We start from the raw sequence: 576,716 nt of genomic DNA, 5'->3' as shown, positions 1-576,716 counted from the left end.
GAATGTATGCTATGGGAAATACGCAGAGATGAGAGCAGAAATATTAGCAAGTTACTCTGTGCTGAGAAGCCATGACTAGTCTGTTTCCCTGTCCTTTCAGTTCTGGCATTGTTGTTGTTGTTGTTGCTGTTTCATTTTGTTTTTCGAGACAGGGTTTCCCTGTAGCTTTGGAGCCTGTCCTGGAACTAGCTCTTGTAGACCAGGCTGGCCTCGAACTCACGGAGATCCGCCTGCCTCTGCCTCCCGAATGCTGGGGTTAAAGGCGGGTGCCACCACTGCCCAGTCAGATCTGGTATTTTAATGGTCTAGGAAGATTCCCTCTTCCTCAGTTTTTTTTTTTTTTTTTTTGCCAAAGCCTTTATTCACAGGCATAGCATCTTTTAGAATTACTGGAATAGCCTCTATCGCAGGCTGCAGTGCTTCCTCCTGGTATTCATGTGCTGAAGTCTATACTTCCTGTGCCTCTGGAGGCAACCTGAAGTTTGGAGACAGGACCTTGAAGGAAGTAGTGAAGATAAAAAGGAAGCAGCAGAGATGGCCCCAACGTTAATGTTCTTATCTTTTGCCTGTGAGCCTAGACTTTAATGGCTGAGCCATCTCTCCAGCCCAGTTAATGTCCTTATAAGAAGCAACTAGTATAGAGATGCATATAGAGGGAAAAGTGTAAGGACAGGAGGAGAGGTGGAAGGACAGGCAACCATCTACAGACCTAAGAGAGAGGCCTCTGCATGACCTCATCTTCCTGCTGACTTCTAGCCTCCGGAATTGTAAGGAAACAGTTTGGGCAGGCTGGGTACATAGGTCAGTGGTGAGCTCTTGTTTGGTTAGTGTAAGTCCCTGGGTTCTATCCCTAGCACCAAAAAAAAAAAAAGTTAACAAACAGTTAAACAAGTAAGAAAAATATTATCTATCTAAGCTACCCGAACTTTGACAGCCCTAGTGAAATATAGCCTGCAGTCTGGTGTCCATGCTTTTCATGGTGTATGTGTGGTGTGTGGGTGTGTGTGTGTGTGGTGTGTGTATGTGTACATGTGTATAAGTGTGGTGTTGTTCTTCACTTTCCTTATGGTTTGAGACAACGCCCCTCATCATTTCACCCCTGTGTATAGCAGGGCCAGCTGAACTTAAGGGCAATCAATCTCCAGGCAAGCTTCTGGGGATTCTCTCGTCTCTGCATTGCATCTTTCCAGAGGAGTGTTGAGATTACAGATGTGTGCCACCACGCCCAGTTTTACATGAGGCTGAGGATTCGAACCCCTCCGTGTGTGTGTGTGTGTGTGTGTGTGTGTGAGAGAGAGAGAGAGAGAGAGAGAGAGAGAGAGAGAGAGAGAGAGAGAGAGAGAGACTAGTGCATTTACCCACTAAGTCATCTTTCTAGCCTTCACTCTTGTCCTTCTTAAGTTGGTACTTGTAAAACTAGCATTATATACCTCACCTGACTTTGTCACCTGCTAGTTTGAAACCTTCAGAGCACACTCATCTCCCAGGGGGTGCTTCCCACAGCGAGCTCACTGGAGTATCAGTCTGGACAGCGTCTGCCTGGCTTGAGGGTTAGTGAACGCTCCAAACCTCCACTGAGGCACACTGTACATTGTGAATTAAAAGCGTCAAGGAGTTTGTCATCAAAACCTAGTTAACTTCATTTTATCCCAGCATTTTCTAAACTTATTTAACTATATTTTTTATTTACTTTTATTTTTTATGTGCATTGGTGTTTTGCCATGAGTGTTGGGTCCCCTAGAACTGGAATTACACACAGTTGTGAGCTGCCAGTGCTGGGAATTGAACCCAGGTCTCCTGGAAGAGCAATCAGTGCCCTTAACCACTGAGCCATCTTTCCAGCCCCCAGTTTTGCTTTGTTTTGTTTTTCCTTATTGTAATACACGCTCTTCCTACTGCAATTTGTGTCTATAGTGCAAAGTCATCAAAACACCGCCATGTATAATCAAGAGGCTTTGACGCGCCAAGCAGAGCTCTGACGGCCAGATTTAAAAAGCAAAAATACAGGGAGTCTGGTTGAATCTGACTTTCAAATGGCTCTAAAAGTTAATGTGTTCCCCTTTCTGAAATTCATATTCAACTAGCTATCCCATAATTCATCGGCAACTCCAGCTCCACAGGACGATTTGCGATTTATAATGTACTGAGCAGCTTGAGCCACAGAAGATGGGAGAAGACATTTCCCCCCAGGAAACACAGTAGCCAAAGACAGTTAAGGTTGATTGCTAGCATTTGCTGTCCTTCTAAATGTAACTAATCTTTATTCACATTTTAAAACCACATGAGGAGCTTTTGAAAATGCCCACAATACATCCCCAGCTAAGAGACTCTGAATAGAGCTGGCTGAACAAGGAGGAGCTGGAGAGGCAGGGCAGGAAGGAGAGCGAGGCAGGCAAGTGGACAGGCTACACACAGGTGCCAGGCCCTTCTCTGACCCACCCTGACACCTAAGGTCTCTCCTTGACCTGCACAGCTGTCTCGCCGACGCCCCCACCCAGTCTTGTTGAAAGATGAAGGTGAACAAAGGGCTGTCTAGAAGAGCTTGGAGAGGATTTCCGGAGCCATCTCTGCATTCTATCCCTTTAAAAGGAAATGTCAGCATTTCCAAGCAGTGATCGTGCACTCTAGCCTGTGCGGGTGAGTCAGGACAGGCCTCAGCAGGCCAATCTTCTGCAGTGTAAACTCCCAGCAGGTTCCAGTTTCCTCTGGAAAGCCACTCCTAATCTTGTTGAAACGCTTGGATTCCTCATTCTGCTGCAGTCCAGACTGCTGTTGTTTGGGAACTTTGGTCCCTAGCATCCTTAGTCCTCTGTTCCCTATTCACACGTGGTTTTAAGTTTCTGCAAAATGGCATGGAAATATATGTTTCACTTTTTCCCTCTCTGGGGTTTTATGGGCTTTCAGCCTGACTGCGTCTCCACCCTCCCTTCTCTGCTTTCTTCTCAGTATTTTTTTTTCTTTTTTGATTTTTTTTTTTTGCCAGATATTTTATGCCCTGCCACTGGCAGGCTGGTCAAAAGCACGTCATTAATCGTAGCTACTGGGTCAGCTTGCCCAGGAACCGCCAAGGCCAGCCTTGAGCAGCTCACTCCCAGCTTTGCCTCTTCTTCAGCTCTGAGTTCCAGGATATCATTAGTATTGGGCCCTGGCAGGTGGCCAATGCCTTAACTGGAGATTCTCAGCTCTCTTAAGGTTTTAAATGCTCTGGGCGGGGGTGGGAGGGTGCTTTGTACTTTTCTAGCACACAAATGGGGTGCTAGTGGTGAATGGAAGCTTCCAGTAACTAGTAATGCCAAAGTTCACTTGTTTCTGTTGTGATAATTGAATGATGTTCTGTAATGTTCTTCCTATGATAGGATTCAAAAAATTCCTCCTCAGGGGAAAATTTGGAAGCAGAAAATACCAAGGAAAGGGTCAGCTCAGGCAAGGTCTGCCGTGATTTTCTTGCAGCATGAAAATTGCGGAATTGCATGGGCCTATCTACACTTAGCTTAATAAATGAATCCCTGTAAATCTCATATAAATGGAATTTGTAGGAATTTAAATCATTGTGAGAGCACAACATTGCTGTGTTATGGAAGCCTGGCATGACTCACTTTATTAAGGGAATTATCTTGATGCACTGCACAACATCTCCCAAGCACACTCATTGATCTTTGCTCTAATAACCTTGAATTTTGCACAGGCTGATTTCTCATAAGACTGGCATACCTCTTCTAATGACAACTAGGCTGAGATCACCGGTGGTCTCAGGCTCTGAAGCAGAGCTTTTCCAAAGCTTTCTATGGCGTATGGGTAGCTACTAGGATTCCACAGGAGGTTAAATTCAGGCAACCGGTTCGCAGAATCCTCCTGGCCTATTCCCAAAGAGATGCGGGAATCTACTAGTGAGTGAACAGTGGGAGAGAGGACAGCAGACACACTGAGGTTAGAAGCATGAGCCCGTGGTCAGATTACTATGGCTCTGCCTCTGTCCTCTCTGCGTGTCTCCCAGAGAATTGTCATTCCTGCGATAGAATGCTAATGATAACAGCGGTGCCTACCACGGCATTATTATAAGGGTGACATGAGAAACGGCGGCCAGGGACGTGGTAAGTTCTCAACTTGCTAGCTCTATTAAGTACTCGGTGAGATGGGCAGTCTCAGGGACCCTAGGGTAGGGACAGCTAGTCGCCCAGCCACTATCGGCTAACTAAAAGCCCTGTTCTTGTTAAGGGAACCTCAAGTTGACATGGTGAAGGGAGACGATCAGCTACAACGTTGGATTTTCCTCACTTTCTTCCAGGCAACCGTGGCTCACAAGATAGAAGCCAAAGTCACAAGATTAGACTTGAGAGATGCTTCAGAAGGGCTTAGGCAGCTTATAGGGGATTTTTCTCGTTCTTTCCCCCTTGTTCCTTCTTCCTGCTTCCTATCTGGCCTACTGTGAGGATGGCTAAATTTCTGGCACAAACTCATAACCCCCAAAAGAAGGCCACAAGCTAAAGGTTCTGAAGGAAGGACAGTGAGTGTTCAGTAGCCTTGGAATGCTTATCTCTGCCTCTGTTCTTGCTTGTTTAAATGAAAGAAAACAGTAAATGATCGTATTTAAGCCTATGATTATTGCTGGCTGTTGTGACCAGCATCGGCCCCAACCCTAACTGGCATCAGAGCTGGACAATAAACTCAGGAAGTCTGACCCCCACCCGCGTGCGTCCCCACTGCCCTGGGCAATGGGAGCAAGCCAGGGTCCTGGGGCAACTGCCTACCCTTGAGTATTTGTCTAGAGTCATAATCTTTGTGTTTGCTTAGCCCCAACATCCAGCACACAGCAGGACTGGGGAACCCTCCATAAGGCCCATTGAGTGAGCGCCATGAGTCATTGTTCCTCAACCATTCTCTAAGGAGCTGTTTCTCCGGGAGTGAAGTGACTTCGCCTCTCCCATATCCCCAGGCTGCCATCAGTATGGAGCGTGTGAGAAACCTAAAGTGCTCTCAGACACTAAAAGAAAAAAATAAATAAATAAATTGGAGATGACAGATTAAAATGGAAACAGGTGTAGTTTTTGAAGGACATGATAAAGGCATTATTAAATGGAAGTGGTGACCTCAAGTCCCATTTATGAAAATATTATTTACCGGCTGTAAAAATAACAAATGAGACTTTGAAGCTAATTGAAGCAGTTTATAAAGTTTAACTATTAAGGGTCCTTTTGCAGAAGAGCACAGTAAACAACCTTTTCACCCCTCTAAGCCACAAGTAGTATGTGCAGTAGGTAAGGTCATCCAAGCGGCCTCCTGCCACACATACTTACAGATTTTGCAGCCCTCATTTTTCCCCCTCAAGCTCCTATCTTAGACATTTCCCCAAATCTGTGCATATCCATGAGTCTGATTCTGTTCAAGGCGGCACGATGTTTATTCCAATACTCTTCCCTTGAAAACAAAAGTCTGTCTTGATATAGCTTTGACTTTGCTCTGGGACAAGTCTAGGGTGTTCCATGAGAGTATAAGAGATTAACTCTCACCCCTAACAGAGAATAAGCTGAGTGCCCAAGGGGTCAGAGCAACTGGAAAACATCCAACTGTGGAAAGAAAAATATTCTAGGATCATTGCTTTGTGGCTGCAGAGCTTAAAGTGGGGAACAAACATCTAAGCACAGGATCCTAGCTGTGTGCTTCCAGAGATGCGTTCCTGACGCCCCTCTGAGAGTCAAGGCTGCTGCTGCTACCAGGGAAGGGGCACGGTGGGGAGACCACCTGAGGAGCAGTTTTTTTTGATTGACAATCACTGCAGCATGGCAGAATACTGGGATCCTAGGCAGGCATCCCTTCTGGATGCAGATTCCAGGTCCTAAGGAGGAAGTAGACAAAACCAAGCCCTGTAGGTGTGGTCTATACCCTGGGTAGCTTAGGCAGTGACTGCGGAGACGAAGGGTATGAGCCATACTCCCAACCACAATCAAGCATACTCCCAAACATCATAAATCAACTGGCCAGTCACCATAACCACAGATCCCCTAATAAATGCTGAGAGCAGCTGCTCTAAGGTGGGGTAGCCAACTGGCTTCAACCAAGACACTGGCAGGTTGAGTTAATCATCAAGCAGGTACTTGAGAAAGGGAAGAGGCCCAGGGGCCAGAGGCCACAGCCCAGCTGGTCCAGAGGCACAGACCTGTGGCAGAGGTGCAGGCTAAGGCGAGGGGCGAAAGGGGCAGAGAAAAAGTAGATTGACAGGAGTATTGGGTCGTAAAGGAAGGAGAGTCAAAGGGAGGATTTAAGAAACACGGGAAATAGAGCTGGTGGAAGAGGAGGAGCAGAAGTGGGAGAGAACTTTGGAAGCTGCTTGTGTACGTGTGTCCAGATGTTTATTATATACAAGCCCACACATGTGTAGAGGTCAGATATCAACATCAGATGTCTTTCTCAATTATTTTCTATCTTGATTTTTCAAGAAGAATCTCTCATTGGCCTGGGGCTCAATGACTGATTAGGGTGAGACTGACCAGCCCATGAACCTAGTGATCCTCCTGTCTCTACTTTCCACTACTGGTTACCATCATGTCCAAATTCGATGTGAGTGCTGAGGGTTGAACTCAGGCCTTCATGCCTGTGTGGCAAGAATTTTACTGTCTGAGCTATCTCCCCAGGCGCGTGAAGCTCCTGTGAAGAGACTGACTTGGCTAGATTCGCAACAGGGAGTGCCTTGCCTTAGGTGGAGACATCCCTGAGGCTAGCCAGACAGGCCACAAGTGCTCTAGATGAGACTTGTCCCTTTGCCTGCCAGAAAGCAGCTAACCAGGAACCTCTCAAGCTCCTCCTGTCCATGCACGTTGGTGCTAGGCCCAGGTGATTCTGGATTTTCTAGCTGACCTCTTGGCTGAAGGAGAATTTCTCCACACTAAGATGGCAGAAACACCAGGCTTGCCTTCTTGTGCATAGGACTGAAGATACCATAGAAGAAACAATGTTGAATTATCTGACTAGTTGCAATAGGGACCCATGGGGCATCTTAATAAAGGAATATGATACATTGTAGAGGCTGGGATATAGTTCAGTTGTACAGTGCTTATGTAACATACAAAAGACTCTAGGTTTGAACCCAGCACTATGGAAAAAAATAATCACTAAACCTGGTGGTGGTATATGCCTTTAATCCCAGCACTTGGAAGACAGAGGCAAGCAAATCTCTGTGAGTTCAAGGCCAGCCTGGTCTACAAGAGCTCATTCCAGGACAGGCTCCAAAGCTACAGAGAAACCCTGTCTTGAAAAAAAAAATCACTATAAGGTTTGGACTTGGGTGATTGGAGATGGGGTGAAGGAAATAGAGTGTTGCGCTATCAGGTATTATCAGGAACAGGGATAATTATATGACTACGTATCTTTAATAATTCTTACCTAGAAAACAGGAGAAATGAGGTAAGACTAAAGCTATGATTAGTAAAGAAATAGAAGTCACCCCTATTAGCCAGGAAGGGACATTGTTGGTTCCTTTTGTGGTTTGGACTGTGTTCTTATTTTTGTCTAGATTCAGACATGATTATGGAGTAATCTTGTTTTGTTTTGTGTGTTTTGTTTCTGCTCCATTGTAGTCAGAGTGGCCTTGATTGTTGTTGATACTCCATGGGAATACTTAGGTTCAAAGGAGCGTGGTGTGGGTGCCAGGCAGGGTGTAGGCTCTCTGGGCTTTCTCTTCCTTGGGAAAAAAAACAGAGGCTTGTATCTTCAGGCACCCAGGAGTCCTGGGGAGAGAGAATCTGAGGGTCTGTAGGATGCAGACCAAAACGGAAACTCCTCAGGAAGGTTCTAGATGGACTGAGGAAAGCCAGGAGCTCTGGTTCATGACGGCCTCCCATCTATTCTCTCCTTGCCAAGTACTGCGCAGGCTCAGGTGCTCAGAGAGAGGGTGCACCTTAGCGAGCGACAGGCTATGCAGGTCAATAATAAAGCATATGGCCCCAGGTGGTGCTGAGCGCTATGTAGGAAACATCTAACAGGTAGAGCATGGGGAACACTCTGTAAGGAGCTGAGGTAAGGTGCCACATGATTTCACAGATATTCCAAGAAGAGAGATTGGAAGTGTTTGCCTCACCAGCAGCAGGAAGAAGCATGCCTGTGGCCCACGAGAGAGGAGGAAATAAGCCTGGACCAGGGATATCTGAGGTCTGTTCCTTGTGTCCTGAGGCCTTTAGCAGCTCTTGTTCTGGACTCCCAGATTCTCATTCTCTCTCTCTCTCTCTCTCTCTCTCTCTCTCTCTCTCTCTCACACACACACACACACACACACACACACACCTCCACTATCATATCTCATTCCCAGACTCTGTCCTGCCTCCCTCTTGTAAGATCCCCTGTGATTGTGATTATCCCGGGCTGACCCAGATAACATCCAGTAATCTCCCCATCTCACGTTCTTAATTTAATAGCATTGTCAAAGCCCCATGGCCATGTACCCTAACACACTCATAGGTTTTGAACTGGGGCATCTTGGGAGAGCCATCATTCCCTCTCCTAGCGGTGGTCAAACATAGAGCAGAGATCTGAAATTTGTCTCAAACCGTTCCGCTGACTAAATGTGACATTGATCACTAAGGACTTACTTTCTTACCTGCACAAACAAAACGAATGCTTGTCTCATTAACCCTGAGACGTTGTTGCGGGCATCCCACGGCTTGATATTGCATACTTAGAATAACAAGAAGTGCTGTCAATTAGAAGGCATGGGTCTAATGTATTATAAAGCCTGTGACATATGGGCTTCAAAATGGTTCTGCCTAACAATATAATATTCTGAAATCAGATAAGCTGAGCTTGAGTCGAGTCTCTTTTTCAAAATACTTCCTTCCTGAACTTGGAAAAGTAGCAACCTTTGGGTTTCCTGGTGTCTAAGATTGGGGAAATGCTCTCTTTCCACAGCAGTTGTGTGATGTTGAGATCAGGCATCACAGCTAGGAACACACACTAAAACGCGACACAGTGTTCTTACTCTTCCAAGAAAGATGCATAATGAATTCAGTAGCAGGGTGATACCCATCACACTGAGGCAAACAGGCTTTGAATTGCCACTGCACACAGTGATCCAGAGATTAGCAAAAAGGGCCACTCCGTTCCCATTGCTCTTCTTCTTTACCTGCCGAGGGGTCAAAGGGTAGCAAAAAGAACAAAACTGTGTAGCACCTAAAATGGTTACTCAGAAAAATGCAAAGTGTTCATTAGAACTACAGGATCCCCATGCAAAGAGTAAGTTCAGATGACATTGACTTGCCCTAGAAAGCAATGGTTTGATCATATTTAATGGTAAAAGTATTAAATGGTTTATTGGTGTTTTGTTGTGGCGCCAGAGATGGCGCCTAGGATCATTTGCACGATAGGTAGTGTCCTACCATTGAGTCACATCTCCAGCCCTTTCCTTGATCTTTGAGACATTGAAACGGTGGCCCCAAGCTACTGCCTGGTTGCGTGTACAGCATGACTAGTAACCGATGGGAACCAGATACTGTCTCAGCATAAGTCATAAGCATGCAGATACATCTGTTGATTCTACACTCCATTCTCCAGCACTTGCCTGGCTTAGATCCTTTCCTCGGTGCTGGGGACACAGTGAGAGGTAAGACCTACCTGTCCCCATGGAGTTTAGTGTCATGAACCAAATAATTCACATGTAAGTGCAAACTTATAACTAAGACTTCTCAAAGCAAGGTCCATGGTGCCATGAAAGCTCATCATAGATTCCTGAACTCGGCTGTGACAGATGAGCAAGATCAGCCTAGTGGGTCTAGTGGGAAACAGAGAACAGAACAGCATTTCCAGCCGAAGGAACAGCATGGACAAAGGCAAACATGGGGCATACAGTGTGGCCATAGACCTTAGAGAAGGCCAACATGACTGCACTCTAATCATTATGGGGACAGAAGTCACGGTATAGACCGGGAAGTTGGGCAAGTTGTGCTGGCTCCAAGAGCCGTCATGTAGACAGGTGCCATGACTGACAAGGTTGGGATGTCATCTCACATCACCCAAGACTTTGTTTTGACTTCAGTGTTGCTGGGAGAATCTCGTCATGCAGTGTTTATAATCCGAAAAATCCATTAGACGCAGAATAAATGAATCCCATTGTCAGCCTGCCTAGGTTGTTCTGTGTGCACATCTGGTCAAAGAGCAGCCACCGTGCAGTGGGAATCACCAACAGCTGCCCTTACTCCTCAGAGGCTTTCCCAGATTTCGCACACAGTACTCCACTGGATTCCCACAGGGCAGTTGGGAAACGAGACTGTGTCATCATGGGGGATCTCTAGCAACTTGTCCCAGTGACAGGGCCCACGTGGGCCGTGAACTCACAGTGCAGTTTCTAGATTAAAAAATGTGTTTTCCCACAAACCACAACTGAGTCACCTACATATTCTCTCTCTCTCTCCATCCTCCCCGCTCTTCCTCCCTCCTCCAAAAATCATAGAACTACAGAGTTTTCAAAGAGGATCTTAAACTAGGTCACAGCAGTCACCTCGCTGGAAACTTCGGGAAGTTTGAACACTTTGAGAAGCAGTAATATTTTCTTATAAGGAGAACAGAAGTGCTATTTTCCACTAATGAAAGAGACAAGTGATTATTCTGGTCTTTTCTAGTGACTCACTGTTGACTCTTAGCACATGTAGTGTAACGGAAAGATTCTGTTCCTGTCCTTAATTCACTGTGACCTCAGAAGACACATCACCTCAGGTGCCCTGTGTCTCCACACTCAGAAATAAAAACATGAAATTACTACAAATGTTAATGATACATTCCTTTTACATTAAAACACAGGGCAAACACATACAGTACACACAGAAACACAGACACAGAACCACATCAATGTATATACAAACACAAAGACACAGAGACACAAGCACACAGAGTCACACAAACATACATTCAGAGATACAATCACACACACAAACACATACACACACATAGACACAAAGACACTGACACACAGAGACATGAGACACACAGGCACACAGACACACAAACACACAGATACACAGACACACATACATAGACACACACACACATAGACACAAAGACAGTGACACACAGAGACATGAGCACACAGGCACACAGAGACACACAAACACACAGATACACAGACACCCAGGCACACACAGACACCTAGGTGTACATGCACGCACACACACACACATGAATACTCAGAACAAGAATGCAGTGTGGGCTGGGCAGTTGTGGCACACACCTTTAATTCCGGCATTTGGGAGGCAGAGGCAGGTGGATCGCTATGAGTACAAGACTAGCCTGGTCTACAAAGCAAGTTCCAGGATAGCCAAGGCTACACAGAAAAACCCTGTCTCTCAAAAAAAGCAGATAAGTCAGATAGCTTTAGTCTTTAATAGCTCTCACTATTCACCCACTGTCACAGAGTTAGGAAGACAAATTCCAACTGGAAAAAAATTGGCAAAAAAAAAAAAGATCATGGCAATTCAATAATGACACATTGATGTACATTGTTCTTTAAAATTGCATGTATTAAAAATAGCAAACAATATTACTACAATAGTTCAGAGACATTTTTTCAAATTTAATTAAAATTTCATGTTATAAGCTTGTTTTGGGCAGGGAGGTGTTGAGGCTGGGTTTTCCTGCATAGCCCTGGATGTCCTGGAACTCACTCTGTAGACCAGGCTGTCCTGGAACTCACTCTGTAGCCTTGGCTGGCCTGGAACTCACTCTGTAGACCAGGCTGGCCTGGAACTCACTCTGTAGACCAGGCTGTCCTGGAACTCACTCTGTAGCCTTGGCTGGCCTGGAACTCACTCTGTAGCCTTGGCTGGCCTGGAACTCACTCTGTAGCCTTGGCTGGCCTGGAACTCACTCTGTAGACCAGGCTGGCCTGGAACTCACTCTGTAGACCAGGCTGGCCTGGAACTCACAAAGATCCACCTGCCTCTGCCCCCTGAATGTTGGGATTAAAGACGTGCACCACCACCACCTGGATTATTTTTAATATTAGATGATGAACTTGACCATTAGCTTATAACAGCATGGTGCCATGTGTGTATTGTTTGTCAATGAGCACACATGCTTGCTCATGCCACGATGTTTTAGATTTTATAATTCTGAATATTTGAAAATATAGTAACAAGGCCAAGCCTGGTGTCTCAATCTTTAAGTAAAATAAGCCTCAGTATAATAAATAAATAAATAAATAAACAAATCCCAGTGTTGCATTTTTGCCTTTGTGTTTCCTTTGCCTGCTGGAACTGGGGAAGTACGGGCTCTGGTGCCCCAGGATACTCCAGGATATCTGGGGGGCCTGGCATTGTCACCAAGGTCTCAGACATCTCTGATGAGAGAATGACTAAACAAAGAAGAAAGAGAGTGAGAAGCGCAGAGGAGAAAGGACAACAAAACGGAAGCCCTGAGCGCTGTTTCTGCCTTCGCCATCCCTTCTCTATGGAGAGTGGGAACCAAAGGCCATTGCTGTGACGGATTTTATTTGAGACAGTATTGCTCGAGTCCCCTGGTGAGGTGGCAGTCCTGTGGAATTTCCCTGGGCACTAGGAAGCCAATGTTGCTTTTGACAGATGGTGCGGTTTAATCCCAGGCACTACTTCTATGTTTAATTTGCTATGGTAACAAAAACTATGTGGCAGACATACTTACAGCACTGGCCCACAATTACTGTCCTTCCTTGTCTAACGACAATTTCTGGGTCTTGGAAGGAGAGTCACGGTTTTTTGTGTTTTTTACAAATGATAAAAAATGATAAGTGCTCACTGTTTTTGAATAATGAGAAAAGACTAAGAGATATTCACAAGAAAGTAAGATTACCTGCTCAGATATGATGGTTATTACTATCTTGTGTTCAAATTCTTAAAACACAAACAGAAAAAATGACTATACTCATTGCATTGTAGGTTGTGTGAACTTTATTACACCATATCTCTATCCATCCCTTAAAATTATTGCATAATCCTAACATTTTTCTTTGGCAATATTTAAGCTTGCCGGTGTTTGATTACAATAATACATACTAAAGAATATTCTTACAGGGCTTCATGAGATGGCTTAGAAGGTTCTCAGAGGGAAATTGCCAACAGATTTGACAACTTGCGCTGCACACCGGCCCCGGTCTGCACTCTATGCGCCAGACCCCAGTTCTCGAGCTTTGGGCAAGGGGCAGGAGGTTGAGAATACAAAGACGCGCAGAGACAGACCGACACACAGACCTTCAATCACTGATACCAAAAGCCCCTCTTTATTAGCACCATGTCGGCTTAAATGCACTGCAGTCAATGGCCAACAGGTGAAAATCCCATCCTCTGATCCTCTAAGCTAGGCACAGCTCCTAGTAACTTATATTAGAAGTTTCTAAGAGGGAAGAGCAACTGAAGGCCGGGACTCATTAGACCTAACAAACTTGAGTCCAATCCCGGAGCGAAAGGACTCCTGTAATTATACTCTGACCTACACACACACACACACACACACACACACACACAAATAAATATCAAAAATTCTTAAAGAACCATTTTGTCTGGTTTTCTTATATTTATCCTGCTATTTCCCTGGGATAAAGCCTTAGGTGTGAACATGTCTGTGTGACTCTTTGCCATTTAAGACAAGTGATTTCAGTTTATCAGACAGAAACTTGGAATCAGTTTCACGCTGCCTGCAAGTATGTCCATGTTCCTCTTATCTCATTCTTCACAACACCAGCTAGGACTATTTCCAAATGCTTTCAGTTTTATGAGTTAAAAATTATTTTTATTTGCATTTTAATGGGCACTTCATTTATTACTAGTAAGGTGAAATATTTTAATGTTTTTTTCCATTTATATTTTCCCTTTTTGTAATTTGCTTGTTTGAACTGTGCCTTTCCTTTCCACAGATTTCTAAGAGATCCTCATAATTCGAAATTATTTACCCTTCCCTGTCTATCCAGTTTGAAGATTCTTATTCCACAGACCATTAAATGCTTGTAACTGCAAGAACAAAGTCGGTTTACTTTGTAGGTCTGGAAGAGGAGAGAAGGTTTCCCCTGGGTCATCGAGTTTCAGATGTGGAAAGGCCTAAAACACATCCTATCCAAATCCCCTATTTTAATGGGTGAATGTTAGGATATGGACTTGTTTATAGTTGAAAATGCTTTCCAAGCAGAACGGAGATGAGAACCAAGAGCAGACCCAAAGTTGGTTTACAGAGTTGAGATAAGAATCCAGGCAGGGTCTCCTAAAATGAAATTGGGTGAAGATAGTTGGAACAAGCATCTCCCAAACACAGCAAAAGCAGAGTAACCCCGGAGTGATCTTCCAATAACCAGATTCTAAACCTTTAGGGGGGAAACAAGCTTTCTGAAGAGCAGCCAGTTTGAGAGGAAAGTACAAGGTGGAGACATGGCAACCCCCTACATAGTAAACGTATAGGGTCCCCGGGGGAAAACACCAGCAGCAATCTACTCAGCACTGAGCCTTAGAAGAGAAATTCAGACATTTCTCAGCATAACTACTCTCTTGCTAACCAACTTATAAAGGCCATCTGGGTGGGAAGGCCGTAAGCAATGCTGAGACAGGAAACACAGTGTGTATCTCTGCATTCGCAGCCTGAGAAACCCTTTCATAGTCAAGGCCTCGATGGAAGCACTGAGAGTCTGGGGAGCCTTGTGCGTGTGTTTTCTGTGTTGAGGAAACTCCCAAACTATGATCATTAAAATCCAAACATTTGCATAATTAAAATAATGATTTTTAAATATGCAAATGTATTAAACTTAGTAAGATTGAAAAAAAGCCAGCCCTCCATCTTCCATCCTCTCTACTTGTGGAAATCTCTCCCCAGCAAATGACCTCCTACTAAAGGCACTGAAGTGTAAAACGTAGTTTAGATCCTGAAGTGATTTTGTACTTAAATCTATTTTAATAGGAAATGCAGTTAAATAGTTCAACACTCAAAATGCACAAAATAGGGATGGTGAGGCGTTTCCTCTCACCTTGACCTGACAGCTCAGCTCCTAGTCTCAGAGAAAAGCGAGTTCTGCTTTCCCATACACCCTTCTAGCTTATCCTGTACATACTCTGCTATGTCAGGACGTGGTGCATACTTTATCAAGTATTGTATATAATATTGTATTGTACATAAAACACTCTTCTGTACTCTGACATTTTTACCCAACAATGCATCTTGAAGGTATTCTAGATCCGTTCAGACAGATCTGATTCTTCCCTGTGGCACCATCACAAGAATAAAAAAATGGTTCACTTAACAATTTTCTCAGTACCCGGATGTTTGCGCTATTCCCAGTTTTAATTTACAGTGATGTTATAACTGAGAAACTTTTGAACATCAAGGATACAAGAATATAAGTATTTGTAATTTTTAACAGAAATTGCTTACTCTCCCCACTTGGAGACTCCTAGGTTCCCGCCCTCGCAGTGATGCTGGACATGCCTGTTCCCTCACACCTTCGCTTTTTGAGAGTTTTCAGCCTTAAAAAACCTTTGTTAATACGATAGGTAGTGGTGTCATCTCACTATGATTTTAATTTGTATTTCTCACGAGTGACATTGAGAAGCTTTTCCTTGTATTTCTGTCTTATAAGTTGCTCACCCCTTTAATCCTCTTCATCTCAAATATCATTGGCCTTTTTCATGTGGTTTGTTCATCATATAGTAGGGGAATTGGCAACGTAATCTATGATCTTAGCTGCACTTATTTACCCTATTTGTCTTTTACCTTTACCATTGGCATTCTCAATTGTTTTTATTTTACGTTTAGTTGATGAATTATTTTCAACAAGGGCTTTCTGAGTCTAAGACCATGGAGTCTAAGACAGATGAGCTGGAGATAGAAACGGAAGGGAGAGTCTCTACAGCTCTCAGATGCTCCATGACTAGCATGCAGTTAAAATGTGCTGGGTACAGCACAAGTTGGGCTCATGTGATCGAGAAACCAAAGGGAAAAGAGCGGAAACAAGCAGAGGCCAGCTCTGGGAGGAACCGACAGTGACTGCCGTTGCAGGTTAGAGAAGAAAGCATACACTGTGGAATCGGTCACTGTCTCTTCCAGGAAACTCCTTTCCTCTACCACCACCCCTTTGCAGCAAACTTCACCTCTTCTCTGGATAATTCTGACAGTTTACCCACGTGGGTTGTTCTGCTCACCACCATAGAAATACTACTTTGTGGTTCAAAGCACAGAGATTGTAAAATCATGTCACAATCAAGTTCAAGACCAACCACTTGTTAATTGTGTGACCCTGGAAGAACTACTTAACTTATTTGTACATGACTGTTTCCCTGCCTGTAAAATGGAGTTATTAAAGTAATTAATTGGGAGGTAATTAGGCTGACCCAACTCTAGCACCCTGGGTCTTATGTAAGCCTGTGCAACGTAAGTTTAACTAGTTTTGCCAGGGACTCCTCACTGGAATGATCTGAATCCGGCTATCGCTCTACCCTTTAAGAACTCACTTGTTTTTATTGTATATGTATGAGTGTTTGATCTGCATGTGTGTTATGTGCACCATGTGAGCGCAGTGACTTCAGAGTCCAGAAGAGGGCACCAGATCCCCCCAGAACTGGAGTTATAGACCATTGTTAGACACTATATAAGACTGGGAACCAAACAGAAGTCCTCTGCAAGAGTATCAAGTGATCTTAATCACTGAGCCATCCCTCCAGCCCCTACTACTCTACTCTAACCAAATATTTTCTTTCCTTTACTTCCACATTCACCCTCTCCAAAAGCTTTCTCCTTGTGTGCCCATTGGTGGAACCCCAAACTGGTCCTGGAATTGCTCACTCCCTAAATCTGCCTAACCAAACACATTCTGTGAAACGTGATTTAATATGTCTAATTTTATCTTCTAGCCTCTATAGTGGTAATTTCCTCAGAAGGTATTTTTGAGGAAATCAAGTACATTCATACTAATTCAATTGCAATGACAATATATTTAATTTATTCTGAATTTTTTATAAATTTCACTTGCTGAGTATTATAGAAAGAACATTATTTTGGGGGTCCAGTATAACAGTTTGATACCATAAATTTTTTTTAGAAAGATAAACTCTTTTGAGAAAGTCCCAAGATGTTAATATGTTTAATTATTTTAAAAAATATTTTAGGGAAATAAGGATTTTGCCTGCATACACAACACACACACACACACCACACCACACCACACCACATCACATATGTGCCTGATGCCTTGGAGGCCAGCAGCTGGAGTTACAGACACCATGAGCCACTGTGTGGGTACTGAAAATCGGAGGCAGATCCTCTGAAAGAACAGCCAGTGCTCTTAGCCCCCACACCAACTCTCCAGTCCCAGATGGTTAATTCTTTAAAATGACATGTGCTTCTTTCTTCCACAGCATTTGACTACACTAGAAAAAAGACCTGTGGGTCAGTGACATTGTGACAGAAGCGACTGGAGTCCTTACACCGGAGCCCCATCACCTGTCTGCCCTGTGCTGTGCTGTAGCTGCACATGTCTGGTCCTTGGCTGTACCCAAGTAGGTGCACTTGGTCCCATTGGCTGTTTGAGCTCAACAGCGTCTACTGCATTCCAGAGCCCAAGCCACTTGCCTCTAACTCCAGAGACTTCGTCCCTGTTTGTGACAAGTTCAGGGTTCTGTCATCTCCTCAATCTTTTTACTCCTTCTGGACTGTGCAAGAATTATCAATGCTGTCTGCCTTGGCCCTTCACTCCTTCAATGTGATAAGATATGAACATTAGCATTCAGAGTCATAGGATCATGGAGACATCATCTCAAAAACACTGCAGAAATGCCGGGATGACCTCAGTGACCTGATATCTGAGTCCTGAACTAGCAGCGTACTTCTTGTGTGAAATCAAAATTGTCTTTATTATTTAAGCTACTGTTACTTCAGTTTTCAGTTGCTAGGAGCCATTTTCTTCTTTAACGGACACTCTCTGGCATTAATCCAATTTGGTTTGCATTCACTGACCAAATAAAACTAGGTCAGCATTTTGGCGCTTCTGTTTTTATCCTGTCACTCTCAGACAGGGACCTCAACCTGTGCTTAATGACAGATACAGCTTTATGTGACATTTCTGAAGCACCCAGAACAGAATATCCAAGTGGTCCCAGTTAGGGTCAGGTAGAACTGCAGGCCAAGGCTGTAGGGTGGGGAGAGAGGACCAAAACCGCTGAGCAGAGAAGGCTGAAGCCAGAAAAGCAAAGGGAACCAAGGGACCACGAAAATCAAAGGGTGCACACATGTCTGAAATTGATAGAGCACTCACCTACCTTGCAAACAGTTCTGGGCTCAATCCCTGGTACCATATAAAGCGAGTGTGCAGGCACACACTGTGATCCCAGAATGCAGGAGGTAGAAGCAGGACCCGAAATTCAAGGTCGTCCTCAAGTACACAGCAAGTTCAAGACCAACTGGGAATACAAAATGGTTAATCAATTAATTAAATATTTTTTAAACTGTCAAGAAAGATAAGACCAGAGTGGAGAGAAAAGTTCAACAAATAGTCAACAATGAGGGCATCTAAAGGATTCCAGAAAGCAAATTCTAAGCTTCTTAATTAGCTGGAAAAATAAACTAATAAAGACACATGGGGTTTTTTTTGCAGGAAATTTTAATTATAGTAATAAATATAAACAAAGACCTGAATATGGAGTGATATATCAGTTACGTGGGGCAACTTAGCGTTTTAAGAATATCTGTTCCTAACCAAAAATGAGGCATATTCCTGAAATCCCAGCACTTGGGAGCCAGAGGCAGAAAGTCTGAGGTTAGTCTGGGCTGCAAAGTGAGCTCGAGGCCAGTCTACTATGCAGCATGACCACGTCTTAAAAGAAAAACAGAGAGTCAGTTTTTTTCCCAAATTACCAGTCTTAAGCAATTCCTGTAAAAGATCCTGCATGCTGTAGGAATTTGACAAAACAATTTTGAACTTTATACAGGAGAATTAACATTCAGAAGCATCTCACTTTGAAAGGACAAACCAGCAAAAAGGAGATTGACTTAGCAAATATTAAGGTCAATTGCAAATCTATCATTTTCAAAGCAAAAATAAAGAAAAAGAAAGAAAGAAAGAAAGAAAGAAAGAAAGAAAGAAAGAAAGAAAGAAAGAAAGAAAGAAAGAAAGAAAAAGAGAATGAAGAATCAGGAAGGGAGGCCAGCTGTCTGTGGGAACTTGGCATGTGGTAGAGAGTGAGGCAAATCTCTCAGGGGACAATAGGTGAATCTGTTACCAGTTGGGCTGATTCAGCCACCCCCAGCCCACCCAAAAGAAACACCAAAAGATTAACAACATTGATGTCAAGGGTCAAATTCTGGAGTAACAGGAGGAAATGGGAGGTTATTCCTGTGGTTTGGAAATGAAGACATTTTGTAAAGAAAATGCAAGAAGGAGCTGGGCATTGGTGGCTCACGCCTTTAATCCCAGCTCTCAGGAGGCAGAGGCAGGTGGAGCTCTGTGGTTTCGAGGCCAGTCTGATCTAAAAGAGGTGGTTCCAGGACAGGGTCCAAAAGCTACAGAGAAACCCTGTCTTAAAAAAAAAACAAAAAACAAAAAGGAAAAAAGGAGAAAAAGAAAAAAGAAAAGAATATGCAAGAAGAACGCATCATAAGGAAATGAAAATCTGATAGAATTGTCTACAAACTAATATTAAAGAGTTATTCCAAGCCAGAGGTGGTGGTGCACACCTGTAATTCTAGCATTCAGGAAGCAAAGATAGGCAGATCACTGGTGAAGCCAGCCTGGTCTACAGTGAGTTCCAGAAAGCCAGGGCTACATAGTAAGACCCTGTCTTAAAAAACCAAAAAAGAAGAAAAAAAAGTGTTGTTTGTTTTTTTCAATAAAAAGAGCACAAAAACCCAGCAGGTGAATTTTTGGAAGATGTGCAGTGTTCCTCGCAGTCAGAAAATGATAACTGAAGAGTCAACACGAGAAAATCGCAACAAGACACAGGAAAGATGAAATGGTAGCGGTGTAAGCTGGTGGAGCTGGTCTGTCCAGTGGCCAGTCCTCTCAGAAAGGAAAACCGAGTGAATGCTAGCAGGTAGATCATAAGGATATATGGGAAGGGCATTCATCATGTGTGTGTGTGGGGGGGGGTGAGACTGTGACTGTTGTGAGAGTGTGTGTGTGTGTGTGTGTGACTATGTGTATGAGTGTGTGTGTGTCTTTATACGCAAGCATTTGAAAACAACATGGTATTTGCTAATAAAACAAAGACTTGGTTAAGCATAAAAAGATGGATCCCTAGTCAAACTACAAAGACTAATGAGACTTACATATAGTAACAGGGATGGTTTGCCGAAGCATGATTTATGTTATATACATGTTACATGCACAATTTATATTATTAACATTGTTTATTTATTGTGGGAAGAAGGCACATGCCACAGTGCCGTGGCACTGGCAGAGGACAGCTTGCAGGAGTCAGTTCTTTCCTTCTACCATGTGGGTCCTGGGGATGGAACTCACACTGCCAGGCTTGGTAGCAAGTGTTTAACCACTGAGACATCTCACTGGCTCCAAAGTTTAATGATTCAACAGTGGTAGTGGCATTAAAAACCTGAGCAATAAACTCTACTCCAGACTCCTAAGGGCTGATAATAATGAATTATAAATATGTAGCCCCAATGGCCGAAGAACTCTTGTGCTTCTCAAATTTTACCATACATGAGGATCAACTCAAGCTACTGTTAAAAGGAAAACAAACAAAAACGAAACCAGCGAGTCCCCTACCCAGAGATTCTGAACCTACATTTTAAGCAAACACCAGAGACGATTTCTCCCAGAACTAAACCATGAATCGTACTTGGAGACCCCTTGAACTAAGTAAAATCAGGAGAGTGCTGACGTGAGCAGCCGGGTGGTGGCCGCAGGGCTTTTGCGTCAGCTCCAAAGATAAGACACACAAGCAGCTGGCCCTGTCAGCACCGACTGCCTCTCTTCCATGGCTTTTCCTGAGCCAGTATCAGAGGGCTCAGCCCGAAGCATTTGGGTGACAGGAATTGGCAGTTGCCATCTGGGGAATCTATCCATGGACAGGAAACCACTGGAGGCATCTTCTTCCCAAGGCTGCTACTGGATGTGGTGTTCCCAGGGGTCCTAAGCTCAGCCTTGCTCAGCCTGATTCATTACCATCTCTCTGTTGGGCTGCAGTTCGGGGCTGGGAGGGGGGAGGCTGTGAAAAGACACACGTGAGATATAGCCAGATGCCAGTGCTTGAGCCTGGACTGATAAAGGAAGAACGGCTGGACCATCTCTCAGCAGATCTAATAGACTCTTTCAGGTACAGATGGTCTGAGCCATAAAACCCTGTCATCCCTACAGCATCTGCTTTGCCCTTGTTTCTTTGGTCTCTGTTTCTGCTCGGTGCTTCAGCAGCTGGGCGGTTTTATGGCATATTGTGCGTCATGTGGGGGGCATCGTAATAGCGACTGCTGTGACAGTATGCAGATGGGATGTGGTCTTAGGCTCGCCTTGAGGAATGTCTGATGCCACATTCAGGGCTGCATCCTCGGCCACATAAATCTACCTCCTTGTGAACTGAATACAACTGCCCCAGTCAGGAGAAGACTGCGGGCTGCTTCTACCATTATTTATCCAGGCACTGCTCCCCAAACGGCCCAGAATACTTATGGGAGCTTGGGCTCACTGTCCCCTTCCTAATATGCAGAATGGTCTGGTTTCCTAAGGACAAGGAAGGTTTTCTCTCAGATTTATACAAACAGACCAAGCATATTTGTGGGTAACCAGGTAACATGCCCAGTTTGAAACTCCTTTGGACAGCGTAAGTCATAACTCCAGACAGAAATGCTAGTATGAGCACAGACACTCCAAGGAATTAGCAACAGTGGAAAAGATTAAGAAATAATTCCATCAATATAGCTTTCTCTAGAACTCATCTGATTCTCCAATGGTACTCTTTTATACGTGTGTGCGCACTCACGTGCATGTGTGTGATATTTCCAGGCAAGGAAAAAAAAACAAGAACAAAGAAGGAGAAGGGTAGAGAGTTCAGAGATGCGAATATTTCAAACTTATTAATAGTTTTCTTTCTCTCCGCAGGAACTAGCTGTTTGATGCTGATTGTGTGTGATATGTGAACAGACGCCTGCAAATCCCAGGGTCCCCTGCGCATCTCCAGGACTGCATCGCCCTGTGCCCACTTTAATGAGACCCAGGGCAAATGCAGCTCCCGTTGTGCCCAGCATCCCAGGCAAGCTCAGAGAGCCATTCTTCTCTGGCAGTAATGTGTTTGCTTGAGCATGAACATTCGTGTCAGAAGCACTTAGTGCCAAGTGCTCCTTTTCGGGGGGAAAGAGTCATTGCCAATCTGTGTGTCTGGGAATTCATTATTCCCCTTTATTGGGGGAGCGGGGTTAGGGAAATCCTATGTTTCCTACCAGAGTTAAAAGTGCAAACTCCAGAAACAAAGAAACAAAAACCCCACTGCTTACAAAATCATCTTCTAAGGCGTCGGTGCAACTGAAAATTTCACTGATTTGCACAAGGGATGCTTTCTGAAGAACCATAAAATGTCTCTTAGATGGGGCATCAGCATGGCCTCTTTTCTCATGTGGGACATATCCTCCTGGTACCCCCCCCCCCAGCCCTGTCTCAGAAATGATGAAAATGGAAGTTATTTTATACCCAGTCTTGCGCAAAGCAAATGTGCCTAATGAGTGGAAGTTCTGCTTGTAGGGCGTGAATTTGATTTTAATCAGAGTCCTTCTTTCAGACATGTGTACACATTGTGGCAGACTATGGGCTTTCTCTTGTCTTTCTTACAATAGTGAGCCTGTAAACAGAACCGAAAAGTCTCCCATCCTTATTATTAGTTTGGCCAAGGGCATTCATTTTGAAGGCAGCTAGCCAGGGCCGAGGCAGGGATGACTAACTGGGCCACATGGCTCTATGCTCACAGCCTTCCTGACGGTTGGGCATGCTGGACCTCAGCATGAGACGGAGCTGGAGCTGTGACGCTACTGATATGCCATCTATCTTGCTTTATTGTTATGATTTTTGGATATACTATAGGGACCTGGTACAAATCAAAGCCCTTCTCTGATCCCCCTTCTCTGTGTGTGTCTCTTACTGGGTACAGGCCCACACATTCAGGCTAAGAATTCAAAACAAGGGCCGAGGCTACAGCCTAGAGACAGGGTGCTTGCTTAGTGTGCACTGGGCCCTAAGTTCAATCCCCAGAACCACTAAATAAAGTCAGTAAAACGAGGGAAAGTGATTCCAAGCCAAACTGCTGCTAGTTACTGTCAAACGCTGACAATCTGGACAAGATTCTCATTGAAATGCTCCACCCTGTAGGTTCTATGCAGTGGCTGTGGCCCTCGACACAGGTGAAAGACTCAGCCACAGAGGTGTCCTTTTAGAGGTGTCTGTGACAGTTTGGGACCATGCAAGCTCCTTCCTCAGCACACTGTGTCTCAAGCCACAGAGACAACACACATGGCTACATTTAATCAGGTCCAGAATCAGCAGCGACGGTATGGAGATGCCCAGACAAGGAGAAAGAATATGAGTTATTACCTCCCTATTGTACCACAGCCTATAAACTGCAGGGTACAATGCTTTCGTTTGTTATGCCCAAATTTTACTTCATATTTGAAATATTTCACTGACTTTGCATAGCACGAAAATTGAATCTTACATTCTCATGAAAATTTCTCATTGTTGAAAAACTAAAAGCCAGTGTTGGCCCGGTTCTTTGTGCCCCACCCCTACCCTTGGCTGTGTTGCCTACCATGACTGCCAAAAAGAATGTGTGTGTGTGTGTTCTCTCTGAGCATCAGGAGCCAGAGCTCTGGCACATGACCCAAGGCTCTTCCTTCCTCCTCCATCACAGCATCTGGAATAAGGATTCAAAAATGCCAAAGGATTTTGGAAGCTGTCATTTCTTAAGACAAGATTCTTGTTGTATAGCCCAGGCTGGTGTTGCTATGTAGTCTCCAACCATCCTGTGTCTGCCTCCTGAGTGCTGGGTTGCCAGTTATGCGTCACCATGCTTGGTTTGCAAATCATTCTCACAGGAATGAAGTCCCCATAAGGAGAGCATCTAGGAACAAAGATGTTTAAGCAGACCCTCCCACCCAGCACTGTGACTTAGCCGGAAGTCTGGTCCCAGCCTCCGTGCATTTGTCAAGCTTGACACAAACGTATGAGCTTGGGGACGGCATGAGAAAGGCAACTTATCATTCAATCCCACAAAAACCCCTGCTTCTGCAAGGCTGACTCTGATGTTCTGGTTTGCCTTCTCAGTCCCCAGGCAGCCTGTGTGCGGGCTTTCCCAGGTCGCTGTGTAGGTATGGAAGTAATCACAATCTAGGCGCCAGCTGTCGCTCATCTAGACTCCATCAGGAGGTGGGCCAAGCTGTCTCTCTCGTTCTGAGGCTTAGCATTAATGTAATGTCTAGTATTCGAAGTTCACTGCTTATTAATGAATGGGGTACAGAAAGCTCAAGCCTTTGAGGACCTTCAAGGGGTGGGGCTGTTCATACTCCCACCACCATACAAACTCGCTTTCAAACTCTGAACAGGTTCCGAGACTTAACCAGCAGCCAGTCCAGTAGATCTCCGCTGAGCCTCAGTAAGGAGGGTTAAGAGAAGGGACAGCACAAAAGACCAGGGAATGAGCTCCATTCATTAGCATTATGTTTAAATATTTCAATTTCTAAAGGAGGACAACTTCCTGGGGATGACTGAATACTGGGGTAACGTTTGCTTTTCCTAGATCCCCCTTTAAGTTCAGTGCTGTTCCCAAACTGGTACATCCCACATTCCCAGTGACCATTGGATTCTCCGCTTTGAAGGTCCGGTCAAGATCTCTCAGCTTCTCTCTGAACCTTCACCCTCCTTGGAAGTCTCATTGCTTCAGTTCAAACAATTAGCTAAATTATACCTTCTGCTCACACTCGGGGATCTTCTGGGAGGACTCTGGATGGACACCTTCCTTGCTCTTCATCTTTTCAGGTTATGTTTTGGGACACGTCTGAAATCGACACCTCATCAAATGCCTGCTTGGTTCACCCTTTAATCTGGCTCCACACCAGTTGCATGGGACTTTCAATAAAGATCGAACTTACTGGATATGTTCAAGCTACATCTGGAAGGCTTTCTTGATCTTGCAAGGTGGGGACATGAAGGAAAAATAATCCCCTTAAAAGTTCTCTGCGCTTTAAACTGGTCTTCCAGAGTCTTTAGTGGTGCAAAGTGGAAGAGAGTTGGTTTATTAAGAGTTCCACAGAAACAGACACAAAATTCTTTGTAAGGAGCTGGCTTATGCAATCGTGGAAGCTGGCTAGGCAAGTCCACAATCCATAACACAGGTCATCAGGAAGCACAGGCTAGAAATGCAGACAGGAAATGAGGCATCGTTCAAGTCAAAGCCTCCTGTTCCGTTCCTAAGGCTTTTCAGCTAATTGGATCACAGCAATACAAGTTTTTTTTTTTTTTTTTTTTACGATAACCCCCTGTCATAAAGTTAACTGATTGTAGACCTTTATCGCAGCCATTAAATGCTTTTTCAGCAATACCTAGAACAGAGTCTGAACGACTAGTTCTCCAGGTTAGTTCTTGAAACTATTATTTTCCTATCTATGTAAATAACTACAGGAAAATAGAACAATAACAAAAATATGCCTTTAATTCTGTCGCTTCAAGGCAACTACTTTTAACACGTTGCTGTATTCTAATTCTGTTTGCTGGGTTTTTTGTTTTTGTTTGGTTTTTAGCAATTTCCAATAACAGAAAATAAAATCATGTTTGTCAATGGAGGGATGGTTATGGAAATTATGGAATATGCAGAAGGTGAAATTATGTGACTTTTATAAGTTATCGTTATAAAAACTGTATCAACCTGAAAGCATACTTCCAGGGGGGGATAACACAGTATAAAAATCATATCTCTTCTGGGATTAATGCTACACAAGGATAGCATGTCATGGGGATACGCAAGAGAAGGAAACATAAGAAATAATGTCACGAATGTCCGTTCCCTGGAACATGTCCTCTCACAATGATCATTTCTGTGTCCTCAGCCAGCACCTAAGACTACTGTCAACACTCACACAGCCACTAAGGGCTTCTCTGTCTTCTTTAGTCCATCCTGCTCATGGAAGACAAAATTACTAGAGAATGACTATCCTCCAAGTGACTTCCAGAAAATGACTGAGGATGGTGGCCAAAGGTAACTGGTCCCTCAGGGCCAGGTGACCTGGGAGTGAGGGCTTCCTGCAAAGCCAGCTAGAATGAACTTTGGCTGTCTAAGGTAGTAAATTGTTCCCTTTTACCGTATTCCCCTCTAGGCTTCAACTACCTCCTACCACCCCCTACCAGCTTTATCTTTGTTTCATAAATAAACTATGTGCCTCATGTTCATTTAGTTTGAAGATATTCATAATCAATAGGCATGATATAATCCCTAAAGGGTGAAAGTTGATTGCATAGGGGAAAAACTTTACTCTCTTATACTTAACGTGACTATATACACGGAGTACGCAATTTTCTTGTGTAGTCGAGGGGGTCAATAATTCACAGAACATTACATGGTGGTACACACCAGCTCAACACTTTGAAGACTGAGGCAAGAGAATCACTAGTTCAAGTTCACTTTTGGCTATAGAAAGTTCTAAGCCAGCCTGGACTGCAAGAGACCCTGTTAAATAAGTAAATTAATTCTCCAAGGCCCACAGAAATTGGGAAGAAAGGGCAGAGAAAGACTTCTAGGGCTTGGGGAGTGTGAGGATGAAGGAATGGCTGAGGAGACACTTTCTGACAAGGGAGAAAGAGAGAAAGAGTTGTGAGAAGGCTGGAGGGGAGGACATCCAGGATCCATCAAGTCCCTGTGCTTTCGTGGAAAGCATGGGAGACAAGAGCAGGCCCTGTCTGAAGCTTTGAAGTCAGGCTATTTTAGTCCATTCCAGAAAAAGGACCAGCTGTGTGGTGTGCAGAGATCATGGGTAGAATTGATTCTCATTGCAAAGGCTGAATACTGTGAAGGGCAAAGAGCAGACGGAGGAACCAAGACAGCGGTTCTAGGCAGCCTGGGTATTTGGCAGCCCAAACAAAGAGATCATGTCAGCTCTTCATCTGTGTCGTAAGTGGAGACTGTTTTCTTTTCCTTACGCAGACCCAAATAACCACACCAAAACTATTAATGACAACACTATTAGGCCAATGGCTCAGGCATATTCTTATGTTGTTCTTATATCTTAAATTAACACATTTCTATTAATCTATGTATTGCCGTAAGACTGTGGCTTACCAGTAATGTTCTGGCATCTTTCTCCTTTGGCCTCTCTTTGACTCTGCCTAGTCCCTCTCTATATCTCTGTTTGGATTCCCCACCTGGCTTTACTCTGCTAAGCTAATGGCTGAAAAATCTTTATTCATCAACCAATAAAAGCAACACATATACAAAAGGACATCCCACATCCCTGTGCTTGCCATCATGGTACCCTGAATTCTTGAGCTGGTCCCAAAGAAGTCACTCACAGTGCTAGGCAAAGGAAGATACATAGCATTGTTCCAAAGTTTCTCTTGGGTAAAAAGGAAGTGCAGGGTTCTAAATCAGGCCAGATCAGGCTTCAGGTACCTATCTGGGTCCAGAGCGGACATTACTGGCTGGAACAGGAGGTGGCTGGAAATGGAGAAGATGAGGAGTCCAATGAGCTGCTCACATGGACAGAATAACATGTCAGGAGGGCTTAGGCAAAGCAGATAAATGCTCGAAGTCCCTTTTCTCACCTCTGATTCAGTGAACTTTATGATCTTGTGTAAGTGCCCAAGGTACTTTCTCCCCATAAACCCAGAGCAGCTCGTAAAGCCCGCGTGAAGCACGGGGTAAAATTCCACTCCTGCCCTAGGTGCCCCGCTTGTGGGAAGTGAGTCACCACCATCTCCAGCTTCTTAGAAAGAGCCCTGGGATGACACTGAGCTGAACTTCTGCTTCCCATGCATAGATGAAGCTAAGGGGTGCCCCTGAAGATGCAGCGTTGTGACTGCCAAAAAAACCACCCCATCTTTCCCGAGAGCTAGGTCCACCTTGTGTGAATAATGTTATTTTATTATCAGCACAACCCTCGGAGTTTACAGGGTGCTTACTGGTGCCTCTGGGATGGATGGGGAAATCAATGTTCCCTCAAGTAACTTTGCACAATGGTTATACACAGCTAGTAGGGGGAGCAGTCTAGATAGGTGGCTTACCTGCAGGGACCCACACTTCCTCTCCAAGGGCCAGAACAATGGGGTCATTAAAGGCAGCAGCTGATCTCTCATAAAAGTAGGTGGGTAAAGATAGAAAGAAAGACCTTTGACCAGAGCTTTCCTTGGGGTGTACTTCAGACAGAAGAGTCCAGAAGACCAGCACACCTCCGTGAACCACCTACCGTATTTATTTATATATTATTTATTTATCCATGTATACTGTAGTGTCCTTTGGCTTAGCTAAATGCTCTCCCAAGCTTTCCCCTGCACTTTCTCTCAGAAGGAGCCAGGTACATGAAGAAATTGGGTAAGTCACTGGGACTTTGTAAGGCAGCTCAAAATATTTCAGGTCGCCTTTGAGGTCTGAGCATGCGTAGTATAAAGGGAGATCCGTCCTCTTGTCAGAGACTTTGCAAGCAACCCCAGTGCTGTTCTAAACTCAGGTCTCATCTATTCCCACCACCTCAGGTACCTCAGGAACTTCGCTTCCTCCTCCTTGCTTGTCTCCAAGATAGTTGCCCGCAAGTCCTTTCCCCTCAGTGGTCATGACGTCGCTCTTCAAGAGTTGGAGTCTTTCCGTTCAGTTTCCTGGAGTCTGTGCAAGCCTCCATGACATGCGGGACTAATAGAAAGTAGCAGAAGTGACAGCTCTGACTTTCATTTCAAATCTAGGACATAAAAACCTTGTGCCTTCCATCTGGAGAGCTCAGAAATGAATCACAATGTAATGAGTATGATTGTTCCCAGCCTTCCTATAAGGATCACTGGAGAAGGAAGAACTGCCCAAGGAAAGCTGAGGTGCTACATACCTGTGGAGCTGCCATTTTGGAAACAGGCCGGCTGTGCTATACCAACCACCAGTGACTCGTCAAAGCTCAGAGCCAAACGGCCTGACTAAGCCTTTGAATCCTGACCTACAAAATTATCAGGAGTGTTTTTTTTATTAAAACGATTTAGTGGCTGAATAGTTTTATATAACAACAGTTAAGTTGAAACAATCATTTAAACATACTTAAGATCAATACTTAAGAGCAATAAGGTTGGGCAGTAGTAGTGCACATCTTTAATTCCAGCACTTGGCAGGCAGAGACAGGTGGATCTCAATGAGTTCGAGACCAACCTGGTCTACAAAATAAGCTCCAGGAAAGCAAGGGCTGTTACACAGAGAGCCTTGTCTTGGAAAAAAAAAAGAAAAGAAAAGAAAAGAAAAGAAAAGAAAAGAAAAAACAATAGGGGCTGGAGAGATACTTCAGTGGTTAAGAGCACTGGCTGCCCTTCCAGTAGAACCAGGCTCAGTTCACAGCACTTGCAGGCCAGCTCACAGTCATCTGCCACTCCAGTTCCAAGAGATCCAATATTCTCTTCAAGCCTCTATGTGCACCAGACATGCATGTGGTACTCAGACACACATGCAAGCAAAACACTCATATGCATAAAATAAAATTTAAATTAAAAAAACGAAACAATAGCCAGGCATAGTAGTGCAGGCTTTAATACCATCACCGCAGAAAGCAGAGCCAGGTGGAGGTCTGTGAGTTCAAGGCCAGCCTGGTCTACATAGCCAGTTCCAAGTCTTCATGGTGAGACCCAGTCAAAAAAAAAAAAAAAAAAAGAAAGAAAGAAAAAAGAAAGAAAGAAAGAAAGAAAGAAAGAAAGAAAGAAAGAAAGAAAGAAAGAAAGAAAGAAAGAACAGTAAGCCCATGTTCATTCCAGAGACCCTAACTGAACTCACTGGGTCACCACCAACACCAACAACAATAACAACAAATACATCAAAGCAGGCAGGGAGATGGGGACTTGTTAGAAAAGAAGCTTTTCAGCCAGAAAGGGAAGAAGATGAGAGAGGGTAATGGGAGGTGGAATGCTCCAAAATTTAGTATATACATGCACAAAATTACCAAAGAATAACTTTTTAAAAGAAGCTGACACTCCCAAAGGAAACTTTTATGTCCTCCCCACACTGACACCCAATCTCTTCTTGGCTTCACATCTAATCTTGAGTGCTGGTCAAGCGCCCATGTCCTCCCTCTCACTCCCACAATGACTTCAGTCAGCCTGCTGGCCTCTTCTGCAAAGAGAAATCCTGAGAGCCTGGGACTGCTGGAGTTCTTTTGCTTGTCTTTCTGGGCCTCCCTTAAGCTCCTGATATTCATATGTCTCCACTGGGAACAAGCCCTTCTCCTGTGCTTCTCCCTTCCCACTGAGCCTCCCAGCTCAGCCTTGCTTTGTCTCCTCATCTTAAATAATCCACATCCCTTTGGCTTCTGTGTCAGATACGTTTTATGTCAACTTGACCCAAGCTAAAGTCATCTGAGAAGAGGAACCTCAGTTAAGACAATACCTTCCTAACATTGACCTGTATGCAAACCTGTAAGGCATTTTCTTAATTGGTGATTGATGGGGGAGGGCCCAGTCCGTTATGGGTGGGACCATCCCTGGACTGGAATTCTGGGTGCTATAAGAAAGCAGGCCGAGCAAGTCATGTAAGCAACTCTCCTCCATGGCCTCCGCACAATCTCCTGCCTCCAGGTTTCTACCTGTTTGAGTTCCTATCCTGACTTCCTTTGAAGAAGAACAGTGATATGGACGCGTAACCCAAATAAACCCTTTCCTCCCCAGGTTGCTTTGGTCATGGTGTTTCATGACCAAACTAAAATTGCATCGCTTCCTACCTCGATGCTATAATGCTATACACTCCCCGCTATTATTGCAGCATCACCTTATTGGGAGTATTATAGTAGATCCATTACAGGAATCAAAAAGTGGTTGAATTTTAATATTAAAACCACAAAGATATCATAATAATAAAAGATTGAAGCAATCCTAACGTCTTAACATGGAAGAATGGATGAAAAGAAAATGAGTCACATATCAACCGTGGAATGCTATTCCACCTTAAAAATGAAGGCAGTTCTGTCATATACTCAGTATGACTAAAGCTTGGGGAACATTATGCTCAGAGAAATAAGACAGTTATACACTTAGAAAGAAAGAGAAGAACCATATGGTCCTTCTTAAAAAGTCAAATTCACAGAAGCAGTCTTGGGCTGAAAGAAGATAGAATGGGGATTTTGGTGGTGTTGCTGAACACACCTAGAGTTTTGGTTTTGCAAGATGAATATGCTCTGTGCATTTGTTCTTCCATAACAATGTGAGATGGACGCTTAAAGTGGTGAAAATGATAAATTTTGTGTTTTTACTATTATAAAGTAGAAAATAAAAGATACTACTGACATTTTATATATCAATATTTCAAATAGTTCTTTTTAAAAGTGCTACTTTATAACCAATTGTTCAACACGGGGATAAAAATTATGTCCCATGAAGAAAATCTTCACCTTAGATGATAGAATATTGAAAATTACATTCATTTCCTCGTTATTCATTGATTTATTTAGATAATATGTATATCTGTGCAAATTCAGGGACACATATCACAACACATACGTGGAGGTCACACACTTTCTCTTCTCTCACATGGCTTGCTGGGATCAAACTCAGGCCATGAGCTTGGTGGGTAGCAAGCGCCTCTACCTACTGGGCCATCTCACCAGACTGATAAAACATTTGATGTACTCCAGACATGTCTGCATTTGAAACGGATGGAACCCTTGATTATAACTCCAGGAAGTCCTGGAATCTGGAGCCAGAGAGACAGGAAGGTGATAGGGTTCCGCTCTGCTTTGCTGCCCCAAACCTGTCACAGTTACAGTATAAATAACAGACCATGGGAATGATAAAAACTGGGTCTTCCTGATTTCCTAGCCTTCTTGATTGACTGGCCCATCCTGGTTTTGTTTTGTTTGTTTGTTTTCTTGTATCACATTGTCTTTGGAGATAGGAGGGGTAGCAAAGGAAGGAAAAAGAAAGAAAGACCCCAGCATAAGAGTAAATTTGGAAACCCTGTCTAGAAAAACCAAAAAAAAAGAGTAAATTTGAAGTGTTGATGTTTTTATGAGGGTGCTTCTAAAAAAAAAGTTACCTTCTCAAAGATGATAAACTATTATATAGCTGTAAGCTATTTGCACCCAACTGACAGTCTCTTGCAATAAGTTCCTGCTATCATTGCTTTGTGTTTTTCTATTTAAGAATGGGGTGGTGGTGAAATGGGAATGTTGCTGGAAATATCCTGTCCATGGATGGAACACTTGGCAAAGATTCCCAGGTACTCAAAAGAGTCAAAACTCACCTTCCAGAGCCTGTGGTACCAAGACCTTGGCAACCACAGAACAAAACAAAGAAGCAAAGAGGCCAGGCCTTGCATATGGAAGGTGGGGATCTTCTAGGCTGCTGAGGAGCACTGTAGGGAGTGTGGAGAATGACCCTAAAATGTCTCAAGGCTGATTTGGGGCTGGGGATCTGATTCATCAGCTGAAGTGCCCACTGGGCAAACATGGAGACTTGAGTTTGCACCCCCAGTTACCACACAAAATCTGGATGTGGCGATACAGATCTGGAATGGCAGCATTGGGGAGGTGGGGGGTGGAGTGTCACAGCAGGACTCCCAGGGTCAGGCAGCCTAGTTGAAACAGAGAGCTCCCCGTTCAGTTAGAGACCTCATCTCAAAGCATAACCCGGAGAATGACAGCGCTCTGGGCTTCACCTATACATGTATAGGTGAGCACACCGCACCCTTGTGTGTACACAGACATGCACAGAAGACTGTTTCAGAGCCACTATCTTTTAAGTGGTATCCGGTAACATTCATTTAACAAAGATAAAGTTTGTGACCACCCAAGACTAATGAGTTTGGACTTGTTGCTGCCTATTAGAAGTGCTACAGAAAATGAAACTGAGAGGCGAAGGTTAAGAATGTGAATTGCCTCTGGCTATCTCTGCCTAGGAAAGACTGTCACTTCTCCCCTATCTTATGCTCAACAGAATATATATATATATACCCTCTGGTTCAATAGATTCAGTTTGCTCTGCAAAGGAGGAGAGCCTTTTATTTGCATGGTGCAGCGCAGATGGGGTGGCTGGTAGGTGAAAGGCAGTGTGTTTAGAGGCCGCCTGCCAGCCCCAGGGCTCCCACTTCCTGTCTCATTTTTTTTTTCTCAGTAAGGTTAAAAATGAGTCATCACGCTGGTTGAAAGAGAGTTGAGCTCTTTGCCAATGCATCTATACAATAATTCTGAATCCAAAACGGTTCCCCCATGGGAGATTTGTGCAGCCGACATCCGAGCTGTTCCCTTCCCAGCCACACCCCTTACTCTGCATCACTTCCAGGAACTCTCCCCTGCAGATGTGTGTCAGAAGAGAGTCTGGAAGAGATGAGTTAGATCACCATCATTTCTCAACTTTGTTTTCTATTTGTGTAGTGTGAGAGAGAGATGTGCGTATGTTCCTGTGTGTGTGTGTGCATGTGGAGGTCCAAGTTTGCTGTCTGTCTGGTGTCTTCTTTAGTAGAGCTCTACCTTGATTGTTGAGACAAGGTCTCTCATTAAACCTGTGGCTCGCTGATTGGCTAGACTAAATGACCACTGAATTTCTGGAGTCTTGCTCATCTTTCCTCCCCTTCCCTACCAAGCCATGAAGTTACAGGCATGTGCCATGGCACCCAGCTTTTATATATGTGCTGGACAGCCAAACTCAGACTCCTATGGTTTTCTGGTAAGCTCTTTACCAAATGAAGCATCTACCCAGCTACTAATTCTTCAATATACATGCATATATATAATTGCAAAGAATCTTGGTATGGTGGCACACGCTTTTAATCTGACCATTTGCATATGGAAGCAGAGGCAGGGGAATCTTTGTGAGCTCCCGGCCAGTCAGGGCAACTTAATGAGCCTGTCAAAAAAAAAAAAAAAAAAACAAAACAAAACTTGTTTTAATTGAAGAGTCTATAGTTGTCTCTTCATGATTACATGAACTGACATGAAGCTTTCCACTCGAATTTTTTGAATGTATGTATTTAATCATGCCTATATTGAATGTTTTCTAGGCGTCAGGTTCTATCATAAGTATTTTATATACAATTTCCAACTTAACCATACTAAAGAAAACATAATAGAAATGAGAAAACCAATGACAGAGTTTAATTGGGAGTAGGCTAGAGAGATGGCTCAGTGGTTAAGAGCACTGAATGTCATTCCAGAGAACACAGGTTCAATTCCCAGTACCTACATGGCAGCTTACAAGTATCCGTAACTCCAGTTCCAGGATCCAATACCCTCTTCTGACCTCCGCAGGCACCAGGCACACACATGGTACACAGACATACATGCAGCAAAACACCCATACTCAAAATAAAGAAAACAGACCTTAAGGAACTTATTCAGATCTGCGCAGATAACAAGGAATGGATACTGAACTCAAAAGTAGGCTAGTAAAATGATAAGACAACAGGGGTTGTTCAATGTGCGTTTTGAGGGAAACTGATACCCACGTGGTGAATTCATACACCCATGAAATTAGAAACTACAGATTTTAATAAATGTCTCATTTCACTGATAGCAACAGATATAGATACTGGTTTTTCTTAGTTTTTTTTTAAACATTTATTTTGGGTATGTATGTGGGTGTCTAAGTGTCATGCACCTTCTGAAGACCCAAGGACAATTTTCAGGATTCTGTTCTCTCCTTCCACCATGTGGGTTTCAGGGATTGAGCTCAGGTTGTCAAGCTTGGTGGCCTCTGAGACATCTCAACCATTCCAATACTAGCTTTTGTCTGACATTCTTGACAAAGTTACTAATTACTAAATACTTTATGTTCAATCATACAACCTTCTACAGTGGCTAATTCTATGTATCAACATGGCTGAGTCATGGTGTCCAGACATAGATCAAATATTATTCTGAGTGTTTCTGTGAAGGTATCTTTGGAAGAGATTAACATCTCAGTTTGTGGTCTTGGATGTGGGTGGGTCTCCTCATCTAAAGACATGAACAAATGAGAGTGGGCGTGTCCAAAGTAACACAGTCACAGACAAGACTTGAACTGGAAAAAACCAAAGCAAACAAACAAGCAAAAACTGTCCCTCAAGCGCGAGGAGACTCTGGCAGCAGGTGCCTTCAGGCTGGTGCTGCTGATTCTGAGCTTTCCAGCCTCTGTGACTACCCAGGCCACCCTGTTAAAGCAGATCCCACTGGCTCTGTTTCACCGAAGAACTCTTAAAACGCTACCATACTTCACAAGTTGGAAGACACATCATGAGACATAGCCTCGATGCCGAAAATGTTAAAAAAAAATGATTTGGAGCCAACAAGATGGCTCAGTGGGTAGAGGTGTGTGTGCCCAGGCCTGACAACCTATATGCAGTCCCTGGATCCTACAAATCCAGGAAAGAACAAGCTCTGGGAGTCATCATCTGACTTCCAAATGCATGACATGGAATGAATATGCCTGCACACACACACATGAACACACATGAACACACACAGAGAAAGAGAGATACAGAGACAGAGATAGGTAAATAAATAAATCTTAAGCCAATAGTTTGAAGTTTACTGAAGCTTGATAAACCTAGGCTCTATCTCAAACTTACCAAATTAGATTTTCCAGGAATAAAACTTGGGCGAGCATATTTTTGTTCAGTCCCATACTGTGGCACGGTGTTGGTCAATCTCAGTTGTCAATCTGATGAGCTCCAGAATGTCCCGGATGATGAGCTTGGGTATTCTTGTGAAAGATCTTGATTAGGTCAGCTGAGGTCAGAAGATCCATCCACCGTGGACGGCACCATTCCCCAAGCTGAGGTCCTGAACTGTTCAAAAAGAAGACAGTGAGCTGAGCGTGAGCAGTCACTGTTCTCTACTTCCTGACTGTGGATGTAGTGTGACCGGCTGCTCAGGCTCTACCACTGTGACACCCCCACCATGACTGACTATCACCTAGAACTGTGAGCCATAATAAATTCTTCCCTCATTCAGTTGACTTCATCACAACAGCAGGAAAAATGAGTAGAACAGACACCAACAGCTGGCTGGAGAACACTCTATTATAAGAAACTAGAATGACTTCAGATCAGACCAAAGAGTCAAGGCTTTGCCATGGTAATAAATAACTACCAAGTCCCAGTGTTCACGCTTCATGAGTAAAGCTGACTGGGTGAAGGGCCTGTTGCTATAATTCTTGTCTTTTGCTCTGTGTGCTAGGGTCCTGGGAGGAAGCAGATGACATACTCACCTGAGGGGAATAAGAAATGTTGATAGATGGGCTATTTACAAAGGGAAGGACAACCAACATCAGTGACCAGTAAGAGTGGGTACCACTCAGTAAGAACTGGACATCTTTGATAAAGGAATGCAACCAGACCATGGCAACCTGGAAGGGAAAGGTGAAAGGCAGTGGATATAACCCAGAGTTGTTCTCCTTTGCCTTCTGGATTCTGGTCTAGTTACTTCTTTTGGTTAGTGGAACTCAAACGAACGGCAGAGAACAAAATGAAAAAGAAAAAAAGAAACAACAACTATTGATTGGGTTCATAAGAAAAAGACTTCAAAGCAAAAAGCATCATGGAAATCACGGATCCTGGGCAAGTGTGAACTATTTAACACATCCTGGAACATAGACTGACGTCCTTTGAAACATTGACACTCAACAACGTATAAGGAAAGAAAACAAAGCTGAGCAAAAACTTGTTTCTTACTGCTCAGAAATAATGTGGCCGCTTACAATTACATATCTTTGACCTCTACCAATTACATAACCAAACCTGACTACAATAGGTAAGAAAATAAAATCCTCCTCCAGGGAGGGAAAGACAATGCTGATGGCAGTAAATGCTTGGCCAGGGATGGCTAGAAGTCTGGGAAGAAGACAGCTTAGGGATTGGCTGTTGTTTTTTTCTAGATATCTTACCTGTTCTTTTGGATTTTGCAACTTATTAACCTATCATCTATAAACTATAGAAGATGGTAAAAATATTAAATGAGGTCTCTATAGCCAACTTTTGTTTTTTCTGGCTGCCCATCCATCCTAGCTACCCGAGTTTCCTACTTTCCACTGTGGAAACCACCTGTTCCAGATACACACTCTCTGTTCCTCCTTCCTTTGCTACCAGAGCACTGGCTGTCTGACCAATTTCTGTCGAACAGAGAGATGTACTTTCACAAGACTATGCATTGGACTCTAGAGGTACAAAGATGGTATGGAACAAATCCTTGAATGTGATCCATGCTAATGGGAGTGGTGACTGCCAGTTCCCAGGGCTGGCCGTGCTAGGAAAGCCAATCAGAGTGCCCGCCTCCCAACAACTGTGCCATTATCCACTCATAAAACTAACAATACGAGTGCTCGCTTCGGCAGCACATATACTAAAATTGGAACGATACAGAGAAGATTAGCATGGCCCCTGCGCAGGGATGACACGCAAATTCGTGAAGCGTTCCATATTTTTGAGGAGGTGGAAAATTTTTTTTTCAATAAAAAAAAAAATCTAACAATACGACAGGATTTTCATCACTTTTTATTTATGTTTACATCACTTTTTATTTATGTAGGCTCTAACATTGAGCCCACCTCTTCTGGAGAGTGTAAGAATGATCAAAATGATCTTTTGATTATATTTTATTTGTTTCTTTGCATTAGCCAGTTCAGTGCCTGTTGCTTGAACTGAGAGTCTCCACCAGCACAATGCCGAACTTGCCCTGAATTACAAGAAAGTAGAAGAACCAGATAAAATGCTCTTTAACTTTCAATGTAAAAGACGAAACTTGAGGAATTAGATAAATTAGTTATTTCATGCTCCTCCTTGCTATCATCAAATCCTTTATAAGAAACAGTTTAAGAAAAGGATATATAGTCTAGATTAAAAGGTATACACTGGCAATGAAGCAGTCACCTCGGGAGCCTGAGATAGCTGATCACATTACAGTCAGGAGTGGCTACCAAAACCTCAAGACTCTCCCTTGAGACTCACTGCCCGCCTCCCGTCCTCTACCGTGTACTGACTGATTCCTCGGCTCTCCAAAACAGCGCCACCAAGCAGGTGTTCTAACACATGAGCCTGTGGGGGACATTTTGCATTCAAACCACCACATAAGCAAATGACAGTTTAACCTCCCCTTGGCAGTTCCAAACACAGAAAGCTTTTCCCCGCTGGCCGCTTATCACTGCCTAGAAAAGCAGCAAGGTCAACCCAGGGTTTAAGCTATTTTAAGCTCTTGAAAGTAAAGGGAGTGTTGACAGCAAACTAGATACAAAGGGTTTGGGGATTATTTTTGTTTAGGATTTTTCTTTTAATACTAAGATTTTGTGAAAGCGTAACTGCACGGTTCTAGCACAGCAAGGCTGGGGCTAGGTATCCCGACAGGGATTAGCCCATCTCTCTGTTCCCATATGAATCAGAGGATTGCTGGAATTCTTCATCGCTGATACTCTGCTTCTAAATTGGTAAAGCCCAGAGGGAATTCTGCTCCAAACTGGGTAAAGCAGCTCAAAAAGGCGCCAGCCAGATAGAGTCAGACGAAATTACCCTGTATTTAACTTCTCTGTACTTAAGATTCTTTCTCGAAAATGCATACTTATACATAGGGCTTGGCAACCCGGAAAGAGGTCCTGGTTGCCTTCAGATGACTCTGATCAGGACTTACCATTTTCTAGTCACAACCTCTCTCCTACTGCTTGCTGTTGTCTTCCTTAAACTCCAGAGCTGAGACTCTGGGGATCAGAACAGCATCCAAGACAATGCATGAGCCAAGAGATTAGCTGAGTACATCTGTCCTCAAGCGAATGGCTGTCCTGTCCTCCACTCCATTCAGCAATAGTTAGAGGAGAGTTGTGTTCAGGGGCGCACACAGGCTGTTCTTAAGAACCAGGGGAAAACTACAGTGCAAGGCTTTGGCAGAAAATCTATGTTTTTATTCAATTAGACGTTTCACCCGCCCTCCACCTTACCCTTATTTTTTTTCTATGAAATATATAATCTCTCATTTAAAATCCTGGAAGGAGTTCAAAATTGGATCCCTTCCAGCAAATGTAATTGAAGTGCGTTGTAGAAACCTTTTAATCACAGCTCTCCCTCAGCTGTACACAGGGGGAGTAGGAAGAAGGCTTCATTTGCACTTCTCTCTTGTTGCTGAGTCAGACTTCTAAAAAGTCCAGCCTGTAGCCAAGGCCAACACTGAAAATTCAAAGTGGAGAAAGTCATCCTCCAGAAGCCCTGCCCCAAAGAGGGCTTGTCATCCTGGTCTGAACTTCTAGCTCAGTTGCTCGGTTCTTGGTTCCTCCATTTGCCTACACCTCCTCTTCATTCATCAGAAACTCTTTCCAACAAGAGATTGGTACCACATACTCACATTTAACTGGAAAGTAGTCCTCAGCCTCCTTCTGACTTCAACCCACTGCGCACTGGTCTCTCCCTAACAAATGCCTCCTGGAACCTTTCACGGCATCTGCCAACAGGCTCCTTCATCCAAAATTCAAAGGGCACTCTTCACTCTTGCTCTTACTAGACTCCTATAGAAAGGAAGCATCGAAGTAGCTATTTTCACACCCTCCTTGATGACAGGACTTCTATTCTATGTGTCCAGTCCTCAGGGATGAGTCATGATTAATCCAAGCCAGACACCGCGACCATGGTCACGTTCAGCCCTAGCCACTGATACGAGAGTGTGTAAGAGCCTTGTCAGGGACACTTCAGGAAAAATCTGATGGGGTCCCCTGTGGAAAGTTTTCCCTCAGGAAAAGAAATAAAGCACAGGAGAGGACCTTAATATCCCAACTCTCCTTAACTTTTGACCCTTAATTTCTGTGCTAACTTTTCAGACTTCTTGATAAGACATTTATTCTGTGCCCCGTGCCAATTTATTCTGGTACTTACAGCCAAGTGCAGCCCAGCTCCTATGCCCTGTCTCTGTACACATTTTATTGCAGGCCTTGCTTCCTTAAGATCTCAGTGCACTTCTTCCTTCATGCGTTTTTATGCCATTGTCTAATAAACACAGATGAAAAGATTGGTCTTTATACATCTCTTCTCTGCTTGCTCCACACGGTTTCTGAAAAGGATGTGCCTATCAGCCCGTTGCTTCATCAGCACCCATGGTCTGGCCAGTCACTCAGTCCACTCTCACGAACAGACTCCTTCTCAAGATGTTCAAACAAAACCCAGTCACTTCCCTATGCAAACATGTTCTTCTACAGTCTTCATGTCAGCTGGGGCTAAAAGCTCTGCCCAGGCCTGAAGGCAAAACATGGACAACTTTCTAACTCTCTTATACCCTCTTCTAGTTTTTACCACAGCAGATTGATAATAAAACCATGCTCATTAACCTCCTCAGTATTTTTCTGAATACCTCTGCCCTGTCTACACTCGTTGCCTCTCATTAGTTGGCGCTTTCCCATCTCTTGTTAGAGAAATGACCAAGCTCTTTTAATGGATTCATTTTTTCATCTTGCCTCCTTCGCTTAATTCTACAAACTCCTCAGGGGTGATTTTTCCATAGAGCAAATCTTAGCAAATCCCTCCTTTACCTAATCCTCCATTGACCTCCTAGGATAGAGTTCAAGTCCCTTTGTCACTGGAGCCCAGGTCCTTTCATGGCATTGTATCTGCTAGAGTCAAATGATGAAGGACATAGTTGACCTGCCAAGTCTGCCTTCTCTGGTCACCACCTACTGTGTCCAGCTGGTGCGCTTCTGTTTATCTTCAGGTAGGCAATCATCAACCATCTCTCTTGACCCTGGCCGACTCCTTCTCTTTTCTCGTCTTCCGAGACTGTTAGATGTTCCCACATAGGGTCTTGTTCGTTCTTCTCTCATAATCCAGTTCTAGAGTTCTAGGATACTTTCTCCAATTTCCATTCAACTCTGAACACCTTACAGACAAGGATTCATGTTTGTGTTTTTACTCTGGTGTTTAGTAAACTCCTAACAGATAATAGCAATAAATGTTTCATGGTGGAGAAACTAAGTAAATGAATGAATTGGTGTTTTAATTCTTGAGCACTTTCAGTTTTAAAAAAATGAAACAATAAACATTAACCCATTAAGGCATGGAAATGAACTTCTGATTATTTGATATACCATCTTAGGATGCAGTGATGAGGCACTCTCTAGATGTTGGTGAATCATATCACACAGATATCTATTAATTCATCTTTGGTCTTGCCTGTTAGGTAACTTTCCTTCCAAAAAAAAAAAAAAAAAAGAATGACAGAAATTTTGGGTTTTCAACACAGCATTTCAAAGCCCATAAGTTGTCCAAAATTAATTATAGCCTTTCATGAATATACTGGTGTTTTTCATGTGGTTCTTTAAGGGATGTATAAAAACATAGTTCTTAAAAGATGGATTTAGAAATTTTATGGGATGACTTCAATCATGCTGTACAGGTAAGATCTGGTTACAAATAGCACCTGTGATTGTCAAACTCAGCATACACATTGTGTTTAACATAATGAGAGCCGTTGCACTGTTTTTGAAACAGGATAATCTTTTGTTACAGTGTGTGATGTGCTGATCTTCATTGATTTGACTCAGACCTGTGCTCCACCTTCTTCTGCCTTGCTCTGGGAGGCCTGAGAGGCAGCCTCCTTGCAGTCTTGGGCTCCTTGCTGTTAGAGGTTTCTGGTTGGGTTTGACTGGTAAGAGCCATCAGCAAAGGAAGGATGAGGAGAAGGAAGGGAGGGATTGCTTTCTTCTACTAGCCATGGTTGATGACGGCTGCATTTCCCAGCCAATGTCAGGTTCCCATGTGGGACTTCAGGGCTTCATCTCTCATTTCTGTTGCCTTTTAGGCCTGGAGAACAACTCAGTGGTAATCTGCTGTGTTGCCAGCAAAGGGACCTTCACCATCCCTTCTTGATTTCCCTCAGTCCTACCCTTTCTCTTCTCTGGATTCCTTTCCTGAAGCCCTCTCAACTACCTAGGTTCCATCTGGCTTGGTTCCTGCTGGGCAAATATGTACAGCTGTTTAGGAGGATGATAAAAGCCTTAAGGTACTTAGACTACCGCCTTCAACTCCCACCTTAGTTTGCACAATTCGTTTTTGCCTGTGGATGCAGAAGGACCTCTGTTACAGTAACAGGAGAACAGTTTGAAAGATGAACTGCAAAGCTTTACCTCCTGCTTTTCACTCTCTTTCTCTCCCAATTAGTTCCAGCATAACATTCTCAACCTCAGGAAGAAAGACTCTTACAGATTTAGGAGCTAAGACACCCGCCCCTGACTAAAACTGAATTTAAAAGCCCCATTGAGGGAGCTAGTAACAAAGCAGATTAAAACACCCCTGGGGATAAAAACAAAGGGAGACCTTTGAGTATCTGCCCACACCTGTACAGTAATCCTAGGGCTCAGGAGGCTGAGGCAAGGGGATCTCAAATGTCTAGAGCACAGCTGGGCTTACAAAGTAAGTTCCTGTTTCAAAAACAAATGAGAAAAGCCAAAGGCACTGGGATGGTGAATGCAATGAGAAAATGTAATGACAATGTGTGTGCATGTGTGCTTGCGTGTGTGTGTGTGTGTGTGTGTGTGTGTGTGTGTGTGTAAATTATTCAGAAACCATCTTACCATCACCATTAGGTCAGCAATTTAAATTCTCTAAACCATTTCTCGTATTCAAATCGAGGGTAAGACTAGACTCTTCCACAGAAGTATTGTAAACCACTTATCAGATGCCATCTCAACTCTAGCTTGGAGCTGTTCCTGACAAATTACAACAGCTCTGTGTTCTTATACTAATTAAAAGACAGTTTAAAGCCCTTAGTGAGTTCACAGGAATCTTACAAATGACTCCCTCTTATCTTAGCAGGTTTTGATAGGGACGGATCATGGTTTCATATCCTACTACATTTAAGTAGTCTTGTAAAAGATGTCCTAAATGAATGTTTAGGGGCTCTATCACCTGAATACATTTAAGCAGGAACTCTCAAGTTACAAAATGCATGTTCAATCTATCCTCTAATTCTTTTCGTGTGTGTGTGTCTGTGTGTCTGTGTGTGTGTGTGTGTGTGTGTGTGTGTAGGTGAGGAGATCAGAGGCCAAAACTTCTGTTGTCGTTCCTCAGAACTTGTTTATCTTGTTCTTTGTAATAAGGTCTCTCTCTGGGACCTGGGGTTCACAGGCTGGCCAGAAACTTCAGGATTTAACCCTTCTCTGCCTCCCCAGCCCTGGTGTTACAAGTGAGTACCACTACTCCAGGCTTTTTCATATGGGTTCTGGAAGATTGAACTCGATTCCTCAGACTTCTGTAGCAAGCACTTCATAGACTGAACTACCTATCCAATCCTCTCGACAGCTCCAAGACTGGGTTAAGACTCCAATTCTTTTTGTTTGTTTTCAAGACAGGGTTTCTCTGTAGCTTTGGAGCCTGTCCTGGAACTAGCTCTTGTAGACCAGGCTAGCCTCTAACTCACAGAGATCCACCTGCCTCCGCCTCTCAAGAGCAGAGATTAAAGGCGTGTGCCACCACTGCCCAGCAAGCTTCCAATTCTTTTGTTTTGTGTTTTGCTTTGTTTTCAAGACAGGGTTTCTCTATGTAGCCCTGGCTGTCCTGGAACTCGCTCTATAGACCAGGCTTTCCTCGAAATCACAGATTCACCTGCCTCTGCCTCCCAAGTGATGGGATTAAAGGTTTGCACCACCACTACCCAACTCAAATCCTTAATCAGTAAATGGGACTACTTACATTTGTGTAACTTCTAGTATTTTCTAATGAAGTATTACAAATTATGGAGTCATCTGTTGTAAAGATCCCTTACTATTGCTCCTAATAGTCTCTAATCTAAATTCAAGTGTTCCTTCTTCAGTGCGCTATGAGAAACACATCCCCAGTGTCCAATCATCTCGTGTGGATGAAGGAAGACCATATGGTGTAGTCTTCTTGGAAGAAGCCACCTGGCTTTTCTAGTCAATGAGAGGCAGAACAGTACCAGGCCATGCAAAGTCTCTTATCTCTTATTCCCTACTGTGGGTCTGAGAAGTCTGTACCTTCCAGATGGCACAGCTGCAGCTGTCGCTCAGCTGCTCTAACTTAGCAGTAAGGAACTGACGTGGGATGGCCTCCTGTATATGTGCTGCTTTTATTGGTTGATGAAGAAAGCTGTTTCAGCCAGTGGCTTAGCAGAGTAAAGCCAGGTGGGAAATCCGAACAGAAATAGATAGATAGATAGATAGATAGATAGATAGATAGATAGATAGATAGATGATAGATAGATAGATAGATGATAGATAGATAGATAGATAGATAGATGATAGATAGATAGATAGATAGATAGATAGATAGATAGATAGATAGATGACAGATAGAGTAGGCAGAGTCAAGGAGCCACTATATAGCTGCTGAAAGAGAAAGATGCCAGAACCTTACCAGTAAGTCACAGCCTTGTTGATACACAGATTAATAGAAGTGGGTTGATTTAAGATATAAGAGCTATCTAAGAATGTGCCTGAGCCATTGGCCAAACAGTGTTGTAATTAATACAGTTTCTGTGTGATTATTCATGTTTTGGTGGCTGGAAAATGAGAGAGCAATCTCTGCTTATAAGGAACTCGTCTAAATTACCTAACTTGCCTTTTAATTGAAAATCTCTGCAGACAAAATGCCCTAAAATAAATCATGCTATTTAGCAATACTTTTATTTATTCTTTGAAAATTTAATATATTTGTATGATCTATTTGGATCAGCTCAACCCACCTCTTCCTCTCTCCAACTCTCCCTAGTGCCCACTAAATAAATACTAATAGGCAGAACTGTCTCCTCTTACATCACAAACCCCCAGGGAAGATTTTCTAAGCAGAAGATGTCCGTTAGCCTCTTCAATCGCAATCACTGTTTGTCTGCCTACTTTCATGGAGAGTCAGTCTCAGACAGTTCTCTACTCACTCATAATTAGTTTCTAGCCATAAATAAAGGACATTGAGCCTATAATTCGTGATCCTAGAGAAGCTAAATAAGAAGGTGAACCCAAAGAAAAACATATAGTCATCCTCCTGGATATTATCCTTCATCAGGCAATGAAAGGAGACAGAGTCAGAGTCCAACATTGGAGCACCGGACTGAAACCCCAAGGTCCAAATCAGGAGCAGAAGGAGAGAGAGCACGAGCAAGGAACTCAGGACCGCGAGGGGTGCACCCACACACTGAGACAATGGGGATGATCTATCAGGAACTCACCAAGGCCAGCTGGACTGGGTCTGAAAAAAGCATGGGATAAAACCGGACTCGCTGAACATAGTGGACAATGAGGACTGCTGAGAAGTCAAGAACAATGGCACTGGGTTTTGATCCTACTGCACATACTGGCTTTGTGGGAGCCTAGACTGTTTGGATGTTCACCTTACTAGACCTGGAAGGAAGTGTGAGGTCCTTGGACTTCCCTCAGGGCAGGGAACCCTGACTGCTCTTCAGGCTCATGAGAGAGGGGGAGTTGATTGGGGAAGGGGGAGGGAAATGGGAGGTAGTGGCAGGGAGGAGACAGAAATCTTTAATAAATAAATAGTTTTAAAAAAAAAAAAGAAAGAAAATCTCCTATAGGCTTGCCCACAGGACAATCTGATAGAAGCATTTCTCATTTGAGGTTCCCTCTTCCCAGATGACTCTAACTTGTGTCACGTGACAAATAAGAAAACTAAATGAGATACTACCATTAACTTAAATTCCTGGAAAACAATGGAGACATTTAAAAATTAACACACAGCCTATACAATTTTCTAGTCATATTTATACTGAAAGAATGAATCACTGATTCCTTAGAAGTCAAATTTTACATGACGCCCATTAAATATTTGAAACAGTACTTACTCCTTGTTTTCCTATAGCTCAAAGTGTCCCCTATCTTATCTGGTAACCCCGGTGGCATAGTGTCTTAGCCAACAGTACGTTTACTGTTGTCTGTGTCTAATTGCTATTAAACCCAAAGTAGCAAGCATAAACTAGACAATTGCCCCTAAGTGATATCCTGCTTGGCCTCACTTCAAGCTCTGAGCTAGGAAAGACGTATTAAGGGAGTAAAGGTTACCGTGCTTGCTGAACACTTTTTATGAACTCCCGTATCTCCTTGACCTTCCTTTCCTTAGAACCCTTGGTCTGTTTGCGCCTGCACCTCTTCTGTGTCACCAACCCTACCCTGTGGCTTCCACCAGTTTTGCAGAAAGAGAAGCATAACCATGGCTCACCAGGTGTCTACAATGCATGCGGCTCACTTTCTACCTCAGAGCTCGCTTCTTGCTCTAAACCCCCAGTTCTCAACCTGAGGGTCACAACCCCTTTGGGGACCAGATGACCCTTTCACAAAGGTTACAGATCAGACATCCTGCATATCGGATATTTACGTTATGTTTTATGACAGTAGAAAATTACAGTTATAAAGTAGCAACGAAATAATTTTAGGGTTGGCGGTCACTAAGACATGAAGGATGGTATTAGGGTCGCAGCAGTGGGAAAGTTGAGAGCCACTGTTTTAAACTGTGATGCTGTGAGACTCACTTGCTGCCCACACAGGAAGCAAAGTGTGGCAGACAGGAGATGGTGAATATAGTTCCTCCTGAAACCCCCAAATTAGCTGAAAATCAGTGGCAGACAGGGGGTGGTGGATACAGTTTCCTCCCTGACACCCACAAACTAGCAGAAACGTGAGGTCATATTATTTCCATAAGACAACAATGGAGATTGGGTAGTCATTTGTGCTTGATTCCAAGTGACATCCGTATTTTACTTGGAGTTCAATTTCTGGAAAACCCAACTAAGATACCAGACAACAACCATCCAGGAATCACGCTGTTCTGTGTGGTAGGAAGATTGGGAGGCCTTGTTCTGCTCAGATCCTCGCCATTTGCTGGGTGGAAGCCACTGAGAAAACATTTCATTTCCATGGATCGCATGATCTTCTGTAAAACAGGGGTAAGAATCTGTACAACACAAAGTTGTTCTGAACACTCAGAGAGAGAGAGAGAACATAAAAGTGGGTGGGTATGGGGGTGTAGAGAATCTTGAAGGGATTGGGGGAGGGGAAAACATGATCAAAATGTATGAAAACAATTTCATTAAAAAGATTTTTCAAAAAAGTAATGAACATTGAAAACACATCAACAGCTGATTATCTGTCTTGGCATTAAGCGACTTACAGTTTTCCAATAGCGTTAGAGGTTTATAAACCATCATCTCTACTTTATAAACAGAGTCACTGAACCCCGTTATCTGATTCAAGTTCAAAGGTAGTGTGCACAGAGCCAGAGTCTAAACCTAAATGACTTGTCTCCAAGCCTATGCCCTTAACTATCACATGACACTCTTTCTCCTGCATGCAAACACTGCCTAGTGTGATATCCATCACAGGCAAAGAACTCTACATTTATTTGAGTTGTGAGTGTCCCCAGCTAAATGAGGACACTCCTGACAGGTGTGACCCTATAAGTTCTGACTAATCCTTGCAGGTGGTACTTGCTGGAGAGTTTCCTTAGACTCCAGGGAGGTGACTCTTCTCTGATTCCTCCTGTCTCCTGGTTGGGGTGTAGGCATGAAGGTAGGGATGCAAGTAGCTATTGTATAAAAATGATGCCACAGGACAACAGATACAAGAGATGGTGGAGGTGCCACATGAACCAGAAGCAGCTGATCTTAGATCTACTTGTCATTTGTGACATGATTACCTTTAATGGATGGTATTAGCTTTATTTTCATGGCCATATTTTTTTTATTATTATATCATTCTAGCTATCCCAGTGTATCTTGACTGATGTAGAATTTGACAAAAGTTTTGGCTGCCTGCCTATTCATTTTATAAATGATAAAATGACACATGTATTGTAGCTGTAATTATTCCACGGATTCTGGATGAAGCACACGTCCTGATGAACTACAGTTCCTACCTAAGCATGACTTCAGTTGGGACAAGAGGAAACATTTATTGCAAAAATCAAAATTGGTCGCTATTGCTACACATACCAGAACACAGCTGCTGCCACGTAAATCTGATTTGGTTTTGTTTTCAACTCAAGCTCATCTCTCCCCCAGGCAATATGCTATGTACTTCATGTAAATGTATTCCCATTTCCCACCAAGGCATGGTGGGGAAGAATGTGTTCATTTACTAAGGTGAACTCTGAAGTATTGAACAAAATCTATAACCATATTGATAAAAAAGCATTAATAGAACAGTCAATAATTTTGACCATTGATTAATCTATTTGTAAAGAATTAGGGAAATTGGTAGTGTGATAACTACTCATAATTGTTGTCCAAACGAATACATAGTTTTTAAACTTGCTATTTAAAATCACTACCACATCCAATATCCAAGAAGTTATTTCAGCCTCATAAATAATGCCCATCTATCCAAACCAAAACAGTTGAGCCTCACAACTCTTGGATAATGACAATTTTTTAAAAAACTTATTTAGGTTTTTTTGTTTGTTTATTTGTTTTTGTATGGGTGCCTAGATGTCTGGGCATCGTATACATGCAGTTTCCATAGTGGCCAGAAGAGGGCCTCATATCCCATGAAACTAGAGTTCTAGAAGGTTGTGAGTTGCTATGTGGGTGCTGGGAGTCGAACCCTAATTCTCTGGAAAAGCAGCTGGTGTTCTTAACGGCTGAACCTTCTCTCCATCCCCACAAGTAACTGGAACTTTTTAAACAGCAATCAAGCAGAGTTTATGAATATAACTGCCTTCCCTAATCTATTTCCTACGGATACCTTTCCTATTTCATTCTGATTAACATAAGCTATCAAAATTAAAATACAAATTTCCAATTATTTTTAAATTGGAAAGATGAAATTCATTGCATACTTGAGCTAAATCAATTGCTGCAGCTAGTCACCCAGCCTCATGTGGAGGTTTTTAGCAGCTGGGACAAAAATGGAAACATATGGACTGTATGCAAAGATGTGTTGTGCTCCTTGTTTGATAGAAGGAAGCAACTAAAACTGCTCTACCATAAAATATTTTATCTAGATTTAAGGATGATATTCCGTTGTCCTAAAAAAATGGAACATAATGTCAACTAGATTTTTTTAAATATTTTATGCATATTCTAAGAACTTATTCTATTTATTCTAACTAAATAAAGACATTTAATTGGGAAGACTGTGTGAAAGTGATTCTTTTTTGTTTTGGTTTTACAAGACAGGGTTTCTCTGTGTAGCCCCGACTGTGCTGCAACTTACTGTATAGACCAGGCTGGCCCATTCAGAGACCCACCTGCCTCTGCCTCCTGAGTGCTGGATTAAGGGTATGCACTGCCATACCCAGTCCATATAGAGAATTTTCTTGATTAATGATTAACATAGGGTTTCCCCGTGTGACTCTGACTGTCCCAGAACTTGCTCTGTAGACGAGGCTGGCCTCCTCAGTGCTGCAATTAAGGTCTACAGCACTCTGCCTGGCCCTTATTTATTTATTGATTGATTGGCAATCTGATTCTGTGGTTTAGCCAAAACAGATGTGTGTGTGTGTGTGTGTGGTGTGTATGCTCACAAATTGCCACAGAACTTTCACAGTTACCTGAAATTAATTCTTTGTCTCCTTCCTTCCTTTCTCTTTCAGTCAAGAGAGCACACAAGAATGCAAATGAAGGGGGCATTGCCGTGCTGTTGTTGACTTTATTTAGAAAGCTGTAAGCCATTGGCAAAGCTCTGCCATTTAGTTTTGGTATCAGGTTACTTGTAGCTTGGACTCATGTCTATCTCCATGAGTCCTCTCAACTTTAATATTGAACTACTTAGAGAGCTGATAGTCAATGCTCATGTGAGCTGAACAGAATAACTTACAGTTGATCATAACCAATTTAATCCACTGGTACAAACCTTGTGTTTCCTCAAGAGGAAAGAGAAAAGTGTTGCCGTCAAGACTCTCCATACCTTGGCAGGTTCTTAGCTTAAACTCTATCTGAACCTTCGCATAGGGTCAATGACAATGATGACTTTGTAGAATCTTCCACTTAGCTTTTGTAAAATTAAAATAAAATGGGTCGTACAATATAAGTTTCTATTTCACCAAACCCGGAGGAGTGGAATGGCCCAGAAATACATTGCACTACTACACTACAGTACAAAAGTCCCAAGTCTACAGCTGGTTGACCTGGCGTTTCCGGCAGAGTCTCCCCTGAAGCAGTCTCCTTTGTGTTGGACTTAGGAGGATTAGGAGGGGGAAAAGCCCTACTTGGGAGTAGAAAAGCACATTGTAGAAATAGGCTCTCTCCTACTCCGCAGAAGGCATAGAGGTTTGTGGATGCACTGTGAATGAAAGTTGGGCTATCTCAGTCCAAGACAAATTAATTAGAAAATAACTAGAGTCTAGATTCTAGAAGACTAAGGAAATAACAGCTTTTGGATTGCCACTTTCAAATGTTTGATGCTTCACAGGCATTTTGTGACCCCGTAACTGTGGAGTCATCGTTTTTCCTCTAAGGAAACTTAACTGGGGTCTTGGGAAACCAGGAATAAAGTGAAAATAGTAATTCTAAGTTGGAGAGAGAGAATTATTTATTACTCTTCCGTGTTGACCTGAGCTATGAGGCTATCAGCCAAGCATTGATCCACTGTTTCCTAAAGAAATCCTTTGAATCTAGCTATGCATCTAGACCAGAACTTGGTTTGACAATGCAGAATCATTTTGTGATAATTACGGAAAGCCCTATTTTAAAAACAATTATTAAGAGCAGATATTAAAGACCTACAGCGGTAACCAATCTGCAGGATACACTGGTACAATAGTAATACAAGCATTGTAGGAGTAACCAAAGGCTATCTGATTGGACTTAAGGCTTCCTTCATGAGGTGGAACCCATGCCCGGCACTCTTACATGCCCAAGGGCATGAGATTAGATAGGCCATGATCCCAGTGGTGAACCAGATACTACCTGTTCTGAAAAAAAAAAAAAAAAAAAAAAAAGCAATACAATGGTCCTAACAACGTTCTGTTATATCCATAGATCAATTTCTCACTCAGTCATCATCAGAGAAGCTTCCCTCTATAGTTGATGGGAACTAATACAGAGACCCGCAGCTGGACAATGTGCAGAGAGTGGGAGACCTTGGAACACTCAGTCCGTAATGGGATGTCTTCATCAAATCCCTCCCCTCAGGGCTCAGGGAGCTATGCAGAAGAGGGGGCAAAAAGATTGTAAGAGCCAGCAGAGATGGATAACACCAAGAAAACAGTGTCTTCTAAGGCAACAGGATTAACACATATGACCTCACCGAGACTGTGACAACATGCACAAAGCCTGTACAAGCCAGATGGGTCTCAGCGACGAGAAGGGAATTGGGCATGAGCCCTCATCCCTAACCTAGAAGCTATCTCCAATTGACTATCAATCCACAAAGGAAACGTTTTGAGTCTCACTGGGTATACAAGCCACATTTAAAGGAGGCCCCATGTCCAGCAATACACAGCCAACACAAAACAAACCCAGTGGTATGCTTTGTTTGGGCATTTTTTAAATCTTACTTGTATTTTGCTTAGCTTATGGCTTCTAATTATGTGTTTGTATGGTTTTCTGTGTGTATCTGTGATTTTGTTGTTTTTTTTTTCCTTTCCATTTGTCTGTTTGCTTTGGTTTATTCTGGGTTTTTTGCTTGTTTATTGGGCTGCTTGTTTTGAAAGGAGAGAGAGAGAGGTGGAGTTGGATGGGTGGAGACAAGGGAAGGGAAACCATGTTCAGAATATTCTGTATAGGGGAAAGCACTTTCAATTACAAAATAATAGATATTAAAAAGTGACCGACTTGGCTAGGGAGACAGCTCAGCCAGTGAAGCTACGCAAGTGCAAGGACCTGAGCTGGACATTATGGTGCGGGGTTTGTGTTACGTAAGCGCAAGGACCTGAGTGGATGTTTTGGTACACTTCTTGTAATCCCAGCACTGGTGAAGGCGAGATGGGCAAATCTCTGGTACTCATTAGCCAGTCAACTTAACCCAATGAGTGAGCTTTGGATCTTAAAAAGAAAAACAAAACAAAAACAGTGAATGGCTTCTAAGGAATGACACCAGAGAATAACCTCTGACCACCATGTGCATGGGCACACACATGTACAAGCACGTGTACACACCGAAATGAATGCATACATGCACACACACTGACAACCTTGTTAAGTCTACCAAAAAAAATCTACTTTTCCATTATATTTATTGATAAAATTAAGCAAAGTGCATTAGAAGAAAATGTGCCCAAACTGAGGTAATTAATTATGCTAAGGAACAAACTAAACAACTATTTGTGGGAATAAAACAAGTAAATGGATGAAAGACCCATCTGTTTGTAGTGATTTGAAGGAACTGTTTTCCATAGGCTCAGATATTTGAACACTTAGTCCCCAGTTGGCAGCGCTCTTTGAGGAAGGATAGGCGATGAGGCCTTGTGGGAGAAAGTATTAACACTGGAAATATACTTTAAAAATTTAAAAATCCCATGCCACTTCCCGTTCCCTCTTTCTGCTCCTCCTTTTTCATAGAGGATGTGAGCTCTCAGCCTCCGGCTCCAGCTGCCACACCTGCCTGCCAACATGTCTCCCCACCACTCCTAGCCCTCAGGAACCATAAGCTCAAACAAAACCTTCCTTCTATAATTTACCTGTGTCAGGGTGTTTTATCACAGCGACAGGGAAGTAGCTAATACAGTGGGATAGCTGTTTCCCATTTCTAGGAAATGAGGAAGACTACAAACAGAAAGATTTTAGCGTTATGACTCTGTAGCTGTGAGGCTTCCTACAAACTATTGGTCTGTAGGTTCATTTGAAAAGAAGGGGGATTAAGTTATTGGCAGCAACTCTTCCTTTGCTCTACCTGGAAGCAAGGATCCTATTCGCAGAGTCTAAGTGGGACTTCTACTCATCTCAGCTTCTGATAATTTAGGCGTAGAGCTTCAGGTAGTACCATGCCTTGGTGGTGGTGCCGTATGACAATGAATACTAACAGTCAGTGACCCAGAAACCAGAGACTATAGCTTCGTTCTCTGTTTATGAGAATGACAAATGAGGAGATTGATCTGTACTAAAAAGGACTTTGATCTCTTGTGTATTTATGATAAATTAAAAGCAAGCAGAGAAAAGCCAGGGGTGGAATTAACCCCATAAACTCTTTGTTCCTCACGCGAGTATTAAACTGAAAAGCTTTACCCCATCATTTGAAGAGACAAGTGTGCCTCTGAGAACTGTCCAACACACTAATGGTCTATAATTAGAGAGATAAATGGTTCCCCTTTCCCATCAAAGGGAGTGCTAACCCCCCAATTATACCAAGAATCTCAGCCTGAGGCTCCAGATTTCCCACCTTCTACATGGTTTGGTAACCAGAGGCTGAGAACTTGGCAAATACAACTGACAAAGACCTGCGCCAGGCGCTCACTCTCCAATCCACTCTGGGTTCCTTGAGAACTACTGCCGCGTGTCTTTACACTTCCGTGCCGTGGCCCCTTGTCTAGAGACAGTCCCATATTGATACAAAGTTCTGGTCTAATTTATTATTACATGTCTTTCATCCTGCTAACGATCTCAGTTTAGCCACTAAGTGCTACTACTACCTCTAGCTCTTACCAACCTCCTGTGGAACTCACTGTCCCCAGGGTTTTCTATGAGCACTGAGATCTTCCTCTATCCTAAACATCCAGAATTTGAAAACAGTTGGTTAATAGAGTTAATCAACTAAAGAGCAGTTGAGGTGTATGTGTGTGTATACATATATATACATATATATGAATATATATATATATATATATTCCTCCAGCTTTCTGTATGGCTGAGGAGGTCACTCGGCTCTCCTGTACTTCAATTGGTTCACAGAGTGTTTGAGGGCTATTTGTTTACACTGTGAAGACGTATCTCTGCCTAAGATACCTTCTGATTGGCTTAATAAAGAGTTAAATGGCCAATAGCTAGGCAGGAGAGAATAAGTGGGACTTCCGGGCAGAAAAAAAGAGAAACTAGGAGGAGGATTGGAGCCATTAGAACATGCCGTACGAGGAAAGGTAAAAGCCATGTAACAAAATGCAGATTAACAGAAGCAGATTAATTTGAGTTATAAGAATCTAAGCTAAAGGCCGAGCTTTCATAATAATAAGTCTCTGGGTCATCATTTGCAGGCCGGTGGTCCAAAGATATTCCGACGAGAAAGCTTGCTACAACAGAGAGCAAGGACATTAAAGTCAATGGTTTTTTTTTTTTTTTTTTTTTTTTTTTTTTTTTTTTTTTCGAGACAGGGTTTCTCTGTGGTTTTGGAGCCTGTCCTGGAACTAGCTCTTGTAGACCAGGCTGGTCTCGAACTCACAGAGATCCGCCTGCCTCTGCCTCCCGAGTGCTGGGATTAAAGGCGTGCGCAATAAAACCTAGCTGAAATCATCCTAGCTGAAATCAACCCAGGTTTTGGCCCTATACTCTTATCTGATTCACTTCCCTGCACCAGGTCTATCTGAGAAGGAGAGTTTTGGTCTGAGGATTTTCTTCAGATGTTGGCACAGCACAAAGGGTCAGAGGTCCTGTTACAGTCTACTGAAACATTTTCTGAAGGCAAATGAACTTGACTGTTCTGTAGTACCCATGGGGCCTGTTTTGTTTGTCTGCTTTTCGGATAAGGTTCTTGATATCCAGGCTAACACAGAGCTAGATATGTAACTGATGATGGCCTTGAAATCCTGATTCTCCTGCCTCTACTTCCCAGGTACTAAAAGAATTATAGACATGTACCACCATGTCTGGCTGACTAAAAATTTGTTATCTTATCCCAAGCTTCCAGAACAGTGCATTCCTTTAATCCTAGCACTCGGGAGGCTGAGGCAGGTGGATCTCTGTGAGTTCGAGGCCAGCCTTGTCTACAAGAGCTAGTTCCAGGACAGGCTCCAAAGCTACAGAAACCCTGACTCAGAAAACTAAAAAAAGAAAAAGGAAAAAAAGAAAGAAAAAACAACTTTGATTTTTTTATCCAGGTTTGTTCCCAAGAACAGTACTGTCCTCTTCAATGGCCTATGGGACTTGACTCCCATTCCCGAGAACTGTAGATTTATAAATAGACTTCCAGTACTTGTCCTGGTTTGTTTTATGTCGACTTGATACAAACTAAGGTTATCTAGGAAGAACATCAACCAAGAAAATACCTGTACAACATTCTTTTTTCCATTTTTTTTTTTTTGAGTCTGTGTTTCTCTGTGTATGTAGCCCTGGCTGTCCTAAAATTAAAATTCACTGGGCTCCAGCTCAGAGATTGCCCCTTGCCTCCCGAGTGCTGGGATTAAGGGTGTGCTCCACCACACCCAGTTTATATGGGGGATTTTCTTGATTAATGATTAATATGAGAGGGTCCAGCCCACTGGGCAAGGGGCTGCCCCTGGGCAGGTGGTCCTGGGTGCCATAAGAAAGCAGTTGAGCTAGCCATGGGGGTTGAGCCAGGAGTACTTCTCTGTGGTCTCTGCCTCCAGATTCCTGTGAATTTCTGCCATGGCTTCTCCTGGAGATGGGCTGAAACCCATAAGCCAGATCACCCTTTTCTCCCCAAGCTGCTTTGGATCATGGTGTTTAATCACAGCCATAGAAACTTAACTCGAAGAATCAGCATTTGTAATTCTATCGAGATAGGTAGGTGGGTATCTTAGCCAATTTACTTTTCTATCCTTGCCGAACGCTCATGGGTGCTCTGTTTTCAGTAAGAGATTTGCATTTGCTTTCAGCTGCTCATTAACGACGACACTCGTGTCAGTTTGCTTATTAATTGCTTTATACTTCAGTAATTTTTACTTAATTAGCGAGAGAAACTGCAAAGGTGAGAGGTGAAGTCTGAAGTCAGTCTCTTTCAAAGCCAAAATCGTGCACAAGGTTAAGTCAGGAGGAGAGGTGTGTGAAGGAGGGATCAGAGGACCGGCGAGGATGCTGGGCAGAGGAAGCAGAACAGATGCTACAGGCAGGAAGCTGCCATGCCTTGGATCAGAAAGGGAGTCTTTCGGGCTCTCAAAGGGACCCCTCACCTTTATTGTTTATCATTTATGTTTGAATTCTCCTGTGTCCTTTCCATCTCTCTTGTTTTCATTGAAATTCCGAGTGAGCCTCTGGTCATTGAATCTAATAATCCACTGAAACCTCTACAGATCCTGATAATTAGAGTCTTCGCGTCCCTGCAATCCCAGGGAGCTGTCAGTAAGAGCCTAACAGCGAATGGAGAGCAACTTTGGATAATGAAGATTTACAGGGTCCTGTTTGTTCAGGGGTGTCCGTACGAGGGCTGTGGTAGAACGTTGGGAAGAGGGCAGTAGCTTAAGGATCAAATCTGCAGTGGGTGGCTACTCCTGGCCTTGAAAACTTAAAGGGAAATACCACTTTGTTCCCAATATGACTGGGACACAGAATCAGAGAGCCGTGACCCTAGTCTCAGAGAGGCAGTGTTTTAGACCAAAGAACAAAGCAGCCCGAGGTGATGCCACAGCCAGCCTTAAGCCCTCCTCTTCCAATATCATATTAGGATGGAGTCAGCGTGCAATGGAGACCTCTCTGCGTGTGTACATGGTTTCATTTCTCAGAACTGATGTAGTAAAAGGGGGGAAAAAAGCTGGCTACATTGCCATTTAGCTGAATAAATTTGCAGACGGCAGCTTCCTAAGAAAGGAATCAAATTTCTGTTCTTGTAGCTAAGGTAGGAAGTAACTCTCTGGAAGGCAAGAGGAGTCCCTGTCTGCAAATGCAAGCACATCCGACTGCCCTAAGTGCCTCCCAGGCAGAGCAAGGCAGGCCTGGTGCACCAGCATGTTTGGAAGTGTGAGCTCATCAGCCTGGGAGAAGCCTTTCTGAACGGGGGAGAAGGGGCTGCGGCTGCGGGGGCCATAATGAGAAGCGGCAGCAGCCGAGTGTGAAATTCTGTCACTGCCCCGAGGCACCTGGAAACAAGGCTGAAAATAGCTCAGGCAGAATCCCAGTTTCAGGACAAAGAGGGAGCGCTGCTTTTAGCAAGAGGCTTCCTTTATGCCGTTTAGAGGACCTGTGGACACGACCCCAGTGTGTTATTTTTATTCCAAACCCCCAGAGGAACCCCGCGCCTCAGTACCCTTCTCTGTCGCTAGGAAAAATAAGACATCTCAGTAGTCCTTGAAGAGCTACTTGGAGGGGTACAAATAGATGATAACATTCAAGGGCTGGGACCCAGGACAAGTCTGCATGACAAACAGCTAGTGAACTTTTGGACTCATTCTCACTTTCGTTTCTCCTTGTAGAAATGAAAATATCCCCTTTCAGCACCGGCTTTGGGTAGAACAGTCATGTCCTCCATTCTCAAATTCATTCTATGAAATCCAATATGGCCCCCTCATGGTGGCCTTCTCTGAGGAATAAGTACATATTCTCTGCCAATTTCTCATGCATTCTCCCCTAAAATGATAGAAGTTTTCATTAAGTATTGATATTTATGACATTTCCATCAGAAAAGAAGTAACAAAGTTCTTAAATATGGTCATCGATTCCAGAACATAAAACTGAATCAATATAATTCAGTAGGCTGGTACTGCCCGGTGCACAAGGCACTGAGAACAATAAGATGTATTTAAAATAACTTAACCTTCAAAGAAATGGATAGGTATAAAGAATTATAAAATAGCACATTACATAAAGTAAGACTTCATATCTTATTTTATTTTTTAAAAAAGTAATGTCGTTGCAAAAGATAACCTACTATCTGACTTTGAGTGGAAGCAAATGGGGTATAAACTTGGCTTTACACAGCAAAGAAGAATCCATAGGACAGCTAATACGGGGAGAGCATTTCAAGTAAAGAGACAGCAGTATGTGCAGGCAAAGTCGTCCAAGCAGTGAGTGTGTCAGGAAGGAGAAATGAGCGGGCACCGCTGAACCATAGCATTTCCAGAGGAGAGGATGGAAAGCAGGCAGGGACCAGGTGACACCCAGCAGTCGGCAAAAGATCTTTACAGGGTTGTATCCAGAGGAATCTAATGGCATGGGGCAGGTTCAAAATGGGTTCTTTTCTGGTTTTGTTTGTTTGTTTGTTCGTTTTGCTCAATAATTCGAGGGTGTTTATCCCTATGTAGTTCGCTCTCAGTTCTACCCTGAGAGGAATTCTTCTTAAGCTTGAGAGGTAGACAGTAACAGTAGCTACAGAGAACTTCACACGTGTACCTCAAGTGGACCCATGGAAACAAAATGCTGCTAAAGGCTAGAGAGTGACAGCAAAGGTGACCTGGTGGGGGCAGGGTCAGAGTCTCAGGGCTGTCCCCTGGCTGCAGCTGCGGGAACAAACCACGAGGAACTGGTTGGCATAAAACAACAGAAATGTATTTTCTCAGATCTCTGAAGACCAGAAATCTGAGATCAACTCCTTCTGGGGCTTAAGAAGAAAACCTTCCCCTGACACTTATAGCCTCTGGTGGCTTCCTTGGCTTGCGAGCACATCCCTTCGGTCTCTGCTTCTGGGTCGCCTTCTCCTTGCTCTTCTTTCTTCTGCTATTATAAAGATGTTTGCTATTACAGTGAAGGCTCACCTGGCCAAACCAGAGCAATCTCATCTTAAGATCCTTAATTATGTGTGTTGTAGACTTTTTCCAAATAAGGCGACATTCACAGTGTCTAGAATGTCATCAGCATGGATGTGTCTTTGAGGAGGTGGCGCCGTTCGCCCTGCTACTGAGACTCATCTTACTTCCGCAGCTGTGTTGAGATCTCGTGCGATGTAGCACCCTATCATTTGCAAAATGCTAGATGTGATTGGGCCTGGTCGGGAGCTGTCAGTGACCAATGACCTTGTGGGTGTGGTGATTAGAATTAAGATGCTCAGAAGTCAGTGGTGAGGGATAAGAATGTATCTCTCTTGGTAGTGTCTAACTGACACATGGGAAACCTTGAGCTTCATGGCTGTCATTGCAAAACCTGAGCATGGTGGTGGAGGCAGGAGGCTGAGCTGTTCCAGTTCATCCTTGGCTATGTAGGAAGCTTAAGGCCAGGCTGTGATACACAAGCCCCTGTCAAACAAACTAACTAAAACCCAATGGTGATCTGAAGGCAGAAGTGAGGAGGAGGCTATCCTGTGGTTCTCACAAAGCCACTGAGGAAGGTGGGAATGTAGGGAGAAGGTGATAGCCCAGGGTTCTCAAATGATGCAAGGACCAGTGAACACATTCTGTAGTGGGAAGGCCGCCTGCTAGCTGCCCAGACTCCCAAAATAACCACAGAGAAACTGTATTAATTAAATTACTGTTTGGCCAATTACTTAGGGGTATTGCTAGCTAGCTCTTACATCTAGAATTAACCCTTCTCCATTAGTTTATATTTTATCACGAGGCTTGTGGTCAACCGGCAAGGTTTCAGCATGTCTGTCTCCAGCCGTGTCTCCATGGCTTCTCTCTGACTCCGCCTCCCTTCTCCCAGCATTCAGTTTAGTCCCTGCCCCCTCCCCCACCTAGTTCTGTTATGCCCTGCTCTGCGATAGGCTCAAAGCAGTTTCTTTATTCATTAATGAATAAAAGTAACACGTAGACAAGAAGGACCTCCACACCACACATTCTGCCCAACCCTTACCTGCAATTCAGAATTTCCATTTTTGCCATTTTTCTTCAAATGCCCATGTAATGTTAGTTTAAGCGGTTGGCTCTGCCGTGTCTGATTTCCTTGTCTCTCCTTCACCAACTCAGACACTGAATGAGAGACAAGGGCCGTGTTTGTTTTTCCCCAAAATGCTCAATACGGTTGTTGATGGTGTTTGTTGGCTATGCTAGTTCTGAAGCTCTTATGCAGGGATGATTGACACCTGGAAAAGCTGGACATGCTCAAATCTTTACAACTTGCTGAGTTTAGAGATAAGCAAACCACGTGCTAAAATGTGTCTCTGAGTGAATGGGCACCTCCAGTGACAGGGAGATGAGGGGCCCAGTTAAGAACGCGAATGGCTGAGCTATACAGGGCTTCTCATTTAGGTGGCTTCAGTCTTGTGTTCTTTTCTATGCAATTGCTTACTTGTTTCCTAGAATGACTTAGAGCGAATATAACATCCTATGCATAAAAATGTCTCTCAAATACATTCGACGGAATTATTGTGTCCCCTGCGGCTTCCTCTCCATTTCAATTCCTTCATTTCCTTTAACCTTCGGGCCCTGTTTCAGTCCTGTTTGAGAACCGCTCCTCACATCTGCTTGGTCTCCTTCCATCCGCCCAGCAAATACTTGCGCACCTCCTCTGCTGAGTGCGCAGTTCAAAGGCTGTGTGTTCAAAATAGGAAAGCACAGATGACACCTCCTTTCAGCTCCCAAGTGTTTTTTCTGAAGTTCTTGAAGCTAACAGTCCTCAGAGCTAAGACCAGTTGTCCCTTCCTTTGTCTGGGGATTGTATGCTTTCTGTTACTGATTATTAAAATGGAGGCTATTATTGTTTTCCAATTAATTTTCTGAACTACCGGATATACTATTCCTTGTTTGTTTAAACATGAGTCATGGATTTATTTATTTTGTGTGCATGTTTCGCCTGTATGTATGTCTGTATACCACATTTATCCCTAACGCTTGCGGAGGTTAGAAGAAGGAGCCAGATGCCCTGAACTAGAGTTACAAATGGTTATGAACCACCATGTGGGCTCCAGGAACCAAACCTGGGTTCTCTGCAAGAATAACAAGTGCTCTTAACCATTGAGTCACCTCTCCAGGCCCAAACTGTGATTTTAAATTTTGATACAAGAGCATACTTACAACTGGAAGTATGTACAATGTATCATAGACTTCCATCCCTCGTGAAAAGAATGCACCATATGCTAACTGTAATGCAATGACCGGAAGTGAACCCACACAACCCATGGGGGCTGGGTATTTTGGGGGGCATCTCTGAGAAGCAGGTACTATATGGAGCCAGGAGTTTTGACTGGCTTCTTGGGGGCATAGGTTAAATCATGTGTTCAGTGAAGCATACCTCGATTATCTGACTGGTGGACCCAGAATCCCCTTTTCTCTTTTTTTTCTATAATTTTGTGTATGTTTCTCTTTTTAATAATGGAATAAACCCACAATAAGATGAAGGGACGTCGACCAAACTAATGGGCATTCTTACATTCCAAATATCTTTAATTTATTTCTTCACTAACGCACTCTCCCGGGCTTTAGGAATGACATTCTTCTTTAAGGGACCACAGATGTCTGACTTAAAATTCCGTATTTGTGACATTTCAATATTGCTAGTCTCGTTTTTTCCTAATGAAATTGGGAGAAAACAAAATCTGCTTGTCCCACAGCATTTTGGCTGTGATCCAAAAACCTTTCCATTAGCATGAAATCCCACACTCTGCAAACCTAACTGTGGAAGAGCTGGACGCGCTTAGCAAGCAGCTGTCTGTAATCCCAATGAAAGAACAAGTTCCAGAGAAATAGCATGAGGAAACAGAAGCATGGACACTTCTTGTTTTTTAAGTTCTAAGGAATCTGTTTCTGCTCTGGCCAAGTCTGGGTCCAGCTGATGGTTTTAAGTAGAAATTTAAAACTTCGTACCTCACTTAAATTTCAATATAGTTTTATTTTTTGAGACAAGAATTTGCTATGTGACCCTGAATGGCCTCAATGTGCTCCTCCTGTCTGAGTCTTCCGAGTGTTTGGGTGACAGGGGTGCACCACCACACTTGACTCTCATTCTATTTGGGTCCCAAAGAGCACAACATAAGATTGTTTGCATTTGTACAGCATTAAATTGACCAGCTATGGACAATATTTAGAGCAAGAGCCCATAGGCAATGGTTAGAAAAAAGGCCAGGATACAAGAAAGGTTTAGGAAGACGTATAAACATACTGAGTGTGTACAGGTAAAAAAAAAAACAGCCCAAACTGTTGGTTGTTTTAATTTACCAAATCTTAAATTTAAATGAAAACATCTAATAAGTCAGTCAGATTTTTTGCTCAATAAATATTTTTGATTTTTTTGTCTTGTTTTGTTTTGTGAGTTTTCATTAGTTTGTTTGGAGGACAGGGTCTTCCTGTGTAGTCTAGGCTGGCTTCAAATTTGTGATCCTCCTGTCTCAGCCTCCCTGTTCTTAAAATGCAGGTATTTCCACATCTGCAACACCACAGTTACACATCCGGGTTTACACAACCCGTGCTTTTGCTTTGTTGGGATGGGGTTATGCTCTGTAACCTAGACCAGCCTTGAACTCATGGTAACCCTATTTCTACATCAACTTCCCAAGTGCTGGGCTTACAGATGTGTCTACCACACTCAGTAGAGTTTTCCATTCTGTAGTCTTAGGTCCAACACTGAGTACATAGCAAATGCTGAACATTTGTAAAACGAATGCACTAAGTGAAACGAGGAGCAAATACATTCTGTGACTCTTCGCTGCTTTTTCAGTAGAGACGTGTGTCACTAAATGTTTATATATTCTGACCCCCCTATTCAACCTGCAAACATGGCCCACCTACCCTGATTATCACTGGAGACAATGCTGCATGAATTTGACGTTCTTTGTCCTTGCTCAAAGGCACTCTGCCATAATTAACATTTAGCTGAAAAATTTTATAAAGATATTTATCTTTAAATTTTACCACGACTAGAATACAATTTTGTCTGCAGTGTTTTCCAAACGCTAACGTGGCCCAGATCAATGAGGTAATTCATTTTGATGACTGACATCTTTGCGAGTCATTAGAAAATCTGATGATCTTCCGTGATAGTTACAGTCACGTCTCACACATACAACTTAGCCAACACCAAATTAAGCTGCAGCAAAGGTGTGTTTGCACATCACATGTGTGTGCATGAGTGTGTGTGTGTGTGTGCGCGCGCGTGCGTGCGAGCAATGTGGATTTCTGGGGTGTTGTTTATCTTATTGGGACAGTATTAGCCTTTGCCTGCCAGTCAGTTCTAAAGGGCTCTCCCTCTTCCACTGTTTGAATGAGCAGCTGAGCACTTGACCGCAGAGAAGAAAACCTAGTGTATCCCACATTAAGGGCCTTCTTGAAGTTTTCTCGGTTGCTGCCAGCATGCTCAACACTGCCAGAGTATGATTAACCTCAGGAGATCAGCTCCCAACATTGCACAATGCGTTTAAAAACACAGGAGCAAATAATACATGATGTCACAGAGACAAAACCTCTGCAGGTAAAAACTAGCATAAAGCAGATAAGCATTCTCTGACTGGGAATACATAATGCTAAAACATCTTAAAATAATTAAACCTCACTCTGGAAACACTCTGTTCCTGATGAGGACTGCCCAAACTTGTTTGTGAACACTTCCATTTTATGTCTGTAGAGTTTAGTACACTAATTCATGTTCTTACAGTTCAATCCATGGTTCATTAAACTGTTTTGGTACTTAGGCCATTCATTGATCTAAGAGAGTCACAAGTGTCATTGTTAAAATCAAACCTGTGGTTTATTTCAGTTAAAGAAGAGAAAAAGCTATTTCCGCTAATGGTTCTGGGATTGTGCTATTTGATTAAAAACACATCCCATGCTCCTATGTACATCCAAAGTATTACCAGAACCTCTCCATAACTAACTGCCTTGATCAATTGTTTGGATGTCAACGAGGCCCACATGGTGAATTGGGCAGTACAACTATGAGGTTGGGGTAGGTTGAGGACCCCTCATCTCTAGTAGATGGGTCATAGGAAAAGCAATTGACAAGGTCACAATTCTAACCTTGGATGAGCCTTCAAACAAAGGCATAGCTTGTTCAAAAGAAGACACCCCACTAAGCCTGCTTGGCTCTCCTCAACATGTAGTGGTAGGTTGGATAGGTGCACCTACTTTTGTAGGTGAAGGATTTGGACATGTTTCCAGGGTGAGGCCATGGCTTAGGGTCAAAGCTAAGATTCTCCATTCAACAGCAGTGTTTGTTATTGGGATAGTGTGTGTAGAAAGACTGGAATATAAAGAGTGATTATTCTTACATAGGACATATCTATGTGCTCAAAACTGAAAAGAGGGCGGACTGGGTGAGCAGTCTGCCTGATTTTGAGGAGTTGAATGTGCCAGCAAAAGATAATTGATAAGCTAAACAGTCTCACATGTGATACAGCAACTGAACCCCTTGGTGTTTACCCGCCTTATTTGAGAATTTATAAACACACACACACACACACACACACACACAAACCCACTGCATGTAACTGTTTATAATAGCCAAAAATAAAGAACTAGCATTCAACAAGGGAGTGGATAAGAAACTGTGTTATATCCAGATGATAAAACATCATTTCATGATTTAAAAAATGAGCTATCAAGTTACAAAGAGACATTAATATTAAAGTAGAAAAAAAGCCAAAGGGAAGAGACCAGTCTGAAAGCTACTCACTTTTTGATTCCTAATACAAGATATTCCAGAAAATACAAAACTACGGAGGTGGTAAAAATGTCAGTGATTTCCCAGAGCCCAGGAAGAGGGAAGGAACATTGAATAGAGAATTTCTTAAGGTGGTGAAGCTGTTCTATATGGCAGTATGGCTGTGGACAACTGATACTGTGCACATGTGAGACCCTTTAGGATGTTACCGCATGAGTAGCAACTGTCTTATGTGCAAATCTAAAGAATCGTGTAGGAGGTTGAGAGCTCCTACGACAGAAGGCAGAGACTGACGACATCATCTAATGATATTAAGATGCATGAAGCAACACTGCAGAAAGGGATGTGAGGCAGAGTCAGAAAAGCTAAAGAAGTAGACATATAAAATATTTTAATAGACACAGCTGCTTTCCCTTGTTTCAGTCGACATTTCTAATACTGCTCCGCATTCACACTGGACCTGAGCAGTTAAAGGTGTGCCTGGTGAAGAGGTGAGAATCAGATTTCCCACAGAATGCATGGATGAGCAATGAGAATAGGCTACCCTGGTCCGCGTGAAAATGATTAGAACTGGAGATACCAGTATGAACTCACATTAGCTAAATGTTAAGGCATATGGTTCCATATAGGTATACAATAGACACACTTATGTATGTGCAGAAGCTAATACATACGTGTGTGTGTGTGTATTTTCTCATTCTGTCAATGAGAGAATTCAGAAAGCAATGACACCCCAGCAATAAGAGGTTTTCAGTTCTTATGCCATTCTCCAGGTACAGGAAACAGGGTTTCCTAGGGAAATTGCTGATTCTTGTGTGAGCATTTGCATAGGACAATCCTGGTGAGTCTTGTAGTAACAGACATTAAGGAAATGTTTCACACACACGCACACACACATACACACACAAGCAATCTTGATCCTGAGAAACATCAGATGGGACAGAAGGAGGCAGTGGAAGTTACAGAGAGAGCTATCTTTGTAAAAGCACTATCCACTTTCATTTCTGTAATGCTCAACAAATTGAGTTGTAAAACAAAGGAGGAGCTGGGTGGTGGTGGCGCACACCTTTAATCCCAGCACTCGGGAGGCAGAGGCAGGCAATCTCTGTGAGTTCGAGGGCAGCCTGGTCTACAAGAGCTAGTTCCAGGACAGGCTCCAAAGCTACAGAGAAACCCTGTCTCGAAAAACAAAAAGCAAAAAACAAAAACAAACAAAAAAAAGGAGTGGGCAGTAAAAGTAATATCCCTGTGTCCATAGCATCTGTTATTGTTCTGACAAGGCATATATTAGTCTAATAGTTTGGGGGGGGGAATTAAAGCTGAATATTTGCATATTCTATGCCCCAGCAATTCCACTTATAGAAATACACTCAATAAAATATGTACGTTTGTTCATGAAACATCGTATACTAGAATGTTCATAGTAGCACTGATGGAGGAAGGTCATTGGTTAAATAATAAAGAAACTGCCTAGGCCCATTTGATAGGCAACCCTTAGGTGGGTGGAGTAAACAGAAGAGAATGCTGGGAGAAAGAAACCGAGTCAGGAGTCGCCATGATTCTCTCTCTCCAGACAGACACAGGTTAAGATCTTTCCTGGTAAGCCAGCTCGTGGGCTACACAGAATATTAGAAATGGGTTAGATCAATATGTAAGAGCTAGCCAATAAGAGGCTGGAACTAATGGGCCAGGCAGTGATCAAAAGAATACAGTTTCCGTGTAATTATTTCGGGACATAAGCTAGCCATGTGGGCGGCTGGGTGCTGGGGACACAGCCCTGCCGCCGTTCATATTACAACAGAGTGGCACCCAACGTGCTAATGAACTCCATGTAAAACCTGAGAGGGCTTAAAAAGGACACAGAGAGAATTTAAGACAGCTTTTTGCTGTTTGTGGGTTGTGTGCGGCAAAGAAATTGTCCTGACTCAGCAACAGGAAAAAACTGTCTGTTTTAAAATGCCGGCTTTCTGGGCTGTGCCGCCATTGCGATATCTGTCTGGCTCCTGTAGGAGACAGAGCTTTTGAATGGATCATTTGGAGTAAAGTGCTACGGCTTGCTTGATGGCAATGTGGACTGCTGTGTGCCTGGAACTGTGTGTGGCTCAGGGGCACCAAATGGTTCTGATGCAGGAGCAGCTCAGCTCCGCCATGAGGAACTCTGCTGGTCTCAGGCAGGAACTACCGTAATTACCATAATAACAGCGCAGTTAAGGTTTAGACTGGGCAGGATACAGGCAGTACCATAATACTCCTAAATGGTGCAACTTAAGTTTTTGAGAATTGCTTAACATTTTAAGAAATGCTCCTGGATACTAAAAAAATTACAGATTCACAATAGAACTGATTCAGACACTGTTGGATGAATGTACGTAGGCTTGAGAGAGAGAAAAAAGAATAAAGTTAATGTCTTTAAAAAAAAGGGTAAAGTCTTTAAAGAGACAGAGTACAGATAGTTATAGTTTAAAAGAAATAAAGAAAAATAAGTCACGTAAAAATGGAAAATTCACAGAGAGTCTGGATTCTTTGTATTATTGTGTTTTCTTTAAAATTTTTGACTGTAAAGGAGCTAATTGCAGAGAGACATTTCATTACATGGGCTGCCAAGCTAACCAGGATGGATACAAGGATATTATGATTTCAGAATATGGGTCTAAGGATATGATGCTTTGGAGAGGGTCTTCTTTTGTTTTCACAGAGGATGCGACCCTGTGGATTTCTTCTACCCCAATATGGTATGATAGACCACGCCCTCCTGAAAGGTTACTGTAAACACCCTCAAAAAATTACTTCACTCAACTGCCAACTGAGATGACCCTGGCACACAGGTTATACCGTGAAAGACCTGAATAACAGCGCCCCCATTCAGCAGGAAGCAGTTTGGAGAGAAAAAACTGCGCCCATATTCCCAAATATTGTTTATAAATGTTCTTTTACATTTAAAGGGGGAAATGATATAGGTATGAATAATTTGCATTGGTGTGGATTTGAAGGTCAATTTTGTTATATGTATATGCATATTTCTAATCTTGATTAAGGTATTGTGATTGTATAGTTCATTTAAAAATGTAATGTATAATTAGGAAATATAGGTTGTTAATGGATAATCATCAATAATTGTCAAGCTTTTAGTCATGTTAGTTAGATTTTCTAGATGTGCATAGATATATTTCAGCTAGGGATATATATTTCAGTTGGATAGGCATTCTTCATATCTTTCAAAGACTACAGAATATGGCATTTAATGTTTTAATAACTTAGGGCTTTTCATGACAATGAGACACGTCTGCTCCTGGCAGCACCAATCTACTTCAAGAGGATGATGGGCATCGAAGAGGCTCCTTATGGAGTTTGATAGCCATTTGGGCAAGAAACTGTTCTTGCCTGGACTGTTGCATAAACTGGACACAGAGAACCCTCAGAGAGAGGACTACTGAACTTGCCTAAAGGTGAGATGGTCTTTCGGGGTTCCTGACTCATGAAAGAGTCTGTGAGACATTCTGCAGGACACAGCAGAAAATGACTGAACTGTCTTTGGAATTTCCTACTTCATGAAAATGTGTCTGCTGGATACTATGGGCCTGTAGGCCGAAGATGGATGCCCCAACAGTACAAAAGAACTTTGGGTGACTGTCCAGGCAGTGAGATGTCTCTGTCATTTCTAGAGTTTGGAATCTCTTGTTTGCTTAGGTAATATTATATCCTTCTGGAGTCTTTGATGGAGTTGAAGAATGGTTAGTTATAGTTATAGTTTTCCTTAGTTATAAGATAAAATAGATAAGTATTGTAACTGTAATTCTTGCTTTATAACTGTTTTGTTATATGTAATTTTACTATGTTAAAGTGAAAGCCTTTTTTGTTTAAACAGAAAAAGGGGAAATGATGGAGGAAGGTCATTGGTTAAATAATAAAGAAACTGCCTAGGCCCATTTGATAGGCAACCCTTAGGTGGGTGGAGTAAACAGAAGAGAATGCTGGGAGAAAGAAACCGAGTCAGGAGTCGCCATGATTCTCTCTCTCCAGACAGACGCAGGTTAAGATCTTTCCTGGTAAGCCAGCTCGTGGGCTACACAGAATATTAGAAATGGGTTAGATCAATATGTAAGAGCTAGCCAATAAGAGGCTGGAACTAATGGGCCAGGCAGTGATCAAAAGAATACAGTTTCCGTGTAATTATTTCGGGACATAAGCTAGCCATGTGGGCGGCTGGGTGCTGGGGACACAGCCCTGCCGCCGTTCATATTACAACATAGCACTATTTATGAACCTAGAACATGCTCACTTGTCCTGCAATAGTGTAATGATAGATACATCCTGTCACACTCACATAAAGGGTTTATTATAAGAATATAATATTAAAAACATAACTACAGGAAGTAATATGGGTGGCTGATACAAGTACCCTATGGAGACAAAGAAGTCAGATACCAAACAATATTGTGTTGGCGATTTTCTTGTTGCTATAATCAAATATCTGATAAAAGAGAGGAAACCAAAGGGAGGAAAAGTGAAGTACGCTCAAGAGAAATCCCATACTAGCTCAGAATTGAGAAATAGATGGTTATTTATTTAGGGGTAGACTGACAAATCAGAATCCTCTGTTTGAATGGAGATCAGAAAATGAATCCGGCAACCGGAACAGAGAGGCAGGAAAAGAGGCTGAACGCATGCTCTACATCAGCATATATAGTATAAGAGGCCACGCCCCAGTGGGCAGGTAACCACTAGCTGTAAGACTTCCTACAGCAGAAAAGAGTTAATTTTGGTCACAGTTTGAGGGTAGAGTCAGGGAAGTCATGGCAGCCAGACCACAAGGCAGCTAGTCCATAGGGAGCTGATGAAGTCCTGAGGGAATATTTGTTATAGACTTCAGCAATGTCGGGTCAAGAACTCCAATCCTTCAGACCCATGGGACTGGCAAGACCTTCCCCCGGTCTGCAAACAGATGTTGACAGTGTGTACAGAAAATATCAGCCACAGCTTCTTCCTCCAGGATGATTGCAGCCTGAGGGTGCGGACCTTCAGAGATCTCCTACTGGGTGGTTAGCCTGTCTCTTCCTTCAGCTGTTCATTCCTGCTGCACATAAATGCGCTGCGTCTCCAGGATGCTGCTGCTGCTGCTTCCCCATCCGACCACACAGCTCACCTGGTCCCAGCTCTTCTCTGTGTGTGCCACCCCTGTCAGGTCAATCTCAAAGGCGGCACCAGCCATGGTGACTCGTCCGAAGGAAGCAGAGAGGATGAATGCTAGCATTAAGTTCCAATTCATCCTTTTCGGTCAGTTGAGCCCAGTTCAAGGGTCTCAGAGTAGGTCCCCCTGCTCAGTGAAGCCCTTCTGGAGACACCCTCATAGACACACCCAGAAACGTGTTTCTGTGGTGATTCCAGGTCTCATGGTGTTGAGTAGAAGAATCGTATGTAATTCCGTTCATGTGAAGGACAGATGCAGACCAAGAACCTGTGAGTATTAAATTCAGCTTAGGCTAGTTACTGTCTTTGGGTGGAGACAGTGACCACAAGGGACTTCTTGGCTGGGAGTAATTTTTTTTTCTGAAATGAGTATGTTACTTGGGTGTGCTTCACTGTGACAATTATAGAACCATGCTCTTAAGAAATATCCTCTCCGCCACATTGTATAATTTAATAAAAAGTTTGTGAAGTTTTCTCTTGATCCGGCCTTTCCATGAAGCTAGCACTCCACCTATCTCTTTTCCTTTAAAGAAAATATTCTAGAAAGAATGGTCTTCACTCACTCTCTTGAACCCAACCCAGCGAGGCTTCTGGCTAAGATTCTAATGGCTGACTCTACTGAGATCAGCAATGACCTATGTATAACCAAATCCAATGGTCAGCATATCAGGAATGGTCCTTACAGATTACCAATCTCTCCATACCCTCTGGCTTTGACACTTATTGTCACTCTTTGGGGAATGATGAAGCCTAGTGGCTTGAGAAACCAGGGACATGCTACCGTCTCCCTAGTTTATATCTATATCCAGATTTCTTGGTACATGGTACCTGCACATCCAGTTGCCTCCCGAGTACTTTCATTTGGCTAACAGTCAAGGCAGACCTAACGTATCCCAAGCTAACTTCCTGATACCTAAGCATGTTTCTGCCCTGAGATTTTTTTCACAAATCTTCTCAAGTCTACTGCATCCCCCTAGGATCCCAGACTCCTCTTGGGTTTCTTTTTTCTCCATGACCAATAGTCAGAAATATTGATTCTACCTTCAAAATACATGAGAGTTTCCCAATTCTTGCCTCCTTAACTCAGACAACCCTGGTTCAGGCGATTATTTCTCATCTAGATATTCCAGGAACTTTTCAAAATGATGATAATTCAAATCGACTGACTCATTTGTCTGCTCCTAACGTACTCCATCTTACTTCGAAAAAAGGCAGGTTTCCAAGTGATGGACTTCAAAAGCTTGACCAGTAACCAGTCCTCATCTTCCAAGACTCTTCCCTCAGCGCTCTGTCTCGGACACACTGGGTGTCATCTGTTTTTCGGACTGAAGGACTAAACAGTTGGGCTCCCCATAGACTGTCTTTAGAAAGCTTTTCCCCTGATACACAAGTCCTGCTTCCCCTATTTCTTTAGATGTTTACTCAAATGTCATCTTTTTATTTAAAAAAAAAAATCTAAACTTTCATATAGACTTTTAATATTCTTTCTTGGCATTATTTCTCTCTTTGACACTCTGGCCTGTGTGTGCGTGTGTGTATGTGTGTGTTCATGTGCTTACTGATGGAGTGACAGATTATCTTTCTTCTGAAGTAAACTGCAAGCTAAGAAAACAGTTTTGTGTTTGTTTGTTTGCTTGCTTGCTTGCTTGGTTTGGGTTTGGGTTTTTTTTTTTTTTTTTGGTTTTGCTTGTTTTGTTTTTCCCCTTCTTACTTTTTTATGCTGTGGCCCAAAGTGCAGTCAGAGTACATTCAGGTCAAGGTTCACCTGCCTAAGGTATTCCAACCATTGCCGTCACCTAAGCCATTCTTCTCTATAGTGGTCCCTGGAATCTCGGCTTGCTCCCACAGGAGAGATTTGTTGATTTTGGTGATCAGTCCAGTTCACACCAGCTTCACCGGCACCATTTGTCATTCTCTCAAGATCTTGAGGAATTTGTTCCTTGGTGAGGACCATAGGAAGCTGAGTCAGTTCTTCACCTGACCCACCCACACATGTGATCTGCCGGCCCATCTGGAAGGCTCAGGGCTGCTTGCTCGGCATGCCCTCAGATCGCAGCCTGACATGCCAATGCCAGGCAAATGCCATCTGCTGGGTTTATATAAGTCAGGATCTGGAGCAATGTTCAGTGTGAGATTTGCTGCCCAAATAGAATCATTTTTAGATGGGAGAGTAAGCTTTCTGTTCCAGGAAAAGGAGGAATTGCCAGGAAAGATATTATTTCTCTGAGTATAAATGAACCTTATTCCAAAATATATAAACAAAGATGATAAGTTTGTTTCACTAATATTTTCCTGCATTAAATTTTTTGTTCCATTTGCTAAATGAAAAAATACAATCACTGGGAAGATGGACTTACTCATTGGATAGGAAAATTATTCATTTTGTTGGATTATCAGCCTGTGTGCTAATGATTCAAGCAAAATTCAGGATGAGGACAGAGAAGTGTTCAGTGCTGCAGACTTGGCAAGCTTAGTAGCGTTCTAGAACACTCTTTTCTTTCACGGGGAAGGAAGACTCCTGACCCACCCCCACCCCCACCCCATGGCAAAACAGAAACTCTGATGTGTATTTCTAACATTATTCTGACTAACCCAGCGCCTCGAGTGACCAGGGAAAATCATTACTGAATAGCTGCCTGGAACTAAGGATCTAAACTGTCTGTTTTGTCTATAGCAGGTCTTCTCTTGCTGAGTTTACTCCCTTAGACAGACAGTAAGTCTGTGTCCTTGTTCGTGCTGGCTCTCTGGTGTCACACGGTGAGGATTTACACTAAATAGTGCTTTTTTTTCTACAAGGGGACTAACACAACTGTTTCCTCTGATTTATAGTCTTTGAAATAAAATCAGTCAATACAGAAAAGGATAGCAAGGGAAATAAAAATCGCTGTGATTGCTCCCTGAAGGTCAAATAGTTAAGACACTCTGAGTGCCCTTCTGTATTTTTTATACTCATTTTCTTTTAAGAAAAAAGAAATGATCCTACTACATATTCCGAATCATATTGCTTCAGAAACCAGAGAAAGCTAAGTTATGCTGTGTAGTTGTTTGAGCATCAAAGAGAATCTAGCCATTCCAAGTGAAAGAGGATCAAGACAAAGAAGAAAGCGGATTGGGTAGACTACAATGGATGCTCCCCAGAATGGCTGACTGGTGGACAATTGGTTAATGTGTTCAATAACTTCAGTCAGTTCTGAAACCTACCTGAAAAACCAACATGGGAGCAGAGACCAGTCAGCGGTGGATTATTGTGAGAATTCAGAGAAAAATGCCTGTGCCGCAGAAGGGAAGCACACTTACAACAGTACTGAGGCAGGTGTGAGCCCAGAGGGTTGGACAGCAGCAAGGGAAACCCAAGAGCCAGCACAGGACAAAACGGACAAGGGAGGCTGCAAGTGATACTGCCAATGGAAATTCTTTTTTTCCCATTTTTCAACCCTTCTTAGTTTGATATTAGCACGTGCTTGACATTCTTCTAATGTTTGTATTTCTAACTTTTCATGAAGATAGATTTGGAGATTACAGTCTTTTTAGATAATTATATTTAACTATAACATAATAGCATTGTATGTTTTATTAGTTATCCTAAAGTTAGCATATAAACTAATGGATTTTACTATGGCATTTTCATACATATAAGCTATAATACTTTGTTTCAATCTATCCCTCTCTCCCATGTCCTCCCCAATGCTCCCTGAACTCCTCTGGCTGGTACCCTTCCCACATTCTGTTTCTTGTCTATTCTCACATCACATGAACTCCATTATCCTGTGCCCCATCCCTTAAGGTATCTTCTTTCTCTTCAGAATACCCCTTCTAGTTTTGTTATATACACAAACAGAGATAGATAGATAGATAGATAGATAGATAGATAGATAGATAGATAGATAGATAGATAGATGATAGAGTGAGCACATACACATATATTCATATATAACACTATGAATATTAGAACGCACTTATAAATAATGCAAACATACATAATTTCATATCTAGGTTCCACATATGGAGTAAACATGCAGTATTTGTCTCTCTGGAACTGGCTTGTTTTGTTTAACATCCATTTTCCTGCCAAAGTCATGATTTCATTTATCTTTGCAGCTGAATAAAATCCCATTGTATGTGTACTACATTTTCCTTTTCCATTCATGTGCTAATGCACATTCAGACTGGTCCCTCTTCTTAACTGTTGGGAATGATGCATCAATAAACAAGGCTGCACATGTATCTCTCTCTCTCAGTTGCTACACTGTATTTGTTCAACATGCAGGTTTGCTCATGTACGTGTTTGTGTGTGTACAGGTGTGCATGTGCACACATGCAGGTACACAAGTGTGTGTGTACATGAGTGTGTGTGTGTGTGTGTGTGTATGTGGACAACTTGTGCTATTGGGTTCTCTCTCTCCACCACATGGATCCTAGGGATTGAATTCAGGTCAGCAGCTGGGCAGCAAACACCTTTCCTCACTGAGCCAGCTCACCAGTCTGAGCAGTGATATTTCTTTTTAAACCTCACCACAATAAGATTGCTTTATCTTCAGGTTTTAGAGGAATTGCTATACTTATGTCCATAGTGGCTGCACAAATGTCTATACCCACAAGCAGTGCACAAGTGTGTCCCACTCCTCCCACCCCCCCCATTGCATCCTCATAAGTATTTCTGTTTGTTTGTTTTTTCCTCTCTTGATGATAGTCATTTTGAATGGGATGAGATGGAATCTCCAAGTGGTTTTAGTTCTCATTTTCCTCATGGGTAAGGATGATTTTTATTTTACAATTACTGTCTACTTGTGGCAAATGATGTTGGTTTTTCCTTTATAGATGTGAGGGAGGTTTTCTTTTTAAAGAAACACATTTATGTTTTTAATGAATTTGACATACAGAAAAACAGAGATGGGTATATATCATTTAGTGGTAAGGAGTATATTTAGCATACAGATGCCCCCTGGATCTGATGCCCACCATGTAGAAGATGGAGGAGAAGGAGGAGGAGGAGGAAGAGGAGGAGGAGGAAGAGGGAGAACAGGAACATATAAATGTGTAGAGGAGGTAAATCATAATAGTGATCAGTGAATACTTGAGAAACACAATTCTATTTTTCATAAGGTATTACCTCTACAGGTAATATAAATTATATATTTATAATGTGAAGTTTTAGTCTTTAAGCTATGTAGGTTAATAAGAATCATAGGGTAATAATCACCCATGTTTGTCAAACTTATAGTCATATTAGTTAGGTTTTCTAGGTATGCAGAGATATGTTCCAAATAGGTGATCTTCAAACACTTTAATGACCTATAGAATATGGTATTTTAAATGTTTTCATAGCTTAGAAATCTTTTGATGTGAGACACATCTTCTCCTGGCAGCATTGATCTACTCCCAAGAGAATGATGGGCACTGAAGATTATATAGTTTTTTTTTTCCTTCTGGAAAAACTAACCTATTGAGCAAGAAATTGTTCTTGCCTCCATGCTGACAGTAAGTTTATTATCCAATCTGGAGCAGCAGGTCACAAAGTAAAGCAACTGCCAAACTTTGCCAAAACAAATCAGGACAATCCTTCAACTTTCTTCATTCACAGGAAAGTCTGTCAGATATGCTAGCCCTGTAGGTCAAAGATGAATGCGCCAACTTTACAGAGGAACTTTGGGTGACTGTCTAGACAGCAAGATGTTTCTATCATTTCTTAGAGGTTTTGGAAGTCATTGACTGTACATCCTGCTTACTCAAGTGATATTATTTCCTTCTCAGGTCTTTGATGGAGTTGAAGATTAGATAGTTATAGATTTTCTTAGTTATAACAAAAGGTAAATTAGATATAAAATTTTAGACTCATCAGCATAGAATAGAGATAGCTGAGTGTTTTCTCTGATTTTGTCAAATACAAATAGACTGGATATTATAACTACAATTGATTGATAACTGTTTTGCTGTATATAATTTTACTATGTTAATTTAAAACTTTCCTTTTTGACTAGACAGAAAAGGGTAAATGCTGTGGGCAGGTCCTTCTGTATGGTGTGAATGTGTGTTGCTCTCATTGGTCAATATCAAAGCTATTTTGGCCCATGGCAAGACAGGATAAGGTTATGTGGAACAATCAAACTGTGAGGACTCGGAGGAAGGGGGCAGAGTCAAAGACATGACAGTCAGCCTCCAGAGCTGCGAGATATACTAGACTACAGGTAAAGCCACATGGCAATATATAAATTAATAGAAACAGGTTAATTTAAAAGTAGGAGTTAGTTAGAAATAAGACTGAGAAATAGGCCAAACAGTTTGTAATTAATATTAAGATTCTGTGTGATTATTCAGGACTGGGTGGAAAGGAAGCAAAAGCACTGCCTCTGTTTAATAACTAGATTTGAAATTCCTTTTAGGTTGTTAAAATTTTGGAAATGGTATTGTGTGCCCCATAATCCCAGAACTTAAGAGATGAAACAGAGGAAAGGGTTTCAAGGCTATCCTCACATATATAATGAGTTTGAGACCAGCCTGGGATATATGAGACCTCATCTCAGAAAAATAAAATAAAATAAAATAAAATAAGTAAAGACATAAATCAATAAAGGACTGTTGGTGTAATGTAATTAGTTATGATTTTCAAAAGTTTGGTAACAGTGAACGTAAGGGATGAAATGGTCTCCTTCCCAGAAACACAAGAGGGAAAAAATCCTGGCCTGGATATCAGAAACACCCAATTTCTAATCTCAACTCTTGTCAACAGTCCCTGTTACTATTAATTGAAAAGGTCATTTAATTTCTCTGAGCTCTAATTTTTTTTCAATCCTGAAATGAAAGGAATAGACTAGATAGGTTTTTTTTTTTTTTTTGCACAACAAAAACACAGTTCTTTGCAAGAAGAACAACTTTCCCCAACGTAAGTAAATTGACCCTAAACAGACCCTGTCTCTAGGTTAGGAGTGGAAGGAAGAAAGGATCTGATAGGCCAAACTACTAAAGTCCAGGAAACCACACTCATGAAAGAGATGCTTTTCCAAAGAACATAATTTCAGGGAAGTGCTAAAGTACATGTGGACCTTGAAAAGCTGGAAAGGATCAAAACAGAGAATAAGAAACCACACGCGTGAGTTCAGAAGCACACAGATGTCACAGCCCAAGCGAGCCCAACTTGTTGAACCAGGGAAGGAAGAAAGAATGCTGCCCGCTCAATGATTTGTCATCTCCAGTCCTAAAGAAGCACCTGGTCTAGTTGCCTGTGGCTTGTGCTGGGTGTTGCCACGTTCCTCGACTGAGATCAAGAAGGGTAGGTTTTAGGCTGGGACAGTGAAAACTCCACTTCTGAGTGACTTTTCTATAAAGTGGGAGAGAACAACAGCCAGGAGGCAGAAGCAGGAGAAAGGATTTGAGGGCCGCAATTGGCTGGTGCTATAGAAATTTGCTTGTCTGCTTATATATTAGATGGTATTCAAAATTAAATATTATAAATGCTCCCATAAAACTTACCCTGGCTCATCTTCTCTTTTTGACTACTCTAGGTGGAAGCAAGCTACCATTGACTTAACACTCTGAATAAGGTATGTCCAACGGAGAGGGGAAAAGATAAAAACTATCACCCCTAAAATAGTAATAGAATAAAACCAAACCACAACAAACTGAATAAGAAGCATTAGCCCCAAATGTCGAAGATAAGCATAGAGCTAGCTGGTCTCTCCAGATGTCTAAGGACGAATTAAATGACTTTTGGAGGTGTCCTTTGGGGATCAAAATGCTCTTAAAAAGCTTTTGTGATGAACACACTTGACAGGAGAAAAAATTGAGCTCACTTACCTGTTTTTAAAGACTGTGTTCCCTCCGTTGATGACTATGTGCGAAGACATTTTAAATAGGATTCCTTTCAACTCTCCATTACTTGGGAAGCAAATAGGTAATAAAGTGAAAAGCCGGGGATGGGAGTGCTGTGTCTAAAGTTACAGGAAGACATTGATCATTTTTGAGGTACCAGGAGATGGTGATGACTGGGCTTCTTAAATGATTTCCTAGTAACAGCTTCGTAAACAAAAGAAACAAAAAGCAGGCAAAACAAACAAACAAAAAAGCATGCTGAATCTGAGAACATGCTGTTCTTGACAGAGCGTAGAATTCTCCAGGCTTGTATTGTAAAGGGGTCAGAAATCAATTCGGATACAGAGCTGCAGACATTCTGAGGCTGCAGTGCCCTGCTGAGCGCCTAATCATTCCCAGTGGGAGAGAGTGTGTTCTTTGTCTAGGGAAAATCAAGCAAGTGTCTGTCACACAGGACAGTGGATTCATGCACCCATGAAGTAATCTCAGCTCTTGGGAGATGGGGACAGGAGGACCAGAAGTTCCAGGTCACCCTCAGCTACTTACCAAGTTCAAGCCCAGCCTGAGCTAGCCAAAAGGCATTCTTCTTCACGATTTCTGTAACAAATACAAAGATGCTGAGAAGTAAAAATAAAGCTTTTATGTTGAGCCAAGTGGCATGCTTTTCATACCCAAAGCAGAACCTACAGACTTGCAGTGAATAGCATGCAGGTTATAGCAATTATAAAAAGAAAATCAGTAAAAATCTCACATATCAGACCTTCTAGGGTAGTTGCAGGTATTTTAAAATCTCATGCTATTAAATTCCCTAAACACAAAACTGAGCACGAATGTGCAATTTACCGCTAATATTCATTTCTTAGCTCTCTTCTTGATCTGAATTGGACACTTTTCAACTTCTCAAAGTGAATGAAGAGGCTATGATCAATCAGATCCCCAAACATAGTCTTCTACCTTCCTACAGCAACATCACGTCTATAACCATATATAACCAGAACACATACACCAGAAAAGTGAGACTGAGAAATTTCCTGATGCTGTGGCAACAGATTTCTCAGCATCTTCTGTATTAGATACTGTGGCTTAAAAGTGTCTTTGGTATTTGGTTTTCTTTTTCCTCAGAAGAATAAAAAAGTACCTTTATTACAGTAACTAAGTTGGCATTGCTCATATTAAACAAATAGGATGTCTGAGCCGTAAGCACAGTAAATCTCAGAATGACAAGGCAGAGCAGATATTCAGAGTTCTAAACCACAGGTAGATACAAGAATGAAGAAAAGAAAGAAGCAGGACATAGTTTGTCAGAAGTGTTTTTTAAATGTTAAATACTAGATCAGTGTGTGTGTGTGTGTGTGTGTGTGTGTGTGTGTAAGAAAGAGAGAGAGAGAGATTCTAATACAACAAAGAAGAGACGTGAATATGAACAGAGTTAAACCCCCTCCACATGGAAAGTGCAAATCCAAACATTAGGAAGGGTTAGACTCAGCTCCCTCTGCAGAGGTAGTTAGCAAACATTGAGTTAGGCACAAGGTAATTCATGGTGCTCATGTCCTGAGGAGGCCCCCAGCCTTGCTCAGCTCAGGGACAGACCTAAATGTTCTGCTTTGGTAACCCTTCTCCCAGGTTACACGGTGGTTAGATATGCTTATATACTCCTGGGGTGGATGGTGCCAAGTGACTCACCTTGCTGAGTCATCCCAAACTTGCCGGGCATGTTGAATTACTGATTTAATTAAAGTGCCCTCAGGAGTGCTTAGAGCAAGGCCTCACCCTCTCCCTTCTCTGCTCTGGGTGTCAGAGACACAGGCAGGGCTCCGCACCGGATGTGATTAGTATGAGACAGTCTTGATTAGTTTCTTGTTTGCTTATTTTTAGGTAAAAGGAGAGGCCACTTTTTATAGGTTTGACAGAGGAAAACTCAACTACCCAAGTTTTCTATGCAAAAGAGAACGCTGGGAAGTAACCAAGGGGAAGCCAATAATCATACCCTTCAGCTCACCTTCTAGGTGTGGGAAGATCTTAGCTACTTCTATCTTTGAATTGGTCCTATAGATACCAGGGTATAAGAAAGTTCTAGACTTAATAAGGCTTTGAACTTGTAGGGCATCTATAATCCCCACACTCTAGAGATAGAGCCACAGAGTTTCACCATGAAAACCAAGCTGGCCTTCAACTCAAAGAGATCTGTCTGCCTCTGTCTCTGGAGTGCTAGGATTAAAGGGTTTGTACAACCATGCCCAGCTATATATTAGTCTCATCATTTCTGTATCAAATGAGTCAGAATTATTCTCTATTTAAACAGTTTTCACTGTTCTTCACTACTGTGGATAGAACTCTTCACAAGAAATGTTACAATAGAAGCCATCTTCTAAATCCCCAGAAATATACACTCCACCCTACTCCAAAGTATACAGAAGAATGATAGTCTAGAGAAAGTGAACGCTCACACCTTTTCCGAAACAGGAAGTGGGCTACAGAGTCGCAGAAACAGGAAGCTAACGCCTTCCCCTTTCATTTTCTCTGAAGCTATGATGAAAGGCAGGGATGCAAAGCATTTTAAACCCCGTCACTCCCCCTAGAAGAACACACAATTAAAAACATCAATGGTCAGAATTATAAAAAAGGATTTTCTAAATGTTTTAAGAGATGATATTCAGCACGTGGTACGCACACATGCGTGTACTAAGTGATGGAGCATGGGGTTTCTTTAGACTATTTCTCTTTGTTTGAAAATTCAAAGTTACTCTTATTGTACCCTACTCAACAACAGCAACAAAAAAAAGTCTTGGGTTTTAGAACATTGTTTCACAGAAGAATCACTCATGATACATCATCATGTACATGGTATAAATACTACTATCTGCTTTGGCGATTACCATAAAGCCGATAAGCATGTGCGCTCTCTCTCTCTCTCTCTCTCTCTCTCTCTCTCTCTCTCTCTCTCTTTCTCTCTGTGTGTGTGTGTGTGTGTGTGATATTTTAAGATGCCTACAAGACAATTTGATTGTATTGGTTCTGGTCTCTCTCTCCCTCTTCCTCTCACCCCTGATGCTATCTCTCAGGCTGTTCCCCCTTTATGTATCTCTCTGCACGAGCCAGTCATTAAATACCTTCTGCTTTCTCCTGTACATTGGCCCTCCCTCATCTCTCATCCCACTCTGGTGAAACCTCCACTTAGGAAATATTTCTCTCCCCTGGACGCCTTTCATATCCACTTTTCCTTCATTTTGTGCCAAAATACCTCATTACAAGTGTTTGAATATTTGCTTTAAAAGTCATTTGCTCGTGGCTCCTTGTGTGCATGCAGCAGTGAAAAACTGGAGCTGATCCAAATGGTTTTCAGTGGGAGATTAGTTACATAAATGATGATGACCTCATGAAGTGGAATACCTTAATACAGCCATGTAACACACGTCTGCTTCTTGTCATGAGAGCCTATTTGTGACTTTTCTTTTTTTGCTTTTAAAAAGTGGGTTACAGATAGTATGCTTAATTCAAAGGCATTTATAAGCATACATATTTTCATGAACATGATTTAAGACAGATTTATTTCAAATCATCAGGAGGGGTGGCCTCCACAGAGTGAAACTAGGAATTCTTTAATTTTATTACCATTTCTTTCCATATCTGTAGTTAGTTTTGTGACACACCATGCAGGCTCACATTGTAAAATAATGTCTCTAAATAGTAGTAATATTTGAAACTGCTTCTCCAAGTATGGTCCCAGAGACTGACTTTGCCTACTGCCTCTGGACGGCCCCCAGTCTGTGAAGTAGGAAATGGGAGAAAATGTCAACCAGGAGAGGACAGAAGATACATAGAAGCTTTATTGGTTTCCTGCCTCCCCTCTGCACTATAGACTCTGTAGCCAACACAGACATAGTCTTGGAGTCCAGTATGACTTCTCCCCCAACGCGTCATCTGCTCTCAGGGTCACCGAACTCTCCTCTTGACCAAGACAGACACCTATGCTTCCCAGTGCCCTGTTCCCAGTGCCTGATTTATTAGGCACAGCTCAGATGACAATAGAGATACTAGCTGAGGCTATCACTGAAGATCATGGCCAGGGGGAGTTCATTGTATACCCAAGATGAGGGTGTCCAGGGTGATGTTTAACCCGTTTAACTACGGTTCATTTAGTAATACTCTCCATGTGTAAAGCTGTATAAACAATTGCAATAACTTCTGATTATTCTTATCTGCTCAGTAAATGATTTAACGACCAAGGAGACTTGCTGCTGTCCATTTATTTGCCTTATAACAATCTTGGAGGTAATAAAGCCGCACATGTTAATGAGTATTCAGTGATTCAGACAAGGCACGTCTCATATTGAAAAAGCTCGGTTTTATGACAAAAATGCTTCCGCCAATTACTGCCACCTAAAGCAGTGCATAGGGTTTGCGCATTGACTTCTGGATAAACTGTATTGATCATGCCCGTGTGCCAAGTGCTAAGCAAACTCTGGTAAAATGGGTAGAAAAGATGCTGTGTACCTACTTCAGGGCCTCTGGGGCTGCTGTAGGCTATGGACAGCAGAGAAAACAGTTGTCTTCTGAGGAAGTAAATGCTGTGGTGGTTGCTCTCATTTGCTCTGTGCCAGTAACTCCCAGCCCCCAACTTTCTTCCACATACTCAGCTATTTTCACAATTTTTGTTTGTTTGTTTGTCAAAACAAGATTATTCTGTAGCCCTGGAACTCACCCTATAGACCAGGCTGGTCTGGAACTCACAGAGATATCCCTGTCTCTGCCTCCTGAGTGCTGGGATTAAAGGCGTGCGCCACCACTGCCTGGCATTTTTTTTAAAATATGTAACCTCGAACTCATGATCCTCCTACTTCCACTTCCTTCAGCAAATCCTACCAGCATGCACCACCACAATTTTCATGTGCCATGTTCCTCAGCAAAACGGAAGAAATTCGAGTATCTTCACAGAGTTTAAGGTGTGAAGAGATACCTTAACTGGTAAAGTGTCTGCCATGAAAGTGTGAGATGTGAGCCTGGATCCCCAGGACCTACATTAAAGAGCCAGGCACTGTGATGCACTGTAATGTACCTGTAATCGCAGCACTCAAGAAATGGAGAACCGGGAGTTCCCAGGCCATCCAGTCTAGTCGAATTCTTGAACCACATTCAGGGAGAGACACTATATCAAATAATGATAATGGCGGTGATGATGATGATAATAATGATGATGGAAAAAGCAATCAAGGAAGAGACCCAACATGGACTTCTGACCTCCTCACGCATGGGCATGAACACACATGTGCATACAATCACACCCACACCCTCACAACAAACATAGAATCAAAAGATATATGATAAAATAAAATGTCACACAGGGGAGAGAAGAGCTCAAAATCTTACCAAGAAACACCAAGGAGCCCTCCTCTAGCGACAGCAAGGAGTCACCACCACCCCAAGAGTGGAGGGACAAAAAAAAAGCCGCTAGGGTGCAAAGGCCCTGAAAGTCCCTAGAACACAAGATCAGGAGTCCCTGGAGGAGCCTGAAGGGTGGCTGCTCCCGAGAGCTGGAGAGACAGAGAAGGGACGTGCAGTGCTACAGACAATGCCTGAGGTCGAAAGGGAGGAGTTGCATGGGCTTTCCCTTCCTTCTGTCCTCTGATCCCTTGCCAGGACTTCTCATTGCCAGCTGACATGAGAACCTGGTGCTAGGCAGTGATTTCCAGTGACACACTCAGGGCAGAGGCAGAGCCAGGAAAATAATCTGCAGCCATCAGGCCCAGCCATTACAAGCCTCACGTTTACCTCAAACATTCAAAACGTGAGTGTTCCATTTGAGAGTGAAATGCCCTCCTCCCCCCGCCCCACAGGCTCACATTTGGTTCCTATTGGTACTCTCTTAGAAGGTTGTGAACCTTCAGAAGGCAGAAACTAGTGGGAGGAAGTGGGTCACTGGAGGGCAGGCTTTCAGAGGCTTCTGTCCTCTGTCTCTGCTCCCTGATGAGTGCCATGACTTAAGTCATTGCTGTGGGTCCTCCTCCCTGGAGTCACCTGCCACCGTGCCTTCCCCACTGTGATGGACTGGAGTCCTCAAACTGTGAGCTGATAGAAATACTTTCTCTTTTACATTGTTCTTTCAGGTAAGCAGTCACAACAATCAGAAATGCAACCCACTTCCTCATAACCCTGCCTTATTTCCAGAAATCTCTTTATCGGACCCTGCTCCAAAATTGCTGCCAACAATGCTCAAGTCAGAAGCATGGGTATCATCCCTGATTCCTTCAGGGCTTCGCTTTAACAGTGAGCCATCAAGTCCTTCAACCTCTGTGTCCTTAATCTGAAACAGTCTGTTGTCTTCCTTCTAAACCCCACAGTTTCCTCTCAGGTCACCTTCTGTATATAGAGACTGCTAGTTCATTCTCCTGAATAATCACACAGAAACTATATTAATTACAACACTGTTTGGCCAATGGCTCAGTCATATTTCTAACTAACTCTTACATCTTAAACTAACTCATTTCTATTAATCTGTAAATCACAAGTCTGTGGCCTACTAGTGAGGTTCTGGCTGGTGGCTGGCATCTTTCTCCTTCAGCAGCTACACGGCATCTCTCTGACTCTGTCTATTCTCTCTATATATCTATTTCAGCCTGGCTATAGTCTGCCCTGCCATAGGCCAAAGCAGATTTATTCATTAACCAATAAAAGCAACACAGATACAGAATTGCATCCCACACCTTCATCTTAACAAGAGGCTCCTTGCCCATCCCCCACTGTTCTGATCACCTCTTAGTCTTCTTACAGTTCATTTGCCCAGAGAGATCTTTATAAAAATAAGTTGGGTGAAGTCAGCTTCTTGCTTAAAGTTCTTCCCTTCTTTCAGCCTTGTCTGCTTGCTCATTCATTCAAGAAGTGTTCATGCAGTGCCTACTCTATCAGGTAGTGACTGGGAAAAGTGAGGGGATGGTCCCTACTTTGAATAGCCATGCTGGCATTACCCTGCAGCCCAATTCACATCTCCCTGTTTCCTCTTCCATAGACACCTGCTTCCCCTCTCACTACTTACTCCTAATGTAGTCTTATTTTTTTTTTTTTCGCATCTAAGATGAATCTTCTTCCAAGGAGTCATTTGTCACTCTTCAAGTCTGGACTTGTGTCCCTTCTCTGTGTCCCCATAGTACCTCATCCATACCTCTTTTGTGAGCTAACTGAGCCTTATTAGAACTTGCTTTTACTGCCTATTTCCCAAAGTGGTCTATAAATTTCCTGAGAGCAGGAGCTCTGCTTTATTTGGTGTATTTTAATCATCGAACATGGTTCTGGGTATATCATATCCTCCAAAACTCTTATTGATTTAATTAACTCATAAGTGTAAGATTTGATGGGAAGATGCCCTGTGAGGGATGTCTCACCTGGACCCAAGCAGTGGTAAAGTGGCAGGAAGGCTGGAGAAGACTTCTTTGAGAAGGTAATATCTAAACTCGATCTTGAAGGTTAAGTTGGAAAAGTTGTTGGGGTTTAAAAGGTGGGAGAGGAGGAGGATCTCTGGAAAAGAGAGGAGGTGACAAAGTCCAAACACAAGAGCAGAGCTACATGCTGGGGGCAGGAATGGCATCTCTACCTAGACGAAGGAAGATAAGGATGGATGCAGATGGCACTGGCTCTGTCAAGAGGATTTCAGGAAGTCTGGTGAGTTCTTCTCCAAACGCCTCAAGTCTCTGTGTGAAGTGTTGGCACTCATGGCCTCTAATAGGAATCGGGACGTGATAGCCGAGACAGTAACTGAAGAGGCTGGAACCACCCAGACAGTATAAATTCTTTATATACTGAAAATGTTGACCAAGCTCCTTGGAATTACAAAACCATAAGGTAAAATACAATGAATGCTCTACTGAATGACATGGACCATAATTTAATCTTTTTAAAATTCCAATGCCTGTAGATTACTGGGGCTCCTCACATTACGATGTGATTATATCCCTATAAACCCATTGCAACTGAAAATACCCTATTTGCAAATGCATTTAATACATACAACCAGCCAGGTGTCATACTAGTGGCATGGTGAACTGGAGAGTGTTGGTTGTTCCCCTCCTGAGCAGGAGGTTTTCTGGCAATTATGCTTTGATACTACCTAGTCCTACAAGAGAGTGCTATATTACAAACTACTAGTCCGGGAAAGATCAAAATTCTCAGTGTGATTCCCACTGAATATGTATTAGTTTTAAAAACTTTTTTCAAAAAAAAAGATTTATTAATTTTATTTTCTGTGTATGAGTGTTTGGCCTACATGTCCATGTGTGTACCACATGTATGCCTGATGCCCAGGGGGTCAGAAAAGGGAGTTAGATCTCTTGGAACTGGAGTTACAGATGGATGTGAGCCACTATGTGGGTACTGGGAATCGAACCCAGGTCCTCTGTGAGACCAGCCAGTACGCTTACTGTTGAGTCATCTCCTAGCCCCTGGAATATGCATCACTTTTACATATTTTACTTTGTAAAATCAAAACACTGCTAGGTCAAGTCATTGTGGGTCATTTTTATTTTTACAAATATCAACAAAATGACAGTTTAAGTGGCCAGAAAGTGCAAGGGGAGGACAGGAAGTGCTGGTTGTGAAAGCTTCTGGTGAAAGAGTCATACCGTTCCACTGTAAGCAGATGACATCCGGCACAATAGGAAAAAAATGCTTTTCTCCTCCACTCTTCTCAGCGCTCTGCTTCTGACATCAGATGTAGGAAAAACACACCGCTTCTCTTCTCTACAGTCACACCCCACAAAGAACATATCTGTGACCAAAATGCATGAGAATGCACCCATGCCAGCCGGATTCAGGTCACTTGTTGGGTGTTCTGCACTCACATCGGATACTTTATGATGCCGTCAGATCCCAGAGATGAAGGGGTTCAACCTCACAAGATCACTCCCCACTTCGTCCACAAGCAATCAGTCCCCAGGTTGTCAGAGCATCTGTGCCCCTCGTCAGCATATCAGAGGTTCCTGCAACCCCCTCCTTTGGCTCAGTAATTTGTTCCAGCAGCCCCGAGAACTCAGAAAATGGCTCATTTACTATTGCTTACTGATTACAAAAGATACTTTGAGTGCCACAGATGAACCGCTAGATGAAGAGGTATATTAAAGTGAGGTGCAGAAGGATCCCAAGGCAGGGGCTTCTTGAAATCGTGTGGTGCCCTCCTGGCACATGGGCATGCTCACCCACAGTGAAGCTCTCTGAACTTCATACTTTAGGTGACTTAGGGGAGGCTTCCCATCGGCAGGGTCAGTTACTTGATCAACCTCTACCCTTCCTCCCCTTCCTGGAGTATGGGGCAGAAGTAGGCAGAAAACTCCAGACTTCTATCTAATACTGCTTGGTATTTCTTTGGACCATCAACAAGAGTCACTTTTTAAGAATACAAGATGTTCCTGAGATCCAGGGAACTCCAAGAGATGGGTGGTTCTGTGTCAGACACCAGGGTCAAAGACCAAACAGTAGAACAAATGATCTACCAAAGATCCTAATCACTCAGGAAATTACAGGGATTTTAGGAGCTCTGCCGTGGGAACCTGGTCAGAGGCTAGATATGTATTTTATGTAACCAAGTCCCTTGTTCACAGGTGTGAATCTGGAGTTCCCGTGGCTTAAGATCCAGAACCCCACGTGTAAAGAAAGGTTTTGGCCACAATCAGTTGGGTCTTGATTTTTATGATTAACATGTAAGAGGTTTTTCGTGGGCCTAAGTAATATGCTAGAAATTCTGGTCAGAAAGTAGTGTTTTTGAGGATGTTTTTGTGAGAAGTATTCAAAGAATTTTTTAAATTGACACAGCTTCCCCTTCTAAGCCATAAACCCCCCAGGGCTAAGAACTCATTTCAGAACACACACACACATACGCACGCACGCACGCACACCCTATCCTAAACAAGAAAGGATTGGATTTAGGGTAATCTCTTCTGTGAGTTAAATTCTTTAGTGTGAATAATTCTGAAATATGAAGTTAAAAGTTTCACTTTATAAAAATGTATAGTAATGATGCATTGAAATTTTTTAAATCTACTCGAATCTTTGTGGGTGACATTCAGACCTGCAGAACTTCCAAGAGATCTCACTTCATGTGAAGGAAACTTTTTTCTTTGTGACCTACCTGCCCTTTCATGTCCACCTCCACTTCTTCATCCAGTTTCCTCCTGGGAGGGAAAAAGCAATCAACCCACTTTGCACTTAGAAGTAAATACTTACACTTACCCACTGCAACTGTTCTACGTATGTTTATAAACTTCTTAAAACCAATAGACATTTATTTGCCTGAGATCAACAACAAAGATGTTACAACAAAGTCACAACCACCACCAGGCTGGTAAACTCACTTAGTCTGGAAATTTGGACTACTCGCTAAAGCAGTTCCAGAGATTGGCTTTCCTGGCAGCAGCCTCTGAGCTCAAAAGTTTCGGTAGAAAGATTTCTTAGGAGAGCTGTAAGGAGATGTACTTGCAAAGAGAAGAAGGCAGATCGGGGGAGTGGGAGAAGCCACGGCACAGCCTGTTTGTCTCTGAGCTGAGGCTGGGTTGACCTTTGCCAGTTGTTTCAGCCCAGGAAGGCTGTGCTGTGCCGTCTCACTAGCACTCGGCTAGCTATGGACTGCAGTCTACCTCATCGGAGGGGGTACAAATTTTGGCAAGGCTCCTTTCTATGGCTAGAGACAGAGCCAGAAGCTTCCGGTTGGTATTCTCAGCAGCCACAGTTGAATGTGCCATCGTTGGATGGAGTAGGTTGGGGTGGGGGCATCGTGTAAAGTAGTTCCCACGTGAGTTTCATGTGGGCAGCTCCAACTGCAGTACCCCTTGAGGCCTAGTGGTCATATGCTCTGTTTCACGGTGGCCACGAGCCTACCAAGCAACCTTTTAGATGGCCTGAATTCTTTACAGCCTTGTGCCAGAGCCTCCGGAAATCTATGCTGTGACTTTTGTTTCAGAACTTGTCATAAACTTCAAATAATACTTTTTCCACCCCAAGTGTTTCTGACATAGGTATTTTAATAGTGATATTGACCACAAGAGGCCGAAAGTAGATTCTTGAGTGGGAAAAAAAAAGATAGCTCTCAATATTATAATGGTGTGATTCTCTCCAAAATACAACTCTATCTGATAATCTTAGTTCTTCATATTTCATTTCTCTTATTGGATTTCCTTGAGCATCAGACTAGCATCATTGACATGGGCCTCATGGAAAATGCACACAGGTACATAAAATCAGTGTGGGAAGCTGACAAAAGGAGGGTTGTGACTAGCCGACTTCCTCCTGCTCACCGCCTCAGTTCGTGACCTTGAAGGCAAGATGTGGAACTTGTGTGCCTGTTGGCTACTATTGGATGCCTATTGGATGCTATGCATAATTTTTGTGCTGTTTCCCATGGACTGGATTTTAAGGATGAAATAAGACTACTTTTAGCCAGGTGGTGCATGTCTCTATCCCAGCACTTTGGGACACAGGAAGGAGGATTAGGAATTCAAAGTCATAGAGACTCACCAAGACAGAGAGTTCAAGACCAACCATAGCTACATGAAACTCTGTTTCCAAACAAAAAAAAAAGGTTTATTTAATTCTGCAAGTCCTTTAACCCATCATTAATTATGTCAAGTACTAAAAGGAACTTTTCAAAACAACTTGCTATCAACAAATGACTTTATCGCAAGCACATTCTGCTCAAGATACTGTGTATGTTTTATATTCTGATGTTTCTTTGCTAACTGATCTGATCCTGTCAAGTCATTAAGATGCTTTGATCTGGAGAGATGGCTCAGTGGTTAAGAGCATTGCCTGTTCTTCCAAAGGTCCTGAGTTCAATTCCCAGCAACCACATGGTGGCTCACAACCATCTGTAATGAGGTCTGGCACCCTCTTCTGGCCCTCAGGCATACAAGCAGACAGAATATTGTATACTAAATAAATAAATAAATAAATACATTTTTTTTTTTGAAAAAAAGATGCTTTGATCTGGGCTGGAGAGATAGCCATTGCTTAGGAGCACTGACTGCTCTTCCAGAGGGCCCAGGTTCAATTCCCAGCACCCACATGGCAGCTCACAACTGTCTGTAACTCCAGGATCTAACAGCCTCACACAGACAGAAATACATACAGGCAAAAGACCAAGAAAATTTTTTTTAAAAAATGATGAAAGAAATACTCTTGGAACTTTTGAAATGAAAATATCCTGATGATGTTGGAAAATCTTTTTAAAACTTTCAAAATTTTTAGATATAATTTTAAAGAATGCAACACTATTTCCTTAGTTTAAAAGACACACATACACATACACACACAATGATGGTGATGTGGAATAATGGATCTTAACCTTTTTTAGAAATCAATATAAATCTTGGTAATACTCAAACAATTGCTGAGACTGCCGTATGAATGTAGAGTATGCAATCATGAAGCAAATCCAATATTTTGAAAGAATCGTCATTGGTCTGTAACGGACTTTGGAAATACGTCTGCGAGTTGTCAGATAACATAGAAAAGCAACTAACTGGAACATAACAAAGAAAAATTTCCCCTTCAGAGCGATTAAAGAGCCCTGACAACAAAAGCTTTCCAATGACAACTGTTTGTTAACCCAGGGATGGCTGAAATCACAAGGACGGGGTCCTGCCAATTCTTTTGAAACTAACAATACTATAGCATCTGTATGGTTTAGCCAGGCTTGGTGGTACAGGCCTGTGATTCCAACACTTGTGAGGCTGAGGTAGGAGACTGTGAGCTGAAGGCCAGCTTGAGCTTGGCCCTGTCTCAGACAACAGCAAAATGTTGGTTTGATGAAACTGAAGTACTACTAGGGAACTAGATGGTTCTAGAACAAACTATGAGAACTATGCTCTAAAGTTCTTGCACTAAACTTTGTTGTACATCAACTCATTGAAAAAAATATTAATTCACAGCTCGGTCACTTTTGCACTATAGATAGAAAATATGACTGTTTTATAGAAAATACAGTGTTGGCAGAAAACACCGTCCAAGGCTTGTTCTACGTACAGAAATCAAATAACTTTATGAAACCAATTGTCAGCAAGATTTGTAAAATTTTTGATATAATTCATTTTTTTTACTCAGTGAAGAAAATGCAGATTTAGCAGAGGAAATTAGCAAATGCAAAATACCATTTAGGTTTGCAGTTGCATTTCTTATCCAGTTAATGAAGTACTTAATCAAAATGAATTTTGAGAAAGTGCATAAGAGCAACCTTCATTGGAAAACTATTCAAGTAATCAGATGAGAAAAATATTTTATGCTGTATAGAAACTAGAAGAAGCTGATGGTAATATAATTTAGGAATTTCTAATCAGAAAGCATGCTGGAATAGCAAGGCTTAAAAAGTGCCCAAATCCAGACAACAGTATTCACTGTCTTATAACCCAGTACAATATTTTGCTAGCAGAAGTGCCACCCTCCAAAGTATCCCTGAGAACGGCAGAGGCGTGGCTCACATCCCTTAGTTCTTTAGTCTGGGACTTTCACTTTCCTAATGGTGCCTGGGTGCCGCCATTCAGGGGCTCTGCTGAAACTAAGTATCATCAGCTGGGGGCAGGTTCTAGTGTTGCTTGCCCCAGGCCAGGCAGCTCATTCCCTCACTCCTGTAATCCTAACATTTAGGACACCAAAGCCTGAAAGCTCAAGAGTTCTATGGCAGCTTGAATTCCGTGGTGAATTCCAGGTCAGCCCTGATCTCCGAAGTTAGATCAGGACTTAAAAAAAGAAGTAAATTTCAAAATGTTGTCACATTCAAAATGTTCTACACCAAGTACAGCTCCTCGCCATCCACTGCAGCTGCTTGTGATCTTGTTTGTTTCATTGTAACTATTTAGCAGTCCTGACCACAAACTGGGAAGGGAAACAGGGAAACAGTTTATCTCTTCTGCATCATATTTTATTAGAGACCCTCAGCAAGACTTTTTAAGCCCTAACACATTTTAAAAGGAAACAGAATTACTCTGCTCAAGTCCTTAGCTTTTGTAGCTGCATCCTGTTTATACCAAGACTTTCTAGTATAGGATAAATTGCCTAGAGAGTCAGCTGGGTGCTCCCACTGGGTTCTTCTTAGCATGTAGGGACCTATCTATGCCTGAAATCTGACAATTAGCATTATTCCAATTATTTTCCCTGAAAGCATAATATCAGTGTCTGCATAAATCAAATTAAATGCACTAGACGCAAATAAATTTAGGTGACAAGGAATTTTCTGTATCTGTCCATAGCTGTATTGGAATTTCAACGTTAGCCTACTTAGATTGCATTGTTTCATTCTGGTCATTGCAAAACATGATGTATGTCTAGAAGAGAAAACAAACTGCAACCAATAGGCAGAAGACCCAGACATATAGAATCCCTCTTTCCCCAGGTATTCTCTTTCTGTGATCCCACTTCTCAGTGAACTCTGTCAAACACTGTAGCAAAGCTGCTTTGAAAATCAAACAGGGTGATGAACATGAAAGGATATGAAAATGTTAAGTATTATGACCCCATGTGAAAGATTTGGGATTTTGTAGGTTAACAAGATTAATCGTGTCCGCCTATCTAGTTCTGATTTTTTGCTGTGTGTTTCTATGTCTTGTCCCTCTAAGGACTATGTGGGATTACTTATCTATTGACTGCTGTACTTATTTATATAGTGCTACTTGGGTTGAACCCAGAGTTCACTCATGCTGGACAGTGTTCTACCACCGAGTCACACCTTTAACCCAGAACAAACTACTTTAGAAGTGATTAATTTTAAGGGACTCTGTGAGGACTTAGCTCAACTCTCTGAGTTTTCAAATGAGGAAAATGAGGCCTGAAGGAGGGAGGGTCATTTAGATTGTGGGTGGCAGAACACAAGTTCCTGGTCCACACAAGAGCTCACTTCCTATCTCATAGACTAGTGCTCTCCAAGACGTTCTCCCTCACGTTCTGGGATAGCCAACAGTTGTCAAACGTGCTTACTCATCAGACCTTCAAGGAAACTATGTCTTCCTTACACCACCCCTTATTTCTTAAGCTTCTACAGTGTTTGTGAAGCCCAGTGTTTAATAACAGCAGCACAGTGGAGCAAACAATAAGATCACAAGCAGCTGCAGTAGATGGCGAGGAGCTGTTCTTGGTGTCGAACATTTTGAATGTGACAGCATTTTGAAATTTACTTTTTTTTTAAGGCCTGGTCTGATTTTTTTTCCTCCATCTTGAGGTAATATGCAAGCTTCACATTTCCAAAAGGTGGTTCCCAGATTTTCGAACCACGAAAGAACATGTCTCTCTATATGGATGACCACACACACCATGAGAACCTCCCATGTGGCTCAGGTGTCTACATCCAATTCAGACTATTTGCCTTGTAATATTAGCAGCATTCACTCCCTCAATGTGGTTTTGCCAGCATTTGAGCAGGGAGGAGCCAGCTTCTAGCCTCTTCTGTCTGACCTTTCTGTTTTCTCTCTCTGTTTCCGCCCAGTGAGAAATCATCCAGCTAGCTTATCCTCTCAAATTTTCCATCGTGCTTGTTGACATCATTCAAGTTGAATATTTTGGTTAGTGTAGTGATACCATACCAGGGTTTGAAAAGCTCTGGGGGAAAAAACACTGAGTGCCAGGAGTCAATCTGCTACAGACAGAACCAAGATATACAACTAAAGGCTATGGCGTAGACAAAATCTGGGTGATCAATAAACTCATAGTCGAAATGTAGCCTGATGGCTCACATCAAAGATAAGAGCAGAGGTTAGGAGAGCACTCAGTGAGTAGAAGGCAAGGATTTATATGTGATAAAACGAGTTTTACTTTATGTGAGTTTGATGCATTTGAGGTATGCACATCCTCACTATCACAGCACCAATATTACCATGTTTTGAGACGCTTTCCCATTTCCACACCACATACTCTTGTCGGCTCCCTCTCCCTACAGGCACTAGCTTAGCTACGCTCTGGGATTGTCTTTACTCCAGCTGTAAATATCAAAGAAGCGCTTTAGCCAGACCTAGAGGCAATCGCCTGACCCTGAACCTAGTGACCAAAGACCTTGTTAATGGGATACGAGACCGACAGGGTTTGTGACACAGATGGAGTCAGAGCTTCTGCTGCCTGGTAACATGAAGGACAAGTCGGTTCAAGGGACTAGACATTTACCTTCCAAATGCAAAACCAAAACCAAGAAATGTCGGTAACTCAGAGGACAGTCTTCCGTTAGTCACTTCCAGTCTCAGAAGAGTAGACCAAAGGTGAGGTGTGGAGCTGAAGCCAGAACTTAGAAAGCACTCGTTAAAAGTATATATAATTCCCAAGGTCCGCCCCCAAGCTCGGCACACAGCGTACTCTTAATTTTATTATCTCTATCCTAATATTAAGACCATAAGATAACTCTGCAGAGCTTTGGCTTCCTCGGGACAGCCACTTACGCAGGAGGAACCGACCTGTCTTTGCAAGTCCTGGTATAAAATTAATCAAGTTCTTGTGAACGACTCTGGTTCTTCACAGGCAAGTTCTGACACACTTAACCAGAGGAAACTTTTTGAGTTTTCCGACGGAAGAGCCAAACAGCTAATGGGTCTGCATTACCCACCTAAAAGGGGGGAAAAAAAGAAAATCAAAGAGAAACTTTATCCACCCAATATTTGGAAAATATGAATTGCCATTGGCTCGGGGCGCATGGAAAGAAAACCAAGCTAAGATAAATATTAAGCAATATGAGACCCTTCTTTCACTTCTGCTTTAATTATTCTATTACAAATTTTATTTTAAATGCTTATTCTAAAATCCCAGATGACTGGAAAGAGAAAAAGATGCAACTTGCCGTGGAAATTAGCATCTAGAGGAAAGATATTTCAGGATGTTCTCGTCACTGGCATTCTTAATGTTTGGGTAGTATTTTTCCCCCTGATGGAAACCACAGTTGTTTTGGGGAGAGTGATGATGTCACACAAACAGCTTATTAAAGTGAGCATTTCTGTCCTAAGATTCCTTCTGAGTTTTCCTTATTAACCTTTCATCTCCTGACTGCCTGGCATATGATGTGGAGTGGGGGAGGGGGAGGGGGAGGCTATCCCTGTACCATGGAAACAGAGTTGGATGTAAATGCGCAGGCATCCTGGAGCAGGCACCATCTAACAAGAGTTTATTTTTCAGAGATGTCTGGCCAGATGTTCAGCAGACTGCTGGCAAAGCTTGAAGACGCTTTTCCTCTACAGACAGGAACAAATTTCAAGTTTGGCTTCAAGTCGGTGTCAACTACGTAATGTTAATTTGTATAATGGCGGTGACATCCTCAGATTCTAGCAGATGGATTAGATTCCTTAAAACTCCTCCTACATTATAAAATTCTAGAGGGTCGGGCTGGAAAGATAGTTCAGTGGTTACAAGCCCTGGTGGCTCTTTCAGAAGACCGGGGTTCAATTCCCTAGAGCCCATACAGTGGATTACAACCTGTAACTCCAGTCCCAGGGGTCCCATACACTCTTCTGGCTTCTGCAGGCACCAGGTACACACAGAGTACACAGACATACATATAGACAGAACACCTATACACATAAAGTAAAAGTAAATTTAAAAAAGGATTCTTAGCGTGGTAGTGTGCTTTTTACAATTCACTGTAAGAAAACTCAGATTCAGTTTAAGCTAACTCAAACTGCATTGTGAAGTTGTCAATCACCTGCCATGAAAAAATTTAGCATCTTTTCAGCTGAAAAAATTATGTGTGATGCAAACTCGGAGTCTTAACTCTATGGATAGTGAAGACTAGAGAAAGTAAAGGCTAATTTTTAAACTATGCGGAAAGCGACTCTATTTGTAACTCATTTAAGGTTGAAAGCTTTCACAACTAGATAAGGAAATTGATATGGCTTGCCCAGAGGAAACTACATCAGCTTTGCCTCTCCGTAAAATTGTCTTATGTAAAATCCAGCTAGAAGAGCATATTTTAATTTGAAATCAAATTCAAACAATCGTTGTTTATAAGTATCAAGATGTCTTAGTTAGGGTTTACTATTGTGAGGAGACAATATGACCACAGCAACTCATAAAGAACACATTTAATTAAGGGGGCTCGCTTACAGCTCAGAGGTTCAGTCCGTCATGGCAGGAGCATGGAGGCATGCCTGCAGGCATGGTGCTGGAGAAATGGCCGAGGGTCCTACATTTTGCAGGCAACAGGAAATCAGTTGACGCAATGAGAGGTATTCTGAGTATATGAAACCTCAAAGCCCGCCTCCACAGTGACACACTTCCTCCAGCAAGGCCCTACCCACTCCAACAAAGCCACACCTCCTGATAGTGCCACTCCCTACGAGATTATGTGCGCCAGTTACATTTACATTCAAAGCAACACACAGGGCTTTACGATAACTGTAAATGTCTTTCAGCTTCACACTTCACTTCATCAGAGGCCAGGTGTGGAGGCAAAGGCTGTGATCCTAACATTTGGGGGGTCGAGGTGAGAAAATCAGGAGTTCAAGGCCAACCTGGTCTACACAGAGGGTTGAAGCTAGCCTAAACTATGTGAAGCTGATCTAAAAGAATTTATATTTGTACGTGAACTTATAAGAGCTAATACCCAACAATATGGTTGTGTAATCAGTTCACATGCGGATGATGTGTATTACCTTATCATTTGTACATAAAGGAAAGAGCAGGAAATTCAGACTAATAGGCCATCTTTAGATCAACTCACAGATGCTATCAACCTTGCATAGCACAGGCCTGATGTTCAGATCCACTTACACGTATATGGTTCCTTGTGAGATGTTTGACAATTTGAAAAAACCTACAGACTGCATAGACGTTAAAGAAATTAAGCAAAAGATATGTCATGAGTGCAGAAAGTACAATGATCTATTTTATCACATATTACCATAAACATGTATAAATCTTGTTTAAAAGAGTAACTTTTTAATGGAAGCCTATGAACCTAAACAAGTACGGACACCATGCATGGCTCCTTCCACAGTGGAAAGAAATGTAAACATAAAGATGCAAATGAAGTCAGATCTGCATACAATGTTCAGAAGCAACATATGGTCTTGCCATAGCCTTGTGCAGCCTCCTGCTGCTGCCGACATGCACTCTGGTGTCAGAAGGGTCCGATTAAAGAAAGCTATGTGAAGATAACTATCTCTATGTGAGCAGTGGATTGTGGCTTGCAGTGGAAAATGTCTTTCATAGGTGCGGGGAGGGGGCAGGATGGCTCAGTGGGAAAGTGGTTGTTAGATAAGCATAAGGACACGAGTTCAAGCCCTCAGAACTTGTAAAGCCCCACGTGATACTGGATGTCCATAACCTTAGCATTCCTATAGCCAAGTGAGAGGCAGAGACAGGACAATCCTTGGAAACTTGCAGGTCAGCTAGTCTGCCATAGACAGTGGGAAACAGAGAGAGACATTGCCTCGAACAAGGTGGAAAGGGAAGACCAATACCTGAAGTTACCATCTGATCTCCACATGCACACACCACACCCAGAGAGAGAGAGAGAGAGAGAGAGAGAGAGAGAGAGAGATGAAAATACACAAATGAAACAAAATAAATATTTAAAAATATATTTAAATATTTGTGTTGGGCAGCATTGCTGTCGTGAGTTGGACACACCAGCTAGAGAGGTCCAGAGAGGCTTCCTGAAAGGATTTGTTCATTTGCTGTTTTTGATTTGCCACAAGCCAAATGCACACCACACTTAGAAATACACCCTGCTGTTGTAGTGTTGTCAAATAGTTGATAAACCATTTTAGGGCACACCCCCATATCCTGGAGCCTTGAACTTTTCCAACACAGCTATTACAGTAGCTTGAATAGGAAAGAGTGTGGCATGGTCCAGAACCCTGCTTCTCCTGCTCCCTAACCCTCAAGTTTTTTCTTTTTTAACTTGCTTAATCATTAACTTCTGATGCATACTCTGATCATAGTTCCTACCTCCTAGGGTTATCATGGAGCTTGAGTGGAAAAACAGCATGGGCAAAATGCATACCCCACGTTTAGAATGCTTTAAAAAAAAAAAGATTGCATTGTGTATCAGGTACCAATCCTAAGGGTGTTCTGGCCCTTGAGTAATTCTCAAATGGCATGCGAGCTTGCAGATTAAGCTAAACTTACGTTTGACTATAATAGAACGGGTTCTTAATAGAATAGCGGACCATAATCTAAATCTACATATCGGTGTGGTATGTATGGGATAGAGGACAAAAAGTGGGAAAGACAGACTCACAGACATGTGCCTTCTGTTTGTTCACATGCTACCTGATAGATGGCGAAGTTGTTTATTTTTAAAATGGGTGAATTTAGCAATTTAAAATTAAACCTATAAGTGAAGAAATATGGTGAAAGCTTACAAGTGTCTGGGCCAGGAGGGCCATCACCTATGATTTTCAAAGATGGAATGCACACCCCTTTCTCTATGCTTTCCATTTCTAGAATCCTCTCCAGCTGTGGCTTTTGAGAGTCCCCTGGATGACTGTGAGGTCAGAATGATATCCGGGTATCACTTACAGCTCCAGTCAAAGAAATGCTTTATCAGGCCTCATCTTTGCAAATTTAAGTCTTCTGCTTTGTGCACCAAGATTTGAACCCTGGCCTCGAAAGAATATCTCACTTTTTTCCTTTAATCATTAGACTTAGTTTCATAGAGAAAATGTAAGCTTACCCAACAATTGAGCAGAAAGTGTGGAGTTCCTACAAACTCCCTCTTCTCTCCCATATGCCCCAAAGCCTGCTGAGTTGTCTTGGTTCCCTTGCCAGAGAGGAGTGACTACTTCATGTGGGTCTGTTTCTGGGCTGTCAAGTTTTCTAGTTCTATTTGTCTGTTCTTTGCCAACACCGCACTGTCCTGATAACAATAGTTTCATAGATGGTCCCGGTCAGATAGCATCACTCTTTTGAATCTGCTCATCTTCTCCTGTTGTCTCTGTTCTGGCCTTTGCTGCATTCACTTTAGTATTAGTTTGCTGATAATCACGAAGTAAATTGTCAGAGGTTTTACTAAACTGTACCGAATCTACAGACCAGCTGGGTAAAAAAAACAAAAACAAAAACTGACTTCTTAATAATGGTAGATTTTCCCATTCATTAAGGTGAAGCGCCTCTCCATGTCTTTAGGTTTCCTTTGTTTTCTTATATCATCAGATTTTTGTATCCTGCCTCCTGTAAGTCATAGACATGTTTTCTTACATTTATTCTCTGGCATAGCGCCGTGTTTTAGTGCTCGTATAAATGATACTGTTTTAAACTCAAATCTAATTGCTTATTTTTTCTATGCATGGAAGAGATTGTTTTTTATATTAATTGTATTCTGTAACCTTGTTATAATGGCTAATATGTTTTGGGTGTCTCTCTCTCTATATGTGTGTGTGCCCACCTAAGCATGCATGTGTGGAGGCCAGAGACTGACACCAGGAGTCTTTTTCTACTATTTTCCATCCTTTTATTTTTTTGAATTTTGAGACAGGGACCCACACTGAGCCCGGAAATCTCTGTCTGTCTAGGCTAGTTGGCCAACGAGATCCCAGGATCCAATTATCTGGGCTTCCCTAGCCTAGGGTTACACTAGGGTTACAGGTGTGTGCCACCTTGCCCGGCCTGGCTGTTCCATGGGTTCTGGGATCCAAACTTGGGTCCTCATGCTTCCACGGCAAGCACTTTATCCACTAAGCCATATCCCCAGTCCAATATTCTACTTCAAAAATTTTCGTGGTTGCCTTAGAGTTTGCAACATACATTTATGACTAATCCGGGTCCACTTCCAAATATTATCCTGCCTCACTGGTAACGCGAGCAACTTACACCAGTTTTCCGTTCCTCCCTTCCATCCATTTTCACAACGGTGGCGCTCACTCGCTCTTCCAAAAGCAAGAAAGCAGAATACTTTTTCCCTATTAGTGTTCTGATGTTAGAGCAACTAAAGGTAAGAAAAAAAAGCCTTTTCTTTTCCTTTCTTAGGTTCCTTCTGTGCTTCCCTGCCTTGTTGCTTCTTTTTTCTTTTTGTGAGGTTTCGAGTTTCTGATCCGTGCTATTTTCAAAATCTTTCCATGTTTCCCACAAGTTAGGTCTGCTGGCAGCAGCTGGCCTTAGTTTTGCTTGCCTAAGGAAGTCTACTGGACTTCTTTTCGAAGAAAGGAAGGCACTTAGACTCTTCTATACTTTTGAAGGATAATTTCATCAAGCATAGGATTTGGGGTTGTTGGGAGGTTTTTTCTTTTTTTTCTCCCAGTGTTTTAAATCTTTCATTCCACTGTCTTCTTGCTAGAATGGCTTTGACAAAAAGGTTGGTGTAGCGTCATCTTTGTTTCTGTGTAGATAAGCTGTCTCCTCTCACATCCTTTATTCCCAGTCTTTTCTTTCTAGCTTGTCTTCTTTTGATTCTCCAGATTAAAAACACTGTTCCTGGATGCAAAGCATTTTTTTTTCAATTTTTATGGTTAATCTTTCTGAGAATCCAGCATCTATGTCTTGATTTTTATCACTAGGTTTTGAAATTTCCGAGCTTCCGATATCCCCCTTCTGTTACAGTTCGGTTTCATATTTTGTCATTGTTCTAGTTGTTCATTGTTTGGTTTCATATTTTGTCATTGCCTAGTTGTTGGGGATTATTCCTTTTTTATTTTTTTGGTGTGGCATTTCAGTTCTAGAAGTTTGTATTGACATATCTTCTTCAAATCATGGATTTCTTTTTTTTTTTCTGGGTCCAGTCTGTCTACTGATGAGCCCAACTTGGGCATTCTTTTTTCATCGCCAGAACTTGCAGTTATTCTAAGCTTTCTTTACTGTGCTTGCACTGCTCATCTGATATTACCTACTGTACATATTTTCTATGACAGTCCTTAATATATTAACAGGTTATTTTACATTTCTGGTCTCTTTTATGTTTAAGCCTGATTCTGTTGTTTGGATTGTCATTTCAGACCATGGCTGGTGTGTGTGTGCATGTGTGTGTGTGTACATGTGGAGGATGCACACGCATGGGTGTGCATATGCTTGCAGAGGCCATGGATTGGCATTAGGAGTCTCCCTCGGGCTCTCTCTACCTTATTTTTTGAGACAGGGTCTCTCACCAATTTACTAGTCAGCGAACCCCAAGAGTCCTCCTGTCTCTATCTTCCAGCTCTGAGGTTACAGAAGCCACTTTTTGCATGGGCTGTGGGATTGAACACAACTCCGCATGTCTGAGCCATAAGCACTTTACCAACTGAGCTATCTGTCGAACCCCTTCCTCTTTCTTTTTCCCCTTTTTGCCTTGGCACTTCTTATTTTAAAACAGATGTGCTATATTAGGGATGTAGTAGACAGGCCTATAGTTTACAGTTTCAGTCTGACTGAGAGTTAGGCTAGTACTATCTGCTGTAGCAATCACAGACTAAAATTTCCTCCAGTATCTATGTTTTCATTTGCCATGATGTCTTTGGGTGTCCCTGAACACTCTACTGTAGGGTGAGAGCTTGAGTTCCTTTAGGTGTGCTCTCCGGCTGTCCTGTGCTTGGGTCTCAGTTCTGTTGTTACTCTGAGCTGAGTATTCCCTTTCTCCAAAGCGCAATGTCAGAACCGACTAGAATTGGTGTTTTCATTTGCTTAGATTGGTTTGACTTTGTAGGCCCCAGTTGGTAAGGGACTGATAAAATCATTTTTTTCTGGAGGGCTGTTGAGCCTAATTGAGGAGAAATCTAGAATTATTTGGTTCTTATTTTTATTTTATTTCTTTATTTTCTATTGTGTTTTAAAGGTAGGCATACAACCTAGGGCTTTTATTGTGACACTTTTACACATATGCTTCATCTCGCTTTGTTCAGCACCTCGTTGCCTTTCCCTAGCTGGTTTCCCTCCTTCCCACTAGATCCTCCCACTGCTTCCATGTTGCATATATTGCATTGCCCTCCCTTGTTCCCCCTCCATGCTCCTTATGGACTCCTTTTAAATCTCTTTCTTCTCTCTCCTATACACACCATACGTGTGTGTGTGTGTGTGTGTGTGTGTGTGTGTGTGTGTGTATGCATGCTTGCCCCTTTTGACAAAAGCAAAAGGATATTGCTCGCAGATTTTCATATCAGGATCTGGTTGTGTTCCTAGGGGGAAACTCAGCCAAGTTAAAACAGTAAAACTTAAGGAAAGTCTGAGAGCATATGGACTTGTGTTCTCAAGTTGCTTTACACTGAGCCTGGACGAGTCCTGGACTCCAGTTTCAAGTGCTTCTGTGACTTGTGGTTCTGGCTCTGTTCCAGGTAAACTGTGAGCTCCTAGTGTGCTGCTGGATAGTTTTATGTCTGCTTGACCCAAGCTAAAGTCATCTGAGAGGAGGAAAACTCAATTAAGAAAATGTCTCCATAAGATCAACCTGTAGGCAAGTCTGTAAGGCAATTTTTCTTAATTAGTGATTGATGGGAGAGGCCCTAGCCCATTGTGGGTGGTGTCATCCCTGGGCTGGAGGTCGTGAGTTCTATAAGAAAGCAGGCTGAGCAAGTCATGAGGAGCAAGGCAGTAAGCAGCACCCCTCCATGGCCTCTGTATCAGCTCCTGCCTCTAGGTTCCTGCCCTGCTTAAGATCCTGTCCTGACTCCCTTCAGTGGTGAGCAGTGATTTGGAAGTGTGGGCCAAATGAACCCTTTCCTCCCCAAGTTGCTTTGGCCATGGTGTTTCCTCAGAGCAAACCATAACCCTAACTAGGACAACTGATGAGCTGTGATCGTCTAGATTTGTCTTTCTAACTTTTGGGACAGTTGTTTCTCTGTGACTTCAATCATGATTAAATAACTAAAGATTTCAGTTTGATTAACTATTTTCCTTGTCACGAAGATGGAAATGACAGTTGTGGGTTTTATCTTTCGGTGTTGGTGTTGTTTTGTTTTGGTGGTACTGAATAGCAAACCCAGAACAGTTAGGCAAGAGCTCTACCACTGAGTTACACCCCCCAGCATGGGTCCTATGCCCTTTTCACATGGGGCAGAAAACAGGAAATTCCCTTAGCAATTCTTAGTGAATTCTCTTTTAAAGAAACCTATCTGGGCTATTCAGGTAGTGAAGGGGGGAAAAGGACTTGTTATGCAAACCCAGTGACTCTGGATGGAGAAAGAGAACCAACTCTTGAAAATTGACCTCTGACCTCCATGAGAGTGGCTACCTGAATTAGAAAGTGTTACTTTGGAAGTGTTACTATTTGTTCTATATGTTCTATTTGTATTGTCTATAAATTCAGACAAAATAATCTTTTCCTTTGTTTTGATTTTCATAAAGAAAAAATGCTTAATGCCTCAATTTTCTAAACATATCCCTTCTGAATCATTTACTTTTATCATTGTTATTCTTATTACAAATACATAGAAGGAGAAGAGGAGGAGGAGGAGCAGGAAAAGGGGAGGGGTTAGAGGAGGAGGAAAAGGGCCCCAAAGGGCAATGCTAAGCCAGGAATCATTTGGTAAAGCTCATCTTCCCTACACAGTTGGTTGTATTTTAAACTGTGGGCTCCTGGTATATTTCACTTGCAAAAGGCTCATTGCTCCATATTTTTGTAGCAATTTAAATTCCAGTTTTACTCTGACTTCTCGTGAATCACTGCAAATTGGGTTAAAGGTCAATGAAGTTATTTTGCAATGTTCTTTTAAACTCCTTAGCAAATTCTGCAAAGTGAGTTGGAGTGGACCTTGGACACTGGTAAAGATTATGAAGTGATGAAATAAGACTGCTCACACACATGTACTTATTTGGTAGCAACCTAAATGCATGTGTTAATAGGTAGTTTATAAAAAGAGTGCTCTTAGTTTTATTCAATAAGAAAATTTGCCTTTCAGGGTTCTGTTCTTAGTAGGATTTTTCTGAACTAGGAGATCATATCCGGCACCTTTGTAATTGTGTTTAAACTACTTGGTTAAATATTACTGGTCTTCATGTTTGTATCAATTTATAGTCACACACAAAATATCATATCTTATGTTTTTATACAGGAAAAGGGAAGCTTGAGGAAAATGTCATATATATTCAAAAATATCTTGTTTACTGAATTATCAGTTTAAACTTTTTGAAATAATAAAAAATACTTCTAAGTGAGTTAGACCTGCTAATATACAATGTTCATATATATATATATATATATTTTTTTTTTTTTTTTTGAGACAGGGTTTCTCTGTAGCTTTGGAGCCTGTCCTGGAACTCCCTTTGTAGACCAGGCTGGCCTCGAACTCACAGAGATCCGCCTGCCTCTGTCTCCCAAGTGCTGGGATTAAAGGCGTGCGCCATCACCGCCCGGCTGTTCATATTTTTATTTTTAAAACATTATATTCTACAGCTATGCTCCCTGGCCAGGGACAATTGCTTAAGAGTATAAGGAAGAAAATGATTGAGGATTTTAGAACTGCCATTTCTGCAGATGGAAATGCTCCGATAAGCTATGATGTCAGAGAGTCTAGAAGCATTTCCACTAACATGATTGGCATTTTTGAATAGTCGAAACTGGTTAAAGTACAGAAGCCCAACTCATTGCTGCTAGCAGACACGTGAATGTGGGGATGGTAAAGAGAAGACCACCAGCCTCCCTTGATGGCTTCCTATTGCCACCTATTGTTTCCAGCGCTTTCCGTGTGCGATAACCATCCATAATTCTGTAGCACAAATATCATCTCCACTTCACAAGGAGTAAACCGGGGCACAAAGAGGGTTATCAGATTCTGAGGACTGTCGCGCATAGCCAAGCTCACTCTGAATTCTGGAGCCCAGAGTGTTCCGCTAAAAAAAATTTTCATGATTAAAAACAAAAGGAAGACAAGTAAATATTTTTGGTCTTTTCCTCTTTTCAGATACTTCCTAAAGCTCTTTTGGAAGGGTATAGTGTTTTAGACTTCAAACAAAAATAGTATTAAAATCAATCTACATAGTCTTAGCTTTTTGCTTGAAGTCAGGGATGGCGTTGTGCACGCTAGAAAACTGCTGAGCTCCTGAGATATATTCCCAGCTCTAATCGTCTCTTCATGGGTCGATTGAGATGCGTTATGCATTGTTTATTGTCTTACTAGACTTGGACATTATGTATATTTATAGAGGTCATTACTTTTAGATTTGAATATTATTTAAATCTACCACAGATACCTACATAAATATGCAACCCAAAGTTAGATTGGAAGAATGTACTAATAAGGCAAAGATGAGATATTAAACAATTTAGGGTCAAGTAGAGAGTCTCAAGCAGAGGCCCCATCCTGGCTCAGATGTACCCCCAATACCTGTGTGTGTGCGCGCATGCATGTGCGTGTGTGTGCGTGCAGTGTTCCTTTGTTGGGCTCAGGATACATAAAACAACAGAAGCCCATACTGACATGGCCTAGCTAAATTATGCTTCCAAAACTCGACCAAAGGTGCTTGTTTTATTCCATAGCTCCTTGCATCGCAGGTGGGCAGTCGCCTATCTAGGTCTGCAGGTTAGGGGACACATTGTTCCTTCCCGTAGTTTAAACAGTGAACCAATCGCAGTCTCAAACGACTCTTGCACCTTTTCTGTACCCATTTAAGATTATCTTTGTCTCTTTTGAAAGCAACGTGGAAACAAAGTAAGTCTCTCAAAGCCTTTCCCCTTCTTTCACTCCAATTCAGTCTTATTCACTTATTAAAGCTGTTACTTGTTTGTTAATGCTTAAGACAGTTTGTTTTAAAATGGCCCTGCAACTTCACTTCCTTTGAGAGGTTTGGCAAGAAGGATTTGTTTTAAATTTTTAATTGCATTCGCTCAGTAATCCAACGTCGGCCCGTAATGACGTGGAGGCTTCCCTTGTTCTGTGGCAGGGCGCAGAGCCTGAGCCACCTCCGGGCCACCTGGAAAGGAGGGACCCCACTCTAACACCAGGGGGTTGGCTGCCACGACGCAAAGTCGGGTTTTTTTAATTTTTGTGCAACTGGAAACTCAGAAGGCTTGGGCGGCAACCGGGTCCAGCCCCGCCGCTGAGGAGCGAGCCAGCCTCAGATGACTCCAGACAGCAGGGCGGTTGCGAGCCAGGCTCGGACCTCGGCAGCCCCCTCTCCCGAGCAGCGCCTCCCAAAGCCAGACGCCGCCGCCGCCGCCGCCGCCGCCGCCGCCGAAGTCGCCGAGTCCCCAGCCCCGGGCTCAGCCGCACCCCTTCGCCCCTTTCTCTGCCCTCCCCAGCCGCACACAGACAAGCACGTGAGCGGGGCAGCGCGTCCCAGCTGGGGCTCAGCTGACCGCCTGCCGATTGGCTGAGGACAACGTGGGCTGGGGTGGGGCCTGGCCGCCTGCGTCGCTCGCCATTGGCTCTCGAGGAACCCGCCTCTGCTCAGGTGAGGCGGGTCCGCGGGCGCGCGCCTCCGTCGGGCTCGGAGGCGGGCGCGCGCCCTCCTGGGCTCCGCTCCCCTCTCCTCCCCTCCCCTCGCCGCGCGCCCGAGCGCGCCTCCGCCCTTGCCCGCCCCCTGCCGCTGCCTCAGCGCCTCAGTGCACAGATCCTCCTCGTCTGAGGGGACGCGAGGACTGTCCTCGCTGCCGTCGTGGGCAGTGGCTGGCCAGGCCCTGACAAGCGAGCCCGAGGAGCGCCTGGGAGCACGAGCCGGAGCCCGGCGAGCGCAGCTTGCAGCTCCCGCCTCGCCGTCCCGGGGGGGCGTCTCGCCTCGCACCCCGCCTCTGGACTTGCCCCTTTCTCTGCGCGTGCGGACCGAGCCAGCGCTTAGGCCGTGAGCGAGCCCGGGGGCCGCCGGCGGGGGAAGGCACCGCGGGCACCGATTCGCTATGGAGGGCGCCGGCGGCGAGAACGAGAAGAAAAAGTAAGCCGGGCCGCCGCGTTCCCGGGGGCTGGCCTTTTTGTCTCCGCTCCCCTCCCGTCCCCCCCCCCCCAACCTCCCAGCCTCGCGCGCCGGGCTCCCCCACGGTCCACGTCGCCATCTTGGCGCGGGGGGTGGGAGTCGCGGGCCCAGCGCTCGGCGGGGCTGGGGTCTCCGCCCCGGACGCCCGCCCCGCGCCGTCGCAGCCCAGCCTGCTCCGCGCGCCTATCCGGCCGAGCCGGCCAGGGCCGAGTACGCCCCTCGCTTCCGCGCCTTCCCGCCGCCCCTGTCCTCCGCGGTCGCCGCGATCAGCCGGCCCCGGGCGGACCCTGCGCGCGCTGCCAGCTTCTTGGGGTCGAGGCCGACCCGGGGCTCCCACCCCGGAGCCGCCTGGCTGAGCCGCCGCCGCCGCTTTTGTACGCTAGGGAGTTGCTCCGGGGGCCCGAAGATGCTAACTTTCTAGTTTGCACGTGCGGCTCTCGTTGTGATCTGGAAAAACTTGCCGCCTCCGGAGTAACGGGAATTTGGGGAAACGGCGTCATTTTAAACAACTTACAGTTTTTACAAACTTGTGCCTTGTATCGCCTGACAGGAGAGGCCGGGCGTTGTGGGTGAATATGTATATGCCTCTTTCACTCCTGAAAACAGCCTACTGTTAGTTTTGGTTCAATTTAGGCCGGTAATTTAATGAGATTGCGGGGGGGGGGGCGGACTGTATAATAAGAGCAAATGAAACACATCAGTTACAATGTTGCAAATATGTTGGAACACCTGAAAAGAATTGTATCAGGAAATGTATCCGAAGTGAGAAATTGTCCGTGAAAACTTGCTGTAAGTTTAAGAAACATCTTGTGGTTGGAGTCTGAGGAGCACCTTCTAGAATGAAGAGTGCAGCTAGCGGTAGTACGATCGACCCCTGCCGCCAGCACACAGTTCTGTCTTCTTCGGGATTTTAACCTTGACGAAATCAGTTTAAGGAGGTGAAGGTTTATAGTAAGATCTGTGGTTAGAAGACTGGCTTAATGTACTGCTAAATCCTTCCAGTCTTCTGGAAGAGATTAATTCCCCTTATCCATAGCAGCAGAAGAGAATTGATTCGTCTTCTTGCTGTTCTGTGGGTCCCTTATCTTGGTCCTTACTCCACAGAAGGTTCACAGAAGGTTTGTATGCACCAAAGGAAGCACTTTGAAAATGTTTTAAAGTGAGCCAACAAGTCGAGACGAAACATCACAAGTTACCAGAATTAGTTGCAATTAATTTTGCAGAAGTGACTACAATGATTTTGATGAAATGATGGGGCTGCTATGCTCTAAATGTTCGGTAGATTGCTATTGTGTAGTGCCAACTTACTGACCTTATTAAGTGCTGAATTATTTAATACAATACACAGTTATACACCCACTGGTTATATGCAGTGTTTTTTTTTTAATCAAAAATAATTTTATAGTGAATGAGTGAATTAGCTGTTGTGCATTGGGCACAGTTCTAAATGGTTTTTCCCCAGACCCATCTGTTAATTAATTTTTTTCATTGGAGATGTTAGCTGCTTTAGATCAGATGGGATTATATTTCTTAATATAGAGATTCTTAATATCGCTAAAAGATAATAAACATGAGTGATGGGTCACTCAGCAACTTTTAGGTGCTGTTTTTTAAAGATGTGCTTTTGAAATCATAATTTATTTGAAACATAATTGAAATATTGGGAGGTAAAGATTTTCTTTTTGCAATTTTTTCATCTTAAATGAGCTTCCCAAGTAAACTTGGGAGAAAGAATTTTGCTTTTTAAATAGAAGGTATGGAAAACCTAAACCTTGAATATTTGGAAGAAAACAGAACAGAAAATGCATGATGGATTTAACAGTGGGTATGGGGTGTTGACTTCTTAGTTGTTGGGACTGCACTTGACTCACTTAGCATGCATATGGATTCTTAGATTTCAGAAAACATGTCATGCTCATTCTCTATTTCAAACTTTAAGTAGTTATTGGCTCACTAAAGTAAAATCTCTAAGAAAAATATTTCTTAATTTCCTCTTTTAGCTTTGCCCACTTAAAATCAAACTCAACTCATTTAGCCATAGTTTTTCTTATTACAATTTAGCTTTCTCCCTTGTTTGAAAAATCAGCATTCTGAAGATTTAGAGTAGGGATAGATACCCACAAGTTGGAGTCCCAAGCCTTTCCATTTGTGATCACTGGCAAGTTAGCAAATATTTTTGGATTATATGCCCCACCCCCACCCCCAGGTGATACTACCACCCTCTGGAATGAAGTAATGGATTTATTTAGGCCAACATGGAATGGGAGTCTTTGTAACATTCTGTTACTTCAAAATACTTCAAAATCCATCATGCATTTTCTATTGTGTTTTCTTCCAAATATTCAAGGTTTAGGTTTTCAAACCTTCTATTAAAAAAGCAAAATTCTTTCTCCCAAGTTTACTTGGGAAGCTCATTTAAGATGAAAAAATTGCAAAAAGAAAATCTTTACCTCCCAATATGTGTTGTTACAGTTCAGACTTCTATAACCTTTAGACCGCTCTCCCTCCCTCCCTCCCTCCCTCCCTCCTTCCCTCCCTCCCTCCCTCCCTCTCTCTCTCTCTCTCTCTCTCTCTCTCTCTATATATATATATATATATATATATATATATATATATATATCTTCTGTGCCTTTATGTATCTTTTTTCTCTGTAGCTCAAAAACTGAAAAGACTAGTATTGAATTCACAGGTTGAAAAGGGATCTTTCCTGTTGAAGCAGCATCCCTGGGCCATGGCAACTATCATCAGTTGTTTCACTGAGCATATGATATACTCTAGGCCCCCTCATCACAATTCCTCTTCTGAGTGTTTCATCCCTAAATAGGTCATTTTGAATTTACTCTGGGCCTAGACATAACACATACTCTAGTCGTGCTGCTTATTTCAGCAAGGGAGACCCAAGGTAATGTAGCTTTAGGTTTTAGAACTGGTAACCTTTTTTTTTTCTGTTCTGATGCTCTAGTTTTGAGTAGACAATTATAAATGCTGATTTCTGTAAACTCAGTAGCAATAAGGTGCTTTGCTTAGCCTACCTCAGTATTTACGACCATTGGCCTTTGTCTCAAGGCAAGGCTTTGAGTTTGTATTTGTCAGTTGCGTGCAGCTCATTTGTATGAAATGCGGGTTAATACACTCTCCCGTTTAGTGTTTACTGAGCTGACAGGGTATTTTGACATTCACTCCTGTTTACTCCTATAAGCACCTTGTACTACAGTCTAGAGAGTGCCCCAACTTTCTGTGGGTTAGCTTCTGTTGTCCTTGTGGCTCTGGTGTCCATGCTTAAGCTTTTAGATATTGTGCTTACATTCCAAATTTTTGTATGTCAAGGATGGTGTATAGGAGGCTAAGGCAGATTAGTCTCTTGACTTTTTTATATATAAGAATTTAGAATAGTTTATGTTGTTTGGTTGTAAGATGTTATTCCCATACATGAATATTAAAGCTTTAGGTTAAACCTCTAAAAATAGTTTTTAAAAAGATGGGTATCTGAAACACTGGATCACTTTTTTATCTAAGATTGTTAACAAAGGTCCCTTTCCTCATCAGGAGAAAGTAATCCAAATATAGATGGGGGGCTGAACTGCCTTCCTACCAAGAAACTGATTTTAACTCAGAAGGAAAAAGGTACTTTGTTTCAGTCCCCCACCCCCTTTGGGACTAGATAGCATAGCAACAGGTGGGTTTTATCTAGTTTTTTGTTGCTTGTGGTATAGATACTTATTTGCATGCTTTCTGCTTTATTCTGAAGGGTTTAAAAAAGAATTTAACCAGCCAATGTTGTCATTGCTCAGCGTTTTTTGATAAAAGTGTAGTGAGAATGTTTCAACTAACCATAAGGTTTTAATTATAACAATTTTGTCTCCATTTCTTGAAGTGAAAAAAAAAAGAAATACTTGGTATGTGCATTGAATTTGATTTTAACATTCATGCTTTCTCCAATAAAAATTAACAAACGCATCTGTTTGCTAGGCATAATCTTTTAGATAAATATAAAGAGTTCAAAATTCTAAAGCAGATTTAAAGATATTACCCCAAGACAATCTCCCTATTGCCTTTGAAGTGATTGTGTATGTTTTATTTAGTTCTTTAAAAAGACTTAACATAAAATATCCTATTCTAGCCATTATAAAATTTATCAATGGCAGATTTTGTCATATGACCAATTGTCTTGCAAAACTGAATCTATTGCCATTTTACAACTTCCAGCTTCCCACACTGGTGCCACCATTCTCTCTGAATCACAAACCTGGCTGCTCTGGATGCGCATGAAACTAGAGTCATACGGGTTTTGTCTTTCTGTGAATTTTATTTCTGATGATGTCTTTTCATTCACGTAGTGGTTTATGCGCCTTTTCCCTTTAAGACTTTCTGTTTATAACTATGCTGCATTGTTTGTCCACTGACACTTGGATTACTTCTCCTTTGCCTCTGTTGTGTTGCTGAGAACATATATGCAAATATCTCATGAAGGTCCTGTTCCCAGTCAGTCCGCTAAATTATAAGACAGTAAATAAGTTTTTGAGGAACTTCCATACCTTTTTAATAGTAGTTTCTACCTTTTTAATATTCCTTTCAGTAGTGCACAAACATTATTTCTCTAGTGCCTCCCTAGCACTTTGTAGGGTTTTTTGTCTGTTTTGTTTTTTTGTTTCTTTCTGGAGAGGAGGCAGGACATTTGTTCTTTGTGGTGGTCATCCAAATAAATATATTGAAGAGATTGTTTTTGGCTTGTGAATGGTCAGTAAAAATGAAGCTGCTTACAACAAAACAAAGCAAAATGTCAGAGAACAGAGAAAGCTTTAAAGAATAATGTTAAATACTTTTAAAATGGGAGTTAAATTTGTCTAGTAGCTTGGAAAGAGTTGGTCTACTAGAGTTTTCTCAGAAAGGAATATTTAGTGTCAACTAGTGTATACTTGTTCTTTTGAAGATAAAGCCTCGTTCAAGATAGTAATTGAAATGGTACCATTTTATAAAACAAAATGTTCTCATTTAATTGTTCTGCTTGCTTATCTCCACTGTCATTTATTAATGTTTTCCCATTAAATTCTTCTTGGTTAGAATACTTAATATAAAGATTATGTTTAAATTTTATTTAATGGGGGAAAAGCTAGTGGTGGAACATAGCTTCTGTCTACTGTCCTTGATTGATTAGAGCTATCATAATTAGACAAATCAAAAGTGTTCTTTAATGTTGCTGTTGTCACTGAGGAATGACAAGTGTTCTCTATTTCTCCCCTTTTCCTAATAGTTTGTGAAGATATGTTTGTCCAGCTAAAAAACACTGGCAAAAATAAGCAGAGTTTAAGGGTGGAAAATTGGAGTCTTAAAATAGTTTGATATGTTGTATGGGTCTTATAAAAGTAGACACTAAACAAGTTCCTGTAAAGAGACCCCTTCTTTTATCCACTGTATGATTGGGTATATTTTTCTATAGGCAAAATCTTAAATAGACTGGATTTGAAAAACATCTAATAGGAAATACTGTCACCCATGAGCCCTAAGTATTTGAATGAACAAATGAAACAGCTAATGAATTATTGAATGATCAAAGAGAATGCAGAGGATTTTAAAGGGTGCTTTTTTTCTTTTTTGAAGTCTTCCTATATCCCTTGATTATTTTTTCATAAGAACCTTTCTTATGATTTGTAATCTTCATGCTACTTTTTCAATATTGAATTTTAATTTTCTCTCACCTTTTTAATACTGTTTCTATTAATTAGAACCAGACTAAAGAACATATTTTGTTAATAAACATAGCTGTGCATTATGTCCAAGGCCTGGGAAGTAAGTTAGTATCCTTTAAAGTATGTTAAAAATGTCTCTCTGTTATCTGTGTTCTGAGTAAAGAAGGCATCTGTGTGTATCTGCCAGGTAAACATGTGGAACATAGTCACTCTCGTCTCATCTTTAGCAGACTTTTGTTATGTGTGGTACACCTCCATCTCAAGTGGATAAGTGCATATTCTCTGGATCCTGACTGCTGGATTCCATTTTGTGCCACTGAGTGATATTTAACTTCCCATGCCTCTTTTTGCCATATTACAAGCATTAAACATATATGGCCTTATGAAAATATGATACATAATAAATAGAATATTAGTGATTGTTATTAACTGCAAGTATTTTGCTGACGGAATACAATGACTAAAATAAAATTGCTCTTTTAAAAATTTCATCTATGGGTCATCCATAGGACAACCTTAGTGTTACAGGCTTAAAATTAACAGGCTGCTATTGGATTCTGTTTACTGCCATCAAGAAGGCAATCAATTCAGTTCTGCTATAGTAAACAAAGAACATTCCAGAATGTCTTGAAGAATTTGGGTAAGACTTCAGATCTGGCCTTTAGGTTTTTATGACCAGACTATAATACAAGCCTTCTCAGAGAACATTTTGAACTTTTTTTCTTTTTTAAAAAAATTACATGATTACTATCTATTTGTTTTCATTGTAATTATATAAATATAGAATTATAGAGTAGAAGAAAAACTGAAAATTCCCTTCTTTACTACCAGTACTACCAGCTTGATGAAGCAATTGCCCCTAAAGTTCAGTGTGTCTCTGGGTTAGGGTTAAAAAAAAAAAATATGTTCAATGTGTCTCTAATAGATCATTTTAATTCACATAATTCCCTATTTACATAACTTAAAATATATTTATTCTGCCCAGCTTTTTATATGTATTTATTTAATCTTTTTTCCTTTAATACTGTATCTTAACTATCTTTCATTGCTAGTTATAAGAACTACTTTATTCCTTTAAACTACCATAATATTTAGTTAGCATGGATGTACCATTATTGTTTTGCTGTTATGAACAAGACATAGTGAACAGCCCCAAATTTAAATATATAATCTTAAAATGGTTGTTCACAATCATAGCAAAATATAGTGAAATACCTAAAAGTATATAGAAAATATGCTTGTAATTTTGTCACTTAAATATTACCATTAACACTTAATATTTGCCTCATGTATATTTATGTGTGTATACACAAATGCTGGTATGCTATTGTATTTATATATGTGTACATGTGAAAGCCAACCTCCAGAGTCATAGCTCAGGAACTATGAGGAAGGGTCTTCTACTTGGGACCTGGGGCTCACAGATTAGGCTGGGCTGGATGTTCAATGAGCTCCAGGGACCTGCCCATCTCTGCCTCCCCAGCACTGGGGTTACAAGTATGCAATACCAAGCAAGCCTGACTCTTTTGGGGAGTAAACTTGGGTCTTTATGCTTATATTTCAAGCACTTTACTGACTGAACCATTTCCCCAGCCCTCCCCAGTCTCTTTTTTTCTTTAATTTAGGCACACAGATAAGATTTCATTAACTAAAATTATGCTGTTTGATATACTTTCATATCCTTTTTCACTTTCGTTGGCATTTCCTGTTTATGTTGTAGTGTAGGTATGCTATAGAGGTGGTATTTCTTACGAGTTAAAGCACTCCAGTTAAGAGTGTCTGGGTTTATGCGGGGTGGTGTGCACACCTGTCCTAGCACTCAGGAGGCAGAGGCAGGCAGTTCTCTGGGAGCTACCCTAGTCTACATAGGACAGCCAGAGATAGAGAGAGGCCCTGTCTCAAAAAAAGCAAAACAAAACAAAACAAAAAGAATGCCTAAGTTTAAAAATCAGTTTTATTACTAACTAGCTGGTGTGACCTAATAGTGGTATGATAGTTTGCTGTTGTTATTTTGGTATTACGAGCAGTTGCCTTGTGTTAGACATTGTTTCTAAATTGTGTTACTATTAACTGATTAAATGTAATTGTAATTCATAACCAGGACTGCAAAGACTAAATTGACTTGAGATAATCCCCTAATCATTTCTTCCTTTAATTTTAGGTCTTTGAGGTGACTATAAATTTATTTACAGGAAAGAAAGACTTTGACTTAGAGTTATAAAAAACTTGAGAATAAAATTATTTACCAAAAAACTATTTAGAAATTGGAAGTGGTGATGCAAGCCTATATATAGTCCAGCACCCTGAAAGCTGAGGCAAGAGGATTGCCAAGTCTTGAGGCTAGCCTGGGCTATATAATGGCCTTGTCTCAGGAAATCAAAACATGAAATAGAAAAAAAATGTTTAGTAGAGACTAACATATCATCATTATTATCCTGAAGCATATACAATCTTTAATAGTTTTTATCTTTTACCCCCCCAAAATTAATATTCAGTATTTGATCCACTGAATTTTCTCTCTTCTTGAGTAAATATGATACAATTTTGAAATTATCTTTTTAAAAGCACATGTGCTTTTTAATGGTGCAAATAAATATAATTTAATATTTAATATGAGATTATACTTCTAATTTTGAGCTTTCAAACCATACAGCATATGTAATGTTGAAGTTTTACTTTGAAGCATAATTGATGACCGTTAGCTAGAGATCAATTCATTTCTATCAATGAATAAACATAACCCATGGTGAATAAAGCTTTAAACTCTATCGGAGTCTGTTTTTTTAAGATCTATTAAATGTGTATAGTAACATAAATCTTGTTTTGAATGCCTTTGGAGTGCCATATTTCTACTCGGGAGCATTAGTTACATGTTTCAGACCTGTAATGTAGGTATCTAAAGACAAAGATGATGGCACATGACCTCAGCAGTTGCTGAAGTATAACATTTCTTCTGTTTTGATTGATTGTCTGTTACCACGCTAAGTCCACACTGTTCCCAGCCTGGAGTTCTTGCATACTGCTGGACCTTACTTAAGTTCTCTTCCTTCCTAACTTCTCTACAAAATTTACTTAAGCCCTGATAAGGGTAACAAATAATCGCAAGGCTAGCACTATCGCCTCCTCCTATATTCATAGCAGATATTAGCATTACTTTCTCCCAGTGGTCTCATGGCTGGTTTCAGGATTTTGTTCAGTAAACTGTGCTAGCATTTAAGCCAGTCATGGGGATGACTATACTTATTTGTCACCCTAGCCATACTTTGGTATTAAAATTAATATTTTAAGAAAAGCCTTTGGGCTAGGCAGATAACTTAGTACTCTTTGTAGAGAATTTGAATTTAGTTCCCAGAACCCCTGTTTTAAAGCTGGCTGTGATATATAGCACGTGCTCGTAGTCGCAGCATCTGCGAAACAGAGATAGGAAGGTCCTTGATGTTTGCTGGGCCAGCCGGTCTAGCCTACGTGGTGAGTTCCAGGTCAGTGAGAGGCCACGTCTCAAAAAAAAAAGTTGGATGGTATTTGGGGAACTACATGAGTTTAATCTCTGGCCTCTACACACATGTATACTCCCATACATGTGCACCTACACACAGACATAGAAAACTCTGGACATTAGGTACAGGTATATTATAATAAAACATAAAGTTGGAGTTTGATTATTCCCTTTGACATTTAAGTAGGAATTCTCTGGATATATTCAAAATCATTTGATTTAATTAACCCTTTTTAAAGATATTTAATGAAACTTAAAAGGTTTTGGTGGATAGAAAAGATTTGAGAACAATACAAATACACAGAAATTATGGTTATTTCACTACTGAAAGACCCTTGTTCATGTGTGTGCATATATGTGTTTAAAATGTAGAATAAGAGTGTGTCTGTTGTTTCAGTCTACTTTTAAAAAATCTGTATTTTTTTCAGTCTTAAAACTGGAGAAGATTTTAGAATTGTGTAGGAATGGTGAGGGTTAAACACGATAATAGGTTGAGTATGTAGCCAAGTATATGACTCTTACTTTTCTTTTGATATAGTCTGCTTATCATTATCACCTTTATAGCAAAGCTAATTCTAAAAAAAAACAAAAAACAAAAAAAGACAAAAACATCACAACGGTAGATGCTTCCTAAAACTGTAGCTAGGATGTAATTTACAGGGGATTATTGAAGGTTAACTAAAAATGTTACTTTGATGTGTATAGTAAACAAATACTGCCAATAAAGTGTTGTTTGAAAGGCTAGATGAATGTCATTTCCTTGTATGAATGTCCTTATATTCCCCTGTTTGACATATTTAGAGTAAATCTAAAGCTCCCTGTTATTAAAAGAGGTAGGATTAATAATAGCCTTTAATTTACATTTCTTAACTCTAAGAAGTGGAATTACTGGATCAAAAACATGTCATTTTATAATAGTTCCAGTTGCACTATTTACCTCTGAGGAAGTTTGAACTAGTTTACACTTTCCTCAGTATGCCATTTTCTTTCTTTACTTTTTTTTTTTGATGTGTGTTTTGTCTGTATATATGTTAAGTATACCATGTATGTACAGTGTCCACAGGGGTCAGAAAAGGACATTGCATCCCCTAGAACGGGAGTTACAGATGGTTGTGAGCTGCCATATGGGTGTTAGGAGTCCAACCCAGGCCCTCTCTAAGAGCATTGACTGCTCTTAACGGTGGAACCCATCTCTCTAGCTTTAAGAATGCCATTTTCATGAACTTTATCATCTTTAATATTTAATTTGAAATCTTAGAAGTATTTTTATTGAATTGATGAAATGCAGCTGGGGCTAATGTAAGGAAGAGAGTGTAGTTGTAGCTCAATGCTGCTTAGCTTTGGTTTAAGAAACAGTTAAATTGAGAATCTCAAATTCTGAGAATCTCAGAATCTGGGTCTTCAGAATGTAATCCCTGGCTTCATCTAATTGTTACTTGGCATGTGTACTTCTGTATTTGCACGGTAGTGTCACTCTGCCCTTCACAGACGCTTATGTAGAATTAAAGAATGTAGCATTCTCACATTTACATTCATATAGTTTGTGATTTAAAAAAAATGAAAAGACTCCTTTCCTAGTGTTTGAATATCAGATTCCTGGAAGAATGCCAGTTTGCCCTGCTTGAGTTATTCATTATTAACTGTGTGAATGGGATTTTCTGACTACATGAGTCAAGTGTCTCACTGTAGGTTTTTGGTTGTCTGTAAGATTATTATCACCTCATACATAGGGCAAGACTGTGACCAGTTCTGGCATTGCAATAATTGGCTGCGGGTTTTCGTCGCAAACGAGCAAAATTTATATTCTGTAAAGCGTCTGTCAAGCATAGTATTCTGCAGCTGCTTTTTAGAATATTTTTTCTTATGATTAGCAGACTTATCAAGCCTTTACTGTTATTCCATCTTCTTAGGAAATAAAGTAGCAATGGCATACAGTGCTTCGTCTCTCTAGGGTTTCACTCTTTTGAACTTTGACGATTCTGTTTAAAATCATTGAGCTTTTTTTCCCCCCAAATCCTAAAAGAATGAGGTTCTTTGAGCCAAGTTAAAATGAACTGTAAGCACGGTAAAGTAACTAATGCTCTTCTTCATTTCCCATAAATATCTAGCTTTTGTTTATTAAATGAAGGTTTGTTTTGTTATGTAATATATCCTAAATATTTTCCATAGTGATACAAATAAGGAGGGAAATTCTTAGTGAATTTTTGGCTGTTAGAGGACAGGAACTTAAGATATTTCCATATTGTTTTAGTATCAAGAATCCCATCAAATAGCTTTTAAACTTAATAGTAAAGTTGGAAATTGCCTGTCTTTATAGATAACACAATTACAATAGTATTTTAAATGAATTCTTAAGTCCGTCTCCACTAAGAATGGAGTAAGAGATATTACCTTGTTAAATATGAATAAGTTGTTGTGTGTTTTTATTTTTCTTTAGGGACTGGAGAGATGACTCAGCAGTTAAGAGTGCTTTGCTTTTCTTTCAGAAGATCTGAGTTCAGTTCCCAGCATTCACATTACCGGCACTCATGTCACCTATAACTCAAGCTCCAGGGATTCTGACATCCTATTTTGGCCTCCACAAGCACCTAAACACAAACACATGTGCACACACACACACACACACACATATCTTTAAACAAATGTTTTCTATAGCTGTTGATCACAAAACTAGCATTGAACTACTAAGGCCTGTAATTAGCTATGTAATTATTCATATATTACAGATATTTGTGTATCAGATTCATTGATAAACTAAGTTAATAATTAAGCTAATAATTTTGATGGCTCAGGCCACAATGGAATAATTTGATATAGTTATTTTTACTATACTGTGTTCTTTTTAGCACAGTTTGATTTTTAAGCTTAAGTTTCTTGAAACATAATGACCTGGATTTAGATTTTTGACATAATTTTTCAAGATTTTTCAAAATATATTTGTCAGGTCTAAGCATTGTCAATAGTCATGTTTATTAATTTGTTGACTCTGTTGTTAGAATTTTCTTAGAGACATTAAAAGCTTTCTTATAGGACGAGTCTCATTTTTGGAAGCTGTTACTATGAAGTTTATTCCCATATTTGTCAATTCTGACGAGTGTTCAGTTGTCTTCTCTAAGAAAAATGATCCTTGTGAATTTTTGATACATACCCAGGACCCCGAGTCTAAGTATACTTTATTTTAAAAAATGTGTAATCTTGAGCTGAGTGTAGTGGTGCATGACTGTAATTCAAGCACTGAGGAGGCTGAGCTGGGAGAATTTCAAGTTCAAGCCCAGCCTGGACCCTATCTCAAAAGTATGGGCATGGGGGTGGGGATCCCAGATTAACCTGGGCTAGAGCATGGAACTGTCTCAGTCTCTGGATAGATGTTAGTGGTCATGTCTTTAATCCCAGAATTTGGGAGGCTAAGGATTGCCACCAGTTCAAGGCTACTTTGGGCTGCAGAGTCTATTTCAGGTCAGCCTTATGAGACCCTGTCTTAAATAAACAAAGTAGCCTTTTTAGTAATTGATACTAGACTGATCACCTCAAATAGACTTAAGGCAGGGATATAAAACTATGTAGAAATCAGGCTGGAGAGATGGCTCAGTGTTGGAGGAAGGCCGCTAGTTAGTTTCTAGCCGCTTAGTCCCGAAATAATCACACAGAAACTATATTATTTAAATCACTGCTTGACCTATTAGCTCTAAATTCTTATTGGCTAACTCTTACAGATTAATTTAACCCATTTCTATTAATCTGTGTATCGCCACATGGCTGTGGCTTATTGACTAAAGTTCTGGTGTCTGTCTCCTGCAGGGCTACATGGCTTCTCCTCCTCCGACTCCTCCTTTCATCCAGCATTCAGCTCAGTCTTCCCCGCCTAGCTGAGCTCCGCCCTACAGGTCCAAAGCAGTCCTTTATTAATCAGTGGTATTCACAGCTTACAGAGGAGGAATCCCACATCAGCTCAGCAGTGAAGAGCACTGACTGCTCTTCCAGAGGACCTGGGATTCATTGCCAGTGCCTACATAGTGGCTCACAGCCATCTGTAACTCCAATTCCAGGGGATCTGACACCTCATCTCTTCAGGCACCAGGCATGCATGTATACATGCAGGCAAAATATCCATGCACATAAAATAAAAAATAGGGATCATTTATAATCCAGAATATACTTAATTGCCACCAAAATGAAAGCAGTTTTGCAATTCTCATAAAATTCACCTTTAACACTGCTTTAACTTCTTTGAATGAAGTCCTGACATGTAATTTCCACTATTCTCTGAAGTCGCATAAGTCATCAGATCTGTCTTTTAAATGTCTGAAGGTAACTCTTGTGTTCCTTATTGCTAAAGGAGGGGGGAAGTCCTCTAATTGTTTTTGATCTTTTAACTTAAAAAAATTACATATTAAGTATCAGAAATGTAGAAAGGCATAGACCACTTTACCAGTGGAGGCATCTGTTTTTCACAGGGAATCTGAGACTACTACATTTGATAATGTTACCATTTTCACAGTCAAGGAAATGAGATTAGAGAGTTATTACTAAGAAAATTTACTAACATGGGTTGGGAGCAATTAGTGTAGATGGTGAGGAGAGACTCTTGTATTATAAGAACTTCTTTGTCATCATTTATAACATCTTCATCATGGTTAACTTTTAGAACTAAAATGGGAAACAGATGGTGGTCGCACACGCCTTTAATTCCAGCACTCAGGAGACAGAGGCAGGTGGATCTCTGTGAGTTTGAGGCCAGCCTAGTCTATAAGAGCTAGTTCCAGGACAGCTAGGGCTGTTACACAGAGAAACCCTGTCTTGAAAAACCAAAAAGCGGGGGAGGTCTTCAAGGCATGATTTCTGTGTGTATACTTTTAACATCATCATATTCAAAGAAATTTTAAAGGACATACCTTTTGGATATATACACAAAGTTTAGTTTCTTTTATCTGTATTTGAATCCATTACTGTGTCATAGTATATAATCAAATAAATTAAAAGAAACTGTTTGCTCTCTGTATCCTTGGGTGCTGTATCTAGAGATTCAGCCAACTAGGGATTGAAACATTTGGGTGGAAAATAGAATTTCTAACAACATAGAATTGGTCATCCTACAGTGTAGCAACTAGTTAAATAGATTTAGATACCTACTAGTGGGTATTGTAAATCATCTAGAGAATGTTAACATTTTATATGAGGCAGGAAATTCTGCAGATATTGGTATCTTTAATATGGAGGTGGAAGGGGTTTTTGGAAGCAATTCCTTAGAATAATAGAAGGATGACTTATACAAGGTGGTGCTGTTTGCACTATGTAGCCTTGGGTGCACATCTATAGATTCAACCAACCAGGAATTTAAACACTAGGGGACAGGTAGCATCTCTACTGAGCTCCCATTGTTCAGTCGGGAGTAGCTGGAGAACCGTTAACACAGCTGTTACCAATGGGCCACTAACTCTTAGACAGTTGCAGCATTCATAAAGGTGTTTAAAGGCGATTTTTTTACATTTAAATCTTCGTGTGTAAAGCCCTTTCTTCCATCCCCAGCAACACACACACATAAACACATATGAGTTTCAAAGAATTGGGGGAGGAACCCACAAAGTTATTTATTTGAGGCCATGCGGTAGTGGCTCACGCCTTTATTCCCAGCACTTGGGAGGCAGAGGCAGGTGAATCTCAGTGAATTCGATACCAGCTTGGTCTACAAAGTGGGTTCCAGGACATCCAGGACTGTTACATAGAGAAATCCTATCCCCCCCCAAAAATTATGTATTTTACTGCCTTTGAACCCTACTTATAAAATAATACTGCCTCATATATTTTATCAAATACACATACATTCTTAACTGTTTTTGTCATTGAGTGTTTTTGTAGTGTATTTCCAGCAATTAAATTTTACAATACATAGTATTTTATTGTATATTTAGTTGCCATAGTAAAAAGTATTTTGTCATTTTTTTTAATATTTATTTATTATGTATACAATATTCTGTCTGCATGTGTACCTGCAGGCCAGCAGAGGGACCAGACCCCATTACAGATGGTTGTGAGCCACCATGTGGTTGCTGGGAATTGAACTCAGGACCTTTGGAAGAGCAAGCAATGCTCTTAACCTCTGAGCCATCTCTCCAGCCCCCGTATTTTGTCATTTTTAAAAAATTAATGGTCTATCTTTGTTCAATTTGCTATTAATCTGGTTCTTAGCAAGTAACTATCTTACCTAGTTAATAACCACTTTTTTAGTTTTATGCCTGTTGAAATTTGATTTGTTAGATTATCTTTTTTAGGTTATTTCTAAATAGTGACACAAAATGCCTCGATCCATAGTTATTGAATCACTCAACAAATCTTTGATCCCTGGTTTACTTATCCCCTGGAACTAGAGTTACAGCTGGCTAGTTAGCTGCCTTGTGAGGTCTTTGGAATTGAACAGCTCTCAACCACTGAGCCATCTCACTAGCCCAAGAGATCAGATTTTTAACGTGAATCACAATCCCCTGAAGTAATTCTTTTAAAAGATTTCTGGACCTTACGCCTCAGTCTCCAGTACAGGAAGTCTGGCCGGTGATTGACCTTTGGCATATATAACTTATTTTTCTTTATTCAAATAGTTCCGAAAAGATGAATTTCAAATAATACAATATTTTTCAAGATCTTAAAATTAGATTACTAAATTTCTAGTCTGTCTGGAAAGATGTAAAAGGTTAAGTTACTACTTAATTGAGTATTTTTCAGAAAGGGTCTTACTATGTCACCTGACTGACTTTCCAACTTTGGACTCAAATGATTCATGTAACTAGAGAAGTATTCTATTATGTCTCACTCTTTCCCTTCATAAGATTTATTTTTGTTATTTTTAATTGTCTGTGTGTGCATGTAGGTATAGCTATATGTGAATGATGTTGCCCTTGGAAGTCACAGGCTTCTGATCCTCTGGAAGTACAGCTCTTAACTGCTGAGCCATCTTTCTAGCCTTCTTTTTACTTTGTGGCAGTGGAAGAGGAGAAAGAGAATAAACTCAGCCAGCACCCCCTCTTTGTCTGTTTTTGAGACAGGGTCTCACTGTGCCCTTGGCTTGCCTTGGACTTGCAGTGCCTCAAACTCACAGAGATCCACCTACCTCTGCCTTGATAGTGTGTGATTAAAGAAAGGCATGTACCACCATACCCAACGAAGGTTTCATTTTTAAGTTTATTGATTAGAATTTAGTGCCAAAACTATAATTTGTACCTGTGTTTGCTGGATTTTCCCATTCATGTTTTTTTATTAAATGTTATTAGGTTGAGATATTCTAGCTTTATTAACAGATGGAAATAGTCTGTTAATAATAAAAATACTCTTAAAAACAAATATAAAATACTTGTTTAAGAGTAACCTGTATCCCTTTTTTAAAGTGAAAAATTGATATGGAATCAATATACTGAACACTAACAACACTTTTGGGAAAAGATTGTAGAAAACAAAATCCAGTCATGTTTTCTGGCTGGGTTTAGGAGTTGTACTTATAAGATAATAAAAATTTCGGGGCTAGGGAAATTACTTAGTGAGTAGCACCACTGTGAGAGCATGAAGTCCTCAGTTCAAATCTTAGCGAGAGACCCTGTCTCAGAAGAATGAAGAATGACAGATGAAGACACCAGCCTTGTCCTTTGACACTCTCATGTGTGCATTCACCACACACACACACACACACACACACACACACATGCATGTGCATGCACACACACAGATGTTGATACTTTAACATTGTAATTTGTACATTTTCGTGACTACATTAGCTTAGGACAAAATAGTCAAAGATATGAATGTTGTGTTGTAATCCAGCACAGCTGAGGCAGAAGGTCCAAGAGTTTGAAGCCAGCCTAATTAACACAGCAGGACCTTGTCTCAAGAAAAAAAAACTAAAAGCACAGAGTATGGAAATGATAAGCTGGGAAACGTCTTAAACATTGGCTGTCCTTCAACAAGGTGTTTCAGTATCTCAGCTCTCCTTTTTGATAAGATTGCTGTTTGTGTTTATGTTTAGGAGGGCATTTGCTTGCTGTTGAACCTGGCTAATTCAGATTTGCCAGTGTTCACATTTATTTCATGATTTGTTTACTGAACATGTTTTTTTCATGTGTTAGAACTCTGCTAGGTAAATGAATTATTAAATTTGTATGTAAAATTAGCTGTCATGGTTGGTCATTATTGCATTTTTTCTGATAATCATATACATATATATCTGTATCTATTTCAGCCAAGCAATAAAATTAAAATTAAGCTAAATGTGGTGACACATGCCTATAATTTTGCCTATTCAGGAGGCAGAGGCAGGAAGATTGAAGCAAGTTTGAGGCCTTCCAGGGATACATAACACAAGATCCTGTCTCAAAAAAGAAAGTAAAGGGCTGGAGAGATGGCTCAGTGGTTAAGAGCACTGCCTGCTCTTCCAAAGGTCCTGAGTTCAATTCCCAGCAACCACATGGTGGCTCACAACCATCCGTAATGAGGTCTGGTGTCCTCTTCTGGCCTGCAAGCATACACACAGACAATTGTATACATAATAAATAAATAGATATTTAAAAAAAAAAAAGTAAAGAGAACAACTTAATAATTCATGTATTTGTCCAGAACTCATATATTTTATGAGTCAAGAACTGTTCTAAGAACCTAGAATGTGTAAGTTGAACAGAACAGATAAAAAAAAATCCTGCCTTTGTAAAAGTAATTATATTTGAGTGTGAATGTGCATTTGTGAGACAGAAAATAAATACTATGAACAAATATATTGATTTACTATGTATAAGTAAGTACTTTTGGGAAAATAGAACAGGACAAGAATATAGAAAGGAGGCAGTAGTTAGGGAATCTCATCTCAGTGAGAATGTGAAACTGAAATAAAGACTTGACAAAAACGGAAGGGCAACACTGTAGCGAGAATTCTAATTGGCCTTAATAATAAAAAACCAGAGTCAGGTATTAGGGGGTGAAAGCTGAAAGATCAGAGAAGCAGAGCAGCTAGTCACTAGTTACCTCTACGAAATCCTCAGACTGAATGCCTTGAGCTCCTCTTTCCTCCCACCTTTTATTCCTCCTCTTCCTAGCCATATCCCTTACTGTCTCCACCTCCCCAATGTTGAGATTAAAGGCATGTGACTCCCAAGTACTGGGATTAAAGGTGTGAGCCACCACCACCTGGTTCTGTTTCTCTTTGAGACTGGATCTGTCTAGTGTAGCCCTGAGTGGCCTTCAACTCACAGAGATCTGTAGGCCTCTGCCTCTTGAGTGCTGGGATCAAAGGTATGTGCCACCCCTATCTGGCCTCTATGGCAAACTAGTAGCTTGCTCCACACTCTGATCCTTAGGCAAGCTTTGTTACAGCACAAACAAAATATCACCACAACAAGCCTTGTTGGGGATTGAGGAGCTGTGGTCCAGATCAACTAGTGAGAAGGTCCTAGAGGGAATGTGTCTGACTTTTTAAAGAACAACAAGGAACTGGTGTAGTTAAGAGCAAAGTGGCCAGTATGGCGGCCCACACTTTTAATCCCAGCATTTGGGAGGCAGAGGCAGGCGGATCTGTGAGTTGGAAGTCAACCTGGTCTACAGAGTGAGTTCCAGGACACTCAGGGATATATAGGGAGACCCTGTCTCAAAAAAAGAAAAGAGAAAAAGCAGAGTAAAGAAGGAGGGAGCTAAAATAGGTGGAAAGTGAAATCAGAGGCGATGGAACAAATCACGGGGCACACAGGGCTGCTATATAGACTTTGACTTTTATTAAGGGCCAATCAATTTTAAGCAAAGGAGTTTATGACTTTACTGTTAGAAGAATTATTCTGGTAACTCTTGTATGAAAAAAAAAGACAAAGTCAGTAGAAAAGGAAATGAAAGACTTTAAGGTTTATCAGTAGATGATCCCAGTGAATCCCAGTCAAAAACGCTTTGTTCCTAGTACTGACTTTGTTGCACTGGACTTCCAGACATGGTGGCATATGCCTGTCATTCCAGCACTAAGGAGATGGAAGCTTGAAGGGTCAGTAGTTCAGAGCCAGCCTGAGCGACAGGAGATCTTATCACACACACACACACACAAAAAGCTGTAAGATCATAAGAGCACTAACAAAGCACAAATTTCGAGATATTTAAAAGGAATGTTGAAGAGGCAGTTAGTTCTTTGCTTGAAATCAAAGTCAAATTTATGCATATTTGTGCACAGAACACAGAAGTTTTCTTCTGGAAGAAGCTTGAGCGTTATGAAGAATATGAATGAAGATATCCAAATAACTAAAGGTCAACAAGGGAGGAGCAATTTGGGAAAATACTAAACTAAAAACAAAACAGACAACATGATGTTTGAATTGAGTCTTGAAAGTTTCTTACATAAATTTCCCAGTCATGTGTTGTTGAAAGGGGATCCAGGCAGAGGGTAGAGAGAGCAAGCCCAAAGAGATGAGATGAGGCACTTTTCAGTAACTGTTTGAGTGCTGAGACTTGTGTAGCAAGCAGTTAAACAAATAGGGAGTTAGAAAAGGTGTGTTTTTAAAATAATTTAGACTTTAAACAGGATATAATATATTTTTTCTTTGTTTTAAAGAATCCTTGCCATGGTACTTTGAGTGCAAAATTATGTCAATTAACAGTGACAAAAATTGGTCGGTTACTCTCAAATAAATATATATTTTTTGAAATAAAAAATTATCTCTGCCTCAGATCTGGTACTGGTCAGAATTTATAAAGATGGGGAAAGGGTAGTTAAAATTTATATCATCTCCCAAGTGATTGATGGTATAGCTAGACTAGCATTTGGGAATATTGTATTAAATCACCTTAATAAACCTTTATCACTGTATAGTCTTAGTCCCTAAGCACAGTCCTGGTACATATATACAGTCAATACTGACATCTTTCTTTCTATCTATCTATCTATCTATCTATCTATCTATCTATCTATCTATCTATCTATCTATCTATCCATCCATTTATTTATCTGTCTCGAGCGATGGAATTTATATAATAAGTGGAATAATTAGATTCTGTAGTATTGAATACATATAATTTTTTAATTTCTGGTCTGTTTTCTTTCTACTTTAGTAAGATGTGTTTTTATGTGTAGGAGTGTTTGCGTGTATGTATGTAATTGTACCATGTGTATGTAGTGCCCTCCAAGACCAGAAGATGGCATCAGATACCTGGAACTAGAGTTACAGGAAGTTGTGGGTTTTAGAAACTGAACTCTGATCCTCTGTGAGACAGTGAGTGCTCTTTTTATTTTCGAGACAGGGTTTCTCTGTAGCTTTTTTTGGTTCCTGTCCTGGAACTAGCTCTTCTAGACCAGGCTGGCCTCGAACTCACAGAGATCCGCCTGCCTCTGCCTCCCGAGTGCTGGGATTAAAGGCTTGCGCCACCACCGCCCTGCCAGCAGTGAGTGCTCTTAACTGCTGAACCATCCCTCAGCCCTTCTCTGTATTTCTTGAATGAAAGAGCAATTTCTATCATTCCAAGGTTCAAGAAGGCCACTTGCCTTTGGGGGGTGGGGTGGGGAGGAAGGCTTCTAAATGAGCTAATAACATGGAAAGTACTTAAGACAGTGCCTAAATATAAGTGTTCAGTAAATAGTTTTTTTAGACAATTAGTGATTATTGATGCTTCTTGCCACATATTTAAATCATTTTACCTGTACAAAGTAAGAATTTTTAATAATTTTAAATAAATAATTTAATTTAAATAATTTTAAATAAAATCATTTAAAAAGTTGAACAAAATAATGTGTGCCAAAAGCAAGTGACAGTTTAATACATTGACGTCAAAAGTAAGCAAGGAAAAGGTTTAATTTTAAAAGGGCTCGAACTGCCTAGTTAGAGAAAAAGAAACAAATGAGAGAAAATAGGTTCTGGAAAAATTAACTTTAATACGACAAATGGTTAATATTTCTGAAATATGGAAATGTATATAAAAGACCCAAAGTCAATTAAAGTAAGTTAAATTAGCTGAGCAGATTGTAAGCTGTTGAGAAACAAGTTTATCTTCATGTCAAGCTGCGCCAAATTGAGTACTTCCTGGATCATCCAAAGCTCTAGTTTTCCTGTTACAAGAGAGCACACAGTGAAGTCAAGAAACAGTCCTGTGCAAACAGCAACACAAATGCAGTCAGTCGCTGACTGATTCTCATATGGATTGTGAGGTGTTATATAGCAAGTAGTGATTTTGTTACAGGGTTTTTTTTTTTCAGATTTATTTTTAACGATTTATTTTTAATTTGGGGCTGGTGAGATGGCTTGGCAGTTAGGAACACTTTCTGCTTTTGTAGAGGGTTCTGATTTGGTTCCCAATATACACATGGAGGCATAACAATCATCCAGATCCCAAGAATTCGACACCCTATTCTGGCCACTGGGGGTGGGTCAGAGCACACAGGTTGTGCATAGACATGCACCCATACGTATAAAACATTTTTAATTTCTTTTTAATTTTTAAGTATGGGGGAGTGTATGTGCGTGCGTGTGTGTGTGTGAATGCAAGTGCTTACAGAGGATATCAGATCACTTTTCTGTACTAGTTACAGTGTTGTGTGCCGCCTGATAGGGGTGCAGACAACCAAACTCGGGTCCTCTTCAAGAGCAGTGCACTCTCTTAACCATCTTAACACTCTCCATGAACCATCCCTTTAGTACCAATGGTATTTTTTTAATCCCCTTAAATGTGTTGTAAAGTACAGACCAAAGACTTGGTAAACTCTCCCCTTGTTCTATGAAAATTATGGCATTAAAACCTTTCGGTGTTAAAATAGCAGACTCCTTTTTGCTTAAATACCAGACTTAGGATACAGGGATACACTTTATTTGTGAATGTATTTTTAATTATATTGTGTTCATTATCTTAAGGTCTGAATTGCTTTGGGATTAAAAAAAAAAAAGAACGGAAGAAAGAAAATCTTAGCCTTTATTCTTTTGGCTTTATATAGTAAAGAAAAACTCTTTAAAATAGTGCAAACAGAATGAGGACGTTGTTGTAACAGAGTGATACTGAACAAATAAAAAACAAATAATAGTAAAATAAGATGTTTATTTTACTGTGAAGATACCTGTATGCAGGAATACATAGTTTAGATCAGCCGATTCTCTCTTCATAGATGTTGGCCAGTACCCATTTTAAAAGCTGTCTTTCTTTGAAGAGTGGTCAGTAGTGAGCCACTCTGATTGCCATCAGAGTATGTGCTTTTCAAATTAGGTTATGAGTCTGGTAATGAATCCCTCTGAATAGCTTAGTGTTCAGTCCTATACTCCAAAGCTAACCCCGTAACTTATTTGTGCATTTGGATTTTTCTTTTTCTTTTTTTAATTAATATTTATTGAGCTCTACATTTTTCTTTATTCCCTTCCCTGCTTCTCCCCTCTTCCCTTCAATCCTCCCCCAAGGTCCCCATGCTTCCAATTTACTCAGGAGATCTTGTCTTTTTCTACTTTCTACTTCCCATGTAGATTAGATCTATGTAAGTCTCTCTTAGTGTCCTCATTGTTTGCATTTGGATTTTTTAAGTCAACAGAGTTTAAACTTTGTAATAATAGCCTAGACTTATGAATAATTTGTCTTAGTTATTGTTATTAATATAGATTTTCAGCCTGGAATAGATAGGTCTTACAATTTATTAACTTTGTAACCTTAGTAAGCTCTCATTCTGTGTGTGGGTGTGTGTAGTGCATCTGTAACCTGAAGGTGAGAGCAAAGATTAAATAAGTTAATGGTTGGAAAATATTTAGAATACCACCACATAAGTAATAAGTACCAAGGTAGAATTTTAGTTTAAAGCTACAGGCAAGCATGCCAAAAAGGAAATATGGAAATTCCTTGAGATTTTCTTCAGACTGAGACTTTAAGAAGTATGGGAAGGGGGCTGGAGAGATTGCTCAGTAGTAAACACTTCTGCAATCATGAGGACTGAAGTTCAGGGCCCAAAACCCACATAACAAGGCAGGCATTTCACAAGATGCATAACTGTAGCTCCAAGGGTTTCCATACCCTTTTCAAGTCTCCATGCATGCATATCCACCCACACACATGTAAATACACTCAAGACAGATACTTACACACATAAATACATGGTTATGAGAACTGAAATGAGATATAGTTCTCATCAGTTTGATTAAAAAATATATTTTAAATTCATAATATATAATACTACAGAGCGCATAGAAAGTTGTATGTTGTGAGTACACATCCATAGCTATGTTTGTGGATTGGCAGAAACAAAAATGGGTACAGACCTTTTAGGAAAGCTACTACGCATTTAAGTGAAGTAGTCATTGTCTTGAACATTTATTTCAGAATGTCTGTCCTGTAGAAATACAAACACAATTTAAAACAAAACAGAAAGAACAACTTATTTTTCAAAGCCACAGCGTTTTGTTTTGTTCATGTCAAATAGTAGAGTTCGTGGATAATTTAAAATTTTTATACATCAACTATTTTAGTAATAAGCCTCATCATCTGCCAATATTTTTAATGTTGTGATTCAGCTTTAGGGTTTCTATTACTGTTCATTTGTTGTTTTTTGAGACATTTTTTGCTCTGTAGCTCAGGCTGACAGCAAACTTGTTATCTCTTGGCCCAGTCTCCATAATTTCAGTTCTTTAAAAGATTTTATTTTGTGTGTGTGTGTGTGTGTGTGTGTGTGTGTGTGTATACATGTGTGCAAGCACCTGTGGGCAGCTAGGAACGAGTGTTGTATTCCTGTGGAGCTAGAGTTACAGGCAGTTGTGAACTGTCTGCCATAGGTGTTGGGAACAGAACTCAAATCATCCACAAGAACAGCATTCATTCTAACCCAGTACCCCTAATTTCAGTTCTTAAAGTCACATCCTTTTATTTTATAATAAGGAAGCCAACAGACGTTTTGTAGCTAATAGACAAGTATATGTCTTAAAACATCTGTACTTATTTTGTGTTCTTACCTAAAGAGTAATAGGGTTTCATCATAATATAACAAATTTATTCACAAACTTTGTATGTAAACTTAAAAAGGCAGTGGTTTAAAATACTTCCTGGAGTTCTATACAAAATAATTTTTTAAAAACAGAAACCACAATGCTACAAAGACTTAGCTGTTTTACTAATTTATATTATATCTAGAATAGTTGTGGAAACTGATAAGCAAATTATTCAAAAGACAGAACTTTATATCCTTGGCTGAAATACCACTTCAGACAGACATAGAAGAAGCAGAAGTAAGAACTGTACTTAAAAAAACATCACAAATGGAGTTGGTCATTTGCTGGATAGGGTACTTTGCATGCTGCAAATCTGCCCATTTCCTTTGTGAGCCCTGCAGTTCTGTTGTAGATGAGTGATACAGAGCCTTCCTGGGAATAGATAAGAAGGTATGTAGTTTAGATTCTAAAACCCTGGAAGCTTTTATCATTTTTTTCCCCTCAAGTGTTTGATTTGAGTGACTGGTTTTCAGTAGTTTAGGTTGGTTAAGTGGTTTAGGAAAGGAAACGGAGTTAAGTTGCTTATAAGGTTCTCTATGCCTAGACTGAGTTAATATTTAGGTTGATTGCTGGTCATTCAAATAGAGTACTGCTTCTCACAGCTACCACTACATATGAATTTAAAGAGGTGATGGCACATATGTTTAAACTCAGAGCTGAAGGTCACAGGCAGATAAATCTTTTGAGTTTGAGATCAGCCTGGACTGCATAGCAAGTTCCAAGTCAGCCATGGATAACAGTGAGACCCTGAAAAAGAGAGAGAGAATGTTGTGTGTGTGTGAACAGCATTTGTTAGTGTCCATTATAACCCAGTAGATCTCTGCTAACTCCCTTACCCCCTCCCAGAGTATTATATCAATGAAATGATATTTTATTTCAAAAGCTATTTTATTACACATTTTATTTCAGAATTCAAATGGAAAACAGAGTACTTTTAATGCACTCAAAAATTTTCAAACTGTTGACATTGTGGCACTCTCATGTGGCTTCAATATATTTTTATTGTAGAATTCTAAGAATATATTGATTTATTTAGGTGAGTAGCTCCAAGTGATGTTTCCTTTATATAATATTTTTATTCTTTCAAAATTTTATATCTGTATGCAGTGTATTTTAATCATATCCACCCCCTATTGGTGACAAGTTTCTTAATAGCCCTATTTAAAATCTTAAGGTTCTTGAGTGAAATTGCTCTAGAACCAGGTGTGTCCAACCAGTGGCCTGCAGACTACATGTGCCCCCACAATATCTATAAATGTGGCTAACTCAAGTAATTGTAAACTTACATAAGATGTAAGTTAGAGTTTTCATTGAAAATTTTTGTAGCTCAGTTGAGCTCCAATGTCAAAAAGTTAGACACATTTATTAAGTGTCTGAATTGAACTTTTTGTATCACAGTTTAGAATCTAACAAATATACATTCTTCATTAAACTTTGGAAACTTTGTATAACAAGAGTTGCTGAGAGCTCTTGACAGTTGCTTAAGAAGGTGATTTCTATGCTTGTAGCTTTCAGTCTCACATTCAAAGGAAGGAGACTTGAAGAAGAGGTGATTCTGTGCTTCCTTCACAGAGTACAAGAAGAACTGAGTAAAATAAGTCCCTGGTATATGGCTAAATGTTTAGCAGATTCTAAGAGCTATTTTCTACATTTAGCAGATATCTAACCTAATAAAAATGGAGCTTAGGAGTAAAATAGAGGCAGCATCCTCCATTAATAGAGAAAACTGTAGAAGAATAAAGACAAACACTGGTGTTCCTATCCTCTTTGCTACACAGTTGCTGTTTTTAATCTATGGAGCCCAGTTTCTTAAAATGGGGACACTGTTTAGTTTCTTCATAAGTAGTTATGAGATAACTATGCACTTTGTTCAGAGTAATATTTGATAGTGGCAGACTTATAGAAAGAAGCAACTAAGAACAGAGCCAGGTTTTAGCCTGACATTCAAGTAAGAAAAGCATGTTACTAGACATTTAAGCAAAGAAGACAGCTCTGCTTGATATGACTTAAACAAATTACCAGGCTTTTCTTTTTTGACCCACCAACCAGCTCCCAAATCATGACAACAGAGACTTATTATTAGTTTTGAATGCTTGGCCTTAGCTTAGTCTTTTTTCTTCTGACTCTTATATAAAACTTATCCTGTTTCTCTTTATCTATGTTTTGCCTAAGGGCTTTTTACCTTTCTTTCCTTCTATATATCTTATTTTCGCTGCTTTTTGTGTCTAACTGGTGACTGTCTGGCTTCTGGCCCCAGGTGTGTCCCTCTCTTTCTTCTTCTCTCATCTTTCTGAGCCTAGATTTCTCCTCTCTCTCAGTCTCTCTGCCCACCAGCCCCACCTGTCCCTTTCCTGCCTAGCTATTGGCCATGCAGCTTTTTATTAGACCAATCCGGTGCAGTAGACAGGCAAGGTGAAACAAATGCATCACAAACAAATATAACACATCTTTACCTCCTTAACAAAGGCAGTAGAAATGAGTGTGATGTGCCTTCACGCAGTTAAAGTAATATTCCATAGCATCAACAAATGTAACATATCTTTACCTGGTAATCTGTTTTTGGAAGACTTTTCAATGTATATCATTCATTGTATTGATGCTTCTATCACCTTTACTAGCGCACCCACCCATGGGTTGGTATTATGATACATCTTTATTTCTGCCACATTCCTGCATTTATTTGATATCCATTATGCCAGCAGTAGATTAAGGAGTCTTTAGGAATGTGGGTAACCTGAAAGTGGTAGCTTGTTATAGCTGCTAATGTAAAATCCCATGGTCAGAGAGTAGGTGGGAAAATATTGATGTCAAAAGAAACTAATAAACTTGTGTATAGCTATTAATATCTTACTGCCCATAAAATTATTACCTGTTTTCAAACTATTATATACAACTTTAGTTTCTTCAAACTTCCTTAGGGTTTCTCTATGCTAAGAATACTTTGGAATAAGTGTGAGACATTAGATACATAGGCTGCTGTAATTTGGGTGTGAACACATCTGCTTGGAAATGTTTAAAACTTGAACATCTTAAAAGAATTTATTATGTTTTCAGTGATCCAAAATTTGCATAGCTTTCTTATATAAAATTTTGTTCATTTCCCATACAAGTCTTATATAATTACATGCCTTCTAATTCTTGTATAGTACACAAAAATGCAAATTAGTTTTATTCAAGTTAAGGCGAACTAACATACATTCTTTTTTTCTTCTTCCTTTTTTTTTTCTGTTAAGTAGGATGAGTTCTGAACGTCGAAAAGAAAAGTCCAGAGATGCAGCAAGATCTCGGCGAAGCAAAGAGTCGGAAGTTTTTTATGAGCTTGCTCATCAGCTGCCACTTCCCCACAATGTGAGCTCCCATCTTGATAAAGCTTCTGTTATGAGGCTCACCATCAGTTACTTACGTGTGAGGAAGCTTCTGGATGCTGGTGAGTTCTACAGGGACATAATAGACCTAAAAATTAGAAATTAAAGACAAATAGAAATTATTTGTAAGAGATTGTGTGTATGTGTCTATGTGTGCATACATGTTCATGCACATGTGTGTGTGTTAATATGCTCATGAAGGTGCCTATGAAGGCCAGAAGAGGGTGTCAGATCCCCTAGAGCTGGAATTTCAGGTATTTATGAGCCATTATTAACTGGAGCCATCTCTCTGGCACCACAATGCTGTATATATAGTTAAATTTTTACTATGTGCGTGAATGTTTGACCTTCAACATTTGCATGCCTATCTAGTACCTCCAGAGGCCAGAAGAGGATGTCAAATTTCTTGGAACTAGTTACAGATAGCTGTGAGTCTGAGAATTGAACCTCAGTGCTTTTAACTGCTGCCACACACAATGGTTTTTTAAAGTACCTAATTATGTTGTATACTTTAAATCTTTTCAGTATTCTTTACACCTTTAATCAAACTTTGGTTTTCTTAGTTACCTGTGGGAATAGTTCTTTTTGTACTAAAAGTTGTTTTGATTTGCCCTTTATTTTTAAACATGCAACTATAACTCTATAGCTCCTGGTACATTAACATAATCAGTAAATAGATAACCCAATAAAGTTATCACTGTTTCATTCTCTAGAGCATGTTCTCGATTCTTCCACATGACAGAATCCTTTTTCTTATTAGCTTTTGAAGCTTCATTCAGACATTTTCAAGATACTGACCTTTTTCCTCCATTTCCTCCTGGTGTACACTCCCCCCCCCCCCTTTTTTTTTAAAGAAGGAGTCTCACCATGTAACCCTGGCTGGTTTATATATTGCTGTGTAAACCAGGCTGGTCTCAAACTCACAGAGATCTACCTATCTCTCTTCCCCCTTAATGCTGACTATAAAGGCATGCCTATCTTCTTCTTAAAATATCTTTTTTTCCTTAGTGATATGCCTGTTTGCAAATTAAACAGTTATGCAAAACAATGGAAAAAAATCTCATGAAAATATACAGAGATAAATGTTTATACTATAGGTATTTAAAAGCATCTTAAATAAAGCCTCATTTTGTTTCTTTCCTCTTGTGCCCTTGTAGGCGATCTGGACATTGAAGATGAAATGAAAGCACAGATGAACTGCTTTTATTTGAAAGCCCTGGATGGCTTTGTTATGGTGCTAACAGATGATGGTGACATGATTTACATCTCTGATAACGTGAACAAATACATGGGGTTAACTCAGGTAAAGTGCCCATATAGGAAGAACCCTTCTGGGTACTTTATGATTGTATGATATAGATCTAATTTTTTTTAATGTGTTTACAGTTTGAACTAACTGGACACAGTGTGTTTGATTTTACTCATCCATGTGACCATGAGGAAATGAGAGAAATGCTTACACACAGAAATGGTGAGAAGGAAAGTCTATTGTTTGATTTAATATGACAGTCAGTCAGACACTGTTACTAATTTTATATTTTTGGTAATGTACTGATTTAAGAGAGAATGTTACTTTACATTTAATGTTAATTCTGTTCTTTGTTAAAACTGTTATTCTACATTTTAGAAAAATCCACAAAAAAAGTTTTAAAACTGGTTGAATTAATAAGTAATTTACATAAGTAGACAAAATAAAAAATAAACGAGACCAAGATAGTTATATAAAAGAAAATACAGTATTAAGCTAAGAAGTCATAGTACAAATGGCAGGTAATAGGATTTTTAGACAGTTAACTGAAAACAGTAGTAATTTGAGTTCAGGCTTTCTCAATGCCCAAAGGAGGGTGGGGGAGTTGACCAGAATTTTAAGTGCTTTGCCTTCTCAGGATGTTTTCAATAACTTGAGACTAATTGGAAGGCCCACATGCGGTGTTGCACATCTTTAATCCTAGCACTTGGGAGGCAGATACAGGCAGGTCTCTTGAGTTCCAGGCCAACCTGGTTTATGTGGCTAATTTCAAACTGGCCAAGGCTACACAGTGAGACCCATCTCAAAAACAAAAGTGTTATATTGTGGGTGCTCTAACATTAACAAAAGTAGTAAGAGAGGCCTGTAACTCTTGAGTTTTGTGAAGTAAGGTTTTTCAAATTAGTGCCTTCTTATACAGTATGATGGTCTCTTCTTAATTCCCCCTGGCACCGTCTAAGCCCTTTGAAAGCATTCTTACTAAGCCTTGACTACTTTACACTCTATTGCTATTGAGCCTACTGTATCTATTACATGCTTAAAGGTATTACATCTGATTATTTATCTTTGCATCACTCAAAGTATACACATTAGATCCTGAATAATGAGTATTTTGTTTGATTTTTTTTCTAAGATTTTAGTTTTATATATTCTAAATGTACCCTAAATTTGATATATTTCAATAAAAATTTATTTTTTTGTTCGTATTGAGGATGTAGGATCTCACTATCTAGGCCTGTCTGGCCTAGAAATCCAAGTAGAACAAATTATCCTTGAACTCATAGAGATCCGCCTGCCTCTGCCTCCCAGCCACTGGGATTAAAGGCGTGTACTATTATACTCAGCAATTTTAGAAATTTATCATTGCCTCAAAAAGAAATTCTATGCCTTTATATTATCTATCTCCTACTTCTTGTTCAGTCCTAAGCAACCTCTTATCTACCTTCTCTGGGCATTTCATATAAATGAAACATTTGTTTTGAACCAAACTAAGCAATGAAAGTAGAAAATCAAGATGCTGTTTAGTCTTCTAAATGTAAGCTCATTATTTCTGTGACTTTCTTTTTGTGCCACTGGGGAATCAAACCCAGGGCGTCCGTGTATGTGCTAAGAAAGTACTCTCCCATTGCGCAACATTCCCAAGCCCCATTTCTGTAATTTTAAATTTAAACAAGGTCTCACTGTGTAGCTCAGGTTGGCCTAGAACTCTCCATCCTCCTTCCTCAACCTCTAAGTTCTGAGAGTATTGACATGTACCACTATGGCATGATTTTTATAACTTTCGATAATCTGGGTTTCACACACACACAGATGCTATTTACTGCCAAAAGGTATTTGAAGTTCTATAAATATATTGCTGCTTATTCAAAATTGAATTATCATATTTGGTAAAGGACATGAAGTATTCAAGTTCTTTTGCGGGGGACATGCTTATATTCTGACAACACACTTAGGGCAAGCTCATACCATTTTCATATTTTCTTTATACCAGCACAGATGAATAACAGTCATCTAATCCTATAAAGTGTGGACTTTCCTCCTGCAGTTCAAGGAATCTCTGTAGTCTTATAAACACTGCCTCAGGGTGGAGCTGTCAGACCTAAAGGATGTGTTGGAGTGGGTGAAAAGGGAGCAAATGTTATGTTACGTTAATGCTGAGATCATCACTTTGCTACTCTTATTGTAACAAATTTCTGTTTAGCTATGACTTAAAACTTTGTTTCTTGCTTTCATTAGGCCCAGTGAAAAAAGGTAAAGAACAAAACACACAGCGAAGCTTTTTTCTCAGAATGAAATGCACCCTAACTAGCCGGGGGAGAACAATGAACATAAAGTCTGCAACGTGGAAGGTAAGTCCGCTGAGTGGGTACTTGATTTATAGATCATGAGCTTTCCCCAAGAGTGGCGAAAGTGACCCTAGCACCTGGGAAGCAGAGGCCTGCTATAAGTCTGAAGGCAGTCTTGTCTACATGGCAAGTTCCCAGCTAGCCAGGGAAGCACAGCAAACCCTATGTCAGAAAACAGCAAACAGTGCTTTGTCTCAACCCTCTAAGGAGTCTTACAGTATGAGGGGAAGCTGGAGGAGTGGCTTAGTGGTTAAGAGCACTTGCTTGTCAAGGACCTGGTTTGGTTCCCAGCACCCATGTTTCAACTCAAAATCATTTGTAACTCCAGTTCCTGGAGATCCAATATTCTTTTCTGATCTCTTCTTCAGGCACCAGGTACACACAAAGTACACACACATACATGCAGGCAGAACACCTACACACATAAAAAAAATTATTAGTGGCTAATTACATTTGTTCCCTTTTGTATATTTGCACTTGCATCCATCCAGTCTGTGCAATCTCCATTCAAAACAGCATAGTAATTTGCCAGCTTGGGATATAAATTTAAATTATATAAATGTAGCATTTCTATGCCAAGCTAACTTAGTCAGTTGGCTTTGGCAACTAGTATTTAAATCCTGTTTTAAGTTTACTTTTCTATCCATCACTGTTTCATTTTCCTGTTCAGTACTGAACCATAGTCACCACAGCAAAGTCAACTATAATGATGACTGCAGGAGGAAAGATAGCCCAGACTTACACAGGGAACCTTTTTGTTTCTCTGTGTATTGGATGTATGTAAGTGTACCACGTGCTTGCAGTGCCTGCAGAGGACAGAAGAGGGCATTAGATCCATATTCTGGATTATAAATGAGCCCTAGTTTTTCTTTTATGTGCATGGATGTTTTGCCTCCATGTATATCAGTATATACATACATGCTTGTTGTCTGAAGAGCTGAGAAGGCATCATCAGGTCCTCCAGAACTAGAGTTACTAGTGGTTGTGAGCTGCCATGTGGGTGCTAGGAATCAAGTCTTAGTCCTCTGGAAAGTAGTCAGTGCTCGTAACCACTACCTCATCTCTCCAGAACACCACCCTCACAATGCTTTTAAAACTACCTAATTATCTTATATCTTAACTGCCAGGCCATCTCTCCAGCTCCCCACTACCCCTTTTTATTTTATAACTGCGGTACACAGGTTAGATCATAGATGGTGTCATGGAGAAAACATTCTTTTCATTTTCAAAGATACACTTTTATAAAGTTTGTCAGGTTAACTCAACTACTGACCTACATTTCTTTTCCCCCTTTCAAAAAAGGAAAAAGGTAACTGCCTATTTTCTTGCTCATACACAGGTGCTTCACTGCACAGGCCATATTCATGTATATGACACCAACAGTAACCAATCTCAGTGTGGGTACAAGAAACCACCCATGACATGCTTGGTGCTGATTTGTGAACCCATTCCTCATCCATCAAATATTGAGATTCCTTTAGATAGCAAGACTTTTCTCAGTCGACACAGCCTGGATATGAAATTTTCTTACTGTGATGAAAGGTAAATTAATTCTATTTTATACTTTTAAAACTTAAATTCCTCCGTAGCCTTTAGTAAAAACCTAATGGTATATTGCATGTATTCATGAAGCTGAATATGAAGATGCATCCTGGGATACAAAAACATAAGATTAGTTTGTAAATTCACATTAAGCATTGACTGTATACTATAAATACTCTGCCAGGTGTTACACAAATCTATTAAGATGAGATTCGTATCTGGATCTGGTGACACAATCCTATAATCTCATCAGCTGGAGACTGAGGCAGGGGAAGGTGAGTTCACAGTCATCTGTCTCACAAAAGTAAAGGACTAGGGACATAAGTCAGAGATGGATTGCTTGTCCATCATGCGAAAGGCATTGAGTTTATACCTTGGTACTGCAAGCAACCACAAAAATCATGACATTCCTTTTGCTTTAGAGAATCTTGCTTAAATTGAGAACATAGATTTCAAAGGCAAAGTTTAAAGAAATGTTGTTCTTTAACCTTTGAGCACCTTCAGCTCCACCCATGGTTCCTGTCACCATTTCCTAAATCTGTTACTGCGCATGTAGTTGCCAACTTGATGTTTCTGTCTCGATCATTTTCTGTATAACGAAGTAAATACTTCTGTTCCTGAACTGCACCACTGCTGCTCCCGACAGCACAACTCGCTGTTCCTCCTGTCATGTCTACTTATTGACATAGCTCTGCTGATACCTTACTCTAATTTTTACCATAAACTATACTTAGTTGTCTCTAAATATTGTAAATGCACTGTTCAGCTGTCCACCCCATTGTTCTTTCTACCTTGTGGTCCTGTCATTAATTCTTTACTTCATTACCTTTGGCCTGAGTTGTTGCATAAACTTATGAGCTGCATTTCTACTAACAGATTTGTGCCTTTTTTACTCTTACATCCAATGTGCCCAAAGAGGGCATTCCAGGGTGATGATCATCAAATCATGCCATTCTCTTGTTAGAAATCCATCAGTTGCTTTTTTAGTATTGTATATGGGAACAAGATTTTTATTTATCAAAGATGCTGTACATCCACCATGTGGGTCCCAGAAACCGAACTCATGCCGTCAAGTTTGGTAGCAGGTGCCTTACCCATTTTGGTGGCCCTGGATTTTAGAAGTGTGATATAAAGATTTTCTTAGCCGGGCGGTGGTGGCGCACGCCTTTAATCCCAGCACTTGGGAGGCAGAGGCAGGCGGATCTCTGTGAGTTCGAGACCAGCCTGGTCTACAAGAGCTAGTTCCAGGACAGGCTCCAAAACCACAGAGAAACCCTGTCTCGAAAAACCAAAAAAAAAAAAAAAAAAAGAAAGATTTTCTTAAAACTGGACAAAATGTTTTCCAGTTCTTGAACCTGTACCTCAGTGTTATTGAGCAAGAAGTTCCTAGAAAACATTTTAACCAGAAAACCTAGTATGTACAAGGTTCTTGGTTCCATCACCACCAGCACAAAAAGGGGAGGGGGTGGACTTTGTCCAGCATTTGTGAATCCCTAGATTAGTGGTTCTCAACCATTAGGTCATGACCCCTCTGAGGGTTGAACCACCCTTTCACAAGGGTTGCCTAAGGCCATCGAAAAACAGATATTTACATTACAACTCATAGCAGTAGAAAAATTACAGTTATGAAGTAGCAATGAAAATAATTTTATTGTTGGGGATCACCTCAACATGAAGAACTGTATTACAGGGTGGCAGGATTGGGAAGGTTAAGAACTACTGCTCTAGGTCCAATCCCTACTACCATTCTGGGATGGAGGGGAAGCATAATTTATTTTCCTTTTGTTATGCTGCCACCTAGTGTTGGTGTATTTTGGTATATCCTCTTTTGAAGAAGCAAGAGTTTGATTTATGTTTTAAAAATTGTTTTATTGGTTTTAGAGTAAATAGCAGATCTTAAACTGTTACAGCACAAGCTATTTTATTTAACATACTGTTAGAACAAAGCTACCTTTCTTGTGCCCATTCTGTAATTAGGGGCTTTCTTTTTGTTTACATTTTGGGCATGAGTATCTTACCTGTACCTCAGTTTTTCTCTTTTGTTTTTGTTTGTTTGTTTTATTTTGTTTTTAAGCCCTTTGAAATCTAAGCTGAGCAGTCTTAACACTTGGTTCATGTTTGTTCCCAGAAAGACTTCAGAGGAAAATGTTTGTGATTGGCATTGTGTGATTGAGGACAGCCTTCTTTCGCATACAGTGGGTCCTCATGGTTTCTAGGCTGAATCGAGTATCCACCCTAAAGGAACTGCCAGGGACCAGTCAGGCTACCTGAATTAGTTTTCAGCCCATTTTCATGTAGATACCATTCTTTCATCTGAAATTAATTCTTATAATTTCAGATAATTAATATGGAAACCAACTGAGAGTTATTTTCTAAAACATCACAATAGTTAATGTTTTACTTTCCGTTTAGTATAGATGTCCTTGGCTTAATAAAAGTGAAATTTTATAGTTGATATTTAAATGAGACCTTACCAGGTGCTTAAAAATTATAAGGTGAAGAATTTGGCTGAATGAAAAATAAACTGCTATAGATTTAAACTGTATTTTAAGGTATTGTGACTATGTATAATTAAATGTGTTTTTAAAAATATCAAATATCAAGGATGGATCTAAATGACATGGAAACCTCGCTATTATACTAAGTATAGAATTGGGATTTTTGTTCGTTTGGTTGATTTTCGAGGGTATTTTTTTGTTTGTTTTTCAAGACACGGTTTCTCTGTACATAGCCCTTGCTGTTCTGGAACTCTCTATAGAATAGGCTGGCCTCAAATTTACTGAGCTCTGTCTGCCTCTGCCTCCTGAGTGCTGAGGTTAAAGGTGTGCCCCACTACCGCCTAGCTGGCATATAGAATTGATAAGGGTAAGTTATAAACTTATTAAGCAAAAAATAATCTTTAATTTTTTTAAACAGAATTACTGAACTGATGGGTTATGAGCCAGAAGAACTTTTGGGCCGCTCAATTTATGAATATTATCATGCTTTGGACTCTGATCATCTGACAAAAACTCATCACGATAGTAAGTACAGTGGAAGAACTCAAAGAGGCAGTCTCACTGCTCAAGTCCTGCAGTCTCTGCTGTTGTTACTACCCAGTCTCCTTAGACCAAGCACATCCACAGCCCCTCATAAGATGTCTTGATCATGAAATTATTGTTTTGTTACAAATATTATAAAAAAATCATTTAATGATATATAAAGCTTCCCATAAAAGTCAAATATTATAGATTATCTAGCCCACATATCTATCTATATACTTAAATCAGTGGTTGGTTAATAGGAGGTAAAAAGCATTTCTTCATGCATCAGTGAATGGGATTAGTATCATACACACATGATTGCTGTCACCCTGACATATACTAGGCTTCCTGAATTTTACTCAGATGAAGTCTGTGATACCAAAGTAAGCCAAATGGTCACAATTTCTCACTTGCCTGTTTAATCTGGACATAACTACAGAGTCTGGCCTTGAACTACAGAGTATGCCTACATTGTAGTCAGAGCATGGATATTCGTGATAGCAGTTATGGTTGATTTACTATATTCTCTTAAGTCAGTAATTAATTTATACTGCATGAATTGCTACAAGACTACAGTATGATATGAACTTACACATTCAAATGTTTTGTATATAATTTTTTTAGTGATTTGATTATCTGACACATAAGGAAACAGTAATACCATTTTCTTGAATGTACTATATGATCAGTCTCTAGTCTGACATCTGACCATAAGTCACTAAAAGAACTACAACTACTTTGTCCCTCATTCCTGGCTTTCCTTCTTTTATAGTAAGATAGGAATTTTACTTTGGAGTTTATTTTCAAGTGTGTTTGGCCTATGTTTATCAGTTTAAACAGTCAGAAAATTTTATTTAAATATCTCTCCTTTAAAAAGCAAACAAACAAAAAGCAATGATCCAGTCACGCATGGCAGTGGAAGCTTTTACCTTCAGCACTTGGAAGGTAGGGGCAGGCAGATCTTTGAGTTTGAGGACAGCTTGGTCTACATAGGGACAGCCAATGCTCCATAGAGAGACCCTGTCCTAAAACAAAACAACAAAACCCATAGGGCGGTGGTGGCGCACGCCTTTAATCCCAGCACTTGGGAGGCAGAGGCGGGTGGATCTCTGTGAGTTCGAGGCCAGCCTGGTCTACAAGAGCTAGTTCCAGGACAGGGTCCAGGCTCCAAAGCTACAGAGAAACCCTGCCTCGAAAAACAAAAAAATAAAAACCAACAATCTACATTCAACACTTCTGTGATTCAATTATTCAGTTATTTTTTTTTTTTTGTGGTGCTTTCTTATCCCTAGTGTTTACAAAAGGACAAGTCACCACAGGACAGTACAGGATGCTTGCCAAAAGAGGTGGCTATGTCTGGGTTGAAACTCAAGCGACTGTCATATATAATACGAAGAACTCTCAGCCACAGTGCATTGTGTGTGTGAACTACGTTGTGAGGTGAGATGGGGAAGAAACACTTTTATATTTATGTGACTCCATTAAGAAGAGATACAATGATAAAAACTTAGTTTTATTTTTATTTTCCTTTTTCTACTGGATTATGATTTATACTCTGGCCCACCATTCCAAACTAGCTATTCTAGTGATCCCACAAAACAGAATCTATTTTTTAATCAGTCTATGAATCTGTTTTCCTGGTAGTTCAGTTTTAAGCAGATACTATCTTATGGCCAAGAAGGTTCTGTGAAGGTTAAATGACTCTCTTCTGTGAGGGCACAATGACAGGCTGTATGCTGTGACACGGGGGCTGTTGTTACGTTCATGAACTTACTCCAGTGGGCTTTGCCCCATTCAGTCACTCTTAAAACATTACCAAAACATTCTAATTTAATTGCCAGGCAGAGCTCTCTAGTGTGGATAATTCGTTTTCTTATGTTCTATACCCTTTACTTTTTTTCCTGTCTCACTCAGTAGGCCTGGCTGGCCTGGAACACACTTTAGACCAGGCCAGCCTTGAATTTCCAGCTGCCCTGTGTAGGATTGCAGGGCTGTACCAGCAGTTCCAGCACAGCTTTCACAGGTGCCTCCAAAGTCCAGGTTACCCCTCTTATGAAGACTTTCTTACAACTTTTAGTTTTCTGTTGTTTCCTTCGGGGGATGATTTTAGTGCTAGGATCAAACTCCATGCCTTACCACTTCTAACCCCAAAGAATCATCTTAGTTCTAAAGAGTTCTGTGATATTTGCCTTTGTGTAAAGCTATTCTTCCTCTCCCCAGTCTGCCTCACAAATGTTACTTGAGCCCAAGTTTCAGCTTGTTCACTTTTCTGTGAAAGACCCCTTTTCCGTTTTAGGAGTGATCAGTGTATTGTAATTGTTTGTTTATGCATTTAACATTGTATTATAAACTACTTGAAGGCAAGGGTTGTATATATCAGTCTTTATGTTCTTTGTTCATTTCATATATTAAACATGTAATATGCTAGCTAAAAGTACCTTGATGCCAGACATGAAGCTGGGTGGTTGTTCATCATCCCTCTTTCTTCTTTCCTAGCCTGTAAATGACATCACTATATCATTTCCACCAAAAAAATATGACTCCCTGCATAAAGACTGTGGTCATTATCGTTATATTCTAATATCTGTAGACCATGCCTCGTGTGTTATTGCTGAAGAGTGATGTTGTGTCCTTTTCATTGTGTGCATCAGCACATCTTACTGTTTGTGTCCTTCGTATACTTTACTCGTGTTCTCAAAGAGTGTTTCAACTCAAATAAGTTGAATATTTTAATTAGTAAATTTTATTTAAATTTTTATATTTTCATATTGGTGTTTCAAAACAATGTACATTTTCTCAGTATTATAATGCTTGCCTAGCATGCACAAGGTCTTGGTCTCAATCATCAACACTGGGGAAAAAAGAAATGTGACAAATATGAATGAGAGATTATTCATCTTAAGATATGTAAAAATTCTTTTTTCATATAAAATATAATTTAAGAGACAGGGTCATTTTGTAGTCCCTTTCACTGTCATTGTGTCAATGCTAATTTACAAATACTAATCTCCTTTTTTTTGACAGTGGTATTATTCAGCACGACTTGATTTTCTCCCTTCAACAAACAGAATGTGTCCTCAAACCAGTTGAATCTTCAGATATGAAAATGACTCAGCTGTTCACCAAAGTTGAATCAGAGGATACAAGCTGCCTTTTTGATAAGCTTAAGAAAGAACCTGATGCTCTAACTCTGCTGGCCCCAGCTGCTGGGGACACGATTATATCTCTGGATTTTGGCAGTGATGGTGGGTGCTTAGTGAGTCTATCCATTTCTTCAGCTGTGTCTGCTGCTTCCTGTCCCAGTTCACCTGCACTGTGCTACATTTCTTGACTTAAGCATTTGTATGATGCTTGCACTTTTTGTATAGTTTTTCAAAAGTATTGCTTAATGTTTGTTTCTGAAATTTCATAGCCTTCCTGCTTTTATTTTTGTGTTCTGTTGGGAATTGTAGTTAAGAGTATCGTGAAAGTATTTCTTGATACCTTCTACTAGCCTCCCTGCCTCCTCACTGCACCATTCAGTAGAGTTAAATTGCAGTAGATTTAATTGGGTAAATGATAAAGGATTAAAGAAGCAGTCTTACCATAAAACAAACATGAAAATGAAAAATGTTATTTCAAATTAGGCTAACTTTTAGCATATAAAAAGATTAGAGTTACACATCCTAGGAGTTGTCAGTGGTGGACAAAAAAGATAACTCAGACCTAATGGTCATACCGTAATGTCTGTAAATTTTTCAATTAAAGACTGTTAAAATCCTAATGTTCTCTAGATTGATGAAATTTTTCTTTTGCAGACACAGAAACTGAAGACCAACAACTTGAAGATGTCCCATTATATAATGATGTAATGTTCCCCTCTTCTAATGAAAAATTAACAAATATAAATCTGGCAATGTCTCCATTACCTGCTTCTGAAACTCCAAAGCCACTTCGAAGTAGTGCTGATCCTGCACTAAATCAAGAGTTGGCATTAAAGTTAGAGCCAAGTCCAGAGTCACTGGAACTCTCCTTTACGATGCCCCAGATTCAAGATCAGCCAGCCAGTCCTTCTGATGGAAGCACTAGACAGAGTTCACCTGAGGTGGGTACTACGACAGAAGAAAAGGTCAGGATAAATACGCCTGGCACTGATAGTTCTCTGAAACCCAACAGAAATGGTTTCTGAATATCTAGGTTGGACCAGGGCTGAAAGTGTCACAGACAGCTGTTTCCAAATCCAGAACAATTCATTTCAGAGCTTTCTACTATTAACACTGAGCTTCAGAGCAGGACAGCTTAGATCTGAACTTTGTAACCTCTGTTTAGGGAAGCAAAATAAGTCTGTATCTGCATTAAATTGTTAGGAATTAAAATTGGCGTGTGTAAGTTAAGCAATATGGTATCTCAAAACCTTTTGAAGAATATGTTCTTTGCTTTGATGGTTTGCCCAGCACAGAAGTGTTTGTCATTGAGCTAACAAAGTAAATCTAATGAAAAATGAGGAAGAGCAAAGTGTTACATCTAGCATACTAAGCTACAGTATTCTTTATTGAAATTCTTGCCTATAACTCCTAACAGAATAGAATAGACGTTAAGATTCCAGGGAAAATATCATCTAGTTAATTGGTGCTATTGTAGAACTTGATTGCTTGGTCAATTTTATTCTTTAGAATAAATAAATTTCTTTTGGGGGGCAGGGTTTGTTTTTTGTTTTTTTTGTTGGTTTTGTTGTTGTTTTGGTTTTTGATTTTCTAAGACAGGGTCTCACTATTATTAGCCCTTTGGGCCTGGAGCTCACTCTGTAGACCAGGCTGGCCTCGAACTCACAGAGATTCTTCTGACTCAGCCTCCTGAGTGCTGGGATTCACCACAGCCTACCAAATATATCTTTCCATTGTATGAGCCTGAAACTTCTTAACAAACAAACCTAGCGACTTCTTCAGGAAAAAGTAAACACTCCTAACTCTTTTTCACAGCCTAACAGTCCCAGTGAATATTGTTTTGATGTGGATAGCGATATGGTCAATGTCTTCAAGTTGGAACTGGTGGAAAAACTGTTTGCCGAAGACACAGAAGCAAAGAACCCATTTTCAACTCAGGTGTGTTGCCTTGCTTATTTTGTATTTTATTAATTTTTAAGCTGAAATGACTGGGTTTAACTTGTTTTTCTTTTACAAAGTGTGGTCATTATAAAAAGTCTTGTATTTATTTATTGTTTGAAAGGACACCGATTTAGACTTGGAGATGCTGGCCCCCTATATCCCGATGGATGATGATTTCCAGCTGCGGTCCTTTGACCAGTTGTCGCCATTAGAGAGCAGTTCTTCAAGCCCTCCAAGTGTGAGCACAGTGACAGTGTTCCAGCCGACCCAGCTGCAGAAACCTACCATCACTGCCGCTGCCACCACAACCGCCACCAACACTGCCACCACCACTGATGAATTAAAAACAGTGACGAAGGACAATATAGAAGACATTAAAATACTGATTGCATCTCCATCATCTGCCCATGTACCTCAAGAAACGACAGCTGCTACAGCATCAGCATACAGTGCTCCTCACAGTCGGACAGCCTCACCAGACAGAGCAGGAAAGAGAGTCAGAGAACAGGCAGAGAAAGCTCACCCAAGGAGCCCTAATGTGTCTGTCACTTTGAGTCAGAGGTATTTATATTAACATTCAGTCATGTTCTAGTACATAGGTAATGTTAAATGATTTCTAAACATAGAGCCATCTTTCTGACATGTACTTTAAGGAACATCAAAGTAAGTCCAGTTGGTAAATTATAAATGTCAGGCATTTCTTCGTGTTCCATTTAGAATGGGAAATAGCTTCTTCCCTGCTTAGATCCTTCTATATGTGAAGAAAAGCCCTTTAGCTAAATGGTTCTTTCCCATCCCAAACTGAGCCTGGTGGTGTTTAGTTCTCACAGGTAAATATGGATGTTTGCAGACCTTTTTAAAATCTTGCATATAATTGCGAGTCTCAAACTTCTATTCTTCATTACATATTTTTGTGTTGTCATTATTATAAAAAAAATTAGTTTTGTTTAGATCTACCAAGAGTCCTAGAATGATTTACTTTATTTTTTCTATGGAATGAAGCAATGTTTGAGCAAATATTTAGAATTTCTGTATATAATATGTAATGGTATTTGATGTGTTTTAAATTTGAGGCCACACCTACAGGAAAATAATTTTTGCTAATTAGTTAGTGGAAGAAAAATGATTCCTTCTGTTCTGTGCCTAGTCAGCAAGCTGCCTCTGATAGCAGAAGAAAAAACTCTGCTGTAACTGGGACTTTTGTTCCCTCTTATCACCCCTTCACCTGAAGTGCTAGGACAAGCCTGCCATTCTCTTAACCTAGGAAAAAAGCTTGGGTCTTTAGATGAATTCAGTATTTTCAGTTGGGTATAGTAAAATATGCCATTATTTCAGGCAGCTGAGTCAGGAGAATTACAAGCTTAAGACCAAGGCTGAGTGTGGTGGTGTACACACACACCAAATAAACATAACAGAAGCACAACTACAGATGATATTTACATGATAGACTGAATTATATTTTGTAAACATAACATACTTGATAAAAATTTTAAACTAGCTTGCTTATATACTACATGGTTTATAAATATTTTAAAATTAAGAACCCGTATTTATAGAAGAGTCATATGACTTAGCCATTTGGCTTTCTGTTGGAAACTGAAAATACAACAGGCTTAATTGACTTTATAATAGTTCCTTGTTGCCTAATATTTCAGGTACAGCAACTCAGGTATATATTGGTTATATATTGGTCAGTACTGAGGCCAAACCAGCAGAGTGCAAAGGTCACTGTGGAGAAGATAAGTATGTGAAGGCTGGCATGTGCTTCCATAGCTACAAATAATTAGCAGTGGGACTTAGAGCAAGCTACCTAACTGGCCTCAGTTTCTCATTTATAAAATTGATGAAAGGTACAAAGTACCTGTCATATCTATCCTTGAGTGCTAGAGTGAGGTTTAAGTGAATATAAATTTTATTTGGTTGCAGGTTCTCAATATGTAGTTCAGGCTAGCCTTAAACTTAAAATGTAGCCAGGCTGGACTCAAACAGGGATTATAGGTGTGTAGCTCTGTGTCCAGCTGAAACATTTATAAACTGAAAATACTATACAGAAATGAATGTTGTCTGTGAACAATGGTGGTCTTAGTGAGAATGGTTTGCTTTTTCTTTTCCAGAAATACTGTTACTGAGGAAGACTTAAACCCAAAGATAATAGCTTTGCAGAATGCCCAGAGGAAGCGAAAAATGGAACATGATGGCTCCCTTTTCCAAGCATCAGGAATTGTAAGTGTGAGTGGTGTGTTGTCTTCTGAATAAATACTAAAATTATATTTTCAAAAGCTATCGTTAATAAATAAATAAATATTTATTTATGTAGTATCCTGCCTGTAGGCCAGAAGAGGGCACCAGATTTCATTATAGGCAGTTGTAAGCCACTACGTAGTTGCTGGGAATTGAACGCAGGACCTCTGGAAGAACAGTAAGTGCTCTTAACCGCTGAGCCACCTCTCCAGCCCCATTTTTTTAAAAAACAAAAAACAAAACAACAACGAAGAAAAACCCTTATATTTAATAAATAAATTCTGGTATGAAAAACCCAAACATGGCAGTTATATTTAGAAGTTTGCTCATCACTCCACCCTCAGTATCAACACTACTCTCATTTTCATCTCAGTAAATTATTTTCCTTATTACTAAAGAACTGGGCTCAAGAGATGGCTCAGTAGTCAAGAATACTGACTGCTCCTCCAGTGAATCCAAATTCAAATCCCAGCACCCACATGGAGGCTCAAAACCCTCTGCCAGTCCAGTTCCAGTAAATCCAATACGCTCTTCTGACCTCTGCTGGCACCATACCACATATGATGTCCACACATAAAATGAAAATAAATCTAAAATAATTTTAAGAGACGAAATGTTTTAAAGACAGTTGAGGCTAGCTTATGGTCAGAACAGATTGATTGGAAAGTATTTAAAAACACATTAACAATAATGGAGAGGAAATAACTTTATCATAGTATTATAAGAATAAATAAAAAATTACATTAGTACAAGACAATTTTAAATTCTAGAGCATTGTTTAAGACATTGGCTTATTGGTTGGTATTAAATGTATACTGACTACAAAGATTTTTTATTGTAAAAAATTCAATATACTAAATATTAACTTAATTCTTTTATAGGGAACATTATTGCAGCAGCCAGGTGACCGTGCTCCTACTACGTCACTTTCTTGGAAACGTGTGAAAGGATGTAAATCTAGTGAACAGAATGGGATGCAGCAAAAGACAATTATTTTAATACCCTCTGGTTAGTTTATTCTTTGTTCTTTACCAGCATAAGGAAGAGTTTAAATATGAAATGGATTTTAGGAGTTTGTCCCCAAGTGACAGTGATTCCACTTCCTTAGGAAGAGTAAAAATTGGCCAGGTGGTGGTGGCACACCAGTAAGGTCTGCAAATACAAACTGAGACTCTGTCTCAAAATGCAAGAGAGAGGGAGCACAGAAAGGAGGGAAGGGGAAGGGAAGTAAAAAGGAAGAGAAAGAAAGATGAAGTAAGTAGCATTTTGTCTGCTGGCCACATTTGAAATTCAGGGATTGGGCATTTCAGAGCAGACTTCATATAATCATTCTGACAGCAGAAATGAACTTGATTACACTTATTTGCATAGTGAAGGGTTTGCCCCATAAGCTAAAAACCTTTCCAGAAATTTGTTTTATTTTACCCAATACCTACTGCACAATATCAATTTAATGATACTTAGGTATCTTTTTGTTTTTCAGACTTAGCATGTAGACTGCTGGGGCAATCAATGGATGAGAGTGGATTACCACAACTGACCAGTTATGATTGTGAAGTTAATGCTCCCGTACAAGGCAGCAGAAACCTACTGCAGGGTGAAGAACTCCTCAGAGCTCTGGATCAAGTTAACTGAGCTTTTAATAATCTCATTCCTTTTGATTGTTTTTTGTGTTCTTTTATTTTCAGTTATTGTTATTATTGTTTGTTTGGGTTTTTGTTTCTGTTGGTTATTTTTGGACACTGGTGGCTCAGCAGTCTATTTATATTTTCTATATCTAAGTTTAGAAGCCTGGCTACAATACTGCACAAACTCAAATAGTTTAGTTTTGATCCCCTTTCTACTTAATTTTCATTAATGCCCTTTTTAGTATGTTCTTTTAATGCCAGATCGCAGCGCGTTCACATCTCCGCAGTATTTCCACCATTGCATTGCAGTAGTCATTTAAAATGCACCTTTTATTTATTTATTTTTGGTGAGGGAGTTTGTCCCTTATTGAATTGTTTTTAATGAAATGCCAATATAACTTTTTAAAAAGGCAGTAACTCTTCATCATGATCATAGGCAGTTGAAAATTTTTTACTCATTTTTTTCATGTTTTACATGAAAATAATGCTTTGTTAGCAGTATATGGTAGCCACAATTGCACAATATATTTTCTTAAAAATACCAGCAGTTAATCATGCAATATATTCTGCATTTATAAAACTAGTTTTTAAGAAGAAATTTTTTTTTGGCCTATGAAATTGCTAAACCTGGATCATGACACTGTTGATCTTGTAATGAATCTTAAACTGTATGGTTTCTTTATATGGGTAAAGCCATTTACATGATATAGAGAGATATGCATATATCCGGAAGGTATGTGGCATTTATTTGGATAAATTCTCAATTCAGAGAAATTATCTGATGTTTCTTTAGTTACTTTACCAGCTCAAAAGAAAACAGTTCCCTATGTAGTTGTGGAAGCTTATGCTAATATTGTGTAATAATATTAAACATAAATGTTCTGTCCACCCTGTTGGTGTAAAGACATTTTGAGTATACTGTAAACAACAAAAAAATCATGAATTGTTAGTAAAATTGCCTAGTCTGTTAATTTGTTCAAAATATGATGTTTGGTTTTATGCACTTTGTCGCTATTAACATCTTTTTTTCATATAGATTTCAATAATTGAGTGATTTTTTTAGAAGCATTATTTTAGGAATATAGAGTTGTTATAGCAAACATCTTGTTTTTTTTCTATGTACATTGTATAAATTTTCCATTCCCTTGTTCTTTGTGGTTGGGTCTAACACTAACTGTACTGTTTTGTTACATCAAATAAACATCCTTTGTGGACCAGGCCCCCTTGGGTCAGCTTTTATGTTTAAATTAACATTTGTTTAAACATTTCCAGCTCATTTCTCAAAAGTTTAAGTTCTTTATAAAAATTACATTGTGCATTTCTCCATTCATTATTGCCATTATCTAATGTATAATGTATTCCCGAATGTCATGTTAAATAATGACAAATCATAATATTGCACTGTAAAGAGAAATTTTTTAGAAATTTGCCATTAAATTTATAGTCTATTAAAATATAAAACACAAAACTTCAATATTTTCAGTATGAATGGAATAAGCAAAGCAAACCATGAAACATCATAATCATGCACTGTTGGAAGGGTCTCCGGTCCTCTGCGTTCTAACCTGTTCCCATCAGCAGACAAAGCTAGAGCTGAAATAAGACCGTTTCCCAACCTAAGTGGCAGGTCAAAGAATCTTACGTCATAGGACATTATCTTGGTGGGTTTGGTTTCAATGATAGGGGTACATGACACATTAATATGCAGGTGTGTTTTACAGATAATCGTACATTACCTTACGTTTCTTTTCCAGGTCAAAAAACAGTATCCTGTAGTTGTGAATTTTAGAACCTTCCAAATAAACACCACATATCCTCCAGCTGTATGCTTATCTTTCTATATCATGCATCACTTTTAGTATTCTAAAAACATTTAAGTAGCTTTATTTTCCCTGTGTTTTCTTTTATAATAGAGCTGTTTTGCTTTCACATTCTAAGTTTTAAAAGATCAGAAAGTCTAGAAAGATCTAAACATAAGAAATGATGGGATCTGGGACTGCTGGTCCACTCCTGTAATCCCACCGCTTAGAAGCAGAGGCAGAAGAATCAGGAATTCCAGCCAGCCTTGACTACACTGAGTTCTAGGCCAGTGTGGGCTACATGAGAACATCTGTGGGTCAAACCTGGGGCCTCACATGCATACCAAGCAAACGCGATATAGCATTGAACTACTACAAGCCCAGAAACATAGCCTCATTGACACTTACATAACCAGTGGGGAACCTTGTCCTCTAGCCTGTGTATAAATCCTAACCAAAGTGAGCTGTCTTTATCTTAGGATGAACCTGTGATTGCAAATAACAATTTTAACACTTTAGTAAAACTGTTCCAAAATTGGGGCACAGCACACCATGAGCCAACGTGCTTCCACACTTAATTACAGACAGCGATAGAGGTGACATTTTAGAATAAAGTGGTTACTTTAATATTCCCTGTTCACAAGATTTAAAAAATGTTTAACAAATTGATTTCAGTTGAAAACTTGAAATTTATGTACAGTTTTCAAATATTTGTAAATTTGTCAATATATAATAGAAATCAGGAAATGACTTGTGAGCAGTGGTACAGAAGGGAGCTGGAGGGAAAATTTAGTACTTACATGTGGTTTCTCAGAAAAGACTCCAGATAGTCTGCCACTCCGTCCCAGATTGCCCACCATCTTGAATTTCTTTACACTGCCTTAGAACCCTGCTGTAGCATCCTGAGCATTGCTCTCCCTCAAGGAGACCCACGCCTCCTATGCCGCCCCATTCTCCGGTGCTATGAATGCATGACTAGTATTACTTTTCCCTGACGAAAGTATAGCAAAGGGAATTGACATTCTGTTCATTTGTTCAGTGCCTGTTAAGCCTAGAACTGAAAATGGTCACCATTACCATAGCTAACTATCTGTTGCTAAAATGCTTTGCAAAGTCTGCGTCTAAATGACCCTAATGTCTGTTATATACCACATGCTAGACTTAATGCTAGCATTTTGCACATTAATTCACAACCTCTATGGATCATGCTTGTATCTTATTTTATACATTATAGATTCTGTCCATCAGTAACCCAGAGCCTACAGTCCTAACCACCAGTCCGCAGAACATACTGGTTTCCCATTGCTGAATGTTTAAAATTAGCACACAGGAGAACACAATGAGAGTAGAAAATGGAGGTTGGATGTCACTTGAGAAGAACTGAAGTGGCATATCCAAAGAGGGGTGACAAGAAACAAATGAACAACGTGTTCTTAAAGGTACTTACTGGGTTTTGAGCTTGAACTAAAACTTAAGTTCTTTCAATACAGAGACACTGAAGTGATTAGATGTGTAACGAATGACAAAGCACTTGACATATAAAAGGCTTATAAAAATGCATGTGGCTTTCACAGAGCTGTTGGAATTAAATGGCATAAAAGACGTGGTTAAAACCTCGTAATTACCATTCCGAATCCTAGCTTCCTCCTCCAAGCTTCGATAAGAGGTTTTAAAAGTTCAAAGTTCTAAACTCGTGTCAAGCAAGAGTTGGGGAGAGGGGAACGAGAGTGGGGGGTGGAGGGCCTTTGCCTTAAAGTTTACTTCAATAAAACCACAAACATGTTGCTGGCTGGAATCAACAAAAAAAAAAAAGTAAGAGTAAAAAACCTATGGCAGTGTTTCAAGTCTGCCCCCTGACCATTTTGCTCTTATTTCTTCCCTTTATGTCGCATTGAACCTGTTATCCAGTTAGAGTTCGAGCAATTTGTAGAATATGATTCTACATAGTGTCCTGTCAGATAAAAGCGACACCTCACCACACCCGCTCCTCTGAAAGCCTTCTGGAGCTTTGCGTTCACACACTTCAGGGGTTTGGGAATAATTTAATTCTTACCTGTCACGGGTGGGTTTTATCCAAGACGCTGCTCAGACACCCGATCTCCGCTTACTATTTAATTTCCTTTATTCCATTTTGGCTGCAATCCGGAAAGCAGAGAAAGGCAGGTGCCTGAGAGCAGCCCAGCCTGACCCTAGCTGGCAGACTGGAAGCCTGGCACTCCTGCACCGGGCGGGCGAGCTCGGTGCTACCTGCTGCGGATGGAAAGGCGGCCTTAGTCGCCCTGGCCCCGCCCCTGTACGTGCCTGGGCGCAGCGCCCCGCTGCCGCCCGCCGGTGTGCGGGGCGCGGGACCGCCTGCGGCTCCCGCCTACGTGTACGAGCGCACGTGCGAGGTTGGCGGGGACAGCCGCGCCTCGGTCCCCACGCAGCCTGCGGCGACCGAGATCCCAGGGCGCTTTGGGATGGGACCTGGGCTGTCCCTATCAAGTGCTTTCGGCTGCCAGCTGTCCTTTGAAGAACAGAAATTTTCGAGGCCTCTGAACATGTTGGATCATGGCAGTTTTTAATGAGTCTTTATCTAATCTAGTCAAAATGAAAAATTCTAGCGGGCACGAATCCCAGCCCTTCCAGAGGCTGAGGCCATCCTGGGCTACCAAGAGAGATGAGTTGCTTAAACATCCCCTGCCCCAACCTTTTAAGCTTATTTTGAATAAATCGCACTGGGATGTCTGATTAAATCAACAAAAACTCTAGCTGCCTGCCCCACGTGGCATGTTTTGTTTGATTGAATTTTTAAATTTGGTTTGGTCCCCCCCATTTCTGTTTTGTTTATGTTAATCATTGAGAATCTTGTTGGACAGACCGAGAAGAGTTTACAAATTATGGAAGCACTTGGGGCCTTAAATTTAATCTCTTGTAATCCTAGCGTTTGTAGTTTGCTGGGAAGTGAGCTTGCTCGGGCTCTGCATAGCCATTGCTCCCGATGCTTTGTATTTTATTTCCTTTAGGATTGTTCGTGTATTCACTTGATGTAAGGGTCCAGTTTTTTAAAGACGTAGCTGAGGTGTTGTAAATACTTTACTAATGAAAACTGATCTGCAGCACGCGTTTATCAGCAGAGGTAGGCGCCATTTAAAAAGAACCTTTTGGGTTTTGGATGTTTAAATCTTAAAGTGGCTATTGTCTAGTGAAATATTTATCACAAAGTCATGATATTTTGAAAGCTGAACAATATATATATATATATTATTGCATCTATATCAATACATATATACGTGTGTGTCTGTGTATACATGCACCTGTATCTTGTTCATATATATGAATTTTATATACATCCTGACAAGGCTAGAATTCTGTGAAGTCAAATTTATGTTTAGAAGTCTTTGAATTAATCAAGTTAATTTGCGCTGCTTTGTTCATGGAGCCTTTCCAAATGTTTTGTTGTTGTTGTTGTTGTTTAATGGATTTTCAAACAGTTCTGTATGCAGCAGTACCACAAAATCTTTCACAGGAATGCAAACCGTGTGGTGAGCCGTGTGAACTGGCCAGACGCTTAATCTGCCCCAGAACCTTTAAAATGAAGCTAATCCCTGTAACTCACAGAGAGAGCTTCACATCATGGGCCTGTGGCCACTCTGCATATACCTGTCATTTGGGCGGACATCTGTATCCTTCCTCTTTAACTCCCTTCCCCCCCACCCCCCCTCACCCCCCACCCCCCCACCCCCCCACCCCCGTCTCTCTCAAATCTCCTATGAGGATTTTTGGACGTTACCAGTCCCCCTCTCTTATCCCTTCAGCTCTGAGTTCTTGATTGTCTCACTGTCCTTCTACTTGGAATACACAAGGGGCAACACGTGATTGAAGGGGGGTGGGAATGGGGTTTCTTATGTAACAAGAGAACCAGAAAGAATTCCAGTCCTAGGAACAAAGTAGCGAGAACGAGGCTATTTTCTAGGTCATTTCATTCACTGACTTACTGTACAAGAACATGATCTCAAACTGTGGTGCCTGCTGTCAGGGTGCTTAATTCCCTGGATGAGGCACATTCTGCTATCATTTATATAGAGAAAAATGGGACGGAGGCGGATCACCCCAGGCCTCTGCGGGTCTCCTGGCGGATGGCCTGAGGTGGGAGACAGATACCCCATGCAGAGAGAATTTGGGTATAGAGTTTATTTGATGGGTTATGGAGGGAAAAAGGAAAGGGAAGGGGAGAAGAAAGAGAGGCAGAAACTGCCTCTCCAGAAGAAGGGCAGACAGAGAGAGAGAGAAGGAGAGAAAGAGAGAGGAGGTAGGACCGCTGGAAGAGGGAGATTGGGAATGGGCAGGGGCTGTCTCCTAAAGGGACAGGGTACCCAGGTCACAGACCAGGCCAGCAGATTACTCCTTCAACTGTAAGTGGACCAAATATTTGTATTTCCTTTCTTCCTTTCTCCCTTCTTCCTTCCTTCTTCCCTTCTTCCTTCCTTCCTCCCTCCTTCCTTCCCTCCCTCCCTCCCTCCTCCCTTCCTTCAAGGATTTTTTTATGTGTTTAAGTGTTTTGCCCGCATATGTGTATGTGTACGGTGTGCATGCCTGGTGTCCAGGGAATTCAGAAGAGGACACTGAATCCCCAGGAACTGGGGAAAAGGACAGTTGTAAACCCCCAGGTAGATGCTGTAAATCAAACACGGATCCTGTGTCTGCAATACAGGTAAAGCCTAGACAGAGGTTAGAGTAGTCATTTGGGAAGTCCCAGCTCACTGTCTACATGAGCTGTCCTCTTGCTAATCTGATCAGTATCATCAACCCAGACTGTTCACATCTACTAAAATTGGAATAATTAACAGAAGACCTAAATGGCCCTCAATCTAAGAATGGATAAGGAAAATGTGGTACATTTACATGATGGAGTACAACTCAGCAGAAAAAAATAATGACAGTTTGAATTTTGCAGGAAAATGAATGGAGCTAGAAAACATTATTTTGAGTGAGGTAACCCAGTCCCAGAAAGACAATTATCACATGTACTCACTCATAGGTGGTTTTTAAACTTAAAGCAAAGAAAACCAGCCTACAAACCACAATCCCAGAGAACTTAGACAAAAATGAGGACACTAAGAGAGACTTACATAGATCTAATCTACATGGGAAGTAGAAAGTAGAAAAAGACAAGATCTCCTGAGTAAATTGGGAGCATGGGGACCTTGGGGGAGGATTGAAGGGGGGGGGAATGCAGGGAGGCGAGCAGAGAAAATGTAGAGCTCAATAATTATCAAAAAAAGATAAATAAAAAAAGAAAATGTCATTTAGCTGGATCTTATGGAGGCATTTTCTCAATTGAGGTTTTTTCAGTTCAGATGACTCTAGTTTGTGTCAACTTGACTTTAGACTAGCCAGCACAGAGACCCTGTCTCAAAAAACAAACAAACAAAAGAGCTGTCCTCTGACTGCCTCATGTGCCCCATGGTACACATAAACCCACAGTCATGCACACACATTACATATACACAGCACACTCGTGTACTGTTGCTATCAACAATAGCAATGACGATGATGACGAAATGAAAAGCAAGGCCACCTGTCCTGTGTCTTTCAAATCCCTCTTCTCGCAGCCCTTCTTTGATGAAGAAGATGAGCAGCCCCACTTATTCTCAGAAACCGGAACCCTGGATGTCACTTATTGCCATTATCTTTCTACCTCACCCAGTCTGATAGATCCTGTTCTTTTTCGTTCTTTAAGTATTCATCGTGGAACATGGATGTGGGAGGTAGTTGGAATTTTTTTAGACCTCCAAACCACAACCAAATAAAGACACAGAGACTTATTATTAATCATGAATGCTCGGCCTTAGCTTAGGCTTGTCCCATTAGCTCTTTTAACTTAATTTAACCTGTTTCTCTTCATTTATGTTTTGCCCTGGGACTTTTACCTTCCTTTCATTCTGTATGTCCTGCTTTCCTGCTTTATTTGTGTCTGGCTGGCTGGCCCCTGGTGTCTCCCTCATGTCTCTCTTTCTTTCTTTTTCTTGGGCCCAATTTTCTCCTCCTACTTACGCTGCCCAGGAGTCCTGCCAATACCTCCTCCCTCCCTATTGGCCTTTCATCTTTTTATTAGACCAATCAGGTGCCTTAGGAAGGCAAGATGAAACAGCAACACATCTTTACATAAATAAACAAACACAGCACATCTCTGTGTACTTAAACAAATATTCCACAATAGTGGCCTGCCCTGCAAGGCCATGATAGTTCCTGAACTAAAACAGTCCCTAGAGGACTGATACCCGAGAGCCATTCTGCTGGGCTTCCTGTGTCTGCCATTCCTGAGAGAGCAAGGTAATCATTCCAGTGTCACCTGGGACCAGCTCAACATTTACCAACTCTCACCTACACCGCCAGGCTTTGAGATCTATATTGGTCTAAATTTTACCAACTTCTTACATTGGGCACTGATAGACTCTCTTAGTTAGGGTTTCTATTTTGTGAAGAAACAGCATGACCATGGCAACTCTTAAATGTGAAATTGGGGCTGGTTTACAATTTAGAGGTTTAGTCCATTATCGTCATGGCGGGAAGCATGGAGGCGCTCAGGCAGACATGAGCTTGGAGAGGTAGCTAAGAGTTCTATGTGCAGATGAGCAGGCAGTAGAAAGAGAGAATGATGTTTGAAAGAAACCTCAAAGCCTACACCCGCTGACACACTTCAGGCCCTCAACATAACTAATCACCCCGAGCTTATGCTGGAAGATGCAGGAGATGTGATAAATGTCTATTCATTGCAGAGAGGGCACAGATCACAGAGACAGACCTTAGAAATGGTGCCGCCCGCATGGAGCCTGGAGAAACGGTAGCTTACTGGGTTTACTTTCAGGAGCATGAGTAAAGGTTTGCAAAAACACGAGTGACTCAAAGCAGCTACGCTATCACCAAAACCACAACCCAAGATGGGTTATTACTCAAACTCCCTGCCCGACTTGCAGTCATCTCCACTACAGACAGTCTCATCTCTCTCTGTGCTAGCCACTGCTTATTGCTTATTTCCTGCCATGGAGGAGCCTGGGAATCGTGTCACTTCCTGAGTCTGCGCATTTCCTGAGAATGTTGTTCCTTTAGTTTCCAGGGACTTATGACCCCTCCCCCGCCCATTCCTTTCAGGGGGATATTTCATTTCGAAGGAAATAGCTACATAATGAGAAATTAAATTCGAAGTAAGCGAGTGTGCCTTGAAGACTGGAGAAATTAGCTACTCCTCGTTTACTTAGATCCCAGCTGTCACATACAGGCTAGGAGTTCGACGACATGGTAAGCCAACTGACAATGACAGAACCATGGTGTGTTCTCAGTCTATCCATAAGACAGAAGAGACACTGAGAGAAAGCTGCTGCCTCTATCCCCAGCTCTGAAGTCGTGGCTCAGAGGTTCTGCCCAAGGGGCTTCCGTAAGAACAGGACTCTGGTATTGTCTCTGTAGGATATGGGTGAAAACTAAAGGCGTTCTTGCAAACCGTGCATACTTGGGTGGTAATCAGTAAGAGAAGGTTGGTAGCTCTCTAGAAAGCAACAGAGTATCCAGCAGGCAAGCCAGTTTACCAGCCAGCCAGGCTGGTAATATAGTAAGTTCTGGAACCTAGTTTTCCCTGATACTCTGGCATGTATTAGCATTCATGCATTATGCTGGCCTGTCAGCTGTCACCAGGCAGGAGGCATTTGCCATACTCAGGCAGTACTCTGACCGGCTCACCTGACAACATCATCAGCACTATGTCCCCTCATAAAAGGCGGGCCCTGCCTGCCTCCTGTCTCTCTCTCTCCCTCTTTCTTCTCTTCCACAGCTCTTGTCTCCAGAGGCCAGTCTCCCTCTTTCCCTCCCCCCTTACCCATACCCTTCCAGCAGTTAAAAGAAAAAATCCTCCACAGACTGGGTGGAGGTGGTGGCGCACACCTTAAATCACAGCACTCCAGAGGCAGAGGCAGGTGGATCACTGTGAGTTTGAGACCAACCTGGTCTACAGAACGAGTTCCAGGACAGGCTCCAAAATTAAAAACCCTGTCTCGAAAAACAAAAAATACAAATAAACCGAAAAACCCTCCACGTGAGCCCTGTCGCATGATGGTGTCTCTCTTCTTCTTCCGCAGTTTTTTAAAATTTACAACACTGGTTTCATTGTACGTTTTGTTTTGTTCTCATAAGTTTTTATATAGTCTGTGCCTCAGTCTCTCTGTCTCTCTGTCTGTCTCTGTCTCTCTGTCTGTCTCTCTGTCTGTCTCTGTGTGTGTGTGTAGCAGTGGTGGTGGTGATGGTGGGGGGGGGCAGTAGTTAGTAGTAGACAACTGGCTACAATAGGGTTAAAGAGGCCACAATAGAGTTCAAAGAAGCCTACTGATAGAGGCAGAGGCAGAAAGCTGATAGGCAGAGTCTCTGTGTGGGTGGAGGAGGATTGCAGGGTGAGAAGTCCGTGCTGAATCTCAGGGTTGAGTTGAGTTGCTGGAGCAGGGAGCCTAGAGTGCAGAACAATGGACCATTGGGTCACATCAGCAGCACTGACTGAAGTGCCTGGGACAGTGAGGAGCCCTTGGTCAGTCCCCTGGCTCCACACAGTCCTCACAGTGGTGGTCAGGAAGTTGGCTGGCAGAGTTCCACAGTATTAGGTTTCTTCCTCTTTTTGGGGTGTTGATGAGGGTGTTTTATCGGTCCTTGGTCTGGTCATGCAGTAAGTTCTGGTACCTAGTTTTCCTGAACGATCATGTGCTCACGTGGTCCCAGTTGACTTTGATGATTGTGTAGGGCTTTCCTTCAGAAATCAGCTTTCAGTCTTTGCTTCATGATACCACTGGACAGATGATGCTGTTTGTATATATGTGGATATATATAATATACTATTTATTTATTAAGATATTACATAATACCATATATCAGTATATTATTATACAACACACACACATGGCAAGGAGGGGAGCAGAGAAAAATGTAGAGCTCAGTAAAAAATCAATAAAAATAATTTTTTAAAAAAAGAGTTACTAAGAAGCCTGAGCTAATAGGTCAACCAGTTTATAATTAATAAGCCTCTCTGTGTTTCTTTGGAACTGAACGAGTGCAGGACGGGGAGGGCCAGAAACCTTTGTCAACAGCCACAGGTCCATGAGGGTGGAGGGAACGGAATTGGGGAACAGGGCGTAGATACAATGGAGACAGCCCTCTGGGAGATGACGTCAGTGAGACAATTTTATTCCAGAGTATAGGAAATATATGGGATTGGGAAGCCTGGGAACAAATCCTAATTTGTATTAAGTGGCATGCTCCTAGCATATAGCTGGATTAGTGGAAGCTCAGCCCTATCAAAATGGCCAGAGCAATAACTAATTATCATGTGGGCAGCAGGGAAGAGTGTTTGCAGGGAACTGTGTCAAGGGTCATCCTTGAGATAAGTCAGGCATCCTGGCCTAGAGTCATCCTCCGGAAAGTGGTTAGGTAGGGAACAGGAAGCCTCCTGGTGGGGGAGGGACTCTTCCCTGTTAACAAGCTTAGAGAGAGGCGTAAACTGAAACCTCTGAGCAGCAGGCAGGGCCTCCCAACAGTAAGAGGACCCAGTCTTTCTCTCTCTCTCTCTCTCTCTCTCTCTCTCTCTCTCTCTCTCTCTCTCTCTCTCTCTCTCTCTTTCTTCCTGGGGTTGAGGACTGAACCCAGGACTTGCTAGACAAGTATTCTGTCACTGAAACTAAATCCCAAACAAATGTCAATGTAGTTGGGTATGTGGTAGTTTATACCTTTAATCCTAACACTTTAGAAGCCTGAAGCAAGAGGATTGAGAAGATTGCCTGAAGAGCTAGGCCTGCCTGGGCTACAGAGTGTGATCTTGTCTAAAAACAAACAACAACCAAAAAAAAAACCAGAAAGCCTGTTAGTTAATGATGTCTTTATTATTGTAGGCACCCTTTAATATTTACTTTTCCTTCAAATGAGCTAAGCCATTTGGGATGCAGTATATTTGATAATTGTCAAAACTTTTACTTGTGCCTGTCTTGAGCAGAAACTCCTTTTGTGGCTTGGCTGCTTTGAAAACTTGAACCTTCATGGACATTTTGAAGAAACCACACTCCAGCTTTGTGTATCTCTGCAACCCCGGATGCCTTGACTTCTGCCTGAGTCTTGACTGTGCCAGCCAGCCTGCACCTCCTTTGGAAGACTTCACCAGAACAAGGCGAGCCTCGGGGAATCCTCCACGCCTGGTCAGCTACCATTTCTTAGATTAGAATGGAAAGAGTTTGCCTCTGCAATGCAAGAAAAAGCTGTGAGCCGGGCGGTGGTGGCGCACGCCTTTAATCCCAGCACTTGGGAGGCAGAGGCAGGCGGATCTCTGTGAGTTCGAGACCAGCCAGGTCTACAGAGCTAGTTCCAGGACAGGCTCCAAAACCACAGAGAAACCCTGCCTCGAAAAACCAAAAAAAAGAAAAAGCTGTGATGGGTGCAATGTGAGGATTGTGCATGCTTACTATGTAAGGCTTTCTTAAAATTATTATTACTTTTTTAATTCCATTTTGTTTCTCTGCCTCTGTCTCTGTTTCTCTCTGTCTCTCTCTTTGTCTCTGTCTCTCTCTGTCTCTCTCTTTGTCTCTGTCTCTCTCTGTCTCTCTCTTTGTCTCTGTCTCTCTCTGTCTCTGTCTGTCTCTGTCTCTGTCTCTCTCTCTCTCTCTCTCTCTGTGCTTGCCATGGTGTGCACGCAGATGTCAGAAGACAACTTCTGAAAACTGGTTTCCTTCCTCCACCACGTGGGTCCCCGGAGTTGAACTCAGGCCATCAGTTCCAGCAGGAGGTGCCTTTTCTCACTGAGCCACCTCACTGGCTCTTACGTAAGACTCATGATGGATATTTAAACAAGGTTGGCACTGGAGGAACTGAAAGCTTTGCTGCTGTTAATGCAAGTTAGAACCCTGCACTTTTACATTCCACCCACACCCATCTGGCTCTACGACTAGGCTGCTCTCTACACTTTAAAAATATTTTTTGAAATCACATTTATTTATTTATTTTGGGTGTATGTGAATATGCACATGTAACAATAAATACGTGAAGGCCAGAGGACAATATTTTAAAAGATTTATTTATCATCTATATAGTACTCTGTCTGCATGTATGCCTGCACCACTAAAGAGGGCATCAGATCTCATTCTAGGTGGTTGTGGGCCACCATGTGGTTACCGGGAATAGAATTCAGGACCTCTTGGAGAGCAGCCAATGCTCTTCACCTCTGAGCCATCTCTCCAGCCCCACAGAGAACAATTTTTATGGGTCAATTCTTTCTTTTCTCCAACTGGGTGCTGGGGATTGAACTCAGGAGGTCAAGCTTGGCCCAAAGTGTTAAGGCTTGGTGGTAAGTACCCTACCCACTGAGCCATCCCATTCTCTCTGTCCCTCTCTACTCTTTGATTCAGTGAGGAGGTCTGCTCCCATGTGCTGTGTCAGCGAGGAGGTCTGCTCCCGTGTGCTGTGTCAGTGAGGAGGTCTGCTCCCATGTGCTCCCGTGTGCTGTGTCAGTGAGGAGGTCTGCTCCCGTGTGCTGTGTCAGTGAGGAGGTCTGCTCCCATGTGCTCCCGTGTGCTGTGTCAGTGAGGAGGTCTGCTCCCGTGTGCTGTGTCAGTGAGGAGGTCTGCTCCTATGTTTTGCTCCCAAGAGCATGAGGCCCGCTGTGGTGGCAACAGCAGTGACAACAGCAATAGCATCAAGAAGGGGACTAAACTGAGAACAACCAGGGGGAAGAAACTGTGGTGAGCAGAAGCAGTTGAAATGGTGAAGGAGAAAAGGCGACAGAAGCTGGCCAAGACCACAGAAGGTGGAGCGTTCTGCAGACCAAAGATGGAAAACTGCAGGCCGTGGTCGTTGAAAGAGTTCCGGGGACCTTTCAAACCTTAGGAGTGGAAGACCCAGCGCTCAAATTGCTGCAAGGAGTTACTGTTGGGGACTGAGGGCTCCGGTGCCCAGGACTGAGAGTTGTAATAGCAGCTACTGTTAGGGACCAAGGGTGTCAACTCCCAAGACACAAGGGCTGCAGGCTTAACTGACACTAACTGCTGCAGAGAGATGGGCAGCAAGCTAGCAGTGGCAAGCCAGACTCAGGTAAATAAACCCCTAAGGGAACTATAAGTTTCTGGCTTCTGAGGATCAGAGCCATAATAACCATGGAGCCAACTTCAATCGAGGAACCTGTCAAGCTCATGAGTTACAGAGACAAGCTTCTGAAGCTGTTGGGCCAGTTTGTAACCCCGGTACTCAAGGGCCTGGAGGGCCATATCCTACTCAGGACTTCCATCCAACTACAGCAAAAGGACCAAGCCAGCTGACTGGTAACAAATTATGTCAAATATTTGCCACAGCAATAGAAGGTTGACTATCAGTGAAATAAGAGATTTAGAGCATTGTGCATTGCTGTGAGGTGTCCACCAGAGAAGACCACTTGGACATAGGATCAAGTCAATAGAAAGTCTTTATTAGCCAGTTGACAATGACACTGGCCATTCATGTCTCAGAGCCTTTCCAGGGTGAGCTTTGAAGCCCCCAAACCAACATCCTGGGTTGACACACCTCAGTTAGCAAGAATAGTTATCCAGAAGCAGAACAACAGAAGCCAAAAAGCAAAGCTGGTGCATTTATTTTTTATTTTTTTTTTGGATTTTCGAGACAGGGTTTCTCCGTAGCTTTTGGTTCCTGTCCTGGAACTAGCTCTTCTAGACCAGGCTGGCCTCGAACTCACAGAGATACACCTGCCTCTTCCTCCCGAGTGCTGGGATTAAAGGCGTGCGTCACCACCGCCCGGCAAAGCTGGTGCATTTAGAGACTTTCCCAGAGCTGTGTGCTTTGATGAGTTGGGTCTTTGTTCCTGCTGGTGGGTGTTGCTGCCTATGGGCTTGGTTCCAAGGTCGGAATGGCACTTCCATCATGGTGTCAGCTGTGCTAAGGTTTAGGGGTCTGTTACAGTATGATCATCCTTTGAACCAAGCAACTTCTATCTTGGGGAGATCAGCTATGCCTACTTGTCAGGGGCTATTTTCCCAAAAAAATGATAGCAGGGACCATTGTCCTAAGAATGTTTGCAGAAAGCCCCACTACCTTGAGAGCTGTTTGCTAACGGAACCTGCCTCACATCCCAACTATCTTGATAGCAGGGACCATTGTCCTAAGGATGTTTGCAGAGAGCCCCCACATCCCAGTTACCTTGAGAGCTGGTTGTTAAGTGGAGCCAGAAAAAGAATGTTTCCGCTTACCAGGTGTACTGACTAGTGACCTTTGCTGCCCCGGCAAAGTCCCCCACCCCAACCCAGGTTCCTCATCCAGGGGCTATATAAGCCACAACCATTACGCTAATAAACTGAGGCTTTGACAAGAAAATTTTGCTTGGCCTCGTTCCTCTCTCTCGCCCATGTTCTTTCAGGTAGCGCCCCTTCAGACCCTGGAATAACTGGACCTGCTGGACGGGTACATCTACTTGCAAATTATCACCACCATATATCGTACGCAGCTTTGCCCTATTTGAACACGGCCTCTGAAGGGGCTGTAGAATATAGGCTGGGGAAGACTAGGGGATGCTGGGGTGTTTTCCAGATATGGCCTGATGTGGAATGCCCTTCTGCATATGTGTTGCTCTTATTGTTTAATGAATACAGCTGTTTAGGCCTATGGCAGGGCAGAATATAGACAGGCTAGACGCAATATGGAGAGAGAGAGAGAGAGAGAGAGAGAGAGAGAGAGAGAGAGAGAAGGTGGAGTCAAGGAGATGCCATGTAGCTGCTAAAGGAGACAGTAAGCCATAGACTCATGTTGATATATAGATTAATAGAAATGGGTTAATTTAAGTTGTAAGAGTTACTTAATAAGAAGCCTGAGCTAATAGGCCAAGCAGTGTTGTAATTCATATAGCTTTTGTGTGATTATTCTGGTGTGGGTGGCCAGGAATGAAAGAGCAGTCTCTGTCTACAATGGCCTCGGTGGGGAGGAGTATCCTCATCTCTGTAAGTAGAAGTAGCAACTCACCCACACTCCGTGAGGAAGTCCAATAAACTCATTGGTTCTCCAGTATGAACTCTGGTGGAATGGTGCCTCAGTTTGTCATTGGGACTTTAAGTTGAGGTGAATTTTGTTTACATTTCCTACAGGGAAGGAATTTCAGCAACAAAGAAATAGAAGGAAAGCCAGGCATGTTAGTGTAAACAGAGGCAGGTATTCTCTGTGAGTATGAGGCCAGCCTGAGCTACATAGCAAGTTTTGGGTCAGCCAAATAGTAACACACACACACACACACACACGGGGGGGGGAGGGGAGAGATTGATTTCCATCACGATGTGATGCAGGTTACTAGAACCTGCTTGCATTGGTAAGCTTATTACAGAAACAAAATGCCTGAGATATGGAACAGAAAAAAGAGACGGACAGCAGCACTTATGATATGATACTGAAAGAGAAGATGGGGGGGGAGGTTAAGGTGGGAATGGGGTCAGGAAGACAAGGAGAGGAGAGGGACAACCAAAACCAGGTGTACATAAAAATGCAAAAAAAAAAAATTAAAGTAGAAGATGGTAAATTAGCCCAGTTTGATCATCCCATTATATATGCAAATATCAACATATCATATTATACCCCAGAATATATAGAATTATTGTCAATGAAAGCTAAATTTTGTCAGGCATGGTAGTGAATACATGCAGTTCCATGACCAGGGAGGCTGAGGCAGGAAGATCTCAAGTTCCTATCTTCTTGAAATGGATAAATAAATCAACTCCAACTAAAATACAGGTATTCATAGCGACTTCAACCTCTGGCTTCCACATGGGCCTGCAGGTGTGTTTGTGAAAACACACACACACAACATAGAAACAATAAAAGAAATGCATCAATATATGCATACCCCGGAATAACTTTTCTAAAGATTAGTATGACTTCCAAACAGAAAGACAGTTTCAAGTATGGAATGCTTAACCATAATAAGCTCCTGGGAGAAGCTCAGAAGTCGCTTGTCGAGAGAGCCAATTCAGCCAAACCCCAGTGTGTCAAGTACATACTCTCTACTAAGTCTAGTGCTAAATTGTTGGCAACAAGGGTGAGAAACAGAAACTGTTTCCGGGAGAGGTTGCAGATCACAACAAAGTAGCAAATTAAACAAGTAGAGACTGTAGGGGACCTTGGCGATCAGGAGGAACCAGGTGAGTTCCTTTCCTAAGAAGTTCTTTAGATACGCGGTGCTTGTTTGACTTGTCACTGGAGGGTCACTTTAGAGAAAACAGGCAGGCAGGGTAAGGCCAAATTCTAAAAACTAGGTGGCGATGATGCCTTCAAAACTTTCTGGGGGCTCACTGCTCACTGAAATTAAAGGTCTTCATGTTCTACCGACTGAACTAGCAGGTACATTAATTAATTAATTTTGAGACAGGGTCTTTTTTTAAAATTAAATATTTATTTATGTATACAATATTCTGTCTGTGTGTATGCCTGCTGGCCAGAAGAAGGCACCAGACCCCATTACAGATGGTTGTGAGCCACCATATGGGTTGCTAGGAATTGAACTCAGGACCTTTGGTAGAGTAGGCAATGCTTTTAACCTCAGAGCCATCTCTCCAGCCCGATACAGGGTCTTTTTATGTAGTCCTGGAACTCGCTACATGCACCAGGCAGGCCTGTAAATCAACAGAAATCCTCCTGCTTCTGTCTCCCGAGTGCTGAAATTGAAATTAAACCACGCCCCGTTTCTTTGCGGAAATTAAAAAGAGGCGACGTCTGCACAAATGTCAACAGATTTCAGATAGTAAATGTCAACAAAGAGCGCCGGGTAGTCAGTCACGCACGCGCGACAAGGGCGACAAGAGCAAAGAAAAGCCCGGATAGAGGCGGAGCTTGATGTCCCGGATAATACGTCACGGAGCGCGCCTGCGTGACGTAGCTGGGGCGGGACCTTGGGACCTGGTTCCCGGTGGCGGGGATTTGCCAGCCGGTAAGGAGCATGGAGACCCCTGCGGACGCCGCGACCCGTCCCGTGGGCGCGGGGGCGCTTGAAGGCGTGGGGATCCCGCCGGGCTTGCAGACCGACTGCGAGGCACTGCTCAGCCGCTTCCAAGAGATGGACAGCGTGCGCTTCGAGGACTTCGCGGAGCTCTGGCGCAGGATGAAGTTCGCGACCATCTTCTGGTGGGTGTGCCTCGCCGCCCGGCGGGAACGCAGCCTGGGTCCCCGGTCTCCGCCTGGGCGCACTCCCTGGGTCGCCCGTCTGCATCTCCACCGCATCCAGATCTCTGCCTCTCGACCTCCTCCAGTCTTGTTCACCTGGAATGAATCCACGCTTAGAAACAAAGTAACCACACCGAGACAGGGTGCTCCACGAATGAATCCATTTAGCACGCAACAGTCAAAGTTGGAAGTGCAGATGTGAGCCCCTGTTTAGCTCTTTTAGGTGGGAAAAGCCCAAATTCAGCCCTGGGGACGCCTTACCTTTAGCCCCAGCCTCATTTCCAGCGCCCACACTTTGCACTCACTTTCTTGCCCCAGCGTTGCCTTTGGTCCTCCGCTGTTGCTTCCTAGCCTGCGAGTTCCCTCCCTTTTTTGGCTTGTCTGTGTTTTCGGTCGTATTTAAATCCAAATGACAGTTCTTTAGGGAGGTCTTTTGCCACATTATATTGCTGGCTGCAGACACAGTATTGGAGAATGGTGACAAGCACAAATGATGGGCCCCAGGTATTAGAATTTAGCTCCCCAGCCCTCCCCCACCGAAATCTGAGACAAGCTTTTTTTTTTTTTTTAATCTATAAAATAGAGACAGATATAGTACTTCATGGTAGTGTGAGGATTAAATGAGCCAATATATTTGGGGTGTTCCACATTCAAAATTAATGTTCAGTGTTATTACTACTTTTTGATTTCCCCCTCAGACTGACCTTTGTGGAACAGTGGCTCGATAAATGTTGTATTTCTTCTTGTTTTTGTTTTTTGAGACATGACCTCGTTGTGTAGCCCTGGCTGGCCTGAAATTTGCTAACAAGACTAGACTGCCCTTGAGGTCTGCCTGCCTCTCCCTACCATCGGCTGGGGTTACAGGCATTCATGACCAAGCCCAGGTTTGAATATGATGTTTGTATTAATTAGCATAGCATATTGATTATTGAAAAGGCCAAATGATTGAATAAAACTTTATTAGAACTCTTTGCTGAGAAAAATAGTAAAAATAAAAATTCTACGGATGAGCCTGGCGGTGGTGGCGCACGCCTTTAATCCCAGCACTCGGGAGGTAGAGGCAGGCGGATCTCTGTGAGTTCGAGGCCAGCCTGGTCTAGAAGAGCTAGTTCCAGGACAGGAACCAAAAGCCACGGAGAAACCCTGTCTCGAAAAATCCATAAAAAAAAAAATTCTATGGATGTAAACTAATTATTATGTGAATTACAGGGATGAAGGATAAAGATATTAGCTGGTCATAGTGATGCATACCGTTAAGCCCAGAATTGGGGGACCTGGAGACAGGAGAACCAGGAGTTCAAGGCCATCCTAACTACAAAGAGACTTCCAGATGGGCTGGGCTACTGGATAGCTACCTCGAGAAACCAAATAACAGCAAAAACTATTTATTGTACAACTACTGTTTTACATCGCTAACTGTAATGCATCCACTGTTTATTATACTTATAACAGAACTCTGAAAAGCAGCTATAATTGTCCATATTTTGGAGATTAGAAAATCGAATCTTTTTAAGTTTTTCAAGATAGAGTTTCTTTGTGTAGCCCTAGCTGTCCTGGAACTTACTCTGTAGACCAGGCTGGCCTCTAACTCACAGAGATCTGCCTGCCTCTGCCTCCCAAGTACTGGGATCAAAGGCATATGCTACTGCCGCCACCACCACCCAGCTGTAAAATTGAAGCTTAAGAAAGATAATTTCACCAAGTGTGGTGACAGGCTGGTAATTATCAGAGTGATCAGGAGGATCCCAAGTTTGAGGTCAGCCTGGGCTGTGACGTGACACCCCCATCTTAAAAATATCTAAATCAATGTCTTCCCATTCCTTTTAAAATTTAATTAAATTTTATTTATTATTATTTGAGACAAGGTCTTACTATGTAGTCTTGACTGGCCTGCAATTTATTGTGTAGACCAGGCTGGTCTCTAATGGGGATTAAAAGTGTGCACCTCTGTGCTGGAGAGATGGCTCAGCAGTTAAGAGCACAGGCTGGTCTTCCTAGAGGATCAGAGTTTAATTCCTAGCATCCTCATGGCAGCTCACAGTTGTTTAAACTAAACTCCAGTTTCAGGGCATCTGGTCCTCTCATACAGTCAAACATGCAGGCAAAACACCAATGCACATAAAAATAAAAAAGTGAAAACAGGGGAAGCAGAGGTAGGCAGATCTCTGTGAGTTCGAGACCAGCCTGGTCTACAAGAGCTAGTTCTAGGACAGGCTCCAAAACCACAGAGAAACCCTGTCTCGAAAAACCAAAAAAAAAAAAAAAAAAAAAAAAAAAAAGGGAAAACAGGTCACATGAATGAGGGTACTCATGGATCCCAATTATTTAAGCCTTTCGGTGATGGCACTCGCCTTTAATCCCAGAGGGATTCATTTGGGAGAAGGCCAAATGAATCATTTATTTGAGACAGGCCAGCTTGGTCTACAAAACAAGTTCTAGGACTGCTACGGCAACACAGAAACCCTGTCTCAAAAAACCAAAATAAATAAATAAATACATACATACATGACCTTGCCCAGCCTATTTTCTATTTTCTTGTCTTTTCTGTTTCTAAAATTTATACTCTCTCACTGTAGTAAAGGCATACAGGGTGACACACCAAGGGGATTTTTCTGGGTTACTCTACTAGAGGGGTGGTGGGCTTCTTTCCTTCCTTCCTTCTTCTCCTCTCTCTCTCTCTCTCTCTCTCTCTCTCTCTCTCTCTCTCTCTCTCTCTCTCTTTCTTCCTTCTTTCTTTGAGACAGGGTCTCTCTGTGCAGCCCTGACTGTCCTGGAACTCAGCATGTAGATGAAGCTGGCCTCATACTCAAAGAGATTTGCCTGCCTCTGCTTCCTGAGTGCTAGGATTAAAGGCGTGGGCCACTACACCTGGCTAGATTTTCTTTAGGAATCATTTTGGTCTCTACTATGGTGGGTAGTTCATGTTCTTTTACTGTACTTACTTATACTTATTGTTTGAGAGCCAAAGTGGTCTCCTCCCCATTTGTAGTGAGGTGTAATGGATTCCTCTAGCTAAAGGGCTTAGGTCTTTTATTTTGCTGTTATTAAATGACAAATGCAACATATTTATAGTGATGTGAATGTCAGTTACTTGCACGTGTTAAATGTGTTTTGGGGCATTTTAGCTAAGATTGGCTTTGTTTTTTCAAAATAGGATCTGGCTATGGCCTTGCATTTGTGGCAGTCCTGCCTCCTGTCTTCTGAGTGATGGGAATCATAGTCTGGGCCACCATTCCCAGCTTCTTGTTTTGACAGTGGATCTTTTATAGCCCAGACTGGCCTTGATCTTAGTATGGAGCCAAGGATGATCTTAAATCTTTTGATCCTTCTGCCTCCAGTTCTCAATTGCTGGGAGGGAGTTCAGAAGTCTGCTACTGTGTCTGGCTTTTAAAAATGGAGAACATTTTTAATCTGCTAAGTTAGGGTCTATCCTAGAACACTACTAACATAAGGAGTTCAAGGTTGCCTTCCTTGTTTCATTCAGTTTTAAGAGGATCATCACACTGGCTTTTGTGTTCTGGTGAATGGGAGCATGGATGATGTTAGGCTGTTTCTCTTAACTTAAACCATAAGCCTTCTCTCTGTTTTGGAATATGTGTACACTGTGTGAAGATGTGTTGCGGTGATTGGTGATTGGTGTGATAAAAAGCTGAACGGCCAATAGCTAGGCAGGAGGAGATGGGGAGAGAGAAACTTGGAGGATAAATCTAGCTGTGGGATTTGACAATAGACTTGGAGCAAGTTGGGCATGCTGTACCGAGAAAAGGAAAAAGCCACATGGCAAAACATAGATTAATAGAAGCAGGTTAATTAAATCATAAGAGTAATTGGGAACAAGCCCAAGCTGAAGGCCAAATTTAATAAGAAGTCTCCGTGTCGTTATTTGGGAGCTGGTGATCTAAAACTATAGTCTGACAAGAAAGCTTGGCAGTCTTCCAGGGACAGAAAGCGATGCGAATCCCAGAGAATTGTTGGGAAATGTTTTTGAGTCTGTAATGACCATGATTATTTTAATAGTAAATGTTCTGAATACCGAATCTGAATCTAAAGCCTCTTCTACAGTCGTCATTTTGGCAGCAAGGCTGGTGTTTTGATGGCAGTGTCACGGTTCCCTGACTGAGTGGTCAATGCATGGTAGAAAATGAGTTCTTTCTGCTTGACTCTCAAGAGGGCCAGGTGTGGTGTCTCCATCTAGTTCCTAGCAGTTAAAGAAGCAGGGGTCTCAAATAACTTTTGTCTGTGTTCATGTAACAGTGTGTGTGTGTGTGTGTGTGTGTGTGTGTATCCTTTTTGTTTTACAGTGGCAAGATGAGGAACCTGAAAAAGAACCTGTTTACAAAAGAGGCTTTAGCTCTGGCCTGGCGCTACTTTTTGCCTCCATACACCTTCCAGATCAGAGTTGGTGCTTTGTATCTTCTGTACGGGTTGTACAACACGCAGCTGTGTCAGCCAAAACAAAAGGTAAGGTTGGGGGATTAGTTTCCTTCAGTAGAAACCTGAACCAGGCACTATATTTTAAAAATAATAAAGGACTTAGGTGGAAATATCAGTGTTTGAGTTTACAGTCATGAAAAGGGGTCCAGTCCATTTCACACGGTGCCTTGCTTTTCTCCTCCTGGTTGTAGATCAGAGTTGCCCTGCAGGACTGGGATGACGTTATTAGATTTCAGCAAGACTTGATAAACGCGCAGCATTTCGATGCAGCTTTTGTTTTCAGGAAGCTTCGGCTAGACAGAGCCTTCCACTTCACAGCAATGCCCAAGCTGGTATGTTGCTTTAAAAAAACATAACAAAACAAACCACCGTGTATTTTCACAACAAGTTATATTTCATTGTCTATTGCTTGCTTTGTTTTCCTGGAAGGGTGTAGTCTGTTAGTGGTGATCAAAACTGTAGCCCTTCTTATGATTGTTTTCCCTGGAGACAGAATAGAACCTCTGCTCTTGAGTCAGGGCGTTTGTGGATGCCACATCTGAAGCCAGTTGTTGTGAGTAGGAAGAGATGTGGCGTCTGGATCTCTTCCAGAGTTGAGGGTTCAGTCCTGAGCTGCATGCACGTTAGGAAGTTATCAGTCACTCAGCTGTCTCTCTTGTCTTGCTGCTTTTGTGTAGAAATCTGCCAAACATGCCTTTCTACATTTGAGTGTCAAGAGGGCTTGACAAAGGAATTTAAATCTCAGTTGGTAAAAAATTGAAATTTCTAAAAAAAAAAAAAATCAACACCATTTGTTCAGTTTTGTAACGTTTAAGACACTGGATCAGAAGAGCAGAGAGTCTCCTGGAAAATCATGTGACTTTTCAAAGCTGGGCAGACTCTGTAGCATGCAGTGTGGCCTCTGATACTTAAAGATGCCTGTTAGGCTCTGAAAATGGATCGCTAACAAGCATATTGTAGAGTTTTTCTTCTTCTCCTGTGGTTTTACTCCTAGCTTGTGTTTAAGCACTTTAAAAATATCCTTTAAAAGGTGTTCATTTAACATTTTTGAAAAAGTTTTTTTGTTGTGCATGTGTGAACCGAATGCCACTGCACGTGTGTAGGCAGTAGGACAGCTTTGTGGCGTTCTCCTTTCAACCGTGATGGGGAGTCTAGGGATCCACTCAGGTGACCAGGCTTGCTCAGCCCGTGACTTCGCTCACGGAGCCATCTCTCCAGTACCAGATGTCCATTGTAAAATGCATTCTTTGTATTTAGCTTTCATGTAGAATGAAGAAAAAAATTCAGAAAACTGAAGTGACGCAAAAATTTAAGGACCCAAATGATCGTGTAATGAAACTTATCACTTCTGATGTATTAGAGGTGAGTTTGTTCTTACACTCTTGAAGTTGGGGAAAGTGGTCTTATTGGCAATTATGTTGAGGTTATAACTTTCATTAACTGGGTATTGATAGTTTCTATAATTGTTTTAGCATATATCTTGTCAATGCAGTCATTTTGGAAAGTAATTATATTTTGAATTAGTTTGCCTTTAAGATTGTCATCAGATGGAAATAAAGGACCACGTATTGTGGTCCATTCTACAGTTGCAATACTAGCCCGGTTTACATAGCAAGACCCTGTCTCTTAAGTAAAATAGTCTCACGCCCATACCCACATGATATGTATGTGTGTGTGTGTGTGTGTGTGTGTGTGTATGTATGTATGAACCCTAATATACATACAGGAAATAAAGGGCCCCTCTTTTCACTTTTAGGAAATGCTGAATGTTCACGATCATTATCAAAATATGAAGCATGCTATTTCAGCTGATAAGACCATGCCAGACAAAGCTCTCAGCCTGGTAAAGGAGGATTTTTTTGACAACATTAAGAACATAGTTTTGGAGCATCAACAATGGCACAAAGACAGGAAGGTACTTACTTATTTGTTGCTGTCTTACCCTTGTACTGTGTACAGATGTTAACATGTGGGCTCTGCCAAAGAGAGGCAGCCTGGCATAGTGGCTGCATTGCTGTCCAGTGAGGATTTAGAGGGCTTTGCCCTTCTAGTTAGGGCTCTGTCACTTAGTAGGCATGTGGTGTGACTTTTTAGGGGTGGGGGAGAGTAAATCTTGTGTTTTTAGATCAAACCCAGCATATAGATTACTTTTGTTTGGTGTAATATTAATTCCAACGTGGTTGTAAAATTTTGAATTCATGTCCAACATGTAAATATTAGTGGACTGCGTGTTCTTATAAACCAGAGAGTCTGGTTCCACTGGCTCAATTTGCTGTATAGTAGGGGACCCTGCATCCCAATGGAGGCTTTTCTCTTTCCAGCATTGTCTCTCTGTGTGACTGAGCCATTGATTTTCAACCTAGCTTTCTTTCTTTTTTATTTGTTTTTATACACATACACACATATTTTGTTTGTTTGTTTTGAGGGCAGTTCTTTCTATTTAGTCCTGGAACTCACTGTATAGACCAAGCTGGTCTTGAACTTCACAGAGGTCCTCTTTCCTCTGCATCCTGAGTGCTAGAATTACAAGTGTGTGACACCACACCCATTTTTTTTTAAATACCAAGGAGTATATTCTTCATTTGTTAAGGGGGATTAGGTAGTTTAATAATAAGGGGGATTAGGTAGTTTAATAATACTTTCTACAACTATTTTGAAACTTTGTGGTCCTTTAAAAATATTTTTGCCTGTGTGTGTGTGCTTGATTGAGTGCTTGTGGAAGTCAGAGGACAGCTCCTGGGACTTGCTTTTCTTCTTTTAGCTTGTGGGTTCTAGGGATTGAGTTTGGGTCATCGGGCTTGATAGCAAATGCCCTGACCCACTGAGCCATCTCTCTAGCATGAAATTTTATAATCTTTATCTTTTGTTTTGTTTTTTCGAGACAGGGTTTCTCTGTGTAACAGCCCTAGCTTCCCTGGAACTAGCTCTTGCAGACCAAGCGGGCCTTGAACTCACAGAGATCCGCCTGCCTCTGCTTCCCAAGTGCTGGGATTAAAGGCATGAGCCCCCACAGCCGAGCTGAAGCTTTATAATGTTAGACAGTGTGCTGGTTAGTTTTCTGTTAGCTTGATGAACGCTAGAGTTATTTGAAAAGGGGGAACCTCAGTTGTGTAAATGCTTCCATTAGACTGACCTTAGCAACTCTGTGGGACATTTTCTTGATTACTGATTGGTGTGGGAGGGTGCAGCTTGCTGTGGGTAGTGCTGCCCCTGGCAGGTGGTCTGGTATAAAGAAGTAGTCTGAGCAAGTCATGGGGAGCAGCCCAGTAAGCAGTGTTCCTCCATGGCGTCTGCTTCAGTTCTTGTCTCTAGGTGCCTCCTGAGTCCCTACTCTGACCTCCTTTCACGATGGACTGTAAGCTAAAAGGTGAAATAAACCCTTTCCTCCCCAAGTTGCTTCTGGCCGTGGTCTTTATCACAGCAATAGGACAGATGGCACCCATGCTGCAGTAATATGAAATGACCTAATTTTTCAGTAATTAAAAGTAACTTCTTCATTTTTAAAATTGTAACCTACTAATTATCTGTAATTAATGGAAATATAAATGTGTGTATATTAACACATTAATAACATTTCTGTTCTTTCAGAATCCGTCCTTAAAACCTAAACTTAAAGATGGAGAAGAAGAAAGTGAAGGTACTTCACAGGAGCCAGAGGTCAGCAAAATGTTAACAAAGGCAGGGTCTGTTCCTTTTATGTGTGGCTGATTCCGCTTTGTATGTGTTAGGACCCTTAGCTCACATTAGTAAACATGGGAGAATTCCGCTCTGTGTATTCTGTGGTAGACAGTCTGTGGTAACCTCAACTGTGCAGGGCATTCCGAGTCCAGGGCGGCAGTGAGGGGGTAGCAGTTCTGAGCAGGTGGGGGCAGGGTGCTGGGAGGTGCTCTTAATTCTTAGGGGCGGGGTCAGGCTTGTGTGAGAAAGTCTTTGTCAGCCTTTGATCCTGTGATACTGGGGTGCTTTTTGCAGTTTCTCATGTTCAGTGTTTCATCTCTCTTGTGCTGCCATCTTTAGGTAGATGAGGGAATGGCAATCAAGAATTCTGCTTAGTTCCCTAAGGCTTTTGTCTCTACTTTCTTCCCGAGTCTTGAAGGAAATGGCCCACCACTAGCAGGATGGCATTATGACATTTGCTGTGTTGGCAGGCAGAGGGTGTCATGTGTGATTTTGTATCGATGCATGTCTAAACGTGTTAGTTTCTTTTGTTTTACCTTTGTCTCAAATCTTAATCCTGACTATAGATCCTTAGATTTTCGTAATGTCCCTAATGTTTGAACTTTGTTTTCCTTGTTTATTTTCCTTCCAGAGATGTGAAAGAGCAGAGTCTTTAGCAAAAATAAAAGCAAAAGCCTTTTCTGCTGTTGCTCAGGTAAGTCTTGTTTAGTACGCTAACGTACAGCCTGCCTCTCTTAAGTGGCAGTTTAGATTCTATCTGTGTAGTCCACACACAGTTGAGGAGAGGAGTCCATCACCCAGCAGGTGCGTCTGCAGCCCAGCAGCGTCCTGCTCTTTTCCTCTTGCCCCGTGCACCTTTTGCCTGTTGCCTAGAATGTTGAAGTCAGGTTCTCCGTCCTCTTCCACCTTCTGGGACTTCAGTCCAGGTGCAGTGGGGCTTTGCTGTTGTCTCTCAAGTTCAGGATTGTTGGCCTTCAGGTGGCCATCGTTTCAGTCTGAGACCTTTGTGCCTAAAGAATTTTTTTAATTATTATTTTTTATTGTATCTCTTTTTTCTTTACCCATCTTGTTTTTTCTTTGCTATTTTCAGTCTGTTTCTGTTAGGGTGTTTCTTAAATGTTAACTTATTGGCCATTGATTTTTGTTGTTTGTTTTTTAGTATTTGTGCTACATTTTTTTTTTCTGTACTGAGAATGTCATTAAGGACATTAATTAGTTTTTGATGTTTCCTCCCATTTTCTTTGAATCTGTTTCTCTATTTTGGTCTCTGTTTTTCATTCTCTTGGCTTTGTTCCAGAAGATTGGAGCTCCTCAGATGCCTCTTTATATAGAGTGACTAACAGTAGAGGCAGGCTTTTAACTCCTTCATTTCCTTTTTTTGGATATAGCCATTTTGACTAAAGAGCAAGCTTCCATTTCCTTTCCTGAGAGAGGAGGGTAGGAAGCAAGCCTGGCTGCCAGTGTTTCCGGAGCTTCCAGTCAGTCAGGAGGCTCAGAGTCCGTGCTCAGACAGCCTTCTACTGCCTCCTCCCTCCTCCACTGTACCGTCTTTGTTTCTTTGGTTTCATTCATTCATCCATTTATTTATTTATTTATTAATTATTAAAATCCTAAATATCTCTGATTCGTTCTTCCCAGAGGACAGACTCCTGGTGTCCTGGGGAGGCAGTTCATTGCCCAGCTTTGAGGCTGGGGAGCAGGACTCGGTTCCCCTGTAGATTTTTGCTGTGTTTCCTTATGGTTTTGATGCAGTTCTTTTGGGGTGAACTGTTCTGTAGTAGCTCTCCCTTGTGGCCATATTATTTCTAACCTTCCCTTGTTAAGGCAGTTGTCACTCACTTTCCTACTCTGAATTATAATTGAGTTGTTCCCACCATGTGTCTTTTTGTGTGTGTGTGTGTGTGTGTGTTTGTTTCATTATTTTACTCAAGTTTTAGGAGAAAGTATGTAGATGGAAGTTTCTGGCCTGCCCAGTGCACAGCCGTTTAATCCAAATAAACACACAGAGGCTTATATTAATTACAAACTGTTTGACCTGTTAGCTCAGGCTTATTACTAATTAGCTCTTACGACTTAGATTCACCTATAATTTTTGTCTATGTTTAGCCACGTGGCTTAGTACCGTTTTTTCAGTAAGGCATTCTCATCTTACTTCCTCTGTATCTGGCTGGGATCTTTCCTCTTCCCAGAATTCTCTTAGTCTAGTTGCCCCCACCTATATTTCCTGCCTGGCTACTGGCCAGTCAGTGTTTTATTAAACTAATACGAGTGACAAATCCTTACAGTAGCATTATCCCACAGCAGAAGCAAGTACTGATAAATTCATATTTAATTCTATATGTTTTTCTTAGATCTTTTTTCCTGACTATTTTATGGGAAATCAAACTATCATTTTCTAACTGTAGAAATAAAAAGTAATAGTCAGTATTTAGGAGGATTCTCCATTGGTTAGGTATTACACCTTTGCTGCACACCGTCACAGTAAAAAGAGTATAAGACATTGAAAATACACCAAGGAAGATAAATGGATTATATTCAGTTCTTTTTAACCAGAATTTTCTTTATGTATGGAGAGAATTTGTTGTCAAATGGTGTCTAATGTATATCTTAAGACAGCAGATAATTTTGAAAATCCAATTGCATCATACCCCACAGATTATTCCACGTGTATACAATCACATCATACCCCACAGATTGTTCCACGTGTATACAATCACATCATACCGCACAGATTGTTCCACGTGTATGATTGCACAGCTGCAGTTTTTTCTCTCTTAGGGTGCAGTTGGTGTCTTAGAATTGCTTTTGAAGACTCACTGATGAGGCATATCTCTGAGTTCAAGGCCAGCCTGGTTTATATAGTATATCTAGCGAGGCCTATGTAGAGGGACCCTGCCTCAAAACAACAACAGATCCCTTGGTTTGCTGGTCTTAGATACCATTAGGACCAGAACTTCCCTCCTCACTTTTCCTGTCTATATTTTCAGTACTCTTCATGCGCCTGGCTTTGGTTCAGAGCTGGTGTTTCCTTCCTGGTAGTTAGAGTTCTAAAACACAGTGAACAAGTGGGTGTGTGAAACCCATCTTGACCAGTCTGGGCCTTATGGTCATACCTGGAACGAGGCAAACAGTGGGAGGTGCCTTATTGTGAGTCAGACCCTACTCTTCTGAGATTCCGGATAGCCCAGTGTAAGCTGATGGCGAGGCAGCTGCAGGACTTGGTTATACAGGTGAAAAGTCTGTGTCTGCGCACAAACTGTGTATAGTACAAGCCCGGTAATAGTAAGGACATGATGGCATGTGTTTCTGCTTTCCTCATCTTCGTGGTCTGTCCTTTGAACTCATTGTGTTATTCATCGTGAATAACTGGGTTTCTCTTAATAAGGTGTCCAAGTCCAGGAGGCATCGCCAAGCCAAGCTTGACTCCTCTGACTCTGATTCTGGGTCTGGACAAGGGCAAGGCAAAGCAGCTAAGAAGAAAAGAACCAGAGAAACAGCCCAACCAGCAGGAAAGAAGAGGCCTTCCAAAAGCAGAGGTACTTAGCTTTAAAAGTCTTACTAGGGCCTGGCAGGGATGAGTAGTCCTTACTTCTAGGATGGGTTAGATCTGGGTGTGATGGGGAGATATCTGTAATACCAACATCCAGGAGGCTGAGGCAGGAGGATTGCCAGTTTAAGGCCAACTTGAGGTACATAGTAGGATCCTAGCCAGGCGGTGGTGCACGCCTTTAATCCCAGCACTCGGGAGGCAGAAGCAGGCCAATCTCTGTGAGTCTGAGGCCAGCCTGGTCTATAAGAGCTAGTTCCAGGACAGGCTTTAAAGTTACGGAGAAACCCTGCCTTGAAAAACCAATAAACAAACAAATAAATGATCTGTCTCAGAAAAAAAAAAAAAAGATTTGTGTGGGAACATCATGGAATTTAATATTAAAGATTAACCCATTTTCATAACTTCTTGGGCTCTTGTTGCTGAAAGAGACCCTAGAGATTATATCAAACATATTACTCAGTGTAACTTTATTAGTAATGATGTGTGTAAATTAAATTACATCTAGAAAAAGCCAGTAAGTAATGCAGTCTGTAAACCTTATCTCCTTCAGTTAAATTCATTAAAGTATCTCTGTTTTTTTTTGTAATAGAGTGTCTGCAAAATGACCTTACTATTTGATGCTTAAATGACCATGTATTTTAATGATTTGCATTTTCAAAAATTGAATAAATGCTACGTATTCAGCACAGCTAAGGTTGGAATGTGTTAATGACAGAAAGCACACTAGAAACATTAACACATACTTAATAATTTTGCCAGACACACTGCTAGCTCCTTCGGGTTTGTGAAAGTCATTTATGTCCTCTGAACGTGTTTCTTTTTTCCTGTATTGAGGCAGTGGAGGGTGAGTTGAAGTTAAATAGCTTCAGTGTATGTCAGATATGGTTCTGTGCTGTGTGATAGTTGCTTCAAGTGCAGTAAGAATTTTGAGGAAGACGCCCATGGTGGTTAAGGGTTGCCAAGTAGTGATTTAAAGGGAAACTTGCTCCTCAGAAGTTGGCAGGCACAGGGAAGACAATTCAGTTCAAACTTGAGCATTGAAAAAAAAAATTCTAAAGTGCAAAAACAGGCCCCTAAACTGATGTAGGAGGTAAACCAAAAGCTCTTTGTGAATCTAGTCATTTTAGGATGTCGTGATGATGCAGTTAATTGGAATATATTAATATAATTTATCTTATATTAAGCTAAAGGGGAAAATATAATTGATAATGTCTGATATCCATCCTTGATTTAAAAAGTCTCTAGATTAGGGGGTCATCAGAGTTTCTATAAGGTTCAGATAGTGAGTATTTTAGACTTCATAGGCTAAACAACTTCTTTTGCAGCTTAGCTGTGCAGCTCCCGGTATAATGTGAAAGAACATCTGAATACACTGCAGGAGAAGCGCACTTCTTAGTAGTGATGGGTCAGCACCACCACAGACCGTGCCAGAGCAACCCTTTCCTGGGGGAAAGAAATACATGCTCCTTTATTTTTTAAAGGCAGACAGACAGACTCTCTCTCTCTAGAGAGCCTAACATTAGCAATGATACATTAGAAGAATGTTTTATCTGACATTGTGCATAGAGAGCTAGGTGGCGTGATTGGGAATGTGAAATTGTACATTATCAGAGAAGCTACACAGTTTCCATGGTGTGTGAGTGGCCAGTGCTATATGTAAAATGTATTCTGTACTTAGCTGAACAAAAATTAAGAGCAAAATTTTTAGTAAAGTAAGGGACCCTACTACAGAAATTATAGCTGGAAAGGTTCATAAAGAGAATCTGAGATAGTGTTATTGATATAGTAAGTTAATAGTGACAGACTATAAATTTCTCATAAGACACAAAATAGGAAATCTGAATAACCTTTTATTTGCCAAAGGAATGGAATTTGAAGATGCTCGACTGAACATCTCTGTAAACTTGTTATCTTCAGTCCTGGGCACTGATTGGCCTGTGCACACCCGCACAACTACTCCAGCCTCTTGCCATGTAGCTCAGGGAGGCCTTGACGTCTCGGTCGTCCTGCCTCAGTGCCCTGTGTGCTGGTACTAGTCATGCACCATGGCATCAAAGTGTAGATGTTTAGGTCAAAAGTAATGTAGCTGTACAGATGCTTTTAGGAAATAGAAGAGAGAACACTTTATAGCTTGCTATTATTGCCAGAAATGAAAATTAAAGACCTCTACCCTTCATGAACAAAATTCCTTGCTAGATAAAGCAGATCAAATCCAGCAACCTATTGGAAGAACACAAACACATTATGAGCAATTAGACTCTATCCCAGTAATGTAAGAAATAAGCCGATGTAAATCATATTAGCTCATTAAAAGAGAAAACCTCTTATAGGTAAGGATATTGACAAATCTAGTATTTGCTCATGATAGAAACACTGAATTACTATTAGATGGAAATGGGCCTAATGAATTTGTAGCAAACACATGACCTTGACATCTATCCTTAATGGTAAAGCAACCCTCTCCTAAGGCTGAGAATAAGGCAAGGAAGCCCACTTTGATTCCTATTAAACATCATGCCGGAAGACCCAACCAGTAGAGTAAGGCAATAGTTTTTGCTTGTTCCTCTTGGCAACCAACATATTCTCTTGCCTCTGGTACCTAAGTTCCTGCTGATGTTTTCTGCCTCAATACACCTTCCATTTTCAGAAAGGAATATGATACACACTATATAGCTTTTTTTTTTTTTTTTTTTTTTTTTTAAGACACAGTCTCCATAAAATTCTAGCTGTTCTAGAACTCACTATGTTACACCAGGCTGGCTTTGAACTCAGAAATCCACCTGTTTCTGCCACTGGCGTGCTGGAATTAAAGACATGTACCACCTGGCATTATATGCAGTTTTTTCTGTTTGGGCTTTCATTTAGTTAATGCATGTGGGAGTCACCTGTATTCATTCGTATATGTATATATATGTATGGTATACATATGGTGTGTGTATACACACACATATATGTACACACACATATACATACATACATATACATATACATACACATATACATACACATACACATACACACACATATATATATATATATCTTCTTCCAGGCAGCTGCTCTGGCCTCAGAGTCTTCTTGGCAGCTCAGCTTGTCTGAGACTCTTTTTTTTTTTTGGTTTTTCAAGACAGGGTTTCTCTGTGGTTTTGGAGCCTGTTCTGGAACTAGCTCTGTAGACCAGGCTGGTCTCGAACTCACAGAAATCCGCCTGCCTCTGCCTCCTGAGTGCTGGGATTAAAGGCGTGCACCACCACCGCCCGGCCAGAGACTCTTCTTTGAAGCTTGGCTTCCCTTTTTCTGAGAGCCACTCTTCAGGTTTTAGTGCTTACTCTCCCAGGGAGGAGCCTAGTGACTCTGGTCATCTGGTCAGTTTCAGGGACTTCCTGATGCTGCTTTGAGTTGTTTACCTTCCTGCTTAAGGAGCTTCCCTGCAGGGTGGAAGTTTTAGTTTTTTTTTTTTTTTTTTAGATTTATTATGTATACAGGGTTCAGCCTCCATGTATGCCTGCAGGCCAGAAGAGGTCACCAGATCTTATTACAGATGGTTGTGAGCCACCATGTGGTTGCTGGGAATTGAACTCTGGAAGAGCAGCCAGTGCTCTCAACCTCTGAGCCATCTCTCCAGCCCTGGAAGTTTTAGTTTTAGTCTGCTAGGAAACTGTTACAGAACACTACCATTCCAGATTTCTACCAGAAACAGCTAGTTGTCATTTGACTTCAGAATCTTATAAGTCCTCCATTTTTAATGAAAAATTTAAAATTTTCTTTTTTTAATTTTATTTGTATTTTATTTTGCCTTCACAAATGTGTTCCACATGTGTGCAGAGCCCATGGAGGCCGGAAGAGGGCATCAGGTTCCTGTAGTTATAGATGGTTGTTAGTGTTCATGTGGGTCCTGGGAATTGGACTCTGGAAGAACAGCTAGTAATTCCAGCTTCTGATTTTTTCCCAATTGAGTGGGTAGTCACTATTGAATAGAGAGGGTTGCACATTCTGGATAGGAGATCTTTATAAGTAATCAGGATTGTATCTTGCATATATCTTTTCCAGGCTGTAGCTTGATTTTTCTTTCTCTCTCTCTCTTTTTTTTTTTTTTTATAACAATGTCTTACAAAGATTAGAATTTTAGTGGACATGGTAGTACATACCTTTAATCCCCATGCTAGGGCATCAGAGGAAGGCAGATCTCCATGATTTCTAGGCTACAAAGGGCTGCATAATGAGGCTCTGTGTTAAGGGGGCGAAAAAAGAAATAATGTGAATTTTATTTTGTTTTGTTTTGTTTTGGTGAAGATAGGATTCCTGTAGCCCAAGCTCACCTTGGCTCTCTTGGCTGTCTGTGTAGACACAGATGATTTTAAACTCCCGAACCTTCTGCCTCTACCTTCCAAGTGCTGGGATTATACACACACTACCACATTGGCTCAAGAATTTTAATTTTAAGGAAGTGCAGTTTGTCATTTTTTCTTTCATGATTCATGCTTTTTGTGTTATGCGTTAAAAAAGTCTTATCTGAGAATAGTTCTTCAGTGTTCTCTGGTATGCATTTTGAAACTTTCATGTGTGTGACACATTTGAATCATTTTGTTCCATATGCAAGCGGAGGGAGGGATTTTCTGACTGTGGATGGAAAACTGTATCAGCGTTGTTTAAGGCTACTCTTTTTCCACCAAATGGCCTTCACACCTTTGTCAGAAATAAAACCAAGACCATCTCAGTGGCTCAGCAGGTAAAGGTGATGGCTGCCAAACCTGTCAGCCTAAGCTCGGTGTCCTGGACCCTCTGGCAGTAGGAGTGAGCCAGGTTTCAGCAGCTGTCCTTTGGCCTCCACGTGCACACCAACACAGGTGTGCCTCAGTGTCACATGCACACCTACACAGGCGTGCCTCAGTGTCACATGTGTGCCGACATAGATGTTCCTCACTGTCACATGCGTGCCGACATAGGTGTACCTCATTGTCACATGCATGCTCACAAAAAATTTACTGTTACTGTGTAAGCATGATGCATGTGTTTAAGGAGTACTTTGTACTTATTTTAAAAAACTGGCGGGGTTGGAGAGATGGCTCAGTGGTTAGGATCACTGTCTGTTCTATGGGACCCAGGTTCAGTTCCAGCACACAAGTGCCTGTAACCCCAGATCCAGGGGATCTAATGCCCTCTTCTGGTCTTCTTGGGCATTAGGCACACAAATAGTATACAGACACATATCCAGGCAAATCTCCCATGCACATAGAATAAAAATAAAGAAATGTTTAACAGTAGAGGAAGCCATAGACTAAGAGAAGCAGGGGATGACCTGGAAAGGGCAGTGTCTGGGGTGTACAGAGTGAGGTCTATTTTGGTTCACAGGGAAATAATGTTAACTTTTAGTAATTCTGGAAAAATATGCTGAGTATTATATCATGGCCTGACCTCAAAAGTGGAGTCAGCTGCCTAGGCTTATCTTGGTAGGTAGAGGTGAGTGACATGACTAGCGTCTCCTTGAAAACAGGAGTAACTGGAAGGTTTGAGTTAACAGACTAAAGTGGGCTGCTGTGGGGCTCAGATTTAGCAGTGGCAGATAATGGCTGTGGGTGTAGGAAGTAGAGGGCATCCCGACAGCTCTGCAGATGCAGGGAGAGGCTGATGGAGGATGAGACAAGCTGGTCTCAGCCTGTGGAGGACGCTGGTGGTAAATGCTGGGGAAGAAGAGGTGGCGTGATGAGGATTGCATATGGGGGAACATTTGCTCCGTCTGTCTGGCTAGATTCAATTCCTGTAATGTCTGTCTGTCCTTGCTATATATAGTCAAGGAAGACCTTGAACTTCTGGTCCTCCTGCTTCCAACTTCCTAGTGCTGAGGCTGTAGATGTGGGCCACCCTGCCTGGCTTATGATGCTGGGTATCAAACTCATCTGTATCACGTGCTAGGTTAATGCTCCACTGACTGAGCCACATCCCAGCCCAAATCTAGTGTTTTTGAAAGTGGAAATTCACCGGCAGATATTTCTAAAAATTATGTGAGCGTGTGTCTTGTGTAGCAAAAGGAAATGTGTCTGCATTCAGAAAGGAAACTGGAGCTGTTCAGCTTTAAATTACGTGAAGGAACACATGATCAGCCCTCTTGGCACCCTATTTGTGTGATAAAGGTCAAATGAGGTGTCTCACCAATTTTGTTTTTTCTCATTCTTCACTTCGCCTACTAGAAGAATTATAGCTGTATTCAAGCACAAACTTGTTTTGTAGATGCAGGGTTTCAATATGTAGCTCAAACTGGCCTGGAACTTGCTATGTGGCCCAGTCAGTCCTCAGACTTGTAATCCTCCTGCTTCAGCTTCTTGAGTGCTGGGATTAAAGGTTTTTCTACCTATTTATTTGTTTGAGGCTGGAGCTCGCTCAAAGTGAACCATCCTCCCAAGTGCTGAAATTATAGGTGTGTGCCACTATGCCCAGTGACACAAATATTTTAATATTTAAGAAACGCTTTGAGGGCGAGGTATCAGTCAAGGCTAAGAATGAGAAAGAAGTCATAGGAAACTTGGTAATTGGTAATTTAATTAGAAAAGAAACATTTAAAAAATTTCTATTCTGGAATGCATGATTATGTTATTATAATTTCAGTGTTTAATACCTAAGATTAGCATTCTTTGGTTTTATATACAGTAATTTCTCACTATCTCTAAACATTCCTAGGTAATATTCAGAATGACCAGAAGGAAGAGGAGTCTTTACGCCTGAGTATGCCCATAATTGCGGAAGAGGCAGAGGAGACTGACGACTTCAGCGAAGCAGGTACAGGAGCGTCTCATTGGTTAGTGCAGGACTTAGGTTTGCAGAGCAATATCGTTAGAGCTCTCCCAGTGACAGACAGGCGACTCAGTCCTTCTGACCCTCTGTCCCTCTGTCTTTGCCTCATCGGAGCAGGTGATTGTTACTTTGTAACCATGCTTTTCCCCAGCTAGTATGTAGCTTTGCAGTACATAGATGTGGTTGTCTGTTGGGGAGTCCGTAGTGTCACTGTCTCAGAAGCTGCCTACAGACCTCTGCCCTGCCCTGCTTCTGGTCCTGGCACTGTCTTCTAGGAATCTGTTTTCTTTTTCTTCCTAACTGCTTCCACCCCCCATCTTCCCTGGTATCCTCTTTTTATTTTTCATTGATGGTGAATATTTCTTTTCCTTTTTTCTTTTTTTTTTAAGACAGGGTTTCTCTGTAGCTTTGGAGCCTTTCCTGGAATTCGCTCTATAGACCAGGCTGTCCTCAAACTTACAGAGATCCACCTGCCTCTGCCTCCTGAGTGCTGGGATTAAAGGCATGGATCACCACTACTTGGCTAAAATATTTCTTTTTATCATGTCTTTCTGAAGTTCTTGTTTCTGTGCCTTGTATTTAGTGATGGTTATTTGCGTGATAGCTATGCATTAGCTGTGAGACTCGGAAAGACAGACCATGTCAGTGCTGCACTCCCAGGTTTCCTTGTGATGGAGTTGAAGTCCTCACTTTCTCTTTTCACTAGCTGAGGTAACGCTCGGTTATCTAGCCCTGGGTTTACACTAATTATAGAGAAGGTATAAACCTGGAGAAATTTCAAGCAATTTAATAATTATGAACTAAGGTTTGGAGTGACAGAGATCCCCTATCTTATTGGCATCTCAGTAAGATTGAAATATTGCTGTCTCATTGGAGATAGGAGTTTCTAAACCACAATTTCATTGGAAAAAAGTCATGTGTGTCAGAGCTAAGATTTTTTTTTTTTTTTTTTGGTTTTTTGAGACAGGGTTTCTCTGTGGTTTTGGAGCCTGTCCTGGAACTAGCTCTTGTAGACCAGGCTGGTCTCGAACTCACAGAGATCCGCCTGCCTCTGCCTCCCGAGTGCTGGGATTAAAGGCGTGCGCCACCACCGCCCGGCAGAGCTAAGATTTTTTAAAAAAAAAATTTAAGTTGACAATAAGATAATGAGTTCCATTGTATTTTTAAATATATATTAAATTTTAATTATATGTTATATGATAATATATTGATATTGTAAGTAATTTAATATCTATTATACATTTGTGTGTGTGTGTGAAAGAGAGAGAGTGTGTGTATGTGAGATTCATCTCCCTCACTGCCCCCCTCTTGGATCGTGGCTGTGAGGACATTGTTGGGTTACAGGAGTTAAACTCTTACATAGGTGAAGTGTGTTTTATTCTTAAGTCTGTCATTTAAATGTCAGTTTTTTAAAAGAATTGTGTACTTCTTAACCTTGTATCCATAGAGTTCACCGCTCCCAAAAAGAAAAGAAAGCGCTGACCAGGAGCCTGGCAGAGTGTAGCTTCTGAGCTTCCTGACAGAAGAACAGGTTTGATTTCGTTGTGAGCAGGAGGCTGGCCAGTGAGGACTGACGTCTGAGAACGAGGTCATTTCTGTGAGATGGGAGAGCCCAGTGTCGGTCAAGAGCTGGAGTAGGCGCTGACTCTGAAGCTCTGTAACATCTCTGTTCAGCGTCTGTGTGGATGGAGATAAAGTCTGCATTCAGGCTGTGACAGAAAGCTGTGCGCTGTGTGCTAGCTCCCGAAAGTTCTGTGGCTGCACCTTCATGCGCTGTAATGTTTACTACTCTAGTTTTCAGTTTCTTAAAATGCTATTTATATATAAGTGACTCGTACCTGTCATCTAATAATGCTCTGGGCTGTGGTTTTTGTTTAATAGTTTATATGTTATGATTAAGTGCAATAAAAGTTTTTCCCACTTGCTTTGTCTTTTAATGTGTGAAACTTGCATGGTCAGCGACTTGACTGATAACTTAGAAAGTTAACAGTCCTTTTGTACTGAATGATGTGTCCCTGTTGTCCATTTACTGGACAGGGTCTTGCTGTGTATGGTAGGTTGACCTTGACCACACTCCTGCCTCAGTCTCCCCACTGCTGGGGTTGTAGACTGCACCACCGTGCCTCGCTTGCTAGCTTCTTCAGTGTTTGCTTTGAAGTACCCTTTGGTCTAATGCATATGAATACATTTGTACATGTGTGTGTCCTCACCTACACATACGATTAGATTAATAAATTGTCTAATGCTTACATACTTTCTAGTAAGCCTTGAGGAGCGGTCTTAGAAATTTTAGAATGTGTCTTTGTAAATCACAGGGAAAGTTCTATAGTATGTGCTGCTCTTCTAATTTCTTATCCAGGAGTTTAAATGGAAATTGTGTGAATGCTGCCAGAAAGAAGTGGGTCACCTCCATGACATGCGGCTATTCAGCCTAACGTATAGTTAAGTATTAAGGTTCAAAATCTGGCTTGAAGAGGAAATTTCCAAGTCTGATATGATTAAAAATATATATCTTGTAAGTACAATATTTTAAGATAAAAATATTAATGTTGACTTGCGTAAAACTTGGGTTTGCTATCCTTTAGCTACTAGGACTAACTTCAGCTCTGTCTGACATGGGTGGGACACTCCAGATGTGTATAGGCCTTGTCCAGCTGCAACACTGGACAGCTGAGCTGTAATCTCTTTCTCAGAGAGCACTTGTAGACTCTGTGGGGTCGTCTCGCAGGCACATGACGGTGAGAAGTGATAGACTACTCAATGCAGTTCTTATAATAACCGAAGGACTGGGTTTACGCAGACCACTGAGTCGATCAGGTTAAACTCTGGCTCATTTGACAGCTGAAGGGAACCCTAGTTTCCTTGTGTTAATATTAATTAGGTATAATGTATACCCTCTTGTCAGCCTAGCTTGGGTATAGTGAAAAGATTGATACCTCTCCTGCCTGCCTGCCTGCCTGCCTGCCTGTCTGTCTGTCTGCCTGCCTGTCTGTCTACTATCTCTTGAGAAAATATCTCACAAATGAACTTTATGCACTGAAAATTACTTTCATTTTCCCCCCAGGTTAACTTAGGGAAATAACCATAGTTCCTAATACCTTTCTTACCCTTGGTGCTTGAATTAAATTATAGTTTGAAGAAGGCTTACTTTTTAGTGGCTGGAAAGAACTCCGTGGGTGTTAAACTATTCACATTTCCTTTATCTTTTGAACGACTGTGTAGTAATTTTCATTGCACATTTTTCTTCTCTGTGTTAATGTAAATGTCAAAGCCCAGACTCGAGGTTGTATAATCTCTTTTATGTGATATTTTTAAATGCCTGAATTATTCATTCTACTGTGCTGTGTATTACAGGTCTGAATTTTTATTGCAAGAGACGTTTGAGCAGGCTTCTTTCAGTCAGAAGAAACAAAGCATCCTCCCACTATCTTAAATGCTAGAAGCTTACCGGAAGAATGCGGCTAAGTGAGTAAGGGACTCCATCAGAGACACAGCTTCCTCAAAGACTTGGACAATAACTGTAGGCCTCTTGTACTTCAGATGATGGTCTTAACTGATTCCTACAGTTGTGACCCGTGTACCATAGGGCACAACAGATGACAGAGAAGAGCCCATCTCTGGCAGCTTTCCTCAGAAAAGGTGAATGGGCAGACATTTAGAGTCTCAGGATTTCCCAGTGCAATCATGATATAATCAGGGAGGGACAGAGACTCTTTTCACAGCCAGCCACACTACACAGTGGTGAAGACCATCTGCTCTGGGCAGTCTGGGTTTACGCTTGCATTACACTAATACATGCCATCCTCAAGAATTTGGGGCTGCGTATACTCTAACTCAGAGCTATTTTGGCAAGGGCTCCTCCACCTAGCTATGCTCAGTCTGTTGTTTCACTCGCTAAGTTTCACATGCTGGGCTTGGAATCTACTGTGTAGCCCAGATAGGTCTTGAACCTTCTGTCCTCCTGTCTCAACTTCCTGAGTCTGTGAAATTGTAGGCTTCCACCCAGCCTGATATTCCTGTTTTTGACAAACACGTCTACGTTTACTCACGTATGGACCTTATCCATTGCTCTTTGTTTGTTTGTGAAAGTCATGCTTGTGTCTGGGATTCAAACCCACAGCCTGTCGTCTGCTAAGCACATGCTTTAGCAAGAGTCCCACCAGTTCCAATGGCTGCCTACAGTCCAGTCTTTTGTTGTTATTGTTACTCGGCAACTGGTGTGGTTGATTTTTCTAACCCGTGATGTCTACTGCACTGACCTCACTTCTCTTTCTGGGACCTTATTTATGCCTGTTACTAGGACTGTCTCATGGGCCATATTTTTTCCCTATAACACTTTTTCTGTGCTCCAGAGAGCCTTTTGATTGGTCTTTAAGTTCATGATTTTTCCCTCTCTTGTATTCGATCTGCTTTTGATTTTCTCCAATAACTTTAATTTAGAGGCACCAATTTTTAGTTCTGAAATTTCTCCTTGATTCCTTTTCATGGGTTTCTGTCTTGATTGCAGCGACTTGTTTGTCACCTTCTCTAATCATTATATATATATGTGTATTTGGTGGGGTGTAGGAGGGGGTTGAGACAGGGTCCTTTGCTGTCCTGGAACTTGCTATGTAGATCAGCCTAACTTGAAACTCACAGAGATCTGCTTGCAACTGTCTCCAGTGCTAGGATTAAAGGCGCACACCACCACAGCCTGTTGGCACCACTTTTTTTACTGGGTCACATAAAGTATTGGTCACATGAATATAACCTTCCAGGACTTGAACTTTGAACTCAGGAGCCCCACACATGAGTGGGAAGCTGCTGAAAACTCTGCACAGCCTTTGTCACTTCCAGCTACTTTGTAGCCCTAGAACCACTGAGTTGTGTGTTGCCAGGGAGATGAAGAGAACTTACATTCAGGTTTGGAGCGTGTCGCTGATGGCTCTTTTCGGGGATTTCCCACCCTGACTTCTAACTGCTAATAGCCAGAGAAAGAGGACTCGCTGTAAGGTGAAATAAATAACCCTTTCCTCCCAAGTTGCTTTTGGTCGTGGTCGTTACCACAGCAGCAGAAAGCCAGCTAGAACACCTTGTAACCAGAGAAATTAAGAGAGCCATGGTAGCCTCAGCTGACTCCTTGGAGAGAGGACAATACCCATGAGATGTATTAAACATGAGTTTTTTTATGGCAAATGTATTTTTTAAGTGATGTGAGCTTTGCTAAAGCCTCAGAAATTGCTCACTCTTTGTTAAAGGTTTTGGGTCAATTTATCTTAGTTTCCTGCAGCATAGTTGGTATATTGCCTCCCTTGGTAAGTACACACAGTTAAACAGTTAACCGCTTCCCTTCCAGAGTATTGGATTCAAAAATGAAATACTCTTGTCTTTTTTCAAAATCTGTATTTCTAGAAAGCCATCCTGTTTGCAACTTGATATGAACCAAGCAAACAAAAGATATTTGTCTCTGGTATAGGATAAAATATTGAATCACCATGCTCTCAATGAATAACTCTATTATTCTTTTGACAGATTTTGTTAGATTTGCAAATATGATTTACTCTCAAGACTACAGTCTAAGGAGGCAGAACACATCTCTGTGATGTTTCTGGGTCTATGTAATTAGGATTTAATTGCATCTAAGAGGAAAATGAAACCGTAGAATGATACCTCAGGGCTGTATTGTCAGAATTTCATTTTCTTTTATTCTTTGGTGGATTTATATCCTCCCCCCCATATCAACCTTTAATAAAATGAACAGAGAATTCCAGCCAATTTGTACAGTCTGGGCGACCACAAGAAATGAAACAAGGCAGGTGTGGACATCAGGAAGAGCTGGTTAAAACCAGAACTTGTGGCTCCAGAAGGAGGGGCCAGGTCCAGGCAGGGCCATTCTTTTAGCCACCTAGTTTTTAGTTTTTTATTTATATTTTAATTTTTGCTTTTATTTATTTTTATTTTTTGAGAGTTGTAGTGACATTTTGTTTGTGTTTCAGCAAATAAAGCTTGCCTGAAGATCAGAGTGCAGAGCTACAGCACTAGAGGCCAGGCAGTGGTGGCACAGACCTTTAATCCCAGGACTCGGGAGACAGAGGCAGAGAAATCTCTGTGAGTTCAAGGCCACACTGGGCTACATGAAACTGACCCAGTCTATAAAGGAAAAAGCTAATTCAAAGGTGATTCCAGTTCCAGCACTTGGGATCCCACACCTTTAATCCCGACACTAGGGAGGTGGAGACAGGAGTGATATGGCTGGGCAGAGAGAGGAATATAAGGTGGGTGGAGGCAGGAGCTTATTTTAGTCTGAGGCAGCAGTCTGAAGCAGTCAGAGGACAGGATCGCCCTTTTGGTCTGAGGATTCAGGAGGTAAAAGGTCTCTCTAGTGGCTGGCTGCACTGCTTCTCTGATCTCATCTTTCATCCCCTAACATCTGTCTCTGGGTTTTTATTAAGAGCAATTAGAATTCATGCTACAGAGAGCTTTATTGTTAACTGCTGAGATGTTTTTGATGGTATTCTTTGATTTTTTTCTATATTTTATTAAAAGATTGTAGTTTTTTTTACCCCGTTTCTGATCTTGCAGTATCTGAACTTCAACAAGTCAACCATGTTGATCTGTAGTCTTCATCCCTAGCGATTTCTAATGGGAGCTCAAATTTTCTTGACCTGAGTGCTGGGGCCTAATTTGATGCTTTCCTTTAGAAAGGATTGATGTCTGTGTTTATTGTGCACCAGAATGCTATAATTTTGGCACCTCCACAGTCTCTCTGCCTCTGTTCTCTCCTGATGGGGCCTCGCTTGCAGCAGCTCTGAGATCAACTCTTCATCCACCACTTGTGTCCTGCCTGTTCTGGTTTCAGTTCCTTGTTTTCTTTTTTCTTTGGAAATTCTCCCACTTCTGTCGCACACAGGACACCACTCACAGTTACTTCTGCAGCAGTTTATCCCGGAGGTGCAAGAAGGCCTTTTAATTGTGTCTCAACCTTCTTTCCCTTTAAAATATTTTTATTAATTATTTGAGGATTTCATACAAAGAGGGGCCTTTAGAGGTATGGGATCTGGGGCTGGAGAGCAGGCTCAGCAGTGAAGAGCACTTACTGCTCTTGCGGAGGACACAGGCTCCACTCCTAGTACCCACACCCCAGCTCTGGGGATCCAGTGCCCTCTTCTGGCCACCCTGGGTTCTGCATGCATATGGTACACTAACAACATTCAGGCAAACACTCAAAACAAATCCTTTCTTCTCTGCTCTGTCACACTGTTAGTCCCAGAAGTCATGGTAGGCAGTAGGAAGGAATGGCACATGGGTGTTATATGATTTTCCTGGGATCATGCTGCAGAGTGGGGAGGCCAGTACTGGAATCTTCAAGTCTGACGGCACCACCTCCACTTGTAGCCACTGACCTAGAGTCATTCTTCAGTGACAGTTCCTCCTGAGAGCGAGGCAGCAGATGAAGGGGAAAAGAAGAACATTGGGAGGCTGAGATCAGAAGGTCTTGCATAAGCTATGTCTTATGCCAAGCAAGCTTATGAAGAAGCACAGCATCTTACATACTGCTTGCATGGGGGAGAAGAGGACAGAGTCGGCAGGAAGCTATACAATGTGAAAAAGTCAGGAGGAAGCTATATAGTGGTGCACAAGGGGAACACAGGATATCGCAAGAGTGTCTCTGACCAAGCCCTTCATGAAGGGGGGAAAATGGACTTCCCAGGATCCAAAACCTTAGCTCCCCCAAGGCTCTGGCCCAGGTCATTACTGGCTTTGCTAAGCGTGTACCTGGTTTTAGACAAGAAACTAAGTTCCTTTTCCATATGTCAGCACCTCAGGAGAAGTCCCAGTCTGGTCTGGCTCTCAACAAACCACCACACAAGTCAAAACCTCAGAGAAGTTTGCCAAGTATTGTCAAAATTTGGTTTCATTTTGGAACCAGGAGGGTAGCACCAAAGTGAAGGGGTACTACAGAGGTTGGAGGGTACCTGTTGACCAATATATTGGGTTTGGAAGGCAGTTTAGAAAAACCAAGTGTTTCATAGCTGAAAGGATGCAGTTTCAAAGAGGGGGTGATGAGTAGCAGTAAATGATGACAGTGACATTGTATCCCTCGAATCTGACAATTTGACTGTGCTTTGAGGGCAGATTTTATCATTGTTGAGGACTGAACGGGAAGTAGCACCCAGCTGCTCAGAAGTACAGGTTGCTCTTTTTAATTGGAGTGAAGGATAGGGAGAAACTGGGCCAAACAGGTCAAGAGGTGGAGATCAAGATTCAGAAGAATAAACGAATTCACAGAGCACACGTGTTCTTCTAGGTGGAAGCATGGAAATATTGCCAAGTCGTGTTCTGAAACTCTCATTTCCCTTTGTAGTTATTTAGCTCTCTTGAGCCAAGTAGGAAAAAAAAATGATAAAGTGCATGTGTGTTTTCAGATACCTTGGAAGCTTCTTGTTTGTGAATTACTCCTTAAACAAGTCACAGCTTTGAAAAGTTGTGTCTTATTTTAGCTAAAATAGACAAGTACTTTGACAGAGAACTGATGTTACCTCACTGGAAGAAAAGAAAGCAACCATGTCCATAAATGGACCTGTCCACTCCCAAATTTTTAAGATCTAGTGTTCAGAAGTGGAAACCTCTGCATGGTCCTGGGTCACGAGGGAGGGAGGAGCCTCCATGAAAGGGGGTGGTGTCCTGTTGATGAGTGCTGTGGGATAATTAATGGTCTTTACCCTGTAAAGATTTGTCACTTATATTGGCTTAGTGACAATTGACTTATATTGGCTTAGTCTTATTGGAGAGACTACATTCTAAGGATTCCGTCACTGGAAACAAGCTCTGTGCTAACAAACCTCCTCAATAAATAGCTCTTGTGCCTAAAGAATCCACTTAAAAAAACAGGTTCAAGGTCCCAATTCTGATTTTCTTGATGGCAAGTGCTTTAACTGCTGAGCTAGCCACACCACTTCCGCCCCCAGCCCTGGACTCCATTGTGGACAAGACCAAAGCAGAAACTCCTGGCTATGAAAGTCTAAGTCTTTGGGCAATTTTGGTCCCTGTAACTACCTGCTGTTGCCTGGATCAGGAGCATGCTTAGTTAGCAGAGTATAGGGTTCCCACTCTTGACTTCCAGGTTAGTGTGTTTGAGATGTTTGTACTCTAGGAATCTGCATTCTTACAGAAATTCCCAAGTGACTAGACCAGGTGGTCAGAAATGCACACTTTGGGAAAGCCTGGGATTGTCATTGGAAAAACAGAATCGATAGAATACAGTTCTTGTCCTCTGTGAGCATGCTGATTCTTCTAAGGATGTTCAATGACCACCCTCTCCATCTCCAGGTGAGTATCTTCATTGAGATATTTAAGAATTATCTCCATAACTGTGGTTTGTTTGGAGTGCTGGGATCAAGCCCAGGGCCTTGCACATGATAAGTATTCTGCATGCAGGGTTGCACAAATACTCCAGCACTTTAACTCATTTAAAAGATGATCCTGTATTTTTAAACTATTTCTTGAATACTTGCTGCAAAGTACTTTTAAAGAAAGGCTGTTCTTACCTCTATTAAGAAATTGAAAGTGGATGCAGAATTCACACATGCAGAATTGTGAACAGCAGGACCACCATTTTGACCTAATTTGCCACATTCCTTCTTCTTTGCCTCACCTATATTCATGCATTTGGATCCCTTAAAACATGCTTTGTACAGGTTTGGCAGGGAAGAGACATCTTGGATCAGGAGACAGACAACCATGACCCTGAGGTTTCCTAGTTTTAGGAAACTGCTCCCAGGTCCTTTTACCTAGATGAGATTCCACCCTGTTAGCCTCTATCTGTTCCCAATGATATTGTGGGTCTTCCTCGGGGGAGGGGATGAAAAGGCATGGTGTCAAAGACCACAGATGCCAGAGTCAGGTAGGAGGTTTATTCAACAACAAGGAAAACCTTATGCACCCTCCCAGCACTCAGTCTGGTGACAGTTGACAGTTGACATCTCATGCACATCTCTCATTGGTTAGGCGTGATCAGGACCTTTGACAGCGCCTGTTGCTAGGCGCTCAGGAAACACTGTTTGGTAGCTCCTTATTGGCTAGGTACAGACCGGACCTTTGACAACTCCAGGCAGACTCCAGTTTGGCTCCTTTTGGTCTGGTAGACCTTATCTTCCTAAATATCCACATTTCTAAAAAATTTATTACATAGGGTGCTCAGCGGGGTCAGAGTTCTTTGCTCAGGCCCTGTTGACCCCACCTCAGGAGGACTCAGCACTGGACTGTGCCTGTCTTAGGTTGGCTAAACAAGCTTGTACTGAGCATTCTTTCTTGGAGAACTGCCAAGGTGGGGGTACTAGGTAATAATAGCCTTTTTTTTTTTTTTTTTTGAGACAGAGTTTCTCTGTAGCTTTGGAGCCTGTCCTGGAACTAGGAACTAGCTCTTGTAGACCAGGCTGGCCTCGAACTCACAGATCTGCCTGCCCCTGCCTCCGGAGTGCTGGGATTAAAGGCGTGTGTCACCACCGCCCGGCAATAATAGCCTTTTGAATTATAAATAACCAGGCATTCATAACCTCCTGTGTAGGACTGCGAGAAGGGTGCCTAAGAGCCATTAGCACCTGAAGAGTCACCTTAGTTGCTGTCCACTGATGTCAGATCTGCTGCATGAGACATTTAAGAAGAATACGGGTTAACAAAACCATCCCACCAGTTAATGTATATGTGAGCAACCAGGAGGATCCAATAGCCTTTTTATATTATGCCAAACTTATTTATTTATTTTGGTTTTTCGAGACAGGGTTTCTCTGTGGCTTTCGAACTCAGAGAGATCCGCCTGCCTCTGCCTCCCGAGTGCTGGGATTAAAGGCCTGCGCCACCATCGCCCGGCAAACTTTATTTTTTTTTTTAAAAAAAAAAGAGTCAAAGGCTATAATCTCTGCCCTTTATGAATGAATTTGTTAGGGGGGCAATGAGAGCAAAAAAGGGGGAGTATATACATTACCCATCCTGGGTTATTCTGATCCATGGCTGGATGTACATCTCTTATAGAGACCCTCGTTGGTGTTGTTGCAGTCTGAGGAAAAACACAAGCATATCCTCTCCCACGGGTTAGCAGGGGGGCTGGAGGCTGCCATCGGAGGGAGATAGGATCTCTCTATCTCACCAGGGGCAGGGGTGTGTTCCTTGACAGGATGCCCAGTGCTTGTAAGCTGGGCTAAGCCCTTGCCTTCAAAACTGAGAAAGTTCATAGGGAAAAGGACCTCTTGTTAAGGCCAGATGAGGCTCTCTCCTAACCTATGGTGAGACAGTCCTGGCCAAAAGCTCCTTAAGAACTCAGTTGGTCCCTTCCACAATGGCTTGTCCCTGTGGATTGTAGGGGATGCCAGTGGTATGGGACTCTTCCAAGAGCCCAGAAAGTCACTGAATTGTTGAATAGGCAGGATCATACATGTAGACACATAGACATACATATACCTACAAAAATTAAAAATAAGATAAATATATTTAAATGTAATAATATTTTACTGAGTATATATGTCACATCTATTATCACCTATCTATATTCTATCTATCATCTATGTATCTAATGATCTATTTTTTATCATCTGTCTTTCTATATATCATCTATTTTCTATCATCTATATATCTGTTTTTCTATTGATCTATTTATTTTATGTATTCTTCTGTCAATATATACTAAAGTTGCTTATCCAAAGAAAAGCACTAAAGAGTCAAAAATAAGGGGAGAAATAGAATTTTGGAAAGATAACAGAGTTTTGACAACAAATCTGTTCCTAGATTTTTGGTTTTCTTCTGTCCCACACCAGGTGGCTCTTCTGATATGAGACAGAAACTGTGATTTTTTTCTTCTAGCAGCATGCTTGGGTTTAGAGAAGGAGAGAGCCACCTTCCAACTCCAAAGCCAGCTTTAATTTTTAATTGAGTTGGGACTACAGCTTTTCTGAGAATTAAAGAGATACAGGTGTTTAGGTAGTGAGATCTAATATGTGACAGGTACCAGCGCTTAGTCCCCTGAGTTTTATTGGAATCTGAAAAGGCCAGGGTGCCATGAGGGATGGGAGTGGAGGAGGGGACTGCATGGGACTGAATCCTTATTAGAAGTGTAGGGAGTACTGCTATGATCTTGGTTTTTTTTTGGCAAATGATTTTCAATTAGTTTGATATTGTCTCCAAAATGATAGTATCTGATAAACAGGGATGTGCAGGAGATTAGTCAGTCCTGTCCAGTTAATCCCTAAGAGTGGTTTCCTAAGGAAGATGGACAGTGCTCCAGCTAAAGGCGTGTCACCAGTCAAGGGCTCCAGGATCACCCACATTGTCCCATGAATCTGAATACTTTTCACATCAGCTCCAGCTCCACAGAAATTTTACTTGATCTCCAAATCAATCTCACAGTTTCCTGCAAAACTAATCTGAAGGTCCAAAATAATGTCTTTCGTTTACATTTTTAGTATAAACCCTAGCACCACTGACACTGAGGGGCTGCTGGCCCACGTTCACTTTGTGAACATTTGCTCCCCTCACAGCTGACCCGTCCAGCAGGTCCAGTTATTCAGGGTCTGAAGAGGCTCTACCTGTAAGAATCATGGGCAAGAGAAAAGAAGGAGACCAAGTAGAATTCAGTTGTCAAGGTCTCACTTTATTAGGGTAATGGTTACAGCTTATATAGCTCTTGAATGAGGAACTTGGCTTGGGGTGGGGGGTAGGGGGTAGCAAAGGTCACCAGTTAGCACGCCTGGTGTTTTTTGTGTAAGCGGAAACATTCGTTTGTGGTTCCGTTAACAAACAGTTCTCAAGATAGGTGGGGTGTGGGGCTCTCTGCAAACATTCTTAGGACAATGGTCCCTGACACACAGCTGGTTCTATGGTTTCTGGAAAGAGTGTCTCTATAAATTGACAAATAAAGGTCACATGTGCTTTTCCATCTTATTTAGCCATTTTACTCTTTTGGTGTCTGGAAAATGAACCCAGACGGGCAGATTGTAGGTGTGCACCCCCAGGTGCACAGCTCGCTCCTTGTTCTCCAACAGCGCCTGCCCACTGCACAGACCGCTGGCCTTGAGGCCGGTGCTCCAGCAGCACCGGGCAAGAAGCCTAAGCGCAGCAGCACCCAGGTGAAGATCAGCCCCAGTAGGCGAGGGTGTGTACTGACAGCAGCAGCGAGAAGCTGTGGCCACAGCAGCATCCACACACCAGCTGTCGAGAGTCAAAGGGGACCAGGAACTGTGACGACACCAGAGCAGCCAGTTACAGCCTCATTCTGTGGGCCAGGCCCAAGCTCCCACTGCTTGGACAACCCACCAAAGTCCCAGGGCATCCCCACAGAAGCAGCAGGCATCCGGGAAGACTCTGGAGGGCTCAGACACCTAGGGCAGGCCAGGTCACAGGACCTGGGACCCCAGCTTTACAAGCGACACGCTGCAGTTCCTGGAGAAGCTGCTGAAGCCCAAGGCGGGCCCCAGCTGCCCTCCATGCACTACTGTGAGGTCTGCAGGATCAGCTGCACACGGCTGCAGACCTACGAGCACCACCTGGAAGGACAGAAGCGCCAGAAGAAGCAGGCAGCTCGGATGACAGGTACACAGTCCAGTGGAGACCTAAGAGGGGCCCGGAGCCTTCACTGCAACCTGTATGCTGTGTCCTGCACCGGAGTGGACGCCTGTGCTGCTCATGTGAGGGGAACCAGGTACCAGAAGTTATACACCAGGCTAGGGAAGCCTATTACCTCTGAGCCCACACCTTGAAGTGTCACCTGGAAAGGCTTGGCCAGCACCCTGAGACCTCAGTCAAGCAGGAAGCTCACACCCGTCACAGCTCACACCCATCGCAGTTCACACACTGCAAGCCTGGCCAGCGCCAGTCTCTGGGCCCTCATCTCCCGCACCTCCATGCAGTTCACTTCTCTCTGCTAAGGTGAAGGCGGCACTCCCACAGATGACAGGTCACACCACCCTGCCTGTCAGCTCCCCTCTAGAGGGACAGCTGGCGATCAACAGTCAACAGGGGTGGGAAATTGTATGAAACCCTCATGTCTAGTGATTAGTGGGGAACTTCTGTGGTTCTTTAGGCCACAGCCGCATGCCCATACTGTCTCCAGACGGGGGATAGCGTTCAGGAGCCGAGCCTTGGTTCTGCCTCCTGGGGTGTGTGTGTGTGTGTGTGTGTGTGTGTGTGTGTGTGATTCCTTATATGGAACCACCAGGTGAACCGAAACAGGAAAAAAAAAATGTGTCTTTCTAACTGAATGGGCAGATTAACATGACAGACCACATGAAGGAAAGGACAGGTGTTCCACATTTACCCGCCGAAGGGACGGGGGTGGGGGGGCTTCCTAAAGAAGGAAGGGATGGAGGGACCTTTCCAAAGAAGGAAAGGATGGGGGTCCCAACGTTTACCCATCAAAGGAACCAAGGGGCCTTTTCACCGAAGATACACCATTTGGGGGCGCTGTGCAGCAACGCGAATGAGGAGAGGAAGACGACTAGAACCTGTGCCTGGCAAAACACAAAGATTACAGCCACAAAGAAAAAAAAAAAAGACTATGACCGGGTGAGCGCCGGATACTGCTGGAGGTCCTAACGTCTTCCATGGGGGAGGGGGTGAAAAGGCGGGACGCTAACGATCGCAGACACGGAGAGTGAGGTAGAAGGCTTACAGCAGACTCGTTTATTCAACAACAGGGGAAAACTTATACACCCTCCCAGCACCCAGGCTGTGTAACAGTTGACAGTTGACATCTCATGCTCGTCTCTCATTGGCTAGGCACGATCAGGACCTCTGACAGCGCCTGTTAGGCACCCAGGAAACTCTGCTTGGTAACTCCTTACTGGCTAGGCACAGACAGGACCCTTGACAGCTCCAGGCAGACTCCAGGTTGGCTCCTTTTGGTTTGGTCGACCTTATCTTCCTATACAACATGACTTACAAGGGTTAAACCAGAACATACTGGTATTTATTACTTAATGGCTATATCATTTAAAAAAAAATTTATTACTACCACAGTCTGTCATAATTGCACATTATGAAATATTTGAGTTTGGTGACTTAGACACTATTGCAAAGAGATGAAGACATCTAATGAAAGTAAAAAGTAAATTCTTTAAAAACATATTTTACATTACATGTATGAGACTGTGCACCACATGTGTTCAGTGCTTATGAAGACCAGAAGAGGGCACAGTATCCTCTGGAACTGGAGTTGCAGATGGTTTAGTTGCCATGTGGGTGCTGGGAATTGAACCCTGCTCTTTTAGAGGAGGCAGTCAGAGCTTTTAACTCACTGAGCCATCTCGCCAGCTCCCAAAAGTAAATTCTTACAAAAGAAAGAATCAAATCTTGTTCTCTTCCCATGTCTGATAAAATAAGTAGCTAACAGGTATCACACACAAATTATATTTAAAACAGCTTTATTTCCGCAGACTGTAGCACAGAGGTGATAACTGTTTCAATTATCGGTAACTGTAAAATGTTTGCTCTGCAGTGCCCAGGGCCCTCCACCCTTCCTCAGTCTCATTTCTTGCCCACAGGAGAGAGACCTGTCCTGCTTGATTGAATTGCACTCAAACAATGTGTGTGGTGACACGTGAACCCCAATGGAGAACCCTTTCTTTATCAAATTACCTTAGCAAGAATACTGATCTATAGGCAGGCTCTCACTGGCGTAGCTCTTGCTGGCCTGGAACTCACTGGGTAGACCAGGTTGGCCTCAAACTTAAAGAGAACCTCTTGCCTATGCAGCCAGAGTGTGTGCACCACGCCAGGCAGCAAGAACATTTTAAACACAGATGCTTGGTCCCACCCTTCCTTTGTCCTAACCTTGTTCTCCCAGGCTAGTTAGTCGTCCTACTTGTCATCCTGAAGGTCCTCAGGTTCTGACCTCCTTAGTTTTCTCTCTGCCCCTACTCATTTTTACTGTGGCCCTTCTCCTGCCCCTGACATCCTAAGCTCTGGGCTGGCTGTTCCAGTGACTCTGAGACCTACTAGCCTTGTGCTTCTGTTACTTGCTCCCAAACCTTGCTTTCCCTGCTCCTTGGGTCTAGTTCTAGGAAAATCCTTACTATTGGCTAGGAACTCTTTATACCTATTCATCCTTTCTGTTTTGTCTCTTTGTACCAACATAAACAGCTTAAAAGCCTTTTCACTGTCTTGAGTTTTCAATCTTACCTGTGTGCTCTTCCTCACAGTTTGTCAGCCTGATTAGATTAAGAGAGGCCTGAGGGGATTGCTGGGGGTGGTGCACTTCTGGATATATCTGAAAGAACATTTCTAGAGATGATTATGACATGAGGGCTCTGACTTAATGAGTGCATTAATCACTTCATGGATTCATAAATGATGATATTTGGAGGCTGTGAGAATTGGGGTGTTGGGGCCTCATTGTAGGAAGTAGGTCATAGAGGGTGTGTCCTTGGGGGCTAAGTCTTGCCACTCCCACTAATTATATTCCTCTTTTCTTGGCTCCCAGGTCATATTCTCTTCTCTTCTCTTCTCTTCTCTTCTCTTCTCTTCTCTTTTCTCTTCTCTTCTCTTTTCTCTTCTTCTCTTCTCTTCTTCTCTTCTCTTCTTCTCTCTTCTCTTCTCCTCCTCTCTCTCTCTCTCTCTCTCTCTCTCTCTCTCTCTCTCTCTCTCTCTCCCTTCCTTCTCCTCCTTTTCCTTCTCTTCTTTCCCTTCCTCCTCTCCCCTCCCTCTCTAGGGTGAACATTCTACAATGCTTGCCACACCAGCCCTCCTCATCCAACCCTCACTCCCACTTTTCTTTAATTTGGATCTTCCTCCTCCTTTGGTAAGCACACTAGAACCCGAGCTTAGCATTGACTATGGTTTTCATTCTTGGATGATTTCATTTACCAGGTAGGTCTCCCACCTCTAGCTAGACTTTGGTATTTATATTCTTATTTTTTAAAAGAATCTTTTTTAGATATTTATTTTATTTTATCTACATATGACTTTTTCCTGCATATTTGTATGTGCCTCAGAAGGTATCAGATCCCCTGGATGTTGTGAATCACCGTGTGGTTGCTGGGAACTGAACTCAGGGCCTCTGGAAGAACAACAATTGCTCTTAACTGCTGAGCCATATCTCTAGTCCCGAGTCTTAAGTTTTGTAAAGAGAAAAAAGCCCAAGTATTGTCTTTTAATTTCAAAAGCTGAGGGCAACTACAAGACACAGATTTGCAAGAACGCAGAACATTAAATAGTCTATTTTTCAGCCCCTTAGGAGAGGGACCTCTGATCTCTGGAGGGATGACCTTACTCATAAAGGAGCTCAGGGAACTAAAGTCCCATTAGGGGTATGAGAGCACAGTGGCATCCTTACCTGTTTCCTCCTTGCTGTTTCTCTCTGTATGGCAGAATTCACCACGTGCAATAGGAGCTGAAAACAACAGACACTTATCTTTCCAGCCTCTGTCACAGCCAAAATGATTTTCACCTCTGGTAGAAAGAGGATGAGCCAGCCATGATGGTACATGCCTTTAGTCCCAGTACTTGGAAAGCAGAGGCAGAAGGATCTCTATGAGTTTGAGGTCAGCCTGGTCTATATAGTGATATAGTGAGTTTCAGAATAGGGCAGCCAGGGTTACATATCGAGACCTTGTTTTTAAAAAGAAAAAAAAAAAAAAAGGAAGAAAGAAAGGTGGAAAGAAAACCCTCGACCTGCCTGCTTTTTGAATGTGATCATGTGGAGATAAAGAGGCCCTGTGCTGCTGCAGCCCTGTTGTGAGGAGGCCGCTTGTTTGTTCCCAGCTGCCCAGAACTGAAATAATCACACAGAAACTGCATTAATTACAACACTGCTTGGCCTATTAGCTTATGCATATTTCTAGCTCACTCTTATCTCTTAAGTTAACCCATTTCTATTATTTTATATTTTACTATGAGGCTTGTGGCCTACTGGCAAGGTTCCAGGCATCAGCTTGCGTCTTTCCCCTCTGGCAGCTCCATGGCATCTCTCAACTCTGCCTTCTTGCTCCCAGCATTCAGTTTAGTTTTCCTCACCTAGCTCTACTCTACCCTATCACAGGCCAAGGCAGATTCTTTATTCTTTAACCAATAAAAGCAACACATATACAGAAGGACATCCCACACCACAGTCCCATTGTGGTGGTGAAGACAGAGACTGAAGCTGGCAGAGTAGGAAGATAGTGAGACTCAAGTCCTCACTGGCATTGCTAAATCAGCTGCGGGACCATTCATTACCTCTGGATTCCTTGTTATGTGAGATATGATGCTCTTCCTGTCTACCCTACTGCTATGTAGTCACATGCAACTGAAAACATCCTATGCTCGAATAGAGAGAACTTCTATTCCACGGCCAAGGGGAAGCGGTAAACCTTCCAGTTAGGCTGTGAGAAATGAGATCTGTCTCATGTCACACTACACATTTTGTTGGCCCTCTATGCAGAGGTCCCTTCACCATGTGCCAAAGGAATAAGAAACACTCTCTTGACAATCAGCGTTCGATCCCTGGGACCAATATGGTTAAAGGAGAGAACTGACCACCACAAACTGTCCACTTTTGAGGTGGGTGACAGGGCAGGGGGCAGTAGTTGTCACGTGCATGAACTGGTAACATGTCCATCCATGACTGAGATCTCCATGATGTACTGGGTGTGTCCAATATTTTGACACTGACATGATGTTATTATCTACACAGTTCATGCCTGACACACGCACACACACACAACTCTCTCATTTTAAGTCAGTTTACAATTTTGTGTTTGGCCACATTCATAGATAACTTTGGCTGAATGCAGCCTATGGCTGTGTCTAGACACTCCTATAGAGAGAAGTCGTCATACCTGATGCCTTCTGACACACCCCCATGGTACCCAGTCTTACCCCCTCCCCCAACCTCTTAGGGAAGGACGAGTTACCTCAGATGAACCTGAATCCGGTAGAATTGACTCTAAAGTGAGGGAAGTCAAGCTCCCCACGATAGGTGGAATGGGCACTTAGGTCAGGAGATTAATTTGAATATATAAAAAACAAATCATTTTTTTCTTGAACATATTTGAATGCATGGATTATCTAACTTGTAGAACATTCATTTATCCCAAACAATAAACCTCATCTCAGCCCTACCCTCTTGACACTCTCTTCCTTCACTTACAGCCTAGCATTTTGAGGGACTGTCATCCTTGGGGCCGTCCCATCTTTGAAATCTAGTAGTTCCTTAACCCTTTCTAGCTGACATTTGACCCCACTGCCCTACATGTTGCTCGTGACACACACACAGACTTTGAGTCATCATTATCTTTATAATTTAGAAAATACTTCGATTAATGAGTAAAGAACTTCATCAATGTCCTTCCCTTTTGAGCCAAACCCATCTCTCCATCTTGTCCCTCAAAACAGCTTAACTTCATGGTTTTCAAACTTCACATAGGTTCATCCTCCTTGAGTCTTTTTTAATACTCTATTTCAAGGTTTTGTTGTTGTTTTGTTTGTTTGGTGACCTACCATACAGGGTTGTTATAACTAAACATGAGCGTGGTGTCTGTACTTCTTAACTTTAAATGCACTTGAGAATCGCATGTGCTATTAGAAGATTAAAAGCGACCTCCGAGCCAGCAGTGTGGCGTGTGGATGTGGCTGTCCCCACAGTGCTGACTCCCTAACCTGCACCCTCGGGACTGGTCAGAAGATTCCTCTGCTGGTCTCCTGTACCTTCCTTTGCTTGCCTGCTCAAATGGCCGTTGCTTCCCACTCTGCCTTACTCCTGAATCTTGGTGCACAGTCATGCCTAGGATGAGGCCACGGGTGTCCTTACTGTTTGGGCTGGATGAACAGCCTCACATGGACCAAATACATCGTGCCTGTAAGACAGACAAACAAACGGCTTCCTGTGCATGCACTTTAGGCTGTGTGTTTGAGCCACTTGATGCTTTCCGGTATAGGATGTGGTGGTGGCTTCTCATTCGCCACTGTTCCCTAAATGTAGCAAGAATCCATTGGTAATTAGTTTCCAGCCTTCAACGAGGTGGACGGCATACGATGCCCACAGGTAGGCTCATTTGAAGGACCTTTTGACCACGATGGCCCTTGAGGCAATACCGTCTGACTTTCTCATTGAGGTGGTCCTTTAATACAAGTCATCCGACAAGCCTGTGAGCTGCTCTACAATTAACCACCAGTTAGTTGCCCATCCGGTTCACATACAATTAGTTAGTTCGCCATTTGTCCACTCGTTAATTCACGCAGGTTTCCAGTTATAAAGCCGTCCATTAACTCATCTAATAGCTATCCGAGAGCCTCCTACATGCAGAACTCTATTTTCACCTTGGGGACAAAGCAGGGGAAGGAGAGGAGCACCTGGTGAGTCTCAGTCCTCAAGCCCTGGAGGCAGCTGGGTGATTCTTGGTGCTCTCTCCCACCTGTTCCCCAGATTTGTTCCTTTAAGCTGGGGCTCAGGGTTGGCCCTGCTGGAAAGAAGCGCCAGGCCTGGATGAACTGAGGCAAGAAAACAAGTGTGCAGCAGGCGAATAGGGCGGGCAAGGTATCTGGAGAGGAGTGGGCCAGGTTGCTGGCTGCTTTGTCTTTGGGAGGGATGCTGCTGCGGGGTGGGCAGGGCAGGGCAGGGCAGGGCAGGCCGGGCTGCTGACTGACTGGGCTCGGCTGGGGTGTAGGGACGCCAGCGGGGGCGACCACGGGGAGCGGGGCGGCGCTGCGGGGGCGCGCAGCGGGAGCGTCTGTGCGCGTCGCGGGTCCCCGAGCGCGCGGGGCCTGCCGAGAACGCGCGCGGCCGGGCGCGGCGTGGGTACCCCAGCCGCGGGCGACCGCCCCACAGTCCCTGACGCGACCATGGCGACTGACAGTAAGTGTGGGGGCCCCGGGGGAGGTCGGGGGACCTGGGGTGGCAAGTTCTCCCGCGCGCGCCTGCCTTTGTGGCAGGCTCGCAGGAGCAGCGTCTGGGTACCTCATCTCCGGAGCCGGGCCCTTGCCATCGTGCCCATCATCCCGTGTTACCGGGCAGGACAGGGGAGGCCAGGAGGTCCGCGGGCCTCTCAGGGGGCATGCGGCACCTGGCTGGAGGGGACACTTGATGCAGGGAATGCAGCGGGGCTGGGCCTCACAACCCTTTGGGGACTGACTGTAGGCCCAGAGCTAGCTTTTAGGGAGCCCAGTATTGGGGCGCTGTGAGTTCAAGGTTCCTTGAGTTCTGAATCAGACTGGCACGCCCTCCTCCTGCCGGATGGCCCCAGTGGGCTCTGTTCGGGGGCCCTTAAGCCAGAGACCTTGTCTGGCTGCCATGAATGTGAGGGGCGGGAGGGAAGGTTGAGATCAAAGACTGGAAGTGTTGGAAGGCTCTGGCTGGCCTACTGTTCTTGTTTTTGCTGCTGTTTTTCGGAAATTAGGATTGCTGCAAAGAAAACTAATTACATGTAGGTGGAGCTTGACCTGTTGGTGAAGCCTCAACAGGAGCACAGAGTAGAACATTAAGTCAAACAAGGTCTATCAGGTGTTTAGCATAAAAGTCAACTAGTAGAGATCAATCCTTTTCTTCTCAGTTCTGTTTATATATCCAAAAAGTGTAGTCATCTGGGGAGAGAAAGTCTATGGGAAAGAAATGATAGATTTAGGTTTTTATTAGTAAAGTAAGGAATAATTACACTTGGTCTTGTTTGTATAAATGATAATTAGCAAATTCTAGTGTTACAGAGCTTCTGTCTTCAGGTAAGGGGCAACAGGTGAGAGGCAGGTGGGGACATCATGGCCTCCTTAGGACACCTAGGCACAGTTTGCCTTAGTGTTAGCTGATTGCTTTTATTCCACTTTTCTCATCTCCCTACATTTCTCCTTGAGGGAAAAACCAGCTGCAAAGCCAGGGAAAGTCCAGACTGTTGGATGCTAGTGATTCCTGGAAGGAATCCAGAAGGACCTTCTCTGTGAACATAGCGTGTGAGTATATGCACAACACAGAGATGTTGCAAAAATATTTGCCTGGCAAACAGTCTCACACACAAATAGGATGAGACCCAGAGAGAATGCCCTTGTGTTCAGACAGCTCATAGTTTGAAGGGCGGTTTCCAGAGATGCAGAGAAGTTGGAGCCTCAGGTGGTTCCCAGTAAGTCATTCTGAAATGGTTAAGCAGCTAGGTTTGTTTTGTAAGTGGTGGTATTCAGAGATCTCTTGAGCTGTAATGGGTATTCCAGATAATTTGGTGTTTTGAGAGTGAGATGTTTCTCCAGTTTTCTTTCCTTTATGACATTCGTTGCTTCATTAAGGCTTTTTATCATGGGTCTCCATTTTTTTAATCACTTGTGGCCTGATGTTTTGGGAGTGCATTTGTATGTGTGCATGTTCATGTGTGTGCTTTTAAGAGTAAGCTTCCTCGAGGGACCAGCGAGATGGTTCTTCAGTTTCCATCATACATGTTGGGTTGCTTATTGTCAGCTTTACTCCAGCTCCACGATGTCCCTCTTCTGGTCTCCGAGGGTACCTTTATCATCTGCAAAGACTCTCTAACATATACATGCACACACAGGATTTTAAAAGTAATTTTTTTTTTTTTTTTTGGTTTTTCAAGACAGGGTTTCTCTGTAGCTTTAGAACCTGTCCTGGAACTAGCTTTTGTAGACCAGGATTGCCTCAAACTTAGAGATTTGTCTGCCTCTGCCTCCTGAGTGCTGGGATTAAAGGTGTGCCACCACCACTCAGCCAAAAGTGTAAATCTTTTTAAAAAGGAAAAAATAACCATTCAAGATAGATTGCATAAAAATATGAAATTGTCAAAGAACAAATAAAATATTCTGATAAAAAGAAATAAGAATAAATTCTTAGGGACAACAGATATGTTTTGATTTGTTGAAAATAACTAACTGAATTTTGCCCCAGGAATCTTGGGCAAGTTTCAAGTTGCTGGGTCTCTAGAGATGTTGCTGATAAGCATTTTGTGTCTTAAAGGATTCCTCTGGTCTCTTTTGGTCGTTTTTGGTCTATTGCAAGAATGATCTCATGTCATTTTTGCCTGGTCCCGTGCAGAAGCTTATTGCTGCTAACCCATAGGCGATCTTCCTAATAGCCGCTCCTTCCCTTCCACGTTCTCCCAGCAGCCTGCAGCTTCTTTCATTCTCATCTTTCCTCTTCCATCAGCAGTTTGTACTCTGCTCAGTGTGGAGGGAAGTGAGCGAGCCAGGCTAGGAGGAGGTAAGCAAGGTCCGCCCTAGCAGGTAAAGGTGGGGGTTACTGCCAGAGGAGTGCTTGACATGTTCTAGTACAATGTGTAGACTTTAAAAGAAAGTTGCCTGAGTGAAATAGACTCATTCTTGAGTAAAATTATCTCCAATCACAGTAGTTATTAAAGCATTTACAAATGATGGTTACTAAAATTGCAGGCAAGGGGAATTACAACCTACCTGGAAACTTAGACTATTTGTTGGTGTCTTGAGAAAACACACTATGTCCTAAAACACACCATCAATAACCAGTTCTAGGGCTGGAGAGATGGCTCAGAGGTTAAGAGCACTGACTGCTCTTCCAGAGGTCCTGAGTTCAATTCCCAGCAGCCACATGGTGGCTCACAGCCATCTAGAATGAGATCTGGTGCCCTCTTCTGGCATGTTGTATACATAATAAATAAATAAATAAATAAATAAATAAATAAATAATAAATCTGGAAAAAAAAAACTTAAAAAAAAAAATAACCAGTTCCAGCCAGAATCACCTGTGGTTCCTGAACTAGCGTGTGGAAAGCTGGGGAAAAACAGTGAGCTGCTAGTTCTGTATCAACTTGACACAAGCTAGTGTCGGGGAGGACAAAACCCTAGTTGAGAAAATGCCTCCGTAAAATAGGACTGTAGGGCATTTTCCTAATTAGTGATTGATGTGGGGGGTTTGGCCCATTGTGTGTAGGATTCTCCTGAGTCGGTTCTGGGTGCTAGAAGATAGCAGGCAAAGCAGCTACGAGGAGCAAGCCAGTAAGCAGCACTCCTTCGTGGCGTCAGCTCCTGTCTCCAGGTTCCTGCCATGTTGGAGTTGCCGCCCTGACTTCCTTTGATGATGGACAGTGATAGGGAAGTGCAAGCCTGTCAAAAACCCTTCTCTCCAACTTGCTTTTGGTCATGGTGTGCCGTCACAGCAGTAGAAACCCTGACTCAGACAAACAGAAGACTTAAAGTCTCAAATTCGTTGGGGGAAACACAATTATATATGTATATCTGTAAGTGTATGAAGTCATATGAACAAGAAAGGGTTAAGACAAATGAAGCAGGATGTCATTCGGTAAACCCAGTGGCTCCTCATTCTGTTCTTGCAATTTCTCTCTATTATATATATGTGTGTGTGTGTGTGTGTGTGTGTGTGTTTGGATGTTGATTTGCATTCTAGTAATTCTGGACTAATATTTTAGAGTTTAATTTTTGAAAGACTCACAGATGGGGGGCTAGAGAGATCGCTCAGTGGTTAAGAGCACTGGCTGCTCTTCCAGAGAACTCAGGTTCAATTCCCAGCATCCACATGGCAGCTCACAACGGTCTGTAACTCCAGTCCAGGAGATCTGACACCCTCACACCAATGCACATAAAATGAAAATTAAATAAATTATATTCTAAAAGTTCATTTAAAAAAAGAAGAAAAAGACTCACAGTTATGGACTCCTAACTTTGGGTTAGCACGATAATGTTAGCTCTTTATTATGGAAAATATTATATGTGCTGAAATATACCCGAGTACCCCAGCTTTAGCAAGTATCTTGTTACATCCATTGCTATGCTCCTAATTTAATACAGGTGTTTTGAAAACAAGTCCAGGCATGGTTACATTAGTAGTCGAGGCTTTGGGGCACCTGTAGGCACACTTCCTTCCTGTGTTAAGTAGCAAATCAGTAAATGGCTTTTAGGTCAGTGTCACATACTAGCAACAAGAGTCTGGGGAGTGTGTTGGCATGGCATATATGGGTTATGTTCAGGTTTCAGTGTAGTTATCAGCAATGTAGAAGGAACGGTCTGAGAAGTTCCTGGTTCTTATCTTGTTCTCTAAACTTCTGCTTTTAAAACCAAGAATAAAATTCCAGAAAAAAACATGAAGAAGGTATGGAGACAATATTCTGAGCTGATTAGTCCAGTTGATGTTATATTAATACAGCGTTTTGGGAGTTAATCTGATATATACATTTTCATACTATTTGAGTTGAGTCCTACTTGTTTTAATTTCTGCTTGGCGTTTTGAATTGGTACACACACTGATACTTTCTCATGACTGATTTGGCTCTAAATGCATATAGAATGAATCCCACATGTTTTATAACAGCAATGGGCCGGCTTTCTCAGGAGAATTCTTCTTGAATATAGTGGGTTTGCATGACCTTTACTCTTAGGTCATTCAATGTCATGTCCCCACTAATTGCTATGTAACATCATGTATTAAACACATGTCCGAGATTCCATTCAGCAATGGAATCTATCTATGGCTATCTATAAAATAAAATAAAAGTAGACAGTGACAGCTCTTTTTAGTGGTTCTCAATCTTTCTAATTCTCTGACCTTTTAATCCACTTCCTCATGTTGTGGTAACACCCAACAATAAATTTATTTTCGTTGCTACCTCATAACTGTAATTTTGCTATTTCTATGAATCATAATGTAAGTATCTGTGTTTTCTGATGGTCTTAGGCAACCCCTGTGGAAGGCGCCGTGACCATAGGTTGAGAATTGATGTTCTGGAGGATGCGGGAGGTATCTGAAACACACTGAGTTCTGCACGGTTACCGTCCTATTAAGGATGCCTCACATCTTGTGTTAGGGGTTTACAGTTGTGGATGGATGCCATCTCTTTAGAAGATAGATCTCTTCTGAAAATTGACTATCGATTTCTAGTTTTTTTTAGCAGCATAGATTTTCATGTTGTCAGAGTGTGATATTCTTTGGATTCTAATTTTAGGAATGCAGAAAGTCACACTTTGTAGTTTGACTCAGAGTGGAGTGAAGGTTAAGTTTCATCAAATGATTTTATCCACCCTATATGGAAACTACCCTGGTTTATGTCAAGAGAACACTCAAAACATAATTGACCAATCACGCCTGGGTTTTCAGATCTGCAATTCAGGCATCTTAGAAGCCCGGATAATGAGTGTGGTGCAGGGGGAGGGACCTCTGCTTGGTTTCAGAGGTGCCTGAGCTGTGTACTCTGGCTTTGCCACTCAAAATGGCTTGATTATTTCTGGTAAATTATCTTCCTAGAAGATCTTGCTTACTCCACTCCTGGGGACTACAAGAAGCAAGCGAGATAATGGCACAGCTCCGGTCACATAGTAGGACTTAAATATCTATTCTTTTCCTTCCTACAAGATGCTTCCCATCGTTTATAGCTAATTTCAGAATAACAAGCCAGAAATAGGGTACCAAGTGATTAATTCTATTATTGTGAAGAATATAAAATGAAGACCAAATGTTCTGTTCAGAAATGTAAGACTCTAGAACGAACCACGCAAGGTGCCGAGCTCTAGATTTTAAATAGAAGCATTAACCATAGAGTTGTCTACTCTCATGTGAATTGTGTTGTATAAGTATGTTTGTGTGTACTGTTGTGTGTGCACTTATGGTGCACGTGATGGTGAACAAAGATGCTAGTGACCTTGAAAAAGCTGAGTTCTGGGCTGAGATGAGCCACAAGTTTTGAAAACTTTTATGCTGACTTCAAGATGGTGATCTCTTTGAATTTGTGGCATAGCCTTCTTTTGGGTGTAGCTGATGGGTACCATAGGACTGGATGGGTTCTGCTTCAGGGTACCTCCCCAATTCCATACCACCTGTTTCTGGTGTTTCATAAAAGCCCCTCCAATGATGATGTTGGTAACATGAAGAATGGTTACTTGTCCCATTATCAAGCATTGCAAAGGCTGTATCTTCTAGTATGTACCCATATGACCTTATCTGCTTGATACCTCCCCTGGTTGTGACCTTGTCCCTCTAGGTCTTGCTTCTGAGAGCAACCCATCTCTCCTTAGAATGTGGCTCTGGCAGGCCCTTTATTCACATTCCTAGCCCCCCTCCATGCTTGAAATCTGTATCCCCAATCTGCTTTCTTCTTTGGTTTTGTGCTTCCTTTCTGTTTTGGTAGACACATGTGGACTATCTTCTCAGCTTTGCAGAGTGCTAGTAGCTTGGCTGCCTTCAGCCATCCCTCCCCTGACTCTCCACAGTGAGCAGCAGAGAGAACCACCCTCCACTCTAGCAACCTCCCCTTGCACTGTTTAGAAGTGCATTGCAATGTGTTTTGTAATTGATCAATTCAGATAAAAATCAACTCTTTGATTTTAGTGGTGATAATTCAAATAAAATAATGTTTTTCTACATTGTTATTTTTCTTTGTGCTTATGTTAAGCTTGTCACCTAGTGCCGTATAAAGAATTTCCACAGGCGTAGCAGCTTAAAAATAGCAGATCTGTCAGCTCACAGCTTCGTAGGTCAGAAATCTGCAAGGCTGTAGTCAAGGCCTTAGCCAGGGCTGGGTTCTCACATGAAGATTTGACTGGAAAGGTTCCACTTTTGATATCATAAGAAACTGGCATGATTCAGACTATAGGCCAAGGGACCAAAGGCCTCAATTTCTTACTGGGTTTTGGCTGGAGGCCACCTTCAGATCCTTTCTATGTGACTTGTCCTAGCAGATAGTCATTTATTTCATCCTGGTAAGCAAGTGAAGGGGTGTTGGGGAGATGGCTCAGTCGGTCAAGTACCTGCTTCATATGCACGAAGATCTGAGTTTGGATCCCTAGTACCTATGTAAAAATCTGGGTGTGCTGGGGAGCGCCCATAGTTCCAGTTCTGGGGAGGCAGAGATGAGGATGATCCCTAAGGTTTTCTGGCCAGCCAGTTTAGCCTAATGAGGGAGATCCAGGTTCAGTGAGAGACCTGTTTCAAAAATTAAGGTGGACAATAATTGAGGAAGACATCTGCCATCAACCTCTGGCCTATGGACTACACATACGCGCATATACATGTGCACATGCATACATGCACACACATATGCACACATACACATGGCCCACAGAAGAAAGTTAGATGGATGATAACATCTTGTATAATAAAGACACAGCATTGATTTCTCCTCATTCTTTTGTTGGTTGCTTAAAGCAAGTCCTAGGCATGAGTCCCAACTACAGATGACACAGGCTGCTAATGTCTGAAATAATTGCTTTGGTCAAAGAAATTTTTTCTTTCCTGTGGCTAATGGATGCCTAGGTGCTTTGCCAACATGTGAGGTGCTTTGGAGAGGACAGGATGTTACTTGAAGTTTAAGCTATTTTCATTGAATTTAATTATTGCATATATATGTACATATGTCTGTGTGTGCACGCACATGCTATGGCACATGTATTGAGTCCAGAGGACAACTTTTGGGAGTCAGTTCTCTTTCTACTGTGTGAGGCCTGGGGATTGAACTCAGGTCTTCAGGCTTGCCAAGCAAGCACATTTACCTACTAAGCCACCTCATTGGCTCTACTTAAAGTTTTAAGGCTCAATGTGCATATGTTATGTACGCCTAATTATTTTATTCATTTCTGGTTATTGTTCTTAATTTCCTAAGAAGGTGGCAGAGATCTAGACACCAGCCAGTCCATGACTATTTCATAACACCTCTGGGATGACAGCATACTGCTGATCAAAATCTTTTATAGATAATTAGCTTTGGTGGTGGTGGTAGTGGTGTTGGTGGGGGAGGTAGAGATGGTGGTGGTGGCTGTGTTTGAACTTAGGGCTTCCGAAGACTTAGGCAAGCACTCTTCTGCTGTGCTACCTACCAGCCCAGTTGATTGAATTCTCTTCAACGATTGACTTTGAATTTAGAATATGAAAGTACTTTAAGGAGGTTGGGTAGTGAAAACTGATTTGTATTGTCCTTCACAAAACTAAGAAAAACCTTAATTTTGGTTATGATCCCTTGAAAGCTGCTATGTAGTAAAAGAGATGCAGCCATCCTCAGTAGCTACTTGTGGTCAAGGTCAGAGTATCCTACTCATTAAAAATCGAGTTAGACCTTGGCGAAAAACATTCCAAACAGTAAATTGGCTTACACTAAACGAGAAGAAAGGGAGGAGTTTGATATTATTATATTTAAAAAGGCCCCCTCCTCTGCTGTATCCAAAATCACCCTCTATTTTCCCTTTGACATCTTTGCCAACTCTCTCATCCAGAAGCCATGGCAAACCCTTCTAGACCTCTAAATTTGTATTATTTTTTGGACTTTATTCTTGTTTATATGTTCCTTGAGAGCTACCTTTAGAGAGATTTCCTCAATTTCATCATTTTTTAAAAAATAAACATGATGACTCACATATGGTGGTTGCTTAAATATCCAACAAATTCCATTTATGTATCTACTGGGAAGCACTACCATCTCAGGTTGAGCTTGGACCCCCAGAGAACCTCTGAGGTTGTGGTCCCCAAAATGTTTAGATGGTCTTTGATGACAAAATTATTTTCGTAGGAATGAGGTTGGATTTATCTTTTCACTCATTTGCTCAAGAGTACACCAGAGGTTTACAGTGTATGCTGATATTTTTCTCCATTTAAAAAGCTTTCTCTATTTTAATTTAAAATATGGTAAATATTAACAAACAGAACTCACAACAGTTATGTCAGAAGCACTATCCTTTTTTTTTTTTTTTTTTGGTTGTTCTTTAAAAATCGAAACAAGCTAGATTTACCTGGCAAGTAGAACCACAGTTGAGAAAATGCCTCCATCAGATTGCCTGTAGGCATGCTGTAGTGCATTTTTTTTTTTTTGATTAATGATTGATGTGAGAAGGACCAGTTCTCTAGGGACAGGGAGGCAGGCAGAATAAGCCACAGGGAGCAAGCCAGGAAGCAGCACTCCTCCATGGCCTCCGCTTCAGTTCCTGCCTCCAGGCTCCTGCCTAGAATTTCTGCTCCAATTTCTTTCAGTGATGGAGTGTGACCCAAGAGTTGTAAGACAAACTATGCCCTTTCCTCCTCAAGTTGCTTTTGGTCGTGGTGTTTATCACAGCAATGGACACCTTAAGACACACACCTACTTTGACATTCAACTGAAGTATTCATACACTGCTTAACTTCCTGATGAACTTCATATGAAAAGTCATTTCCCCCAAAATAGGAGTTTTCTGTGTAGCCCTAGCTGGCCTAGAACTCACATTGTAGACCAGGGTGACCTTGAACTCAGAGATCTGTCCACCTCTGCCTTCCAAGTGCTGGGATTAAAGGCTACAATGCCTGGCTTGATGGAAAGTCTTAAAGATGATTTTTTTAAAATTTTTTTTATGGTTTATTTAACTTTATTTTATGTGCATTGGTGTGAAGGTGTCAGATCCCCTGGAACTGGATTTTCAGACAGTTGTGAGCTGCCATGTGGGTGCTGGGAATTGAACCCGGGTCCTTGAGAAGAGCAGTCAGTACTCTTAACCGCTGAGCCATCTCTCCAGCCCCAAGATGATTTTTTTTTTAAAAAAATAGATTATCAGGTTCTGCTAAATTGTTGCAAATACATTGCTTAGTTTTTGTTTATTAATTTATATCCATCCAGTTAAAGTAAAATTGGAGAAAGAAAATGAACAATGATGAACTTATTTGGGGACTTAAAAATTTCAAAGTACCAAAGAACTTTTTGTTGTTTGTTTTTCAGGATAGGGTGTCTCTGTGCAGCCCTGGCTGTCCTGGAACTCGTGCTGTAGACCAGGCTGGCCTCGAACTCACAGAGATCCGCCTGTCTCTGCCTCCTGAGTGCTGGGATTAAAGGCGTGTGCCACCACCGCCTGGCAGTACCAAATATCTTTAGAACACACATTTGTGAGCCACTCTCTTCTCTGTGGAAACATGGTTGAAGGACATCTCCCTTCTGCTGCTTGAAAACCTAGTTCTGGCTGTCCACATGCATTTGAGAATGAGGAAGAGTATGATTCAGAAATACATTTATTGGGGACTGAGCTCTTGGTTTTTAGAGGAGGCAATCATTTTCTTTACAGACATTCCAACTTCCTGCCTCTGGTTCTCTGTGCAGAGAGGTTTGTGTGTATAAGCGGAGCTATCGGTCTTCTGTGTTGAGTCTAGGTGGTGGTAAGTCCGTCAACGCTCCTTATTCAGAACAGAATCTCCTCAGCATGAGGAGATGTAGGTGGCTCTCAAGCCCAGAGCCTCTCTGATTTGCTTTCTCCAGAAATTAAACAGAGGTCTCTGGAGATTGAGTGCAGTGGGCAGGCCAGCTGCCATAGCAAAACCCCATTGTCTGGAAGGCTCTGCATCAGAGACTGAGTCTCTCTGTATGGAGGCTGAAGTCCAAGATGGTGGTGGCGGCAGTGTCAGGGTGTGGCCTTTCTTCCAGGGCTGCGGATGGCTTGCTTTCCTCCCTATCCACACAGTCTGGAAGGAGAATGCTGTGAAATGCTCTCTTATAAAGCCACTGGCCTTATAGGATTATGGGTCTCCCTTATGATAATTATCGTGAATCATCTCTTTATGTACTATTGCACTGGGAGGCCCTGGAGATTAGGGCTTGGACAGAACAGTTCTGGAGGGCAGATACAGTCCATGATGCTTAGTGGTCTCCAGGCTACACTCTTTCCATGGCCTTCTAGCTAATTCTCCCACGTTCCTAGTCCTCATCTGTCTTTTTCTTCTGAAGTATGGATGCTTCCCTGGGCTGTACAGGATGCCGATGACACGAATGTTAATTTCCTTTGTCTCCTGGCTCTCTGCATAGTCCTGCACCCCCACCCGCCCCATGCTTCTCCCTTGTTCAAGTGTGCCAATCCCACAGACAGACTTTCAAGACCATCGACTCTATTACTTGTCTGTTAGTGTGATAGAATGCCCTGACCAAAAGCAGCTTTGAGAAGAGGTTTATTTTGGCTTTACAGTTCCAGAGGGGGATAGTCTAGTGTAGCCAGGAGGTCATGGATGCTTGGGGCATGAGGCTAATCACATGTCCTTTACACACATGAAGCAAAGAGAGAACAGGAAGTGAGGCCAGGCTAAGCTCAAAGCCGGGCCCCAGTGACTACCTAAAGTTTCCACAACTTTCCTAAGCACAGCAACTAGCTGAGAACCAAGTGCTCAAATGCATGAGCCTACTGGGGGTAGATCGTATTCAAACCATGCCGTTGTCTACATTTCGTGAGTGGTAAAAAACAGTTTTTTTTTCTGTTCGAATATCTTGTTTTTTCTTCATTTTCTCAAATTTTCCAAGACTCCTACTATTTCTCCTTTTCTGAGACAGGGTTTCTTTACATATCCCTGGCTGTCCTAGAACTTACTAGCCTCAAACTCACAGAGATCCACCTGCTTCTGCCTCCTGAGTACTGGGATTAAAGGTGTGAGCCACCACCATCCCACTTTGAGATTTTTGGTTTTTCCACTTGTTTTAAAATGATTTATAATTTCTTGGATCATCCTTATAATGATTGCTTTTAAAATCTTTGTTATAGATATATTTATGTTTCTATTTATGTTTGGTGTTGTGTTTGTTTACTGTTTTGTTCTTATACCTTTGTATTTATTGAGTTTTTATTGCCTCTTAGACATTTAATGTTCCACAGTAATACTGTGGTTTGGCTTCAGTATTATCATTTTGGAGCCAACCCCCTGTTTACGTTAGAAACTTCTTGTCCTCATCTACTTTTGTGGACTGTGGCTTGGTTGGCAATTTTGTTTCCATAGCCCCTGCAGTGTTTTTCTTGTCTTCCTTGATGGTGTGCTACCCGACACTAGTTTGACTTATGGGTAGTGTTTTTCATCATAGTTCAGTTTTGCAAGTTTTCCTTTGTTGATTCAGGTTGATTCAATGCGCGGGTCCTTTAGGTGTTTGCTTCAGACTTCATACACAGCCTTCTAAGCTTCTTCCCACCAAATCCTCTATTACCTTTCATTTGGGGGAGACAGTGCTTCTTCTTGTTGTCTGCCCTGGGCAGTGTGTACTGTGGGGTGGTAGAGACTTTTCTTTCTACAACATGGGCCAGGGAAGAAGGGGGAGCCATTGCCTGATTGTTGATAATCAGGGCAAGGATAGTCACAGGTCCCTACCTTGTCTACACACACAAAGGGAGGGACGGCATGCTGCCTGGTGTTAGGATATGTCAGGGATGGTCACAGCACCTTCTCTACGTGATATCCACAGTCCTAGTGGGGTTAGAGAGGATGCTAGCTTTGACAGTATTGGCTAGAGGAGGGTGGGTATGTCTTAGTGTTCTGCTCTGCAGAGATTCTCTCTTCTAGTTCCTGGAGCTAGTGAGAATGCTCCTCAACTGGGGTGTCTGTTCCTTCAGGAGACCTTTGACAATGCCTAAGCACTTCTCAGTTGTCTCTGTTAGAGGGGTTGTGGCATGTGGTTTCTTGAGGCCTGGATATGGCTGAATATCCTATAATACAACAGAGTTAACCTGTTCCGGGTTAGGGAGACGGTTTAATGCAAAAAGTTAGGACCCGAGTTCAGATCTCTAGCACTCATATAAAAAGCCAGGTGTGGTGTTGCACATGAGTAAGCCTAACACTAGGGAGTAGAGACAGGAGGTAGAGCCCTCGGGGCCTGCTGGCCTGTCAGTGTAGTGGAACTGGTAAGTTCCAGGCTCAGTGGAAGACCCTGTATCACAGGTTAACTTGGAGAAGCCACTGAAGAAAACAGCCTGATGTTAGCCTTTGGCCTCTACAGGTACCCTCGTGGGCTACTGCAATCGTTCCCACACACAGGTGCATGCGTGCCACCCCCCAGAGTTACTTGACCCCAGTTTCAGTGGGGCTTTACACAGTGAGGTGTTCTTAGAGCTTTTATTTATTTTATTCCAGAAGTGAAAGTCCCTTTAGTATTTTTAATTTGTTTTTGTCCTTTGGCATCTGTCACTGGTGGGAGGTCTAACTTACAATTTGGTTTTAGGTAAATTAGCTTCTCTATTTGGTTAGTGGTAGAATGCCCTGGCTGCAGAAAGCTAGAAGTCCCCCTGGGACAGTCTTGCGTATGTGGCTAGCTCAGCTGTTGTTGGCTAGCCACATATGCATCTCAGATAGAACTGTTTGTTGAAATAGTAACTTCCTCAAGACAGCCTACTGTACTTGAGCAAGCAGTTCCAAAAGAATGTCTTAACCTTAACACAAATTCTAATTGGTCTTAATAATAAAAACCCTGAGTTAGATATTGGGGGGTGAAAGCTAAAAGATCAGAGAAGCAGAGCAGCTAGTCACTAGGTCTTACCTCTACAAAATCCTCAGAATCAAGGGAGCAAGATCCTATCTCTACAAATCCTCAGACTGAATGCCATGAGCTCCTGTCTCCTCCCGCCCTATATTCCTCTCTCTACACAGCCATATCCCTTCCTGTCTCCACCTCCCTAGTGCTGGAATTAAAGACATGTGACTCCCAAATTTTGGAATTAAAAGTGTGAGTCACCATCACCTGGTTCTGTTTCTCTTTGAGATTGGATCAATCTCAAGTAGCCCAGGGTGGCCTTGAACTCACAGAGATCTGTCTGTCTCTGCTCCTAAGTGCTGGGATTAAAGGTGTGCGCCACCACTGCCTGGCCTCTATGGCTAACTAGCTCTGCACTCTGATCTCCAGGCAAGTTTTGTTTGTTAGATCACAAATAAAATATCATCACAAACCTGCATATATCCTCTGCAACTGCATCAGCTTCCAAGCCCCTGTCCACTCTATAGGAGTCCTGACTAGCTCCTTTCCATTTCCATAAATAACTTCCATCCATGGCAAGGTTGCTAACGCTCACTGTGCTAATTACAGTAATCTAATCTGTTGAGGCCAGACTTTATTCTCTTTCTTCCTTTAGTTTCTTTACTCTGTACTCCTAAGTCTAACATTTTGATGCTCAAACCCAGGGGAGCTTCTGAGGCCCCATTGGTGGCTCCAGGCCTTCTTTCTTGATTCTTTTGACTTTCTTATCACCCTTTCCTACCCTTGAGACCTGTTCCTTCAGGAGCATAGACATCCTATGGGCACACTTTGTAGGCTAACTAACTACCAGTTGTGATCTGGGACTTCTGGTCCTGTGGCCTCCGCCCCCATGAGCAGAGCAAGTCCCATAGATGGAACACTGGTTCTTGGTACTTTATTAGTGCTCTGTGTAAACCTAGCTCTGGCACCCATTCTTCCTCCTTCTCAGACCACCTCTGACCTCCAGAAAAGAGGTCATTCTCCATTTACCTCTGCTTTGCATCCATCACTGGATAATGTCATTCACTGGGCCTGTTTCAGAGGAGCCCCATCAGGTCTTGGGAACTCTGGAAGTTCCTCGCTGTTTATTGGACCAAAGACTCAGAGGTTCAGAAGCTCTGGGAGCTTCCCACTGAGCCTTTTCATATTTTGACTTTCCTGGCAGGGACACTCACTTCTAGATACCAGGCATGCTGATAGTTGGTCCCTAACCTCAAGGGACGCTCTGGGGAGCAGGTTCTGACATTCATTCTTGCCTTGCTCCAGAACCCACTATGGGATCAAAATTGTCCATTCCAAAGGACATAACCTTAGTCTGACTCCAGGCTAATCTAAAAGAGCTCTGTCTGGGGGTCCTCAGATTGGCCACAATTGTTTGGCTTTCAGTTTAAATCTGTCCTCAATATATATTGGACAATGGCCACTGCTGACCTGAATTTGGAACTTTTTGATTTCAATATCTTAAAAGATTTAAACAACTTCATCAAACAAAATGGAGAGTGGTCCAAGGTTTCCCCATATAAGCCTCAGAAGCACTCAACCACCCCAGGTTCCTCCTCCTAGTTCTTCTCACCCACTTGGGCTCTTCCAGCCCCTTCAACATCACAACTTCTCCATAGCCCCCTTTCCTCCCTCCACACACCTCCAAATCTCTTTTTTGTCTTCACTCCTCTTCTCTGCTTTATTTCTCCATTTATGAACTTCAGGCTTTAGCAGCTCAAACTTCTAAAGCTAATTCCCTAAACACTCCCTCAGATGCTAATCTGGCTGATAAGCACTCCCCCATGATCAAAAACATCTGGTAACATTCTAGAGGCAGTTACCCTTCTGCAGCTCTGAGAGACTGGTCCAGCAGGAATTTTAGCGACTGTATCAGACTCAGCTTCTTGAGCTGAGACCACGAAATTCCTTCCAGTTTCTTTGCCTTGCTATTTTGGACCTACCTTCCTAGGCATCTCCTTCTGTATCCAAACCAACCCACCTAAGCAGCGTTTTATTTTTTGATTTAGAGAAGAGTCTAACAATTCACATTTGATCTGGAAGATAGTGGATTTCACAGGGACTTGAAATGCCTTGATTGGGGTTGAGTTCCCATGAGTGAAAAACAGCCATGTGGTTTGCTGCCATCTTAGCTGGGTCTCATCAAGATGGAAACAACCACGTGAGTTGGCTGCCGTCTTTGCGAATGATATCATAAAGAAGACAAATGTCATGTGACGTCACCATCTTTCTTAGTCAATGTTATCACATGTCTCAAGCGACACCCATAAAATGTCATAGTCCTATTGAATCCTCTGGAGATCACTGTACCCTTTTTATATTAGACTAAAGGATTAAAGAGGAGACATCAAACCTCTAAGGTTTTCTTTTAATTTTAATGTTTTGTTTTAATTTTGATATCGCTTTTTACACATTTACCATCTTCTAAGGAGACCTAAAAGTTTTCCCAGCCACATGTCTCCAATACTGGCATACTAACAAAGAGAGCTAACACCTTGAGATTGACAGGTACCAGCAGATATACAAGGATAACTTGTCAAGTGCTAGACAGGCTGCTGCCAGTGAGGAGCTGGTACAATAGGCTCCGCCGGGTCTCAGTGCCTGTTAGTTCCAGACCCATTTTACTCTAACTGAAATAATTTTTTTTATACCCTCAATACTCCTTTGTTCTACACATCTGTTTTTGTTTTTGCTCAATCTAACATTGCTAAAAATCTCTATATTAAATTTCCCTTTTACAATAAAAGTTATAAAAATAGGATCCCAAGCCAGGCAGCAGTGGTGCACACCTTTAATCCCAATACTCAAGAGGCAGAGGTCAGGTGAATCTCTGAGTTCAAGGCCAGCCTGGTCTACAAAGTGAGTTCTAGGAAAGCCAGGACTACCCAGAGAAACTCTCTCTCAACAAACCATACACACACACACACACACACACACACACACACAAACACACACACACAAAGGATTCTAACAAGCTACAGTGCTCAAAATTTTGGCTTATTAAAATATATTTTTGTATGGTTATGTTTATATAGTCTGTCCATTTGTGATTATGGTTTTTTATATCATGTACTTATCAAATTGACTTATAAATAAAGGGTCATGTAAATTAAAGTTGGTAACTTGGCCCAACTTATTTTCATAGTAAAACTGAAAATAAAAATATATATAATAAGCCAGGCGGTGGTGATGTACGCCTTTAATCTCAGCACTTGGGAGGCAGAGATGGGTGGATCTCTGTGAGTTTGAGACTAGCCTCCTGGTCTACAAGAGCTAGTTCCAGGACAGGCTCCAAAGCTACAGAGAAACCCTGTGTGGGTAAGTCAAAGGCTTTGATGGCCCAGCTATGGCTTCCCACTATGGAAGTCTTTCCTGTGTGTTCACCCTTCTCTTTAGAGACCGTATTAAGATTCATTGAGTGGGGGCTCTATGGCCTCCCTCAATGAAAAAAGGAGACTTTCCACAGCTGCCGAACGTTGGGAGATGACTCACAGTCCCCTGGGACCTCATTGACCTTGGAGGATGAGGGGGAAAACAGTCTCCTTTTAGTCTGACTGCATTACAGTAGACTTCAAATGTGGTTACCAAGCACCCGGGTCAGTTATACCAGTCCGGTGCTTTTAACTACCGTGTAATATTTTAATAGTCAGATACGTCTAAATAAATTGATTAGGCATACATTTAGTTTTTAAAAGTGGTATTCTTAAACCTTATAATTAATACTATATAAGGAATAGCATATATATTATCTGTAAGCCTCACCCTTTATGCACCTTAAATAACTCAAGTTAACCTTCATAACTTCCAGAAGCTTTCTAACTCTTTTCATTTTGTAAATACCCATCTATCTTAATCTCATACGTAAATCCTTCTTTACTAAAATAACTTATCTTTTTATCCTTGTAAAGTTTTTTAAATGTCTTAACGCCCTGAGGCATACACACTAGCATTAACAAGTGAATTTGCTATCCATTATGAGAATCTTCTCCCTGGGAAAAGGGAGGACTAAGTAATGTCTACCTCCTCTTCATAAGATCCCAACAATAGATCAAAGTTCAATTTTAAAGTTCACCCTGGGGAACCAGGGAGTTCATTGGGTTTACTTACAGGGATTGGTAAGGGTGTGTGGGCGACCCAGGAGCAGTCACACTGGAAGGTCTTTACTCAGAATGCATGAGGACATCTTACAGTCACACAGACCGGATAGAACAGGCTCTGATGGCCTGCCCATCCCCTCTTTGTGAAGAAGTAGTAACATTTAACAAGTCCTGTTGCCATCATTTCAAGGATCTTGAAAAATCCATGTGTTCATTTTGTTTGTTTTTTAAAGAGGTCATAGTAGTTTCAAAAATCTTAAAATGCTTATATATATATATATTTACTTACATATAAACACATTTAAAAGCACATAGTTATATTTCTCTACAGAGAGGGCAATTGTCTAATATGAAAAAAAAACTATCCTGAAGTAGGCATATCAGCTCTGAAAGTTAATTTATGTTCTCAAGCAATAGGGACCATGCTGTAGAACCACACTTGAGATTCAGATCAAGGAGATAACATTTTGACCATAATTGTATGATTATGCATATCTTGTCCTTAAAGACAGGTTTTAGAATTTTAAACGTAAAAGTTCATGTTAATTGTTTCAAAGATTCAGGATCATCGACCATTTTCATATATATATTAGGGAAATCACTCAGGATATCCAAGGGATGTCCTTGGAACACTGATAGAAAGCCCTATAAAAATGACTCAGTAGGATTCTGTTTTTCTCTTAAATTTGTCAATTAGATGCTGACTTTTAATGATTTATAAAGCTTGCAGGTGCTCATGCAGGAGTCTGATGTAACAAACTGTTGATTACAGTTACTGTATCCTTCTACAGGGCTCTGGTACCTGGCCCAGCCAGTTGTTCCATTAAGTTTAACCTTACCAAACAAAACTTATGTTAATCTTAATATAATCCCCCCTTATTCACTTTATCTCTTAATGTTCCCCACAAAGTTGTAAAATAGCCATGACAGAAAATCACCAGTCTTCCTAACCCCTAGTGGCAGAGCCTGCAAAGGGGTCTTGAGATGGTTACCTTGCATGTCCTCTTCTTCCAATAAAGGCAAAACTGCTCTATTAACTGTGCTCTCAGTAAGAATTATGATAGTCTTCACAGTTTCCTTTGTGGGTTATAAACGCCACCTCACTTAACACGCTCCAAAGATGCATGCTGTCATTGAATAGGTGATTTATGTACTGGTAACTTATGTCTTTGCCATGTTAAATTTCATTGTGGCTCTGTAGATAGACCTTCCTCTGAGGCAGCTTGCTCCTTTTGTTAGTTTGAAGCAGTTAAGAGAGATCTGGGATGCCAAACTCATAAAAACAGACCAGGTAACCTCTGAAAAGGTGACTAAGGGGTGGTCCAGCTCATCCCTCTCATTGCCACGTTGGGCATTTTTTCAGGACTCAGAATTGAAAAAGCTGGACTGAAGGATTCTTTGCATCAGTTAACCTCTCTGTCTCCCCAGTTCTCAGAAAACCTTAAAGAAATTTCAAATCAGGTTAACACCCTTCAGGGGCAGCTTGACTCTTTGACTGCTGCAGAGCTCCAAGCTTAAAGAAGGATCTCGATGGAATGCGTGCACTCCTCCAGGACCAATGCTGCTTCCACACCAACAAACTAACTGGCTCAAGATACGGCTCTAAGACCAAGGAACCAGACAGAGATGTAGCCACCTGCCTCTTCCTGGGGATGGGCTTTCTGTCCTCTTCCACACTGGCTCCTCCCCGGGATCGCTCCCTCCCTCTTTACCATCTGCATCCTTACATCCTTATCCTGTCCTGCACATGCTTGGCTTACTGCACCCAAGCCTCCTTAAATAACCAGGCTTTCCCCTAAACCCAAACAGGAATCATGCACGTAGATGTCAGTGGCTTTCACTGGACAGCAGAAACAGCTCCTCCTGTTCCCGAGGGTTTTCAAGAGGTCCTTTTGGAGGCTGTGGAGGAGCTGTGACCGCAAAGAACCTTTGTCCCTTCCACCCCAGACCTGGTACAGTTCTTTATAGTAGTCCTCTGTTTTCTCCTGTTCCCTTCCTTCGATCCTGTCTAGATCCCTGTTGCTTCTGCTCACTTACTCCTGGCAGTGGGACTCAGTGCTGTCACCCCAAATGGCTGGACCTGGGGGAAAACATTTCTTTTAGCATCTTGTACTTCCCTTACAGTACAACCCTTAACTTTATCCATTGCCACCCTTACTTCACCCCCGTTTAGGTGCTCTGCCATCTCTTAACTTTTCAAAGTAAGCCTTCCATGGCCTCTGCTCTATCTCTCCCTCTAATTTCCACGCACGAGAGCTGGGTACCACTCTTAAACAAGAGTCTCAGCTCTTACAAGAAGTCAGTTCCACATACTCATCCACCTTCCGGGTCTGTCTGCCTTCCGAGGTTGAGTGGTCCTGAGCTGCTTCTGCTCGCTAGTCACTGTGGGTCCGCACCCTTCTCAAGCTATCTCCCTGCACAAATGACCAACTTCTTTCCAGATCCTAAACCCTAACAGAGCTCCCAAGACAGCTCTTGTTTTCTCCAGCCTTTTACCATGCCCGGCTCTTCCCACAGTCCTAAACACTGAGCGGTTGCTGTCCTCCATCTTGTCAACTCTCCCGGCATCCTTCCTGATTCACCCCTGCCAAATATCCACGGCCCTTTGAGACACAAGGCAAATCCTTCTCCTTGTCCTTTCTGCGAGCTCCTATCTATGGACATCCACCTCCTCTCTCCAGCTCACTCTGTCCCACTTCTCCTTCTCCCTCTTCCTTCCTGGGCAACCTCCCAGTTTCATTCTGGAACAAAATCATCTGTTTTCAGCCCTCTAATGATCCTTCTTCAGAAGTTTCTCTAAAAGTACATGGCTGCAATCCCATGATCCATCACAGCTGATCAAGTTAAAGCTCTCTTGCCAAGTGGCCAGAGGAGCCTGCCTTCCTTCTTTCCCTCCTTCCTTCCTTGCTATTTCTATTTCTTCCCTCCCTCTTCCTTCCTTCATTTCATTTTTTTTTTAAATTAGACAGCATCTTCTTACTATGTAGCTTAGGCTATCCTTGAACTCACTATGTAGACCAGGCTGGCCTTTATTCACAGAGATACTACCTCTGTTTCCCAGGTGCTAGGAGTAAAGGCTTCTTTCACTGCATCCCTTTTTTTCAACAGACCCTGAACTACCCTGTCCAGAGAAGACCCTTCTCAGTTTGAAACAGCTAAGAAAGAGACAATACTCCTACCCCCTTTTCGTTTTTGTTTTCAGGGTCTGTGATGATAGAAATCCCAAATCCAGTCTTGCTCTGCGCACAACTGTCTTCAGCTAGCTACATCTGCATCTCAGAACTGTTTGCTGAGACAGTTTCTCAAGATCGCCTGCTTTGTTGAGCAAGCAGCTCCAAAAGCAGCAGCTTGTAGACTTCCCAGCACTGTCCTAACCTAGATAACCCTTCTCTGCTGTGCTGTCTTCCCATGTCTAAGCCCCTTGCCCACCCTGAAAGTTGCTGCTCCTCACTGTGCTAATAAACACAGTCTCATCTGTCGAGGTCAGACTTTGATCTCTTCCCTGCTCTTTGTTTCTTTATTCTGCAGTCTTAAATATAAGGCCCAAATCTGAAAGTTTCACATTTTCTTTTAATTTAATTTTAACCACTGTATGTGGGTTTGTTTTTATTTAGACTTGTTGCTTTTAATTCTCACCTCTGTTCAAGTCTGGAAAGTTCCTCATCATTCTTTCTGAGTGTTACCTTCTCCATACTTGCTCCCATCTTCCTGCCTTAGACCTCCACACAGGGACATCTGTGTAAGCTTCATGGTGTCTCACACCTGCTGACCGAATGTCGACTCCCTTCCTCTCATTTGCACTTGGGAAAGCTCAGCTCTCCTTCCCTCCCTTCCACCTCCATGCCTGCCTGTTCCTTCTGGTGATTTCTTCGGATCTGTTTTCTACTCCATGTTCCTGTTGCCCTAGCCTAGTCTGCTACAGGACCCATTGAAAACTATTTTCTTGGTAATACTTTTCACTCACAAAATTTTTATATAGTGATTTGAAAAAATATCCCCCTTTTGGTAACACTTCGCCACTGCTGGTGGGAGTGCAAACTTGTATAGCTGCTTTGGAAATCAGTATGGTGATTTCTCAGAAAATTAAGGATCAATCTACCTCAGAACTCAACAAAACTACTTATGGGTATATACCCAAAGACTGCTCAATCATACCACAAGGACATGTGCTCAATTATGTTCTTAGCAGAATTATTCATTGTAGCCAGAACCTGGAAACAACTTAGATGCCCCTTAACTGAAGAATGGATAAGGAAAATGTGGTACATTTACACAATGGAGTACTACTCAGTGGTGAAAAATAATGACATCTTGAAATTTGCAAGCAAATGGATGGAACTAGAAAAAAAAACCATACTGAGTGAGGTAATCCAGACCCAGAAAGACAAATACAGTACATACTCACTTGTAAGTGGATAATAGACATAAAGATAACCAGTCTGCAGTCCACAACCACAGAGAACCTAGACGACAAAGAGGGACATACATGGATCCACTTAAGAACCAGAAAAAGACAAAATCTGCTGAGTAGCTTGGGAGTGTGGGGGATAGGGAGAAGACAGAAGGGGAGAGGGGAGGAAGGAAGGGGAATGGGAAAATGTATAGCTCAATAAAACAGTAATAAAAAGAACAAATAAAAAAATCCCTTTTCATAGTGCTTTATTTGCCTCACATGTGCGAGTCCCAGGCTCAGTCCCCAGCACTCCCTGGGGTCCCCAACAGAATTTTTCACCAATGCATTGTAGTTGTTTATGAGCTACAGCATGGCATTGCAGTGTGTTTGTGTGTGTGTGCACAGCATGCTACAGAGTGGCATTTTAGTGTGTGTGTATACACAACATGCTACAGCTTGGCATTTCAGTGTGTATGTGTGCACAGCATGCTACAGCATGGCATTTCAGTGTGTGTGTGTTTGTGTGTGTGTGTGCACAGCATGCTATAGCATGGCATTTCAGTGTGTGTGTGTTTGTGTGTGTGTGTGCACAGCATGCTATAGCATGGCATTTCAGTGTGTATACACAGCATGTAAGGAGCAGGGTAATGGCACCTTTCACCTCAAATAACTATCACTTCTTTGTTCCAGCCCTAGGCCTTCACACCCACACTCTTTGTACAAGTTGGAAATAGAACTCCTGGGGGCTGGTTTCTCTCTAACTCGCCACGCCCACTCCCGAGTATCTCTCACGGGCTCTGCTCTTCTGTGAACAACTGTGTTTCACTCTTGCTTCTGTGCTGCGCTGCCGCAGATGAACAGAATCTGTTCTCAACACACAGACACACATGATCCATTCACTTCAAAGACATTTGGATACTGTGGTTTAAATGGGGAAAAAGTGTTCCCCATAGTCTCTGGCATTTGAATGCTTGGTCCCCATTTGGTGCCATTTAGGGAGGCTTAGAAGCTGTAGCCTTGCTGGAAGATGGCCAGCTGGGGTGGGCTTTGAGAGCCCACAGACTCAAGGTGTACACTGTTTGCTCTGTCTCCTGCTTGATGTGGATTTGCAGTGGTTCCTGCCCTGTGTCATGCTTTCTTGCTGTGACGGTGACGGACTCCCATCCCTCTGGAACCGCAGACCAAAAGAAACCTTCCCTTCCTTGGTCGTGGTATTTCACCACAGCAATAGAGAGGTAACCAGCATGGAATGTAGAGAGCCAAATGGTGTTCTGAGAGGCAGAGGTTGATGTCTTAGAAATGTAAACAACAGGGGGCTGGATAGATGGCTCAGAGGGTAAGAACACTGGTTGCTCTTCCAGAGGTCCCGAATTCAATTCCCAGCAATCACATGGTGGCTCACAACCATCTGTAATGAGATCTGGTGCCTTCCTTGCCAGCAGTACATTGTATGCTTAATAAATAAATCTTAAAAAAAAAAAAAGAAAAAAAAAGAAATGTAAACAACATTAACTGAAGACCAGACACACGCAGCTTAAAGTCCTGCAGCCCTTCTGCTCTGTGCCTCCCCTGCCCACTGCTCAGGTGTCTCCAGTTCTCTACTGAAAGATATTCTGATTCATTTTTCTATAGAGTAATCCCACTTTTCTGTTGATTTCCTTTTCTCCAATAGCCAGGGTTTTCATTACAGACAAGAGAACCCACACAACTATAAAACAAAAACCAAAACAAAACTCCAAGCCCCCAAACTGATTTAGCTGTTGATTACACTGCCACTTACAGAGTCGATGAGGGGACCAGGAGAGCCACTTATTAGTCAGCCATTCAGTCACAGGGATTGTCTGCTTTCCTTTACGGTGTCTTAATTGCTTTTGTTAGAATTTCCTTTTCGTTTCTTTTCTTTGTTTTTTTGAGACAGGTTTCTCTGTAGCTTTGGGGCCTGTCCTGGGACTAGCTCTGTAGACCAGGCTGACCTCTAACTCACAGAGATCTGCCTGCCTCTCCCTAGTACGGGGATTAAAGCCTGGAATTTTCTCGATACTTTTCTTCTTTTTTGTTTTTGAGACAAAGCCCTTGTTATATAGACAATGCTGGCCCCAAACTGGTGAACTCCTTGCCTGTGCTGTCTACTCCTAAGGTTCAAGTGTCTGCTACTATGCTGGCATGATTTTCTAGATTTCTTTGGTTATATTAAGATTTAAATTAATTTATTTAGGTTTTATTACTGTAGCCGTGGGAGTGTTTTGCCTATATGGATATATACACATCACATGCTTTTCCTGTGCCTGTATAGGTAAGAACATATAGAATCCCCTGGAACTGAAATTATGGGTGGTTAAGTGACCATGTGGGCACTTGGAACTGAACTTGGATCCTCCACAAAGCCAACAAGTGTTCTTAACCCCTGACCCATCTCTCCACCGTGCACTTGTGGATGTCAGAAGATAAACTGATTTTCTTCTTCCACCACATAGGTCCTAGGGATCACAGTCAGATCCAGACTTGGAAGCAGGCATCTTTACCCACTGAGCAATCCCACATGCCCTGTTTTGCATTTTTTTGAGGTCTTAGAGATTAATTCCAATTATGGTTTTGATTTTCTCTGATGAAGCCATCATTCTTTTTTGGTTGCTCTCAGGTTTTCCAGTCTGCCTACCTCCCTGCAGAAGGTAAGCTGATACCTCCCAGCAGGAGCAAAGCGGTGATTAGGAACATGAAGGCTTAGCTGCTGCCCTCGCTTGTCCGAGACAGTTGACTGAGGGTTGGATGAAGGGTTTGACTTTGAGTCTGTCTTTTCTTTCTTTTTAAAGACCTAATCCAGACAGGGCTGTTCCTAATGGAATTCCACTGATCCTTCTCCAAAAAACCAAAACCAAAACCAAAACAACCCATGTCATTGCACTGTGTCAAAGCCTCACTAAGGCTCTAGAAGTGCCTGTCTCCGCGAAACAAACACATCAATGAGAGGAGAATTAGTCGCTCAGCAAGAAAAGCCCCCTAGGAATAGACTTTCCATCCACATTAACCTTAATTCTCCTTTGGAATCACTAACAACGCTAAGGTACCAGACTGTCCGCAGAGGATCAGTTCTGGCGTGCAGAGTCACCCTGCCATCGTGTGGCCATGTTGAGAACTGCACATTCCCTGATGTCTGGCTTCTTTCTCTCTACCCCAGTGTCCTGCAAGTCTCTTAATTGGCCACCCTAGGTGGTTTCTGCTAGTGGCTTTTTGAACTCATGTAATTTGAAGAGCTTATATAAAAAAGAAAGCCTTCTAATAAAGTTTAAAAGAAATATGTCTTTAGTAAATTTCATTGGTCGTGTAAAAACATATTAGCGTGTAAGATGTGTGTTCAGATCAAGACTGGGCCAAAGTTATGTACCAAAGCTGGTTAAGGGAGTGCGCTGAGTACATTTTCTATGGATCAAAGGAGTGTGTATGGCAGGCACTAATTTTAGATGATGGCTATGTTTTAGGTTGCATCCTTTTCTTTCGCTATGCTAATTTTCTAATGAGCTCTTCCCGGTTGAGAAGGTGAGATGTAATTGTCAGTATTAAGGCCCCTTCCCCTTCTTCAGGATAACAGGAGTCCGAGGCTGGTGCCAGGGCAGTCCCCACAGAAGGCTCCGGGTGCCACTCTACACTCTGTTTTCCCGCAGCCAAGGGCTGGACCTGGGCATCTGAGCTGTCAGAGGACCCCCTCCTAGCCATTCACACCATTGGCCACTGTTGGAGAGTGCCTTGTAGTCACCATCTGAGGGCCTTCTAGAAGACTTCCTCCAGTCCCTACCGACTGTGTTGAGATGGGAATGGGTCTTGGATTCTAGACAACACACACTCTCTCCACCCCATTCCTCACTCAGTGCTGAAGAATATCGGGGTTCTGCTCCTCTTGCACAAACCCCTGGCTGCATGGGAACTGCATGAAACTCATGAGGAGCCTGTAATAACGAAACTACTGGGTGTGTGTTCTGACTGTTGCCAAGGAATCCAGAACTCCACAGGTACAATTGCCCGCCCTCTTTGGAGGGAGCGTGAAAGGCGATGATAGAAGCTAGCACCAGGAAGAAGGCACATGCTACCATCTCCCCCGTGCTAGTGTATGCAGTGGATCTGAAGCCTCTGCTTAGTGAAATCGGGTCAGCCCTGGCAGCAGGAAAGGCGCTGATTCAATGAAGTCCAACCCTAGTCTGAGGCCTGCACTGGGTTCTAGCAGTGTGAAGATGCTGTGGTGCTACACACCGGAGCGTGCCCTGAAGGTGTGCTGAAGGAAGCTCTTGTGGTCTGAATGCGGGTCCCGCAGTACCCATGCTATTGTGTTGGCACCTAGCGGGAGGTGGGTAGGTCATGAGGACTCTGCTCCCTGAGGGTTAATAGTGCTATACAGGGCTTTTAGGAATGGCTATCTGGTTTCTTTTCTGCCATGCAAAGATAGATTTTATCCAATGAGAATGTACTAAGACCCTTGCCAGGTGCTGAGACCTTGATCGATCTTGGGCTCCTAGCCTCCAGGGTCGTGAGAAATGTTTCTGTTTGCTTCGAGTTACTCACACTGTTATTCTGTTATGGACGCCCCAGATGGACTGGATTTGGGGTGACAATAGGGGCTAGCATCTGACTGTGGGTGAGTCTGTTCCAGGCAGTGGGAGCAGCACCAGAGTGAGTGTGTGGAATGGCAGACGTGCTTGATTCAGGAAGTGCCTTGTGGCTCAGTGCGGTGAGTCTGGGGCAGTTAACTGGAGAACTGAGCAGAGGTGAGTTGGGCAGAAGCCTAACCGCAGAGGACTTCATTTACTGTGCTAATACAATTTGCTTTCTCAGCCCAGTACACCACCGTCTGTTTCCTATTGTATTCTGTCCCCATGGGCTTACTTAGAGGACTCTGCAGGTCCCTTGGGGCTAACTGCACGTCTGCGTTTTTAATTTTCTGATTAAGAAAATGTTCCTAAACTGGGAGTGCTATGGGAGGAGAGAGGGAAAGGGAAGAACAGAAGGAAGAAGACGGGGGGGGGGTGTGGAATGGAAGAAGGGCAGAGATGAATTAGCTGTCGTTAGACTGGACAAGCAAAGGAGTCATTTTGAAGATGGTATCAAGAGCCTTTCTATATAAGGGTTGATAGGTGTCTGGGATTAGATACTGAAGGAAGAAAAGATGAGCGTTTTCAAGTTTAGAAAACGGTGCTGTGTGAGACAGAGATAAAGCAGGAGCAGACCTGGGGGCCAAATGTAATTTAGGGGTACGTTTAAAGTACACACCAGACTTCTGGGTGGAGAGGCAGGGTGGCAGGCATATTGGAAGGCTGAGTGTAGCGCTTGGCAGTGTCGGAGGGTTGAGGTAGAGGAGCGAGAAGCCCGGAGAGTGGGCACTGTCACAGAGAGATGAGGAGAGTGGGCGGAGCAGTTGGGTCTAAAGCTGCGGATTAGATTCCCAGCGCCCACATTAAGGTTCACAACCATCTGTAACTCCAGTTCCAGAGGAACCAGTGCCCTCTTCTTGCCTCTGCAGGCACCAGGCATGCGCACAGTGCACAGACAAATATGCAGGCAAAGCACCCACATACATAAAAACAAATAAGTAGAGATGTAAATGTAAAATACCTAGTCTTTAAATGCAGATGTTTATTTGTTATCATATTGGTGACAGGAAAGTGTGGAGTTTGACTTCCTGCTGGTTTTACTTGTCCTAAATATAGATGCGAAGTCAGGAGAGAGCAGGAGAGGGAGAGAATAAGTATGCATACGTGTTCATTCATGTGAAAGCATGAGGCTGACCTTAGGGATGTTCCTCAGTTGTTCTCCATCTCCTGAGGAGGCGTTTCTTGCTGACTAGGGTACCCTAGCTAGCCAGCTTCCTGGGAGGTGGGGGTATCCCCTGGCTATGCTTACCAGGTACTGAGAGTTCAGGTGAATCCAAGCCCACCTGGCTTTATAATTCTAGTCCTTCACCTGTCCACATTCCATTGAGCAATTTCCCCAGCTCTAGGGAGTCATTTTTGACCCTGGAGCTGCTAAGACTCCGAGGAAGCTGGGTGTCTTTGCTCTATTGCCATGTTCAGGATTAGTTTTTATATTTGTCGGTTCTCAGCCTGACCTTTAATAGTTTTTTTCCTTTTCTGACACAGTTTTGAACAATTAGAACATTTACATTGCCTTGTATTTTAGAATCAGCCTGTCAACCTCTTTTTTTGAAATATATTTATATATTTATTTTACACCCCAACTGCAATTTCCCTCTCTTTTCTTCCTAGTCCCTCCCCCACCTTCCCTCTGTCCCTCATCCACTCCCCCTCCATTTCTATTTAGAAAAGGTCAGGCCTCCTGTGATATGGACAAAGCATGGCACATCAAGTTGGAGTAAGACTAAGCACCTCTCCTTGTGTTAAGGCTGGACAAGGAGAACCAGTATGAGGATAGGGTCCTGAAAGCCAGCAGAAGAGTCAGAGACAGCCCCTGTTCCCACTCTCAGAAGCCACATAGGTAGACTAAGCTACACAGCTGTCACATGTATGCAGAGGGCCTAGGTCAGTTCCATGCAGGCTCCCTGACTGTTGGTTCAGACTCTGAGTTCCTTTTACCCTGAGGTTAGTTGATTCTGGGTTTTTTTGTGTGTGTGATGTCCTTGACCCCTCTGGCTCCTACAATCCTTCCTCCCTCTCTTCAGCAGGATTCCCCAAGCTCCACCAAATGTTTGGCTTTGGGTCTCTGAATCTGTTTCTACCAGTTGCTAAATGAAGCTTCTCTGATAACTATTGGTCTAGGTAGTGATCTATGAGTATAGCAGAATAATCTTTAGGCATCAATACATTGAATTTTTTCTTCAGTCATGTTTGGTTCTAGTCTAGATCTCTGGGCCATTCAACCTCTGGGTCCTGGTGCTCCTGGTCCTGGTAGGCTCACTGTCATGGTATAGGTCTCAGGCTGGACCAGTCATTGGTTGGCCGCTCCCACAATCTCTGAGTCACCCTTATCCCAGTATCTCCCGTAGGCTGGACAGATTGTGGGTCTAAGGTTATATGTCTGGGTTGGTATTCCAATCCCTCCACTGGTAGTCTTGCCTGTTGTAGGAGGTGGCTGGTTCAGGCTATGTATTCTCTTTTTCTAGAACTTGTAGCTGGGGTATCTTTGTAGATTCCTGGGAATTTTCCCTTCTACCAGGTTTCCATCTCCCCCTGAAATGACCCCCTTTCCAGCTGGCTCTTTCAGTACTACCCACCCCCACCAGATCCCTCATGTTCTCATCCTGATCTGCTCCTAGTCCACCCATGAAATCTATTTCTCCTTCCCATGGAGATCCACGTGTCCCTTTGAGCCCTCCTTGTTACCTAGCCTCTCTGAGTCTATAGATTGTAGTAGCATGATTATCATGTACTTTACAGCTAATACCTGCATATACGTAAGTACATAACATGTTTGTCTTTCTGGGTCTAGGGTATCTCACTCGGGATGATTTATTCTAGTTTCATCCATTTGCCTTCAAATTTCATGATGCCATTGTTTTTAACAGCTGAATGATACTCCATTGAGTAAATGTACCATATTTTCTTTACCCACTCTTCAGTTGAGGGGCATCTAGGTTGTTTCCAGGTTCTGGCTATTACGATTAAAGTGCTATGAACATAGTTGATCAAGTGATGTTGTGGTATGATTGTGCATCCTTTGGATATGTGCCCAAGTATATATAGTTGGGTCTTGAGGTAATCGATTCACAATTTTCTGAGAAACTGCCATATTGATTTCCAAAGCAGTGTACAAGTTTGCACTCCCACCAGCAATGGCTTCACTTTCACTTACGTTTTTTGATCTTAGCCATTCTCTGTTTAGTTTGATGTTGGCTATTGGCTTGCTGTATGTTGCTTTTTTATGTTTAGGTATGTCCTTTGTATCTCTGATCTCTCCAAGACTTTTATAATGAAGGGGTGTTGGATTTTGTCAAAGGCTTTTTTAGCATCTAATGAGATGAGCATGAATAAATTTTCGATTGTATTGTGCAATACGATATGGTATGAAACAAAAGGCAAATGAATGCAAAGGGGATCAATAAAACTTTCTTTTCTAGATTCATCCTCAGGATGATTCATTGCTCGTGTGATTTATGAGATTTTCTATTCATCTGCAGTGAGTTTTGTTTATGGATAGCCTGTAGAAGACCCACCCACATGCCATGAGATGTGAATTAGGAACTCTGTGAGAGCCACCTGAGTCAATACATTTGTAACAGTTTCACAAGTGCAAAGTCAATATACCTAATATTGACAATTAGCTTAAGAGTGTTATTTACAACTAAAACACAGTATTGTTAACAATTAAATTAGTTACGGTTGTATAAAATGTGAACTATTTAGGTTATAGCAATGGAGGTTGTACTGCTGGGTAAAATGGCCGCAGTGTTGGCAATTTTAGAGGGAAGTGTTTAGTTTTTACCAGTAAGTCTGATATTTTGCTTAAGAAAAGGTGTTTCTTTATATGTGCTATAGCACCTCCCACTTTTTGCTACTTTTTAGGTTTTTTATTTGTTTGTTATTCACTTCTTTTAAAAAGTAACTTGCCCGCAATGATGTAAATTATTTTGGTGGTTTTATTGTTTTGTTTCAGGATTTGTTGATCTCCTTAGAATCACAGCTTTTTATAGCATTTGTGAAGAAATGACCATGATTTATTTTCTCCTTTTTCCTTTTGTTTGTTTGTTTATTTGTTTGTTTTTTGAGCAGGGTTTCTCTGTGTAGGACTACTCCTGGCTGTCCTGGAACTGACTCTGTAGACCAGGCAAGACTTGAACTCAGAACTCCATTTGCCTTTGCCTTCCCAGTGCTGAGATTAAAGTCATACACCACCATGTCCCACTCTTTTTTTTCTCATTGTTTTATTTTAATATTCTTTCACAATATACTTCTCGGGACTCCAGTAACACACAGCCAGCTGCATGGCACACTTTGTGTGTGTGTGCATGTGTGTGTATAGATTCTATACATGAGTAAAGACACACAATGTTTATCTCTTTGAGTTGGGCTTACTTAATGATTTTTGGTTCTATCCATTTTCTACCAAGTGACACAATTTTATTTTACTTTGTGATTGAATAAAACTCCATGTTTGTGTGTATATTAATTTTGTTTATCCATTTGTCTCTGGATGGACAGCTAGTCTTGGTTCCATGTCTGGTGACTGGTGCTACAAAGAACATGAATGTACAAACGTTCCTGTGGCAACAATAGGTTCCTTGAAGTCAATACCCAGGATGGCATAGCTGGGCCACATGGTAGTTGTGGTTTTTATATCTTGAGTAGCCCTGTGGTTTCTATGGATTTCAGGGGGTACTGTCAGTAGAATTAGACATTGTTGTTCTTTGGTCCTATAATTTATCATCACTCTTCTATCTTTAAGCTTTTTTAATATTGGGAAAATTAAGTCTGTCTTTAAACCTAACCAACATGGATGCTGGTTCTGCCCCCCAGCAGCACTGTGGCAGGGATTGGAAATAAAATATGGAGCATGGCCAGTAAGCAGTGGTCACTGTTAGTTGATTCACAGGACATATGCAGGTCAGCATGCCAACCTTAATCCTATGGTGGACACTCAGTGCATTGTCTTATAGCAGTCACTGGTGCTTGACAAATACCTAAATTTACGATCATAAAGTCTTCTCTTATTTTTGGATGCTTAGGTTATTTTCCCATTAACACAATATGTTTTCTACCTCAGTCGTTTCTTTATCAGTAAAACATACACAGCATAACATTTATATTTTAGCTCTTCTATGGCTATGGTTCAGTGATATTAAATGTATCTACATCATGATACAACCCCTCTTACTGTCTATCTTCAGACTTTTCCCAATATGCTGCGTGGCTTTCCTTGGGAGAAAATGAATGTCTGACTGAGAATCAGGGAGGCATCAAAAGCTCAAAAAGCAGCTCAGACAAGTTAACCTTTTAGTAAGTAAATGAATTAGTGGGGCAATTCAGAGAGCACCAGAGGTCTATGGACTGCGGCATTTCCCCAAACTCGCCAATCCCTGCCTACCAAGGTTCTCTCTAATTTATTTATTTTTCACAATATGCTTCTCTATTGATAGCTGTCTTCTAAAATTGATGGAGCCAAAAATAAGTGAAATAAGGTAGAGTAAGAAAAAGAAAACCCACATTTTCTTTCATATGCAGAATCTGTCATCTATCTATCTATCTATCTATCTATCTATCTATCTATCTATCTATCATATATCATTTATCATCTATCTTTCTATCTATCTATCTATCTATCTATCATATATCATCTATCATTTATCTATCTATCATCTATCTATCCATCTATCTATCCATCCATTTATCTATCTATCATCTGTGACATGTGGAGGTAAATGGAGCTTAAACTGAAGGGAAGTAATGAATTGGAGAGTGTAGTGGAGAAGCAAAGAACGCAGATATTATGTCTTCTCTCATATAAAGAATCTATATTTAAATACACACACATGACATGAAATCAGAAAGGAGAAAGAGAGGAAGGAAAGCAGCAGGAGGGAGCGGGGAGGTTGACAGGAAGGGACTATGAACAGCACACAATGATACATATGCATGAACGTGTCATAATGGAACCCATTATTTTGTAGCCTAAGAATGAATATTTGCTATTTAAAAAAGATGCTAAAACTGTCTTGTAAAGACTTGAACATTCTTAATATAGACAATTTGAACATGAGTCTCTATTTGGAACTCATGTCAGAAGTCTCCCTGCTTTTGCTCACCCCCAAATGAACCAAATTTCAAAAGACCCAACTCTTCATTATGTTGGTTCTGATTCTTCTTCTTCTTCTTTTTTTTTTAAAATATTTATTTATTATGTGTACAGTATTCTGCTTGCAGCACCAGAAGAGGGCCCCAGATCTCACTACAAATGGTTGGGGGTTCCCATGTGGTTGCTGGGAATTGAACTCAGGACCTTTGGAAGAACAGTCAGTGCTCTTAACCTCTGAGCTGTCTCTCCAGCCCCTGATTCTTCTTATTTACTGTTTGTGCTCGGCATTTCTCTGAGATCTGAGAAGGCTGGACAGCAGGCAACTGGGCTGCTGACCAGGGCTGTACTGAATTTTGAGCTCCTTTTAGCGTTTTGTTCGGAGCTTTCAGAGGCACAGATTTTGGGTGAACTGCTTTCGGAACAGCCCGGAGTCCTTCGTTTTCTTCTCTTTCCTGGTTAGCCATTAGCTATTTTCTCTTTGGACCTATAATTTGGTTTCTGAAGATGGAGTTCAGTTTTGCATAAGCAGCAGTATAGTGGAAATACCTTCTCAGGCTTTTCTTTAACCAATGGTGTTCATAGAATCTGCATTGACCCTGTGTAGAAGAGGCCCACAGTAAGACACAGACACAGATACAGTCTGCTGCCCGGTGACAAATTAGCTTTATCTGTTTTTTTTTTTTTTTTTCTTCCATGAAAGGGATTTTTTTTAAAAAATAGGCTCCGTGTTTTTCCTGAGAACGGTGAGCTAACCCACTGCCCACAGATGGATCTTTCCTGGGAAAAGTTGTGAGTTATAAAAGCCAGCAAGCTTCCAGTGTGTGTGATCTTGCATGGCCTTAATTTGTTTCTGGAGACAGGGCTTCTATGTGTAACAGTCATGGCTGTTTTGGAACTCACTTTGTAGACCAGGCTGTCCTCAAACTCACTGAGATCTTCCTGTCTCTGCCTCCCAAGTGCTGGGATTAAAGGTGTGCGCCACCACTGCCCTGGGCCTTGATATTTGCTATTGCAAACTCCAGCCATTGGATGAAAAGGCGCAACTCTTTCCCCAAACAAAGAGAAAGGTTGCTAGGCCCAGTTTATCATCTCAAGAGGAACCATGTAAGAAACCTCCCTGCACTAGAGTATCTGAAATTAACCGAATCACAGAAGCCAGCTTTCCATTGTGTCTGTCATGATTTTTTATATTTATTCTAAAAAAGGTCACAACCATTGGGAATAAAATGGGTCCAGAGGATGAACTTGGGCCTCCCTCCCACCAGTGTTGGCTTTCTGTTTCCAGTTAGCAACTTTCTCCTTTCTCTTCCTCCTGTTCTTCCCAGGGCTCTGCCACTGACTTTCCCATCAGCACCCTTGGTTAGATAACTTGACAGATTGTTTAGGACGTCCACTAGAAAGCAAACCTAGCGTATCTAATTTTGATACATTTTTGTTAACATTTCTTTCTTTACCTTGGTGTTGAGAATCTTTAATACCTTTGCGATACTTCAAAAATCCTCTTGTAAAGCCCCATCTCTTTGCTGAATCTGCCCTACCCTTTCCTAATTCCTCTCAAAAAACTGGAAAAGAAGAAAAGAAAAATAGTCTTGCATACTTTCTTTCCGTCGCGACTGAGTACAGCAATCCTACACCTGTTCCTCACTAATGAGTTATTCATTATGTGGAGAATCAATGCAAGTTATCTATCATAATAAAAGAAGCTAGAATAGCTGAGAAAGCGTGCTCCTCTAACCTGTAGCCTTCTAAGGAACTGTAGACTGGTGGGAGCCGCCATCTCTAGAGTGTGGGAAGAGAGGTGGGCAAGGAGCTGAATTTTCTAAAGTCTTGGGAAATTTTGGACATGGCTAGTGAGGGGATGCTGCTATTATAAATGCATAATGCCTTCAGAAATCACACTGGTTAGTGTTCAGAGAAATCTGATGGACAATTTTGGGGGTAAAAGCAGCTTAAGTGGTGCATGAGTGCCGTGGAGGAGGGTGAATGCAAGCTCTAATTGCACAGCGTGTTGCAAGACAATTTTATTCATTTTGATAGGAAATCGGCTTTTCCTTTTCAAAGACGTTGCTATGGAAAACATCAAGGGTATGAGAGGGAAGGGAGGCGCAGAGGGTGGGTCCATAGAAAACACACTTCTGCAGAAGGGGAAGTAGAACCCGTGGCTGCTTTGTGTCTTTACAGCTCCAGGCCTCGGTGTTATTGTGCGTCAAGGATGGGTCCTCATGCCTTTCATTTGCATCTGAGAGTCTACCTAAATGAGCGTCTTCAGGTCCATGAAATAGTACTAGTGAATAGCCTACACTATGCAGCCGAAAACCTAAGTGGTTGTATTGCATGGACTGTTGAATTTAACAGTTTCTTAACCACCAAGGTAACACTTTACACATAATACAATTTCCATGTGGGTTAAGGCATGGCCCATATGATGGCATCTATTGTCATTTTAAAGTATAGTTATTCGAGGAGCTGGGGATAGAGATAACTTGATGAGAGCTCCCTTAGTATGCAAGAAGCCCTGGGAGCGATGCTCAGCACCCTGTAAACTGGGTATCGTGGTGCATGTCTGTCATCAGCACTCGAACGATGGAGGATCAGGGGTTCAAGATCATCCTCAGCTGCATGGTGAGTATCCCATTGTGGGATGCAGAAGACCTGTCTAAATGAAACAAAAAAACAACAAAAAAGACGCCACCCCCCCCCCCCCCAAATTCCCTAAACAGTAAAACAAAACAAAACATAAAAATTTGGCCTGGATTACTGCCTGTAATTTGAGCACTCGGAGGCAAAAGGAGGTGGATCTCTGTGAGTTTGAGACTGGTCTGGTCTACAGAGTGAGATCCTTTCTCAAAACAACAAGAATAACAACAATAGCAACAATAATAACAGCAACAATTCTTACCAAAAACAAACTATGAAGTCAATTTATTCTAGATCTAAAAAGAAACATAGCCAGGTGGTGGTGGCGCATGCCTTTAATCCCAGCACTCGTGAGGCAGAGGCAGGTAGATCTCTGAGTTTGAGCTCGGTCTACAGAGTGATTTCCAGGACAGCCAGGGCTGTTACACAAGGAAACCCTGTCTAAACAAACAAACAAACAAACAAACAAACAAACAAACACAAAAGCAACAGCAACAACAACAGCAAACCCTAAAAGAAGCAATAGAATGGACAAACTCCAGGAAATGGGGACCATGCTGAGTTTTACTTATTTATATACTTACTATTCAGTTGTGAGGCAGTTTTACACTGGGACTTGGAAGCAGCCCTTGAATACTGGATAGCCTTGCTGTGCAAACTGCTGTTGGAGGCAAACAGCATGGGCATCGCTCAAGAACAACTCAGACCGACCTCGTCTGGGTCTACAGGTACCATCCTGCCTTGGGTATCTCTGAGCAGGAGGAAATCTGAGATGTGCTGCCTCTGGTTGTGGGCTGGGGACTGTCTGCTGTGCCTATGGTCTGGGTGTGGGCTGGGGACTGTCTGCCGTGCCTATGGTCTGGATGTGGGCCGGGGGCGGGGGGTTGTGTGCCGTGCCTATGGTCTGGGTGTGGGCTGGGGACTGTCTACCGTGCCTATGGTCTGGATGTGGGCTGGGAGTTGTGTGCCGTGCCTATGGTCTGGGTGTGGGCTGGGGCCTGTCATCTGCCCTGTTTATGGTCTGGGTGTAGGCTGGGGGCTGTGTGCTGTGCCTATGGTCTGGGTGTGGGCTGGGGGCTGTTTGCTGTGCCTATGGTCTGGGGGCTGTGTGCCGTGCCTAAGGCCTGGGTGTGGCTTCAGGTGAGCACAGACTGCTTCGCTCTTGGGACAGTTCTGTGCAAAGCGTGGTCAGTCTGCATCTTCCTGCCTTTGGTTAAATTTCTAGTTCCAAGTGAGGAGCTAGAAGTGATGGGCTTTTCAGCAATTAGAGACATCCCTATAGATTAGTGATGCATGAAACAATGAGCAAGCATTCAAGAATTGGGAAAAAGCTGGAAAAAACTGTGAAAGGTAATTAGAAACTCCAAACATAATATTGATCTTTACGTGGTGACATCATGAAAAACTCAGACTTTTTAATTGTTTTATGTGTATGGGGTTCTGACTGCATTGCTTACGTGTTTGTGCCATTTGTGTGCCTGCTGCCAGAAGAGGGCATTGGATTCCCTGGAAGTGGAGCTACAAACAGTGGTGAGCAGCCAGGTGGATGTTGGGAATTGAACCTATACCCTCTGGAAGGGCAGCCGGTGCTCTTCACTGCTGAGCTCTTCACTGATGGCTCCAAACCCTTAACCAGCCTTGGGTTTTATTGCTACAAACAAAACCTGACAGTCCACTGGTTAGGAGAAGGTGCAAGTGGGTTGTTTGAAAGGATGTTGCCTGGGGCCTGGAGAGAGATGGCTCAACTGTGTGGAGCACTGGCTGCCTTGGCAGAGAATCAGGGTTGGATTCTCAGCACCCATGTCTGGTAATTCACGAATGCCTGTAACTGCAGCTCCAGGGCATCTGCTGCCTTCATCTGGTTTCCTTTGGTACACATACACACACACATGCACACGCACACATTAAAAGTTTGTTGCCTGGTTGCAAGTCTCCATGGAGGGCTGGATAGCATCTCTGAAGCCAAGGTTGGGGCCTGAGGCTGCAGCTTTCTCCCTGGCTGGTACTACCCTGGCTGGTGTAACTTGTCTTTGAAGCTGTGAAGCAGGGGGGTGGGGGGGGAGGGCGCAGCTTGTAGGCACTCTTATTGCTGCCGAGTCTTAGAAGCTTCATTTTACTTCCTTGCACTGTTGGTATTAAACAGTAATAGGTTTTCTGTACCACAATAGCAGGTTTCTCTGCTGACGCAGTAAGCCAGACCAAGCTGAATTGAAAAAGTAAAAGGACAGGCTTATTTGAGCAAAGCAGCTCCTGGGTGAGTTCTCTAGCCCCAGAGATCCAGGCAGGCAAAATCATGTGCCCGAAATAAAGCAGGGAGCTTATATAGCCTGTAGGTTAGGGGTGATGACATGTCCACCACAAGCTGGGTTTGTGCCCAAGTATGGTCAAATCTGAGTGCTTTAGGCAGGGTCTTGGGCTGCTGGCAGCTCCAGGGAAGGAGCTGCTGCAGCCACCAAGAATGCAGAACTGGGCTTTTGGCACCTTTTCTTTCTTGGAGATTCTCTGAGAGGGCGGGGTTTGTAAAGAGGAATGGGGCTTTTCGGATCAAGAAGGAGTGAGCTGGAGTTTCTAACTGAACATGCCCACCTTTTTGGGTAAATGGGTGCTGATTCAAATCTTCCTGTTGGCAGAGGAATTGGGAGCCGGGGGGCTCGTGCTCAGTGGGAGGATTGGGTGAAGAAGCATTTGGTTAACTGCCACCCTGGAGACCTCATGAATCTGTTCCTGGAGGAAGCAGGGAAGGCAAGTTGCTAGAGGAAAAAGATAGATTATTATCACCAGCGCTGTGAATGGGGTTAGCAATGGGAGAGTGGAGATTGCCAGAAAGAATGGAACAAGGATGTGCCCTGGTTGTATTGGCAAAATCCTTTAGATAATATGTGGAATGGCATTAGCTTGTGGAATGATGTTAGTTTCCAGCAGGCTAGATCTTTGACCCAGTAGCAGCACTCTTTCCCCAGGAGCATGCAGGTGTCTGGAAAACAACTGGAACAGACTTACATCTTGGTGACAAAGCAAAGGCTGTGGTTTCTGGTGAAAAGGCCTGGACATTTTAAGGGGGAAAATATAGCCCAAAAGACAAAAGAGGCGAAGATGAATGAGCAAGACACAAGAGCATATAGGCTTGATCATCATGGTCCCTCACTGGGACATTCTGTAAACCAGAGGGTGGAGGGTCCCAGTTGCTGGACAGACCATTCATCCTGGTAGGTGCCTGCTTGAGCCTGGAGAGGTGGTAGCAGCAGTGATGTCCCAGGAGCTTGGTAGCTGAAGGGGTGGTGAGGATCACAGTGTAGGGTCCTGTCCACCACAGTTCTAGAGACTTAGTGATAACTGCTTGAGGAGTACCCAGTCCCCCAGGGAGAGTGGGGATGACTCAGGAGCAGTTGGGTTCCTTGGCATTGGGGGAGGGAGATAGCCGTCAGCATGTGAACAGAGAAAGGACTGTATGAGGGAGAGGTAGGGTAGGTACCCAGACATGGAGGGGTCTCTGCTGGGAAGCAGTGGTTGAGGAGGAACTGCTTTCCATAAAGGAGATCAAAAGGATGGAGGCCTGTAGGAGAGTGGGGGTGGCCCAGAGATGGGTAAGGGCCATGGTGGGGAGGGAGGGTCAAGACAACCTGAGTTCAACAGAGATCTTGGTGTGTTATTTTTTTGATGAGTCCACTGGCCTTCTCAACCTTTCTTGAGGATTGTGGGCAGTAAAGGATGTGGAGTTTCCAGATGTTGAGAGGGTTTCAGACTCAAGCTCCATGACCCTGGACGTGAAAGCTGGACTGTTGTGTGTTTGGATGGTCTGTGGCGTGCTGAACAGAGGGATGTGCTCAAGGAGAACCTGAACCACCACGTCTGCTGTTTCCCTGTGATGGAGAAAGGTTATTGGTTAATTAATAAAGAAACTGCTTGGCCCTGATAGGTTAGAACATAGGTGGGTGGAGTAACAGAACAGAATGCTGGGAGGAAGAGGAAGTGAGGTAAGACTCCTCAGACAGAGGCCATGCTGCTGCTCTCCAGGGCAGACGCAGTGAAGCAAACTGCCAGGTCAGACATGCTGAATCTTTCCTGGTAAGACTGGTGCTACACAGATTATTAGAAATGGGTTGATCGAGATATGAGAATTAGCCAGTAAGGGCTAGAGCTAATGGGCCAAGCAGTGTTTAAAAGAATACAGTTTGTGTGTTGTTATTTAAGGCGGCGGGAGCTGGGTGGCAGGAATGCAGCCCGCAGCTCCTTCAACATCCCTGCAGGTGGGGAGCGCCTCTCCCCATTCTGTAAAGGTGTCAACAAGAGTTAGGAGAAGTGGGCATGTGGGCGAAGTCAACCTGCCAGTTTTTGCCCAGGTGACATCCTCGGAGCTTGTGCAGGGGCTGGCATATCTGGAGGGACCCCCCGGGTTGGCCTTGGCACACATCTGGCAGGAGGAAGGAACCTGAAAATATAGGTTCGAAGATGGGAGGGATCAAAGAGGGTTTCTAGAAAGTGGAGCAAAGCCTTGCAGCCTACATATAAGGCTTGGTATGACTGAGATGAAGGACAGTGCCCGATCCTGGGGGAGGATGAGGTAGTTTTTAAATAAACCTATCTGTCTTTTGTCTGTGTGGCCCCTTTACTGAGGAGTTCATCTCTCTCCTCTGGTTGATAACAGGACTGATAGGAGGAAGTCAAGAACAAAATATGTCCTGTAGATCCAGTGGAGCTGGAGGCCAGTCCCTGGGCTACAGAGTTAGTCCTGGCATTGCCTAAGGCTACTGGGTCCCTGGAGGACTGGTGTCTAAGGCAGTGGATTATGGGTACCTCTGCAGGGAGCTGGAGGGCCTCCAAGAGCTTGGCTTTAGGGGGTCCATTGACAATGTGAGTGCCCTTGGTAGTGAGGAAGCCCCTTTCCTTCTAAAGGACATGATGGGTATGGACTATTAAAAAGGTGTATTGAGAGTCTGTGTAGATGTTAGCCTGTTGACCCTTAGCTGTTTCAAGCTCTCTAGTCAAGGCAATTAATTTGGCCTTTTGTGGAGAGGTCCCCGTCGGCAGGCGGGCTGCTTCAACCGTTTTAGTGCAAGTGACTACTACATAAGCCGCCTGGTGGTTTCCTGATCTATAAGAGAGCTTCCATCAACAAAGAGGGTGAACTGGAGGTTTGTAAGGGGTTGGTCTAGGAGACCAGGGTGGTGTGAGCATAAGGCCTCCACAACCTCTGGGCAGGAGTGGGAGGGGGTGTCAGAGGAGAAAGGGACAGGGCAGAAGGTTGCAGGGTTTAGGGAGGGCTGGAGGCCAAGGTAATTTGGGAATTTTCTAGAAACAGTAAATGAGAGACCTGGACCCATGAGGGCCCAAGGAGGGAAAGAGAGGAATGACTCAGAAGAAGGTCCGAGAGGCAGTGAGTGGAGTATACAGTGATTGGCTGAAACAGGGCGAACTCAAGGGCCTCCTGGGTGAGTTTGGCTGCTGCTGCCGCTGCTGCAAGGGCTCTCAAACATGGCTGCCATCCACACATGGTAGGGTCTAGTTGTTGGGACAGAAAAACCTGATTTGAAGGCCCAACTGGTTGGACTAGAATTCCAGTGGCCACTCCCACCTTTTCATCCGCAATGAGGTTGTAGAGGTGGGTGGAGTCTGGGAGGACTAGGGTGGGAACCATTAGGAGGGCATCCTGCAGTGAAGAGAAATGGCAGATAGTGGCCCAATAGGTCAGGGGCCATGTTGGGGTGGGGGAAATCTCTCTGCCTGGTACAAGGACTTGGGCCACGATGGCAAAGGAAGAATCTCATCAGGTCCCAAAATAAGAGATTCTGGTTTGCTGTGGTCTCACATAGCCGAGAGCATAGCCGAGTCTTCGATGGGGTGTCACAGGGAGCCGAGACAGTTTAGGAGCAAACAGTTGGTGCACTGGGAGGGACTACAGAGTAGGAGGTCATCTACATACCGGAGAAGCGTGCTAGGACTGGAGTCAAAGGTGGAAAGACCCCAGGCCAAGGCTTGGCCAAGGAAATGGGGGCTCTCCCAAAAACCCCGAGGGAGAACAGTTCATGTGATCTCTCCGGCCAACTGTTTATCAGGGTCCGCCCAGGTGAAGACAAAGAGAAAACGTGAATCAGGGAGTAAAGGGAGAGTAAAAAAAAAAGGCATCTTTTAGGTCCAGGACGGCAAAGTGGGAAGTTGTAGGAAGAATTTGAGAGAAGGTTGTGAGGGTTGGTGACCCTGGGTGGGTTAGAATAGCCGCCTCTTTAGTGAGGCCGAGGTCCTGGATGAAGTGGTAAGCACCAGAGGGCTTATGCACAGGGAGAATGCGAGTGTCGCAAGGCAAGTCCATAGCGACTATCTGTCTCTGAGGTAAGAGGCAGGTAATAATGGGTTTGAGGCCTTGGCAGTAGATTTCAGAAATAGGAAACTGAGGTCTGGAAGGGAAGGAGGAGGGTTCTTAAGGCCAACTAGGACTGGCTGGTGGTGAGTGGCAACCACAGGGTGGAGATATCCCATTCTTGGGGTTGCCTGGATTGGGCACCGAGTGGGGGTGGGGGCGGGAGTGGAGAGTGGGGGGTGGGGCTTGGGGAGGTGTAGTCTGGGGTAGGGTCCTGTGAGGCAATTGGGGAAGAAGATGGGAGTCAGAAGAGAGTGTGGGGGCCAAGGTGGGTGTGGCCCCAAAGCAGCTGGGGATATCATGGCCAGGCAAATGGCAGGAAGAGAAAGAACTGTGAGAAGAACCCTCCGCAAGAGTGCAGGGAAGTGGCAGGGTTGTAGGCAGAAAGGAGGGGTCCTATTCACTCCAAGGCACAAATCGTTGAGGGAATTGTGGGACCCAGGTGAGAGGTCAAGACAGAAAAGGAAGGTGGTGGATTTACCCACTACCTGGAGCAATGTCCTAGGCAAAGTTAATGGGAGTCTCTGAGTCTGGGTTCTGTCGGTTTCCCACCAGACTGAGGAACTTGAAGGCTGGAAGAGTCTCAGATGCCTGTACTGGTGGAGCTGGACCTCTGTGGCATAGCATAGACGATGAGCCCTCATGGGAGCATTCTGACTTCTAGTGGCCAGGATGCTGGCAAACAGGGTCTGGCCTTGGTGGCAGAGGGTCGGCCAGCTTCAAGATCAGCTACTTTGCCGGTTGCATTTGAAGCAGACTTCTGGTGGAGTCGACTTTGGCTGGGTCCCAGCGGGATGGAACCTTGCAGACATCCTCTGTCCCCTCTGTTGGAGTGCTGATGGCCTCAGGGCAGCTGCCAAGGCATGAGCTTGGAGCATAGCCTTCTATTGCAGCCGAGCCTGCTGGGCAGACTCACCAGACTCCCCTCAGGTGTTAAAAACATTTAAAAGGCATTTTCACCAATTCCCGCATGGCCTTTGGGGACCATCCTCAGCTTTTTAGTTTCTAATATCTGGTGCTGACCGAGAGATGAAATGGGTGGCCAGGACAGTGGCTCCTGCTGGGGAGGCTGGACCAAGGCGGACATGGTTGCCTGTAATTGATTTAGAAAAATGGCTGGATTTTTGTTAGCTCACCGTGTAATCTTGTGGAACCTGTCAAAATTAAGAACTTTGTTTGAGACCATCTCCATACCCTGGAGGAGGCATCGGACTATGAGGTCCCTCTTCTGGTGGTACTTTGATCTGGCTGATAGCCTCAGCTGTGTTCCATAGCCAGCACGGCCATGCCACCCACAGAGATCATATTGTCTTCTAGGTGGGTCTGGTCTGCATATACTGTCTAGCTGCTGCTCACTCCTTGGGAGTGAGAGTGGAGGCCTGCATGACATAAAGGTCATGCCAAGTCAGGTCATAGGTAACGAAACTCCTTTATGTAGACAGAAGAATTAGCAGAAAAGGAGCCCATCCACTTTTTAATCTGTGAGAGGCCGTGAAGAGAGAAAGGGATGCTGACTTGAACAATTCCCTCAGTTCTGGCCACCTCTTGGAGGGGACAGAGGAGGGCAGGGGTCTGCTGAGACTAGGTATGAGAAGCCCCTGGGGAGGATTCAGGGGCAGTAGGCCAGTGTGTGGATGGGGACCAGTGTGTAGATGGGGACCAGTGTGTAGATGGGGACCAGTGTGAAGGCTGTGGCATTGTAGAAAGGGGAGGGGATAGAGAAGAAGGAGGACAGTAGAAGGAAGGAGAGGGAAGGTGGGGAAGAAGCAGGAGGTTGGCACTTGACCTTTATCTGGGAAGGGGGAGAAGGGAAAGGGGTGGGTGAAAGGAAGAAGGTTGGCGCTAAGTGGAGCACATGGTGGTGCAGGAGGGGGAGAGGTAGGCAGGGCTTGGGGAAGGGGCGGGGATGCCAATGACTCAAGTGACTCTGTCAGTGCTTAGGGTTCAAGTCCCCAGATAAATGGGGGTCTGCAGGTGCTGCAACTCTAGCCAGCAAGACCTGGATCATTGAGCACTGACTACAGAGACGATGGGAGCACAGAACCCAACAACCCTGGATGTAAGGGAGTTCAGACCACTTGTCTGTACACTGGTAGGAATTCTCTAGATCACGGAGGATGTTAAAGTCAAGAGTCCCCTTTGGTGGAACTGGTTATCAAGAGGGTACTGAGGCCGGGGCACAGAGCAAAAGGAAATCAAGTGTTTTGGACATATGGTGTCAGCCCCCAATTTGGATATATTTTGCAGCAGACACCCCAGGGGTGACTGAGGATCAGGTTTACACCTGGCATTGCCCATTTCCAAACCTGTGCTGGAGACTGAAGACCAGAGTGAAGCCTCCCCCTAGATGGCCTGGGGTTGAGCAGTGGGAGTAGCCTTTGGGAAGGACATCTAATACAATGGTCCTTCAAAACAAAGATGGGTTCTTCTCCAGAAACGTTCAATCCCAGGTTTTGGCACCAAGATAATAGGTTTTCTGTATCTCAATAAAGGTTTCTCTGCCAATACGATAAGCAAGATCAAGTCAAATTGAAAGAGTAAAAGAGAACAGGTTTATTTGAGCAAAGCCACTGTTGGGTGAGTCCTCCAATCTGAGATGGAGGCAGAAGTCATACGTCCCGAACTAAAGCGGGAGCTTTTATAGCCTGTAGGTGAGGGGTGATGATGTGCCTACCACAAGCTGGGTTTGTACCCAAGGATGGCCAAAAGCTTAACGCTTTAGGCAGGTGCTTGGGCTCCTGACCACCTCAGGGAAGGAGCTGTCATAGTTGCCAAGAATGTGGAATTGGGGGCTTTTTTGGTGTCTTTTCTTTCCTGGAGATTTTCTGGGAGGGTGGGGTTTGGAGAGAAGAATGGGGCTTTCTGGATTAAGCAGGAGTGAGCTGGCGGTTCTAGCAGAACAGGCAGCATATGCCTGCATCAGCCTGGCACTGTCTTTGCTTCCGCAAAGGAATGCTGGGTGAGCCCTGTATTCTTGGGTAAGCCCCTCTATTTAGGTGCCTAGATCTCCAGGCTCTGACTGGCTGGGAAGGTAAACCTGACATTTTTACACTCACTGTGGTGGGTAGGCCCCTTTAAGGTGGGGGAGTTTCTCAGAAGGAGGAAGAGATTTCAGAAGCAGATGGGTAAAATGATATTTGATGGAATTGTCTCTTTCTGTGTGCATAGGCATGCACGTGAGCATGTGTTTACTTTCCTTGGGGTGTTTATTTCATGGGACACCTTTCTAATTTTGTGGGGGTTGATAATGGGAAAAGAGAATTCATCCTGCCTAGTTCTTTCTTTTATATTAAAAGTGCGCCTTGGGGCTGGGATAGCTTAGTGCAAGCATGAGGGCCCGAGTTCAACCCCCACCGCTCACATAAAAGCAGGGTGTAATCCCAGCGATGCAGAGACGAATAGAATCCTGGGACTCCACTAGCTTAATTGGAGAACCAGCCTCAGGTCCCACGAGAGACCCTGACAGGAGGGAGTCAGGGAGGGGCAAAGGGGGCGGCTCCTGAGACACATCGAAGTTGATCTCTGGCTTCCACACCCATCATGGGCATCCCCACGCACCTGCACATACATGTGAACATGCCATTGTGTGTGTCAATCGTGAGAACTAACATGTCTTTGGGGCTTCCTTTAAGCTTGCTTGCAAAGCTTCCTCGCATGCACTCAGAAACAGGCAGCTCACAGCAATCACTTTGGAAATGCGGACCATGTTTACTGACTACGCAGTCAAGCCAGCTGTTTGCAGCCTGCCAAGTGACTTGGCTATGGAATATGCACCTTGACTTTTGTTCTGATGGGGTACTGAGACATCCCTGCCTCGTTGTGCAGGAGACACAAAGCTGAAAACAAACTCAGTATGTGCGAGGTCGTGTCTGAACCGAGAGAACACCGAGGCACAGCTGTGGCTCTTTGGAACGACTCCATTCGTTTGATAACTGCTGGGTTAAAAACGATGTCACCACTGGTTACTTCTGGCTGACGGGTGTCGCTCTAAACTATGTTCTTTTCCTTGTGCAAGAGGGACTGGACTTCAGAAAATCATTGGTTGTGTGTGAAGAAGGAGGCAGTCCATTTCAGGCTCCACTCTGCAGGTCGTTAGGAAACGGGTTGAGCTATGAAAAAAACAGCAAGCTGAGTGATTCCAGTCAGAGCCACGATGGGGAATGAAGGCACCTGCCTGTTGCTTAGGAACGGCAATGCCATATGCTTCTGCAAAAGAGAAACCAGGTCATTGGCTGTTGGAGTTCACCAGTGGGTCATGCAAACAGAGCTGAAGTGAGCCCTCTTTTCTCCTGGGCTTCTGGTTTGCAGGGGATCTTTCCCTGATTAGGCTTCCTCCCTTCTTTCTGCCCAGCAGTGAACTGCTCTGAACGCATTATTCAGAACAGAACCATTCCAGTACAAAACATCTGCATTAACTCAGGAGTGGGGGAGGAGGTGACAATTGATCTTCAGGAGCTGGCCATTGACCTTCCTTGACAACGAGGCCATGCGAGCTTGTCTAGATGCTGTGTGATGGTTGACAGCTATCACCCTCATTTCCTCTCAGAGGGAAGGTTGTCATCCACAGACTCTCAGGGTCCCACAGTTAGATCTGGAGTTAAGGAGGGAGACAGAAGCACAAGGAACCCCCATATTTGTACTAAGGAAGGAATGTGGTGTATAACCTTAGCTATGAATATCAAGCTATTTAGGAGCCTTGAGAAGACCACTCCCAGTGCTTGTCCCCACTTTCTCCTGGTCCCTGCATAAGTACTGAGTCATTAAGTATGAGTGGAATTTGGCCCTTCCTTGAGGGTTTACAAGTCCATGTAATTAGAGCTTTAAATATCAGTTCTACTTTCTCAGTACCCAGCCTCTGCTGGAGTGTTTTGGGGCAATCTGGTGTGAAGTTCGCGAGCACCCTCATTCCTCTGGAGAGTGTGTACTTGCCCTTTCTCATGTGAAGTCCGCAGCTTGTGGTTCAGCGGTGGAATGGGGTCTTCAGATGTCTTCAGCACAGTTTCCCCAACAAGAGTACTCAGAAGGGGAATTGAGGCTTTGTGGTTTGGACAGAAACAGAGTGGAAATATCTAGAAGATAACCAGATGAAGGGGGCTATCAAGAAGGGCCATCTTTGGGTGCCTCTCCGTAGACAGAATGATAGATGCAGAATGTTCCAGACACAAGGATCCTATAATAGATACAGCAGGCCTGAGCAAAGTTCTGGAAGGTATGGACATCCCTCAATTCTCTTCGTGGTTCCTCAGTGAGAAGATAGGCAACTACGGTGAGTCTGCTGTAGTATGCAGAGCTAGCGGAATGGAATGAAGGTCCTACTTTTTTCATGACAAAAGAAGGTGATTATTGTTACATTTGAAATGAAGGTGATTGATTATACCACCTTTAAAGCATTTCATTATAGCGATGGGATCAATGCCCAGCCTTTTTTATTCTTTTAGAAACCCACAAGCCAGAGACAGTTATTTCTTGGCTCTTTATTTTTGCTCAGTTATGTAATGTCCTTTTGTGGGAACATCAGAGTTGGTCCAGAAATCTCATTTTAAAGGACTTTTAGATGCAGACTTGTTGCGTGATGAAAGGGCACCCAGATTTGCATGCTTTCCAGAGGCACGGATGTGACTGAAGACTAATGGGTCTGATTTTCAGTTGTCCCTGCTGTGAAATCAATCTCAGGGGCTACACAGTCACCCCTGCAACAGACTCGGAACGCTCACAGCGGCTTGCCTGGTCCAGAGACTTTTGTCTGAGAAGTAAGAAATTTCAACTAGCTTCATGCACAAAGCTGGCCCTTTAAAGCAATTTGATTGTCCGTTTTTTTTTTTTTTTTTTTTTTTTTTTTGCCACCCCCTTGCTTCCCTTCATATCAGCCTGGAATCCCACATAAACTTGTAACCTTCCTTTCCTTGTGTGCAGACGAGGACGAGTCCAAGAGTCGCTAGAAAGATTTTAGCTGTCCTTTAGTGGAAGGCTCAGAATGACCAGGCAGGAGGTGCTCAGGGTGGCATCCAGGAGCTATTTAGAGGGCTTATCTAGAGGCTGTATCTGCGCAGCGAGCGTAGGTGCTATGTACTACTTACTTACAAGGATTAGAATTCTGGCTCAGAGCCTCCAGACCTCACTCGGTGCCACCACCTGAAGCTATTAGCAGTTCCCTAGTCATCATGGGATACCCCACCATTGTTTCTCTCTCCCTCCCCCCCTCTCTGATAGAGTCTCACACATCTCTAGCTGGCTCTGAACTCACTATGGATGTGAAAATGACCTTGAACTTGTGATTCTCCTGCCCCCATACTCTGAGTGCTGGAATTATAGGTATCAACCACTGTGCCTGGTTTATACAGGCCTGGGGATTGCACTTGGGGCTTGCTTTATGCTAAACACGCATGCTACTGAGCTACACTCCTAGTCCTTGTTTCTAGCTCTTCCTTTGGTTTCTTCATGTGAGTCTGTTTCCACGGATACTCTTGAGTGTTTGAGGAAGAGACTAGCTAGCTTTGTTTTTTAGGATGCCTCTCCAGCAGCCAGAGCAATTTTCGTATTGTTTTATTCTAATCAAAAAACAAAAAAGAGAGAGTTGCTTCTTCTCTCTTGTACTTGACCTCCAAGTTAATAAAGTGCATGGCTGAGAGGTTATAGCTGCCCAGAAATGAGGCTTCTTTCCCTTTCAGTAACGTGCCATGCACTCCTGCGTGGCTTCATTTTGTGCTCCTGTCAATACTGAGAGCTTTGCAAAGCTCTCTCACCATTGTCTCGTGTTTCTCCCATTTTATTAGTCTCAGCACACCGTGGTGTGCACCTTGGTGCACTTGGTGGCATGCACCTTGGATCCCAGCACTCGGGAGGCAGAGGCAGGTGGATCTCTGTGAGTTTGAGGCCAGCCTGCTCTAGGTAACAAGTTCTAGGCTGGCGAGGGTTGTACAGTAAGACATTGTCTCACACTGCCAAACAAACATTATGTGGTCTACAACTTTGTGGCCCTACACAATGGTCCTTTGACCTTTACCTTTTATCAACCAAGGTAGTGGTGTCTTTGGTTTAAAGAGCCAATCCAGCTCATCCCATCTTTGCCCTGTGTGGTCCTGTTACCCCACAGACTGATTCATCCACCAAGTTCTCACATTTTAGTTTTGCTTTTTTGATGTTTTTTGTTTTTTTTTTTTTTTTTTGAGACAGGGTTTCTCTGTGGCTTTGGAGCCTGTCCTGGAACTAGCCTTTGTAGGCCGGGCTGGTCTCGAACTCACAGAGATCCGCCTGCCTCTGCCTCCCGAGTGCTGGGATTAAAGGCATGCGCCACCATCGCCCGGCTTAGTTTTGCTTTTTTGAGACAGGGTTTCTCTGTGTAGCCCTGACTGTCCTAGAACTCCCTCTGTAGACCAGGCTGGCCTCAAACTCACAGAGATCCACCTGCGTCTATTCCACGTGCTGCGATTAAGGGCGTGTGCCACTTCGCCCGGCTAAATTCTCACATTTTCACCTCACTTTTTTCCTTTTTAGTGTAGATTCACTTCCTAAGTACTTAAGAGGCTAAATGTTACAAATATAAAATCCATGTGTGTTCATTCATATATAAATTCATGACATAGAGCCAGTCCCCAGCAATCTTGCTGCCCTGACTCAGTATATTTATATTTATTCCTTTGCTTGTCAGAACAATTATTCTATCTTCTCTCATCCCAGCTTTTTGGCCTCAACTGATGATATAGTCCCAAAATTTATTACAAAAATAAAAGTAGTAAGGCAGGCTAAATACCCTCCATCAACTCTAATAACCTTCCTATATTTTTATCTGTATTTATTTCTCACTTCTATCTGTCGACGGCATGTCTGTTTTCCCATCAAAGGCTGTTTCTGTTTGTTCTCTTCCAGCCTCCCTACAGATAACCAAGCACACACCTTTAGCAGCTCTGTTCAGTGATGGCTTCTATTTGTTGGCCTGACTCAGTCATGAGCAACTAGTGCTCCTTGTGCAACTGAGTTCCACGCGGCAATCTCTTTTTGGACTATATAGTCTTAATTCCTATTCCAACACAAGCCTTTCCCAGTTCCATTCTAACTAATTACGTAGCTTGGTAGAAAGGCCTGATACACAGACAGGATCGTTCCTTTCATCTTCTTCTCTGTATGTGACTGACTTTCCTTGGCCCTTTACTCTTTCATATACATTTTAGGATCAGTGTGTCACATTCTACAATATCCCATTATAGTGGTGGTAAGATGAACTCAGGGGGAACTGGCTTGTATAATAAAATCTTATTCATGAATACTTACTGCTTATTAGTTCTCGTTTAATATCTTGCACTGAAATGTCACCATTTTATGTATCCAGGCCAAATGGACTGAATACTTTTTAGATATTGCACTTTTTGTTTATTTTGAATGCTATGTTATTAAAAATCATGTCTTCCAGTTTTTCATTTTTGTGCGATTGGTTTCATATTGTTCTTATAGGCAACCCCTTCATAAACTTTTCCTTTGAATAGTTTCTAAACCTTCCAGTTTCTTTTGTAAGCTGTTATCACATCTAAACAAAAGCATTAAAATACCATGCCTCATTCCCCCCTTCCTAATGCTTCTGCTTTAAAAATCCCTTTCAAAATGAACAACAACTTAACTCGTGTCCTCCATCAGAACCTCCCCAAAGAATCATTTTTTTTTTTGCCTTTTAATATGTTTTCTTGCCATGTTGATGTGGCTTATATAAAGTGTTCTTTGTCAACATCTTCAAATTCTCCCCTCTTCTCTGGCGTCCTCTGAGAAACATCCAAGTACTGCCGTTGTCACCCATCTTATTAGACTCTCCCTTGACTTAGTGTCACTTTCTTGCCTCTGGCTGCTTCGTTGTTCTCGGTGACACACTTTGAGCAAGTGCTTTATAGTTTCCGTCCACTCTTCTTCCCTTTATAGTTTTCTTTTCAATCCATCTTATGTGGCTTCTGTTCTCAGTATTCCATTGAAGCAACTCTTGTCAAGATGATCACTGTCACGTGACCATCTCCAATAAATATCTTTCTATACGTTAGAATCATCTGATGAAATTGGACCCGGCCAACCTTTAAATGCCTCATTTTCAGGACCTTCAGTTTTTTATCTGTTTGATCGTTGGTTTAATGTCCTCCCTTCTATATAAACTTAAGCTGCAGTGTTTTCATCGTTCTGTTTCTAACAGCTAGCCTGGCAGCCAGTAGATAAGCGATGGTTGAGTCTCATGGGTAATGATGAGCATCCGTCACTTCCTTCTCCTATCGTTTATTATTGCAAATTTATCTTACTCTACAAACCATGCTCCATCAATGTTCCCACTTCCAGCATATACTGTACAGTCTATAACCCCACTCCTTCCTCTTCCTCATCCAGTCCTGTCACTAGTACTTAATCTCACCATGGACCAACCTTTTCCAAATCCACCCACTTGCCCCCCTCTCTATTTTCACTCTGCTGCTAAGGCACCTCATTGAATGAGTGCAACAACTTCTGGACTCTTTTGATTCTGAACTCTAGTATAACTTTATTCCTGTTGGCTGTTACATTAGTCATGTAGGTTCTTTTTAAAATAAAAATTTAATCATATAACCTTCTTGTCTTAGTTAGGGTTTCTATTGCTATGAAGAGATAACATGACCACAGCAAGTCTTATAAAAGAAAACATTTAATTGGGGCTGACTTACAGTTTCAGAGGTTTAGTCCATTATCTTCATTGTGGTACATGGGACATGCAGGCAGACATGGTGCTAGAGAAGGAGCTGGGTGTTAATTTATCTTGATCTGCAGCAACAGGAAATGAACTGTCTCACTGGTGTAGCTTGAGCATAGGAGACCTGAAAGCCCAACCCCCCCCAGTGACACATTTCCATCAATAAGGCCACATCTACTCCAACAAGGCCATACCTCAGAATAGTGCCACTCCCTTTGGGGACCATTTTCTTACAAACCACCACACCTCTGTATTAGTTACTCTTCTTGTTGCTGTGATATGACAACATATCTGGGGAAAATAACACAAGAAGGAAAGGGCTTACTTTAGCTCACAGTGTGAGGGCACGGTCCATTATGGTGAGGAAGCCAAGCGGTAGAGCTTGGGGCAGCACTTCTCATTGCATCAGCAGTTAGGAAGCGGAGAGCAATGAAACTGGTTCTTAGCTCTTCCTTACCGTACTCAGTGTCAGATCCAGGCCATGTCATGGTGCCACCTGCATTTAGGGTGGGGCTTCCCACCTCAGATAACCCAGTCTAGTAACTCTGCTATGTAGATATGCCAGGAGCTTTGTTTCCTAGTTGATTTTAGATCCTATCAAGTTGACACTCAGTATTAACCATTACAGATGTTATCCCATATAGCATACCCCAAATATGAAGTAGACCTAACATAAGTTTGAGCAGTATAGCATATTGCTGTACTATTGAATGACTACTATTTTTCTAAATCTGCAAAACAACCATTCCTTTTATACTCACTGACCCACAAGGTACCTTTCTCTCTCTCTGCCATTATATTTTCTTCTCTCCTCCTCCTCTTCTCTTTTTCTTCCTCTTCCACCTTCCCTTCCCTTTTTCCTCCTTCTTCTTTGAGACAGGGCCTCATTGTGTAGCTCTGGCATGGCTGAAATTTGCTGTGTGGATTGAAGTAGCCTTGAACTGACAGAGACCTGGCTGCCTTTGCTGGGATTAAGGAATGCTAAAAACATGCATAACCCTGCCTGGCTGTCACCCTTAGCTTTTCTTCAGACTGAAGCCTGAAGTCTTCTAGTAATAGCAGACAGATCTGAACAACTATTAGAAGGAAGTATATAACCGTAGCTAATTAGGTGAGATGATGATCTATCTACCTTGCAATTAATCAATATAAAGTTTTGTAAAAATATTAAAAGGAAAACTCCTGAAACTCCCTTTGCTAATGTTAAAGATGGTTTACAAAGTCAACCTCAGGCCTGGGAAGACAGCACAGTTTGCATGGTGAGGACTGAATTTGGCTCCCCAGCACCCACATTAAAAACAAAACAAAACCTGCCATTAACCCTACCAAAACCAGGGCAATGACATATTCTTATAATTTCACTGCTGGCTGAGCAGAGATAGGCAGATTCCTGAGGCTTCTTGGCCAGCTAGCCTAGCCTACTTGGTGATCTCAAGGCCAGTGAGAAATCTTGCCTAAAGAAAAAGCAGAGCAAAACAAAAGCAAACCAGTCCAGGTGAGCGTGATACCCAAGGTTGTCCCATGGTGTGCATACCCACATGCACACCTGTGCACCTGAACACCCCTTTCCCCAAACCTGTCACCTCATCATTGCCTCACTTCCTTTCGTAAACACAGATTTCAGCTGAAGCCATGCCTTCTGCCATTACTAAATGACTCTGTACTTCAGTCAGTGATAATAAGATGGGAATCTAAACACAAGGGTTAAGCAGCTTCTTAAAACACAAAGACAAGTAGCTTCTCTCTTCTGTTGGCTGATGTCCTAAGTAGTTGCTTACAGGAAAACCTGACCAGTCGAAGGGCATGGTCCACAGGTTCTTTGTCTCTTTGATTCCATGCACCGTTTTTATATCTGAGAGCAACATGGTGTGACTATTGTCCTGCTTCCAGAACTAGCAGGGGAGAAAGGACAGGATGAATAGGTGGCTTCATTATGTCCAAGACATTGCCTGGGCTTTTATTATTATTTTTTTTCACAGAAAATAATTGCTTTTCTGGAGTGCAAAGGCTCCGTTCCTTCTGTGTCAAGATCTGTTAGGGTGACTGGGAGATGAAGTCACTCTTCCTACTGTTTGTAGGGCAGAAAAATCAATACTTGTGATCGCTGGCTCTGTATAACACTGAAAAGTCTCCAGCAGATTTCTCTCTCTTGGGCCCACTAAAACCCAGAAGGCTACAGGCAAGAAAGCCAATTTGTCCTCTTTTCCTTAGGACCATAAACATAACGAAATGATTTCTTTTGTAAAAAATTTGGGCAAAATACTCTCTACTGATTTTTGTCTGGGTCACACCTACCTTGTTTTCCTCCTGGGTGCTGTTTCGACAGAAATTGTCATTGGAGTTTCTTTTTCTGTCTACCATTGTGTAAGTGATTACACAATTCTAAGTGGGCAGTGGCATGGAGAGTAAGATCGTGGGCTCTTTAACCAGACATGTGGCTTAGGAACTTGGCTAGCTAGCTCTTTGCTGTAGGCTCTTGGGTGAGTAACTTCATTTAAAAATGCTTCTATTTCTTTATCTATAAAATGGGCTGGGGGGCTAGAGAAATGCCCGGTAGTTAAGACCATCTGCTGTCTTTGCAGAGGACTTAGGTTTGGTTCCCAGATCCTGTGTTGGCTGACTCACAACTGCCTGTACCTCCAGGGGACCCCACACCCTCCTTTAGTCTCTGAATACTCGCAAACATACGCACATGCACAGCTAAATACAAACAAGTAAATCTAGACAACATATGAAGAGCATGGCTTCTCATAGAGTGCTTTTGTGAGGACTGATTTCTTTTCTGCAGAGCTGTTATTATTATTGGCGAGATTGCAGGAGACTAACTGAAACCATGGTTGAATCCTCTAGGATATCGGAGTTTAGTATTTAATAATCACTTGGGACAGGGTAAAAATACTCAACCACTCACAGCCTTAAAGCCTCCACCTCTTTTGCTCTTTTCACCTTCCACCAGGGGCAGACCTAGTCAGACAGAGGACTCAAGAGCCTCACCAAGGTTTTGGGCCAAAGAGTCAGTCTATGCCAGCCTCCTGGAACGTACAACTCAGACACGCCACCAGTGGATGAGTGTGGCCTTCAAGCGAAGAAAGCCAAGAGGAGGAGGTGGAGCCTTGCTTAAGCCTCAGCTTGCCTCCCTCCTTACACCCCCTTTGGTTTCAGTGACCCGAGACTGGGCACCTCTGGTGGAAATAAAGAGGGTGAGAGAGGCTGGGGCTCCGGGTTGCATGTAGTTAACGTGTGCAGAATTAAGGAAGAATGGCCACGCGGGATAAAGGACGTCTGAGGCAGCTGCTAGAGCCGTGGATGTGGGCAGACCACAGGAATACCCTAGACGGTGCTTGGCCCTCGCAGGCTGCCCACCATACATCACAGGTTGACAAGAGGGACAAGGACCCAAGCCCATAGTCTTTTCCAAAGTGGAGGGGCTACATTTGCCTTTTGGGGCCAGTAGAATGGTTTCGAGGTGCAGAAAGGAAGCTGGAGGTTCCTAAAGCTAGTCCTCACTACAGACACCCCACCCAAACTTAACCTTCTAGAATGATTCCAATTTTTGTTTCTTTTGAGGGAAAAGACAAACAGAAAACCCAAGCTCTTTGTCTACAAGGCCCTTTTATATAGATCCAGATTTTTATGGAATCTTGAGTTTCACTAAAATGTGAAAACCCGAGGCCACTGTCGACAAGAATTGTGTAAGTTAGTAAATTATGCATAAGAGGAAGAGAAAGAAAGCACGCTTCTGGGACTGTGTGGAACAGCGGTGCTGGAGTGAATGAGGAGGGCTGGCTTCCTGAGTGGAGGCGTGCTGGCTGCTGCGGGAAGAAAGTAGCAAGCCCCCAGCTTGTTCTACTCCCTGAAAGACTTTGCGCCCCATGTCATCTATATCATCTGGGTTGAATGGGTATGAAATATACTGTGGAAATCAACCCAAGTCCCCGGTGGGCAGACTCCAGTTCAGCCTCTTTCACTGAAAGGAGGGGAAGTTGCCCCTCCCCTTGTGTCTAACTGCTTTTTTCTTTCTTTTTTTCTTTTTTTTTTTTTGCCTTTTAAAATTCTGTGAATCACTTTATTTTCATTCTGGTCTTAGAACAAGGCAGAACGGTTTATTCTCTGATGAGAGACTGAAGACTGGATCCTTTAATTTGCCTTCCGCTCCCACACTTGACGTGTATGTACACGCGCATGCTCACAGGCATAAACACAATCTCAGTATCCATCTCTCTCTCCTCTCCCCCAGGCTCCCACTTTTGAGCATTTGAGCATTGATTCAGTTTCAAGCCAATTGTCTCTTGCTGCTGCTATTGGGAAATGTGGCTACAGGGAGACTCAAAGCAATGAGCTTCAGCTGACTGTTGACTCACTTTTGAGCAGCGTAGGCTTCGGCTGGTGGCCTGTGGGATCCGCTAATGTGCCCCGGCGGCTGCCACTGCGTTGCCGAGAGCCCTTTGGGGCTGGCATACTGACACTCGGGACACTTACAGAATTCTAAACGATTGTGCACAGAGACATGAACAGGGGATAAAGACAGAACAAGTTTTAGACTAGGGAGCGGGAGGAAGGGAGAGGGAGCGAGGGAAGAATCAAGCTAGAAAACACACAGCATGTGATCCCAGGCTAGATTAACATGGATGAAGAGAGTTTGGAAAAACAAAAATGGTAAGGTTCATAATTGCTCCAAACATTGAAGATGCTCAGTTTGGCAGAAGGCGATCAGTTCATGCCTTTGTGCTAGGGAGCTGTGTTTGTGTTTTGACGCTAGCAGGTTTCTACCATATATTCTTTAGAGTTCTTTTATCTTTTGTAGAAAAGCTGAGGAAATCCAAGCCTGTCATCTCTTTCTTGCTACTGCTATTGAGAATGGGACATCATGGAGACTCATGACTGAGCTTGAGCCGCTGCTTGGCTCCTGCAGGATGATTTGAACTGCAGCTTTCTGAGCCTGTAACTGTGGCAGGGCCCCAAATCAAATGCATAAATGCAAAGGTGCCTGTCATCTCATCTAACAGAGATGTCTGGGTGCAAGGCGGACTCAGTGTGGCTGGAACTGAGGATGCTGACATGGGTCTCACTTGCCTGGCTCCCTCCTTCCCGTCCTTCTTTCCCCTTTTCAGTCTTTCTGCATTATTGCCCTTTCTCAACCTCCCGTGTCCCATCGTCTGTTCTCCCTCTCTTCATCTCCCTCATCTTTGTCTTGGCCTTTTTGTCTCTGTCCTAACTTTGCCCCCCTCTATTCTTTTCCCCTGTCCATCTCTCTTGTCATGCTGCGTGTGATTTCTCTGTGATCCCATTCTTTCTTCATTTCCCCCCTTTTCTCTTCCAGCTTTGCTCCTCTATCTCCTCTGCCTGCTACTCCTACTTCCTGCCTGCTACTCCTACTTCCTGCCTGCTACTCCTACTTCCTGCCTGCTACTCCTACTTCCTGCCTGCTACTCCTACTTCCTGCCTGTACTCTCCATACTTCGCAGCCTTTACTCTTCTTCCTTGGTCACCTGCTCTGCTGGCCATCCTTGGTCTCCCAGCTTGCATGTGCTCCCTGCTTCTGCTCCGTGATAGCTGCCCACCTGCCCCCCTCCTCACTTCTCACCATGTTTTATTTCATACTGAGCATGTCCTAGTGTAGATCCCTACCATGGTGACTTTCCTGCTGCCTAGCTTGGCCTTTTCCATGGAAAAAAAGAGTTTCTCTTTCACAATAGTTTCATTCAAAGGACCCAGAGTTGCCCTTCACATGGCCCAGTCGGGGCTGAAATACGCTGCCAGGCCAGAAGCTGAAGACAGGGAATAGTATTCTTTTGTCAGCATGCATATTTAAGTTTAGGGAAGACACAATTGGCTAGAGAAGGGTGTTTAGGTGCTGTACTCAGAAGAGAAAGGATTGGGTACAAGACAGGTGCTATTGTTTTGCCTATTGGTCAGATTTCTGATTGCTAGTGCTATAACAGTAACTCCAAATCTCAAGAGAACATAAAATCATTTCTCTCTTGATTTTCCACAGCTTAGTGTAGGTGAGTCTACCTTCCCCAATGCTTCTCTCAGTGGCAAGGGTTTGAGGCGTATTTCTGATGTGGTCTTTTGGTCCTGCTCTCAACTCTTCACTTCTGGGTTCATGGATGGGAGGGAAAGAGGATAAAAAAAATGACTCTTTACTCTCAGGTGGCATGCAGAATTCCTGTGCGCACCACCTTAGCCAGAACCCAGGCCCTTGCTCCTAATCCAGCTATAGAGGATGCTGGGAACCTTGGTGGTGGTCGGTACTCAGGAAGGGCTTAAACATGACTCAGGGAGTGCAGGGCACTGTTAGGACCGGAGTCAGATCATGGGAACATGTGTGAAACAGCAAGACAGCAAGCTGTTGGAGCTGGCCCGGCCCAGCCGGGAATACAAGACAGACACACACACCACCACCACCACCACCCCATATCTTCCCACATGCCCCAACCTCCCCACATGCACGCCCACACCACACTCACACACCATACACACAAACATACCACCACCCCCTCCACACCCCCCACATCCCCCACATCCCCTCACACAGAGTTATTCCTCTGAAGCACTTTCCATTCTTCCTTTGGATCTAGACCTGGTTCTGAAACTCTGCTTTTTCAAGAAGCCTTTTGATATCATACTTTTTGACAACATAGACTTTAAGCTCAAGTCTCTCCATTTCCTAAGCATAACGCTGAGGAAACCAGTGTTCCTGGCCCTTTGTTTCTATGTTTTATATACCATGCAAGGAACTGCCATTAATATGAGCTGGATTTCAAAGGCACACAAGCTAGTTTGGCGGTGTGACATTTTCTGTTATCAGCTGACATTTTACGTAGCCATTCAGTGAAGCTCCACAATTTTGCTTTACACCTGAGCATGCGCTGTGCCGCAGGTGCCATCCTCTGTCCACTAGAGTCTTGTAAATCCAGAGCTAAAAGAGAGTCTAGGCATCATCTGTTCCAACCTCTTACTTTTCCAGAAAGGGAAACTGAAGCCCGAGAGGCTCCATGCAAGGGCAGAGTCACACAGCTGGCTAGTGGCAGAGCTGGTACTGGAGCCATGTCACCTGACCCTGCGTCTCATAGATATGACTCATCCTCTGGGCAGCTTTCCTCCTTTCCTAACGTTGTTTTTTGGACAAACCCAAACCTGCCAGCAAGTCTTGAAGTCTGCTCAGCTCTGCCACCCGGCTCGTAGGCAAGGCTCGAATTTTCCAAAGGTTGAAGGTTCTCTCCCTCATTCCCCTGCCCTCAGCCCCCTCTTGATGAAGTGTAGATATTTTTTCCTGTGTCCCAGCCTCAGAGACTGTCCTATCTATAGAAAGTGCTGGTTGCACAGAGCAGGCTGGCGCAGCTGAATGAGGGGTGATAAAGACATAGGTAATTGCTGCAGAATAATACTGCTGCCAACAAGATGATTGAACTCCCACACAGAAGGTGAACAGATGGTATATTTATTGAAATTCATAGGCTGTGAGATGGAATAATTTAACTGATGGCTGGGTCCCCTCATCTCAGATGGAGGGAGGTTCGTGAAAGAGCGAGTGTGCCACTAGGTGGCACGATGCTCTCAGGTCCAAGGCTCCTCTTGTCATAGAGGAAGCCCAGGTTCTGGGGACACTGAGGAATCAGTTCAGTTCATTTCCTGATTGAGGCTATAAAATCATCTCTGTGGATAAAGGGGAAACCACTATGTTTTTAAAACTTAAAGTATTTTTTAAAAGGACATTTACGTAAAGAAAAAAAACATTCAGATAACATGGTATGGAATCAATCAGGAGATAGGCCATAGCATGCTGGGAGTAGGGGTGGGGCAGTGGCTTGTCTAGGAGGCGCTGTGGGTCCAGTACTCTTTCATATCATTGCTCCAACTGGATATACCTCCTTTTATTTTCTTTCATTTTTTTTCCTCTTGACATCTTGCCTTGTAGTCTAGGCTAGCCTAAAGCTTACTGTGAAGCATAGGGTGACCTCAGACTCACAATTGCCCCCACTCCCATCCTTCTGAGTAGCTGGGAACAGGCTGGTGGCATCAGACCAGGTCCCCGATGACATTCCTTCCCTATGGGCTGCCTTCCTTTCACCGTTGCTGGCCTAGTGTAGCCCAGGATGGCAGAAAGGACACTGGTTCTAGAAAGCTCATCTTGAAAGCTTTGAGAAGAGTGTGCGAGCCCACTGGGAAGCTCTGTGCCAAGAGAGAAGAACTGACAAGGAAAAGTAGGTCGATGACAACCTAGTGTGTTCCCCTCTCCCAGGACCTTTTATCTTTTCAGCCTCTGTTGTCTTATACATTTTTAAGGTTCCTCCTCTGATGGAGGTTCCCTCTGCTTTCCAGATTCTGAATATACCCACAAGCCTTTGGGAACTGTGGGATTCTCCCACCTTCCTGACTTAGGTGTGGGAGCCACTTCTTATTTTGGGTTCACAAATGTGCCCATTTATGCAATCAGCAGTATTCATTAAATTCCTTTCTTGTTCCTGCAGGTTTGATGTGTGCGCCTAAATGTTCTTATCCTTAAGACGGGAATATAGTCCTCTACTGTAGGATTGTTTATAAAGCTTAAGTCGACAATTTTATGTAAAATGTTTGGAACAAAGTCTGACAAATAAGAAGTACTCAAGGAATGCTAGCTTCAGTCTGCTGTGAGGACCACAGTCAGCGGGCATTGTCCTACTGTATCCTCTGACTGTTACCACTGCTTCTAAACAGCCACTGTGTTACATTGTTACTTTAGCACTGCTACTACTGACTTCATTTAAATTTTTGGGTATTTATTTGCACTGAATGTAAAAAAATATTTAATCTTACCATTTTAAAATAAGTCCCCTTTCTTCTTCATTTTCTTAGGTATTAGCAAATTTGGAAAATTTTCCTTCTCAAAAGAATAGGCTAATCTGAAGCTTTATTTCTGATCTTGCAGTGCAGATGGGGACAATGTAGCTGGCTACTATCCTATCTGCCCTGAGATACCTTGTCCTTACTTCAGATTGCTCTTTGTCCTCTGTCCTGTACATCTCTGAGATCTCCAGCCATTGGGCCCGGTGGGATCCTCTAGTGTCTAGCTCTGTGACGCTCAGCTAGGTCTTCCAAATTTAACACCTTATTCATAGTGACTCAGACATTTGTTACATCATCATTTTGTGTCTTCCCTACAATTGTTTGACAGACCTGTCCAAGAAGTAGGTTTGCATCCACCAACCTCTCCACAAATGCCCCAATGATGTCTTCCTTCTTGCTGTTAGGATGGCTTTTTACATCATTAGAGGATAGGAACTTTTCAGCTCCATACGACCTTATAGAACCATTGTAGTATGTGGTCTGTGGTGACTGAACATGACTGGTCCAGGACGAGTTGCTTTATGGTATTTAGATATTCATCTTGTACATTTGTATTATTTACAAGGAACTATGTAAATTCCAGCTCCAATCCCATATCACATACACAAAAGAGGTAGATTAATACAGCTTTCCCTTCTGTCTTACTTGGGATGCAGGTGTTTGCAAGAACGGAGATTTGTATTTCCAGTCTCTGATGGCCAAAGGGAAAGGTTAATAAATCATGAATTGTGCCAAACCCAGTTCCTCGCCTGCTTCATGTCTGACTTTAGAGCAAAGAATAACTTTTATACTTTTACCTTGTTGAAAAAGAACTGAAGGAAGGCTGTTTCATGACACGTGAGCATTATGTGGAAATAAAATTCTGTGTCTATAAATAAAGTTTTATTGGAATGCAGCCATGCCCATTCGTTTACGTATCGTCTGTGGCTGCTTTCTGAGCGCACTGGCAGAACTGAGTAGCAGCAGCAGACACCATATGGCTTGCAAAGCTGAAAATATTTACTAGTTGACCCTTGGTAGAAAAAGTTTACTTACCTCCTCGTTAGGGCATGGATACAAAGGGAGGCGAAGAGGAGTCTCAGAATGCTTGCTGTGTTTGGAGTTCTCTTCCCCTGCTTACAGGCGGGAGCTAACAGCCGCACTGGGCAGGAGTCCGTCTTCAGGAGAATAGGCAGGGAAGCTGTGCCTTCACCAGCCAGCACTTGATGTTGATATGGGTTCCACCCCTCATCCATGGTTCTTGATGCCTGCTGTTGTTTCACGCCACCTGCATAACCTAATTTGCATCTTACGCAGCGATCTAGCTACCACTTGGACTTTTTCGGAAATAAGGAGAATGGCTTTTATGAAGCCATCTGTAGATGAAAAAAAATAATAGCAAATAAATTCTCAATCCTGGAATGTGTTATTGAGGGGGCTGGTGAATGGCAAAAGAGCACAGAGCTGATTTGTTCCCCAAGTCAAGACACCACTGAGGACCATCCAAGATCTACTAGACAGGGAGGCTGGCAAAGGCAGATACATCCTTGAACTCATAGGCACACTGGGATGGGGGACTGGTGTTAGCCTCAGGAAGCTTCACTTTCTGAAGGTCTCCTCTCCTCCTTAAGGCCTGCTGTGCTTTTTTGAAAGTCCAGACCCCACCTGTCTTGGGGCTGCCTTTGATGCCCAGTGACGTTTCCAAGTACCTCTCCACTAGAGAAGATGTCTGAAGCTCTGCTCTGTATCTGTGTCCATCTGCCCCAACAATGTCAGACACTGACAACATGATTGATGTTGTCATTTTTGTCCTTTCCCTGTCCACCCCTATCTACTGGTTACCCCCAGAGGAGCTGTCAGAAGAAAATGCTCCAGTGCCTTGCTTCTGAGAGCAGCCTAGAAGAATGCCACGAAAATAGAAGTGAGTGGCTCGTCAGAGCAGTTCCCAGCACAGGTTGAATAGCCCACATCATGCTTAAGGGCCAGATGGTTCCAATTTCAGGATCCTTGAGTCTGGGGACATTTGAATATACCACTGATTAAGCACCCTCAATGAGAAAGTCCTTTGAATTTCAGAGTCTTTTGGGTTTGGGGTTTCCAGATGAGGGGTGCCCAAGCTGCATATGGGGTTCTTCTCAGTCATTCCCTATGCCCACTTCTAGTCTCCTGGGTAGATACAGAGCAGAAAACAGGAGACTAGCAAGGAAAAGAACCTGAGAAGTCCCCACCCACTTCTGTGTTCCCTGACTTCTAAAGCCAAGACCTGGAGTAACTGGGATCTCGTTCTCTCCACCTGTTCCATCTAGGACCATGGAAATGGAAAGGATCCAAGCATAGCATCATGTATGAGGCTGAAGAAGGCAGCAGATCTCATGAAAGAAACTTAGTTGTTACCATGGTGTTGTGTGTAGAATCAGCAGCTTGGAGTGGCCAAAGCTGGGGGAAGATCCAAAGATCTCTGTGTGACTAGTTCATATGCTAACACTTTAAGAACGCCTGTGTTTCCTTGCAATTGGAGGATCGAACACCTTGATTGGATATTCTAGACCTGAAAGGGTCTTTCACTGGTTCAGGAGGATGTGTTGGAAAGATGTGGGGTGGCCTTTTATGCTTACAGAGTGCCAACACCTAGCTAGCTCCAGGGAGCCTTTCAAGGAAGAACCACCTATTGTCAGGGAATGGGACAGGAAATACATTCTGAGGAGGCAAGAACAGCAAAGTAGACAATTTGATATCTAACTGAGGTTTATTTTTCATATTGGACAGAATAGAACTGAAAGTTAGAAGATATATTCAATTATAAGAAATAAGTTAAAGTTTTTGCATACCAGACTTTGGTATTATGGCATTTCTATACGCTAAAGCCACATTTATTAAATACTGGGCACTGAGTGCTGTACAAATGATTTCTATGCATTTTTACATTTAATATTCTTTTAATAATGTTGTGAAACAGGTGTTACTAATCCCTTTCTGCAGAGGAAGCCCGAGGTCTTCTGAGATGCTCTCATTAATTTAAGATGACCTCATCAGAAGGGTACAGCTGGGCTTCCGGTCCAGGCACTTTGACTCTGTGGGCCTACTCTACACACTCACTGTCTGTTTTCTTAGGCTAGTTCACTAGAAGGTCCTTTGTCATAGTTGCTAGTGGGGCAAATCATTCTTTTGCCAATAAAAACCCTTTCTGGGTCTCTTTTCACGCCAGGTGTTCTGCTAGGCATGGGATACCAAATGAATACCATTCACCTCCCCCCCAGGGATGTAGCAATCTGCCTACATTTGTTTCTAACACATGGAAGGTGCTCAGTATGGGCTCGGGAAGGTGCTCAGTATGGGCTCGTGAAGCGAATAAATTTTGAAAGGCACAAAGCTTCCGTAAGGGGAAGAATGCCTTTGTCTATTTCAGGTGTAACACTGGGAACATTGCAACCACTCTTACAGGGAACTTGAAAGAGTCAGGAGACCAGGCTGGTGAACAAGAGATCCCACTGGACAATGAATTTTACTGTAAGCAGTGCTGGAAGGCCTGCTGGGTGGAAGCCTTATCCCAGGGGAATGAAATCCAAAAGGGGCTTCTGGGCTCAGTGCAGAGGGATGGATGGGCTCGTTTGAGAAGGTTCTTTTATTCTTAACATCAGTGGTAAGATGCTGATGAGTAAAATCAGCTAGTGAGTCCCCCCAGGGTGAAACTGCGTTCAGAAGGGAGAACTCATTTTCCCCCGAAGTGCTCTTTCTAGGTGTCTATAAAGCTAAAGGAAAAAGGATTACTAAAATGATTGACATAAGTACAAAATCTGGGTCACATTTCCACTTCTATTACCACAGACCACACACTCTGTTGAATACAAGATATGCAACTAGGTTTCAAGTGTCTGCAATGAAAAAGAGAGAGCTGGTTCTGGAATCATATCCCCAGCTGACCATAGGCTGTGACTTCTGTTGGCAGGCAGTGAGTGCCAGCCTTTAGGTTTCTGCAGCTTTCTCGTTGGCACCTATAGTCGGAATGCAAATGGCAAGTTCATTATTGTTTGAATCTAGGGCAGTAGAGATCTTGGTGGCTTGTAATTAGCATTGTCTGTCTGTCTTTTGAGACAGGGTCTCACTATTTAGCTTTGGTTGGCTTGGAATTCTCTATGTAGATTAGGTTAGCCCTGAGCTCATAGAGATCCACCTGCCTCTGCCTCCTGACTTCAGGGATTAAGGATGTGTACCACCATATCTGATTTGCTACTGTTAATTTAGATGCAAAGAGTTTTCTGGAGTTGTGTAGAATTTCACCATGCAGAGAAGGCAGGGACTGAGTGGTACTGAAGGTATTGAGGCAGGAATTGCTCCACAGCTCCTCTGGGCACTAGTGCTGGTGTCAGTTAATTGCAGCTTCATCCACTCTTCCCACCATCCACTACTGACAGACTTCAAGGGGAGAAGGGCCTGTCTAGCCCGGTTTGGAGTTGGTACCCATCTTGTGTCCAGGAGAAATCAAGGCTTCTGGCCTTTAGTTCCAAAGAAGACAATTCCTTCAAGAAATTTGTGTGTACATGTGTGTATATGTGTGTGTTTGTGCATGCATGCAAGTGTACACACATGTACACATCAGAGGTTATCAAAAGAAGGTGAGATGTGTGCCAGGCAGCTGTGTCAATGCTTGGGCTGAAATGACTCTCCTTCCGGAGGCTCTGCCGATGGTGACCTGATTCCTAGGTGTGGCCATGACCTTGATTTCCCACCTGTCCTGGAACTTACCTGTGAAATCTTCCTCACCTGCTGCCTTCATGCTCCTTCAGTTGAACTCATTCTCACTTATTCATCCCAACCTGTGTAGCTTTTTCCTCTGCTCTTGTGTCAGGCCCTTGTTGTAAGAAAGACGTCTCTTCCTTGTGCGTGAGCTCGTGAAACTTGTTTTTGGAAGTGTTCTATACAGCTCTTATCTTCTGGCCGAGGGGTCTCGTGGAGACCTTGCTGCTGCTGTAGCAATACAAATGGAACCATTTGTCTGAGTAAGGCTCTGTCTGGAGCACTTCCCTGGTGTAAATTCATTTATCCCCTCTCCCGCCCCCTGTCCTACATTGTTAGTACTTCCAAGTTCTAGGTGAGAAAACTACCAAGGGAAGGTAAGTTGCCCAGGTTCAAAGAGCTAGTGAGTGACTGGTGTAGAACTTGGTGGCAGTCGGAGCCCTTGACTAGTCTTGACTATCTTCATGTTTCTCCACCCCGGGTCACACATCATACATGTGTCCCATCTCTGAATGATTTGATTTCCCCACCATCCTCATGCTTTGGTTAAGCCCCGTATAGTCCGTTTAAGCCACATAGTAGCTGCTTCCCTTTCTTGAAGAGTGTCAGCACCCGGCCACTAGAGACAGCATCATAAAGTGAGATACCATCATCTTGTTGATCTGCTTATATTCATTCAATGGCTTCTTGTTACCTACGGTGCCAAGATAATTTCAGTCTACCTTTACTTTCCAGTTGCTTCATCCTCTTCTGGCATTTTTCTGTTGCCATCCATCCTCTGTAGAAAGCTCAGGAAAATACTCAGGACACACAAAGTGCTTTGCAATGTGACAGTTCCACCAACTACTTGCCATTGTCTCAATAGGCGTCATGTTTTTTATCCTTGGCACAGTCTAGAAGATCTTTTTGTGTTGACTCTCCCATGTTCATGGTACAATCTGTTTGTGTGTTCCAAGGTCATACGCTTAAGGCATCCTTTTGGGAAGCTGTAGGCTGATGCTGCTTGTTCGTGCCTGGCTGCTCAGACCCAAAATAATCATACAGAAATTATATTAATTAAAACACTGCTCAGCCTATTAGCTTAGGCTTCTTATTAGCTAACTCTTACATCTTAAATTAACCCATTTCCATTATTTTGTGTTTTACCATGAGGCTCATGGTTTACCGGTAAGGTTTCAGGCATCTGTCTCCTTTGGCAGTTACATGGTGTCTCTCTGACTCTGTCTTCTTTCTTTCTTTCTTTCTTTCTTTCTTTCTTTCTTTCTTTCTTTCTTTCTTTCTTTCTTTCTTTCTATTGAATTTTATCGAGCTCCACACTTTCCTCTGCTCCCCTCCCTGCCTCTCCCTTCTCCTTCAACCCTCTCCCAAGGTCCCCATGCTCCCAATTTACTCAGGAGATCTTGTCTTTTTCTATTTCCCATATATATTAGATCTATGTATGTCTCTCTTAGGGTCCTCATTATTGTCTAGGTTCTTTGGGATTGTGATTTGTAGGCTAGTTTTCTTTGTTTTATGTTTAAAAACCACCTATGAATGAGTACATGTGATACTTGTCTTTCTGTGTCTGGGTTACCTCACTCAAAATAATGTTTTCTAGTTCCATCCATTTGCCTGCAAAATTCAAGATGTTGTTATTTTTTCTGTTATGTAGTACTCCATTGTGTAAACGTACCAATTTCCCTTATCTATTCTTCGGTTGAGGAGCATTTAGGTTGTTTCCAGGTTCTGGCTATGACAAACAAAGCTGCTATAAACATAGTTGAGCACATGTCCTTGTGGCATGATTGAGCATCCTTTGGATATATACCCAAGAATGGTATTACTTGGTCTTGAGGAAGGTTGTTTCCTAATTTTCTAAGAAATTGCCACACTGACATCCAAAGAGGGTGTATTAGCTTGCACTCCCACCAGCAATGCAGGAGTGTTCCCTTTCCCCCACAACCTCTCCAGCATAAGTTGTCATTAGTGTTTTTGATCTTGGCCATTCTTACAGGTGTAAGATAGAATCTCAGAGTTGTTTTGATTTGCATTTCTCTGATGACTAAGGATGTTGAGCATTTCCTTAAGTGTCTTTCAGGCATTTTAAGATTCCTCTGTTGAGAGTTCTCTATTTAGGTCTGTACTCCATTTTTTATTGGATTATTTTTTTGATGACACATTTCTTGAGCTCTTTGTACATTTTGAGATCAGACCTCTGTCTGATGTCGGGTTGGTGAAGATCTTTCCCATTCTGTATGCTGCCATTTTGTCTTGTTGACTGTGTCCTTTGCTTTATAGAAGCGTTTCAGTTTTAGGAGGTCCCATTTATTAATTGTTTCTCTCAGTGTCTGTGCTGTTGGGGGTTATATTTAGGAAGTGGTCTCTTGAGCCAATGTGTTCAATGTACTTCCCACTTTCTCTTCTATGAGGTTTAGGGTAGCTGGCTTTATGTGGAGGTCTTTAATCCATTTGGACTTGAGTTTTGTGCATAGTGAAAGATATGGAGCTATTTTCATTCTTCTACATGTTGCTATCCAGTTATGCCAGCATCACTTGTTAAATATGCTTTTTTTTTCCATTTGATATTTTTTTGCTTCTTTGTCAAAACTCAGGTGTTCGAAGGTGTGTGGATTAATATCCAGGTCTTTGATTTGGTTCCATTGGTCCTCCTGTCTGTTTTTATGCCATATTAGGCTGTTTTCAGTACTGTAGCTCTGTAATAGAGTTTGAAGTCAGGGATAGTGATGCCTCCAAAGGTTCTTTTGTTGTACAAGATTGTTTTGGCTATCCTGGGTTTTTTGCTTTTCCATATGAAGTTGAGTACTGTTCTTTTGAGGTCTGTGGAGAATTTTGCTGGGATTTTGATGGGCATTTCTTTGAATGTGTAGATTGCTTTTGGTAAGATTGCCATTTTTACTATGTTAATTCTACCTACCCAAGAGCATGGGAGATCCACTTTCTGGTGTCTTATTCAATTTCTTTCTTCAAAGATTATAGTTCTTGTCATACAAGTTTCTCTGATTCCTTTCTCGGCCCATTTATCATCTGTGTACAGGAGGGCTACTGATTTTTCTGAGTTAATCTTATATCCTGCTACATTACTGAAAGTGTTTGTGAGTTGTAGAAGTTTCTTGGTAGATTTTTTGGGGTTGCTTATGTATACTATCACATCATCAGCAAATAGTGAGAGTTCGATTTCTTCTTTTTCTGATTTGTATCCTCTTGATCTCCTTTTAGTGTCTTATTGCTCTAGCGAGGACCTCAAGAACTGTATTAAATAGATATGGACAGAGTGGACAACCTTGCCTTGCTCCTGATTTCAGTAGGATCACTATGAGTTTCTCTCCATTTAGTTTGATATTGGCTATTGGCTTGCTGTATATTGCCTTTATTATGTTTAGGTATGTTCCTTGTATTCCTGCTCTCTCCAAGACCTTTATCATGAAGGGATGTTATATTTTGTTGAAAGCTTTTTTGGCATCTAATGAGGTGATCATGTGGTTTTTATTTTTCAGCTTGTTTATATGGTGAATTACATTGACAGATTTTCATATGTTGAACCATCCCTGCATCTCTGGGATAAAGCTGACTTGATCATGGTGGATGATGGTTCTGATGTGTTCTTAGATTTGTCAGTATTTTTGCATCAATGTTCATGAGCAAGATTCTTTCTTAGTAATGTCTTTCTGTGGTTTGGGTATCAGGATAATTGTAGCCTCATAAAAAGAGTTTGGCAATGTTCCTTCTGTTTCTATTGTGTGGAACAATTTGAGGAGTATTGGTATTAGTTCTTCTTTGAAAATCTTGTAGAATTCTGAGCTGAAACCATCTGGTACTGGGCTTTTTTTTTTTTGGTTGGGGGTCTTTTGATGGCTGTATGGCTGTTTCTATTTCTTTGGCAGTTATAGGTCTGTTTAAAATGCTTTTAAGGTCTCGATTTAATTTTATAAGTGATATTTATCTAGAAAGTTATCCATTTCCTTTAAGTTTTCCAATTTTGTGGAGTACAGGTTTTTGAAATATGACCTGATGATTCTCTGGATTTCCTCCGTGTCTGTTTTTTTCCATTTCTGATTTTGTTAATTTGGATATTCTCTCTCTGCCTTTTGGTTAGTTTGGATGAAGGTTTGTCTGTTTTGTTGATTGATTTTTCTTGACTTATTTGTCTCATTGATTCTTTGTATTATTTTCTTTGTTTCTATTTTGTTGATTTCAGCTCTCAATTTGATTGTTTCCTGTTATCTAATTCTCTTGGGTGGGTTTGCTTCTTTTTGTCCTAAAGTTTTCAAATGTTCTGTTAATTCACTAGTGTGGGATTTTTCCAGCTTCTTTACGTAGGCATTTAGTGCTATGAACTTTCGTCTTAACACTGCTTTCATTGTGTCCCATAAATTTGGGTATGCTGTGTGGTTATTTTCATTGAATTTTAGGAAGTCTTTCTCCATTGACCCATTAATGATTCAGGTGAGCATTGTTTAATTTCCATGTGTTTGTGAGCTTTCTGGAATTAGTATTGCTGTTGAATTCTAGTTTTAAGCAGCTTCTTTATTAACCAATGGTAATAAAACATTCACAGCATACAGAGGGGCATCCCACATCAGGAAGCCCTTTCTACTTCATCACAGGTCAACAATTCATTGGAGAAGTTAGCCTGCTTTTTGTTATATTCCTGAAAGCTCACCACAGAATGGGAATCCCCATGTTGCTCCTGTGAACCACTTGAGCATGATTCCACTCATTCCCTGGTACTAACGGATGAGTACCAAAGCAACTTTCCTTGAATATCATCTCCCTGGGTCTCATACTTCTCTGGAAGTTTGGGTGTTCTCAGTTTCAACACACAGTAGGGAGGATAGGAACTTGATTAAGGACTGAGAAAATAGGATTTGCTGTTTCCTCAACTTCCTGTAGCCTAATCTCATTTGAAATGCAAACCTAGCCTTCCCAGTACCTTGGAGGTTGGGAGTAGAACCTGTTTTGGCATTTCTGTGACACCACAGAATGTGCTTGTTAATAACGCATTCATACTTAGAATACACTTTTATGAAACACCGTGAGTACTGCCTTTTTCTGGTCGGAGAGAGTTAAGGGTTGGAAAGGAAGTGTGTGAAACCGACTTACTTCTCAGGATTAGCACTCGAATGGCTGCCTGCCTCCATCCAGAGCTCCATGGTTGGAGTATGTCTCTCACGGCCCATTTGCTAGTTGGTCATCATGTGGCCATATCATGAGCATCCAGCTGTAATGATTTCAGAGAAAGGAGAGCTCTCAGAAACACCCATATGCCCTTTGAGCATTGACGCTCTGACCACCAGAGTTCTGGGGCCAAGATCAGGTGAAGGAAGTCATATCTTTGAAAATGCTCATCGACACATCACATCCTTCTCATCAGGCTACTAAAGGCACGTTGGCTAAGCTTTGGCCCACTTTTGTATTTATGAATTTTTCTCTTTGTCGTTCCTGTATCTTGTAACTATAATAAGTAGCTCCTAATCATAATTTACTTGAACCACTGGGAGGCTAGAAACATAGCAATTATTAAAAGAAAAAGATCATTAAAATTTACTCGAAGGAACGGTCATGAGTACATTTTCTTAGATGGCCTAAAACTTGCAATGCTATCTAATTGTGTCTGTTATATTGGGGTCAGGGCAGAGTATCATACACTTATCTTACGTGCACCCACTTTGAAAAAAAAAGCCCCTCACCTTTCTTTCTTGTTCTTTCAATAGCCTAATTAATATCGAGGGCCTGTTAGCATTCATTTTCCTTCCAAAAAAGATGCCTGGGAACCTTGACATTCTTCCCAGATTTCTGATATTCTACCCAGCTCTTGTAGCTTAAAGTCTTGATTTCTGCGAATAGTATTTTTGGGGGAACATTAAGCTGTTATCAAGTATTGACTCCTTTCGTGAATGAGTGTTGTGGCTAGGTTAACAAACCACAGTTCATGTGACCTACGCAATTCATGTTCTCTCCACATAGTATGGAGTTGTTCTCAGAGGTGGCTGCTAGGGTCGTCACTGGGTGGCCCTGTGACCGTGAAATGCGGTTAGGAGTGAGATAAGCTGGCTTTGGGACTGGCTTCTGTGTCCTCCTTCTCTATGGGCTGACTGATTATCCACATCTGGTCTTCCTGGAAGTGAAGGGTTGAGGACAGTTGCATCTTTATCATCTAATCTGTGACACTGTGGGTGGATTTATTTTGTGTTGTCTGTGCAAATTGAGTTTCCCTGTTCTACAGCTAATACTGTTCAGACTAGTGAAGTGGCAAGATACTTCCATAAAAACCTGTTTTGGTAGTGATTTTAAGTCAGCCAAGTGCCTCAGGGAAGAAGTTGTGACTGTAGTCAAACACGGGAAGGATCTAGAATGGCAAGCAGCGACTGCAAAACAAATTTCTGTGCACAGTTATTTTTGTCAGGGTTCTGTACCACTTGTAATTGACTATAAAGGATTTCTCATTGAGTTAAGATTTAAGATTCTTTTTTTAAAGTTTTCTTAGTATAAAGTTTTCTTGGTCTGGAACAAATTATTTGTAAATCATCTCTGATTGGCACAGCACTGTCTCAAGCACCAGTGTGCAAAGTTTTAGTTTCTACTCACCACAGATCCGTGTCAAGACCCCAATATAAAAGTGAAACTATTCTAAATAACTCAGGCCTTATCGTTGAGATTTCATGGGTGCATCTTCCCCGTCATACACGGAAGGCACTATTTCACAGCAGATGCTTTCCTATGTCTCTTATTGTTCTACTCTCTTCCCCACAATGTTCCCTGAACCTTATTTAAAAGGGGTTACCCAGTAGATATATCAGTTATTGCTATTCTTATATTATGTTGCTTATACAGATAACCCCGACATAGTGTGGGAGAGAGGCCACAGAAGAGCATGGATGCAGGGAGTGGAGATGATGGTGAGGGAGGGGAATCATGACAACGAGCTGACTACCATTGTAGCTTTCCTCTATAACCCCTTTACTCTTAGACAGACCTTTTAAGCCGGGTGGTGGTGGAACACTCCTTTAATCCCAGTGCTGGAGAGGCAGAGGCAGGCAGATCTCTGTGAGTTCGAGGCCAGCCTGGTCTATAAGAGCTAGTTCCAGGACAGGCTCCAAAGCTACAAAGAGACCCTGTCTTGGAAAAAAAAATGAAATACCTTTTAAATAAAATGAGTGTATGAATGTGTTTCTACAAAAGGATTTATTCTTAGGGTTTGACAACAAGTTAGTTAGTTCTTTTTGTGTATATATAGTCACGTGATTTCGATTCTGTAGCCTCTTTTCCTCTCAGCACTGGAGTTTCAGACATTGTTGGGTATTTAACATACTGACTCACTGGTTACCAATCCTGTGCCTAAGGTGGCGAGACACCCCACGGGGCATCCCTTTGGTCTGATGGGCTGTTTCCCCATCTTTCCTTCCCAGTTTCTTCTCCATGCTAACTAAAAACTGATTTGGGTTTAGTAAGTTTTGATGTTTAATGAAATCATAAGGTCTCATTCATTATTAATCCCTTAATCAGAAACTTTGTGAAGATACTAAGAGCAATCTGTGGGCATCAGGTGCAGGGCATGTAGTGAATCAGTGGTTCACAGACTTTCCTGGGCCTCAGAATTACCTGTCATGAGAAATACAAGTTTTAATCTTTTTCTAGATCTACTAAATCAGGATGGTTTGAGGAGAGGCTTGTGGGTTTTATTTTTTTGGTTTTTTTGGATGTGTAATGTTCATGTGTGTATGCATGTTCACATGTGTGTTGGTACATGTATATATTGTGTATATGAAGGCAAGTGGTTGAGATCCAGTATCTTCCCCCATTGCTCTCTGTGAGCATTACTGAGTCATGGTCTCTTGTGAAACACAGAGCTGGCAAATTCAACTAGTCTAGCTAGCTTGCTCCCTGGAGCCCATGTTGGCTGGGATTACAGCAGGCTAACATGTCCATTTGTTATGTGGAGGCTTAGGAATCTAACTGAACACGGTCCTCAAATGTGCATGGCAAGTGATTTATCACCTTCATGGCCCCAGATTTTCTTTTCTTTTTTTTTTTTGAAAAAGCATACATTTAACTTATAAAGTCTTACAAGAGTATAAAGCACTAGGTTGGCTTACAATGGTAACATTAGTGATGTGAACATCTGACTTACAAAGGTTCAAAGTCAGTCCTTGTTAATATGACATAGGGATGGGGGATATGAATGGACAGTCTTAGCATGAAGAAAGTGTAGTTTCCTATTTTTTCTGGTGGTCATTTGACCTGGAGGAAGCATGAGTGGAAGGAAGGTTTGGTTGTGTTGATGCTACAATAGTCTGAGCTGTAGAGGGCCTTCTGGGTGAATGACTCTCCCTGTTTGACATTTAGTACTTAGAAATATAGGATCCTGTAATATTCCTAAAACTCAAGCCAGCCTCTGCAGCTGATGCTCACCCAACCAAGAAGCAGCCATTTCAAGTGCTAAAGTCACAGCGGGCCTTGATGGATATTTTTTTTGTGAGTGCTTGTAGGGTAATAGGAGGGATGCTCAAAGTAATTTAGACTACATGAAATTTTTATTTCATAGGCTAACTTTAAAAGTCCACAAGAGGGCCTGAGAGAGAATGACTCAGAAGAACACTTGCTTGGCAAGCACAAGGACCAAAGTCCAGTTCCCGAAATGTGTGTGGAAATAGCTGGGTATGGGGGTATGCTTGCAATCCCATTGCTGAGGAGGCAGGGGCAGTCATAGCCTTGAGGTTTTCTGGCCAACCAGTCTGCTCTAGCTGGCATACTCCAATGAGAGACCCTGTCTCAAAAAGAAGATGGACAGAATGTCTGAGGATGATATCCAAGATTGTACTGTGGACTCCATATGCACACATGTGTTTACACACACACACACACACGTACACACGTACATACACACAAACTCCACAAGAAAAATATAAACTACTTATTTAGGTTTTGAGGGCTGCCATAAATAAAACAATCATGGCGGCTCAGAAAAACAATAATTTGTTTGCATATAAGTATGGAATCTGACATCAAGAACTCTAAGGGAGAATCTTTCTTTGCATCTTCTAATGACTCTAATTACTTCATGGATTATTGCTATGGGACAATGGTCTTTTATCCTGTCACTTGCATTATTTTTAATAAAATGCTGATTGGCTAGTAGCCAGGCAGGAAGTATAGGCCGGACGGGGTGACCAGGCAGGAAGTAGAGGCGGGGCCATGAGAATTCTGGGAAGAGGGAAGTTTCAGTCTGCAGTTGTCACCCAGACACAGAGAGGAAGCCGGACACAGAGCAAGCAAGATGTGACTGCCTCGCCATAAAAGGTACCAAGCCACATGGCTAACACAGACAAGTATTATGGGCTAATATAAGTTATAAGAGTTAATAAGAAGCCTGAGCTAATGGGCCAATCAGTTTATAACTAATGTAAACCTCTGTGTGTTTCTTTGGAACTGAATGACTGCAAGACTGAATAGGACAGAAACCTCAGTCAACAGATTATGACTGCAAATTCCAATCTAACTTTGGCTTGTTTATTCCATGGCCTTCTCTACTATTCTCTGTGTCTTAGAAGGACAGTTGTCATTAGGGTTAGGGCCCATCTAGGTAATCCAGGGTGGTCTTACCTCAACATGCTTCGTTGTATCTACAGAGACCTTTACCCCACAAGCAAGGTCACAGTAGCATATTCAAAAGCTAAAACCTTTTGGGAAATCATCCTTCAACATACCTTCCATAACATAGAAAATAAACCATATATAACTTACAGTGTCTAGAGTTGGTAAAATGCTTGTAGAGTCTTTAATATGAATGGATAAGGAACATTTGGTGATGTCCTTGGTCTTACCCATCCCTATTCTAAACCACTCCTGCCTTCTTTTCAGATGCCTATATCTATCCACTGTACTAAGCCAGATGTCATGCTGGGTTTGTTGCTGTTTCTTTGTATGACTTAACATCTTGCTCTATAGCCCAGACTGGCCTGCAACTCACAGTCCTCTGGTTGCAGTGTTCTGAATGCTGGGATTAAAAGTGTGTACCTCTACACCCAGCTGCTTGCCCTTCACTACAGTGACCTTTGCACAGTCCAGATTCCTTAGCTTCTGCTTACATCCAGTGAAGGCTCAGTCCTAACAGAAAGTGATTGCCCCCAATATAACAAGCATTTCTATGATGACAGCCGTTCCTACTCACACTCCATGGACAGATGCTCCAACCCCATTATTTCTCAAGTATGACATCGTATTGTCATAATGCTTTTTGCAAGATGTCCACGGCCTTTTAAAGTATTCCAGACCCAAGGTTGGCTCTGGTGCGTAAGACAATAAACTGTGAGGATAAAGCATGGAGAGGCTTCCTGCTGCTTTTCAAAAATAGCTCTCCTGGGCTCTATTTTCAGATGCTACTCTGAGCTCTGCTGGTCCCCAACGGCTGTGTTCTACTTCCCTGGGATCTTGCTATTGATCAGTTTTTCGTCTATCGATTAACTGTGAAGGTTGCACTTTGAACGTGCCTACCAGACTAAACTTCATAGGATATCTCCTCAGACAGAGCTTTCTTAGCCTGATGGACAAATAAAGCCACAGGGTTTCTAATTGGATAACTAAACATTCAGGGAATCAGTACAGAGCTGACTTTTAAAATGTTGCTCCTAAAGTAGAACCTACAGATCTGTCTCAGAACCAGGCACTTTCTGGATGGCTTCGATGGCTCAAGGTTCTACCTTTTCTGTACACTCAGCTCACGTAGGTACATATGGGTTCTTTAGATTTAGAAGTTGTAGTGTGACCAGTTTCAAAGGGGCATTCCTGTTGACAGAGTTCCAGACTGGAGGTCACCAGAATTAGAAAAGCAGGTGTTTTCCCAAGTCTATTCCTTTTTAGCCAAATGCCCACTTTCAGTTGAAAGTCTACAGAAGAGTCTAGTTGATTCACACCATTGAAATGAAAGTTGGGTACATGAATAAGAGGAAGAGGAGCTGTGCCCTGTGTATTTCAGGAAAAAAAAAACCCTGAATTCACAACAGCTTTAAAAAATTAAAAGCATTAAAACCAATATTTAAAAAGTTCATTTAACCATAACAAAAACACCTTAGAAACAGACTTTTATTTCACCATGCTTTGCAAAGGGAAGTGGGGAACCTGCGATAAAGAACTCGATGTTCCATTGAACTGGAAGCAAATTATGTTGCCGAGGAAACCAGCTCCTCTGTGCTTCTCAGGTGAAAGGATGCTTGAGCTTTAAAATACAAAAACAGAAGCTTACACAAGGAATATTCTCTCCATTGCCCCAAAAAGTGTGGTTGGGGAAAATGAGAGTATTCTTGCTGTAATTCGCCAAACTCTAAATGGCAGAAAACCGCTGGGAAGGCATTTGACTTGTTTCCTATGAAGGATGTTGGTGAAATTCAATTGCAAATTCATTAATGTCACGTATGATTATGGAGGTGGTGTGTCTTCAAGGTATAATGCCATTTCAGAACTAATTTTGATCAGTCAGTGAATAATTTGGTTTTATTTCTCTGGATACATGTTCCACACGAGGTGCCTAAAGATTTATCAATGCCTTCTTCCAATTTAAAAAAAGACTCCCTTTTCCCCTCTAGGCACTAAGAAAGAGAATCGTGCATGAAGAAAGGGGGAAAACATGGGCTTATTTTCAAACTGGAGGGTAGGGTAGGATAGGGTATGCCACTCCTTTTCAGTGTGCTTACAGCTGGCGCCCTAGCAGAGTCTTACACAAGTGTGACATTTTGTGTACTCAGGATCAATGAGTCACTTGTTAGGTGTGATTTCAAGAGTCCGTTTGTATTAGCCTGCCTTTGGGACGCTCTTTGAATTGCTTGTGCTTTTATGCTTGCTGTCTAGCAAAGACTGTTCAATAATGAAGTACATTTTTAATCAAAGATTTCCTCGTACTCTAGTTCTTTATTTCCCAGTGGGCCTAGCCTCATTTACTATGCCAAGTGTTCTGCAAGGAGCCTGCATAGCCTTGGCTTTCTCTGGAGAGACGCATGTTGACTTTTTTTTTGGGGGGGGGGCGGTTTCGAGACAGGGTTTCTCTGTAGCTTTGGTGCCTGTCCCAGAACTAGCTCTTGTAGACCAGGCTGGCCTCGAACTCCCAGAGATCCTCCTGCCTCTGCCTCCCGAGTACTGGGATTAAAGGCGTGCGCCACCACCGCCCGGCTTGCATGTTGACTTTTGAGGCAGCAAGGAAAGAAAATACAGTTTTCACTCCTGGATGTACTTGAGTTTTCAACCACCCATCCATTTCTCTCTCCATTGAATACTTTATTCCCCAGTGCACAGGGCAGCAAAGGAGACACAAAGATAAATAAGACCCAGTCCCTGTTTTCATAACCTCTTAATAGGAACAGGGAGAAGCAGGAGAAACTAAAACACCAGAGAGCCTCAGAAAGGACATGTGGGTGTGGCAAGTTCTCGAGAAATGGTTGTCAAACAAAGGAATAAAGATGTAACAGGAGGCAGAAACTGATGGTGCCTGTTAGGGAATGGAATGTCTTGGTCCTCATTACATCTGGATCTTGGCTCAATGTCACTTTCATTGAAAATCCTCACCCCCACATACACCTGTAGTGAGGAGGCTGCTTGTTGGTTCCAAGCCACTTAGCCCCGAAATAATCACACAGAAACTGTATTAATTAAATCACTGTTTGGCCCATTAGCTCTAGCTTCTTATTGGCTAACTTTTACATTTTAATTTAACCCATTTTTTATTAACCTGTGTATTGCCACATGTCTGTGGCTTACTGGCTAAAGTTCCCAGCATCTATCTCTGTTGGCTCCATGGCTTCTCTTTAACTCTGCCCTTCTTTCTCCCAGCATTCAGTTTAGGTTTCCCCACCTACCTCTATTCTACCCTGTCAGGCCAAGACAGTTTTCTTTATTCATTAATGGTAATCACAGCATACAGAGGGGAATCCCACATCATATACCTGTCCTTTGGACACCTCAAATTTATTGTGATTTGCTTGGCTTACATAATTTTTCTCTTAACATGTGTCATTGTATAAAAACATGCTATATATTTGTTGGTTAGCTTGTCTGTTTCTCCCTTTAGAATGGGAGTCCATTCATGTAGGGTTTTCTCTCTGAGTTGTTGCTAAATCCCAAGTGCCCAATATGCAAATAATACCCCTCAAATGTATTTGTTAGAAGGATAAAATTTATACTGGGCTCTGGGGGTACAGTTTGCTACTGTGGATTTGAGGACTGTACACTTTATTATGACATTAGTGTATAGATTTGAAGAGATTGCTCAGTTGGTCAAAAAGGTAAGACCTTTTTTTTACACACCTTAATAAGAAAGTTAATGAAGTTTAAGCCATTAAAGTCACGTATCACAGAAAACTGTTGTACACTGCTTGCAGAGGTTTTTTTTTTTGCCTTTTCAGTTCTTCAATAGCATATACCATACATAATGAGTTTCACTATATCATTTTCATATATGTATATATACATTTTGATTATAGTCACCTGCTGTAACATGAATGGGGGCCTGCTTGTTGTTGGGGTTTTTGTCCTACCTGGTACCCCACAACTGTTTAGCTCCAAAGAAAAACACACATAGGTCTCCATAAATTATAAGCTGATTGGCCCATTAGCTCTAGCCTCTCACTGGCTAACTCTCACATCTTGATTAACCCATTTTTCTGATCTATTTTAGCCATGTGGCTCAGTACCTTTTTCAGTGGGGCAGATCACATCCTGCTGCTTCTGTGGTCTGGGCAGGAGTGGGAGGAATCAACTTCCTCCTTCCCAGAATTCTCCTGTTCTCATTGCATCATTTCTACTTCCTGTTTGGTTTTCCTGCCTATACTTCCTGCCTGGCCAATCAGCATTTATTTAAAACATGATTGACAGAATACAGACAAATCTCCCGCACCAACCTGCTGTGATCCTTTTTATGTTTCCATCTCACTTTTGTTGACTTCCTTCCCTTTCTCAGTGAGTTTAATTAGGGTTGCTTACAGGAGGGTAGGTGAGGGGGTGTTTGCGGAGCATGGGTATCTCAGCCGTGGCTACACTGCTGAAGTGTATGTCCCTCTCTTAGTAACTGTGAACTATGTAGAAATCATCAGGAGTGTGTGGGACCTCAAGAGCTCCTTTCCCCCCATGGCAGGATGTTGGTGGGTACAATCTTGTGTAGTTCTTATGTAGGTAATCACAGTTGCTGTGAATTCAAGGGTGTCACAGCTCCGTCACATACCCACGCCAGTCTTCCACATCATTACCCTCTTCTCTGCCCCTTACATATTTTCCACACCTTTTCTTTAATTTCCCCGAATCTTAGCGGAGGCGATACAGATGTCCATTAATGGCTGGGCGTTCAACAGTCACCTGCTCTTATCACACATTGCCCAGCTGTTTCTTCAGTCACCATTGCCCACTGTGAAGAGAAGATTCTCTGACTGAAGCTGACAGCAACACTTTATTATATGGCCTCAAATATAGTTAGAAGGTAATTAGATGGACACTTCAAATCCATTTAGCAAAAAAGAGCAGCAGTTTCCCTAGTAGGGGCTCTGAACTCCCCAAACACTGTCTTCTGACTGGGTCACAGTACCGGATACAAGTTTCTACCTGTGGAGTGGGCCTCAGACCCGGTTAGTAATTGGTCGTTTACTCCTATGACAGGCTCGTTGTTATTACACCAGTGGGCCTATCTTGTGGGTCAATCAGTAGTAAACAGGTCTGCAGCTAGGAAGAATACTGACAGTTGTTCCCCAGCAGCCTGTATAGCTCATTCTCTTACCATGAGTTCTCATGAACAGTTGAGGAAGTTTACAACCCATTTCCAGTCCAATTAGTTTTCTCTGCCTGTGACCATAGAATTTTTTTAAAAAGTATTTTATTGACATATACATTAATATACAACAATTTTAATATTTAATAATGTCTATAGACTGTTGATTGTTTTAGGTTTGGAATATAACAATTTCCCACTGGTAGAAATGAAAGAAAATATAACATACTGTTATGATTATGTTATGGTTGTGGACATGGAATTTTATGTTCAAATGAAAGCAAAGAGAAGAAAACAAGATTATCATTTGATAAGTTTAGATTCGTCCCTCCCCAGAAAGATAGATTGAGAACAAATCTGGGACTTGCTTGACACTTCAAAAAATACAGCAGGTAATATTCATGAGGAAAGGGGTCATTAATTTTAAAAGTTGGGGTCAAAGCTTTGGTTTGCCCAACACCTCATCTGCAGACACACTTGCTGCAGGGCAATGCGGAGGCATACACACACAACAGGCCAACTCTGGATTTCCTGTAACTCAGTATGTTGAAGCTGGTCTAAGAGAAACCTAGGCCCAGTTCTTTATCAGATAAATAAATGAGCTCCCCAAGGTCTCTCAGGGCTGTCACTCCTATTCTTTCATATTGTGGGAGTTCTCTTTGGAATTAAAAAGTTGATATATAATATTTATGCTTTTCAAAAACGTAAAGCCTATGGACATCTTCGAAACTGCCCAGGAGATCAGAATTTGTTCGGTGTGAGCAGGTACTGATTTCTCTGTAGTATCTTGTATTGTTTTGGAGGTGCAGAGAAACCTTTGAAACTCAGGCCCAACCAAAGTTTCTTTGCCAGAGAAACCTTTCACTGCAAGAAAAAGCATGGGCTCTGCACCCAGAGGAAGTGCAGAATAAACCTACTGTTTTTTGTTTGCTAGTTTTGTTGTGATTTTGATTATTTTCTGTGTTGGCAAAGCCAAAGGCTTATATGTTGAATCCTGCATAGGTGAAGTCCCTGGGCATGATTCTGGCTGTCTTGGGATGGCCTTCTGCCTCCAGTGCTGACCTGACATCCAGAGTCACCTGTCTAGTCAGAGTCTTCACTTGAGGTCCACTAAGCTTCTCTAGATGGATATGGAAGGGCTAAGGCAGACTTCCAAGCTCTCCTCCCACCTGCCCCTCTTCTTCCACCCCTCAGCTCTGTAAAGCGGCATTATCTGTTTTCTGAAGCCAAACATATTGGAGTCATTCTAGACAGTTTTTTTGAATGCTGTATTGGTTTCTCAGCCACACCTGTTGGTTTGGCTGCCCCTCCATTATTGTCAGTCAGGCACAAATCATCCTTATCCCTCCCTCGGATTTTCTAATGAACCTCCCTCTCCCCACCTTCTCCTTCTGGCCGGTTCTTCCAGAACAGCAAAGTAAACTTTTAAGTCACAAATCAGGCCCTGTTCTACTCAAGCCAAACCTGCTAATCATTTCCCACCATGGAGAGAATCAGATCCAAATTCTAACATAGCTTATTGCTGGCACATGGTCTGACCCAGCCTCTTTCCACCACTCTTCTCCTTATTTACTAGCTCCTGGCATGTTCCGAACTGCTTAAGTAGGACAGCAAAGAGAGCCAGATGGCGAACAAAATATGAGCCTTTTTGTTATAAAACTGATGGATGAACATAGCTTTAGCTCTTTGGCTAAGAGAGAGACAGCAGTGAAGGGAACAAGTGTCCTTTTCTCATGGAGCTAATATTCAAAGAACATATATTTAAAACATACATATATGATCATAAAGTACATACATGCATATATAAAGCCCAGACATTAAAAAGAACCAGGGAAAAGGGTTGGGAAGGTGAATGATGATCAGAATATGTTCTACAAAACCCTCAAGGAGTAAACAAAACATTAAACATAAAAAAGAATTGGGGTACACTTTTTCCTTCTGAGACTGACTGGCCTTAAGACTGTTCATAAGATCCTTTTATACTCTGCCCATGTGAAGGAAATAAGTTTCTTCGTGAACATCCTGCCTCAGCCTGCTGAGTGCTGGGATCTTGGGTATATACCATTGTGACTAGATAATGTGAAAAATTTGAAGCCTTCAATTGATCTATAGGAACAAATTAAGAATTATTTTTGTAGAGAAGTAGGAAACATTTAGAACCAACAGGGAAGAGTTTATTGATTATTTATGAATGTGAATATATATATATATATATATATATATATAGCTACTTACTCTTATTTCCCAATACTCATCACAATGGAATGGTTTTGTATCATATTGCCTCCGTAATGAAGATGATAACTATATGTAGTCCATTGCTGGAACGTTGACTTCTCTGTGCCAGGCTCCCGTGTGCCTTATCAACTCTTCAGACTTCTGGAAACCGCACAACTCATTTGAAGGTTAAATTAAAGTATGGATTATTAATCTTTCTTCTGCTGACATCAGTGCATCAATGCTACAGTCGTTGCCAAAGATGATCTCATGTGTTTGAGGACAAAGGAAGCAGCATTCTGTAAATTCAACATGAGCCTTGGACGGCTCTTGCTTTCTCCGATAGGAGCTGTCTGTCAAGGTGAAAGAGGGGAGTCTTGACTCACTGTTACTGCACGTGAAGTCACTTTTCATGAATAGCTGCTACCAAAATGAAACACCGATTAAATATTAAAGATGGCTTAAATTCTATCTTAAAGTGTCTCACAGGTTCAGCTCATTCAAATCAAACATCTTCAAATCTTGTTGAGATTTACCTTTGAGCAGAACTTTTTCCCCTAGGGGAAGCATTTGGATTCATTTTAATCTTTGTTCAAGAAATACAAATTGATGCTTGTAGCAAGAATAAGCAGGAAACATAACTCTATATAAAGTCCCATTATATTCTGCTGATGTGAAGGAAAATGCATTTCTCACCCACAATTGCATTGCATGTAAAACCTTATGCTTTTCTGCAGACTTTTGCTTAGTTTCTTCTGTAAAAATCTTATGCTGAATCTCTGAGGGCTTTGTGACCTCAAAAAGTTAACAATACCATGCAAGAAAGTTCCATACTTTCAAGATGTCCACTGTTTTTCTTACACAGTGTTCATTTCTCGTTCGGTAAGCTCAACCTACCTTTTGGGGGCTATTTTTAGTATGAAGAATGAAAGGTCTAAGATCCAGCTGTAACCAGGTCAGTGGGTCTGGCCATTCTCTGGACAATAAGGACCAAGTTTATTACCTGAGTGGTCCACTTCTGAGATCTGAGAGGGAGCATAATAAAGGCACTATATGTTTTGTTGGACTTGAAATCACAATCATAGAAACTGGGAGTTGCTGTGGTAACCTTAAGTCAGTGGTTCTTTTATTTTTAAAATGAGATTTATTTATTCTAAGTGTTTTTCACATCTTCTTGATTTCATTCATTCCCTGTCCTTTCTCATCTGCCCTCCACCTCTGTACCCTGCACCCCCCCCCCGGAAAAAAACAAAATTCAAGAGAAAAAAAGTGAAGAAAATAAAATGAGAAAATAAAAAATAAATAAAAAGGAAAGAATTAAAAATCTATCGGGAACTTGCCAAGGCCAGCTGGCCTGGGTCTGAAAAAGCATGGGATAAAACCGGACTCACTGAACATAACGGACAATGAGGACTACTGAGAACTCAAGAACAATGGCAATGGGTTTTTGATCCTACTGCACGTACTGGCTTTGTGGGAGCCTAGGCAGTTTGGATGCTCACCTTACTAGACCTGGATGGAGGTGGATGGTCCTTGGACTTCCCATAGGGCAGGGAACCCTGATAGCTCTTCGGGCTGACGAGGGAGGGGGACTTGATTGGGGGAGGGGGAGGGAGGTGGTGGTGGGGAAGAGGCAGAAATCTTTAATAAATAAATAAATTAAAAAAAGATTCACTGGATTCTGAAAAAAAAAATCTCATCCTGGAAGTTGCAGTGCGACCCAACAAGTCACATTATATACCCCGTTGTCCATACATCTTTGCTTGTGAGTGTCCATTGCCAAGTCATGGTCTGGTTGGAGTCCCCTGGTCTCCACTACACGTTTGATGCTGGGATGGAGGGATGGCTCAGCTGTTAAAGGCTAGGCTCACAACCAAAGCTATAAATCAGCAGTTCTTAACCTTAGGTCTCGACCCATTCGGGGTTGAATGACCCTTTCCCTGGGGTCGCCTAAAGACTACCAGAAAACACAGATATTTACATTACAGTTCATAACATTGGCAAAATTACAGTTATGAAGTAGTAGTGAAGGTAATTTTATGGTTGGGGTCACCACAACATGAGGGCTGTATTAAAGGGTTACAGCATCAGGAAGGATGAGAACCACCGCCTTAACGCCACTGAAAGCAGAGCCAGGCAGTCAGTCCAGGGTGTGATTTCTCTGTGATACTGTTTGAGCGTCTGGGTTTGATTTTTATCTGATTTAAGTTATGTGAAACAGTACCCCTAGCCCCTTCTCTTTTTTGCTGAAATCTACTTGAATTGAACTTTTAGCCACTTGAAAATGACAATCAGGGCCATTCCTTCCAAGGCTTTTATTCTCACTAATAAACACAGCACTGCTTTATAAGTGACGGTAAATACAGAATGTTGTCTTAGTAACCAAAGTTTTAGCACTTTGGGGATTTTCGGATAAATACATACTGCTGGTCTCTAGAAGCATTAATAAAGGTTATACTTATTCTGCTTTAAGCACACATTGATCTCTGCATCATCTAGTATCATTCTGGTTAGAGGGACTCAGAGATCCTACAGTCAGTCACACGGAAGAGCAGATGGCAGGCTGAACACCGAACTCTCCTCTACAGTGATGATGGCAGTATTCATGACTGACCTAAAATCAGTAGTTGGTGGTGACCAAATATGTCTGCAAGGAAAGAGGATGAAGGCAAGGAGCATGGAAGAGGAGCATGAAGAAAACTCTCAATGATAAAGAGACCAAGTCAATATGTTATGGCATTATTTTTATGTTGAAAATACTTTGTAGCGTTTTAAGAACTGTATTTCAAATGTTTATATTTACAGAATATTCTTAATGTATTTTCCTAGTAAGAAGAGCACAGTGTTTTATGGGAGCATGGTTGCATTTTAAAAACAAAACACATGTATAAATATTAATATAACATTCTCAAAGATACGTTTGAAAATGCAAAAGAAGCAATTATATGCTGTAGGTGGGATTACAGTGATGTACCTTTTCTTTTGCTTGCCTGCATTATGATTTTTCTACAATGAATATGAATTATTTGAGTGAAAAACAGCAGCAGAAGGCACACCCTGAGAACAAACATAATTGATAGTGTGAACACGTGGGCCAGGCATTTCTGGGTGTCAGAGACACACAGGGTAGAGATCTGGGAGTCAGGAAAAGCATTCTAGCTCTCAGAAATACTACTAATACTAATGATAATGATAACGATGATATCAACAATAAGCAAAACTCAGCATATGAAAATGAATCCCGAAAGGGAAGACCGGACCTGGGTGCTGTCTTGTCATCTCCCCTGTTGCCAGAAGACCATCACTCTAGCTTTCTCCTGGCAGTAATTTCCAGTGCAGTTCTATAGGCAGGTACTTCTCTAATGGGAACATCCTTTAACTTTGCCAGAATACAAATGTCCACGAATGGATCAACATGCCAATCTTGTAGAAATGTGTTGATGGTGTCAGTCAATGAATACACATTGTGTTTCACAAAACACACTTTAGTTTCTTATTGCTGATGTAACACATTACCGCATGGTGGATGCATAGAGGCATGCAAATCCATTATCATTGTTTGTGGGTCATATGTCTGAAATGTACCTTCCCGGGATAGAATCTAGGTGTCAGCAGAGCTGTGCCCTTTCTGGAGGCACCAGGGGACTGTCCATTTAGTTGCTTGTGTAGAAGCCTCCCAGCTCTGTGGCCTTATGGCTCTGTTTCAGAGTAACAGTGGATTGGCGTCTTCTCCTTCCTTCGTTTGTTGTATTATCTTCCTGCTTTCCCCCTTCCATTTACTTTGAAATTAAATTGATTTAGTACATACCACAACACATGTGGATGACAGAGGACAATTCGCAGGAGTTGGTTCTCTTTTACCGTACGAGTCCTGGGGATTGAATTCAAAACCTCAGGCCTGGCAGCAAGCGCCTTTGCCCGCTGGCATCTTGTTGCACCCTCCCCCACCCTTCCACTTCTAAGGATGGTCAAGATTTCACAAGACTCGTCTGAATAATTTCGGATAATCTCTCATTTGAAGGTCACCTCACTGACAACTTAGAACTTTGATTCTCCTTAGCCCACGGGGTACAGGCATTATTATTCTTCTCGTGGATACTATCCACATAGCTTCCAGGGAAAGTTGGCTGACTCTCGCTTTGGACCAGACCTCTATCTTGGTTCAAACCTCCCTAGCCTACTCATCTTTCCTTGAACTGTCAAGCAAGTGTTACCTCTGTGTGACGACGCTAATGTCAGCTTTATTCCACCACTGTTACCTCTCAGTAGAAACTGGGATAGCCCTGAACTGCTAGAAATGTCTTTCTCTGTTCTGCTCCTATGCCTTGGCCCATGTTGCCTCTCATTTACCTGGTTGACATGTGGCTTATTTTCTTCCGTATCGTTGGTACCTTCTTCCTGTCTCATATTTTTCCCGGTTGCCCCTTTCTCTCCCGAGCTGAAAGAGGAACTCGGTCATGACTTTCTTTTTCACCCTTTCTTCATAAATGATCTCATCCACTGCTATGATGACAACCACCTGATCATTAGCAGATTTATAGCTCCAGATAAAGATTTATTCTATCTGATCATTTATCAATTTTACATCTCCGGGTATAATTTATTAGAGTCCCAACCCAGCCCTGCCTCTGGGCTTGTATATAGAGATGTCTGCCTGAGCCCTTTAATCAGGTGTCTTGATAGACAGTAGGCATTTAGATGAAGCCACGTTAGGACAGATGTCCTTTTGATTAGCCTCAGCCCAAATGTTTGCTGTCATTCACTGGTTGAATGTTCCTTAGTCTTTGCAGTCCTAGGAAGAGGGAACATTTAATGGCTTTTAATTTTGTATGCCAGATACTCCCTTAGCTTCACTCTTCATAATATATATGTGGAACAGATAACTACCCTTGCTTCCATCTTACACAAGAGGCCGAGGCCCAGAGAGGTAAAGTGGACTGCCTAGGCAGTTTAAGTGGTCCAGCCAGGACTCGAATCTTGGTAGCCTGACTCCAGTTACCCTTGTCTACTAGGTTAAACAGCTAAAAGGTCTCAGGCTTGCTTTCAGTGAACCATCAGACCAGGCTAGCTAAGGAACCCCCTCCACACATGCCTGTAGGCTCCTACACTCACTCCGAGTCTGTTAGCGACGTCATGACATTTAAATGTTGTTTTTCTCTCCCCTCCCTCGGGGGAATGAACAGCTACCGAATCATTTCTGTTTTCTTAGCACCTCGTGCTGAGTCAGGAAGACACAGCTGTCCATCAGAAATCCTTTCCGGTTGGACCTAGCAGATGTTCCGGTTTGGCACAGATGTTACCATGTCACTCCTGTGTCTGGAGCAGAGCCTTTTCTTTGAACCTTCTCCTCCAGCCCAGGGTACCACTTTGCCCTTTGGCTCACTAACAGGTCTAACATCAGATTTCCTAATTGCACAAACCACTAGCCATTTCCTCTTCTGACCCACCTGGAATTCTCCTCTGAGGCATCCGAACTTGCAACGGCAAAGGGGGCCACTCTCCCAGTTGCCTTCTGTCTAGCAGGAAGTCCCTGCATTTCTAACCTTTGTTCTGGAGGCAGTGTCAATATTTAGCTTTGTATCTGCCCTGCCGTGCATTCTTTCTGCGGCTCTCTGAGTCCACTCCCAGTGCTGTGACCTCAGGCTTGAGCAGCTGCTCCCAGTGCCTGAGGCTTTGGCCACTAGAGTAAGGTTCTCAAGAGTGTCAGGGGAACCTTTCTGCCTGTTCCCCTCCTTTGAGAACATGTTCTAACTCAAGTCAGCACCTCTACAAGTTGCCATTAGTCATATGAGGGGGACCCCACGAAAGGTGGGCAGGGATCGGGTGGGGCGAAAGTGTCAGAGTGGTTAAGAGGAAAGGCCTCAGATCATACAGATGAGGTTTCAAGCCTTAGCTTTAATCAAAACTCTGATTTTTTTTCGTCAGTGAGTACTTGCACCTGTGTTTTCTTTTTGACATTAAAGTGGGCTCAGGGTCTTTTATAGAATGGAACTCTGGCACATACTTAACAGTTGATACAGTGGTTTCAAAGCACATACTATAGCACTTTGTAAATTGATATCAGCAGAGAGAAAATGAATAGATTCATTCTGCTCCTTTAGACATGTTGGAAGAGAATGGCCCTTGTGAATTTTTAATTGTATATAGCGGTTATTAGGGTACCAGAAGAGTCTTCCAATAACTGAGGCCCAAATTATGGCACTGTGGCACCAAATCCACTCCCAGGAAGGATGCCGACAAAAGCCACCCACTCCCTTTCTACCTTCCCTCTGTCACTAAGTGGCACGTAGTTGAAGTATATCGATGTCAGTGATAAAGTCTATTTATTTCTGCTCGTCTGGTTCACTGCGTAGAGCAAGCAGCTGTGAGGGAGACTCCAGGCTTGCTTGTCTTTGTCAAATGTCTTGCTTTCTGCCCCCACCACTGGAGTACAGTTCCTTCCTGTGTTTTGACCCATAGTGAACAAATGTCTTACAAGGTGTTTGCTGTGCATTCGCATCTTCAGAGACAACTCAATAAAATCTGGAGGAAACCTTACTTTCTCCCTCTGTTATTAGGTAGCTTTCTTTGTGTTATGAAATCTCTACCCCCTAAAGGTTTTACAGCTTCAGATCACACCACCCTACAGGCCAAGTCTAACATAGGGGCCTTGGTGGGAACATTATATACCAAAGCCATAGTAGTCTTCAAAAAACTTAATAAAGTTACTGGGACACAGTACAGCTAATGCCCGTGCCAGACAAATGGAAATGAATTCCAGCTTGTGTTTGAATGTCAAAACTTAATTATCTAGTATTTGATATATTTTTAAAAGTGCTTAAAAATCAATCTGTCACTTCTTTGTAAAGACTCAAAATCAACAGGCTGTTAATTTGACCTCCCTTCAAAAACATGTTGGTGAAAATGATTAGACTCCATTCTTCATTAAGGCCACAGTTAAAATGTTTTGTGATTGTTGTCAGTCCTTTTTCTTTTCTTCCAGGAGTGAATATTTTCTTTTAATAGTTAAATACCTCGTCAAGAAAAGTTACCACAGTGTGCCCCATATGAAAGACTTCTGTTCACTGTGAATCATATGGGATAAATGGACGTGAAGACATTGAAATTATATTTGACATAAACTCTGAAGTGGTGAGAGAGGCTTGTGTATTATATAGTTGCCACAAATGACCTTGGTTATGCCTAACACTGTGCCAGGTAATACAATGAGGTACTATGAAAGAGCCATTTAGTGAAGATTACTTAATAGATAATTAACCCGAAACAGCCCCAGCCCCGTGATGTCTTGTGGATCTGAGCCCTTCAAGCCAACGATTCCTGCATGTCATCATGTGTGGAAGGAACTTTTAACGATGACGTGCAGTGCTTCGGGCAGACTTTCAGATAAGGCTGTAAAGCAAGGCTTGGAGACGTCACTGCAGTTGAGAGTGTAGGTGTTAGGAACAGCGGGAGCAACCATTTAGCATGTAAACACAGACCCAGTGTGTTATGCCTTCAGAACTGGGGTGTGGTCCCTCTCCAGCTTTAAATCCAGTGCCTGAACTATCGCTGTGCTTATCTACTCCAAAAATTCCACATAAAACATCCATAGGCAATGTTGTTCGTGCTATCATTGGTGTTCTGCAGCAAGACATGCTTGCCTCTTACACTATCATGCTTCCCTATCTACTTTAGAAACTGGCTGCTTAAGAGAGGACCTGGTAGAAAAATTCTCCAGTTACCTATTATGCAAAATAGTGATGTCCATAACTAGCTACTAAGAGTCTTATATGTATTTTAAAAAATTCACTGTGATGAGGGTTAAGTCAAATGGCAAATAACAGGTACCTCAAGACAGCGATACTTTAAACTGCTTAGAAGCTTATATCTCAACCAAGTCAAATCCACAGGTAATTAAAATTTAGGGCTTCGTGTATGTTTGTACAGGTGCACATTCATGGAGGCCAGAGGTCAGCCTCAGGTGTTGGCTCTCAGGAGCTATTCACAGTTTTTGAAACAGTCTTGGAACTCACTGAGTAGGCTTGACTGGCTAACCAGTGAGTCCCAAGGATCACTATGTATCCACCTCCCCAGTACTGGGGTTACAAGTGCGCACCAACATGAATGGCTTTTTTTTTTTTGTGGGTTCTAGGGCTCAAACTCAGGTCCTTGTGCTTGCAAGGCAGCGCTTTACAGATGGAGTCATTTCCCCAGTCTCTTCCTGTTGGTTTCTGTCCACCTGCTTCCTTCTCAACACATCTCGAAGCTGCCCATAGAATGTATACTTTCGTTGCATTGAATCTCCTAGTAACATGGTCTCATCATGTTGGAGATTCTAAGATTCCTTCTTTATTCTGATCCACCACGAGCCTAATTACAAGTCGGTGGTTCTATTGCTAAGGAAGAAGGAGAGAACAGCCAGCAGGCAGCAGCTAGTGTGCGCTGGCATGGTAGTCTAGGAGTGCCTGGCATACAACGTTCTCGGCTGCCCTCTTAAAACTCCCCCTCCCCTTTCACCTTCTCTCCAGTGTTTATACGGGTGTTTATACGTGGGGTAACTCCCCACATATGGGTTAGAGGGTGGTAAGTCTTGAAAATGGAGCTTCAGGGCAGTGCAAGAGGAACGCCTGTGGCCAGTTTTTGCTAATTTGTGATTGTGGAAGAAAATCTTGGCACGGATTAGCATCGCATTGCATGTTGTACAAAGAGTGCTCAGTGTGGACACAAACTGCTGTATTAGCATTCAAATCTAAGTAGCTAATTATATTCTCAGCACTTAAAAATGTGGAAAACAAACACTTTCCAAGATTACTTCAGAAACTAGTTAGCACTGTTTAGACCCATTATAATTAATGTACAAAAAAAAAAAAAAGAGAGCTTCTCCAGCTCTTGGAGAGTTGTATAATTGCTGTGCTCCTAGGTGCACACTCTGTGTTCTCTTGGGGGCAAATCTGATCAGTCGAATTTGGACTGTTCTCTGTGCTTTGGCTTGGCTTTCTACCAGCATTTTTTGGTGCAATGATTTATGCATCTCACTTTTCACCTGAAATGAGCCATAGTCTCCACACTTGAAGGTAAAGTTTTGGAAGAATTGTCTGGAAGCTCTTTGGGGCCTGATATTCTGCCCCCCTTCAGGGAAAAGAATTGAATTTCACAAGAATGGAAAAAGGCAAGAATCTAAAAATTCTAGGACCAAGGTTATGGTAAAGATGGCATAAGACTAAGACCATGTCTACTCCATGTGGGTAGGGGCCGTTTCTGCTTGAATCCTGGCTGTGTCTCTAGAATGTGTATAGTACATGGTAACCTGTCCTTAAAATATATATTCTAAATAAGTGAGTGCTTAATTTAACTATCAGGAATGGTGGACAACGTGCCCTAGCAGGCAGGTTTTAATGGACAGAGGGCACAGGAGTTATGTTGTGGCTTCCGAGTGATTGAGACATCAGGTACTAGAAGGAAGTTGCTTTCTTTGTAGCTAAAAAGAAGTTTGACTAAGTTAATCCTCAAAATGAAAGGAAAATATGTTCAATGTGTGGTTGAATCTCACAGGAAACACAGCATCTAGTTCTCAGAGCCTGCTCTGTGAAGAAATTGCCAACAAATTGCCAATGACTTACTATTTTCTTGTTTGTTTTTAAGACAAGATCTTACCCTTGCTGTGTAGCAGAGGATAACCTTGAACTCCCAATCCTCCTGTCTCCATGACTGAGAGCTTGTATTACAGGCATGGACCACCACACCTGGATTTCATGACACTAAGGCTCCGACTCGGGGCTCTAGGCATGCACTCTGCCATCTGAGCTACATCTCAAGACTCTGTTGTATGATTTACTCATGAAATCTCAGACGGGAGTAGACTTCAGAGGCCATATATTCTGTTTATTCTCTCTGGGTCCTTGTATTGTTTCTGCAACACCTCTAATAATGAGTGTTTAGTCTCTGTACATCCCTTGTTAGCAGACAGATCTCAATTAATTTTGAAGCATATTATTTCATTTTCTAGAAAAGTCTGCTTCTTTGCTTTGGAAAAAGAAACATATAGCCAGAAGAATAAAGGAGTGTAACGATCATGTCTAATGAAGATCACCTGGAAGGCCAGCATATTCAACTCTGAAGAGTGAGGTTGTGCAAGACAAATTATTTTGGTGTCTTGGTTGCATGTGGATGGCACCAAGGTGCTGTCACTTGGGAAGAAGAAATTTTCTTCTTAGGGAGCCTTAGAGGCCTTTTGCACCAAGGTGGTAGTCAGTGTCACTCAGGAAGAAGACATTTTCTTCTTAGGGAGCCTCAGAGGCCTTTTGGATGGTTATTAAGGGACCATCTACAAGTCTCTGTGTATGGAGAAGGTTCAAATCTTTCATGTTTCAGAGGGTGTTGTCGGCCCTATAAGCAGGAGTCTCTGTTGTGTGGTCTCCTGTAACTGAGCTTGCCTGCTTGCTTTCTGTGTCTCTTATGTGGACAAAATTAAAATACTGGCTGTTTTTCTTTTGTATGGAAAATAGGCTAACTAGATATTCTGTAACTTTTTCTCGGCTGTGATTAAATGGCTCCTCTTGCACAAAGAAGAGAGTCTAGAATCTACTATGACCGAGCAGCAGCAGCAGCAGCAGCAGCAGCAGCAGCAGCAGCAGCAGCAGCAGCAGCGATGTTTCATCCCATGGGCTTCACTTTTTCGGGTTCCAGGGAGAAACCTCACCGGGATGACTTCTGCCTTCATATCTCACCCATGCAGAACCAGTGTGTATTTCACCTTCTGTGATCCTCCTACTTTTAAATTCTGGGAGTCATGGCTTTACCTCTGCCCGAAGCTCAGAGTCAGTGTGATTAGTCAAAACGTAAGGAATCCTGAATCCATCCCAGCTTGTGTTCTCAGGAGACTAGGCATTTTGTCTTCGTCAGAATCCCATCTGTCATCTTGTATTTGCTTTTCAGTATGGAGACTATAGGTACAAATAAGAGAAAGTCCTTTTTATGATTAATGGAAATATTTATGGTAGGTGTCTGAGTTTACTTACTACAGCAACGTATATCTGTTCCTTGAAGGGAATACCACTTACAGTTTGACAGATTAACAACCCAAAGCACAATTTTCAGGAAAATAATTTTTCGCATCAAGGAAGAACTAATAACTTCACTGAACAGGTGGTGATAATTTTTTTAAAAATATGCTTATTGAATTCCTAAGGCAGACGGTTCTCACCGCGGATGGTGGTGAGTCAAACGTGCTCCTCCTCCTCCTCCGCAAACATTGGTGTGGTGAGTCTCACAGGCAAGTAAGCAGCCAGCTTTTCCTTCTCCCGGCCAGGTGAGAACTGTCACCATGCGCAGCTGGAGAACACGGCGCTAAGGCCAACACATTGTAAGGTAGAGGGAGAGGAAGCCAGAGTGATCTGCTCTTAGGAGGAGTGGGGGTGACGATGGAGTTGCCTTTGCAGGAAATAGCCACTGTTGAATCAGCTCACAAGGAAACTTTGGGTCTGCTTCACACTGGCTTTGCCCTTGTGAAGGCTACACAGGACCTGGTGAGTGGGACGGTCTTCTAAATTCTCCCAGGGCTAACTTTGGAAGGTTCTTGCTGGAAACGTGCAAGAACTTTGATAGATATTAATTTGCTATTTGGCCTAGCAGAACTTTGTCTTCTTGTGAGCTAAGGTATGCTTCTTACTGCTGGAAATTGAAATGCTTTATGGCTCTGCGCCATAGGCAATCCCTTGACCTCTACATGAAATAGTGGAGGTTAAAAATTGAAGTGGGACTAGACGAATTAATGAATGAATTAATGAATGAGTACCGACCATATTTGCTCTTTCCTTCACAGAGATAGGAAAGGACGTTCAGGTGCTCCCGGGGAAGAGGGCATTGGAAAAAGCCCTTCACTGAGTAGCAATTGTAGGAAGTGAGGTTATGACTCAAGTTTTGCTTTCCTGTGATTGTGTAAATTTGTATACTAGCTTTGACTTTGACATAGGGTGTTGAGCCTCATGTAGATTCCCGCAAGTCTAGGTACCTGGCCAGGAGACCATGTATAGGAAGATTAACGATGTACAGCCAGTGAAAATCCATGGCAATGGGGTTTGGCTTTACACGCAGCTGATTCTTTTCCATCTAGGTGCAAAGCTCAGCCTTCGGGGGCTGGGCAGAGCAGGTGCTGCTGTTTCAGTGGTTGTTATTTGCAAGGTGTCTAGGCTATAAATGGGCTCTTGTCTGGGGATACTGGCTTCTCCTCCGTTCAGAGGCACATTAGAGGTGTCTGGTTAGTTCTCTAAAAAATAATTTGGGTCAAAAGGGAAACCCTGCTTCTCTCTGGGCTAGAGCACAGCACACAGCTGGCTGTCGGGGCCATGATAATGAGGTTAAGCACATAAGTAGGGAGAGAAGCACCTGGCAAAGCATCATGGCTGGCAAGGAGAGGGGAGCCTTAGTACACAGGAGCCTGGCGCTTCCTGTGTGCATAATCATTAGTGACAACTCTGAGCATGGCGAGACATGGTTTGTGCTGCGGAACAAGAATATTGCTAAATGCCCCCCGCAACTCCAAACTAAACATGTATGGTAGCTCACCTCCTCAGCACTGCCTACAATTTGCTTTTTAAAATTTCCCTCTTTTAATCCACTCTGCAGCCCAGTGGAAAAACGGACCAGGGGCTCCAGGACCTGCTTTTATTCACGGAGTTAGTTATAGCAGTACTCAGAACATTCTGTGAACAACTTGAAGTAGGCTCTGGGAAAGTGGCTGGCCGAGCCTGTTCACTAACCCTTCAGGTTTGGTGGCTAGAGAAAACATGGTCGGAATTGCTTGAGAATTGAGTCATGGGTTATGAAATAATAATAAAAAAAAATCTTGACATTTAAACTTTCCGACAGAGAGGTAGGAAAGCAGATATACTGAGGAGAAATGGTGCAGAAAGGGTTGTGGAAGATAAAGTGGGGTTTGAGTTAGCCAGGGTGGGTTTGAGAGACCCCCTGAGGAAGTAACCCTTGGCAAGCCACCGGTCCCCTCTGGGCCCTCTGTCCTACTTGAGTTCACCGGATGACTAATTCCCACCACAGCACTCCTTCTGGCTTTAGAACAGTTCGGGGAGAATGTGTGCGCAGCCGTGGTTGGGCAGGGACGAACCCGTCCATCCATTCGGACTTCGGTCTTTGCTCTCAGGTTGCCGTGGAGGGCCAGTTTGAAATTTCTCAGGTGCTGTTACTGCCGAATGTGTTACGAGAAGGTGACTTTGTGGGACCAGATGGGCTCTATTATTTTTCCCTGTGTCTGTTTCTAAAAGACAGTATCTCAGCCAGGGTGTTCCCGAATGAGCTGTGAGAGATTGGAAACTTGTAGTGACTTAAATATGCTTTCCAGTGTCATACAAGTCACAGCATTTTTATTGCGAAACTAGTTCAGACTGCTGCAGACACACTGCAGCCTTTGTGTGACAACGCTGCCTACCAGGCTGATGTATATACAGGCAGCTATATGTTGTGTTTAACTTGCACATATACTTTAGAATTTACAGAAACACAAGGCACATTTCCCTATGGTTTTAACTGAGCAAAGAAAGCCAGCTTGTGTAATACACCTTGCTACTAATCCTTCTTTGTCCCGCGCCATGTTTCCATGTTACCCCACGTTTGTAAATCTGAGTAAGAATGATCATGTCCATTAAGTCAGGCTTCTCTGTCTTTCTGTGTGACTCTAGTAAGGAGCTTGAGCTTCACCCTTGCTGAGCCCATGCACTTTCTGAAAGCGTCCATCACCTGCTTATTTGACATTAGTGCAAGCCACTCTCCCTATCAGTTCTTCATAAAGCTAAATGCTGCAGGACACAGATACTCCAATGGAATGGGCACCCCCCCACCCATGCTGTATTTCTCACCAAATTTCTCCCTTGTGTGTATTTCTTGTTTCCATGATTGGTAATAGGTGGTACCTGGTACCCAGACTCTCATTCACTGACTAGCTGCAAGGTCTACAGGTTTCAATCTTGGTCTCAGATGGAGCTGCCTTCTCTCTCCCGTGGCGTGAGTGTAACCTCCACACCCACCCCACCACCAGGACCCTTGTTTCTGTTATGTTGCATAATAACTGATAATTAATATTTTTCGGGGGTGGGGGTGGGAACTGAGATTGCTAATGGCCAATCTTGAAACAGGAGAGTGGCCTGAACTCTTGAGGTGAGGCCAGTGTCACAAGAGTGCAACAGAAGAGGAAAGTAGACACAGTAGGGCAGATCGAGTTACTGGTGACAATTTGATCACAGAGAAAAAGACCATGAGTCAAGGAACTTAAGCTTCCTGCAGAGGCAGAAATGCAGGCCTCTTGTTTCTCCTCATGTTTCCAGAAGGGAAGGCAGTGCTCCTGGACCTTGCTCTTAGCCTAGTGAGGCTTCTTTTGAATTTATGACCAAGTACGTTAGTATGTTTGTGCTCTTCTAAGCCTCTGTTGGTGATAATTACTCCGGCAGCAATAGAAAATGAATATTGTCCTACCTCCAAAGTGTCTCCATCTAGTTGCGGTTCTTGGAGTATTTGCTTGTCTAATTCTCTGCCAATGGTTATTTTTTTTATTATTTTATTTTATTTATATTTTTATTGAGGAGATAAATTAAAAGTCAACTGGGATATTCTTTTATCCATTTCTGGGAGCAGGGTAGAACTAGAATATATCTGTACTTTAAAATCAATTTGTTCCTTGAGAATTTCTTGCGTGCATACAGTGCAATCTGTCAATCTTTTTATTCCTACCCTCTCTTCTCTTTCTCCTGACGCCTTGACCCCCACCTTCCTAGTGGTCCACTTCCCTCATCCACATCTCTGGTTTTGTGACTCTGATTGAATCTAGACTGTCTACGTGGCCATGGGTTTGGAACCTGGAGCCTTACATGTGACTAAAGACAGTGACTACCGCTTTCCCAGGAGCCATCAGTTGCCAGAAGTTCACCAGGAGGGAGAAGTTCACCGTTGATTAATTGTTTACAGGCCAAGGCTCACACAACAGAAGTGGCTCTGGGATGACGTTTGCAATGGCGTTGCTATGCCCCGAAGATAGCCTTCCCTATCTCTCACCTCTCTTCTGGTTTCTACGTGGCTTCTGCTGTTTCGTTTGCAGTGTTTCTGAGCCTTTCGGGGTCGGGGGGGGGGGGGGAGGTAGGAAGGGCACTCTCTGCATTCACCATGGTTTACTGATAAGAGAAAGCTTCTCTGATTAAGGATAAAAGTAACATTTGTCTATGGATATAAACATAAATACTTAGCCTACGGTTTGGCGTCGTGTCAATTTAGCTACATCAAAATATGTAGGCACCCCTAGAGATGTGACTGTCCCAGGCATGGAGTTTTGAAGAGTTTATAGTACCATCCTTTTAATTTGTTACACTTTAAACAATTATGTAACAAACATTTTACTACAGGCAACTTTTAGTAAGTGACAAATCCAGGATGAAGCCATTCCGAGACCATCTTTGTTATTCTGAAGTTATTTTTCTAGTTATTTACCTCTATCTAGATTTTAAGAAATAGCGACCTAACGCCTTAAAATGCACTCTTCATTTAACACAGTGCAGATGTTCTTCCCATTGCATGGCTACATGGAGTTCTGCACAGCTGAACTGAACTCTATTAGCTTCTGTCTCATGTGACTGAGCTTCTGGGCTGTTTGAAACTTCCCTTTACTGTGAGCGGCACTGCCATGAATATCTCTGAGGTTTCGTCATGTGCGGCTGTGAGGAGCTCCTTAGAAGACCTTCTTCATGGGCAGTGGCTGGGTCAAGGACTCTGGGAGGTTTGTGGTAGTGGATAAATATTGCTAAGCTGAAGGGTGACAGGCAACTACAATCAAAATACATTGGATGAAATTCTCAATCAAAATATTCTTAAAAGCTATCCTCAAACTTCCTTCCAGGAAGATTGAACCAAACTGCAGTTCCACTAAGAGGGCCCTTTCCTGAAGACGATCTTCCTGCTCTTGGTATCCTTGTAGTGAGAAAGTTGAAGAGCACAGCTTTCAGAGGCAACCAGAGGATACTTTCATATTGGACATGACTACTGCTTTAATTAGCTACCCTCAGACTGGACAGTGTGGCCAGCAACCAGAAGACTGAGATCATTGCTCCTCAGAAAACTCTTGACGATTAGCCTCCCGTTTCCCTACTACACCACACACCAGAAGATAAGAATCATGGCCCTAATTTTTATAGGTGTCTGGTTTCTGGCTGGAGTCTGTATGTAAAGGAGACATTGTGGCCTAATAAACATACTTTACCCTCTCTCCTGGACTGCTTTGCCACTCGCTTGGACTCCAGACCTTATCTGCTCGCGAGGAAATAGGTATTGTATGCTATACAGTGGGGTGTTACTCCCCTAAATGCCTGCTGAGTGAACCAGCTTGACATTTTGTCTATTCGGTAGCAAAACAAAGTCAACCGCCTAGATGTCCAGGACCTAGGGTGGTTGTGGTTAGCCTCAACTGTGGCCAGTTTTGGTAACATTCTCTAGCTATAAACAGGAGCATTAATAAGATGCCATGTTTATTAGCGGAGGTGCAGCACCTCACCCCCACCCTCTCTAGTGCAATTTTTTTTTTTTTTTGCTTATTCTGTGAGTTTAGGAAAGCTAGGCTAGTTACCATGGCAACACAGAAGCTTTCAGGTGCTTGTTTGTTTGTTATATTCCTTTGTCATTTGGAGTGGTCTTTGGAGGCTCTTGAAAGAAGATGTGCTGCTTACAGTTTGACAGTTAAATCACCAGCTGCCTGTCAGGGAGCAGAGCTGGAAGGAGGGGGAGGAGGCCAGCTACAAAGCTCCACCACCATCCCTCAGCTTTCACAGAGACCGACTTACGGAAGTCAGCACCAGAACGTGCAGTTTCTTACCCCGTATCTCCCAACTCACAAAAGAAAACCAACAAACGCTGGACCCCTAAAACTAGACTTTTATCCTGTTTTCCAACTTCCACTCCATCTTCTTTCCCAGGTGGAGGGCCATAAGCTGCATAATGGAACTTCTCTAGAAAGCTCGAGGCACAAAAGCTCTTTAGTCAGCCCAGGGATGCCGAAACAGCAGTGGGGCTGGAGAAATGAGGCGAAGATGCTCTTTGGAGGATCTCAGTGCCTTCTCCTGCCTTTAGCACCGTGTGGTCCTCCATCTGAAGAAAGCAGCAGTGATCAGGACCTTCCATATTACTCTTTGCCTATACTTTGTTTCCATCTTGATCTTATTGGGCACGGGAAGCCACTCCAATTTGAATGAAGGCAGTTAATGGCACTGTCAATCAGTCACAATGCCCCGCCATTCCAGCCCATAGGTCAGCATGTTCCTTCAGATGCTTCAGAAAAGAACCTAAGGTCCAGAGAATAAAAGCTTCCACTAGTTCCTCCCTCTCCCATCCAGATGCCCAAATGACCTGTATTCTGGTCCCTTTTGAGTCTTATTTCTCTTTCTTTCTAGTCTTTAGAGTTCACATAAAAAAAATCACATTCTAGTTTAATTTAAAAAAATTTCTCACTATTTACTCTTTCCTCTTTAATCCTATATCTTTTTATTTGAACATAGATTTTTTTTTCATACAATACATTCTGCTTACACTTACACCTTCCCTGTTTCCAACTCCTCCAAGGTCCTCCCCATCATAAGTCCTCTCCCTTTCTTGTTCTCTCTCATTAGAAAACAAACAGGTATCTAAAAAAAGAGATTAAAACAAAAGCAAATTAATAGAAATAGGACAAAACAAACAAATGAGCGGGAAGAAAAGAGCCAAAGAAAAAGTACAAGGAACACATATAGATGCAGACACACACACATTTGAATACACAGAAACTCCATAATGAAATAAAACCAGATACTATAAGCAAAAGACTTGTAGGGTAAGGGGGAAAAAGCCCAGACAAAGTATTATAACCAAACAAAAAACAAAAAGTAAGACAACCCTTCAAAAATATCCTTGAGTTTGTTTTGTACTGGGCACCTTCTGCTGGGCACAGGGCCTGCCCTTAAATGTGGTTTTTCTGGTTTCATTTTATTTTTAAAGTCATAGTTTGATTTTGCTGCCTGCAATAGAAAATTCTTAGCCTTTCATTACTATTACCAACCTACACTTGGCTCTCTAGTTGGCCAAGGTTTTGTGCTCAGGGCGGAGGTGCCCTATCTCTGTGTTTAGATCTGTTCCAGAGAGGGAGGTAGCACCTGTCTAGAAAAGTTGTTGGGTACGGCCCTGACCATGCACTGGGCTGTTGGTGGTTCTTTCCTTCAACTCTCAGTTGCATTGGGCTGGTGCTTGCCTGTGAACTTGACAACCGTCTGCGTGTTTCAGCTGTGCCCACTACATCAATGGACTTAGAAGGATGGTTCTAGTCAGTGAAGTTAGTTTGTTCTCAGTCTTACTTTTCACTGTGGTGAGCATATAACAGATTCTTCTTCATTTTTGTTTCTATTTCATTTTAGTTTTTTTTCTTTTGAGACAGAGCTTCTTGTAGCTCAGGCTGGCCTCAAACTCACTCAGCCAAGACTGATCTTGAACTCCAGAGCTTCCTGCCTCTGCCTCCCAAGTGTTAGTAGGTGTTTCTTATGTGTAAGTTCTTTAGAATGACTCCCAAAAGCCATTAAATAAGAACACAAGAAAGAATTCTGTGATACTGGGGTTTTAGCAGAATATTTTCTTATCGTTCATGCTTTAGTTTACTAGCAAAGGGTTCAAATATTTAGGTCCTTTTGGCTTTAGACCTCGTAAGCGCTTTATCAGAGGGAATACTTTATCTAACCTAGTTACTCTACAGGAATTTGAGTTGTACAGGGATGCTTTGATTATCAGAATCTTCCTTAGAAAAAGCCTCTGAGGTTTGTGATAAGTTTACATATTATTATACGAAGCACAATTTTCTTTAAGAGCTTATCTAAATCCCATCTGTTTGATTGGAAAGAGGAACTCGGAATGAATCCATCTAATTTTCAGTTTTCTTCCTTGGAGAGGATTATGATTGAAAGTCAGAGACGGGTTATGTGCTTGCCTTTTTTTTTCTTTCTTTCTTTCTGGTGATTTCTAGAGGAAGTTTTAAGGTTTCCATAGAGACGCACAAGGAGTCGCCATTTTCTGCTGTGATTTCCCAGCAAAGAAAAGAGTATTGCAACCGTGGCTTAGTAAAAACGAAAAAGATGACACTAGGTTCAGTCTAAATTGGTCTGCCTGGCATGGGCAGGACACACTTTGTCAGCTGAATGTGGCTGACTCCAGGAGATTACTAATCACTCCATGGTAATGTTAGGGGAATTGACCCCTCGCTTTGCCTGAGTTTGAGATAAGGTTTTGTTTAGTTAGCCTTGCCTTGGCCAGTGAGTTTGCATTTTGGAACCCGAGGAAGTCATTGCCAAGTCCTCCACCACTTTCCTCATTCTTTCCCATATCCCCTGGCCTTCCTTTCTGCTCCACTGGCCTCCTCTGATCCCTATCACTTCCCCAGCTATTTCTCTGACATCTTGTCTCAGTTGCTTGAGCCTCAGGGAGAGGAGGCCACAGGCCCCACATCCGGTATCCTCCAGGCACTAGGCCTGCTATGTTCTCTTCCTTAGAAACAGGTCAGCCTGTTTTCACATTTTCTAAAAGAGCCAGCCTCTCCTACTTATATCTCTAGGTTCATTCCACATCTTCACTTGGTTAAACCTAAACAAAATGTTCTCACTGGTGAATTTAGAAAAAAAAACTGCCTCCACTGTCCAATGTAAACATGGACTGTCTTACACTTAACAAAGTCAACAAAAAGACTGATAGGAAGATCTGTAGCTCCATTGATGCTGACTGTAACTTGACCAGGGACTTCTGTATGGGAAGGGCCATATCTGAGATTTCATTTGTAAGAGCTTAAACATTTCGATTTGCCTTTATGTGGATTTTCTTTGAAACAGTATTTCACCATAGCTTCAGAAATCAGTCACTGCTCATCATTGCTAGAACAATCTTAATGTTAGCGATGGCTATGCTTGGCAGTGTTTATTTAACTATGAGTGAGTTTTAGAAAAGCCAGGATGATCCTTTGCCTTAGGAGAAGACTCACTTCCTTCCATTGCCAGTTGTGAGGGAAAGTCCCTTGACAGAAGGGAACGGCTTAATTTTGAGATCCTGTTAAATCGTATGTCAGCTTAGACCCATGTCAGGCCCTCTTTGTGATCACTGAAGACTTTGCTGACAAAGGCTCTGATGACTTCAGGACCAGCCAGAGTGATTGTCACAACTGCTTTTCCTAGGAAGAACAAGTGGCTATTGCTTCCAGAGCAGAAATCCAAGTCTGGATTAGTTACCAGGTTTCCCCAGACAATGTATCTTTGGGGTTTCTTAAGTTCCGCCTGAAAAAGGGAAGAATGGGACTTTCTCCCAGGGAAACATCAGAGAGTTACACGTTCACGGTCAGGCATAGAATTCTTCCAGGTATCCATCTAACTCACGCTGAGGAAATACTCGCATAGACCACAGGGCATCAGGGTGACACACAACCCTCCTCCAAGGAATACACTTTCCAGTGAGGAATGCCCATGTGAGCTTTCAAACCATACCTCTTCTGTTGCCCCATAGTCGATCCAGTTTAAGAAAGGAGCCATGGAGGGAAGAGGCAGCACACATCTGAACGGTTACGTTTAGTTCACGTTCTCAATGACCTATCCAAGGATAAGGGAAATAAATATTAGGGCAATGCTCAAACAGAATATGGCTTGCTGCAGGTTCTCTTTTCAGACTCTTTGACTCTCAGGCCACACCCTACTCTTTCCTGCCTGGTGTGCTATCCAGACTGGTACACACTGTATGTGATGGGAGGTAGGCGGGGTATGAGGAATAGCGAAGGCTTTCTCAAAGAAACAAACCTTTAACCATTCCACACCTGTCCAGCCTGCCAGGTATTAAATGCTTAAACTGTGGTTGTTTGGAGATACTGTATAGTCCCCTTTGAGAGCCAAATGGGAAAAAAAAAAGCATGGAAGAGGGGACTTTGGGGTGGCATTTAACTAGGAGGGTGTTCTTGGGGAGGGGTTGGGTTAGAGGCCCATGGCTTAGACATGGATATATAATCACTCTGTCCAGGGCCAGTGAGTTTAGCAGATTAGCTGTGAAACTGGAAGATTCCCATGGGAGCAGCGAGTCATGAGTTGAGCCAGGGTGCTTTGGGTTAAAGTTAGCTACCATAAATGGAGCCTTGATGGGATTTTAGCTTGTAGCTAATGAGAACAGTTATCCCTGGTTGAGGATGACAGTAAGAGCCATACTTGGCAGGAGATGGGTATTGTGTAGTATTCAGAAGGATGAATTTATGGGGCAGAGGGAGCAAGTGACAGAGAATCTAAAGGCATCTTGTGTTAATTCGTAAGGAACAGACTCAGGCTTCGAATAGAGGTCTCGCTGTGCTCTGAACTTCGTCGCAGAAACCTGGAAAGTTCTGCATCCTTTTCTCTACCTAACTCTGTGAGTCGCGTGATCTCTTCCACACACTGATTGGCAGTCTGTTTTAGGATTGGGAGACTTGCATATTTAGTCACCGAGACAGCAAGTAATTCTCTGATGTACATCTGTGGTTCAAAGCGTGCAGCTGTGTGAGGCGGCCAGGCTGAGGTAACCAACAGCATCGACTGTGAGCGGTAAACAGCCGCTGGTCTGAGGGGGAAGCATCTGAGCTCAAGGCCTGCCCTGATTCCTTCTCATTGCCACAGGTGGTCCTCTGCCTTTGTCTTTAGAGGGTCCTTCTCCCTACAGGCCCATGCCGGTGGCCAAATTACTTCACATTGTAAAGACAGCTGTTGTGTTGGATGTGGCTCCATTCTTAAGAACTCAGTTTGTCTTCTTTCTCAGCAGATGGTATGTCTAAATATGGTTATGATTCAAAGGACTGGGGGTTAGGACTCCTGCCTCTGAACTGGGGAGGGGGCAGGACAAAACCTGGGTCACAATAGCATCAAAGGGGAAGAAGGTGTAGAAGAGAATAGAAGCCAGGCTCCCCCCCCAGCCCTCCTGCCAAACCCCTGCAATCTCTGTCTCACTCCTGTCCCTGCTGCTGATGGAATGAGTCACCTCCGAAGAGAAAGTTCCAAGAGCCAGCTTCCTGTCACTCCTTTTCTAGGAGAATTTAGGCTGATGTCATTTGGGGGCTTTTCAGCTCCCAATCTTAGAATTAGCAGCCTTTCTCTCCTTCTTTAAAAAACCTTTCTGGCAATGCTAGTTCCTTACCATATTTATTGCAGTCATCTGCTTATGCGCAATGGTAATTTTTATCTCCATGGGAGGAAATCTCAGGCTGAGAACATACATAATAAACAGATGCAGCAAAGTGCAGCCATGTAGTTTTGCTGTTGCTGTTTGTTTGTTTAATATATATATATATATATATATATATATATATATATCTCACTTTCAGGGTCAGCAAGTGCTTTTTAATTTAACTTTGACCTTTGAGGAGAAATCCCCTTTATTTCCTGGTTGTTTTTTTCTCTTCTATTTCCATCTGTTGGCTCAAATTGGTGTTCTTGGGTCTCATGTCATTCCATATTCTTGTTTACTCTTCAGACTTCTGACCAAAATTGTCATGCTTATGGTCGCTAAGTCTATGACATTCCAGCCTCTGAAAAGTTCCATGGCAAGTGGCAGGCTAACCGAATGATCAAATGGGGGACTCAGGCTAGAGGGCTGGGGTTAGACGCTGCCTCTGACGCTTACTACCTCGTGACTGTGGGTGTCTCACTCATTTTCTACAGCTCAGCTTTGTCTCATCTGTTAAGGGATGATAATAATAATTTCAATTTCACGGGACCATTGTTCGACTTAAATGAGCGTAAAGGACCTGGCACATAGCAAGTGCCAAGTAGGTGCAAAATATAATAATTATGACTCTGCTTGCCTTTGTTCTGTGTAGCTTCCCTGGAGATTCTGTTCCTGCTTGGCTGGGTCTCTGCTTTTTCCCCTCCTGGGTTTCCTGTTTGTAGCCCATGCAGGGGTAGGCAGGCTTCCCTGGAATCCTCATTAGACCAGCTGTCCCCAGATCAAACGGAGAACCAGAATGGCTGACAAGGGTAGGGCCATTTTCTTGGCTTAGGTTAGGGATGACACATCTACTTAAAGCAGTCAGGGAAAGGCTTCTCCTCCCCAGTTCCTGGATTGACCACAACATTTGCCCCATTCTCGGGCTGATGACCGCCATTTTGGGGGCAGGAGGTCCAATCCACAGGAAGCTGGCTGGGATTGAGTAGTTAGCACATTTCCATATCATCTCAGTCTGGACACCTCAGAGCACTGCTATAGTAAGGGAGGATGTCTGTGTCTGCCTTTCTGACACCATTAAACAGGTTCCTGATCATGGTTATATTGCATAAGTACCAGCATCTTTCCTTGTCCTGTGGCCTGCCTTGGGCTGGTACCTGTTAGAGAGCTCCGCAGTCAGTACCTGTTCCTTAGTGACCCACAGTGAGCTACTATCACCATAAGACCTCCATGGACTTCACAAGTCTCGGTTCTCCTATCAAAACACCATCTCCTATTGAGATCAGTAGTAATTTAGACTCCTGCCTTTGTCCTCCCTCTTAAGGCTGGACTTTGCCTTGGAGAATGGTAGCTGTTGTTTTTGTCGTCACTAGCCCTCCCATTCTTCCTTGTAATCTCATAATTCAAAGTGACTTGGTTGCAAGATCTGAATTCTCTTGTTTAGTGCTTCTCATTGGACTCTCCCTTGCCGAGGCTCCAGCTTCAAAGCCCCCTTTTCCCTTATCTGGCCAAACAGAATTTTTCTTTTTGTTCCTGTGACTCATTTTCATACTGCCCTTCTGTCCTTCTTCTGTACCCCCATGTGCAAACTCCAGCATCATTTCCCTAGTACAGATTTGCTCCTCCCATACGTTAAGTTCCCATATCTCTGCCACAAGGAAGTAGGGGTTAGACCTTAATTTCCATTTTGTGAACAGCTGAAATGATCTTATGTTAAAAATGATATTTTAAGACATATCAACAAGCACTTTGAAAAATATCTGGAGCCTTTTTCTTTGTTAAGACTTTTGGGGCTGTACATAAAAATATTTCTCATTAATTAAACTAACCTAGTTATCAATATTAGCAGTGATTAGAAATTGGCAGAATATACTTTTTTTTTATTGTAAGAAGACAGCATATTCCACCAATTTCTTTGGCATCTTTAATATCCACTTTTCAGCTTTGGTCTTATTTTATTGCAGAGTTAACAACATAGTAATTACAGATGCAGATAATGTGGTGTTTTAAATCTAAGTTCTGCAGTGATTCTTGCTAAGTCACATAGCAAGAATCCTTTTGCAAGTCTTGTTGAATCTAGAATAAGTGTTGTGTGAATGGAGTCTTCTATGAAAATCTGTACTAAGCTTCTTGAGGTTAGACATCAAGTCCCACTCATGAATGGATGCCCAATAAATTGTTGAATTATTGAAGGAGTCACCTCAGGTTGGTTCTTCATGTTCAAGGACAGGCTGTCTTCAATGTCCACCCTTTTCAGCGGAGATATCAGTGAGATATTAGTGGTCTTATCAAAATGGGATTTGAATAGTGAAAGCAAAGCTGAGAAATACATTTCTTGTTTCATTTTTCTCCTCACAGTGGGATTCTGAAAGAGAATCTCGGCAGGAGTTTAGATGGCTGCAGTCGCATGGAAGTCATGCACTGAATATTTTTGGGTTTGAAATGATGCTTTTTAGTGCATCCTTTCCTAGCTTAGCCATGGCGGTGGAAAGGGGAAAAATGAGAGAGAAATGTTTTGAAGTCTTTCCATCCATTCTGGAAAGCTTTGGTCTGATTTGCTTGTGTTACAGGATGCTGTGGCTCTCTGCTTGCTCCCCTCAGAGGCTTCAGAAGCCGTGTGTTTAGATGCCCACAGTCCTCCTCGGTCTCTACCAAATAGAAATGAGTTTTCAAGCAGAATGCTCCCAGGTAATGCTTTTCTGTTGCTGGCTTCTGCATTTTGTTGTTCAGATGTCCTATAGAGCTGACAGCTGTGGGAATCTGTAGTGAACACTCAGAGAAGCCGGCATGGGGTTGCGGGTGGGGCCCGGGAATCTAGTTCAGTGACAGAATGCTTACCTCACATGTGCAGTCTAGGTACCACCAGTGATTGAATGAATGAATGAATGAATGAATGAATGGAGAGGCTACAAAGCCATTCTTTCAAAGACCTTACTTGTCTTTTCAAACCTCAAAGCTATTAAGGACAAGGTCCAATTCTATGGGGGCTAAGGAGGGAAACTAGAAAACTACCATTGTTTAGGGTAGAGAAAGAAATCTGGGAGGCATAGCGATTTCATGAGATACTCACAGGACCAACGCTGGCTTTCTTTGAGAGAAAAAATGTCTGCTGAGAAGACATGGACGAAGAAGAGAGGGGTTACTTGGCAGAGTAATGACCTCAGTTATCATAGGCATTAGAATGGAGACTGCCAGCTGTCAATCATGGAGGAACATTTTGACTTCCTCATTTGGTGAGGTTGGAGCCTTTGGGGAGAAGAAGAGCATTCCTTTGAAGATTCTGCAGTGTTGTGGAGGAAGATTTTGGGGAGATAGAGGAGTGTAGGGAAAGCCAGCACCATCAGAAGTGGGGAAGCAGGGCTGCAGGTCAGCTCTCTGCTGTGTTTTGAAAAGTAATAGTTTTTGTAGCCTGTGCATTTGGTCATTGGCTGCAGGCTTGGAATGACCGGTGAACCTAAAACCACAGGGTCAGAGCAGCAGAGCCATTAACTGGTGGAACCACCAAGCACGAGGGTCCTGTTGTCTGAAGGAGCCCCGAGAAGCTTATCTTTTTCTGTCTAATTCAGTGACCATTAACTACAGATCAATTAATCTAAGATAAAGGGAAACTGAACAGGCTATACATTCTCATTCATTTAAACTAACATAGATTTCAGCTCTCTGTAAACAAAGCATCAGGGATGTGAGGAGTAAAGAGGGTACCTCCTGTGGCTTCGGTACTCCAGTCTAGTGGGACTTACCCATGGTTTAAACAAACAATGAGCAAATGTACTGATCTCTGTGTAAAGATATATTCATGCGCAGAGGACAGCACCCTTAAATCTGCCTGGTGAGAACGGAGTGATGGAGACACAGGAAGTTTCAGAGGAATTTTGAAAATGAGGATGAATTAATTGAACCCTAAGCTTCGTAATACTGCATTGGTTTAATTGGAGTGAGCCAATTCACAAACTGAGCACATCTGTGGGAATTTTAAATATCCTCATCTTCAGCTGTAAAGTACCGGAATGGAACTGGACTGCGGTGGTTTCCGAGGGTGCTGCTTGAGGCTATGCTATGGCTTTTGGGTTTGTCAGTGTTTGAAAGGATCTTGGTTGACCTCTAAAGGAAAGGCATGGTTTTCTGCTACAAGTGATCAGCATCCAGTGTGCTATAAACCAGAGCTTTGTTTCTTGTGGCTCTGCAACTCAGGGCCTGCAAAGAACATGAATCAACACACTGCCTTTGCATTGTGATGACAAGATCTTGACAACTCCCTCTTGATCCTACACATGCAGTATATTATGTTTGGACTCTTCTAATGGATTTTTGTTTTGTACTTTTTGAATCCACAAAGATAAATATAGTTAGCTACCAAGATTCAATTGGGATCCATTGGGAATAATTTTTTAGATTATTTTTTTTATTTTGAGAATTTCATGCATGTGTATGACAGTTACACAATTTTCACCCTGCCTTTCCCCCTCATATGTATTACCTTGTCTTCTTTAAAAATTGTTGCATATATGTACACACACCCACACACAGCCTGCTAAGTCCACTTGTTGTTTGGGGGTGACCACTTGAGGTTGGACAACCTTTCAACTCTTCAGGGAAAATACTGATTTCCTTCTTTAAGAAGCCATTAATTGTTTATAGCTCTTCTTAGGAGCAGAGCCTTGTGAGAGTTCCCCATCCTCACTGGCATGTGTACCTTGTTGCCATTGTGCAGGCAGGACTTGTATAGGTGACATTGCTACTTTTGGGATTCTTGGGTACAGTTTCTGTCATAAATAGCAGACACTGTTTCACAGCAGATGCCCCAGTCTTTTGACTCTGATAGTTTTTTCCTACTTCCGTGATGTTCCCTAGCTTTAGGTGTATGGGGTTATGTTGTAGATGGGGTTATATGGTGGTTGGGGTGGACACCTCATGATTAGTTCCATGAATTTTGAACAACCATGGATTTCTGTGAAAGAAGCTTCTCTGGTGAGAGATAAGAACCTGTGAATGTAAGTGGAGGTTTAGAACACAGTTGGGAATTACGCTAGTTTAGGAGAGTGGCAGTAGTGGTTCTTTTCCAGGGTCTGTGACCATCACCCATGGGTAACTAACTGGCTTATAGGTTTATGGTACCAGGCATAATTCCCTTTTGTCAAGTGTGAGTTCAGTCTGATGAGATGGCTGTTGGTTGTCCCGAAGATACAAATGGCACTATTGTACCCTTGGGGCTATCTTGCCACCATGTTCATTTTTGTGGTTTCTAGACTTTGCAGCTGAGTAGGACCATTGATTTCTTTTCTCCCTTGAGAGCTTGCATAGCACTGTTGGGTGCTATGAGAACTAGTCCTCAGGGAGGAGGTTTCCAGGTCAGTTCCAATATGATTCCTCTAATTCTCGTGCCTGAAGTATGTGATGTCTTCAGAAACAGGGTCTTACCTTCAGGTTCTGGGAGGAGACTAAGGCCAATGGGAATAGCCTACATTGTTTTGGGAGAGTCTTCAAATTGCACAACCAATAAGTCGAGAGGAGCTTTCCATTGGGAATAACTTTAAGAATCACTTCACGTCAAAATATATTTAAAAATCTTCAACCTTTTTACATCTCAAGAATTGGTTAGCTCTCTAAACTGGCTTCAATCTGGCAGTGTAACTGGCGGGGGTGAGGGGAGTTTGAAGGTATCCTTTGGCTGAGTCAGGTGCTGCTATTCAAGGTGGGGAATCAAGGAACCTCTTAAATAGATCTCTCATAGCTGTGTTAGACGATCAGCACTCACATATGCCAAGTGGAGCCAGACCCGATGTATAATCTTCCCTTGATGTAGAATGATAGTCACCAGTGGGATGCCTGGTACAGATGGCTTTCCATGCTTCAGTGCACGGCCCCTCAGGATATGGATGATGTGCAGTAGAGTGACGTGGGCATGTAAGTGGGTGGAAATTTTCTAATGTGTCACAATAATAACAATACCAAATCCTCTTGCTGCTCAGCTTCCTCTAGAACTTCAGCCCACACAGCAGCCTACTTGGTTCACATTCCTATGTGATTGCTAGACAATTAGCAACTGATAATGAAAAATGCCATGGGAACCAGTGGGAAAATAATAGCTTACTCCAAGGATATAATGAAATGAAATTAGCACAGACAGTAAAACAGACAATTTATGGTGTCTTTTTTTTTCTTTTTGTAATTAAAAAGAACCAGTAAATACTTAGAGTAGAGAAATCTGAGAATTGATTAGACTCCCCCATCTGCTTTGGAAGAGGCCTTTTCTTCCCCCTCCCAGAAATCCATCTAGAGGAGCTGCCTCATTGGAAGGTACTTCTACTAAGGTACAACAGTTTGAAAAGTGCCTGTTTTATTTGAAAACCATGACAATTTTATTGCCCTGGTTACCTAAGTGGTTGTCATATGGTCTGTCATAGGCCATATGTCAATATCCCCTTGGAAAGGGATGCTAGCACTAGATACTTTTCCATGTCTAGCAATCTCATTCTCTGTAGCCTCAAACATTTAACCCTATAACATTACTTTTTGTGAGTGGGCAAAGTTTTAAAAAAAACCAAAGCATTTCATAATAATCATTAAAGTATTTAATTGCTCTAGGGTGCAAGAAAATGGCTTTATTTTTTTTCTCCAAAAGGGATTGGATTAGTTTCAAACAATTCTGTTAAAATTTCAGTCTCCCTGTGTGGGTAGTCTTCTGTGAGTTGAAAAATAAAGAAGTCATAAACAAATCAAAATTATATTCACTCCAAATGTTTCTCCAAATGCATTTGTTTTGGAGTGTTGAAGAAAGTTGAATATTATTCTAAGATATTTTATCCATCTGAAGTAGACTTCCTTCTAAATTGCTCTCATTACCAAAATCTATTTATCTGAAAATTAAATTCCTCTGATTGATCTAAAAACCATCTCAACAAATACAGAGACCTGCAGCTGGACAATGTTTAGAGAGTGAGAGACCTTGGAACACTTAGTCCTAGATGGGATGTCTCCATCAATTCCTTCCCCTCAAGACTCAGGGAACCCTGCAGGAGAGGAGGCAGAAAGATTGTAAGAGCCAGTGGGGATGGAAGACACCAAGGAAACAAGGAAAACACAGCAAAACTGATGCTCATATGAACTCACAGAGACTGAGGCAGCATGCACAGGTCTAAGCCCGATGGAGCCACAGTACTGAGAGAAGTAAATACCACTCCCTTTCCCTAACCTGGAGTGATTCCCAATAGATAAGCACTTGCAGTTAGTTTTCTTCAACAGAGTCACTGGAGAGACAACCCACTCTTAGGGATAGTACCTGGACCACACAAACCCAACTCAGTGGTATTTCTGGAGGTTTTTTGTTGTTTGTTTGTTTTTGTTTTTCTCTCAATGTTTTGTCTTGGCATTTTTAAAAACAGAATCTTACAGGTATTTTGCTTATATATTATGGCTTCCAATGTTTTTATGTTTCTGCGGGATTCCTGTGCATATGAATGTGTGTATCTGTGTTTGTATGTGTTTCTTGTGCTTTTTGTGTGACTCTTTCTCTATTTCTTGTTTGGATGTTGTGCCCAATTCTTTCTTTGTTTTTATTTTATCTTATTTATATTTTTGAGATGCCTGTTTGTTTTTCAATGAGAGACATGGAGAGAAAGAAAGGAAGAGGATTTAGGTGGGTGGGGAGGTGCCAAGGATCTGGGATGAGTTGGGGGAGGAGAAACCATGATCAAAATATATTGTATGAAAAGAAATTCTATTTTCAAAGACATAAAATAATCCCACCTACATCATACAACTGCATAAGCTCTGATGTTTTCATAATATACATTTTTAGTGGGTACATGTTCCCAATTTTATCACGAGTTTATTAAACTGAGTAATGTCAGATGGTAATGAATGTGATTGCTCCGTGCTAACTATTCAGGGTTCTTTGCAAAGGCTAAATTGTACAAGACCAATATATTGCTCAATTCAATTCAGCTACAAGAGCATGCTAGTGAGATTCTGACAGTCTAGAAATGTTGGCAGTGGCTTTAAAAACTGGCAGAATAACCTAATCCCTTGAGCTTCTTCTCTATCTTCTTTTCCTTCTGGGAAGATGAAGGATTCTGGCCGATAGAGAGCTGTCACAGTGTCTAGGGGACCTCAGACCACGGAGGAAAGTCCCAAAGCCTCAGAGCTTCTGTTTGTGGAAGACATTGCTGCCTCTCTGTCATTTTCAAGTGTTACTTCCAAACTGCTATGTTTGAGCAGTAAGGGAAAAGGGATCAAGCTTGGTTGATGAGTCTTGACTTCTAGAAGTGTGTGTGTGTGTATGTGCGTTTGTGAGTGTGTGTGTGTAAGCTAAGTGAGAATTTGTAGTTGAACATGTAAATCAGATAGGTTATACCACTTAATTGTCAGAAGAAGATGGACACATTTCAACACATATATTACTATATTAAAGATAGCTCTCCGTGCATCCCCCAAATGTATTCTCAAGTGTTTTGAGAGATGATTGGTTGCTAGTGACTCCATATGTTGCTATGTTTTATTTTGGAACATGTTAAAATCTCACTTAGGTTTCATTAAGCCATTCCTTCTCCCCTATTTTTTGAAAAGTCTATTTTTTACTTCCAAAGAATTTGTTTGAACACGTAGTTAACTTATCCTTGTTAGCTATTCCTAGGATGAAGGTTTAAGTGGGGCTGTACATTCCCTCACAGTGTGTGGATATAAGTGTGTATGAGTGCACACACGTATGAAATATTTCACAGTTCTAAGATTATCATTTATCCATGAAGGCTATTGAGTATATATCATTTAATTATGCCCCAAATTAGAACCATAATACAGTATGCTTTCAAATATCAAAGATACGCCGGGCGGTGGTGGCGCACGCCTTTAATCCCAACACTCGGGAGGCAGAGGCAGGCGGATCTCTGTGAGTTCGAGACCAGCCTGGTCTACAAGAGCTAGTTCTAGGACAGGCTCCAAAACCACAGAGAAACCCTGTCTCGAAAAACCAAAAAAAAAAAAAAAAAAAAAAAAACAAAAACAAAAACAAAAACAAAAACAAAACAAAAAAAACCAAATATCAAAGATACTGTTCTTATATTTATTTTTTTTGTAAAAGTTTTGTATAGGGAAAAGAGTAGGAATTATAGCTCTTATTTGATAAAAATTCTGTTTTAAAAAACAGAACTTTTTCAATGTTTTTATTTTTTTTTAAATTTTATTTTATGTGTATTAGTGTTTTGCTATGGGTTTCAGGTTTCCTGAAACCGGAGTTATAGACAGGTATGAGCTGCTATGTGGGTGCTGGGAACTGAACCTGAGTTCTCTGGAAGAGCAGTCAGTGTTCTTAACTACTGAACCATCTCTCCAGCCCCTTGATAGGAATTCTTAAGTGGTTTATTTAACTTTGTGCTCTCTCTCTCTCTCTCTCTCTCTCTCTCTCTCTCTCTCTCTGCAATGTATGCATACGCTTGCATGTGTATATGCAGGTATACTTATCCATGCGTCCACATGTGGAAGGCAGACATTGAATTTAGTTTTCTTTCTCTGTTTTTCCACCTCAGTTTTTGAACCCAGGCAGGTTTCTCACTGAACCTTGCTAGTAGTCTTCTTGGATCCGCCTAGGGTTAGAGTCACAGGTTTGGACAGCCACACACAACTTGTACAAGCCCTTTGGGGATCAGACTCAGGTCATCATAACAAAACATGGCATAACATGTTTGCATAACATGTATTTTATCCATTAAGCCATCTCTTCAGCTCCCCCCTTTCTTTCTTTTTGCCTTGTGAGTTGTCTTTATTTAGGTGTGCATCCACAGCTCAGCATTTAGTGCTCCTGAACAGAGTGGAAAACATGACAGTGAGCAGGGGACCAGATCCATTGATAAGAAAAGACTGTGACATAGAGCTCCTCTGGGTTTCTGCAGAAGGCCTGAAGAGTGGCACAGAAAGCAGAGTCCCCAGGGTCTGGCTCCACTTCAGGGTGACCACGCGAGCCGTGCAAACCTCTTCAGCATGTAAAAGTAAAGCTATAAGTAGAATAGGAAGCGACAGAATCGTGTGTTAGGACTGTTGGGGGGGCCTTTCTCCAGGGGTAACCACCGAGGACCCTGAGCTCTGCCAGGTCTCAGCAGCCCCTTGACTGATTGGTTCACCTAGAGACCTGAGCTCAAAGCTGCTGGTGGTGGCAGGCTGAGGAACAGGCACCCCCTTTCTGGAATGGTGGTAAGTGTGATTTGGGGCTCAGTGAGGGGGGCCTGGTCTTTCCAACCTCCTTTGATTATTTGGGCCACAGCAAGCGTCAGGTTGTGATGGGCTACTAGGGAGTTGAGGAGGAGGGAGAAAGCAGCACCCTCTGGGGGGAGATGGGATGCTCTGAATTCTTCACTGAAGGCCAATTATAGAGGGAATTGGAGGATTATAATCTAAGCTCCAACCAAGAGTATGAGTGGAGGAATGGGGACAGGATGATGGCCGAGAAGGAAAGAAATACTTAATACTTAAGAAAGAAAGCAGGGGTGAAGCCAAAGTAACCCAAATCCAGAAGTAGTTCCATGGGCTGCTACCTGAAGACTTACTATTTGCTCTAAGGGCTACTATGCAGTAGTGGCTGGAGGGAATGGTGGAGCCAACATCAGCTGATTGTGTGATGTGTCTTGTGTCTGTGTATAGTTGTGTTAATTGTGCCCACTGCACACCTTCTTGATTCAAGTAGGCACACACTGGACATTGGTTACATTCATCAGGAGACGTTACACAGCACAACTTAGGTCTTTCAAATGGGCAAGAAATTAGGATCTGTATGGTATCTCAGGATGAAGTCTGATCAAAGCTTCCTCTCCAGGACTTTGAGGTCCTAAAAGGAATATCTAGAAAATTTACTACTATGGAAAATGAAGAGTTAGGTTGGATGGGGAAAGGGGAGGCTGGAACCCTGGTGACTAATTGCTGTAATATTGTCCTTTTGGCAGCTGTGGCAGCTTCATGTTCTTTTTTCGCCATTACCACGCACTGAATTCCTGCAGATGACTCTGATGCTGTGGGAATTGTGCCTCTTTGCCAGCACCGCCATGGCTCTTGGGTCCACCATTCCAGCTGAACTACTAAAATCTCTTGCTGACATTTATTACAAACCTGACAGACAAGGTGCTTCTGGGTATTTAGGTCCACATTCAATTTTAAGACTTGCACTCATTTTTCATGAATTGTTCTTGAAGAGCCAATTAGCCATCCCTGTCTGTCTTTTAAATGTCACAGCTTCACTGTCCTCTAGACCCCAGCCAACTGTGCCCTTGTCTAATCCTTCCTGACCTTCATCCAGCTCTTCCAATAGTCAGAACGCTTAAGGGCCTTTTAGTTCAGAACCTGTGGTGGCTGCCATCTTACACGGCCATCTCTTCTTCCTTGTTTTTAATGAGATTTCTCATGCTTCTTAGAGTAGTGATGAGAGACTTACACCTGAGGAACGAAGAGTCTGATCTTTCTTCTGTTGTAGTTGTTCAGTTATTTCCGGTTTCAACCTTACTATTTTTGTTAAATGTTGTTTTCACTTTCTTTTTCCCAGTTCTTGTGAGTCTGATAGCTTTGTTTGACCATGGAAAAGAATTTATAAACATCTAGAGACTTGTCTCTATCACTCTATGCTCTACGGGTTCTTTGGGCTCTTGCTTAAAAACCAACAGATGGAGCCTTCTAGGGCCTTGCCAGAGATACAGCTAACTTTGAGGAAGTTTTCAGCATGAACTATGTGACCGAACTTCACAGCCATCTGATTTCCAATTTAGTAATTACTGGAATAATTAGATGAGTTGCTCTGCAGATGGCACTTAAGTTTCATGACATATGTGTCCTTGTCATCCATAGCAGATGATATATGGAATATTTGTTCCTCACTATGATATGATATATATGATGCAAAATGCCTTTAAGGTTTTTCTTTCTAAGCTTCTAATTTTGTGTAGGCCCAAACGAAACATCAAACCTGCTTTGGCTTGCATTGTCAGAACTCTTGGCTTACTATGTTCGCTGGTGCATGTCAGCTGTAGCACTGTGCTGATGGGAGCTCTGATGACTCTTACAGTATTTAAACTCTATTTATAATTTTAAATGTTGAATAATAAAATTGCAGAATGTTCAAACATGAGGATTATCATTTATAACAAATCTTAGAAAACTAGAATTATTCTTTTCCCCATACATTTCCTTCCAGTCTTTCTAAAAATGTTATTTTTGGAACGTAAAGCTTATTTTTTTAAATTAAAATTCATATACTATAAAATTTGTACTTCAAAAAATTAAGATTAAAATTTTGGGAGGAATTTCCTCTATGTGTACTGTATTCACATCTTTTTAAAAAATAGAGGTAGAAAAGCAATTTATTCCACTATAGCATGTACACAGTTAGTCAAGGAGAATAGCAGTCCCAATGGTAAGAGAGGCCAGTCATGATGGAGATGGCATCAAACTATAATGGTCAAGGACCAACTCCTAAAAAAAGCAACTTTTATCAGGGATTAATTTAATTTTAGAAACAAATATAAACTAGAAATTCATTCTTTCACAGTTTGACAGTTCATCTATGGTACAACTGTCAGGTTAGAAACATCTTTTTGACTTGGTGGTTCCAAACTAAACACACACACACACACACACACACACACAAAACATTTCACAGAAAGGAAAAGAAAAATGGAAACAGCTCAAAAATATCAATAATGAGCACAAATATATGGCGAAAGAGGAATGTGTAGACTTCTCTGACCTCTGTATTAAAGATAGATTCTTTTCTCATACAATATATCCTGATTACTCCTCTCAGTTTCTCCCACATCCGCTCTTGGATCCGTTTCATTTTGTCTCTTATCAGAAAAGAAAAGGCTTCTAAGAGATAAGAATAAAACATAACAAAATAAAATACAATAAGATAAAACAAGAACCACCACTCTGAAGTTGGACAAGGCAAACCAACTGAAGGAAAAGAGCACAAGAGAAGGCCTTAGAAGGATCAGAGACCCAGTCATTCCCACAATCAGGAGTCCCAGTGGCTTGGCTTGGAGGTATTGTTTGAATGAGTATCCCAAATCGTAAGTTTCTGATCATGAGTACCTAACCTGAGCAGAGAGAGACCCATGGGACAGATGCCAGGAAATGTCCTCTACTCCTGCTGCATGTCCTGTGAAGATGGGCTCACACCCACAGCCTTACCTTCTTTAACTACGCTGAAAAGGAGTGATGGCCATGCAAGATGGTGGCTACCACAGGCTCTGGAGTAAAAGTCCCTCAAAATTTCTGATTGTTGGAAGAGCTAGAAGAAGCCCAGAAAAGACTAGGCAAGAACAGAATTAGTTGGGGTCCAGAGGACATTGAAGATGTGTCACTTAAAAGAGAGAGAAGAATGGCCATTCACTCTTCAAGAACAATTTATGAAAAATGAATATTGTATTAGTCAGGGTTCTCTAGAGTCACAGAACTTAGGAAATGAATCTCCCTCTCTTTCTTTGAGATAGAGTAAATATAGATAAAGGGAATTTATTAGAATAACTTATAGGCCGCAGCCCAACTAATCCAACAATGGCCAGCTGTGACTGGAAAGCCCAAGAATGTAGTAGTTGGTCAGTCCCACCAGCTGGGTGTCTCAGCTGGTCTTCTGCATGTGCTGGAGTCCTGAAGAAGTAGGTTCCAATGCCAGTGAAGGAATGGATGTGCTGGCAAGGTGAGGACAAGAAGGCTTATATAGGCTTCCAGAAGAAGGTGTGGCCCAGATGAAAGTTATGCCTTCCCACCTCAAGATATGGGATTAAGGGCATGTGCCATTCCTCTTCAAAATCCAGATCAAAAGCCTGTGTCAGCCAGCCTCAAGATAAGGATCAAAGGCATGTTTTCTTCTTCCTGTCTGAAGATCTACATCCCAGGTGTGCCCTCTGTTTCTGGATGGTACTTCATGCTAGATACCGTCAAGTTGACAACCAAGATTAGCTGTCACACCTACCTCTTGTCAACTTGACACACAATCATATCTCCTTATGTCATGATTAATTTCCAAATGAAAACAATAACTCGGTCATAATAATGCCTAAACATAACCGTCCCACATACAATTGTAAATGCATTGTGTATTTAACCAGGTTATAATTATGCCTAACACTATCCCTCATACAAGCACAAACACATTACACATTTAGAATAGGCGGTAATGTCCATTGGGGGACAATTTTTTAACTTTCAGTATCTCAAACTTAATTATGATAGACATTGATATTCTCTAAATTGATGTTAGAAAAATTGAAAGAAAATACAAATATCTTTACAAATTCAACCTTCACAAAATATGACAGGAACACCCATGGAAATCATAATCTTTATTTCTGCAACTGGTCACATGACCTTAGATGGGATTTATAGCTACCTCCTTCTACCACCCTTTCTGTACTTTTGTCACCCTCTGTAATCACCTCAGCAGGTCTTGGCTCTTTTCCTGGGGGAATGACCCATATCCTGACATGTCTGTGCCCTTTCTCACCCTGCTCGATTATGCTGTTTTAATTTCCCATTAACTTTAATCATGGGACATGATAGCACCAGGATATGCCCTAAAGGATCTCCTGCATTCCAGATGTAATCCTTCTTACCTCCATGGTAGAGAGGCAGTCCAATTTCCATGGTGATCTGGATCTAGCACCCCTCCTAAAACTGTTATTCCTTTCTTAGCCTGTTGATTTAAGGGCATTAGAAGTCCAAAGTGACCGGGGGAAATCTGAGCTTCCAGTTCAATGGAATGTTCATTGTGGATCCTGGCAGGAGCACTCTCTACCCTGGAACCAAAAATTTTAGGCCAGCAGAATTTAGGGTTGTGCAAACAGGAAGCAAAAAACTTTCTTAATGGATCATTTGGGAGGGATGATAGTGAATGGAACTTTCCCTTTTCCAATCCTTGATTCCTAGACCCATGGATCCTGACTACGAGGGAATAGTACTATATATTGGACATTGATTCAAAGTGTATATTGCCTTCTGGAGAATCCTGCCACAGCCCTCCACGCTGCTGTCACCCAATTGGCACTGTAATTGTGACCTCAAAAGGCCATTCCATCTTTCAGTCAGGCCACCTGCTCCAGGACAGTGGGGAACATGGTGAGACCAGTGGATTCCATGATCATGGTTCTGTCACACTTCTTTTGCTGAGAAGTGAGTTTCTTTGTCAGAAGCAATACTGTGTGGAATACCATGTCGGTGGATAAAGCACACTGTTTAAGTCCATGGACGGTGGTTTTGACAGAAGTATTACATGCAGGAAAGGTAAATCCATAACTGGATCAAGTATCCACTCCAGTAAGGAAAAAGAGTTGTCTTTTCCATGGAGTATGTTGCTCAATGTACTCAGCCTGTCATCAGCTAGTCACCCTGGAGGATGGTGTCCTAGCTGGGGCTCAGTGTTGGTCTCGACTATTGGCAGATCTTATGCTTAGCACAGCTAAGATCAACCATGGTGAGTGCAAGTCAGTGATACTGAACCCATGCATAACCCCCATCTTTGCCACCTGGCCATTTTGTTCATTGGGCAATGACAGGAATGGCTGGGGAGCGAAGCTGACTGGCTATAGAATGGGTCATGCTATCTACTTGATTACTGAACCCCTCCTCTGCCAAAGTCACCTGATGATGAGCATTTACACGGGACACAAGCATCTTCACATCCTTTGCCCATTTGCAAGACCTATCCACATCTTCCCCAGATGCTTTTCTCATCAATTTTCCAATTATATTCTTTCCGAGTCCCTGACCATTCAGTCAGTTCATTGGCTACAGCCCATGAATCAGTGAACAACTACACATCTGGCCATCTCTCCTTACAAGCAAACTATATGACCACGTGTGCTGCCTGGAATTCTGCCCACTGTGAAGATTTCCCTTTGCCAGTATCTTTCAGGGTTTTCCTTGAAAGGGGTTGTAATGCTGCAGCTGTCCACTGCTGGGTGGTACCCTGCATAACGTGTAGAACCATCAGTAAAGCCAGCCCTAGTCTGCTCTTCTCAGTCAATAGATCACAGGGCACACCCCATGAGACTTTAGGTGCATGCTTGGCAGCAGACAGCATTGTAGCAGGAGTGGAAACCAGAGGCACTTGGGCAACTTCTTCATTGCTTGGGTCTTCAAGACCCGCTCAAGCCTGATCACATATATACCACTTCCATAGGATAATAGCCAGCTGCTATGCTTGTCTTTATGACTGGGTGAGTCCAGGAACAGCCAGCTCATGATAGGCAATTCAGGTCGCACGGCAACTTGACTGGCCCATTGTCAAATGTTTGTTTTTACTTAGGCCCAATAGCAGGTCAGAAGCTGTCCTTCAAAATGGAGAATAGTTGTCTGCAGATGATGGTAGAGACTTGCTCCTAAATCCCAATGATCTCTTCTGTGATTCACCTATGGACCTAAATTCCCAGAAGCACCTCGTCTGGCACGTTTGTAATAAAAGTCAGTATGAGTGATGTGAACAGTTCAAATGGAGTGGTGGACCCAAGAGCCCTGGCAGTGCCGGCAAAGAGGCACAATTCCCACAGCATCAGAGCCATCCTGCAGGAACTTTCATGTGTGGTGATGGCAAATAAAACAAACAAACAAACAAAAAAAAAAGGGGACAGGAAGAAAAAAGAAGGGGTACATATAGAGAGCAAGTATCCTCAAAATACATTTTATCTAGTAAAGGAGCTTGCTGTCTCCCGGATGATCCCAGGACACATATGGTGGGAGGAGAGAAGTGATTCACATAGTTGTCCTTTGACTTCCCCCTTCACCCCTCCCTCGGCAAATATGCCTCTAATTGCGCGTCTGCAACACACACTAAGTAAAGATGTTAATAAATGTAAATTTAAAAAATCCCTCCTTAAACATAAAATGCAAAATTGAACAGAAAAACAACCTCAAAGTTTACCAGGAAAGCGAGCGACTCTGACTCGCACTTTTGTCTGGGGAATGCGAGTAGGAACACAAGAACCCTCACTGAACCGCGGGCTGCGGCAGCAGTTTACCGAAGATAGCAATGGTTCAACTTAGGAGGACAACCTTGTCAGTACCTGTTCTGTAAAACAGACGCGCCATCGTTCGGAGAAATCTGGAGTGATCAGTGTTGGGCGGTCCCATAAGGCAGGTGTGGCGCTGGAGTTGACTTCCGTCCCTGCCGATGCCCGAGACACTTCTAGTCCGGATGGACGATCAGAACTACGGTCTTTTAGGATTTGGGCAGAGTGCTGCTTGATACCGATGGGCTACAGCTGGTGCAAGACACCTGGTAACTGCGGTCGGACCAGAAATGGCCGTACCATCGGTTGCGAGGCGCTGAGGGCATCGCTAAAGATGTACAGTGGACCGCCTTTGGTAGTGGGGTTCTCTCACTGCAGCGAGAAATTTTTAGCGTGGATAAGAAATGTGTATCTGTAAAGGGTTGTCTTTTAAAGCGCAGGCGTCAGTTGGAGGTCAGAAGAAGGCTTTGTATCCAACTACAGATGGTTGTGAATCGATCCCCTCCCCCTACTCTCCTCCTCCTGTTTACCCCGGAGATCTCCTCTATTTCTGCTTCCCAGAGAAATCTTTATGTCCCTCTTAGGGTCTTCTCTGGGGCTGTGAACTGTACCCTGGCTATCCTTTGCTTTACATGTAATACCAACTTATAGGAGAGTAGGTTTTAACACCAGAGAAGGAATGCTCCAGGAACAAGATAGAGGAACCTTCTAAAGAGAATGAGGGCAAATAGGCAAAAGGCAAAAACTTCCTTCTTCCATGTCCTTTTGTGTGGGCTGCCACCAGAACCTGAGGCCCCGATTTAGGGTGGGTCTTCTCATCTCTTGTGACCCAATCAAGAAAATTCCTCAAAGGTGGGCCCGGCTGCTGGGTTTTACTGCCTGAATGGTACTTCCATCATGGAGTCAGTTGTGCTAAGGTCTGGGGGCCCTGTTACGAAAAGTGGTGTTTCATATTGAAGAAACCCCACATGCAAAGACATGGTGTCTGTCCTGTGAGAAATCTGCCTAGTGAGGTGAACCCAGTCACAGCCCCTCCCTTTCCCTTTAGCACCTTTTGGGGATGTTACCAAGAGACAGGCTGCAGAGTGTTTGACATCCTGACGAACTTAAGTACCGAGTCTGTTCAGTTGTGAGGAGCAGAAGCTGGGTTGTTGTAATAGTGGTGACATTTTCTTCTCTCCACTGTGTTTTCTTGCCAGTCACTCCTGAAGCCCTCGGCTTCCTGTCTGCGGTAGGGGTCTTTGTTGTCCTACTGGCTGTCCTCGTGCTCTTCATCAACAAGAAGCTGTGCTTTGAGACCACAAGAGGCCACCCACACCTGGAACAGAGAGGCAAGAGAAAGCAGTCTTTGAGAGACAAGACTGGGGGCCACCCAGGACTGGGTAAGCACCATGTTTTATGTTCTCCTGAGCTCCTGGGCCTGGCAACCTGACGCTGCCATTTGAAGAGCTAAAAAAGCGGCTCTCTTTCCAAGGTGGCCCCATAAGAATTCACAGCTGAACTGGCCTGCCATAGCTGTGGTGGATATGATAAACGACACCACCAAAGGACGCCAGCTCCTCCCGGTGTCCTTAGAGCTGATGGGGAGGACCTCATTTCGCTCTGCTCTTTAGATCCTTAGCTTGAAGAACCCCCACCCCCACCACAGTAATCCTGAAGGAATAAAAGGGTATGTTGATGGGCAGAAATTTGAAAGTGTTTTGCCTTCATGATGGAACAATCCTGACTTGTTGCTGCATTAGCTGTTTTTTTGAGATATTCAGTGTCCAAGGGCATTCCCATCTTGGAACACAGTAGTCCCCTTTCCAGAGAGAAAGTTTCCATAACTAACTCTATTTGATGAGGGGGAGTCACCCGAAGAAATAACTTCGTTCTCTTGAAGGACATAGTTTTTCAGTTGCTTAAGTATAAATAGAATTTAGACTTGGAGGACACCATCACAGGGTCCGGGTTGCCACCCAGGGAGATTAGACATGGAAACACTCTGGCTCTTGGTAGCCAGATTCTCACCCTCCTCTCACATGCCCCTCAGGTTATGTGTTGGAACTGGTCAAGGAGCAGTTTGGGGTAGGTCTAAGGCTGTGAGAACATACCCTCCAGTTCCAGGGGAGCTGTGGACCAAACAGAACATTTGGCTCATTGATAGGGCAGCTTCTGTAGCCACAGTTCCTTCAGCTTTATTGGTAGTAGGGACATACTTTAGACGTTTAAGCAGGCAAATTATCTATTGTGTCATGACAGACCACTCAAAACTTAATAGCATACATATTATCTAACCTTTTTTGTAGTTTTGGAAACATAGGAGTGGCTTAGTTGGGTGTTACAGATCAGGGTCTCTTAAGAGGCTGCAGGTAAGTAAATCAGTGGGCAAAAACACTTGCAGAGCAGCTGGAGGCTCAGCTGCAGTTGTGTGAATGCCTCCAGGGCTCCTCAAATTTTCACAGCATAGCAACTGGTTTCTGAGCTCAAGACCCACAGGGAGTAAGGAGGAGCCACAGTTCCCTTTTACAACCGCATCTACAAAGTCACACATTGTCTCTTCTGTCCCTTTCTGTTTTTCGCTGACTCTAGTCTATGCCCAGGGGACTGGGAATGAGGCTTCACTCTTGGAGGGACAGAGCATCAAAAAGGGTGAGAGCATGTTTTAGAGTCACTGTGGAGTCCATCACAAGCAAGGGCGTAACAGCTGGCAGATGATCCATGCTGCTGCTGGTGTCTTGCCCTTTTTAACTCCACTCGAAGCATCTGACTCATCTTTAGAACATAGAACAGATTAGTTTATGGAGTTTGTTGTATACAATCGGGGACTTGTGGATCCTTTAGCCACTACTATCCCAGCTGGGTGTAGGTTAAGGGAGAAAAGCAGGTATTGCTCTGCCATAGTCTGATAGAAGTGGACTTCAGAATGATTCTTCTCCCTTGGCTCTGACTGCCACTCTGATGTGAGTTTGGTGGATGAGGGAACCATTCTGACCTCCCGTCTCTCTTATCTGCATGTTGGGATTATTGGATCCCAGCAAGGTTGTCTTAGAATAAATGATTTATTTTGTAAAGGTTCTGGTATAGCATCTACCATGAAGGTCCTTGTGGAACTTTAACTATAGTTGTTGAGCAAACAAGGAAGCCTTCTGACGCCCATGCCATATGCCAATACATTACATTCTTTACTTAAGCTGGGAGGTTGAGGCTGGCGAGGTGTTTGCCTTTGCAAACAATAACAGCTAGGACTAAGGTTGGAGCTGTTTGAAACACACCCTTTTCCTCTTGTTTTACTTGCTTAATTTGAGTGTTTTAGGGACAATTCTAAATTATACCTGCAGCCGGGCGTTGGTGGCGCACGCCTTTAATCCCAGCACTCGGGAGGCAGAGGCAGGTGGATCTCTGTGAGTTCGAGGCCAGCCTGGTCTACAAAGGGAATTCCAGGAAAGCATCAAGATTTTAAGACCACATTGGAACGCTAATGAGAAGGCACACAGTAGTGAAGAGTTCTAGCCTCAGACTCAGGGCAGAATCACCAGGAGTAGCTTTGGAAAGAGCCGAATCAGGAGCTTCTTCAGATGACCCTGAGAAGCCAACACCTTCCTTTGACATCGCTTCTCTGAAAGGGTTCATTGTCATGGATCAGAAGCCATAGAAAACACTTTTCTTCAAGTTTTTACCTAACCTTTGATATTTTCTTTAATTGTCATCTCGAATGCACTAATCTCTCCATGGAGTCAGGATGTTTCTTACATATTTTGACAAGCATTAAGGAAGGCAGCCCTGTGTGGTGGAGAAAAGCCCGGGGCAGACCCTTGGAACTTGCTTTGCTGCTAATTGGTCACACAGTATTTTGGGAAACCCACTTCACCTCTCTGGGCCTTAAGTCCTCATTTGCAAATTGATAAGTCTGGACTAGTTTCTCGTAGCTCTCTTTCTGTGATCCTATTTGGCTCATAGGGTTGCCATAGCAACTTCTGGGGCTCTGTGAATGGAAGAGACCTAATAAGAAAGATTAAACATCATCTAGGCCATGCTACTCATAGATGGTACTGTATGAAACCGAAAAATTTAAAGACTAAAAAGATGGCTTTAGCACCCACAACTATTTAACCATTCTAATCCATGCAAGGGGTTGAAACATTAGAGAAGTCTCTTAACTCATCTGGTGCTGTCAGAGATGAAGGAGCAGTGGTTTGTTTTCTGCATCTGCTGTGCAAAACAATTTGCCCGACAAACACTGCATCTTCCTCTAGGCTATGTGTTTTTCCATAGTCAGAGGTCTACTCGTATCACAGTGCCTGGGATTAGAAAGGAGAAGACGCGGTGAGACAGTATCTTCCTAGTAACACAGGCAGGAGCAGTGACAGCTGGCAGCTGACATTTATTTAGCACTTGCTATTGCTGTGGCCAGACCCAGTATTCCACACGTCTTATTTGCTTGCTTTATTTAAGGTGCTGTGTGAATCCCTGGGAGTGATTATTTTGGGGAACTATCACTTGGAACAAAGAAGGCATTCTTCAACTTGGAGATGAGAAATTGATTGAAAATATAATCCTACAATGAGAGGAGAGAGGGAGAGAGAGAGAGAGAGAGAGAGAGAGAGAGAGAGAGAGAGAGAGAGAGAGAGAGAGAGAGAAAGAGAGAGAGAATATAAATCAAATAAATGGATATTATTTTGTTTCTTCTGAAGCATTGTCTTTTGAGACAGGGTTTCATGTAGCCCATACTGACTTTAGACCTGTGGTATAACTGAGAATTATCTTTAATTTTTTATTATTAATCATTTTTTGTGTGTTCTTATGAATACCCCAGAATTTTGTTGCATGTGCCCATGATTACCAACAGATCAGAGAGCAACTTGTAGGATGGTTCTAGCCTTTTGACGTGTGAGTTTTGTGGCTCCAACTTGGATCATCAGCCTTGTCAACAAGCACCTTTCTCTGATGTGAGTCATCCCGCTGGGCTCCCAAGAATGACCTTACACTTCTGATCCTCACTCAACCGATCTACAGTCCCAGCCCCATCGCCTTGCAGTTCCTTAAGGGCTCTGCACTTTCCTTGTTGGTTGTGCTGTCCCTGCAGTCTGACTGATCACCAAGAGGCATGTGGGTACTTCCCAGGCACAGCTGTTAGGACAGAGGTTGATTACTCTCCTTTGCAGTAGCTAGCAGGAGCAATGCATTTTGGTAAATCAGCTTTGATCTACACTGCAGTGTTGTCTGCTTTCAATGATCACTGGCAGTGAGGGTAGAACCCTCAAGACCAGATTCTTTATCCAGAATGAAACGGATTCAATCACATTGAGCGAACAAGTTGAGAGTTTAGTTTCTCAATGCACAACGTGGAAAGGGGCCTCCAGAGAAAGAAGGATACTGGGTGGGGTGGGGTGGGTTCCCCTACATAAGAATGAAAGGAGAAAGTTTTTATATTTAAGCAAGCAGACACATAGCTGGTACTCAGTGGACAGGCTATGGCAGCTGGTACTCTGAAATGAAGTTGTTGAAAGGTTTTCTCTCAGCCTAGTGGTGGTGGCACACACCTTTAATCCCAGCAGTCGGGAGGCAGGCAGATATCTGTGAGTTCGAGACCAGCCTGGTCTACAAAAGCTAGTTCCAGGACAAGCTCCAAAGCTACATAGAAACCTTGTCTCGAAAAAACAAAACAACTCTTTGCAGTTTCTAAAAGACTCTGAATAGTCCCTTCTGAGCCCACTTCCACCTCCTCAACCTCATCTGCAACTTTGTGATTATTTACTGGTCTAGTAGAGCACCCCTATGTACCTCTGCAATGCACATCTATGCATTTAGGTTGTAATATGTTCAAGTAGATATTTCCCATGATGTAGCTTGATAAATAAATCTATTTATCATTGATTTTTACCAGCAAAGAAGCTGTGACTTACTAAGATAAATGTTTCTCCTAGGCCAGTACTCAACCTTCCTAATGTTGTGACCCTTTAATATAGTTTGTTCCTCATGTTGTGGTGATCCCCAACCATAAAATTATTTCATTGCTGCTTCATAACTGTAATTTTGCTACTGTTATGAATCGTAGTGCAGATATCTGATATTCAACCCCCAGGTTCAGAACTGTTACCCTAGGTTATTCTTAATTTCTGTTTTTTCTACTTTGTCACCTACCTAATTCAACCCCCTCCATCATGCTTTTCCATGAAGATGGGTGTGATAGAAATTGGACAGGTGAGTTTGGGGGTGCATTCCTTTTATGCAGCTGCTATCGCAGATTGCTACACACTCGTTGTCTTAGTGGAAGTTCTTTCTGGTGTAATGCAATTCTGGATCTGATCCTGACTTGAAGTTAGGATGCTCACAAGGCCACACTCCTCCTAGGGGTTTCAGGGAAATCTGCTCCTTGCCCCTCTCCTTGTCTGGTGGCTGCCATTGATCTTAGCATCCATTTGCTTGTACTTGAATCACTCTGGTCTCTGCTTCCAACTTCATATCACCTCTTTCTCCTGTATTTCTGTCTCTAGTTTGTCACTTGTCCTTGTATTTAGTCCTCACTATGGTAATCCAGGAAGCTTGTCTCATCTCAGATCGTTACTTATACCATCAGATAGCCACACCATTTTATTTCAGATAAAGCAACAATGCTCAGGTTCCAGGGCTATGGATGTGGCCATACCTTTTGGAGGACTACCATTCAGGCTATAGGAAGAGGATGACATCACCTGGGAATGTTTGTCAAGCTCTGAAGTTAGAGTTGATTAAGTATGGGACACATGATTCTCTTTTTACAGTCCTCTGGTAACTACTCCTCACACTTCCCAAGCAGTTAGGAATGTTTGACAAAGACATAGGACCATAGCCTGTTAAGTGTTTATGATTTGGGTGATGATGAGGTATCAGAGACGACAACTCCGGGTCAAATTGAGCTTTGCTGGAATTCAATCCTCAGCAGCTTTTTACAAAAGTTATTACCCAATGGCTACAGCAAATTGATTACGAATAGGAAGTGACACCAGCAGGGAAATGTGTATCTTTAAAAAGGATTCCAGGGACTTAGAGGTGAGGGCGAGGTGGGGTACCCTGACGAAAGGAGTGAAGATGAACACCCTCCCTGTGTCTGCTTCCACCCACCAGTGTTTGGGGGCGGGGCTTTCAGCCTTACTGTTTCTGTTCAACCTTGGACAGCGAGGGAGGTATGTTCTTCACATGTTTGCTTACCTCCGTACCATGACTCCTTGCACAAAAACTGGGTTCATGGATTTAAATAATGAGTATTTGTAAGTATTCAAGACTATGATATTATAGATATTTTAGTTAAGGTTTCTGCTGTGAAGAGACATCATGACTAGACAACTCTTATGAATATAAACATTTCATTGGGGGTAGCTTACAGTTGAGAGTTTTACTTCATTATTCTCATGGTGGGAAGCATGACAGCCTGCAGGCACACATGGTGCTGGAGAAGGAACTAAGAGTTCTACATCCTGACTGGCAAGAAGCAGGAAGATAATGCCCTGCTGAACCTGATTTGAGCATCTGAGACCTCAAAGCCCACCTCCAGTGGCACACTTCCTCTAACAATGTTAAACCTATTCCAACAAGGCCACACCTCCCAGTAGTGCCAATACCTATGAGTCTATGAGGCCATTCAAACCACCACATTCCATTTGCTGGCCCCCATAGACTTATAGCTATATCATAATACAAAATGCATTTAGTCCAACTTCAAAAGTCCCCTTAGTCAATAATGGTTTCAAACTTGTTTAAAAGTTCAAAGTTCAAAGTTTCTTCAGAGACTTATGCAATCTCTTAACTGTAATCCCTTGTAAAATCTAAATGAAAATTTAGATCACACACTTCCAATATACAATGGCACAGGATATACAGTACTATTCCAAAATTCAGAGAAAGGGAGCATAGTGAGGAAATACTGGGCCAAAGCAAGACCAAAAACCAGCCAGGTAAACTCCAAACTCTGTATCTCCATATTGGGTGTCAAAACATTCTTCAGATCTCCAACTTCTTTCAGTTTTGCTGACTGCAACACACTTCTCTCTCTTGGGCTGGTTCCACTCCCTGTTAGCAGCTCTTTTCAGCAGGTGTCCCAGGTCCCTGGCACCTTCAACATTTTGAGGTCTCCAGGACAATCCAGGCTTCACTGTCACAGCTTCACAGAATGGCCTCTCTAGGCCTCCATTCAGGGACACTCCTGACACATGCCTGCTTAGCAGCTCTCCTTAGTCATGGAGGCAAATTTCACAACCCCTTTCTTTAAGTCAGAACCGCATGGCTAAAGCTGCCAAGTTCTGCTGCTTGCTGGGGCTGGAGCATGATCCTCTCATTCAGTTACATCTTCACCAGCTTTCTGTGTTTGATGGTTTCCTTAACTGCCTGAGCTTGGCTGTCCTGAAACTTGATCTGTAGACCAGGCTGGCCCCAAACTCAGAGATCTGCCTGCCTCTGCATTCAGAGTGCTAGGATTAAAGGTGTATACTACCACACCTAGCTCTAAGTTTGTCTTTAATTCCTTTTCACAAGTTGGAGTCTTAGCTGGATGGGATCTTGCCCTGAGGTCCCCACTCCCTTTATTCCATTTAACATCAGAATTCTCTTTAATCTGTTTATCTCCTTGAACACAGATCTTAGCTCCATTCCACTTCCTGGTGCTCCCTTTTCTCTTGAAATTACACATTTTGTAACTTCCTTCTTCAAACTGCTCCTTTTTTTAATATATCTGTGTTAGTATGACCACTAATAACCACATGACACAGTCCATACTAGGCTGTTTTGAAGTTTCTACAAACACAATTCAAACTCTTCAGTTTAGTCCCAGACAGATTTTTTGGACAAGGGTAGAAAGCAGCCACATTCTTTACCAAAATATCACAAGAATAGTCTCTAGGCCACATACTAACATTTTTCTCCTCTGAAACCTCTTGAGCCAGGCCCCCACAGTTCATCAAATCATACTTAGCACCACTGTTGTCCTTAAGCCTACTGGTATGGCCCATTAGGCATCATTTAAAGCATTCAGTTGTTTTTCTGATCAAAATCCCCAAGCCCATGTTCTTTGAAACAAGAGCATAGTCAGATCTGTTGCAGCAACTCGTCCCAGTTTCTCGTACCAACTTCTTAGGATTTCTGTTACTATGAAGAGACACCATGACCACATCAACTTTTTTAAAGGAAAACATTTAATTGGGGGTGGCTTACAGTTCATAGATTTAGTCCATTATGGTCATGATAGAAATCCTGGTGGCATGCAGGTGCTGGAGAAGGGGCTGAGAATCCTACGTCCAGATCCACAGGCAGCAGAGAGAGAGAATAAGACTCACTGGGCCTGCCTGGATTGAGCATCTAAGACCTCAATGCCCATGCCCAGTGACATACTTCTCCAACAATGCCACACCTGTTCCAACAAGACCACATCTCCTGATAGTGCCAGTTCCTATGAGCCTATACGGCCATTTTCATTCAACCACAATAGACATATATATATATATATATATATATATATATATATATATATATGCCATTCTGAGACTTACAAGATTTCAGTAAACTTGTCCAAAACATAAAAGTATGGCTGTCTGAGCTCTGTATTTACTAGTATTATAGTACTTATTTTAACAACACTGTCTTTCTTTTATGCCAAAATAAAAGAAGCCAAAGAAAAATTTTTTGGAATGATGTGAATCAAGATATGAGACATGCATGAGAATGGAAACACATAGGTATGGGGTGTAGTATAGTATAGAGTATGCCTACAATTCTAGCACCTTTGAGACTGAGGCATGAAGGGTATGAGTTTGAGGCAAGCCTAGGATTTATTGCCAGGTTCTATCTGAAAAAACAAAAAGACACCAAAACAAAACAAAAAAACTTAAAAAAACTTAAAAAAGCAAGGAACCAAAGGAAAAAAAAGAGAGAATGTAGCTCTATAGTATAGTGACCAACTTGTATTCATGGCTCTGCCTTTTCTTCATGTCCCTTGAGATGAAGAGGGACCTGCAGGCATGTGCCCATTTCACTGTCACCCACTTCCTCACATTTCAGGTTTAGTACAGCCGATGAGTTACATATAGCGAGGGAGCAATCTTTATGGGTAATATAAGAGCAGTGTAATTCATATTCAGCTCACTGGAGTGCTTTCTTGCTGTTGTATTTTGAGCACCAGCATCTACATTTCCAGGTTTCTTTGGGATATCCTACTCAGATAAATTCTACATAACTAAAATGTTTTATAATCCCCAGAGGCCCAATATTCTTCTAAGAAGATGATCTAAAAACTCTGCATGTCACTGAGGTACTTTAACAAAAGCCACAAAATTTAGGATTACACTAATTTTTTAAAAAAAAATGTATAGGTTGGATAACCTTTAGAAAGTCTACATCTCCTTCCCTAAACACTTTTATTTCTTTGTTCTGAGGCACGACTCACCCCCTTCATAGTTCCTGGGTCACTCTCCCCAGTGGACATACGTAAAATAAGACCTGATTTGTTGGCAACCTGAGCCGCCCAGCATTCTCCTTCCTGATTTTAGTGCCATGGTGTGCAGGATCTGCGCATGTGACTAGGAAATGCTTTTTCACTGGGCTGGAAATTTCATATGGCTCAACCAAGTACAGGGGCTGGAGCACTGGAGAATGGGGAGAACCTGTATTTCCTACATGTAATGACTGGAGACTTTTTGGGTAGCTCTGATTGAGACACAAATTGTTGTGAATTGATTTTGGTCTTGTACTCCAGAAAATGACCTAAACTTCGTAATAACTCAAGTGGGTCCATCATAGTTGAGTAATCAAGCCCTGCTTGTTTGGTGGGTGGACATGCCAAAGCAGCCCATTGGGAGTTGCTGCTTTGAGAATACTTATTTCTGTAGGCATTAATAGTTATTGGGACTCTGTGTCCTGCTCCGTGCTGTGCTAGGGGCTGGAAGTGAAGTGATACAGACGAGTAGTCATTAATCTCTGGAAAATTTCATTCTTTTAGTGAACACAGGTAAAACTAAAGCTAAAACTAAAGAGGCAAATAATTGATGTAATTATAGGTTATTATAAGTGGTATAAGCACATAAAATTAAGACTAATTGAGACAGGGAGATTCGCGTTAAATGGGATTGTAAATACACTTTTTATTGCTGGATAGAATAACAGAAAAGTTTGAGTGGGCCATTTTGTGTGTGTGTGTAGAAGAGAGTGTTGGGAAAAAAGGAGGAGCAGAAGTTTGATGGGTTTTAGTGAATTGTGTGGCTAAGGAACCTGGCACGTTCCAGGTCTGCAGGGGGTTGGTCGACTGGAGACTGGGCAAAGACTCAGTATTGCGGTCCTGTCAGAAGTGTGTCTCCTGGCAGCATTCCCCTTTTTCCAAGTCTTTGCTTCGTTGAATGCTTGAGGAGTTCAGATATGGCTTACCCACTGTAGTGGAAAATCTGCTTTGCGCAAAGTTCAGCACTTTAAATGTCAGTCTCACACAGAGAGCACCCTTCAGAAACATCCAGAATGATCCTTGGCCAACATTTTAGCACAGTGGCCCAGTTAACTTGACGTATACAATTAACTTTGACAGGAACTTCTCTTCTATCTGTGTTTCTGTTCTTACTTCCTTCAGTGAACTGTGGTAGAGAGGTTGGGGAAAGGTTGCCATTAAAAACCTTGATTAGGAAAATGTTCAATCATACAAGAAAGTAGGGAGAAAAGGGCATAATAAACCCATGTGCCCATCATCTATTGTTAACACTTAGTAACAAAGATGATTCATTTCTGAATTATACCCTCTTGTCTCAAGTTCCTTCTTTGTCTTTTCTCAAGAGGTGATGCTCCTTAAACTCCACTATTCGACTCAGCTAAACAACTGTCTCCCTTCTTGCAACTTAGAGAGCAGGGATTTCATCCGGTCCATGAACTTGTTATCCAGTCGGCTGAATGTGGAGACAAAGGCGTCCAGTTGGAAGGCTGGGAGGCATGGTGAAACCCTTGACAGATCTGGGCACACTTACAGTTGTGCAGCTCTGCTTCCTGATTATTTACATAAGCATGCAAGACAAGTTACCTTAGAAACAGATTCTTCTTGTGGCATTTGAGCTTCGTCTGGGATGCAGGCTATTAATAAAAGCGAGCCTGAGGCACTCTGTGAGTATGGATTACTGCTGGAAATGTTTAGCACCTAAGTGTGAGAGCTTCCTAAAACACACACCATGGTTTCAAACGCTGCAGATTTCCTCTGTGATGTTTCATGTTACTGAAAACTGTATAACATATGGGTGCGTGTGTCTGACATACAAAATTCCATCTTATTTTTAGCAGAAACGCCGGAGCCTTTTCTGTTTTGAAAATGGTCATGGCATGCAGTTTCACTATGGAGAGTTCTAGACAGCTCTTCATAAGCCTCGGTTGTCTGCACGGACTCTTCCAGTAGTGTCTGTGACTTAGCTGATACAAGTCTTGCCGTAGGCCTCCACAGGGTGAGCCGGGTGGGCAGGAGTCTGGGGGAACCCTCCATCACACATCTTTTTGCTGGAGCTAGTGAAGGGATTTCATCTACTTTCTGAATAGTTTCGAGAGCTTTCTGGTGTAGTAGTCAAGATGCAGATACTATTCCTTTTACTGTGCTCTACATTTTTCTCTGCTCACACGTAGTACTTTTAATCATAGGAGAGCAAAGTCATTATAGAAGCTTCTCTTGCATATGTTAAAGAGTTGAACCAGGGTTTCCTCCTTGGCGTTTCCAGAGAGAGCTCTCCAGGTTACAGGCAGTCTAGCGGAGACTGCGAGGCAGTGTTAGTTAACACTTATCACAGGATTTTGGATCTTTGTGCTTTTGTCAGCCAGACAGTAGTGCTCATGTGTATTTTAGAGAGACATATGCTTTCAATCTTTAAAAAAAAATCATTTATGGGTAGGCGGCAAGGAAAAGGAGTTATTGTTTGAATAGAACAGAGTTAGTAGCACAAATCACTGCTCCAGCGTAGAGGTGGGTGTCTGGGAATCCACGCACTTCACTAGCTGTTTGAGCAGTCAGTTTTCAAAGGATTATTGAAGTTGCTGGTTTAGAAATTCTCATTGCTTACTTAGCATGGCAGGATAAAATAAATGAAAGAGCTGGTCTATAGTCACTTATTAAAATATTTATGTTCTTCTAAAACATGAGCAAGGAGCAGAGGCCTTCTTTATAAAAGCTCTCATTATGATGGAGATCCTGGGATTCCAGGCCTGGTTATTGAAGTTTGGTGACAAGATGACAGATATTGTTTGAAGTATATGCATTTAAGAATTCCAAAAGCATTTTCAATCTTAACTTTTCCCCAATTTCTCCTCTCAGGATCCTCTAAACAGTTCTTAACACTTAGAAGCAATTAATGTAAGTGGCAGGGGATATTCTTATTTGCTTAAAACCTGCTTGTGCTAGTTTCTCCCTCACAAAGTCTTGACAGAACCTTAATTCATATTGTTAGTCCATAAAAGTGAAGGGCATTTGATGGGAGAATGGTGGGAGGAGCCTACTTTTAAAATATGAGCACTTTGAATGTTTAAATTTTGTTATTATATTTATATGTGCATGCACACATTTGTAATGGTACACGTGTAGGCTTGTGAGTGTTATGGTGTGCATGTGTTGGTTAGATGACAGCTTGTGAGAGTTCATTCTCTCTTCTTCAGCCATGCATCTGGGAACTGAGCTTATGTTTCCAGACTTGTCAGGAAGAACTTTCACCCACAGAATCTCACTGACCCTGAGCTTGTTTTGCAAAATCACCACAAAGCAAAATCCAAATCCCAACCTTGCAAACCACCTCATAGAAGTTCTGGTGGGATCTTAGGGCTTTGCCCTGACTTTAAAAAAAAAATTAGTCATCATATGTTTTTGTTTTTTTATTACATTTATTTGTGTGTATGCCTATATGCCATGGTGTGTGCGTGCACGTGCATGCGTATGTGTGTACATGTGTGTAGTTTATGTATGTAGAATGATTGAACTTGTGGACGTTGGTTCTCTCCTTCCAACATGTAGGTCCTAGGGATTGTGGTGCGGGAGAATTGTCTGTATTCTGTCAATCATGTTATAAATATAAATAAACGCTGATTGGCTAGGCAGGAAATATAGGCGGGAAAACCAGACAGGAAGTAGAAATGATATAATGAGAACAGGAGAATTCTGGGAAGGAGAAAGCTGATTCCTCCCACTCTCCTGCCCAGACCATAGAAGCAGTAGGATGTGATCTGCCCTACTGGAAAAGGTACTGAGCCACATGGCTAACATGGATCAGAAAAATGGGTTAATCAAGATGTGAGAGTCAGCCAGTGAGAGGCTAGAGCTAATGGGCCAATCAGCTTATAATTTATGGAGACCTATGTGTGATTTTCTTTGGGGCTAAACAGTTGTGGGGTACAGGGCGGGACAGAAACCCAAACAAGCAGACCTGGCCTGCATCATGTTACAGATTGAACTGAGGGCTTCAGGCTTAGCATCTTACCTGTTGAGCCCTCTTGCCCGCCCTTCCCTGGACTCTTCATTACAAAGTTCTTCATTTCCCCAGTTTGCATTCACAAAGGCCATTCTTTGTTGCGGTTGCTACTTAATACTTTTGATAATAAAAGAAAGCCGTAAACACACACATACACACACACATGAATAACGTAGAGGACTATAATTAGTTAACCAGAATTGAACTATTCCATATTTATTTTCCCCAAATGAAAACAAAATATCTAGCCAGCTGGAAAAAAAAAATTGATTATGCTCTTTGGACTGAATCTTACCAGCAGGAAGCTCTTGTTTTAAGTTAGCCTTTGATCTTCCTTAGTCTCTCCATTACTTTAGACAGTAATGCTTCTGACAGCTAGCTGCACTTCGTGCCTCTTTGTTCTAGTTCAGAAGCCTTCACAATACTTGTAAATGTTATTTTCCTATACTTGGCCTTTACATTTAAATTCCTAACTCTTATTAGTCTTAGGAACATTTTAGAGAAAGAATTCAATTTACAATTTTCCCAAGGAAGTTGAACATGGCCAATGTATATGTGTGTGTATGTATATATGTATATAGGAGGGGTGAGTCCTAGTTCAGTCTGAGTGGGACCATCTGAATGGAAGGTCATAGAGGTGTTTAGTGTCCTCAGCGAGCAATGTTCGGTGGCTTTTTGTGAGAAACTGCAAGACTTGAAAGAGGAAGAGAGGAAAAAGACAATAGACTGGCATAGTGGGATTAGAACAGAAATATAACTAGCATTTTGTTTTAGCTGAATAGATGCAGTGATTGTTCGTATATGTATATACAGATATTGCTATGAAGTAGGTCATATATATGTAGTCACTTAAGAGGCAGTAGGCTCCAGTGTTATACTCAGAAAATAGTGCTTTACAGTTCTCATGTGGAATTCTCCGCCAGTGCCTAGGGAAATGTAAACGCAGTGTTTCCAAATGTTGTTTGGGGCCACCTTGTCTGAGCAGACCCTCGAGACATTGTGTACCCCCTGCCTAGCCTACTTTTGTTTGTAACCACAAAGATCCCATTAAGGCTGCTGATTCTGATGGGATCTCAGGGGAATCTGATTATTAATGCTTGCCAGACACAAAAGCATTGACATTGTCATGTTATTAGCGTCACTATCCTAAGAGCCCAGTCATCAAGGACGCCAGGAGACCTAATCTTCATAACCGCTAATGAAGGAGGTAAAATGTGTAGCAATACTCATTTTTGTAATGACTGAGTCTACCATCGGCTTGGCTTGAAAGCTTGAATAAACAACTGAAAGGAAGCCATAGGAAAACCAACAATCAGTTGTGATTATTGATTTAGCTTGAGAGTTTCAGCTGATGTCCTCATTCACAGACACAAGGGGGCTCCGGGATGAATGAGAGTGTGGGACTGTGTCCTTTGACCTTGCAAAACTATAGTCGGTGGGTTAGTAGTTTGTGATGGACTGGGTTTCCGCTTATGCATGAAAATTTCATTAGATAAAAGATTCGTGTTCCCCTCATTACAAAGTCAATGGAACCAGGTTAAAACCTGTTGTATAATTGTTGGTCATGGGGTGTCTTTTAGGTTCAGACCAACCTCAGCCGTCTGTGTCGACTGTGGGAACAGGGACTCATTGAGGCTCTGGGAATGATGTGAACATCGTCTTCAGGAAACAGCATGCTCAGCCAACAGTTTGAAAGTAGTGTAAAATTTCTAAAAAAAAACTTTGTGAAAAAACTTTAAATTAGTTTTAGGGGCTTAGCTTTTTGATTAAACATATATTATTTATGGAGACCAATCTGAGTTCAGTTCACTTTGATCTAACACTTAAATTCTTGACTAACCACTATGATTTTGCTATATTCGACAAATGCCAGACATTTTGGTAAGTTCATTTGTCTGTATCATAAATATGTTTGACCCAAATGAGTTTTATGTCTCAGTTATCAACAGCAAACCCAAAGAATGGGGCTAAAGGAAGTTTCTTGAAACACAGTTAAACTGCTAACTTTACAGAATGGTAGAGGCTTGCTGGGTATGTGGTTCCTATTTCACAGAAGAAGGAATGAAAGCCCAGGGGATGAAACCTCTTGTACAAGTCATTGCTACTTACAGATCTAGGAATGGCACATGGGGCCTCAGCCATCTTAGTGCTATTTAGTTTTGTTTCTTGTTTTTCCATTGTTTTATGATACTGGGGATGGAACTACCCCAGTATACTATAGCTCACTCTACCTTGAGCTACACCCCCAGCCCTTTCCTAAACCTCTCATTAAAAAATTACTGTTTTCATGTAGCACGACTAATAAAAACCCAAAGACAGATATTAGGGTTCAACCTGAAGGTCAGAAAAGCAAAACAGTCAGCCACTGGCTCTTACCTTTACTTCAGTCCGAAATAATGATTCTGCCTCCAGGGATCCTCAGAATGAGGCTGCCTGAGAGCTGTCTCCTCCCGTCTTATCTTCTTCTCTAATGCTGGGATTAAAGGTGTGAGCCACTATTGTGGCAAACTAGTGTGGCTACTGCTTTGTGTGTGAGGCTGACCAGGGTGGCTGTTTTACCCCTTGCTCTTCAGGCAAGCTTTATTTATTAAAATACAAATAAAATATCACTACATTTAAATTTATTATTGTCATGTTTAGCCTGCACTGCTTTTCCACAAGAATGTCTGTGGGAATATTGATTCTGAGCAAGAAAGAAACATTGCATCTTTTATTTTAGTAGAAAAATATAGAAGTAAGCCTGATCTTGATGAACTTAGTAGTGTGAAATTCATGGTATCCCAGTGAATACCATTCTCCTTCTGACAGAGCAGTTACCCTCAGCAGTATAAGGACTGCACAGTCCCCAAGATGAGGCAGTTTCACAGACGTGAACTGAAAAAGAACTTTCAGACTCTGATTAAAAATTTTAGTTAAAAAATCCTTAAATCATTACAAACGGAAAATATAACAGACCATTGAAACATGTCAGTCATGATAAAATATGTGCATGTGTTTTTATAAGTGTCTTAGTTAGGGTCTTCGTTGCTATGTGCTGTGGAGTAGTCCTTTTGCATACTGTAAAGATTTGTCACTCAAATTGGTTTAATAAAGAAGCTGACTGGCCAATAGCTAGACAGGATAAGGTTAAAGGAGAGCAAACCAGAGAATTCCAAGGGAAAAAGGAGGGCGGAATCAGAGGAGTAGCGAGCAGATGCAGAACGAAGTCAGATGGACATACCATACTTAGAATTGGTACCAAGTCACGCTGTGAAGCATAGATAAAAATATGGGTTAATTGAGAATGTAAGAGTTAGCTAGTAACAAGCATGAGCTATTGACTGAGCATTTATAAATAATATTAAGCCTCTATGTGGTTACTTGGAACAGCTTGCAGAACAGAAACTCTCACCTACACACCATGACCATAAACAACTTGAACAGGCTTATTTCTTCTTATAACTCTTGGGTCACATGCTACTGCTGAGAGAAGTCAGGGCAGGAACCTGAAGGCAGAAGCTGATGCAGAGGCCATGGAGAGGTACTTCTTACTGCCTTGCTCTTCCCATTGCTTTTCAACCTGTGTTTTTTTTATTGCAATTTTTTCATGCATTTTGATCATGTTTTTCCCCTCCCCCAATTCCTCAAACATCCTCCCCACCTCCCTTTCTGCCCAATTTTGTGTTCTTTTTCACTCTTTAAAAACAAAGCCAAAACCAAATGAACAACAAAACACACACACACCAAAACCACAGAAACAGAAACTAAAATATGAAAACAAAAGACCAATAAGACACCCCCCCCCCAAGCCAAACAATGCAAAATGAGACAGATATCTACAAAAATACTATTGAGTTTATTTTGTATTGGCCAGCGATTAGTGATTCCTGGGCAAAAAGCCTATTCTGAAGTGTGTGAATGTATCTAGTGAAGCTCCATTGCATAACACTAATTTTTCCATGTGGGCATCATCACAGATAGCTTCTTGGGTATGAGTGGAATCTCACACCCACTTCCTTCTCTTAGTTCTGGAACCTCTTTTGGATCAAACCTGTGCAGGCCTTGTGCATCTGGCCAGCTTCCTCATGTACTCCACGGCCACCTGGCCAGGGGTGGCACCGGTCACAGGAGGCTCATCCCTCTCACATCAATTGCTAATCAAGAAAATGCTCTATGGGCTTGCTCAGAGCATAGTCTTATGGAGACACTTTCTCAGTTAAGGTTCCCTCTTCACCCATGACTCTAGCTTGTGTCACGCTGACAAGAAACTAGCCAGCACAGTAGCTATGTACATTCAATATTCAGGAATACTGATTGTCTGTCCTGTGACCATCAGGTGCCCTGCTACATGCTGATAACATAACAAAGACAAGAAAAATCAACCAGCTATCAGACTTCCAATTTATTATGAATTTATTAATGTTAATTTATTTAAGAAAACAGATGTGAAAAGAAATATATAACCCACCATAGGTATAACTACAGTTATATGTTGTCAAACTATAAAACGTGTTATTAAGAATAAGAGGTATTGTGAGAAAATGGCTAAAAAATCCTTCAAAATGCTATTATTTTTAGTTATCAGGAAAATGCAAGTTAAAACTGCTTTAGATGCCACCTAATCCCTATCAGAATGGGTATCATCAAGAAAACAAATGGGAACAAAGACTGGTGAGAATATAGGAAACAGGAGCTCTTAGACACTGCTGATGGGAATACAAACTTTTGTTTTTATTTATTTATTTATTGTTTTTATTGAGCTATATATTTTTCTCTGCTCCACTTCCTTCCTCTCCTCCCCCTTTCTACACTTTCCCATGGTCCCCATGCTTCCAGTTTATTTGGGAGATCTTGTCTTTTTCTATATCCCATGTAGATTAGATCCATGTATGTCTCTCTTAGGGTCCTCTTGATTATCTAGGTTCTCTAGGATTGTGAATTGTAGGCTGGTTTTTCTTTGCTTTATGTCTAAAACCACTTATGAGTGAATATATATGATATTTGCCTTCCTGAGTCTGGGTTACCTCACTCAATATGATGTTTTCTAGATCCATCCATTTGTCCACAAGTTTCAAGATGTCATTATTTTTTTCTGCTGTGTAGTACTCCATTGTGTAAATGCACCACATTTTCCTTATCCATTTTTTGGTTGAGGGGCATTTAGGTTGTTTCTAGATTTTGGCTATGACAAGCAATGCTGCTATGAACATAGTTGAACACATGTCCTTGTAGTATGATTGAACATCCTTTGGGTATATACCCAAAAGTGCTATTGCGCTATTGCTGTGTCTTGAGGTAGGTTGTTTCCTAACTTTCTGAGAAATTGCCATCCTGATAGCCGAAGCAGCTGTACAACTTTGTACTCCCACGAGCAATGGAGGAGTGTCCCCTTTCCTCTGCATCCTCTTCCACATAAGCTGTCATCAGTGTTTTTGATCTTGGCCATTCTTACAGGTGTAAGATGGAATCTCAGAGTTGTTTTGATTTGCATTTCTCTGATGGCTAAGGATGTTGAGCATTTCTTTAAGTGTCTTTCAGCCATTTTAGGGAAAAGCAAACTTTTGTAACCATTATCAAACTCAGTATGGAAATTAAAAAACCAAAACAATAAAAAACCTAAAGTAGAAGCAACATATTAGTCATATAGAGCATTCTTTGGTATACACTGAAAGCTCTTTAAAGTCAGCATACCACAGAGACACTTGTTTATCCATGTTTGCTGTTGCATTATTGACCACGGCCAGGAAATGGAGTCAGTCCCTCAATAGACTATCTACTATTGTGGTTTCTGTCACCATACGTCATTTTTCCAAACTAGACACCCATCAGCGGGTATGAATGGATAAAGAAAAAGTGGTGCATACACATGATGGAATTTATTCTTCATAAACTAAAGTGAAAGCATGGCATTTGCATGAAAATGGGCGGATGAGGAGATAAATGAATCTAATGAAGTAAGCCAGACTCAGAAAGACAAATATGGAGATACATAGTAGTGGAGCACTGGACTACAGAAAGAGAAATACTGCTTGTTTCCTTGTATACACAGAAACTGGATTTAAAATCATGAATCTGCATATATGTGCATATGCATGTATATTTACATATGTATATCATGCAACTAAAATGGAGATCAAAAGATAACAGGCGATCTTTAGAGAGGTGGGAAACAGAGGCTAATAAAATACACGAGATAAGAGAGCAGACAGGGCAGCTATGTAAGATGGAAAAGGAACCAGATGGAGGGATGAGGGGGTGCGGGGAAGAGTAGCAGAAAGGGAACAAAGTTTATTTTAAGAAAGAGGTGCACTGAGGGAGTATTTTAGGCTGGCTTAATTTTGTTTGGGTTCAGGGAGAAGGAAAAGAATTCTGAAAAGCTGTAAACTGAGAACAGCAAAGAGATTTTGGGTGCTTTTGGGTGGGAGTGAGGGAATCCCAGAGGCAGGGGAGCTTCAGGGAAGGAGCTGTAGGATCCGAGTAGATGATGAAGGTGTAGACAGTGAGTAGACAGGAAAGGACTGCACCAGAGATTCCCTTCCGAGTCCCCTGGAGTAGGACATATGGTAAGAATGATGGGTATATTAGCCAAGGTTCTCTAGAGGAACAGGACAGATAGGATGAATAAATACACAAAGGATATTTATTAGAATGGCTTATAAGCTGAGGATCAATTAGTCCAACAGTAGCTGTCTACCATAAGGTCCAAGAATCCAGTAGTTGCTCAGCCCACTGTATGTCTCAGGTATAGGCCTGTATTTCTCAGCTGGCCACCAGTAGACACCGGAATTCTGAAGAAGCGTCCTCTAATGCCAGTGAAGGAGTGGACTTACCAGCAAGAATGAGAGCAAGAGTTTCCTTCTTCCACATCCTTTATATAGGCTGCCAGCAGAAGGTGTGGTATAGACGAAAGGTAGATCCTCCCACCTCAAAAATCTGGATTAAAAGTGGTTCTTCTCATTTTGGATAATTTAATTAAAAATAAAATTCCTCAGTGGTGTATCCAGCTGCTTGGGTTTTAGTATGTTCCAGATGTAGTCAGTTGACAACCAAGAATAGCCATCACAATAGGACATCGTTATTGTAAATGCTAGGTGGTCTCATCAAGCATGTGTCTTGGAAAGATGTTAGAAGTCATCCTGGGGAAAGGGGTGAAAGTGAATGTAGGGAGACTATTGAAGGGGCTGCTTAGTGGAACGGGTGGGAATCAAGTTGACTTGAACTAAGCTGATGCCTGTACTGGGGCAAAGACCATTTCAGGAAGGAAGAATGGGTGGGTCTGGGTGACCAATTCTAGATATACTAGCAGTTGTTGAGATGATGACTAGATTCCTGTGTATTGTGATTGCAGCCCTGTAAATTGCAAGCACATGCAATTTCATATTTCTTATATGCAAAGGAACCAATTGTATCAAGCAGTGAGATTCTAAGTGGTCACCTCTTTCTTTCTTTTTTTTTTTTTTCCACATTGGCTACTTCTACAGCTAACAACTGAAGAATGCTGGCATTCTGAGTTTTGCTTAGTCTGTCTCAAGAGGGCTACAATCATCACAGTTCCATATTTCCTCTTTATATTCGAGCCTAAAATGTATTTCCAAATGACACAAATGCTTTTCTTTTCTTTGAACAAAAATCAACTGTCTGGTATCTTTATCTGGGTGTTATTCCTGTTAATTTTTTTCTTTTCTCAATTTCATCTCATTAGCTCTCAATTATATTGCACCTTTCTATGGATGCTATTTGAAATTCCTGAATCTCCTTCATCGGGGACTTGTTGATGTGTCTGCCAATGGCCTTGGGATCTGGGTGCCTTGCTGTTGAACCGGAGGTCATCCTAATCACTCAAGTCACATTTTGACTTTTTAAAAGTTATTTTAGAATTTTAAAGATATGGATATTTTGTCTGCATTTATATATATATGTGCACCACATGTATATCTGGTGGCAGCAGAGGTCAGAAGGCAGACGACAGGGTCAGAGCCCCTGGAACTGGAGTTGCATATGGTTGTGAGCCACCATGTGGGTATTGGGATCAAACCCAGGTCCTCTGGAAGAGCAGCCAGTGCTCTTACCCACTGAGCCGTCTCTCCAGCCCCAGGCTTAATCTTTAAAAGGTAAATATTAACTCCTTTAACTGGGTTTCTCTCTAAGAGCAGCGACAGTCTCTTTGGAAAATTGTTTCTGAGGCTGGGTTCAGTAGCCCCCTGGAGTCACTGGGGACTTTGTTCGTGTTACAGCCGCTGGGTATCCATGGAGTGCATTTAAATTTCCTTGGCTGTAATAGACACTCAAAAATGCTCAATGGGCTTATGAAATCTGAGTATTTAAAAGGTGCCACCACCATAATGGCCCAAACCTTGAGGAGCTTTGCATTTCAGTTGAATTAAGTCTAATTTGTTTTACATTGTCCTGCTCAAGCATTCCCCAAGGTATTTACTTTATAGAAGTGGAATTTAACAGAAGTCTCCTGTGACTTAGAGAGCAACTGAAGGTATTCTTACTTTATTATATTTTGGAAAATCAGTTGCAACGGTTTTCATGTTTAAGTGATTTCCTTGAGTGAAACAGGCTGAGCAGAAAGGGAATGAGATTGGAAGTCAGGTTCTGGAGAGGGGCTCGGCAGGTAGAGGCTTGCCACAAGCCTAATGGCTTGTATCCGATCCCTGGATCCCCGTGGAGGAGAAAACTGACCACTGCAGGCTGTCCTCTGATTTCCACACTCGCCCTACTCCATAAAAATGAACAGACAAACAAACCGACCAACAATGTGAAAAATACAAAACCAGACAGACATCTCAGTCTGAACCAACATCTGCCTTTTCCTGGGAAAACAGTCCCACTTTTAACATGTCTAGAATTGCCACAGTCTTACGGGCCCTTTGTGAAGGCTTAGAATAGTTGTTTTCAACAGGAGAGAACTGGAATACCATTTCTTTTCCTTAATCCAGATAATAAACAGCATTGCAAGGCATGGACCCTTTCTGAGCCTCCGTGTTTTCATCTGTAAAAGGAGGAAGCTATTATCTTTTACATAGCTTTTATTTGTGTAAGTCCTCAAAAATATCGTGTACAGTAACTTATCAGGGAAATACCCTTTTCTGAGATACTAGTATCAGTAATATTGTAAGTATTTAATGTATTTTACCTTATAAAACACCAGAAAATTCAGCATAATGAATGCCTGGTATTAGGTCTTTGTTTTATACTGGATTCTTTCTGTGTGTTTAAAAATGTTCTGTAATATAATTTACAAGATGAATTACAATATAAGAAGTCATGATCTCTTCATTATGAATGAGAACATACATGTGTCCAGCTACATGTCCATGGTTTGGAAAATTGAAGGGTGGATTCAAGGCAGCCTTGCTTTGTATGATTCTAAAACAACTGTGCTCTCCTTTCCTCCCTTTCTCCCTCCCTTTCTTTCTGACTCACTCTTCTCATTATCAACTGGTAAATATGTAATTTGATTATAAGGAAGTGTTCATTTCAATTTATATCCACTGTTCATCCTCCCCAAACTCAAAGCCCAGTAGTAAAGGTGTGCCCAAGACCATGCAATGACAATGAGGCTGTATTGTATTTGTATTATTGCATAAAGACTCCTTGGTAGCCCCCCTTTTGCTGTGTGTGTGCTGTATGAGTATATGTGCTTGTATATGTGCACACAAGGCACTTGTAGTCTAGAGGTCAACACTGACCATTCTTCCTCCATTGCTTTTCACCTAATGTTTTGAAACTGGGTCCCTCACCGAATTTGAACTGCACCAGTTTGGCTAGGCTGGCTGTCAGGCAACCCTTGGGATTCTCTCTTCGTAACCCCCTCAGCCCTGGGATTACAAGTATGTGTTGCTGCACATGGCTCTTGGTGGGGTTATTGAACTCATGACCTTTGGCTTGAATGATGAGCTCTTCAGTGACTAAGCTATGTCCCTTGCCCCAGTACTCCATTTTTATATTTGTTAAGATGCCAACATATCTTAGACAAATGATTCAGAAAGCATTTCATTTCAATGGCAAGTATTTCTACCCACACAACAAATTTGCTTTTAAAAGAAAACACCTGTGGATACTTCTGAACACTGTGAAAGCTGGACGGCAGCCTATTTTGTAGTTCTTATTTTCGCCACATGCATTATTCATCTTCCAGACCTTCTTAGGCAATTCAAAATGACTTTCTTCATCAGGTTTAATAATGGTAGATTTAATTAGCTTCCAGGCTGGTGTGTCAATAATAAATAACTACATTTTGTAGACCCAGGAAGCTATCTGACAGCTGCCTGTGAAGAGACACTCTAGATAAATCTGGTATTCTTGACTTTTCCTTAGATTGTCCTGTGAATCATGAAGAGTGAGAAGGGTTTTTACAGGGTAACTTATCTTTCAAACAAATGCTCAACATCCACACGTGTCAGAAGGCAGATTTGTATATGATTTTGACTTAGGATTTGGTTACCTGGAAACTGTGCCGTTGGAAATGTTTTTCCTGCCTTTCAGAATGTAGTTTCTTCTCCAGGTGCTCATCAACCTTTAAAAATGACACAGGCACACACACTTCCATCATAGATTTTTCTGGTTTTCTGCAAGCTGGTGTTCCTTAGATTCTAACTCTTCTCGCTTGCTGTAAGAAGCTGTTATTATAGGAAAAGGAGGTCAGAAAGATTTAACTTATAGCCTCTATAGGTACATAAGCATTCTTATTCTCTGTTCACAATAGCCTTTGGTGGAGATCTTAAAAATATATGAGAAGCGTATAACTCAAGGATTTCATAGGTGTCCTATATGGAAACAAATTTATTGCCTTCTGCTTAGTAATGTTCTATATTTAAAATGACCATAGTTCAATTAACTACCATTACAATTAAAGCAAAATTCTAATTAAAGTAGGATTTCAAAAATACACTCCTTGGGAATACACCAATGGCTTCCCTTTTCTTTTCAGCTATCATTTGTTCTTTGTCTTTAGATCTCTAGATGATTCTGAGTACTTTGAGAGGTAATAAACCTTCTCGGACACCCTGCAACAAGAACTCATGTGTTTTACATATGCTCACAGCACTCTCTCATGCATACACGATGTGGGATTCCCCTCTGTATGCTGTGAATATGTTTTACTACCATTGGGTAATAAAGAAGCTGCTTTAGCCTATGGCATGGCAGAATAAAGCCAGGTGGGAAATCTCAACAGAGATATATAGAGAGAGTAGGCAGAGTCATAGAGACACTATGAAGTTGCCGAAGGAGAAGGATGCCAGAACGTTTATGGTAGGTCACAGCCGTGTGGTGATTCACAGAATAATAGAAATGGGTTAATTTAAGATATAACAGTTAGTTAATACAAAGCCTGAGCTAATGGGCTTATTGATACAGGAAGCCCCAGCCCAGTGGGAGAGGGCATTGACTGGGAAGATAGTCCTGACCTGTCTAAGGGAGCTAGCTAAGCCTGAGCATGAATGAGTGAGCTGGAGCAGGCCAGCGTGAGGGAGCCAGCAAACAAATCTGTGGTTTTTGCTTCTCATTCCCACCCGAGCTGTTGGTATGACTTCCTTTTATATGGATTATGACCTGGGATCTTACAGTTTAACTCGAACCAACCCTTTTCTGCCCAGCTTGCTTTTATTTACAGTGTTTCATCACAGTAACGTAATAAAGCTGTCTCACTCCACCCCCCGGCCTGTCTCTGTTTCTTCCCCACATATTCATCTGACCAGGAGTCATGCCATCTTCTCACCAGATATAAGAAAGTACTCCAAAGAAATAGAACCATAAATACACATTTGCATCACCCTTGGTGGGCCCGCTCAATCAAGTTGATATTTATTTAAAAACATCCCCATGACTGCTTTGTCTGAACTGATATCCTTTGGGTTTAGGTTTATGGCCCAGTATTACCAACTCAGTAGTTTACAGACACAGGTTCTGTTCCTTTTCAGCGTTCTCGAATACAACAACAAGGCATTTCCCCCAATATTTCGATAGAGATTTGGTCTCCTTTGCATTGTTTTTGAGATAGCATGACAGCTAATTATCATATTATCAAATTAACAAAGATTTAGAACTCATTCCTGAAAAGGCAATTTTATTCTTGCTGTGGGAACTCCTTCAGCCAATAGCCTTTAAGAAATGGCCCACTTTGGGTATGGTCTCATGTACTATAAAGGCAGACAAAAAGCATGAGCAGGACTCTTGGCTGCTGGATTTGGTTCCAGTTCCTAGTGCACAGAGGACTGTGGATTGCTACTTTTCCTGTGAGTTTGCCCCCAAATAAACAAACCTTTGTTATACTCCATTCTGGGCTATTGCGGAACTCTTGTATGCTGACATATCCTTAATACATCCAGCCTCAGCGACTATGCTATTTGGCATATTTGATACCTTCCTGAATTTTAGAGATGAAAGGAACTGATAGACTAAGGGAATCCCATTTTACAGATGATGATAAATGATAGAATCAAGACCATTTGGTGTTAAGCATTTTCACTAGAACCTTCATCCACACACTCATCCACCCATCCACCCAGTAGCCCACCATCTATCCACTCATCCCTACACACACATCCCTACCTCTCTATCCATCCATGCATCTACCCACCCATGCCATTCACCTATCCATCTCTACCCATCAATACATCCATCCATACAACCAACCTGTCAGAGCTCCTCCTGCCTTATATGGATTCTGGAATTGTAAGCTATAAAAATACTTCTCAAACTTGTGGACTACCAACCCATCAGAAGAATATTGACAAATAAATGTAATTTTATAACATAAAGACATATTCTGAGTACTCTGAGGCCATGTCTTTAGTTATAGATGAAGAATTAGCAGAGAAAGACATAAGAGTTTCAATGGAAAAAGTGAGGCAGGCCAGGTATGAAGACATCTGGGATAAACAAATAAAAATCAGGAAAAATTGAGGTGACTTATGGAAATTCTCAGTGTATCAGCATGACTGACATATAAAACCTCACAGTGAGGGGAGATAAGGAATGGCTGAGTTCTCACTCCAGCAGTTTCTCTGGGGCCGGCCTATGGTTAGCTGGACATTCCATTGGGATGAAAAGTGGGGTTATATGAATTGTAAGGACAGGAAAAGATGGTTAAAGTCACTGATTTCTCGGAGAGGCCTTCCAGGTCTCTATCACCCTGGAGTGCTTTTGCTTAGGCAAAATACTTTCTGGGTCAAAAGTAAAATAAATGAAGTCATCCAAGCAGCAGCGAAGGCAACCCAAAATGGTGGGTTGTGGAACTGGGTGACAAGAGCAAATGCTGACAAGATAATGTACTAAATAGGAAATTTGTAGACTAACACCCCGGAAGATTCCCATGACAGCTCTGTGTAGGTTTTATTCATAAATGCAACAACATGACTGAGTCAGTAACTTCCACTGAGCACTGTTCCAGACCTGATTCTAATGAGATTTCTGACTGTATTTGTTGATTTGCTTCCCCTGTGTTCAGGACAATTCTAGGCACTGAGAACAAAATAGATGGCCTCCACTCTCCATGGGGCCTCCATTGCAGGGATAGAGACGCAGTAAATCCAAATGAAAGTCAGGCTGTGGGGAACAGAGGGTTCCATGGGAGCTGGGAAAACCAAGAGATTGACACAAACCAGGTGAGTGATAGGAGAGAATGGGAACTTGGACAAGACAATAGCTGGAGAGCAAAAGCTAATGGTGGATTGGCTGGAAGGAAGAGAGGGGAGTGTGTTGAAGAGAGAGTCACAGTCATGTGGTCCTGTGACGCAAGAGCTGAATCCCTGCAGCAAAGTGACATACTGGGTTTGAAATAACTGAATTGAAGATTTTAGTGTGGCACATTAATGCGTATCTGTTTCCTTACATCAGATTTTTTTCTTAAAATATTACCCTTTAATAGGGGTTGGGTCCTCCAAGGAAGATAACAGAAATACAGAAGTCTTGGCCAGACTTATTCCTGCAGCCAACCTAGACTTTTGTGTGCTTTCTTAGTTTATTAGATGGCTCTGAACTACCAAAGTTAGCACTGCTGACTTGGATTTATGACAAGAGTAAGAAAAGAAGGAGCAAGCGAAGGGCTAGAGATGTTTATTTTGAGTTTATAAAAGTTTAAAATTAAAGTGGAGTTTAAAATGAAAATAATTCAGTTGGTAGCATGCTTCCTAGAATGCAGAAACCTCGACTTTGGTCCCAGTACCATATAAACAAAGTACAGTTTTGCATGTCTGTAATCTTAGAACTCAGGATATAAAGACAATAGTATCACAGGTTCAAGGTCATCGTTGGCTATATAGCAAGTTGAAGATCAGCCCAGGATACATGAAACTCTCTCAAACCAACCAACCACCCAATGTACCAACTAATCAAACCAAAGAAACCAAAGCCAGCCAAAGGAAAAAAAAAGATGGGTTAGCCTTCCCAGCAGGTGAGTATAAGGGGGAATGAGGAGAAGGAATGGGACAAAGAGTGGTCGCAAGTAAGCCATTAGAGGAAGACAAGAGCTGCAACGTTAACCTTGAATTATTCACTTTTAGAGGAGAATGTAGAGACCTCAGTTTCCATTTAACTGAAATGCAGGTTCCATGAGGACAGTGGTCTCAGGGTTACCTTACACCTGGCATTATGCCCAGTCCTTAATAGGTATTTAGTCAGTATTTATTACTTGTTTACTGAGTCAATCGGTGGATCTGAGCCACTAACAAATTATTTTCAAGAGAATATAAGCAGTTGTGCTAAAGACTGAGATCAAGAGGGATGAAACTTCAGGAATGGAGTGATTCTGAGGGAAGATGTTGCTATCAAAGAAACATTTACCCTACACCGTGATTGCAGAGAGATACCCACACCCATGTATATGCATAAAACTACCTAGGTGTGTGTTTTCACGTGAGTATAAAAGCATAGGTATATGCTATTTGGTCCTCACAGTGTCATGTTCTATGAATGCCCATGCGTTACCTCTTTCAGCTTATGAATCTTACCAAGTATGTTTCAGAAGACCCACAGTTGCAGAGGGCTAACTTTGGAGATGGGGACACAGTCAAAGGCACAGGATATCAACGATCTATCTACAGGAAGCTGGATGATCCATTTGCCATGCACATATTTTCAGTGATTTCTCCCCAAGACTAGGCATCATTTCTAGAGATTGCATAAAACTGTAAAACTCTATTTTAAGATTTGTTGGAAGCTTTTACATTGCAGACACACATTTCCTTTGAGAGGATAAACCTTTGTGTCACAAAACAGAGATGCCTCTTCCTTAGCTCTCTGGGCTCTGCATGTTTGTTCACGAAACCTCCAGCATTTCTTGCATTTTGAAGAGTCATGCCGAACTGGCTGTTTCTATGGATTCCTTTACCCTGTCCACAGTGTTAAGCTGATCTCTGGGGATCAGGCTTCTCTTGGCCCGTGTGACTAGAATCCATTAGTGCTAATGGAGGTTGTGTGTGAGCCTGAGGAGGTGTACAGACATGGGGAGAACCTACAGTTTAGATTTTTATTTAGCCACCATAAGAGTTCAATATAAAGTTTCTTTGTTCCCCTCCCCCCAATGCTAACTGACATTGGCTATAGGTATCTGGTGATGGGTCTGTAGTTGTGACTTTAACGGGTGCAAGCATGTCTTTCCTCTGTTTCAGCCGAGAATTGTTGAGAGTGAAATGTTCCCAGCCATTAAGAGACTACCCTATCAAACACAGTTGCTCTGTCCCCTGCAAAGACCTACTCCATAGACCTTGGCGCAGGAACTGGCATGCTGCCTGGTTTTAGTTACAGCCAACAGTGCTCACGTACTGCGCATATTTTCTTTATGTGTGTATTAATAAGGTTTTGCATGTTCTAAAAGAGAGACCTCAAATTTCTCATCATGCTTGTTCTGTATTTCACGTGAGCCCCGAGTTCTGGAGGAACCGAAAGAGTGGACTCCATACACGTGAGGTAGTTGGCCATGGTGTTGGCCATGGCATCTCAGGATGCCCAGAACTTCTTTCAGCCTTTGTCTTCCTGGCTCTCCCGGGTTTATGAAGCTCTTCAGCAAGCAGGCGATGCACTGTCGGCGTCGCTGGTTCTTCTAAGCAAACAGGATTCGGCGTTGAGTGACAAGCCAGACCAGGACTTGGAGGATACTAAGTTTCAAGAAACCTACTTTGAAGATGGAGAGCAGGGCAGTGATGGGAATTCAGAGGAGGCAAGCTCCCTGTTTCTTGAAGAGGACCATTTCTCCCGCTCTAATAGTGACCTTCAGGACTCTGGCAGTACGGCAAGTCCCAGACTTGATCAACAAGCCAAAGACTCATGCTCTACCACACACCAGTGGCCCGATCCGATCCCAGCTGGCCCGAAGTCCCTGCACACGCTTTCTTCTATTGCAGAGGAAGAACGTGACTTTGAGAGGCCGAGATGTGGCCTCCAGCTTGGCTTTGATACCCAGCTCCCTGGCTCTTTAGAAAAAGTCGATGGAGAAAAGCAAGGTAAGCTATTCAGTACCATTGTCTCCGTGCTCTTGACACCTTATATAGTTTTAATTTGATTTGCTTTTAAATATCACATTGATTTTACTTTTTCTCTGCCGCTTACACATCCCCTCATCCTGGCTTCTGATTGAGAGATACAATCCACAGGAATATTTTTGTTCTATGGGGCTTTACAAGATCCATGTTTGGGCTCCATATTTCAAAATAATAGTTGTGAGCAAGTGAAAAGCTTAAAATGAATCCGAGGGTTCTGCTGGAGAAGTCCCCGTGCACATGCCATGGTTTTTAAAATATCTTTTAAAATGTTCTTTTTCCCCCTTCCCTCTAGGTTAGGAATTTCTAGATGTTACTATAATATTCAGTGTGAAATCCTGTGCAAACAGCCATGCTCGTTGCAGGATTTGTAGTTGATAACACTCCAAGAATACTTCTCTCAGCGGCTCACTGGGACATGATGCGAGATGACAGTAGATGGGAGAGCTTTGACATGGGTTGGCTTCATTTGCTTTTAGCCTGGAATGATAAGGATGCAGTTAATAAAAGTTGCCTATGACGCTTTATGTTCTCAGAACTGAGCAGAGTGGATATGATATAAATGTAATTACCTCTGGGAAAGCTATAGGCGTGTGTGTTAGCATAATTTTTCCACAGTTCTAACCCATAGAGAGGTCATCCTACCTGGCTAGTAGACAGAGATAGGCTGAGGTGAGGGGGTGGGACATGTATGTATGTGTGCATACACAGTCCACACATATTAGTTGATTATTTATACCCAGACAAAGTCATGACTTCCTTTCTTGTTGGAGGGAGCCAACATTTCTGGGATACCATATTGTCTTTTTCATTTTCGATGATTCCTTCTAGTGTCATGGTATTCAGGGAGGATTTTACCAGACATAGGGGATCTTGGTGTTTAAGAAAACAAAAGTATCCTATGCCTTTTGCAGCACTTTCTTCTCTTGTGTGTGAGCTTGAGAGAGTGTTGAGAGAGAGAGAGAGAGGCTTGTGCATGTGATGTTCAGATATCGAATACCTTCCTCAATTGCTTTCCATCTTTTTTTTTTTTTTTGAAACGGTCTTTCATTGAAGCTGGAGTTTGTCTATTCAGCTAGACTAGCTGGTCAGCAAGTCCTTGAATCCTCCTGCCACTGCCTGCCCCAATACCAGGATTATAAATACACACTGACTGTACCCAGCTTTTTGCATGGGTTCTGGGAATCCAGACTCGGGTCATTGTGCTTCAATAGCAAGCAGTTTATTGACTGAGCCCTGCCTCTACCCCCACAATGCTCTCTTGACTCTTATTTGTTAAACTGGTAAAGTCAGACAGGCTAATATTCCTTCTCAAAGACTAAATATAAATGACCACAGTTCTGAGTCATTTAAAAAATTATTTGTGAAATATTTGGTTGAATTTTAGATTTGAGTTGAAATTGTATTCTGATTTTAGAAAATTCTTGCCTAATTTTAATTGTATTTGAAATTAATGTGAATTTGTCTTAACAGATACTCAACAGTGATTTTTTTGGTTAATTTTATAACTGTGAAATCTGAATACCAACATTAATTAAACCCAACCTTCGAGTCAGATGATAAAGACCATGATGTGACTTCTCCATTGTACCCACGATGGTGAGCTCCATGTTAGCTGTGAGGCAGGATGGGGCAGAAGGCAAACTGATCCCTCTGAGTGCAGCCACTCTCATTTTCCTTTTATACTTGCAGAATATAACCTAAGTTCTACATTTGGGAAGAAGCAGAGTTTGGGAGGTCTGATCTTAGAGTTTATATATTCTTTATTCCCTATTACGATACAATTTACATAAGATGAAATTCACCTTAGTCTTCTGTTTTGCTACTGTTCAGAGTATCTTGTCATCATGAGTAAGGCATAATGCAATCTCACCACCGCAAAGAATCCCTGCACAGCTTTCTGTAGGCATCCTTTACCTCCAGATTGTGGCAAACATGACTTGATACTGTTTTTGTTTTTCTGGCTCTACTAACTCTTAGTGTTTTTAGAATGCCGTCTAAATGAAAAGGTGGATTTTGTGCCCTTTCAAATCTGGCTCCTTTTATTTACTGTCACATGTGTGAGAGCTGCCCCTCTTAATGACCCTTTATGTTGTTGAATCCTGTGACGTTGGATGCATGCAGTAGTTCGTTAATTGTTTTGTCTGCCGAGGGATAGTTCACTTTTCACGAGTTTTATTTCCTTCTAAGATTCTTTTTCTTGTCTGATTACATTGGACAGTCTCTCTATTACCACGTTAACAAGAGTGGCGGGTGTGTACTTTCTTGTCTTCGTCCTTAACTTAGCATAAAGCTTTCATGTCTACTTCAAGGCTAGACACAGGTTAAAGAAGTTCCTGTTTTTTGTTTTTTTGTTTTTTGTTTTGTCAAAAGAGAATATCGAATTTGGTTAAACAGTCTTTGGCCAAACTGGAAAATCCACATCAGCCGTCTTTTTTGCTGCATTGCAGTGAGTTGTATTGATTAACTTTGAGCTGTTGAATTAGTCTGATGTAGCTTGCAGAAGATCGTTCTGGTTGTGCTATGTTATTGCTTTCATTCATTGATGAATTGGACTGGCTAGTGTTTTAAATGACATTTTCATGTATTGTCATCAGGGATCCTTTTGTGGTACTATGGATGAAACCCAGAGCCTTGAACATAATCGACAAGCATTCTTTTTATTTTCATTTTTATTACTTGATACTAAGGATGGTATTATTTCTGATTCAACTCTAAATAATTCAAATAACTCTTTAAAAACCAAAAGGATGAATTGTCATCGCAAGATTCTTGTAGGAATGATAGGAAAACTGAAAATACAATCTCCACTCACTGGGTTTGCAGCTAACATGAGGATCAGATGTGAACACAGATGGGTACGCAGGCATTAAAGACACAGAGGAACAATGTACGTAGCTTAAATGTGCTTGGAGCTATATGGCAGTACAAAGAAAATCTTAATTCTGCCTGCAGGGGTCTTAGAAGGTCACATATACTAGGAAATTCATGGTAGAGGACACAGAAGGCAGGCGAATGTTTTCAACATTGCTGGAAAACATCAGGCTGTGCATAGAGATAGTGGCAACACCACGATAGTAAGGTGACACCCAAAAAGGAGGGATGGAGCTGTCTGGGATGTCTCAGGGCTGCAAGGAAAGTCCAGCAGTGCACACAGAGAACCACTGTGGTCAGACATTCTGAAGAAGATTTTCATTAATACTGCGAAAGGGGTCTGATGTATGGCTTGTCACCTACTGTGACAGCTTTGAACCAGTACCTCAAAATATCTTTTCTTTATTGAAAATAGAACTTTTCATGCAATATACTCTGCTTATGGTTTCCCCTCCCCCAGGCCTCCCAGTCCCTTCCCCATATCCTTTACCAGTTGGATCCACACCCTTTCTGTCTCTCCTTAGAAAACAAATTAACTATCCAAAGAATAATAATAAAAAGATGTGACAAATAAAAAACAAATGAGAATTTGAAAAAACAAACAAGGAAACAAGTCCTAAAACGCACAATAAACATATATAGATGCAGAGACATACAGGTTTGCACTCTCAGGAATCCCCTAAAAATCCCAAACTGGAAGCTATGATATACATGCAAAAGATATATAGTATAGAAAAACAAAACAAAGCACAAAGTCTTGCCTTGATGTAACATTATGAGATAAAGAGCCTCCAAAGATGCTATTGATGTCATTTTGTTTTGACCATCTATTGCTGGGTATGGGACCTACCATTAAGAGTAGTTTGTTTCCCCAGTGAGACTCCCTAGGAGAAAACTAATTTTTCGTTTACAATTAACTATCAATTGCAGATAGCTTGTGCGTTAGGGATTGGGGGCACGTGTCCACTTCTTTCATCCCTGGGACCTCATCTGGTGCAGATCCATAGGCCTTGTGCATGCTGACACAGTCTCTCCTAAGTTCCTAAGTCCTTTGTTCTAGAAGGCCTTGATTCCTTGGAGCCCTCCATATTCTCTGGGTTTTACAGTCTTTCTACCTCCTCCTCTTCAGAGTTCTACAAGGAAAGGGATTTGATGGAGGAATCCCTTTTAGGGCTGAGTGTTCCAAGGTCTGTTTTGACATAGTGTTTGACAGGGCTTTCTGTACTCATTCCCATCCACAGGAGAAAGGTTTTCTTATGATGGCTGAACAAAGAACTGATCTATGAGCAGAACAAAATGTCATTGGAGTTGTTTTACTGCTATGCTCCTCAAACAGTATAGTAGTATTTAGCTTTCCCCTAGGCCACTTGCCTATCTAGTCTCAGATTCCTCGCCACCCAAACAGCATTGGATAAGTGTTTTCCATCTCATGGAGTAGGCATTAAATCAAATCAGGCATTGGTTGGTTATTCCCACAAGCTTTGTGCCATTATTGTACCAGTGTATCTTTGAGGCATGTCATTCTTATAGATCAAATGGTTTGTGGCTAGGCTGGTGTTTACCTTTTACCTTTGGTAGCATGCAGAGTATCTTCCAGTACCATGAACACTAGTTTGTAGGGGTGAAGGCTTTTGGTAGGCATTAGCTCTACTTCTCTAAGTTCAATGAATTGTGTAAGTGTTTCAATAGGCGCTCTTGATATGTTACTATCTGATTTTAGTATCTCTGTGATGTTCACTTCATAAAATGAATTCAGAAGTGTTTGTCCTTATAGTCAGGAAATCTGTGTACATATATTATTTATTAACATTCAATAGATTGTTTCTTTTTTAACAAGAGTTTTATTTGTATGTGTGTGTGTGCGTGACAGAGAGACAGAGACATACAGACAGAGAGACAGAGAAGAAGGAGTGGGGGAGAGAGAGCATTGGAGAGCAAGCATGTGGAAGTCAGAGAACTGCTTGGGGGAATCCATTCTCTCCTTCCCTATATGAGTCCCAGGGATGGAACTCACGTTGTCATGGTTGGTGACAATCACCTTTTCCCACTGAGCCATCTCATGGACCTCTAATTAAAACTTTGAGTCTGGAATTTTCATGTTGGGAAGGTTTTAGAATAAGAATTTAATTAATAGATATTAGATTATCTTGATTTTATTTTCTTAGGTGATTTTTGGCATTTTGTGCTTTTCAAGGACATTTTCATCTGTATTATTAAATTTGTGTTATGCTATTTATTACCTAATATTTTTATGTTTTAAAGTGACATTAAAACTATGTTTGATTTAGTCTGCCTGTAAAGAGAATTGTCTGTTAACCTGTCTATATTTTCTGCAAGAAACACCAAGGTCTGCTGCCCCTCCCGGAGGACAGTGGGCTTTTACATATTTTTATGTACAGTGGACATTTCCCAACTTTCCCCTGATCTCCATGACTAGATACTGGAGGTTGTCTTCTCTGCTCCTGTTCTGTCCTCAGCCTTTCCTGTGGGTATCTGGTGAACCCTGGGAAGAAGAGCTTCTAAACAGATTTGTCTTCCTTGTGCTAGTCACTTCCTGGGTTCTCTCTTGTGGCTGTCTACACCTGACCTTTGGAAATTACTGGAAATATGAGCTTAATTCTCCTCACTAGCGAGCCCAGCATCTGCCATGCCAGCAAGGACTAGTGAAAAAGTTATCTCCCCTTAACCAACAGAATAGCTGATTGATTTATGAACCCCTCTTTCTAATTCGTTTAACCAAAGGTATAATTTCACAGAGATCTAGATTTGTGTTATTATTTAAAGAGAGACACATTATCTTTCAATACCCCATTTCTTTTTTTGGGGGGAGTGTATTTTTGAGACAGGCTTCTCTGTGTAACAGCCCTTGCTGTCCCGGAACTAACTCTGTAGACCTGGCTGGCTTCAGACTCACAGAGAATCCGCCTGTCTCTGCCTCACAAGTGCTGGGATTAATGGTGTGCGCCACCACCGCCCTGCCCAATGCCCCACTGCTTAAACAGAAGCTGGAACTGTAAGTGGTGTATGGAACACTGCACCCTGAGATTGAGCTGGGCCTTCTTATCAAATGGGAAGGTGATTGGATGGAGGGACAAATGAATGAGAAGTTGGTGTCACACTAAAGAGTTCTGAAGTACATGGGAGACGTTGTCTAGCTAGTCCTGGGAATATGTGTGTGAAAAGTTACAGTTGCACGTATGGTCACCTCTGAGATCATCCTGTCAGAGGTGGCCAAATAAGGATCTGCTATACAGATGATCCAGGCTCGTGAACTGTGAGGGTGAGTCTGAACTTCATAGAGTGCAGGGAGAAAGGCACTCCAGAGGTAGGAGATCACAAACATTCGTGAATGTTCACACGTAGACAGGCTGACATCCCTGGGTCATGGGGCTGGAACTCAGGTCCTTGTGTTTTCTGTGCTAAGACTGGCCTTTCTCCTGCAAGCATCTGAGAATTACATAAACGGTCAGAAGGGTGACACCGGAGAGCTGTCTGAGAATAACTCTAGCATTGGTTCTCAAGTTGGAGGGAGCAAAATATACAAGGAGGGCCATACGGTAGCGTGTAAGAAGGATCGTCTGAGTCAGCATGGACATATGATAATCAATAACTACCTGTGCATTGTCATTGCTCCACCAAGAAGGCATTGCATAAAGGAAGTCTTTGGTGTGGCTTTGGAGTTCGGTGGACATTCTTCCTACTAGAGGTGGAAGTCCAGGTCCTTGACACCTGAAGGTGTGATCAGGATCAGATGAGAGTCAACATCTTAAGGCACCAAGGACAAAAGAAGGGAAGAAGATGCACCCATGTGGAGAGAGGGAGAGGGTCCATCTTCTTCCCTTTCTTTTGCCTGGCACCTAGAGTGTACTTGGGAGAAGGAAAGGGAAAAGTAGGCTTCTTCAAATTTAACTTTAACATTCTATTTTGCATCCTACCCACCCCTCCCATTTCACAGAGAGCAAAGGGCCTTAAGAGACACTGGAGAGAACCAAGCATGTGGAGGCAGAGGCTGAACATCTGTAAAGAGAGGTGCTCTATGAACATCTGTAAAGAGAGGTGCTCTACTGTGGCTTCTGTTAATCACATGGGCATAGCACACCCCACCACATACAAAGCACTGTGGGAAACTGACAGGCACAGACAAGACAAGTCATAGGCTCCCCTTTTAGTTTCTTCCAAGGCTCTGTCATTTGTTTAACCTGTTTCCAAGGATCTAAAAACATTTTCAAAACCCTGGCTCTTGGGTATTGGGGGGGGGGGGTGGGAATGGTTTGTAGTGTGGCCTGTGAGTGGGACAGTCTTGTTAGTCCGGGTTACTCTTGGCTGTAAATGGAGGAGCATTACTAAGTCTCCTCTGGGGAACCTCCACTTTCTCCCTTTCCCTGAGGTGAAGCAACCTCTGCATTTGCTCTAATTGCCTTTTAGCCATTGAGCAAATGCTCTTATGTGTGTTTTCTCAGAATAAACATTGAGTGACACAAGGATGCATGGCCAGACTCTCAGCTGTACAGATGTTAAGATACCTGTAGGTTTAAAAGATATATATTAGCTCCGAGTTAATATATTAAAGAATCTTCCTATACCCATTTCCCCTCCCTTATTGCCCAGGGGTAGTGTAAGCCATTCTGCTGAAGAGAGCTATCTGGAGGGAGGCGAGAAAAATAAGCACCCTAATCTAAGATTTATGTGCACTTTTTGAAAAGCCTTATCAAGCTTGCTTTTCCCGTTTAATCTTGAGTTCTTTTCATAATGTCGTATCTTGATTTTATGTTCCTTAATGTGCCATATTTTTCTGCACAATAGATTTTAGGCTAAATTGGCCCAAAACAAGAGGGATGCTGAATGCTTTTTGTAACCATGGAAACATTTCTGGGCACTTACCGAGGACCTGGCTGCCAGTAGTAAATGTAACAGAGAAAATAGACACGCTTCGTTTAGCAGTTGCCGATGATTAAGAGGCGGGGAGAGTCTTACAGTGACATCCCAAGATAAGCTTTTTGGTTTAAAGACCCAAATCCAAACACAGACTTCTCATCAGAAAAGCAGCTGTGACACCCTTGATATGTCACAGGAAGGACTTCTCATCATGTTCGAAAAACATCTTTGTTTTCAGCTTCTCACTTGCGAGTTATGTGTGTGTGTGTCTGTTTTTTTTTTAAACTACATATATTTGTTTCCAAGAAATATGCTTTCTATTTCCTGAAATAGCCTGCTAATGGAATTAATGCACTTCAAGTCCAATGCCATATAGAACTTTAGAGACAATCTTTGGCGAGATGGAATGTATTTAAAAGATAGAACAGCAGGTTTTGAGAGCGTGGTGACATAATTGGACTTTCTAGCCAGGTTTCTGTACTAGGGTAAGGTAATGTGGAAGGGAAAAAATTTCCACCGCGTTCTTAGTTTGTGGCTAATGTCAACGTCATGGATGGAAGGTCTTGGGACGGATGGCAGCAGTTAGGAATAAATGGTGGCAGATATTACAGTGCAGCCAATTCAACTTCAGCCAGGCTTCGTACTTCCTGTAGGATGTGTGCCATGAGAGCTGTCTCATTCTCCTTTCTCCCTTTTGTTGCAAAGCTGGACCCTTGCATTGCCGTTGCACGAGTTCGATCCTGAAAGCAAGCCTGCCCCACATTAAATTTGTCTTCATTTGTTTGCCTTGGCTTCACAGCATTTGCCAGTGACGTCTTTGTTATCCAGAACCAGCTAGGGAAAAGGTTTACTGTTCTGCCACACTCTGAGAACCTATCTTCTGGAAGCTTTAGATCTCAATTTCCTTGATATTCTATTCTGCACATTTTAGAAGAGCTAACCATTAGTGACGTTCGAAGAGCTGGCCTGTGCTTTTCAGATCTTAGCACTGAAGGCAAGGACATTGCTGCTGCTTCTGTTAACCTGTTTCTGGAACTTCGTGCCATTTTTTGAGGAAATGTCAGGGACGTAAGAAATTTTTAAATGGTCGGGCGGTGGTGGCACACGCCTTTAATCCCAGCACTCGGGAGGCAGAGGCAGGCGGATCTCTGTGAGTTTGAGGCCAGCCTGGTCTACAAGAGCTAGTTCCAGGACAGGAACCAAAAGCTATGGAGAAACCCTGTCTTGAAAAATCAAAAAAAAAAAAAAAAAAAAAAAAAAAGAAAAAAAAAAGAAAAAAAAAAGAAATTTTTAAGTGGACAAAAATTTGGGGCTGGAGAGATAGCTCAGCCATTAAAGACTAGGCTCACAGCCAAAAATATAAGAACTTTTGAAGGTCTAACTTATGGCCAGGATCAAAGTATGGACACTGCTTCCCACACTGTTTTCTGTGTGCTGCTATGACAGGATGCTGGGGAAATAGAAGGGTAGGTCTAATCAGCATAACAAAGTTTTTGCTTACTATTTTTCCATGGTCACTGTTGTTAGGAATCGATTAGAAGAATTTAAGGCAAGTTACAACCCAAATAAGTTTCAACTCTATTTTATTAGTTCTGAAGGGATCACAAATTCCTCTGTACTCATGGAATTAATTAGTGAAAACTGTTCTGAAGTTTTCCCTGCCCTTGTAATGTATCCAGGGGCGCCCTTATTTTCAGTTAGCCATCTTGAAGGAGGAGGTACCGGAACCAGGAACCACCAGCTTCCTGAAATGTCTTCATGCAGAGGGAGACTCTTGCTTGCTGTGCGTTTATACCATAGCTATGCATGCACAGTCCCTGTCCCCTCTGCCAGTGTCTCCTCTGTCACAATCTCCTCCTTCCCCCACTGAGACCCCTTCAGGTCCACACCTGGAGCTCTTGTTTTGACAGAAGAGTCTTGTGCTGGGAAGCATGTCGGCACTGTGATTTAAGCTGTGCTTCTCTCTGGGGTTCCTGGTGATGATGTCGAGGAGAAGTCGGGTCCCTACTAATGGAGTTCTGAGCACCCTTTATATTTCTTAGCCTTTAAATCCGCTTGTGAAACATTTCAAAAGCATATGAAAATACAGAAGACTATCGCAAATCTGTCACATAACTTGGCCATGTTTTAGCATTTTGCTATATTTAATTCAGATTTATTATAAAGCAGCCATCTAGGCCAGATGGAAATAAAGTCCCCTGAGAGAACCTCTTTGCTTTTTTACTTTTCTCTACTCACTAAGGGTAGAACACATCTATATTTGGGGATTGTGATTTCAACTGTGTTTTTATTCTTCTGCTGACCAGCATATGTATCTGTGAGTTCTACATGGGATGCCTGTGTGACTGTGTGTACACGGAGAACAGAGGCAACCTCAGCTGTCATCCTCAGTAATACCACCTACCCCCCTGAGACATGGTTTCTCACTGGCCTGGAGCTGGCCAAGGAGGTTAGACTGGCTGCCTAAAGAACCCCAGGGATCCTGTCTTTGTCTTTTTAGTGCTAGGATCACATATATGTCACCACAGCCAGAAACACATAGTCTTGCATGTTTCCAAAGCTTATACATGATATCCATATTGGACATACCCTGTAACTTGCCTTCTCCTCCCATTAACTGTATGTTTGGAGTCGTAAGGATGTGTGCAGATTGGTTGATGTCATCCAATCTTGTAGTGTTAGTTAATCGTTCATTAAGCTATTCTTCATGCCTGGCTGGGACTGCTAACAGTTCACTAACACGAATATCTCTATGAACGTGTACATTGGAGCTCATTTTTATGGAGACACAATCCTAGTTCAAGTCTTTCTTAAACTAGACGTTTCTTCCCTGGTTGATGTTCTTTAAATAAGTTGCCATTGCCTCTTGCTTTTTCTTCGGGTGGTTCAAATTGGTTCCTGTTCCCCGGTAGCCAAGAGAGTTGTAACCAATAGAGTACTTTAGTCACTTAAAGAATCTGACTTTTCGAAGTTGTGTAGTTTCCCACAGCCTGTTTAAATAGTGAATAAGTGATTGAGAACATGAATCAGTGATATTTAATTTAGGGGATGTACAGGATCCTTTGAAGTGTAAAATGGTCTCACTTGTATGACTGTCCAAAGGTGAGCTAAACAAGGACATCGAGGACAGCCCACAAAGCCTCAACCTGACGTAAAGAACGATAGACAACCAAGGAAATCTGGGAGCAGGGGAGGTGCTCTTCCCCAAGGAAAAGTACACCACTGGTTGTTCAGTGTACAATGGTCAGCTCTGAACACATACGTACACGTAACATTATATGACCTGGTCAGGTTATACTTAGGGATCTGTATGAATATACCTACATATATACATGCAATAGCAATTAGTGAAAAAAGAGGCCGTGGATTTGAAGGAAAGTGGGAGGGTTTGAAGGGAGGAAAGGGAAAGGAGAAATGTATTATAATCTTAAAAATAAAATAAAAAGTAAGTTATGAACTTATTTATCTGCAAAAAGTCAAGGGAGAATACACTTTTTAAAATGTCTGTGGAATGTCATGGGTTTATGGACCTCCTGAAATTCATCCATGGTACTAAGATTAAAATCTACTGAATTCGAAAGAGTAGGCTGTTGATAATATCTCAGGGGCTCCTACAGTTTAGATCTAGGATGTCCACTGAAGTTCTGTGTGTCAAGTTCCCTAGCTTGATTCCTGTAAGGTAGCGTAACCTTTAAAGAGGTAGGATGTCCTAGGTCATTGGTGGTGTGCCTTGAAAGATACTGGAACCTCAGCCCCTTTATGGTTGTGCATTTGCCCTTGAAGTGAGCTGGTTTGCTTCACTAAGTCCTCCCTGCCGCTATACGCTTCCTCACTGCAGCCAACTGACTGTCCTGAAACCTCCAAACCCACGATCCAAGATAAGCCTCTTTCCAACTTGATCATTGCATGTACTTGTTACAGTAATGGAGGCAGGGCCGACACAGGCAAGTCATCCATTGTGCTAGTTTATTTGTAGTTTGTTTGTTTTTTTTTTTTCTCCTAGGAAAGTAAAATTGGAGATAGGCAGGAAGATTGGTATTGGTTCTTAGATTGCTGTCTGTGCCCACATCCATTCCTCTGCTTTGAATGTTTGGGATTAGAATCCCAAAAGTTGGATTCATTTTGAAGGAACATCCTCCTATCTTGTGCTAAGAAGAACATTAGAGGGGCATCGGAAGATGGAGTTGTGGGGCAGGAGGACTTTCTGTTTCATTCACCGCTCCTATTCCAGTAACCACCCTGTTGTTAGCAGTTCATGCTGGCAGCCTCAGAAGCACCCAGTTTCTACTCCTTCGAGATGGCAACCCACTTCTGAGTTCCTGTCTTGTCCGCAGCAGGTGACACCCCTCAGTTATCTCTGCTTTATGTGTGTGGGGCCTTGCCTCATTCCTGAGCTGCTGGCTTCTGCTAACTTTGACTGCTTTCCTTTGTTTCTCTAGTCCAGGCAGGGGTAGGAAATTGCTTCCTATAATTATAACTCTTCATCTGCTTGGTGTTGTTCTTTCTGCAAATTCAGTTTTTACTATTTGTGAAACCACTTCTCCCTGTTAAGTTCCATCTTTTGAAATAGTTCATTCTTCCCTGACCAAACTTTGGGCATCATAACAGTGAAAGTGTCATCTTGAGGTAAAAATAGTCCGTATTAGCTGTGCAAATGCTAGAACCTCAGGTTGACTGAGACTTTGCAGAGATGGGTGCAATAAAGAGCTAGGTTTTATTCATATCTAACCACCACTAGCTAACTAAACATAGTGTGCTTGGTAATATGTGATGTACAGAAAAACAAGGAGAATAAGGAGATACAAAGTGTGTGTAGGTGCTCTTCTGTATAGGTTTGCCTTATATTTTTACATAGAATGACCTCTTAGGGAGTATCTAAGTAGAGATTTAAGCAATGGAGAAAAGGTGTTCTGTGGATACCTGAGAAAGGAATAATATTCTGTATAATAAAGAGAGTAAACGGGCCTAGCTTGGGATGGATTGAATGTGCTTGGTAGGTTGAGCCTATTTGTGCCTTACCCAAACTTCTCAGATTGTATTCATAACTGGACCTGCCCAATTGTTGCTCAGACATTTCTACCATCTTTGATATTTCCTAATCATCTCCTAAATTCTTGCTTAGGGACATTGGGTGTGAGATTATTACAGGAGACATTTTCATTCAAACATGACAAGAACTTTTCTGCCATTTTGAAATGATTTCATTGGAGGAAAAGAAGTCATCATAAAGCTGAGACCTACAGTGCTGCGTCCATCTTCTCCGTATCATAGCATGCTTCGAAAGCAGGATGAGACCATCACACCTTTCCTGGTACTCCCTTGCCTCTGCTGTTACCATCCTGCAGAAAGGAGCTGTGATTAAACCTATGTTCAGAAAGATGGCGAGTTGTCCTCTGCTATGTAAGCCCGTAACGAGAACTGACTCTCATCTGAGTCTGGCTGAAACAGTTTGTATGTGAGCCAGCATTTCTCATCCTTCTGCTTTTCTTTGCAAAGTTGAACTCAACCATAAAAGGCACTATGGCTTTTGCCTCAGGAACGGCACTGTTTCCCACCTGAACTGACCATAAACCACATGAGGAACTTCTCAGTTTCTTGTAAACAACAACAAGAGAGTGAGCTCAAATAACTGATCAATCTTGGTGCAAGTTAGTTTTATGAGACCTTTATCTAGAAGTTCAATTCTTCTTTCACATATAGTCTCTTTTCTTCTCTCCCAAAGTTCTTGTCAATTTTCCCTCTGGATTGGCTCCATTCTCAAGATGCATGATAATGAGATGACTGCTAAATACTCACATATATATATATATATATAGTTACAATTTGGTAGAGAAAAATAGCCCCACTTTTTGGAAATTAAAAATATTAATTTTGGAATCTGTACCACCTGGTCTGATTTGCTTGATTGGATTTGAATTATGTGGTGCATATTAATGATATCTAAAATCATGGGTGTGTGATGCTCTGATTAGCCAGCCCTATGTCTTACGCCACCTCTGGAGATGGAAGTAAAGAACCCTTTCCCCGAAGCGTAGTCTGAAAGCGAAGTGAGGCAAATACAGATTCTCGAGGCTGGGAGAAGAGATGTTGTCTTGCACAAGCAGCTATGTTGGAGGAGTCGATGTCTTTCGTGGGCATTGCCCCTGTTCTCAGTTTAGATTTTGGTTTGGCTTACGAGTTAGTTTCAGGAATAGGTCTGGTTTCCTGTGTCACTGCCTGTGCTGTATGTCACCACAGGTGCCAGAAACAGCTGCCTTCTGGTGCAATGGATGCATGTCTGCCAAATCAGGCAAAGCACTACTTTATCTGCTGCCTTGTATCATCTGTCATTGCTGATTTAGTTCATGGCTCCTTTGGATGTTAGAAAATGCCCCCCACACCTTTCCAGGCTTAGGAGACTACACAGAATCTGTTTCAGTTAGCTGCAGCCGTGTAACAGATCATCCAAAAACTTAGTGGCGTAAGCAACACACACTTGTTTCGGTTCCTGTGGGCAGGGGTCTAGGTATGTTCTCGCTGAGTCCTTTGCTCAGGTGTCAGAGGGCTGCAAGAAAAGAACAGCTGGTTTGTATTCTTATGTGGGCTTTGGACAGGAGGAAAAGCCACTGCAAAACTCTCTCTGGTTCCTGGAAGAATGGATGCTCCTGCAGACACCAGACTGACAGCATTGGACTCCCTACCTGCAACTCCTAGAGGCCACCTGCACCTCCTTCTGCAAGATAGTTGCTTACTTCGTCAAGAGAGTCTGGGAGCACGAGGAATGCCATGTTATGTAATGCAGTCATGGGTGTGGCATTTTGCCACATTTGTCATTTTCTACTGGTCCATGCGAATCACAAACACAATGGAAGGCAGGCTAACCAACACGGATGTGAACAGTGGACTGTGGACTATGGTGGTCTGCCTACTACTGGATGCTAGGTTGCCCTTTTAAAGGGAAAAATGGCATGAAAGCATTACTAAAATATCTTTCTATGAGTTATTTGTTCTTGTGTGGTTTTTTTTTTCAATGTGGAAAATGGTATTTTTATCTTGAAAGGCAACTGCTATTTTATCTTGTCTGTTCTGCAAATGGTACATTCAGGATCCGTTCTTATGAAGCCTTTGGATAGAAGTTAGATCTGTGGACTCAAAATGGTTTTGAAATCGTAAGCAGTGTAAAAAGAAGCAGATTTCACAGCGAAAGCTAACATTGGCACATGGTTTCTTACGGAAAATCCCCAAGCTGGGAGACTATGCCATGAGTCTTTATTGCTTTGGCAGAGCACTTGAGGTGAAAACTGTCTCAATTGATGATACAGTACTAATAAATACAGCACTGATAGGTACTTGCTAAACTGTACCTAAAGTTATGGGATAAATATGTTACAAACAGTATATTTTAAAATTGTCATCATAAACTCTCAAAGTATAAGCAGGATAAGATAGATTATTATTTATTCTTTAAAATAAAATATTTTTAGGTAAGTAATTTTCTCAGTATCTCCAGTGATAAAGCAGTTGGGGTTCCAAACAACATGTATCTATCTCACATCAAGGCTGTTATCTGGAAATGGGATGGAGCTCACTCATATCCATCTGTTGGTTAAAGTTACTGGCAACAAAGAAATTTCTTGGCATTATACTTTCTTTTTTCTTAAAAAGAACCTTCATTTTTATTATTCTTGTATATATGATTTGTGTGTGTCCCATATGCCACGGCCCTCAGGCAGAGGCGAGAGGACAACTTTGTACAGTATGTTCTCCCCCTACTTTTATATGAGCCCTTGAGATGGAACTCAGATTGTCCAGCTTGAGAAGCAAGTGCCTTCCATCTGAGCCAAGTCTCTGACCCCAGCATTCTAGTTTCCGCTAGTTAGCTTAACTAAGTTTGTGGTTTAAGGAATTCATGGGGAACATCTCCTCTCTCTTTCTTATTTCTTATGGTCTGAATAAGAAATGTCCCTCACTGGCTTGTGTGTTAAGGCCTAGGTCCCCATCTTGTAGTGCTATTTTGGTGAAGCTCTGAGAATTTTAGAACAAGATAGTCTACCTCGAAGAGATTTCATTGGAGAAAGGTTCATGGAGGCATCTTGTTCCTGGCCCCTTCTTTCTCTCTGCTTCCTGTCTTTCTGGAGGTGGACAGCTTGGCCACATGCTTCTCTACCTGTGTTGTTCTGCTCAAGTTCACAAAGTCAAGTGACCACACACTGAACCAGCTGAAACAACAAAAGCAAATGTTTTGCTTTAAAAGTTGTGTCTGTCAGACATTTTGCCACACTGATGAGAAAACCATTTTTCTCGACTCATTCTGATCTGCCTTGTACTCCCCTCCAAACAAGCAGGCTTTCCAGACTTTGAGCATGCTCCTCAATTCCTTCACCACACAATCTGTCACCCCTCCAGTTTGACTTATTTTGACAGTATAAATTGTTGATTTGCTTCTCCCCAAATTCACCCATTATCTGGGTTCTAGACCCGACTTGTCCCTGGCTTTCTCCTTACCCCATCCAGGCTTCCTTTCCATTTACCTTAAACACTGTCTCTAAGTTCCACCACACCCTGCCTCTTATCTGGACTCCTTTAATAGCCATTCACTTTCCTTGGGATGGTGTTACACCCTGAAAATTCAACAAGTTTTAAAGTATAATGGACAATCTTCTGTGATGGAAGTCCAGTCATGAGAACAAGATAGCAGTCCTTCTCAACTCCCCTTCACCATACATACCACCCCAACTTTATTAGAGCCATAGATACCAAAGCCATTCTCTGTCATCTGAAAGCAACTTCTGCCTTCACTATCTTGTTCTGGGTCTTCTGCACCTCCCTATCAGTCCACTTTAGCAATGTCTTATCTGCTCTTTTTTTTCCTGTTACTTCCTTATCTTTGTTCATTTGAAACAGCATCTGATCTCTTTGCCTACAGAGGCATTTCAGCAAAGACGTATAGCCTCTGATGATTTGAGCCCACAGCCTTCCAGCATCTCAAGACACTCAAATGTCCCTCATACCCAAAACCTTTGGTTTCCTCTCCCTGCCCTTGTCCTTACCCATGGACTGTGAAGACTGTGAAGGGTTGGCTGACTTCCCTTATTCCTGTAGAGTTGGTTGCAAACATCATCCCTTCCAGGAAGCGAGCCCTCCCTGTCGTCATTCTTCAGGCAGTATTATATTCTATAGGGTTCCCTGCCCCAACCTGGCCTGGCTGTTGACTTCTTTGCAGTGCTGAACATCACACTGTGCTGATTAGTAATTACATTTCATGCTGCATTTTTTAAAAATTAGTGCTCATTCTGTTTTGTTTTTTTTAATTTAAAACCCAGTACTTTGCACAACATCCACTTCATGAAGGAGAAACAACAACAAAACAAAAAACAAATTCTTTAATGAGAAAAAACAAACCTGATATTAGTTGCTACAAATGGATCTTATCATCCTTAGGAACATGGTCCATGAGTGACTATCCCACAAGCAATTATGGATTACAGAACCTGGAAGAATGAAACTCTCCAAGGTTCTTACATTTTGACACAGTACTTACCTTAGGAAGACATCAGGTCAAAGTACAGTATCTAACAATTTATATTGATTTTCTCTATCCAAGAGTAATGTATATCTAAAAGGTAAATGCTAGGAACTAGGTTTTTTTGTACTTTTCTCCTGAAAGTTTAGGTGCTGAAACTGAGTCAACCAAGTTGATGGTATTAAGAGATAGGGGTTTTGGGAATATGAGTAAATCTGAGGCTCTGCCCTGACCAGCAAGATTAGTGCTATTCTTCAGGGCCCTAAAGAACAGCCTTGCCTCTTGTGCCCTGTTGGAAAAGAGAAAGAGCCCTTTATCTACGATAGAGGAAGTAAATGTAATGGTTTAGATAAGATGCTGTGCAGTTCCCTGAGAGCCAATGGCAGGCTATGAGGGGCAAGGCAGGCCACTGTGGGTGGTTTAGGGCAAGAGCAGGTGGGAGATCACGGTAGGCCTCTGTGAGTCCCAGGCAGATGGGAGGCGGTGGGTGAGAGACCTTAATGGGGCAGCCATCTTCCTCTTGAAGTAATTGGTACTGCCAGAAGCAGATGTGTCTCATTGTCATGAAAAGACCTAAGTTCTTAAACATTTAAAATTCCATATTCTGTAGTCTTTGAAAGGTTTGAAGAATGCCTACCCATCTGAAATATATCTCTGTACATCTAGAAAATCTAACTAACATTACTACAAGCTTGACTATTATAGATGATTACCTATTAACCTGTATTTCTTAATTATATATTACATTTTTAATGATATGCACAAACACAATACCTTAATCAAGAGCAATGACTATTATAGATGATTACCTATTAACCTGTATTTCTTAATTATACATTACATTTTTAAATGATATGCACAAACACAATACCTTAATCAAGAGCAATATATATATATATATTTGACCTAAAATTTGCATCAATAAACCAAGATCCATACCAATGCAACTCTCTATAGCATATCCCCCTTTAAATCTTAACAAACATTTATAAACAATCATTTAGGGAATTTGGGGGTGTAGTTCTCTCCAAACTGCTTCCTGCTTTTTGTTGGGTGAAGTATTCTTTGGGGGTGTTAATGGTGACTTTTTGGGAGATCTTGGTCTATCAAACCACATTAGTCTGGAATGAATCCACAGGTTCTCATCCTCTGTGGAAACAAAAGAAGAACCTCTTTTCCAAAGCAAAATATGTTTAGACCCAAATTCTGAAATCAAGATACCTTTAATCAAGATACCTTAGCAGCCCATACAATGAAATCTCTCTCTATACCTAGCTTCTTCACAGTCAAAAAATTCAAAGAAAACACAATAACATATATAATCTAGACTCTCTGTGTATATTGCATCTTTATGTAGCTTATTTTTTTTATTTTATTACTTTTTCTACAAGTTTAAATTTATTTTATTATCTTTACTCCTTTAATCTATGGCTGTCTGCACTCTGTCTATTTAAGGACTGTGGTTTTTTTTTTTTTTATAAACCATTTATTTTTATAACTCTTTATACTCTTTTTCTTTTTCTCCCAAGCCTACATACGTTTTTAAAACACATTGTGTCTTGTTTAGAGACCTTTTAAGTCTGAATCTGTCCTATTGTGTATCTGTGATCCTTTTCTGTCCTAGAGAGCTTTTAAAATGGTAAGTAGCTTGGTTGCAGGGCCCTGGGTGCCGACTCCGCCTCTCTCTGCTTTTCAAAATGGAGGAAGTACCATTACCACCAGCTCTGGGACTGCTAGGTAGAAGCCATGCTCACCACTTTAACTCTGAAAAGGAGCGTGCAGCACATTAACCCTTTTTATCTGAACAATGGCTAAATCTGCCATGCAGTGCAATGAGCAGTCTGAAAATATCTCTGTGTATGGTGGCAGGAATCCACCATGCTCTCCTGCCTGTGCACACCTAGTAGACCTGATTCCACTGCCTGCCAGGTGGGGAGCACTAAGCCATGGGCATGGTCTCAGCTACTTTGCTCCTGACCCTGAGCTGGCAGCACAGCCCAGGAAGCCACATTTGAAACCCATTTTTTTTTTTTTGCTACTACCACTGAATCAGGATGACCTCTCTTAAAGGAGCTGCAGCATGCCACCAGCTGAAAAAAAAAGGGTGGCTAAACTTTATTTTTTTGTGTGTCTAGAGTTCCTTTTCAAGCTTTCTCAGATTTTATATGGATATAGTCATCCACATGGAGCACCAATTTGTAGTAGGAGGCCGCTTCTTCATTTCCCAGCTGCCCAGATTCCTAAAATAACCACACAGAAACTGTATTAATTAAATCACTGCTTGGCTTATTAGCTCCAACTACTTATTGGTTAGCTTTTACATCTTAATTCAACCCTTTTCCATTATTTTATATTTTACCAGAAGGCTCATGGCCTACCGGCAAGGTTTCAGTGTCTCTGGTGGCAGCTCCATGGTTTCTCTCACCCTGCCTTCTTCCTCCCAGCATTCAGTTTAGTTTTCCCCATGTACCTCTGTTCTGCCCTGCCATAGGCTCAAAGCAGTTCTTTATTAATCAATGGTAATCACAGCAGAAGTTTAGTCTATTATCATCATTGTGGGGAACATGGTAACATGCATGGCACTGGAGTAGTAGTTGCGAGCTAAATCCTGACTCATGGGCAGCAGGATGAGAAAGTGAACTGCATCTAGCATGGGCTTTTAAAACCTCAAAGCCCACCTCCAGTGACACACTTCCTGTTACAAGGCCACACCTCCTAATCCTTCCCAAATAGTTGCACTCCCAGATGATTGAGCATTCAAATATATGATCTATGGGAGTCATTGCTAGTTTCCAGAACTGTGAGATATGTGTTCCTCTTGCTCATAAGTCTATAGTATTATTACAGCAGTCTGACTGGACTTGGAAGTCAGTGACAAAGAACTGAGACTGTGACAGTGCCACTTTTGACTTTTCTTTCACTGAGATGTAAGGCAAGAGAGAGTTTTGCCCTGGGCCAGTAATCCCATAACTCTAGTTTCTGTGAGGCCTCTGTGTTGTCCCCAGGAGAGCTACGAAGGCACCGATGTCAGCCAGCAGACTGCTGTAGTGTCCCCTAAGAGCCATCTCAGATGCTCTGGCAGTAGCTATCGTGCGCTCTCTAAGGACAAAAGATCAAGGGAGCACTAGCTCGTCTTTGGCACTCCAGCTGTGGAAATGACGTCACAGCATTTTAGTTTCAGTGGCACAGCCCCAAGTTATTCATAAGATAGGTCTCTTTATTAAAAGTTTTTCAGCGAAGATGAGAGGGATGTTATACGTGCTAGAGAGGTAGTCAGTCAGTGTGCTGAAGTATTTATTTTGTTCATTATTAATCCAGTCTTTAATGTAAAGTACAGTGTACTTTAAAGTTACGGCAAATGTTACGATGGAATTATTGTCAAGTTATAAATATTTGAGCCTTAAGTACGTTACTAAAATGGCCAGGATTTAAATTCCATTAACTTTCTGTCATTTTCCCCCGTGGAGTACATGCTTGGGATCCCCTGCTAGACTGTAAATGCCTGTAATGGATAGTCTTAGTTTTTAGTTTGACACATTTGGGAAGGGTGAACGCCAGTCAGGATTGACTCTATTAGACTGACCTATGGACATGTCTTGGGGGGGCGCACCTTCTTGGTTGTTAATTGATATAGAAGGGTTTATCCAAGTATGGGTAGTACCTTCCCGAAGTAGGTGGGCCTGGGCTGCATAAGAAAAGAGACTGAACTAGTGGCTAGGGGTAAGCCAATAAGCAAAACTCTTCTAGGGTCTCTGCTTCAATTTCTGCCCTCAGGTTCTTGCTTTGGGCTTCTGTCCTAACTTCTCTTGATGATGAACTATAACTGGTAAGCCAAAGAAATCCTTCCCGAGCTGCTTTTGGTTGGTGTTTTATCACAGCAGCAGAGAAGCAGACTAGAACAGAGGTTTCTGCCAGGAGTGGAGATGTTTCTGTGATGGCTCTAACCATGGTTTTTACAGAGGTGATTGTAGGAGATCTGGCACTTTGTACTGGAAAAGCCTCTCATTGTTCACAGGTTAATGAGCTGTTCTGTGGGAATGCGGAAGATAAGAATATCGAGGGGAAGAGAAAACCAAAACCAGAAAATGGAGGACTGGCTTGTCAGGTTTCAGTTTGAGAGACCCTCAAAGACTTATCATAGTAGTTTGCATGACAATGTATTTGTATTGAAAATCAGAGAAGGGAAACCTGTGTTTCACAGGAGCAATAGATGCTGGTCACCTGTGCTAAAGGATTCATTATAGTTAATAAGAGGCCAACGTATTTGAAGTGATCTTTTCTGGGAAGTGTTTCTCCAGAGTTATCACACAGAAGCTGTGGTCTAATGCATTTCAAAATGGCAGTAAAACTTGACAATTTGTAAGAATCTCCCACATGGTATTAGTTTTGAAGATATGAAGGAGTCAGAGAGAAGCAGGGACTTGGTACCATGTGGCAGAGTTAGAGTTCATTCAGAAAAGCCCAGAGAAGTCATTAGTGAAAAACAGTAGGAAATTCAGTTTTCTATTCTTCAGGACAGAAGGAAATTAACGTAACACCTCAATTAAATTTATTATGGAAGCTGGGCAGTTGTGGTGCATGCCTTTAATCCCAGCACTGGGGAGGCAGAGGAAGGAGGATCTCTGTGAGTTCGAGGCCAGCCTGGTCAACAGTGTGATTTCTAGGACAACCAGGGCTGTTACACAGAGAAACACTGTCTCAAAATAAATAAGCAAACAAACAAACAAACAAACAAAACAAAAACCCTTATTACAGTCTTCGAGTTGTCGTATTATTTTGGGGGGGGGGACAGCAGCTGCTGTGATCGCTCTTTCTATTCTTTCTCCGTGGTCCTTTTTATTCTTTAGTAGATATCTAAAAGAGTCTAAAGTCTGTATTTTGCTTCCTCTATCCCTCCCACATACGTACTCGAGGCAAGTCAGGAGCTCTCCACCTTCCGCGCGGTATTACAGGCGCGCGTGTTGCCAAGCCCGGAAACTACCCACAATTTGCCCAAGATTGGTTGAATTGAACTAGTAGGAATCAGTTTTCCAAGGCAGGAAAGGGGCAGAAAGTGGAATACCCAGAGAATCCTCCCCCTTTACCCCCATTCTTTAGGACTCGGTCTCACCAGCCGGTGTCTGTGTCCAGTGCGAAAGGTTTCGGTACGCTAGGTCTGTCTCTGGCGCCGTTCAGTTTTAAGATCATGGATTCTTCACGGAGTTGGCTGAAATTATCACAGGTGTCTGGGGCATCTAGAATTAAACTGGACAGTCATTCTAAGAGAGTCTGAATTTCATGGGAGTTTGGTTGGTTATTTTCAGACCTCCCCTGCCCCCACTGCCGCTGTGCTTCCGGTTCCTGGCCAGTGGATGGACAGAACACCAGCGCCGCTTGGGGGATTAACCTGTACATGGACACTGCCTTCGGTCTACTGGCAGGCTGTGTTTTGTTTTTTTGCTTTTGATTTTTCCTTTTATTGAAAATAATTCTTTTATTACATAATATATCCTTCCTCTACCCTTCCCAGTATCCCTCCTCTCCAGATCCACTCCGTTTCTGTCTCTCATTAGAAAAGAGAAAGCTGTCTGTCTTAGCATCAGCCTGAGTTGTTTAGGAATCTCCACGGGACTCTCTCGATTAACAACTCAACCGAAGATAACCCAGTTCCACAACTGGACGCCTTTTATCACTACAGAAGATGCCCACTTCGGATTCCCTATTCGCCATGGCTAGGGGTCCTCACTAGTATTACCCTCAAAGGTTACAGAAGACGCCCACTTCGGATTCCCTGTTCGCCATTACTAGGGATCCTCACTAGTATTACCCTCAAAGGTTACAGAAGACGCCCACTTTGGATTCCCTGTTCGCCATTACTAGGGGTCCTCACTAGTATTACCCTCAAAGGTTCCAGGAAATTTCCATTGAGCTAGCTTTCCACATCCCTCATGCAATGTTCCCAAATTCCAAAGGACTCTCCCCGCACTCTCTCCTATCCCATCTCCTGTCGCTCACGGGCGCGCCTGCTGCCAAGCCTGTCTTCTATCCACCAGGGAGCTCATGCCCCACATTGCCTGAATGGCCAGGAGCTAGAGACTGGATTGCCCAGAGACCTAGGTAAGTCTGGATTGAAAAAAAAATTATTGATGGGATTGATTAAGGAGAACACACTGGGAAGAACCACCAAAGTATCAGTGTGTAGGAAGGCTAACATCTTTTTTTTTTAATATAGTATAATGAGTGTTGAAATATTACATTTAATAAGATATCATTTCTATTTTGTATTGAGTTTAAAAGTCCATTTTATTAATTTATTCACATACTCATTAATGAACTAATGAATAAATGAATTGAGACAGGATCTCTTTGCATAGCCCTGGTTGTCCTGGAACTCGCTCTGTGGATCAGGTGAGCCTTAGACTCACAGAGATCTTCCTGCCTCTGTCTTCCGAGTGCTGGGATTAAAGGCATGTGCCGCCATGCCTAGGTAAAGGTCCATTTTTAAGAGGGAATTTTAAAACTGACTTATAAATGTGAACTTTAAAGAACTAGGCATAAAAATTGTTTTTCTTTTAGTATCACCAGACAACAGGAAACAGGAGAAACTGAATGAGACATTTCAATATTGAATTTTGGGAACTATTTCTTAAAAGTGGAAATAGGGATAGAGCCATACAACTCAGGGCCAGAGTCCCAGAGTCCTTGCCTAGCATAGAAAAGATGGAAAGATCGGAAGTTCAATCTCTGGCATGAAACAAACAAACAAACAAACAAAAAATGGAAACACCTCTCTCTAGTCCTCTGAAAAATTCAGTCTGAGACTGGGGTTCCATGTAGTGTGTGAGCCTTTGTGTAATTACCTCTCATCCCACTGGTTCACCCAGGGCCAGGCTGGGCACTAGGATTAGGGATAGAATGGTCCTTTTGGATGAGCGTTTTAGGTGAATGTGCTCTGAAAAAGGAAACAGGAGTCTGCATGCTTCTAATCCCTTCGGCAACCATACTCAAACATAGGAGCGAGCTCCTGGCTTCCCCACTGCACCTGCGCGAGTGAACAGCGATGCCCACGGTGGTTGGTTTGCTCTCGATTGTGAAGATTCTAGATGAGTATCTGGAGGTCACGTGAGACTCTAAAAATGATACGTTACACTTCCTTTCGGGAATTCTATTCCCAGAATAGCATAGTTCTTTGAAACCCTTATTTAAATGAGCTTCATGATCCGTGGAAGGTGTGAGTGCTCACACCTGCTTTGCAAATTGATAAGCTACACCCCAAATTCCTAACAGGTGGTTTGCTTGAAATCAGGTAATGAGTCATTGGCTCTTCTGTCGCCTGCCCGCTCACTCTCTGACCTTCCTTTTCATGGCACTTGAGTTGGGGGAAGGAGTTAATAGTAGGAGCATGCTGACCATTTTATCTTGTGGCCGTTGCGTTTCCCTGTGTGTATGTGTGTGTACACATTGATGCTGCTTGTGTGTGTTTCTGTGTTTGCCCGTGTTTTCTGAAACGTTTTTGCCAAGTGGCATCTTCTTCCCACTTCCCAGATGGTTGTTCTGAATTTTTCCCTTTTTGAAATTGCTCACCAATCAGGAGGTTTTGCCTGCCAGTTAACAGATTTTAACAGCAGCTGGTAGGTGACCACCCTGTGCCGCCCAGTCCTCCCACCTCCTTCCACAATGAGGCATCACTGGGTGGTACAGATAAATGATGGGATTTGCAGTTTTGAAGACGGGACAGGCAACAAACAGATTTGATCACTGTTAAAAGCATTCTTCAGGAATCTAATCGAAACAGGCCTTTCTGCTCAGAGAACCATTTGACCATTTCTCTCTGACTCCCCCCCCCCCGTCTCTCTCTGTCTCTCTCTCTCTCTCTCACACACACACACACACATATACACACACACGCACACACACACACACACACACAGAGAGAGAGAGAGAGAGAGAGAGAGAGAGAGTATTTCTCTGTAATACAAGTGTATTTGTCTATTTTATATAGTACTTCTAGGTACAAGTAGTTTTTTTAAAGGGTAACAAGCAGAACTTCCTCCTAAAATATTGAAAAAAAATTGATTTTGTAAAATGTGAAGATTTCCTGTGTGGAAATCACTTCAAAATCTTGGAATTTTGTACCAAGACAGGTATGCCCTTATTTATCTTAATTTGTTGGAAAATAAGAGATAAACTGAGATCTTCTCCATTATCAGCCCAAATCCTGTCTACTTTTATACTCCAAATTTTGCTTATTATTTATTTTCATTTATTTGAGACAGAGTCTCACTGTGGAGCCCTGGCTGGCCTGGTACTCACTATGTAGATAGACCAGGTTGGCCTCTGCCTACCAAGAGCTGAATTAAAGGTCTGCATCACCACACCCAGCCTAAATTTTGCTTGTTACTCTTCCTTCCCCTTTCACAGCTGGACTCCACCTTGGCTTCTTGCTTGGACCATAGTCATTTTGCTGACCCTGTGATACAGTCTGGAGGTTTCCATTTGTTTATTGTTTGTCCCACCTGAAGGTGGCTCTAACCTTTCTATCAGCAAAAAAGTGCATTGTTTTGTATTGAAGTTCATCAGATGAAATGGATTTTCAGATTGTAGCCTTTTGTGTGACTGAAACAAAATCCTGCAAGGGAAACAAATTGGGGCCATGCGCTGTCTACTGCACAGAGCTGTCCACAAGTGTCCCAGATGCTGCGTCTTGGTTCTGAGTTGACTAGCAAGGTGCTCTAGAACCACACCACCTAGGACACAGGCATCGGTGACTTTAGTAATCGCTCCATGTCTCTAGTTTCTTCTGTTCAACAACTACCTGGATAGTTCCTATAAAACTGCTGGGAGGTCTATCTACATGACAAATTTATATAGCGCGTAAGATACAGAGTGGATGTACATTATCTGGAGTTATTAAAGTCTACCTACTTTCATATTTCTCAAATTTCCTTTAAAATCTGTATAATGTGTTGAAAATGAAGGGCCACAATACCCATGATGAATAAACTCCCTTCTTTCTCTATATTAAATACAAGTATGCCAAAAAAAAAAAAAAATCCCAAAAAACCTGACTCTTGCTTGAGTTCCGAGAAAGAGACTTGACGATCTGGATTTCAAGTGAGCTAAAATGCATTAATTTGCAGGTCTGTTCACATTTAGCACAAACGCCATAGTTAGAAAAACACTGCGGAGCTGTTCAGAAACGGAGATGATGTTCACAGTGTATTTTTAAGGTGGAAATAAAATAGTTCAAGCTCATTTGAAAGGCAAATAACTCCTAATCTGCATGAACAGGTAGTTGAACTTTGGGGCTTCTTTCTGCTAATCATGAATATAAGCAAGGCTAATGTAGCCTGGGAAAGAAGAGTGATAGTATTTCCTGGCTGAAAATAATCTGGAAACCAGAAGTGCCTCCCCGTGCCACCACCGAGGAAACAGACCTGGAAAATATAGTTGCCTTGCTCTGAATTGCAGGAATCGGCTTGTCAAGGGACAGAAATATGACTCAGGCAATAACTTCCTAGGATCTCACCTCCTTGGGTAAATTAGAGTCTTGGTTTGTGGTGACTTCGGCAGATGGATTCTTGACACCCTGGAGGGAGGCCTTGTGATAATTGGAGGCATCTAAACGTGTCTAAGTTTGGTGCAGAGAGGAAGGTTTTATATTTATGTTTCATTTATTTATCTTTGGAGAGACATATGAGCCCGGGGAAGGGTCTTCAGAGGCATGATGAACTTCTTCTGAACTTGAGAACCAAGAGACTCTAGACATTAACATTTTAAACAGCTGCAGCAACAATTTCAGAGCATAAAGCTGGATGGGAATTTAACTGAGTGTAGAACAGCAGGTGACTTGTCTGACAGTGGCCAGAAAAGTGACAAAGGAAGGGTGGATAAAGCAGGAATGCTGGCCTAGATGACCTGGTCAGCCGAGTGGATGGAAGGGCATGAAGTGGATGGAAAGCTGGGTTACAATGGCAAACGGTACAAGCTTTATAAAAAAGAAGAGCTATGGTTAGAAATAGCCGCAACTGAACATTTCAATAAAACTGAAAATTCCCAAGTCACGTTAAGATAATTTTTGTCATTTTCTTCTTTGTGGAAAAAAAAAAGCACTTATTCTTTCTGGGTTTTAATTCCATCCTCTGCAAGATAGGGAGCAAGATAGCACATATCCTTAAAGGTCTATTAGTGAATGACATTTAAAGGAATCAAAGGCCAGGGATGACAGGAGGCTTAGGTCTGTGTCTGCTGCACAAGCCTGAGGACCAGAGTTTAATCCCCAGAACCCACACAAAGGTGGGAGGTGAGAAGTGACTCCACAAAAGTTGCCGTCCGTGGCACTCATGTTTACACACACACACACACACACACACACACACACACACACATATATACATATATACAAAAGGATCCAGGGGGACAGTGGAAGAGGAGGGGAGAAAGGAAGAGGAGTGGGAAAAATGTATAGCTCAATAAAAAAGATTAAAAAAGGATCAATTAAGATTCTTACAAGAAGGGATAATTTAGATCCATTATTTTGTAACTTTTATGACCATGGGATGGATATGTCTACCTAAGACTCAAAAAATCATGTTTGAAATATACTATTTAGTTTAGCTCATAAGACATAAAGGTTAAGAGTACTAGATATCTTTTAGCTCTAAATGTTTAGTTTTGCAACAAAGCTCACCTAGAAATTTAGGAAATCTCTTTAAACATAACAGTGCTAGATTGCAGAATTAAAACTTAGTTAAAAACTCATTAAGGTAAAATTGACACATTTAAAAACATGAATTTATTTGGAGATGGGGTTGGCTGATGGGCTGAAGAACAGAGTATTTGAGTAGACATTTTTTTGTTTGTTGGTTCAGCACATTTCTCTAATGAAAATATCCTTATAATAAATGAAAGAAAAATTTTATCTTAATTATTTAGCCATCTGAATTGGGTTTTATTTCTGTAGTTTTAGAAATATACCAACTATTAAATGTAAATCTAGGAGAGAGCATAAATGACAGAATCAGCAATGCTTAAAGGACATTTTATTAAATTCAAGATCTCTGTACTGTTAGCACAATAACCTTAAGGCAAAATATCTTCCTACCAATCACAAAATATGCATCAAAGACTAAATGTTAATAATTTAGTTTTAAAATATTGAAAAAAAACAGGATAATTGAAATGTATGTGCTGTGATATTTTAAACAGCAAAATTTAAGCTATTCCTTTGGGTTGGGTTATGAATGAACTCAAGTTTGATTTTTTTTTTCTCAGGCCAAAGAGGAAGTGGTCTTTCAACAATATCATGTACCAGTGAGTAAGTGTGAGTCTTGGCCATCACAGTAGGGACTTCCTGGCTCCTTCATCATAAAGCACAAATCAGGACTTGGCATAACATAGATCATGTTTATTTTCAAAACCAGGACACACATTCTAGAAGAGGTTTAATACCAATCATGTATCCACTGGGGTGGGACAATGGTCTGTATTCTGTCAATTATATCTTAAATAAACTCTGATTGGCCACTAGCCAGGCAGGAAGTATAGTCAGGACAACCAGACAGGAAGTAGAGGCAGGAAATGAGAACAGGAGAATTCTGGGAAGAGGAGAGTTCTTTCTGCAGTCCTGATCCAGCCACAGAAGAAGCAAGAGGTGACTGCCTCGTGGCTAACATAGACAAGAATAAAGGGCTAATATAAGTTATAAGAGCTAATAAGAAGCCTGAGCTAGTGGGCCAATCAGTTTATTATTAATGTAGACCTCTGTGTAATTTCTTTGGGACTTAACGACTGTGGGAACTGGGCAGGACAGAAAACCTCCGTCAACAATCCACTGAGTAGTTTGGCAGTAAGAAGTTCCTGAGCCGGCATGAAGATATGGCACCCAAGAGCCCAGAAGAGGTGGAGAGGAGAAGCTAGGAATGCATGCTGACTGTGGAGATGAGTGATATGAACGAGGCCATATAACTTACAACTACAGTCAATGTCCAAGTAAAAAAGCAAAGCTTACTTATACCATACACAAACGAACTCAAAGTTGATCATGGACAAAAACGTAAAAGCTAAAATCATAGAACTAGAATGTGTCATAAATACCTGGTTGTAAACCTTGATGACTTTGGGTCAGAGAAAGTGTTATTGAGTCTAATGCTAAAAGTACAAGTGGCAGACTGAAAAGTAGTTATGTTGGATTCAACCAACATTGAAAACTTTTGTGATGTGCATGATATCACCAAGCAAAGTGAAAAGACCCTGTAAGTTTTATATCCAATCAGAGACTTGTTTCTAGGCTATAGAAAGAATTCTTAAAAATAGAGAAGGACTTGAATAGAAATATCAGAGAAAATATGTCGAAGAGTCAAGGAGGACACAAGCAGTTTAATGTCATTAGCTATCAAGGAAAAGTACACTGAGCTCTCACTATTAGCATGACTCTAACCCAAAGTATGCTATAACATTAGTGAGGGAGCAGAGGAAGCAGAACCTTAGTCTGTTGGTCATAGACAGTGGGAATTGCTGTAGTCTCTCTGTCAGTCTGGTGGAGTAACAAATCCAAACAAACACTGAGTTGTCCAGGCCAGCCATGTATGTTAGAAAAGTGAAAACACAGGTCTATACAAAATGTGCCTGTGCACAGCAACGTCTTTCATAATAGCTAGAAAATGCAAACAGCCTGCCAGTGAGTTCACGAATGGCCAGGTGTCATGTGCTATGTCTGTATACTGGAAAGTATTACTTACCTCTAACAAGAGTGAACTGCAGCTTTTCCGCCTGTGTTGGTGCATGGTACAACAAAGACAAACCTTGAGAACATTATGTTAAAGGAACACTGGTGGCATATTTTATATAAAAGAGTCTGTAATACACCATTCTATATAGAAAGAAAGTAGGTTAATGGCTGGCTATGGCGATGGAGGGAGGGTTGGTGATGGGGGAAGCACAGAGTTCCAATTTGCTGTGATGAAAGTGCTATAAAATTGATCATGGTGATGACTGTATAGTTCTTCATACCATTGAGCTGTTTATTTTAATTAACAAAATGTATTTTATGTGATTATGTCACATAAAGATGTTAAAAAACATCTTCTTTAAAAAATATTTCACAGATTCATTTTCCAGAAAATGATAGAACATTTTCTGTTCTAAGTGTGGGCTTGACTGACCATCGCATCCAGATATGACATTTCTAAGTTTCTTTTGTGACTTTAATGGGTGTGACAGATGTCCTGTCTTTTGAAGTGGATTAGAGTATTGTGTGTGTGTGTGTCTTCTGTATCCCCATTCCCTGGTCCACTGGAAGTGTACTTTTTAATAGGGAGGTTTAAACTTTCTAGAACATGTCTTTGGAACACAGTGGTTGAGGGCTGGTATAAGCTTGGTGTTGCTAAACATGGTATCTCTTCAAAGCTATTGCGCATTGTGGTCAGTTTTAGTATGTATTTTAGAATCCAGTGTGCAGTATATCCCAGGGCACATGGGCCAATTGCTTAGTGTCTTAGTTCTGAAGACATGGGTTGTTCTTATTAGTGCTGTACATTGCTTTGCTTTTTCAGATACACACACACACATGCATATATATATATATATATATATATATATATATGTTTCCTAATTAGAAAACTCTGCTCACTTCTTTATCATATTGTATAGCTCTTATCAATTGAAATTATATTTATTTATTTTTGTTTTGTGTGTGTATGTGTGTGTTATGTATGTGGGCACACATGTGCCCTTGTGGGTGCTTGGGAATAGTTGGATCTCTCCTTCTACAGTCTGGTTTCTGGGGATCAAACTCAGGCTTTTAGGATTGACTAGAAGTATCTATCGGTACTTCCTACCAATTTGGTATCCATTTATTGGATGCAAAGATAAGGAAAGGAAGGCAGATATACAGGGATATGTAGATAAATCGATGTTAATTTGAAGTTTAGGGGACCATGATGAAATCAGACGAATAGAGCTGAATTTGAGAAATCATGCTCCATTTGTTACCAACACATCAAGCCCTCCAGTGTTGCTATTTTTAGCTCAGTAGGTATTTTCTGCTAAAAATTGGGGAAGAATCCCCCATCTCAAAGCCTATTAAACACATATGCATATGAGTCATGAAATGACAAGCCTGTTCAAGACCATGCAGTTTATAATGTATCATTTCAACAGATTCCTGTTAAGCGGTCACTCAGCGCTGGTTATGGTGGTGAATGCTTTTCCATGTTTGCTTTGAGGGGTTCTGATTCTCCATTACAGTAATATGGGGCTAATTAATGACTGGCTCCCTTTAGTTGATATTTGTTGAGCATTTTCTGGGAGCTAGACTCTCTGCCCACCACCCAGAGGATGTAGAGAGATGGACACTGCTAGCACATTTAAGGAACTGTCAATCTGTAGAGTTTGCAAGTACAAATGCAGTGTTGAGCTTCTCTTACTTTGGTGAGTATAGAGTGCCAGAGAAGGAAGCCTGAGACTGAGAGAGAGCACAGGAGAGCACGGAACAGGTCTGGAGCAAGGCGAAAGTTGAAGCACTTGAAGACCAAGGTTCAAGCTGGGGATGGCTATGCAGGAGTAGGGGTCTCTGTAGCTATGGAGAAAAGGATCTGAGGGAAGGGAGATGTAGCACACAGGACGAGGCAGAGCTGGGCAGGCAGGGTTGGGGTGTGGAGGGAGCAGGCACAGAAAGCAGATGTTGAAGTATTAGTTCAGAGCTCTGGAAGGAAGGGTGGGAAATCGACACTGCCAGTCAGCATGGAGCTCAAGTCCTGGCTGCTTGTAATATGAAGAAAGAGAAGACTACTCAGAGCAGGCCCATGAGAAGTACCATGCCTGACTGTAGAGGCTCTCAGGATGAGTGGAGGGAAAGTAGCAAAGACATGAGATTGTGTTGTCAAGGACACAGAGGGAGTATAGTCAATGCGCCCCATTCCTCTCTGGGTGGAATGCTGGGACTAAAAAGCACCAATTGAATTCCAGATTGAGGCACAAGCCGTTGAGCTTTTAGGCACTTTTGTTCTTCATGACCAAGTCAGGTCTTAGATGCCCTGTGCACACTGGTATCCACATGATGGGAGTTTGAGGCTTTGGGACTTATTGTGTTTTCAGCTTAGTTATAGCAAGAGTCTTGTTCAAAGCCCCCTTTATTTTCTAGCGTTTTCTTTGTATTTGAAAAACTTACTTGTTAACTCTGCTATTCCCAGATCCTAGAACTATGTATTGCTCCACACATTTACTTTCGGAAACCTTAAAATGAATTTTAGCATTAAAATTTTGTAAATTCACCAAAAACTTTGAGAAGAAAACCACATGACTTTATTAGATAGCAACAGGTAGTTCTGGGTGTCTCTTCTGGAAACAAAGCCTTTGTCTGGAATTGATACTTTCAGTATTGTCTTTAATAAAATTATTCAAAAACTCATTTGGTGTTCCAAAATCCCAAACACCTAAAGCAGGAGTGTTCACCACAAGGCCAAGGATGGCTTTGCTGGACATGAGGCTATTTAGAAACTTCACTTATCTCTTGGTGTAGATGCTCATTACTAATGTGGTTTATTATAAAGTCTTGCCCTGGACTCTTCTGGTCTTGGTCCACAACATCTTTAAAAAAATAGAATTACAAAAGGTACTGCAACTTGAAAAACATATGTTGACCCAAGATTTCCAGTAATGAAAATATTATTTCTAGCAATGAAAATATTTATAGCAATTGACAGTATTGACAGTCACGATTCATCAGGGCCATTTCTGATGTCAGAAGAGAGTTATCCCTGACTATCTGTTTTGTAGGTCCATCTTCAGTCCCCTAAATCTTTCAGCATCGTAGACAGAAGTGATGGTCTTGTAATTGCTTGTCGGGGGCACGAGTCTGATAGTGTTCACTGCTCCATGCCGAATGCCAGTCATGTCATCGGATCAATATCAAGCAGATGACCTTTTAAGGAAGTGAAATGGCCTCCATTTGCTTCTTTTTCTATCATGCTCTCAGGCTTGGTTAAAGTACTGCGGTTATTGGGATTTTAGCAGATTTTTCTTTCAGGGTTCATGTATTGCCAAGAGTTTGATTTACTGGACTCTCTGATCATTGTATTGTGCTATTTACAGTGACTTTTACAGACTTTGAGGCCACAGATGGTTCCTCAGGACAGAGTGCTGTAGCCAGCTGGCATCTTCTGCTTTTGATTGAAGGAGGAGTTGTAGTGGGCCTTGTTCGAGGATGCTCTTGTTCCTAGCTACTGTGTACAACGAGGACTCCCTGGGGCCCATCTTGATTTCTATTTGTTTCCTTTATTTTCATTTTGAGCCCTGGCCCACTGTCTGGCCTTCATCATCCCCTGGAACTCAAGGACTGGAACACTTGACATTTGTACTTTTTGTTCACTGAGGAGAACAGAGAGATGGAGGAACTCACAAAGAATTGACAAGCTGCTTAATTTTCCTGGATCACAGCAGCTTTATTGGTTGAGTTGCGGATATAACAATTATCTCTGAGGATATTTTATTTTTAATAGGATATTACATATGATGTGATGAGCATGGCCACCCTTCCAGATCTATGTGCAGGTCAGAGTATAAGTTTGTGCAGTTGATTCTTTCATCCGACCTTTATGCAGGTTCTAGGGACTAAACTCAGTTATATTTGTTTAAGCACTTTACTGGAAGAGCCATCATGATGGCCCTGTCACTATTTTTGAGGTTGGGTTGTGCTTCCTTGCTGAAACCTTCCTGGAACTGCTCTTACAGACTGGTACCCAGAGGTGTATCTTTTAGGTAATTCCAAATCTAGTCAAGATGTCCATAAAGAATAGCCATCACATACCTCTTGGAGCTTTGGCTAGAAGCGTTTTCCTGAAGGAAATGAGGATGCTGCTCTGAAAGAGAGAAAGGAGCTATAAAATAAAAGTTAAAAATGTGTGATCCAAGGTGCACTTAAGTTTTTAGACATTCCTAAAAGAGAGTTAAATGATCCAATCCCGAGTCTTTCTGTATTTACCCACATTGTGACTTCAGGTGCTTATTTTTTAGTTCATCCAGCCGCCCATCTGCTGTTGTTGTTCTGCTTGGAGGACTTCCTGGAACAGTTGCCTTGGAGGCATGCCACTGATGCCTTCTTTCTGCAAAGCCTTTCTGTTGTGCCTCCAGTTTGCTTCACTGCAAGATTTCACCATGAGGAATCAGTTGTCTGTAGCTAGAAGTATTCTCCATCCCGCTGGTTCCCCTGGACTGGTTTCTTCACCCACCTGTTCCTGAAGTCACTTATGAAATAACCACTCTGAGTCTTATTGTCAGTTTAGCCAATGTCTTAAGTTTCTTACTGGCTAGCTCTAACTATTAAATTAACCCATTTTCTATTAATCTGTATATTTCCATGAGGCTGTGTCTTACTGGTGTGGCATGCTATTCCTTCAGCGGCTACATGGCATCTCATTGACTCTACCTACTATCTCTATATCTCTGTTCGGATTTCTCACCTAGATTTACTCTGCTAAGCCATTGGCCAAAACAGCGTTATTCATGAACCAATAAAAGCAACACATATACAGAAGGACATCCCCCATCAGTAGTCCTTGTCAAAGGGTCTTCCCTTCTTCTCCTACTTAAAAAAAGACTACTTTTAAAATATTTTGTGTTTAAGGAGATAATGAATAGAGAAGACTAAGAATTTTCACATTTTCTGTCATCTGCCCTTACCCATTTCCTGCTAGTGACACACTGGATTACCGGAGTATCTTCTTTACACTTGATGAACAAGTGCTGAAATACTGTTCTGAGTTTGATCCCATGGTTTACAGTAGTGCTAATTCTTTGTGTTGTTTGTTTCTGGCTATGTTTAACTGGTTTTAATTTTTTAATTGAAATGTCTTAGTTGTACATATTTATGACATTAAGTATGTGCACACAGGGCACATTGAGTGAATCCAGCTTCCTTTCCCCACTCCTGGTAATCATTATTCTGTATTCAGTTCTGTACTTTGCAAACTTCCACATATGGGCGATAACGTAAGATATTTGTCATGTTGTGCCTGACTTGTTTTACTGAAGACAGTGCTTTCCAGTTCCATGTATTCTACTGCAAACAATAGAATAGAATTGCATAACTTTTATGGAATCCCCTCCACACATATAATTTTTCTTGAATGTATATTCAGAGGTGTGTCAGCTGGATTATGTGATAGACTGTTTTGAATACTGTATGATATGTATGAGCTGCCACCGTTTTCCACAGTAGTCTACATCCAGAGAGTTGTTTTATTTTCTCCCACATCCTCAACCAGAAATTTGTCTTATAGCCATCCTCACTGGGGCGAGGTGCTGTAGTTTTTAGTTGTGTTTCCTTGAAAGTTCATGGCATTTCTGTGGCAATTGTACAGAGTATTTCCTATTTATTTATTGGTCATTTGTATCTCTTCTTCTGAGAATTACCTATTCAGATCATTTGTCTCTTTTTAGTTGGGTCATTTTTTGGTTAATTTTTTACGTTCCTTATATGGTTTGTATTTTAATGAATTCGATATGCTTTGGAATAGTTTTCATGATTTTTCTTGGTTGGGGATCATGTTGAGCTTCTTCAATTAGTGAGTTTATGATTTTTATCAAATACAGAAAATAAACGAAGATGAATATTTTCTCAGATACTTGGTTTATCCACTCCCTCATCGCAGGTGTATTGTACTGGCTGACACCTGATTGCTCACTGCTGCCTTCTTTGTGTTTTTCTACAATGATCATTTCTCTGAGTACCATTTTAAATAGTTTTTATTTTAGTATGTTTTCATGCTTACAAGTCTTTTTTCAGCATCATCCAAGTCTGATATCATTCCTAATCTATGTCCCCCCCCACTGACTTCAGTAGTATTAATTTTTCGTAGGTTTCATTTGAATCATTCATCTCTCTGTTTGTCTACTCTGGAGACCCAGCCTCATTTGCTACAATTAGGGAGATGACTTACTACTTTGGTCTGGGTCCTCTTTTCTGAGCATTCTGGGCGGGCAGCTTGTGTACTTACAGAACATACTTATTTCCCACATCTGGGGAGTTCCTCGGTGGTGGCATCGTCCATGTTCAACGTCCTGAGAACTGCTGTTTTTGCCTAAGTGTTTGCATGTGTCACATTTGGAAGGGCAAATTTAGTATTTAGTTTTCCATCCTTTCCCAGTCTGAAGACACATGGATAAAGTCAACAGTTGTAGTGATTAACTGGTTTCTTTTGCGCTTTTCATACAACATTTTATTCATTTCTTGCTTTCCAGTTCATGTACTTAGTTCACTTTTCCCATCTTGCAATTAGAAGGCCTCTAGCACAGTTCAAAGAGAAGAGATAAGAAGAGGATATCAAACAGCTCTGTTCTTTGTTTATAAGGAATTTAAAATTCTACTGGTACATGTAATTCTTTTTCTAGTTCATGTTGAGAATGTTGTCTTATTTGCTAAGAATTTTTCATTTATTTATTTGTTTATTCCCATCCAGAATACATACTGAAAAATTTCCAAGTGATTTTACATTTCTCTATTGAGCTGATTATATATTTCTGTTTTTATTAATGAAGTTGATTACATTGGTAAGATTTTTCCAATATTCAGACTTCTCTGCTGGCCTGCCATAAACTGTTGCTGCTGTTGTTTTTGTTGTTATGGGAGACAGAGTCTTGTTGTGTATCCCGGGTTGCCTTGAAGGTGTGATTTTTTTCATATTCCTCTTGCTAAGATTAGAGTTGGGCATTACTGTGCCTGGTGACACTAGTTTTTGATGTATTTGTTCTTATTTTTAATATACTATTCATTTTGTTTGCTGCTATTTGATCGAGACTATTTGGAACTAAAGGCATAAGTGAAATTGATTTCCATAAATTACCTTCCTTGAGTTAACACTGTTCTCCTATAACAATGTGGAAGTGTTTTTTTCTAGAATGACTATATTAAAAAGAAGTTCCCTACTCTGTGAGATTAAGAAAATTCAAGTAAGGCTATTGAGATGTAATAAGACTCTTTTGGATTTTTCATATTTAATGGTTATTTATTTTTTAAAGATTTATTTATTTATTATGTATACAGTGTTATGTCTGAATGTATGCCTGCAGGCCAGAATAGGGCACAGGATCTCATTACAGATGGTTGTGATTCCCAGCTACCATATGGTTGCTGGGAATTGAACTCAGGACCTTGGAAGAGCAGCCAGTGCTCTTAACTGTTGATCCATCTCTCCAGCCCTATTTAATGGTTACTAATACTTATGTTTCAGTTTTCTTTACAATTTGTCTAAAGTTATTATTTCTCATGACTTTTAAGTGTTGTTATTGTAATCTTGTCAATGAATCTTCTTTAACTGGCACAGTTTATTTTTTAGCTTCTTTAGTATTTATTTTTTTTCAATTGATGCTTTTATTCATCTTTGCCTGTATGGGTGGGTGAAGAGCTTCAGTTGATGTTGAGTGTCTTCCTCTGTTGCTCTATACTGTAGTTTCTGCGACAGAGCTTCTCGCTGAACCTGAAGTTCAGCCACTCAGCTTGACGGGTTCAGCTTCTCGCTGAACCTGAAGTTCAGCCACTCAGCTCCAGGTGTTTGCCTAGCTCTGGGTTTATGGTTCCCCTCTCTTTGGCTTTTCCTGGTCGCTGGGATCCTAACTCAGATCCTCATGCTTGCATGGCAATCAGCTCTCCACCCTCATCTTTCCTTTTACGGCTTCCATCTCCTGGTGCTTTGCTTTGGTTTAGACTATTATTTGATAACACTTTGGTTAGACCATTTGTCATGTTGATTTTTCAGTCTTCATCTTATTTTCTAATAACTACACCAAATTAATCTGTGAATCTCTCTTAAGTACCACTTCGTATGACATAAGTGTAGGATATGGCATAGATCATTGTTTTCCAGTTGTCAATATTTTAGAATTCTAATTAATGCTTCTTTGACTCATCAACTATTTATAAAGAGTGGCTTCTGGTCTCCCAAAGTGTTTTCTTTTTTTCAATCTTTAGGTTTTTTAACCTAATGATATTGAAATTAGAATGTGGTCTCACGGTGTTTTTAAAGCTTTCTTTGTGGTTTAAATATGTCTAAACAAAGTGTGGAAGAGTAGCTTGATTCCTCTTGTTCTTATAGTAAAATCCAGAATTAAGCAGACAGGAAGTAGACGGGTTTTCAGAATGTCTTCACTAATGTCAAGCGGGCTCATCTTATCAGCTGAACCCTGACCTCAACAGGAAGAGAGGAACTTCCCCTGCTTCACTTCCTGAGCTGGGATCTCAATTTTCTTCACTCAGATTGAGAATTATGCCGTGAACTCTCTTGGTTCTGGGGTCTTTAGACCCGACTGGAACTGTACCACTGGCTCTCCTGGCCACGTGGCTTGTTGATTGCAGATCTCGAACACTCTCAGCTTCCACAATTGCGCAAGTTAATTTCTCATAATAATAAATATGTGTAGACCCATGTACTTGGGTCTCCATATCCATGTGGCTGGCATCTAAGGACTCATCCAAGTGTAGACAGAAAAGATTTTAAACAAAATTTTGGAAGATTCTGAAGGGCAAACTTGAGCTTGCCACACGCTGAGCACTGCGCTGAATCCTCTCTGCTGAAGTGATGTGTAGGCACACCCTGCTGCAGCCTCCTACAGTTTCACAGACTGTCAATCTCTTTCCAGCACTCATTATGTGAGTATTATTTGCCTTGAATCTCATTTGTGCACTCTGTAGCTTGGGCCGAGGGTGAATGTGTAGACTGAACATACTCAGACTTATTTCTCATCATTATCTCCTTAGCAGTGCTGTTTACATAACATTTTTATTGTGTTCTATATTATAAGCAACCAAAGGTGTTTTATAGGAAGGGTGCACATAGGTTTTATGCAAACATTATACCATTGTGCATAGGGGACATGGGCATCCATAGATTGTGGTAATCAAGAGGAGTCCTGGATCTAACCTTCTGCAGATATTACAGGACACGTATTCTATTCTCTGTTCATTGCCTATTGAAGCATTTACTTTATTCCTAGTCGTATGATTGACACCAGAGTCCGACATTAGAGAATAATGAGCTAAGATCACAGTTTTGTGGGCTAGAGAAGTGGCTCAGTAGGTGAGAGCCCTTGTTGTATAAACATACGTGGGTCTATGTTTAGATCCCTGCAGCCACACAATAGCTAGGCTGTGGAAGGTGAACACAGGAGGATCCCCGGAGCTTGCGGTTCAGCAGCACAGGTCACAGTTAAGGTGACAGTGACAGCATGGGGCACCTGATGTCCTCCTCTGCCCTCCATGCATGCACAGATGTGCACACATGCACACACATGTGCATTTATCAGAATGCACATATAAAAAAGTCTTAATGAAACCCAGTGTTTTGTATGCTAACTAAAAAAAATTTAAAAAATTGACAGGAAAAATCTTTCTAATTAGAGAATTTGCAATTCATTGACTCACGTTTGCTCACCAGCATTTGTTAGAGTAACAGGGAAATATGGGGGTGGGGAGGAAAACAAGAGCAACCTTTCTAGTTCTGTGCTTTCTCTGCATGTGCTGAGACTTAATTACCAGGTCACCTTAGTTCTCAGCCAAGGAAATTATAGTCTTGGTCATTAATTTGTATGTAAATGCCATCCTAGTGGGGAAACAGTACAACACTTGGGTCCTATCAACTAATTTCCTTGTAGGGAGGCTTGCAAATTAGAAAGCAGAACTGAAAATGCTCAGGGAAGTTGACAGTTAGTTGTTTGTTTTGTCCAGGAGAGCTCAGATGCAGACAGTAACAGCTCTGTGCAATTGTCAAAGTCAAACGTGCAGAAAATATCAGTGCTTGAGACGGTCTTGATAGTGAGAGAGAGGGCTCGGTGAGCCCAGTCAGGTGCAGATCTGTTTGGTGCTATCTGTGGTTTCTAGTGATCCCCAGGGACACAACCATCTATTCCATCACTCAGTACTTTGATCGCACCCCTTCACTTGTCCTTTGATGAATCTGGCTTGGGACAGAAGAGAAATAACCTCAAAGAGACAGCAGGGTCTTGGATTTTGGGCTGACTGCCTTAGCTGAATCATTAGCAACACAAATTCCTGTCTAGATATGCAGGGGCATTGGATTCAATCTAGGCAATCACTGTTTCTTGTTACTGGCTAATGGGTAGGAGAGTCTGGTTGTGCCAGTGTTGTCTGTATTCAGACGCAGTTCCTTCCATTTGTGCCCATTCACACAAGAAGAAGCGCCAGGAAATAACAGCATGGGCATAAGTTCAAGGCTTCCTAGGAACTGAGAATGTAAATAGGAAAGCTGGAACTTCCCAGGTATGTAGAGAAGGGACTAGGGTTAGAAAGAAAGATGCTGCAGCCAGTGGTTCTCAGGACGCCAGGCTTCTTTTCCAACAGAAAGCATGGTCTAGTCCTCTGACTGTGGACTTGAGTATTCACTAACAGAAATGGCTTAAGGCTGGGATTTGAGACAGCTGGAGGGGTCTTTGTTTCCCAATATAGGCCACAGGTAATGCTGCCAGAGCAGTTGGTTTACTTCAATCTACTATTTTCCTTCATATCTGAGTAATATTCCATTTTGTGTTTGTACTAAATTTTCTCATATGTCCATTTGCTGATGGATGTCTGGTTTGACTCCATTCCCTAGCTCTTGTGAATAAAGCAGCAATGAACACAGATGTGCAAGTGTCTCTGTTATTGGGTGTAACATCCACTGAGTGTGTGTTCAGGTATAGGACATACGACAATTTTATTTCCAGATTTCTGAGAAACCTCCAGACCTATTTTCAAAATGGCTGCACTAGTTTGTACTCCACCAGCAGTGTATAAGAGTTTCCCCTCCAACATCCATGCCAGTATTTGTTAGTACTTGTATCCCTCATGATAGCCATCCTGACTGGGGACGACTAAGGAGGTTTAACACCATTTTAAAGTTTTTACTGGCCATTCTCTTTTGAGAAGTCTATGTTCAATTTTATAACCTATTTTAAAATCTGTTGTTCTTAATGCTTAATTTTTTTTATTAGAATATATGGTGGCTAATAATTTTTGTCAACCTGACACAAGCCAGGTCATCTGAGAGGAGGGCACCCCAACTGAGAAAATGCATCCATAAGACCGGGATATTGGCAAATCTATGGAACATTTTCTTAATTAGTGATTGTTGGGGGAGGGCCCAACTCACTATGGGCATTACCACCCACAGGCTGATGGTCTTGTGTTCTATAAGACAGCAGGTTGAGCAAGCCAGAAAGCAGCATTTCTCCATTGCCTCTGTATGAGCTCCTGCCTCCAGGTCCCTGCCCTGACTTTCTTTGATGATAAGCAGTGGCCATGATGTGGAAGTGTAAGTAGAATACACCATTTCAGTTTAATGGCTCCCATAATCTCACAGGAAGTGGGACTACTAGGAGGTGTGGCTTTGTTGGAGTAGGTGTGGCCTTGTTGGAGGAAGTGTGTCATTGTGGAGGTGGGATTTGAGGTTTCCTATGTTCAGGATGCCATCAGGGTTTCCGTTGACTTCCTGTTGCCTGCAAGCTTCAGCATCTGCCTCCACGCTGTCATGCTCCCCATCATGATAATAATGGACGGAACCTCTGAAACTGTAAGTGAGCCACCCCAATTAAATGGTTTCTTTATAAGAGTTGTCAAGGTCATGGCATCTCTCTAACTAAGGCACACAGCAACAGAAATTCCAACAAGACATACTAAAAGATGATAATCTTGACAGCGGCATTAAAAATCCTGTGGCAAAAATTGACATACTCTCATGTAAAAATAGTGGGGATGGAGGGAACATACCTCAGTATAAGAAAGGCTGTATATGATGAGCCTATAGCAAATATATGGAGTAGAAAAAACCTCAAGGCATTTCCACTAATATATGGGACAAGACATGGGTATCCACTCTTCCTATTTCTATCCAATTTAATACTTCAAGTCTTGGAACAGGAAGACAAGGGAAGGAAATAGAAAGAGTAAACAGTAAAAAAAAAATAAAAGTACCATTTTTCAGATGATATGATTCTATACACGAGACTCTACAGACTGTCAAAAGAACCTCTCAGGGCTGACGAGCACACTTGGAAAAGTGGTAGGATACGAATCAACATACAGAAGCAGTAGCTTTTCTATAAACTAATGACAAAACAGACAGAAAACAAGATCAGAAAACTGGAAACAGTCCAGTTCATAATAGCAACACACAGAAATAAATACAAATACCTAAGAACAAACATAATCAAGGAAACAAAAATCTATCTGCAATGAAAATTTTAAGACATCGAAGAAGGAAATTGAGGAAAATACTAGATGTTAGAGAGACACCCCATGCTCATGGGTCAGAAGAATTACTTCGTTATTACCATTCTACCAAAATGGTCTACAGAGTTAATGCAATTGCAGTACAAGTTCTAATGCTTATTCTTCACAGACATAGAATAAATACAAAAATTTATACAAGGTACAAAAGACCAAGAATAGCCAAAGGAATACTGTAGGCGGCAACAGCATCCCTGACTCTCTCTCTCTCTCTCTCTCTCTCTCTCTCTCTCTCTCTCTCTCTCTCTCTCTCTCTCTAATACACAGCATACTATTGACACAAAACAGACACATGGAGTACCAGCATTAGATTTGAGGACCCACATATATGTCCACACAACTACAGCTACCTGATTTTTTTTTTTCACAAAGATATCAAAAACACATAGTGGAGAAAAGAACATCTTCAGCAAATGATGCTGGAAAAACTGGATTTCAACATGCAGAAATGATAATTGATTCTTTCACCTTGCACAAAGCTCAGCCCTAAATGGATTGAGGGCTCAACATAAGACCCGATGTTCTGAAAGTGGTGGAGAAAAAGTAGAGAGTATGGTTGGACTCTAGTTACCATTAAGGATTTTCTGAGTAAGACTATGTAACACAGGAAACAAGACCAACAGTCAAAGTATCTTGAGATGATGGGATCTCATGAAACTAAAAGTCTTCTGAATAGCAAAATGATCTGTGAGTAGGCAACCTAGAGAATGGGTAAAAATCTTCCCCAGCTATTGACTATAGGTATTTGTTCCCGGCTACCCATACCCAAAATAACCACACAGAAACTGTATTAATTAAAACACTGCTTGGCTCATCACTCAAGTGTATTGCTAGTTATATATTATATCTTAAATTAACCCATTTCTATTATTTTATATTTTACCACGAGTCTTGTGGTTTACCAGTACCTGCGTGTGGGCGTCTTTCTCCTCTGGTGGCTACATGGTGTCTTATTGACTTTGCCTACTCTATCTCTACATCTGTCTGCTTGGAATTCCTGCCTTGTCCTATTCTGCTAAGCCACTGGCCAAAACAGCTTTATTCATTAACCAATAAAAGCAACACATATACAGAAGGACTTCCCACACCAATTGATGCAACAGAGGATTAGAGTATAGAACACACAAAATGCTTAAATATTGATGATGCAGTGTAACACCAGTTTTCTTTCTTTCATCGTGTAGCAAAGATTATATTTTGCTTGGTAAACAACAGTGTAAACAACTGTAGGCAGTGTCCTGTTATGTAGCCCAGGTTGGTCTTGAACTCACCATCCCCCTGCTTTATCCATCTGAGTGTTGGGATTACAGATGTACTTCACAGTGCCCAGCCATCTTCTATATTTTGGGGGTTTTGAGTTTATAATTTACAGTTAAGGTTGCGGTTAATTTATGCATGTATGCACGTAGTGAGGGATGAAAGCTGAAGTTTATGCCCCTTATACATGTCCTCAAGCATTCCATTTGTGAAAGATTTTCATCTCTCCTGTGGCACCTGCTGCTGCTTCTGGACTTGCTTCTGGTGATATCTGATTTGAGTCTTTTAAAAAATGACATAGCCATGTAATAAGTCATAAAGTCAGGTAAGTTGTCCTTCCTGTTTTGTCTTAAAATTATTGTGATTATTCCAAGTCCATCACATTTCCTTATAATTGAAATATGTATGTCTATTTTTTTTAAAAAAAATATTTGTATGCTTCTCAATGAAGATGGATAATGTCTATCTGGATTTTAGTTTGGATTGCATTAAATCAGACTAGTTTGGGGGAAATGAATTCTTATGACTGCTTTCTTCCTGTGTTCTCTGAACAATATTTTATTGCTTAATGTGAGAGTTCTGAATGCCTGTTATTAAATTTATTCCCAAGGATTGATGAGTACATTTGGGTGATATTCTAAACAGTTTTAATTTTTTTAAATTTTAATTCATTGCTAGACTATAACCAACTTTTATAGACTTATCTGCTGATTTCACCAATTAGCTGCCTTAGTTGATACGAGCTGCAATGTTCTAGTAGATTCTTGTTCCTCTGTCTGATTGGAGAGTGTATCCTAATGTGCTAATTTTTTTCTGTTGGTTTGATCAGAAATCAGTATTAATCTCTGTTAGCATCTTTTCTCCTTGTGTTGCACAGTTATTCTTTTCCCTCTTTGCTTGTGTTAATTTGCAGAATTACATTAGTTGACTTTAGTATCTTAAACTAATCTTGCATTTATTTGTAAGATACGTCTCATGTGAGCACAACATATGATTATCTAAGTACATATTTTATTCAGGATATTTTGTTACTGTGATCATATGGGATATTGGCACATAATTTCCTGTACCCGCGATGTCGTCAAAGAATGTCTGTGACCTGTGAAGAAGTCTCCAACAGTTAAATGCTTGTGAGTTTGATTTGTAGAATGTCCATAAAGACAACCAGCTGTAGCGGCATATGTGAGAGACAGAATTGACTGCATTCCCTGGACTTACTATCCTGCCGGCCTCCCCGCTTGATGAGATCCAGGCCTCAACAGAAAAGAAAAGAAATAAAACAAAGGAAGGGACAATCAGTTTGTCCTATGGCCTCCACATGTGCTCACCACTTTACACACACACATACACACACATGCCGTATGCATGAATAGGAACATGCACACACACCGGGGCTTGTGTTTGGGTTATTCTGACATTATATGATGGCTGGAAAATGCCTTTTCTGTCTCTCCTTCTGCATGAGTTGTGCAGAGGCAGACATTCCTTGGCACTCCATCGAACAAGTGCAGAACGAACATTTCAAGTGGGCGTCGTCGCAGTCAACTATCCATGGCATCATGACACAACTATGTAGTTTCTGATTGTAAGTTGCCCTCTAAACTGAGGGAAGAGTGTGTTAAAATCTCTCACTTAAAATTAAGACTTGTTATTTTTATCTTTCTGTGTGTGCTGAGTTCATGTGTCATGTCACACATATGGAAGCCAGAGAACAACTCGCAGAAATTGGTTCTCTCCTTCTCTCAAGTGGATTCTGGGGCTTGAACTCAGGTCATTTGGCTTGGTAGTAGACCCCTGTTATCTGCTGAGCCATCTCACTAGCCCCGGAACTTTTATTATTAATTTCTTTTTACAGTTTATTGCTGTGTTCCTCCTTTTTGAAGCCCCGTTAATAGATATGTGCACATCTTTATTTCCAATCTTCCTAATAAATTGGCCACTTTATCATGGTTAAACACACTGTATCTAACATAATACTTGTCTTGAAGGCATCATATTCTCTGATATGAATACTACATCAATAAATTCCTTCTGTTTATAGCTTGAAAATATATTTTTATATGCAACCTATCCATAGTTGCCTTTAAGATATGTCCCTTGTAAGTAGTTAATCTCACTCTCTAGTTTGGCAAGCACATGGGGCACATATTCGTTTGAATTGAGTGTATGGGCGTCACCTGATTTCACTGTCTAATTTTGTTTTTTATTTTCTCTTGGTTATATTTTTTCCCATCTAAAGTTTCTTTCATTGCTTAATGGATGCATTTATCACCCGTCTTCTGAACATTCGATTTTAACTCCTTTATTGAAATTTTAGCTATTCCTATGTGTAATTTACTCAGGGGATGGTTGCTCTAGGATCATATATGCTCATTTCCCCCCAGTCTCTGGTGAGTTATAGTCGTACTACTTCATAGCATGTGTGCTTGATAGTACTATGCAGTGTGCACCATGCGCTGGCATGCAATCTTACTGCCTTCTTTTTTTGTTTTCATACTTTATCAATCCCATGATGTAACACACTTGCTCTTAAGTCAGTTAATTTTTTTAAGAAAAACTAAAATTAAAAGTGTCTTTTCAACTATTTGTCCACTTATTTATCATTTCTATTGTCATTCATTTTTCTATCAGCTCTGAAATTCAATTCTTTTTTGTATTGTGTGTGTGCACACATGTGTGTGCATATGCATATATGTGTGTGTGTGTGTGTGTGTGTGTATGCTATAGCATGCATGTAGCAGTCAGTAGACAGCTTGTAAGAGTCACATCTCTCCCTTCCATATGGGTCTTGGGGATCAAACTCAGGTTGTTGAGAGCAGGTGTGTTTACCCATTAAGTAATTTGCCAACCCTCTTCTTCTTTCTTGCCTTTTTTTTTTTCAATCATTTTGCCTTCTATCTTCCTTTACCACTTCTTAAGCACAGGTCTCTTTAATTCTGTTTCTATTTTACATGAAACTTATTTTCCTGCTTGAAGAATATTGCCTGTGGATGTGGAATTCATGACTGGCCATCTCGTTCACATATGTCATTCTATTGTGTCTGGTTTCCATTGCTTCTGGGAAAATCAATTTATAGTACTGTTTGGCCGCACTTAATGTGTTTGTTTTTTATTGATCTAGTACTTATCAATCGTCTGTCTTCATTTTTTTTCTTTAGTTGACTACAATGCTGACTGTCTGATATTGATACTTGTGATCTCTGTGTGTGTTTGAGAGACCCCAAACCATTGTTTTTCAAATATTTGTCTTCCATATTTTTGCCTTTTATTTATTTGCTTTTGATCCCACAGAAACTAGTTTTGGGCTGTTTGGTGTTCTAGGGACTTGTTTACTCTCTTCGGATGTTTATATTCTGTATACTGCTTCTTTCTGCTGTGGTTCTTGAACTATTATCACTTCCCATCACCTGTAAAACCAATTCAGTTGCATTTCAAAATCATCGCAGGGACGGTTTTCAGTTTTAGGACATTTAGATATATTTTTTCTGGTTGTTCAGTTCTTTTACATTGAGTTTCACATTCTGCATATTCTTTGTGATCATTCCTCCCTCTGACATCCACTTCTGGGTTATCCTGGAGTTACTTCTACTGGCTCATTTTCCACCTTGACATGAGTACTTCCCTTGTTTCTCTGTGAGTCAGGTGATTTCTGGCTGTGCACTGGGCATTGTGGGTGAAATGGGAAGTCATTGGAATCTTTCATCTTTCTCGAGGGAGGGTTGCTTTTCTCCAATTGAGATGACAGCTGCTTCCTTTTGTCTCATGAAGAGTTAGTTTTATGTCTCATTAGTTTTATGTTTCCTTTTTACTCTTGGTCTCAATTCCAGGACCAACTCTCCAGAGTCTGGTGACAAGACTGAGGTAGTTGACAACTCCTATAACTTGACCTGATTTTAATTCTTACCTCAGTTTTCCTTGAAGCAGGCAGCTTCAGGCACACATGGCCACCTTTTCTAACCTTCTGTTTTAGGATTTCTCCCACAGACAAAAATACTTCAGGTTTTAGTTAAAGGTTAAGTTCACACGTAGATATTGGGGTTCATTTTCCATGGCTCCCTCCATTTTGGGAGCCTACCCTGCTTATTTCCAGCTGCTCTGATTGCCTTGAACTCTGTCTTCTGATCTCTCAAGTCACTAAGGCCTCTGACAAGAGTCCTAAAGCCCTGTGCCTCCCAGATGCCAGAGTACTTTCAGCAAGAAAATCTATAGCTATGTGTTTAAAACACCAAAGAAGCTTTCTTTAAATTAAAATCCAGTTTTTGCCTGCTTTTGCTCTGTGTTTACAACTAATTTGTTCAAATTTCTTTTTTTTTTGCCACAAACCTGCACTTGTATTTACTTTTTTATTTGTAGAAATCACCCTAGTGTTATCAGAACTGAAATAATGTTATAACTTGGTTTTAGTGCAGTGCTCTCTGTGTTGCTAAGTTTAGTGACAGATATTTGACTTGCCTCATTCCTATTTAACATTATGTGTTATTTCATTTCTTTGTTCCTATATGAAGGAGAATTGTGGAAGGTCTGGGGCTACAAAACAGGGGCGCACAGAACAGCCAGACCCTGACCTTCCCTTCTCAGTAACAAGCTGTTTGACTCTCAGAAGTAAGTCCATGCCTATAGGGTTCTACTCTGCAGAATCAAAGGCTTGAGGGCTATCAGCAGTTTTCAGTGCTTTCACATTTTTCCAGTGGAGAAAGAAATAGAAAAGAGAAACCGTATCTAAACAAAATAATCCTGAGTGTTCGGGAAACAGACCCCGACGTCCACAGAGCATCGGCCAGCACCCCAGCTTCCACAGAACTCTTGCATTTCTTTGAAGAACCCTTTGAAGATCTGGAAATCTTCAGTATTGGAAGGCTTATCAGCCCTTTCCTTGCATAAGTTCAGGAAACACTCTTAGAAAGGGGATTGAAGCACGATTAATAAAAACTCAGGAATTTGGGGTTCAACCTGAGGATCCAAAAAGCAAAACACCCAACCACTGGCTCTCACCTCAACCTCAGTCTGAAATGGCAATCCTGCCTCCCAGAATATCAGAATGAGACTGTGTCTGAGAGCTGTCTTGCCCTGTCTTATATTCCTCTCTAGGGCTGGGATTAAAGACATGCACCACTGATAATTAAAGACATGCATAACCCGATTTCTATGGCAACTAGTGCATGTCATTGTGGTTACCGGGATTAAAGGTGAGTGTTACCATAACTGGTCAGGTCTGGAAGGCTGACCAGTGTTACTGTTTTACTCTCGGATCTTGAGGCAGTCTGTATTTGTTAAAATACAACTGAAATGCCATTACAGGGGACCTGTCCCATAGGATTTGAGATTGTCCCGTCTCACCTCCCTTCTGCTTTTTTTATTTTAACCAGCGTCTTGCCTTCATTTCTGTCCTTTTCCACTCACTGGGAAGATATTCTCTGTGGGTCTTTGAGAAACTGTCTATCAAAGGGGTTTCCTGCAGTCGCAGTTACAGGTGGCACCAGGCACTGCTCCACACAGCCCACGCCCACCTGTCTCCGCTCCCAGCCGATAAGATGTGAGCAATACTTGCCTCCACCTAATTGCTCTTGTGTGGGTGGGAGGAATTAATAAGCTTGGAGCTGCAGTGATCTTTTACATTTTTTTCTCCATCTGTAAAATAGAGCAGACAAGCTTGAGAAACCCTTCTTTTGCATTGCCAGTTGGTAGGATTTTTTTTTCCTTCAAATTTTCTTTTCCCCTAAAGAAGCAACAAAATGAGCAGGTGTTGGACACTGCCCACTTCCAGACAGTGCTGCTAATTCCCACAGAGCACTCCACCTCCAGGCTTGGGAGAAAGGATTACACGGCAAGGTGAGAAACACAACCCACACGACCATTTTCATCTCTACTATCCTAGCCCTTGTTTCTTCTACTGTTTCCCTCCGAAACGCCTGATGGTTGACTTTCACATCAGACCCCGAGAGAAAACAGGCACATGTGTTCCTTTGCATGTCAATGAAATTCCATGTCAAGGGGCTTACACATAGGGCAATGCCATGATGGCATTGTTCATTGTTAATAACAATTAATGTCTGAGTATGCTCTGTGCCAAACATAGGCTAAGTGCAAATGCCTCGTTCATCTCCTTTAGTTCTCTCCATAACGTTCAGAAATAGGACATGTCAATATGCGGATACTGATGTTCCTGATGTGAAGACCGTAAATTTCTTAATGGAAGCTCTCAGGTTCAAATCTTGGCAGCTTCATTCATGCTCTTCTTGCACGTCCAACCTTAGCTGCTGCTGCATCCAGCCACTTGTGTTGTTCTGAACACTGTCTTGTCTCCCTCACCTGGAATATAAAAGCAGGATTTCTTTTGCTCCTCCTTAAACCAGAAACAAAAACGTATCGAAAATTAGAGTGGGGGCATTCTGTGTCTGCTGCAGTAGGGACTTGGCACTGATGGGTCACTGTCACGTAGACTCCCTGAATTGGTCAATTCATGAACTCTGGAAGTGTGAGAAGCCCTCGGTTGTAGCCTGGCAGTGCATAAAGAAGGCAAAGCTAAGTGGTCATGCATCCAAAGGATGGCGAAAGACTCTGCCTTCTCTTTCGTGGGGGGTGTTTACATGCTATTTCTAAAATTCCTTCCAAATGGGAGGTGTAAACACGTCCACCTCTCCTTCCAAGGTCCCAGAGACAAACCCAGGCACAACTAAAACAAATTTGCTCTGAGAATCAATGAGTTTTTTGGGCTTCTTCACAGAGCATAGGCGAGGGGTTGCTTGCAGGAGGTAGCTGCCATTTCTGAGAAGGCTGCCCTGGGAAGTCTTTGCCCAGCAGGGATGAGGGATTTCATACAATTGTGTATGTTGAGGCCTCTTCCCTAGTTCTTTTTCAACTATATTCTCTATCCCCTCCCCTAGGCTATGTGTGTGAACCCTCCCTGAGGCAGCTGCCACATGCGGTTAAGGCAGAATTTCATACTACTTGTTGGGTGTCTGGATACTCAGGCAAGAGCCCTGTGTCTCTTTATGTTCTCCCTGTTCCATGAGGGAAGCTCAACAGTTGTCAAACCCCATTGTAAGGATCTTTGGTGAGTAGGCTCAGCTGAACTCCCAAAGATGGAGGTAGTTTGGCTTAGAGGACAGTCCTCTGTGACCGCTGTCAAAACTCTGTCTGCATTCTGATTGAATGAGACAAACAAAACTTCAGTTGAAGATGAATACATAGCAAAGTAATTTATCTACACCCAAGATAATTATGGAGTATCTTTTTTTCCTGTCACATTGGCAGGCTAATTGTAAAGGAGTCAAGATTTTAGTAAAAAACCTACCCCTGTACTCTTTTTCAGACATCTATCTCGAAAGGAATTTGAACTTGAAATTCACGTGGTGCTCCACCAAATTCTGCCTTTCCTTTGAAATAAGTGTCATAATTTATCTGAGACTGATTTTTTGGAGACTAAATTAAATGAAACCCAGATCAGCTATTTAGTTGTTGACACAGTTTCATTTCAAGGCAGGTAAATGGATTATTCAAGTGGATAATAGCCAAAATTTGAATTTTGTGGAAAACCCATTAGGATGCGAGACTGGAGAGTTGTGTGGCCACACAGTTTACTGCAAGCACTGGAGAACTAGAATTGGTCCTGGCATGGGCTACCTATGGGCTAATGACTTTCCCTCTTTAAATGGGAAATAGATGCTCATAAGAGTCCTTTTCCAGTTCAAACAATATGATTTCATTTTCCTAGCAAGAATGCACAGTTTATATATAAGATGTAAGAAGATTGATTTTGATTTCCCCTTGAGAAAGTATTGCCTTTGGAGCAAGAATCTTGATTCCCTATTAAAACTGTTATTGACTGCCACTAAGCCTTAGGCCCTCACTGGCCAAATAGTCATGCTAACATTTAATGATGTCATTGGGTCATTGTGTAGACTAAATAAGTGAGCATCTGTCAAGTACAAGAGGAATGCTTTGATCCTTGTCTTAGTCAGAGTTCTGTTGCTGCAAAGAGGCACCATGATCACGACAATGCTTATGAAAGAAAACATTTAATTGGGGCTGGTTTACAATTCAAAGGGTTAGTCCATATTGTCACAATAAGAAGCATGATATCACACAGTCAGACATGGTGCCTGAGAGGAGCTGAAAGTTCTACATCTTAGCAGGCAGCAGGAAGAGAGAAAGACATTGGGCCTGGCTTGAACATTTGAAACTTCTAAGTCTATCCCCAGTGACACACTTCCTCCAACAAGGCCACATGTACTACAGCAAGGCCACACCTCCTAAAGGTGCCACTCCGTGGCGACCAAACAATCAAATCTATGAACCTATAGAGGCCCTTTCTATTCAACCACCACAACCCTGCTGGAGGCTGAGCATGGGATTGATGTGACACTTGACTGGTGTCACTGTCATTTCCCAGTGGCATTCAGGGGCAACTGCAGGTTTCCTTCTTAGATCAAGAATGCTCTGAGATCCCTGGGAAGTCAGGTTTAGAGCAGCAGGTGCAGTTATATTTAAATCAGATGCAGAGTGACAGGCCAGTTCTCCTGCTGCCTGCCCACACTCGTGTAGACCAGCTGCCCTTCTCACTGCTCTTCTCTTTCATCTAGGAAAGAGAGAACACAATTTTGGCAGATTTAAGGCTAAAAAAAGTAGTCTAGCCATGGCTCTATTTCCCGATGTGATGACATTTGATGGTATGTAAAATGCTTAGGAATAGGGGTTCTGTGTTCAAGTTCCAGTTTTGCTACTTTTTGCACTTTGTTTTCTTACATGACTTACTGTTTTCTGTCAATGTTTATCTGTTCAATGGGAATGATGATAGTCCATGATCAGTAAATGGAACATACCAGTTCCAAGAAGACTGAATGCTGAGGATATGGTAAATGTTAAGTTACTATATGGTTATTATATTGCTCTGTAGATTGTCAGCAACTCGCTTGGGAAAATGTAAAGGAATGTGTGTGCATATAGTTTAATTATCATTAGTAATTGTCTAGGTAGGGGAATATTCTACATTGGCATGTGTATATGAAATGAATGACTTGTGGCTATTTAAATTTTAAAAGCTGGCCTAAGTATACAAATGGAATTGCAGACTTGGGAACGGTGCTAATGCGTGTCTAAGTCAACCATCCTCCCCCGTACGTCCCCTTGGCTACCTCCTAGGCTCTTAGCTGTTGTTGCACTCTAAGATAGAGGGAGTTTAATTGTATCCCTGCTGATTTTTGGTCCTCTCCTTCATGTAGTGGTCCATACCATACCTGAATACTAAGCCCAATACCTGCAGGCATGAAGAGACTATTCATTGTTGGTTTTTTTGGTGGAATACTATCTGTAGACCTTATTGGAGCATTTAGGGAGAGGTATAGTTTCTCTGGACATTTTTGTGGTCCTAACATGGTGCTATAAGGAACCAGTAACACTGAGGTAAAATAAGAGCATTCTCACGTGTGAATCAGATGCTCCATGCAGAGCAGCGAGGAACAGATTGAACTTCGATGCCCTTAGTCAGCAGTGATGGACTTAGAGGAGTTGGATGCTTACAGAAACATGGGGGAAATAATGGAGACATTAAAAAAGATCCCAAACGAAGGACACAGAGCCTCAGGGATTAAGGGACTTAGCCACAGTAGCAGCTAACATAAGCCAGCATTGTAAGGACCTCCCTAACACCCATTACTCATAACTCTGCTCTCCAGGGCTCTAGGTCAGGCTGTGTTGACTCAAATATGGGTGTGTAGCCTTTATTGGTAGCAAATCTGCAGCCATTGTTGGACTTCTGTCTGACTTACCCTTTCCTTCCTTCTCCCCTGCTTCCCACCATCTTGTCTCTTCCATCCTCTCCTCTCCTTCCTTACTATCTATTCCAATATGGGGTAAAAGAAGGATGTTCTGATGATACACTATCTAGATAGAAAACTCAAAGATGAGTTACATTCTTAATAACTCTAGATGGGAGACTGGATATGAGCATTCAGTAACGAAGGGCAGTGCATGAAGGTGTGTGTGGGTGCTCAGACTTGGGGCAACACTAAGTATTCACCAAATGCTCAATATTTAACAAGCATTTGTACTTACCAGGTAACCGGCATTGTTTTACATAATAGGATGATATCGGTTAACAAGGGAAGTGATAGGCTTATTTTTGTAGATGTTCTAGAGGAGAAGAGAGGATGGAGATGAGGGCTAGTCAAGGGAGGATGATCAAGGAAGCTTTCAGAGTGAAAGGACAGCCCATCTGAGACCTGAATGGATAGGAACCAGCCTGCCTGGGAGGCAGAAGGAACAACAAAGGCAAAGGACTCAAAATCAGAAGCATTCTGGGTATGTTGGAGAGTGAGAGACTCCAAGTGTGCTGGTGGGAAAATGAACAAATAATCTAAATGGTGTCTCCTTAGCATGACTGTGATCAGAACGACCAAAGAGCAAGAAGGGGGGGGGGGGGGGACCTAGTTTGCAGTTGGCAAGACGGCTGACTGGTGAAGCCACTGGAGCAGACAGTTTGGAGGGTCCTACAGAAATGTAAAGGGGAGCTATGTATCACCTAGCAGCCCCTGTTCTGAGAGCTTCACAGGAAAGAAAAGCCATCTCATAAAGATATCTGCATCCCATGTCCATTATAGTGTAATGATATGGAAACAGCTGTGTATACATGTTTCTAAAAAGTGTATTTTTAGCCTGAAAATGGACTGGCTTTTCCATTTGGCACAATGTGAATGGACCCAGAAAATTTCAGACCAAGTGAAATAAGCTAGACATAGGGAGAAACTCATTGCATGATCCCACTTATGTAGAAAATAAAAATGGGAGTCCAGTGTATGAAAACAGAGGCATAATTAGGCTTTCCAGAGTTGTGTGGAGGAAGGTGGTTCAAAGGATGCAGCATAGAAGATACGAAGGCTAAAGCTTCTTGTGTTAAAAGCACAGCCTGAGGGTCCAGTCAATATGCTATATTGTACTGGAGATTTTTATTACATAAGTAGATTGTAGTCTCCTTTGTCACATATTATACAGGTAGGGATTTGAGAAAATAGGTCAGTTTTTCTCACTACAGCAAGGTTTTTTCTCATAGTATCTTGTAAACCTCAAATATACCCAGTGATATATATGCAGATATGTATTTGTCTACATGCATATACACATATTTGTACATATATATGGTATAGCTGCTCATGTACATGCCTGTGTGCTCATGTGGAGGCCTGAGGCTGATATCAGGTGTCTTATTATTCTCTGATATATATTTTAGCAGGACCTTTTACTGAACCTGGAGCTTATGAATTGGTTAACTCTCTTAACCAGCAAGCTCTAAGAATCTGCCTGTGCCCAGGCCAGCAGTGCTGAGGTTACAAGTGCATGCTGGCACACTCAGTTTTTCACATTGGTGCTGGGGATCCAGAGTTCGGTCCTCTTCATGCATGCATGGCAAACACATTAGCCACAGAGCTATCTCTCCAGCCCCAGTAAAATACATTAAAAGCAGTAATTCGGGTTGAGTTGAGAAATGTTTAGAACATTTGTGATTCAAACAAGGAGAAACCCATACACACAGTAATCTCTCTACAATGCAGGGAAGCCTCTGGAAAATCCTAGCTGCAAATATCTCTCCTCTGAAGGAGGGTGTGGCACTGTGTGGTTTAATAAATGCAACAAAGACAAAGTGCACCTTTTCCAAAGAACTGCATGTTGGGCAAATGTGCCTGTAGCAGCTCTGCTTTTCCTGTTATGGTTTTATGCGCCATCACCAACAGCAGGACCATTGGCAAGCACTATATCTCAGAATGGCCATTGTGACAATGATGGGCATCCTACTGTTTCCTCCCGGGTACCAGCCATCTCTCTCTACTTATTCTATGAGCTATCCCTTTAGCAGGGAGAGTTCTGTTTCAAGAGTGCTTTAAATCCTTTCTATCCAGTTTGAGCTTGTTCCACTCAGGCTAACCACCCACACTTTTTTCTCCTTTTCCTGGTTTGTCCGTCTCTGGGTTGGATCACAGGGCACACAAAAGACTCATGACTCTTGTTTATTTCCAGCTAACAGCTTTGGGGATGACGAGGAGCCGTCCACATCTTCTGAGAGCGATGAAGATGTGACCAAGCAGTTTGAGATCTCTGTGTCCCGATCCCAGAGTTTTCTGACAGGAGCACCTGAGAAGGGAAAGACAACAGAGTTGGAGCTGAAAACGAAATGCAACCATTTGCTGTCTGTCCACCGAGAAGACAGTGCTGAAGCGTCTGCTTGTGAAGGTATTCAATTCAGCTTGTTTCTCCCGCATCTACGCAAGGGCTGGCCAGTGGTGAGAATGCTGGTGGATAATTTATTTTATTTATTTTTTATTTTTTATTCTTTTTTAATTAAAATTTCCACCTGCTCCCCGTTTCCCATTTCCCTCCCCCTCCTCCCACATATTGCCCCCTCCCCCCACTCCCCTCCACCTATCCCCACCCCTCTTCTCCTCCCCCCACTCCATTCTCCCTCCCTCTCGATACTGAAGAGCAGTCCAAATTCCCTGCCCTGCGGGAAGACCAAGGACCTCCCACTTCTATCTAGGTCCAGGAAGGTGAGCATCCAAACAGGCTAAGCTCCCACAAAGCCAGTTCATGTATTAGGATCGAAACCTAGTGCCATTGTCCTTGGCTTCTCATCAGCCTTCATTGTCCGTCATGTTCAGAGAGTCCAGTTTCAACCCATGCTTATTCAGTCCCAGAGAAGAATCTGGGAAAGGCAGTTGATAAAAGGCTAGAGAAAATGGGCCCCATCCAGCTTCCTCTATGCCCACAGTGATCTGCATTCTCCAGTCTTCTTTCTTTCGTGGGGAGCTTGACAGCCACAGTGATGGGGACATCATAGTACATCTTCCATGTTAACTTGAGAAAGAGGAACTGAGAAACCGTAATTTAGAGACTTTGATTAGGCAATGAGACTAGGACAAGCAGAAAAAGAACAAAAGCTCAACTAGCCAACAGGACCCTGTTTGCAGGGCAGGAAAAGCTTGCTACTCATCATGCAGTTAGACTTATTGACACAGCTCAACAGGACCTATTTTAGCAAACCACAACATAAATGGCTACAGACCCTCTGCCCTCCCTCCCCGACTCTTTCCTGTTCCCTAGTGTTCCACTCTGCATTGCTTTCTTTCCACCAAGTAGGCAAATGTTGGCTAATGAAGTTAATAGTAGTTGATTCCCTGGGAGTAGCTTGTTTAATTCTAAAGCTAATGGCCCCATTTCCCAGAAGCCTGGGCGTCTCGGGTCTGATTTATATAACTGGCGAAGGCTCAGAGAATGGAGCCAGCCACCCAGCCTTACCTTCCTGGAATCCACGCTAACTTATCCTTGTCAGAACTAGTAATTCTGAATTTTTGACAGGTAGTGATAGAAAAGATAAAATTCTCTCTATTGGACAGAGGACAGAGTCTACCACATTGGATGAATTACTGTAAATTCTGAAGAAAATCCAAAGGGTTTTATAGAAATAGCTGCATGCTAAATTTGAGGCCATCAAGGCTGTGGGAAGATTAATGTTTGCATTGCTTATTTTTCCTGCCATTTCCTTTTATCCATCATCATGCCAGTGGAATTACTTAAAGAATAAATTTTTCTTTATAGTTCACCTCCTTTCTGTTTAGCTATTTTATTTTTTGCTTAGATTCAGTTTAATTGTAGACCATTTTTCCTGTTTAAAAGTGCATTAAAATGTTGGACAGCAAAAGTAAACGTTCAAAATCCAAATGAAATCTTTATTTGGAATGAGTTGCAGGTATCTTATCCTATGCTTTACACTGTTGCCAACGCATTCTTTCACTAAATCATTTATTCGTTGAGAATCTTATAAATGTATACAATAGATTTTGATCTCACACGCACCTTCAACTCCTATGCTCCAACAACTACACCAGCCTCATATCCTCTTTTTTTCCCTTTCAAACCAACTGAGCCCAACTAGTCCTGCACACATGAATGTGACCGTAAGGCCATTCATGGGAGCATGGGTAATCTTCAGTGTTTCAGTGAGCAATGACTCCCCTTCCCTCAGCGGCCATCACCTGCGGTAGCTCCTTAACTAGGAATGAAGCCTCTCCGACCCCTCCCCTATCCATGCTCCAATGTTGACTGGCTTGATCTTGTTCAGGTCTTGTGCAGGTAGCCTCTGATGCCAAGTGCCTGAGAACAGCGGCTATGGTATGGCCAGAAAATGGCATTTTACAGCACTCTTGCCTGTTATGTGCTGATTCCTTCTCCTGCATTTACTTCCCTCCCTCTTCCAGAGTCCCTTCTCCCCCAGATCCCCTATCAGGCCATTCCCCTTGACCTCCCTCCCATCTTCTTCTGTATTTACCTCCCTTCCTTTCCCTAACCCTCACTTTGCCCAATTTCCTGATTATGTCACTTGTGATATGCTATTCCCTTCTCTATTGCTTCCCTACATGCCATGTCCTGGCAGTGATCCCATGTTTCCTTCCTGCTTTTTGTGGTTATTACCATATAATAGTGTATAGTATACTACTATATACTTATATCTCAAGATTAGGAGTTAGGAGCCACCAATAAAAGAGAACATTCAGTGTTTGTCTCTTTGGGCCTAGGTTACCTCTCTCAATAGTATCTTTTCTAGTTTCGTCTATTTACCTAGAAAGTTCATGAGTTCTTTTTTCTTGTAACAGAAGGCTTGAATTCCAGGCAGAGTGTGAGCCTATAGCTTAATTGTTGACTTGTTGGGTGTGCCCTTTTGGTTTGTGTTGAGTAGTCACCTTAAAGCTAATTAAGAATAGCTGCTTAGGGCCGGGCGGTGGTGGCGCACGCCTTTAATCCCAGCACTTGGGAGGCAGAGGCAGGTGGATCTCTGAGTTCGAGACCAGCCTGGTCTACAAGAGCTAGTTCCAGGACAGGCTCCAAAACCACAGAGAAACACTGTCTCGAAAAACCAAAAAAAAAAAAAAAATAAATAAATAAAAAAAAGAATAGCTGCTTGTTATCAGCATCTCTAACTGCAGCCCGTGGGCTACATGTGGTTCAGGAGAGTTACAAATATACCCCAAATGCAAAATAATTAACTTATTTTAAAAATTATGAGGCATAAAAATATTCATAATACTACTGTGGGCTTTCTGAGTGTCAACTTTGTAGATGACAACAATGTTAAAAGCTTGAGTATACTCACTGAGATGTTTTATAAAAGATAGATATTGTGTTTTTTATATCACTAAAAACAACTCATGTCTCCGATGTCTGTAGCCAGTTTTGTTTGGGATGATGTACCAACCAGAGACATGGGAGTAGGAACACACACACACATGCAAGAGTTTACTTTCAAAAAATTAGCTGATCTGATCACACTGAGTAGACACATAAATCTCCAGCTTTGCCCTCCCTGGAGCAGGCTGTGAAGAAGTAGTTGCAGGCTCTCAGATATGAGCTGCACCTTCTCATTCTTAGATACAATTCTCCAGGGAAGCCTCAGTTCTCTTTCAATCTTTTAACTAACAGATTGTCTCCTGCTTCAATCACACCTGCAAAATAATGTCCCATCAATTCCTATTAGTGTTTGAATGATTGGCATCCATAACCCAGTGAAAATGTCATACAGATGGGCCACTGTGGATAGTAAGTGGAAATCTTTATATATGACGAGATACAGAGTATGGAAGACAGTAACTGGATAATAGTTTTCCATTAAAGTGACTCACTCATAAACCAAACAACTTGAATACTGTATCTAATCACATCAATATATTTGATACCACACAATTGTGGCATATAATTTCTGAGAATCCAGGATCTATTTCTGTGACAATAGGCTGTTACCTTCACATATGTGTTTAAGGTGGTGTGACCCTCTGTCATTTAAAGGCAAGGGAACCTTTCTGTTGTATAGAAAGGTGACCTACCATTTCCTTTCCTTCTTGTTGCTACTTAGCTTGTAGACCAGACTTGATATTCTAATTCATCCCTTGCTTGTCTGTCATGGCAAGTGCTTTGTTACATTAATACAGTTCTATTTTTTCAGTTATGAATAATGTTTCAAGCCTTAATGCAGCTGTTGAAAGTCCCACATTACTGATCTAGGTATTAACGCCATAGGAGTTAAAGTCACGAGACAATTTTATAGGGATAATTTCTTGGCAAAGTTAGATTTTGTGCTGAAGTCCTGCTGGGTGCTGCACACATTGATAGATGGCTCACTGTTTAATAGGACATCTCACTGTTCATGTATGTGAGGAATGGGTGTGCTAATTAGAGACTTAGGAGAAAATCCTGCTTTATTGTTGTAGGTTTTTGCATGAGAAGTTTCCCTCATTCTGTCGTTTTGCTGTGGCATTTAAAAAAGTGTCTTTTGCCAAACAACTGAAAGTATGAATCTAGCATTTTTTGTGGCATCCTGTGAAAGGGTTTCCTAGGAGCCTGGGCTGAATATTTAAGAATAACACAATAGAGAGAGGAGTTTTTCAGTGACTGGAGTGGTGTTGAAAAACTAGGAATACAGAGTCCAAAGTTGTGCTAATTTGGTCTCCATGAATAGTATTTTTTTAAAATATACATGAGAATGAATATATATTATATTTATACCTTATATATTTTATATTTATGATTATAGTTTATTATTATATATAATATATTTGTGTGTGTGTGTGTCTGTGCCTGTGTATGGACATGTATGTACAGGTTTGAGGCTGATGTTGAGAGACTTCCTGATCATTCTCTACTGTAGTCATTGAGTCAGGGTTGGTCAGTCAAACTCAGAATTTGCTACTAAGCTTAGTCTAGCCAGCCAATTTGTTCTGGGAATCCCTTGTCTCTGCCACTTTGACACTGGAATTACAGATGTGCCATCCTGCCCACCTAACATTTACGTGGGTTCTGGGCATTCAAACTCCTATACTTATGATTTCAAGACAAGTGCTTAAGCCTCTGAGCCATTTCTAAGCCCCACATCATGTATTTTGAGCTTGAATCAATGTATCAACCCTATCCTAGTTCATTACTGTTACCAAGATTCCACATGATTTTCTACCTGACTGCTTCAAGTAGGCACTACATGACTACTTTGGGAAGTCATTCAAAAGGTTTAGTGGAAATGTAGCAGCAGACAGACTGTGTTGATGTCTTCTTGGAGCAGAATGCTATGCAGCTCATCTGAGGAACTGCAAGGGCACAGAAGAGCTGAACTAGGTTGCCTATTGGCTGCCTGTCTCAGGGTTTCTGTTGCTGTGACAAAACACCAGGACCAAAATGCAAGTTGGGGAGGGAAGGGTTTGTTAGGCATACACCTCCGCCTTGCTGTTCATCACTGAAGGAAGTCAGGGCAGGAACTCAGACAGGTCAGGATCCTGGAAGCAGGAGCTGGTACAGAGACCATGGAGGGTCTGCTCAATGGCTTACTTCACGTGGCTTGCTCAGCCCATCTTCTTATAGAACCCAGGATCATGAGCCCAGGGATGGTACTACCGCCATGGACTGGGCCCTCCCCTTATTGATCAGTAATTGAGAAAAGGCCTTCCAGCTGGATCTCATAGAGGCATTTCCTCAACTGAGGCTCCTTCCTCTGACGACTCTAGCTTGTGCCAAGTTAACACAAAACCATCCAGTATATTGCCCCGCTCACTGTGTTTATGCTTCTCATGTTCTTGCATCCCAGTTTGGGGAGTATTGAGAATAACTGGGGGCTAAAGAGGTTAGACATCTTACCTGGGGTGGGGATGTCAGGGCTGAAAGCACTGTTTGGGAGAAACCTGTCGGGTTTGCTTTGTCTGCTGACACTAAAGGTATAGAATCAGATGGATAGGATTTTGAGACATATGGGGGAGGAAAGGAAAGACAAGAAGAAGGATTGGAGGCAATGGGAGAGAGGATGAGAAAGAAAAGCACTAAGTTTCTTATATGGGTACTGGACATTGGACCTAGGTCTCTGTACTTACAAAGCATTTGTAAGTTTTATCAACTCAGACATTCCAAGACTTGGTTTAATACTTTTATCTTTCTTATTTATTTGTTTGTTTGTTTGGCATGGATTCAAGACAGGGATTCTCTGTATAGTCTTGGCTGTCCTGGCACTCACTCTGTAGACCAGGTTGGCCTTGAACTCACAGAGATCTGCCTGCCTCTGCCTTCTGAGCGCTGGGATTAAAGATGTGCATCACCACCATCTGCCATAGCCATTCTTTATATTCATAATATTAAGGAGTAAGAAGTATTAAACCAGGGCTGCGGGGGTGCCTCAGGTTATAAAGAACTTGCTTTGTAAGAACGGAGACCTGTGTCCAATGTCCAGTTCCCACATAAGAAAGTGCAGTGTGGTGTTGTATGCTTGTTATTCTAGGGATGGGTCAACCAGTGTAACTGAATTGGTTGTCTCTTGGCCAATGAGAAACCTTGTCTTAAAAAAGGTGGATTGCATTCCTAAGAATGACACCTGATGTTGTCCTTCAGCTTCCACATGCATGGCCACACATGCATGCCCACCAGCAAACACAAACAGACAAGCATGCATGCATAAAGTATTAAGCCTACTTATTTCACATAATAACCTAGTAGTCTTTTTGAGTACAGGGACAATGTTTATCCATCATGTGGTGTGGGCAGTATTGTCTTTGTGGATGTTATTATTATACGTTTTGTTGCTGTAGTCTTGACTGTTGTAGCTACTATTGTTCAATTTCTCTAGCTCAAAAGATATGACATATAATGTATTTGAAATGATTTTATATTGCAAATTTAGATTTGGATGGAACCAGCCAACTCAGTTATTCTGAGATTCTGTCTTACGAAGATCAGCCCATCTCTACCCTCTCACAGTCTCCCTGTGAGAGCAGAGACACCAGACACCATGGCCCTTGTCATCAAGAGACTGGCGTGGTCCGAAGCCTCAGTCGTCCTTGTGTGGAGAGCATCCTGGAGGCGGAGACCGTGTTTACTAATCGGGGCTTTGAAGATTCATATGCCACCCACAGCTCCTCTGTGTGGAGCCCAGAGGCGAGTTGTTGGCTTTCTTTCCTTTTTTGGCAAGTTTTTTCTATCCTTTGTTTCAGTACCATGCACTCAGTCCTTTCCTCGCCATCCCATCGGATATCTCCAGACAGGAAGTATTGCCAGGTCTAGAAAACCTTCTATTTGTCTAGGTGACCAGAGTCTCTGTGAATGGCAATAAAAGAATCACAGATACTTTCTTTCAAAATGGAAGGAGAAAAAGAATATGGTTGGCAGAATGGAGAAGAGCTGTCAGGGAATAAACTTTCACAGGGTTTTGTTCTCATACAAAGGGGGTTGCAGATCTTTGGAGAGCCTGATTGCTTTCTTTTGTGGAAAAGTGGATGATATTTTATCACACTCCAAATCTTCAGCTTTGATTCCTAAAATCAAGCTTACTGGATAATTTAACTAAAGTAAATGTCCCTCAAAATGAAAGTACACATGAAATTGTAATGAGGATCCTAGTAGATTTGAGTTGAGTTGAAGGTCTGGGAGGTAGCAATGAGGGTAAAAATACTCTGGCCATTGATATTGCTTTTTGCAATAAACATTTGATGGAAGATGCAACTTATGAATCTATCTTCCAATTAAAGCTTGTTTATTATGTCGGAGGTAGGACTAATCATGACAATGATGGCAGCCATGATGGAGAGGGACCCCAGCTACTACAGTCGGGGGTTTTACAAATATTGTTTTATCTCCTAGGCATTTCTGATTGTTCTTTGTGAGATCCACACATTCTATGATTCCCTGATATTAAGAAACATTAGCTAGTGGTATTTAATATCTAATTTGAAATCAATTTAGATAAACATTGAGTAGTCAATATTCATATGACCCATATGATGTGTGGAGATGCAAGTATAGAATAAATTGATTACGACAACCAGAGGAAATAAGTGTGTGGTAGTGGGGGGTGAATCTCTCTAGAAGGACCCAGAGTTCACCGTGAATAAATGCTTAAAGAAATGCAAAAGAAAATTGTAGAAGATCATGTTCCAAAGCCTTGCTGTTCTCATGTTAGTGGGAAGATGTAGGATGTGTGTAAGAATTCCTGTGTGCACATGATTGCATGCGTGTCCTGGCGCCTCTGTGAGGCTGTTTCTGCTGAGGGCCAGAAATGGACACTCAGATACCTGGTTTATGGCTTGTTAGAGCCTATCCTTGCCACACAGGCACCCAAAGCCACTGGCTTTCATCAGTTTTGTTAAAACCAAAAAAAGACAGAAACAAAATGCAAGTCTGCTCTCCCATGGTGTCAGTGCTCAGCATCAAATCGAATCCCACACAGTATTTAAAAATATTCCCTTTGTCTCCCTCGCTGCAAAAAACAAACCAGAACTATTTACCTGCCCGCTGATAACTCTGTTTCCCTGATAATGGTGCCATTAGGTTTGGGCTTGCCTTCTCCACGTAACCTCCCATTTCCCTGCCTCCTGGTGCTTTAATAGATGACTTATGCTGAGGGAACTGAATGTTCTCAGACTCCAAAAATACCCAGACAGCTCCGTGTGCGCCATTCAACCTCCTATCTATTTTGAGACAAAAACTGTAATTTGGTGCTCCTACTGTAGAACTTCAGATCCAGCCCAGGCAGTTCCCGTAACTGGCTGCTCTGCAGGCGTAGCTTGCCTCTTAAGCATTGATTTATTTGTCTCTTAGCTGTGTTAAGAACCTTGTCTTCCCTGGTGTATCTGGCATCCAGAACGTATCATGGATCCATTTACTTTGGGCCACAAGATGACATCAACACTATCTTACTAAAACAGGAAGCCTTTTCAGTTTGACAGAAAATCTTTAAACTTACGGGGGTTTTGACAGTTTGATGCAAGCATTTCCACCTTAAAGGGGAAAATCAGGACAGGGGAGCTCAAGGAATCATTTATTTCGTCTCAGAAGGAAAGCACTCGTGCGGTGTGGCTACCTGTTATGATCATGGATTTTCTAGTTTACCCTCAGCTGGCAAAGGCCATTGACTTTCTCCCGCAGACCTAGGGCTTGGTAGGAAAAAAACAATGGGAAGGTGGCTGGCAATTTCAAACGTACAGAGAGAGCCAGGTGTCCCACTTTTCTTCTCTGCTTTCTACTGATTAATTGGTTGGCCTTGAGAAGTTAATTAAAATCTGCCAAATGGGGATAAGAAGGAAGAGAGTTTTACCTTGCAGGAAGGTCAAACAGATTAGCAGTATTAACAGTACCCATACAAGGAGCTCCTTTGGTGGCCTGGTGATAGGTAATGTGTGTTGAAATAATTAATTGCTATGAAAATACAAACCTCCACAAATCTCTGTCTCAAATCAACCCAGGGAGAGGCCGCGAAGCCCAGTTTTCATGAGCAATACCTGGAATTGGCCCACTGGGAGCCCAGCTGCTGCCCAGGGCTGTGCTTCGCCCAGAGTTCTCAGAGCAGTTGCAGTAGAGCTCTGCCCAAGACTCCTCACATGCCTGCAAGTTCAGGGAGTATCATGGATAACTTGATGGATGTGCGGGGAGATCCTTATCACCAGGGCATTTTACCTTGGCATGGGAGTAGATGATGAGGCTAGTGACTCCTGCCTAATGTCAAGAGCAGAGACCTGAAATAGAATGTCAGGTCATTATAGTACTGTCATCCAGCTTCCATCCCTACTGCCTTCCTTCCTCGTCTCACTCACCTTATGCACATAGGAGCATCTAGAGTGAAAAGTTTGGCAGCAAAAAGTAGGTCATGTGGCTTAACCCAAGGCTTGAGATTTTGACTATTCAATACTAGGTAAGGTATGCTGTGACCCTGGGATTGGAAGGGTATTAGACACAGAGCCCATTTTAGCTTTGGTTTCCTTTCCCATGAAATGGAGATGCTATAATAACAGCTCATTAGGCAGATAGTAGCATCAGAAAGCACAGTGTTTCCTAGTTGGGTTCCCCAGTAAGACAGAGCCAAAGGTAAAGGCTTTTGTTCCCTACCTTGCTATTGGGCGCATTCTCAATGGATGAGGGAATGAGGGGGAGGGAAGAAAGAAAAAGGTTACAGATGTGAATGTGCCATTGAGTTGGCCACCACCCAGTATTACCAGTTGCTTTATCCCGTGGGACATACTTCATGAAATTATAACCTGCTCTCTAGTCATCTTGCCAATGGGAGAAAGTTTATTGCATGGAGTATTAATGAGAGTACATTCTGGCATTTTGAAACATGGTGGGAACCAGAATACTTTCTAAGCTTTGGTACCAATGGACCAATGATGAGAGCTGAGCGTTATATTTTATGAAAAGAAGGTAAGAACTTGCTGGGTTGTGCCAGGCTGCAGTTTCTTAGAGCCCAGGTGTGCTGTGCCTGTAGAGGAAACTGGAACAAGATTTGAGTTCAAGGCGAGTTGAGGTGTGCAAGAACTGCCTTTTAAAGTCTATCGCAGACTTGATGTGGTACCTGACATTAAGAACTTAAAAGAGGCTAACTATTATGCTTCGCATCTAGGCAAGTCATGTAGATGATCAAGAGTGCGTTAAACTAGATGGGAGTTTTAAGGGGAGACAGGAGCTTAAGAAAAGATTCTGCCTTGGTTTTTCAGTTAGCCTAACTCCTTGGAGACTCGCTTCTAATATTATATATACACTAGTCAGTTGTATTCAGAAGTCTCTATAGCAACGACTGCTATCACTTGAAACAGAGTACCTCTGAATAGAAAGCTCATGCATGATTGCATGCGCAGGGAAAAGGATAGAAGAAACTTCCCTTATTTTACAAGAAAGCTGAATTTTCTTGACAGAGTAATTTGAATCTTAAAAAGGAAGGGCATTTATTAGATGTCTTCGATATGTCAAGTGCACAGCATCCCTATGTAGTGGGTATCATCATTATTTTACTACTAAGGAAAAATAATGGAAAGTATTAGATGATTTGCCCAGTGTTATGGAGCTTATAAATATCTAAAGACCTGACATGTAAAGAACATTTGGTTCTACAGCCCCGTATGCTTCCCCTGTGACTATGTGCGAAAGTTCTGAGGATGAATGTGCATATTGAGGTATTTTATTGTAATTTTTTTGAAGCAGGCTCTGAATTAGCAACATCTAGAGTTCAATTCCATAGATAAAGAACTGATTTACTTTAAGAATGGGTTCACAGTGACACCCCTTTAGTTATAGGTAAGACTCGGGCCCTCAGCGAAGAATTTTTCAAAAATATATTGACGTAGTAATTTGTTGGTGTGGTGGTCATTACAGTAAATTGTGTTCAGTTTAGTCTTCCAGTAAGGGCATCAGATATGAATAGCTACATGTAAATTGACGGCCAAGAGTGACATTCCGTAACGAGACAAGCATCCTTAAAAAGCGGTAACTCCATGCCAGCGTAGGGAATAGATAGTCTGGTGGGAAGAGGAATTTTCATTTTTGCTAAAACTTCCCAACCCCACATTCTTATGTAGGCATATACTAATGTAAGCTCTTCAGTTTGGCCAGGACCCAACAGAACCAGTGACAGAGTCAGTATTTTAACCCAGGTTTCCTGGCTCCAGGGGTGCTTTCTGCTGACTGCTGTGACTGATCTCTTTAGCCTTTCCTTTGAATGATCTGCTTAGACTGGGCTCGCTGTGGCCAACATCTCTGGCAAGCATCTCAGAAATGCAGTCTCTGGCCCCAGCCCTTGACTTAATGAGAATCCTTGAGTGACTCAGCTGGCCATTAGGGGAGAAGCTCAGCTGTTAGTCTTTTCTCTCAGGAAATTTGAAAACACACTGAAAGATCAGTTGTTTGAGGCCCCACCCTGCCCCCCACTGGGATTTTTGCCCATGGGAAGTTTCTGATGCGCAAACAGCAGTTCCAGGCTTAGCAATTACTCCCTGGGACTCAAAAGTTGCCTGTTGGCATTTACACAGTTGGTAGTTGACTTAATTAGGGACTTCATATCTCAGTTGGCTTCAACCATAGCGGGCACTTGTACGTTTTCGTGAGGCAGTGCACATTAACGCAACTTGAAAGATGTGTCTCTTTCGTTTATTTTAACAAAAATATCCTCAAAAACTTACCCTATGCCAGGCACTGTGTTCTCCATGAAGTCACAGTTTGGAAAGAGGGGCTTAGCACTCAGAGCTTTCCTAACACAGAAGAAGGTCATGTGTTGGCAGTCAGAAAGCTTGGGAGGCAAGGAAGCTCCGAGGGGCAGCGACCTGCTAACATGCTACAAGTCATCACCATTTTCTGTCCTCATTTTTTGTTTTTCTCCTCTGCTTGTAACAGCAGCAGGATGGGACCAGTCTGCAGGTGCCACCCAAGCTCTTGGAGCCTATCTCAAAATGTGGTTACCTAGATATCGTCTTTGAGTACAGAGCCGTAACCCAGAAGCTCACCGTGACCATTGTGAGAGCACAGGGCCTTCCAGATAAGGATCGGAGTGGCGTCAACTCCTGGCAAGTCCATGTAGTGCTGCTGCCCAGTAAGAAACAGAGGGGCAAGACTAACATCCAGAGAGGGCCCAATCCCGTCTTCAAGGAGAAGGTCATCTTCGCCAAGCTGGAGCCCAGGGATGTGGCTGCCTGTGCCGTCCGATTCCGCCTCTATGCGGCCCGTAAGATGACCCGAGAGAGGATGATGGGAGAGAAGCTGTTCTGTCTCAGCCACTTGCACCCAGAAGGGGAAATGAAAGTGACTCTGGTTCTGGAGCCAAGAAGTAATATAAGTGTGAGTATATTAAATGGTGCTACTGCTGGTGTGATGTGTTCAAAGACCTGGGGTTGCCCGCCCTTGATTTGCAATGTTCGGCTTGTGGATTCATAGTTGTTAATTTAATTTTACATTTGGCTCTCCTCCTCGTTAGCAAGCCACGTTTGTGCGTCAGGCACAGTGGGTCTTCCAAGCCTGTCATCTGGTAACTTGATGGACATATTCTCCACCCGTTTTGGGAAATGATAGTGGCAGCATGGTAGAGGGCATGGGAAGACCGGGAGAGGCTTTTGACTTGGTGGATAAGCATTCCTATTCCTCCCATTCCCAGGATACGTTATAATAATTCTCAGACATGGTACTCTTTTGCTGTTGTTTTCTTGAAACAAGAGTCTTACTATGCAGCCTGGGCTGGCCTCAAACTCATCTGTAGCCCAGGATGCCCTCCAATTCAGGATTCTCTTGCCGTACCTTCCTATGTGCCATAATTACAGGTGTGTATGCCTGAACTTGTTGAGGCAAGGCTTTCAGCGAGCACTCAAAAGCATCCTACAACAGCAACCCCGAATGCCTGACACTTCCGAGACCTTCTGTTCTTATGACTGGTCTCCTACCGTGTGTCTTACTCCTAGGGCTTCAATAGCTTGGAGGTCTGAGAGGTGGCCGGCCCCATTGCTGCTTTAGGTTATCTGTCACGCGATGTGAAGAGCTCCTTCTACAAAACTGCGCAGAAAGAACAGGCAGTTGTGGTTAGTCAACCAATCAGTCATCCATCCGGAGATGTTTCCTGGTGTGTGCTACATAAGCCAAATAGCTTACAGAAGCAAGGAGAAAGCTATTATCCCTTAGTCTAGTGGAGGAGGGTGTTGACAGGCAGGCCTTGGTAAACAGAGCTCCACAGGCTAGGGCAGGCTTTGAATGGCCAGGAGAGGGTTCTTTTGAGACAGTGAAAAAAAAAAAAAACCCGAAAGGAACCCACATAGCTCAAACAATTGAGGGAACAAGACTGGTGACATGCGTGGGTGGATTTTCAAGACTAAAGGAGGCACACACAGGCATTGTGGAGGAAAAAAAAAAGCGTTCCAGGAAGGTCCATCCGTCTGAAGTTCTAATTCTGCCTGAACATCTTTATATTGGAAACCCTCATTTTCGCCTCTCTAAATCTATGCCACCTACTGTCTTCTGAGACCCGCCTGCTGGCAAGCTCGCCTTTCCAGTCGCCAGCTCCAAAACTGTAGCGCTCACCTATGACCTCTCTCTGAAAGCTGTGCCTTCTCTTTAGATATGAGCAGAGCCTGGCTCTCTGGTGGGCTAGTGGAATAGTCCCCTGCTGGTGGCCTCTAAATCTCTGCTGTTTTCTGACACAAGGGTTAGAATGAGCGCAAGAAAGCACAAGCCAGATCATGTCTCATGCCTACCCAAATCCTTCATTTACTTCAAATCATGAAATCGTACAGAACAGAATTCAGAGAAGAGTCAAAAAGAGACCCGCTGCACTGTGAGGTCCAGGCGTGAGTATGGCCACACCCATTCTTGTCAGTGCCAGACCCTGGGCTCTGGATTGGGGGCACAGGCTGATGGAGAGAAGGAGCCAGTCTAAAGGAGGAAAGCATCTCACTTATTATCTAAGGTTGGTCATGGTTATACACCAGATATGCAACTATGCAGGAGGGGCTACTAAGTAATGGGTAAGGATTTAAGAACTTAGTAGGGGTAGGGAAGCAGTCCTATGAGAGGCACTACAGTAGAGGTTTCTGTAGAGGTACAAGGATGGGCACCCTTCCTCCCAAGGATGCAAAGGCTTCTTTGTTGTACTTCTAACTTCTGGGCATCAAAGCTTGTAAGGCCCTTGTTGAACCCCCTAGGCATCCTGCTTACAAATCATGATCCATGAAAGCTTGGAGGCTCTTACAGAAACACACATGATTTGGTTAAGATGGTGCCTTCTCCTGGACATGCACAGCATCTGATGCCTTTTATTGTTCTTGCCTATTGGGATGCTGGCAGGAAGTTTAGAAAATAATTTCAGATACAGATCTGAGATAAGTCCCAAGGCATTTGTGTCCCGCAGAGGAAGCGGTCTGCTAGAGGGGCCGCTGGCTTGCTCTAGCCAGGCTGATGCTTGCTCATGCTCCTTAGTGAAAATCAGTGTCTTCATCTATCTTGTTCTCTTTGTGATGTGTCTGGTGCATAACAATGGCACTCAGAAGTGTGCACATGAATAAACATGAGAAAAAACCCAGGCTCTCTCCTCGGTTCACCTGCTGCTGCCCGGGTCACCAAGATCCACAGTCCATGTATCTGATCCTCTACCAAATATCAAATAGTAAAAGTGCTCACTTCCTGTGTAGCTTTTTTTTTTCATAGGAGACAAAAGTTCCTATATGGAATACACTTCCTTAGCAGCTGAACCAGACACCAGGTGTTTCATATACTGGCCAATACCCAGTGGCCATTTCTTTTACCTTTGACACAAAACATCTTCTGTATTGCCTTATTCATCAAGAGTGAAGAGAACAGAGATAGAGCTCAGGCCTGGAGTGGGTAGGTTCCACAGAAACATTCAGGAACAAATTACACAGGAGGGAATCTTGGCCTATATTAAATGTATTATTCACACCCCATGTATCTTTGAAGGTTTGATTTACACTAGCAATAACATCTTTGTCCATTCTCTCTTTAGAGAGGAAATATTGAATGGAGAGCACTCTTGGAATAAATATGTCGGCTAGTACCACAGGCCATCTCATACATGGCTGCTTTCCCCAGCACATTGTAATTCACACGGAGTGCCCATTAGTAGTCTTTGGCAGTCATTAAGACCGGGTCACAATTTCACCAAACATAATATCAGCTTTCTCTGAGAGAGGGGCGCAGCACGGGCCAATGAACTCTTTGTGTTCTTCCCCTCCAGAGTGGAGAGTCTCCGCTTAGCCCATCTGTGGTGTCTCACAGTGACAGTGCTTCATCCACACAGTCCCTGTCTCATGGAGGGGTGCCAGAGCTGTTGGTGGGACTGTCCTACAATGCCACAACAGGGCGATTATCTGTGGAAATGATCAAAGGCAGCCATTTCCGCAACCTCGCTGCTAACCGAGCTCCCGGTAAGTACATGTCTGCTGCGCTAATGCTGGCATCTCCAGAGGCAAGGGAAAGCCCTTGTCTATTTCATCTTAATTCTTCAATTTTTTTATGGTAAAAAAATAGACTTGGTATGGCTTGGGCATGTTTTCATGAAGCAATATCTCTGGCTTTCTTAATGGCTTCTATTTAATTAGAAGAAAAACTTCTATGCTATCTAAATATATCTTGATGTGATTTAGAATGATGTGTGTGTCTATATTTCCAGAAATGTAAGATGCATGGGAATTGAAATCTGACAATATTTTACAGGCTGTACAGAGGCACAACCCTGACTTTGGGGAGAGGCAGAAAACTGTGGTTTAATTCCAGCTCTATTGTTACCCATCACTTTGCTCTGATCTTGCACAGTCAGTTTCCTGAACTCTTCTTGATTCACCTGGAAAAAATATTAACCAATACCTTCCTGATGGGAGTGCTGTGATATTTAGATAAGTGAATTCATATGAAGGACTTAGCGTCGTGCCGCATGTACACCGAGCACACAGAGATGTTAGTAATGGCTATACGGCAAAGGGCATAGATCTTGGGCAATGCAGGAAAATGACGACTTCTGAGGACACTGTTAGGAAGAAATGCTCGGGACAACCCTTTCCTTCCCTTGGATGGAAGTCAGGGTTCAGAAGAGTAAATAACCACTGCTACCAGTTGCTTCAATAGCCCTTCAAACTAAGAAGTTGGATTATGGACATTGAAATAATACTGTTACAAAATTACCTCATTTTTTAAAGATCTTAGTTACCTGATAAAGAAGATTTGGAAGATAAACTTTGGCTTTTGGGACCTTGTGTAGATACATCTAATTAGAGGAACATAATTTGCATCTGGCATGCTAGCTGCAAGAGAGTCATAAATACACTGCAGAATTATTTCTAGCCTCTCCTGAACAAGAAGGTGATTTTGAAGGTGGGAAAGTAGAAAGGAAGGAATCTGCTTCCCAGGGGAACTAGAATCTCATTAACAGAATGACAAAAGTCAATACAATGCTGACAGTTGATGAGCTTTGGCTTCACATGGGAGATCGAGGTGAGGAGTTCCTATAGCTGAATCTGAGACTTTCATTTCCGCACCCTTTTGCTGTGCTGTAGACTACCAATCATCTGTTGTAAGTGGCTATCTTGCTAGCCAAAGTTTTAAAGAGAACTAACGGGCTAGGTCAGCTAGATAAGTCTTGGCTTCGTAAGTACGAACACCTGAGTTCAGGTTCCATAACCCATGTGAAATGGTGGGACATGTGTAGCCTCAGCGCTAGGGAGGAGAAGACAAGAGAATCCCTTGGGCTTGCTGGCCAGGCCATCTAGTATAGCTTAATTGGAAAGTTCCAGGGCCATGAGAGACCCTATCTAAAAAGAGGTATATAACGTTCCTGAGGATGAAAGTCGACGTTGTTCTCCATCGTTCACATTAATGTGAACATACAAGTGAACTTGAACACATACAAATAAACATACTCCCCTCGACACACATGCATTAACAAACTGTGTTAAAGCCAGCAGAGAAAGCCCCAGATCTCTGGGGAGTGGAGTAGACTGGGCAGTGTCTAATCTACATTCCATGGCTCCATTCAGGCAGGTGAGAGCTATTTAGAATGTACAATAGGTACTGATTATTAATTGTACAGCTAGAGGCTCGGATAGACCCAGCTTTTCTTTCTACAACAGCCCAGTACTTGCTAAGATCTTGATTTAAAACTCTTCCCCCCGCAGCACCTGCCAATCTCCTTTACCCTGGTGCTGAGATCTGGTACTAGCTGAACAATATTTGGGGAACGTGATGGAAATGCAAAGAGCGATGAAGCTGTGGATTTTAGTCATGGCCCATTCAGGTCCGAGTTAGGAAGCTCTCCTCTGTGTGCAGATGGTATAGCCAATTCAGGGAAGGAGTACAGCATGGTGGCTGAGAAAGAAGCATCTAGAAGCTAACAAACCACACTGTACTTTCAGGTTCTCCTAATTATTAGCTGTGAGTTACTAAGCTATTCTGAATTTGTTTCCTCATCTGAAAATAATATATATTTTTATGTATGGATAATACACATAGAGCTGTGATACTGAAGGTTATACCTTTGTATCTCCATATAATTCTATTTAAAAAGTGTGCCCAAAGAAGAAATTATTGTAATAAGTATTTAAACCCAAATAGAACAAAAGGGTAAGTCTTAACTTGGAAATGGTTTTAATTCTGTAAGTTTAAGTTCATATACACGAGTGTAGAATTTTTTATAGGCATAATGTCACGATTTCACTGTGACTGGCGTATTCATCTCTGAGACCAAAGCATTAGAAAGCAAGGCTGTGGTGAAGCTCTTCATTAAAACTGAAACCACGCAGTGGAAACAAAGGGGTTTTTGTCTGTGTAAAATGCTGGTTGTTGAGGAAAAGCCAATTAGGAAGGGATGAGAAAGTAAAAAAAAATTCCTCTGTGGAGCTCCTGCAAGGGACCTCCTGGTCCTCTCAAGGACCCGACGGGCTGACAGGCTTAGTTGCGCATTACGGCATGATCACTAACGACGCTGACATCTACTAGGCAAACTTCGGTTATGTATCTGGTGGCATGAGGTAACTGAGCAGAGATGGAAGAGGTGGAGAAAGAAAGAGGATAGGAGTCAGTCGATAAATGAGCTGTGGGTGAGAAACAGGGCAAGAAGGATGCGGGCTGCACGGCTGACCACAGCAGGAGAGGGCAGCCCGTGAGCCCTTGCCTGCCTTAGTGGATGCCCATGGGCCTGCCTGCTAGGGGAGAGGTCTGCCTAAGAAATGGAGAGGCGGGGTCACAAAATGCTGCTCTTAAGACCCTCAGCTCAGGTGTCTCCACTCTTGTGAAAAGGGAACTCATGCCTGCCTTGCATGTGGCCATGATTGTGAGCAGTGGTGCTTGGGTGGGGAGGAGGCTGAGCCTGAACATGGGGAGCTTCTCTTCTTCGCAGTATCCTTAAGGGTTTAGCTTACGGAAAAGAGACAGAGGGTGAGGCTTAGACGTGACAATCTCTTGTCTTCTGATGTATCATAAAACAAAAGACCTTTGAACTTGCCAGTTTAACCCCATCAGAAGGTTGCTGTGGTGTCTTAATTTTTTTCTCCTTAAGCAAAATAGGCAATATAGAAAAAGAGTAGATGGAATTCTTTTCCTTTATAAGAGCCTTAGAGGAACAGGCAGCCAAGTTGTAATCAGTTCCCCCACATTGAAGGCAAAATCCTTGGCGAGGGGACTCAGCAGGCCAAGGAAAACAATGGCGGAGACATGAGTCACACCAATTATGAACCATGCCAACCAGAGTCTCCTTATCCTTCATTTATCACCAAATGGCCAAAGCCAGAAGGTTTCATGATGTGGGGAATATATGTTCATGGTGGTCAGGGTTCTCTAGAGGAACAGAACTTACAGAATGAATCTCTCTCTTCCTCTCTCTCTCTCTCTCTCTCTCTCTCTCTCACACACACACACACACACACACACACACACAGAGAGAGAGAGAGAGAGAGAGAGAGAGAGAGAGAGGGAGGGAGGGAGGGAGGGAGGGAGAGAGAGAGAGAGAGAGAGAGAGAGAGAGAGAGAGAGAATAACTTGCAAGCTGTGGTCCAGCTAATCCAACAATGACTGCCTATGAATGAAAGGTCCAAGAATCCAGAACTTATTCAATCTATGAGAAAGGATGTCTCAGGTGGTCTTCAGAATCTCGAGGAAGTAGGCTCTAATGCCAGTGAAGAAATGGACTTTCAAGCAAGAGTGAGAACAAGTAGGCACAAAGAGAAAGACCTGCCTTTTCCCATATCTTTTATATAGGCTGCCAACAGAAAGTGGCTCAGATTAAAGATGGATCTTCCCGAGTGCTGGGATTAAAGGCGTGCACCATCCCAGCACTCGGGAGGCAGAGGCAGGCGGATCTCTGTGAGTTCGAGACCAGCCTGGTCTACAAGAGCTAGTTCCGGGACAGGCTCCAAAGCTACAGAGAAACCCTGTCTCAAAAAACCAAAAAAAAAAAAAAAGGATCTTCCCACCTCAAAGATCCAGATTAAAAAATCTTCCCACTTCAAATGATTTAATTGAGAAAAATCCCTCGCGTGTGTGCTCAGCCGTTCGGGTTTTAGCTAATTCTAGTGGCAGGCAGGTTGGCAATAGAGAAAAGCTGTCACAGCGGGAATATAGGCTGAAACAGCCACTTTGGCCACCTGGAAGTTCCTTACCTAATTTGGCGTGCTCTGACATTCCAGCCGTTCCTTCCATAGTGTCAGCCTTAAGCCAAAAACAAATAAGAAAGTGTGTATAGTTCCTTTGCTGGTCAGAAATGCTGTCATTGCCTGTAAGGTGGTATAGACTGGTCTACAGTTCTTCCAGTGGAAAAGGAGAGTCCAGGTTCGCAGCTGGAGGACAGGTGAGAGAATAAGACCTGGTATCCGGAAGCTCTCTGAAATCCCCATGTTTTTTAAAGATTCCTTTGCTTAAGGTATCAATCAGTACCAGTCAGAAACATTTGATTGTCTTTTGAACTTGGTTTCCTGGAAAAGCAATTCACTTGAGGTTTAACACATCTCCTGTGGTTAGCGTAGGCCTGCCACCCAGTTATTGCTTGGCCTTGACATTTGATTGAACTTCTCCGAATTTAATTTCCTTCTCTATTAAATAAGATTAACAAAGGGACTCCACAGACACGCAAGCAGTGACATCTTTTGAAGAAGTCATCTCTTCTGCTGGCGACTTCCCATTCTCCATTCCTGCTCCGCCTTCATCGACAGTGTGTTTCTGCACTGTGTGTGGATATGTACTTGGCCCCATACAATGGGGCTTGTCAAAAGCTATTATTAAGACATCCCCTCCAGTTAAAGCCAGCAAGCACCCCAGCTTCTCAGCGTGCACAGGATTAGCCACGTGTGATAATTACAACCCAAATGATAATACTTAACAGCAGCACTGTATTAACCTCGTTAGGCATGACAATAGCAGAGTAAAGAAAAACAGAAAAGCAAACCTATGCTGCCTGTTGCTGGCCGTGAAGATGTGAAAGCTAAGGGTGCAGTATAGAAATAGAGTGCACAGGGAAAAGGCATTCCTGGGTATGCATGGGACCCAGGCCTTCTTTTAGAACCATTTTAACAGTGTTTTAGTAGCCACTGTGTGCTTATAAGGATGATCAGTTCTTATGAAGACTGAGATATGGTGCTAACTTACCCAAGTGCCTATGTGATTCTTCTTCTTCTAGAAAAGCTCCAATTGTCACAATAAAGTCAGAAATTATTAGACGTGGCCTGGAGGTGTATTAAGTCGGTAGAATGTATGCCTAGCATGCACAGAGCCGTGAGTTCCATCCTCACGGCAGCCTCAGTCAAAAATAGTGGTGCATACACTTGGAAAAGGATGGCGGGTCATCATCTGTCACATGGCAAGTTCAAGCCTGCCAAAGAGACACAAGCTTAGTCAAATGAAAAAATCTTAAAAGCAGCAAGAAAAGGCAGCATTGTGTGTCAACTATACCTGGACAAAGGCATTTAAAACCATGGTTACTGATAGAGGAATGAGGGTAGACTAACCGAGGAGATGCACTTCTGAACCACCAAACTAATACTGTAGTCTGACAAGGTAAACATGTCACCTCGTTCTCTGAGCAAAGGAAACATCGACTTTATCTTGAATGCTGGACAGGATTAATCTCTGAAAGAATACAGAATACTGTATTTCAGGGTAAAAGAGGAGTTAGAGTGAAGTAATAGATGCAAGAAGGAGTAATGAAGAAAGGAGCTGACAAATACGTAAAGGGGAGTGAGTCTGCATGGGTTGTGTCAGACAAAACAGGAGTAGTAAACACGGCCAGTGTTGGGAATCAAACAGCAGAGTGGAAGTCAGATCCGAGGCAGATGTAACGTGAAGGATGGGAAGAGAGTTGGCAATCAAAGGATTCTAAGATCTTCATTTGCTTAAGAGATGATCACATATGGTCGAATGCTTTTTGACAAAGATGTTTAGATCACTTAGTGGTATAATAATATATACATATATATTAATGGGGCTGGGGAAACTGAATGCATGCAAAAGAATGAAGTTGAATCTATACCTAACATCATAAACAAAAGTCAACTTGGAAAGAATCAAAGACATCAGCATAAGGCCTAAAATGCGAATTCTTTGAGGGGAACAGCGAAACCATCACACTGTTGGACTTGGCAATGATTTCTTGTACTTGACACTAAAGGCACAGGCAGCAAAATAAACACAGACAAATGGGAATCAGCAAGCAACAGCAGGGACTGGCAATATGGCGTAGTGGATAAATGCTTGCTGTGCAAATATGGGGGCCTGAATTTGGATCCTCAGAATCCATGAGGATTGAGACGTGGAAGCATAGGAACAGTAACCCCACTATTCCTATGATGAGGCAAGAGCATCTCCAGAAGCTCATGTGTCAGATGGCCTGGTGACACCTGTTTCAGACAAGGTAGAAGGTGGGGACTGCTCTTTGACTTCCATATATGTACAGTGGTACACATCCACACATATGAACATGCCTATACATATCTACACATTCACCCACATGTTCACACAGAGATTAAAGAAGAGATGACCGTAGAATAATGAAGCAAAGGAAATAATAATCATTATTTATAAAAAAAATCATGCAGAGAATATATAGATAACTCCTAAAACTCAATAGCAAAAAGTATGATTTTGAAATGGGTAAAAGACTTAAGTACTTACCTTTCCAAAGAAGACATACCAGTGGCCATCAGTAGTATGAAAATATGTTCAACATCACCATTCACCAGGAAAATGCAATATAGGCAATACATTAAAACAGAATATGTTCAGCTTTATACAAGGAAGGGAATCCAAATATGTGTTAAACCTTGCAGACATCACACTAGGTAAATAAGGCACACAGAACTTACTGCGTGATTTTGTTCACGTGAGATATTTAGAGGAGTGAGAGTTGTGCAGACAGGCAGTAGGGCTGCATTGCCAGGGTGGAGATGAGAGGGACGGAGGAGAGTGGTGTTGAATGTGCTTAGAATTTCAGGCTTTGGGTTTGGAGGACTTCTGGAGATGGGTGGCGGAGATGACTTAATGACACTGTTATTCAGTCCCACAGAAAAATGGTTAAGCCAGTAGATTTTATTTGAACACTTATTGTAATGTTTAATTGTAATATTGATTTAATATTCATTGTAAAAAGCTAGTGGGCTTCATAAGGACGCTTTCATGTAAATTTATCATTTACTTTGAGCCCCACAACTTTCTGCCACTCCCCCTTCTTACTAGACCTTTTTATTTCTGCTTTCATGACATATTTACATAGATTTTTTTTTGCTCTGGGAATAGAAAAATCTAAGATTTATAAATTAAATATAATCACTGTATTTGTCTTTCTGAGTCTGGCTTGTTTTGCTTAACAGGATGACTTCTAGTTACATGCATTTTACTGCAAACAGCACAATTTCATTCTTTATGGTTGTCTTATTATTTATATATGCTGCTTTTTCCTTAGGTAGGACCTTGGGCACGGTGCAGGAGTAAACATGGTACGCCAGTGTTTCTGTGGTTTACTGACTCCAACCCTTCAGTTATATGCCTGGGTCTACTTTTAGTACTCTAAGCAACCTCCACACTTATTCCCATAATGGCTGTACCAGTTTACACTCCCAGCAGCAGTTTGTAGGGGTTTTCCTTTCCCCAGTCTCTCCAGCATCTCTTGTTTGTTCTCTTGATGACGGCCAGTCTGAATGAGATGACATGGGGTCTCAGTGTAGTTTTGATTTCCATTTTCCTGATGGCTAACAATGTTGAACATTTTTAATGTGCTTGTTGGCCATTTCCACTTCATCTTTTGAGAACTGCCTGCTCATTTCATTAGCCCATTTATAGAGTGGGTTGTTTGGTTTCCCACTGTTTCATTGAATTCTTTGTATATTTTAGCTGCTTCTGTCAGATGTGTAAAGATTTTCTTGTGTTCTGAAGGCCGCCTCTTCCTTTGATTGCTACCGTTGCTGTGCAGAAGCTGTGCGATTTCATGTACTCTCACTTGTCAGTTCTTGGCGTTCTTTCCTGGGCTAGTAAAGTTCTTTCTGGAAGTCTTTGCCTGCACCTAGATCATGCCATGTTTCCCCGAGCACCTCCAGTTTCAGGCCTTACGTTAAGGTCTTTGATCCATTCTGAATTGATTTTTGTGCAAAGCAAGAGACAGGGATCTAGCTTCATTCTTCTGCATATGCAGAGCTCTGGTTTTCTCCAGTACCATTTGTTGATAAAGCCTATGTTTTCTACAATATGTGTTTTTGCCATCTTTGTGAAAAATCAGGTGGCTGTAGCTGCATTGGTTTCTATCAGGGTGTCCATTCCCCTCCATTGATCTGCCTGCCACGCTGTTGTTACTACAATGTTTAAGGCATAGCAATATCAGGAATGGTGAGGATTATTCTTTTTTTTTCCTCAGAATTACTTTTTAAAACTTTCTAAGTACTGGAAAAATATATTACAAAGGTATCAGAGGGTATTATAAAATCAGATTAATAGGCCACACAAGATTGACTGTTTAAACTGATGTCATGTTCAAAGAAAAATAATCAGAAAGAAGATATTATTAAGAGACTAAGGTATGTCGATCAGGGACTATATGGGAACTTTCTTGGCCTTCTGTCAAATTTTGTTTATAAATCTAAAATACTCTCTAGTAACGAACTTTAGAGATGATCCCTGAAAGCATGATCTGTTTATTCTTTGTGTCTTTCACATCATACAGCTCGATCCCATTGATTTCCCTGTCCCTTCATATTCACCCTCTGCCCTTGCAACCTCCCCCAAAATAAATTTAAGAGGAGAATAAAAAAGGAAAAAAAATCAATCTCATTATGGAAGCTGTAGTGTGACACAGGAGTCAGGCAGTAAACCCTTTTGTCCATACATCTTTACTTACAAGTGTTCTTTGCAAAGAGTTGTTGGTTTGATTCAAGGCCTCTGGTTTCTGCTACACTACCCATGCTGAGCTCTCAGTGGGGCTCCTCTTGGGTCTCCTGTTGCTGCCCTGTGTTGTGGAGATCCTGCGGCTTTCGGTCTGCTTGACTGGCCCCTTCACATGCTCTAGCAGATCATAGATGGGATGGGCCAACTCATAACACTGGTTCTGGACCTGGGTAGTTGCAATCTTGGTCAGCCTGCCAACTGTCCCTTGTCAGGCTGTATGAGGATTGTACTTGAATGGAAACGGCTGACTGTAGAGGTGACTGAAGATGACAGTGTTGTTCATAGGCTGTCATTCAGAACTCAGGCCCATGGGCCAGCCAGTTCAAACTGTCTGGAAGGCCACAGCCTTAATTATCTAATACTTTTCACCTGGCAACCTTTAGCAGACCTCTGGCACAAACTTTAAAAATCTACCTTTTACTGTTTGGAGATGTAAAACAATGAGATTTCTAAATACTGAAAGGTCTAAATTTTTATGCCATTTCCTCAAATATGGTTCAGTTCTACATGTGTTGGTTCTTTTCCAAGGCTATCTTTTCTCTCTTATCACCCAAATTAAGCCAACCACACCAAAATACATACTTCTAAATTCTGGAGTTTGCAGAATCTCTATCCCTAGAGTGACATGCCTATCGGGTGTGTGCTTTCCCTTCTGAGTTGTACCCTCTTGGGGGGTGTGGATTGCCACTCTCCTTTTTTCCTGCCCTTTGATAAATTCTTCATGAATTGGCTGTGACTTCTTAGTCAACTCTCACACTTGCTTTTCATGATGGCGCTATTCCTGCGGAGATTACCAGTTACTGTGTCCGTCAGATTTTTGTCTCTTGGAAAACAGAGAATGATCTAGGTACATCGTGTGAGAGGATGTTTATTATTAAGCTCGGTCACTGCAAAACTGGAGCATAACCGCTGGGAAAAGTGTTTTTAGGAGTCTGAAGCACAGACTTCACAGCACTGCCCTGTGCATACACAGAGTCTTTCTCTGGAGTTTCATACACATTAGACAAGACTTTTCCCGTGTCCACCATTAATGCTTCCATTTTCTGCTTTCTTCTGCTTTGCTGTCTCTTGTGGGTAGCATTCACGAGTGGAGTCTAACTGGGGTCTGACTGGCAGGAATTTAGTTTTAAGTCTTCATGTCTCCTTGGTACCAAGAGAGTCTTAGAAAGATGTACATCTACCAATATGGGGCCCAGAGGGAACTTTCTTAACCTGACAGTGACATTCCAGGCAGCTTCATAGTATAAGATACAGCAACAAAACAGGTAAAACTTTAAAGGAAGAAACGAAGCTAACATTATATATAGAAAATTTGATTCTTGCATTAAAGCAAGAATATCTCACAATTTGTATGAATTTGAAGTAATACTTGTACCAACTTAACAAATTCAAATACATCGGAAAAAGTTAAAAGACGAAGTTTAAGAATATTAGTATTATAATGGTAATACATCATCTGAGATCCCAAAGAACAACTTTAATTGAGAACAAGTGGGAAAATTATAGAAAGCATTTTGGGAGAAAAAAAATATCAGAAGAAAACTAAATTGATAAGTTGATGGACATACCATGTTCATTGATGAAGCTATTGCATATGTTGTAACAACAGATTTTCCTACATTAGTCTATATACCCAGTACAATTCCAATACAAAAAATTTTAAATATTTTAATCATGTATATGTGTCTAGGGCGTGGCAACTTGAGGGAATTTGTTCTCTTCTACTGTTTGGTTTTGGCGAATTGAAACCATATTGTCAGGCTTGGTAGCAAACACTTTCAGCCACTGAAACTTTGAACTTGACAGGATGAATCTAAAATTCATGACCAGGAGCCAATTAAAACAAGCTGAAACTTAAAGTAACTAAAAGTCATGCTTTAAAGATTACATAACGATTACCCTACAGAAAACTTAAAGACACGTTTTTTTAAACATGACCCAGAGATTATCCAAAACTGCAGATATAATTTAAGCTGATTATGATAAATATTACCAAGCCTGAACCCTGGAGACCTATTGGACATTGTGATATTTTTTTGCTAATTACTGTACAATTAATTAGCTTATTAAAAAAATAGATAGCTTCTTACTCACGCTAAAACATTAATTTTAGCCAGATTAAAGATCAAGGGGGAAAAATTAGGATTTGTGGAACAAAGCACAAGAGGACTATGAGGTTTGAGTAGGGTGTCCTGGTTGCAAAAATCAGTAACTAATAAAGCATCCCCTGGAAAGAAAGGCATGTGTAAACTTCACGATCAGTTTTACAATACTAAGAAAGGCACTGTGAAAACATCAAGAACAGAAGCCACTGACGGGAAGAAAATATTGTCAGTAAATATAAGCGGCAAAGATTTCCCTCTAGAATCTCAGAGAACACAGACATCCATCCACATCAATACAATGCAGGTGGAATGCTGAAGCCTTTGCGTTCCTTGGTTGTTACAAACAAACATCCCGTCTCTGAGAAAATGGATGAACACGTTGGGATTCACTGATACACTGGAGCAGTACATGTGGAAATAAACTCATCTATCTCACAAATAGAGAGAGAGAAAACTTAAAATTGAATGTTGAGTGAAAAAAATATATTTATCTGGGTCCTGGCTGTGCTATATTCTAATTGTATTTATGTCTCCCAAGCGTAAAAGCCTTCTCTCAAAGGTATGTTCTTTCATAACACATATTCAAAGTGTCATGTGTGGAACTGCAAGCCTAGGAGAGCACTTGACAAAGCTGGTGTCCTCCACTGAGATGGCTTGTAATGGTGGTCTTTGGCAGGTTTTCATTTAAAGATGTTTGTTTGCTGTTCATTGACAATGTATGTCTATTATATAGTAAAATATTAATATATTTTCATCATGAAACTGCTACATGGCTATCAAAATATGAAAATGTTTCAGGAAGATATACACTAGAGTGTTAAATATGTTAATGTACGAAAGTGCCATTAAATATATTTTGGATTTCTTTTGTTTACATGTGGTAAATGTCTAAAAGCATATATTGGAAGTGATGAGCTAACTTTAGTAGTTGAACATGCCAAACAGTGCTGCTCAATATGGCTACTTTTGAGAGAGTTTGTCTATGTAGCCTCGAACCCACCATGTAAGCCCAGGTTGACTTCAAACTCATAGCCTGTCTACCTTGGCCTCTCAAGTGCTGGAATTACAGGTGTGAGCCATTATACCCAACTTCTTATTTCTTAAAAGAAAAAAAATCAGAAAATATCTGTATCAAAAGTGAAAAATGCTAGCCATCTCAAATGGTAACATGTGATATTAGTTTCTGTATTCTTACATATCTATAAAAATGCTTTAGAAGTACTAGTCTACTAAAAAGGAACAGAGAGTTAAATAGCCAACTTCCTTTCATTTGCCCTAGTTTCCCAGATATTTGAGTCATACAAAACTCTGCTCTGGAGGCTCATTCTGCAGTAGTTGGCAGATCATCCCTTGAAGGCTCACTCTGCAGTAGTTGGCAGACCATCCCTTGAAGGCTCACTCTGCAGTAGTTGGTATAGCATCCATGGAGGCTCACTCTTCAGTATTTGGTACAGCATCCCTGGAGGCTTACTCTGAAGTAGTTGGTAGAACATCCCTTGAGACTCACTGCAATATTTGGAACAGCATCTCTGGAGGCTCTCTCACTCTACAGTAGTTGGTACAGCATTCCTGGAGGCTCACGCTGAAGTAGTTGGTAGAGCATCCCTTGAAAGCTCACTCTGTAATAGTTGGCAGACAGTCCCATGAAGACTCACTCTGCAGTAGTCATCACAACATCCCTGGAGGCTTGCTATGCAGTAGTTGGAGTAGCATCCCTGGAGGCTTGCTCTGCAGTAGTTGGTAGACTATCCCTTGAAGGCATACTGCAGTAGTTGGTGCAATAGTTGGTAGAATATTGGGTTGTAAATGGGCAGGTGATTTGAGTGGGCTCTTTCTGTGACTTCTTTGGGGTAGATGATGCCTTCTGTGCTCCAAATGACGTGCTTTTGTGCCTTGATAAATTGGGGTTATTATGTCTTATAAATAAAATATAAATATATTATCAGAGCCACTTCACTGATCATCTTCAGACTTTTGCCTACAGTTCTGTTTCTAGCTCAGACACATACTTCTCTTTGAACATTCAAAATATTAGGGTACAAGTGACATTTTCCTTTATGCCATGAGACAAATGACCTGATAAAGTCACTGATATGTCAAGGGACTCTGACCCATTTAGCCTTTGATGATGGATCTGGGCTACTAAAGACACTATAAAGATTTCTGAATCTTAGTAAGATAAAGTTTTGTTCAATATTGTTTTAGTTTCTGTGATCAAATTTCAAAGAAATAAAATAGTGCTCACTGGCGTCAGTCGTGGAACCCCAGAAGACCCAGGTTGTGTCTCTGCCAGTTTCACCCAGGCAGGAGTTCCTGGGCATGCTGAGTAAAGCTTCTGGTGTCTTCCTCTGGTTCTGTGACTTTATATTGCATTGCTTATGAAATGCTCATCTTTCCATGCCATGTACCTACACCCCAGAGTCAGTGGTGAGGTTAGCGGTAAGTGGCCTTTTGTATAATTAGAGATCTATCTTGGGACAGACGGAAGCTCAGGATGTTCTCTACAAAATGAGCAAGCCTTTGTTTGAAAGATTAACTCCATCCCCACTGCTCCAACTGGCAGAATTGCCTGAGCAGATCAACGCCTTGAGTGAGCTTTCCTACCGGGTCCCTGTTGCTGTTCATCCGCGGAAGCACAGGCTCATTCCCCATTGTGGGTTTGTTGACAGCTTTTCCGTGGAACAGTTTGAGGAGTGGAGAGCCCTGTTTCTGAGACAGAGAAGTGTTTTCACACCTGAAGTGTAATCTCACACCTTGTGTTTCTCAGCAGATAAGTGCATAAAATAACACATCAAACCAGAATAGGAAAAAAGATCAATGTACAAAGAAAACTGTGGGTTGTAATTTGCTTCCTACCTTACAGTGCTCTGAGAGGAAATGACAGAGATCTGGGTTTACACTTTCAAAGAGTTTGCCTGGTGACTTGATGGGAAAGCAAGTTGTACACACTAAGCTCTCTGTCCGTACTGAACAGAAAGTACAGAATGATGGACCTTAGGCAACATCCTAACATTTTGATTTTTTTTAATAGTAGCATGCATGTAAATTAGAAGCAAAAGTTTTAGTTAAAAGTCCAAAAATGATCAGTGAAATGATTTTGATAACACGCATTTTCAAGGATAATTTTCTTTGTAATGATTCATTCAGGAGTTTTAGCCAAAGTAGATGATGCTAGTAAAATTTGGATGCTTTCTTTTCCTTTTTGTAACTAAAAAGAAGGCCTTAGTCGCTGCTTCATAGTCTTCTAGTGTAGGGGGTTTTAAAATGGGAGGTCTTGCTTGGTTTCATTGTTTGAAAACATGAGCTTAAAAGAGGAAAAGGTCTGGCTTTCTGTCTAGTCATGGATGTTCATTATAAAATTATTTGTTGAAAACCCAGCCCCGGTTAGGAACTAAGCCAGGCATGGAGGTACTGTGCTATGTAAGGCAAGCCTTCTCTTTACCTCTGAGGGACTGGTAGTCTGTGGATGAGCAACCAGGTAGTGACCATGAGTGCTGTGGTAGGGTCAACCTGGGTGCTGGCAGAGGTGGAATCACATGGCTTCTAAAGAAAGTATTGGCATCAGCTAGGGAAGGTGGATGATCACTGGGTATCAGGGCATTGAGAGCCTGCCCAGGGGAGTTGATGGGGTGAAGCTTGTGGGCTGGGGTTCCAGCATGAGATGGTTCAGAGAATGTGTGCACTATGAGGAGAACAAGAAGAGAAGATACTCTTCATCCTAGACAGAAAACAGTGATTTGACTCTGAATGAAAATCCCACACATGGAGAAAAAGAAGGCATATTCAGTTTTCTACATAAATGAAGCTCTGTCTGGATGGCCGCAGCCCATTGGACATTTCTCTGTGTACCTCCATACATACTCTGTGCAAGCAGAGCTTCTAGCGAACCTCATAATGTACCATACTGAGTTGTGTGAAACAATAGACATATCAGGCAATACTCCTTCTCCTTAATAATCTATGCATGATGTGGTGATCCAGACCTGAGGCTACCATGGTGAGGAGAAATTTGCAGCCCACGTGAAGATTACAGCTAAGCCAGTGCAGCTTAAGAAAGCGCGGACCTTGTCTCACCCTCCTCTCATCTGTTTTCCCTGTAGATACATACGGAAAGCTCTTCCTCCTCAACTGCGTGGGTCAAGAGATGTCCCGATGCAAGACATCCATTCGACGCGGCCAACCCAACCCTGTCTACAAAGAGACCTTTGTCTTCCAGGTGGCCCTCTTCCAGCTCTCTGATGTTACCTTGATGATTGCCGTTTACAGCAGGCGCACTATGAAGCGGAAAGAGATGATTGGCTGGCTTGCGCTGGGCCAGAACAGCAGCGGGGAAGAGGAGCAGGAGCACTGGGAGGAAATGAAGGAAAGCAAAGGCCAGCAGATATGCAGGTGGCATACACTGCTGGAATCCTAGGCTTACCAAGGGGCTTTTGTGTGGTGTATCAGCCTTGATCATCTGACACCAAGTCAGAGCATTGTGTGTGTGTGGGGGGGGGGGGGCTTTCAAATTGAGAATTTTACTAATCTTAGGGCATTCTGTGGTTTAGAACTTCATCAAAGGTTTGGTTTTCATTTAAATGTTGTAATGAAGGGAAAGCTACTTGCAGGGCCAAGTGCGCAGTTTGGGAAACAGTTACTCTAGTTGAGACCACTGGTGATGTCATAATTTGTGCTAATGGATGGTTGTGTTTTGGTTCGCACTGTGGGATGCAGCTTCTCCTGCTTTCTCTTTTTGGTTGGAGAATAGACTAAAGTTTCAAAGGAGCTGGAACACTACTGTTTTCCATCACTGAGGTGTATGAATCAGACTCTTCTCGGTGTTCACATTTCCAAAAGAGAGAAAGGAGTCAGATGCTGGGGGTTCCAGAAAGAAGTAACCAATCACAATCCTCTGCCATGCCTACTCTCTTTATATATATAAAAAAGCTCTGTTTATTTAAAAGGTAATTGTTATAAATGTGTAGTATAAAATAAATTTGTATTCATGAAATGCCTCTTTTTTCTCAATTAGATATCACTGTTTCTAAAAGAATTGGGTTAGACAAATCATCTTGAAGTTGTAAAAGAGTTAAAAACTGACTGTTACCTGACTTATCTCTTTTTGAATATGTAAGATTTCAAAAATCAAGGGTTTTGTGCTTTTTTTTTTTAAAAAAAAAAAAAAACTGAACCAGTACCTAAAGAACAAGAAGAAAACCAAGGAGATAATAAAGTCTTGGCTTTCTTGATGTTTCCAAATCTGGAGTTCATTTGGATTATACCTTTTCTATAGACAATGATATTAACTCACACAAGTGGTTTTTGTATGTGCACCTGTGTGTCAGCCACGTTCATCTTTATGCTATGTACCCTGCCAGTAGAATATAGTAAAATGCGTACAATGGATCTTAATAAATACTCATTCGATTGACTTGTGGGAATGAACATGTGAACCCCTCTGAGAGAAGGTGTAACGTCGCTTTGTATAGAGTGACACTGAATTCTTTGAGTGCTGAGAATCCCCAGCACTGCTATTTCTCACATGCGACAATGTCTTAGTGACTCCTTGCCTTCTGATCACGTGCTCTTTAAACGCTGACCGTGTATGGTTCTGGGCATAGGGTTTTACTGATGAGCAGCTTTTACATATTTTTGCAGTGCCCTTTTATTTGCTTTATTCCTAGATCTGAGCTCTTAATTTCATTGCCTTCCACCTGGACGTGATAGAGGGGGAGGGAATGCACACTTAACCCTGTTCTCTGAGCAATTGCCCAGTCGTTTATTTTTAGCTTTTGATGTTTTCTTGTGGACTTCCACCCTGTCTGTGGGAAGAGTGATAGGTAGAGATGGATGCGAACAGCCAAAGCCACGTCGCTTCCCCCTCGGCTCTGCATTTGGACAGATTGTCAGCGTAGGCTGCAAGGCTTAGAAAACATATTTATTCATTGCAATTTGTAATGGTTATCCTGACAAGACCAGGCAAGGGCATGGGATAACTCTACTGTGATCACAGGAATCAAATATTTGGAAGAAATTTCTTTATATAGAAGGACAAGAATTTGCAGAATAAATTAGTTTCTTTTCTGGTCCTTTGGGTTTTCCCCTGTCTTTCTTGGGAAGACCTGAGAGTGCTTCTCAGCATCATGTCCATTAACTGCCTAGTGGGCTTTGCAGTGTGACTGTGTCACAGGGTAGAACTGAGTGCAATTGATGGAGAGCGACGAAGAATTGGCTTTTCACATCCCTCCCTCTCTGTGCGCCTTGTGTTTAAAGGGAAGTAGAGCAGCCTCGTTTTGCTTCCCTTTATACCACTGGCATAATAGCAGCATTCATTTTAAAATTTACATTTGAAAAAAAATCTGTATATATTGTACAGACAGCCCTGGATTTTCCTCGCTCATGTTTGCCTGCTCTACATGTTGCCTGCATCCAGGGCTTTGCGGTTCCCAGTAATCACTGGTGCTTTCTGTTCTGCTCCTTGACTTGTCCAGTTTTAGGGTTTTCTGCTGGGATAGTGGGCTTTACAGCCGTGTGCCCCCTTTCAAGAGGAAAGATGCCTGAAAAGCGTTTCCCCCACTTTTTAATAATTTCCTTTGTTATTACCACCCGCCATATAACACTTGTGCGTCTTGGTTATACAGTGGCGTTCACCCTCCATCGATGGTACAGACATCAAATTCTAAAATCAAGATGCATTGAAATGCGAGGCTGAACATTTTTTTTTTAATCTCAATTTGAAATTCTGCTAGGAAGATCTTTGGATTTGGTACACTTAGACTCTCATATTTTCTTGGCAAAGTCTAGACCCAAATGCATTTAACATGTTTTTCACTTGAACGTTTACAGCTACATTTGCCTCTCAAAAGAGTTATGAAAGATAATTAGTTGGCTCTGTGATGGGAAAGCTGCCTTTGCCTGCTTTAGCTAGCTAATGATTAATATCTTATGCAGAGCTTGACATGGAAGCAATGCTGGGTTTTGTTGCTTGCTAGTTCTTTCCCAAAGAGTGAGCTTTGAAAACAATGCCATTGAGAGCACAGAGTTTATGGAAATATGTTTCATTGTGGGCCTTCTTTCAGGGCACAGGTTTCTGCTGACTTGAGAAGGGCTGGTTTCACCAATCACGGAGCTGGCTGTTATATTCTCTGATCCCCTCTGACTGTTTTTCTTTTTCTTTTTAATGGAGTATTCACCAGAACAGACAAACACCTGCTTTGAGTTCCTTCTCCTTCACTGGCTCCCCGTGAGGGATGCACGGTTGCTTTGGACCCTGTGCTTGCTGATCAAATGACTACTGGGCAGAGGGAATCTGCTTTCCCTAATGTAAGAAGAATTTGCAATGCCCATCAATGTGGTATTCTTAACATTCCTCCAGCGTGAGACCCCAGAGATGAACCACACCATGTTTGCAAAGAGGCACAACATTGCATTGTGGTCGTTCAACTTAGGTGCCATTGGCTATGATGTGCTTTGATGACAGTATGGGCATTGATGCGAATGTTGGCATTCTCCACAGTGCTACCTCCTAGGGTACATCTGAAACACACCTTCTCCCTCTTCAACATGACATTCACAACATTATACAATGATGGTTGCCCCTTGCTGTGATTTATGTTGTGGCTCTACCAGAAGGTGTTATCTGAGAATCCAAATTCTTCTTCCCAAGTAATTTAAATCTCCTAGAAAGTTTATCGGCCCATTGATCTTTCAGTGTGGACACTGACCTGTCTATCCACCGAAACCTGGCTGTCCTTTCCATGTAGAGAACTTGGTATATGGAGGTATGAAAAAAAATTCCTTTTTAAGTGACATGAAATCACATGGAACAATTTGGGGACTGGGTCTTGCTGTACATGGAATGTACTGTATAGGCCAGGCTTGCCTTAAACTTGTGATCCTCCTGCCTCAGGCTCCAAAGCATTGAGATTACAGTAGTCATGAACTGCCATGCCTGGTTTGAGGGCATAGCCTTTGCTGAGAAGTGAGTAAACCAGAAAACACATGTGATGTTTCCCTCTTAATTCTGCATGGAACAAAGACAATTCCATTCTAAATTCCTAGTCAGAAGTAAATGATAGATGATCTTGAAATGACAGAAGAATTTTTATTGCCTGAAAAACTAACAATTTATTTAGATACAGGTATCAAAACCATGGTGTGGAAGAGATAAAGGAATGAGTTGTGGGCATGATTGGGATAATTGATGTATATTTGAGAAGAATCTATAAATAGACCGAGAAAGGCATTTAAGATTAACCAGCATGCAACAGTCAGTGAGATCCTGGACAATACTTAAAGGTGTGGAACAAAACAGATCCCTGGCAGTGGAGCAGGCACAGGCCATGTGCTCATAGCTTGGCTTCAGATGGAACGCTGCTGTGTGGCCTTAGTCCCAGCACTTGGGAGACAGAGGCAGGAGGATCTCTGTGAGCTTGAGGCCAGACTGGTCTACAAGAGCTAGTTCCAGGACAGTTAGGGCTATTACACTGGGAAACCCTGTGTCAAAAACAAAAACAAAAAAACCTAAAAAAGCAAAGAAGAAAATGACCTAGCCAGCCACACCCCAGTGTCCTCAAATGGAAAACAGAATTAGTGCTTGCCTCTAGGTTCCTTTTAAGAGATATCAGTGAAGTCCCAGCTGTAATGTGACTGGAACAGAAGCTGGCACAAAGCTAATATCCCGTGTTTCCTCCTTATAATCGTACTTGAGAGAGAAGTACTGGGGGTTGACTACTTTTTCCAGGAATGCGATTACAACACCAGGCGGAAACGCAAAACATCCTTTTCAGGAACTTGAAGAACGCACCTTCGTGCAGCTGGCCTAGATTTGCACAGGAAAGTAGATCTTGTCAGGAGATGAGCATGACAGATGAGTAAATGACATCATGATAGAGATCAGCCGAGGTGTAACCAGATCTCTGTCTATTATCCTTTTGGCTTGGAGGTAATGTAAAACCTGAATCATTGATGTTTGCATCTCGATCAGCTGCTCACAGGTCTTTCTTTCCTCAGCCCACGCTTCTGCTCATAGGCAGACTGGGCACGAAGTGTCCCCATCAAAAAGCTTGAGTTTGGTTATATGTTTTAACTTGGCCTACAAAAACAAGCAGTGTGGTACTCCAGTGGCAGTCTTTAAAACAGATCTATCTTTAAAACCCACATTCTATACTTATATCTTTATAGATGAGGAATTTTCAGCAGTGAGTACTTAAGATTTGTTGTCCAACTGAAGGTTCCATTTAGAACCAGTTACGTCTCATTGTTCCCATCAGGTCACAATGAAAGGAATTCCACCACCCTACAGAATTTCCTTTCAGTTTAAGGGTCTCTGGTTGATACAGTGGGAAGTATGTCCAGTTGTTTTCAAACAATTAAACTGCAAGTGATGAAGACTTCTGAAAGTTTAGAAAAAGGCTTTGTTGACTTTAACCCACAGAAGTTGGGGACAAGTGACCTCAAGTGTTCCTGGATGCTGTGAGCCAGTCACCTTCTGCATGGTGGGAGTGGTGGAAGTTTCGAGATGGGATCTCCTGTGAGCTTGAACTCACTGAGTAGCTGAGGATGATCTTGAACTTCTGGTCCTCCAGCTTCCATCTCTGGAGTGTTGGGATTATATGTGTGTGCTACCAGGTCTGGTTTGTGTGGTGCTGGGGCCAGGGCTTTGTCGATGCTAGGAGACACTCTACCAACAGAGCTCTGTCCCTAGGCCCAGAGTGACCCTGGGAGGGGAAGCTGTGAGGATGTGCTTCTGCCCACTGCCAAGGTGTCAGCAAACTATGTTGAATTCCAGACTTCCCAATTCAGGGACAGCAACACAGAGACATGGGGCACGGATTATTGGACTTAGTGCCTTCCAATGGGGATAACTAGTAGGGATGATAAAGCTGTCGGATGGGAGGTTGTAAGACTGGGAAGTGACTTACAGAATAATGACCCGGAAGGTGGAACCCTACTGAAAAGACAATGTACAGTTTCTGGTCTTGGCAACATGGATAGGATCAGAGCATCCACAAACACTTATGCTGAGCCTTGAATTCAGACATTAATTGTTTCTCACTAGCTTAAATGTATTTGTTGGATTTCCTCTTGTCCAGCACGGGGTTATTTGGGATGGTGTAAAGCTTTAATATTTCTGAGGTCATTGGCTAACATTGAAACCACAGTGCTTACCAACATACAATCATTAAGTGTTTTTTCAAATTATTTCTAGTCCAAAGTAGATTTTCTAATCGTGGGTTATGGAAAGAAGTGAGATACATTTGGCTGAACGAATCAGGGGAAAACTGCTGGCAGTCCCTGATTGGGGGACCAGTCTTGGTTGCCCAAAAGAGTGAATTAATTGCCAAGGAGATCCCAGAGCCTTGGCTTTTAAAACAGGAAGTTGTTCTGGCAGTGTTAGTTCTGTGAGGATGGAAGGACACCCAGGAAACCTGTCTTTAGGTTTCTTCTAAATTTAGAATCTGGTATGTAGTCCCTGCATCCTGTCTGTACTCTCCTGTGTGGTTTCCCCACATGGATTTTTCTCTGCTTCTTAGGCCTTCTCTGGGGAGTTGCTACTTGGGTCTTGTTTGGGTAACACTGGGGTGCCTGCAGGCTTTGGCCTCCTCTCCTATAGTGCATCAACTGTCGACCGCTTTCATTCCCCTTGGGCCAGGTTGCCGTATCCTAGACACGGAGGTGATAATCACCTATATTTACAGCCCATGTGGAACCCGTGTGCAGCTTGAGATTTTACAGTGCAGACACGGGCGGCAGCCATGGAGGTCGATGGATGTTCTTAGAATCACACCGCTGAGCTCTGTGAATGGTTCTCGAATGCTCACTGATGCTGCCTCAAGTGTCTCAGGGGAGCTTTTCCTTCTCACCACCATATGACAATATTACTAAGCAACTTGGAGCTTCAGGAGAAGGCAGATTTCCCCATGGTGTCACCAGATGTATGTGAAATTTTTGATGACTTAATTTTTTTCCCTTAAATTATCCATTTGATTTTTTAATAATTTTTGGATGTTTTCAAAACATATTCACTAAAGTCACAGAGGCCTAAGATGTTCTTGAATCTGGGCAGGGACCAGAAGGTGCGCTCGTGAATGAAAGAGTTCCACAATATTTTTGCTTCTAAATAGCCTCTCCTTTCATGACTGATTCTTGACAAGGGCTGCAGGCAAGCAAAAATTTACTTTTATTATCTTGTAATTTGGGACTTAATATATTTCTACCATGGTTTCTTCTCCCTTGTAAAGGGGAGAGGATTTAGAAGTTATTACTCTGTGTCTAGTTAAGGAATAAATATCCTTGGCAGTTTATGCTTCCCTTCAAAATAAATGGGTGTTTTATATCTATAGAGGGAGGAATACAGTGTTCCGCTCCTGCAAAGAAATGAGTTACAGCAGGAGATGGTGGTTAGATGGGGATTTGAACTTTTGTGACTGAATATTGAATTCCCATTATAAGGCAGGGGGATTGCAGCTCTGTACAGGCAGACACAACGCAGTTCTTACAGGCTCTGCATAGCAGGAATGGCTGCTCCTTTCTGTTTGGATGTGTAGATTGGAGACTAGCTGTAGGAGACATGGGTGAGGGTGTCGACGGAGAACCCTACTAACCTTTTTAAAAGTTTTTAGTAAAAGTTATCTGAGATCGTGTTAAGAAAGGTAGGACAGATGTAGTCAGAGAAATATTACATATTTTCTCTCATTTTGGAGCCTAGACTTTATAGAAAAAGCCATTTTTATATGTGACACAGAAGGAGAAGGGAGATAGAAGAAAGAGGGGAACCAGTGGGAGTGAGGAAGTGGGGGAAAGGTGAAGGAAGTGGGGTGCATATTGTCAGAGAACACGTGATGTCAACTGTCTTTATAAAACTAAGCACTATGCACAATGAAGAACTCCACCCCAGTCCCCCAAAACTGTACATTTGCGGGCATCCTTGTAAAATGTGTAAGGTCAATATCAGGTTGTTTTCACATGGAAGATGGGTTAACATCTGTTTTCTTGTGCTGATTTTGAAATTGATCTGAACATAACTTGGTTTTGTGCTCTAGGAATCAACCCCCTGCCCTTACCGAGGGCGAGCTCTGGTTGAGCCAGCCCCCTCATCCTGGGTATAATTCTTGCTACTTTCAATTTCATAACAAAGGACCCAGGTTGGATTCTTTTCCCAGTGGATTTATTGTTTATCAATCTTAACATTATTAAAGTTCAAGTGTTCACTAAGCACATCTCAAGCTAAAGCTACCTAAGTCAGAGTCTTTGGTGACCTAAAACAACTTACTGAGGAGCGTTTACGCGTCACTCAGTCCATGGCCCAGAAGAAGTGCACACATCTCATCTGATAGTGACCTTGATAGTTGAGAAAAGGCACCAGAAAGTTACCTAAGTTGTTACTCCTACCCTGGCCGGGCAGTCTCCCACATGGAGTTGTGTTGGCCTCACCTTCTTTGAGAGAAGCCCATCTTTGTCTCACAGTTTTCAGCTCTTGTCATTCTATCTTTGTTAATTTCTCTGTCTGTCTTTGAGATGGAGTTCCTCCCTCCCTCCCCCCCTCCCTCCCTCCCCCTCCCTCCCCCTCCCTCCCCCTCCCTCCCCCCTCCCTCCCCCCCTCCTCCCTCCTCCCTCCCTCCCTCCCTCCCTCCCTCCTTCCCTCCTTCCCTCCTTTCTTTCTTTCTTTCTTTCTTTCTTTCTTTCTTTCTTTCTTTCTTTCTTTCTTTCTTTCTTTCTTTCTTTCTTTCTTGTTTCCTTCTTTTTTTCCTTCCTTCCTTCTTCCCTCCCACTCTTTCTTTTTCTTTTTGTTTCTTGAGACAGGCAGCCTGTCTAGGAACTCACTCTGTAGACCAGGCTGGCCTCAAACTCACAGAAATCCACCTGCCTCTGCCTTCCAAGTGCTGGGATTAAAGGTGTGTGCCACCACTGCCTGGACCTGTTCTTCCTTATGCTGACTCCCATCCTTGTTGACCTAGTCATACAGGGGCCTTCTAGTGTGTCATCGTACCTGAAATTGCCAATTATACTCTGATTAATTGAGGGACATGTTCAGGAAGAGAAAAATAATTTCTCGGAAGCGATTCTATATAAAGGACTTGCGTTCTAGAGAGCCACTGTTTAAATAAGAGCATTGGTTTGATTCCTCATGTGGTCATACGGGCAGAGCTCACTAACTTTGCTACACTTCCCTGAACCCCACGGTAACTTTACTAATGCCCAGTTCTTCTACAGCTAAAGCAACGTTTATTATGCTACCAACTAATGCAGCCACATGTTGATTTTTATTATTATAAACTACCAAGTATTTCCCAGAATTTTAAAATATAATTTTATTCAGATTTTTTTAAACGTTGAATAGGAAGAGAGAAAATGTGTAAACTCTCTTGTGAAAAATTTGTACAGATGACATTTGAACTGTATTTTCAGGTTAAACTATGATGTTTTTGTCATACGCTTAATAAAAATAATGAACTTTCTTTTTCAGAGTGATTTTAGGTTTACAATAAAATCTAAAGTCCCCACCTACCCATGCCCCCATTCACACACCTTTCACTGTCAGCATCCTGTCTGCCATGGCATTGGGTCTGGCACAATCAGTCAATCTATGCCAACACATCCTTACAGGAAGTGGGTCGTTTATGTCAGGGTTTTTCCTGGGTTGCATATTCTGTGGGTTTTGAAGCACATGTAATGTTCATCTTTATTTTCCTAATAACACGTGGGGATATTTTCACTGCCCTAAAACGCCTCTGTGTTCTGCCTGCAGAATCTCTTCTCCCCACTAAGTCCTGGCAGCCACTGATCTTTAGAGTGTCTTCATAGTTTTGTCTTCCAGAATGTCACATAGTTGGAATCAATCAGTGTGCAGACTTCTCAGATTGTCTTCTTTTACTTGCAATCTGCATTTACATTTTTGTGTCTTTTTATGCCTTGATAGCTCATTTCTTTTAAGCATTGTATACTCTTCTGCTGTCTGCGTGCAGCGGTTTATGACCTATATTTACTTTTGCTTCTATTCCCATTTGCTATGACACATTTGAATGTGAATCATCACAGGGAAATCAAATTGATTATTTCCTATGGATCCAACATTCGCTACCGTGTCTGGATCTGAAGCTGACTTCTGTTTCCAGTCTATATGGCCTCCCCTTTATCACTTCTGCAGAGAGAAGTGTTGTGATCATGTACGTTGCCTTTGTTAGCAATGTACATTGATTGACAGTGGCTTCTATGCACCTGAAAGCTCTGCATTCTGAGGAAAAAGGTGAGCTACTGTGTGTAGAATGGGTGACCTGTGACAAGCAGGTGGATGTTGACATGGTGATCCCGATAATAACACGGAGTGAATGAGGAAAAGGGCTGCCCGGTGAGCCAAATCTGAGACGATTACCAAATTCTGTGTATATTGGATGCTGTATGGTTTGTGCCAGCAGCCAGTTGTGGACCAGGCCCTACAGGAGAGATGTAGGTATAACTGAGTAGTGAGGGTCGGATGCAAGTTAGCAGGGCCTGCATTCTGGTACCCTGCCTTCTTTTCATGAGGTTTAAGAACAGTGGCAAACTTCAAGTCCCCTGAGCCTTCCCAGTTTCTATCAGCCAGGGTTATTAGTCCATTTTACTTATTTACATTACAATACAATTCTTTAAGGTTTTCAATATAACGAACACTGTGAGCCCCTACTGTGGTTGTAGGATGAGATCCTAGACAGAAAACATTTTTGCAGAATTTTTGAAGACACGCATGCTTTTTGGAGACTTTAAGCTGTTTTATTTTTATATTAAGGTCAGATCCACTTTTATTATGTTGCTATATCAAAGTAATTGACACTTTTAGATCTCTGCCAGTAATTTGACTAAAAGTTACAGTTGGAATGTTCTTCAGTGATTCTGCCTCTGAGAAAATAATGTGTTAGGTTCTGATTTAAAAGGTTTTAAAATGTATGTGAAGGCGTGAGTGCATGTGTATGTGTGTGCGTGTGTGTATGTGTGTATAGGCATGATGTGTATGGGTAGATAACATGCCATGGTGTGTCTGTGGAGATCAGAAGACAATTTCATGGAGTTCTTTTTCTTCTTCCATTTTTGCTTGGTTCCCAGGGATCTGACTCAGGTCAGCAGGTTTGCGTGGCAAGGATTTCAGCTCGTGGCATCTTGCTGACCCCAGTCTATTTCTTTAAACACTGGCAACATAACAAATTACGACTCCGCTTGTATTCATGGGTTTGCCATCTTTGAGTTGAGTGCACACATTCCTTTATAACAATTTGAGTACAAGCAAAGTACTAAATTAGTTGCCCCCACCCCCATCCTCCAAAATGGGATTTGAATGTAGTTTTTGGAAAGAACGTCACCCCATCCCATCCCCCACTAAAAAGGCTGTAACCCACCTCATCCCTTTCGCTTAAGAACGTGACTGTTCCCCTTCCTCACTCACATAATCACTTCCCTTGTAAACATACTCCCAGAAAAAGGAAAGATCAAAAAGTCATTTTTTGAAAGAACATTCAAGATTTCATAGCAATATTTTGTGTTCACGGTACAAGATAAATCTGAGTATTTCTGATTTTTTTAGTCTTCATATGGCATCTGAAACAGTTGTTCACATTCACACATCTCTGCTCCACCATATGCATACCGTGTGCGGCTCTGTTGTTTTAAAATATTTTATTGGTTTTCTTTCATATCTCAACTTTTGATGGGTGTCCTTGAAGAACTTGCATAAAAGATGTAAATGTGAATGATTCATTCATTCTGAGCACATGTAACTATTTCGGGAGCCGTCTTCAGGAGGTTTTACCCTACGGTGGAGCAGGCTGTTCTCAGTGGGGAGAGCTTCCCAGGGCTGCTCTGCTCCTGGCTGGATACTGAGGATGCAGGGGCATGATCATCTCTTCCAAGTTCATGTTTCCTGCCAGGTACCAACTCTGTGTGCACTGTTCTTGCTCTTTGATGGTTAGCAGCAGTTTTACACATTTTATTTACAACGTTCTTTTAGCATAAAATTGAGTCTTCACCTAGATATCCAAGCCACTAGCAGAGTTTTTGATAAGTTTATTGTTGAAGGCAGGGCTGTTGTTAAGTAAGAGTTGCGCTGAGCCTGTCTCGGGACTTCATAGGCATTTCAGACCTGCCCTCTATTGTATGTCCCCCTCCGAACAAAGTTCATCTTCATGTAACACCTGTGTGATCAAGGGGATGTATGTGAGGGAGAGGAGGAGAGAGGAACCGAGAGAATGCACCATCAGTGTTTTCTGTAAGGAGTCCTCTGTTTCTCCCAGCATGGTGTCACTGGCTTTAGGGTGCCCCATTAAAGCTTAAATGACATACATCTCTGTCTGTCTGAAGAACAGACAGAATGCAATGACCCTCCCCATTTCTAAAGTTACTTCTGTCAGTGACAAATTAGCATGGCAGAAAAGGCATTGGTGTTTTTAAAATTGTGAAACTTAACATCGATGTACTTTTTCTAACTTTTGTACTGTTCCTGATTTTGTATGGATGGTGCTGAGCCACTGTGGTCCCGTGTCTCTGCCAGGCCACCTGAGAGGTGTAGGACTTCAACCCTCTTGTGCTGGGAACAACCTTTGAGAGGCCATTAGAAGCGTCTGAAAGTGTTTGCCTGTGATAGAGAATAAATTCATGCCTGGAAGAGTTACAGTTTTTCCTCTACAAATCATAGAAGATGCTCAGTCTCAGTGATGTGGAAAAGCACATTTATGCAGCCTGAAATCTGTTTCTGTATTAGATATTTAAATGCATGAGGACAAATCTGAATTGCATTTTGTTTAAAAATGAAACCCACAAGCATTAGCCTCAGTTTGTTCAAAACGTCTCATGAAACTGAATCCACGGTAGTTCCAAATTGAGAAGCAGTCTGATTTTGTAAAAGCATTGTTACTGTACAGGTCTTGTCAATAAAGTTTTAGCAGGTGGTTTGTATGTACCTGTGTCCATTTTTTTTTAACTTTGAAAAAGGTATTTTGCAGCACCTTGCATATTTTATGAGCCGGAATGATGTTATTTTACCATGTACAAAAACCATCCCAGCTGCAGACATGCAAGTCAGAACCCTAAGTATTGCCCGATTTATTCAGCTTCAGTGGAGGTGATTCCCCTTCAGGGATACTCTTGTCCAGATATCCTGAACCCCTCTGTGCTCACTCATCTCTAGTTTACAGTGTTGAAATGCACGGAGCTCAAAGGAGAGGGAGCCCAGCCGTTCCGTTCAGCAGCTCCGCAGCACAGAAACCAAGTCCAAGTCCCCCAGACTGACAGACAGCGTGGCACTCCTCTCTAAACCCTCCAGGAACAGTTTTTTCCCCACTATTTTGACGAGCTATTTTTATGTTGGTTGTGGCATTAACATCACTAGTTGTCCTGAATGTGGGCATATTTGCTCCAGAAGGTTTTTTGACTCCATAGTCTGAACCATTTTTTTTTTTGACCATGCAGCTTTCTTCTGAGTACCTCTCCATCTGAGACTTTGCCACCTTCGAGTCATAATGTGTTCTCAAGGAACACTCTGCCTTGTCAACAGGGGACAAAGAAAGGCATGAAAGAGAATGAAGCAATCTGATCTCGGGGCTACACTTCTGCCCAACCTCTATTGGCCAGGACCAGCCACACAACTCTACTGTCTTTAAGATGGTGGGGAATCACCTTCTTATTTAGCTTCTCTAAGATCACGAATTATAAGCTCAATGTCCTTTGTTTATAGCTAGAAACCAAATATGAGTGAGTACATCCCATGTTCCTCTTTTTGGGTCTGGCTTACCTCATTCAGGATAGTGTTTTCTATTTCTGTCCATTTGCATGCAAAATTCAAGAAGTCATTGTTTTTAACTGCTGAGTGGTACTCTAATATGTATATATTCCATACTTTCTTCATCCATTCTTCCATTGAGGGGCATCTCGGTTGTTTCCAGGTTCTGGCTATTACAAACAATGCTGCTATGAACATAGTTGAACCCAAAGAAAAACATATAGACATCCTCCTGGATATTAACCTTCATCAGGCGATGAAAGGAGACACAGACAGAGTCCCACATTGGAGCACCAGACTACAACCCCAAGGTCCAAACCAAGAGCAGGAGAGAGAGCACGAGCAAGGAACTCAGGGCCATAAGGGGTGCACCCACATACTGAGACAATGGGGATGTTCTTTCGAGAACTCACTAAGGCCAGTTGGACTGGGTCTGAAAAAGCATGGGATAATACCGGACTCGATGAATATAGCGGACAATAAGGACTGCTGAGAAGTCAAGAACAATGGCACTGGGTTTTGATCCTACTGCACATACTGGCTTTGTGGGAGCCTAGGCTGTTTGGATGTTCACCTTAATAGACCTGGAAGGAGGTGAGAGGTCCTTGGACCTCCCCACAGGGCAGGGAACCCTGACTGCTCTTAGGGCTGATGAGAGAGGGGGAGTTGATTGGGGGACGGGGAGGAATATGGGAGGTGGTGGTGGGGAAGAGACAGAAATCTTTAATAAATAAATAAATTAATAAAAAAAAGATGGTGGGGAATCAGGCTACAGAGACCTGAGTTTGATCTCCTAGACCCACATTATGAATGAGACGGACAAATTGCTTTGGCATCCACAAATGTACCCTGGTATGCGTGTTCATGAATGTGCACACACACTAAATAAAAAAAGCAATACAGTTTTCTTTTGAAAAGGTTGGGAATTTTAATGGGGAGATGATCTGAAAATAGCAAGCATCCTCTAGACAGCATCTCACACCCTGACATCCTTTCTTTGGTCCATCGTCTGAAATGAGCTTCTTCATAAGTGTTGACACCTTGGTGGTCACAACCAAAGACCTAGTGGGGCTGAGCTGCATTTTAACCCCAGGTCCTTCTCACCCGTGGCTGTACAAGGACCATATAGGCTGGCTAAAGTCTTCTGCTTGTTCACCAACAATCATGTTGGATTTCAAGCATTTCAGGATGGTGGGAACATTGCTGAAATGAAGGCTCCAAGTCCATGGCAAATTGCTCTGGGCTGGTAGCCTGGGCAAGGCTAGATGCTCCTACATATGGGCCACAGTGAGCCACAGATGGTATATGAAGGTACCAAAATACACAATTTAAGCTGTAAGTAAAGAAGAGTGCAGAAGAAACAGGTCTTTGGGTAACTAAGTTTAGAATATGTCATCTGGAGTCTCTAGAACTCTGCCTAGGACGGCTGCCTCGTGAGACTTCAGCTGAGAATCTCCCGTCTTTAAGGGCTGAAATAGTAACCCTTTCTATGACCATGGTTATCTTTTTCCTTGTATTTCCAAGCCCATATGGTAGGTTTTAAGCTCTATAGCATGATTTATTTATAATATGAAATCCCCTTTTACATTTTTTATTTCTTGATATGTCAGTTTCCTTTCTATATACTGCTCCTTGTTCTCTTTCAAATTCATGGCCTCTTTTTTCATTAATTATTCTTATATGAATCTATGTATATACATATAGATTCCTAAATACAGAAATACAACCTTCTCAGTCTGTATAATGTCACTTGTATGTATGTTTTCAGGGTTGACTGTTTGGCCTTGGATAACCAGTTGGTGTGCTCTTCCCTAGGGAAGACTTTCTCCCTCTCTTGGCAGTCCTTAGTTGCCTGTAGTGCTTTCTGTAGAGTTACTTTGAAAACATTAACCATCTCCAATAACATTTGACTGATGAATCAAATCGTATAAACACCCTAAAACTTCTTGTGGTCTCTGGGGCTATTTCTCCAGGAGAGTTTGGAAATAGTGCTCTAATGGAAGTGAGCACTGCTAGCAGGAATGAAGCGTTTGGGACATTTCATCTGCTATCGTCTGGACACCATGGCACATTCCTGTTATCCCAGCACTCAGACAGCTGAGGCAGGAGGTCTAGAGTTCAAAGCTGGTCTGGGATATGCAGCAAGATGTGGTCACCAAAGAACAACACAGATATTTGCAGATTTCAATGAACCAGCAGGGATTAAGAGTCAAACCTTTTTTCTGTGTCTAGTTTTGTCACTAGGCCACTCTGTCACTCTGATGCTTCCTTCACGTTTTCTAATGTCTATTTTTTTTTTTTTTAGGGGAGCCTTAAATGAAAGGGAGATTGGGGCAGTTACTCAAAAGTGACATCACAGCGGACCAGGTTCCCTCATCAGTTCAGATACATGGCATGTGTGCCCATGTTGCCCCCCCACCCCCGAACGGTTTCTCTGCATTGGTTCCATAGTGATATAGCATGAGATTATGGGTGGTGTTTTTTTTTTGTGTGTGTGTTTTCAGTTCTGGAGACTGAATCTACAGGCTCATACATGCTAGGCAGATGCTCTGCTACTGAGTTATACCTCCATTCCTGTGGGGTGGGCAGTGTTCCTCAGTGATCTTCCTACCTCTGCCTTGGCAGTATATGTTATCATGTTCAACGTTTAAAGGTGAGTCTGGGCATTGAACTCAGGTCCTTGGGCTTTGATAACAAATACTTCACTGACTGAGCTGTTGTCACCGCCTGTGGGGATGCATTTCTAGCAAAAAGAAAACAACAGTGACTCTAGGTTGGGTACTTCCTGTTGCTCAGGGAGACCCGACAGTGGTCTTCAGAAAGGAAACAAGTCCGTGCATAAATACAGTGCTTCCCTAAGTCTTCCCACAGCCCTAACTGAACACAACAGCAGACCCTGGCTACCCTCAATGTGGGTCTCTAGCTAACTAACAGCTACCCAGCTCAGGAAAACAGAGACCCAGAGGACATCATGGCCACAGGCTCGGCGGGGCTCCCTGGCCGTACACCTGGCCCCGTGTGCTAGACACTGGGCACTCACTGAGAGAACTAGCTTATGTGGCAGGGTGAGTAGTGTAGGGTGGGCTGGGGGAGCATGGCTCAGGCTGGAATGAGGAAAGTTGCTAGGAGGATGTATTGAAACAGCAACTTGCAGGTTGAGTGGGAGGAAGCCAGGTGAGAGGGAAGCACATTAAAGAGAAATACTGTGCACACAACACCGGAGTCCTTGGAAACCTCTTCCATACAAGGTAGAGAGGAGTCCTGGGTGGCTGGAAACTAAAGGTCAAAGGGAGAGTCCCAGAGGAAGAGCTAGAAGAGAAGGAAAGAGATGGCAGTTCCTTTTAGTCTCCTGCGGCCAATAACAAAGTAGCATGTTAATGTGCTGGATGCACTGGATGCGCTGGATGCGGTGGATGCGGGGGATCTGAACTGCTCTCAGAGTCCCTCTTTAGTCCCAATTGCAGTAACTTTATGATTATTAGGTCGTTAGCCAACCTTGGCTACTTATTACTTCTCTGCCCAGTTCCAGCGCAGCTTGCCAGCCTCTCCAACCTCAAGGCAAACACACCCCCAGATCAAAGTTTGACAGAGGCATTGCGTGGATACGGAAGGCTTCTGAGCTGGGGAGTCACATTGTAGCCCCACCTGCTTTGAAGATGGCTACCACCTCAGTGCTATGTCATAGGTCTGTCTTGAATTTAAATATTTCTTTGTAAGTGATTCCCAATGGAGCTGACGTCTATCCTGGCCCTGGCCTAACTCTCTAGGGAGCCAGGGAAAGGCTGTGTTTTTTCCTTAGGGGACATTTACCATCAAGGGGTCACGCTGGGCAAAAATGTCTTTACTAGGTGTTTTGTCTTCCTTTCTTGAATTTGTTCATTGGCTTCTCATGTTTCCACTTTGAGGTTCTTACCATCTTCTTTCCCCTATAAAAATAACACTAACAGCAGTGACAATGAGAAGCAATGGCTAAGAATATAAACAAAAAACAAATAAAAAAGTCTCTATCCAAAGTCAGAGACCATGCAAACCTTTGTGGATTACAATAAAGTAAAAATGACTGAAACACATATAGTTCCTCCCAGTTTTCTTTGTGGAAGTAAGTACCCTTTTGGGTGCATTTAGAAATATACGTTTTATTTGTCTCTTGAGAATTAAATATAGATTTACAATGCAGTTTGGTCATGTCCATTCTCCACTCCCTGGAAACCCCTACATCTTTCTTCCAATTTCATATCTGTTCTGCGATTACTTTTTACAGAAAATTTCATGTTAATTGAAGAGTTTATTTTCCTCTCTCAGATCTAAGTAACGTCTACTTGAATGAAGTATTTTAGACCATGGGAACCCCCTCCCCTACTCTGTGCGACCATCCCCCAAAATCCGACACGTTGTCAGGAGACAGCCATACTGGGTATCCAAAGGAATTAGACTTGGGATTGAGTTTCATGGATTAATATTTCCCTCTTCCAAATCCGTCAACTGCTCAAACCTGCTTAGAGAAACAAGAACGCAGTTGGAGACAGTCCCAGAGCCAAAGGATCCCACACAGCTCAGCTCAGCTCACACACCTTTAAGTGCTGTTTCACCACTGTCCCTAAATTCAATTTCCGTGGGGACAACCATCTAGCCTCCAGTGAGTGACCGTTTCTTGGGACGCGAGGCTCCTCTCAACGCTCAAGCCCGCGACTCTCCTGCGTTGCCAGCTCTCTAGGTCTAAATCAGTGGCGCGTGGCTGGACCCTTCTGTCCCAGCCTCCACTTCGGTGTAAGCTCCCAGACTAGTTCTCAGCAGCCCCCTCTGGTGCTCGAGCCGTTCAGGAAAGTTGCTGGGAGCGGTGGAGGGGCGTCATCGCCTCCTAGCAACGCTCCTAGCAACGGGATAACATCTGCTCCCTTTGGTCCAATGCGCGCCTAGAAAAGCCGCGCGCCCGCCTTGCGTTCTGAGCCCGAGCTAGAGGCGCTTCAGAGGAGGGACCGACCTGCAGGAGCCGGCCGCCCCGCCGAGCTGCAGTCGCTGCCGCCGCTGCTGCTACTGTCGCTGTCAGAGCCCGTCCGAAGAGTGACACCTTCGCGAAAAACAGGAGCTGCGAAACAGTTGCACACGCAGTCTTCGGGTGAGTGGACCCCTAGTAATGTATACCAGGACCGGTCCAGCCAGGCATCTGACCCCGAGGCCCAGAGAAGACGCGTTCCCTAGCGTAGGTGGCTAGGGACTTGGCCTCGGATCCCACCCCGCCCCCAGCCATTGAAAAGTGACCAGCCACTGGTCCCGGATAACTTGATTTGATCTTTAAATGCTAGTATTGAATAATGAGACTCCCCCTCTGCTCACTACTGTTCGGTTAGTGCTCAGAAGTTTTCCACCCCCTTTGGTTTTGCTTTGCCTGGCTTCCTGAGGCTGGAGAGCCGGAGGCAGCGAGCGCCCAAAGACAGCCTGTGGTTATGGACAAAACGACACGGAGTAGGCTCAGTCAACACGTTTGGAGAGCAGGCTTCTGTTTTAGGTCCTCATCTGGAAAGGGTCCATCTGGCCAGGAGCAGCCGTTCACGGGTCCTCAGCCTCCTGAGCAGTAACCATAGTAACTCACCTCTCTAGATGAGATCGTCCTTATTGGATGCCCGTCTTCCCTTGGAAAGCCCGTCTCTCTAAATATAGAAGATGATGAGATCCATGAGCACACAGCCATGCAGACTAGGTGTGGTTAAACGGAACCCTTTGCTGAAAACTATCTTCAGACGTGCAGCAGCGTCTGGCTACTTCGAACCTTGCCAGAAAGAGTCACTATGCCAGAGAAAGACCAAGTTACTGTGGTTCGAGTTAATTGCTTTGTGATGTTTGGAGCGAGCAACAGCCTGAAATCGGACAAGAGCTGGCTGTGATTTTTAAAAATCAATCTTCCCCAAATAATCACCAGTAAATAACTGGTGTGATGAGTTGTTGGGCACTTTCCAAATCTCTTAGGGGGGAGTTGACCCTGCTCCTTCTCAAACTTAAGTGATTATGTGTTTGAAGGTTTATCATTCTGTCTAACCCAGATTCCAGACCGACCCCACCTCATACATCTCAGTCCCCCACCCCCAGTCCCCAGCCCCCTCACACCATCTCCTACCCTGATAACTAATTCATGTCTCTGCATCCCTGATTCGGTAGAGGTGACTTATGCCAGTATGTCTCCTTGTTTCAAGATCTCCGGTCACCGTTCATGAGCCCGAGGCTGTGAGACATGCCCCATGTGCCAAGGGGGGTGCTCACCAAATCTTCTGAGGCTGTTCTAGACATACACTGTTGGGACTGAGTCAGCATTACCAGGTAATCACCGGCTGAAGAGAAGTAACTGTTTAAATATGTATCCAGAGAAATAAATGCTAAGGTAGCATCGTGGCTACTCACAGGATCAATAGAAAGGGGCTGTTTATACAGGCCGTTGCTGGGCTGAAGTCAATAAAGGTTTTCTGTAAAAAGGACATTTGTGGGCTGTCAGACGTTCCTCTCTAAGACCCCTGTGATTTGGGTGGGCCAAGGGAGGGTACTTGGATCCCCAAAATTGTCAAGTGGACGCTTTCTGAGCACACTGGCAGTGTGGGTCTGGGGTGAAAGAATTCTTCAAGTTGCCATAGGAGAATGTGGGGTCCTTTGGAATGCCAGTTTACATGAAGACTTATGATAGAGACCAAGAGAATTACCTGCTTTCTTCTCAATTATAAGATCTGCATTTGATGTCTAAGTGAATGTTCAGCTTCTTAGCATTGTGGAAAATGGTGTACTAAGCTATCTCTGCGCAGTACCCTGCCAGAGGTGACTAGCCCAGCAAATGGTAAACTCAGAAAGATGAACCTCCATAGAGATGGGTGATTGGCGAGAATCTACTCAGATTCCCATTCAAAAATTCTTTCTGATTTTATGTGGCTTTATGGATGTCATGAGACTTTGAAATCATTCATTTATATGGTCGTTTATGGAAATCACTGTAGTTTAATAATATTAGGATAAGGTTACCATATATGAATCACCCCAAAACTTCAGAGTTCATTACCTCTTAGTACCACCCAGGCTTCTCTCTTCTATGGTAATTGCCATCGTTTATTGTGAGGAACAAATCCACGGAGAGTGATGAGACTCCCTGCAGTCTTCCAGGGGCTGTGTAAGTGTTTGGTGTGTGGCCCCATTCTCAGGAGTGTGTGAGCAAAGCAGCCGCAATGATTGGTTCATGTATATGCATTAGTCTTGTAATTTATACTTGTATTATACATATATATCATTTCTTATGCGATATACAGAGAAGTTTAAAACCTCAGTGTCCTCTGATGTCTAGCAATGACACTGTCGTCCATTGAGACCACTGTCAATCAAAAAGTCAAAGTGCTAGTCAAGTTTTTGTCTTAATTTCTATCATGAGAGTGTAATATGTAGACTGTGTACTGTGTAGATTTCGGTGAACATGTCTGCTTGAAAAATCACTCGATGCTGATGTCATAGCAATTAGTCCTAAATAAGTAAAAACTAAATGGTGTCATGAGAGCAGACACTTAATCCTAGAAACATTGGTGGCTTCCCCAGTTACAGTGAATCTACCCAAGAAAACATTGGTGTTGAAGGCGCTAGGTACCCTCCTCGGTGTAGCTGCCATCCACACGCCCACACTTTGGGTTATAAGGAGTGTGTGTGTGTGCTTGGGATATGAAGCTTAGATTGGATCAAGCTGAGATCAAACAGCCTAGAGCTGGAATCGATAGCTAATTGCAGCCGCCCGTTTGCAGCTGCTCATTCGGTCAGGAAGTTTTTAGGTGCACACCAACATTCATGTTCGGATTTATGTCTCCTGTAAGTCTTCGAAGATGCCTTGAAACACAGTGGAGTCTTTGAAATCTCCATCAAGGCTTCCAGTCTGGGCTCTCTGCTCACGACTCAGCTTCAACAGGAAAGACATTCAAGTCCCAAGCATGCTTGGAAGTCAATACATAGCCAGCATAGACTGTCTTCCAGAGCAGTGTGTGCTTCTGAAACCTACATGACAACATAAATATGATCTGAAAAGGTTGGGGATGCCTCCCAAGAGAAGTGGGAATCAGGAGCCCACAGGCCCAGTTCTCTCTCTAACTGCTACTTGTCATGTCTAGGTAATACAGTCAGTGGCTTCAGAAGATGCTTGTCTGAGCTTGAGCACAATGTATTTTAAGGATGCCCCATGCCTGTAGAAGGAAGGCACCCCAGTGCCAAAGATAATTTCCTTGCTAGAGAATCTCTAGATGCGAACTCAAAACTGACACCACGGGAGTGGAAGGCAGAACATCTCAACACCAGAGCAAGGTCTCGTAGAGAAGCAAGTGGTGGTTCTGAGTTTTACACAGATCTTCTTGGACAACTGAGGCAAACCTGGCCTTGGGAGGATTTTGTTGACACACCTAAATAAGATATAGTAATGGATGATATAAAAACAAAAGAGCCTGTGGGTGAGACTGGTTGAAAATAAAATGAAATTTATGCCCTGGCAAGGCTGAAGCACGCATGGGCAGCCCATATAAGGCGGTTCTGTTGAACTTATCCATATTGGGTTTCATAGTCAAAGTGGATGAGGATAACTGACCAGGTCTCTTCCTCAAGAGGGTACCAGATCTCATTACAGATGATTGTGAGCCACCATGCGGTTGCTGGGAATTGAACTCAGGACCTTTGGAAAAGTAGTCAGTTTTCTTAACTGGTAAGCCATCTCTCCAGCCCCATGATACTGGTTAGCACTATCTAAAAGGCCTCTATTGTGCATAGGTCAGGGATCTAGACTCTCCTCCCTGAGCACAGGCCCCTGGTACCAACAAGAGTTAGACTCTCTCTCTAGATATTATTAGTGAAATAATTTTTGGAAGCCATATCAAGAAATGTAGATGTGTGGCCAATTTTCTGTCAGTCCCACATTCTAAGGTGAAGGGTGCAGGGAATGGGGGGCACCATTCCCCAGAAGGTGATAAATCACAAGATGTACTCTCAAAGCTCATGACTTTTGGCCTCTGTCATTGGAGTAGTGGGCTGAGGTGCAGCCTAACTTCTTTATTGCCTGGCTAGTCACCTCTTGTTTAATGGCATTTTCTCTGGTTCAGTAATCAGTAGAACAAGATGGGTTTGTGGGACTGCTAATGCTCCATTCAGTAGTCTACTTCTGTGCTTGGAACTATGCCAGGGGACCAGGACTCTCAGGCCAGACAGTGCTGCTGCTATCTTGAGACAATCACTGGCTATCAGTCTCTCTGGAAGTTCCTAAGGAAACCTTCCAGAATCTGCAACTTGTTGGTAATCTGAAACCACCAATAAAATCAATATTGTGCTTGGAATGGATGATAAATCTGAAGAAACAGATTGTTCCATTGATTCAGAGCTAAACATTGACACCGAGCTCTGCTACCATAGAGCATCATATCATCCCGAAAGCATCAAATCATCCAGAAAGGTGCTGGGTGCTTGCGGGTGGTATTGACAGAGTGCAAATAGCTGGTGGAGTATTGTTAGATATCAACAAAGCTATCTGTCCACAGACAGCAAGCCAGTCCAGCCTTGGACTTTGTTCCCATCTGCCTTCATGAACACACTCATGAATGTTTTATGTAACCCGTGCTTCACACCAGTGAGGGCACAAATGTCCTACATATAACATGATGCTTCTGAGTAGGCTACATATTCATGTTTTGAAAAGGAGTCATTGCAGTCGTGATACATCACAGTGATTGAGCTGAAATTGAGTGTGTGTGACAGACATAGAAGAAAGTGTTTGTAAGCCACCATCCCAGCTGAATGACATACACATCAGTGAACTGGAAGTTGTTGCCCCCCACCCACCTGTGAAAAAGACCTCAGGCTCTTTCAGTTTACACCTGGAAGACAGAACTGAAATTTGTCTTGGTGGAATGCTTTAAGCCATGCAGCAAGACCGCAAAGTATGGCTATCACGGTCAGATGAGATAATTCTCTTTGTTGTTATTGTTGTTGTTATTTCTGTTTGGTGTTTCTCTGGTTACATTGAGGATTGAACTCAAATCCTGTGCATGCACGGTGACTGCCCTACCACCAAGTTACAACACCAGGCCTAGATTAGATAATCCCAAACAAAAGGATTTTTGGCCTTTAGAATGAAAACCATCATCTCTGATAGTTTTCCTCTCAGCTGAGCCTAGTTTAGACAAACAGAACACTTATACTTTCAAAGGCCGTGGCCGGGCTAACATCACAAAAGGAGACGTGATAAGGCGGTGCTTTGTCTGTGATAGGCGTGGGCTGTTGGTCCAGCGTAGCTCATTGCTCTTTCTTCGGTTTCTCCTTTGACTTAAAGAAAAAAATAAATTACTTAGTTGGGTGTTCTTTTACTTTTGTCTGCCCTTTCAAAGTGTTTATAAATTAATTTGCTGATGATGTTGCCTTAATGTACTGTCCCTGGGCCTCCGACCAAATGAAATCACTTGAATACTAACAGGATCCCAGTTGCCTGGAGGCGAATGCAGAGCAATAAGGAAGCAATCGTTTGTAATCGGATTTGAAGCATTTATTTAAAGACATATATATGAATTGCCCTGCCAGGGCTCTAATGACTGGTGGGCCAGTCTGGTCTGTGGCTTTTGCCGTGTTACTTGCTTGAGCTTACATTCTTACACTTATATGCATGGAGCCTTGGCACAGACATTTTGTGTGACCCAGAGGGTACAACATTAGAAGTAATTTTAATGTTCAAACCAGCATTAGCTGTTTCACTTCAGAAATAAATTCCAGCTCAGCTCAATCCGGTTTTGTAATTTGTAAACTTGGAATGCCGACTCTAAAGGCATATAGTCACGTTGCTCTTGTTTATTTGGGTTTTTAGGTGAATTACAAGCTTTTTGGTTGCAGGGACATAAGTACATTTATTCCTGTCTACTCAGTCACAGCAAGTGAACATCTTTGGGCATTCAGATCAGCACTAATGAGTCATCCGGGAGATTAGCTAAATGTTTGGTAGATAGTTCACATTTCCTTAGTCCCAAATGCACGGCCAATAGTAACACACCAGAAACACGTTCTCAGAGAGGTTGTGGGATTTGTATAATGTATTTCATATTGACTCTCTGAGCTAGCTTCTTGGAAGCTTTCAACCAATAGCTATCCCCTCTGAGTTCTGGGTGGTGGCAGTGAGCTTTAGGTCTGAGCTAGTGGGATGGGGGTGGACCTGGCTTTCATGTGACTGGTCTCGGTCTATTGGCACTCATTATTATGACTTGATATGGGGTTACCATATATTAGGTGTGATGTTACTTTGCATAACTGTAGGAGCCAGTGTATTTCTAACCCTGCAAATGATATTTGTAACGAATTTAGGTAATTTGTTTAAAGTCCCACAACCAAGAAGCTATAGAGCTGGAGATAAACCCATGCCTTCCCCCACTTCCAGACCAACTCTTAGCCACACAACTGGCTGTCAATTAGAGTCTCTTCTGGGCGGTGGTTTCCTCATCCAGGCTCTGAGGAGGCTGACCAGCATGATCAATAGCATAGCTGCCAGCTCCGAAGCTTTGGAGTTTTAATCCAGCAAGTAAACAGATGTAGCAACTTACGTTCACTACATACTTTAGCCTCAAAGTGGCTAAAACCATCTTGCAAAAAGTGATGTGGAAAACATTGCAAAGAGCCAGGCAGCTAGCGTGGAAGGGAGTGCCAAGCTGACAGCAGCTGCGAAAGCTGCTCAGAGGTTCAGCAGCCAGCAGTGGGAGTGTTTCCCCAAGAACAATAAACCGAGTGACTAAGAGCCCTGCCTAGGAGGAGCTGCCTCAGGTCTAGACCTCAGATTGTTTACTCTGGATTTCCAAGCGCTGGTGCATTCTAAATTAGTTTAGGCTAATTTCTAGAATACGGCCATCCAGAATCCTTAGAATGAATATATATATATATATATATATATATATATATATATATATATATTCTCTCTCTCTCTATATATATATATAGAATGAATTCATTATATTATATATAGAGTAATATATATTATGAGTATGAATTCATTCTCTCTCTCTCTCTCTCTCTCTATATATATATATATATATGAACACACATACAATTTATTAAGTTGAAATAGCTTCCTTGAAGGATCTCTTGGGAGAGGGAAGCAGAACAGTAAGTTTGACACGTCCTTCTCCAAGCTAAAATTTGTCCTCCACTGTGTTACCAAGGGCCTTATAACTTGCTGCAAATGCTCCATACTTAAGGTGATGAAGCCAGTGTTTACTGAAGGACACTATATAGATGGAAACAAGGTTGCTTATGACAAAGCTGAGCTTCTTATTTCCAAGTCTTTCCTCACTCTCCCCTTCACTAGAGTGATTCACTAGATCTCACCAAGAGAAATCGTAACCTACCTAAGCACCAATGCTGGTAACAGGCATTGAAGCCTCTTAAGGTGAACCCAGGGAGTCCTATTAAATATGGACTTCATTCTTTCCTGTGTAATTAAAATGTGAGCTGGTTTTGTTCATGATGAAAAGAAAAAAAGCACCCAAGCTAATAAAGGGAAGCAATACCCACAATCAACCCCTTCGCTTGGCTCCTAGTTGATTGGCTGAGACCAACTTTCATTATGCAATAGTTCAGTTGCCCTGTGCTGTGACACTTAGGTTCTCAAAATGTGGCCCAGGCAAGCCAGCGTGGATCTCACTGGGAAAAGGGGTGAAAGTGCACATTTTCTCATCCAGACCCCATGAAAAGGCAGAGCAGCAGGGCTCAGCATGCAGTTTATGTTAAGGAGCCCTGCAAGGGATTTTCATGTGTGCTAACATTTGAGAACCACTATTACATCAACAAGTTAGATGGCTAATAAAGCTGGGCCATGGTGGTGGTGCACACCTTTAATCCCAGTATTCAGGAGGCAGAGGTAGACAGGTCTCTCTGAATTCAAGGCCAGCCTGGTCTATAAGAGCTAGTTCCAGGACAGGCTTCAAAGCTACAGAGAAACCCTGTCTCGAAAAACAAAACAAAACAAAACAGAAAACCCCAAAACAACAACAACACATCAAAGTAGGATTAGGGACTGGGAACACGAATGGCTCAGCACATAAAGTACTTGCTGTATGCACATGAAGACCTGAGTTTGGATCCCAAGCCCTCATGTAAAAGCCAGGCTGTGGCAAGGCCCTGTAATCTGAATGCTGAGATGGTGAGGGCAAGAGGGTCCCTAGGGCTTCAGTCAGTTTGTGAATCCAGGCTCTGTGAGACAGCCCTTCTCAAGTACATAATGTAACGTGCAGATCAACTGTGGAAGAAAATCCTTGTGGACCTCTGACCTCCGTGTGCATGTGTACCTACCTTTATGTAGAGGTATACAAACAGGAACACATACACATGCATATACCACACACACAGGCACATACATGTGTACATGTGTGTGCTCACACACGATAACAGTCATCATCACATGGGACAAACTAAAATTTTGTTCTCTGGTTATTTGATAACTAGCTTTCAAAGTGATCCTAATGCTTCCATTCTCTTAAAAACAATGCAGACAAACCCTAGAAAACTGGGTTTGGTGATGATTTCATTTTTTTTTTTTTTTTGGATCAGTATTGTTCTCTCCCCCAGCCCTTTCAAACCAGTGAAGAATCTACATAAGCTGTGTTTTGTTTATTAAGTTCAGGAACTGTGTGTGGCGCTTCAGCTACCGAGTCCTCGTCGCAGCTCGGGTCTCTTTTAGGTCCCATACGCAAGAATCCTGGATTCCTTAGTGAGACATACCCGCACTAACTTACGGCTTTCTTGGCTCTGTAACCCACAGCGACAGGGGGGAGAAGTTAGGATGCTTGAGCTGAGGCCTGTAACTTTCCCTGCTGGCTCAGGAGAACCCTTCAGCTGCAGGAGGGCTGCATGAAGGTTATGTGCGCATGCCTCCGAGACAAAGGAAACACTACAGAAAGGAGGTTATTGAAGAGCGTATTTTTAATACTTCAGTTCGTTAAAGCTCTACATTTTAGAGGAAAAGCATCAAATGCCCTGATATAAATGTATTTAACCCACATGTCTTTCCATACTTATTATTTTGTGAATCGAGTGATTCTAACACAAATATTTGAGGGTCTGAGTAAAGGGTAAATAAATCGTTAAACTGTAAGTGTGTTTAGGACCCTGGAGGTTGAATGAGTACCAAACAGGGCTCCGTTTGTTTTCTACATTTACTCGGCTTTGAATTGAAAGCCCGTTTTGCTACCTTTCTGTGGTCACAGCGCCATCTAGAGTACATCCTGGGAACCCCTTTGGAAATCTTGGAGAACTGTTTTTCCTTAAAGTCAGAATCCTCAGCTGCAGTAGCATTTTCGAGGAGGAAGCAAAGGTTCCTCCTTTCTCATATTACACTAAAGTCAATTATCCTAGCCATTCTCTTCTGTTTCCTGATGATTAACCTCAGCTATGCCAAATGTCAGGATGATGGCTACATCATAATCATATAAAATGGTTTTGCCGGAAGATATAGGCTTGTGTTAATTAATTACTTGTTTTTGTTATTCATTTTTGAAATTGCATATTAATTACAGCACTTCTCACTTCCCTTTCCTCCCTTCAAGTCTCCCAAATACAAATAACGTTCCTGCTCTCCTTCAAATTCGTGGGCCTCTCGTTTCAACAGTTGTTACCGCATATATACATACGTGTGTGTGTGTGTGTGTGTGTGTGTGTGCATCCCTATATATAACCTGCTTGGTCCATATGATGTTACTCATATGTATGTTTTCAGAGCTGACCATTCCATTTGGCACTGAACAAAAACTTGGTATTCTCTTCCCTAGGGAGAGCCACCACCCCCACTGGCAGCTTTCCCCAATTGCCTGTAGTTGTTTGTTTAGAGTTGAGGTCTCTTGGACATTTTCCTGTCCAGTTTGACATATCTGTCCTTGTTTAGCTCTCATTTGGGTGCTCATGCCGGTGAGACTTTATGCTCATAGCTTCTGATGTTTCTAGGAGACACAATCTCAGAGCAAACTCTAACTCTTACAGTCCTTTTTTCCCCTCTCTTCTTCAATGTTCCCTGAACTTTGGGTGAGGGAGCATTTTGTGTCCTTGAGACTGGTCTCTCCACAACTCTGCATTATGATTGGTTGTGGTTTTCTGTGTGGTCTCGGCCTGATACAAAAAGAAGTTTCCTTGATGTGGGGTGAAGACTACATTATCTGTGGGTGTAAGGACAACTGTTTGGATTGATTTTAAGGATTATACCATTATTTTTAAAGGCATAATTGGGTCAAGAACTCTTTTTTGTCACTTTGATTACTCTAGAAGTGTTAGCTTCCCCAGAATATTGGGAAGATTAGCAAAAAAGAATGAGGGAAAAAATACTTAACCCCTTCCACTATATTTTGTGTATCAATGTCAAACTTGGGTATATTTTGGCCCAAAAAGCATGAAATTAAACTTGAATTTGATTTCTGTGGCTGCATGAGGAGATGAACACAGGACTCTAAATGCAACCGTCTATTTTGGATTGGAAATGATGGCATTTTTCTGCCAATAGGCATTTCAATCATAAGACAATCGCCAACAGCAGTGCTGTTTGGTGAAAAGGTAGCCATCTCTGGGGGCACCAGAATTTCTGCTTACAAATGGCCGCCACCTGATGAAGTTCTTTGTCACGACACCACCTGACCTTTCCCCAACTGTGTTTTGTTTTAGCTTATCCGAGAGAAGTACCGTCATATTCATTAACAACGTCGAAAGTAGCCTACTTTAAGAGGAAATATGCAGAAGAAGAAGATTTACATCAAGGTTACCATGGGTGTTTTCCAAAAGTAAGGCTTTACTTTTCTCCCAATGCCCCCCGCCCCCATTTCCTGCCCCCAAATGTCATTGAAAGCCTGAAGCGCTAGCTTCTGTTTTTCTATGCGGAGAGTAATGGCTCTGTTTGCCCCCTAGCACCTGATATTACCCGAAGACAGGACCTGTATCCTCAAACTTTCACTGGAGAAGCTCAGGTTTCTCGAAGACCCAGAAACCTACTTAAGAAGGTCTGTGTTAATTAACAATTTGCTAAGGAAGATACACCTAGAGACGGAGAAAGAGAGCTATGAATACTTTAAGGAATCTCCCCCCTATAAGACTGCTTATTCGGATACAAGAAAACGGCTGAAGTTTATGGTACAGGAGTGCTGTTCCCAGTCTCTCTACTATGAAGAGCTGCATTCCTACCACATTGTGCCTTATACTTCGGAGAATGCCATCTACGGGATGGGCTACACTGGTGACCACTTGGAGCAAAATTCTCAGTTGCTTATTTATAAAATGAATTAAAGTAACTGTTAAGTTCATTGATATTTTGTTTCTAAATGCCTGAACTGTTTATAGTGAAGATGTTAATATAAGACACTAATTATCAGTGCACTTGATCTCAGTGATGAGATGCATGCCGAACTGAGGGGAGAGAACCATGGTTATTTCCTACCCAGCAATCCTTAGTGCCATCACACTGAATGGAAAGTAGACCTATTTTATCATACAGCAGTGAGTCGATGCACTAGAAGAAAAGGTTTTAAAATTGTTTTTGAGATAGGGGAAGGATTGATCTCTGGTCAACCTGTGAGGTTAAAATTCTTAAGTCACTCCCCCATCTAAATTCGACCTACTCTTATTGAACATTAGCAAAAATAAAATCATATTTAATTGATAATGTTGTGACCCTGAAGACTAGGGGTGGAATGGATCTAATTTTATTTATGTAGTGAGAGTTCCGTCCTTTCAGAAATTCTATGGCTTGTCAAACACCGTGCCAAATGGTCACTTGTTATTAGTATCCTTTAACCATGAATGGCAGTTCAAGATGGGGTCAGTATATACTGAAGCTTACTTGCTCAATGTAACAACTGGATTACCCCAATCTCATCCACCACCACCACCTCCTCCTCCTCCTCCTTCTTCTTCCTCTTCCTTTTCTCCTCCTCCTCCTCCTCCTTCTTCCTCTTCCTCTTCTCCTCCTCCTTCTTGATTCCTCTTATTTGATCTGAACAGACTTTCTCTTTAAGAATGAAATGTAATAAATTAGCATTGCATATAGGATCATCTTTAAGTTCTACGGGTTGATTAACATCTGTGCTGGGCCTTTTAGAGTTGAAATTTTATTAATGATCTTACTTTTTTTTTTATAGGCTGTGAAGCTCAGGAAAGCGTAGGCAGGCAAAATATGTTTTTAATAGGATGATAATTTTTTTAAAAAACCTGCCCTGGAAAGTTGATGAGAATAATAGAATTTAGACATATTGTTATTTCTTCATCCTGCTAAGAGCTCATGGAAGGTGCCAGGATGAAACATTGCACTGATTTTTGTACAGCAGTCGATCACTTACCACTTAACAAAATGTCTGAGAATGCCTTTGTGGGGGAGGTTTAGGTGAGTTCCTGTGTTTTAAAGTTCTAAGGGTGAAGAGGTAACAAGTTGGATAGATTTATGACATTGTTGGAAGTGATTCCTCCTGTTCTTGAGGTTTGAGTGAGACGTCTGACCCCTGGGTCTGAAGTTTTTGTCCTATGGAGTATTTCATTTAAAGAACTGTTGTTGACAAAAATAGATTGGGAAAACTAGGTGCCAAAGGTGTATTAAGAAAATACCAAAGACTGAACGATGAGAGTTGGGGAGACTATGATAGTGAAGCCAGCAAAGACAAGGTTCTGAACCAAGGATGGCATGGGTAGTGTGGAAATACTGTTAAGGGCTTCACAGTGACTGGTTTGCTGATATGCCTCCTGAGTACTTTGTTCAGAATGATGGCAAATAGGAATATGATGCTAAATTAAGATGTCAAGCTTTTGTGACTCAAATATGGCAACTGTCAACACAACGTCATCCCTAGCTGAAGTGCCGTCTTGTAACAAGGCTGGCTGCATCTTACTTTGCTTTTATTTTTGATACCACATTTGGGCCCTGTGATGAATCACCAAGGTGATTTTGTACAAAGAATATGGGCTCTCTAACTAGATTGCAAGACTACAAAGATCCAAGTAGATCCAAGTGTCAGGCTTATATTAATTGCTCAATCGACATTATGAAAAGTGATTTAGAATAAGGTAATATTTATAGTAAGAGATATAGGCATCCAAGCAAGTTAGTATGACTGGTGAGATGCCTTTGCAGCCCATAAAGAAATTTCAAATTTAGTTGAAGAGTAAGATTTGGCACAAAAGTTTACTAGTTTTATTTCATTGCTTATAAAAGGACATATTGCTCAGAAAACTTCTTTCAAAAATATAGATTTATTTAAAAATGAGGCTGGTCCCAAAACTCCAAGTTTGATAGGATAATTATGTCACCATAAGTCTAAAAATAGAATCAGTTATCTGATGTTTTTTAAATTTTTTTGAAGGAACACCTGGTATGACTTACCACAGCGCCCTTAAGAAGAGGCCAACAAGGCTAACAAGTATGACATTTTATAAAGTACACATTTAACTTGGTTAAGTATAGAAATACACATTTGAGAATAGAAGAGAACGGAAGAGAAAAAAATCATCGAGAAAGTGTAAATTTGTAATATTTCCTGTATGTCAGAAATCTTAAACAAAGTCAGAACTCCGGGACAAAGAACCAGTAACACATGTAAAAATTCGTTTTTTTCAAGACATCATTACCTGAGCGCTTTGATCTGCGCATTCATTCGTATATAAGCTGTCTTAGAAGCCAGTGGTATTTGTGATTCTACTTTTATTTGAATATGCGTTGATTTAAAAACAGATTATTTAAAAATACTTTTCAGTGCAAATGATTTCCCCCAATAAACTGCGCATAGATAAGGACTTGACAAGTGTTATCTTGATTTTTCTTTTAAACTTGTATTTAAATTCTCCAGACTTGCCCAAGCTAGCCAGTGGATGGCTATGATCTTGCTAGGGTCATCTGGGGTAGAGGGAGATCCTACCCATGTCTGCTATGCTCATGACTTCAGCCTGTTCCACTGTGGATGGTGCCAGTGCAAGTTACAGCTCTTTTGACTCTAGGTATCCTTCCTCCGGTGACAGAAACCATCCTTAGAATAGGAAAGCTGAGACGAGAAGTCTGAATCTATGTGTTATATTGCTTATTCTTGCGGGTGCCATAAGATACCCTTGCCAAAAAGAACACACATATGCACACACAGACGTATACACAAACACACACAGATATGCATAGATTTATGCACACAGAGGCTCACACAGATATACATAGATTTGCACACACACACACACACACGACAGAGCTCGCGCAGGAGAGATGGAGACAGAGACATACAGATATTCACATACAGACACATAGACACACACACAAACATACACACACAGATATGCATACAGAGACACACAGAAATGCGCGCACGCACATGCGCGCGCACACACACACACACAAGGCAGAGCAGAACATGAGGACACAAAGAAAAGGAGATGAGAAAAATGAAGAAAAAGAATAAAAGAGAGGCCAAGGGAACAGTAGGATTCCTAAGGAAAAGAGCACATGGCCTCATGTGAGGGACTATTTGCTGTTTTCGTTTCTTCTTTCCTGTGTTAGCTGCACATAAAGCAGCTGCTCTCTGAATGGGTTGATCGCCTCTGTCATTCAGCAATTAACATTAGATTCTATTCAGCGCAAAGGAGACTTGAAATATGGGACTACCACAAGATACTGCTGAAACTGGACTCTGGGAAGACCAGTGAAGGAAAAACAGAAAACACAGATGGAGGAGGTGCTAAATCCCGAGGCTGTGTACAAACGTTTATGCTCAAATGCAAAACCTGCATTTTTTTTTAAGCTGAGAGGAAGAAGGGTAACTGTATTTTACAACGTATTTGACATGTTCCTAATAAAGTTTTATTGCTGGTGAAATATGGAACCCTTTGTGAAGCAGGGGAGGTGGGGTCCTGGATGTGGCAGCTGCAGAATGTCTCTGAATCACAGAGGTCTCATTTTAAAGACCGGTGGTCCTAGTTTTCTTTGCAGTGCTTTCAATGCAGCATATGAGGGTTGAAAGACGCACCATCTCATGGAGCATTTTCTGTGACAGCTGACCGCGAAATGTCAGGTAGCAGAAGTCATTAACTATAAGACATGCCAGTCTATAGATTTCAGCATCAAGGATGGTTGCTTTCTCTCCGGCAAACTCAACAGGTGTGCCCACTGTTTCTTAGTGGTAGATTTACTGGGAGAAAAACGTGTGTAGGATACATCAGAGAGACACATTCTTTCTCTGCTGTTTGTTACTGGCATTGCAAACAAATGACAGCCAAGTCCCCTGTCAGCCATGGATGGGTGTGGCACACAAATAGCCAGGCTAAGATGTTTGCAAGCAAACAGCATTTTCCTGCACACATCCAGTCAGACAACTTTCTTAAGAATATAGTTACTTTAGGAACTCAAGAATATCTAACCATAGAAATGACAGGGATCTAGGAAGTGTTCAGATACGAGACAGTGAGGATATCACCACTGCTAATTCTTCATCATGGGGTAGGTCATCTATAGTTTTCCATGTGTTCCACACACAGTGATGTCTCCCTAACTATTCCCTTTTGCCATCACCCCGTGGATGTGATGATTAGAAATGTTTGCCCACGGTGCTGTGTAAACAGAAGCATCACAAGATCACTGCACCGAATGAAGATAGAGAAGCGTTGTTACTAAGGCACAGAGCCACTTGGGCCAATTCCTGCCATAGTACTTTGATAGTCCATGGGAAGGCAGATAGAGAGGCTTAATCTGCTGCCTCTTAGTTCCTATTTCATCCGTTGGTATATAAGATACTTGGCAATTATTTGATTATCAAACTGAAATGATGTCACCCTCCTTTGGCCGCTTTCTGGAAAGACTTCCTCCAGGGTGATTCAGGACACTCCTGAGCACTAGCCAGATGCACATGCCAGATGGTTGACATCAGTCCCGGAGTTGGGCTGTGGCTCATTTGTCAACACAGCATCACCACGGGCGTCTGGGGAAGGACACTACTTGTGGTCACTGTGAAAAGGGAAACTGTATCCTGGCAGCGGGCCTTTGTTCTTATTGCCCTATTTTTATAAGACCTTCCTTTGCATGTCAAACTCTGCAAGGATATTTTCTGCATTGATAGTAAATAATTAAGGGAGTTAAATAAACCATCAACTGCTGTCTCTGTTTGCCTTTCAAGGTGAGGGGCAACTATAGAAACTCTCTGCTTGATGTCATCCATAAGCCATTAGGATCTGGAAGACATTCTAAAGCTTTAAGCGGTTCGCTGTCTCTGAACGCTGCATCCTTTCCCGGATCCCTGCATAATTGAAAGGAAGCAAATCAATTGCATCAGCATAGGTGAAGAGAGCTCTCTGCCCAGGGAGAAGAAACAATCTACCTGTGGGCAGGAAGAATCATCGGAGTGACCCAGACAGCTGGTGCAAATGCACCAGGGACTTCAAGATTTGTTACTATATTTAGAAGGGAAGAATCCTGGGCACGATCCCAAAACTTGATAGTTTTTTCCCCCACTTTGGATTTGCTCTAAGGGTGTGAATGCCTTTCAGACAGATGGCTGAGACGATTTCTACTCTCACTTCATCTATTTTCACTGGCTTTTGGTTTCAACTGAAGAAAATGTTAGATCATTTTACATACCCCTGGCCTACTACTTTATAAACGCGTGCCCGTTATCCTGGAACAATGGCCAAAGGAATGGTCCCAAATACAGGAATAGATGTCAGCTGAGAGAGTTCAGGTGATGCCCACAGTCAAAAGCACGATTCTGGTTTGAACACCTGCACCTGGAGGTAATGGAAATACCCAGTTTGCACACTAAGTATGACATCATAGTTCCTCGGGCATCACTTTAGTTCTCACTGTCTCTTCCCTTAAAAAAGTCTGGGCTTAGAAGTCTCGGTTGGTAAAGTGCTTGCAGTACAGGCATAACCCAGGGCTGCAGCCCCAGCATCCATGCATTTGCTGCGGCAGTGCATATGTTTAATGTTCAGTGTTGGGAGGGAGGGACAGGGTAGCTTGCTGGGGATTGCTGAACAGCCAGACTAGCTAATTGGTGAGTTCCAGTGTAGTGAGAAAGCTTGTTTCAAGACTAAAAGTGGGGCAACTGAGGCAGACACCTGGAAGTCAACCTCTGACCTCCAAACAGACCACTTTCCCATGAAATAAGTCTGTTACCTGGGAACGTCTAGCCAGAGTTTCCCATCTAAATAGGTAAGAAATACATGGCATTAAACCTCCTTGTCATTATGAATGCTTCTTGTTAGCTGGGTTATGAAAAGCTGTTAATTAAAAGACTGGTTTCCAAGTTGGGTGGTGGTGGTGCATGCTTTTAATTCCAGCACTCAGGAGGCAGAGGCAGGTAGATCTTTGTGAGTTCGAGGCCAGCCTGGTCTGCAGGGCGAGTTTGAGGACAGTCAAGCCTACACAGAGAAGCACTGTCTCAAAAAAACAAAACAAAAAACAAACAAAAGACTGGTTTCCTGCATTTTTGCTTATTTTGACTGGTAGTTGCCAGATTTTAGCTTCTCATATATATCTGGAGATTGAGGAGACCCTGGACTACAGTGAGATTTTAAAGATTCCACCCTGGCCTGAATAGGTTAATACAGAGGGAATAAGAGAAGATTGCAAGGGCAATCTAAGTCAAGAAGTTTACCTAAATTCTGTGATATACACAGGCTTTACCATGTGTGCTGGGTTTGCTACTTGTCAAGAAAAGCTAGGGTCAAGCTGGGAAGAGGAAACCTCAGCTGAGAAAATGTCTCCACCAGATTAGCAATTTTTTTTTCTTTTTCTTTTTTAAAATGATGAACGATGTGCGAGGACCATGCACACTGCACAGGTGGTCTTGGGTTGTGTAAAAGTTCAGGCTGAGCAAGCTGTAGAGGACAAGCCTGTAAACAGCTTTCCTCTGTGCTCTTTGCTTCAGTCCCTGGCCTCGACTTCCCTTATTGATGGACTGTGCTGGGGGAATTGTAAACCACATTAATCTCTTTCTTCCCAAATTGGTTTAAGCCCAGTAATAGAAAGGAAAATAATATGATGAAAATATGATGGAGCGCAAATTCTTATTGGTCTTAATAATAAAAACCTGGAGTTAGATGTTAGGGGGTGAAAGCTGAAAGATCAGAGAAGCAGAGCAGCCAGTCACTAGTTCTTACCTCTACTGAATCCTCAGACCAAATGGGTGATCATGTTCCTACAAATTCTCAAACCGAATGCCTTGAGTTCCTGAGTTCCTGTCTCCTCCCGCCTTATATTCCTCTTTCTGCCCAGGCATATCCCTTCCTGTCTCCACCTTCTAGTGTTGGGATTAAAGGTGTGTGAGACTCCCAAGTACTGGGATTAAAGGTGGGAGCCACCACCTCCTGGCTCTGTTTCTCTTTGAGACTGGGTCAATCTAGTGTAGCTTAGGGTGGCCTTGAACTCACAGAGATCTGTGCGCCTCTGCATCTTGAGTGCTGGGATTAAAGGTGTGTGCCACCCTTGCCTGGCCTCTATGGCTAACTAGTGGCTCACTTTACATTCTGATCCTCAGGCAAGCTTTATTTGTTATAGCAGAAACAAAATATCATCACAATATACTATTTAGTTGGGGACAAAATTATTTAAGACTTAATCAGAGAGCTGGCCAACAGGTAGGAGTACTGTGGGCAGGTTGCTCCACCGTTTCCACTGCCCATTGGACTCTGTAACCTACAATAACCATTCTGCCGCCCAAACCCACTGAACCCATCATCCTCCCCTGGTCAGCTAGCCCCTGCAACATCAGCAGGCCCTAGAGCCACAAGCACCACCTACACCAGTTGGAAGAACAGACCCACCCTGCTGCCCAATCCCACCTACAGTATCCTTCCTGTTAACAGTCCTCTCCAGCCACATCAGCAGACCCTATAGGCACATGTGCCAGTCATTTGGAAGAACAGGAACAGGCAAAACCTATTCGAGTTGGAAGAACAGACCCTGGTGCTGGACAATTGTCTATATTCTGTCAATTATATTTTAAATAAACTTTGATTGGCCAGTAGTCAGGCAGGATGTAGAGGTGGGACAACCGTACAGGAAGTAGAGGCGGGTCAATGAGAACAGGAGAATTCTGGGAAGAAGGAAGCCCACTCCTCTGAAGTTGTGAACCCACCACCAAAGAAGCAAGATGTGAGTGCCTTGATGAAAAAGGTACTGAACCATGTTGCTAACACAGATAAGAATAATGGGCTAATATAAGTTATGATTTAATAAGAAGCCTGAGTTAATGGGCCAATCAGTTTATAGTTAATGTAGACCTCTGTGTGATTTCTTTGGGACTTAATGATTGCAGGAACCAGGCAGGACAGAAACCTCAGACAACAAGACCCCATAGACATGATAAAGCCCACACCACCCAGAAGAACTGGATGGTATGCTGGATCTAGGCAGCCAACCCCTCATAAACCTGAGCTGAGATGACCCTACTCAACATGACAGCTTGCCAATCACTAGACCCATTGAGGCCAAAAGACAAAAAAAAAAATACAATAAAGGAACAAAAGACCCATCTGACAAAGAAATCACAAGAACAAATACCTGCACCTGTAACTATCCAAAATCCAGATAAATAAATGGTAGTGTAAGAACAATATGAGAGCAATATGGCACCACCAGAACCTAGTGGTTCTACAACAGCAAGACCTGAACATCCCAACGCAGATGAAGCAGAAGAAAATAACCTTAAAAATAACTTTATGAAGATTATAGAGGCCCCTAAAGAGGAAATTAAAAAATCCCCTTAAAGAAACAGAGGAAAAGACAAACAAAATATTGGAAGAAATAAATCCCTTAAGAAAAGCCAAGAAAGCCAAGAAAAAAACCAATCAAACAGGTGAAAGAAAATTGATATAGAGGTAATAAAGAAAACACACACCAAGGGAATTCTGGAAATGGAAAATCCAGGTAAATGAACAGAAACTACAGATGCAAACATAATCAACAGAATACAAGAGATGGAAGAATCTCAGGCATTGAAGATATGATAGAGGAAATAGATTCATCGGTCAAAGAAAATATTAAATCCAACTAATTCTTAACACAAAACATCCAGGAAATCTGGGACACCATGAAAAGACCAAACCTAAGATAATAGCGATAGAAGGAGAATAATACCAGCTCAAAGACACGGAAAATATATTAATCAAAATCATAGAAGAAAACTTTCCCAACCTGAAAAGGACATTCTTATGAAGGTACAAGAAGCTTACAGAACATCAAATAGTCTGGCCAAAAAAGTCCCACCACATAATAATCAAAATGCAAAACATACAGAATAAAGAGAGAATATTAAGAACAGTAAAGGAAAAAGACCAAGTAGCATCTAAAGGTGGATCTTTGTGAGTTTGAGGCCAGCCTCGTCTACGAGAGCTTGTTCTAGGATAAACACTAAAGCTACCCAGTGAAACCCTGTCTTGAAAATAAAACAAAACAAACAAACAAAAGACAAAAAAAAACCCATTCAGTAATTTAACTATAATGGATTGGTTAAGGGGTGAAAATATGGGTATACCAACGAAGTTCTGAAATGTGAGAGCAAAAGAAAAACTCTCGATCCTCTCACTGCATAATACCGTCATAGACAATAAAAAGAGGGGTGCTTAGCTGGGTGTGCTGGTGCACATCTTGATTAGAGCACTTGGAAAGTGGAAGCAGGATGACCCAGAGTCCAGAGCCATCCTGAGTCACATACCAATTTCTGCTAGCATGGGCAACATGAGACCCATGTTTGTCTCATAGAACAAGGCTCAAACAAATATAGGATGCTATAGGCGTGGGACTGATAGGGTCTAGTATATAGGATGCTGTAGGCATGGTGGCTGGTAAGCTCTAGTAAACCAGTAATTATACATAAACATACATACCTGTAATCTTTATATGTACAGGGACACATATCTGATGAAGGCGGCTTCAGAAAGAAAACGGGTTAGCCCATGTGTATGACGCAGCACACAGTAAATGATAGCTGAGGAGAAACAAAGCGGAACAAAAAGAAACCTGTCGTAGTGACTGGAGACATTGTGGAAAGGCAGGGGACAGGAAGCCTCGGATGGAAGGGAGGGAGGCACAGAGTCCAGCTGGTGGCACAGATGGGAGAGTCAGGGAAGACTTGTTTCCAAGCAGAATTACAGCTCCACAGTGAGGGAGAGGAGGCAGTAGAATTTAGAACCCCAGCTTGGAGCTTGGAAGTGTGAGTCTTAGAGAAACTGTTGCTGAGAAGTAGGGGGGAGCGTGCGCGTGTACACACATACACACACACGCACAAACGCACGCACGCGTGCGCGCACACACACACACATGGCATCAGCACTGGGGTAAGAATCTACATTTCTTTTGCTGCTCATCAACCACTGTTGTCTCCAGAACCCCTGGCTTCAGTCTCTGTTTTTCTATTCGCCACCATCAAAACCTACTTCCTTAATCTCCCTCTGCCCATTTCCTTGTGTACACAAAGAGTATAGTAGCACTTGTTTCAGAGTTGCTTCTGGGGATTGACATATACAGAGTCCTTGGAAAGAGTGATAAGGGTGGGTTCTATGGAGTTGTGAGTTGATGCTCTCCCCTGTTATTTCAAAAAGATCTTTGCACAGACAGGTACAGGAGCCATGGAGAGACATCTCATCATCCGGTGGGAAAGATGCATGCTCTCAGTTTCTCTAGAGAACCAACATTTTGTAAGTTTGGTAACTACCAGAGTCAGAGGTGAGGTCGAGGGTCAAAGATGATTTTTTTTTTTTAAAGATTTCTTTATTATGTATACAACATTCTACCTCCATGTATGTTGACACACTAGAAGAGGGCGCCAGATCTCATTACAGATGGTTGTGACCCATCATGTGGTTGCTGGGAATTGAACTCATGACCTGTGGAAGAACAGTCAGTCCTCTTAACCACTGAGCCATCTCTCCAGCCCTCAAAGATGATTTTGAGTTGGGCTTTAGAGTATCACTTAGAGACAAAAAGTAGTCGTTGGAGTGGGGAGATTAACAAAGAAAGCAGCGAGTTTTCTAAATAGCAAAACTGAACTGATGGAAGGAATTTAGCTTAGAAATTGCTCACAAGCAGTAGAAGAATTTTGACTTGAGGTGGCAGCAGAGAGCCATTATTACCAAGCAGAATAAAGAGGCTTCTAGCCCGAGAGGAACATGGAAGATGTATCAGAGGAAGACAAGAGAACAAGCAGAAGAGGGAGGGCACTGGTTTTTCAAGCCTTGAAGACTGTAATGTAGAAGGCAGGAAGGCATTTGCAGAGAAATCCACAACTGGATTCATAACCGTCTGACTGGTTGAGTTGAGAGGAGTCCAGGATGACTCTCCAAGATAGATTAGAAGCCAGAAGAATGCTGGATGTTCCTGACCGGGTGGGGCAGCTGGGGAAAGAATGCTTTCTGAACCGCACAGATTGAAAGAGGGGGAGGTTTGGCTTTCAAAATGAAGGGAAACATATTGAAAAGGCAGTTGGGAGGAGGCGAATATCAAATGATAGGCTGAGTTGTAAAGATCCTCCTCTGTGGTTGAACCGGATTTGGGGACCTTTCTAAAAGCCAAGATTCTCTCCTAATGTAAATTGGGTTATACTCAAGAAAGAAAAGGCATTGGCTTTGTCAGCCAATGATCACCCATGGCTCTAAATTTCCCTGACAGCGTTGGTCCAGATCAGGAGCTCAGATGCTCAGGGGAGACCCAGAAAGATGAAATCTGAGGTCCCCTTGAGGAAGACAAGTTAGTGCTATAACAGAAGGCAATTCCTTGATTCCAAGCCAGCAGTGTTTGGAGGCGGGGCCTAATGGGAGGTGTTCCGGTCACAAACACTCACTGTGAACTAACATTACTACAAGAAAAGCTGTGGGAGTGGCTCTGGTTGGTGCTCTTACACCGTGAAGCCACACAACCTCCTCACTGGAAGAGGGCAGACGTCCTGATAAAGGCCCCAACTTGGAACCAGAGACTGCAGTTATCAGTGTTTTGACCTTGGATTCCACCACCTCTGTTCTTGTGAGAAATAGACTTCCAGTCTCGGACATCTTGTTATCGTAGGATGAAACCCTCTCAGATGGCAGGCATGGTGACAGAGTTCCCAACACTTTTTGTCAGTCTCAGACTGCCTGGAATAAAACCTTCCTCTAGACAGTTGTCTGGAGCAAAAGCCCCACCCCCATCCTCCTGCATGCACAAGTAGGGCTGCCTTCCCAGCTTCTTCCTGTTCCTACCTTGAGAGTGATCTAACCCAGAATGCCTTCTGTTGGTGAGTTTGACGTGGAGATACACCAATGGAGGCACACCTTGTAGGGAAATGGAAAGACTCAAAATATTCACTAGCGAGAGGGGAATGGAAGGCCAGCTCTGAAATCCTGTGATCCTCATCCCATGGAGACTTCCAAAGCTGGGGAGTCCCCTTGCCTGGGTTGTTTCGGCTCCACTCACTTGATGAGTGGACTTTACAGACTCTGGGTTTTGTGGCAATCAATTCTGCTCAGTGTGTAAGACACATGAAAACAAATACAGTCAGTGAGGGATGGGGTAAAGGCACCCACTTATTGGCCTCCCCTGACTTTAGATTCAGGCTTTAGTCATTGTACCCATCCAGGCAGCTCTATGAAAGTCCTTTGTTCCCTCTGGGATCAAGAAAAACAGCAGTTACAGTAACAGCCTGTGCTAGTCCCCCTCCACCAGGTGAAGACTATTATCTTTGTGAAATCAACCTTCCACTTCATTATTCCCTTCCTGCTTTCCAAAGCATAGCCAGGCATTCTCAGAAGTGACTTGAGAGAATGTTTCCTTAACGACTCGGTGTATCCGGGGAACTGGACTGCCTGCCATTTATTTTGTATTAAATTACAAAACCATTTTATTCTTTTCATAGCAAATTGGCAATTTTCAAATTTCCCACATATGGACCATATATCCTGAACTTTTTGCTGTGTGCGTGAATTTATTTTTAGCATCCTGGAAGACAGTATTTTAAATTAAGGGTTTTGTAACTTTGTCTGATTTGTATAAGTAATGGGGTTTGTTGACTGGGGGTTTGTTGGGCTGAGGTTAGAAAACAAGCCAAGCTGCTCTAGAATTCACCTGGCAGTTCACAGCCATCTTTTTCTCCAGTTCCAAAGAACTCGCTGCTCTCTTCTGGACACCACGGGTGCCAGGTGCGAAGGGGATGCGCAGACATCCATGCAGGCAAAACATCCGCATATGTAAAAAATGCTGAACATCGCAGAGAGAGCAATCACGCTGCTGATCTCAACAGCTGGCCAGCCTAGCAGCGTGGAGCTCAGCTCATTCTGCTGGATCCATCTGCTCAGCTGCTGAGTCTGGGTGTTGGGATCCACACACCAACAAACCCACTCCTGGTAGCTGGCCACGCTGAATATCCAGATAAGAAGGGGTCAAATGCTGAACTGAGTAGGTAGATCATTCTGGAACATATACTTTGTCTCAAGGGGATGTGTGCCTAACACTTCTTATTTATTTGCTTACACTAAAAGATGAATAGCAAAAGGGAGAAATTGTTTCTCTGGGGGCAAGGCCATGGCATAGAGCTGAGCTCAGCAGCAGAGCGCATTTACCTACTGTAAGGCCTTAGATTCCATCTGGAATACTGGAAATAATTCCCCATTTGCACGTCACTTTTCTGTTATTATTTTTTTTTGAAACAGTCTATGTAGCCCGGGTTGGACTTGAATTTGTGATTCTCCTGCCTTGGCTGGGTTAAAGGTATGTTCCTCTGTACCCAGTCACATATGACTGAGTGCTGGCTCTTTTAGTTTGCCACTGTAGAAAACCATATATTACCAGTAAGCCAACTTTATTTAAAGATATAATCTATGGCCCAAGGGGGCCTTGAACTCAAGGGCCTGCAGGTTCAGTCTCTTGATTTCAGGGATTACAGGTGAAACAACCTTTGGCATAAAACATTTGATTCTTTACAGACATAAAAATGTTATTTTGCTCGACTTTTAAATTGTTTTAGTTTAAAAAAGGATTTTTTAAAAATGATTTTTCTCTGTGTTTATGTATATGCTCCTGAGGGCAGGTGCCACGGGAGTACCGAACAGGGCACCAAATCCCTAGGATCTGGGATTACAAGCAGTTGTGTGGATGCTAGGAACTGAACGCGGCCTTCTGCTACAGCATTATCTTCAGAACCATCCCTCCAACTCCGTATTTTATTTTTGGAATAAATAGTACTGTTATAAAACATACAGTCTTTATTTTTCATGATTGGCTTCTAGAAGTAGAATTAAAAAGTCAAAAGTAATATTTGTATAACTCGTACAGGTAGCCAAATTATTCTGTGAAACACATATAGTGCATTTGTTGAAAGTATTTGGACTGTCACACCCTGGGAACTTGTTTCCTCTACTTTTCTGTAAAAGATAGGATAGTAACTTATCATTATTGATGTGGAACATAGCTGGATTGTTTACACATGTATGTATGTATAGGAGGGGGTGCCTGCCTCCCTTACTGTCTGCCCTTCACTGGGGCAAACCATAGGGTAGACCCAATGATTCATTTCTTTTGTATCTTTTTGTTCCTTACTTTGCAGATTTCTGCATTTTAGTTATCACTAAAACCGATCATTTTTATGCAAGTTTTTTGGAAAACTTTTCTTTCTTATAGGAAGGGGAGGAAAACATACACCTTAGTAGCCATATTAGTGTGTGTTTGTGTTTGTGTACATGAGTGTGTATTTGGAAACCAGAGGGACGTCATAATTGCTTTACCAAATTATTTTTTTACTCCTTTTGTGTATGTACCCGTGGGCATGAGATATGCATGTGCTTTACAGGCTGTGGATCAGGTCAGAGGACAGTCTTGCTGCTGGTCCTCACCTCCCCCCTTGAGGCAGAGTTTTCTCTGTGCCAGGCTAGTAGGCCTTGGCGCTTCCAAGACGTCTCCTGCTCCTCATCCCCATAGGCAAACACTGTCAACCCAGGCTTAGCTTTTTCTTTATCCCCCAGCCCCCTGTACAGATGCCTGGATGGAACTCGGGTCCTCACACTTGTTAGCAAACACTTTACTAATATGTATGGGAGTGTACACACACACACACACACACACACACACACACACACACATTGGCTCAAGTGACACAGGAGTCGTGGAAGCCCCTGTATTTCGGTGAGTCAGCTTGTGCTCCCAGCATTTTTTTTTTTTTTTCGGTTTTTCGAGACAGGGTTTCTCTGTAGCTTTTGGTGCCTGACATGGAACTAGCTCTTGTAGACCAGGCTGGCCTCGAACTCCCAGAGATCCGCCTGCCTCTGCCTCCCAAGTGCTGGGATTAAAGGCGTGTGCCACCACCGCCCGGCTCCCACCAGCATTTTTTTCCCCCTCAGCTAAGTCAGGCTTTCTCCCTGCTGTTCCTGAGTTCACGCATTTGCCCCCTTGTGGCGGCCAGAGGTGTTACAGTTCCAACGTTAAATGCTCTGACACTCCTTTAATTTTTTATTATTAATAAAATTTATTCATTTATTTTACATCCCAACCACAGTTCCCCTCCATCCTCTCCTCCATTCCTTCCCCCCACACCTCTCCCAACTCCTCCTCTGTTTCTGTTTAGAAAGGGGCAGGCCTCCCACGAAAGTCACAAAGCATGGCACATCAAGATGAGATTGGACTAAGCTCCTCTCCTTGTATTAAGGCTAGGCAAGACAACCCAAGAAGAGTAATAGGTTCTTGGAGGCCTTCCAAAGTGTTAGAGACAGGCCCCTCTCCCACCACTAACTACCCAGTTTTCACACATACATAGAGGGCCTTGGTCCCATGCAGGTTCCCTAGATGTTGGTCTGGAGTCTGTGAGCTCCTATGAGCGCAGGTTAGTTGTTTCTGTGGGTTACCTTGTGATGACCTAGACGCCCCCATGGCTGGTACAATCCTTCCTCCCTCTCTTCAACAGGATTCCCTGAGTTCAGTCCAGTGCTTGACTGTGGATCTCTACATCTGATTCCATTAGTCACTGGATTTCTCAGAAAACTGGATATCAGTCTACCTCAAGAATCAGCTATACCATTCTTGGGCATGTATCTGAAGGATGCCCAATCATACAATAAGGACACTTGCTCATTTATGTTTATAGCAACTTTATTTGTAATGGCTAGAACCTGGAAACAACCTAGATGCCCCTCGACTGAAGAATAAAGAAAATGTGGTACATTTATACAATGGAGTATTACTCAGCTGTCAAAAACAATGCCATCAGAAAATTTAAAGACAAATAGATGGAACTAGAAAAAAATCATCTTGAGTATAGTAACCCAGACATGGAAAGAGAAACATGGTATGTACCCACCCACAAGTGGATATTAGCTGTACAGTAAAGGCTAACCAGGCTACAATCCATGGCCCCAGAGAGCATAGGTAACAAGGAAGGCCCAAGGGGTGACAGGGATGAATGGATTTCCTTGGGAAATAGAAGAGATCTTTTAGGGAGACTGTGGAGGGGGCATTGGGGACATGAACATGAAGGATTGGGTTGGGGAGCTGGATTGAAGGGGAGAGTAATGCAAGCGGTGTTTTGATGTGGGGGCATTTTGGAATCAGGTAGAAATCTGGTACAAGGGAAACTCTCTTGAATCTACAAGGATGACCCCAGCTAAGACTTTCAGCAATAGTAGATAGGTAGCCTGGACTGGCCATCTCCTGTAATCAGATTGGTGACTATCTCAATTATCATCAGATGTTCTGGCATTCTTACTGGGCTCCTCTGACAGTGGAACTAGAGTTTGGAAACTGTCTTATCAATTTGGGGTTGTCTACCAGGGAACATGAACTCAACAGAGAAGTTATCTTGAAACACTGAGGAGCAAATGATCTCACTGGCTCAGCTTCCTTGGACCAGATCTCTGGCAGAAAAATCAGGGGCTGTTACTAAAGTAAGGTCTCTGGGAAGAGTGTTTGCCATTCTAACTCTTGTACCTGCAGGCCATTTCCCAAGAAACCACAACAACAACAATCCTTATGGTCACAAGGGTAGCATCTGTCTTGTTCTTTAGTGTAATACTGAATTCCTTGCTTATAGTAAGCACTCAACATTTGTTAAATGAATGAATAGAACCAGTTGACCAACTTCTGGCAATTTAACGTCACACTGCTCTTGATGACTATTATGAAATGGTGGTGGTAGATGTTATGATAATGTTAGAAGTATCTGTACAAACTATTAGACCGAGAAAACTGAGCAGGGCTCCTCTGCCATCTCATTGAATTCCATAAGAAATGTGACTCCTTGAATAGTGGTTCAGGCTTGTCACAGCCTGGACTTTTGGCCTTTTCTCCCTTGGCAGTGTTTGAGTTCTGTGAACCCAGCTTCAGTCACTTTGAGCTCCTTCCAGACTCTGAAAATGCCAACATCTATTCATGGCCAATCAGCAGTGACAACTTCCTTTGTCACTCTAGGTGTTGGGAATTGAACTCAGAGCCTGAAGTAACCTACCAGAATACAACAGCACAAGGTAAGGTGAACACTGACTCCTTAGAGCATATTGCAGGTATTGGGAGATTAAATAATTGGAAGGGCAGTAAAATATTATGGTATTCCTAATACAAAAGGCAATATGAGTTGTCAATATATGTAGCACTAAATGCATAATGACACCACAAAAAGCAATCCAATAAGAGGAAAAAATTAAAAATTTTTAGGTGAAATACCCTCCCCAGGATTTGAGCCTGGTTCCATACACCCACCTCCTCTAGCTCACTGGACTGTCTTGCAGGTTTCTTTGGTGTAATGGTGCAGAGTTCTTGTCACCAAGCCAGCTTCCTCCCAGACAGAAGGCTGTCCCTACCACACGTTAGGGTCAGGTTAGGGTTCAATGCATGATTTTATCTATAGGCTGACTATATTTGGAACATTGGTATAATAGAAAATAAATAAACATTCAGATATGCAACAGGATACATCCCCGATATGCAGCAGGATAAAATGCTAGGCAAGTTAAAAAAGTGGAAAAAGATTTCCATTGGCTTTGAGATGGGGACAAGAGTTACTGCAGTTCAGAAAAACATCAGACAAGGGCACAGGGTTTAGGGGTAGTGAGCAGGTATCAGTGGCCACATGAGGCCTCAGTTGTAACAGATATATACATGTCCTAAAATAGCTGGCTATGAAGTGACCATCCACCTTAGGACAGGTCTCAGCTCTGATACAACCAGAGAGAACTTGCTACATTTTGTCACTACCTAAGACCCTGAAATTGTTTGGGTACAGCTGTCTGTATTTGTATGCATGTACCTTCAAATATTGCACAGGGCTATGTCCGAGTATGCACAGACAAATATACATGCCTATAAATATACAATTACATACGCATGTGTACGGTATTCATGTATGCATGTGACTATGCCTGTATATACAGTTTGGTATGTGTGAATGTCTGTGGACGGATGAGTGTACAAGTGGATTTGAGTGCACATGTACATGGGCACAGTCCATGCAAGTATGTGCATGCTGTGGACAAGTGAGTGTATATGGGTATGCGTGTATATGTGCAAGACAGTGTGTCTATGTGTACACACTTGTATGTAATTTGGAGTGCCCATGTGTCTGCCCATGGGCCTGTGAGTATTGTTCCTGTGGATAGGAGGAGCTGTCTCTCCTGTGGAATATTTCACATACAGATGAGTTCTTGGAGTTGCATTGCAGTTATACAACTCTGTCATGCTGCCATACAACAGAAAACACAACAAGTTAGTGATGACATTGATGTTTGTACAAGGAAAGCTGCCAAGATGTAAGAAAACACATAATAGAAACCACTATCTATTTATTCATTTAAATTTATTTCATTTTTTTCATGTAGGTGGTTCTGCCTGCTTGTGTGTCTGTGTACCACATAGCCTGGAACTGGAGTCATGGGTGCTTGTGGGCCACCAGATGGGGACTAGGAACCCAACCCAGGTCCTTTGCAAGGGAAACATGTGCTTTTACTGCTGAGTCATCTCTCAAGCCCCGTGAAGGAGACTTTTAAAAAAGAATTTAAAAATGCCTTTTACATTTTATTATGATTGAGTGTGTACAGCTGTACCTGTGGTAGGCCAGCAGACAGCTGTAGGTCAGTTCTCCCCTTCCTCCAAGGGGTCTAGGGATAAAACTCAGATCATTCGACCTGGCAGCAAGCACCTTTACCTGCTGAGCATTCTTGCTGGCCCTAAAATCTATCTTCAATGCATTGCCCAGTGATAATCTCTTTGGGTATGTGGAGATAGATCTGTACTCTTCCTGCTTCCCCCAAAGTCTACTGGAATTGACTGGTGGTTTTTAAGCCTGGATTTTACACATTCACACCATGCTTGAGTGTACACATATCTATTACATATGCTGTTAAAATGTTTTAGAGTCATTACATGTAGTAGAAAGCCATTTGTAAGAAGAAGGCCAGGAGGAGAACCATCCCTGACTCCAACCCTGGGGTGACGATGAGCATGTACAACCATTCCTGGCTCTTTATGCTTGCTCTCTGAGTGCTCAGGCCCCCGTGCTTACAGAGAAAGCACTTGACACACTGAATGACCTCTCTAGCCCAATTTGATCTCAGAGCTTTTTAAAATAAGGATTCCTTGGAGCAGGCTCTGTATTGGCTTCCTGTCAGTGCTGTGCTTCAGGGAAGGTGTTTTATATTTCAAACTGAAGAACTGGGCTCAGGAACTTACTTCATGAAGTTTCAGTGGGCTGCTCAGTCCTGAAATAACCACACAGAAATTGTATTAATTGCAATACAATTTGGCCAATAGCTTAAGCATATTGCTAGCTATCTCTTACATTTAGAATTAACCCATTTTCATTATTTTATATTTTACCATGAAGGTCATGGCTGACTGGCAAGCCTGCTTGTTTCCCTTCTGGCAGCTACATGGTGTCTCTTTAACTCCACCTACTCTCTCTATATATATCTCTTCCAGCCTGGCTATATTCTGTTAAGCCATTGACTGAAAACAGCTTCTTTATTGACCAATAAAAACAACACATATACAGAATGACTTCCCACACCATTTTCTCTTTTCTGTTTAAATAAAAAAAGGAAGGTTTTAACTTTAACATGGTGAAATTATATATATATATATATATATATATATATATATATATATATATATATATTGGTATCAAGCAAGAATTACAGTTACAATACTTATATCTACTTTATCTTTTATCATAACTAAGAAAAACTTAACTATACTATCTATTCAGGATATAATATTACCTAAGTAAACAGGAAATGCATTGTAAGCAGCTTCAAAACTTTGGAATTGATAGAGACATCTCACTGCCTGGACAGTTACCCAAAGTTCTTCTGTAACATGGGAGCATCCAATCTTCAGCCTACAGGCCCATAGTATCCAACAGACTTTTACATGAAGCAGGAAATCTCAAAGACTGTTTTGCCTATTGGCAGTTTTTCATTCACTTTCTTCTGTATCCTGCAGAATGTCTTGCAGACTCTTTCATGAAGCAGGAACCCTGAAGGATGATCTCACCTTTAGGCAAGTTCAGCAGTCATTTTTCTGTGGGCCCTCCACGTTCAGTTCATAGCATCAAGCAGTCTAGGGAAGAGCAATTTCTTACCCAAATGGCTAACCAATGCCATATGGTGTCTCTTTGATGCCCGTCTTCCTCTTGAAGTAGCTTGGTGCTGCCGGGAGCAGATGTGTCTCATTGTCATGAAAAGTTCTAAGTTCTTCAACATTTTAAATGCCATATTCCATAGGTCTTTGAAAGGTTTGAAGATTATCTATCTAACTGAAATCTATCTATCTATCATCTATCTATCTATCTATCTATCTATCTATCTATCTATCTATCTATCATCTATCTATCTATCTATCTATCTATCTATCTATCTATCTATCTCTAGAAAATCTAACATGACTACAAGCTTGACTATTATAGATGACTATTAATATATTTCTTAATTAAACATTACTTTTTAAAATGAACTGCACAAACACAATACCTTAATTAAGAGCAGGAATATACATATAATAAAATTGATCTTAAATTTGTATCAATAAGTCAAAATCCATACCAATGAAAATATCTATAGTATATTCCCCTTTAAATGTAAACAATCATTTATAAACAATCATTTAGGGAATTTTGGCATAGTTCTTTCCAAACTGCAACTTGTTTTTGTTGGGCTAAATAATTTTTGGGGGCTGTTCATAGCCACCTTTTGGGGGGGTCTTGGTCCATCAAACAACATTAGCCTGAGAACCCACAGGTTCTCATCTTTTGCAGAAACAAAAGCATAAACTCTTTTCCAAGGCAACATATTCTTAGACCCAAATTCTGAAGTCAAGATACCTTGGAAACACACATGTTGGTTTATCTTAACAGCCCATACAATGAAATGTCTCTCTGTACTTAGTTCATTCATAGTCAAACAATGCAAAGAAAACACTATAATATACATAATCGAGACCCTCTGTGTATTTTCCATCTTTATGTGGCTTTTTTCTTTATTCCTTTAATCTATGACTGCCTATACTCTTTTTTAAAAAATGATTTACTTCTTTTTATAACCCTCTATATTCTTTTTTCTCTCTCCCACATCTTTGTACATCTATCCAACACTGTGACCCACTTAGAGGTCTTTTTTTTTTTTTATCTGAATCTATCTTTATTGTGTATCTGTAATTATTTTCTGACCAGAAGTGTCCTTTTTTAAAATTCTAAGTGGGTGTGGCTAGAGCCAACACAGCCCTATCTGTTTGTTCACCCAGTCCAGCATGACAGAGGCATGTTTGCTGCCTTTGAGAGCCATGATCATTGCCCCATTTAGGCAAAAAGCAGTTCTATGTTGCCATTACAAGTTGTAACAGTCTGCTCATAGACCCAACTTAAATGCTCTATAGTCAGATCTCCCAAAAGAGTCAGAGCCATTTGTGCTGACAAACCAGGAAGCTTTCTTAAAGGAGCCACGCGGTTTTGGCTGCTGCCACTGAGTCAAGAAGTCTTTTCTTAAAAGAATCATGCCTCTGCTTTTTTCTAGCAAACAGAGCTCACCTGAGAGAATGCTGCTAAACTTTTTTTGTGTGTGTCTAGAATTCCTTTCCAAGCCCTCTCAGGTTTTATGTGGATTTAGCTAGCACACATTGGTATGCTAATTTTTAGTAGGAGACTGCTTGTTTGTTCCCAGCTGCTCAGTCTCAAAATAAGCACACAGAAACTGTACTAATTACAATACTGTTTGGCCAATAGCTTAAGCATATTGCTAGCTAACTCTTACATCTAGAATTAACCCACCCATTTCCATTATTTTACATTTTACCACAAGGATCATGTCCTATGGCAAGTTTCCAGCTGGCAGCTTGGGTCTTTTCCTCTGGTGGCTACATGTCATCTCATTGACTCTGCCTACTCTCTCTCTATATATATCTCTTCCAGCCTGGCTATATTCTGTTAAGCTATTGGCTGAAAACAGCTTTTTTATTAACCAATAAAAGCAGCACATATACAGAATGACTTCTCACACCAATTATATATTTTTAAAGTCATGACATCATTTTTGGTGACTGTGAAATGTTCTGTAATTTACTCAACAAACATCTTATTGTGGTCCTGATTATTACTTCATTTCTTTTGTTGTCCTGAGCATCTCTCCAATAAACACATTGACCCTTTGTACATTCATTGGTCTTTTTTTCTTTTTATTTATTTATTTATTTTTATTTTATATACTAGCCACAGTTCCCCCTCTCTCCCCTCCTCTTAATCCCCTCTTCATCTTCCCCCCCCAGCCCCATCCACTCCTCAGAAAGGGTAAGGCCTCTCATGGGGAGTCAATAAAGTCTGGGACATCAAGTTGAGACAGGACCAAGCCCCTCCTCCTGTATGGAGGCTGAGCAAGGTATCTTTCCAGAGGAAATGGGCTCCAAAAACTCAGTTCATATACTAGGTATACATCCTCATCCCCACTGCCAGTGGCCCTACAGCCTGCACAAGCCACAGAACTGTCACCCACATTCAGAGGGTCTGGTTTAGTCCTGTGTAGCTTTCCAAGCTGTCTGTCTGGAGTCAGTGAGCTCCCACTATCTCTGGTCAGCTGTCTCTGTGCATATCCCCATCACATCCCCCTTTGCTCATATAAGTCCTCCTTCCTCTCTTCAACTGGACTCCGGGAGCTCAGCCCAGTGCTTAGCTGTGGATCTCTGCATCTGCTTCCATCAGTTACTGGATGAGGCTCTATGATGACAATTAGAGTGGTCATCAATCTGATTACAGGGGAAGGTCAGTTCAGGTACCCTCTCTCCACTATTGCTAGGGATCTTAGCTGGGGTCATCCTTGTGAATTCCTGGGAATTTTCCTAGTACCAGGTGTTTCCCTAACCTCACAATGGTTCCCTCTATCCAGATATCTCTTTCTTTGCTTTCCCTCTCTGTCTCTCATGTTCTCCTCCCCTTTCCTTTTACCCCTCCCAATTTACTCAGGAGATCCTATCTATTTCTCTTCCCAGGGGCATCCATTGACCTTAAAGGCACCTTTTTTGCAAATGTTAGATTTACAAACCTTCAATGTCTCTAGTGACTACCAGTGGTTTGTTGGCTTTAGTTTGGAAATGGGTTCATTTGAATATGTGTAGCTGAAAGGGTCACAGAATAATAAGCTTTCCACCTTTGCCATTGCTTTGCTCTTTGCAGGCTTCGGGACTCTGGGATTCTAGGATTCTGTCCTTTAGACTCTCTTCTGGGTGGCTCCCTGAAGCACAAGCCACTGAACTCTAGATGGCGATGTTTCATCACATTTAAAGCCTGCTTTGCCAAGGCCGCAGAATGGCTAACAATTTTCGTGGCTGAATATACACTGATAGTACTAAAATTTAGAAGAGACAATGGAGAGAAGGCCACATAACTTGTCCATGGAGCATGTTTATTTAGGGCAGCAACTGGAGAAGTTCCACATTGGCATCTGTTCTCTGTGGCTTGTCCCCAGGACAAAGGTCGGTATCACAAGGATACCGCTTGAAAAGATGGAAACAAACTCCCACCTATCGAGGTCTTGTTATAGCTCTTCTCCTAGCACATTTTGTGTTCTATTTTTTGCAAGCCAATTCGGTGGTGGACTACCCTCAATCCCCCTATTTTTCACAGTTAACCAACTGTGTCTCTCCAGGGGAGGATGATGATGAGGAAGAGGAGGAAGAGAAGGAGGAGGATGATTAATTACAAAAAAGAAAATGACCTCCAAGTTCTTCCCAGTTTGTTAGAATGCAAACCTTCATTTGAGGACAGGATTGGTGGTATGTCTAACAGGTCACTCTACCACTGCCACGGCCACCATTACTGTTATCAACACACACACACACACACACACACACACACACACACACACACACACACACGTCACCCTGTGGATAGGTTCTCAAGCATAAACAGAACAGGACTTTAATTTTGATATAGAAATTTCTAAATAGAGATGCTGTTCCCCTGTTCAGTTCAGCACTTCTTTAGGGTATTGAAGAATACTTCAGATGGAATGTTGACAGAGATTTCTGTCCCGCTTGGTCCCATAGCTCGTCAGTCCCAAAGAAACAGACAGAGGCTTACATTAATCATAAACTGGTTGGCCTAGAAGCTCAGACTTTCTTATTAACTAATTCTTACATCTTACATTAACCCATAATTCTTGTCTGTGTTAGCCACATGACTTGGTACCTTTTTTATCTTGCTTCCTCTTCGTCTGGGTGATAACAGCAGACTAAGTCTTTTCTTTCCCCAGAATTCTCCTATTCTAGTTGCCCTATACATCCTGCCTGGTCACCCCACCTATACTTCCTGCCTGGCTATTGGCGAATCAGCATTTTATTAAAACAATACAAGTGACAAATCTTTACAGGGTACAAGACCATTGTCCCAGAGCAATGGGAGAACTTGGTAAGAATGCTACCACTATTTTGGGAATGGCTGTTTTAAGAAAATTCTATCAAGTCTTTCTTTACCTGAAGACATTTCTGCATTTATTTTTTAAAGATTAAGCTCAACTCAAATGCCTCTTACTCTGTGCGGTTTCTCTTGGTCCCTTCAGTTCAAGGAGAGTACCTTCTTCCTTGTGTCTCCAAACAACACCAAATCATTGTTTCAAAAGCACTTGTTGAATGTTGGTTGTCTCTGAAGTATACCACAAATGAGAGAAACCTAATTTCTTCTTTTTATCATTCAGTATTAAGTGAAACATCATTTAATAACAACAGTTTGAGTAAGAATCATGAAGGACAAATTCATGTGTTTCAAATTGTTATGGAATTTCAATTTTTTTACAGAATTTACAGCGAGCTAACTGAGAAGCATTAGAGACTAGGAGTCATCTAGGTTAGTAGAGAAGGTGAGAGAAGATGGAAAAACGTGGCAATGCCCTCAGGAGAGGGACAGTTCTGAAGGTGTGAAGAACTGAGATGGGTGGGTATGGCTGATATGTACTGGATAGTTGCATGAATGAGGTTTGGAATGCTACCCACTGCCTCTCATTGAACTATGAATTTGAAAGAACACAAGAAAACATGATTTTACTTAGAGAAGACCATTCTGACAGACATGCCAACAACGATTTGATATATGGCTGCTGGGAAGGCAAGCAATATTCAGACATATCATTTTGGTGGTGGTGGTGATAGTGGTGGTGGGGTGGTGGTGAAGGACATGGAAATGTAGTAGAGAGGGCCAGGTTTTAGGAACTAGTTATACAAGGATAAAAGAGAGAGGGGGCAAAGGAGTCTTCAAATTTCTGACTTCAGCACTTAGCTGATTTTCTTATCTCAAAAAGGAAAAATTTAGATACTAGTTCATCACGTCAGGTTTGAATAACAGGCAATGATATACCTGAGGAATAGTCTTGTTGAAATTTAGATCAGGAGTCCAGAAGAGGGCTTTGGATAATGAGTTAGGACAGTGGTCCCCAGTTTGTGATCCTGGGACCAACTGCACTTCCCCTAAGAACTTGTTAGAAATGTGAATTCTTGGTCTTCATTCCAGAGCTAGTGAATCAGGTTGGAAGGGAGGCCTCTTTGCTTTAGTAAGCTCCTCAGGGGAATTCTGGTTTGTGATGAAGTTTGAAAGCTACAAGAATATATTTCTAACACTTTGGAGATTTGTAGAGTGGGATGAATAAACAGCAGAGTGATAATGATGAATTAAGGCTGTGTGTGTGTGTGTGTGTGTGTGTGTGTGTGATGGAAGTCCATCATGTGGAAAGCTACTCAGAAGTCAAATAAAACACAGACAGAAAGGTGTCTATTGGCTTTGTAGTTGACAATTATAGGCCGTAGCAGTTTGGAAGAAGAGAGAGACAAGTGTCTCAAAGCATTTGGATTAAACGATAAATAGAAGATGGAGAAAAAATGACTGGAATATTTCTAATTGCTAAGATTAGAACACAGAATGAAAGATAGGCAGCAGCTAGTAGGGAAATGCAGTATTGATTTAAAAACATATTTTTATCATGAATGTGAAAAGGTGTGCATGTCATAGACATAGAACTCATTTGTAAGAACTCAGGGGCCACAAGAATAGAGAGCAACAGGGAGAGACCTTTATCATTTTCCAGTACCTCAGTCTTCTTCTGCACACAGCGATGCCAGCCCAAGCCTGCTCAGCACAGAATGCTAGAGAAAAAACCTGGCTTGTAATGACTCCTCAGTCCCAGCTCATGATGACTCCTCTGCCTGTGGGCCTCATCAAGTCCCTGGTGACCTTGGCTGCTACTCACCTGAGCTCTTTCTTGAAAGTTATCTATCTTTGCCTTAGGATGCTGGTGAGACTCAGGCAGGGTCTTTGCTTCTAGCTCCAGGAATACATCTAATTAGTTTGAATTAATAATTGTAGCATTATTCTACACAATATTGATTCAGTTGGTTCTAGGTCTTGTCCTATTAAAGAAAACATTATGGAACACAGGGTGGGCAAACCAGCTGAGTTGACCTTCTTAGGAGGAAGAAAAAGACTTTTGTTCTGTGGGTTGGGTGAACTGTTTTCACTGTTTCTACTGGATGAAAAAAGGGATGTGTATCGTGGTCAATGCTGTTCATGGCATTCACTTAACACGGAAGGAAGCAGGTCTCTTGCAGACAAAGCTACTAAAATGGAGCATGAGATGCTGCAAACACAGCTGTAGAGAGACGGTGGGTTCCCAGGCTTAAAGAACTGCAGCATAGCCTTCATGGTCTCCGCATTTCTGACACTGTGTTGATCACTTTGGTTCACATTTACTCTTCTGGAGGAGCTGGAAGCATTGACACAGGTGGGTATCAGTGTTCTGGGTACATCCATGAGGAAGCATATCTGTATATGTGAAGCCACTCGTCAGATAGACATTGGAACCATATCTGTTCAATGTGAAGGATGATCCACCTGCAGGGCATGGCCCAGTTCAGTCTGCACACACCCTCTCATTCTTTAAACAAAACCTTTTCATTGTATGCACTGATTGCACATGGTACAGTGTTAAATATGGGCATATTCCTACAAGCATGCATTGTACATTGAAGATACTTTCTGTACTTCCCTTTCTTTCCCTCTCTTTATCTGTGTTAGTCTTTCTATCCTAGACATGTCATTTTCACTGCCATGCCATATATACACACATGACTTTTTGGATGCAAACTCAGGAACCACATGTAAGAATATAGGATGCTTGTCTTTCTGAGGCTGACTTGACTCACCTAAAGTGAGTGACTCTGGCTGCATTCATTTTCCTGCAAAGGACACAAACTTTTTTATTCTTTATAGCTGAAAAATTCTATCACATATAAATATATCTATTTCTATTATATATTTACTATATAATATATATTATGTATATATGTTGTGGTAATGATTTCTTGGTAATTACACAATATACATATATAAATATACACATATAGAATATGCATATATATATATGATCTCATTTTTTCTTTAAGGAGGCTTCTGTCAATGTCAATGACAAGGCTGTCATTTCTCTACAAACTGTAGGTCTATTTTTATTGGAGACTCGGCAAAAAAACCCCAGATGGTACACGGTGGTAGGGTAACTATTAAGAGTCCTCTGAAACCTGTGAGCAATACAAGGCAAATTAAGTACCCTAGAGTTATCCACAGATGAGAGTTACTTCAGCTCTTAGATCCAAAGGGAAGGTAAGAGTGGGGAGGCAGGGGAAGCTAAGAGACACTGGAGAGAGCTGAAGCTGTCTGTCTCCTGAGAGGTGTCACTCTGTAGAGATGGGTTCTTCAGAAGACAGTAGCCATGGTCCAAGCCTTGCCAGCTCCCAAGGGAGCCAGGGTCACAAATATTGTAATTGCCTCATCTGTTTACAATGACTCTCCCTTGTGTTGAGAAGTCAGCAGGCAAAGGGGGCTGGAAGATGTGGTCCACCAGGCAGGCAGAGAGGCCGAGATGATCTAGATGCATCAAAGGGAGACCCCTCAGCACAAGAAGCCTCACTTCCTGCAAGTTTCCAAGTATTACAGTTTGGTTAAACTGGAATGAGCCGTGAGGAGACTGGCTTACAGACCATCCAATTTCAGGTAATTAGGCAATAAATATCTGTGAAAGGAAGCACAACTGAACAGAGAAGATGAGCTGTAATGCCATGATGCAATTATTTTACTTATGTAATGCTATACTCAAAAAAGCCCTCAGCCAGTCCCAGGGAAGCCATGAGCCTGGGCTGACAAGAGTGGAGGTCTAGGCATTTTGTTCATCGGTCATTCTTGAAGGCTGAATATTTGAATAGAAGTCCCACAGTCCCTGATGTTTCCTTGTCTCTTGTACAGTTCTTAAGTCTCTTTGGGAGTAGACTGGGATGCTTATTCCTGGTAGAGGCACCGAATTATTCCTCCTGAAGGCCTGGTGTCTTACTCCATCAGCAGGTTCTCATTCTAGAACCTTGCTCAGGTCTGGAGACTGTGGAGGACAGCCTTCAGACTCCTGGTTAGCCAGCTTGGGCTTCCTCTGATAATACTGCTAGAGAACCTTTGGGACTGGCCATCTAGTTCACTCTCAGGGGAACTGTTCCCTAGGGACCATCTCCACAGGCCAGCCCCTCTCTTGTCACAATTTCGTTGTCACTCATTACAATGATTTACCTGACTTTCCCTTGCTAAGTGCTGAGTAACATGGCCTCCAGTGTTGCTAAGATGTAGCTTGCTTTTGGTATTGGTAAGCCTCGTGAATCAATTTATGCATCTTTTATATTTGGCTATAGCTTATGTGGAAGTCATTACCAAATCATTGCCCCTCAAACTAGAAATTCCTTATTGATTTGTTGTCATATAACTTTCCCATGAAACAAAGTAATCTGATAATTTTCTGGCCCTGCCTAGATACTTGCTTTGACCATCCCACCTCTGTGTTCCTCCTCCCTCCTGCCGTTACCTTATTGTACTGTTATCTCACTGTGGCCCATAACCTTATTTGTGTTTTCAGAGGTCCTCCTAGCCACACATTTGTACCATTTCCAAGGGTCCTTGCTAAAGTAATAAGTGCTGGGTCAAAACAAACTACTCTCCTGTTAGGAGATGCTTATCCAAATTTGTTTTATCCATCTTGGTCTAGAACACTCAAAACTGAGTCCCTTTTCTAGATTTCAGGATATTTCTGCATCAATTGATGACTTCAGGACAAAGCTCCTCCCCCTTTAACATGTACTCAATTGAGTTATGTTGTGACTTAATCATATTTATTGGTTAAGTGAATGGGAAGGAAAGTGGGGGCAAATCGTGAGAGGGCACATGTTCTTTTGTGTAGACAGGATCTCCGCCACAGTCCTTAAGCAAAACTGAATACCGTGTCATAACTGAGAGCAGTTGGGCCACTTCAGAAGCACAGGGTTGTTATTTCAGTCTGAAAATCCAAGATCCTTAGTCCATTAACCCAGATGTCCCCATCCCATGTGTCCACATCCTGTTCTTTTCTAATCAGTGCTTTGATTGTGGGACAACTGATATACCTTCCTTGGCTTTAATCTTCTACAGATGCTAGTTATTCCCCTGTGGGGTTTACAGCTTTTTCTGCTCTTCTCCCAAGGCGATAAGAATCTATTTTGCCACCAAGTATTCTGCCTTATATATTTAGCCATTGTCAATTTATTCATCTCAGCTTTTTGTCATCTCTTTTCCAGTGCATCAACAGATGGCAGTAGCCACCGAATTCTGCTGTCCTTATGGTTGCTATTTCCCTACTCTTTCCTCAAAATTGTTGTGTCTCAGTCACTTCAGTTCCGGTGATAACACTGCTCCCTGGGGCAGAAAGTGACAGACACTGTCCAAATGTTTCTCAAGCTTAGTCTGTATTCCAGGGGCTGTTCTAGGTGCTAAGAAGGGAATCACATACACAGCACACAGAAAGCACCACCCTCAAGAATCATTAATACAATAGAGAGTATGGTCCTCACATCATTCTCGTTTCTAGCTTTCTCACCCTTACAGGCAGGAGAGTCCGCCAGAAATTCTCATCTTGGCATTTCTGAGATTGGTGTCGCTCCTTATACCAAGAAGTAACAAAGTGACCTCCCTGGAAAAGTTGAGTGTGAGAGAGAAAAGGGCAGGAAGTTTTATTGGAGAATGTTTTCGGTAATGGTCTTGGAATTGATTCTTGTAGACAAAATGGAGAAAGGGAGAGAGGGAAGGAGGGAAGGAGGGGAAGAAAAAGGAAGGAAGGGAGAGGGAGGAGAGAGAGAGAGAGAGAGAGAGAGAGAGAGAGAGAGAGAGAGAGAGAGAAAGAGAGAGAGAGAGAGAGAGAGAGGCAGAGAGAGAGAGTCTTAACTGATGAACTCTGATAATAGCATGGCCCTTCTAGGGACCTTTATGGGCCCGCATTGATCAGTCTTTGGGTATGGGCTGTCCTCAAGAGTGGTCTGACTTTAGGTGATCCCTCCCCTGAAGCTTATTCAATATCCAAAGCGGGTTGGCTGCAGCGCTTGTCCTTCATTCCTGAGGGAGGGTCTGTCTGAGTGGGGAGTGGTTCATAAAAACACCCTCTCCATCCAAACATGTCTCACTCAGGGGTGGGCAAGCGAACTGGAGTGAGAATGAGAGACAATGAGGGAGCATACGGGTGAGAGAGCTTGGGACGTGAGTAATATGGGGACAGTGTTTTCTGTATGTCGTGTGTATGACTTTGTTCTTAGCACCCAGAACAGTACATGACACGCAGAATAAGCACGCTTTAGAAATATTTGAACACATGACTGTCACTCTCAGATCTATAGATCCTGACGTACTGTGGAGCATATTTTCATCCTTTTTCATTAGAGACCTTATCTTTTAAATAAGGCATTTCCATTGGCATAGTCTGATTATTAAATTAAAACTATTGGATTTTGATGTTAATCAGTATTTGTCAAGCAGTGTTAAACTGGAAAAATAACTTCTCTCTTTTTCTGAGACATAATCACATGAACAAGATAGTTTTGTTCTTAAATCTTATATTTCTTTCTGGACATGTACTGGGTAACAAAATATGTATGTATATCCTGTGTATATGTCTGTTTTCCCACACAGATCTGGCGCTTTACCCTAAATGGATAGAACTCACTTTGCATTAACATCTCTGACCTTTGTAGAATTGTTTTTTTGGGGAAGCCAAATAATAACATCATGTAATTTAAAGAAAGGACACATATACAAACCAGCATAGAACATTATTCCTTGCTATACTTTTAAACTAAAAAGGAATTATAGTTAAAAAAGCTGAAATTACTTAGGAATCAACATTATAAAAATCCTGTTCTAAATATGTTACTAAAACAAACCACATCTACTTATGTACATTATTTTTCATTATTGCAATGTTATAGATGGAACTATATAAACCTGTGTAAATATACATTATATAAAACCCATAACATTGAATTCTGACTGTTCACAGATTTGGTCACTCACATTCTTGTGGAATTAAAAGTTTTAATGGATAGCAGAATTCATAAATATAGTTTAACCGTGGAGCACACCTCTAGGCCATCTTAGTAAGGCAGGTAGTAATCCTATCTGGGTTCGATGCCTCTGTAGCTGGCATTGTGCGAGATATCTCAGAGTTGCTGTCCTGGGAGATGCTCATGACCACCTCATAGCTGCCTTCTGACCCATGTCCTTGTTACCTTGCATAGCACCTAAGCCTCTGAAAAGCCTTCTCCACTGCTTTAGCTTACTGAGTCCGGTGCCATCCACCACTGAGAACCCTCATGAGGAGTCATGAGGCCCAGCGCCCTCACTCTCTTACATTGGGTAGATGCATTTCTGTGAAACGCACTGTCTCCCAAGATTCCACTAACAAAGAAATAAGAAAATACGAGCAGCCACAGATAGTGTGGCTCTCTATATCTCTGCTGTTTTGGGCCTTTGGATCAAGCCATTCACCTGTTTTCCCGTGTTCTGCCCCACCCCTGCTGTGACTGACTTGGCAGTTACCCAATACCTCTAATGTCAGACCAAAAATGCCATCCTATGTTTGCAGCACCTTCTGAATCTCTCAAGCCAACAGAATTCATTGTGTGTACTTGCTTTCCATTCTCCCTCCACCCTCTATGTATGTGTGTATCACATGTGGATGTTTTTATACACTTCCAGTTTGGGAATTATTTTCCTCATAAAGTGGAACTTTAGCAGAGCCTAGATATTTGAGGAAATAATCTAGGCCTTTTAAAATTTATTGAAAATAGATTTTTTTCATACAATATGTTGTGATTAATTTTTCCTCTATCCCAATCTTCTCAGATCCTTCTTAGGTTCCCATTCACATAAATCCACACCATTTCTCTCTCTCTCTCTCTCTCTCTCTCTCTCTCTCTCTCTCTCGCATTAGACTAAAAATGGGCATTTAAAAACTAAAATAAGTTTACAAAACAATAGGATAGGACAAAACAAATAGAAAAAAGAGCCAAAGAAATACATACAGATGCTCTCTCTCTCTCTCTCTCTCTCTCTCTCTCTCTCTCTCTCTCTCTCACACACACACACACACACACACACACACACACACACACACACACCATTAAAAACAAAATTAGAAACCACAATATATAAGCAAAAGTTCTGTAAGGTAAAAAAAAATAATGTGCTCTGTCAAAGCATTAAATCTCAGACTTTGTGGTACATTGTAGAGCACCTTGCACTGTTGGGAGCAGTGAGACCCCAGATCCTGAATTTCTTGTAATCCCCTGATCTGAGTGCCTACAGCTGCTCTGAGCACGAGACCTTCAGGAGTTTCTGTTGGCAGGAGAGTGGTTTCTGGTGGGTTTGGCTGGGGCGTGGCTATCTCTATATAATCTGCCCCCCTAACACAATAAAGGGGGCATTCTTAGGGAATTCAAGGATGACCCGTGTCGCCGTCTCTCTGTCTGTGTGTGTTTGTGCATTTTAACCTCCAGCTCCCTGGCCCGAAGCTTGCGAACTGAGTGCCAGTGTACAGAGCGCAGACACGGGGGCACAGTGTGTGGCATTGCACACTTATTGGTTGAATACGTGAATGCAAAAAATAGAAGCGTTGGGAAGTGGAGCATGGGAAGGGACAGTTGGGTGCAAATAACCATCTCATGAGGGTAAAAACTCAGGGCAAGTGGCTTCGTTCACAGTGTGCACAGACTGGGTCTTTCATGAAAATTCTCCTTTCCCCTTATCTTGGCAGAAGGATGTTCCTGTGTGTAGCCTTGGTGTCCACTACTCTGAAATAGAATATAAAATCCCTTTCTGTAATAGTCCATATGCACCATGGACAAGAAACGAAGCAGCAGGTTTGGCTGTCATCCATGAAGCACCGCCAGCTGATCCCACTGGGAATTTGTAAATACCCGTGCAGTGCGGAATCCATCTTTTGCCTCCACCATTGATAACAGAGTAGAAAGAGTCTTGCTTGTTTCCCAGGGACCCCCACCAAACACCTTCAGAGCATCCCTCGCACTTCAGGCTCTGTTGGGTGTTTATAGCTGTAGGTACTTTTTCCTTCATCCTCTTGTGGAAATATTTCCACCAGGAGATGCTGCTTCCACTCGCCTTGCAGGCCCTTGAATTGTGTATGGATCCCAAAAGATAAAGAAGTTCAGCCCCCTTCAGGCTCTCCCAAGGTTAGCGTCCCCTGACTGCCTACGTTCACTCTGAAACCAAGAGGCAAGAATTAGTACAGGAGAAAAAGCAAGGCAATGGCTTTCTTTAAAAAGTAGAGCTATCTGGAATAGGAAACCTTCGAGAGGTCACATCCTCTGCAATGTTCACATCGGGTCGCTGCTGGAATTCTACCAGCGATGACAGACTAGCCATGTGAGAGACAAGATGAGAAGTTCTTTTTTCTTCCAAGGCCGTGGTTTTCTCTCAGCATTTTTAAAGGGAGCATAGCATCTCCTTGGGCCTCCCTTTGTCTTCAGTTCTAACGACCTCATTGTGACACATGTCCTCTCAGATCTGACATGTAGGTGCCCACGGCTTTTCCTGAGGGATTCATCTGGGGTGTGCAGGACAGTTGTCCAGGTGATTTTAGCTCGACTCTATGTAGGTCAGGGAAGAAATGCTAGCCTAGCATTTGCCGAGTTTCTGCCTTTGGGGTCATTTTTAGTCACCCTTCTAGCTGGATGGAAGTTCGTTAGCAGACAGCTTACTATCATCCCACCATCAGATTAGATTTTCCTGCTCAGTCTAAACTGAAAGCAACTCTTCTCTCTTCCTGCATTATTCTAAGTGAACACGAATCAGCATGACCCGGCTCCTTGGAGTTGAGAAATAGAACTGACATTTCTCCCTAATGCGAAGAAGCCTTTATCAGAAATGCTTCTGCAGCCATGGCTGAGGGGCCACTCAGCAGTACAGTAAGTGTCTTAACATGCACAAGGCCCTGGATTTGATCAGCATTTCAAACTAAAGACAACCCAGACCAAGAGACAAGGAAAGAGGTACTACAAGTGCAAACTTTGTTTTGAAGTTTACCATAAAATACAGAGATGAGAGAATGCACAAAGGCAGCGAGTGACTGAGAGCTGTTGTGGGCAAGCTCAATAGACACGGGATGAAAAGTCGATATGTCACGCTGCTCGGAGTGAGTCAGGAAGATGCTTAGTTCTATATTTTACATAGAAACTGCATCTGCCAAATTGTTGAAACATTGATTTTTGACACTTTTTAATTTGTTTTTTTTTCTTTCAGTGTCGTTTTGATGACTAATTTCTACGATGCTCACTGGATCAGAAACTCAACATCATTAACTGAGTCGTTAAGATTTGTTTATCGGTTTGATCATCTAAAAATCACATTTGGTGTATAAATATATTGGAAAGAAGGCACATTTAATGTTCCCCACATGCAAGCAGGAATGGACTTAATTTAGTGATCCTTTGTAACCTAGAAATGTTATTTTAATAACTGAGGTCTTATGTAGAGCATATCACTGATGACTTGAGATTTAAAGAGATCTTGGAAAGGTCTACGTTTAATTTCTTTAATGGGTTTAAATATACCTACAAAGCACATTATAAATAACACACAGATACAATGGCAGTGTCCTTTCTCATCAAGGTTCAACAATCCCTTCGCTATGGGAGAAATCTTATCCCTGGCTTGTATCTCAAGTTAGACCAGTCATTGATTGGCCACCCCCCCATGTCTGCACCACCTTTACCTCAGCACATCTTGTAGATAAGACAAATTTCAGGTCAAAGGTTTTGTAGATTGGTTGGGTCCCAGTCCCTCCACCGGAAGACTTGCCTGGTTATAGAAGATACTAGTTCAGGCTCCGTATCCCCTATACTAGGAGTCTTATCTAGGGTCACCCTAATAGATTCCTGGGAGTTTCCATTGCACTAGGTTTCTACTGCACCTCTAAAATTCTCCCTCCAATCCCAGTCATCTCTCCCAGTACTCTCTTCCCCTATTCATGCCTAATCCCTCTGTTCCTATCCCCAGTAACCCCCAGTTCACCTGCAAAATCTATTCTATTTTCCCTTCCCAGAAAGGTTTATGCATTATCCTTGAACCCTCTTTGTTACCTAACCTCTCTAGATCTGTATATTGTAGCATGATATCCACTTATAAGTAAATGGACACCATGTTTGCCTTTCTGAGTGGGTTACCTCACTCTGGATGATTTTTTTCCAGTTCTTCCCATTTGTGATGGAGGAAGGTCATTGGCTAATAAAGAAACTGCCTTGGCCCATTTTATTGGCCAGCCTTTAGGTGGGTGGAGTAAACAGAACAGAATGCTGGGTGGAAGAGGAAGTGAGTTCATACGCCTTAGCTCTGCTCTCTGGGGCAGACGCGATGAAGCTCTGACCCAGGATGGACGTAGGCTAGAATCTTCCCGTTAAATGCACCTTGGGGTGCTACACAGATTATTAGAAATGGGCTAAATTAATACGTGAGAATTAGCCAAGAAGAGGCTAGATATAATGGGCCAAGCAGTGTTTAAAAGAATACAATTTGTGTGTTGTTATTCCAGGGTATAAGCTAGCCAGGCAACTGGGAGCTGGGTGGCAGGAACACACCCTGCAGCTCCCACTACAAAATTTGTGGTTTTGCTTGGCTTTCTTTAAAAGATTTATTTGTTTGCTCCTATTATTTGCTTGCATTTTCTGGGATTTCTTTAAGGGATTTATTTCCTTATTAAGGACCTCTATCATCTTCATAAAGTTGGTTTTAAAGTTGTTTTCTTGTGCTTCCACTGTGTTGGAACATTCAGAGCTCGGTGTAGTGGGATAGCTAGGCTCTGATGGTGCTGTATTGCCCTGGCTGATTGTTGACAGGCATCTAGGTATCTGGGGTTGGGATTGTTAATTTCTGAGTTTGTTTTTGTTGGATGGGTATGTTGTTCCTTGGTTTCTGTTTCCTTTTTGGTCTTCTGGTCTTTGTGGTCTGTAGTTAAGGCAGCTGGCATGACCTTTGATCCAGCAGGGAGTCTTCATCAGAGTTGGGGACTGGATTTCTGATATCTAGTGTGGCTTTTGGTCCAGCAGAGGGGGTCTCCATTCTTCTCACTGGCATGGACTGCAACTGAGCAGAGAATTTCTGCTGGTGTAGGGAGCAATTCATGCAGATGGTGGGCAGAAAGAGGATCTTTCGGATGGGTCTTTGGGCTCCCAACCGAGGGCAGGTGGGGCTCTTAACTCTTCTTTTTATGATTTTTTAATCCAACAGAGAAACTCTTAGAGTGTGCACTTCTTTCTTGGGAGGCTCCAAATCAGTCCAGGGTACCAAGGGAAGTACTTCTGGAAGATATGAAAGCGAATCAGATGAGATCTTAGCCCCACTCTTCTGTCTCCTTCAGTCTTAAGCTCTATGACCTCTAGTGAAGTAGATTTAGACTCCCAACGCAAAGGCGTTTCATCCTAATCATCATTGTCCCTGTGGACTAGGGCACAGAAGATTTACAGCAAATGCTGCTGTCCTCTGGTTACTGAGGAAGCCGTGCACCAGCAGGGGGCAGTAAACCTTCATATTTGTTCCTCTCCTGCAGGCAGGTGAAAAGCATTTGCAGTTAAGCCTTGAGGTTCATGCTTTATCCATTGAGTCCTTCTGGATCTAGCTTTCTAAGATAGTCACTTCCATCGATATCACCTCTGACTAGCAGGTCCAGAAGGTACTAGATTTTAGTAGAAACAATTCAATCTGTGTTTAAATGCATTAGTTTTCTTTACCATTAATTTCAAGATTCCTGTTCCATCTGGGGACTGAGACATGAATGAGGTCGGAAACCACACAGGGAAAGCATTGCTTTCAGATGTACTTTTTGACTCCACTTCTCACTGAAAACTGGGCAACAGAGAGACATGGGGCAGAACACACGGAAGTGACCTAGCCTGGTACTCATGTGCCCCTTGCAATTTCTGAATAGAAACTTTTGAGGCATAGAGAAGCATTTTTCTTTATCTTTTATCTTTTCTTTTCTTTACTTCTCAAAGTTGCTTCTGTGGTTAGACAGCGAAGAAAGTAGCACATTCGCATAATCCTTCGAAGTGCTGCATCAGGCTTCTCTCCTTCTCCTAAGGGTGTCCTGGTGTATATATTTCAGTTCTGATAGACTGTTTTCTCTAATGGGAGGGGAGCAGGGTTTAACATTCCCCTGTGAATGACTGAAGGCCACAGAGGTGGGTTACAGTGTGAGCATATCCACATATGCATATGGATGGGCCAAGAAGACACAGGCACGGGAGTGGAGTCGGTCGCTTGGCAGGGGTTTCATCTAGCTGCAGGTCAGTAAGGCACTCACTCCTTATGTAAAGCAAAACAAGAGTTCTAAGAGGTGGTGTCACATTGTCATTAGGAGGGTCTACTTTGAATACTGAAGAGGGTGAGCTAGATTCAGACTGCCACTTGTTCCCTGCATCAATACGGCTGCAGAACTTCTTGCTGTCCTCATTTCTAAAATGGGCAAAGCCACATTCTTAGCACAGTGGCTTTACACGTGGTGAATATGAATAAAATGTACTTGTTACAGAAGATTCAACAGGGAAACAAAACCCTGTGACTATTATTTTTCTATATATGGAATAAAACATTTTGTCTATTTATAGCATTTAACTTTGTGCACGCTCGTGTGTGCGTGTGTGTGTGGTGTGCACTTATAAGCATGCGTATGTGGAGGCTGGAGATCAATGTCAGCTGTCTTCCTCTGTCCCCTTTTACCTTGTGTTTTTGAGATAGTGAGACAGTGAGGCTTCTCACTAAACCGGGAGCCCAGCATTTTGGATGATCTGGCTGGCCAGCGACTCTCCAATATCTGCTTACTTCTGTCTGCTTGCTAGTGCTGGGCTTACAGACATGTGCCGATGCCTTCAGTTTTAATGTGAGTCTGGGGATCCCAACTCAAGTCTTCATGCTTTCACTGCAAGCATTTTCCCACTGGACCATCTCCCCAGCTCAGACATTTTAGGCTATAAGAAGGGATACTGTGGTCCTCTCTGAATGTTAAAGTAAAAACGAAGATCTGGAGCTAGGGATCAGATCTTGGGCACTGGCGTGGCTCTGCTGATAAGAAGGTCCATGCACGGTGACGGTGTGCTTCTCCAGGCTTTAGTCCTGACTTGAAGAAGAGCGTGAGGTTTCATGATGGCCTCTATACCTTTTAGTAGTAACCAGCCTATGGTTGGTTTCCCAGGACCAGCTTTTGCACAGTGCCGTGTATGGTTCTGCTTCAGTTGGACAGTTTAGTCAGGGACCCTGGGTGGCTGAGAGGCGGATCTCAGCAGCTTGGCCTTCTGTAGTCCAGTTAGTCTTCTTGTGTTCCAAGAGTTTTTCCCATCTTTGTTTTCTCTGTGTCCTGTGAAAGAGAGGAAGAACTTCTACAAATAAGAGGTATTCAGCCACGCTGTAGGGACTATTAGAGAGGGGTGAACTGGGTGGTGGTAAATCCCAGATCTCATGAAGCAGAGGCAGGTGGACCTCTGCAAGTTCAAGGCCAGCCTAGTTTACAAAGTGAGTTCCAGGTCAGCCATGGCAGTTACACAGAGAGACCCTGTCTCAAGAAACAAATCAAAACAAACAAAACAACAACAACAACAAAAGAGAATAGAGAGGGATGAAATGATTTTTTAAGAACTGGGGACTGGACAATCAAGTTGCTCACGAGTGTGAAAGAGAACGCTTTGCTCAGGAGTATGAAAAAGAACGCTGCCCACCAGAGAGCGCTTAGTACCTTTGTCTGACAGTTCTTGCTTCATAGGCATTCACTCAAGTAAATAATCCTGAAGACTCTGAGTCGGACGGAATACCTTTTCACTAACAGTGAGGTGTTTGTTTACTAAAGGAAGGCAAACCTGTCAGAGATAAAATTTATGAGCATTTAGAAAAACTGACTTTCTAATGGAGTCAACTTCAGCTGCGGTATAACCCAGAGTCTACAGGAACATGGACATGGTTGATCACAGCCTAAATTGGGATCCGGTAGATCAAGGCAGACAAGCTTTTAACCAGTGCTTGACTTCCTCAATGAACAGGTTGTTGCTGGGAAGTCATTTGTTCAAGGTGTTAGCGGTGGTGCTATGGTGGTGGCCAGCTGTCACATCAGGTTCCCCAGGAGCGACAGAAATGTGGTAGGGTGGCCTCAAGAAAGCTGCTTCCCCTTCTGTCTTCCTTGGAATGCAGTTTTCCTTTTTAATGATAAAATCTGATTTGTCAATCAGCAAGTAAATATATAAATACAGAAGGTGAGGCTTTCTTCCATCACAAATAATGTACCCCAACTTTGGGGGGGGGGAATGTGTGCAGGTCCTTCAGAACAACAGGCACTGTGGAAATGGAAGGAGGCTTCACATTTGGGTGATATTTTTATTCTTGCGTAAGCTAGCATGTAATCTTTAGAGGTTTCCAGCTTTGAACAGATAGTTGCCCTTACTTTTTGTTATGTAATTAAAAACCATAAAAGGACAATTTCTTGGCCAAAATATAAGTATAAAATACCTAAGAAAAACATATAGTTGTGAATACTTAGAAGATGATGTAGACAATTTTGGAATCTTAAATACCAATAAAAATTTAAGTTGATAACATGACAATTCTTTTTTTCCCAAAGCATCAACATTTATTGAGTGTATATTATAGTCTGTATCCCATGTGAATTACTAGAGACAGTAAGATGAAATTAAGGCTTATTTTATTTCCTCCATGTGCTTACATCCATGAAGATAATAGACAAGTAAGCGAGGAACCACCAGCCATTTCTTGTAAAGCCAGGCACAGGGAAGCTGTACTGCAGAATGTCATGATAGGATTCAACCCTAGTCCTGTATTCTTTGACTCTACTTATCTGTGTCCCCATCTTCTAAATTCCCTTCACAGAAAAAGAAAAAAAAATTCCCACAGAGGGACAAAGGTTCTGATATAGTCATTTCCACAACACTAAGCACTTTTGTGTAAGGTGCAGGTAGAGACTGAGAATTCATAAGCAGATCACACATGCCCCATGTATAGCATTCCACTGCTGCATATAATTAAGATGCAATTGTGTAAATTACACGAGACACAACAGATACATGACAATTCTTTAATGGCATTCCTCACTTTTCCCTCCTCTCCTGCTGGGCTGGTCAGTGCTGGTGGAGGCTCTCGATTTGTCTAGACAGTGCTCCCCTTCGTGACAATGGTGTTTGTTCAAGTGTGGACGTCAGCCACCCGCCTCAGATCTTGTGGAGAACCTGATAAGTGGCTATTCCAGACAGCCTCTGGTCCCTCTCAGGCATGACTCATTGGATCCTCAGGGGCTGGAATTTGATGTGTAATGAGCTCCCCAGACAATGCTGTGCAAACTAAAATAATGTGTGATGGCAGAAATTCTATGCCCCTTGTAATGACTGGGGATCTTTGAAAATCCTTATCAGGCCCATTCATGAAGTCTGAGGGAGACCCTTGGGTGTCTGGATGGACAGAGAGCCTTTGCCATTCTATTTACAAGCATGCATTAGAGCAGTGAAATTCAACAGAAATGCAGTTTCAGCTGCACTCGTGTTAATTTTTTCCCCAGTGACAATAATAAAACAGTAAAATGAAGAAGATGAAATTAATCTCATAATCGTTTTTATTTAACTCAGCACACCCAAATAATACTTTACCATACAGCAAATATAAGATTATTACTTTACATTCTTTGCTTCAATATTAGGTCTTTGAATACGTGTGTATCTTGCTTGTGCTGGGCTGTAGCAGTCATTGCTTGCAGAGAGCAGAAAGCATCTCGTTTCTTATGCTGACACAGCTAGTGTTGACAGACACACTTCCAATAGTGGAAAGTTACTGCATGAGGATTAAGTGCATTGCTGTTGATAGCTGACATTGAGTTCTGTGGCATTCAGAGTCCAAGCATTGCAGCCGACCTCCTCCACAGCTGGGCACAAAACTGTGCTTTCAACCATGTTCCACTCTCTTCAGTCACAGGGCACGTTGTCTACTCTGATCCATAGCCTGCCATTCCCTGACCATTCCATATGCTTTAACTGGCTTCTTGGTTCCTTTCTTAGTTCGGAATTCTCCTCCTCCTCCAATACTAGTTGTGATCCCTGTCTGTCCATAGGAAAGCAGGGAGGAGGGCTCGTCCAGGTTATTGGTCACACACTATCTGCTCTTGGATTTATTTTATGGTAGAACACATAGCTCTTCTAGTATCAATGATAAAACCCTCCATTTTCAAGTCAATGTAGAAATCGACATCTTGTATCTTGACAGAATATCATAATATGTATGATACGCTGGACCTTCTACTCCAATCTATGCTGGAATCACTGATCTGTGGATGAGAGCTGGTTTGTTTCCACAAACCATAAGGAGTTGTAAGTATTGAAGGCATCTAGAGAGGCTGAGATCTGATGCCAATTTTGGTGATGCATAGTTACACGTACTGACACTGTGCGCTGTGCATCCCAGGTGCCCTCATCCTTCAGGCTGCCTGTTGGGTAGTTGTCACAAGGTAAGCCAACCTGGATTGGCTCTGAGAGAACCAACAGTACAGATGTTAGATGCAGGGCTGGCCCTGTCTGTCCAGGGAAAGTGCAGATTCAGCGAGATTAGGTAGAGGAAGCTGTCTAGGTGTTTGTGCTTAGACAACTATCCACTGAGAACACAGCACCCTGGAAAGCTCTCTTGTGTTTCCTTCCAGGGAAAGTGGGACTCATTAACACTGGAGTGTTACAGGGAGAAGGAAACACAAACTTTCAGGAGACTCTCTTATTAACTCTGTAGTTTTTCAACCCCCGCATTCCATTTAATGCTATGAAATTAAAATACCTATGCGCTGACTTGTGAGAGGAATTGCTGAATATACTGAAAATGAATTTCGCATATCTGCCTTCATGGATCTCATGTAAAAATCAGGAAGTGACAGAATTTTGGCATAACTGGATGGAATGCAATGAGGAAGGAAGTCAAAGTTGGGAAGGAGTCAGTTTAGGTGATTAGGTCTTCATAGATGTGGAAGATGAGTCCTAGAAAGAGGGGTTTGTGGATCACTTGTCTATCTTCCAGCTGATGTAGTTGAGTTTCAAAGGGACATCTTGATGATCAAGAGAATGTGGTAGGAATGAAGTTTGCTTATTCTGCTTGGAGACACAGGGCAAAACACAAATGCCCAGGACATTAACATCCATTACTAAGTTAGCTCATTTTATAGAACGAGAGAAAAGGAGCCATGCACCCTCATGGGGACCATCAGCATAAATTATAAAGGCTAGAGTTCATTCTTCAGGCTAAAGTGTCCTTGAACTGTAAGGCAACAAACTCACACTCTGAGTCCATCAGCGTAAAATGCAAGTCTAACCCTGTGTAGTTGCTCCTTTTGTTGAGAGATCCGCCTGCCTCTGCCTCCCGAGTCCTTCTTGGTTTCTTATATTGCCTGGCATGATTTGCTTGCAGGGGAATCTGTAGTAAAGTTAAAGACATGGTGATAGATGATCAGGAGATGCATTGCCAACTATCTACAGGTTCCTTGAGGCATGCTCAGCTCAACATTCCACATCCGTGTACACATTTGTGTTGTGCACAACTGTTCACTGATAAAATGAGTTGCTGCTCTTTACTTCAGCTGGGAAAGCCTGTAACTCCAGGTAGCTCCTTTTTGCACCTGTTCAGTCATGTGTTTAGATGCTGATGACATTGGAAGAATGGTCAAGGTCAGCAATAAACACAGGGATGGAGGCTACTTAGGCTTAGTATTTAGGAGTGCAGATGCTAGTGTCAGCATGCCTTTGCTCAGAAGCAGTTATCACTGGTTTGCTTGCTAGGTAGCATCTTCATTCCTCATCATTCAACTTCTGTTATTTAGAAAATGGGGCTCACAGGGTTGTGAGGATTGAGTTATTTTAGGTACAGTATTTTCAGTAGGGTGGCATATAATATTATGGCCAAATATTAGCTATTAGAATTGTGACTATGCAGAACTCTCCAAAAGCTTGGCATCTTAGACTATGTAAGACAAAATGCTTAGATGCCTCTCTTGCACTTCCCAGAAGCACCATGAGTAACTGGACTTAGTGGTCACTTTGTGGAATTGTAATTAGTTTTTTTTCTAGTTGGTTTTGTGTGTGTGTGTGTGTGTGTGTGTGTGTTTACTCCAACATCAAGGAGCTATTTCAAGCTTCTAATACTTGTGTGAGATTATGTGAGTCCCAAGCCTACACACAAAATAATATTCTGTACATCTCCAGATCTCCCCCTATTCTTCATCACCTTGAGTTTTGGTGACCTATAATTTCTGTGTTCTGGATTGGTGCATCCAAAGAGAGATGCATAGGAAGGTATAGAACACAAGGACTAATAGGTCTATCTATCCATCTATCTATCTATCTATCTATCTATCTATCTATCTATCTATCTATCATCTGTCCATCTGTCTATCTATCTATCTATCTATCTATCTATCTATCTATCATCTATCTATCTATCATCTATCTATCTATCTATCTATCTATCTATCTATCTATCTATCTATCTATATCTATCTATCTATCTATCTATCTATCTATCTATCTATCTATCATCTATCTGTCTGTCTGTCTGTCTGTCTGTCTATCTATCTATCTATCTATCTCTATCTATCTATCTATCTATCTATCTATCTATCTATCTATCATCTGTCTATCTGTCTATCTGTCTATCTGTCTATCTATCTATCTATCTATCTATCTATCTATCTATCTATCATCTATCTATCTATCTATCTATCTATCTATCTATCTATCTATCTATCTATCATCTATCTATCTATCATCTATCTATCTATCTATCTATCTATCTATCTATCTATCTATCTATATCTGTCTGTCTGTCTGTCTATCTATCTATCTATCTATCTATCTATCTATCTATCTATCTATCATCTATCTATCTATCTATCTATCTATCTATCTATCTATCTATCTATCACCTATCTATATCTATCTATCTATCTATCTATCTATCTATCTATCTATCTATCTATCTATCTATCTATCTATCTATCTATCTATCTCTCTCTGTCAGTCCACTGGGGGCTGCCTCACTCTATTAAAGTCTTCAGTGACTCCTCCCAGCTCAGTTCTCTCCTACAGCCTTTTGCTGGCTTCGGGGGCTACTCTTTTCAGACCCATGCTCATACATGCAGCAGTAATTGAATTCAGTGGGACACACATGTGAGTCTGCATGTCTGTGTGTGTGTGCAAGATGTGTATGCAAAAAAGAAGGAGGGAGCCTTGAAATAAGAATTTCAACAAGAGAAAGGAGGGTATCAAAGAAGGAAAAAGGCATATGTGTGAAAATGACTAAAGTTTGTCATATACATGTGGAACTGTCAAAGAATAAGAAAGACTCCTTAGTGTTTCTAGTCTTAGGCACTGTCTGTTGCTTGTTCCCCTTTTCCAACCACATCTTAGAGTTGAATGGTATTCACATACCTTGTTTGAGCGCCACATTTCTGATTTGGAAAACCCTGAGAAGCCTGATACTGCCCCGCTCACGTGCTAGAAGGAAGAACCTGGAATGTTTTAACCCGATCCTATAGTTTCAAGATACATGTGTTCTCAGGAACTGGCATGAATTCACTAGATTGTGGAATACAATTACCTTAAGTATGAAAGCTCATAAGGGAAAGAAGGAACTAAGTAAATTGGAGTTGCAAGGTTTTATTGTAGTTCCTAGGACATTCTGGGCCATAAAACTCAACATTAATTTTGCTTATATATGTATATTTGTATCTACATCTATATCTAGGTATCTACTCACACTTGGATGAGAATGTCATGTAAATAACATGTTGAGTTGGGCTAGTGGAGGTTTCCTTGGTTTATGATGAGGTGAAGTGAAGGCGTAAGTCACAAAACAATCCCACACCAGTTTGGAATTATGATTAATAAAAGGGTTATTTATTTAAGGGGAAGAAACTTACAGATCACTATCCCAGACAACAGCCCTCTCTGTGTGATCAGAAAACGAAGTCTAACAGCCGGAAGCTAGCAGCTACCACTGCTTTTTAAAGCAAAAGAGACCACAGCCAAGTGGGCTGGTGTCTTAAAGGCTATTGGCTGAAGGAGTGGAAGGAGCTCCTGCAGCAGTGAAGCATATGTGAAACATAGGGTGAGAGGCCATTAGGGAAGTATGTGTGTCTCTGTGTGTGTGTGTATCTGTGTCCTACTGAATTCAATTACAGCTGCTTGCATAAGCATGGGTCTGAAAAGAAGAGAGGGAGAGGAGAGAGAGAGAATGGAAAGACAGAGAGAAAGACAAAGAAAGCTATGATATTGTACTTGGAAGAGATAGCCACTCAAGGAGTCTAGCTCTGACCTCTTGACAGTTCTTTGAAGAAGGCTCTTTGGTGACTTAAGATGTTTGAAACATTTGAGAACTCCAACTTAGCAGAAGGCAGTGTAGCAAGTCAATGGTTTGTAAGAGCTTAACTGTGGCTCACATCCAAAAGACGAGAAGACATAAATCCTTCGGTCAGAAGTTTTTATGAGAAGCACTTTCCTTGATGGATTGTTTATGTAAAAAGCTCCTCCAGTGAGGATAACATAGAAACTTCTGCCTTGGTGGGAGCGATTTTACTGTTAGATTTTTATTACTTAATGCCTGAGGGGGGTAAGCTGGTCTGACATAGAATGTATTTCTGAAGATGAGGGCCCATATGCCTTCTGTGATTTTCCAACTTGGGGTCTATATTTCAAACCCTGAGATTAAATTGCTTTTCCTCTGTGCTTGTGGGCCTCTCTGAACTCCACCCTTAGAATCAGCATCATGGTTCCCATAGCAACTAATGTACCTGGAAGAGGGAACGAAAGGAAAGAGACCAAATAAAAAATGATGGTGCTACAGCTGAAAACAGGAATGAACTGTAAACTGGAATATAGGGTCATGAAGACTGTGTGTGGGGAAATGGGTATAGAGGTCATAAAATCCACATTTAGGGCCTTTATGGCTACCCTACCACTCTGTACGTTTTCCAAACTCACTGCTAGTTTCTTCCGCATTCCTCTCAGTCCTCAGCTTTAGGAGAGAATGTGACAGGGTTGGCATGGTATGTAGTCTAGATTTATGTCATCATTGTGCATTATATAAGACCCCACCAATGGCACAGGAGACTCTTGGCTAATATTTTAGTGTCTTTATCTTGCAGCAATGAATAGCAACCCATAGGCTTTGGTAGTTTTACCAAGAGGAATTCACACTTGCCACTTTCAGGAGCTGAGGCTTCCATTGTCAAGCAACTGGCTGATTTAGTGATTGGTAAAGTGTCTCATTTTGATTTGTTGATGGATGTTTTCTTGCTATTATCTTCACATGGTGGAGCAAGAGACTTCTCATCCCTCCCCTTTTGAAGTCATGGCATTAATTCTATAATGAGAGAATGATTTTCTTGACCCAATCTAATTCTAGCTACTTTCCAAACATCCGTTTCTAAGATTAGGCCTTCAGCTAATAAGTTACAGAGGGACACAGCACTCAGTTCCCTATAACCCGCTCTGTACCCTCGATTCAGATCACATCCCTCATAATTGCAAAATACATTTATTTTGTCTGAATAGCCTCCAGGGTATTAACTCATTCCAAATCCACTTTAAGTTCTGAAGTCAAAGCTTAATTTAAACATCATCAGAATCGGGGATAAGTGAGGTTTGATGTGTGATTCCTTTTGTCTCAAAATTCTTAACTGTGAAAGTAGGACCAGTACTAAAGTACATGGGTGGATCAGACATTCTCATTTGAAGAAGAAGAGTGAGGAAAGATGAGGTTGTGGGTCCCAAGCCAGTCCTAAACATGACAAATCCCTTGAGATCTTAGTTTGAGTGGTTGGTCAAGGAGGTAGCCACTGGGTAACTAAGGAAACAGAAAGTGTATCTCTTAATGGTTAAAATGCCCTTTGCAGTTAAACATACTTGAAACCATGTGAGGCTCTTTCTCTTCTATTAGGAGATGAAGCACCAGGGTAGGTCTTCTAACCATAATACCAGGTCCCTTGAAAGGTCTGTAAACCCCAAAGATCTTAGCTTGACTATATAATTAATTTTACAGCTTTAATCCCCTTCCTAAAGCATCATGGGAAGAAACCCCATAAAGGGAGATTTGGTTTGCCAAAATTTGGCAAAGAAAAAGGGTCACCTTACTCCCATGGATACGCCTTCACCCCACACCTAAAAATCTTTTATAAGATTACAAGCCCCAAATCTCTTGCTCTATTGCCCACTGTGCAGGTCAGCCTATTTCTCCATCACTGGACTGCATTTTCATGATGTCTGTTTAATTAATCTTTAGACATTAAATTTGGCTCCCTCTTGACTTTTGTGCTCTCCTCTTCTCCTGATCATGGGTTATTTCCTCAGCGGAGCAAGAAGCATCACTCCTTCCTCCTGTAATCTCAGTCCAGACCATTCCCTTCCCGCTCCTTGGTACTCAAGAATCCCTGCCCCATCAGGGCTCACAAAGAGCTCAAGGACCCTGAGAGAAATCACCTTGAGGCTAATTGGAAACAGACACAACATTTTGTCTACTCAGACAAGGATTGAATACACCCACAGATGCTTAATAACCTCTTGGTATCTTGCTAAAATGTAATCCACAGCTTTTGTAGGATTGGATGTCAGGCTAAATGAAAATCTCAAGTCTCCTCCACCAACATCAGTAAAAGGTATTAAGCCTCATATTGAGGAGAAACACAATTTCAATGAAAGTGGGAAGTAGAACAAAAATGAGAGCTAACTTTTATGTATCTGAGCTCTTCTAGTGCATTTTGGGCTATTATTTTTATGCTTGACTAGTATCTAAAGTTTAGAAAATAAGATAATAGGTCTATTTGCATCTTCTTGTATATCAGTGTGTTTACACACTGCACACACACATACATACATACACACATGCTATTTCTCTATTTCTAAATGATATTACCAAATTCATTGGAAGAATCTTATAGAGTTCTCAGTAAATTCTCATATAAAATATATCCTCCCTAGTTTCCAGAAATGCAGAGACTAACTCAGTGTTTTTCAAATCCACATGCATTGGGTGAATCTTGATCAATGTGACTAGCTAAATATACTTGGTTTAATAAAGTCAGTAATATATTCTGAATTTTTAGCACAAATATCGATAAGTGTACGCCTTTGGTCTACTTCAACTATCAGATATAGTAGGCTGGAAATAGTCACCTGGGGTGAAGGGTTGTTGGGATATTGCTAGAGAGATGACTCACCCAGGAAGAGAGTTCCTTGCTATTATAGATGACCCAGGTTCAGTTCTCAGCACCCACTTGGTGCCTCACAATTGTTATTCAGTTCCAGGAGATCTAGCATGTTCTTCTGACCTTGTTGGGCACCAGAAACATATATATGTACTTCTATATATGCAGGTGAAAGACATAAAATAAAATCTTAGAAAAAAGGTAGTCAACAGGGAAAAACCTGGAGATGATGTCTAATTTTGTTTAATGTTACAATACATGTAGCTTAAAAGTAAGTTTCCAAAATGTTTTTGGTAACTTTTAACTTTGGGTTCTTTTGATACTCACAAAAGTATCAAGATAATTTTTAAGTATGACTACTAAAATATACATAGCTAAGTTTTATTTTTGGCATATTTATATACTGTTATTGGGAGACTAGACATACTGGAGTCTGTTAGTAAACATTTTTTGCCACACTGAGAATTTTGTTAGGAAGTAAGCATATGCCTATTAAAACTGTAAAGTAACACAGTTATAAAAGTTAATATTGAGTAGACAGTGTGTGAGCATTTAATTCTTAGTTTTCTTAGTTCATAGTAACCTACCTCATAGTTTTCTTTATAAAATGGTTATTAATAGTTAATCATTAATGTGACTAATACATTAAGATTTCTAAAACAATAGTATGTGAAATAACTCTGCATATACAATACAAGGGAAAACAAAATCTATATGAGACTTGGCTTTTTTAAAAAAATGAGTTCTAACTGTGTGGCCCAGACTGGCCTTAAACACAGGGTCTTCCTGCCTCAGTGTCCCAAGTAGTAGAACAATCAGGACAAGACACCAAGCTAGGTAGGAGGGATTTTGTTAAGGGAAAGGAGAATAATTGTACTGTAGAGTGACAGTGACCATGGTCCAGAATGAAAAGCAGGAGAGAGAATCATTGATAAATGCTGAGAGTTGCAGGCTGGCAGAAGTAGTTTTATGAGCAGTCACCTTTGTTAATGGTGGGCACATTTGATTTTAAGGGTTTCAGAAATGGAAACTGCAAGGCTAGCATCCGAGTTTCTGTTCAGATGATGGTTTTTTGGAATTACTGGCCTGCTCTTTGTTTCCCCCTTTTTTTCTTTCATTGAAAAATAGATTGTTTTCTCATATGACATGTCCTGATTATGGCTTCCCCTCCTCTATTCCTCCCAGTACCTCTTCAGTTCCCTCTGATCCAGAGACGCTCCCTTTACGTCCTTCATTAGTCGGCCCTTAATAAGAAATTATAGGTAAACCTTCTAAAAAGCAAAGATCAGGGGATTTATGTTTACCTTAACTTTTTTTTAATTAAATGGTTTATTTACAAGACCCAAGACGTCACCCTTGAGAAGAACTAGGATCATTTACATCTTTGAGGATTATAAATTTCCCAGATTGAATCCTAAACTGAAACTTCTTATTCTCAAACTGATCCTGAGTTTATCCAGAAGCCACCACGGGGTCTTGAACTATTTCACTCTTCACCTTGTGAAAATAAAGTATTCTTTTTTAGTTAATATGTTAAATGTCACCTAAAGAAATTTTTAGCCAGGCAGTGGTGGCACACGCCTTTAATCCCAGCACTCGGGAGGCAGAGGCAGGCAGATCTCTGTGAGTTTGAGGCCAGCCTGATCTACAAGAGTTAGTTCCAGGACAGGCTCCAAAGCTACAGAGAAACCCTGTCTCGAAAAACCAAAAAAAAAAAAAAAAAAAAAAAGACATTTTGTCCTACGCTCTTCTTTTTTGATTTGATAGACACCATGAAGCATCAGGGAAAGAAATGGTTTATTCCACCTCTGAGACCCTGGAGGGAAGTCAGGGAGGAACTGGAGGCAGGAACCTGCAGGTAGGAACTGAAGAGACCATGGGAGAACATTGCCTACTGGCTAGTCTTTTATGACTTGCTTAGCCTGCTTTCTCGTAACACCCAGGACCATTTGCCCAGGGGTGGCACTGCCAACACTGGACTGGACACTCCCCTACCAGTCATTAATCAAGAAAATGTTTCACTGGCTTGCCTAATCTGATTGTGTCATTTTCTCAGTTGAGGTTCCCTCTTCTCAGATGGCTCTAGTGTGTCAATTGACAAAAACCCAACCAATGCAGCATTGTCACAAATAACATAAAATATCTTGAAGTAACACTAACCAGACAAGTGGAAGACCTGTATGACAAACAAGAACTTTTAATGTTTGTAGAAAGAAATTGAAGAAAATTTTAATTTTTAAAAAAGCATAGCTGGCCTTAAATTGTGATAATCCCCCTGCCTCTGTCTTCTGAGTGCTGTGACTATAGACATACGCCACCATTTTCAAGTATTTCAGATACACCTAGTCCCTGTCTTTTGTATTATAGTTACCTTCAAAGTCATCATTGGATCCAAGATCCCACAGCTTTTCTTTGATTTGTATCTTCTAAAAAGTAAAGCAGTAATCTTTATTTATCATTTTTTGAAAATGCAGGCATGATGTGTGCATGAGTGTGTGTGTGTGTGTGTGTGTGTGTGTGTGTGTAAACTACCATCTGTCTGTGGAGGTCAGAGGACAACTTCTAGAGAGTCAGTTCTTTTTTCCACCCCACTGAGGCAGGGACTTTATGGTCTTTTCTATTGAGCTGTGTCTTTCAGGCTAGCTAGCCATGGACTTCCTGCAATCTTTCTGTCTCTACCTCCTGTCTCATTACAGGTATGTGCCACCTCATCACGCTTTTTAAAGTTGGTTCCAGGATGTTGCCAGTCTGTCGTCTAGACCTCTTATAGTTTTGCATTTTATAGATCCATGATCTATTTTCAGTTAGTTTTTGTGAAGAGTGTCAAGATTATGCTTTTTTGTCTTTGTTTTTTATTTTTGATTTTTTTTGTCTTTTTTGCATGTGGATATGTATTTGTTGAAGCACCATTTGCAGATGTTGGATACCTGGAATTGGAGTTACAAACAGTTGTGGGCCACCATGTGGATGCTGGGAACTGAGTCTGGTTCCTTGCAAAAATAAGTGATCCTAACCGCCGAGCCATTTCTCCAGCCACAACTTTATTTTCTTTTCTTATGAAAATATTACTGTGAGTTAGGACTTTCAGTACGATGTTAAAAAAAATAGTAGTAAGAATCTGTCACCAATGAAACTTCTCTTTGCAATAGACAAGATCATCACAGAGTTGTGGAGTCCAGTCTGAACAGATCTACAATGAAACTCCTGCTCAGGAAGGACCATTTTAGAAGAGGGGGTTGAAAAGTTTGAAAGTACTAGAAGAAAAGCAAGTTTTCTGTGATGTTGTATCTCTTATGAATGTCAAAACTACACCTATAAAACCTCACTGATTAATAGACTTGTTAATGTGGATGGGGAAAGACAAGGAGGGTCGACTGTACACTAAGAACTACATGCAACTAAGGAATGCTGAGAGTGGAAGAAATGGTCTCCCTCAGGGAAGAACTCACCACTTGGTTATCTAATACCAATGGTCAACTCTAAAAGCATACATGCAAGTTACATCATACAACTGAGCAGGTTGTATTTATGTATTTAGGAAGATGTATATGTATTGTTATATATATAGTTGTATACATATATGCTGAGGGAGCTCCTTCTGCTCCTTCAGCCAATGGCCTTTAAGATACCAGCCCACTTAGCGTGATCTTTCTGGCTTGAAAAAGCATAGCCGTGTCCTCCCTCTCTTGCTTCAGACTCTGGGGCTGTTGTCTAGGACAGTGATATATAAGTTTTTTTCCCCTTTAAATAAATAACCCTTTTATTAATCATAATTCCAAACTGGTGTGAGATTGTTTTGCGACTTACTCCTTTAAATATATGCATATATGTGCATGTATACATATATACATATATAGAGTTTATTAATTCTATAAAAGATATAATTTGTCAAAAGAAATATAAAAAGAAATCAAAAAGTCTGTAATTGTTAAAGAAGTTAATTTGTAAACTTCTCTAATATTAACTACTATATATATATGTATATATATATGTAACAATAACTAATGAAAAAGAGACTGAACTTGAAAGAGAGAAAGGAGGAATATATTGGAGGGCCTAGAGGAAGGAAAGGGAAGAGGGAAATATATATTATAATCTCAAAAGGAAAGTAATGGTGAGAACAGACATTTCTTTTCTTATTCCTGATCTTAAAGGGCCTTTTCTGTTTCTTAAGCTTCCATGTGGTATGATGCTACCAGAAGGAGTTTTAGAGATACTTTTATCCAGCTGTGAGTTTCTCTCCAGTCTTTATTTATTGACTGTTTCTGTTTGGTGTTAAGGCATTTTTACATATCTGGGATAAATTCTACATGGTGATGGTGCCTAGATAATTTTATACATTGTAGGTTCCACTGTGCTAACATGTTGTTGAGACTTTGCATACACACACACACACACACACACACACACACACACACACATATATTCATTTATTTTTTTTTTTTTTGCCAAAGCAGACTCATTTATTCAGCAATATGGAGAGCCTTGTTTTTTTAGAGTCTAATAAAACAATTTAATAAAACAAGGCATAATGTTTAAGGCAAAATTCATGAAGAAGGTATATAAAGTTAATATAAGATATTTTTTATAACCTTTGGAGGAAGAAGCACAAGTATTTAAATAGTTTAAACATTCTTTTTAGAATATTAGCTATTATAAGGTAACATAAATTTGATACAACAGAACTATATCTTTTCCAGGAGACAAACTCCATTATTAGTTCACATTTCTGAGTTACATTATAATTATGTATATACTTATATGGCTATTTCTAATATATAAGACTTTAGGTACTGAAAATTAAAGATGTCAGAGCATATATAATAATTTGACCAAAGTAAAAGTAACACCTTTTCAGCATCTTGTTGGCATTTGAAGCCCCCAACTTTACAGAAAGCTAAGACTGATTATGCAGACAGTCTTTCCCATTTGTTCTTTTCTAACAAACACCAAGTAGACTCAAAATGCAACAAACCTCAACACAAGTCTGCACATGACTGTTAGAAAATGACTACTGGAGTCAACACTGTTTCTCAAGAACACCAGTACTGACCATGTGAACGCTGAGAACAGGGATTCTCAACTATCCCAGTACACAAAACCAACCAACTTATTTATAATTCCAGTAACGGCAGTACCAACCTCATCCTAGTTTCTTCTTCCAGCTGGAGTTTTGAATAATATTCAGTTTTATTCAATTTGGTCATGGCAAAAGAATAAAGTATGTTCTAGTAAATGCAGACAGTTTTCTGCATGTAAATAACCTTCACCAAGCTACTAGATTTAATACACGCATAATACACATGTGAGACTGAATATTCTATCAATTATTTTTATTTATTTATTTATTTATTTATTTATTTATTTATTTATTTTATTTTTCGAGACAGGGTTTCTCCGTAGCTTTTTGGTTCCTGTCCTGGAACTAGCTCTTGTAGACCAGGCTAGCCTTGAACTCACAGAGATCCTCCTCCCGAGTGCTGGGATTAAAGGCGTGCGCCACCACCACCCGGCTATTCTATCAATTATTAAGGCTGACTAATGCTAAGAGAAAATCTAGCAGCACCTGTCAAGACCACCTCCTAAATGTTCAGCACACACATATATTTATGAGAGTAATTGGTCTATAGTTTTCTCCCATAATATCTTTTCCAGGGTTCAGTGTCTGCTGACTCTGTGGAATGACTTAAGATGTGCTTGTTTTGGTTCTATTTTCTAAAAGAGATAATAAAATTTCCTTCTTAAATATATGGCTATGTTTACTGGTGAACCTGATAGACTTACATGGTAGCTTATGTTTGAGAAGGTTACAAATGAACTTTTTTAACAGTTGTAGAGTTATCAGTATTTTTAGTTTCTTTTCATGTTACCATTGACACATCATATCCTTTATGGAATTAGTAAACTTCATTTATACCACTGAATTTACGAATATAGAGTTGTTCCTTGTATTTGTTATCATACACAATGTATATTGGCAACATTCAATTCTAATGATAGGAATTTGCATTTATTTCTTTTAATTAACCTTCCTAGAAGCTTATCCATTTTACCATCTCCTTAAGGTACAAAACTAATTTTTATTTTCCTGATTTCCTACGTTTATTTTTGTCTTTAATTTCACTGATTCGTGCTCCTTTGGATTTCCCTTTTGATCTTCCTCATTTCTTTACTTTGCCTTTCTGAAGATAATTTTTTTTTCTCACAAGTTTCTCTCTGAGCGTTCCACCCACAATTTGTGATAGGCTGGGCTTTCATTTTTCACTACATTAAAAATATTTAGAAGTTTATTTTCTGAAGTGATATTTAGAACTGTATGTTTCACTCTCTGGGTGCTTTGTGACTTTTCTCAGTTACCTTTTCATTGATTCCTAGCGGAGAGACATCTGCATTTCTGTTCTTGTAGAATTGCTGAGATCGGCTTGATGGCTGAGCATGGGGCCTTTCTTTGTGAGCATCCACTTTGAGGTAACAATCTGTGTTCTGCTGTGCTTGTTTAAAGCAACCTATTGACACCGTCACATCAGTTGGCAGTTGGCTGTGTAAAGCTCAGCTTTATGGTTGCTGGGCTTTTTGCTTGCTTGACCTAGCAATTGCTGAGAAAGGGACATAGATGACTGTCCTTGTAGAAGTGGCTTCTCTCGTCTCTCCTTTCAGCCATGCTTTGTTTTTAGTTCGTTCCTATTTTCATCTTGTACTTTCTCCTGCTTTGGGGGTTTCAATAGAACATTTTTATAATTCCATGTTCTCTTCTTTCTTCACATATCAGTTGTATTTCTATAAGCTTAGAGTATTTTCTGTCTTGTATCTTATTATTGTTTTTATTCACTTCTTTTATGTATAAGCACACATAGACATATTCACACATATAAACAAGATATATGACAACATATGTGGTCAAATGCATTGTAGCTATTACTGTTTTGAAAAAAAACCTTCTTTGTTAAATCAATTAAGGATAAAGAAATAAATTTTAATTCTGTGTTCCTCTCATTTTGTTTTAATTTTTGTTTTGGGGTTATGTGTGGTGTATGTGTATATGTGTGCATTATATGCAGGTGTGTGCAGGTGTGTGTGCAGTGTGCAGTTGTGTTTGCCCATGCTTGTGCATGTGGAGGCCAGAGAAGGACACCTGGTATTTTGTCTTATCACTTTCTTATTCTCTTAAGATATAGTCTCTGTCTGAATCTGGAGTCTGCTCTTTTTCTACTAGGCTGACTGGCCAGCAAGCAGCAGTGAGTGGCTTTCCAGTCTCTGTCTGCATAACTCTGAAGTGACAGGCATGTAACTGCCATGCCTGCCTCTTTTACATGGGCATCAGGGTTCCAAACACTCATTTGTGTGCAGCGAGCACTTTTACCTGCTGAGCTATGTCCCCAGCCCTGCTCTTCACTTCTTAACCTAAATGTGAATTTCTGACTCACAGTGCCATCCTTTGGTCTGAAGAATGTGACACCTGCATAGTAAAACTCTTGGGAAGACACTTTGAGAGAATCTTCAATTGTGTTTCACTTTCCGAAAATACATGAGTATCTTTCTTTCTCCCATTTTCTCCCTCTCTTCCCATAGTCCCTCCCTCCCTTCTTCCCTCCCTCTCTCTCTCCCTCTCTCCCTCCCTCCCTCCCTCCCTCCCTCCCTCCCTCCCTCCCTCCCTCCCTCCCTCCCTCCCTTTCTTTAAATTACTTTCTCCTTGATCATATACACAGGACATAATCCAAAACATTGTTGATATCACTCTGGCTCTGGCTAACTTGCCCTGTTTGAGGATGAGGTGCTTTGAATCAGCTAGTATCCGACTGTGTTAGGAACTAAGGCTGAGTTATTAAAACAGGGCTTACAGTCGTCTTATACAAATGGAACGGTTAGATGATTTATAGGGTTGCTAGACTTATATATCTGAGGAAGAAAGATCAGTTCCTGGTTGGACTAAAACTATAAGAAAGAAATTTACTCAATGCATCGGTACAGAGATGAAATAGGACTTTGCTTCCCAACATTAAGACTTTTAGAAGTACAGTCTTAGATTCATTACTAACAGTTTGTATAACAGGCATACAAAGTGTGGTTAATCACTACTCTCAATATATTTATATAAATTATTAGACCAGATTTAGTTTTTTACCAAGGAAATGCTTTTTTCTCTGATATGAATAGGGATAACATGAGATATTTTATTAATGTAAAACTATAATCTATATAAACTCCTCCCATGATTTTGGAACTGTTTCATATCTCATGGTAAGTATGATTTTACTTTTCACTTTTTTTTTTGGTTTTTCAAGACAGGGTTTCTCTGTAGCTTTGGAGCCTGTCCTGGAACTCCCTTTGTAGAGTAGGCTGGCCTCGAATTCACAGAGATCTGCCTGCCTCTGCCTCCCAAGTGCTGGGATTAAAGGCGTGCGCCACCACTGCCCAGCTTCACTTTTTTTTTTTTTAACAATATTTAAACTAAACTAGGTCACTTCTTTACCCTCCTCCAATATTTGGTTACAGCTTCTCAAATTCACTTTTTAGATGTTGCCATTGAAGGAAAGCCTGATTGCTAAAATTTTTTTTTCGGGCTGTTTGAAGAAGATGCATTTGCAGCTGGAGGTATCACTGCTTTATTTTATAAAATCCCAGGCAATTGGCAGCTTTTCCTCATCTCCTGGCTTTCAGAGCACACAGGCAGCCTTCCTGAGCGTGTAGTCAATTAGGCTCAGGACTTACACCCACGCTAACATCCATATTAAAGGCCCATTTGGCTACACCACCAGTAGTGTCTCCTCTAAACTCACTTCCCCGCTTTAAAGATGTGATTAGGATTGGAATCTTCCAAGTTTCTAAATTCTTGTTTTCTTTTGTCCAATAATCTCATCTTCTTTTCATTTCCTTCTTCTTAGATTTGGAGTAAGCTGTTGGCGTGTGTGTGTGTGGTGGTGGGAGGTTTGGGAAGGCATGACACCAAACTGCTTTTTTGACCCATCACTTAGAGAAGTCTCCTTAGCTAAACATATAATGTTGTTTACTAGTCTTTTCTCTCAAGCCCTTTGCTGTTCTATAACAAACGTCACTCATGTTCCAGCCATCAAAACATGCTGCTTACTAACGGTAGCCTAAGAGTTCAGTTCTTCAAGGTCACCACCAGGGTTCGAGGAAGAAGTGCACAAGGAAGTGAAACTGAGCTTATCTTTTATTTCTGAGGGGTAAAGACTCACATACACGATCTGAGCGCCATGCTCTTTATTGTTCTCTAGCTCTAATTCTGTATCTACAGCTTCTAGTTCTCCTGTGTTCTATCTTGCTTCACCTGGCTTAAATCAAATTTTTTTTTATTTTTTTTTTAATTTTTTATTTTTTGGTTTTTCAAGACAGGGTTTCTCTGTGGTTTTGGAGCCTGTCCTGGAACTAGCTCTTGTAGACCAGGCTGGTCTCGAACTCACAGAGATCCGCCTGCCTCTGCCTCCCAAGTGCTGGGATTAAAGGCGTGCACCACCACCGCCTGGCTCAATTTTATTTTTTTTAAATAGAAAGCTTAAGCAATAAGAAAAAGTTAACAAGAATTACATATCATTGTTCATAGCACATTCTTTGGGTAAATGACATTGAGCTGAGCCATTTACCATGGCAACATATAGGCAGGGATATGGTGCTTGGCACCTTCCTGGGCAGGGGCATTGAAAATGTCTCAACCCCAAAAATATATTCTCTTATCCTGTTTGTAACCCCACAACATGAAATGGGGAACCTTGTAACTTTGACTGGAAGACCAGACCATCCTTTGCAGCCCTGACTAATTGTAAAATTTTATCTGCAGTAGCTGGACTTAAGATCAATTTTTTTTAGACTTGGTTAATTGATTGTTATTTGGGACCTAAACAATAATCATTTAATTAGATGACCTCTAAAAGTTTGTATAGAGTTTTAATTGCTAAGGAATTTAATAGGAAGTGGCCACTGGCCTGTGTTATCAGCCAAGTTTAGTTAGAGAAATTGGCATAGTGTTTTAGGATGCTTTGTGTTAGTAACCTTGGTTGGACATCTGTGACTCTGACCTTGTGCATAACTGTAAAGATTTTTAACTTAAAATCTATTTGCAGAAACATTCAGTCTAATTTGAACTTGCTCTGAGGTGAAAGTGAGCTAATTGTGTGTAGTTTTAGTGAAAGGAACAAAGCAGGCTTTTAAGTGTCTTATAGTCCTCGTGGGACAATAGATCTAGTTATAAAGCATATCTTAGTATATTTTCTATATATTGAAATTATACAGCTTAATGAGGAGTCATCTTCCTGACCATCCATGGATATACATAACCATAAGATTGAGATGGATTCATAGATTACATATACCTATCATATGAAATTACACACTAGAGTGCAGGTACTGGGGAGACACCACAGCTGTTTTAGCAAATGTGAAATTACAGACAGGAGCAACAGTTTCTAGAGCTGGTGGTCCCGAAGACCCTGCCTGAATGGAATTCTCCTCCATCAGAGAATTATTCCTCTGGTGGGTTGACATCTGAATACTAGTTATCACCTGCTGTATACTTCCATGGCCCTTGACAGCTTACTCTCTAAGACTTCAACAGAGTGGTCCCTCCTATTCATTTCCACCAACAGTCTACTCTGACAATTTGTATCTTCTCTAAGAAGATAGCTCTCTTGTAACTTGCTTTTTCCTAACCCTCAGAAGAACCACCATGAATGTAATTCTTTTGGTGGGACCAACTGTTTTCAGGACTCAACTCCATGCTCATCTAGCCTTAGCTGCTAGCCAGTCTCAGCTATGCTCACATTACATGTATTTGGTAAATCAGTACCCTACCTCTCAGTATTAAACCCTGTCTCATTTCAGCCTGCTATAACAGATTGTCATCTTACTTCTCATGCTTCTAGAGCTGGATGTCTGAGATAGGGCCTTTGTCGCATCATGACATAAACTTTGCATGGTGAATGTATGTAGTGCGTGTTCATATTTCATTATCTTTTCTATAATGGTGCTAAGTATCCCAGGATTCCACCTTGGGACCCACGTTAATGTTAATCATTTCCCAGGGGTCTCACATTCACGTATCATCTCACTGGGATTGGGACTCACACGCTTGAATTTTAGGGACATGTAAAGAGCCTGTAGGTGGCAGCTGCTTCTCAAACGGGACTCTAGACTTTTGCAGTTTGTGTTCCTCATCTCACTTGCTGTCATGCTATCCTTTATTTATCATTACAACATAAGTGTTGGTAGAAATGAGGAGGCGAGGTCACTCTGATGAGATGCTGTACAAAAGCAGTCAGCATACTTTAGAGACCAGCGTGGAAGGTAAGTGATCTTTGATACGAAAGGAAAGAAACAGACAAACATAAGCTTGCTCTGCTTATGTATTTCCATAGAAAAATTTGACAGCTTTTTTTCCTTCCTCAGTATCATTTCAAATATGAGTAAAAATCGGATGAGAGCTGTCCAGAATGTTCTGAATTTCTGAAGTCATACTTTCTCTGTATTTGTTTTGAGCCTAGGATCACAGACATTCAGTTCTCCAGCAGACGTGAAAATCAACTTACAAATTAAAAGCGCTGATGCAAGGAGTTTTGCACCTGCCTTGTGTTGGCCCAATTCTCTTATATCAATGCTTACTAATTTGAGATTTAACAATTCTGTTTTATTCCAAAATTCGGCATACCTGTTAACTCAGACCTTACACAGCCATCCTCCTTTCTAACAGAATTCACAGAGTGTCAGTAATCAAGAACAAATGTCATTTCCCCAGTAATCTGGGAACTAACGTGAGGCCTACTAGCTTTTTAGTTTGTCAAATGAGGTCAGCAAAGGGGAAATTAACTCCTTACTGAGCCACACACTCCAAATAATAGTTTTGTACCAAAAATGTTAGAAAAACTAGGATTAGACTAAAGGATAAGTTTCCCAGAATTTTTTTTTTTGGTCTCACCTAAAGTATTATATGCCTGTCCCCTCTCCTGTATTTAATTCTTTTTTATTAATTAAATTTTTTCATTTATTTTACATACTGACCACAGTTTCCCCTTCATCCCCTCCCCCACCTCTATGCCTGCTTCCTATCTACAGCCCCACGCACTCCTCCTCCATCTCTCATCTCTCTCTGTCCAGAAAGGGACTGGCTTCCCATGGGTGTCAACAAAGCAGGGCACATCAAAGTTGAGGCAGGACCAAGCTTCCCCCGACCCCTGCATTTAAGACTGGGCAGGCATCCCAGCATGAGGAACAGGCTCCCAAAAGCCAGTTAAAGCACCAGGGACAGGTCTCATCCCACTGCTAGGGTCCACATAACAGACCAAGCTACACAACTGTCATATACATGCAGACAGCCTCTGGCTGTCCCATGCAGGCTCCCCAGCTGTTGGTCTAGAGTCCTGAAACATTTAATTCTTTTGCTTTACTTTGAGTCTAGGGAAACTGATACAAATCAACTGTAGAACAAGCTACAATGTTTAGCTTAGTCCACTCCAGCATGGCCTCTGCTGTAGTTCACTTCTTACATCAGTCTCTCTCTCTCTCTCTCTCTCTCTCTCTCTCTCTCTCTCTCTCTCTCTCTCATTCAGTCTACAGCAGGAACTTAGTCTTATCTATTACCATAAACTTCAACTACCAACACAGTGCCTGCCACATAACACATACTGAGACAGGTTTTGCTGACTGTGTGAACAGAAGACACGTTGTCCGTCCATTTATTTTCTACTAACGCTGCCTATTTTGCCATTTGCTTTGACTTATTTGTGGTTATTCTCTGCTACTATTTCAGTATTAGCAAATTACCTCAGAAGAGAATTCTTCCTTGTGTCGAAAGCCCAGCTGTTTGTGGTGTGAATACAAGTTTTAAAACAAAAAGAAAAAAAAAATCATTAGGGTAATAGGTATGAGTTAAGGATGAATGCAGTCTTCGCGTGCACTGTACTTTTGTAGAGGAGAAAATTATAAATTACATCATGTGCACTTACTTGAATGTTCAACTAGTCTTTTTTTTTTAATGATTTAACTTTTAGCTTCTCTGGATTTTTTCTTAGGTGGATAATGATGGCAAATAACTCTAAAACATTTTAGCCTGGTTTTGGTTTTGTTCACAATGTTTAATTTCAGTGGCATCTGACCTAGATAGAGGATGGGCAATCTCAGGAAGGAAGTCAGTATAAGAGAGTAGAGTTTTGAACCTGAAAAAAACTGGAGGCAAGCTCTGTGGGTTGCTGGTCACCCAAATGCTGCTGATAGTCTCCTGAACAGAGTATGAGGTCAGCCTGAGTAGCTAATGCCAAATTTAGAACTATATGACACCCTAAAGACAAGAGAATACAGCGGAGGAAGGTAAAGGGTCCCTTGTCAACTTTACAGAGCTGTGCAGGTAAAGAGAGACCTTTTAGACCTCTGTTAAGAGGGATTTGGTTTCTACCTGGCTTCTCTCTGACTTCCTCCACCATTGCATTTGTTATCTGATAAGCTGTGAACAGGAGCTATACATGTTCATGCTGGTTCATTCTTTCTTGTTTATTTTCTTTGTGGAATTTTCTGTTTCTAGAAAGAAGGCTTTTTGACATATTCCTCTGTGCTAGGTGTTTATTGGGGCCACCCTCAAAATACAGGCCTGTGCTTTTAGGACTGCCTATATTTGGGCTTGCAAAGCTATGTAATCTGGGGCTTCCATGTCCAAAATCTCGATTTTAGCCTTCATCTAAGCGGTGTCTAAAAGATTTGTCTTGTATGTTGATTTTCATCTTTTTGTCTTCCTGCTCATTCGAGATTTTTGAACACAGCTGAGGAAGGAGAATGATCCTTTTTAGACTCCCATAAGCCTTTAGATAAAGTTTTGTCTAATAGAGGGCTAGATACACTCATATTGACTAAATAAAGCAACCTCATCTATACTATCCAAAATTCTAGTGTGCAATATAAGTCAGGCCATAGCTACCCCTTCCATTATTCTGTTTGTAGGCAGTTTTGTGGGTTCCCTATATGTGGAGAAGTGCTTCCTGCTCTGAAAGTTCTGGGCTAAAGAAGAGCTAAACCAGGGATGAGTCTGCAGCATGCAATCAAATGAGCAGTTAAGGTGGGAAGTGGATAAAAGACTTCCTTCTCGTGGGATTTGCTGAGATATGCTGGGGAGTTTCCTTTCTTTGGACTGTTAACTTTTCCCACTGGATCTTTCAGAGAACAGAAAGAGAGAGACAGAGACAGAGAGAGAGAGGGAGGGAGGGAGGGAGAGAGAGAGAGAGAGAGAGAGAGAGAGAGAGAGAGAGAGAGAGAGAGAGAGAGAGAGAGAGAGAGATTATCTACAGTTATAATGAACTCTGGCCTAGCAAACATGCTATTTAATTGTTGATACTCTGCAGTCCCTCATGCCTTCCTGGTTAAAGTTCAGTCAAAGGAGAGCAGAAAGCAGACTCACTTCAAGTATAAATTTCAGCAAGTCAATCAGAGTAGGCAAAGGGCTAAGTATCACGTCTGCCAATTCTAAAATAAAGGTAGGTTGGACTTGTATCTATTTCTCATAGCTTTTTAAAAATTTGGCCATCCTCATGGACTCATGGCAGAGGTGATTGCCTGCACAATATGAAATCAATTAACATTCTAGTATGGGTTTTTTTTTTGGGGGGGGCTTCCCAACACCACGCCTAGCTGGTGAACTATTGACAGTTGATGGTTGCTAGGAGAGAGAGTCAATTTTTTTCAAGGGTGTGGTCCATGATAGATTGACCATGCTCCATGAATGGTTCCAAACACTTATGTGTGCAGACAGCATAAACTGGACTTAATAGGTTATTAAAAATGAAAAGAACATGAAGTTGAGAGGTTGAGTGGGTAGAAGAGGTAGAGTGGGTAGAGCGGGTCTGCAAGCGGTTAAGGAGAGAAGTAGGGGTAAATATGAGCAAGCTACATTGTATTCATGTATGAAATTCTCTAAGAATTAATTAATAAAACGCTCTAAAAACATTCTATAACTCTGAAGCAACAATTATGTATGTTAGATATGTGAATTAGCGTTGTCATTTTATGTGGCGGGAGAATGCGTATCTCCTGCAAAAGGTGTAAGGAATGTGTATCAGCATAAACCAGTGTAGACGGCCAGTGATCCCACACAGATGATTTCCATCCGATCTCACCCGTTTTCCTAGACTTCTAGACATGCGTGTTCACACTCCTCTGGAAGGAAGTGCTCATTCCTCAGCGAGGGCTTTTGTAACCTGTTTTTCTTCATGACCCAATTTCAGTGCTTATCCTGGGAGCGAACTTCAAGCTCACTTCTGCATATCAAGAAGCAGCTGGCTATCAGCAGCCCCAGAATCACGCTGCTTGAGAAAGCTCAGGCTGAGCTGTTTAAGGACGCTCACTCGCTACACAGTGGCAGGAGAGCTAAGCCCCAGGAACAAAACCACCCAAGCAAATACCAATTTGGGCAAGTCAGATAAAGGGCGTGATTAGAGGTGCTTCCCTCTTTGTGATAATTAAGTCTTTCCTGAGGTTAATCTGGCCCTCCGACATAGTTGCTGTTTAAGTGGGGGAGCTTTTCTTCCACCATTACTGAAGAGTCCCTAAACACCAGCGATAAGGAGGTGGGGGAAATGGGTGGAGTTTGAAGATCTGTGTGGTAAGTTTCCTTGACAATGCTGGCGTGACTCTAGAATTCCTTCCTCAGCAAATGAGGTTTCTGAGCACACACAGCCATCAGCTGCTTCTAGAAGCTCTCATCCATGCATAGTTGTAACCCACAGCTGTGGTTACTTTAGAACTCAGCCTAAATGGTAGCCATCCAGAGTTAGAAAGACTGCTACAGTCTGCTTTCCCTCCAAAAGTCAAATGTGGAGCCTGATCCCTAATTCATTCAGTTCAATAGTATTAGGTCTGTGTGTGACGGGCAGGCTGTAAGAGGTGAATAGGCCATGAGGGTTGGGTCCTTATGAAGAGGATTAGTCACTGTCTTGAAATCCTTTGTGATTCTATTACAAAAAATACCCTAGCCTTGGTTAGTTATAGGAAAATCAGCTTATTTGGCTCACTTTTCCAGTGGCTGGATGGTTCAAAAGCATGATGGCATCATCCTCTTGGCTGCATTACAGTATGTCAGAGGCAGACAGGGGTCCGGCTACGTACAGAACGGTGTCCGTGAACATATGTGGTCTTCCTCCATAACAAGCAGCAGTTTGTGAGGATGCATCCAGCCACTCAAGGCTTGGTGCTCTTTTTTGAGAAGGTATTAACTCTTTTATGAGATGGAATCCTTATTATGATCTAATTATGCTTTATGAGGCCCTTCTTTAAAAGCACCTGCATGGCAGCTCACAACCACCAATGCACATAAAATAAAATTAAGTAAATTAAAAAGGAAAGTTATCTCAATGGACAGTGGTAGTGCATGCCTTTAACCTCAGCACTCAGGAGGCAGAGGCAGGCAGATCTCTTGAGTTTGGGGACAGCCTGGTCTACTGAGCGGGTTCCAGGACAGCCAGAGGTACACAGAGAAACCATGACTCAAAAAGAAAAGTCCCATCATATCAATACCAGCATCTACGCCAAGGACCAGGCTTTCAGCACACAGCTCCTGGGGACAAACTGTCTTTAAATCTTAATAGCATCCTTTAAACGAAGCCTAATGAAATTGTTCATTCTAGGAAACAAGGAACGCCTATCCTTACTAGACACTAGCCAAGGCTTTGACTGAGCTTTCCAATTGCCAGAACTGTGATATAGAAAATTCTCTTGCTTGTAAGTTACTCAGAGTATATGATTTCATTGAATAACCTGGATTGCTTAATATAAATACCAAACACAATCTAAGAGTTTTTCCCTCTTAAACTCCTAATACAGTAAGAGGAAGAATGCACCATTATTTTATGCAAAGAGTGTCAGCATCACCTATTCTTGACTTTTTAGGAGCCAAGAGGGGTCAAGGAAAATAGCCCACAGAATCAGCTAAACAGGGCTTATAGGGGCTCACATGGAGTCTGCATGGGTCTGTGCTAGGCCCTCTGCATATATGTTGCAGTTGTTTAGCTTGGTATTTTTGTGGGACTTTATGGTGAATTGAAAGAAAATGATGCCCAAAGGGAGTGTGACTATCAGGAGCTGTGGCCTTTTTGGAGCAAGTGTGCCACTATGGGGGCAGACTTTGAAATCTTTTTCTCAAGCTGCCCTCAGTGTGACAGTCAACTTCCTGCTGCCTTCTGGTCAAGACGTAGTCAGCAACATGTCTACCGGCACACTGCCATGCTCCCCATTACGATAATAGTGGACTGAACCTCAGAAACTATAAGCAAGCCTTCCCAGTTAACCGTTTTCTTTATAAGGGTTGCCATGGTCATGGTGTCTCTTTACAGAAATAAAAACCCAAACTAAGACAGACTCTTAACAGTGAGAGTGGGGATATCCCGAAAACTTTTGTCTGCTCTTAGGACCCTTTTTTTCCAATGGGGTTGCCTTGTCCAGCCTTGATATGAAGGTCCGTGCTTAACTTTATTGCATCTTATTATGTCCTGTTTGGTTGATATCCCTGGGAGGCCTGTTCTTTTCTGAAGGAAAATGGAGGAGCAGTGGATCTAGGGGAGAGGGGAGGTGGTGGGAGGGAACTGGGAGGAGTGGAGGGAGGTGAGGATGCAGTCAGGATGCCTGTGTGAAGATGCCTGTGTGAGGATGCAGTGTGTGAGGATGCAGTCAGGATGCCTGTGTGATGGAAGAATAAATCAAAGGAGAAAAGGAAACACATTACTAACAAGGGGCTGGAGATGGTGCAATGGCACAGAGGTTAGCAACACACATGGTCTGCTTGTGACCTGAGTTTGGTTCCCAGGACCCAAGTCTTGAAGCTCATAGCCACCCATAACTCCATGCCCTCTTCCTGACTCCCTGGGTACCTGCTTGCACTCACAGGCTCACATATCCCCACACGTGATACATAATTAGAAATCTTGAAGAGCAGAAGCTATCAGACAAAGCAACTAGGATTTTTGCTAAAAATTAATTTTATTTTTAAAAAAGGTTGTGTTTTTTTACATATAATAAGAAATAAACTTACTTTAAATTTACAAAGATATCACTTGTAGATGGGAAAAATTAAAACAGTATTGGAGGCTATAAAATGAAAAATAATTCCCTTCTCCCTCATTGATCGCAAGCCTGTGATTTCTACTATAAATACTGTTTTTTTTAATGAAAAATTAAACCTAAATACAGCATTTTATATCTCTTTTAATTTCAGTAAGACCACTTTAGGTAGTTGCCTTTAGCTCTTATCAGTATGATTATGTGAAATATTGCTTCATATTTTTAAATGTTTTGGCAAGGGAGGCAAATTTGAAACATGGAAGCATCTCTCTTTCTCTTCTCCTCCCTTTCCCTCCCTTCCCTCCCCTCCCCTCTTTTCCTTCTCTCCCTTCCCTTCCCTACTGTCTCAGTATCTTTCTGTTCTTTGAACCCTCTCCAGTGTGTGTGTGTGTGTGTGTGTTTGTGTGTGTGTGTGTTTGTGTGTGTGTTTGTGTTTGTTCTTATTGCCCAGGGTGGTCTCCAACTACCTCCTGCCTCACTTTTGAGTTCTGGGATTGTAGCAGTGTGTACACTTGCAGTTCACGCCTTCCTTTTAAACATGCTGTGCCTCTCCCTTCTGATGTTGCTTTGTGGAAGAATCCTATAGTTTTGTCCCTTTATGCTGAAGTAATGTTCTCTTTTTACAATAAATATTTGATTTCAAACATTAAAGTTATTCCTGCATCAAAATCAAAAATTGGAAATTTCGTGTCCATCCATCTCATACCTGCTTTGCTTTCATTCAATCTTGGGTCATATCTTAAAAAAAAAAGTGGCAGAATTTAATCACATCTTTAATTTTCTGTATTTAAATAACTATGTGTCTTAAATTTGAATTTTAATTTTTATAAATCAATTAATTATTTTCCCCAACCTGATCACCATTTCCCTTGCCTCTCTTCTCTCTTCCCAGTCTCTACCCCCAACCCCTGCCCCATTCACTCCCTCTTCCTTACTTTAGAAAAAATGAACATCTTTTATGTATATCATCCAGCTGATGGATATCAAGCTGTAGCAAGATTAGGCACCTCTCTCTTGTTAAGGCCAGACAAGGCAATTGAGCAGGAGGAAAGAATCTTCAGGGCAGAAAATAGAGTCAAAGACAGCTTCTACTCCTTCTGCCAGGAGTCCCACAAGAAGATCAAGTCACACATCCATAACACAAGCAGAGGACACAGGTAAGTTTTATACAAGTTCTCTAGCAGGTGGTTTAGTCTCTGTGAGCTCCCATGAGCCCAGGTGACTTGACTCTGTGTGTTTTCCCATGGTGTCCTTGGCCCCTGGGCTCCCACAATCCTTCCCTCCATCTCCCACAGGATTTCCCAAGGTCTACCTAGTGTTTGATTGTGACTGTTTCCATCGGTTTCTGGGTGAAGCCTCTCTGGTGATAACTGTACTGGGCAATGATCTATCAGTATAGACAAATATCATTAGGAATCATTTAATTAACTCTTTTTTCATTTTTTGTCAGTCATATTTGGTTCTATCTGTGGTCTCTGCGCTGTCCAGCCTCTGGGTCCTGGCCCTCCGGGCAGTGTCAGAGCTAAGCTCCCTCTCATAACACATGTCTCAAGCTAGACCAGTCATGGGTTGACAACTCCCATAATTTCTGTGCCACCTTTGTCCCAGCATATCTTGTAGGCAGGGCAAATTGTAGGTTAGAGGTTATGTGGCTGGGTTGGGGTCCCAGTGTCTCCACTTGCTCCGTTAAAGGAGAAGGCTGGCTCAGGCTCCACACCTGCCATTTCTAGGAGTCACCCTCGTAGATTCTTGGTTGTTTCCATTGGACTAGGTTTCTAGCTTATCTCAGAGATGCCCTCGATTTCAGCTGTCTTTCCTAGTACTCTCTCCTTCCCATCTGTGCCTCCTGTTCTAATGCCCAACCACCCTATCCAGACCTCTCCCCCCATTCACCTATGATATCTATTCTGTCTCAAGACCCAGCTATACCACTCCTGGGCATATACCCAAAGGGTGCTCTACCTTATTACAAGTACACCTGCTCAACTATGTTCATAGTAGCTTTATTCATAATAGCCGGAAATGGGAAACAACCTAGATGTCTATCAACTGAAGAATGGGTAAAGAAAATGTAGTAAATTTATGCAGTGACATATTACTCATCTATTAAAAAGCAATGGCATCATGAAATTTTCTGGCAAATGGATAGAACTAGAAAAGATCAACCCGAGTGAAGTAATCCAGACCCAGCAAGACAAACACGCTATGTACTCACTTGTAGGTGGATATTAGCCTTAAAGAGTAATCATGCCACAATCTATAGACTCAAAGAAATTGAGAAACAAGGAAGGCTCAAAGGGGAGGGGCACATGAATCTCACTGTGAAGGGGAAATAGAATAGAGAGCATCTGCCTCTTACTTCAGTACTTCCAGGAAGAGAGGTTGGATGAACAGAGTATAACTATATAACTATATACATACACACATATAACTATATACACACACACAACACATATATAGTATAAACCTATATACTAGTTATGCTAGTTCTTCTGACCCAGAACTAGCGTTTATGGACTCTTCTGTAAATTCTTTCACCATTGTTTGATCCTGTCTTTATTTTGTTAGATTTATACCAAGATAAAGTATTTTTGGAGCTGGAATAGTATTTTTAAATATTTTACCAATTATTATTACCATAATTTAATGACAGTTCTAATTGCCTTTTAATGGTTCCTTGGGAGCAGGCCTTCTGGTAATCACTGTTTCCCTTCATCTGAGACACTGTTTATTCTGGGAAAAGACATTGTTGCTGGTTGTCCTTCTGGACTTGCTGTCCTTAAAATATATTCGCAGTAGTTGACTTCTTTGTGGCTTTCACTGTTTCTTTCACTGTTTCTTGTTTTTCAATCTTGAGCATCAAATCTAGGGATTCATGCATGTTAGGCAAGTGTTCACCCAAACCACTAAACTATATCCCTGGCCCCCTTGCTACTTTATATTTTAAGCGAGGATTTCACTAAGTTGACTAAGTTGTCCTTGAACTTGTGACCCTCTTAGAAGCCGGGATGACAGGACTGAATCACCAACCATGACTCCCTATTGTTTCTTAGGAAAAATGTGTGGTTGTTCAATGTTCAATTCTTCGTCATTTAGAGGTAATGGTGCATTTTTTTTTCTTGGCTTTTGCTACATTTTCCCTTTGTCTTTGACTCTAGGAACTTTAATCATGAAATATTTGGGTGGAGATTTCTTTGGGTGTATCTTTTGACTATTTGCCTTACACCTACTTCAAATCCAGTTAATGTCCCTCCCATTTGTTTGGGTTAGAGCTTCTGTGGCTGTGCTAAAGCCCTCTGATCTGAAGCAGGAAAGGACTTTTCCGTACTGTAGCTAGTCCATTATCCAGGGAAGTCAGAGCAGGAAGGCAGAGGCAGGAGCTGATGCAGAGGCCATGGAGGAGTACTGTTTACTGGAGGGCTCCTTGCTTAGCCCGCTTTCTCATGTAACTCAGGGTACTCTTACATTACCCATGGGTAAGGAAATGCCTCCCAGGCATGCCAACATGTCAATCTGATGGGGATATTTTCTCAATCGAGGGTCCCTCTTCTCAATGATTCTCGCTTGTGTCAAATTAACAAAAATACTAAGTAAGATACTCTCAGGTAAATACAAGGAGAAACTTGAAGCAGTCTGGAGTACATCGCTTTACCTAGATTCCCATAGTTTTCTTTTTCCGTTAAACAATACACTCACTGTGTGGGGGAGGGAGGCGCGTGGGGAGAGGATGTCAGAGGAATGGTCATCTTTCAGATCTCTGTAACAGCTTACTTAGATGCCTTTAATACTCAGAAACTTAATGCTAACTGTCTTTGTGTATACCAGAAATAAAGATAAACTTAATGCAAATATCTGAAATTGGCATAGAAATTATGACTAGTTATCTGAAAAACTAGATTTGTTAAATTTTGTTAATATATGTTTGTTGAATGAGTAGATAACTAGATGATCTCGGGAGGTATGGCTAACCAAAGAGCAAGCCACACTTCCATACTTAAGTCTGCTAGATTATTTTATAGTTTTTGTTTGTAATGAACTGTTCTTAGATGGCTAGCCTTTTAAATCATCTAGGATTGGATGAGCTAAGAGATGGTATTTTATAATGTTGGATTTCATTAGAAGACTTTACTTGGCTAATGACCCAAAGATTTCCAGAGTAAGAGTCTACTTTTCAAATGTATTTGTTTATATATTTATTTTTATGTGTATGAATGTTTAACCTGCATTTATGTGCCAGTACCTTATGTATGCTTCATGCTGCAGAGGTCAGAATGGGAATTGGATCTCCAGGAACTAGAGTTGCAGATGGTTGGGACCATATGTGGATGCTGAGAACTGAATTCAGGTCTTCTGTAAGAGCAACACCTGCTCTAAGCGCTGATCCATCTCTTTAGCTCTAGAGTCTATTTCTTGATAAATGAACTATTTCACAATATTGATTTACCAATACTTGACTTACCAAGAAACTATTAGTGTTAATCAGTACCATTAATTAGGCAAATAAAATTAACTTTCACATGGTGCAAAGAGAATTATTCATTTCTGTAGAACTGGGTGCTAGACACTTGACTAAACTGTATAGTTCTCCTGTGTGGCTTATTGATGGTCAGGGCATGTGTAGTTCTTTAAATTACCCAGTTATTATTGTTCATTTTAGTGAAAAGATAGCTTTCCCTCTTCATGGGAAAGGTTGAGAAGTTGACAGAGTAGCTTCAAACTTTCTTGTCTTAAAGTTGATATTGTTCCTTTAGACATTGTAAAAATAGCTTTCTCTAGTTTTTGTAGCATGATGAATAAAAACCCAGAGACAGAAGCTAGGGTTCAACATGAAGGTCAGAAAAGCAAAACAGCCAGCCGCTGGCTCTTACATTTACCTCAGTTCGAAGTGGCGATCCTGTCTGCAGGAATCTCAGAATCAGACTGTGTCTGAGATCTGGCTCTTCCCATCTTATATCCCTCCCTAGTGCTGGAATTAAAGGTGTGTGCCACTACCACCTGGTTTCTACGGCAAACGAGCAGAGCTACTGGGATTAAAGGTGTGTGTCATCACTGCCTGGTCTGTAAGGTTGATTAGTGTGGCTGTTTTACTCTCTGAACTTCAGGCAAGCTTTATTTATTAAAATACAAGTGAAATATCACTACAAGTTCTAAAAAGGGCCTTCAATGTATAATTAATTGACCCAAATGGATGTTATCTGAATATAAGAAATTTTTATAATTTTAAGTAATTTTCTCTCTCAGCTCATCCTTGAAGTGTAGAAACTTGGGGTAGCTCAGAATTTGTAGCTTTCCATCTTCCAATAAAGCATAAAAGACTGTAAAAACTTATGGTCTTTTACTGGAATGAAAAAAGAGACATCTTTCATTTGGTCAATAATTTCAACCATTTGGAAAAGTCAATTGATTTAAAAACCTAAATTTAGTTTCTACCCAGTATGTGAAACTTCTGAGTGGATTCTACAGTCAGTACGATGTGTTCTCCTCTCTTCCTTGCTATGTTGCGGTCTGCCTCTGCTTTTGGAGCCCAAAACAATAAACAGTGAGGGCACATGCCTTCATCAAGGGTTTAAAAGGGTAGCCTTACAAATATGCATTTTGTGGATCATGGTAAACCCCCTGAGGTATGTGAGGCCTTCTAATGCATTTCCTTGCAGAGCTATTATCCTGTAGGCAACCTAATAGGAAAAGTTGCCCTAAAGAGGCTGGGGTTGTGGTGAGGAGGAAGAACATTTTCATAGAGTCAAAAAATAAATAAATAAAAGGAAGAAAAAAACTTGGTGAATGCCTTTATTGTATTTCCAAGAGTCAAAATGTAGCAGAGGCTTGCCAAGTGAGCATCTGTAGAGCTAGTAAATGAAGGAACCACACACATTTCCCTAGTGTGTGTCAAGACAGTCTACGCTAACACACAGAAAGTGAATAAGTGGTATCTTAACATGATTCCTACTGTTTTTCTTCTCAGAAAAATTTGTACATGATTGATATGTTTTCATGGCAGTTTTATGATAATTAAGGGATCGTTGTATAAGGGAAGGCAGAAAATTGTAAGAGCTGGAAGAAAAGGGAATTTGCTGGAGGAGTGTGTCTCCTAGAAATGTCAGAAGCTGTACTTGTGACGTCTTATCAATACTGTTGCTTAAACGTGACCTGAACATGAAAAACAACAATGGCTATGCTAAGGTGGACTGGGGAAAGCTCATGAAGCCTTAGTCCTATGTAGAGAACTCTAGGCAACGAGGTAATGCTGAGAGCAGAAGAAACAGTCTTCCCTAGGGAGGAGCACACCAGCTGATTGGCCAGCACCAAGTGGTCAACCCTGAAATCATACACATACAAGTAACACTATACAGATTGAATAGATTGCTTTTACGTGGTGAGTCCACATAAAATTTTATTTTATTATAATCTCAAAAAATTATTTAAGTTAACTATTTAAAAAGGTGATGTGAGTGACACACTAATCTGGGCATTAATGCCATCAATTAGGAACTCTGTCAGCTCCTAAACTTGGGATCCTCAAGTTCGTTTTGCTTTCTGATCTGAGAAACAATCTTTCACGGCTAAGAGCAGCAGGGACGGGCAGGAGTTAAAGGGATAGGGATGATGCAAACTCATCCAGCCCAGAGTCAAAAGTCCAGGCAGTCTGGTCTAGGACAGTTCTCTGAGTCTATGCAGGAGTTCACTAGCTTGATGGTAGGCAAGAGTCCAAGCTAATGTTGTAAACATCCTTATTTATGTAAGAGTAGATAAACGTGTACTTTAGGAAAATGACTGTGGCACATTCCAAGTGATAAAATAACCATTTGCTGTAAAATTTTCGGTTATAAAGAAGCCCAGAGTACGGGATCCCTTGCAGGCTCATTGACTTTAATTTAATGGATCAACTCCACGGCAGCCGATAGTCTGAAGCTCAGTGAGGAAGGATGGAGAGAGTTCATTCCTTTCAGTCGGCTGCCCGGATGAAGCATGGCTTTTCTTGAAATGCTCATTGTGTGACTGGCAGACTGGCCTTGCCCGTACCTTCTGCTTTGAGATGAACTTTGAGCATGTGCACTGACAGAAAAGGCGTGTGAGAGTTCCTTAGCCCGTAATGTTGATTTGTAATTTCTGTCGTTCCTCTTGGAAATTGTTGACATTCCCATGTGCAAATTCCCTTATCCAAGAGGAAACCTGGACATTTCAGAAGAGAAGTGTGTTTTTAACCAGAAGGACGTTTAGAACACTGTCAATGGGCATTGAGAATCTTCTTAGAATCAGCGGACATAGCTTGTGTGGAGAACATCTTGCTCCGATGTGAGAGAATCTTGCAGCTCCCTCTCCACCATCGCTCCATCCACAGAGGGCTCTTCATTCAGTTCCAAGGTAAATCTAAAGGCAGAGGAGGGGCTTGAGCCGAAACTAATGACTCACTGGAAGGGATTCTTTGTAAACAAACTTCCTTGCCTAGTCTCTTTTACTGTGACACTCACGTCTGTGTGTGAATGCTGACATATCACTTCTGCCACAGCCTTGGCTGGCATTCATCAGCGTAATCTGGAATCACAGAGCCTTCAGGTACGGTCAAGGCCAGATTTTAAGATTCTGAGTTGTTCCTCAAAGTGGTCTCAGAAATCTGAGATTCTGTAATGGCTATACAAGTAAATAGTTGCTTATTTAGATGTAGAAATATTTTATATTGGAAGAGGTATGGTAGAATGGACATCTTTGCCCATAGCTGGTCCAAGTTCTAGAAAAATTTCACCTCTATGGAAAGGGTTTTGTCAGAATGGATGAACAGTATCAAAGTGCTCCTTTTGACAATTATAATTATGAGACTCTGTTCCAAAAAATATTTTAGATAAAAATGAAATTTTATATCGAAAATGTCTTACTATTTAGGACATTGACTTTGCAGCTAGTATCCAATATCTCTTTAAAACCATGTGTACAGTAATTATGGAGTTAGTAGTATTAATGAACTTTTTGTTAAGAGAACCAAGATAATATGAATTTTATTAAAACTAGGAAAATTAACACACTTCATGTGGCTAGAGCAGTATTTCTTCATCTCTTAGCTACTCAGTTATGTAAAATAAAAGTCCTTAAATGAAATAGGCAAGGAAAAATTTCCTCAGTGCACTAGGCAGAGTCAACCAGAAACTGTGGATTTGAATATACACATGTGTATGTGTGTGTATGTGTGTACATATACACATATATTTGTATGTAGTACATGTGTATATTTGACTTCGTGCTTTTGGATGTTTTATTCTTTCATTTATTAACCCTTCCTTTTTTTTTGTTCTTTGGAACAGAATTTCTCTGTGGTAAAAGTCCTGTCTGTCCTGTAATTTACTTTGTAGACCAGGGATGTCTTGAACTCATAGAGATCTGTCTTCCTCTGCCTCCCAAGTGCTGAGATTAAAGATGTGTACAACCACCACCCAGCTTAAAATATTTTTATATTAGTGCTGAATTTCTTCGTATATTGATTTAAGAGGAAATCTTGCTGCTGTGCTACCCTGGCAAAGCCATCATGATCCTCATGCCTCAACCTTCTGAGAATTGGCACTGAAAGTCTGAGCCAGTCTGCGGCTGTCTGGATAGTATTTTTAAAAATCTTAAATGAATACTGAATTTCATCAAATGTTTGTCTGCATCTCTTGTGATGATTTATGTTTTTTTTGTGTGCTTCATTCTGGTAAAGTGATGGATCACATTTTCATTGATTTATATGTGTTAAATGAGCCTCTTCTCTCTGGGATAAATGCCAGTTGATATTGTATTTAAAACAGCATAGTATTGGCACAAAAAAGCTAATGTAAATACACCAGTGGCCAGACATAAAGCCAGAAATAAACCCAACTATTTATATGGAATTGATTTTTGACAAAGGGGCCATGAACACACAAAAAGGAAAGAGCAGTGTATTTAATAAATGGTATTGAGAAAACAGAGTATCTATATACAGAATGGAATTGGACCTTTTTTTCAAACCAAATATAGAAACAAACTCAAAACTTATAAAAGACTTAAATATAATGCCTAAAACTGTGAAACTGTGGGAGAAAACTGGGAGGAAAGCTCTACAACATTGGTCTGGGCTGGAAATCCCTGGGTTAGACCTCAGAAACTCAGTCAACAAGAGCACAATCACACAACTGGGGATTTCACCAAAGTAAAAAGCTGCTACACAGCAAAGGAAGCAATTAACAGAGGGGACACTCAACATCCAGCATGGGTCACAAAACAGCTTCTGAGAAAGTCTTGCTATTTAAAATGTAAAAGGCGCCCGGGCAACCAATAACAATAAGATAATTCAGTTCAAAAGGACACAATGGATTTGAGTAGGCATTTCCAAAAGAAAAGACATGGATGGCTAACAGATGATGAAAAATTGTTGAGCATCTCTATTCAGTGAAATGCGAATTGATATCACAACGAACCAGCAGCCTACACCTGTTAAAACAGATATTATAAAAAAGGTGGATAACAATTATTGGAAAGGCAGTGGAGGAAATGGAAACTTGTGTGAATTAGCATGCTGACTTTGGAGAATAGAATGTCAAGTACTTTCACGCCCCCCCCCCCAAAAAAAACCCAGCAATTGTCCAAAAAATTTGAAACTAGCATACTGAAGTGCTAGCTATACAATAGCAAATACTCAGAACCAGAGCTGATATCCTCTATAGGATGAATGTACAAGTAAATATGGAATAAATATACAATACAATGTTATGAATACAAAAATATTTTTTTATAGTTTGCATAGGACCCAAGCAACACATGAGATTTCATTATATCGATGTATCATTATTTACCAAGTTCACTTATTTTTTTATCTGAAGTTTGAATTTAACTAAATTTTAATTCTCAAAGGATTAAAAACCATTCTTTCAGGCCGGAATTGGTAGGCTTCCATTAGCTCAGGTAAGCTGTTTCAGTGGGTAGCCCTATCATGGTCTTGACCTCTTTGCTCATATTCTCACTCCTCCAACTCTTTGACTGGACTTGGGGAGCTCAGCCCAGTGCTCCACTGTGGATCTCTGCATCTGCTTCCATCAGTTGCTGGATGAAGATTCTATGATGACATTTAAGATAGTCATCAATCTGACTACAGGGCAAGGCCAGTTCAGGCACCCTTTCCTCTATTGTTTAGGGTCTTAGCTGGAGTCATTCTTGTGTTTTTCTGGGAATTTCTCTAGTGCCAGATTTCTTGTTAGCCCCATAATGGCTACCTCAATCAAGGTATCTCTTTCCTTGTTCTCCATCTCTGTCTTTCCCACATCTGGACCATCCTGTTCCCTCAAGTTTCCTTCCCCATCCCCTTTTCCACTCCTTCTCCACCTCCCCCTCCCCTTCTCCCCCTCTTCCCACACTCCCAATTTTCTCAGATCTTGTCTATTTACCCTTCCCAGGAGGATCTATATATGTTTCTCTTGGGGTTCTCAATGTTTCTTAGCTTCTCTAGGGTTATTATCCTTTGCTGTACAGCTAGTATCCACTTATGAGTAAGTACATACCATGTTCATCTTTCTGGGTCTGTGTTACCTCACTCAGGATTTTTTTTTTGTTCCATCCATTTGTGTGCAAATTTCAAGGGCAACTCTGGCCTGACAGCAAGGAAACCAGCATAGGATCAAACTAGGCCCTCTGAATGTGGGCAACAGTTGTATGGCTGGGGCAGACTGTAGGTCCACTGGCAGTGAGACCAGGATTTATCCCTACTGCTTGTTCTGACTTTTTGGAACTTATTCTTTCTGGAGGGATACCTTGCTCATCCTAGATGTAGTGGGGAGGGCCTTGTTCCTGCCTCAAAGCACTGTGCTAGACTTTGTTGACTCCCCATAGGAAGCCTTAGCTCTCTGTGGAGTGGATAAGAGTAAGAGTGGGATGGAGGGAAGGTGGAGAGAGCAGGAGCGGGGAGGGAGTAGGAACTGGATTTGGCTTGTAAAATAAGAAAAGACAGTTTCTTTTTAAGCAAATTAAAAATAAAATAAAATCCATTCTTTGAGAAATAGTATCAACACATAGCTCAAACTGACCTTGAACTTGTGATCCTTTTGCTTCAAACATGTGAGAACAAGGATTCAGGTATGAGCCATGACATGACTCCTGTTCTCTGAAGTTCGAATTCGAGTGACACTGGAAACTGGAGCAGTTAAGTGGACCCTAGCTGGCTGCAGAACAGACAGTTAGCCGAATCGTGTTCTACTGTTTAGTGAATGCAGATCATGAAGGTAATGACCTTTACGCGTTCCTGAGAAAATTCTACACAAAGTGCTGAGGATGGAGCCAGTTTCTTCTTGTTGACTTCTAGTAAAATGTGGTAGGGTTGAGCGAGGTGAAGGGAAATGCTGTAGCATAGAGCCAGAACTTCTTTGCAGCCCACCCAAGCTGCAAATTCGCTTCCAGTAGAGATGGTCAGGAGATGAGGGCTGGAGACTGTGGCGGAACCACATTTTGCTAGTTCTTTGAAAGGATTCAAAAAAATCTGAACATCTAATCATAAGGTGGACTTTCTGGTGAGAGGACACATAGATATCATGGATCTCCAAAGCTATCTCAGGTGAATCCAGAAACAGAACTAAAATTGTCCAGGAAGAAGCCAAAAAGAAGTCCCTGTCTAATGGAGCGAATCAGGGTGACATACACCACCAACATCTTTGAGGATGTGACCTCATCAGAAGTGTGGCAAGCCTCAATTGCAAGGGGAAGAAGGAAATGCAAAAGGCTATCACCCCCTGTCCCCACATATACATGCTAGAAGTAAGATGCTAAGCTACTCATTGGGAAAAATACTCTCCCATTCATGGAAAAAGAAAGATGATATGTAAGGCAGAACTGTAGGTCCAGTGGCCAGTCTACAGAAGTCATAACTGTAGGCCCTGCTGGCTGAGCTGTAAAACACAGAAAACGATTCCCAGGGATTGAAATCTAATGGATTTTTCCCAGCTGTGTCTCAGTGGATCCTTTTTTTCATTCCTCCCCAACTTTGGACAGAAATGACAACTTACTATACATCAATTCCAACACTCTATTTTGAGACTATTTAACTTATTTTCTACTTTTATAGGCCCATGGATGAAGAAAATTTTTGCCCCAGATGGCTTATATGAAGATTATCATCCATGTGTGATTTAGAGAATAAAATTTAGGTATTTTGAGTTGATGATATTCAGATGAGATCTTTGAATTGCATCAATGCTATAATGGGTTGAGACTTTTGAAGATGCTAAGACTGGGCAAGTATCTTTAGTATGTGGAGTGGGTGTGAAAGTTTAGGTGGTCAGAAGGCAGGCACTAAAAGGCAGAACAATTATTGTTAACATTCATTCCTCATCTATGGAATGTGTGCATGTTTTGCCTTACAGGGCATAAGGCCTTTCCAGGTGTGGTTAGATTGTACATACTGAAACAAAGAGATAGTTTAGGATTACTCAGGTGGACAAGCATCCTTAAAACAGGAAAGGTGTAAGGAGCAGGATCCAGAGAATAGAGAAGATGTGTGTTGTGGGTCTAAAGAAGAAAGCAGAAATCAGGGATGTAAGTTGCCTCTGATAACTTGATAAGATTCAGACTTCCTTGAACATTCCTAAAGGTGCACAATGTCTCACTTTGGAGTTCTAAGTTCTAGAGTAACTTTGTGTTGTTTTAAGTCCCATTAAGTTTGTTAGAATTTGGTGCCTTCATCATAGGAATTTATTATACCTAGTGTTCTATAAGTAATAATCCTGGTTCTGGAGAGAATTGATCTCAATAGATGCCCATTATGAACCAGAAGTTCCACCTGCCCTGGCAAATTTCTTTTTTTTTTGTTTTTTTTTCTTTTTTTAATTTTTATTAATTAATTAATTTATTTAATTATTAAAGATTTCTGCCTCTTCCCCGCCACCACCTCCCATTCCCCCCCTCCCCCAATCAAGTCTTCCTCCCTCCTCAGCCCAAAGAGCAAGCAGGTTTCCCTGCCCTGTGGGAGGTCCAAGGACCACCCACCTCCATCCAGGTCTATTAAGGTGAGCATCCAAACTACCTGGGCTCCCACAAAGCCATTACGTGCAATAGGATCAAGAACCCATTGCCATTGTTCTTCAGTTCTCAGTAGTCCTCATTGTCCGTTATGTTCAGCGAGACCGGTTTTGTCGGTCACTTTACAGATAAGGGAAAAAGTATAGTTCAGAGCTAGTTAAGTATAGTTTATGTAAGTTAGTCGGAGGGTTCAAAAAAGTCCCTCTCTTCCTTGCCCCCTCTTCTGCCTTTTTCTTTCAATGTTCCCCTTCCTCCTTAACACTTGCCACAGAAGTACTGTCTAGGAAGAATTTCTGGAGCGAACAAGTCCAACACCTGCCTCATCCCTTATGTGTGGACCCCTGTGCTTGCTTATGGCCTGGCTTTTACCATCTGGAGACCATTCCACCACAAACAGTTGAACTTTTAGATAAGTCAACTTTATACTGCAGTCAATATGAGTATTCAAAAGGCTGTGCTTTATGGGTTAAATATGAGGTTTTTTTTTAATGCCAAAATGGTCTAGATTATACTGTAGCCAAAGAAAAGCTCATGCTATGAATTTCAACAATTGAGCCAGAACAAGTAGTTTCTTTAGAGCCGTGGTTCTCAACCTGTAGGTCGTGATCTTTAGGAGGTTGAAGGACCCTGTCACAGAGGTCTCCTAAGGCCATCAGAAAACAGAGATATTTACATTATGATTCATAACAGTAGCAAAATTACAGTTATTAAGTAACAATAAAAATAATTTCATGGCTGGGGTCACTATTAAAAGGTTGCAGCATTAGGAAGGTTGAGAACCATTTGCCTTAGATGATCAGATAAGGTAATAGTAGAAAAGGCTCCATAGACAGGTTGGTAAGAAACAAAGTTTACACTTTATAAGCAGCTTATTTGCATATTTTGATAGAAAGGCCTGCAATGCCTTAGGAACACACCTTGGCTAAGCAAGGAGCTGGTGGCTAGCTGAGGCTGGCTAAGCAGGCCACCTTGCTTCTCTTCGGGCTCAACCTGAAGTCATTCTATCACCTTCTTGCTATGTCTCAGCCTTCTAAAATGCTTTAGTACTGTGTTGGGAGAAAATCCTGCAGGGATCTTCCTGCAGACTGAAGATATTATCTCTTCATGGATCTGTCAGCTGGCCAGGGGATAACATCTGGCAGAACAGCTGCTAAGATGGCACATACAGTCTGCCACTGAGGAGAAGAGCCTCAGTAACTGGTAAATTAGATGACATACTTGTCACCAATGCAAACCTGCCTGGAACTTATTGTGCTCTTCCAATATGTGATCTCGAGGTCAACTATTCAACACAGAATATCTAACAGACATGTGGTCCTCCTCCTTCCTTTATTGGGTTCCTTCTGTCATTCCTTTTCACTAAGAAGAATTTGTTCATTATTCCAAACAAAAATGTATTATATAAATATTATATATTATGTGTAATATATCATACATAACATATATGCAATATATTGATTTATTATATTATATATGATATATTATTATAAATGTTATTTGTAGCATAAACGATATCATAATATCATATGTCATAGTATATAATACATATCAATATATTTATATAATATATTCATATTACATATTATAATATATACCAACATTAACTCCACATAATATATTTATATCATATATTATAATATATCCATATTCTATTTATATTATATTTATATATTATATAATAATATAAATTTATATATTTAACATATATAATACATAAATATATTATAACAATTATAAAGACAATACATATAATATATTATAACTATATATATATATTTTTTTTTTGGTTTTTCGAAACAGGGTTTCTCTGTAGCTTTGGTGCCTGTCCCAGAACTAGCTCTTATAGACCAGGCTGGCCTCGAACTCCCAGAGATCCGCCTGCCTCTGCCTCCCGAGTGCTGGGATTAAAGGCGTGCGCCACCACCGCCCGGCCTATAAGTATATTATATGTATATACCTTACATGTAATATATATTACATATATATTTTTTATTTTGTGTTACAGTGTAAAGAAGCATCAAGAAGGGGAAGCATTGAGCATGCAGTTTGGATGGTAGGTGGTCAATGAATGCTGTTTCTGCTGTGTTATTGCATCAGGACTGCTCTGGTCCCTGAATAACCCAGAGTGTCATTGTATGGTGGGGTTCTGAGCTTTTGTGGGAGGTTACGAGATTAGGGAATTAGTGGGTCAAATAGCATTTTGCTGTTCCTGTGACTTAAGTGATACCGTGTTGTTGGGATAATAAAATAACTCTCCTTAGTGGCAACACAATGAAGGGAGGAAGACTCTTCTGGTTGTCTATTAGGTGAACAGTTGACCCAAGATCACAGACCAGCAGTCTAGCCCTTGTTATGATGATATGTGGTACATTCTTTTAAAGTTCCTCCAACCAGAATGTTAATTCTTCACTTGTTGCTTTCTTTTTTTCTTTACAAGTTGCTGTTTTACTATGTTGTCAAAGTTTCCTTTTTACAATTTTTATTAATTCTTTGAGAATCTCACACAAGATGTTTTGATCATATCCATCTGCCTCCTCAATTTCTCCCACATTCTCCCTCTCTGCCCTATCCACACAACTTCATGTTCTCTCTATCTCTATATTTTCATCTCCCTCACCCCCTTTTTTTCCCCTTTCCTCCCAATCAAGTCCAGTTTGTGTTGACTGACTGCTCTTGGGTATGGAGCCTGTTCTGGAACGTGGCCAGTATAACAGATGTGACTCCATTAAAGAAAACTGACTTTCCTACCTACCCTCTGGTTCATATCACACAGTTTCCTGTGCGCTGTCGTGCTTTGAATGAGGGCACAGGAAAGAAACTGAAGTGTTTTTGAGAAAGAAGGGTGTACTTTTCTGTCTTCTCAGAGGGTCTTACAGCCAGCCTAAAAACCCTTTGTTTTTCTCTAGTAGGGGAAATGAGAAAACTGGTGAGTCACGAGCAGCTTTCTATTACTTCTGTCCACCTGAATATCAGAGAATGTTTGACCTGTTTCTTTGCCAGATGAGAAGCTTCATGTGTAGCATGTATTTAATCCTTTCCTGAAGATATTGAGATAATGTTATTCATCATAATTCTTGTTAAAATTGTGATATGATTTTTAATACTTCATGGATTTTTTTATGATTTGTGGTTATTTAGAATAAATAAAATCACTAAGGAAAAAAAAAAAGAAAACTGACTTTCTTTCTCTTAAACAACAACCTTAGGTGGAGGTGGAACTTTGTGCCCACATCCCCTCCTCCATGCTGGGATTTTGTCTGGTTTGAGCTTGTGTGACTTTTGTGCACGCCGTCACAATCCCTGAGTTCACATGCTCATCTTTCTTGTTGTAGCTGGAAAACACCATTTCCTTGAAATCTTCCATTGTCTCTGGCTTTAAAAAACCCTTCTCTCTTCTGCATACATCTCTGAACCTTGAAGATACAGATGTGATGGAGACATCCCATTTAGTACTGAGTACTCTGAGGTCTCTTTTTTCTCATCGTTGACTAGTTGCCAGTCTCTGTGTAAATTGTCTTCTACCTCAAGAATATTCTCAAATGAGAGTAATTCCCTGACCTATGGGTATAGCAAGAAGTCATTAGGAGATGTTTTATTACTGTGTCTATTTAACAGAGGAATAGTAGCAGATTTTCCTCTAGGCCCATGATCTATCTAACCCCAGGTCCTTGACCCTACTGACAATGTCAGGTATGGGCTCCATCTAGTGGAGTGTGCCTTTAATACATTTAAAAGGGTGTTGATTACTTCCATATAATATTCATGCCAGAATACTGCTATTAGTGGTGGTATCTGGCCAGACAGGTCATTCTTGTGGCTCTCAGAGCACACAGCTGGGTGTGACGATGACTTTTCTCTTCTGGTGACCTATATAGAACTTCCCAGTACCATGAAAGCTAGCCAGCGAGTAGAGCTGAAGCTTCCAGGTGGGTACCAGATGGATTTATTTTTCAAGTTCTACAACCACATTTAAGATGCTTTTAAGAGTGTTTTACTGGAGGATGTCTAGGGGATCCCAGTGGCCGATAACTCAAAGTGGTAACCCACTCCTGGTAGTGGGGTTTTTATTTAGTAGCATATATCTAGCATTCTGGATTGTGATTTTTTTTTTTTTATCTTTTTGAGACAGGATCTCATACAGGCAAGGTTGATCTCAAACTCACACGTATCTGAGGATGACCTAGCATGTCTGATCTTCCTATCTCAACGTCTTAAGCGCTCATATTCCAGGTGTGCACCACCACATCACAGCTGGTGTTAATTTTCTCTTCCCACTCACGTGGTTATAAGAACCACAGCAGACTTGGGAATGTGGGGATAATTGTGGAGTTGATGTTTTCCTTTCTGCTGGAACTGTCTGGATAAATGGGAACTGTGGGGTTTCCTTCAAACCTGTGCTTTGCATAGAGTCAGTGCTTTTATGTGAGTCTGCATTATTTGCAAAAGACAAAGTCTGACTTTTTAAAAATCATATTGAATTTGTTCTACAATCTAAAGGAACACTTGAGGCAACTGTGAAGATATGTACAAACAAACTCTAAAAGGCATTCCTGACAGCCACAGTTCTAAGCTTCAGGGTGCCTGAGAATTAAGGTTGGTAGGAGGCAATTGCTTATGTATGGCATTGATGTGGGAGTCCCCTCTGTGTGCTGTGATTACCATTAATGAATAGAGAAACTGCCTTGGACTGTTGATTGGGCAGAGTTTTGGTAGGCGGGAGAAACTGAACTGAATGCTGGGAGAAGGAAGGCGGAGTCAGGGAGCCACTATGGAGTCGCCAGAGATAGATGTGCTGAAACTTTGCTGGTAGGCCACGACCTCGTGGTGATACACAGATTAATGGAGATGGGTTAAATTAAGATGTAAGAGTTAGCCAATAAGAAGCTAGAGCTAATGGGCCAAGCAGTGATTTAATTAATACATTTTCTGTCTGGTTATTTCGGGATTAAGCTAGCCCAGTGGCCAGGACAAACAAGCAGGCATTCCACCTACATGGCATGATCATATAGAGAGGGCAGTAGGGTGACTTTATAATCACAGTATGTTGTGTACAAATGTGATATGGTCAAGTGTAAAAATGAATTACAACACAGATTCCTGGGCTCCATTCCAGAGAGTCAATTTTAGAGGTTGAGATGGCTGCTGGGATTTTTTTTTTTCATAGGAAGTCAATGAGTTCAGATAATGAGCATTTGGGAAGAAGGCTTGCTTTGTCAGGGTAAAGTTTGATATGAGGGAATAAAATACCGTATAAAATCCCATTTCCTGAAGAGGTGCCCCTGGTTAATTATTATGTTGAGTAGAAACTTTGCCCCAGCTGCAAAGCATGGAACTTGAGCAACCATATAATGCATTGGTCACCACAGGCTCTCATCCCACCATTTTCTTGCTGTGTGACTTTGAGATCAGTGCCTCAGTTTCCTTCTCTGTAAATCAGGCTGACTCACCACATCTGCTGCTAAATGTTCTGACTATTGGATAAGATTGCCTAATAGTTATGGGTTTTATAATAGCTAAGAAAAATTTGTCTGAAGCATTTTAAAACACTTCCCAGAAATTGATTTATTTAACATATTTATATATATATTATCAGATCCAGTTGTTTATTCTTATTCTGAGGTTAACTGTTCAAAGTCAAAGACTAGAGAACAGCATGATCAGGGTTCACAGCTGGGTGGAGTGACTCCATCATCCATTCCCTTGCTGTGATCCAATAAAATCTCAACCCATTGCTTCTCTCCTCCCTTACTTATCTTGAAGCCCCAGATGAGCCAGGCTTCATTCCTATGAGCTGAAATATCGTTTGGTTAATTGAGCCCAATACTCTTTGCTGAACAGCCAGGCCAGGGCGCACTGTGGCAGAAAGGAGTAGTTGTGTTGCTCTTGGGCAGGTGGCTTCCAGCCCAGCATTCTGGAGGGCTCTGGAGTGTCATGCGTCAAAGTCCTAGGTCAGTGGGCTGCAGCTCTGCTTGTTTCCACCAGTGGGCTTCTTGGGCGAGGGGACTGGACGTCTCACTGTTGCCTGCTCCACCCCAGTGGGGAAGAGAGCTATAGCTTTCTAACTACAAGCATTCTTTCAGGGATTTTCTTTGGATGCCCTGGAGCTGAAGGTGTAAGACTTTGCGACATTGAAGGAGCTAGGGCTCCAAACCAGTGTACCACAGATGGCGTAGTAGCTTAAACAACAGGCATCTGAGCTCAAAAGGATCATTCTGAAGTCTAGAGGTCCAAAATCAAGGTGTTGGTGGGGCTGCGATTTGATGAGCTCTCTTTCTGTGCTTGATCGTTATGTGTTGGCATTTTCCACACCTTCACCGTGTCTTTCCTGTTGTGTGTCTGTGTCCTATTCTTCCTGGAAGCATGCTTCTCTTGTGGCTCCACCCAAATGACCTTCCTTCCCTTTTTGCTGGTCCTATGTCCAATTACATCTAATTGCACTGGGAGTTAGACAGCACAACATACTGAGGGAAGTCACAATTTAGTTCCCATCACACACATAAGTGCTGTGGTGGCTGACTAGTGAATGTGCCGTGTCAGCAGTGCGTAGCTTCCATTTTCACACCTAACACATCCATACTTTCCACCTACTTTCAGAGCTCTGAGCACACCGGGCCTACAGGCACTGGGACATTCTGTCTACTCCGCGTCTCTCTACACGTGAAGGAACTGACCATGGCACACCTGCTGATTAACTTGTCACGAATCCAGCCTTTATCTTTTTATCTATGTGTATGGTTTCTGGGAAGCCTGTGCCTTCTGGGCTATTGCTTCCTTCCTTGGTCCTGCCTCGCACCCCAGCGGTGTTTGTGCCCCTCTGTGAAGGAAAAGTTTCTTCTTAAATGTTCTCCTTGAAGAAATGGGGCCCCAGCTTGCTGAGCAGAGCTGTGTGTGTGGTTTTTTTCTCTGCTCACTTGCTTTTCTGTCACCAGATTGCTCTGGGAGCAGTGATGCTCTTAATTAAGCTGAGATCTGAGGTGCTTAAAATGCAGAATTCACAGGCAAGCTGGCTGATGCCTGAGGCTTGAAAGAGATGTTTTTAATCGTCAGAACTCTAGATGTGTCACACTGTAAATGTTCCCCAGTTTGGCTTGAATTAGCTTACAGGATCAAAGTGTAGACACATTTGAAATGAGGAGGGGGAGTTACACTTTTCATCTTCCCCATGCCATTTGGTAGGTGAAAAACTGTGGCATCAAGGAAAAACCATGGAGAACCTCTCTGTGTACCTGTTCTACCATAGGAAGGTAGCCCCAATTTAATGAAAGAATGGATAAAGGTCTGTGGAGAGAGTTAAGCTTGTAAACTGCTTGCTGGGCCAGCATGAGAACATGAATTTTATTCCTAGCCCCAACATATAAACAGAACTTAGGGTCGTGTGCTTATAATCCCTGTATCTGAGCTGGTGAGAAAGAGGGATATTTGGGGCACGTTGCCAGCCAGGTAGGCCAATCTCTAGACTCCAGGAGATATTTATTCTTTTCCATGCATGGGCAGCCCATATATGGCAGTTCTGTTGAACTTGTACATATTGGGTTACATGGTCTAAGTTGATGAGGACGACAACCAGATTTGTATCAAAAACTAAGGTGGTTGGCTCCTGAGGAGTGAAGAGGTGTTGGAGAGGAAGGAAAGATGAAGGAGCAAAGAGGTTTCTTTTTTGTTTGTTTTGTTTTTAATTTAAAAAAATTTTTTTTGGGGTGGGTGCAGCAAGCATGAGAGGTAGATATGGGAGGACTGGGGGATGAGTGGAATTGGGATGCAAGATGTGAAATTCCCAATAAATCAATATAGAAATTATGTTAAATTAAAAAAGAAGGAATAGCAAGAATCGTAGGTGTAGTTAGTGGTGGTGGAGCTCCTGGTACTGACAAGCTGTCCAGCTCTTGCTCACACCCAATTGGACTGGACTCACCATGACCTCTGCTTATATGTAAAATATTTGTGTAGCTCGCTAGATCAGTGTTTCTCAACCTGTGGATCACGACCCCTTGGGTGAGTCAAATAACCCTTTCATGGGGTTGCCCAAGATCATCAGAAAACACAGATATTTACATTACAATTCGTATCAGTAGCAGAATTACAGTTATCAAGTAGTAATGAAAATAATTTTATGGACTAGATCACCACAACATGAGGACCTGTATTAAAGGGTCACAGCCTTACGATGGTTGTGAACAATTGCTGAAGTTTAGACCAAGATGAGCAGGCCAATTATATCTTTTCCCCTCCCCTCTTTCCTTTTTTCCTCTCTTCATTCCTTCTCTCATCTCCCAACTCTTTCTTCTTTCCTATTATCATCTACCTACCTAGTTACCTAGTTACATATTTGTCTACCTAATTCTTTCCCTACTGTGATAAAAGTTGACCTTTTATTCCATTTATGCCTGGTAAAAAAACAAAAACAAAAACAAAAACAAACAAAATCCTAGGTATCCAAATCCTCAACACTTTGCACTAAAGAGCAATCTCCTTGAATGAGCAAAGTACGTGATCTCCACCCTCACGGAGAGGATACCAAGTCATAGACCACACTCACAGAGCGTGGGTTTAGAGAAGGGGCTGTGTTCCTTCCCCACACAACAGGGCCTTGGGGAAAGCCTCAGGTCAATCTATTCTCAACACCTGCATTTATGACTCAGTGAACATCACGGACAAGGGGGTGGGAAGACTATCAACGCCAGGAAACCAGGAAGTCCTCAGTACAACTGTCTCTTTGAGAGGTGGCTGCATAAACAAGACCAGAACAATGGCAATAGGACATATCGATGTGAAAAGAGGGGATTTCCCAGGGGTCCCACTACTAAACAAAGAACTATGGGCAACTAATGCCTTCTGAAAGAAGAAAATGATTTTCCTAGAGTTGAGGCCCCCTCATGGGTTGTCCAGTGCAGGGTAGTCAGCCCTAAAATCATAGACACACAAACAGCAGAAACAGCCTTAACAGTTGCATTTACATATTTGTGCATATGCAAACATACAGATATGCATGCAATAATAACACTCTAAGTAAAAGACCTATTAGCTTGAGAGTGATGGGGAACACGGAAGGGGTTGGAGAAAGAGTAGCTGAGAAGGGCTAGGTGGAAAGGAAGGTGATGTAATTCTCTTTCAATTAAAATCATATTTTTTTTAAAGAGAGATATCTGGTTAACATACTTATTTCCAAAAACAAACTTCACATGATTGCCAAAAAGATAAACAGAAAAATACATGTCATTTGCCAATTTTCTGTGAGGAAAATAAAAAGGAGACATCTCCACTGAAAACTGAAGCAGCCTACTATTCAATGTGCCATTGCAGAAGAAAGGAACAGGCAAGTTAAACCTGGGAAAATGTGGTCAATACACCAGCCCCATCAGCTGCAGTCGGGATTTTCAGGATCTCAGTGCAGTATGCAGAGCAAGCCTTCTTAATTGACCCTGGCCTCACCATCTGGAGTGTCAAGCGCTGCTCAAATTAAGAAAGGAAAGATAGTGTCCAGACACCGAAAAGACATGTGAAGTACATAAACAGAGTGTTCTAGCCAAACAGAGGGTGAAATAACATTAGATGCCACCCGACTGGCCCCTAGACCTCTAGGTACCCTAAAATTTCCACCTCATTGCTTATTTTTAAGTACCAGAAAGTAGGCCTACCCTAAGGAATGGAGTAGCCTGATTTTGAAAACGACCAGAACACCGCCTACCTTTTAATGAATATAACCTCACTAATGTTAAGTAAGCCTTGATTTCAAAATGACAACCCCCTGTGTGAAGGGGGCCCTTCAGTCGTCAGAACCTAACACTTGGTTTAACAAACGATTTCCCACTAGATAGTAGTTCAGTCTTGGGTAGAAAAACAGGAAATGACCCAGGCTTGTGCCAAAGGAGAGTCCTGGGATGGGGATTAGGACAGCTGTGAGGGTAAGTAAGGTTTTGGCGCTCTCTGGCTGACTGTATCACCTGCATGGAGATTTAGGGCTTGGCTGAGGGAGCAACAAATGAGTAGCTTTTGTTGTTTTATTTGCATGTGCGCACATGCGTTTATGGGTGGGAAGTAGCCAATGGCGTTTGTGTGTGTGGTATATGTGTATACAGCTGTGCATGTGGTGGTGTGCTTGTGTGGTGTATGTGAATATGCATGCATCCATGCACACTCATGCAGAGACCAGTGGGGACATCAGGTGTCCTGCTTTTTTTCTGCTCTCCATGTTATTCTCTTGGAACAGGATCTCTCGTTGAACCTGGAGGTAGGCTGGCGGCAGCAAGCCGCATTGATCCTCCTGTCTCCACTCCCACAGCTCTAGGGTTCCTTCAGCTCTTAGGTTTGAATTCAGGTACCCCAATCCTCCTGTTTGCATAGCAAGGCATTTTATTCACCAAGCCATTCTCCCCAGCCACTAATGAGCAGTTTTTCATCAAGAAACAGTTCTACTGAAGGAGAAGTGCTTCTTTGCCAACCAGTATCTATTTTATGAAATGATTGGGTTGAATGTGGTCAAGGTTACTGGGTCAGCATCTGTCATGACTAGAGAAAAACAAAGCCCCAAGCAGAGGATTTAGCACACTGGCAGGTGGGCCAGTGGGTGGTTTATGGCTAGTCAGAACTCAGGACTGAAATCACTCTGACCTAATCAGTAGCTTGTGTCCTATCCTGCTTCAGAGAGACACCAGGAGTACATAACACTCCCCAGACCCTTCCTGGAGAATTTTGATTTCCTAGGTGATATGAACACAGTCACTGAAATAAGGCTCATATTTTTCTGCTTCTACTGAAATGGTCTTCTCAAGAAATGCAGAAGATCTGCACCCCCATCACAACCAACCACCGAATTCACATTCCAAATTCACCCAGCAAGCAGAGCATGCCAGGGGACTGGTGGCTTTGACCTAAAGGGCACAAGTGGAACAAGAGGCTTCTGGTCAGGGCTGAGCATGTAACCTGCCTAATAAAATATCCATCCCCAGAAAGAGATGTGATATGACTGACTTCTGTCTGGATTTACTTACCTCTTCATGGACTATTCTGGAGATCAACCATTGTACTGAACACTGGCAATGAAACAGTAATGTCTGGCCTTAGTGTGTCTATGGTAGGGATACCACTGTTTTTGTGTACGGATTCAAGTGATCTTGATAACATTTAAAATGTCATTACAAACACATTGACAAATAAGGCCTTTGTTATCAACCTGTTTTGAGTTTTGCTTCAGAATGTGTAGGCTGAGGTGGCAAATAACATCTCAAGGTTCCTTCCCACAGGATGATGCTTCTGAGGTCCTGTGAATAGGGGGGTGTTGGGAAGTGCAGCTTTGTTCTACAGTTTCAGAGATAGGCCAACACAAAAAACAGAATCAGAGCTGAGACTGCTATCTCCTCCCCCCTCCTACCTCGGCCTTCACTGATTTTGGAAATCATATCCCTCATTATCTGGGTCAAGGACTTGAGAAGAAAGGACTAAGCAGCTTGGTGCGAAACAGCATGTTCAGATGGCTGCACTAGCACTCACCCAAAGAGAGTAGAAGATCAACACAAAGAAAGTTCTCCTCAGCAGATGGCTCTCTATTTTTTCCCATGTCCTTTAAACTTAGCTGTTTTGAAACCCAACCAGAACTCTTTAGTAAGTAGGTGACAATAAAGCTACTTTTATTGTCCTGGTTCTTTAGTCCTTCCCCTGTCAGAACTAAATCCTTTAGGGAAAGAATAAGATACCCTTACCCTCAGTGTTTGAGTCTCTTCAATTTGTCTACAGCCTGGTGAAAGAAAAATTGCAAGCTGACTGCTTGTAATTGGACAAACAGCTGGGGTTGGGCTCTTCCCTGGGGAAGATAATTCCTCCTACTTGCAGTGTTCCCCAGTGTCCTGAGTTCTTTGTCTAGTACTGAGGCCCTGTGAGCTTTTTCCCTTTCATATTAGCATGTCCATTGGTGGTGTCATTGTTCAGGTCTTGTTTAGGCAGCTATGTTGATAGGTATACATTTAACTATATATGTTACAACAATTAAAGAAAAAGAGGCCATGAATTTGCGAACATACAAGGCAAGGAGTGGTGCATGAGAGGAGTAGCAAGGAGAAGGAAATGATGTGATTATATCATACTTTCAAAAGTAAAACAGTATTGTATGTTAAAAACAAGCAAACCAATGATTCCTCATCAAATGAATAGATAAACAAAATATGACATGTCCACGAGATAGGGTAATTTTAGCCTTAAGGAAATTCTCATTTCCATTCAAGCTACAACATAGATGAACGTCAAAGGCATAGTACAAGTTGAATAAGCCATTCACAAAAGAACAAACACTGTGCTACTCCTCTCATACTTGTGCCTAAAGAAGGAAAAATTACAGTGACATGAATGGAATCATGATTGACAGAGGCTAAGGTTAGGAGGTAGGGTGGATTATGGATTAACATGCAATAAGGAGTTTCATTTTAGGATTATGAAAAAGTTCTAGGGATGGATGATGTGGGATGCCCTTCTATATGCTGTGATTGTCTTTTATTACCATTGGTTAATAAAGAAACTGATTTGAGCAATAGCCAGGCAGAATAAAGCCAGACAGACAGAAAATGCAAGTAAAGATAAAGGTAAAAAGAAGGTTGAGTCTGGGATATGCCAGCATTTGCTGGGGAAGCAAGATGGAATGTAACAAGCCATAAGCCCTATGGTAAAATGTAGACTAATAGAAGGATTATGGATGCTTGTCTTTTTTAGTGTGTTGGTTACAAGTTTTTATGGATAATGGTCAGGAAAAAGTGAAACAAATAAAATTAGATCCAAGGTCCTTGTTTTGAAAAGAAAAAAGGAGAATATAGATATGATAGGGTAGAATATAGATATGAAGGGGTAGATTATTAAATCTACTCTGAAAAGAAAGAAGGGAAGATATAGATAAGATCTTGTTTTGAAAAGAATAAAAGACTGTACAGTGGTGGCACATGCCTTTATTCCCAGCACTTGGGAGCAGAGACAGGTGGATATCTGTGAGTTTGAGGTCAGCCTGATCTATCAAGTGAGTTCCAGAACTGGCTCCATAGCTACTGAGAAACCTTGTCTTGAAAAACCAAAATGAATGAATGAATGAAAAAGTAAATAAAGAAAGAAAAGAAAAAAGAAAAGAGGGATATAGATATGATAGGAAAGCAACTATTAGTTTTAAATCTTTCACATTGGATTAGACTTTTGCATATTGTATACAAATTTGAGATTAATTTTGTTAAAATATACTGTACATACATTTCTAATCCTGTTCAAGGTATTGGACCTGTATAGCTAATTTAACAATGTAATGCAAATTTCTAGTCCTTGGTTGGGAGACTTTTGATGACTGTTTCTAATACTTTAACAGTTATAGGTCTGTTTAATTTGCTTATTTGGTCTTGATTTAATTTTGGTAAGTGATTTTTATCCACAAAGTTGTCCATTTCCTTTACGTTTTCCAATTTTGTGGAGTACAAGTTTTTGAAATATGACCTGATGATTCTCTGTATTTCCTACATTTCTGTTGTTATGTCCCCCTTTTCATTTCTGATTTTGTTAATTTGGATATTCTCTCTCTGCCTTTTGGTTAGTTTTGATAAAGTTTTGTCTATTTTATTTATTTTCTCCAAGAATCGACTCTTTGTCCCATTGATTTTTTTGTAGTGTTTTCTTTGTTTCTATTTTGTTGATTTCAGATCTCAATGTGATTATTTTCTGTCATATAGTTCTCTTTGGTGAGATTGCTTTTTTTTGTTCTAAAGTTTTTATATGTTCTCTTAATTCACTAGTGTGGGAATTTCCATCTTCTTTATGTAGGCATTTAGTGCTATAAACTTTTTTAACACTGCTTTCATAAATTTGGGTATGTTGTATGATTATTTTCATTGAATTTTAGGAAGTCTTTAATTTCTCCCTTGACCTATTGGTGCCTCAGATGAGCATTGTTCAATTTCCATGTTTTTGTGGGTTTTCTGAAATTAGTATTGCTGTTGAATTCTAATTTTAAGCCATGGTGATCTGATAAGATGCATGGGTTATTCCAATATTTTTGTGTCTGTTGAGGTTTGTTTTATTATCGAGTATGTGATCAATTTTTGAGATGGTTCCGTGAGGTGCTGAGAAGAAGGGATATTCTTTTGTTTGGATAGAATGTTGTATATATGTCTGTTAAGTTCATTTGAGCCATAACATTTGTTATTCCCTTGTTTCTCTATTTTTTTTTCTGACTGACCTGTCCAGTGGTGAGAGTGGAGTGTTGAAGTCTTTCAATATTAGTGTGTGGGGTTTAATATATGATTTAAGATTTAGAAGTGTTTCTTTTACATATGAGGGTGCCCTTGTATTTGGGTCACAGTATTGAGATTATCTTGATGGATTTTTCCTGTGACTAATATAAAATGTCCTTCTTTGTCCCTTTTGATTAATTTTAGTTGGAAGTCTTTTTTGTTAGATATTATGATAGTTATACCAGCCTGTTTCTTAGGTCCATTTGATTGGAAAAATTCTTTTCAACCATTTACTCTGGAATGATATCTGTCTTTGAGGTTGAAGTATGTTTCTTGTATGCAGCTGAAAAAAGGATTCTGTTTTTGTATACAGTCTGTTAGCCTGTGTCTTTTTATAGGTGAGTAGAGTTCATTTATATTAAGGGATATTAATGACAAGTGATTGATATAATTTAGTTTTCATTGTTGGTGATGTTATTTTGTGTGTTTTTCCCTTCTTTTGGATTTGCTGCTATGAGATCATCAATTGTCTTCGTTGATGTAGCCAACTTCCTTGGGTTGGAGTTTTTCTTCTAGTACTTTGTATAGGGCTAGGTTTGTGGCTAGGTATTGGTTAAATCTGGTTTTGTCATGAAATATCTTGTTTTGTACTTCTATGGTGATTGAAAATTTTACTGGGTATAGTAATCTGGACTGGCATCTGTGGTCTCTTAATGTGTGCATAACGCTTCACCAGGACCTTCTGGCTTTCATTGTCTCCATTGAGAAGTCAGGTATAATTCTGATAGGTCTGCCTTTATATGTTACTTGGCCTTTTTCCTTTGCAGCTCTTTGATACAGGAGTCCCCTCTGTGTGCTCTGAATACCATTAATAAATACAGAAACTGCTTTGGACCTATAGCAAGGCAGAACTTAGGTAGGCAGGAAAAGCTAGGCTGAATGCTGGGAGGAAGAAAGGTGGAGTCAGAGAGCCACCATGGAGCCATCACCAGAGACAGATATACTGAAACTTTGCTGGTAGGCCACAACCTCATTGTGATGCACAGATTAATGGAGATGGGTTAAATTAAGATGTAAGAGTTAGCCAATAAGAAGATAGAGCTAATGGGCCAAGCAGTATTTTAAATGATACAGTTTCTGTGTGATTATTTCAGGTCTAAGCTAGCCAGGCAGCTGGGAACCAACAAGTGACCCTTCTTACAACAGCTCTTAATATTTTTTCTTTATTCTGTATGTTTATTGTTTTAATTATTATGTGAGGAACTTTTTTTTTAAATCTAGTCTATTTTGGTGTTCTGTAGCCTTTTTGTATCTTCATAGGCATATCTTTCTTTATGTTGGAAAAGTTTTCTTCTATGATTTTGTTAAACATATTTTCTGTACTTTTGAGTTGAACTTCTTCTTCTATACCTATTATTCTCAGGTTTGGTCTTTTCATGCTGTCCCATATTTCCTGGATATTTTGTGTTAAGCTTTTGTTAGATTTAATTTTTTTTGACTGATGAGTCTATTTCCTCTATTGTATCTTCAGTGCTTGAGATTCTCTCTTCCATCTCTTTTCTTCTGCTGTTTATGCTTGCATTTTTGGTTCTTCATTGCTTTCTTTTGATTTCTGTTTCTAAAATTCCCTCAGCTTGTGTTTTCTTTATTGTCTCTATTTCAGTTTTTACATCTTGAATAGTTTCTTTCATATGTTTACTTGCTTTTTCTTGGTTTTCTTTGAGGTATTTGTTGTTTTCCATTTTTTAATTTATTGTTTCCTCCATTTCTTTGAGGAATTTTTCATTTGCTCTTTAAGGGCCCCCAAAATTCTCCTAAAGTCACTCTTTAGGTCATTTTCTTCTGCTTCATCTATATTTGGTTGTTTATGTCTTGCTGTTGTAGATTCACCAATTTTTACTGGTGTCCTGTTGGTCTTTGTGGTGCTGCATGTGTTCTTACCTTGTCTACTTATCTTTTTCTCTGATTAGTGTAGTTGGGACTGTCTATGACTCTGGTGATCAATCTTCCCAGTGCCAGTGTATCCAAGGCTCAGATGGTTGCTCCTTGTGATGCATTTAGTGCCATGGTTCCAGTCATCCCATTGGTCATTCCATGTTCTTGGAGGTTGTTCAGTGCTCCTGGGGTTTCCTCTGCTCCCATGGAGTTTGCTGTTTCAGGCCTGCTCTGGCCTAGGCTGCTGGCTCAGTCCTGTTTCTGTAAATGTCACTGGTCTGGATCTGCTCCTGTGGAGGTCCCTGGCTTAACATTGGTCCAACAAAGGTCTCTGGCTCTGATCTATTTCTTTGGAGGTCCCAGACTTGGATGCACCCAGATACTCAGAGGTCCTGGCTCAGGCCTACTCCCTCAGAGGTCCCAGACTCACGACTGGACTGACAAAGGTCCTGGCTCATGCATAGATTCTTGGAGGTCCCAAACTTATGCCCAGACCTGCAGAGGTCTCTGGTTCCTGCCTACACTCTTGGAGGTCCCAGACTTATGCCTGGACCCAGAGAGGTCTCTCTCTGGTTCTTGTCCATTCCCTCAGTGGTTACACCCCTGTACCTGCTTCTGTGGAGTTTTCTGTCTCAGGCCTGCTCTGTCCTAGGTTACTGGCTCAGTTTTATTTTCACAGATGACCCTGGTCTGGATCCACTCTTGCTCCCGCAGAACTTACTGTCTCAGGCCCACTCCAGTCTAGGTCACTGGCTCAGTCCTGCCCTTATGAAGCTTGCTGCCTCAGGCCTGCTTCAGCCTTGGTTGCTGACTCAATCCTGTTTCCACAAATGTCCCTGGTCTGGATCCACTCCTGTTCTTGTGGAGTTCACTGTCTCAGGCCTGCTCCAGCCTAGGTCATTGGCTCAGTCTTGTTTCTGCAAATGTCCCTGATCTGGATATACTTCTGCTCCCATGAAGTTCACCATCTCAGATACAGTTTAATTGTGAGATTCCTAGAGGCAGGATCACCATTTTAGACTGAGGTCAAGGTACGAGCCAGTGGCTGACTATTTTGCTTTTGTGGATCTTCAGGTTGAACCCCATTTTTTCTCCCTGAGTTTTTATTAATTGTGCTTCAGCAGAATGTCTTATATCTTGACTTTCAGTCAACAGAAAGTGAACTGAGAGTTTGGGTATTGCTTGAACAAAGGAGACCACAAAGACCATTCTCACAGTGACACACTTCCTTTAAAAGGCCATACCCACTCCAACAAAGTCACAGTTCCTAATAGTGCCACTCCCTTTAGGATCATTTTTTCCAACCATCACAGCTGATGATCATCTGTAATGTTGGAAATAGAATGGTTGTGAAACCTACACCTAGTGTATTAGTTTGTTAGGGCTACCATACAAGTACAGGCTATGGATGACTTATATGAAGGGGAGCTTATTATGAGATTGACTTGTATGACTGTAGAGGCTGAAATACCCCATATTGTGCCATCTGCTAGGTGGTGAATTGGGGAATGTTGTGGTATGACTCAGCCAAGATCCAAAGGCCTGAGCACCAGAGTAACTGATGACCTAAGTATTGGCCCAAGTTAAAAAGCTCCAGAACTCAGGACACAGATATCTGAGGACACAAGGAGATGAATGGGACAGAGGGCAAATGTGTGTTGCATTGCCTTTTTGTCTTGGTCAGACCCTCAGTGGGTTAGATGAACCCACTCTTATGGTTGAGTACAATCTTCCTGATTCAGCCCACAGTTCCATATGCTTTTCTCTTCTAGAGCAAGATAATCCATGAGATTATCCATCATTCACTTGAACAAACATTTTAAGAAATAGTGACACAAAATTGAGTGTGCAGCCAATGGAGCAGATAACAAGGGCCTGAGTTCCATCCCCAGAATGAATACCAACCTCAGTACTATCATCTGAGAAATATCAGACAGCAAAATAACAGTAATAAACCCAAACATAGACTTGACAGCAACACCTCCATTGTGGGCCAGGCATTATAGCAGGATTTAAGTCTAGTGTGCTTCAGAGTTTTTCTAGTCATCATTTCTAGTCAGAGGGTGGGCTTTTCTTTTTATGAAGAAAATTGCTTCTTGATCCCATATTTGGAAGCACTGGTATTGTTTTGATTTATTTTATTTCTAGTGTTATGTGATTGGACACAAAGTAACTTTTAGATTCTTTATTCCCTCTACATCTCCTTTTCCCTCCCCTCCCCTCTCCTTCCCTGTCCTCCCACCTTGTCTTTCCTTTCTCTTCTCTTCTTTGTGTTCTTTTAGTCTCTACAATGTGCAGGATGTATTTTTACTGCTTATAGATACAGAGACTTCTTTCAGATCCTCTAGACTATAAGGGACACAGCACAGGACACAAACATAAACTTTGAAGCCACTTGATGTGGGAGTCCCCTCTGTGTGCTGTGATTACCATTAATGAATAAAGAAACTGCCTTGACCTGTTGATAGGGCAGAATTTAGGTAGGCAGGGAGGACTAGACTGAATGCTAGGAGAAAGAAGAGCAGAGTCAGCCGCCACTGCTGAAGAGAGACATGCTGAAACTTTGCTGGTAGGCCATGACCTCGTGGTGATGCACAGGTCGTTAGAAATAGGTTAAATTAAGATGTAAGAACTAGCCAATAAGAAGCTAGAGCTAATGGGCCAAGGAGTGATTTAATTAATACAATTTCTGTGTGATTATTTCAGTTCTGTGCAGCCGGGACAAACAAGTAGCTCATTCTTTGCAACAGGCACTTGGGCATATTTTGAATAAAATGGTTTCTGAAGTAGAAGCTGAGATCCTTGCTAAGCACACATTTCCAACACTTCCAAGTTTGCTCCTCCTACATTGTGAATTGAGGGTTTTGCATACACATTCTGGAAGTTTCAGCTGTAATTACAAAAATACATCCAGACTTGCCAAGCATTATGCACATATGCTATTAAACATGTTATTCATTTATTTAATATTTTACTCACACAGGTAATGTGCCTGTCTGCATGTATCTTCTAAGTTTTGGGATGTTTCAGATATAACCCTGGGCCTTTAAAGATAAGAACACAGAGGGCTGGGAATATAGCTCAGTAGATACAGTGCCTGCCTACTGTGCAGGAGGCTGAGTTCCCATCAGGTGAACAGGGTCTGGTGGGAGAAGCCTATAATCCTGGCACTGGAGACAGAGATAGGAGGATCCAAAGTTCAAGGTCAACCATATAGCAATGTCAGTGCCAGTCTTGGCTACATGAAACACTGTTTCAAAACAAGCACTGTTTGCCTTTAAGAGTTCAGATTCCAGAGAGATGGATGAAGGACGGAGGGAGAGACTCCAAATTAGGTGATTTTAAAATAAAATGTCTAAGAAAGAAATAGCAAATGATGGAGCTATTGTGATATTAGATAAAAGCTGGAGAAGAGGGTTAGGTTTGGTGAGATGGAGTTTAGCTATTCATTATATACATGTTAGAATGGACCTAGCCTGGGCTACCAACTCGCTTTTTAAGAGATTATAGCCTGAAGTTCAGGTAAAATGAAATTGGATCAATTTCCAAACCTGGTTAATAAACTGATTCTCTATACTTTAAATGTAGTGATTAATGCTCATAAATTGGATGCAAGACTTTGTTACTTTGAAGACGCATCAAATGCTCAAGAATGAAAATGTTATCAGAATATCAAAACAGTAACTATTAAATACAAATGTGCAAATGTGCTGAGGATATTGTAATATGTTATAAGGCATTAAGGCTGCTTAAGTAAGACAAATTACTTAGGCAGCTTCGAGTCTGTTAGATCTAAGTAGTTATTGAGGGGATTTTATCCAGACAAATCAGGCATCAAAAATTGTTGGTCCTCTTTTGGGGAGCACTGGAAGGATACAGTGTCTTAGATACAAAAGGGAATGAGCAGAAGTGAGCTCCTGTGGTCTCAAGAGGATCCAGGGGACACCAGGAACAAGGACCTCTGAGGTGTTGGCCTCACTGACTTCCATGAAGATGACAGGTGTGGGTAGTGATTTGATTTGGAGTAAATTTTCTTTTGGGATAGGGGCTTGTGAAGCCCATGATGGACTTGGACTTGCTGTGTCACCAAGAATAACCTTGAACTTCAATATCCTTGAGTACTAGATTTATAGTATTTCTGCTGTTTGTAAAGTTCTGGGCATCAAACTCATAATTTTTTTGCACACAAGGCCCACACCACTTTACCAGATGAGCTATGTTGCTAGCCCTGGAAAGAACTTTTTGAAATGCTCCTTTAACCCTGTAATTGAAAAGAGCCCGCCAATCATTTCTTCTGCATCCCAGAAAGTTCTGAGGAATTGTGGGTATCTCTGGTAGCATGAGCTATTCACAAAGGCCACAATTCTGAGTCGTAATTATTATTCTTTAAAGACAGCTGTAGTCTCCTTCTGTAGAAAACGTCCTTAGGTTCACCTTTGAATCGATCTAGTGGCAGCCAGAGATGCCTAGGTTTGCTCTTTTACTTTTCAAGGGAAGTCTCATGTAGGAAAAGCAGTTTCTATTTTAGTGAAAGTGCTCAAAATAGGCAACCATATAGGACAGCGTGGAGCAGGGCTGTTAAGGG

The 576,716-nt window shown here is 42.0% G+C and overlaps 3 protein-coding genes, 1 long non-coding RNA gene, 1 other non-coding gene and 1 pseudogene across 9 annotated transcripts; 5 read left to right on the top strand and 1 right to left on the bottom strand.

Moving 5' to 3' along the window:
- Positions 1-37,419: 37,419 nt before the first annotated feature.
- On the top strand, positions 37,420-37,526 carry LOC130883256 (U6 spliceosomal RNA). Its single transcript, XR_009057942.1, has one exon. It is a non-coding gene; the product is annotated as a U6 spliceosomal RNA (small nuclear RNA).
- A 68,070-nt stretch (positions 37,527-105,596) lies between these two features.
- Hif1a (hypoxia inducible factor 1 subunit alpha) lies at positions 105,597-151,872 on the top strand. Of its 3 annotated transcripts, none has more exons than XM_057782391.1 (15): positions 105,597-106,005; positions 133,412-133,602; positions 134,698-134,843; positions 134,927-135,011; positions 137,025-137,137; positions 138,474-138,676; positions 141,593-141,699; positions 142,992-143,139; positions 144,724-144,944; positions 145,497-145,783; positions 146,658-146,780; positions 146,905-147,344; positions 148,898-149,006; positions 149,906-150,032; positions 150,508-151,872. In XM_057782391.1, the coding sequence occupies exons 1-15, from the start codon at positions 105,971-105,973 to the stop codon at positions 150,657-150,659; spliced, it is 2,487 nt and encodes an 828-aa protein (XP_057638374.1). In that variant the 5' UTR covers positions 105,597-105,970; the 3' UTR covers positions 150,660-151,872. The 3 variants fall into 3 exon arrangements, with proteins under 3 accessions (XP_057638374.1, XP_057638373.1, XP_057638375.1); XM_057782390.1 differs by having other exon boundaries at positions 133,409-133,602; XM_057782392.1 differs by lacking the exon at positions 105,597-106,005 and adding an exon at positions 106,597-106,613 and having other exon boundaries at positions 133,409-133,602.
- A 16,495-nt stretch (positions 151,873-168,367) lies between these two features.
- Positions 168,368-189,001, top strand: Snapc1 (small nuclear RNA activating complex polypeptide 1). Its single transcript, XM_057782861.1, has 10 exons — positions 168,368-168,597; positions 172,938-173,097; positions 173,262-173,402; positions 174,328-174,432; positions 174,827-174,985; positions 176,659-176,727; positions 177,380-177,442; positions 180,134-180,284; positions 186,971-187,069; positions 188,532-189,001. The coding sequence occupies exons 1-10, from the start codon at positions 168,413-168,415 to the stop codon at positions 188,564-188,566; spliced, it is 1,167 nt and encodes a 388-aa protein (XP_057638844.1). The 5' UTR covers positions 168,368-168,412; the 3' UTR covers positions 188,567-189,001.
- Positions 189,002-207,763: 18,762 nt separating this feature from the next.
- Syt16 (synaptotagmin 16) lies at positions 207,764-454,687 on the top strand. Of its 3 annotated transcripts, XM_057782916.1 has the most exons (8): positions 207,782-207,881; positions 314,361-314,478; positions 329,969-330,151; positions 415,422-415,634; positions 422,104-422,357; positions 427,575-428,015; positions 430,912-431,101; positions 446,290-454,687. In XM_057782916.1, the coding sequence occupies exons 2-8, from the start codon at positions 314,469-314,471 to the stop codon at positions 446,601-446,603; spliced, it is 1,605 nt and encodes a 534-aa protein (XP_057638899.1). In that variant the 5' UTR covers positions 207,782-207,881; positions 314,361-314,468; the 3' UTR covers positions 446,604-454,687. The 3 variants fall into 3 exon arrangements, with proteins under 3 accessions (XP_057638898.1, XP_057638899.1, XP_057638897.1); XM_057782915.1 differs by lacking the exon at positions 314,361-314,478 and having other exon boundaries at positions 207,764-207,881; XM_057782914.1 differs by lacking the exons at positions 207,782-207,881; positions 314,361-314,478 and adding an exon at positions 358,786-359,616 and having other exon boundaries at positions 330,032-330,151.
- On the bottom strand, positions 322,692-323,131 carry LOC130882648 (ubiquitin-conjugating enzyme E2 variant 1-like; annotated as a pseudogene).
- Positions 454,688-464,862: 10,175 nt separating the features above from the next.
- On the top strand, positions 464,863-479,737 carry LOC130882554 (uncharacterized). The gene is made up of 4 exons (XR_009057843.1): positions 464,863-465,030; positions 466,103-466,226; positions 475,581-475,696; positions 475,821-479,737. It is a non-coding gene; the product is annotated as an uncharacterized LOC130882554 (long non-coding RNA).
- Positions 479,738-576,716: the final 96,979 nt, after the last annotated feature.

The sequence above is a fragment of the Chionomys nivalis genome, chromosome 10 (assembly GCF_950005125.1).
Source record: "Chionomys nivalis chromosome 10, mChiNiv1.1, whole genome shotgun sequence".
NCBI lineage: Eukaryota > Metazoa > Chordata > Mammalia > Rodentia > Cricetidae > Chionomys > Chionomys nivalis.
The sequence above is the reverse complement of the archived record's forward strand: the minus strand, read 5'-3'. Positions and strand labels throughout refer to the sequence as shown.

Bases quoted from the DNA above. Each gene is read 5' to 3' on its own strand.
- Snapc1 (XM_057782861.1), top strand. From the start codon at position 168,413: ATGGAGACCCCTGCGGACGCCGCGACCCGTCCCGTGGGCGCGGGGGCG. The intron at 168,598-172,937 runs GTGGGTGTGCCT...TTTGTTTTACAG, and splicing joins AAGTTCGCGACCATCTTCTG to TGGCAAGATGAGGAACCTGA. The intron at 177,443-180,133 runs GTAAGTCTTGTT...TCTCTTAATAAG, and splicing joins CCTTTTCTGCTGTTGCTCAG to GTGTCCAAGTCCAGGAGGCA.
- Syt16 (XM_057782914.1), top strand. From the start codon at position 359,094: ATGGTGTTGGCCATGGCATCTCAGGATGCCCAGAACTTCTTTCAGCCT. The intron at 359,617-415,421 runs GTAAGCTATTCA...GTTTATTTCCAG, and splicing joins AGTCGATGGAGAAAAGCAAG to CTAACAGCTTTGGGGATGAC. The intron at 431,102-446,289 runs GTAAGTACATGT...TTTTCCCTGTAG, and splicing joins CGCTGCTAACCGAGCTCCCG to ATACATACGGAAAGCTCTTC.
- Hif1a (XM_057782390.1), top strand. From the start codon at position 105,971: ATGGAGGGCGCCGGCGGCGAGAACGAGAAGAAAAA. The intron at 137,138-138,473 runs GTAAGTCCGCTG...GCTCATACACAG, and splicing joins TAAAGTCTGCAACGTGGAAG to GTGCTTCACTGCACAGGCCA. The intron at 138,677-141,592 runs GTAAATTAATTC...TTTTTTAAACAG, and splicing joins TTTTCTTACTGTGATGAAAG to AATTACTGAACTGATGGGTT.